This window comes from Somniosus microcephalus, chromosome 12 (genome assembly GCF_052327205.1).
Source record: "Somniosus microcephalus isolate GS21.2 chromosome 12, FLI_Smic_1.0, whole genome shotgun sequence".
Taxonomy (NCBI): Eukaryota; Metazoa; Chordata; class Chondrichthyes; order Squaliformes; family Somniosidae; genus Somniosus; species Somniosus microcephalus.
The window spans coordinates 148,344,923-148,844,331 of record NC_140998.1 but is presented as its reverse complement, the minus strand read 5'-3'; the positions used below and the strand labels follow the sequence as shown (position 1 = coordinate 148,844,331).

At 50.3% G+C, this 499,409-nt stretch overlaps 1 protein-coding gene across 7 annotated transcripts; it reads left to right on the top strand.

The window, feature by feature from the left end:
* The first annotated feature begins 15,029 nt into the window (after window positions 1-15,029).
* On the top strand, window positions 15,030-307,031 carry pacs2 (phosphofurin acidic cluster sorting protein 2). 7 transcript variants are annotated; one of them, XM_086003648.1, is made up of 26 exons: window positions 15,031-15,269; window positions 187,847-187,934; window positions 205,675-205,764; window positions 211,529-211,654; window positions 212,111-212,273; window positions 214,475-214,548; window positions 218,360-218,440; window positions 220,479-220,538; window positions 229,679-229,839; window positions 232,367-232,460; window positions 236,719-236,793; window positions 237,843-237,967; window positions 242,634-242,769; window positions 255,413-255,463; window positions 260,354-260,458; window positions 265,658-265,764; window positions 267,953-268,107; window positions 271,417-271,527; window positions 278,945-279,053; window positions 281,415-281,447; window positions 290,016-290,058; window positions 292,570-292,612; window positions 292,829-292,961; window positions 296,745-296,977; window positions 298,089-298,202; window positions 301,270-307,031. In XM_086003648.1, the coding sequence occupies exons 1-26, from the start codon at window positions 15,154-15,156 to the stop codon at window positions 301,386-301,388; spliced, it is 2,745 nt and encodes a 914-aa protein (XP_085859774.1). In that variant the 5' UTR covers window positions 15,031-15,153; the 3' UTR covers window positions 301,389-307,031. The 7 variants fall into 7 exon arrangements, with proteins under 7 accessions (XP_085859777.1, XP_085859774.1, XP_085859775.1 ...); XM_086003649.1 differs by having other exon boundaries at window positions 15,032-15,269; window positions 242,637-242,769; XM_086003654.1 differs by lacking the exon at window positions 15,031-15,269 and adding an exon at window positions 15,328-15,472.
* The last annotated feature ends 192,378 nt before the right edge of the window (window positions 307,032-499,409 follow it).

Below are 499,409 nucleotides of genomic sequence, written 5' to 3'. Positions count from 1 at the left end.
CTCGAGTGGGGGGGGAAGCTCGAGTGGGGGGGGAGGCTCGAGTGGGGGGGGGGAAGCTCAAGTGGGGGGGGGAAGCTCGAGTGGGGGGGGGGGAAGCTCGAGTGGGGGGGGGAAGCTCGAGTGGGGGGGGGAAGCTCGAGTGGTGGGGGGGGAAGCTCGAGTGGGGGGGAAGCTCGAGTGGTGGGGGGGGAGCTCGAGTGGGGGGGGGAAGCTCGAGGGGGGGGGGAAGCTCGAGTGGGGGGGGAAGCTCGAGTGGGGGGGGGAAGCTCGAGTGGGGGGGGAAGCTCGAGTGGTGGGGGGGAAGCTCGAGTGGGGGGGGGAAGCTGGAGGGGGGGGGAAGCTGGAGGGGGGGGGAAGCTCGAGGGGGGGGGGAAGCTCGAGTGGGGGGGGAAGCTCGAGTGGGGGGGGAAGCTCGAGTGGGGGGGGGGGAAGCTCGAGTGGGGGGGAAGCTCGAGTGGGGGGGGGAAGCTCGAGTGGGGGGGGGGAAGCTCGAGTGGGGGGGGGAAGCTCGAGTGGGGGGGGAGCTCGAGTGGGGGGGGAGCTCGAGTGGGGGGGGGGAGCTCGAGTGGGGGGGGGAGCTCGAGTTGGGGGGGGAGCTCGAGTGGGGGGGGGAGCTCGAGTGGGGGGGGGAAGCTCGAGTGGGGGGGGGGAAGCTCGAGTGGGGGGGGGGAAGCTCGAGTGGGGGAGGGGAAGCTCGAGTGGGGGGGCGAAGCTCGAGTGGGGGGGGGAAGCTCGAGTGGGGGGGGGGGAAGCTCGAGGGGGGGGAGCTCGAGTGGGGGGGGGAGCTCGAGTGGGGGGGGGAGCTCGAGTGGGGGGGGGGAGCTCGAGTGGGGGGGGGAAGCTCGAGTGGGGGGGGGAAGCTCGAGTGGGGGGGGAAGCTCGAGTGGGGGGGGGAAGCTCGAGTGGGGGGGGGGAAGCTCGAGTGGGGGGGGGAAGCTCGAGTGGGGGGGAAGATCGAGTGGGGGGGGGGAAGCTCGAGTGGGGGGGAAGCTCGAGTGGGGGGGGGAAGCTCGAGTGGGGGGGGGGGTAGCTCGAGTCGGGGGGGAAGTTCGAGTGGGGGGGGGAAGCTCGAGTGGGGGGGGAAGCTCGAGTGGGGGGGGGAAGCTCGAGTGGGGGGGTGAAGCTCGAGTGGGGGGGGAAGCTCGAGTGGGGGGGGGAAGCTCGAGTGGGGGGGGGAAGCTCGAGTGGGGGGGGGAAGCTCGAGTGGGGGGGGGAAGCTCGAGTGGGGGGGGGAAGCTCGAGTGGGGGGGGGGAAGCTCGAGTGGGGGGGAAGCTCGAGTGGGGGGGGGAAGCTCGAGTGGGGGGGTGAAGCTCGAGTGGGGGGGAAGCTCGAGTGGGGGGGGAAGCTCGAGTGGGGGGGGAAGCTCGAGTGGGGGGGGGAAGCTCGAGTGGGGGGGGAAGCTCGAGTGGGGGGGGGAAGCTCGAGTGGGGGGGGGAAGCTCGAGTGGGGGGGGGGGAAGCTCGAGTGGGGGGGGGAAGCTCGAGTGGGGGGGGGGAAGCTCGAGTGGGGGGGGGAAGCTCGAGTGGGGGGGGGGAAGCTCGAGTGGGGGGGGGAAGCTCGAGGTGGGGGGGGGAAGCTCGAGTGGGGGGGGGAAGCTCGAGTGGGGGGGTGTAGCTCGAGTGGGGGGGGTGAAGCTCGAGTGGGGGGGGGAAGCTCGAGTGGGGGGGGGAAGCTCGAGTGGGGGGGGGAAGCTCGAGTGGGGGGGAAGCTCGAGTGGGGGGGGGAAGCTCGAGTGGGGGGGGAAGCTCGAGGGGGGGGGGAAGCTCGAGTGGGGGGGGAAGCTCGAGTGGGGGGGGAAGCTCGAGTGGGGGGGGGAAGCTCGAGTGGGGGGGGGAAGCTCGAGTGGGGGGGGAAGCTCGAGTGGGGGGGGAAGCTCGAGTGGGGGGGGAAGCTCGAGTGGGGGGGGGAAGCTCGAGTGGGGGGGGAAGCGAGAGTGGGGGGGGGAAGCTCGAGTGGGGGGGGGGGAAGCGAGAGTGGGGGGGGGAAGCTCGAGTGGGGGGGGAAGCTCGAGTGGGGGGGGGAAGCTCGAGTGGGGGGGGGGAAGCTCGAGTGGGGGGGGGAAGCTCGAGTGGGGGGGGGAAGCTCGAGTGGGGGGGGGAAGCTCGAGTGGGGGGGGGAAGCTCGAGTGGGGGGGGAAGCTCGAGTGGGGGGGGAAGCTCGAGTGGGGGGGGGAAGCTCGAGTGGGGGGGAAGCTCGAGTGGGGGGGGAAGCTCGAGTGGGGGGGGGGTGGAAGCTCGAGTGGGGGGGGGAAGCTCGAGTGGGGGGGGGAAGCTCGAGTGGGGGGGGAAGCTCGAGTGGGGGGGGAATCTCGAGTGGGGGGGGAAGCTCGAGTGGGGGGGGGGAAGCTCGAGTGGGGGGGGGGAAGCTCGAGTGGGGGGGGGGAAGCTCGAGTGGGGGGGGAAGCTCGAGTTGGCGGGGGGGGAAGCTCGAGTGGGGGGGGGAAGCTCGAGTGGGGGGGGGGGAAGCTCGAGTGGGGGGGGGGAAGCTCGAGTGGGGGGGGGGAAGCTCGAGTGGGGGGGCGGAAGCTCGAGTGGGGGGGGGAAGCTCGAGTGAGGGGGGGGGAAGCTCGAGTGGGGGGGGGGGAAGCTCGAGTGGGGGGGGAAGCTCGAGTGGGGGGGGGAAGCTCGAGTGCGGGGGGGAAGCTCGAGTGGGGGGGGGGAAGCTCGAGTGGGGGGGGGAAGCTCGAGTGGGGGGGGGGAAGCTCGAGTGGGGGGGGGGAAGCTCGAGTGGGGGGGGGGAAGCTCGAGTGGGGGGGGGAAGCTCGAGTGGGGGGGGGAAGCTCGAGTGGGGGGGGGGAAGCTCGAGTGGGGGGGTGAAGCTCGAGTGGGGGGGAAGCTCGAGTGGGGGGGGAAGCTCGAGTGGGGGGGAAGCTCGAGTGGGGGGGGGGGAAGCTCGAGTGGGGGGGGAAGCTCGAGTGGGGGGGGGAAGCTCGAGTGGGGGGGGGGGAAGCTCGAGTGGGGGGGGGGAAGCTCGAGTGGGGGGGGGAAGCTCGAGTGGGGGGGGGAAGCTCGAGTGGGGGGGTGAAGCTCGAGTGGGGGGGAAGCTCGAGTGGGGGGGGAAGCTCGAGTGGGGGGGGAAGCTCGAGTGGGGGGGGAAGCTCGAGTGGGGGGGGGAAGCTCGAGTGGGGGGGGGAAGCTCGAGTGGGGGGGAAGCTCGAGTGGGGGGGGGAAGCTCGAGTGGGGGGGGGGGAAGCTCGAGTGGGGGGGGGGAAGCTCGAGTGGGGGGGGGAAGCTCGAGTGGGGGGGGGGAAGCTCGAGTGGGGGGGGAAGCTCGAGTGGGGGGGGAAGCTCGAGTGGGGGGGGGAAGCTCGAGTGGGGGGGTGTAGCTCGAGTGGGGGGGGTGAAGCTCGAGTGGGGGGGGGGAAGCTCGAGTGGGGGGGGGAAGCTCGAGTGGGGGGGGAAGCTCGAGTGGGGGGGGAAGCTCGAGTGGGGGGGGGGAAGCTCGAGTGGGGGCGGAAGCTCGAGGGGGGGGAAGCTCGAGTGGGGGGGGAAGCTCGAGTGGGGGGGGAAGCTCGATTGGGGGGGGAAGCTCGAGTGGGGGGGGGGAAGCTCGAGTGGGGGGGGGGGGAAGCTCGAGTGGGGGGGGAAGCTCGAGTAGGGGGGGGAAGCTCGAGTGGGGGGGGAAGCGAGAGTGGGGGGGGGAAGCTCGAGTGGGGGGGGGAAGCGAGAGTGGGGGGGGAAGCTCGAGTGGGGGGGGGAAGCTCGAGTGGGGGGGGGGAAGCTCGAGTGGGGGGGGGAAGCTCGAGTGGGGGGGGGAAGCTCGAGTGGGGGGGGGAAGCTCGAGTGGGGGGGGAAGCTCGAGTGGGGGGGGGGAAGCTCGAGTGGGGGGGGAAGCTCGAGTGGGGGGGGGAAGCTCGAGTGGGGGGGGAAGCTCGAGTGGGGGGGGGATGCTCGAGTGGGGGGGGGGTGGAAGCTCGAGTGGGGGGGGGAAGCTCGAGTGGGGGGGGGAAGCTCGAGTGGGGGGGGGAAGCTCGAGTGGGGGGGGGAAGCTCGAGTGGGGGGGAAGCTCGAGTGGGGGGGGAATCTCGAGTGGGGGGGGGAAGCTCGAGTGGGGGGGGAAGCTCGAGTGGGGGGGGGAAGCTCGAGTGGGGGGGGGGAAGCTCGAGTGGGGGGGCGGAAGCTCGAGTGGGGGGGGGGAAGCTCGAGTGAGGGGGGGGAAGCTCGAGTGGGGGGGGGGAAGCTCGAGTGGGGGGGGGAAGCTCGAGTGGGGGGGGGAAGCTCGAGTGGGGGGGGGGAAGCTCGAGTGGGGGGGGCGGAAGCTCGAGTGGGGGGGGGAAGCTCGAGTGAGGGGGGGAAGCTCGAGTGGGGGGGGGGAAGCTCGAGTGGGGGGCGGAAGCTCGAGTGGGGGGGGGAAGCTCGAGTGGGGGGGGGAAGCTCGAGTGGGGGGGGGAAGCTCGAGTGGGCGGGGGGGGGAAGCTCGAGTGGGGGGGGGAAGCTCGAGTGGGGGGCGGGAAGCTGGAGTGGGGGGGGGAAGCTCGAGTGGTGGGGGGAAGCTCGAGTGGGGGGGGAAGCTCGAGTGGGGGGGGAGCTCGAGTGGGGGGGGGAAGCTCGAGTGGGGGGGGGAAGCTCGAGTGGGGGGGGGAAGCTCGAGTGGGGGGGGGAAGCTCGAGTGGGGGGGGAAGCTCGAGTGGGGGGGGGAAGCTCGAGTGGGGGGGGAAGCTCGAGTGGGGGGGGGAAGCTCGAGTGGGGGGGGGGAAGCTCGAGTGGGGGGGGGAAGCTCGAGTGGGGGGGGAAGCTCGAGTGGGGGGGGGAAGCTCGAGTGGGGGGGGGAAGCTCGAGTGGGGGGGGGAGCTCGAGTGGGGGGGGAAGCTCGAGTGGGGGGGGGAAGCTAGAGTGGGGGGGGGAAGCTCGAGTGGGGGGGGAAGCTCGAGTGGGGGGGGAAGCTCGAGTGGGGGGGGGGAAGCTCGAGCGGGGGGGGGAAGCTCGAGTGGGGGGGGAAGCTCGAGTGGGGGGGGAAGCTCGAGGGGGGGGGAAGCTCGAGTGGGGGGGGGAAGCTCGGGGGGGGAAGCTCGAGGGGGGGGAAGCTCGAGGGGGGGAAGCTCGAGGGGGGGGAAGCTCGAGGGGGGGGAAGCTCGGGGGGGGGAAGCTCGAGGGGGGGGAAGCTCGGGGGGGGGGAAGCTCGAGGGGGGGGAAGCTCGAGGGGGGGGAAGCTCGAGTGGGGGGGGGAAGCTCGAGTGGGCGGGGGGGAAGCTCGAGTGGGGGGGGGAAGCTCGAGTGGGGGGGGGAAGCTCGAGTGGGGGGGGGAAGCTCGAGTGGGGGGGGGAAGCTCGAGTGGGGGGGGGAAGCTCGAGTGGGCGGGGGGGGAAGCTCGAGTGGGGGGGGAAGCTCGAGTGGGGGGGGGAAGCTCGAGTGGGGGGGGGAAGCTCGAGTGGGGGGGCGGAAGCTCGAGTGGGGGGGGAAGCTCGCGTGGGGGGGGGAAGCTCGAGTGGGGTGGGAAGCTCGAGTGGGGGGGGGAAGCTCGAGTGGCGGTGGGGGAAGCTCGAGTGGGGGCGGGAAGCTCGAGTGGGGGGGGAAGCTCGAGTGGGGGGGGGAAGCTCGAGTGGGGGGGGAAGCTCGAGTGGGGGGGGGAAGCTCGAGTGGGGGGGGAAGCTCGAGTGGGGGGGGGGGAAGCTCGAGTGGGGGGGGGGAAGCTCGAGTGGGGGGGGGAAGCTCGAGTGGGGGGGGGAAGCTCGAGTGGGGGGGGGAAGCTCGAGTGGGGGGGGAAGCTCGAGTGGGGGGGGGAAGCTCGAGTGGGGGGGGGAAGCTCGAGTGGGGGGTGAAGCTCGAGTGGGGGGGGAAGCTCGAGTGGGGGGGGGGAAGCTCGAGTGGGGGGGGAAGCTAGAGTGGGGGGGGAAGCTAGAGTGGGGGGGGGAAGCTCGAGTGGGGGGGGGAAGCTCGAGTGGGGGGGGAAGCTCGAGTGGGGGGGGGGAAGCTCGAGTGGGGGGGGGAGCTCGAGTGGGGGGGGAAGCTCGAGTGGGGGGGGAAGCTCGAGGGGGGGGGGGAAGCTCGAGCGGGGGGTGGGGGGGGAAGCTCGAGGGGGGGGATGCTCGAGGGGGGGGGAAGCTCGAGGGGGGGGGAAGCTCGAGGGGGGGGAAGCTCGGGGGGGGGGAAGCTCGGGGGGGGGAAGCTCGGGGGGGGGAAGCTCGGGGGGGGGGAAGCTCGGGGGGGGGGAAGCTCGGGGGTGGGGGAAGCTCGGGGGGGGAAGCTCGGGGCGGGGAAGCTCGGGGCGGGGGGGAAGCTCGGGGGGGGAAGCTCGGGGGGGGAAGCTCGAGGGGGGGGAAGCTCGAGGGGGGGGGAAGCTCGCGGGGGTGGAAGCTCGAGGGGGGGGGAAGCTCGGGGGGGGAAGCTCGAGGGGGAAGCTCGGGGGGGAAGCTCGAGGGGGGGGGGAATCTCGAGGGGGGGGAAGCTCGAGGGGGGGGGGAAGCTCGACGGGGGGGGAAGCTCGAGGTGGGGGGGTAAGCTCGAGGGGGGGGGAAGCTCGAGGGGGGGGAAGCTCGAGGGGGGGAGGAAGCTCGAGGGGGGGGAAGCTCGAGGGGGGCGGGGAAGCTCGAGGGGGGGGATTCTTGAGGGGGGGGATGCTGGAGGGGGGGGGAAGCTGGAGGGGGGGGGTAGCTGGAGGGGGGGGGAAGCTCGAGGGGGGGGAAGCTCGAGCGGGGGGGAAGCTCGAGGGAGGGGGGAAGCTCGAGGGGGGGGGGAAGCTCGAGGGGGGGGAAGCTCGAGGGGGGGAAGCTCGAGAGGGGGGGGAAGCTCGAGGGGGGGGGAAGCTCGAGGGGGGGGAAGCTCGAGGGGGGGGAAGCTCGAGGGGGGGGAAGTTCGAGGGGGGGGAAGCTCGAGGGGGGAAGCTCGAGGGGGGGAAGCTCGAGGGGGGGGAAGCTCGAGGGGGGGGAAGCTCGAGGGGGGGTGAAGCTCGAGGGGGGGGAAGCTCGAGGGGAGGGGGGAAGCTCGAGGGGGGGGAAGCTCGAGGGGGGGAAGCTCGAGGGGGGGGAAGCTCGGGGGGGGGAAGCTCGAGGGGGGGGAAGCTCGGGGGGGGAAGCTCGAGGGGGGGAAGCTCGAGGGGGGGGAAGCTCGAGGGGGGGGAAGCTCGACGGGGGGGGAAGCTCGAGGGGGGGGGTAAGCTCGAGGGGGGGGAAGCTCGAGGGGGGGGGGGAAGCTCGAGGGGGGGGAGGAAGCTCGAGGGGGGGGAAGCTCGAGGGGGGGCGGGGAAGCTCGAGGGGGGGGGATTCTCGAGGGGGGGTGATGCTGGAGCGGGGGGGAAGCTGGAGCGGGGGGAAGCTCGAGGGGGGGGGAAGCTCGAGGGGGGGGAAGCTCGAGGGGGGGGGAAGCTCGAGGGGGGGGGGAAGCTCGAGGGGGGGGGAAGCTCGAGGGGGGGAAGCTCGATGGGGGGGAAGCTCGAGAGGGGGTGGAAGCTCGAGGGGGGGGGAAGCTCGGGGGGGGGAAGCTCGGGGGGGGAAGCTCGGGGGGGGGGAAGCTCGGGGGGGGGGAAGCTCGGGGGGGGAAGCTCGGTGGGGGGGAAGCTCGAGGGGGGGGGAAGCTCGAGGGGGGGGGGAAGCTCGATGGGGGGGAAGCTCGAGGGGGGGGAAGCTCGAGGGGGGGAAGCTCGAGGGGGGGGGAAGCTCGAGGGGGGGGAAGCTCGAGGGGGGGGGAAGCTCGAGGGGTGGGGGGAAGCTTGAGGGGGGGAAGCTCGAGGGGGGGGAAGCTCGAGGGGGGGGGGAAGCTCGAGGGGGGGGGGCGAAGCTCGAGGGGGGGGGAAGCTCGATGGGGGGGGGAAGCGAGAGTGGGGGGGGGGAAGCTCGAGTGGGGGGGGGGAAGCGAGAGTGGGGGGGGAAGCTCGAGTGGGGGGGGGAAGCTCGAGTGGGGGGGGGGAAGCTCGAGTGGGGGGGGGAAGCTCGAGTGGGGGGGGGAAGCTCGAGTGGGGGGGGGAAGCTCGAGTGGGGGGGGGAAGCTCGAGTGGGGGGGGAAGCTCGAGTGGGGGGGGGAAGCTCGAGTGGGGGGGGAAGCTCGAGTGGGGGGGGAAGCTCGAGTGGGGGGGGGTGGAAGCTCGAGTGGGGGGGGGGGAAGCTCGAGTGGGGGGGGGAAGCTCGAGTGGGGGGGGGAAGCTCGAGTGGGGGGGGAAGCTCGAGTGGGGGGGGAAGCTCGAGTGGGGGGGGGAATCTCGAGTGGGGGGGGGAAGCTCGAGTGGGGGGGGGAAGCTCGAGTGGGGGGGGGAAGCTCGAGTGGGGGGGGGGAAGCTCGAGTGGGGGGGCGGAAGCTCGAGTGGGGGGGGGAAGCTCGAGTGAGGGGGGGGAAGCTCGAGTGGGGGGGGGAAGCTCGAGTGGGGGGGGGAAGCTCGAGTGGGGGGGGGAAGCTCGAGTGGGGGGGGGGAAGCTCGAGTGGGGGGGGGGAAGCTCGAGTGGGGGGGCGGAAGCTCGAGTGGGGGGGGGGAAGCTCGAGTGAGGGGGGGAAGCTCGAGTGGGGGGGGGAAGCTCGAGTGGGGGGGGAAGCTCGAGTGGGGGGGGGGAAGCTCGAGTGGGGGGGGAAGCTCGAGTGGGGGGGGGAAGCTCGAGTGGGCGGGGGGGGGGAAGCTCGAGTGGGGGGGGGAAGCTCGAGTGGGGGGGGGGAAGCTGGAGTGGGGGGGGGAAGCTCGAGTGGGGGGGGGAAGCTCGAGTGGGGGGGGAAGCTCGAGTGGGGGGGGAGCTCGAGTGGGGGGGGGGAAGCTCGAGTGGGGGGGGGAAGCTCGAGTGGGGGGGGGGAAGCTCGAGTGGGGGGGGGAAGCTCGAGTGGGGGGGGGAAGCTCGAGTGGGGGGGGAAGCTCGAGTGGGGGGGGGGAAGCTCGAGTGGGGGGGGAAGCTCGAGTGGGGGGGGGAAGCTCGAGTGGGGGGGGAAGCTAGAGTGGGGGGGGGAAGCTCGAGTGGGGGGGGGAAGCTCGAGTGGGGGGGAAGCTCGAGTGGGGGGGGGAAGCTCGAGCGGGGGGGGAAGCTCGAGTGGGGGGGGGAAGCTCGGGGGGGGGAAGCTCGGGGGGGGAAGCTCGAGGGGGGGGGAAGCTCGAGGGGGGGAAGCTCGAGGGGGGGGAAGCTCGAGGGGGGGGAAGCTCGGGGGGGGGAAGCTCGAGGGGGGGGAAGCTCGGGGGGGGGGAAGCTCGAGGGGGGGGAAGCTCGAGGGGGGGGAAGCTCGAGTGGGGGGGGGGAAGCTCGAGTGGGCGGGGGGAAGCTCGAGTGGGGGGGGGAAGCTCGAGTGGGGGGGGGGAAGCTCGAGTGGGGGGGGAAGCTCGAGTGGGGGGGGAAGCTCGAGTGGGGGGGGGGAAGCTCGAGTGGGCGGGGGGGGAAGCTCGAGTGGGGGGGGAAGCTCGAGTGGGGGGGGGAAGCTCGAGTGGGGGGGGGAAGCTCGAGTGGGGGGGGGGAAGCTCGAGTGGGGGGGGGGGAAGCTCGAGTGGGGGGGGAAGCTCGCGTGGGGGGGGGAAGCTCGAGTGGGGTGGGAAGCTCGAGTGGGGGGGGGGGAAGCTCGAGTGGCGGTGGGGGAAGCTCGAGTGGGGGGGGGAAGCTCGAGTGGGGGGGTGAAGCTCGAGTGGGGGGGGGAAGCTCGAGTGGGGGGGGGGGGAAGCTCGAGTGGGGGGGGGAAGCTCGAGTGGGGGGGGAAGCTCGAGTGGGGGGGGGGAAGCTCGAGTGGGGGGGGGGAAGCTCGAGTGGGGGGGGAAGCTCGAGTGGGGGGGGGAAGCTCGAGTGGGGGGGGAAGCTCGAGTGGGGGGGGAAGCTCGAGTGGGGGGGGAAGCTCGAGTGGGGGGTGAAGCTCGAGTGGGGGGGGGAAGCTCGAGTGGGGGGGGGGGAAGCTCGAGTGGGGGGGGGAAGCTAGAGTGGGGGGGGGAAGCTAGAGTGGGGGGGGGGAAGCTCGAGTGGGGGGGGAAGCTCGAGTGGGGGGGGAAGCTCGAGTGGGGGGGGGGGAAGCTCGAGTGGGGGGGGGGAGCTCGAGTGGGGGGGGAAGCTCGAGTGGGGGGGAAGCTCGAGGGGGGGGGAAGCTCGAGCGGGGGGTGGGGGGTGAAGCTCGAGGGGGGGGGATGCTCGAGGGGGGGGGGAAGCTCGAGGGGGGGGGAAGCTCGAGGGGGGGGAAGCTCGAGGGGGGGGAAGCTCGAGGGGGGGGAAGCTCGAGGGGGGGGGAAGCTCGGCGGGGGGAAGCTCGGCGGGGGGAAGCTCGGGGGGGGGGAAGCTCGGGGGGGGGGAAGCTCGGGGGTGGGGGAAGCTCGGGGGGGGAAGCTCGGGGCGGGGAAGCTCGGGGCGGGGAAGCTCGGGGCGGGGGGGAAGCTCGGGGGGGGGGAAGCTCGGGGGGGGGAAGCTCGAGGGGGTGGAAGCTCGGGGGGGGGGAAGCTCGGGGGGGGAAGCTCGAGGGGGGAAGCTCGGGGGGGAAGCTCGAGGTGGGGGGGTAAGCTCGAGGGGGGGGGAAGCTCGAGGGGGGGGGAAGCTCGAGGGGGGGAGGAAGCTCGAGGGGGGGGAAGCTCGAGGGGGGCGGGGAAGCTCGAGGGGGGGGATTCTTGAGGGGGGGGATGCTGGAGGGGGGGGGAAGCTGGAGGGGGGGGGGGAAGCTCGAGGGGGGGGGAAGCTCGAGGGGGGGGAAGCTCGAGGGGGGGGGAAGCTCGAGGGGGGGGGAAGCTCGAGGGAGGGGGGAAGCTCGAGGGGGGGGGAAGCTCGAGAGGGGGGGGAAGCTCGAGGGGGGGTGAAGCTCGAGGGGGGGGGAAGCTCGAGGGGGGGGAAGCTCGAGGGGGGGGGAAGTTCGAGGGGGGGGAAGCTCGAGGGGGGAAGCTCGAGGGGGGGAAGCTCGAGGGGGGGGAAGCTCGATGGGGGGGGAAGCTCGAGGGGGGGGGGGAAGCTCGAGGGGGGGGGAAGCTCGAGGGGAGGGGGGGAAGCTCGAGGGGGGGGAAGCTCGAGGGGGGGAAGCTCGAGGGGGGGGAAGCTCGGGGGGGGGAAGCTCGAGGGGGGGGGAAGCTCGGGGGGGGGAAGCTCGAGGGGGGGAAGCTCGAGGGGGGTGAAGCTCGAGGGGGGGGAAGCTCGACGGGGGGGGGGAAGCTCGAGGGGGGGGGTAAGCTCGAGGGGGGGGAAGCTCGAGGGGGGGGGGAAGCTCGAGGGGGGGGGAGGAAGCTCGAGGGGGGGGAAGCTCGAGGGGTGCGGGGAAGCTCGAGGGGGGGGATTCTCGAGGGGGGTGATGCTGGAGCGGGGGGGAAGCTGGAGGGGGGGGAAGCTCGAGGGGGGGGGGAAGCTCGAGGGGGGGGGCAGCTCGAGGGGGGGGGAAGCTCGAGGGGGGGGGAAGCTCGAGGGGGGGGAAGCTCGAGGGGGGGGAAGCTCGAGGGGGGGGGAAGCTCGAGAGGGGGTGGAAGCTCGAGGGGGGGGGGAAGCTCGGCGGGGGGAAGCTCGGGGGGTGGAAGCTCGGGGGGGGGGAAGCTCGGGGGGGGGAAGCTCGGTGGGGGGGAAGCTCGAGGGGGGGGGGAAGCTCGAGGGGGGGGAAGCTCGATGGGGGGAAGCTCGAGGGGGGGGAAGCTCGAGAGGGGGAAGCTCGAGGGGGGGGGGAAGCTCGAGAGGGGGGGAAGCTCGAGGGGGGGGGAAGCTCGAGGGGTGGGGGGGAAGCTTGAGGGGGGGGAAGCTCGAGGGGGGGGAAGCTCGAGGGGGGGGGGAAGCTCGAGGGGGGGGGCGAAGCTCGAGGGGGGGGGAAGCTCGAGGGGGGGGTAAGCTCGAGGGGGGGGGAAGCTCGAGGGGGGGGAAGCTCGAGGAGGGGGGGAAGCTCGAGGGGGGGGAAGCTCGAGGGGGGGCGAAGCTCGAGGGGGGGGGAAGCTCGAGGGGGGGGAAGCTCGAGGGGGGGGGAAGCTCGAGGGGGGGGGAAGCTCGAGGGGGGGGAAGCTCGAGGGGGGGGGAAGCTCGAGGGGGAGGGGGAAGCTCGAGGGGGGGGAAGCTCGAGGGGGGGGAAGCTCGAGGGGGGGGAAGCTCGAGGGGGGGGAAGCTCGAGGGGGGGGAAGCTCGAGGGGGGGAAGCTCGAGGTGGGGGGAAGCTCGAGGGGGGGTGGGAAGCTCGAGGGGGGGAAGCTCGAGGGGGGGAAGCTGGAGGGAGGGGGTGGGAGCTCGAGCGGGGGTGGAGGGGGGGAGCTCGAGCGGGGGTGGAGGGAGGGGGGGGGAGCTCGAGCGGGGGTGGAGGGAGGGGGGGGGGAGCTCGAGCGGGGGTGGAGGGAGGGGGGAGCTCGAGCGGTGGGGGGAGCTCGAGCGGGGGGGGGAAAGCTCGAGGTGGGGGAGCTCGAGCGGGGGTGGAGGGAGGTGGGGGGAGCTCGAGCGGGGGTGGAGGGAGGGAGGGAGGGGGGGGTGGAGGGAGGGAGGGAGGGGGGGTGGAGGGAGGGAGGGAGGGGGGTGGAGGGAGGGAGGGAGTGGGGGTGGAGGGAGGGGTGGTGGAGGGAGGGAGGGGGGGGTGGAGTGGGGGTGGAGGGAGGGGGGGGAGGGAGGGAGGTAGGGGGGGTGGAGGGAGGGAGGGAGGGAGGGAGGGGGGAGGAGGGAGGAGGGAGGGAGGGAGGGGGGGAGGGGGGGAGGGAGGGAGGGGGGGTGAGGGAGGGAGGGGGTGTGGAGGGAGGGGGGGGAGGGGGGGGTGGAGGGAGGGAGGGAGGGGGGGAGCGGGGGTGGAGGGGGGGGGGAGCTCGAGCGGGGGTGGAGGGAGGGCGGGGGGGGAGCTCGAGCGGGGGTGGAGGGAGGGGGGGGAGCTCGAGCGGGGGGTGGAGGGGGGGGGGGAGCTCGAGCGGGGGTGGAGGGGGGGGAGCTCGAGCGGGGGTGGAGGGAGGGGGGGGAGCTCGAGCGGGGGGTGGAGGGAGGGGGGGAGCTCGAGCGGGGGTGGAGGGGGGGAGCTCGAGCGGGGGTGGGGGGGGGAGCTCGAGCGGGGGTGGGGGGGGAGCTCGAGCGGGGGTGGGGGGGGAGCTCGAGCGGGGGGTGGGGGGGAGCTCGAGCGGGGGTGGGGGGGAGCTCGAGCGGGGGTGGGGGGGGAGCTCGAGCGGGGGTCGGGGGGGGAGCTCGAGCGGGGGTGGGGGGGGGGAGCTCGAGGGGGAGCGGGGGGGAGCTCGAGCGGGGGTGGAGGGTTCCTTGAGGAGCACAATGTCTTGAGTAAAAGCCAAATTGGATTCCTGCCAAACTATAGAACATCCGATCATATCTTCACCCTGCAGACCCTAATTGACAAACACGTTCACCATAACAAAAGCAAAATCTGCGCATGCTTTGTCGATTTCCAGAAGTCTTTCGACTCCATCTGGCATGACGGTTTATTCCTGAAACTTATCGAAAGTGGGGGTAGGAGGGAAAACATATGATGTAATTAAATCAATGTATACAAACAACAAATGTGCAGTTAAAATTGGAGACAAACAAACAAAATACTTCCCCACAGGGGCGGGGGGTGACGCAGGGCTCGCCAATCTCACCGACACTCTTTAATATTTACATAAATGGATTGGCAAAACTACTTGAACAATCTACAGCACCCGGCCTCACCCTATATGAATCCAAGGTTAAATTCCTCCTCTATGCAGACGACCTGGTTCTGCTGTCACCTACTAAAGAGGGGCTACAGCAAAACCTGGACCTGCTGGAGTCGTACTGCCAGACTTGGGCCCTGACAATAAATCCCCAAAAAACCAAAGTCCTTGTGTTCCAGCAAAGATCCAAACATCAGGGACCCAAAATAAATTTCACAGTAGGAACAACCAAAATTGAACAAACCACTAACTACACATACTTGGGCTTAAAAATCAGTTCTACGGGAAACTTCAAACTGGCTGTGAATGAACTGAAAGAGAAAGCAAGAAGGGCTTTCTATGCCATCAAAAAATCAATCCAAATAGAAATCCCAATTAGCATTTGGCTCAAAATTTTCAAATCAGTAATTGAACCAATTGCACTCTATGGCAGTGAGGTATGGGGACCGCTAACTCAACAAGAATTTGCAAAATGGGACAAACACCCAATTGAGATCCTACATGCAGAATTCTGTAAAAGTATCCTCCGGACTCAAAGGAAAACAGTAAACAATGCATGCAGGGCGGAACTAGGCCAATATCCATTAATAATCACTATCCAAAAAAGAGCCACCAAATTTTGGAATCACCTACAAATGAGCAATCCCCAATGCTATCACTACGACGCCCTGAAATGCCAAGAGCTGACCATAAAGAAGAATACCCTCAGTCAACTAGTCCTGGGACTCAGTGAAGTAACTACTAACAATACTAACAATAACCAGCCCCAGGACAGTGACAGGGTAACACAAAGAATTCGACCCAACACAATCGTCGCTAAGCAAAAGGAAAAATATCTGACATATTGGGCAGAAACAACAAAAACCCAAAGCAAACTCAATTGCTACTTGGCCCTAAACAGACAATACAACATAGCTGATTACCTGACCATGGTCAAGGATAACAAACTGAGAAGAACCTTGACAAGGTACAGACTTAGCGAACATAGCCTAGCGATCGAAAAAGGCAGACACAGGCAGACCAGGCTGCCAAGAGAGGACAGGATATGCTCTCACTGCAGTCAGGGAGTGGTGGAGACAGAGATGCACTTCCTCACAGCTTGTGGAAAATATCAGGGCATCAGGGAGAATTTCTACCAAAAATTCTCACAAATATGCCCTGATTTCAGAAATCTGAATGACAACCAAAAACTCCCATTCCTACTGGGAGAGGAGAGAAGCTGTATAACACTGGCGGCACACTATGTTACAGCTTGCCATGAACAGAGGGACAACCAGTAAACTAAGAAAAGAATATATATAAACAATGCGAATGTATATTTATACACTCAGGGATATACCTGTTTATACACTGTATGAATAGAACTGCGTTTATGTGCTAAACCATAAATGTATTTTGATGCTTTGGCAACATAAGATGTAACTTATCATGCCAATAAAGCGATTTGAATTGTGAATTGGGTGGGGGGGGAGCTCGAGCGGGTTTGAAGCAGGGAAGGTGGTTGAACGCGAGCCGGCCGGTGACGTCAGCTCCAGCTGTGCGCGTGGTGGGCGGTTGCTGGAGCGCGCAGCCAATGACGTGCTTCCGGTGGGTTGTTCGGCGCTGCAGTGAAGGAGCTGGAGCGGCGGCTGCGCGCAGTAAGGGGAGGGAGGGAGAAGGTGTTTAGATAGCGGCACTCACACAGCATGCGCACCGGCTACTGACACGCTCAGCATGGCCGAGAAAGGGAGACTCAGCTTCACCGGTTCGTCCGGCCTCAACAAGCCCGTCCCTATGAACCTCTTCGCCACCTGGGAGATAGACGGCTCTTCGCCCAGCTGTATACCCAGGTACAAGGCAGGCGCTGCTGGGCAAGGCTGGCATCTGGCATCGGGCTGGAGCATTAATCTGGCAATGGGCAGTAAGGCTGGTATGGGTGCAGGAGTAAGGCTTTGGTGGGTACGGACGTGAGTGGCACGGGTTGTGAGTACAGCTGGTAAATGGATGGGAGACCAGGCTGGCAGGGATTTGGGCAAAGGCTGGCATAAACAAGGTAAGTGAGTTGCCATGGGGCAAGGGTTGCAGATCAGGTCCAGAGCGGTACAAGGGGCAGAAGTGGTAAAGATAGGCAAGGAGAGACACGGTTGACTGCAAGGCTGAAAGTGTCATATTGGAGTTTGTGTGTGCATTTGGAGTCAAACCCCATTCAGCCATTGTTTTAAAAACAACTGCTTTGTCAGAACTGTGGATCCAAGATGCTTTCTCAGAAGCTTGTCCAGCAGAAGCCTGTTGATTTAGGACAACACAGATTTAAATGAATGTTTGGGACTAGGTATTGGATAGGAATGTCCACAGTCTGGTGCCACCAAGTTAAAAAATAATCGCACATAGTGGAGAAGAACGAGCTAAGTGTCCAGCTGATCACTGCAGTCATGTAGCTGTGTATTATGTACAAAATCAATATTTAAAACACTTGGAGTGTAACTGCAGTCCAAACATTTTGCTGCAAGGTGTTTTCTTGAATGGTCTTGGATTTAGGTGTTTACTGGTATTCTGGACTGCATTGTTTCTTGTGAAATTTTACATTGTATTATGTAATTTAGCATAATGATATTGGAGATCTGTTACTTTCAACTGTCGAATTATTTTGCTGCGATTGGTTGATTTGCAAAAGCTATTTGTCATGTTAGTTACTGGTATTGGGAGCAAAGTCTCAACCCACGTACAATTGAAGCAGGCAGTGCTGAAGGGAGAGTATGTGAACAATCTATGCTCAGCAGTGGCATTGAATGCTTAGGCATTTTCTCCTCGCTATATTATAAATTTAGAAACGATTGACTAACATATTTACCAGACAGCGAAGTGATTGACGGCCAGGCTTGACAAAGGGCAACATAATGAACCTTAAAGTATAGAATCATGAAGTGCTCGATAACTCTTCAACGCCAGTGTCTTTTTGTGCCTTGGGCATTCACGCCAACTGAAAATTATGTCAAAGCAGAATTCTGTGTTTACACTGGGGTGTCGCTAATGTCGGATGCATTGTTTGAAAAGATTGTGTAAGTTGTCATAATACAGACAGTAGCCTACACTGTACAGTACATGCAGTATGTGAAAGTAGGAGTGACTGCCCATAACTGCACATGTTTCTGTCATGGAGTGAGGGAAACCTGAATGGTATGAGACCATGTTCAGTACCATAGAATGCACTGTAAAGACTAGATTTTTTTTATAGCTTGCTCTGCTTGATTTGAAGGATCTGCTGTCTAGATTGAAAACCATAGTGTTATTTTCTTGATGATTTTCTCTGCCAATTTTTTTCTTCTCCTTTCCTGAAGACGTTTACTCCTTGCTGGGGTATCGTTCCACGGGCATTGGTTGCTCTCTGATACCTTACTGTAATGGCCCTTGTTTTCTGTGACTGAGTGTCGGGGGGCATTGCAACCAAATCTGATCCTGGTGTTCCCATCTGCCGGGATCATCATGTATCAATCAATACCCAGGCTGAATTATTTTACGAACATATGGGAATGACGGGCAAGAAAAGACCAGCTGGCCCATCAAGCCTGCCCCCCCACACATGATGCCTGGAGCATCATGATTAGACAGTTCCCGCCCATCCCTGCAGCCATGTAATCTCCCAGGAAAGGCAAAAAAAGCAATGTGGGGAGGTAAAAAAAAACTCTTGAAAATTCCTCTCCGACCCCATCAGGTGATCAAAACCAGTCCTGGAGCTCACCCCTTCCTTTCCTAGCCGAGGCATGCTGAGGCTAATTTAAACCCAATCGCCTTTCCCATTGTTACCAGCTGACTCGTAACAGATTGGAGATCAAACCTGTAACCTTGCGGGTCAATTTGGCTCAGTTACTCGCTGGGCAATTTGGCTCAGCCATCAGATAGTACTTGGAGACTAATGCCAGAAAATGATGCGTAGCCTGATTGCAGCGATTAGTGGGAAACTCCTCATTCTTTCTGTTTAGATATGCACTGAATTTTAAGAAAAGCTTTTAGTCCAGAGTAAATGCGGCTCAGCTTAGAAATATGTTGCTTTGCTGCTGTGTAATCTGTGTTTCTTTGGAGAAATGATTCATTTTGATTACAGTTGACCTTTTGCCAACTTTGATTTTTTTTAAATCACTCTTGGTGTTAAACCAGGAAAGCTCAATTTCTGCCATTCAGTAATGCACAGAGCTGTAATTGCCACTCTCGCTGTTCCAGCAGTGTTGTTGGCTGAGGGATGAATGTTGGGCAGGGCACCGGGAGAACTCCCTGGTCTTTTATCACCTGAACAGGCACTTTTAACAAGTTAGCACTCCCTCAGTACTGTAGTGGAGTGTCCGCCTCGATTATTAGTTCAAATCCTGATCACAACTTGAACCCAAGAGAGGGCCATTACTCAGCCAAGGTGTGTCACAGTGTATATCTCAGTTTAAGCCAGAGTGGCACTTGCAAGTGCACGTGCTGATGACTGTATTCATTGGAAATTGCTTGTGTTAATACTCTGATTTGTAAATAAATATTAATCTTTACTGCTGAATTTTTTAATATAATAGTGGAAAGAAATGATGTAGAAATTGCAGTGCTATATTCTTGATGGTTTATAGAGTAAACTTATTGAGCGTTGTAAATTACATTCCACAGACGAAGAAATTTGCAGCTTCAAACCATGGCTTGCATTAAGTTAGTCAATCTCGACCAGAGTGAGAATAAGGCACACCAGTTGGAGCAGAGGGAAAATACTGGGGTCTGCACTGAGTTGCAGAGGTTCTTGAATTTCATTTTAAATGTGATTGCTCTTCAGACACTAGCATTGAGTCTGATCAGTCTTTGCAAATTGAATCTTTTCGACTTAAATTACACACACGTTTTATGTAACATCTTGGGAGGCGACAACAGTTTGTAACTAAGTTGATGGTTACAATGTAGAATTAAACATTCAAAACCAGTGAGTTTTGTACTGTGTTCCTGGAATAAATACTGTGCATATATTATTCCTTTGTGCACTTGTTTTGATGTAGGATCCTGCAGTCCTCTGAGGGTTAGGTAATTGAAGCAGTGCCAACAAGAAACATGACCATTAAACTAATTTCACAAAGAACTGTATTTGTTTCATACTTTACTGTATTAAAGTTTGCAACATTTATATAGTCCGTATTATTTAATCACTGCCATTCCCAGGCAAGGCTTTGCAAGTTGTGATCACTGTCACTATATTTTTGACTTACTAGAGACATTGCTGAGACAGTTGGAGCTTTCGAGTCTGAGATCGATAGATTTATGTTAGGTAAAGGTATTGAGGGGTAGGGAGCTAAGGTGGGTAAATGGAGTTGCGGTACAGCTCAGCCATGCTCTAATTGAATGGCAGAGCAGGCTTGAGGGGCGGAATGGCCTCCTCCTGTTTCTAAAATGCTAATGTTGTCCGGTGAAGAACAGTTATCTCCTCAGTCAGCAACTGTCAGCTTGCTGCCCCTGTGCCCTGGCAATTGACCAATGAACACTGGCAACTGGCATTAAAGCACAGGCAGTTCTGTCTGTTTTGCACTTGTTATTTGCTGGTTTGTCCTGTTTGAATTTTGTGGCCCTGGAAGTTTAAAAAGGGCTGTTTTTAGTGCTGGTGCCTCATTAGTGGTTAAATCCCAAATGACCTGTTGTGTCTCCTAGTTTCAGATGTATGTTAATTAATGGGACGATGGGCTCCATGGTGCACACCATGTGCCAAGCTGACAAAAAGCTTGGACACCCACGATTTTAGATAATTGTACTTTTTTTGAAAGACACCAGCTCTTAGCTGACCAGAGAGTTGTTTTTGATTACCAAGGCTTTGTACCACAGCATTTTACAACAGCATTTCCTATTGACTTGGATGATGGGTGTTTTTCTTCAAATTACGTGGGCTGGTTGCACATCCCAACAATTACAGTGGAGATGTTTGTCGAGAAATGTTTAATCCCATGAGCAACATCGAGCAGTGTCTTGATAATTCTGCCACTAAAAAAAGAAAGACTTGCATTTCTATAGTGTCTGAGTTAATAAGATAATCTGTATTAGTGATGTTGGATGAGAAGTAAATATTGTCCAGGACACTGAGAGAATTCCCCTGCTTTGCTGCAAATCATACCATGCGATCTTTTATATCCACCTGAGAGGGCAGACGGGACCTCGGTTAATGACAGTGAAGCATTTCCTCAGTACTTATGAGAGGTCATCGACCTGAAACATTAACTTTGTTTCTCTCTCCACAGATGCTGCCTGACCTGCTGAGTATTTCCAGAATTTTCTGTGTTTATTTCCTCAGTACAGCACTGGAGAGTCAGCCTTGATTATGTTCTCCGGGCTCTGGAACTGGGGCTCGAACCCACAACCTTCTGACTCCGAGGAGAAGGTGCTACCTCTGAGCCAGGGCTGGTTGAACACTGAGGATATGCATCAGGGACCCTTTGGCTACAATATCCAATGGGTGGACCTGACTGAATAATACAAGGATGTTCGAGAAAGCACCAGATGTCCATAATATTTTTATAAATAGTGCTTTCTGTTTTTTTATTTCTACCCTTCCCATTTTCTCTTCCTCCTGCTGAAGCTGGTGAAATCAATGGAAACAAAAATAGGGCTGCTTCTATAATGGGTGACTCATCTGTAAACATCAGTTTAACGGCAGGGTGGGCAAGCTGAAAATCTGCTTCAGTGTCCCTTATCTGTTTGGCTGGATGATCATCACAAGAGGAAAAAGTCTTGTTTTGCAAAGCAGTGCCTCCAGGCTGGTGCTCCAGTGCAGTACTGAGGGAGTGCTGCTCTGTCAGAGGTGTAGTCTTTTGGATGAGACGTTAAACCGAGCCCCCGTCTGCCCCCTCAGGTGAACATAAACATAAATGCAAGTCTTTTGTTCATTTTCCTGGTCAAAGCTGAGCAATATGTTTTCTCTGTTTGTTTATTTATTATTTCCTTGATTATTTTGAGGTTTTTTTCTACCTAATAGGTGGATGGTATTGCAAGTTCTTAGAAACTATTAATACTTATTAAAGGGGGAGATTGCTCATCTCTCGTATTGTTCTTTCTAACGTATGAAAAACCAACAACCAAAGTATCAAGCTCAGGCACAAGGTATGTTAACGCTTTTACATAGTTGAATGCAGCTTTAGTCAGAAGGGAAAAGGAGATCAAAATGGTGGTAAGTGAAAGATTAAAGTTGTAATGGGAATATGGGATTTAAAATAAAAATGACAACAGAAAATGTTGGCTTCTGAAAGGGAAAAATAGGTTACTGTTTCAAGTCTGACTCTTGTGTTACCTTGTCAACTGAGTTGTTGCCGAGAACTCGGGGTCTTGGAATTATTTAATTGCCTAACCTAAAGCAAATGAAGCCTTGGTGTTTCATACCTTTATTACATGGGGAATAGCAGATGACTGTGAATGCATTATGAGGATGTAACAACTCATTTGCTGGATTTGTGTAATGATGGTGAATGGGCAGCTTGTAATGTTTGAGCAATGCGATGAAATTACTCATTGCAATCATTCCAGTGTATCTGTCTTTTTAAAAATGTATTCTGTTAAATTTGTTAGTTTATTTGATTTTAGGTGAATTTTGTATTCTAGCAGAAGTTACCAGTGCTGACTGTGACTTTGTGCTCCGTAGCATTGATGCACGGTGACATTCTCATCAAAGGATTGTTTTTGTAATGTCATGACTGAGTTTAACAAGACGTAACCCATAGATTATAACTCTGAAGTGAACCTGCATTACAAAATGACAGGTTGTGCAGAAACACAGAACTCTCTGCAGTTTATCTGATGGTTTTATGTTTTCCAGAAGTCTTTCTGTGTTTGTTTTATTTCTGAATTTTACGAGGGAGCTTGTTCTTTGGATCAGTGTTGACTCTATGCCCTCAACACACTGGGTTCTTCATTATTACTTGAGGATGTTTCAATATTCCAGATCTCGGTCATCCGTTTCAGCAACATTCAAACTGCTCAGTTTCATAGAGATAACCTTTTGGCCAATAAACTCTTAGTGACTGAAAGTACAATCTTGGGCCAAGTTTGTAACATGTTACCGTGCCAATTTGCCCTCCTTATTTGGCTGTTCTGGACCCAGAAAATTGAATTTGTACTGAAAGTGTTAAGGTGAATAGAGAGAGTGTTCATAATAAAAAACACGTTATTACAATAAAAAGAGACTGCATTTATATAGTGCCTTTCACAACCTCAGGATGTCCCAAGGTGCTTTACAGCCAATGAAGTACTTTTGAAGTGTAGTCACTGGTGTAATGGAGGGAAACACGGCAGCCAATTTGCATGCAGCTTGTTGATGGTATCCAGACTCATGTATGAAGAATGGCCACTTGGGTGAGGTACCGGAGAATGACCAGATAATTTGTTTAATGATGTTGATTGAGCCAGGACAGCAGGGTGAACTCCGCTCCTCTTCTTCGAATAGTACCATGGGATCTTTTGTGTCCACCTGAGACGGCTTAACGTCTTATTCGAAAGAAGGTATCTCTGACAGTGCAGCACTCTCCCAGTACTGCACTGGGAGTGTCGGCCTAGATTTTGTGCTCAAGTCTCTGGAGTGGGGCTTGAACCCACAACCTTCTGACTCAAAGGCGAGCATGATACCAACTGAACCATGGCTAACACCATAGGAGATTAATTAGGAGAACGCCTTCAGCTCCCTCAGTGAACTGTTCAATGCGAAACTGAGCCGTGCAATCTAGCAAGATCCCAGATCAATGTCCAGGACGCCCCATGTCAGCTGATCTCAATCGGGCTGGTGGTAGCAGCCCAGTACTATGTTGGGTAGAAATTAGCTCCTGATCGCTATCCAGAGACCACTGCTGGAAAGGTTGCTTGTTTAGACATTGAGCAGGGACAGGATTGTGTTTGGTTGCAATGCCTCCTACAGTTAATTTGCTTGTTGACGCTAACCAGACTTGTGTATGAAGAATGGCCACTTGGGTGAGGTACCGCAGAATGGCCAGTGCTTCTGGAACAGTATACTGGCAAGAGTCCATGCTGTTAGAAATGGAAGGGACAACATTGGAGGAAAAGGTGAGACACTTTCAGTTTCTTGATGCCTCCCCAGATTTGTTTTTAAAATTAGCTTGGGTTAGGTGCAGGGTAAAGCTCTCTCTGCTCGCAGTGAAAAATGTTCCTCTGAATCAGTATGACATTTTCATATTCCAGACTAGCTATCCTTCTGGCCTCTCTTAGTGTGATTGCCAATTTGTACTGAATTGTAAATGCTCCTGTACTGTAGATTTGTTCTGATTGTAAGCTAGGTTCCAGTTCGCTTCCGCTAGGACCCATGTAAGAAGGACGTTCGTCCCATCAGACTAGGCTGCTTTTGACCCTTCGTTCCGGAGGTGAAAGAACACTGGTGACTGCATTGTTCAATCTGGATTTTGGCTTTTAAAGTCCACACTGAAATGACAGTTGCTGGCAGATAGACTTGCAGCTTTTCATTCCTTAACTGGACAGTATCGAAGTATTTGAGGGGGCTGTACAGTGTGGAAATATTCTTCGTGATCCTGCACTTCTGATATTGCTAGTGGCTGTATTCTTGTCCCTGAACAGCAGCCAACAGTAAACATGATCCTTATATTTTACTCATGAAAGAAAGAACTTGACTTCATATAATGCCTTATGACAACCTCGGGACACCAAATGACCATTGAATTACTTTTGAAATGCAGTCACTAGTTGTGTAGACAAATGTGATGGCCAATTTGTGCACAGCAAGATACCATAAAGAGCAAAGTAATTCTGTCTTTGGTGGTGTTGGATGAGGAATGTTGGTCAGGACACTGAGAGAACTCACATTTAGTCTTCAAAGCCATGGGATCTTTTAAGTTTATCTGAACAGGCAGAGGAGACTGTGGGTTAACACTTTGTCAGAAAGACTGAAAGACAGAATGAACATTGAAGGTGAATTAACCATGATCTACCCTAATGGAGCAGCTAATTTATAGAGTCTTATTATGCTGAAAATGTCTTGCCACTCAGCTCCTTTCCCATCCACTGGCCTCTACCTTGGAGTATGTTCATTCTCCCTTCCTTTTTAAAGGAAATTTTACTTTGGTAAAAGTGAGTTTTTGTTTTTTTAAAAGAAATATTCTTGGAGATTGCCCAATTGGTTTAAATGTAATGTGTTGTCAGTCAGATTGACCCCCATCCACCCCCCCCCCCCAACCCCTGGGACCATTGAAAAGAATCAGTGGTGGGGATAGGGAATAGAGGGCAGTGGAAACTAGAAGATTTAGCTGAGGATTCTGAAGAAATTGGAAATGACTCACTGGTCACCAATGCTGCAACACAACAGCTACAATTCAAACAGAAATCCAGGAGAGATTGGGAAAGCGAAGAAAGTGCCAATAGGGTAATTACATAAATGAAAAATAGCACAGACATTTAAGATAAGAATTGGAGCCAAAAGGCAAACCTTCTTGCTAGTCTGGCTCCATTTCAGCCCCATGCTCCTGATCTTTGGCCACCCTATACAGAGGGGGTGTGTGCGGCAAGTAAGAGAATCTTCTCGTGTGTCTGCTACTGGGCCTGGCTAGTGTGGCTATTTACAGGTCCAGGTTGGATGCGGCCCGTGGGGAGGGTCGCACTGGCTGCCTGCCTCTTTTCCGCGGTTTTGTCTGGCTGGGTGCCCCTGCAGAAGGGAGCACGTGGTGCCCGCTGGTGATGTCTGAGGTGATCCTGAGGTACAAACGACGTAGATAGGACAAGGAAGACGGTTCTGTTAAAGGAGTATGAGCAGCTAGGGGTCAAATTAAAAAACAGAACCTCAAGGGTAATAATCTCTGGGTTATTACCTGAGCCACGAGCGAATTTGGCTAGGATAAATAAAATTAAAGAGTTAAATGCGTGGCTCAAAGACTGGTGTGGGAGAAATGGGTTTTGCTTCTTGGGACACTGGCACCAGTACTGGGACAGGAGGGAGCTGTTCCGTTGGGACGGACTCCACTTGGCCAGTGCTGGGACTAGAGTCCTGGCGAATCATAAAACTAGGGCTGTAGAGAGGGCTTTAAACTAATTAGTGGGGGGGAGGTTTCTAGAGAGCAAATAATAGAAATGACAACGAAGAAGGTCATAGACTTAGCAGTGGGGGAATTAAAAAACAGAACGTGTCAGGAAGGGACAGAAGGTATGGAGTAAAAAGTAAAGTACTAAAAGGGGAAAAAACAGGAACTAAGTGTTACAAAACATATTTGAAAGTTCTTTATCTGAATGCACGTAGCATTCGTAACAAAATGAATGAGTTAACGGCACAAATAATGACATATGGGTATGATCTTGTGACCATTACAGAAACATGGCTGCAGGGTGACCATGACTGGGAATTAAACATACCAGGTTATTTAACAATCAGGAAGGACAGGCAGGAGGGGAGGTGGGGTGGCTATGTTAATAAAGGAAGGAATCACTATAATACAGAGAAATTATATTGGGTCAAAGGAGCAGGATAGTGAAACAGTTTGGGTGGAGATAAGGAATAATAAGGGGAAAAAAACACTAGTGGGCGTAGTCTATAGGCCTCCGAACAGTTGCAACTCTGTTGGATGGAGTATTAATCAGGAAATAGTTGAGGCTTGTAATAAGGGAACAGCCATAATTATGGGGGGTTTTAATTTTCATATTAACTGGACAAATCAAATTGGGCAGAGCAGCCTTGAGGATGAGTTCATCGAGTGTATTGGGGATGGGTTTCTTGAGCAGTATGTAACTGAACCGACCAGGGGGCAAGCAACCTTAGATTTGGTCCTGTGTAATGAGACAGGATTAATTAAAAATGTCCTAGTAAAGGATCCCCTTGGAATGAGTGACCATAACATGGTTGAATTCCATATTCAATTAGAGGGTGAGAAGGTTGGATCTCAAACAAGCGTGCTGAGCTTGAATAAAGGAGACTATGAAGGTATGAGAGCGGAATTGATTAGAGTGGACTGGGAAAATAGATTAAAGGGTAAGACGGTACATGATCAGTGGTGTACATTTAAGGAGTTATTTTACAACTTCCAAAAAATATATATTCCACTGAGGGGAAAAAAGGGTGTAAAAGAAAAGATAGCCATCCATGGCTAAGTAAAGTAATTAAGGATAGTATCCGACTAAAAACAAGGGCATATAAGGTAGCCAAATCTAGTGGGAGGATAGAAGATTGGGAAGTCTTTAAAAGACAGCAAAAAATGACTCAAAGATTGATTAAGAAAGGGAAGATAGATTATGAAAGTAAATTAGCAAAAAATATAAAAACAGATAGCAAAAGTTTCTATAGTTATATAAAAAGAAAAAGGGTGGCTAAAGTAAATGTTAGTCCCTTAGAGGATGAGACCGGGAAATTAATGGTGGGAAACATGGAGATGGCAAAAACGCTGAACAATTATTTTGTATCAGTCTTTACGGTAGAGGACACAAAGAATATCCCAACACTGGACAAACAGGGGGCTCTAGTGGGGGAGGAGCTAAATACGATTAAAATCACTAAGGAAGTGGTACTTGGTAAAATAATGGGACTCAAGGCGGATAAATCCCCTGGACCTGATGGCTTGCATCCTAGGGTCTTGAGGGAAGTGGCGGTAGGGATTGTGGATGCATTGGTAATAATTTTCCAAAACTCCCTGTGCTCAGCAAAGGTCCCGGCAGATTGGAAAACTGCTAATGTAACACCCTTATTTAAAAAGGGTAGTAGGCAGAAGGCTGGAAACTATAGACCTGTTAGCCTAACATCTGTGGTTGGTAAAATATTGGAGTCCATTATTAAGGAGACAGTAACGGGACATTTGGATAAACATAATTTAATAGGACAAACTCAGCATGGTTTCATGAAGGGAAAGTCATGTTTGACAAATTTGCTGGAGTTCTTTGAGGAAGTAACATACAGGGTGGATAAAGGGGAACCAGTGGACGTAGTGTATTTAGACTTCCAAAAGGCATTTGACAAGGTGCCACAAGATTATTGCTCAAGATAAAAAATCACGGGATTGGGGGTAATATTCTGGCGTGGGTGGAGGATTGGCTATCTAACAGAAGGCAGAGAGTGGGGATAAATGGTTCGTATTCAGACTGGCAACTAGTGGTGTTCCGCAGGGGTCAGTGCTGGGTCCCCAACTCTTTACAATCTATATTAACGATTTGGAGGAGGGGACCGAGTGTAACATATCAAAGTTTGCAGATGATACTAAGATGGGAGGGAAAGTAGTGAGTGAGGAGGACATAAAAAACCTGCAAGGGGACATAGACAGGCTAAGTGAGTGGGCAGAGATTTGGCAGATGGAATACAATACTGGAAAGTGTGAGGTTATGCACTTTGGCAGGAAAAATCATAGAGCAAGTTATTACCTTAATGGCAAGAAACTGGAAAGTACTGTAGTACAAAGGGATCTGGGGGTCCTGGTGCACGAAACTCAAAGTTAGTATGCAGGTGCAGCAAGTGATCAAGAAGGCCAATGGAATGTTGGCTTTTATTGCTAGGGGGATGGAATATAAAAACAGGGAGGTATTGCTGCAGTTGTACAAGGTATTGGTGAGACCGCACCTGGAATACTGCATACAGTTTTGGTGTCCATACTTAAGAAAAGACATACTTGCTCTCGAGTCAGTACAAAGAAGGTTCACTTGGTTAATCCCGGGGATGAGGGGGTGGTCATATGAGGAGAGGTTGAGTAGATTGGGACTCTACTCATTGGAGTTCAGAAGAATGAGAGGCGATCTTATTGAAACATATAAGATTGTGAAGGGGCTTGATCGGGTGGATGCGGTGAGGATGTTCCCAATGATGGGTGAAACTAGAACTAGGGGGTATAATCTTAGAATAAGGGGCTGCTCTTTCAAAACTGAGATGAGAAACTTCTTCACTCGGAGGGTGGTAGGTTTGTGGAATTTGCTGCCCCAGAAAGCTGTGGAAGCTACATCATTAAATAGATTTAAAACAGAAATAGATAGTTTCCTAGAAGTAAAGGGAATTAAGGGTTACGGGGAGCAGGCAGGAAATTGGACATGAGTCTAGGTTCGGAATGGTCATGGCCCTGTGGGTAGTGGAGCGGGCCCAGGGGCCGTGTAGCCTGGTTCTGCTCCTACTTCTTGTATTCTAATTCTGTTAGATTTCAGGAGATGGTTTTATTCCTGTTCCTGGCTGGGGTGGAGATCGCCTTTACAGAAGGTAAGTACTGTAGAAAATATAGGGACAGAGTGATCTCCTGGACGAGTTTCGATTGCCTAGATGGGTCGGAGAGGAATTTCCCAGATTTTTTTTCTCCCAAATTGGCCATTGGTTTTTTTATCTGGTTTTTCGCCTCTCCCGGGAGATCACATGGGTTCGGGTGGATGGAGAGTGATAGAAGATTTGAGGTTAGGATCAGATCAGCCATGATCTTATTGAATGGTGGAGCAGGCTCGAGGGGCCGATTGGCCTACTCCTACTTCTTATGTTCATCCGCAACCAGTGGGCACCGCAGGGACTGGAGTGTGCAGTGGATGTTTTAATTTGATAAGTTTCCTTTTTCCTTTTGCTTAATTTCTGTTATTAGTTGTGTCGCTTTAAAAAAAAAGGGGGGCACTTTTAAATTTGGGTTTGTTAGTTGATGCCACTGGGGCCACCCCGTGCGTCCTTATTGGTTGCATTATAAAAGGCATTCCATTCAGTCGGGCAGTCTGCCCTCCGGCAGTAGAATTTTTGATGTCTGATTGGGATTTAAAAAAAAATTGTTTTGGACATAAACTAATTCTGTACCAGCAGCATTTTATTATTACTGAAGAAAGTGCAGCTATGGGTTTGATTATTAAAAACCGTTATGTCATTTGTTGTCGTGTTGTACAATCCCTACTCACTATCCATTCAGGGAAAAAAACAACGCTCCTGGAACCATATTCCCTGTGTCTCTTGCTCCAGGCACCATGACCCCACCACTGCTGTCAACTGTGCTCTGACCTCTATCTTTGTCCTTGTCGCCAGCAAAAGTCTCCCAACGTCACACTCTTCGCTGATGTACATTGGCTCCCTGTGCCTTGAGTTTAAAGTCCTTGTTTTTAAATCCCTCCATGGCCTTTCTCCCCCGCCCTATCTCTGCACCGTTTTCAGCTCTGTATCCCTCCCCCCAAGCTCTTCAATCCTTTGACTCGGGCCTCTTTTTCCATGCTCCTTCCTTCCCACCACTGACAGTCTTTAGCTCTTGTACCCTACATTCTATAATTCCCACCCTAAACCCCTCTCCCTCCCCCTCATTTAAAAAATCTCCTGAAAACCCAGCCCTTCAACCAAGCTTTAGGTCACCCCCTCCTAATCTCTCCTTTCCTGGCTCTGTGTCCATTTCCCACATACCTTCTATGAAGACTTTTTAAAGTTGGAGATGGGATATAAATGGAACTTGTTTCAGTTAATGGCCAATCATCACAAAATGCATGGTACAATTCGGGTTATTTTTGCGATTTATTTGCATGGGCATGGCCTCAATGCACCCTGTCCCATTTGCCCATCAGTTTTAGTGTTTATAATTAGGATGGTAGTATCTGACATTTTGCTTAAGGTGGAGTGCTTGACACTGAACTGAAATGTTGAGATCTGAATTTGAGATACTGACACTGAGAATAGACAAAACCAAATTCCCAAACTGTAATCTTTTACTAATGTTGAAATGTTGTACTCCCTAGTAGTGTAGCGACTACAGAAAAATTAAAGTGGGGAACCATTATGAAAGGAAAAAGGAAAGAACTTGCGCCTTTCACGACCACAGGACCTCAAAACACTTTATAGCCAATACTGTTTGAAGTGTATTCACATGGCGGAAGCCAATTAGCATTTGCAAGGTGAGATAATGACCAGATAAACTGCTTTTTTTTTAGTGATTGAGAGATAAATATTGGCCTGCTCTTCGAATAGATTTTTTTATTCGTTCATGGGATGTGGGCGCTGCAGGCAAGGCCAGCATTTATTGTCCATCCCTAATTGCCCTTGAGAAAGTGGTGGTGAGCTGCTGCCTTCAGCCGCTGCAGTCCATCTTCTTTGTAGGCCATTTCAAAGGGCAGTTAAGAGTCAACCACTGTGGGTCTGGAGTCACATAGAGATCAGACCAGGTAAGGACAGCAGATTTCCTTCCCTAAAGAACATGAGTGAACCAGATGGGTTTTTACAACAATCTGGTAGTTTTATGGTCACCATTACTGCTACAGGTACACTACCCTTTATCTGAAAACCTCGGGACCAGCCGTGTTTCGGTTTTCGGAAAATTTCGGATTTCGGAAGGTATTTTATAAGACTGGGAAATTTGTCGGGGGTGGGGGTCGGCGTCGGGTCATGTTTTATGCCACTTTCGGTTTTCAGAGGTTTTCTGTTTTCGGAAGTGCGGATAAAGGCTATCCCTTATCCGAAAGGGGCGGGGGGGGTCGGCGGGGGTCGGGGTCGGGGTCGGTCGGGGTTGGCGTCGTGCATACGGCTTACTCTGCCCTGCTCAGCGTAAGTCGTGCGCCACTCTGGTCTTGTCGTGTGCACGACTTACGCTGAACGAAAAAACCTTCGGTTTTTAGAGGGTTTCGGTTTTTTATTCCAGATTTATTTAATTAACTGAATTTAAATTCCCCGGCTGCAGAGGTGGGATTTGAACACATGTCTCCAGATCATTAGTCCAGGTCTCTGGATTACCAGTCTAGTAACATAACCACTATGCTACTGTACCCATTATTGTCATGGGATCTTTTATGTCTAACTGTGAGGGCAGACGAGGCCTCACTTTAATGTCTCATCCGAAAGACCGCACCTCTGACTGGGTTATGTGCTCAAGTCTCTATAGGGGCTTGAACCCACAACCTTCTGACTCGGAGACAAGTGTGCTACTGCCACTGAGCTGAGGTTGCCACCCATGACCTGATTATAGACCATTCTCAAATGCTAACTAATGATGCTTGTTTAGGAGAAGGCTGCGAACCACAATGGGTAAAGGAGTAAATATATGCTTCAGAAAAACAAGAGTACATGGGAAGCAACGTTCCCTGTATATTTTTGGTGCATGGCCCCTTTAACGGGCTGCGTGGTATATTCACATTTTTGCGCATGCGCGGTTTCTTGCATTGAAAAGCTGAAGAACGGCCTGTGCTGGACCTCCCAATGGCTGTTTAGCGGAAACGTTGATGTGAAGTACTCCATACTCCGTCCACAACAAACCCGTGTACCAAGCAGAGGCTGCTGTCAGTGTGAATATTTCAAGAATTGCATTTCCGCAATTGGCTCCTCTCTGTTGTAGCTTCGTAAAAACCACTCTGTGGATGTGTAAATATGTGGTAAGTATTTTTTTAAAGTTAATATCCTCAATCAAAACTATTATCCGAATGCTTATGGTCCATGCTTGCATGTCTGAGCGCTCTTAAGAGCACACAAATACGCCTGCCTATTTTGTAGTATAACTGGAGCGTTGGCTGCCTTTCAATAAACTTTACTTGTACAGTGCATTACTGTACTTAAGTACAGCAAAGTCACATGAACATGAGCAATCCTTTATGTAGTGTACAATAAGGATTCTTTCTCACTGACAACCCTCCCCCACTTAATTAAAAAATATTGTTTATCTTTTTGCCCCGCTGCACTACACATCATTCTGCCATCAAGAAGATGTGTAGATAAGCTTTCGTGCTGGTGTTGAGGCAGGAGATGAGCAGCTTCACCTCTTTGTGGAGGAAGAGCCCAGTCTCTCTCTGCTCCTCACCTGATAACTGGAAACAGAAAATTATTATTTTCAGAATCGTGGCACGCACATGCACTAGAACATCAGTGAGCTATGCCAGTCCCCACCAATTATTGTTTACATTGTCCTGTATTATGTCAATATATATTATGGAATGTTACAGCAGAGAAACAGGTTATTTGGCCAATCAACCCGGCGCTGGTGTTTTTCCCCTCTACTGTGACCAACTCATTCCATTTAAATCAATTCCTGGAGGTTGCATCACTTGACCCCTCTCCTCCAACCACCCTGCCTCCATACTCCCGCCATTGGGCGCCCAACATGTCCCTCCTCACTGTGCCCTGCCTTCCAATGCCAATTAGATAGCGAACAGACACTTTATTCCTAATTAGATGATTCTTGACTGTCAGTCAAACAGCCTTTTTTCCCCATCTCCAATATTTTTAGAACGAATAAACAAAAGTTTTCAGAAAAAATGAAAAATAACACACCTTTGATTTCTCTCCCGGGTTGCTCACATCAGTGTCCGGGAGATTAATCTTTAATTCCTGGAGACTCCAGGACAATCCTAGAAGGTTGGTAATATTATTCCCCACATGAGTAGGACTACTCACTTTGCTCTCTATATCCTTTACTAATCTTTTTCAAGTCCTTTAGATTTTCTTTTTAACGGCTTTTGTTATGGGCAGTTTTCTTTCCTCTGTTTCATAAGAGGTGCACACAAAGATTTCAACTATATCTTTTAAATGTGAATGTTAGCAAAAATAATTTGAATTCAGCAGTAAGATGCAGCTGTGCCGCGTTGCAGACTGTTCAGGGTACAAATAATTTCAGCTGTGTGCTATATAGTACAGGTTGTTGCCGAGTACTGAATTTCTTCCTTGCACACCTCTGCAATGATTCTATCACAGAATCATACAGCACAGATGGAGGCCATTTGGTCCATCGTGCCTGTGCCGGCTCTTTGAAAGATTCCCACTCACCTGTTCTTTCCCCATAGCCCTGCAAATTTCTCCTTTTCAGGCATATATCCAGTTCCCTTTTGAAATTTATTATTGAATCTGATTCCACCACTCTTTCAGGCAGTGCATTACATATCATAACTCACTGTGTTAAATTTCTTCTCCATCTCCCAACTGGCCTCTTTGCCAATTATCTTAAATCTGTGTCCTCTGATTACTGACCCCCCCCGCCAATGGAAACCATTTCTATTCTATTGTAGTACAGTAGTATGGTTGGTCTCAATATGTGGAACTTTTGTCCATCTCAATCTCTTTGACATAATGGGATTGTTCTGTATTTTGAATCTGATGGAGTTTGACTGGGAAGTGTGTTGTATGTTCACTTACTGTGCAGCCGTGAGATTTGTTTTAGCAGTTTCACTTAGTCACGTGCTGGGAGATTCATATGGCAAAGTAAATCAATATTTACCACTCCTAACCCTTCCCTTGGTAGCTTAAAGTGAGGGTTAATGTAATATCTGGCTTCCTCTGGTGCTCTCCTAGCTCTGAATAATCTATTGCAACGATATGCGAAATATCTTGTGTGTGACTGCATTTTTTTTATTCACAGAAGCTTGTCTTTGATCTTGCTTGAGACCAAGGGAATCATTTAAAACATAGTTTTCATGGTGTCATGATTGAATATTTTTAACAATAAAAATGGTGACATACCATCGCTGGTCTTGAACACTAGGATATTATCAACAATTTTGCATCAGATGCAGCCCATTTTACCTGCATTAGCTGTCGTGTTACACATGAATCCAAAATACAGGCTCCAAACAGCTTGTGCAATACAAAGAACACTTTAGTGTGTATTTTTCATTGCAAATTTTTGTTGAATATACATAGTCATAGAGTTGTACAGCACAGAAAGAGGTCCTTCGGCCCATCATGTCCACGCCGGCCATCAAGCCCTGTCTATTCTAATCCCATTTTCCAGCACTTGGTCCGTAGCCTTGTATGCTATGGCATTTCAAGTGCTCATCTAAATGGTTCTTGAATGTTGAGGGTTCCTGCCTCTACCACCCTTTCAGGCAGTGAGTTCCAGATTCCAACCACCCTCTTTTTCCTCAAATCCCCTCTAAACCTCCTGCCCCTTACCTTGAAACTATGTCCCCTGGTTATTGACCCCTCTACTAAGGGGAAAAGTTCCTTTCTATCTACGCCCCTCATAATTTTGTACACCTCAATCAGGTCCCCCCTCAGCCTTCTCTGCTCTAAGGAAGACAACTTCACTTACCTGAGATAGACATTGGCTGTTTTGGAAAGATTGTTAGACCTTTTAGTCACTGGATAATGAAGTCTTACGATTGGCTAATGGTGAATTTGCTTTGAGTGCTCTCCGACCCTTGCTCGAACTTCAAGAGCAGTGCTGTAAACTAACTGAGAGGGTGTTTCTGCCTCTGAGGGACTGAGACTTTTGAGTGACGCCTCGGAAAGTAGCACAACTGAAGCAGCAATGAAAATGCTTCCTTTGATGGTGCTGAGTGTGAAGGATCATGCTTAAAACTAAAATGTGCATCAGCCACCATGCACACGTGGAGTTGTTTTCTGCACCTGTTGTGGGATCTGCCCTCCACAGGGAGCTAAGGCTGTTACTGAGTCAGGCACCTTCCACGCTGGTTATTTACCACTTTGCCGTCAGGTGAGCTGTGAAGCATACATTTACCAAGAAAGAAAGAACTTGCAATTATTTCCATTATTAATCGCACCTTCAGGGTTTCCCAAAGTGCCTCACCTCCAATGAAGTACTTTTTGAAGTGCAGTCACTGCTAATGTAAGCAAGCACAGCAGCCAATTTGCACACAGCAAGGTCCCACAAACAGCAGTGAGGTAAATGAGCAATTAACTGTTTCTGTGTGTTGAGGGAAGAATGTTGGCTAGGGCACTGGGAGACTCCCTGCTTTTTTTGATTGTTCAAGTGGATGTAAAAGATCCCATGGAACCAATCAGAGGGGGCTTCAGTTTAGCATCTCATCTAGGAGACAGCACTTCTGAAGTACTGCGCTGGAGTGCCAGCCTATATTAACTGCTCAAGTCTCTGGAATGGGGCTTGAACCAGAGGATTGAGAGTGCTACCACTGAGCCAAGCTCAAGGCAATTTTGATTTGACTGCTTTAATTGAAGTACTGTATCCAGATTTATTAGGTATTGTGCAGCAGATATATAATTGTGGAATGAGTTTGACCCCTTAAATGCTGTTGAAGGCAGTAAACTTTAAAGTGTAGGGGTAGAACTTTTAAATATTAATATCAATTTGAAGACAACTAGTCAATTTGAAAACCTGTTTATTAGCTTGGGTGTGAACCCTTTTAGAATTGCGGATGATGTAAATCGGGACAAACTCAGTGAACAAGGTACAATTTCTTAAGCTAGTATGACCAAGCTATGATGTGAGAGGGGAGGCTTCAGTGGTTTAGGCCTATAATATTAGTAAAATGTAAATGATCTGGGTCACAGCTCACAGGTTTTTTAACTACAGCAATATTCAGTAACAGGAGAAAATATTTAGAATTTCGTACAAATCGGTAAATTGATTTTTCCTGTGCATGAGAGTTCAAAAAATTAAGTTGTCGTTGGGCATAGTCCTGTTTAGTATGTTCCACGGCAAAGTCTAGACTTGTGGAATCAGATAGTGGGCTTCATTACTAATGCATAGATGATGCTCTAAATCTGTCTGCATTGGTTAGCTCTTTGGAATCAGTGATAGGGTGGATCTGTTCTAATGCCTTGTGAACTCTTAACAATCAGCTTTGTATAGCTATTTGTGCACGTACCCTTTTTCTTAATGTTGGATCTGTACAAAAATTGTCATCTACATGGCTTTGTTTCAGTTGATTTAAAAAAAAAAAAAAAAAAAAGTTCCATTGGAAAATAAGATGCAAATATTTTCAGTGTATAGTCTATTTGGGTGGTGTATGGTTTGTGCTTTCACTACCTCATGTCTGTCCACAGTCTTGGTTTCCCTTAGGAAATGAGTGGTAAGAAAAAAAATTACTTTCATCTCATTTTACATTTACATCACTTCGGGCAGTAATAGTGGCAAAATGCTAGTGAGGAACCAGTGCCCTCCTCCTCCCCTCCACCTGTTGAGTACCACTAATATGATGACTCCTGCAACAGGGAGGTGGGCCCTGCTGGTGACGATGAGGAGCAAATCTGTGTGGCAACCGGTTATTGCCCTCTTGTTGTTGTAATGTTTATTGTATGGCTGACTATCATTTGATAAGGGAAGGGCAGAAGGTACTGAAGTGGTGCTGTGTACAACAGCTCTGTTTAAAAGCATGAATTTGAGCAGGCAGTCAATTTTATTAGACAAAAAGCTATTGGGACAGGTGACCAAAAGCTTGGTCAAAGAGCTGGGTTTTAAGGAGGGCCTCAAAGGAGGTGAGGAAGGTGGAGAAGCAGAGGAATTTCGGAAAGGAATTCTAGAGCATGGGGCTGAGACAACCAAAGGCACAGTTACCAATGGTGGAGCAAAAGCTGCTGAGATATACAAGAGGCCAGAGGAACGGAGAGTTGGGGGGAGGAGGGATTGTAGGGCTGGAAGAGGTTACGGAGCTAGGGAGAGGCAAGACCTTGAAAGGATTTACGAGGATGAGAATTTTTAATTGGGGGCTTTGGGGATACATTTAGCAGAATGGGATTAGACTAAGTGACTCGTGGAGAAAAACCACTAATGCTGACTTGATTTGGCTGAAAGGCCTGTTTCTGTAATATTCCATGACTATCTGTGAGTATCATGAACAAGTAGAAAATTCACGGTTTTGTTTTGGCCAGTTTGTCTTGTATAAATACAAGTAAAACACGCTATTGACTGAGTGAGTTACAACTTGACATATCCAGCTTCAACAACTCTCGCCCTAAAAATAAATTGAGATACCACAGCTTTCAATTAGGAACAAAATGACTCCAGTGTGGAATCAGAAAATCAGGCTTTGCAAATCTGAAACAAGAAGTATTCTGAAGCATGCTTCTCTTCCTTAAACTGGCTGCTAAAATTGCCATATGAGTAATTTACTTCTGCATTCTGTTGAATATAATTTTTATGTCATAGCTCCCCTGCAACACTGAAATGTTTTGTTAAGTTCTACTGGTTATTTCAAAACAAGATGCTGGTGAGGTAAAGAAAGGTGACCAGCACCAGCAGAAAGTGTGAACGCCAACAATAAAACTTGTCTGGAGAAGCTGCAGAAGAGTCAATTTTTAAATTCTGGGGGTGTTTTCAAGGCTGTAACACACTGTTCGGTTTCAAATGTAACAGTGGAGCACAAATTGTTTTTTTGTTTGTGAAATGCAAAAATAACTTGCATTTAGATAGCACCTTTTAAGTCCTTAAGACATCCCAAAGTGGTTCATAGCCTATGATTTACTCTTGGGGTATAGTCACTGCTGTAATGTAAGAAACAAAGCAGCCAGTTTGCACACAGCAAGCTCCCACAAAAAGCAGAGATAAATGACCAGATAATCTGTTTTAGTGATGTTGGTTGAGGGATAAATATTGGCCAGGACACCAGGGAGAACTCCCTGCTCTTCTTTGAAAAGTTGCCATGGGAACCATTTTGGTCTATCTGAGAGAACCTCTTTAACATCTCCTCCAAATGACAGTACCACCAACAATGCAGCCTAGAGTACATGCTTAAATGCTGGGGTGGGACTTGGTTGTTGTTGAGAGTTTCTGTCCTTGATGGATTTTTACATGACCATTGATTTACTTGGAGAGACATAAGTTTGAACACCATTTGGGTGCAGTATTACTCCACTCGTATGCAAGTGATAAGTAAGTTATGATGTTGGGAAAATCTGTAGTAAAATAAAATATTTCATAGGATTACATAGGATATATGACACAAACAGGCCTTTCAGTCCATGCTGGTGTTTATGGTCCATTCGAGCCTCCTCCCGTCTTCCTCCATCTAACTATCAGCATAACCCTCTATTCCCTTTTCCCTCATATACATATCTAGCCTCCCCTTAAATGCATTTATACTATTTGCCTCAACTACTCCCTGTGGTAGCGAGTTCCACATTCCCACCACTCTCTCTCTGGGTAAAGAAGTTTCTTCTGAATTCTGTATTGAATTTCTTGGTGACTATTTTATATTGATGGCTCAAGTTATGCTCTTCCCCACAAGTGGAAACACACTCTCTGTATCTACTTTTATTCATAATTTTAAAGACCTCAATTAGGTCACCCCTCAGCCTTTTTTCAAGTGAAAAGAGACCCAGCCTGTTCATCCTTTCCTGATATGTATACCCTCGCATTTCTGGTATCATCCTTGTAAATCTTCTCTGCACCCTCTCCAGTGCCTCTATACAGGAAACTTCGCGATATCCGGGACCGGCGTGATGCCGATCTATGAAAACTTCCGGACAGACCAGCGCTAATGTTGAAGGATACGGAGGTTTTCATCTCCGTATCTGACAACAAACACTGTTGCTTAGCAACAGCTTGTAAACAGTCGGCCCGTACCTTGGAAGCGTTTCTGTAGCTTAGCAACAGCTTCAGAGAGGCTTTCCAGAGACTGACTGTTTAAAAGAATGCTAGGAGAAGAAAAAAAACCTAACAAAACGGCTGCTGATTTCTGCCGTTAGATCGAGGTTTCCTGACATACAACCTCCAGATAAACCAAAGTTTCCTGTATCCTTTTTTATAATATGGCGACCAGAATTGTATGCAGTACTCCAAGTGTGGTCTAACCAAAGTTTGATACAAGTTTAGCATAACTTCACTACTTTTCAATTCTATCCCTCTAGAAATAAACCCTAGTGCTTGATTTGCTTTTTTTATGGCCTTGCTAACCTGGCGCTACTTTGTGATTTGTGTATTTGTACTCGGAGATCCCTTTGTTCCTCCACCCCACCAAGACTCGCACCCTCCAAGTGATAAGTGACCTCCCTATTCTTCCCACCAAAATGTAATGCCTCACGTTTATCTGTGTGGAATTTCATTTGCCGATTATATGCCCATTCTGCAAGTTTATTAATGTCTTCCTGTAATTTGTTACAGTCCTCCTCAGGAGTGACTATCTCCCCTTCCCTCCCCCCCGCCCCCGCAAATGTGGTGTCATCCGCAAATTTAGAAATTGTATTTTTGATTCCAAAGTCTAAATCATTAATGTAAATTGTGAACAGCAGTGGTCCCAGCACTGATCCTTGTGGAACACCTTCTGCCACTGTGAATAGCTACCCTTTACCACTACTCTCTGCTTTCTGTCTTGAAGCCAGCCAGCTATCCATTCTGCTAATAACAGAAAACGCTGGAAAAACTCAGCAGGCCAGGCAACATCTGTGGAGAGAGAAACAGAGTTAACGTTTTATAGTGCAGGTGCCTTTAAGAGCCCCCTGTGTACTGTAATGCCGGTAATGGCCACTCGGGCTATATAAGCCTGTATATTGTGTTGTATCAGTTAGTTCCCCTCCAGACTTTGTTCAGTAAACACCTGTGAAACCAACTCCTGTCTTCAGTGTCTCTATTAACACACGGACACAACAGTGGCGACGAATTGGAAACGGACTTACCTGCAATTCGGCAGCACCTCAAGGACATCGATTCCTCTGGCGTCCAAAGTCGAAAAAAAAAAGCAAGAAAAAGAAAAGGCTGTGGTTTCACCAGCTAGCCGAGCTGGTGGCAGTTAGTGCAATAATCCTTCCTGGGCGTCGGGCTGGGGCTCCAGCGGCTTGCTCTGCAGCTAGGCCAAGCAGCGAAGGCGGAGGCAAGCAGTAACAGACGGGGAGGGAGCACTCTGGAGACGGCTGGCGCTGCAAGCAGGTCGGTGTTCAGACCTAGCAGAGAGAGTCTGGCGGGAACAAGTCTCCACCTGTAAATAAATAAATAAAAAGAAGGGAAACCCGCGGAAAACAGCGTTGTCATCGGCAGCAGCAGCGGCGGGGAAGCGCCATATCTTTTCTGCAGAAAAGAAAGAAAAGTGTGGGAAGTGCCATTTTTTTTTCCAGGATGCCTAAGTCTGGCAATATTGATGCTTTTGATAACGATATAGAGGATTGGACCACATATGTGGAAAGAGTGGAGGTATATTGCACCGCAAATGGAATAGAAAATGAAAAAAAAGCGTCAGTACTTCTAAATCTAATGGGCGCAAAGACATACGGGCTGTTATGAAACTTAATCACTCCAGCCAAACCAAAGGACAAGAATTTTAAAGAAATTGTTGATACCCTACAGGAGCACTTAAACCCAACACCGCTGCTGATAGCGGAACGATTCAAATTCTTCAAGAGGAATCAAAACAAGAATGAAAGTAACACTGATTACCTCACCGAATTAAGAAAGCTATCAAAGCACTGCCAATTCGGGGCAGGACTAGCAGATTATCTTCGAGACAAATTCGTCTGCGGTCTCCTAAGTGAAGGAACACAGAAAAGGCTGCTTTGAGAAAGATTTAACACTGGACAAGGCTTTCAGTATGGCTGTATCATACGAAGCAGCCGCAAGAGGAGCTGCAGAGATACAACAAAAGACACAGGACTTCGGCACCCATGAAATGACACAGGGTTTCGAGAGATGTTATCGCTGCGGCAGATCCACCCGTGACCAGGGGGACTGCTGGTTCAAGGATAAAGCATGCAGGCAATGCGGAAAGATTGGACACATTGCACGGGTATGCCGATCTGGACAAAAAAAATCCACGGACAGGAAAAAAAAAATCAATAAAGAAAAGTACAGAAAGGTACAAATGATGACGGACAGTAGCTCTGAAAACCAGAAGAGCGATAGCGACTCCGAAAACAAGAGACTAAGCTGTCTCAAATTACATAATGTAATTGCCAAAGAAGATTACCAGACCATTTGGGTCACCCTCACGATAGCAGGGTCCCCAGTTAAAATGGAGCTAGATACAGGATCAGCTCTGACCGTCATAAATCGACGGGATTACGAGCGGCTATTTCCGCATATACCTTTAAAAGACACATCCATTATCTTGAAAACATATACGGGGCAGAAAGTATACCCCAAAGGAAAAATAAGGGTGCCTGTTGTATACAACGGCAAGGAAATACAAAAGTTGTATTTATACGTTCTACAAGATGGTGGTCCACCGCTGTTGGGACGTGAATGGATCAGGAAAATACGTTTAGACTGGCACTCCATTCAGGCACTGACGGTGACCAGTAAGGAAAAAAACGATGATGACGTCATACCTGAACGATTAAAAGACATCTTGGCCAATGCCAAAGAAGTGTTTCAAGAGAAACTAGGAACCTTGAAAGGCATCACCGCTTCAAATAAAAGTGGAAGATGCGGCAATTCCCAAGTTTTTTAAGGCAAGACCGGTGCCATATGCAATTCATCCAGCAGTCGAGGCAGAGCTGGAGAATTTGGAAAAGGCAGGCGTATTATCCAAAATAGATTGGAGCGAGTGGGCAACACCCATCGTCCCAGTCATGAAGAAAACGTTGAATAATGATAAATCTGAAGAACAGAGAAAAATTCGCATCTGTGGAGACTTCAAGGTGACTGTAAACCCGGTCCTTCACACGGTACAGTAAAGATATTTTCGCCTCACTATCCGGAGGAAAACGTTTCACCAAAATTGACTTGGCACAGGCATATCTACAGATGGAGGTTGAAGAGGCCTCTAAAAAATATCTCACGATAAATACACACAAAGGCCTGTACCAGTACAATCGACTGGTTTTCGGAGTAGCATCCGCTTCAGCTATCTGGCAAAGAGCTATGGAGCAAGTCCTCCAAGGGATTCCGGGGACTCAATGCTACCTAGACGACATCCTTGTAACAGGAGAAAACGACGACGAGCACCTTGCCAATTTGGAGCAGGTGCTCACTAGGCTGAGAGAACGGGGCCTACGAGCAAATCGCCCCAAGTGCGAATTTTTCCAGAATCAAATATCATATTGTGGCCACATAATTAACGAGGAAGGGTTGCATAAGCCACCTGAAAAATTTGAAGCGGTCATAAAAGCTCCAGCACCTGAAAATGTTTCACAATTAAGGCCGTTCCTGGGATTAATAAATTACTATCATAAATTTTTACCGAACTTATCAACTCTTCTGCACCCTCTTAATGAACTGCTACAAACAGGAGTAATTTGGAAATGGAGCGAAGACTGTAAACGTGCCTTCCATAAATGCAAAGACTTAATCACGTCCAAAGAAGTTTTGGCTCATTACAACCCATCACTGCCAATCAGACTGGCGTGCGATGCATCCCCTTATGGCGTAGGAGCAGTATTATCGCATAAATTCCCTGATGGCTCGGAACGGCTGATAGCTTTGCGTCACGCTCATTGAACTCAGCTGAGCGTAACTATGCCCAAATCGACAGGGAAGCACTCAGCCTGGTATGGGGAGTGAAGAAATTCAGCCATTACCTACACGGACAAAAATTTACCTTGTTGACTGACCATCAACCCCTCATCTCCATATTCAACCCTAAAAAGGGTGTTCCCATTATGACAGCGCAAAGGCTACAGAGGTGGTCCCTTTTTCTAGGGGCACACCAATATAACATAGAATACAAAGAATCAAAACAGCATGGGAATGCTGACGGTTTATCGCACCTACCGTTGCCAACGGTAGAAGAAGCACCTACCGTAGACCCAGTGGAGATTTTCCACTCTACCATAGTCGAATGTCTACCAGTAACAAATTCTGCCATTGAAAGGGAAACTAGAAATGACCCGACTCGCTCTCGAGTCTACGATTTAACAGTGAAGGGATGGCCAGCACATGGCGAACCACTGTTGCCAGCATTCTCGCAAAGAAGAGAACAGCTGTCAGTGTGCCGAGGAACCTTGATGTGTGGATCCAGAGTGGTGATTCCACCCAAACTCCAGGATAAAGTGCTAAAGGAGCTTCACGAGGGGCATCTGGGTGGAGTGAAAATGAAGAACCTAGCCAGGGCGTTTGTATGATGGCCAGGTATCGATGGAGACATCGAAGAAATGACCAAGAGCTGTCTAGGATGCCAGAAGGTCCAAAACGCCCCACCACAAGCCCCTCTACATCCATGGGAGTGGCCCTCATCTCCATGGCAAAGGGTACACATCGACTTTGCTGGTCCATTTATGGACTCCATGTTCTTAATCGCGGTGGATGCACACTCCAAGTGGCCGGAGGTAATAAAGATGTCCTCCACCACCACGGAAAAAACCATCACAGTATTAAGGACCATATTTGCCAGGAATGGGCTGCCTGAACAGATCTGTTCTGATAATGGACCGCAATTTGTGTCCGAAGAATTCAGGAAGTTCTTAAAAAAAACAATGGGGTTAAGCACTACACGTCCGCCCCATACCATCCCGCCACCAATGGATTGGCTGAAAGGTTTGTCCAGACCTTCAAGAAGGCCATAAAGGCCATGGGTAATGAAGACATAAAACTTCAGCATAAGGTGGATAACTTCTTGTTTGCATACAGGAATGCAACACATCTGGTTACAAACCAAACTCCCACCATGATGTTCTTCAATAGAAGCCTAATGTAGGGTTTTTTTTCCTGCTCTCTTGCCCATTCTGGCCCCCTGCCAGGCTTCGTGCAAGAATTACCCTTGAGTGGTTCGACCCACCCCCCCTACGGTTCTAGACCTTGGACTTAGATGCAGAGAACAGTAGTGCAGAGAAGAGGACTCAATAGACCAGGCTGAATAGCACGAAATGGATGCTTTTATTTTTAAACAGTTTGAAGCATTACAAAATACATGTCATAGGCACAGATTAAAGTAACTACAATCATGCACAAATTTATGAACTTGACTCTATGGAAATGGGGAACACACGGCACATCGTAAAAGGGGAAACACATTACGATTTCCCTTAACTCCCTCCCCTATACCTAAACTAAGTTTCGACCTGGGGAACTTGGGATCATGCTCACCACTCTCGAAATCGCGAAAAGGGGTTTGCAGCCTTTTTGGCACCGCTTCCCGTCGTCACGTGGATTGGAAGCTTCTGGCGCAGTCGATATTCTCTTCTCCCTCGAGGCGGTGGGGTAGACCCAGCCTCGATGAGCGCTCGTCAAGGTTGAGATCCACTAGGCCTGTCGTGGATTTTTGTTCGTGGAGTAGACCTAGATGCAGGTTATGCACATGGGAGAATCTTGTGGCATCGATCGCCGGTTTTCCAGAGGGTTTCTTCTCCGTCGGCCTGGGTCGTCGATGATCTCCCGACCCCAGTACCCGGGCCACCCTTGTCGTCTTCTCGTCGTGGCCGAGCCTTGTTTGGCTGAACACCGGCCACGTTGTCCTTTTTCCGAAACCGTCCGTCTTTAAAAAGACGAAAACGTTTTCATCGATCTGCCGAAGTGGAATTTTCCTTGATGGCTGCTAAACGGTTTTTCCTTTGTACAATAAATGGGTATAAGTGTTTTTACATTGTCCGCCCATATCTTGATGGGCCCCATCCTGTACTTATAATCCATTGAATATGTATGCTGTTGCTCTGAGTTTCGGTTCCCAGATACTGGCTTTCGCGGGTTTACTGTCTTCAATCCACAAGCCTGTCTAGCTTGCAGTAACAGAAATAAACTGGTTCAGAAACTGATCACGGGGCCTGGCGGCCATTTTGTATGCCCTTTTATCAAAGGTTTTTCTGTGCAAGCTTACTTTGGTCAATAAACAGTCTTATTTTATCCAGTTTTCTTGCGTGATTTTTGCTGAAAATTTTCGAATCTTACACTAAGATGCTGGCTGGATTTGATCAAGCCAAACATCAGAAGGGACATGGAGAACCGGCAATTTCAAGGCATGAATGAAAGGCCAACTAGAACCTTCCAGATAGGTCAACAAGTTTTGGCCTGGGACTACCGTACCGAGAAATTGCAGCCTGGAACTATCTGCACACGACTAGGACCGCTGATGTATACCGTGGACATTGGAGAAAGCATAATAAGGCGCCATGCTGACCAGATCATAGAGTCAGCCGAAAAGGGACAACCTACACCACAACTCTATACGCCTAATGATGAAGTAGAGATACCCATAGTATCTACCTCCGATCCGGTGATACTGGAACCCGATGAACCCGACACTGGCATTCAAGCCGAATCAGCCTTGCCAAAAGAACCTACTACACCACCGAGGCGTTATCCGGACCGAGTCAGGAAGCCTCCAGAGAGACTGACTTATAATTGATTAACTGCAGCAATGTGTAGATTCTTTTTCTTGTAACATGTAATTAATGATTACTTAAAATGTTATGTACTGGTTGGCTAAAAGGGGAGGAATTGTGGTGTATGTGCCTTTAAGAGCCCCCTGTGTACTGTAATGCCGGTAATGGCCACTCGGGCTATATAAGCCTGTATATTGTGTTGTATCAGTTCGTTCCCCTCCAGACTTTGTTCAGTAAACACCTGTGAAACCAACTCCTGTCTTCAGTGTCTCTATTAACACACGGACACAACACGTTTCAGGTCGAAGACCCTTCATCAGAACTGAGAAAAAAGCAGGAAATGAAACATTAAAAAGCAAGTTTGGGGCTGGGAAATGGGGGAGGGGATAAAAGAACAAAAGGGAAGGTCTGAGAGGTGAAGAGATATTCAAGGCAAAAGGAGATGGTAATAGGACAGGTAAAGAAACAAAGGATGGCTCTAGATGAAGTGTGAAATACGCTGGCAGAATGAAAGACAGCTGCCATGTGGGAGAGGGAAAAGGCACAAACCAAAAGTGTGGATAAAAAATATATAAAAATATGATGGGAGCCAAGGTTATGATCTGAAATTTCATTCTGCCAGCGTATTTCACACTTCATCTAGAGCCATCCTTTGTTTCTTTACCTGTCCTATTACCATCTCGTCTCGCCTTGAATACCTCTTAATGTCTCTTCACCTCTCAAACCTTCCCTTTTGTTCTTTCATCCCCTCCCCCATTTCCCAGCCCCCAAACTTGCTTTTTAATCTGTTTAATTTCCTGCTTTTTTCTCAGTTCTGACGAAGGGTCTTCGACCTGAAACATTATCTCTGTTTCTCTCTCCACGGATGTTGCCTGGCCTGCTGAGTTTTTCCAGCGTTTTCTGTTGTTATTTCAGATTTCCAGCATCCGCAGTATTTTGCTATCATATCCATTCTGCTACTTGTCCCCTGACTTCGCATTCTCTGAACGTTGTTCATCAGTCTATTATGTGGTACCTTATCGAAGGCCTTTTGTAAATCCAGATAAATTACATCTACTGCAATACCATTGTCTATTCTCTCTGTTACCGCTTCAAAAAATTCAGTGAGGTTGGTCAAGCAAGACTTTCCCTTTTGAAATCCATGCTGACTATTCATTATTATATTTTTGGCTTCCAGATGTTCTTCTATTTTCTCCTTTAGTAGGGATTCCATTATTTTTCCTACCACCGATGTTAAGCTGACTGGTCTATAATTCCCTGGACATGTTCTATCTCCCTTCTTAAATATAGGTATTATGTTAGCTATCTGGCACTACACCTTTTTCTAATGAATTATTAAATATGTGTAGTAATGCCTCTGCTATCTCTTATCTAGGTTCTTTTAAAATGCCCGGATGTAATCGGACCAGAATTTTTTTCCTGAGTTTGATTAATTTATTTAATATATATCCTCTCTTTATTTTAAATGCAGTTATTTCAATACTAATCTCATGATCCAATGTTATGTCCACCTGTTCTATCTCCCTGGTAATTATTTCATATTTTTGCCATCTCTCTATCACTACCTGTGGTATTATCCTGTCCATCCCTTAGTGGCCTTATTCCCATTCCGACCTTCTTTCTTTCATTGGTGTTTTCCACTCGCTCCCAGTGTCTCCACCCCCATCTCTTGAGGGTGTTGACTCATGCTGAGAGCAGGTTCCAAGGGAGCCAACAAACTTCTTCCCCAACTGACCATTCTTCATGTGTGAGCTTAGGCAGTGAATGTCATCAGGCTTTTCAACTATGGGGGTATCACTGTAGTGCCTGATGCTGTTCACCAATGCTCACTTTCTAGCAGGGGTCACTAAGTAGTCATCATGAATGGGAATCATGACTGACTTCACCCGCTACCCCCAGCCTACCCTACGGGCATTTGGGCCAGTTGTACAGTCACTAGTGCCACCCAGGCTGAGGTCTGATAATTCAACATAGAATAAGGATCGATCTGGGACCTTTCTGGTCTGGATGGCTCTGGATTCACTGAATAATTGGAATGTGGACTAGGTTCTGATCTCTTCATTGCACCAAGAAAACTTCAGCACATTTTCATCTAAGTGGGAACAATACTAGAGGAAATACCTTGGAAGATGGGGGAGGAGGAGACAACTACATACTGTATTTTAAAGTATTTCTAACTGCACCCTGTAGGCTGCCATTCTTCAGTATGTTGGTGGCTAATATGCTGACATTTCAAAATTCACCTAACCCTCTGTTGTTGAATTTATTTTTATTTTGCTTAGGATGTTGAGTAGGTGGTTGCAATGTGTTTCTGATGCTCATGAAAGGACATCAGTGACTTGACTTCTATGTAAGACAATTCAGTGTAGCAGTGCTGCTGCCAGAAACCGCAAACCATTTAGAAAATCTTGCAGATAGATAATGTAAACCCCTGAGTCTTAATATGCATGAATTTGCACATTTCTCCTTCATGTAGCATCAATCACTTTTTTATTAAAGCTGTATATTGTCACCATGTTAACCAGGAAAACATTCTGCAAATAATAATGTTTCTTTCTCATGATTTGTTATATTGCTATGGCTTTCAATGTTTAATTCTGGTACTTTTGGTACCGGGACCTTCTAATCCTTGTGGCTCAGTCTTGTACTGGACAGCAAATTTACCAACTGAGCTAGCAAAAGAGCCACCCATTTTTTGTATCATTGTACAGTCGCTAAGTAATCTTATTTTTAAAGTATAGGCCAGATGCCGTAGCAGTAGAACGTCGTGCCACTTGCACTTACCAGTAGTCTATACACAACTTCTACATTTGAGGATAACATGGCAATTATAGCTGAGATGTTGCCCGGTGAACTGAAATCCTACCATGGCGAGTTGTGGAATTAAATTCAATAAATCTGGTAATTTCAGGGCGAATACCAGAACAGGACCATTAAAGTTGCTGGATTCTTGTTAAAAACCCAGCTGGTTCACTAACGTGTGGCGGGAAGGGAACCCACCACGCTTACCTGTACTGGCTGACGTGATTCGAGTCCCACACTACGTGACTGACTCTTAATGTCCTCGGGGCCACTAGGGATGGGCAATAAATACTACCTTGCCAGTGTTGCCCACATCTCAAGTGCAAAGAAAAATACTGTTGTAGATGGGCATGATAGCAGTCTGAGGATCCCCCCACCCACTTACCTTCCTCTGGGGAAGTACTGAGCCTGTGCTCAGCACAATAGAGATCAGGAGCTCAGCAGTATGGGGAATCACATGCATGGTCCTGCATCATGACACCTCCCCAACAGTAAAAGCTTTGTATATGTTCTTCCTTATGTAACCATATCCTAAGGGTCATGGGCTTTTTCACATTCACCATGCACTAAACCGTTCTCGACCAATGTAAGATGTAGTGTTAGCTTGCCTCTTTCCTTTTTAATACCCTCTCCAAGAACATGCTCCTTCACTTTGACATGGCTGAGATGTGACAAAACTGAGCTGGCCAAAGTTTGAAAATTGAAGACAAGCATCTTTGGGACACCAACTGCCAATCTTCTGGTTTTGATTGCGGGGGTGGGGGGGGCGATACTTTCAAGATCATTTAAAACATTTTTTTAGTAACGCTGTAATTTGTTGCATACCGCTAAAGAAACAGTCTTTTGAAATGTTGCTGTTATTGATCAAATCTGACACCATTTCAACGAACCATTTCCTTTCATTTCTTTGATTTCTGAAAAAGTTGCATAAATGTTTAATATTTGAAAAGGGCAATGACAAATATGAAGCAGTTCTGTTTTATTTAAATCAGGCATAGTACCAGAGTTTTTTTTTGAAGCCTCAGCTTTAATCATTACATTTGTAGCAAAGATTGTCAATATTGTCCCCTGGTAACAGGTTTGAGAGTCAGTCAAACACACGCACTCAAATATTTACAAAACTTTTGTGATTGGCTCAGTTATGGTTATAACAATCTGTTAATTTTTTGATTGACACTGGCAGTTTTGAATTTCTAACAAGCTTTGGCAAGAGGCCTAGATCTATTAAAAAAAAAAAAAAAAAAATGTGAACTGAGAACTACCCTTTTGAGGTGCGCTCCCCCTCCCGGCGCTCGAGCGCTCCCCCTCCCGGCGCTCGAGCGCTCCCCCTCCCGGCACTCTTGAGACCTCCACTGCCTCTCTGCTGTCAGTATTTTTCTGACTTAGGCTTACTCTTAGATAAGCCATAATTTCCTCCAGCTAAACATTGGGAAGACCAAAAACATTGTCTTTGGCCCCTGCCATAGACTCCGAACCTTCACCCATCAACTTCACTGTACTCGCTGAAGCAGACTGTTCACAACCTTGATGTCCGGTTCGACTCTCAGCTGAGCTTCCAGCCCCATATCCTCTTCAGCACAAATACTGTGTATTTCTAACTCTAACATCGCCTCCCTTCAGCTCTCCCTCAGTCCATCTGTCACTGAAACCCTCAGTCGTTTCTTTGTCACCTGCAGACTCAATTACTGCAGTGCCTTCTTGGCTGGGCATCCATCCTCCACCTTCTGTGAACATCAGTTCACCCAAAACTCTCGTGTTCATATCTTATCCCACACCAAATCCCACTTATCTGTCAGTCCCTGCTCTCCCGTCCTCGCTGACGGTATCCCAAATCCTCAAATTTAGAATCTCATCCTTGTGTTTAATTCCCTCTATGGCCTCACCTCTCTGTAATCTCCTACCCTACAAAAGCCGTACCCTGAAACTCTGACTCTAGCTTCTTGGTTATCCCATTTAATCTAATTGTTTTTAGCTCAACATCTTTTCTTTTCCCCATACACCTTTGTGAATTGCCTTGGGACATTTTTCTAAAAAAAGAAAAAGAACTTGCATTTACGAAGCACTGTGCACGTCTTCCGAACATCTCGATTCACTTCACAGCCAATGAAGTATTTTTGAAGTGTAATCACTGCTGTAATGTAGGCAAACACATCAGACAATTTGCACATAGCAAGGTACCCCAAACACCAATATAAATGACCAGGTAATGTTTTGACGGTGTTGGAATAAATGTTGGCCAGGACACTTCAAATAGTGCCATGGGATCTTTTATGCCCACCTGAGAGGGCAGATGGAGCCTCAGTTTAACGTCTCCTCCAAAAGACGGCACCTCAGACAGTGCAGTACTCCGTACTGCACTACAGTGCCAGCTGTGTTCACAGCTCTGAAGTGGGACTTGAACCCACAACCTTGTGATGCAGAGGCAAGAGTGCTGCCAACTAAGCCACGGCACATTTTAAAGGTGCCAGATTAATTAAAGGTGCTATATAAATGCAAGTTGTTGTAGTTGAAATTTTCGCTGGAACTACATTCCAGGAGTTGATCACCCCACAGCCATGGAGAGCTAGGGACAGTAAGTGGGTGGCCATCCGGCAGGATAGAAAGAGGCAGGCAGTGCAGGATTCCTCCAGGAGTGTGGCGTTCACCAATTTTCAATATTGCATACTCCTGAGAGTGACAACACCTCTAAGGAGTGCAGACCGGGGCGTGGCACCATGGGGCAAAGGACTGCACGGGGAGTACAGTGAAGTGTAGGAATGCAGTGGGTATAGGAGATTCAATAGTCAGGGGGACAGACAGGTGTTTCTGCAACCATCAATCAACAAGAGTCTCGCATGGTATGTTGCATCCCTGGTGCCAGGGTAAAGGAGAGGGTGCAGAACATTGAGGTGGGAAGAGGAACAGCCAGAGTTGTGGGAACCAATGAGCTACAGTCACAAGACACCACTAAGGACCATGATATAGTGGCAATAACAGAGACCTGACTCTCAGAAGGGGAGGATTGGGAACTTAATATTCCTGGCTACAAGGTATTCAGGAAAGATAGAGAAGGAAAAAAAGTAGGGGGTGGTAGTATTGATCGAAGAAACTATTATAGCACTGGAAAGGGATAATGTAGTTGAGGGGCCAAAGGCAGAGTTTGTTTGATTAGAATTAAGGAGCAATAGAGGAGCTATTGCACTACTGGGTGTATTTTTAAAAATTCATTTATGGGATGTGGGCATCGCTGGCAAGGCCAGCATTTATTGCCCATCCCTAATTGCCCTTGAGAAGGTGGTGGTGAGCCGCCACCTTGAACCGCTGCAGTCCGTGTGGTGAAGGTACTCCCACAGTGCTGTTAGGTAGGGTATGCCAGGATTTTGACCCAGCAACGATGAAGGATCGGCAATATATTTCCAAGTCAGGATGGTGTGTGACTTGGAAGGGAACTTGGAGGTGGTGGTGTTCTCATGCACCTGCTGCCCTTGTCCTTCTAGGTGGAAGAGGTTGCGGGTTTGGGAGGTGCTGCCGAAGAAGCCTTGGCAAGTTGCTGCAGTGCATTTTGTAGATGGTACGCACTGCAGCCACGGTACGCCGGTGGTGGAGGGAGTGAATGTTTAAGGTGGTGGATGGGGTGCCAATCAAGCAGGCTGTTTTGTCCTGAGTGTTGTTGGAACTGCACTCATCCAGGCAAATGGAGAGTATTCCATCACACTCCTTACTTGTGCCTTGTAGATGGTGGAAAGGCTTTCGGGTGTTAGGAGATGAGACACTCGCCACAGAATACCTAGCCTCTGACCTGGTCTTGTTTCCACGGTATTTATGTGGCTGGTCCAGTTAAGTTTCTGGTCAATGGTGACCCCCAGGATGTTGATGGTGGGGGATTTGGTGATGGGAATGCCGTTGAATGTCAAGGGGCGGTGGTTAGACTCTCGTTTGTTGGAGATGGTCATTGCCTGGCACTTCTGTGTCGTGAATGTTACCTGCCACTTATCGGCCCAAGCCTGAATGTCCTCCAGGTCTTGTTGCATGCGGGTATGGACTGCTTCATTATCTGAGGAGTTGTGAATGGCACTGAACACTGTGCAGTCATCAGCGAACATCCCCATTTCTGACCTTATGTTGGCGGGAAGATCATTGATGAAGCAGCTGAAGATGGTTGGGCCTGGAACACTGCCCCGAGGAACTCCTGCAGCAATGTCCTGGGGCTGAGATGATTGACCTTCAACCATCTTCCTTTGAGCTAGGTATGACTCCAGCCAGTGGAGAATTTTCCCCCTGATTCCCATTGACTTCAGTTTTACGAGGGCTCCTGATGTCACACTCGGTCAAATGCTGCCTTGATGTCAAGGGCAGTCACTCTCGCCTCTGGAATTCAGCTCCTTTGTCCATGTTTGGACCAAGGCTGTAATGAGGTCGGGAGCCGAGTGGTCTTGGCGGAACCCAAACTGGGCATCAGAGAGCAGGTTATTGGTGAGTAAATGCCGCTTGATAGCACTGTTGATGACACCTTCCATCACTTTGCTGATAATTGAGTAGAGACTGATGGGGGGGCGGTAATTGGCCGGGTTGGATTTGTCCTGCTTTTTGTGGACAGGACATACCTGGGCAATTTTCCACATTGTCGGAAAGATTCCAGTGTTGTAGCTGTATTGGAACAGCTTGGCTAGAGGCGCAGCTAGTTCTGGAGCACAAGTCTTCAACATGATAGCCGGGATGTTGTCGGGGCCCATAGTCTTTGCTGTATCCAGTGCGCTCAGCTGATTCTTGATCTCATGTGGAGTGAATTGAATTTGCTGAAGACTGGTTTCTGTGATGGTGGGGACCTCGGTAATAAGCCGATATGGATCATCCACTCGGCACTTCTGGCTGAAGATGGTTGCAAATGCTTCAGCCTTCTCTTTTGCACTCACATGCTGGGCTCCACCATCATTGAGGATGGGGATCTTCATGAAACCTCCTCCTCACGACTGGGTGTGGCAGGACTGCTGAGCTTTCATCTGATCCGTAGATTGTGGGAATGCTTGGCCCTGTTTATAGCATGCTGCTTCTGCTTTTTAGCATGCATGTAGTCCTGTGTGCAGTTTCCCCAGGTTGGCACCTCATTTTTAGGTACGCCTGGTGCTGCTCCTGGCATGCTCTTCTACACTCCTTGTTGAACCAGGTTTGGTCTCCTGGCTTGGTGGTAATGGTAGAGTGAGGGATATGCTGGGCCATGAGGTTACAGATTGTGATTCAATATTCAGGAAGGACAGGCAAAAAGGAAAAGGAGGTGGGGTAGCATTGCTGGTTAAAGAGATTAACACAATAGTAAGGAAGGATATTGGCTCTGATGATGTGGAATCAGTATGGGTAGAGCTGAGAAATACCAAGGGGCAGAAAACGTTAGTGGGAGTTGTATACAGACCCCCAAACAGTAATGCTGAGGTTGGGGATGGCATTAAACAGGAAATTAGAGATGCGTGCAATAAGGGCATAGCAGTTATCATGGGTGATTTTAATCTACATATAGATTGGGCTAACCAAATTAGTAACAATATTGTGGAGGAGGAATTCCTAGAGTGTATTCGGGATGGTTTCCTGGACCAATATGTTGAGGAACCAACGAGAGATCAGGCCATCTTAGACTGGGTATGATGTAATGAGAAAGGATTAATTAGCAATCTTGTGCGAGGCCCCTTGGGGAGGCGCGATCATAATATGATAGAATTCTTCATTAAAATGGAGAGTGAAATAGTTGACTCAGAGACTAGGGTCCTGAATTTAAATAAAGGAAACTACGATGGTATGAGGCGCGAGTTGGCTAAGATGGATTGGGGAACATTACTTAAAGGGTTGACGGTGGATAGGCAATGGCAAACATTTAAAGATCGCATGGATGAACTACAGAATTTGTTCATCCCTGTTTGGCATAAAAATAAAACAAAAAAGGTGACTCAACTGTGGCTAACAAGGGAAATTAGGGATAGCATAAGATCCAAGGAGAGGACATATAAATTGGCCAGAAAAAGCAGCAAACCTGAGGATTGGGAGCAGTTTAGGATTTAGCAAAGGAGGACAAAGGGATTAATTATGAGGGGAAAAATAGAGTATGAGAGTAAGCTTTCAGGGAACATAAAAACTGTAAAAGCTTCTATAGATATGTGAAGAGAAAAAGATTGGTGAAGTCAAGCGTAGGTCCCTTGCAGTCAGAATCAGGGGAATTTATAATGGGGAACAAAGAAATGGCAGACCAATTAAATACATACTTTGGTTCTGTCTTCACAAAGGAGGACACAAATAACCTCCCAGAGATGTCGGGGAACATAGGGTCAAATGAGAGGGAGGAAGTGAATGAAATCCGTATTTGTAGGGAAATGGTGTTAGGGAAATTGACGGGATTGAAGGCCGATAAATCCCCAGGGCCTGATAATCTACATCCTAGGGTACTTAAGGAAGTGGCCCTGGGAATAGTAGATGCATTGCTGGTCATCTTCCAAAATTCTATAGACTCTGGCACAGTTCCCATGGATTGGAGGGTAGCTAATATAACCCCACTATTTTAAAAAGGTGGTAGAGAGAAAACGGGGAATTATAGACCGGTAAGCCTGACATCAGTAGTGGGGAAAATGCTGGAGTCCATTATAAAAGATGTAATAGCAGAGCACTTGGAAAACTGTTACAGGATCGGACAAAGTCAACATGGATTGACAAAAGGTAAATAATGCTTGACTGATCTACTGGAATTTTTTGAGGATGTAACTGGTAAAATAGATAAGGGAGAACCAGTGGATGTGGTGTATTTGGACTTTCAGGAGGCTTTAGATAAGATCCCGCATAAGAGATTAGCGTGCAAAGTTAAAGCACATGGGATTGGGGGTAAGGTACTGACTTGGATAGAGAACTGGTTGGCAGACAGGAAGCAAAGAGTTGGAATAAACGGGTCTTTTACCGAGTGGCAGGCAGTGACTAGTGGGGTACTGCAGGGATTGGTGCTAGGACCCCAGTTATTCACAATATATATTAATGATCTAGACGAGGGAACTAGATGTAATATCTGCAGACGACACAAAGCTGGGTGGGCGTGTGTGCTGTGAGGAGGATGCAGAGAAACTCCAGTATGATTTGGACTGATTGGGCAGATACATGGCAGATGCAGTATAATGTGGATAAATGCGAGGTTATCCACTTTGGTGGCAAAAACAGGAAAGCAGATTATTATCTGAACGGCAATAGATTGGGAAAAGGGGAAGTGCAACGAGACCTGGGTGTCCTTGTGCACCAGTCGCTGAAGGTAAGCATGCAGGTGCAGCAGGCGGTTAAGAAGGCAAATGGTATGTTGGCCTTCATCGCGAGAGGATTCGATTACAGGAGCAAGGATGTCTTGCTGCAGTTGTACAGGGCCTTGGTGAGACCACACCATGAGTATTGTGTGCAGTTTTGGTCGCCTTATCTGAGGAAGGATGTACTTGCCATGGAGGGAGTGCAGCGAAGATTCACCAGACTGATACCTGGGATGGCAGGAATGACGTATGAAGAGAGATTGGGTCGTTTGTGCTTGTATTAGCTAGAGTTTAGAAGAATGAGAGGGGATCTCATTGAAACTTATAAAATTCTAACAGGACTAGACAGACTAGATGCAGGAAGGGTGTTCCCGATGGTGGGGAGTCCAGAACCAGGGGTCACAGTCAAAGGAGAAGGGGTAAGCCATTTAGGACTGAGATACCGAGAAATTTCTTCACCCAGAGAGTGGTGAACCTGTGGAATTCTCTACCACAGAAGGCAGTTGAGGCCAATTCATCAAATATATTCAAGAAAGAGTTAGATATATTTCTTAAGGCTTAACGGGATCAAGGGATATGGGGAGAAAGCAGGGACAGGGTACTGAATTTGGATGATCAGCCATGATCTCATTAAATGGCGGAACAGGCTCGAAGGGCCGAATGGCCTACTCCTACCTGCAATGTTTCTATGTGATGGAATACAATTCTGCTGTTGATGGCCCAGAGCGCCTCATGGATGCGAAGTTTTGAGCTGTTCTGAATCTATCCCATTTAGCATGGTGGTAGTGCCACACAACACGATGGAGGGTATCCTCAGTGTGAAGACGGGACTTCGTCTCCACAATGACTCTGGTTGTCATGGACAGATGCATCTGCGACAGGTGAGGACGAGGTCAAGTAGGTTTTCCCCTTGTGTTGGTTCTCGCCACATGTCACATGCCCAAACTGGCAGCTATCCCCTTCAGGACTCGGCCAGCTCGGTCAGTAGTGGAGCTACCGAGCCACTCTTGGTGATGGACATTGAAGTCCCCCACCCAGAGTACATTCTGTGCTTCTTCAGAGGCTTCTTCATGGAGGAGTACTGATTCGGTTTCCTTGCTCATGCTTGACCTGAAGCCATGAGACTTCATGGGGCCTGGAGTTAATGTTGAGGGCTCCCAGGGCCGCTCATTCCCGACTGTATACTACTGTGCCGCCACCCCTGGTTGGTCTGTCCTGCCGGTGGGACTGGACATACCCAGGGATGGTGATCGAGGAGTTTAGGACATTGGCTGAAGGTTGACAGTTTCTGTGAGTATGACTGTCATGCTGTTGCTTGACTGGTCTGTGGGACAGCTCTCCCAATTTTGTCACTGATGTTGGGTCGACTGGGCTGGGTGCGCTGTTGCCGTGGCCAAGGTCGATGCCGAGTAGTCCGTCATTATTATTGTGTTTCGTAGCGGTTTGGCTTGCCATTTCGGAGTCAACCACATTGCTGTAGGTCTGGAGTTACATATAGGCCAGACCCGGTAAGGATGGCAGATTTCGTTCCCTAAAGGGAATTAATCCGATAGTTTCATGGTTTTTAGCTTTTTATTCCAGATTTATTTAATTAACTGAATTTAAATTCCCCAGCTGCTGTGGTGGGATTTGAACTTGTGTCACTGGATCATCAGTCCAGGCCTTTGGATCACTAGCCCAGTGATATTACCACTATGCTACCATATAGGCTATCAGAGTGGAGCAATTTTGTCGGCAAATGACAAAGATGCAAACATTATAGAGTAGTGATAATGGGGGACTTCAACTTGCAGTCAGAATCGGGGGAATTTATAATGGGGAACAAAGAAATGGCAGACCAACTAAATACATATTTTGGTTCTGTCTTCACAAAGGAGGACACAAATAACCTCCCAGAGATGCCGGGGAACATAGGGTCTGATGAAAGGGTGGAACTGAAAGAAATCAGTATTTGTAGGGAAATGGTGTTAGGAAAATTGATGGGACTGAAGGCCGATAAATCCCCAGGGGCTGATAATCTACATCCCAGGGAACTTAAGGAAGTAGCCCTAGAAATAGTAGATGCATTGCTGGTCATCTTTCAGAACTCGATAGACTCTGGAACAGTACCCATGGATTGGAGGGTAGCTAATGTTACCCCACTATTCAAAAAAGGTGGTAGAGAAAAGGCGGGGAATTATAGACCGGTAAGCTTGACATCGGTAGTGGGGGAAAATGCTAGAGTCCATTATAAAAGATGTAATAGCAGAGCACTTGGAAAGCAGTGACTGGATCGGACAAAGTCAACATGGATTTACAAAAGGTAAATCATGCTTGACTAATCTACTGGAATTTTTTGAGGATGTAACTGGTAAAATAGATAAGGGAGAACCAGTGGATGTGGTGTATTTGGACTTTCAGAAGGCTTTCGATAAGGTCCCGCATAAGAGATTAGCGTGCAAAATTAAGGCACATGGGATTGGGGGCAAGGTATTGACTTGGATGGAGAACTGGTTGGCAGACAGAAAGCAAAGAGTTGGAATAAACGGGTCGTTTTCCGAGTGGCAGGCAGTGACTAGTGGGGTACCGCAAGGATCGGTCCTAGGACCCCAGCTGTTCACAATATATATTAATGATCTGGACGAGGGAATTGGATGTAATATCTCCAAATTTGCAGACGACACAAAGCTGGGGGGGGAGGGTATGCTGTGAGGAGGATGTCGTGAAACTCCAGCACGATTTGGACAGGTTGGGTGATTGGGCAGAAACATGGCAAATGCACTATAATGTGGATAAATGTGAGGTTATCCACTTTGGTGGCAAAAACAGGAAGGCAGATTATTATTTGAATGGTAATAGTTTGGGAGAAGGGGAAGTGCAAAGAGACCTGGGTGTTCTTGTGCACCAATCACTGAATGTAAGCATGCAGGTGCAGCAGGCGGTTAAGAAGGCAAATGGTATGTTGGCCTTCGTAGCAAGAGGGTTCGAGTACAAGAACAAGGATGTCTTGCTGCAGTTGTACAGGGCCTTGGTGAGACCACACCTTGAGTATTGTGTGCAGTTTTGGTCGCCTTACCTGAGGAAGGACGTTCTTGCCATGGAAGGAGTGCAGCGAAGATTCACCAGGCTGATACCTGGGATGGCAGGAATGACGTATGAGGAGAGATTGTGTCGATTGGGCTTATACTCACTGGAGTTTAGAAGATTGAGAGGGGATCTCATCGAAACCTATAAAATTCTGTCAGGCCTGGACAGACTAGATGCAGGAAGGATGTTTCTGATGGCTGGGGAGTCCAGAACCAGGGGTCATGGTCTAAGGATAAGGGGTAAGCCATTTAGGACTGAAATGAGGAGGAATTTCTTCACCCAGAGAGTGGTGAACCTGTGGAATTCTCTGCCACAGAGGGCGGTGGAGGCCAGTTCATTAAGTATATTCAAGAAAGAGTTGGATATATTTCTTAAGGCTAAAGGGATCAAGGGATATGGGGAGAAGGCAAGGACAGGGTACTGAATTTGGATGATCAGCCATGATCTCATTGAATGGCGGAGCAGGCTCGAAGGGCCGAATGGCCTACTCCTGCTCCTATCTTCTATGTATCTATGTATCCTAATATAGACTGGGATAGTAACAGTGTGAAGGGCAAAAAGGGGAGATGAATTCTTGAAATGTGTACAAGAGAATTTTTTTGATGAGTGTATTTACAGTCCAATGAGGAAGGAAGCAGTGCTGGATCGAGTTCTGGGGAATGAAGTGGAGCATGTTTCAGTGGGGAGAGCATTTGGGGAGCAGCGATTATAATAGCGGGTTTAAAATATTTATGGAAAAGGACCAGGATCAGTCGAGCATAAAATACTTAACTGGACGAGGGCTAATTTCAGTGAGTTGAAAAGGGATCTGGCCCAGGTGGATTTGAATCAAAAATTGGTAGGCAAAACAGTAATTGAACAATGGGAGTCCTTTAAAGAGGAGATGGGTTGGGTACAGAATAGACACATTCCCACAAGGGTGAAAGGAAGGGTATCCAAAGTTAGACCTCCCTGGATGACTAAAGATAAAGAGGCAGGATGAGGCAGAAAAAGAAGGTTTATGACAAATGTAAGGCTCGTAATACAGTAGAGAACCAAGTTGAATACAGAAAGTACAGAAATGATCTAAAAAGGGAATAAGAGGGACAGAGAGAATGAAAATAGATTCGCAGCTAACATATAAAAGGGAACCCAAAAGTCTTTTATAAACATATAAATAGTAAAATGATAGTCAAAGGAAGGGTAGGGCCGATTAGAGACCAACAAGGAGCTGCTCTTGTGGAGGCAGAGGGTATGACTGAGGTACTAAATGAGTACTTTGCATCTGTCTTGATTAGTGAAGAGGATGCTGCCAATGTCACAGTAAAGGAGGAGGCAGCAGCAATATTGGATAGAATAAAAGTAGATAGAGAGTAGGTATTTAAAAGGTTGGCAGTACTCAAAGTAGAAAATTCACCTGGTCCAGATGGGACATGCCCAAGGTTACCACGTGAGGGAAGAAAGGGCTGAAATTGCAGAGGTTCTGGCCACAATCTTGCAATCTTTAGATATTGGGTGGTGCCAGAGGACTGGCGAATTGCAAATGTTACATCCCTGTTCAAAAGAGGGGAGGAGGAAAAACCCTGCAATTACAGGCCAGTCAGCCTAATGTCAGTGGTGGGGAGGTTATAGAGACAGTAACGTGGGACAAAATTAATTGGCACTTGGAAAAGTATGGGCTAATAAATGAAAGGTAGCATGGATTTGTTAAGGGTAAATCGTGTTTGACTAACCTGATTGAGTGGGACTAATTGGATAGCTCTACAAAAGAGCCTACACAGGCACGATGGGCCGAATGGCCTCCTTCTATGCTGTATCATTCTATGATTCTATAAAAGGCAGACAGGGCTAGCTTGCACTTTTAGCTCTTAAAGGTGACGAGAAGGAATGGATATAAATGTGTATTTTTAAATTACAGTTTAATGTGCAGCTTCTGTTTTTTGCCCTTTCAAGGAAGTAGATAACATTTCTACTGTGAATATAAGTGCATTGCATTTTTGCTTTATTACGTTTAATAAATTTGCTTAGGTTGAACTGGAATCAGGTATGATGTCCATCATTTATCAAAGACTGGAGGGAGATCCATGGAGGTGTAGGGATGCCAGTAACTAAAAATTTGACAGACTGGGGTTTTTGTTATCCCAGAACCTTACTGAACGTTGATGTAGATATGAAGGCTTGTTGATGCTCTTGAAGGCATAGGAAGTGATCTATGATATAAAAGTCAAAACATTTAAAGAAGGGTAGAAAAGACCCTAAAACAGAAGAGACTTGTCTGATTTGTTGACTATATGAAATGAAAACAGTAACTTTTATGCAGCGATGTTGACAGGTTCTGAAACCTCGTCAATCCTGGACCTGTTATGTTTGTCTGCAGGATGTCTGCAACTAAGCACAGATTAATAAAGGGCATTCACTCGCTTTATTCTGTTTTGAAAAGATAATCTAGGGTGTGTTTACAAGCTGCCTGTTGATTCGAATGAACTGCACTGCTTGCAATGTTGGTTCTTTAGAAATTGAGAACACAGTACCTGCTGTTTTTGTATAATCTGCATCAGGCGAGTGATAACCTGTCTGAAAGTGGAAGTATAAAAGTACCATCACTGCATCTTGTTTCAGGAGCGCAACCTCTGTGTGACAGACTCCTGCTTTTACATTTGGGTTGGGCAAACCACTCTCTGTTGTTGCAGTGGGTTCCACTTTTATACAGAGACCCAAGGAGAATAAACCGTGGGGCTGGCTCCCTGCGTTTAAATGACTAAAACTAGCTCCATTATCCTGATGTCAGAACAGTATCAAAAGCACTTGCATTTTTAAAGCATCTTTCACAACCTCAGGATGTCTCAAAGCACTTTACGACCAATTAAGTACTTTTTTGAAGTGTCATCACTGTTGTTGTAAGACTCCTGAGAAATCTCCATTTCAGATTCCCACTAGCTAACATGGACGAAAAGAAATATTGTAGGAAACGTGGCAGCCAATTTGCACACACAAAGGTCCCATAAACAGAAACATGATAAAGACCAGATAATCTGATTTTAGTGATGTTGGTTGAGGGATAAATATTGGCCAGGAGACCGGGGAGCACTTCCCTGCTCTTCTTCGAAATAGTGCTATGGGATCTTTTACGTCCACCTGAGAGGGCAAAGCGCACCGCCGACAGTGCATCACTCCCTCAGTACTCTACTGGAGTGTCAGCCTAGGTTATGTGCTCAAGTCTCTCATTCTCATGAATCTATGTTGTCGTTGGTTGCTGCAACCTGGGCTTATTTGCACTGTTGAATGTGTCTGATGGAGGCCATTGCAGTCCTCAGTGTTTCACAGTGTGAAAGCATCTCCAAGTTTGCAATGGCAGCATGGTGCAAGTGCCTTCAGCGAGTTGAAGAGCAATTGCTCAGCAACAAAGCAACGGTTTTTACCATACTATGGAATGTTTCTGAAGGCTTGAAGTTGTGCAAAATATAGTGTGCAAAAATTGTAAAATCAAGCTTTGATTTTTTTTCTTTATTAGATTTTGTGCCTGAAAAGATGGTACTGAAAATTTGAATTTAGACACCAGCCTGCATATTACTGCCCAAATAATCTAGATTAAGTCTTCAAGGGCTGGTCTCAAAATTTGTTTTGCTAGACCTGTTGAGTTCATTCATACTGGATTTTCCAAGTCAGTTGAGGGCTCATTCACTTGATGGTTTATTTTTAGATAAATTATCGAGTAGTAACATGAATCCTATATGCATGTCATGGATGAGGGAGACTGTTCTAACTCACTTGTGACGTAGACTACATTCATTGAAAGTAAACGGAAAACACTGGAAATGAACAACAGGTCAGAGAGCACTGGAACTAGAGAGTTTTGTTAATATTTCAGGTGGGACTCATCGTAACAGTTTTGATAAAGGTCTTGACCCAAAACACTATCCGTGTGGCTCATTCTGGCATCTGATCTCTGAGTCAGGTAGGTCGCCGTCCTCCAGTACATTGTTGATAAACTAACCCAATAACTCAGTAGCGGCACTTCAGAGGGTGATTGGGAGCTGAGATTCCTCCTACTTGGTGTCAGATAGCCTAGCATGCCAGTGCCTTAATGGGAACACTGGAGCTGACTCTACAAACTGTGCTGGTAGGCTGCACCGTTTTTGTTGATCAAACTCCAGCGGTATCCTTCTGCACATTGGGGTTCCCTAAGCCTCGGCTGTTGCCAGCCTGCGCCTAAAACTGTCTGAATTTCAGGTTTTTAAATGAATTCTGGGGATGTGGGTGTTGCTGGTAAGGCTGGCGTTTATTGCCCATCTCTAGTCGACCTGAGTTTTGTGCAACAGAGTGGCTTGTTTGGCCACTTCAGAGGGTGGTTAAGAGTCAAACACGTCACTGTGGGACTGGAGTCCCATATAAATCAGACTGGGTTAGGACAGCAGGTTTCCTTCTCCAAAGGATATTAGTGAACCAGTTGGGGTTTTACAACAATCCAACAGCTTCATGTTCAATTGTACTGAACCCAGCTTTTTTCCAGATTTTTTAAAAACAGAATTCAAAATTCTCATTACCATGGTGGGATTTGAACTTGCATTCTCTGGATTATTAATCCAGGCCTCTGGATCACTGGTCCAGTAACATCACTTATAATTCTACCGTATTCTAATGCTCAAGCCTCGCAAGGAAGTCCGGTGTCTAAAAAACTATGCAATAAAATCAAATGTTATGAGAATAAGTAGACCAATGAAAAGTCCAGTAACAGAACCATTGCATGAGTGTACTCGGTAAGAGAGCTTTGTCTTTATTAGAATTAGAAATTTTAAGTGCAAAATCAACTTTGAATTAACAGGCCTAAACTTTTGTTTGGAGTCTTTTTAACGTTTTTAAGATATTTACCTATTTAACCTGGAAGGGATTTTTGGTTTCAGTTCTAATGTTCTGCTATATTATGAAACACTGTTTGCTGTGTGCTTGTGTACTTCACATTATAGTGATGCGGCTCAGAGGTCAGCAGTAATTCTTTAACCCCATTTTTGGTTTGAAACTTTTGCTATAACCCTCTCCTTGTGTCTCTTCCTACCTCCTACCTCCCACCCCACCCACTTCCCCCAAGTTCTGTTGGCAAAAAAAAGTTCAAATTTATGAGGGGTTTTGATAAAGTAAATAAAGAGAAACTGTTTCCACTAACAGGAGGGTCAGTAAATCGAGGACACAGATTTAAGATAATTGGTGAAAGAACACGAGGCGACATGAGGAAACAGTTTTTTGCGCAGCGAGTTGTTATGATCTGGAATGCAGTGTCTGAAAAGGTGGCGGCAGCAGATTCAATAATTTTCAAAAAGGAAAAGCTTGCAGGGCTATGGAGAAAGAGCAGGGGAGTGGGAATAATTGAATAGCTCTTTCAAAGAGACGGCACAGACAGGATGAACCGAACGGCCTCCTTCTATGCTGTAAGAGTCTATGATTCTATAAAGTCAGGTTCAGTCAGCAAAAGGTTAATTTCCAGGTTTCAATCTTATTTTTGATGACAATAGCAAAAAGGCCTTTTGGAAGGGGAATGGGTTATCCATTAAAAACTGTTATTTATACTAGTTGAGACAATTGGTAAGGGATTGTTCGCACAATCCAGAGAGGTTTGCGCCTGTAATGTTGGATCAGTCTTCATTCGGAGGTGCCAACAGGCAGTATAACTAAATGGGCCCTGTAGTCATCATGGCTTCTGCACTAAGGGACGGAGGTTCTTCATTCAAGGGCGTAGCTTTGACTAGAGTTGGATGAGGCCTAACCTCAACAGCGAGCCGAGGAAGGGAACAGTGGTTAAGCTTTGCTTACACTTGCTCGTTCTCTCTTGCTCTCTCTTGGGGGTTGGGGGGTGGCGGTGGTGGAAGACAATCTGCAGCAGGTTTGGGTCGGAAACAGTGCGAGAGAAGCCTTGCTTTCTAAAGTTAAGTGCTGGTCAGTTCAGAGGTTCGTGACTTGTAAAGTCAGTTCGACCCATATCAAAAGGGCAAACTTTCCATAATTTATTTTGTCGTTGCAAGGAACAGCAGGGAATTGATTAAATCTTACTGGAAAGCTATGTTCTGTTCCTTCATATGTTTCATGTAAAATGAATCAGTTTGTTGATATACAACTGGCCTTGTCAGTCTTCCTTCTGAAATATTGGAGAAATGTAAAAGCAATATTGCAGTATCCAGTACACACATTGAGGGGTCTTATTTTTATGGCCACTGGGTCACACTATCGTCTAACTAGATATTGGGCAGTAAATCTAGTCTGCAATTTATGGAGTGACTAGTTGTGCTGCATCTGAGAGGTGCAAGAAAGTGTAGTAATAATGGGGGACTTCAATTATCCTAATATAGACTGGGATCGTAATAGTGTTAAGGGCAGAGAAGGGGAAGAATTTCTGGAGTGTGTTCAGGAGAACTTTTTTGATCAGTATGTTTCCGGCCCAACGAGGGAGGAGGCATTGCTGGATCTGGTACTGGGGAATGAGGTTAGATCAAGTGGAGCAAGTGTCAGTAGGTGAATATTTAGGGAACAGTGATCATAGTATCATCAGGTTTAGATTAGCTATGGGGGAAGGCCAATTTCAGTGGGAGGAGAATGGATCTGGCCCGGGTAAGCTGGAATCAAAAATTGGCAGGCAAAACTGTAATGGAACAATGGGCTGCCTGTAAAGAGGAAATAGTTCAGGTACAGTTGAGGTACATTCCCAATACGGGAAAAGGCAGGGCAACTAAAGTCAGGGCTCCCTGGATGACGAAAGAAAAAGGGCACGTATGACAGATGTCAGGTTGCAAATACATCTGAGAATCAGGCTAGATATAGAAAGGTCAGAGGAGAAGTGAAAAAGAAAATAAGAGGGGCAAAGAGAGGGTATGAGAATGGCGGTCAATATAAAAGGTAATCCAAAAGTCTTCTATAGGCATATAAATAGTAAACGGGGTAGTAAGAGGAGGGGTGGGGCCAATTAGGGACCAAAAAGGAGACCTATGCTTGGAGGCAGAGGGTATGGTTGAGATACTACACTCAACTTTGCATCTGTCTTCACTAAGGAAGAGGATGCTGACATAGTAAAGGAGGAGGTCATGGAGATACTTGATAGGATTAAAAATTGATAAAGAGGAGGTATTAGAAAGGCAGGCTGTACTTTAAAGTAGATAAATCACCAGGAGTGGATAGGATGCATCCTCGGTTATTGAGGGAGGAAACCGTGGAGGTACTGGCCATAATATTCCAATCCTCCTTAGATACGGGGGTGGTGCCAGAGCACTGCAGAAATGTTACACACTTGTTCAAAAAAGGGTGTAAAGATAAACCCAGCAACTACAGGCCAGTCAGTTTGACCTCGATAGTGGGGAAGCTTTTAGAAACAGTAATCAGGGATACTGTCACTTGGACAAGTGTGGATTAATTAAGGAAAGCCAGCACGGATTTGTTAAAGGCAAATCATGTTTAACTTAATTGAGTTCTTTGATGAGGTAACAGAGAGGGTTGATGAGGGTAATGCAGTTGGCGTAGCGTACATGGATTTCCAAAAGACGTTCGACAAAGTGCCACATAATAAACTTGCCAGCAAAGTTGAAGCCCATGGAATAAAAGGGAGTGTGGCAGCATGGATACGGATTTGGCTAAGTGACAGGAAACAGAGAGTAGTGGTGAATGGTTGTTTTTCGGCCTGGAGGAAGGTATGCAGTGGTGTTCCCCAGGGGTCGGTTCTAGGACCACTGCTTTTCTTGATGTATATTAATGACTTGGATGTGGGTGTACAAGGCACAATTTCAAAATTTGCAGATGACACAAAACTTGGAAGTATAGTGAACAGTGAGGAGGAGAGTGGGCGGACACATGGCAGATGAAATTTAACACAGAAAAGTGTGAAGTGATGCATTTTGGCAGAAAGAATGAGGAGAAGACATATAAACGCAATGGTACAATCCTGAAGTGGGTGCACGAACAGAGAGACCTGGGGTACGTGTGCACAAATCATTAAAGGTGGCAGGGCAGGTTGAGAAAGCAGTCAAAAAGGCTTATGGGATCCTGGGCTTCATAAATAAAGGTATAGAGTACAAAAGTGTGAAAATTATGATGAACCTGTATAAAACACTGGTTCGGCCCCAACTGGAGTACTGTGTCCAATTCTGGATGCCACACTTTAGGAAGGATGTGAAGGCCTTGGAGAGGGGAGCAGGGAAGATTGAGAGGAGATTTGATAGAGGTGCTCAAAATCATGAGGGGTCTGGACAGAGTAGATAGAGAGAAACTGTTCCCATTGGCAGAAGAGTCGAGAACCAGAGGACACAGATTTAAGGTGATTGGCAAAAGAACCAGAGGCGATGTAAGAAAAAACTTTTTTACTCAGTGAGTGGTTAGGATCTGGAATGCACTGCTGAAAGAGTGGTGGAGGCAGATTCAATCACGGCTTTCAAAAGGGAGTTGGATAAGTATCTGAAGGAAAGAATTTTGCCGGGCAGGGGAGTGGGACTCGCTGAACTCCTGCAGAGAGCCAGCACGGGCTCAATGGGCCGAATGCCTGCCTTCTGTGCTGTAACCATTCTATGATCTGAAAGAATATGCAGTGCAGTGTCAGCATTTGTAACAGTCCCTTAAACATGATGATGGATTTCTGCGCATGTTGGTTACCTAGATGACCAAGCAAAAGATTGAGATACTGAGTGACCTGCTGTGCATTTCCAACATTTCCTGTTTCTATTTCAGATTCCCAGAATTGTGACTTTTTCTCCCTTTTAGTTTCTATATGCCACATGTCTCCAGTTGAATATTCGGGTTGTTAATTTTGCGCAATAAACTGAGTTATGCAGTAGTGAATTATAAAGCTAATCAGATGTGTATTTTTTAGTTTAGTTTGTCTTTCATTTTCAGCATTTTGAGTCACCACAGAAGAGTACCCAGAAGAGAGCCGAACTGATGCAGTTCCTATGACTGCCAGGGCGCAGCTGGGTATTTACAACACTTTGAAGCTGAATTTAGGTTGACAGTATAACATTTGCTTCCAGATAAGTGACTCTTGCTGATGGCAGTGTTAGTCGGATATTGCTTGGGGGAGTTTAGCATGACAGCTTGCTCGATCCTCTGGATTTTGAAGCCACTCATGAAACACTGTTTGCTGTGTGCTTGTGTACTCCACATTATAGTGATGTGGCTCAGAAATCAACGGCAATTCTTTAACTCCAGTTTTAGTTTGAAACTTCTGCTATAACCCTCTCCTTGTCTCTTCCTCCTCCCTCCCCCCCCCCCGCCCCACCCCCCCCACCCCCTCAAGACCTATTGGCAAAAAATAAAAACAAAAAAAAACAGTTCAAATTAAGAAGGGTTTTGATAAAGTAAATAAAGAGAAACTGTTTGCCCTGGCTGGAGGGTTAGTACCCAGAGGAGACAGATTTAGAATAATTGGTAAAAGAACCAGTGGGGAAATGAGAAAAGATTATGTCACGCAGCGAGTTGTTAGGATCTGGAATGCACTGCCTAAAAAGGTGATGGCAGCAGATTCAGTAGTAACTTTCAAAAGGGAATTAGATAAATACTTGAAAAGGAAAAAATTGCAGGGTTATGGGGAAAGAGCAGGGGAGCGGGACTAATTTGGACAGCTCTTCCAAAGAGCCGGCACAGGCACGATGGACCAAATGGCCTCCTTATGTGCTGTAAGATTCTATGATTCTATGAAAAAAGACGGTGGATTTCCTTCATATTTACAGATTGTTATCGCTGCTCTGGATCTGTTGTGCATCAACCATCTTTCCCCTCCCTTCCTGTTTATAAAGTGTGGAACAATGATACTTGGTGATTTATGTCACATAACAGTAAGAATTGTCATCAGTAATTAGAACATAAAAATTATTGCTTCAGGTAACGGCATTTGGGTGAAACAAGCCTGTCCATTTTTTTGTAGATCGTCCCAACTACCAATCTTCTCCGGATATTCCTCAATCTCTTCTTTCAGCAATGCTTCTTGCTCTCTCTTGGGCCTTCTAACTTACTAAGTGGTTTAAAAAAACATTTTGAAGACCTGTCAGAAATGATAGCATGCATTTTATTTGACAGCTCTGTTGGGAAATATTTTTATAAACATTGAGAGCTGGGGATATCATTAGATGAGGAGAGAGAGGGAGGGGGGAATCAATGTATTAAAAAAGGACAAGGCTCAGATACTGGCAATGTTGTCTGTATGACCTTGCTTCAGCTGGGGAGGGAAAACAACCTTAAGTTCTCTCTTTATTTTGCCATTAGCACTTGTGCTAGTTTTATTAACCTCGTCCCTAGGCGGCCTGGCCAGTTTCTAATTTTATCAAGTCTTATTGTGGTATATCCCCTAGGAAAAGAAATTGGTCACTTGCTGTAGAATGCAAAGAGCTCCGAGTTACATTAATGAACAAACCGCCTTGGCAGTTGCCATTGCAGGGATGTTATTACCTCATACACTTGCTGCCACACAATTCTCCCCTATCCAGCTATCATTTGCTCACTAAAGCATTCACGATACTGTGGCTGGTTACATATAGTTTAATACTGTGTGGAGGACATGCTTTCTAACTCCAAAATTCCAAGCAGATTATTGAGCGTCCTTCAAATTGAGCAGTTTATTTCATTAAAACTAGTTTCCCCCCCCCGCCCCCCATGGATGCTCAGTTTTGTTAAATGAGCTCAAAATGGTGAAAATTGACATGTTTTCTGGTACGTTAAACTGAGGCCCCGACTGCCCCCTCAGGTGGATGTAAAAGATCCCATGGCACTATTTCGTAGAAGAGCAGATGAGTTCTCTTTATGCCCAGGGTAATGTTTATCCATCAACCAACGTCACTAAAAAGAAATTACCTTGTCATTTATCACATTGCTGTTTGTGGGACCTTGTGTGCAAATTGTCTGCTGCATTTTCCTACAGTACAGCAGTGACTGCACCTCAAAGTACCTCATTGGCCGTAAAGCGCTTTCTGATGTACTGAGGTCATCAAAGGCGCTATAGAAATGCAAGTTCTTTCTTTATACATTTATCGTGCAGAAACCCTTTATTTTATGCATGTATTGGTATATTTTTAATTTGCATTTCCAAAGGGTACAGGAAGTGCCCAAGAATCGGCTGCATAGGAATCCTAGATTAAGACATCTTCAAGCAAAAAGCATGTTGCCTGCTAGCTTATTCCCACCCTTGTTTTACTCCTTTCCATGAACTTTCTGCAACCAGAGAGCATGTGGAAACCTCCTCCCAGGCTACTGCCAATGGCACTGTTAAGCCAAATGTTAGAAGTGCACAAGAACTGACCCACTGATGAGTCCCCCATTCTCTCATGAAAATGCCTGGCCTCACACTCAGCACCTCAGTACAGGCTAAGGGCAGGAACTCAGTAGAAGAATCAAATCTGTATTCTGCACCATTGTGTTGATGTGTCAGGCTGCTTTGCCGTAGCACGTATCAGTTTAGCAAGACGTAGTTAGTCTGACTTGAGTTTCAAAGCTGTGCAGGGAGTACATTATTACCTAGATACTGTACATAATTAATTTACTCGTTAAAAAAAAAGGACTAGTTGATTATCACCATTAATCGGCAATAGTTCTTAAGCATACGCCGCGTATGATGTACTATACTGTTAAGCCATTTTAATATTAGCAAGTGCAGCATTTACATTGAGATTTAGGACCTCCTACAGTAAAAAGGAATATACAATGAAGACTCAAACTGTATATATTGAGATGCTTTGATGGTTCTCATAGATGCTAATTTCCTACATTAAAACAGTGACTACATTTCAAAAGTACTTCATTGGCAATAAAGTGCTTTGGGGCGTCCTGAGGTTGTGAAATGCGCTATATAAAAAATGAAAGCCTTTCTTTTGTGAAGGGGGCCTAGATGCTGTGTTAGATTAAAGATTGAGCTTGCCAGAGTGTACCTTGTAAAGTTTCCAAATTATGCTTAGTTTCTTGTGCCAGTTAGAGTGAATGTGTAAAACATTCCAGCTATGTTATGGGCCACAGATTTTAGAGTCATTGTTCTAGAGGGTGGGTCACGGCACTGCTGTTTTGTCAGTGTATGGTAACAAACCACTGTGAACAAATAATTTCCCAGTTTATGCTGAAAATAAATAAAATGATCAATTGAAGGTGGTGCAGTGCTTTTTAGCACAAACTCACTGTCACCAAGAGATGGGTTGTGGATCGCATTTATGATCAGCTATGATCTCAGCTGTGCTGTTGAGATGGCAGGAAAATCAATGAGAATCCTTGAGGACATTGCAGGGGAGATATGTTTGGGACTGTGCCCCGGCATACAGATCGCCTGGGTGCAGGGAATGTAGGCAAATAGGACATGTGTGTGATGAAATAACTGTGTTCTGATATTTGTACTTGCACTTGTAATGTCTGGAATGTTCCACTAGGGGGAACCACTAATGCTCCTCCCTGGCCCCGCCCCTCTTCTGGTATGTTCTACCAAGGGCTCGGTCGATGATGGACTCTGTTAACTCTGCCATGATTCTTATTTAATAAAAGGCTTCAGTCTTGAGCTTTAACTTCGGATTCGGGCAGTTATTTGGCACATCAGAGTGCAAGCCTGTAAAGGGACTTTCCTGATGTTTCTTTTAATTCAGAAAAAGAAGCCCCCCTTCCCCACATTTTCATTTTTGAGATTGCTTCCACCGGACTGGCCTTCTGTTATGCTGTTGGATTGACTGAGAACTCTCATGCTCTAGCGGATTATTTATACCGCAGGAGATGGAGTGAAACACTTTTGCAAGCCTTTAGGAGACTAGAATGCATACAGGATTTCAATTTTTCAATCTCTGCTTCCATGCATTACCAGAAATAATTTTTAAAGGTGTTTTCTCCTCTTGCCCTTTTTTGTTTCCCTGGGGCGCACTTTTTTCCCAGCTGAGAGCTACTCTATTGACTACTTGGGCTGCCCCTATTTACTTCCAAAAAGATGTCGTCTTTTGATTCCCCCGCCACCCCTTTTCAATTGAAAGATGCCTGGCCTTGTGATGTGTTTGAGGTTGGGAGCTCATAAGTGCGGGGAGTCAAACTTGCTCCCCACAACTGCTGTGGCACTGTGAACACCTAGTGCAACATCTGCAGCATTTTGCCCCTTCTCCCACATTTTCCATCAGTCAGTCATTGCTGCTTATTCACACAGCCATTCTTCCTCATTGTCTGTGTAGTAACCTGGGAGGTTATGAGTAACCTGATCCACCAGGTGGTGCTGTGGCAATTGGTCTCCTGAGTTAATTCTAGTCTGTACTGGTTGTAGTCTTTGTTTTTTCTGCCTCATGGCAGAAGCTTTTATGTGCAAGTGTTGATTAAACCATGTTACGGAGTTAACCTGTGTCCGTCTCCATCTATGGCCACCTCAAGATACCACATATGGCGACGAGAATAAAGGACAGAAAAGTTTTGGTGGATCAGTCATAGTTATGGAGTATTCGGAAGAGGGCTCGGGTTGGTTAGCAAACTAGTCGGAAAAGCACGAGGCTAGGCCGCGGGAGTCGAAACGGAGTTTGATTTTTTTGGCTGAAGTGACCGGACTCCAAGAATGGCAGGAACGGTAGGCTCCGTGGCACCTTTTGACAGCAAGTCGCAGTCTTGGGAGGAGTATTGTGAAATACTGAGCCATTTCTTTATGGCAAACGAGGTGGACAGTGCGGAAAAGAAAAGGGCCATTTTACTGAGTTGTGTGGTAGTGCAAACCTATACACGGATGAGGAATCTGCTGAGCCCGGAGCGGCCAGGAGAAAAATCTTTTGACGAGTTGGTGAGTCTACTGAAGAATCATTTCAATCCAAAACCTAGTGAAATAATACAGAGATGGAAATTCAATTCGAGGATTAGGAGGCCGGAAGAAAGCGTTACTGAGTATGTGGAGGAGCTTCGGAAGCTCGCACAGGACTGTAATTTTGGAAATGCGCTCACAGTCATGTTAAGGGACAGACTAGCATGCGGAGTTAACGACAACAGTATACAGCAAAGGTTGCTGTCAGAAGAAGGATTAACGTTTGAGACGGCACTTAAAAAAGCACAAGCCATGGAGATGACTAACAAGGACATTAAGGACTTAAACAGTATGAGCAAGGAGAAATGGAGTAAACCAGTGGGAGGAGCTGTTTTCAAGATGGAAGCTGGCGCGAAAAGTCCACCAGTCGGGGTTGGGGATTGCTACCGATGTGGCGGGACGAGCCATTATGCAAAGGACTGCAGGTTTGCAAAGGCAAAGTGCCACAATTGTGGAAAAATAGGGCACTTAAAGAAAGTCTGTAAAAGGGCAGTGAGTGAGAGAAGCAGTGCTAAAGGGGCAAAGCATGCTAAAGGGGGGAGGGAGAAGTACACAAAGCGGGCAAATTACATACAAGAGGAGGAAGAGTCTAGTGAGGAGGTTTTCACTATATACAGTATAGACACTTCAAGGCCCAACGTACCCCCTCTCACTCAGTATTTGATAGTGAACGGAGGTCAAGTAAAGTTTGAGATTGACACCGGATGTAGTGTAACCATAATGTCGCAGACTGAGTACGCCAAGCTATGGGGGGAAGCAAAAGTACCAGAGCTAGGTACATGCCCCATTAGTCTCAAAACCTACACAGGACAGAAGGTGGACATTTTGGGGGCGGCTGAAGTGCAAGTGGAACACAAAGGAGTCACCAAAGAGCTTATGGTGGTAGTGGTAGCAGGGTCAGGGCCAAACCTGTTAGGGCGAGGGTGGATCAGTGAGTTAAGTGTGGACTGGTAGGCAATGAATAAAATGGAGGACAGTACAGAGGCACTGCAAGAAGTGCTGATGAAGCAGGAGTTAGTGTTCAAGGACGAACTGTGCACCTTATGGGGAGCCACAGCCAAGATTCATGTAGCCAGTGATGCCACGCCTCGTTTCTTTAAACCAAGGTCGGTACCTTTTGCAATGAAAACCAAGGTTGAGGCGGAACTAGATCGCCTGCTAAAGGACAAAGTAATAGAACCAGTGAAATTTTCAGACTGGGCGGCACCAATAGTCCCGGTATTGAAGCCCGACGGTAACGTAAGGGTGTGTGGTGACTATAAGTTAACAGTGAACAGAGTATCATCACTGGAACAGTACCCCATTCCGAGAATGGAGGACATGTTAACATCGCTCGCTGGGGGAGAAAGATTCAGCAAACTGGACATGAGTCATGCGTATCAGCAGATATTGCTAGATGAAGAATCAAAAAAGTTTGTCATGGTGAACACGCACAAGGGGCTGTTCACATATGCCAGGTTACCATTTGGTGTCAGTTCTAGCCCAGCAATATTCCAACGGACTATGGAGGGCATTCTGCAGGGCATTCCAAAGGTGGCCGTGCACTTAGATGATATTCTGCTAACAGGAAGTGACGATCAGGATCATGTAAAAACACTGGACAAAGTGCTACAGCGGCTGGAAGAGGCAGGGCTACGCCTGAAACGGAGTAAGTGTAGTTTCATGGAGAAGGAAGTTACATTCCTGGGACATCGGGTGGATGCCACAGGCCTCCATCCATTACCAGGGAAAGTGCGGGCAGTGCAGGATGCACCTGCACCCACCTCAGTGACTGAACTGAAAGCCTATCTAGGGCTCCTGAATTATTATAACCGGTTTCTTCCAAACTTATCGATGCTGCTGGCACCCCTGCACAAACTGCTGAGAAAGGAGGAGCCATGGCGTTGGGGGCCAGAGCAAGCGAAAGCGTTTCAGCAGTCAAAGGAGCTACTTCAGTCCAGCAGGGTGTTAGTGCATTACGACGAGAAGAAGGAGCTGATAATGTCCTGCGACGCATCACCCTATGGAGTGGGGGCAGTGTTGGCCCACCGCATGCCAGATGGAGCGGAAAGGCCCATCGGGTTTGTTTCACGCACGCTCACAGCTGCGCAAAAGAACTATTCACAGCTGGATAAAGAGGGGTTAGCCATTATATTTGGAGTAAAGAAATTCCATAAGTACATATATGGGAGGAAGTTTGTAATCAGTACTGACCACAAGCCTCTTATTAGCTTACTGAATGAGATGAAAGCGGTGCCTCAAATGGCATCACAGAGAATAATGAGATGGGCAGTAATACTAAGAGCCTATGAATATGTGATCACGTACAGAGCCGGCAAGGAAAACAGGAACGCTGATGCTCTCAGCCGCCTGCCCCTCTCAAAATCTCCTCGCAGTACTTCCCCTGAGGAGCACGTCCTGATGATGGATCAGGAGATCAGTCCCCTGATGACTTCAGCGCAAATCCAGGGCTGGACAGCCAAGGACCCCGTCCTGTCAAGGGTCCGTGAGTATGTGTTGAAAGGCTGGCCAGATCACCGTGAGGGACCGGAGTTCGCGCCGTACAGACAGACAGCACGAGCTCAGTGTCCAAGATGGATGTGTGCTATGGGGAGCACGCATCATAGTCCCAGAGCGGGGACGCTCTACTTTGATGGAACAGTTGCATCAATCGCACCCAGGAATGACTAGAATGAAAGGACTGGCTAGAAGCTACCTGTGGTGGCCTAACTTGGATGCTGAAATTGAGTCAAAGGTAAAGTCATGCACTATATGTCAGGAACAGAGGAAAGCACCTGCCGGGGCACCACTCCATCCCTGGGAGTGGCCCAGCAAACCCTGGAGGAGAATTCACATAGACTATGCGGGACCTTTTATGGGCAAAATGTTTTTGGTGCTGGTAGACGCTCACTCAAAGTGGATCGACGTTTATCCAGTGAGCTCTGCAACGACTGATGCCACACTGGATTGTCTCAGGAACAGCTTCAGCACGCACGATATTCCAGAAATGATTGTATCCGACAATGCAGTGTTTTGTTAGTGAAGGGAGCAAAGAATTCATGGTAAGGAATGGAATCACACATGTCACCTCTGCTCCATATCACCCAGCCTCAAATGGGTTAGCCGAGCGAGCCGTGCAGACTTTTAAGGAGCTCATGAGGAAGAGCTCAGGTGACACCCTGGAGACCAAGCTCAATAGAGCCTTGTTTAGTTATCGTATAACACCCCAAGCTACCACGGGGCTTTCTCCAGCTGAGTTGATGATGGGGAGAAAGTTGCGGTGCACGTTAGACCTGATACACCCAGATCTCAAAAGCAAGGTTGAGACAAAACAAACAAACCAAAAAGTGTACCATGATAAACATACTAAAGCTCGCCATTTCGCCATAGGGGACTCTGTGTACACCCGGAACTTCGGCTATGGACCTAAATGGATACCAGGACTAATCCAGGACATTACAGGACCTGTGTCGTACTCCGTGTTACTAGGGGATGGTCGAGAGGTTGGTCGGCATGTGGATCAGCTTTTCAGCCGGCAGCAGGGGGAACTGCCTCAGATGGAACAAAGGGCAATAGAGGAGGTTGTTCCAGGACCCAGCACGGCTTATAAGGTGCCAGTGGACACTGGTACTGCCAGGCCACAGCGGGACAGAGTAAAACCAACATCAGAGACTACTCCAATCTCAAGTGCGAGTGAATCTGAGAATCCACCACAAGTGGAATTAAGACGTTCACAAAGGATTCGCAAGCAACCAGAAAGACTTATACAAACCTGTTAAATTAGTCAGGGGTTAACCATGGTTAGAGCATACTGGTTAATTAAAATGTAGTACCTAGTAGGGGTTATTGTTTAAGAATTGCATACGGCAATCTTAAGGGGGGAGGAGTGTAGTAACCTGGGAGGTTATGAGTAACCTGATCCACCAGGTGGTGCTGTGGCATTTGGTCTCCTGAGTTAAGTCTGGTCTGTACTGGTTGTGCTCTTTGTTTTTGCTGCCTCATGGCAGAAGCTTTTATGTGCAAGTGTTGATTGAACCATGTTACGGAGTTAACCTGTGTCCGTCTCCATCTATGGCCACCAAGATACCACAGTCTGGACCAACTAATTCACGAAAAAAATACATCACTCCTGCTCCGTCATCCACTGATGGGAAATCAGCATAGAAATACTCTCCTACCATGTTGTACCTCATTTGGACAGCACTGTGGCTGTAGTGGACTGCACAGCTGCCACACAAGGCTTAATCTATATCTATAAAAGAGCTCTTCTGTCTGTCTGGGGACGGTCGACCAATCGGTGCGTGTGTGGGCGGGCCTTATCATTCTGAACTGAGGTGAGTGGTCGCCATCTTGATTCTTCACGATTTTTTCCCCACACTTTGTGTGTTAGGGAACTAAGGAAAATAACAACTTATTTGAGTTTGAAATTGTATTTAGCAACAGTAGGAAATGAAGTGATCCCCTGCCCTTCGCCCGGAGGCTCGCCTACTTTGACGGCCATTTCGAGCGGCTGTGCCGGCGCCGGGCGTGGCCTAGCAGCCCGGGAAGCCTGGGCTTTGAGTTGCGGGCCGTGCCGGGAGCCGCCGCGCACAAAACTTCCCCGCGGCGTCAACAGCCCCGCCCCAGAGCCCGACCCAAAGCCACCAGGTCACCGGCCGCGGCGGGCCGTGCCGGGAGCTGCCGCGCACAAAACTTCCCCGCGGCGTCAACAGCCCCGCCCGACAGCCCGACCCAAAGCTATTAGGTGAGCGGCCGCGGCGGCCCAGTCTCTCTCTCTCACTCCCAATCTCTCTCTCTCTCTCTCTCTCTCTCTCTCTCTCTCTCTCTCTCTCTCACACTCCCAATCTCTCTCTCTCTCTCTCTCACACTCCCAATCTCTCTCTCTCCCACACTCCCAATCTCTCTCTCACTCCCAGTCTCTCTCTCTCTCACACTCCCAATCTCTCTCTCTCACTCCCAGTCTCTCTCTCACTCCCAATCTCTCTCTCACACTCCCAGTCTCTCTCTCTCACACTCCCAATCTCTCTCTCTCTCACACTCCCAATCTCTCTCTCTCACACTCCCAATCTCTCTCTCTCTCTCTCTCTCTCTCTCTCTCACTCTCTCTCTCTCTCTCTCTCTCTCACTCCCAGTCTCTCTCTCACACTCCCAGTCTCTCTCTCCCTCTCTCACACTCCCAATCTCTCTCACACTCCCAATCTCCCAATCTCTCTCTCACACTCCCAATCTCTCTCTCACACTCCCAATCTCTCTCTCACACTCCCAATCTCTCTCTCACACTCCCAATCTCTCTCTCACACTCCCAATCTCTCTCTCACACTCCCAATCTCTCTCTCACACTCCCAATCTCTCTCTCTCTCACACTCCCAATCTCTCTCTCTCACACACTCCCAATCTCTCTCTCTCACACTCCCAATCTCTCTCTCTCTCACACTCCCAATCTCTCTTTCTCACACTCCCAATCTCTCTCTCTCTCTCACACACTCCCAATCTCTCTCTCTCTCACACTCCCAATCTCTCTCTCTCTCTCTCTCTCTCTCACACTCCCAATCTCTCTCACACTCCCAGTCTCTCTCTCTCTCTCTCTCTCTCTCTCACACTCCCAGTCTCTCTCTCTCACACTCCCAATCTCTCTCTCTCTCACACTCCCAATCTCTCTCTCTCTCACACTCCCAATCTCTCTCTCTCTCACACTCCCAATCTCTCTCTCTCACACTCCCAATCTCTCTCTCTCACACTCCCAATCTCTCTCTCTCTCACACTCCCAATCTCTCTCTCTCTCACACTCCCAATCTCTCTCTCTCTCACACTCCCAATCTCTCTCTCTCTCACACTCCCAATCTCTCTCTCTCTCACACTCCCAATCTCTCTCTCTCTCACACTCCCAATCTCTCTCTCTCTCACACTCCCAATCTCTCTCTCTCTCACACTCCCAATCTCTCTCTCTCTCTCTCTCACACTCCCAATCTCTCTCACACTCCCAGTCTCTCTCTCTCTCTCACACTCCCAGTCTCTCTCTCTCACACTCCCAGTCTCTCTCTCTCACACTCCCAATCTCTCTCTCACACTCCCAATCTCTCTCACACTCCCAATCTCTCTCTCTCTCATACTCCCAATCTCTCTCTCACACTCCCAATCTCTCTCTCTCACTCCCAATCTCTCTCTCACTCACTCCCAATCTCTCTCTCTCTCACACTCCCAATCTCTCTCTCTCTCTCTCTCTCTCTCTCTCTCTCTCTCTCTCTCACACTCCCAATCTCTCCCTCTCACTCCCAATCTCTCTCTCTCTCACCCTCCCAGTCTCTCTCTCACACACTCCCAGTCTCTCTCTCACACACTCCCAGTCTCTCTCTCTCACACTCCCAATCTCTCTCTCTCTCTCACACTCCCAATCTCTCTCTCTCACACTCCCAATCTCTCTCTCTCACACTCCCAATCTCTCTCTCTCTCTCTCTCTCTCTCTCTCTCTCACACACACTCCCAGTCTCTCTCACTCCCAGTCTCTCTCTCTCTCATACTCCCAGTCTCTCTCTCTCTCACTCCCAGTCTCTCTCTCTCTCTCTCTCTCACACACTCCCAATCTCTCCCTCTCACTCCCAATCTCTCTCTCTCACCCTCCCAGTCTCTCTCTCTCTCACTCCCAGTCTCTCCCTCTCTCTCTCACACTTCCAGTCTCTCTCTCTCTCACTTCCAGTCTCTCTCTCTCTCCCTCTCACACACTCCCAGCGTCTCTCTCTTCCCCCCAATCTCTCTCTCTTTCTCTTCTCCCCCCAATCTCTCTCTCTCTCTCTCTCTCTCTTCTCCCCCAATCTCTCTCTCTCTCCTTCCCTCTCTCTTTCCCTCTCTCTCTCCTTCCCTCTCTCTCTCTCTCCCTCCTTCCCTCTCTCTCTCCTTCCCTCTCTCTCTCCTTCCCTCTCTCTCTCCTTCCCTCTCTCTCTCCTTCCCTCTCTCTCTCCTTCCCTCTCTCTCTCTCTCTCTCTCTCCTCCCCCCTCTCTCTCTCTCTCTCTCCTTCCATCTCTCTCTCTCTCTCTCTCTCTCTCTCTCTCTCTCTCCTTCCCTCTCTCTCTCTCTCCTTCCCTCTCTCTCTCTCTCTCCCCTTCCCTCTCTCTCTCTCTCTCTCTCCTTCCCTCTCTCTCCTTCCCTCTCTCTCCTTCCCTCTCTCTTCTTCTCTCTCTCTCTCTCTCTCTCTCTCTCTCTCTCTCTCTCTCCTTCCCTCTCTCTCTCTCCTTCCCTCTCTCTCTCGCTCCTTCCCTCTCTCTCTCGCTCCTTCCCTCTCTCTCTCGCTCCTTCCCTCTCTCCTTCCATCTCTCTCTCTCTTCTCTCTCTCTCTCTCTCTCTCTCTCTCTCTCCTTCCATCTCTCTCTCTCTCTCTCTCTCTCCTTCCCTCTCTCAATTTCAATTCAATCAATTCAAATGCTTTATTGGCATGAATGTTTACAGGGAACCATATTGCCAAAGCTTACATAACAAAAAGTACAGTTTTCCAACATTCTGTAGGTGTCAAACAATTTTGACCTTCGTTGGGTACATACAATATTAGTTTAAACAGTATTAATTTAAAGTCGTTGAACATCGTTGGGTACATTCAGTATTAATTTTAAACAGTCCTCAGGTTGTGACATGTTGTTACATATTTGGCACCAAGGTATGGTCTGTCTCCTTCTCCCAGGACTAATCTTAATTTTGACAGGTCATCCAATTCTTTGAAATCTGGGGTTGTCTCTCTCTCTCTCTCTCTCTCTCTCTCTCTCTCTCTCCTTCCCTCTCTCTCTCTCTCTCTCTCTCTCTCTCTCTCTCTCTCCTTCTCTCTCCTTCCCTCTCCTTCCCTCTCCTTCCCTCTCCTTCCCTCTCCTTCTCTCTCTCTCTCTCTCTCCCTCTCTCTCTCCCCTTCCCTCTCTCTCTCCCCTTCCCTCTCTCTCCCCCCTTCCCTCTCTCTCTCCTTCCCTCTCTCTCTCCTTCCCTCTCTCTCTCCTTCCCTCTCTCTCTCCTTCCCTCTCTCTCTCCTTCCCTCTCTCTCTCCTTCCCTCTCTCTCTCCTTCCCTCTCTCTCTCCTTCCCTCTCTCTCTCCTTCCCTCTCTCTCTCCTTCCCTCTCTCTCTCCTTCCCTCTCTCTCTCTCCTTCCCCCTCTCTCTCTCCTTCCCCCTCTCTCTCTCTCTCTCTCTCTCTCGCCTTCCCTCTCTCTCTCTCTCTCTCTCTCTCTCTCTCTCTCTCTCCTTCCCCCTCTCTCTCTCCTTCCCCCTCTCTCTCTCTCTCTCTCTCTCTCTCTCTCTCTCTCTCCTTCCCTCTCTCCTTCCCTCTCTCTCTCTCCTTCCCTCTCTCTCTTCTCCCCAGTCGCTCCCTCTCTCTCTTCCAACAACAACATGCCCTCAAAAAAGCCTCAGCACCCCCAGCTAGTTACTTTATAAAAGACACTCTTCTGATTTTGTTACAGTCAGTATTAAGTCCAGAGTGACCGTTTGTTTAAAAAAAGGGTTTAGTTGGGAATGAGCCGATATTCATAAGTTGCAGCACCCATGCAGTTGTGTTCAGATCCAGAATTGCACATGTTGCTGTTTTTGGTGTGCTATCAGTGCCTCAAACATCTGAAAACCAGAAACAGAATTGAAATAAACAGCCTGTAGTGAGAGCTCTGCTTTGTCGCTGAGTATAAACTTTGTTTTGCCCACATGCATCTTGGAATGTAAAACTACTATTGCACACAGTCTTAACTTTTCTTAAAGTTTGTCGCAGTGCTGACGACCGTGTAACATTTATGGAAAAACAATGTGTTGGTTGATAAACCTGTTGTCTCCTGCTACCTTGGCTTTCTTTGTTCTGCCCTCCCTTTATTGTGTTGATCAATCTTATAAAGGGGCTTCTACCTGTCTAAACCAGGAAGGGTCTCCACTGCCAGACTGCACTGTTCCTCATTTCCCCATAAATCACTTTATAAATCATTTATCCTCACCTTCAAATGCCTCCTCATCCTCGCCCCACCGTACCTCATTGATTTCGATCAGTCCTACATCCCCACTCCCATCCTTTGCTCCTCTGACCCTGATCTGCTGCTTGTTCCCAACCTCTTTGTTTCACCATTGGCACCCCACTTTCAGCCACTATGGTTCTATCCTCTGGAATTGCCAGAGGGTAGAACCAAAGTCCCTCTGCCTAACCTCCTCTTTCCCTGCTTTCAAAAAACCTACTGAAGACTTGCTCGACTGCTCTTTTTTGCTCTGCCTCAATTCCATTCTACCTTCCGCTCAATATCAATGTTATTCTCCGATCTGTCAAATGCTCTGGGACGTTTTTCTGATGTGAGGAGTGCAAGTCGTTGTAATGCTGAAGCAAAACCATGGAAAAAGCTAAAATGAAAGGTAAAATGCAAAATACTTGAGTCGTGGAGCTGGCCTCCTGAATAAACCTAAAATTGTACTGAAGGCTTCAACATATATCCTGCGCTGTAAACCAAAGGTTTTCGATCTCGTAGCACTTTCACAACAATGTCAGTGTTGTAGTCAAAGTGTTAGTTCCCATGGCAGATGATGTGTAAAGTAATATTGATTGACTGTGTGCAGTTTGTCTAAATCTGAATCTTTTTAATTTGCTGCCTGTACAGTATTAATGCTGATTTAAGTGGATGTTGTATGTTAGCACTCGTAGCAGAGTTGTAATTACTGTCATTCTTTAAGAACTCTCCCAGACTAAAGGGCCCCTGACGTTGATCTTTGAAGTCGGATTTCGGGAACACTGCATGTGAGCTGGCTCTCTGCATTTATACTGGTAAACCCAGCAGATCTAGTTTTACCTGTTGTCCAATTTCTTTGATTTTTGAATAATTGGACTCCTGGGGTATCAATTTTTGGATTCTGCATATTTACATATTTCTTGTTTCCATTTTCGGGATGTGGGCATCGTTGGCAAGGCCAGCATTTGTTGTCCATCCCTAGTTGCCTCGACTGTGGCTTGCTCGGCCACCTCAGAGGACAGTTAAGAGTTAATCACATTGGTGTGGGACTGGAGCAACATACAGGCCGGGTAAGGACGGCAGGTTTCCTTTCCTAAAGGACGTTAATGAACCAGTTGGGTTTTTACGACAATCAACAGCTTCATGATCACTTTTACCGAGACCAGCTTTTTAGTTCCAGACTTTTAAAACTGTGTTAAAATTCTCAAATTGGCTTGGTTGGGATTTGAACTCATGTTCTCTGGATTATTAGTCCAAGCCTTCATAACCACTACAATTCTACCATACTCTAATGCCCAGGCCTCAGGTGAAGTCTAGTGTCTAACCCACTGTGTGATAAAATAAAACGCTATGCGAATAAGTAGATCAATGACAGGCTACCCTGAAGTTTTTGCTGGGTATCTTTTAGGAACAGATATTAAAAAACCTTAAAAGAGGAGGAATTTTTAAAGGTGAAAGTATTTGACTAAATTCATTTCAGTACAACCCTCAAGGGTTGAGCATGTTCATCTTCATGTAATGCTTTCCCTACTGTTACTGTCATATATGTCATCTGCACTAAGTGAACCTGTTCACTTACATAATTGCTCCCCACATCTGATACTGTGTAGCCATTTAGAAAGTCTCTGTTATTCATTAAGCATTGTGTATTGCTCCTCTATTTTTAGTAGTTCTTTAAAGATTAATTTGAGTTTTGTGTAAAGTGATTTGTTGCAAGTCAGGGCAGCAGAGAGTTGACTAAAAGAGCAGAAGCACTGAGTGTTTTGTTTTAACTGTATATTGTATGGTGCAGAGTGCAAACACCAAATTGATGGGAAGGAACATCCTCAGGGTCCCGCGCAACCATTTCTTTACACCAATTATATTTCCACTGTTAACTTTTTTAATAACTTGCAGCAGTTGAGTAGAAGGATGTCTCACACTGGGTAATCTGAAATAATTTAGTGTTTTTTAAATCATGCATCGTGCGTACAGGGGAACTGGGTTGCGCAGTGATTATACACTGACCTTTCAGCACTGGGGTCCTGGGTTCAAAACCAGCTAGGTTGATGGGGTGAAAGTCTCCTCTGAAGGCTATAAAGGTCCTATGTGAAATGAGGGCTTACTCAATCCAGTTCCTAATGGACATGGATCTACAGTACTAAATTGCTCCTAATTTGACACTGGAATGGGAAAAGAAATGTTATCCCACTGTGATCCATTGCGTGCTTTCAAGATGGTGCCCGAAACGGTCCGGTGCTAGCGCGCTCTCCCTGCTTCGGGCGGCCTGCTCTCGCCGCTCGTTCCCACAACCGGAGCGAGGCGTTCGGCGAGTCGGGCGGAGGCAGCATAGCGCATCAGGACGCTGCAGCAGCAGCCACGTCGGCCGGCTAGGGCACGTTGGCCGGCCACTCCTCAGCGGGAAGGGATTCCGACCGGGAGGAGGGAAGCTGAGCATGGTGGCCAGAGGCTGGACCGGAAGCGGGAGAAGCAGGCCTGGGCTGTCGGACTGTGGAGCCGGCAACAGTGAGGTGGAGGCCGCGGCGACCGGAGGATGTGTTGGGCGGAGGAGCGCAGCGCATCGGGACGCAGCAGCAGACTCGACGACTCGCAGTTCGACTGGGAGGAGGGGAGCCGGGAATGGTGGCCAGAGGGTGAGTGGGAGAAGCAGGCCACCGCACGTGGAGCCGAGCCAGCAACAGTGAGGAGGACGGAGCGGCTGAGGGACATCGTGCTCCCACTGCCACTGGATGCCAAAGAATTGACTTTCTGAACACGGCGCTGTAAAAATAGCTGACGTGTCTCTGTGAGCTCCCACAGCTTTATTGTGGGAGTGATTGGGGAGTAAGCATTCCATTGTACTAGTTACATATGGCAAATAAAGGATCTTGAATCTTGATGCTCTTGTGAGGTTTTTGGGCCAAGTACAGGGCGCTGTATTCTGCGTCTCGCTGTGCTCCCCCTGACCTGGCTGTGCTTGATGCTGACATGTTCCTGAAGGTCTCCCAGCACTAACATCCCACTTTGATAATCAGAGAAAGTAGGGAAAGAAAAACATGTTGGATTTTTTGCCAGTTTCCTACCCCTTTTCTCCCTTACTTTCCTGAATACATTCTGACTCCTTCACAGAAATCACAGAAACCCCACAGTGCAGATAGAGGCCATTTCGGCCCATCGAGCCTGCACCGACACATATCCCACCCAATCCCCGTAACCCCTACACCAACACATATCCCACCCTATCCCCGTAACCCCACGTATTTAATCCCCCTAACACTAAGGGTCAATTTATCATAGCCAATCAACCTAACTCTCACATCTTTGGACTGTGGGAGGAAACCGGAGCACCCGGAGGAAACCCACGCAAACACAGGGAGAATGTGCAAACTCCACACAGTCACCCGAGGCCGGATTTGAACCCGGGTTCCTGGCGCTGTGAGGCAACAGTGCTAACCACTATGCCACCGTGCTGTCTTAGAATAAGGGGCTGCTCTTTCAAAACTGAGATGAGGAGGAACTACTTCACTCAGAGGGTGGTAGGTCCATAGCTCTAAGAAAGAGCCGGCACACCTGCACTTTCCAGCAGTGGTCACCGGAGGAATGGGAACCTTGGCTGATTTTTCTGCCCACGCCTTGGGAGAGGGGAGCTGATGCTAATTGTAGCCCCCAACTGCAATCACTACGAAGATCGACTAACAGAACAGATTGGGATTCCAGCTTGATCTATATGGCTTTCCTTTGCACACAGAGTGTATTTACCCACTAAGTGTTTCACTGTGGATGGGAAGTTACCACCCAGTGCCTTTAGCTGACAGCTGACCAAACCAGGAATTGAAGATGGGACATACCTGATCTGCATGTGGTACATGTATTCACTAAAGTGTGGATTAATGAGAATCCTGACTGATTCCATATTCCCTCCCCCCTCCAGACTGATGCCTGATCGTGGATTAAAGTTGGAACCTTCCTTGTCTGTATAGCTGAGAACCACATTGGGCAATTAATTTATTCACCCAGCCATTGGGGAGCAGCACCTTGTTTGGGGAGCTCTAGGGATTACCTGACCCCAGAAGGGAGTTAACTTATTCTATTACGAAAGGAGGAATTCGCCAGTAGTTTTCCAGGTTCAACCCACTAAAAGCAAAAACTGTTTCCATTTTCATTAAGAAAAGCTCGTGACCTGAAACCTTCAATAGTAGAGAAAGCAATAATAATATTTCTCAAACATAGTTACAACAGTCACTCTTGTGTTTCAAGCTGATGAAAGAGTTTAGTTGACAAGTTATTCAAAGTTGAACAGATTCTCTGTTGTTCTGCTTTCCTATCTGCATCCCAGTGCGAGGATGAATCTTGTTTATTGAGATACATTGACTTCCCCACCCCATCCCACCTCTTTATGACGTCTGAACAATGCAGCCACACAGGATGAGACATTGCGAATTACCCCGTTTACAAAACAGAATAAATTTTCTTCCAACTAATTCATCCATGCTTGATTATCTAACTTAATTGTAACCTTCGACAATGGAGTCTATTTTGAGGAAGGGTGGGTGTGGCACTTCAATTCATTCCAGTTTTGCAAAATGGCCCTACATGCCACTTCCATGTTCAAAAACTAACACCAAGAGACCATACAAGTAGTAACTGAGAGAAGTGCAGTATTGTAGTCAGATTACAGAAGGAATGCAGACTATTTAAAAATCATTCTCAGGATATGGCTGTCACTATGAAGGCCAGCATTTATTGCCCATTCCTAATTGCCCTCGAGAATGTGGTGATGAGCCACCTTCTTGAACTGCTGCAGTCCATGTGGTGAAGGTGCTCCCACAATGCTGTTGGGTAGGGAGTCCCAGGATTTTGATTCTGAGATGATGAAGGTACAGTGATATATGTCCAGGTCAGGATAATGTGTGATATGGACAGGAACTTTGAGCTGATGGTGTTCTTATATACCTGCTGCCCTTGTCCTTCTAGGTGTTGGTGGTCGTGGGTTTGGGAGGTGCTGTCGATGAAGCCTTGGCCAGTTGGTGCAGTGCATCCTGTAGACAGTACACACTGCAGCCACGATGCACCAGTGGTGGAGGGACTGGGTGTTTAAGCTGGTGGATGAGGTGTTGATCAAGCGAACTACTTTGTCCTGAATGGTGTCGAACTTCTTGAGTGTTGTTGAAGCTGCCCCCATCCAGGCAAGTGGACAGTATTTCATCACACTCCTGACTTGTGCCTTGTAGGCGGTAGCGAGGCTTTGGGGAGTCAGGAGGTGAGTCACTTGCTGCAGAATACCCAGCCTCTGACCTGCTCTTGTAGCCACAGCATTGATACAGCTGGCCAGTTGAGTTTCTGGTTGGTGATGACTCTGAGGATGTTGGTGGGGGATTTGGCGATGGTAATGCCATTGAATGTCATGGGAAGGTGGATAGCTCTCTTGTTGGAGATGTTCATTGCTTGACATTGCCTGTGCCGCAACTGTTACTTGCCATTTATCAGCCCAAGCCTGGGTGTGGTCCAGGTCTTGCTGCATGTGAGCATGGACTGCTTCCTTATTTAAGGAATTGCGAATTGAACTGAACGCTGTGCAATCATCAGTGGACAGCCCTCAAATATTCCTCAATTGTGCAATGAAACTCTACACTTGTTGCTGTGCTCAGGAAATATTTTACACAGCCATTTGTGACAAGGGAAGGAGGAAAGGTTCACACAAATCCAAATTCTATTCCCTCCAACCAAACCGGCTCTCAGAAATATTATGAATGAGATGCCAGTTGACCACCTGATATTCTGCTACAGTTACCTTTGAATAATTTGTGTGGCGCGACTAACTTGCCACTTACCCATGCCTGAATGTCATGCAGCAAGACCTGGATGACATTCAGGCTTGGGATGGTAAGTGGCAAGTAACATTCATGCCAGGCAATGACTATCTCCAAGAAGCAAGAGTCTAACCACCGCCCCTTGACATTCAGTGGTATTACCATCACCGAATCCCCCACCATCAACATCCTGGGGGTTGCCATTGACCAGAAACTTAACTGGACCAGCCACATAAATACAGTGGCAACAAAAGCGGGTCAGAGGCTGGGTATTCTGCAGCAAGTGTCTCGCCTTCTGACTCCCCAAAGTCTTTCCACCATCTACAAGGCACAAGTCAGGAGTGTGATGGAATACACTCCATTTGCCTGGTTAAGTGCAGCTCCAACAGCACTCAAGATGCTCAAAACCATCCAGGACAAAGCAGCCCGCTTGATCGGCATTGGATTTGTCCTGCTTTTTGTGGATTGCACATACCTGGGCAGTTTTCCACATTGTAGGATGGATGCCAGTGTTATAGCTGTACTGGAAGAGCTTGGCTAGAGGCGCGTCTAGTTCTGGAGCACAAGTTTTCAGCACAACAGCCAGTCGGGGACTATAGCCTTTGCTGTATCCAGTGCGTTCACGTGGAGTGAATTACATTGGCTGAAGACTGGCTTCTGTGATGGTGGGGACGTCGGGAGGAGGCAGGGATGGATCATCCACTCGGCACTTCTGGCTGAAGATGGTTGCGAAGGGTTCAGCCTTGTCTTTTGCACTCGTGCTGGGCTCCACCATCATTGAGGATGGGGATGTTCATGCAGCTTCCTTCTTCCGTCAGTTGTTTAATTGTCCAACACCGTTCATGACTGGATGTGGCAGGACTGCAGAGCTTTGATCTGATCTGTTGGTTGTGGAATCGCTTAGCTCTGTCTATCGCATGCTACTTCCATTGTTTAGCATGTATGTAGTCCTGTGCTGTAGCTTCACCAGATTGGCAACTCATTTTTAGGTATGCCTGGTGCTGCTCCTGGCATGCTCTCCTACACTCCTCATTGAACCAGGGTTGCTCCCCTGGCTTGATGGTAATGGTAGAATGAGGGATATGCCGGGCCATGAGATTAGATTGTGGGGGAATACAATTCTGCCAATGACCATCTTATATTTATGGCCCCTAGCTTTTGACTTCCCCAGAAGTGGAAACATCTTCAAAAAAAAAAAAAAAAAAAATTTGCATCAGTGCTAAACTGGAAGCATGCCAAATAAACAGTTAACATAGTGAATGGAGATGCCATGATAAAAATATTTGTGAGTATTCAGTACTGTAGTAGCTTGTTTTCCTCTACTATGACAGATCAGTCATGGTAGATTTCTGTGGCATGTCTGGAACATTTGATTAAAAAGGAAAATACCTTGTAGTCTTCTCAATGAAATGAGGCAGGCTGAGTGCAATTTGATGATTGCAGTCCGATCATCACCGATACAATGGACGACTGTCACTCAATCCTTCGCAATGATTCCAGGAGACGAAAAATGCTGAACAGCTGAAAACACCACAAATCAACTAAATGGCACTCATTCAACATTGATATTGGCGCAAATCTAACTAAAGCAGTCAGCGATGCCCAGTACTTCAACTCACTGCAAGGTCCACTGCTGTACACTAGAAGCAGCTGCAGATAAATGCATGGAAAGCAAGAGTTTGGAAGCAAAGTTTTCCATCAAACCTTACAGGAATGATAACAGAACTGAGAGGTTATAAATATCAGAAAAGACTGAACAGGCTATATGGCTCCTTTGTCTAGAGAGAAGCCTGAGAGGTGACCTAATAGAGGCCTTTAAAATTCTGAAGGGGTTTGATAGGGTAGACATAGAGAAAATGTTTCCACTTGTGGGAATCTAAAATGGGGGGTCATAAATATGAGTCACTAATAAATCCAATAAGGAATTCAGGAGAAATTTATGTTCGTAATTAGAACCTCAAGATAAGACGTGGTGATTTTAATATTATGAAATTGATGTGTGTATTGTGATTGAATTCATTATAATGGAATGTCAGAGATTACCTGGTTGCTTCTGATAGTCACTTGTACACCTGTAAAATCAAAAGGGCAAACTGCAAATGCTAGAAATCTGAAATAAAAACAAGAAATGCTGGATATGCACACCAGGTCAGTAAGCAGCCATAAAGAGGAAACACTGGATATAATGAAGTGCACACATCCAAACCGTCATAACCCATCACTTTTCTCTTTACAGATTCTGACTGGCCTACTGTATATTTCCAGCATTTTCTGTTTATTTCACATTCCCCTGTATATTCTGAAATGCACGGCTGTTCAGAAATTGACAGTGTAAGATGCATTGCCTATCTCCTGAGGTGATGCTACTGTGTATAATTGAGTGCTATTTCCAAAAAGTGAGTGAGTGACTGTATAAAACTGCGCTAATTTACGAAGCAGCATGGAGCTGCAGAAGACCGCACACTACTGAAGTGTGGCCCTGCCAAACATGCAATAACAGCTTACATAGAGAAAATGTTTCCACTTGTGGGAATCTAAAATTAGGGGTCATAAATATGAGTCACTAATAAATCCAATAAGAAATTCAGGAGAAATTTATGTTCGTAATTAGAACCTCAAGATAAGACGTGGTGATTTGGTGATGCACCGTGATGCATTATTTTGTCTGTGACCTCATGATCGCTTTGCGCAGCATTGCAGTGCGTTTGCTGTATTTTAATTACAATTTTACAATGCAAAATAAATTAATATAGTAATTCACTCTTCACAATATAAACAGAAGGCAGCATCAGGCATGACACCATTCACTTTTTACGCTCTTTACAAGGCATTCATATTCAATTAGTCCCAGGCCACATTCAAATATACAGCTGAAAAGAGGAACTGACAATGCTGTGAATCTGAAACAAAAACAACGGAAAATGCTGGAAATGCATAGCCGGTCATTCAGGATCTGAGAGAAAAATTTCAGAACTTGAAACTTCAGTCTATTTCTTTTAGATGCTAAAATATTCTCTTTTGCAATATTTGCAAAATGTTCACACAAAACTGCAATGTGTAGTACTGTATTGGTATTGTTAGTTTAAAACACCGGTGTCAAGACCAGTGAGTAATGAGGTATTAAACGGTCCTACTTTCTTCAACAATTGAAAATTAACATTTGCAAAGTTGCGAATTGGGGTCATTAATCTTTGAGAATGCATTTTGCTTGCAGACTGCAAAACTCTAAACGATACAAGGTACTCATTCGTGTTCTTAGAGTACTGTTATTGGAATCAGCACATTTAGCATTCAGTAAGTTATATTTCTGCATTACAGTTACATGCAAAGCACTGTCCTGAACTAACTTTTCATGATGCACTTGGCAGGTGGAGTAAAGTGAAGGGTTTGACCTCACTTTGTAGCTCGGACTATTTGCAGCTGTGTACACAAATCTGCAGACAAAAATACTTTCCCCATATGATGAAAAACCTCTCCAGAACAACCATATAAGATACTTTGTGACACAGGGTGGCGGAGAATTGATGTTTTTGACCTTAATTGAAAAATGAATGTTTAACCTTGAATTTTTAAAACTAGGCTGAGATCTCTATTTTGTTGGCACTGAATATTTACCTGGGGAAAAAGCACAAATGAATTTGCTGGCGAGTATCTATGTAACATGAGTTTACCTGCTACTGTGCTGCTGACCAATCATTTGCAATAGTAATAGCAACAAACAATAGAACAAAAATTAAATATATTGAGTGCTAAATCCTCATTCCTTTGTATGGGATTAAGAGTACACTGGAGCAGTATTCATCTCCCATTTCTATAAAACATTCAATCTTTTCTATTAGACTAATCTTTGCTAGAAGCAGAGTACAACAATTTGTGTGTTGTGAAATCTTGCTAGCATGTCTTCAGCTTTTGGTTCTGGAACAATAATAATTTTGCTTGAATCAAGATTGTACTACAGCAATATTTATTACTCTTTCTTCATTAAACTGTCCCCTATGTTGCTGTGTCCACCACCCTAACCCCTATTGGCAGTAATGGGTATGCTCCAATTGGACTGAGCATCTCTAGAATGAGGGGTAAAATTGGCCGGGCACCCTACTCCTGGTTACTACTTAACTCCTTTGAATGTATTTGTATGAACATAAAATTAGGACATAAGCAGGCTGGGCCATGGTGCCCTCATAGTCCAATAACCCCCGACACGTGATGCGTATGCTGTGTTGACCAGTTGGACGAGGCAAAGTGGGCTGTCCTACTCTCTGTGGGATCATTAATCACTGCTTCCAGGAGGAGAGGTAGGGGAGAATAGGAATTTCTGGGTGAAAAAAGACCAAGATCCATCTAGTTGCCTTCCACCAAATCTGGTAGTTGCATGATACAGCAATAATGAAGTTGTTGACTAATCATAGCAATCAATCTCTATTAGTTCATCTACAACAGACCCCAGACATGAGGTGAGGAAAACCCCAGTGGTGGAGAGCTTTGGGAACCATGGGTCCAAAGTCACCTGTTCCTCCCAAGTACGCTATACTCACATGTCATGTCTCAAATTACTCATATACTGTATCCCAAAATATTATTTTCTGAAAGAAATCTATCTAATATTCTTTGAAGTGAATTAGTACTAACTGCTTCCACCGTCTCCCTAGGAGCCTGTTCCATTGATTTACCATTCACTCACTGAATTAATATTTCTGTAGTTTAGTTTTAAATTTACCCCTCTTCAAGCACTCTGGTCCTTTGGTTCTAATGTTCTGGACAAAGTGAAACAGCTTGTCATGGTCAACATTATTTAGTCCCTTTAGAATCTTAAAAACAGCAATCATGTATCCTCTCACCCTTTTCTTTTCCAGTGAGAACATGTCCAATTTAGATAATCGCTCCTCATAATCCAATCCCTCCATCCCTCAAATCATTCTGATTGATCTCTTCTGTATCCTTTCAATAGCTACAGTATCTGTTTTGTACTGTGGCAACCAGAACTGTACACAGTATTCTAAGTGCAGTCACATCAACGATTTGTGGCAGTATTGTGCTCCCCTCACTCACTCCAACCTACCTCCCTCTGAACTTGCAGCACTCCATTCTCTTAGATCCAACCCTGACATTGTCATTAAACCTGCTGACAAGGGTGGTGCTGTTGTTGTTTGGCGTACTGACCTCTACCTAGCGGAAGCTGAACGCCAACTCTCCGACACCACCTCCTACCTCCACCTGGACCATGACCCCACTACCGAACATCAAACCACCGTTTCCAAGACTGTCACTGACCTCATCTCCTCTGGAGATCTTCCCCTCGCTGCCACCAACCTCATAGTTCCCCAACCCTGCACAGCCCGCTTCTACCTCCTTCCCAAGATCCACAAACAGGACTGCCCTGGTAGACCCATCGTTTCAGCCTGTTCTTGCCCCACAGAACTTATCTCTTCCTATCTTGACTCTATCTTTTCTCCCCTTGTCCAGTCTCTTCCCACCTACATCCGCGACTCTTCGGACGCCCTCCGCCACTTTAACAGTTTCCAGTTTCCTGGCCCCAACCGCTTCCTTTTCACCATGGACGTACAATCCCTCTACACCTCCATCCCCCATCCGGATGGCCTGAGGGCGCTCCGCTTCTTCCTTGAACAGAGGCCCGACCAGTCCCCATCCACCACCACCCTCCTCCGCCTGGCTGAACTTGTTCTCACATTGAACAACTTCTCCTTTAACTCCACTCATTTCCTCCAAATCAAAGGTGTTGCCATGGGTACCCGCATGGGTCCTAGCTATGCCTGCCTTTTCGTGGGCTATGTGGAACAATCTTTGTTCCAGTCCTACTTGGGTCCCCTCCCTCACCTCTTTTTCCGATACATTGATGACTGTATCGGTGCCGTTTCCTGCTCTCGCCCCGAACTTGACAATTTCATTCACTTTGCCTCCAATTTCCACCCTTCCCTCACCTTCACATGGTCCATCTCTGACTCTTCCCTTCCCTTCCTCGACTTCTCCGTCTCCATCTCTGGGGATAGGTTATCGACCAATATTCACTACAAGCCCACTGACTCCCACAGCTACCTGGACTACACTTCCTCCCACCCCGCTTCCTGTAAGGACTCTATTCCATTCTCCCAGTTTCTCCGTCTCCGCCGTATCTGCTCCGACGATGCCACCTTCCACACCAGTGCTTCAGACATGTCTTCCTTTTTCCGCAACCGAGGATTCCCTTCTACCGTGGTTGACACTGCCCTCGACCGTGTCAGTTCTATCTCCCGCACTTCTGCCCTCACCCCTGCCCCTCCCTCCCGGAACCACGATAGGGTTCCCCTTGTCCTCACCTTTCACCCCACCAGCCTCCACATTCAACAGATCATCCTCCGGCATTTCCGCTACCTCCAAAGTGATCCCACCACCAAACGTATCTTCCCCTCCCCTCCCCTTTCAGCGTTCTGTAGGGACCGCTCCCTCCGAGACACCCTAGTCCACTCCTCTATCACCCCAAACAGCCCTTCCCCTTCGCCTGGCACCTTCCCATGCAAGCGGAGGAGATGTAACACCTGCCCCTATACCTCCCCCCCTTCCCACTGTCCAGGGCCCCAAACACCCCTTCCAGGTGAAACAGCGATTTACTTGTACTTCTTGCAATCTAGTATACTGTATTCGCTGCTCACGATGCGGTCTCCTCTACATTGGGGAGACCAAACGCAGATTGGGTGACCGCTTTGCGGAACACCTCCATTCAGTCCGTAAGGGTGACCCCGAGCTTCTGGTCGCCTGTCATTTTAATTCACAGCTCCATTCCCACTCGGACCTCACTGTCCTTGGCCTCTTGTATTGTTCCACGGAAGCTCAACGTAAACTCGAGGAACAGCACCTCATCTTCCGATTAGGCACTCTGCAGCCTTCCGGACTCAATATAGAGTTCAACAATTTCAGATCATAACCTCGGCCCCTATTACACATTTTTTCTTGTAATTTTCCCACTCTTTTCCCCCCACCCCCCTTTCCTTTTGTTTCTCTCTCACACCTGGCAGCTATCTCTTGCCCTGCTAGTACACTTTACACCTAATCTCAGCCTATTACCCTCTCGTCTAGCTCTTTTACTTCTTTTGTTTCTTTCACTTCTTTTGTCCGATCGCAGCCCTGCCTTCGATCTATTTTCTTTTCTTTCCAGTTTTGAAGAAGGGTTCGACCCGAAACGTCAACTCAAATTTCTCTCCACGGATGTTGCCTGACCTGCTGAGTTTTTCCAGCATTTTCTGTTGTTATTTCGGATTTCCAACATCTGCAGTATTTTGCTATCGTATCTCGGTAATGTAGTGGTTACTGGACTACTAATCCAGAGGCCTGGACTAATGATCCAGAGACATGAGTTCAAATCCCACCAAGGCAGTTGGGGAATTTTAATTCAATTAATTAAGTAAAAATCTAATATCCTTTAGGGAAGGAAATCTGTCATCCTTATCCGGTCTGGCCTACTTCAGACCCACAGCAATGTGGTTGACTCTTAACTGCCCTCTGAAATGCCGAGCAAGCCACTCAGTTGTATTCAAGAATGAGGTTCACCACCACCTTCTCGAGGGCAATTAGGGATGGGCAATAAATGCTGACCTTGCCGGTGATGTCCACATCCCGTGAATGAATTTAAAAAAAAAAAAAAAAAAAAAAAAAAAAAAAATTGCAGATGATACCAAACAAGGAAGTGCAGTGGAATCGGAAGAGGCAGTTCCAAAAATACAGAATGAGTTGATCAAAATATCCAAGTGGTCAGAACAATGGGAGATGAAATTTAATGCAGACAAGTGTAAAGTGCTCCACATAGGAAGGAAAAATAAACAACCAATATTTATCCCTCCCCATCACTAAAACAGATTATCTTGTCATTATCTCATTGCTGTATGTAGGACCGTGCTCTGTGCAAATTGCCTGTCGGGGTTTCTACATTACAACAGTGACCACGCTTCAAAAATAATTAATTCGCTGTGAAGCACTTTGGGACGTCCTGAGTTCGAGAAAGACATTATATAAATGCAAGTCTTCCTTTCTTCTTCCTTTGACATCATCCGAAAACACAGCGTCAGTTTCCACATGTGCGCTGATGACACCCAGCTCTACCTCACTATTTCTTCTCTTGACCTCTCCACGGGCTCTAAATTGTCAGACTGCTTGTCCGACATACAGTCCTGGATGAGCAAAAATTTTCTCCAATTAAATATTGGGAAAACTGAAGCCATTGTTTTCGGTCCCCGCCCCAAACTCTGTTCCCTAGCCACTGACTCCATCCCTCTCCCTAACATCTGTCTGAGGCTGAACCACACTGTTCGCAACTTGGTGTCATATTTGACCCTGAAATGAGCTTCCGACCACATATCCGCAGCATAACAAAGACCACCTCCGTAACATCGCCCGTTTCTGCCCTTGCCTCAGCTCATCCGCTGCTGAAACCCTCATCCATGCCTTTGTTGCCTCCTAGACTTGACTATTCCAATGCACTCCTGCCTGGCCTCCCATATTCCACCCGACGTAAACTTGAGGTCATCCAAAACTTGGCTGCCCGTGTCCTAACTCGCACCAAGTCCCGTTCGCCCATCACCCCTGTGCTCGCTGACCTACATTGGCTCCCGGTTAAGCAGCGCCTCGATTTCAAAATTCTCATCCTTGTTTTCAAATCCCTCCATGGCCTCGCCCTTTCCTATCGCTCTACTCTCCTTCAGCCCCACAACCGCCCCCCCCCCCCCCCCCGAGATATCTGTGCTCCTCTAATTCTGCCCTCTTGAGGATCCCTGATTATAATCACTCAACCTTTGGTGGCCGTGCCTTCTGTTACCTAGGCCCTAAGCTCTGGAATTCCGTGCCTGAACGTCTCCACCTCGCTACCTCTCTTCTCCTTTAAGACGCTCCTTAAAACGTACCCCTTTGACCAAGCTTTTGATCACCTGCCCTAATTTCTCCTTATGTGGCTCGTTGTCAAATTATTTGTTTTAAAATACCCCTGTGCAGCGCCTTGGGAAGTTTTACTACATTAAAGGCACTATATAAATACAAGTTGTTGTTGTTTGACATGCATACCCCATGAATGGTGTTGAGACAGTTGAGGATGAAGTTGGAAGTGACCTAGAAGTCTTAGTGGACTTAATGGAAAATATGTCCAACTAGTGCAGAATACCAATCGGATGTTGAACTATATAGCTAAAAGCAGATACAAGTCAGAGAAGGTAACAATCAAACTGTATAGGGCAGTAGTCAAATTCTGGAGTGGAGTTGAACCCACAACCTTTTGACTCCGGTGACGGTGCTACCACTGAGCCACAAGATTGTTCAAGATATAGAAAAAGTTAACCTGGAATATTGCTTTACATTAAACTGCGGGACTAGAATTAAGGGACACGGGTTCAAACTAATAAAAGGTTCTTTTAGGACTGATATCAGGAAATTCTTCTTCATGCAGAATGAATAATGTGTAGAATAAACCTCCAGATAGTTATGGAAGCAAAAACCCTGGAATTATTTAAGAAACAACTGGATGCCACAATGGGGGATGTTAGGATCTCTGGATAGATGAGATGTGCCTAATCTGTAATTGTGTTGTGATCTTGTGAAGTCTCAGAGAAGCATTAATCTACAAAGTACAAAGGAAATTGATTACAGATCACAGATCACACCTCAAAGAAAACTCTATCTAATCTTTGGTAATCAAGAAAAGTGACATTCAGTTATAGCAGAGGTAAAGATCATGTTTGAACAGTGCTGTGCAGTTCACTGATATGCAAACACCATTATTTTTACAACAGGAAGTTTAAAGAGCAGGCTTGAATGATTTGTGTTTACTTCATGCACAACTGAAATGGAGCTGTGCTTGCTTTGTTTCCAGAGTGCAGTAACATAATGGATCTGTCACTCATTTCGACTGTGCATGTCCAAAACTAATCAGAATTTGTTGGGAGCATATGTTTAGTTATAGGCAATATATTGCTCATTGGTAAAAGAAAGAAAAGAACTTGCATTTATATAGCACCTTTCGTGACCTTGGGACGCCCCAAAGTGCTTTACAGCCAATGGAGTAAGTGTTGTAATGTAGGAAACACAGCATCACATTTCCACGCAGCAAGTTCCCACAAACAGTAATGTGATAATGACCAGATAATCTATTTTATTGATGTTGGTTAAGGGATAAGTATTGCCCAGGACAATTTTTTTTCAGAATGCTGCCCCTCTCAGTCTCTTGGGTTCCAGCGGTAACTTTGGATGAAAGGGCTGGACTTTTTCCTTTTTTGTCTGCAGTCTTTTGGGCTGAGGTGTGACCTGTACAATGCAAACTATGTAAGCTCATAGAGCCTGAATGTCTTTGGTAAGCTCAAAATTAGCAGCCAAACCTGGCAGATTTTTCCTCTGATCTACTTTGTTGTGAAGCAAATTCTAAAAAACATCACGTTCGCAAACCACGGGAAAATGACTTCTAATAGTTACATTTATTTAATTAACGTCTGCATTTCATGCATGGACAGCCACAGATATTACATTTTTATCTGTGAAACTGCATTCATGAACACATGCATCCCCAACTATTCAAAGGGAGTCCTTTTTATCAGCTATCAAAAACAGAAAGCCTTTGTTATCTTAAACCGTGCAGAATCTGAGACAGAAATTTGTATTTTGTCGCACCAGATCTATTTTCTCTCAGCATTTCTTGCTCCCTACAACAGCAAGGGCAATTTAGAGGGATGCTTGTGACTGTTAGTTTCACTCTGCTCTTATGAAACTGTAATATATTTCTTTTAATAAATAGATAATAGAGAGGGAGGGGTTTGCATCCTGAACTGTGAGCTCACAGTTCACAACAGTTGGCACTGTTGGGGGAATCACATTCTCACAACTAGTAAACCATTATGCAATGGAGATTAACACTTTCAAACAGCATTTTTATCATAAATAAACAGTAAGAAGATCAATACTGTGAATTAAAGTAACTGAGTTTAATGTGCTTCTGTTTTGTACAGTAGGCAACTTATCTATTTCCAAACATGCTGTTTTGCTAAGAAAATGTATACTTGGATGTTGATACATTTTCAGACCTCTTGTTGCATGGTGAAAACTACACATGCTGTAGTGAATCAAATGGGATAATGCATGGACTGCAGTGCATCGTAAAGGATAATGCACGGACTGCAGCGCCTCTTACAGGATAATGCACGGACTGCAGTGCATCATACAGGATAATGCATGGACTGCAGTCATCATACAAGATAATGCATGGATTGCAGTGCATCGCACAGGATAATGCATGGATTGCAGTGCATCATACAGGATAATGCATGGATTGCAGTGCATCATACAGGATAATGCATGGATTGCAGTGCATCATACAGGATAATGCATGGATTGCAGTGCATCATACAGGATAATGCATGGACTGCAGTCATCATACAAGATAATGCATGGATTGCAGTGCATCGTAAAGGATAATGCACGGACTGCAGTGCATCGTAAAGGATAATGCACGGACTGCAGCGCCTCTTACAGGATAATGCACGGACTGCAGTGCATCGTACAGGATAATGTACGGACTGCAGTGCATCATACAGGATAATGCACGGACTGCAGTCATCATACAAGATAATGCATGGATTGCAGTGCATCACACAGGATAATGCACGGACTGCAGTGCATCATACAGGATAATGCATGGACTGCAGTCATCATACAAGATAATGCATGGATTGCAGTGCATCGTACAGGATAATGCACGGACTGCAGTGCCTCGTACAGGATAATGCACAGGAGCATTTTCAAACAAAATTCGATACTGAGCCACGTGAGATATTTGGATAGGGTCAAGAGGTAGGTTTTAAGGAGTGTCTTAAAGGATGATAATGGGGCCGAGAGGCATAGAGGTTTAGGGTGGGAATTCTATAGCTTGGCGCCTAGGCAGCTGAAGACGTGGTTCCGGTTAGGCTAAGATCAGCTAACCCTACAGGCCAGGGGTGAAATCTGGGACTTTCCTGTGCTTGTGAGACTCCGTCCCACGCTGTGCATTAACTGCCCAAACCACTGCAGCTGCTCCACTGCAGCTTCTAATCATTGGCAAGTAGACTTCAATGTGGATAAGTACAAATGAGAGGCATAGGTGTAAAGAACAGTAACTTTGTTTGAAAGATGAATTGTCATATCATAAAGATTGGAGGGGGAGCAAGGACTTCAGAGTAGTTGTAGACAAGTCCTTAAAAATGTCTGTGTGGGGTGTGATAGTGAAATTGCAGATGAGAATGTTGCTGTTGATTGTCGGAAGCATGGAATCCGAGTCCAAGGACACCCTTCTGCCACTGCATAAGCTGCGATAGTGCAACTCCACTTCCAACTGCTGCAGTGATTTCCTCTATGCCTTCCTGACATGGAGGAAACAACTTTAAGTTTTTTTTATGTTGGAATAAAGTTACTGATAACAGATTCTTCTCCAGAGAGTGCCTATTGATTCCTGTTACATAGCAATGTCACCATATTCAGAAAATATCTGGTTACCATACTGTAGGTATATCGAATGTAACTGGCCACTGCTGAATTTGGAGATTGTGCAAGCTTGCGTGTGCTTTTGCAAGGATGATACTCGAGCCAAAGTCTTGTGGTCTCAAAGTAGTTTCACAGAATGGTGGTGTCTAGGTTTATTATGCTCACAATTCCTTATATAGTTTATGTCAGGCAGTGGTGTTGAACAAAGATGACCAATGGTCAAGGAGGAGATTGGTAAGATAACGGGAAACAAAATGAGGGAAAGATTTTTTAAAAATTCAACTGGAAATATACAGGGTGTTTTCTAAGTAGGGCCATGTAGCAGGAATGTGAGGTATAACGAGATAAATCATACTACCGTGGAGATGGAAGGAATTCTTTGAGAGCGCCTGAGATTCTTCTAAGTAAAAATAAGCATTCTGAAATTCAAAAGCTAGCCACATGACACTGTACCCTATCAAAATAGAATGTAGTGTTTGTCATGCATGGTATTATTTTAGGGTTATATTGCGCAGCAGTTGTAAATATGATCTTGTACATTATTATGTGATATTGGTGCTAAATATGATTGATTTTAGACCATGCCAACACCTGCCTGTTATCAATCACTAGCTTTTATCTTCAAGTAAGTGGTGGTTAGTCAGTTTGACCGCACTGAAATGTAACACTGTACAGTGGTTGGATTGTTCAAGACCCAGTGAGCTTCGTTACAAGATCCTGAGCTCTGACACAAACAAATGACCTGGAGCCGAGCAGCCATGTACAGTGACACGTTATGAAAAATGCAGTCAAAATAGATGGCAATGTTCAGTATTCTAATACAGATTTTGGAAAGGTGCATGACAAGCACCCAGTTTGTAAAGCCACAGGGTGTGAACAATGAACTGTGTAAGCTCATGCTGATTGCATTGCCCAGTTTCTATTCACAGACCGCTGGTTTGTGAAGGTACAAAATGTGGCATTACATTGGTGGTGAGAACAGCAAAATGTACATTTAAAATAAAAATGATCATTAATAATGCAATTAACTGATGGGTATCATGAGGGAGTGGCAATGCAGTAGTTGTAGAAAGTGTTAAGAATCTTGAGCAAAATTGCCGCGGGAGCAGCCTGTGTGTAATGGGTGAACTGAGATTTATGCCTCTCCTTCTCCAAGTGACCCATTTTTGTGGCTCTGAAATTGCAGTTGATGGCATAGCTAAGGAGTACGCCGCCACCTCAAAGAAATCTGCACTTAACTGGTGCGAGACCCCCTTCGAAAACTTGCGTTGATTCGCTGTGGAGTTGAGCGCAGTGTAGTGGCCCTCGGATCCCAGGGGCGCATCGTGTGCGTAAGCATACCTGGGATCACGTGGGGCGGTGCTCCTTTCAGGAAATCGAAATCTCCGATGCCCATTCATGATTTTTTAGTCTCAACCCATTTTATGTGAATAAACCAATCAATCTCTCACCCTACTTACATTAATAAAGAAATTAGCCTCTCATTCTTGGTAGATTGTTTTTACCCTCTGTCTATTTGTCTCTGCGAGTTGTATTGGGGTCAGGAGATAGTTAGGTGGATATAGATATTTATTTTGAAGATTTTTTTTTAATCATGGCTGGTGTATAATTTCAAGCTGATGCAAATCCCCCCATCCCTTATGCTGTGCAAACAGGCTCCTGCGCCTGTTTGCACCAACCGTAAAACTTTCCTGTGTAATTGCAGGGTAGTTGGTGGGCAATTAGCCCAACTCTGTGCCAGCACTAAGGATTTCACAGTCGCAGCAGATGATCTGTCAAGTCAGAACTTGACAGATCACAAGTTCGGGATTTAGCATGCGGAAATCCCAAACTTGTGGTCAATTTCAAAGGCGGTATGATGACACCGACCGCAAATTCTGCCCCATTGTTTTTTTTAAAGTTTTGATTTTTTTTGTCTTAACAATCCGGTATTCCTAAAATTGTAGGAACAACAGAAGGCAGTTCAGCACACCTGCTTGGACATCTGTCCAATTACCAAATGAATACTGAACCCACAACCACCTGACTCCGAGACGAGCGTTCTACTTCTCCGCCAAGCTGACACACGGGGAGGTGTTTCCTTCCCTGCTCTTTCCAGTAAGGAATGCTGTGATGCTTGGTAACTGGGAGAAGTAAAATAGACCGTTCCCTCTACTTCCCCGTCAGGTTCCCCCAGGCTGTGCACCTCCTGTGGCCTAAATCATGGCTGAGTGGGTGGCTTGCTCGTAGGCATATGCCATGCTTGAGGCCGTCACCAGGAAAATAATGAGTGTGGCGTCGCAACAACTCCCCTTCCCATTTTTTCCCCATTTGTCCCTGTGTGAATCAGATACTCCTCAGTGTCTTGCCACTCTGTGGTACTGTGCACTGTTGCCATATGCTGTGTTGTTTACAACAAAATAGATTTTAAAGAGTGGTTGGAAGAAAATCACAAAAGGCTACAATGGATGAGGGTGAAGTGGAATAGTTAGGCACTTGCTGAAGTGGATACGTGCATCAGAATGTTGTAACCACCGAGTAGAATGTATTGTACATCATCGGGACAGAAAGAGGCCATTTAGGCCCTCGAGCCTGCTCTTCCATTCAGTCAGATCATGAATGATTTGTACCTCAACCCCATATACCCACCTTCACTCCATATCCCTTGATACCCTTACCTAAGAAAAATCTATCAATCTCCGTCCTGAAAGCTCCAATTGTCCCAGCATCCACAGCATTTTTGTGGGGGGGGTGGGGGCGGGGGGATGTGGAGGAAAAGAGTTCCAGCTTTCCTCGACACTTTGTATGAAAAAATGCTTTCTAATTTCCCTCTTGAATGGCCTTGCTCTAATTTTACATTTTTAAGTCCCCTTGTTCTGGACTCCCCTACCAGAGGAAATAGTTTTTCTGTATCTACCCAATCGAATCATGAAAAATAAAAGATTCATGTGCTGTGTTAAAGCATCTAGCTCTAGAAATGAGTGCTCAGCATAGCAGTATATGGCTCATATTGCAAAACTGTTAGGTTTGCACTAAATGTTTGTGCTGGCAGATGATTTATCTGTCTCTACCATATTGTCCTTTAGTTGGGTTTTGAAATACTGTATATCCACACAACTGTGTGTAGTGTTCTCAAAACTCATCCAGATTCTCAGTTTAGTTCGCGAGTGGTTTTGAGACCAGAGTGAGCTCAACTTTGGAAACTTACTGTTCTAGCTTAAGAATAATTAATTACAACTATATAACAAAGTGAAAATAATTGTGATTCTCCTGGATGCTTTTAAGAAAAGGTGAAGAAACAAAACACAGCTGGTGTTATCGACAGGTCAGCTGGACATGGAGAAACTGTGTTTCACAACAGAGGAACAAACCTGCTTTAAATGAGTTACTCCTCAAAATAATTCCAGTTATAAAACCATGTCAATTCACTGCAGTATCAAGTTAAAAACAGCACAAATTAAAGTGTGTTGGAAGAAATGTCCTGGAGTCACTATAAAGCAGTGACTTGTCATTGAGGCGATTGTTATAAAGTACTTGAAGTTCACCTCAGTTTGTCACCTAAACCCCTCAATTAGCTAAGAACAAAAATCATGAAACTGGAAGTGGCCATTGGGCACAGCAAGCCCATTCACACCACCTTGTCGTTCACAGCTGGACTGTCCTCCCCAAATCCAAAAATCCCTGAAGAGAGAGACTTAAACCATGTAAAACAGCCAAAACAATAAGCTCCCTATCTCGTTTTGCTACGTATTGAATAACATGCTACAAAGTGTTCCGAAAGCTATCACCTACACTTAAGTTTATCTGCAGAGTCTTCAATGCCATTAAGTAACATATTTTAACAAGTTCCCTGAATTAAACCTATCTAGTTGGAAGTCCATCAATCACTCGGGGGTGGGGGGTGGAAATCAAATCTGTAACTCACTCCCAGGGATCCGTTATTCTATTTCTAAACCGTCAGAACCTCTCGATTAGATTTCAGCCTGTATCTCACTCCAAGGTATTCATTATTCGACAATACAACCATCGCAACCCCTTGATTAGATTCCAGCCTTTAACTCACTCCTGGATATCTATTATTCTATAGATTTGAACTCCTTGATTAGATTCCAACCTATATCTCACTCCTGGATATCCATTATTCTATAGATTTGAAGCCCTCGATTAGATCCCAGCCTGTAACTCGCCCCATTATTTTGCATATAATGTTTGTCAATAAAAATCTTTTCAGCGCAATTTAAGTTCTGTGACACACTATTGCAGCAGTTCTTGCTCTGTAGTAAATTAGATTAAAATGTACAATACACAATCATAGAGTTAGAAAATTCAAGTAGTTGTATAATTAAAAAAAAATATTCAAGTCCTCTCTGCTGAACTTAAATGATCCCTTGGGGCAATTTTGAAGAGGAGCAGGAGAGTTCTCCCCAGTGTCCTGGCCAATATTGATCCCTCAATCAACATCACTAAAACAGATTCTGGTCATTATCACATTGCTGTTTGTAGGGGCTTGCTGTGTGCAAATTGACTACCTTTTTTCTTGCATTACAACAGTGACTACACTTCAAAAACTTAATTTACTTTTTCAGTCCTTCTCACTTCCCTGCCACTTGAGTCCATGTACTGAGCTCATCTCCTTCTATTCTGTTGAATGGGGAATATGCCCATCCTTGAATAGATGTGACTACCTTGTCAGAGAATACAAAATATGGAACTATTTTCAGTTTTTTATGTTAGAGACAATATCTAACATTATGGACCGGTTCTGATGCCTGTTGGCTCTTTCGCTTTTATTTCAAGCCTGGATTTATTTCTGTCGAGTAGTCAGTAGAGCTGATGGTGCATCTACATATTTCCCCCAAATACTTTTGGTCTAGTTGGGAAGCATTAATTCCACATTAACTGCATGACTCACTGAGTACGACCAAAGCAGTCTTCATCTGCATTTTCCACATATGTCACTGACTGGGGATGATGACTGGTTTTGTGAGCTTGGGATTAGTGGTAAAATAGTCCAAATTTCTACAGTTGAATCATTCTGACCTCCAGCATGTGGAAATCTGCGGTGAAAAGCGAATCCATTGTCACTGTGGGCTGCCAAATTTCCAGCATTAGAGAGTAGTCATTACTCACTGACAAGAAAAGTAATTACTGTGTTTCAAAACTCTGTTCGCTTACTTCCAGCACAGCCCATTTATCCATTTTACAAAATTTATCTTTCAAAGTGTTCTTCAAAACAAGATATTTTGTCAAAGACTTTTCCTTCCCATAATGATATATATGGGATATATATATACACATATAAACTTTGCAGGGCTATGAGGAAAGAGCAGGGGGGAGTGGGACTAATTGGATAGCTCCTTCAAAAAGCAGGCACAATGGGCCGAATGGCCACCCTCCGTGCTCGAGGATTCTATGATTCTATAACATTGTTGATTAATGGACAGGAACTCATTCGAAGCGGTTTATAGCGAGTGATTTTCAGTTTAATCAGTACATGTTGGATTTGAAGTATCGTGGTTCCATGTTGTCTGTGGTGCTGTAGAGTACGGTTGTGGAGCAAACAAGCTGTGCAGCACTCACTGCGCTGGGAGAACAGAATGGAGCCAGAGCATTGATCTGCTCTTAGACAAATAAATATTGATCTGAGCTGCTAATTCCCTGACTGGTCTATCCACTGGTAAATATTATTGTGTTTGAGTATTCAGAGTTCATGTGTTCATTTCAGGAATCCAAAGAACAAACGTCTTGGAGACTGCAGCCAAGGTAATATTTGGTGTTGTAACAAAAAATAAAAATGTCAGCGGAGAAGGCAAGGTAGCAGTGGGGGAATTAAAAACCAGAGCGTGTCAGGAAGGGACAGAATGTATAAAGACAAAGGTAAAGTAGTAAAGGGGGTAAAAGCAGGAATAAATTGTCACAAAACATTTAAAAGTTCTTTATCTGAATGCACGCAGCATTCGTAACAAAATAGACGAGTTGACGGTACAAATAACTACACATGGGTATGATCTGGTGGCCATTACAGAAACATGGCTGTAAGGTGACCATGACTGGGAACTAAACATCCAGGAGTATTTGACAATTAGGAAGGACAGACAGGAAGGAAAGGGAGGTGGGGTGGCTATGTTAATGAAGGATGGAATCACTGCAATAGTGAGAAATGATATTGGGTCAAAGGATCAGGATAGTGAAACGGTTTGTGTGGAGATAAGGAATAATAAGGGGAAAAAGTCACTAGTGGGCATAGTCTATAGGCCTCCTAACAGTTGCAACTCTGTTGGTTGGAGTATAAATTGGGAAATAATTGGGGCTTGTAATAAGGGAACAGCTATAATCATGGGGGATTTTAACTTTCATATTGACTGGACAAATCAAATTGGGCAGGGCAGCCTTGAGGAAGAGTTCATAGAGTGCATTAGGGACGGGTTCCTTGAGCAGTATGTTACTGAACCAACCAGGGGGCAGGCAATCTTCGATCTGGTCCTGTGTAATGAGACAGGATTAATAAAAAATGTCCTAGTAAAGGATCCCCTTGGAATGAGTGACCATAACATGGTTGAATTCCAAATTCAGTTGGAGGGTGAGAGAGTTGGATCTCAAACCAGCGTACTAAGCTTAAATAAAGGAGACTATGAAGGTATGAGAGCAGAGTTGACTAAAGTGGACTGGGAAAATAGGTTAAAGTGTAAGACGGTACATGAGCAGTGGTGTACATTCAAGGAGATATGTCACAACTTTCAAGAAAAATATATTCCAGTGAGGAAAAAGGGGCGTAAAAGAAAAGACAGCCATCCGTGGCTAAGTATAAAGTAATAAAGGATAGTATCTGACTAAAAACAAGGGCATATAAAGTAGCCAAATCTAGTGGGAGGATAGAAGATTGGGAAGCATTTAAAAGCCAGCAAACAATAACTAAAAGATTAATTAAGAAAGGGAAGATAGATTATGAAAGTAAACTAGCAAAAAATATAAAAACAGATAGCAAGCGTTTCTAGTTATATAAAAAGAAAAAGGGTGGCTAAAGTGAATGTTGGTCCCTTAGAGGACGAGACCGGGAAATTAGTGGTGGGGAACATGGAGATGGCAAAAACGCTGAACAAATATTTTGTGTCAGTCTTTACAGTAGAGGACATTAAAAATATCCCAACACTGGACAAACAGGGGGCTATAGTGGGGGAGGCACTAAACATGATTAAAATCACTAAGGAGGTGGTACTCGGTAAGATAATGGGACTAAAGGCGGATAAATCCTCTGGACCTGGTGGCTTACATCATGGGGTCTTGAGAGAAGTGGCGGTGGGGATTGCGGATGCATTAGTGGTAATTTTCCAGAACTCCCTGGATTCAGGAAAGGTCCCAGCAGATTGGAAAACTGCTAATGTCACGCCCTTATTTAAAAAGGGAAGTAGACAAAAGGCTGGAAACTATAGACCAGTTAGCCTAACATCTGTGGTTGGTAAAATGTTGGAGTCCATTATTAAGGAAGCAGTAACAGGACATTTGGATAAGCATAATTTAATCGGACAGAGTCAGCATGGTTTTATGAAGGGGAAGTCATGTTTGACAAATTTGCTCGAATTCTTTGAGGATGTAACAAACAGGGTGGATAAAGGGGAACCAGTGGATGTGGTGTATTTGGACTTCCAAAAGGCATTTGACAAGGTGCCACACAAGATTACTGCACAAGATAAAAAATCACGGGATTGGGGGTAATATACTGGCATGGGTGGAAGATTGGCTATCTAACAGAAAACAGAGAGTTGGGATAAATGGTTCATTCTCGGGTTGGCAATCTGTGACTAGTGGTGTTCCGCAGGGGTCAGTGCTGGGACCCCAACTCTTTACAATCTATATTAACGATTTGGAGGAAGGGACCGAGTGCAACATATCCAAGTTTGCCGACGATACAAAGATGGGAGGGAAAGCAGTGAGTGAGGAGGACATAAAAAACCTGCAAAAGGACATAGACAGGCTAAGTAAGTGGGCAGAAATTAGGCAGATGGAATATAATGTTGGAAAGTGTGAGGTTATGCACTTTGGCAGAAAAAATCAAAGAGCAAGTTATTATCTAAATGGAGAGAAACTGCAAAGTGCTACAGTACAAAGGGATCTGGGGGTCCTGGTGCATGAAACACAGAAGGTTAGTATGCAGATACAGCAGGTGATCAGGAAGGCCAATGGAATCTTGGCTTTTATTGCAAAAGGGATGGGAGTATAAAAGCAGGGAAGTGTTGCTTCAGTTATACAGGGTACTGGTGAGGCCACACCTGGAATACTGCGTACAGTTTTGGTTTCCATATTTAAGAAAATATATACCTTGCTCTCGAGGCGGTTCAGAGAAGGTTCACTCGGTTGATTCCGGAGATGAGGGGGTTGACTTATGAGGAAAGGTTGAGTAGGTTGGGCCTCTACTCATTGGAATTCAGAAGAATGAGAGGCGATCTTATCGAAACATGTAAGATTGTGAGGGGGCTTGATCGGGTGGATGTGGGGAGGATGTTTCCACTGATAGGTGAGACTAGAACTAGGGGGCATAATCTTAGAATAAGGGGCTGCCCTTTCAAAACTGAGATGAGGAGAAACTTCTTCACTCAGAGGGTAGTAAATCTATGGAATTTGCTACCTCAGAGAGCTGTGGAAGCTGCGACATTAAATTAAATAAATTTAAAACGGAGATAGACAGTTTCCTAGCTGATAAGGGAATTAGGGGTTACGGGGAGCGGGCAGGGAAGTGGACGTGAGTCTAGATTCGGATCAGCCATGATCCTATTGAATGGCGGAGCAGGCCTGAGGGGCCGTATGGCCTACTCCTGCTCCTACTTCTTATGTTCTTATGTAAAATATTATTAGTACACATATTTCAACATTTTTGCTCCAACTGCACAGTCTTTCATTTCATTTGAAAAGAAAGACTTGCATTTATATAGCGACTCTCATGATTGGGACGTACCAAAGCACTTTACAACCAATTAATTCCATTAGAAGTGCAGTCCCTGTTATAATGTAAGAGCCAAATTGTTTACAGCAAGCTCCCACAAACAGCAATATGATAATGACCAGATAATCTGTTTTTGTAATGATGGTTGAGGGGTAAATATTGGCCAGGGAACCAGGGAGAACTCCCCTGCTCCTCTTCGAATAGTACCATGGGCTCTTTTACATTCACCTGAGGGGGAGACAGGGCCTCCGTTTAATGTCTCATCCAAAAGACGGCACCTCCGACAGTGCAACATTCCCTCAGTACTGTATTGAAGAGTCAGCCTAGATTTTGTTCTCAAGTCTCTTGAGTGGGACTTGAACCCCTATCCTTCTGACTCCGAGGCAAGAGTGCTACCACTGAGCCAAACTGACACCATTTAAAATGAACCCGTAGTCCATTGGTCGGTTAAATCTATGGTGGTGTGGTACTGAGTCCACAAATACCAGGAATGCCTCAGATTTGATATTTGCTAAATTAGCCAATCTACGAACATGTGAAAAGAAAGGCAAGAAGAGACAATGCTCACCCTATCTATTTGTAACCTCGTGCACTATCCTCGAAGAGGCGAAATATTAGAGGTTCAACGAAACCTTTGGGAGATTCTTCCCGGACACTTGAGGGCAGTCAGGAAGGCTCCAGGAGACTACAGTAATGCACAATTTATCACCATATATACTTGATAACCGTCCTCAAGAACGTAGAACTGCACAGAAATAGAAAAGACCCAGTACATTCGTCAGAGTAGTTCCAAAGATCACTAACTTCCTCCTCCAACCTTTTCTCTCATAGCCTTCAATTGTCCTGTCTACTAAAAAATGTATCTATCAAAAATCTTCAAATGTGTAGCACCCTCTGCTTCCCTGGGGAGACTATTGCACAAATTCACCAACACTGCATCAAATTGTCTAATAACACTCATTATCCGGAGCTGAACAAAGAATGACCACTTGTGAGCAAGACAGAGGATGACTGGAGGGAGGAGAACAGTGGTCTGTATGCGGACGTGGTATTTCTGATGCTATAATTCAAGACTTGATTGGAATCTGAATTTGACTCTCATGATGGACATTCCCATTCTTACTTCCACTTGTCACTCTCTGGCACCAATCCACAGCTCCAAGGAGGATAACTCAAAACAGGCAGCGAGGTAGAAAATCAGGGAAAAAGTTACAAAGGACTTGTGTATGTTTTTGTTATTAAAGTTGTTTTATGTATTTTGTGCGGTTTGAAATTTGTGATGAATGTGACTTCATTTCTGGAATGCATAAATATTTATGTTGTATTTTATTTTGCAGACGTATGGTCTATTCCTGCAGATAACTTTGATACCATGTCGTCTTAATGCCTGTATCCGTGGTTTAATTGGTAGCACTCTTGCCGAGTCAGAAGGTTGCGGGTTCAAGTTCAACTTCAGAGACTTGAACACAAAATCTAGGCTGACACTCGAGTGGTGATTTGAGGGTGTGCTGCATTGTTGGAGGGTGCTGTCTTTGGGATGAGATGTTAAACTGAGGTCCTGTCTACCCTCTCAGGTGGACGTAAAAGATCCCATGGCACCAATGTTCCCTTTAAGCTGCGCGGCCACGCAGCGCTCTGAAGGTCCTGCGCAACGGCCTGCCAGCTTTTAAATAGAAAATCAGCGCATGCATCGTATTTTGAATGGGCCGTGCAGCCAGTTAAAGGGGCCACACGACCCTCCCAAAAAATTACAGGGGACATTGCATTGCCACTATTTTGAAGAAGAGCCGGGGAGTTCTCCCCGCTGTCCCAGCCAATATTTATCCCTCAACCAACATCACTAAAACGGATTAAGAACTTAAGAAATAGGAGCAGGAGTAGGCCATTCGGCCCTTCAAGCCTGCTTTGCCATTCAATGAGATCATGGGTGATCATCTGCCTCAACTCCATTCACCGGCCTTATCACCATATCCCTTGATGCCTTTCCTAGTCAGAAATCTATCGACTTCTGTTTTGAATATACCCAATGACTGAGCCTCCTCTGGGGTAGAGAATTCCAAAGATTCACCGCCCTTTGTGTGAAGAAATTTCTTCTCATCTCAGTCCTGAATGGCCTACCCTTTATCCTGAGGCTGTGGCCCCTGGTTCTAGACTCCCCAGCCAAGGGAAACATTCTCCCAGCATCCATTCTATCAAACCCTGTAATAATTTTGTATGCTTCAATGAGATCCCCTCTCATTCTTCGTAATTCAAGAGAATACAGGCCTAGTTTACTCAATCTCTTCTCATACAACAGTCCCGCCATCCCAGGAGTCAACCTCGTCAACCTTCGTTGCACTCCCTCTATGGCAAGTATATCCTTCCTTAGGTAAGGAGACCAAAATTGTACACAGTTACTCCAGGTGTGGTCTCACCAAGGCCTTATATAATTGGAGTAAGACCTCTTTACTCCTGTACTCAAATCCTCTTGTAATGAAGGCCAGCATACCATTTATCTAGTTGCTACCTCATTGCTGTTTGTGGGATCTTGCTGTCGCAAATTGGTTGCCTCGTTTCCTACATTACAACAGTGACTACACTTCGAAAGTACTTCATTGACTGTGAAGCACTTTGGGACATCCTGAGATCATGAAAGATGCTGTAGAAATGCAAGTTCTTTCTCTCTCCTTGCTGATATTGAGGCCTTGCACTCATTCAGAATGTAGAAATTGGCTTCAAAGTCCAATTTTGCTGAGTCAGGCTGCTGCTTTTGTGCCAAACTTCCTGTACTTTTTATGACTGATCCCTTGTGTTGTCATCACGAAATCTCCAGGGTGTGCCTCAAGTGTGCCTTCCCCCACCTCAAGCAAACCTATCGATGTTTCCTGTGCTGGAACATCCCTAGAAAAGGAATTAAGTTTCTGATTATTTGGTTCACGATCTTGCAATATGCGTATGTCAAGTTCTATCTGAAGCAGGTTTGCCACGAAGTGGGACCACATAACTGAGAAACAATCTGATGCCCAGAAGTCTCCTGTTCTGTACTGGAGTGGGGAAAATAATGATTAATGTGGCTGCCAGGACTGTTTCTGGCAGCTGGCATGCATAAACTGAATAGCACACACAACACGGCAGCTTCTGAGATCGGTGTTTGTCCCATCTTCTAAAGGAAGAATGGAACTGAGAAAACTGCTGCTGCTGCTCAGTAGTTTTAAGGCATCCATTTTAAATGTTGCTAGTCAAATGAGTGCACAATAACGATCTTGCATTTGTTTAGTGTCCTGGGTGTAAAAGAAACAAAGACTTGCATTTATATCGCGCCTTTCACGACCTCAGCCTGTCCCAAAGTGCATACAGCCAATGAAGTACTTCTGAAGCATAGTCACTGTTGTAATATAGGAAATGTGGCAACCAATTTGCGCACAGGAAGCTCCCACAAACAGCATGAGATACATGACACAATCTGTTTTATAGTGATGTTGGTTGAAGGATAAATATTGGCCGGGACACCAGGGAGAACTCCCCAGCTCCTTTTCGAATACAGCTGTGGGATCTTTTATGTCCACCTGAGAGAGCAGATGGGACCTCGGTTTAATGTTTCATCCGAAAGACGGCACCTCCGACAGTGCAGCACTCCCTCAGCACTGCAGTGGAGTCTCAGCTTAGATTATTGTGCTCGGGCCTCTGCAGTGGGACTTGAACCCACTACAGGTAGGCTACCCTTTATCCGAACTTCCGAAAACCGAAACCCTCTATATAAAAAAAAAAAAAACCGAAGGTTTTTTCGGTCAGCGTAAGTCGTGCGCACGACATGACCAGAGTGGCGCACGACCCCCCCCCCCCCCGCGGACCCTCGCCGACCCCGACCCCCGCCGACTTACGCTGACCCTCTGCTCAGCGTAAGTCGTGCGCACGACCCCCCCGCCGAACCACCTGACTCTCTTCCAAAGGCTCGAAAGCAACGAGAGCTCTGAGCCCGCGGCGGTGCCGGCCCCTGTTCCGACCGAGCACGACGACCTGTTGGTGGAAATGCGGAACTTCATTGCATTCCAGGCTAGCAGCGACGGACAAGCCACGACTGCGGACCCCCGCCGACGCCGGACCCCCGCCGACCCCCGACCCCCCCCGCCGACCCCCCGCTGACCCACCTTCCGAAATTTTCCGAAAACCGAAACACGGCTGGTCCCGAGGTTTTCGGATAAAGGATCGTCTACCTGTACCTTCTGACTCACAGGTGAGAATATAGGCAAAGGCCACAAGTTGCTTAAAGTGTGTAGAGTCCAACTTCTTGGGCAGTACTAGTCGCTGAGCCATTGCCTTTTGATTGTTCTCAATTTACCTAATTCAAGTCAAATTCATTGATTAATTTTTGCATTACTTCTTGAAACGAGCTAAAGGCCTTTTTAAAAGTCTTGAGCTTTTATTCCTCTCAGCAGTAAAAGTTTCCTCATGTTTGTAAATACTTCAGTGTTGTCTTTGCTTTAAATTTGCTGACAGTGTTTCGAAAGTTACTCACCACTTTGTTGAGTCAAAGTTTTTTAGAACTTGTCTGACTTATTTTTTCCTTACCAAAAGCTTTGCTTGGAACTTTTCCGGACTAAATTGTTACTGAAATGGAATATAAAAAGCAACTTTGATCATGATAGGAAGCCGATTATTGAGATTAGAGAGAACCAGAACAGGATACAAAGGATCAAAAACAAAATAATGCTGTTGCTGGAAATCTGAAATATAAGCAGAACATGCTGGAAACACTCAGCAGGTCAGGCAGCATCTGTATAGAGAGAGAGAGAGAAAAACAGAGTTAACGTTTCAGATTAATGACCTTTCATCAGAATACAAAGGATCATCGGCAGCAAGAAAAGGCAGCAGAGAAATAGCGACTGAAGATTGAGGCTAGTGGGCTGGGTACAGCGATGGGTGGGTGGGGTGGTGCTTGTTGGGGATGGCGAGCGAGATGTGTACCCTTCAGGAAGTGGTTGTTTATGGATGCCTGGTGTGGACAGTATAGGACTTGGTTGTGATGCCTTCCACTGTACAAAAGCTGACCAACATTCACGATCTAGGCTCACACATGAGGAATGACTAGTTGGATGATTCAGATGACTGACTGCTCCGGCCCATAAAATTGTAAGACAGAATAGAAGAATAATTACCGCAGGCAGTATTAGATGTTTCACTCTATGGGGAAAGTGAGCATCACTGTCATAATGCTAATGGGGGGTAACCTGGTAAAGGAGTGAAATATGGGCCTGAAGTGTGATTGACATAGTTCTAAGCCAAAGTAGTCATCTTGCCTCTAAATCGTCTATCTCTCTTTTAAAGAGCTGCGTCATCCTCGATTTGTTTTTCTCCACTGTGTCGTGTCATAATTTAGAGCCCTGTATTATAGAATCATTAATGTTCTTCGGCTGTGAGGTGCCTCACCAGTGACCTATACACAGTTAAAACAACTTGTTTACAAACATACTTCAAAGCTGTTGCAAAGTGTCGTCGTATTTGATCAGCTTTGGTGGCAGTGGACTGCCAATGTCCGTTTCTTTCGTTTTCTTTCCTCCTTGAGGAGGGGCTGCGCAGTGGCCAAACACCTCTGTCAGAAGCTCAATTTAGATCAGGAAATTGACAGCACAGGAAGATAGGAACAGGAGGAGGCCACTCTGCCATTCAATTCGATCATGGCTGATCTATGTTGCAGCTCCATTTACCCTCCTTAGACCCGTAACCCCTAATACCCTTACCGAACAAAAATCTATCTCCGTTTTGAAATGTCCAATTGACCCCCAGCCTCAACAGCTTTTTGGGGAGAGAGTGCCAGAGTTCCACTAACCCTTGTGTGAAGAAGTGCTTCCTTGCATCACCTCTGAACGGCCTAGCTCTAATTTTAAGGTTATATCACCTTGTTCTAGACTCTTTCATCAGAGGAAATAGTTTCTCTCTAGCTATCCTATCAACTCCTTTAATAATCATAAGCACCTCAATTAGATCACCCCTTAATCTTCTAAACTCAAGGGAATATAAGCCAGGTTTATGCAACCTGTCCTCGTAATTTAATCCTTTTAGTCATGGTATCATTCTGCTGAATCTGCACTGCACCCCCTCCGAGGCCAATAGGAAGAAGAAATCTGTGCCCGTCCATTCCTGGCTCCGTATGTGTTGGTGCTCCATCATGTTATGTGCAATATTTATTAAAGAAAAAATGTTTTCTTTGCACCCATGGTATAAACTGGAGGCACATTTGGGTACACATTAGATATGATATTTATCTGGTAGGCAGACCCAACATCCAAATATTTAAACATTCCATCCAGTAGGTAGTCCCATTATAGTCCCATTCACAGTCTTGTAACCCATTAACATCAGCAAAAGGCTGATAATTCCCATTAGCATTGGTGCGAATACAAGGATTATGCTTTTTTCATCAATGCAGAATAACCTGACTTTGGCAGGGGGTGGAGGGGGGGCACATCTGCTTGGAGATGTACAAAAGGACTAGTTTGAATCACTCACTCCCTCTATGTAGGGATTCCTCGGTATGAAGCGACATTGTACCACTCTAAACAGCAGCTGCAGTCCTGAGTCACTCAAGTTGTTTAATTATTAAAGGTGCTATTTAATCAGAAATAATGTTTATAGGAGAAAGGTGGCTTTTAACATTCAGCTCCTGTAATAGTAAATCTCTGAATTAACTTTTAATAGATCTGGTGGGCACTACATCAGAATGTCAGTCGATCTGAAAATATCCCTTCCTGAAGTGGGGCATCGGCGCCCTTCAGGAATTAAGGGGTTAACAATGCAGCTTGCACACAAGAAACTGCCGAGACAGCTCAGACATGCTGACCACAAGGTCTCGATGCTTTTGCAAGATTAGATGAAGTTAGCGCAGAAGCACCATCTATGATTAACCACAAACTATGGAACCTAGAGATAAGTAAAACCACACAGGGCACAGTGAGACAGAAATGCAGACATGTGGTTTTACTAAAGGTTACAAAATTATAACAGGTGAGATCATAAAGATCATGTGACAATAAATATAGGCGAACGGTTGTGTGACGCGAGATAAGGAATTAGCCAATCGGCAACTGTGCATGCGGGCCTTAGGCCAATTAAAACAGTGTAACGGGATTGTGCGCGAGGTTGAGTTTGTATGATTAAGTGTATAAAAGATTGCTTAAAATTTGTAACAGCGGAGAAGTCTCCTGGTGCGCCAGTCGAGATTACCTCCCCACCGGTGTAATAAAGACCATTTGAATAACGATCTAAAACCTTGTGTCAAGTGTTGGTTTAAAATACTCGACAACACTTCTCACCCTAGATGTCTTCCCCTTTCTGCACTCCATTGCCGGCACAGTTCCATGGGTGCCAACCACTTTTTGCTGCCTCGGCACAGTGACCATCTTTCATGCATAAGCCTGGAGCAGAAGTCACAACAGCTGAGTATAATGCTGTCCTCACCAGTCATGCACTCTTTTCCAGCAGAGACCATTGGATAGTGATTGGGGTGTAGGAACTCTGGCTGTTTTTCCTTGCCTTCCCCTGCTCGCCGCCCCCTTCCCCACCCCCCCCCCCCCCCCCCACCGCTACCTCAAAAGTGAGGCACTGAGGCCAATTGTAACATCCTCACCACATTGCTGGTTCTGAAAGAATATTGAATCTTCGAACTTCTTGGTTTGTATGCCCTGTCCTGGTTTCATTCACTCTATTTTCTAAATTGAGCTTCTCTGATAAATAAGAGTATTATGGACTGGCAGGAATGTTAGGACTGGGATTTATGACCCAGTGAATCAGACAGATTGCAATCCCAGTGAAACAAATGGAGCCTTGATAAGTGATGTGCATTAAAATAAGTTACATTTTTAAATTGCCAATCACAATGAGTGGGTCGTGGCAGATTTCACATTGCATGACCGAGATTTATTTGTTCTCCTACACATGACTAAGATTAAAATAAGACATAATATTTCTGTGGGGAGCAAATGCAGCTCTATAAATATATTTGCGATCATCTTTTTTTAATGACCATGACCTAAATGTACAGTATTACAATCATTTAATATATACTAGTAGGCACCACAAGAATCCTGTAATGTACTGTACAAACTAGTGCACAGATTAAACTCAATATGTAATGAGGCTTGAAGAGTTGACATTACGTTACCACCATCTTACTATATAGCCCAGCGCCTCTCTAAATCAACTGTGTCACAGTTCTGAAGTTCAAAAACTTGGAGCCTTCCTTACGTCTCAGTTTTATTTCAGAATACCAATGGATCTATATATTATGAACTTCCAGTACCACAATTTTGAGCCATGCTCCTTATATCAGCCTTTATCATTGAAAGTGAACATGTAAGCATTTACATTAGAAACCACCATAGAAACATGCTCACATTTAGAATGGAAAACCCCATACAGATGTGTCAACATTTTGCTGTCACAGTTTGTTAATGAACCAATTCAAACAATCCAAATGTATTTTGGAAAAAAAGTGCCATTTTTTTCCTCTGGAACAATACAAAAATCAACAAAATACATATTTCACAATAACATTTATTTCCATTGAATTGTCTTTAAATACCTGTTATTAAAGTTTTTACTTTTCCCAAAAGCCTGGGTTTTAACTTGATATTTTTATCCCAAGTGGTGACACTAGCTAAAGGCAGATTTTGCAATAGAAAGAACTTGTATTTATATAGCGCCTTTCACAACCTCAGGATGTCCCAAAACGCTTTACAGCCAATTAAATACTTTTTGAAGTGTAATTACTATTGTAATGTAGGAAACGTGGCAGGCCATTTGTGCACACCAAGCTCCCACAAACAGCAATGAGATAATGACCAGATCATCTGTTTTAGGGATATTGGTTGAGGGATAAATGTTGACCAGGATACCGGGGAGAATGCCCCTGCTCTTCAAAATAGTGCCAAGGGAGCTTTTACATCCACCTGAGAGGGAAGACAGGACCTCGGTTTAACGTCTCATCTGAAAGACGGCACCTCCAACAGTGCAGCACTCCAGCAGTACTGCATTTAGGTGAGAGTGCTACCACTGAGCCATGGCTGACAACAAAATCCAAGCATATAAAGTTTGCACAATTTCCTAGGTCACATTAGTAGCATTTAAGCTGGCCAAATGATAAAATGCTTCTTCCAGTGTCGAACAAAATCTGTTTGGTTGTCTTGAAGAAAAGATAAAAGGATACATTTCAAGAGCTTTGTTCAGATAACATTCATAGCACCTCTGTTTAAAAAAACCCACTATGGGCTCGATTTTAATGGAGCAGGCGGGATGGAGTCGGGTTGCTTGGTGGGCGGGTTTCGGACCTGCTGCTGGATTCAGCCGCTCCCGATGTCCCATTTTGGTTTAATTGGACCAATTGGTCCAGGCATTCGTGCTGCCTGCTGCAATGCGTGAGAGCGGGTCTGTTGATCTGCACTGATGAGGTCATTGCTGCACTTGCTTTTAAGGGCTCCATGTAGCCTCAGCCTCTTATTTCTTGTTACTGTTGCATCTTGAATGGGCCAAGGTGACCATGAGTGCTGTGAAAGCCAAGGCTGCTCCCCGATTTACCGAGGACTCCCTCCAAGCTCTTGTGCAGGGAGTAAGAGGACGCAGGGAGATTCTGTTCCCTCCCGATGGCCGGAGGAAGCCTCCTCAGCAGACAAAGGCAGCCTGGCTGGAGATTTGCCGAGGAGGTAAGCGCAAGCTCGCTATGTACACGCACCTGGCTGCAGTGCCGAAAACGCTTCAATGATCTTCTGCGAACATCAAAAGTGAGTATCACATCACACTTCCCTTCAATCTGCTTCCCTTCTCTTCTCATCACCAGCACTCAGCATTGTCAGCCTGCTCCTCCACATCCCACCTTGCCCTTACTTCCTTTGCACCCTTACCTCTCTCTCTCTCTCTCTCTCTCTCTCTCTTTCTGTGTACTGAATCACTTCACCATCCTGCAATGCACCCCTCACACTCGCTCTCACTGTTATGCAATGACAACAACTAACAACGCAGAGGGAGGCAGTTTCCTCTTGCCACCTCACTCCATCTTGGTCTCCCTCTAAGCTTCTAGGTTTTGGATTCTTCACACTCACTTCATCACTCTCGCTGAAACTCCACTTGTGTCCCGCCTTGCAGGAAAAGCTAGCCCACAATAAGAGGGAGATATCAAAGACAGGAGGAGGCACACTATCCCTGGCCACATTAACGCTGAGGAGGCTGCACACAAGACCGTGGGAGGTGGCGAGGAGCTGGACGTGGGGAATGGAGAGACAGGCACAGTTGAGGACGCTAGTGACAGAATGGATCTTCATCCCTTGCATTTACAATTCGTGATTGAGTGCAATGGCATATGTTGCTCATAGAGATTGACTTTTGATCATCTGCACAAAAGGATGTGTCTGCTACCTGAAAATCTCTGATGTCTATCTCATGCCTTTACATTCCCATAGGACCATCGAGAGCCCCCCTCCCCATTGTCCAGGAGGAAGAGCCGGACGATTCCTCAGATGAACCTGGAGCCTCTGAGGGAGCAGCTTCACCAGGACTCTGCGCAGCCAGCACCAGTACAGAAACGCACACCTCGGTGGGTCCTTCGCGACATAGAGTAGAGATGTCACCTGGTGTATCACAGCTCACAAGGGAGCATCAGCAGATGGTGGAGACAGCGACAGCAGTGGAGAGTCCTCGTCTGAGGTTGCAGGACTCTCCTAGCTCTGTTCAGCTGCATGTAGACGCTGTGCCTCTGGAGCCATCCAGAAAGAGAACGGTGCTGGAACTCCAGGAACAAGTGCAGGAGTCTCTGATTGGGTTTGCATCCAGGGTAACTGCGAGTGTGGAGAGGATGGAGGAGTCCATCTCTAACATGCGCCATTGCCTCCACAAAGGCAGTGGTCATGTACATACCGCCATGGAGGACATACGTCGCCAGACTCTCAAAAACATGGTGACTCTTCAAAATAGATTGTCTGCTATTGAGGAGAGATGGCCATCTATTGAGGAGAGACGGGCATCTATTGAGGAGAGACATCAGAGCTTCATGGACGTCCTTGTTATGAGGACTGTCAGCACAGAAACGGGTCCTCATGGCCCCCCTGATGTGCAGCAAGGTGCTGTCCAGCAACTTGCTGGCACAGATGTGCGGCTGAACCATGAGAGTGATGTTGATGGCAGGCATCAAGGAAGTGTGGGCGCCTCTCCAAGTGTGCTCACGACCATGCCACTGCGGAACCCTCGGTCAGAGCCCCACATTCCACACCAAACTCAGATAGCTGTCTCAGCCCTTGCACAGCCACAGGAAGAGCAGACTGTGGAGGAGCTCTCCCCGGTTCCCAAACCCAGAGGACACCCACCAAAGGCATCTTAAGCAGGCACAGCATCAAAGTGAGCAAGGTGCCTCTACATCTGCTGAAGCCACAGGGGAAGCACCACGTAAGAGGAAGTTAGCACACAAATAGTCACAAGGGTAGTCACTTGGGTGTTTTATTGTGCTGTAAAGTATTGAGTGTCCTCCTTTTGTGATGTCATTAAACAAAAGTGATGGCAAGCAGTTGAGGTTCTGGCCTATGTGTTGTGGGAAATGGAAGTTGCACAGTAAGGGCTCAGGGCTAATTCCATTTATAATGATGGCGGTGATGGTGATTGGAAAGCACCATTTATTGGACAGATGATGTATGGTGTGTTAAGAATCTCGACCTTATATTCATCTCCATCTGCCAGCCACCTGTGTTTGAAGTGTAAGCTTACACGAATCTGGCATGGATGAGCCTTACGGCCAGCAATGTGGTTGTGTGCTGCTGCATTGGCTGCATCCGGACCCGCAAGGCGTGGGTCCTCATCCTTGTCCTCGTCGTCCGTCCTCCTCCAAGGAGTGTGTACGCTGAGCCACTTGGTCATCCGGCAGCACTAAGCCACGCTGCTGTGCGATGTTGTGCAGGGCACAGCAGACCATGATGATTCTGGAGACTCTGGCTGGTGCATACTGCAGGGCTCCACCAGATCTGTCCAGGCATCGGAATTGCATTTTGAGCAAGCCAATGGTTTGCTCTATGATGCTTCTGGTGAAAATGTGGCTCACATTGTAACACTCCTCAGCCTCGTTTGATGGCCTCCTCATCGGTGTCCTGAGCCACTTTTTCAGGGGATAGCCCTTGTCACCAAGTAGCCATCCGGAAAGTTGGGTTGGCGAATGGAAGAGCTGAGGCACAGTAGACTGCCGCAGGATGAAGGAGTCATTGCAACTGCCAGGGTACTTTGCGCAAACATGCATTATGATCTTCCTGTGGTTGCACACCAGCTGGACGTTCAGGGAGTGGAATCCCTTGTGGTTAACAAATACAGCTGGGTTGTGATAGGGGGCCCTAGTGGCTACATGTGTGCAGTCTATAACGCCCTGCACCATTGACGAGCCTGCCATATTTGCAAGCCCAAACATACGCGCGGTCACACTTGGGCCATCCGAGGAGAAGTGGATGTAATTGTGCAAGTTTGTAAAGAGGACTTCGGTGACCTGCGTGATGCAGGTGTGTGCGGCCGACTGGGAGATGCAGCTGATCCCTGGAAGGAGCCTGAAGCAAAGAAGTTTATTGCGGTGGTGACTTTGACAGCCACTGGTAAGGAGTGTCCACATGCTCCTCTGGGCTCCAGGTGTTGGTGCAGCATTGCGCAGATGCCAGCGACTACGTCTCTTGAAAGTCTCGGCCTCCTTCAGCACTGCTGCTCAGTCATGCTGAGGAAGCTGATCCTCTGCCTGTAAACTGTGTTGGGGGTATCTCCTGCGGCAACATGCAGCTCAGCGCTGAAGCCCTCCGCAGCATCAGGTGGTTGAGGAGGAGGGTGGCGTTCCTGGTGCTGTTGTGGCTGGTTGTGCTGCTGCTGCGGCTGCTCTTCCTCCGAATCTGACGACCAGGATGAGAGGGTGTAAATGGTTCCCATACCATTGCCATGGATTTGAGTTGAGGAAAGATGCTTGCAAGCGCACAGTCAAAGTGGCCTGAGGATATTCCAAACGGGTGACACTGCAGATGGCTCTCGGCTTGAACACTCATGTTCAGTAGAATTGCAAAATCTTTGCCAAAGCATCAAACAGCAAAGTTGTGGCATTTGAATGTCAGCCATGTTGCAGGAGTGCTTTTAAGCTGCAGCAACTGACACCAATTCATGACCTCGAGAAACCCAACTCATTGCAGCTGGCGTGTTTCTCCGAAGATAGGAAACACGGACAAAATGCACCAAAATCGGAAACCCCTATTAAAATAGGTTTAGAAAGGCAGTTAACAACCTGTTAACTGCCTTAAGTGCCTTCCCCGCCGTTTGGTGTCGGGTCAGTTCGGAATTGGCTGACCCAACACTTGTGAAAGTTGCGTGGAAGCAGGATGCCGGCAGTTTTTCCAGGGACAGGGTACTGAATTTGGATGATTAGCCATGATCGCATTGAATGGTGGAGCAGGCTCGAGGGGCCGAATGGCCTACTCCTGCTTCTATCTTCTATGTTTCTATGTCTATGTTTCCAATTTTCACTGCCAACCTGCCTTCTCAGCTGAATTAAATTCGCAGCCTGTGTGCATATGTGATAAGAAAAAAATCAGACCCTGTACTGATTACACACCGGTTGTAACTCTTGGTTTCCCATTAAAAAGACTCTTACAAAAATTTTTTTTAAAACCACTAAAGAGCAACACCTGCAGTAGCATCTTTTCTCATCCTAATTTGAGTTATTTTTAACCTCCCCCCCCCCCCCCCCCATTGAATTTTGAAAGCAAATATGTAACAATTACATGATTGTTACCTGTGTTTTCATAGTTAGAAAATATAAACTTTGTAATTAGTAACACCTGTGAGAGACAGACAGACACAAGGATATACTTCCAGGGTTCAATCGTAAAACACCAAATTTAATTCAGATCTCTTAGATAGTTGCAAACCAGTGCTGCAAGATCTGGATGCTCCCAACACAGCATTGTCCAAGCTGTCCGTAGTGCTGTCAAAGTGCAGGACAGCCCACAAATACCACCTCTTGAAGAATCAATATTCTTCCCAAATAAAATTAAATACGTAAGCTTAATTATCCAATTATTTCACTGTTTGTTTAGAGAATATAAAAATTGACACTGAAATGTATCCAAGTCGCAAATAGAAATGGACAAATTGAGCTAATCTTTCTTATGAATAAAATAGACTTCAATATTGGAAAATAGATAAGCCCCAGAGATGAAAGGGATGAGCAGTATACAGTGGTTTTCTTTCTGGTTTGTAACCAACATTAGGGTTGCAAAATTCTGGGAATTTTTAAAAGAGGGAACTTTCCATGGGAATTTTTGGGAATTTATGGGAATTTTGAGTTTTTTTGCACACTGATGGCTTTTGTCTCTGACCCTTATATTATCTTTGTCGTCAAAATAGACATACTGTTCCATACAGGCTTTCAAAACTTTATTTAGGTTATAATTTTGAACTTTATTGAACCCCCACAAAAAAGACCCATCTAAAATAAAATAAAAAGAGCGACAGCTTATTTAGCCTGTAATTTGTCCTTATTTTGTCCCTTTGAGTCTTCTACTCATGAGTCTTCTGAGTCTTCTACTCATCATTGCTCCTCCTGATTCTCTGTCTCTGGCTCTGACGTGTCCATTTCCTCCTCCGTGTCAGTGTCTAGCTGTGTGGTGGACACTTCTGTATCTGGCTCAATAAGTTGTAGGTTCGCCCGGATAGCCACCAGTTTCTCCACTCTCTTGTTAGTCAGCCTGTTGCGCACCTTTGTATGCGTATTCCCAAAAAGTGACCAGTTTCGTTCAGAGGCCGCTGATGAAGGTGGGATTTGGAGTATCACCGATGCAATAGGTGACAGGGCCTTAGATGCACAAAGTCCCTTCCACCAGGTATGTGCACTGATATGCTTGCATGATTCCCATATCCCATCCCCATTCCAAAGACCTTGCTTGGTAGAGAACTTTGCCAGACTTCCCAGAACTTTGCCCATATCCAGATTGAGATGGTGTGAGAGGGTAGAAATCACACTGTAAGCGCTGTTGATCTGTTCTCCAGAAAGTATTGGTCTCCCAACATGCTTTGGGTCCAGCATGTATGCTGCAGCATGAATCGGCTTGACACAAAATTCTTGACGCGTCTGTATGAATTGAACAATTGCCTTCTCCTCTGCTTTGAGCAGCAGGGATGTGGGTAGGGCAATGCTGATTTGTTCTTTTAAATCAGTAAAAAGCCTGAGAACATCTGACAAGACAGCGTCATCTCCTTCAATCTGAGCAATTGCAGATGCTACTGGTGAGAGTAGTTTAAGACTGCTAACCAGTCTCTCCCAAAAGACGGTGGCATAGTGGTTAGCACTGTTGCCTCACAGCGCCAGGGACCCGGGTTCGAAACCGGCCTCGGGCGACTGTCTGTGTGGAGTTTGCACATTCTCCCCGTGTTTGCGTGGGTTTCCTCCGGGTGCTCCGGTTTCCTCCCACAGTCCAAAGATGTGCGGGTTAGGTTGATTGGCTATGATAAATTGACCCTTAGTGTTAGGGGGATTAAATACGTGGGGTTACGGGGATAGGGTGGGATATGTGTTGTTGTAGGGGTTACGGGGATCGGGTGGGATATGTGTCGGTGCAGGCTCGATGGGCCGAAATGGCCTCTATCTGCACTGTGGGGTTTCTGTGATTCTGTGATTTCTGTGAAAACACATCATCCAGCAGTATTTTCTTGATGGTGGTTTCCATATCCCCAGACTGGGATATTGCCATTTCTTGCAGCGACTCCTTACCTTCCAGAGGGCTGTTGTACATTATGACAACACCACCCCATCTAGTGTTGTTGGGCAGCTTCAGTGTGGTGTTCTTGTTCTTTGTCATTTGCTTGGAGTTGTAGGTTGCTGCAACTACCTGTTTTCCCCTGACATACTTAACAACTTGCTTGGCTCTCTTGTACAGTGCTTCCATGGTTCTCAAACCCATGATGTCCTTGAGGAGCAGGTTAAGCCCATGAGCTGCGCACCCAATAGACGTAATATGAGGGTAGGCCTCCTCCACTTGAGCCCAAGCAGCCTTCATATTCGCAGCATTGTCAGTAACTACTGCAAAGACTTTTTGTGATCCAAGATCGTTGATGACCGCTTTCAGCTCATCAGCAACATATGTGCCTGTGTGTCTGTTGTCCTTCGTGTCTGTGCTCGCTATCGTTTCTTTGAGCTTTCCTTGGACTCTGTTATACTCAGCCTCCAGCAAATAAGTAGACAAAGCATGTCTGGTGGGAGGACAGTATGCAGGGCGAATAACATTGAAAAATCTCTTCCAGTACACATTGGCGGTGAGCCTGTTGCATATACAGCTCGAGCAAGGCACTCATCTGCATTCTTCTGGCTATGGTTATCCATTGTATCAAAGAACCTTCCAAGTGGGCCAGGAGTTGCTGATGATAAGGAGCCTGATGCTGAATGAGAACCATCATCTTCTTGAATGGAAGCAGAGGAACTCTGGGCTGACTACTGTGAGCTTTGAGTGAAGTTGTTGCATTTGGATAAATGCTGCTACATCTTTGTGGCATTCTTTACATATGGCTTTCTACAGTGTTTGCACATGTACACAGTCTTTCCATCTTTAATGCCTGGGGTAAAATGCTTCCACACATCCAACGGTAAACGTGGCATTGTTCTATGCAGAGAAATAAAGGGCATTCATCTCTGTGTCGAACTGCGGTCGATCAGCACGATTGCAACAGGGTGAGTACATTTTTGCTGATGCTCCATGTGATGGAAGCATGACCTGTACACACACACAACGCTACATCACCAATAGTGTATTATTTTGTATATTTTAAATTGAAGGACAACAGAGTTCAACAAGTAACTGGTTTATTTGGTATAAAGTCTGATTTACTTACTGCATCATCACAACATTAGCAGAAAACAAAATGACTTCCCTCAGGACCCCTAACCTGGATCTTAAAAAAACTATAGCAGTCTTACAGATGCCTGCAGGCCAATCACAATTCGATATGCAAATATTACAAATAGAGGGAGCTAATCGCTCATCCACTCATCCAACCAATCAGGACACATTTGTTCACAGTCACACACAAAACTTGTAATTATTAAAACAAGCCAAGTAAGAAGATAAACATATATTGATTAAGAAATTCCTTAATAATTAAGATTCCATCTCTGTTAGTAATTTTAAGAGAGGACCTGTGGGGGGGGAAAAAAAAAAAAGAAATACAAAAAAAACAATATTATGCTAGCATGTGCTTTTTTGGGCAAAATTCCCAAGCTAAACTTCCCATGGAAAATTTCTGGAAATTTACCGGAAACTTTCCACCCCTTTGCAACCCTAACCAACATTGAAGAGTATTTTATTAACGTTAAACACGACTAACCTCATTTTCCTATTCCACTTTCTACCTCACATTAGGTTTCACAAAAACGAATGAAACCAAATAAAAGATGTAGTGCCGTAAATTAACAAGAATTGACTAATGATTGTTTTGAAACTATTTTCTGTGTCTTGGTAACCTGACTTAATGTAGATGTCACCGGTTGAGAAACAGCTCCAGATTAATATGTGAATGGGATGTCTCTGTTGCTTCACAGTGAAGGAGTAGTTGAATTCTGTGCTCATGCATGGACTTCTTAGTGCAGCATGCTAAGAGCTGGGCCTTTCACCACAGTCCTGTTTGTTTCCACCCCAGTAATCTGCCTTTTGATATTGAAGAATATTTTCATCAGCGTGATTAACCTGACTTGCCCATTCTGAACATGATACTGCAGTCTGTACACAGTCAAGCCATAAAAGTCAGAGGTGAAAGGGTTAGATCCTTGCACGCTGTGCCAACCGACTGCCTAATGGTTTGTGACTTGTTTATACATGGCACTGCAGTTTGGAATCCGACCTCCTTGCTCACTATGTTCTGCTGCGGCAGGAGGAAGAAATGCTGAGCAATGACAAGGCAAGAGAGGGCACAGAGGGGGTATCAATACTATGGTTACAAAGAAAAGCTGAAATAAGCACTGAAAATGCTGAAAGTAGACAGCAGGTTCATCAATATCTGAAGAGAGCGAAGCAAGGAATTGGGTGAAGACCCTGTTAGAAAAACCATCAACTGCAGCGTTCTGACAAACGGCTTCTCCCTGAAAATGTCTCTTCTCTTCCATCCGCTGCTGGGCACTTCAACATGTTTTCTTTGTATTTGTGCGATAGCTAGTGGGTATGGAACTTCTGACTAAATTCCTCTGGCCATCCCAGGAAAAATCTCCTCTTCTTCATCCCTTAGCCAGCATCCCCACATCTAAACCACTGTATAAGAGGTGATATCAAACAGGAAGCTCATCATAAGAATGATGCAGAAACTCTGAAGGATATTAAAATAATTTCTTGGTACCTTTTCCCCTCACCCAGTTCCATTCTCCTTCTGGCACCTCTCCTCCTGTTTCCTGGTGAGGAATGTTTGAATCTGATCTGTATAATGAAGAGTTTTCATTATTGTCGATTGTTCACTCGACTGATTTTACAAGAGCAACAACTTGCATTTCAGTAGTGCCTTTAACATCGTAAAACCTCACAAAGCGCCTCACAGGAGCGTTATCAGACAAAATTTGAGATGAAGCTCCACCTGAACCGGCCTGGGACCAAGGTCCTAGCAGAAAGGATAAATAGGGCAGTCACAAGGACTTGAAACTAGTAAATGGGGGGGGGGAGGGGGGGGAGGGCTCAGGGAAATTGCAGTACAAATAGTACAAAAAGTAGTTCAAAAGCAAACGAAAAGGAATAGAGTAGAGTAGCAGCCAGAAATTGTGCTTTAGGCACTATGGGTGAAGGGAAAACTAAAAGATGTAAAGTGATTAAACCAGGAGAGAAAAATAAGGGACATGTGAGTAAAACATTAGAGCTGAAGGACAGGCTATGGTGTGTGGCCCAAATAAGTGTTCTTTATACAGACGCACGGAGTATAAGGAATAAATTGAATGAACTGCAGGCGCGAATTTAAATTGGAGTGTATGACATAGTAGCCATCATTGAGACATGGCTGCAAGTCAGGACTGGGAACTAAATATACCAGATTATAAGGTCTATAGGAACGATGGGGGGAAATGGTAGAGGGGGAGGAGTAGCCTTAGTGATTAAGGATGAAATCACTTCAATGTAAGAGAGGTAAGCAGCCAGTGGAGACCTTATGGGTTGAGCAAAGTGATGGAAGATGTCGTCGACAGTGCTATCAAGCGGCACTTACTCAGCAATAACCTGCTAACTGACGCCCAGTTTGGGTTCCGCCAGGGCCACTCGGCTTCTGACCTCATTACAGCCTTGGTCCAAACATGGACAAAAGAGCTGAACTCAAGAGGTGAGGTGAGAGTGACTGCCCTTGACATCAAGGCAGCATTTGATCGAGTGTGGCATCAAGGAGCCCTTGCAAAACTGAAGTCAAGGGGAAAACTCTCCATTGGTTGGAATCATACCTAGCACAAAGGAAGTTGGCTGTGGTTGTTGGAGGTCATTCATCTCAATCACATAACATCACTGCAGGAGTTCCTCAGGGCAGTGTCCTCGGCCCAACCATCTTCAGCTGTTTCATCAATGACCTTCCCTCCATCATAAGGTCAGAAGTGGGGATGTTCGCTGATGATTGCACACTGTTCAGCACCATTCGAGACTCGTCAGATACTGACGCAGTCCGTGTCCATATGCAGCAAGACCTGGACAACATTCAGACTTGGGCTGACAAGTGGCAAGTAACATTCGCACCACACAAGTGCCAGGCAATGACCATCTCCAACAAGTGAGACTCTAACCATCTCCCCTTGACATTCAATGGCATTACCATCGCTGAATCCCCCACTATCAACATCCTGGGGGTTACCATTGATCAGAAACTGAACTGGACCAGCCATATAAATACTGTGACTACAAGAGCAGGCCAGAGGCTGGGAATTCTGCAGCGAGTGTCTCACCTCCTGACTCCCCAAAGCCTTTCCACCATCTACAAGGCACAAGTCAGGAGTGTGATGGAATACTCTCCACTTGCCTGGATGAGTGCAGCTCCAACAACACTCAAGAAGCTCGACACCATTCAGGATAAAGCAGCCTGCTTGATTGGCACTCCATCCACCACCTTCAACATTCACTCCCTCCACCACCGGCGCACTGTGGCTGCAGTGTGTACCATCTACAAGATGCACTGCAGCAACTCGCCAAAGCTCCTTCAACAGCACCTTCCAAACCCGCGACCTCTACCACTTAGAAGGACAAGGGCAGCAGACGCATGGGAACATCACCACCTACAAGTTCCCCTCCAAGCCACACACCATCCTGACTTGGACCTGTATCGCCGTTCCTTCACTGTCGCTGGGCCAAAATCCTGGAACTCCCTTCCTAACAGCATTGTGGGTGTACCTACACCATATGGACTGCAGCGGTTCAAGAAGGCAGCTCACCACCATCTTCTCGAGAGCAATTAGGAATGGGCACTAAATGCAGGCCTAGCCAGCCAGTGACGCCCTCATCCCATAAATTAATTTTTAAAAAAATTAAGAAATGGGAAAGGATCCAAGACTCTAGTGGGAGTTGTGTATATGCCCCCTGGTAGCAGCTAGTGCTAGCTTGTATAAAAGCAGAGATTAGACAAGTGTGTAGTGAAAACAGAATGGTTTTAATGAGGGATTTTAACTTTCATATATATTGGGAAAAGCAGACTAGCACCTGTCAGAAAGGTAGTGAATTTCTTGAGTGTGTCCAGGATAGTTTTCTACACCAATATGTACGAGAGGCAACAAGGGGGCAAGCCATATTAGATTTAGTAATGAGCCAGATTTAGTTAACAGCCTAACTGTGCGTGAACATTTATCCAATAGCGATCATAACGTGATCGATTTCAACGTAGCGTTTGAAAGCGAGAAACGTGAAACAGCTACAGTACTAAAATTCTAGGCGAAGGGTCATCGACCTGAAACGTTAACTCTTTCTCTCTACAGATGCTGCCTGACCTGCTGAGTATTTCCCGCATTTTCTGTTTTTATTTCCGATTTCCAGCATCCGCAGTATTTTGCTTTTATGCTAAGATTCTAGATTTGGGTAAGGCCGACCAACGGGATACGGCAGAGACTGTCCACAGTAAACTGGGCAAATCTGTTAATGGGTAAAATAGATCAGTGGGAGATGTTTAAAAAAGAATTTCAGGTGATACAGAACCAGTTTATACCCCTGAGGGGCAAGAGCTCTACTTGCCAAAAAAAACCCATGGACAACTGAAGAGGTAAAGGGACAGCGTCAAACTATAAAGGAAAGGGCATAAAAAATGCAAAAAATAGCCCAGATCCTGGCGAATGGGAAAGATACAAAGAACAGCAAAGTGTCACAAAACAAACAGTAAGAGCTACAAAAGGAGTATGAAAAGAAACGTACAAGGGATATCAAAATCAATACAAAGAATTTTACAGTTACATTAGGAAAAAGAGGGTGGTCAGGAGCAATGTTGGCCTCTTAAAAACAGAGTGGTGATATTGGTAATGACAATAGGAAAATGGGCATGTTGAATAATTAATTACTTTGCATCAGTATTTACAGTCGAGGAAGAGGATAGCATGCCAGCAATCCGAAAGAAACTTGTATTGAATCGGGGACAGGGACTCCATAAAATTAACGTAGGTAAAATAACAGTAATGAAAAAAATAATGGCACTGAAGAGAGACAAATTCCCCAGGGCCAGATGGTTTCCATCCCAGGGTTTTAAAGGAAGTAAGTTGAGCACATTGCAGATAATCTTCCAAAGTTCTCTTGATTCAAGAACCGTCCCTTTTAGATTGGAAAATTGGGCATGTCACTCTGCTTTTTAAGAATGGCGAGAGAGGGAAACCAGGGAATTATCGACCAGTTAGCCTAATATCTGTTGTTGGTAAATTACTAGAGTCTATAATTAAGGATAGGGTGACTGAACACCTTGAAAATTTTCAGTTGATCAGAGAGAGCCAGCATGGATTTGTGAAAGGTAGGTCATGCCTGACAAACCTGACTGAATTTTTTGAGGAGGTGACTAAAGCAGTGGACAGGGAAATGTCTATGGATGTTATTTATATGGACTTCCAGAAGGCATTTGATAAAGTCCCACATAAGAGACTGTTATCTAAGGTAGAAGCCCACGGAGTTGAGGGCAAATTATTGACCTGGTTAGGAAATTGGCTGAGCGGCAGGAGACAGTGTAGGGATAATGTGTAGGTACTCAAATTGGCAGGATGTGAATAGTGGTGTCCAGGAGGGATCTGTGTTGGGGCCTCAACTATTCACAATATTTATTAACGACTTAGATGATGGCATAGAAAATCATATATCCAAATTTGTCAATGACACAAAGATAGGCGGCATTATAGGCACTGTAGATGAAAGCATAAAATTACAAAGGAATATTGATAGATTGATGTTATGGTTAATAGGTACCATGGTGTTGTGGTTAATGGGTACGGTGGTGCCATGGTTAATGGGTACGGTGGTGCCGTGGTTAATGGGTACGGTGGTGCCGTGGTTAATGGGTACGGTGGTGCCGTGGTTAATGGGTACAGTGGTGCCGTGGTTAATGGGTACGGTGGTGCCGTGGTTAATGGGTACGGTGGTGCCGTGGTTAATGGGTTCGGTGGTGTTGTGGTCAATGGGGTTGGTGCAGTTGTGGTTAATGGGTAATGTGGTGCAGTGGTTGATGGGTATGGTGGTGTAGAGGACTAGAGTACAATGGATTTCAATGTAGGCAAATGTGAGGTCACCTACTTTGGACCTAAAAAGGATAGAACAGGGTACTTTCTAAATGATGAAAAGCTAAAACCAGTCCAAGAGACTTGGGGTTTCAGGTACCATAGATCGTTAGAATGTCATGAACAGGTACAGAAAATAATCAATAAGGCTAATGGAATGCTGGCCTTTATATCTAGAGGACTAGAGTACAAGGGGGTAGAAGTTATGCTGCAGCTATACAAAGCCATGGTTAGACCACACCTGGAGTACTGAGCACAGTTCTGGGCAGCACACCTTTGGAAGGATATATTGGCCCAGGAGGGAGTGCAGCGTACGTTTAACAGAATGATACCCGGACTTCAAGGGTTAAATTACGAGGCGAGATTACACAAATTAGGGTTGTATTCCTTTGAATTTAGATGGTTAAGGGGTGATCTGATCGAAGTTTTCAGGATATTAAGGGGAACAGATAGGGTAGTTACAGAGAAACTATTTCTGCTGATTGGGGATTCTAGGACTAGGGGCATAGCCTAAAAATTAGAGCCAGACCTTTCAGGAGTGAAATTAGGAAACACTTCTACACACAAAGGGTGGTAGAAGTTTGGAGCTTTCTTCCGCAAATGACAATTGATGCTAGAGGCGGAGAGGTTTAGGGAGGGAATTCCAGAGCTTAGGGCCTAGGCAGCTGAAAGCACGGCCACCAATGGTCGGGCAAAGAAAATCGGGGATGCACAAGATGCCAATATTGGAACGCAGAGTTCTCGGAGAGTTGTAAGGCTGTCGGAGGTTAGAGATAGGGAGGGGCGAGGTCATGGAGAGATTTGAACAGAAGGATGAGAATTTTAATTTCAGAACCTTATGCTGGACCAGGAGCCAGTGTAGATCAGCGAGCACAGGAGCGTTGCGAGAACAGGATTTGGTGTGAGTTAGGATGCGGACAGTACAGTTTTGGATGAGCTCAGGATTTGGTGAGTTAGGATACGGGCAGTACAGTTTTGGATGAGCTCAGGATTCGGTGAGTTAGGATACAGGCAGTACAGTTTTGGATGAGCTCAGGATTCGGTGAGTTAGGATACGGGCAGTACAGTTTTGGATGAGCTCAGGATTCGGTGAGTTAGGATACGGGCAGTACAGTTTTGGATGAGCTCAGGATTCGGTGAGTTAGGATGCGGGCAGTACAGTTTTGGATGAGCTCAGGATTCGGTGAGTTTGGATGCGGGCAGTACAGTTTTGGATGAGCTCAGGATTCGGTGAGTTAGGATGCGGGCAGTACAGTTTTGGATGAGCTCAGGATTCGGTGAGTTAGGATGCGGGCAGTACAGTTTTGGATGAGCTCAGGATTCGGTGAGTTAGGATACGGGCAGTACAGTTTTGGATGAGCTCAGGATTATGGAGGGTGGTAGATGGGAGTCTGGCCAGGAGAACATTGGAATTGTTGAGTCTGGAGGTAACAAAGGTTCGACAACTTCAAAATCATTTGATTTCTTTTTCTTCTAAACCATTAAAAAAAAGAATTTGGTGAAAATGGCCATCAATAAAAATCAAATCAGTTGTGGCAAACAAAATCTGACCTAAAGAGACATTGAAGAGTGGATTGCAGATAGGTGTGGTGATAGCAGCATCTTTTTTAGTTATGTTATGAGACCCAGAGTGATCGAGGACTGCATAGGGCTTGGAGAGATTCTGCTTGGCAGATTTGGGTGGAGTCCTGAGATATGGCTGAGGTGTTAAGTGGTTACTTTGCACCTGGTTTCATGACTGATGCTGCATTGCCAGTGGTGATCGAGGCGCTACTGAAATTGAATCCGTGAAAGTCGATGCAGAATTATTATTATTTTTTGCTAGGATTAAGGCTCTTGAGGCAGACCAAGCTGTTGGCCCTGATGCTATTGACTCTGGAGTACTATAAGAAATGGAAGTTGTCATGTGAGCTGCTGACTCATATTTACAGCTTGTTGAGGTCTGGGAATGATTCCTTGGACTGCAGAGAGGTCGATGTGCTGCTAAGCGTAGTAAGTCAGAACCTGGGAATTAAAGGCCAGTTTGAATTCAGTTGCAGACAGGTTGCTAGAAAGAACTATCAGAGATGTGCTGTGTGATTACTGGGAATCTCTGACTTGTGGAAACTTGGAATCCCAACATGACTTTTTGGAATCCCAACATGACTTTTTTTTTAAGTTGGTGGATGATGGTAGCTGGCAGATTTGATTTTAAAATGTCATTCAATAAAGTGCCACAAAGAAAGGTATTAAGTAATCCCGTGGGATTGGAGAGCAGATTTTTAACTGGATAGCAAATTAATTGCATTCACATAGGTAGCATTACTCGTCCCTATCTTTATCAGTGATTTTGATGAAGACATTGGGAACAATTCTTTGTTTGCTGATGACACCGAGATGTGTGCGGGGCGTTAGAACTGTAGATCAGCCCGCAGTTTGTTTATTTCATCCAGGTACACTGGATAAATTAATTACTGTGTGGCTGACATCCTTCTGTGTGGATCAGTGTAGTGTGATGTATTTGGGCAGGGATAATTCCAGGTACGTGGAATCCAAGAAGTGCTACCCGCTTAAGGCTGCAGAGCAGGAGAGGGGGTCATAGTTCACACAACGTTGAAAGTCCAGTAAAGCTGTAGAGAAAATGAATAGGGTGTATCGGCAGGACAGTTAAATATCAAACGAGAAATATGATACTTGCCTTCTTCTACAAGACTTTGGTATCTAGAATACTGTGGCCAGTTTCCCACACACAGTGGGGAACATTGAAGACCTGGAGAAGATCCCAAGAGAGGCCACCAGAATGATAGCCAATCTTGGGGATCTTCATGATAAGGACAGCCTTGGGGCTTTTCTTCATTGATAAAGCTTAGATTTCAAGTTGGTACGACTGAGATCTTCAAAAATATTGAACGGAATAGATTTGGTTTGGTTAAATAGGTTATTTGAGCTAGATGGGGAAGAGAGAAATGGGGAACATCAGTACCAAAGTACAATAACCTAAATAAGCCAGGAGGTCATTGACCTCTGGAATAGGTTACCGGAATGTGCAGCGGCAATCGATTTCCTACATACCCTTAAAAGGGAGCTGAACGTGTCCCTGGGAGGATAAGACATATTAGTTACAGAAAGTAGGTGGGTTAACTGGGACTAGTGATATAAGTTGCCTCAGGAACTTGCCTTCAGAAATCGGAGAGGAATTTGAGTGTTTTTCCTAAATTGAGCTAAGGATTTCTCGCTTTTTGCCTCTCCCAGGAGATTGCATGACTGGGGGAAGTGGAGGTTAATGATGTGTCTGCACCATGTCTGGATTGAACAGGCTAGATGGACCAGTTGGGCTTTTTCTCTCTCTGTCTCTGTGCCCCTTAAAACCTGTCTCTTTGACCAAGCTTTTGGTCAGCTGCCCTAATATCTCCTGATGTGGCTTGGCGTCAAATTTTGTCTGATTACGCTCCTGTGACGCGCCAGGGGAGGCTTTGCTACGTTAAAGGCGCTATATAAATACTTGTTGTTGTACGTACGTTTGTATGATTCTAGTTTTTTGTTTTGAGTTTAATCAGAAGAGACGGACATGATTTGACTTTTTGTGGTTCTGAAATATATTATTGAAGACAAAAGTTATATTTAAACATTACTGTTTAAAAAAAGTGTACAGCATTCGTTTGCTGACATCTGTGCGTTCTGTCGAACTATTTTACTGTGCAAGGTATCCGGTACCAGTTTTAGGAGAAAGTTCAGCGATTTGTACACTGGATGATTGGTTGGTCCAGGAAAACATGACCCTTAAAGAGCTCTGTAAATCAATATGCTTTGGTTTGCAAGCTGCATGCTGTATGGCTTCCTTTGTTTTTTGTACCCTTGGACCCATGAGACTGAGTAGGTATAATTGCTGCAGTTTCCGATGTTATTATTCAGAAGTGCTTTAAATTTGAAAACCATGTTAAATCGCAGGTATGGTAATAACAGTTAAGTGGGGCTACTGTAGTGTGCAGCAGTTAATAAATATAGTTGTCTGGACTATGCTTCTAGTTTGGGGACGGAAGACTACCTAATCGGAGCAACTGTACTGTAAGTAAGGCACGAGAAATCCAAACCACCCCAATATAAGAACATAAGAAATAGGAGCAGGAGTAGGCCATTTGGACCTTCGAGCCTGCTCTGCCATTCAGTAAGATCATGGCTGATCTACTACCTCAACTCTACTTTCCTGCACTATCCCCATATCCCTTGATTCCCTTAATATCCAAAAATCTATCGATCTCTGTCTTGAATATACTCAATGACTGAGCCTCCACAGCTTTCTGGGGTAGAGGATTCCAAAGATTCACCACCCTCTGAGTGAAGAAATTTCTCCTCATCTCACTCCTAAATGGCCGACCCCTTATTCTGAGACTGTGACCCCTGGTTCTAGACTCCCCAGCCAGAGGAAACATCCTCCCTGCATCTACCCTGTCAAGCCCTGTAAGAATTTTGTATGTTTCAATGAGATCACCTCTCATTCTTCTAACCTCGAGAGAATATAGGCCTAGTCTACTCAATCTCTCCTCGTAGGACAATCCCCCCATCCCAGGAACCAGTCTGGTGAACCTTCGTTGTACTCCCTCTATGGCAAGTATATCCTTCCTTAGGTAAGAAGACCAAAACTGTACACAATACTCCAGGTGTGGTCTCACCAGGGCCTTATATAATTGCAGTAAGACATCTTTACTCTTGTACTCAAATCCTCTTGTAATAAAGGCCTACATACCATTTGATTTCCTAATTGCTTGCTGTACCTGCATGTTAACTTTCAGTGATTCGTGTACAAGGACACCCAGGCCCCACTGAGCACCAACATTTCCCAATCTCTCACCATTTAAAAAATATTCTGCTTTTCTATTTTTCTTACCAAAGTGAATAACTTCACATTTCTCCACATTATATTCCAATTGCCATATTTTTGCCCACTCACTTAACCTGTCTATATCCCCTTGAAGCCTCTTTGCATCCTCCTCCCAACTTACATTCCCACCTAGCTTTGTATTAGCAGCAAACTTGGATGTATTACATTTGGTCCTCTCATCCAAATCATTGATGTAGATTATGAATAGCTGAGGCTCAAGCACTGATCCTTGCCAACCTGAAAATGACCTGTTAATTCCTACTCTCTGTTTTCTATCCATTAACCAATCCTCAATCCATCTTGGTATAGTACCCCCAATTCCATGAACCCTCATTTTGTTTAGTAACCTCTTGTGTGGCACCTTATCGAATGCCTTCTGAAAATCCAAATATGCCATATCCACTGGTTTCCCCCTTATCTATTCTGCTAGTTACAACCTCAAAAAAACTCTTATTAGATTTGTCAAACATGTTTTCCCTTTCATAAACCCGTGTTAACTCTGCCCAATCCTATTATTATTTTCGAAGTGCCCTGTTAGCACGTCCTTAATAATAGATTCTAGCATTTTCCCTACTACTGATGTCAGGCTAACTGGTCTGTAGTTCCCTGTTTTCTCTCTCCCTCCTTTTTTAAATAGTGGGGTTACATTTGCTACCTTCCAATCCGCGGGAACCGTTCTCGCATCATCCTTGCTCCCTGCACGAATTGGGCATTATCCAATTTCAGGAAGTCAAGTCATTTATAGAAAATGGAAACCATGTGTAGTCTCTTAAAATTCATCAGCGATTAAATAGATGGCACTGCCTGATTCTCGATACACTGCTGGTGAGATTCAATAACAACTTGCATTGATATAGCGCCTTTAACGTAATAAAATGTCCCAAGGTGCTTCAGAGCACAACTCCTATTCAAAGCAACATGAGCTCCAAGTCGGAGTTCAGGGCACTTTCCAAAGTGCCTGTTGGAATATGTTGAGGATTGAGGAGAAATTAGGACCTTGGTTCGCTCTTGCACCACATCTGTTACCCAGGACTTTCAATGTTTTATTTTATTTATTCGTTCACGGGATGTGGGCGTCGCTGGCAATGCCAGCATCCTAATTGCCCTCAAGAAGGTGGTGGTCGCCTTATACAACTGAGTGGCTTGCTAGACTATTTCCGAGGGAAGTCAACCTCATTGCTGTGGGTCTGGAGTCACATATAGGTCAGACGAGGTAAGGATGGTAGATGTCTTTTCCTAAAGGACATTAGTGAACCAGATGGGTTTTTAAAAGAATCCAGTAGTTTCATGGTCACCATTACTGATACTTTCTTTTTATTCCAAATTTATTTAATTAATTAACTGAATTTAAATTCTCGGCATTAGTTAAATGACTACAGGGTCCAAGCATCTGAATTTCATCAATCCTGTATTAGGGTTAAATGCAGGGGCTTTAACTTGTACTTGAAGCAGAAGATTGTCATTTGAAACATTTCCTGCTCATATCTCATAGCTGCAAGGTATTGACACAAGCTCCAGTTGATGCAGTGTTCAAGAGGTTTCTTTTCCCTTCTTCTCCCAAATACATACATTGCTGCAGACTGACGGACCAATATAGGCCCCAACCAGTTTTGCTTTGAATATCAAATAAGCAGTCGTCTCCTCCTTTCTATTTCAAAACTGGTCTTAATCAGAGAAAGTGCAGTGATGTAATTCTGACATTAATGACCTCCCTTGGCCCATCGACCCCAAGGAAAGTGGAGGTCACAGCTCTTGCTCTGCACTCCAGATCTGAATACATTCTTTTCAATATGGTGTCCACATTGTAGGAAAATGGGTGTCACTATCCTTCCTAGCTCTGCCATAGACTGACTCTCTGTTCATCTCTGATCTTCAGATTTCTTGCTATTCGCTGTCACGCTCCCTACGCAGAACCTCACCAAATCAATGGGATTCCTTGGGTGCTGTGCAGATGCAGTTTCTATAAAGGAGAATGATTGTAGTCTTTCTGTAGGCTGTTGTTGATATGTAGCAGATCCAAATTCTGAGGAGCGCAATTGGCCAGTTTTCCAGCCTCCTATGCCTAATGGTGTAAGAAACCTATTTGCTTCAAGAAACAATGAAAGAACTTGCATTTTTATAGTGCCTTTCACAACTTCTGGATGTCCCAAAGCGCTTTACTGCCAATGAAGTACTTTTGGTCTGTAGTCACTGCTGTAATGTAGGAAACATGACAGCCAATTTGTGCACAGCAAGGTTCCACAAACTAATGAAATAAATAATTATATTATCAGTTTTAGGTGTTGGTTGTTTCAATTTCATCCTTTTCCCCAGTCTCTGGCATGCTTGCACCATCCCCAGATGAGTGTGTGAGTGGGGGACATTGTCGTAGGTCGCCGCCAAACATTCTGTATCCATCTGCAGGCAGATGTGAGTGTACAACACTAATTGCCTTTTTCCTCTTCTGGTCTGTGGACAGAAGCCTAGATATTACTTGGCAAGTACCGGTAATAGAACCAGTGGTTTCTTTGTAAGAACAATTATATAAAGGCAATGACATGACCCTTGCCTTTCAGCCCTGTTAGACACCAGTCTTGCAGACCATGTGAACAGTAAATGCTCTTATCGAACAGCAAATCTAACCCTATGACTAATCTGTCTGCAACCATAAAGGAAAGCTGCAGCTTTATACAGTTCTTGCTCTAGGCAATGAAAAGACACATTTCTCAACTTGAAGCACAACAAACCAACAAATGTAGATGAAACACCAGGAGGGTACAAGCCAATTTTAGTTGGTGATTCATGTTTATTGTTCAAGTTTCCATAATAAGAAAAATGACTAACATTGGTTTGTCAGGGATGAGGGATAATATGCTGAACCTGAGTGGAGCCGCCATCTTGTTTGTCCACTGTACTCAATCCCCTCTTCTCCCCCCTCTCCCCCCCCCCCACCCCTCATTCCCCATAACCAATGGTCAGGGATTAATAGAAAAAGGAGTCAACAACAATCCTCTCTGGAGCATTCACATCACCACCCAAACGTTTTTGAGATTTAAGCCTCATTTCAAGGATCAACTTTCACGCTATCAATAGAGGACTGAATTTTTTGTTCACCATTCAGCCCATCATGGCTGTTAGAGCTATCCATTTAGTCCCACTCCCCATGCTCTTTCTCCAGAGCCCTGCAATTTTTTTCTATTACAATATATATCCAATTCCTTTTTGAAAGTTACTACTGAATCTGCTTCCACCACCCTTTCAGGCAGTGCATTCCAGCTCATAAGAATTCACTGCTTAAAAATATTTCTCATCTTCCCTGTGTTTCTTTTGCCAATTATCTTAAATCTGTGTCCTCTGGTTACTGACCCCGCTGCCAGTGGAAACAGTTTCTCCTCATTTACTCTGTCAAAACCCCTCATCATTTTGCACACCTCTATTAAATCTCCCCTTAATCTTCTCTGCTTTAAGGAAAACAATCCCAGCTTCTCTAGTCTCTCGACATAACTGAAACCCCCCATCCCTGACAAACCAATGTTAGTCGTATTTTCTTATTATGGAAACTTGAACAATAAACAACTGAATCCTGATCCAATAATGGCGAGAAAGCCGTATTGATACCTTGTTACTAGGCTGCAGTACATTTTCAGGGAACACATGTAGGATGAACGCAGTGTTGTAATTATTGATTAAGTAGCAATATCTCTTGGAAAAAAAATATTAAATAAAAAAATCCTGCTCCAAAATTGATTCAGGCGTTCCTGTGAACATATAATGTAATCCAGCTGGCTGTACTAGGACCCTTTCCCTCTCAAATTGATTTATATCTGTGATGCAGTAAATGTAAGATTCATCTGCTATCGGTGGAAAAGCAGCAATATCTCTGGATGATGCTATCTGCTACTAATGATTGGCAGCCTCTAGTGTCTTTTGAGCCTCAAAACTGCTTTAAATAAATTTGCATTGAAACATTTTTGCAGTACAGAGAGAAGCAAGTTTATTTTGGAGTCGGGATGCTGTGCATGGTTGTGATCTCAGTGCTGACTGCGCAGAAATAAATCACAAGGTCACAGACAATAGTGCAGTACTTGTCTGGCTCTGCGGGTTGTTCTGTGCAAAGGCAGTGTGAGCATGCACCCTTTGGTTCTGCATTGTGTATGTTGCTGAAGCATATTGCTATTTACTGTATCATTCAATGCGGATTGAAGTGAACCGAAGCCCAGGCTTCTCGTGTCTCTATCTGTGGTCGTTGCAGTGAATTAATCAAGTCCGTATGAGTCTTGAATATGAATTTTCAGTTTATGCAGTAATAGGTGAAACTTATGAAGTGAAGTAAGGACACGCACCACATATATTGATCCTTACTAACATGAATTATTTACAGTGTAGCTCACAAAATATTCATGAATTTTCTTATAAAAGAACTTGAATGAAAAAACTGGAATGTTTTCCCATGGGCGAGTGCGCATTAGAATGAACTGGTAATGCTCATCTTACATTGAAATGTGCACATTATTCCGAAATGCTCAACCTGCTCACCAAGATGATACACTGTTCATCTATCCAAACAAGTTAAATATGCTGTGTGTAAAACGAAAGAAAGACTTGCATTTATGTAGCGCCTTTCACGACCTCAGGATGTCCAAAGCGCTTTACAGCCAATTAAGCATTTTTGAAGTGTAATCACTGTTGTAATGTAGGCAACGTGGCAGCCAATTTGCGCACAGCAAGCTCCCACAAACCGCAATGCACTAATGACCAGATAATCTGTTTTAATTACATTGGTTGAGGGATAAATATTGCCCAGGACACTGGGGAGAACTCCCCTACTCGTCGTATAATTCAATGGGATCTTTTGTGTCCACCTGAGGGCAGATGCTACACTGTTTAAAGTCTCATCCGAATGACAGCACCTCCGACAGTGCAGCACTCCCTCAGTACTGCAGCGGTGTGTCAGCCTAGATTATGTGCTCAAGTCTCTGGAGTGGGGCTTGAATCCACGACCTTTCGACTCCGAGGTGAGAGTGCTACTACTGGAATGATTGGTTGTTTGGGCTGGTCCTTTCAGAGCTTATGCACAAGGGATTGAAATGCAAATATGAGACTCGATTGATATTTGTACTTTGTCTCCTCCCTCGTCATCTGGCACAGGCAGTGTGCCAAATGGTCATCTCCTGTGCTGTAAAATTCCATGATTCTAGGAGATGGACGTTACTGTCTGAAAGGAAGGAAGCAGAGGGTAGTTATAAGGGAAACTATATGCAATGGAGGTGTGCTAATGAATGAGACGCCTCACTCCATAGCTCACCTGTTGCAAGGTTTACATTTGCAGATAACGCGAGAGGAACTCAGGAGGCAGTGGGATCTTACAAAGCGAGAGTTATTATGTCCGTGTGTAATTGAGACACGGACTGCAGGAGCTGGTTACAACAGGTGTTTACTGAGTGGAGACAAAACTGGAACTACTATGCAAAGTTACTACACAGGCTTATATACAGGGGTGGTCACTACTGGTACTGCAGTATACAGGGGCTGCAGAATATAGTTCCTTCTGCAAAGTACATACACTACAATTCCTCCCCTTTTAGCTAAACAGTACATAACATTCGATTAATAATTAAATAACACATTTACAGTTGCTAGATACATTAGCTGAAGTTAAGCAATTATAAATTCAGTCTTTGAGGAGGCTTCCTGATTCTGTCTGGATAACGCCTCTTTGGGGTATCAGGTTCTTCTGGCAAAGTTGATTCGGGATCAACGTTGTTGTTTGGTTCGTCTGCTTCCAGTATCACCGATTCTGAGGTAGATGCAATTGGTACTTTGGTTTCATCACCAGGTGTATCGGATCGTGGTGTGGAATTGACGTTTTCCAGTGACTAGAATCTGGTCAGCATGGCGTCTTACAATGCTCTCTCCAACATCCACGGTATACATTAGAGGTCCTTGCCGTGTGCAGATCGTTCCTGGCTGCCATTTCTCTGTGCGGTAGTCCCGGGCCAAAACTGGTTGACCTATCTTAAAACTCCTGGTCGGCCTTTCATTCATATTCTGAAACTGCCTGTTCTCCACATCTCTTCTGATGTTTGGCTTAACCAAATCCAAGCGGCATCGTAGTCTTCGATTGAAGAACATCATGGCTGGAGTTTGGTTGGTAACCGCATGTGTTGCATTCCGGTAGGCAAACAAGAAGTTATCCACCTTGTGTTGTAGGGGTATGTCTTCATTACACATTGCCTTGATAGCCTTCTTGAATGTTTGAACGAACCTCTCAGCCAATCCATTGGTGGCTGGATGATATGGGGCGGATGTGTAATGCTTAACACCATTGTTCTTTAAGAACCTCCGGAACTCTTCAGACACAAACTGTGGTCCATTGTCGGAGCAAATCTGTTCAGGCAGCCCATTTCTGGCGAATATGGTTCGTAACACTGGTAGTTTTTTCTGTGGTGGTTGAGGACATTTTTATTACCTCTGGCCACTTTGTGCATTCACCGCAATTAAAAACCGAGTCCATAAATGGACCAACAAAATCAATGCGCACCCTTTGCCATGGAGATGAGGGCCACTCCCGTGGATGTAGAGGGGCTTGTGGTGGGGCGTTTTGGACCTTCTGGCATCCTGTACAGCTCTTGGTCATCTCTTCGATTTCTCTATCGATTCCCGGCCACCACACAAACGCTCTGGCTAAGTTCTTCATTTTTACCCCTCCCAGATGACCCTCATGAAGCTCATTGAGCACTCTATCCTTCAATTTGGGTGGAATTACTACTCTGGATCCACACATCAAGGTTCTTCTGCACACTGACAGCTGTTCTCTTCTCGGCGAGAATGCTGGCAACAGTGGTTCGCCATGTGCTGGCCATCCCTTCACCGTTAAATCATAGACCCTGGAGAGTGTCGGGTCATTTCGTGTTTCCTTTTCTATGTTTGCATTCGTCACAGGTAGACATTCGACTATGGTCGAGTGGAATATCTCCACAGGATCCACTGCAGGTGCTTCTTCCACCGTCGGCAACGGTAGGCGCGACAATCCATCAATATTCCCATGCTGTTTAGTTCCTTTGTACTCGATGTCATATTGGTGTGCCCCTAGGAAAAGGGACCACCTCTGTAGCCGTTGTGCTGTCATTATCAGGACGCCCTTCTGAGGGTTGAAAATGGAGATGAGAGGTTGATGATCAGTTAGTAGAGTAAATTTCTGACCGTGCAGGTAGCGATTGAACTTCACCCCCCCCCCCCCCCCCCCCCACACCAGGCTGAGGGCCTCTCTCAATCTGAGCGCAGTTACGCTCGGCTGAAGTTAACGAGCGTGACGCAAAAGCTATCGGCCTCTCTGAACCATCAAGGAGTTTATGTGACAGTACCGCTCCAATGCCATAGGGAGACGCATCACACGCCAGTCTTATCGGTAGTGATGGGTTGTCGTGAGCCAATACTTCTCTTGAAGTGATTAGGTCTTTACTCTTCTGAAAGGCCCGCTTACATTCGTCGCTCCATTTCCAAGCTACTCCAGTTTGTAGTAGGGCATTCAGTCAGTGCAGAATTGTGGACAAATTCGGCAAAAACTTATGGTAGTAATTCACCAATCCTAGGAATGACCTCAGTTGCGACACATTTTCAGGCGCTGGAGCCTTAACTACCGCTTCAATTTTGTCAGGGGACTTATGTAACCCCTCTTCATCAATCACGTGGCCACAATACGATATCTGTTTCTTAAAAAACTCGCACTTGGGGCGATTGGCTCGTAGCCCGTATTCTCTTAGTCTAGTGAGCACCTGCTCCAAGTTGGCACGGTGTTCACTGTCATCTTCACCTGTCACGAGGATGTCGTCCAAGTAACACTGGGTCCCCGGAATCCCTTGCAGGACTTGTTCCATCGCTCTTTGCCATATCGCCGGAGCTGATGCTACTCCGAATACCAGTCGATTATACTGGTAAAGACCTTTGTGAGTGTTTATCGTGAGATACTTCCCAGAGGATTCTTCAACCTCCATCTGCAAATATGCTTGTGCTAGGTCAATTTTTGTAAAACGCTTCCCTCCAGATAGTGAGGCGAAAATATCTTCTATCCTCGGAAGAGGATAGTGTACTGTGTGAAGGACTGGGTTCACCGTCACCTTGAAGTCCCCACAGATGCGAACCTTCCTTGGCTCCTCAGACTTATTGTTTAACGTTTTTTTCATGACGGGAACGATGGGTGTCGTCCACTCGCTCCGGCCTACCTTAGATAACACACCTGCATTCTCCAGATTCTCCAGCTCTGCCTCGACAGCTGGGCAAATTGCATACGGTATCGGCCTTGCTTTGAAAAACTTGGGGATTGCATTCTCTTCTATTTTTATCGAGGCGGTTACGCCTTTAAGAGTTCCCAGTTCTTGATGAAATACCTCTTTTTAGCGTTAGCTAAGATTTTTGACAATCGGCCAGGTGTGACGTCGTCATCCTTTTTACCAGCCACAGTCAGTGCCGGAATGGAGTGCCAGTCTAAACTTATCTTTCTGATCCATTCACGTCCCAATAACGGTGGCCCACCATCTTGCAGTATGTACAGATACAATTTCTGTATTTCTTTGCCGTTGGATTCGACAGGCACCCTTATTTTCCCTCTGAAGTATACTTTCTGCCCCGTATAAGTCTTCAAGACAATGGATGTCTCTTTCAAGGGTATGTGTGAGAATAGCCGCTCGTAGTCTCGTCGATTCATGACGGTCAGGGCTGATCCTGTATCCAATTCCATTTTGACTTGGGACCCTGCTATCGTGATGGTGACCCAAATGGTTCGGTGATCCTCTTTTGTGTTTACGTTGTGTAGTTTGAGACAGCTTCGTCTCTTGTTCCCGGATTCACTATCGCTCTTCTGGTCTTTGGAACTACTGTCCGTCATCTTTTGTACTTTCCTGTACTGTTCCTTGGTAGCCTTTTTGTTGTCGTTGGTCTTCTTTCCAGACCTGCAAACTCGTGCAATGTGTCCCATCTTTCCGCATTGCCTGCATATTTTGTCCTTGGACCAGCAGTCCTTCTGGTCATGGGTTGTTCTGCCGCAGCGATAACATTTTTCAAATCCCCGTGTCATTTCATGGGTGCCGTATTCCTGTGGCTTTTGCTGTATTTCCGCAGCTCCCCTTGCTGCTGCTTCGTACGATACTGCCAAGCTGAAAGCCTTATCCAGCGTTGGCTCTTTCTCTGAGAATAACCTCTTCTGGGTTCCTTCACTCAGGAGTCCACAGACAAATTTGTCCCGTAGAGTGTCTGTCAGTCCTGCTCCAAACTGGCAGTGCTTTGATAGCTTGCGTAGTTCCGTAAGGTAATCAGCATTGCTCTCATCTTTATGCTGATTTCTCCTGTGGAATTTAAATCTTTCTGCTATCAGCAGCGGTGTAGGATTTAGGTGTTCCTGTAGGATATCAACAATTTCGTTAAAACTCTTCGCCATCGGTTTGGCTGGAGTGATCAGGTTCCGCAATAGGCCGTACGTTCTTGCGCCCATTAAGTTTAGTAGTACCGATGCCTTTTTCTCATCGGCTACTTTGTTTGCCTTGCAATATACTTCGACTCTTTCCACATACGTGGTCCAGTCTTCTATTGCATTATCGAAGGCAGTGATATTGCCAGTCTTCGGCACCTTGGAAATCTAAGATGGCGCCTCCCGCGCTTTGCCTTCTTCCCCGATTTAACAAAATGGCACCTCCCGCGCTTTGCCTTCTTCCCCGCTGGATTAAGATGGCACCTCCCGCGCTTTCTGTCTTCTCCGCTGCTGCTAGCGCTGTTGCTGGCGTTTTTATGCCTTGATGGCGACGCCCTATGGTCTTCGCGCACTTCCCCCCCGCGCTGCTGCTAATGGCGCTCGCCGCGGTCCCCGTGGCAAACTGCAGCTCCTCGCAGCTTTCTGCGCTTCTCATTTCTTTTACTTTCCTGTCATCGGAGCAACCCCTACGGGACACTTTCCTCCCTCTTCTCGGGTCTGTACGCTGCCCGGCTTCGTAGCACCGGCCGCGCCCTGTGTGCTCCTCTCTCTCTCTCGCTCTCTCTCGCTCTCTCTCTCTCTCTCGCTCTCGCTCTCTCTTCCCGACAACGCTGCTCGGCCCCGTTGAAAAGCCACCCAATCGAGCTCTAGCCCGCCGCAGCCCAGGAAGGATCAGTGTACTACCTGCCACCAGCCCGATTAGCTGGAACACCATAGACAGGATAACCAAGCCCCGCTCTCGACAGCCTCTCCTGCAATCTTCAAATCCGATGAATCAGAGGCGGTTGCCCACGGTCGACGCTCGTTTCTTTTGTTTGTTTTTTTTTGTTTTTTTTTTCGTCCCTTCTGGCCTCGACCTCTAACAACTTCGCTTCAGGGATGGATCCCCATGAGGTGGTGCAGACTGTAGGTAAGTTCGGATCTGCTCGTCGCCAGTATTATGTCCGTGTGTAATTGAGACACGGACTGCAGGAGCTGGTTACAACAGGTGTTTACTGAGTGGAGACAAAACTGGAACTACTATGCAAAGTTACTACACAGGCTTATATACAGGGGTGGTCACTACTGGTTCTGCAGTATACAGGGGCTGCAGAATATAGTTCCTTCTGCAAAGTACATACACTACAAGAGTGGCAGATTTTGCACCTTGACTACTCGGTGTCAGAAATAATTCAGTTTGGATAAATGTAAGGTATTACATATTGACAGTATAAATAGGCAGATATACTCCATGGGTGGGATAGAATTTTCCAGCGAGAGGTGTTAGTTGACTTGTTCACCATTTATAAACAGTACAAGGTAGCAGTAAACAAAGCACGTAGGATGCTGGATTATATTGTGAAATCAGTTGAGTGGAATCCCATACATCATGCTGGAGCTATATATGGAGAGCGATATACTGTTCTAGTCAATGCAGCATAAAAGGGCCATGCATTAGTGAAGTGGCGGGAGGGAGTGTGCTGAAACTGATCCTCTCTTATAGAAAAGAGCTGTGAGCTCTGATTTAATAAGCTGGTATTCTTCAGCCTTACCAACAGAAGTTGTTGAGAGATCCATAAAGACACAACAGAACAGAGAAAGTAAGCCTAAAACATCACTTTCAGATACAACATAGCAATAGGATAAGAGGACATGGGCTCAAGGTTGTGAAAGGCAGGTTCAAGATGGGCATCAGAAAATGTTTCTGTACACACAGGGCGATCCAACAACTGGGACAGGGAGAATGGTTGGGAACAGGATATTTAAGAAACTGCTAGGTGCTGTAATGGGAAGTCGCGAGGGTTACTATTCTGGAATAAGATTAAAATCGCCTGAAGTGGCTTCTTCATCTGAGCTGGTTGTGAAAAGCAGAGAGGGATGACAAGGTGATTACTAAGAGGTAAATGGATCTTGATATATTCTATAGCCAAATCCGGTCAGGAATGCCTTTCCAGCAATGTATTCTATGTTTAATACCCAATGTCCTGTTTAATGATTGGGTGCTGCTGTGAATTCCAATAAAGCCTGGCAGATATCGCATCTCTCAGTGGGATCCTAAATATTGCATGTAATAATGTTACACCGCAGAGCATCAGAAACAAATGCAAGCATGGCTGATAAGCTGCAGTTGGTGTTAAATGAAAAGCAAACTTTCTACATCAGGAGCACTTAGCAAAGAAGAGTGCAGGAGAACAAACCCAGTCCTTGGTTAAAAATAATCCTTACTGTGCTCCAGAATTAGCAGCTTCGTGCAGTTTTTAACAACAGACAGAAACAGAAATTTATCTAGTTCTTTAGTTTACTTATAAATTATTTTAAAAGTATTCTGCAAGACATAATGCACACAACTCTTTAAACTTCTCACTCAAAGTTATACCTGTATGGTAGAAAGGAAAGGACTTCCATTTTTATAGCGCCTTCATAACCTCGGGCATCCCAAATAACTTTACAGCTAATCAAGTACTTTTGAGGTGTAATCTAGGGAAATGTGGCAGCCATTTTGAGCACAGCAAGGTCCCACAAACAGCAATGAGATACATGACCAGATAATCTGTTTTTTAGTGATGTTGTTTGAGGGATAAATAGTGCCCAGGATACCAGAAGAACTCCCCATCACTTCTTCAAATAGTACCGTGGAATCTTTTGCGTCCACCTGAGAGGGCAGATGGGGCCTCGGTTTTAAATCTCATCCAAAAGACAGCACCTCCAACAGTGCAGCACTCCTTCAGTGCTGCATTGGGAGTGCTAACCTAGAATTTGTGAGCAAGTCTCTGGAGTGGGACTTGAAACTACAACCTCTGGCTCAGATGCAAGAGTGCCACCACTGAGCCACAGCTTGCTAGGATGGGAGGGTCTGAATGGGCAGAATGACCTTTTGACTGACTTTCCTTGTGCTATCTGATTTGAATCTATGCTTCCTCCCCATAAATATCTCCACATCCCAACTCATTCCCAGTCACCACCTCTTCGATCTCTGCCATTTCTGCTGGGAAGTACATGAGTGGTGTTCCAAAAGATGACACCTCCGACAGTGCAGCACTTCCTCAGTACTGCACTGAGGTGTCAGCTTGGATTATATGCTCAAATCCCTGGAGTGTGACCTGAACCCACTGACTCAGCCGAGCGCGCTACCAATGAGCCAGGTCTGACAACTTCAACCAAGATGACCTCAAGGGTTGTCCACCAAGCACTTTGCAATTGATAGCGCTGTGTTTGTGTGGCCAGTGGTGTTATATACTGATGGTTGTTGGTATTTCTCTTTACTGAACATATTCATTGGTCAAATGTATGAAGTTGAAGCAAAGCAACCTGTCTATCTTTATGGACAGCAGTGTTATTCAATGCAAGTTTTGTGGCATTAACTAATGCAGTTGAAAGAAAGTATTTCCAGTGAATTGTGCCGATGTTATGGCAACTTTCCCAAATATTGGCAGCATGTGTGTGAGGCCAAAAACAGCAGCCTTGTCATACTGCTGGCTGCAGCTGAATGACCTCACACTGGCCACCTGCTATGAACTCTAGGTCATGACATTGACACCTGACAGTGAGGCTGCAGTTGTAGCGAGCAGCTGTAATAAACCTGGGACGATTTGTCTGTCATCTATATTCCAGCTGGATATCAGCTACTCAGAAATGATCTGTAAGCTCGTTTTAAACAGAGACTTTGAAATACCATACCGCACATCCCTTAGAGGACTGGAGTGAAAGTGCATCATAACTTAAAAAATAGCTTTTAATGCTGTTACCCATGAACAATTTAGGCTCATAGATTGCATGTTTTCAAATCCCTCCATGGCCCCGCCCCATCCTATCTCCGTAACCTCCTCCTTTTCTACAACCCTCCGAGATCTCTGCACTCTTCCAATTCTTGCCTCATGCGCATCTCTGATTTTCATCTCTCCACCATTGGCTTCAGCTGCCTACGACCTAAGCTCCAAAACTCGCTCCCTAAATCTCTTGGCCTCTCCACCTTTCCTCCTTTAAGGCGTTCCTTAAAACTTACCTCTTTGACCAAGCTTTAAATATAAGAACATAAAAATTAGGATTAGGCGATATGGCCCTTCGAGCCTGCTCCGCCATTAAATAAGATCATGACTGATCTTCGACCTCAACTCCACTTTCCCGTCCGATAACCTGTCCTAACATCATCTTATGTGGCTCCGTGCCAAATTTTGTTTGATAATGCTCCTGTGAAGCACCTTAGGATGTTTTATTATGTTAAAGGTGCTCTATAAATGCAAGTTGTTGTTTCTATACTCCCATTCTACTTCACAATGTCCCACAGGAAAAGGGCCTTTTTACTTTAGGCCAATCACTGCTTCCTTAATTACCTTCCCTCAATCATGTCAGGAGTGGGTCTGTCTGCTGCTGATTCCAGACTTGGGCTGACGAGTGGCAGATAACATTCATCGAATCATGGAATCACAAAGAACATAAGGAGGCCATTCGGCCCATTGTGCCTATTCTGGCTCTTTGAAAGAGCTCTCCAATTAGTCCCACTTTACTGCTCTTTCCCCATAGCCCTGCAAATTTCTCCTTTCAAGTATATATCTAATTCCCTTTTGAAAGTTATTATTGGATCTGCTTCCACCATCGTTTCAGGTAGTGCATTCCAATGATAACTCGCTGCATAAAAAATAAAATTCTCCTCGCTTACCCCCTGGATTTTTTGCCAATTATCTTAAATCTTTGTCCCCTGGTTACTGACGCTCCTGCCAGTGGAACCATTTTTTCCCCATCTGCAATAAATGCAGTCTAGCCAGTGTCACACAAACCCCAAGAACAAATAAAAACACTAACCGTTGCTGGAATATGTATATTGTGAAGCCTCCTAGGTTGAATAGCCTGCTAACAATCACGGTTTCGGCTCACACATGAAGAAAGACCACCTGAATTACTCTTCTGTTTCAGTAGATGCATGTTCCAGCAGGAGTCAAAGCTTTGGAAAGAGGAGAAAATTGGGGAGGAGAAAAGAAAAGAGCTGAAAGGTCAGCTAGTACTCAGGATAAACTAGACATTTTTTTTTTGGATTATTTAGATGTATTTATCTGGGGTATAATGCTTTTTGTTGGCATTCCATCATACATTCTATGGCAAAGTAAGAAACTCTTGAATTTGTAACCTATAATACAGCAGATATTGATGGGAAAGGGGACTGTTACAAGTAATTCCATCTCCTTTCAGATGCATAATATAAGAGACTGAAGCTCGAGAGGTTAATGAACGTGATTTGAATTATGAGATGAAATTATTGCCATTAACTTATACTCTTAATTGTTTTACAGTTTGTATTATAGAGAAATAAATGTTAATTTATTGAAGTTGCTTTCTTATTAAGGCTGGGGATGGTAACACGCTCACCTGAGTCAGACAATTGTGGGTTCAAGCCCCACTTCAGGACTTGAACACATAATCAAGTGCAACGCTTCAGCGCAGTGCTGAGGGACCCCTCCATTGTCGGCAGTGCCATCTTTCAGATGCGTTGTTAAACTGAGGCCTCTGTCTGCCAGTTTAACTGGATGTTAAAGATCCTATGGCACTATTTGAAGAGAAGCAGAGAGTTCTCCCCAGTGTCTTGGCCAACAATCCTCCCTCAACCAGCACCACCCAAACACAGACGAGACGGCCAAGCTTCTCATTTGCTGTTTGTGGGATTTTGCTGTGCACAAAGTTGCTGCTATGTTTGACTACAAAAGTGACTTCACTTCCAAACTAATTCATTGGGAAGTGCCTTGGGATGTCTTGGACATAATGAGCTGCTATATATAAATGCAAGTTCGTTCATTCTTACTGTCGGTATATGCCAGAGAGAAACATTGCACTAAAGCTAATAATGCTTTAATGTTGCACATTGTTCAATAGGCTTCTTATGTGATGCCCTTATTCATTACCACGTACCACTACTGGTAACATCTGTAATCGGCAGTGCTTCTTATATATATTGTATAGTTTAACATACTCTCCCCAGGCACAACCCAAGTTTGGAAGAACAACACGCATAATTTTTACTGCTGGGTACTTATTTCACACTTCAATTGGATATAGTGCAAAAGTCTCACATGCCCACCATTGTGCTTCACTAAAACCCTAGCAACAGCTCGGTTGCAGTGTGCCAGTCCATTCCATGTGGCTCCCCAAGTTGTTAGACTTTTCTTTTATTGTTCCGTTGATTTGATTGCCTTTTCTTCCCATGACCTTCCTGTGTGGTTGGCTTGTTCCTGTTCTTTCTCAGATTTTAAAACATTAGTACTGGGAGTTGTAATCGCTGCTGTAAATCATTTTTCTTTCGGAACATTGCCTTCTTTCTAGCCCAGCCATGATAACGGCTCAACTGGAGATTGCCTTTCCGAGCTGTTGCTACAGGGTTGCCTCGACCCCTGAATCCTTGTATCATGCGATTCATCACTAACAGGATCAACATTTTGAACTGTCAAGGTTGCTGCTTGGATTTTGTTTGAAAGGCATTCTCCCAGCATAACATCAGTGCTGCACTCCAGCATGTTGCCTGTCTCCTCCATCCCTGGATATGGGGGTGGGGGGAGGGGTGTGAGAAGGGGTAGTCTTTATCTTGTTGCAGTCATCTACAAATCAGTTGGTCTATAACCATTCCAGAGCTGGGCTTGTGGGAATTTTGTACACCACTCCTTATGTTTCTCTTTACTTGTGTTTCACTGGTCACTATTGGATCCATCGGAGGGCCAATAGGATAGTAGTCTGCATTTTGGGCTGCTTCGAATGACGGCTTGCAGAGAGTTGTCTTAAACAACATCAAAGGCTTGGAGCTCAGGACATTTTTCCTGGCAGACAATTACCGATGTAAAGCAACCTGAAAAAGTTGCCCGTGAAGTAAACCTGTATTCCAATTTCAGTCAATGCAGCGGCACTGAGGTAAATGACGACATGGGCAAAGTGGCTGTGTGTGATGAACTCACTCGAGTGCATATACCTAGAGGGGCGTTGTCCTCCTTTTGCTCTGATCAACTTTGTATATGGACCCATGAGATATGGTATACATGTATACAGCCTACGAAGATAAACAGCTCAGAATTCTTGCCCTAATGGCTGTTTGCCCAGGCTCCTCTTAATTGAGCACAGCTCTAATGCTGCTATAGTGCTGCACAGACTATATTGTCCGCTATCAGATAAAGGAAATGTTTTACTCACTTATAGGGGTATGCTTGTCAAGATCCTCAACTGTGTTTACATTACAGACTCAACATATTATCTGAACATGCCAGCATAGAAATGATCAGTGAGTAACGCTTCAACACTATCACGCCATTGAAAAGAATTCTGATCCAGCTCCTTTGATAGTGGATAAATGCACGACAGAGCAAAACAAATTAGGAAAGTCTGAGGTTTAATTCTGGATCTATCATAAGCTAGCTGATCTCAGTCGGGTGGCAGTATGGATGCTGCAGTGTGACTTCAATGCCCCGGAAGAGGAAAAATCGGTCAGACCTCTGCAGAAAAGTGCATGTATATGTAGACGGCAGTCAAGGATAGGATTGGTAATTCCTGTCGTACACCCCATAATAGAATAACCTGCCAACTCACTATCTAGACTCATACATGAAGGATGGCCATTAGAGTGGATAGTGGAGTGTGTTTGGCCTCCATAGTGAACCATCCCTAGAATGAGGCTGCATTTCTGAGAGGAGGGAGAAGAAGGTTGATGTCGTTTTTATGACTTGCCACTTTGTCACTTCCCTGGTCATTGTGAGGAAGGTAAATTAATAAAAAGAAAGACGTGCATTTATATAGCACCTTTTGCAACCTCAGATGCCCCAAAGCGCTTTATAGCCAATTAGGTACTTTGGAAGTGTCGTCACTGTTGTAATGTAGGAAACGCAGCAGCCAGTCTGCACACAGCAAGCTCCCACAAACAGCAATGTAATAATGACCTAATAGTCTGTTTTAGTGAGGTTGGTTGAGAGATAAATATTGGCCAGGGCACCGGGGTGAACTCCCATGCTCCTCTTCAAAATAGTACCATGGAATCTTTTACGTCCACCTGAGTGGGCAGACGGGGCCTCGGTTAACGTCCCATCCAAAAGACGGCACCTCCGACAGTGCAGCACTCCCTCAGTACTGCACTGGAGTGTCGGCCTGAATTATGTGCTTAAATCTCTGAGTGGGGCTTGAACCCACAACCTTCTGACTCTGAGGCGAGAGTGCTACCTCTGAGCCACAGCTGACACTTGAAATCTGCACATACTTGAAAAGACTCGGTTGCAGAAACACTTTGAAGTTCATGACGGGCTCCAGTAATTCCTCCAAGCTGGTCCTTGTGTTGTAATCCTCGTTACCCAGAAATTAAATATACTAATCATTCTTTTAACTTTATTTGCAAAAGGCACCTGACCAATTCTTAAATATTATAATAGAATTTCTACAAGTTTATTTAAAAATTGCCCTGTAACACCAACTGTAGATGGTTACAGCTGAATAAAAGTAGTTGTTACACTGGTAAGCAGGGAAAGTGCAGGAAAGGTGAGGGGATTGAAAGATATCTGGAGTTCCATTCACTTCCATATGTCAATCTGTATTTATGTAGTCTATAATTCAGCGCAATTTACACTGTTGTTTTCTATCTGCTTTTCGCTGAAAACCAACTCTTGTGTAATTTGCGGTCTGTATCTAATGGCTGGTAAAGTACCCTGTGTGTTTTCTATATCCGACATCTGGATAAATGCTTGCACCTTGCACATTTTCAGGTTTTGTTTGCAGTATGGAACTGCATCCCTTTGCACAGTGTTGTAATGTTGCAGTGACATTCCAGTAGTGTACCAGTCAGCAGTTTGAGGATGGCACGATGACTGCCGTTGGGGAGGTCAGGGATGTTTGTCTGCTGTGACGACTGCCCCAAGTGTACAGAATGAAAGAGCAAAGCCTCCGTGAGCTATACGCACAACAAAGCAAGACTGCAGCAGATCCTGACTTGAGGCATTGATGAAAAGGTGGAATGATTTGTGCAAGCTGAATCAATTCTATTATTGACAAGTGTGCATCGTTAACTGGATGATTCAGCTACTTCAGCTCACCAACTTTAATTAACGGACTTATTATTATTTTTTAAAATCTGGTTATTATCACTGATTTAGAGGCAGGGTGTAAAAAGTTAGGATATCCTGAAATAAGTATCTGAAAAAATAAGACAGGTGATGTAGGAGATTTTGAATACTAATGTTTTGAGCTATGCAAGGTGGGGCATGGGACAGTAAAGCAATTTCTATGTAGTGAGTTCAGAATTTCGCCCATGTCCTTGGGAGGGGATTATGAGGGAAGCACAAACATCTCAAAATAATATTCTACCCTTGGAAGAATTTTTAAATACCTAGGCTTGATTTAAAAAAAATAAATCCCACTTTTCAAAAAATAATGAAATACTGAGTTCAAACATGCAATTGGTGCGAAGTTCAATTCTTTGTGGAGGATCTGCTTTAAAAAAAAAACACTTAAAGCAAAATACTGCAGATGCTGGAAATCTGAAATTAAAAGCAGAAAATGCTGAACTGGCAAGTCATCGACCTGAAACGTTGGGCTGGATATTGACTTCGAGTGCGGGGGGGGTGGGGGGAGTGGGTGGGGTGGTGGCGGCTGTTTTGAAGTCGGGGAAACTCGGAAGTACGGGTTTCCTGAACTTCTGTAGGTTTCCCGCCCACAGCCAGCCTGATTGACAGACTAGCTGCCTGTTGGGTGGGAAATGCTGCAGCACAAAGCCGCAGTCGAGCTGGGCTGAGAGCAGGTAGGTCTAGTGGGGGCGGGAGAGATCGCTGCGGGGGCGGGTGCACGTGTGGTCTGATCGCGGAGGAGGGCAGATGGTGGTTGGGGGGGGTGGGTGGCTTATTGAAAGACATAAAAGAAAGAAAGACTTACATTATTGGGTAGCTTGTTTGGCCTGGAGAAAACACACTTTTCTCCTCCCCAATTTTCTCCTCTTTCCAAAGCTTTGACTCCTGCTGGAACATGCATCTACTGGAACAGAAGATTAATTCAGGTGGTCTTTCTTCATGTGTAAGCCGAAACAGTGATTGTTAGCAGGCTATTCAACCTAGGAGGCTTCACAATATACAAGGGAAATTAGGGATAGCATAAGATCCAAGGAGAGGACATAAATTGGCCAGAAAAAGCAGCAAACCTGAGGATTGGGAGCAGTTTAGGATTCAGCAAAGGAGGACAAAGGGATTAATTAAGAGGGGGATAATAGAATGAGAGTAAGCTTTCAGGGAACATAAAAACTGACTGTAAAAGCTTCTATAGATATGTGAAGAGTAAAAGATTGGTGAAGTCAAGCGTAGGTCCCTTGCAGTTAGAATCAGGGGAATTTATAATGGGGAACAAAGAAATGGCAGACCAATTAAATACATACTTTGGTTCTGTCTTCACAAAGGAGGACACAAATAACCTTTCAGAGATGTCGGGGAACATAGGGTCTAATGAGAGGGAGGAATTGAATGAAATCAGTATTTGTAGGGAAATGGTGTTAGGGAAATTGACGGCATTGAAGGTCAATAAATCCCCAGGGCCTGATAATCTACATCCTAGGGTACTTAAGGAAGTGACCCTAGAAATAGTAGATGCATTGCTGGTCATCTTCCAAAATTCTATAGACTCTGGAATAGTTCCCATGGATTGGAGGGTAGCTAATGTAACCCCACTATTTAAAAATGGTGGTAGAGAGAAAATGGGGAATTATGGACCAGTAAGCCTGACATCGGTAGTGGGGAAAATGCTGGAGTCCATTATAAAAGATGTAATAGCAGAGCACTTGGAAAACAGTGACAGGATCGGACAAAGTCAACATGGATTTACAAAAGGTAAATCGTGCTTGACTAATCTACTGTAATTTTTTGAGGATGTAACTGGTAGAATAGATAAGGGAGAACCAGTGGATGTGGTGTATTTGGACTTTCAGAAGGCTTTCGATAAGGTCCTGCATAAGAGATTGGCGTGCAAAGTTAATGCACATGGGATTGGGGGTAAGGTACTGACTTGGATAGAGAACTGGTTGGCAGACAGGAAGCAAAGAGTTGGAATAAACGTGTTTTTTTCCGAGTGGCAGGCAGTGTCTAGTGGGGTACCGCAGGGATCGGTGCTAGGACCCCAGCTATTCACAATATATATTAATGATCTAGATGAGGGAACTAGATGCAATATCTCCAAGTTTGCAGATGACACAAAGCTGGGTGGGCATGTGTGCTGTGAGGTGGATGCAGAGAAACTCCAGTATGATTTGGACAGGTTGGGTGATTGGGCAGATGCAGTATAATGTGGATAACTTTAAGGTTATCCACTTTGGTGGCAAAAACAGGAAGGCAAATTATTATCTGAACGGCAATAGATTGGGAAAAGGGAAAGTGCAACGAGACCTGGGTGTCCTTGTGCACCAGTCGCTGAAGGTAAGCATGCAGGTGCAGCAGGCGGTTAAGAAGGCAAATGGTATGTTGGCCTTCATAGCGAGAGGATTCGAGTACAGGAGCAAGGATGTCTTGCTGCAGTAGTACAGGGCCTTGGTGAGACCACTCCTTGAATATTGTGTGCAGTTTTGGTCGCCTTATCTGTATGAAGAAAGATTGGGTCGATTGGGCTTATACTCGCTGGAGTTTAGAAGAATGAGAGGGGATCTCATTGAAACTTATAAAATTCTAACAGGACTAGACTAGATGCAGGAAGGATGTTCCTGATGGCGGGGGAGTCCAGAACCAGGGGTCACAGTCTAAGGATAAGGGGTAAGCCATTTAGGACCGAGATGAGGAGGAATTTCTTCACCCAGAGAGTGGTGAACTTGTGGAATTCTCTACCACAGAAGGCAGTTGAGGCCAACTTATTAAATATATTCAAGAATGAGTTAGATATATTTCTTGAGGCTAAAGTGATCAAGGGATATGGGGAGAAAGCAGGGACAGGGTACTGAATTTGGATGATCAGCCATGATCTCATTAAATGGCGGAACAGGCTCGAGGGGCCGAATGGCCTACTCCTGCTCCTATCTTCTATGTTTCTTGCTCCTCCTGGCCCACAAGCAGTGCTGTAAAGGCACTTACCTCATGGATTCAGCCCTTCTCGCCTCCTTTCACCTGTCTGGATTCTCAGGGAAACCCGGCCGACTGTGGTTTAAAAATAGAATCGCTGTTAAAAATGAAGGCATGCAGCCTCATTCAAATATTTGAATTATTTGGTTCATAGTTAGGTTTATAATTTCAGTAGTTCCATTTATTTAAAAAAGTCTTTGGGTCCCAATTGTTTCAAGTTCAGTGTAAGGCATATCTATTCTGCCCCCTGATATGAACTCTGTCTTGACCTCAATGTAGCAATCAGTCACATAGCCTTCCTAAACACCATTGTAACAAATGGTCACGTAATGGTAGCTCACAACATCACCTACAGGTGCAGTTCCATTGGAATGTTGTGACCGACGCAGTAATTTTAATAAATATAAGAGTAGCACAATCTCATTATTAGAAATGAAATTGTTTAATGTTGATAAATGTCAACAAAATAAGGATATTCCAAAAGATTTAACTTTAAAATTTCTCCAGCTTGTCATTTGTTTGGATAAAGGGAGGTGAAGCCCAAGAACATGATAGAGGGTGAGATAATGAGGACCTGATCAGAGGCCTAAACTGACCGAAGAAGCACAGGTATCCCCAGGGTACAATTCTCTTAAACTCTCAGTGCTCCCATATATTAGACAGAATCAAATTGCTGGAATATCTTTCCCACAGTTACAACGCTGTCGGAATTCTGCCAAGCTCATCTGTTACGAGACGCGAAGGCCATTTCTAGATTCCTGAAATGCAACGTAAGAGATATTTGGCCAAAACACAGACACTGCTTCTTAATTTTATAAACTTAATTCCAGATCTTTTGCAAGTGGTGATGCCTGTATACCTGGCAAATGACAGCTTGTTCTATAAGTCAGCAGCTTGTTGTTGATAGCTGTGTTATTAGGAGCAAAATGTTCCCTTGTTTTTGATGCAAAAATACCTTGTAGTTTCCAGAGATTATTCCATGTTTGGACTTGTTGCATTTGAATAAAATCTGGGAATGAAACATAACATTTGGAAGATCGGCATCAGCATGACTGTGTCTGTCTGGTGTAGTCTCTTCAGTTTCTCAGTGTAAAGTTTATCATAGCTACCTGCTTTTAGGAGGGAGAGTGCTTTTTTCTAAAAAGAATAGTGTCAGCAATGGCATTTCTGTGAAACATTATTTCAGTGCAATAAATGACAACATTCTGCAGCTATAAGTGGCTCTTCCTCATTGCAGATGCAGGACCCCTTGTCTTACAGCAGTTTACTAACCACAGCATTTGCTATGCTCTTGTGTTTGAATTTTTTCCCCCTCCACTCCTGACACCATTGACCCTTGGCTGCAATACAGTTCCGTGGGTCCCAGTTGGCCAGTGCTACTTAGTCCAATTTGGCTATTCATGTGTGAAACTCATTAGTTGTGCCAAGCTGAATACTGGCCTTGAATACGCGCACACACTCATACACACAAACACTCTCACGCTCTCGCACACTCATGCTCTCGCACGCGCACACACGCTCTTTTAGCAGAAATCAATGGCTGGCGATCAGGCGTCTGGACACCTGACCTATTTTCTTCCTATAATAATTGAACTGTGATCATCTTGGTCTGTATGGCTCTGTTGCTTACTGAATAATCTGGATTACAACACAGCTTTGTAATTTTTCTGAGGAGTCAATTTTATGACATGAACTACACTGTACACATTCTGAGAAAGGAGTAGGAAGAATTATAACAATGTCAGCTAATCTACAGGGCGGTTAAATTTGGGATCTCCTCGAGTGTTTGACTTGGTTTCAGACTTGGACTCTGCACATGACCGCTGCGCCTTGGGAATTAGTTCTAAAACAGAAACGTACTTCCGTCATTTAATTAAATGTCAGCCTTGGCTCAGTTGGTAGCATTCTCACCACTGAGTCAGAAGGTGTGAGTTCAATCCCCACTTCAGAGACTTGAGCACATAATCCCGTTTACAATAGCTGGAAGCATTGAGATGTGTGTTTTTTGTGGTGCAGTGCATTAGATTGCCACCAATGCAGTGTTTAAAGCTGTGTCAACTTGAAAGATTTTTTTTGTGCGTATTTGGCAATTGACTTGGAGGAGTTACTGAGCGAGACTGTGTAAGGGAGCAGAATTAACATTCACCTAACGTCAAGCTGAATCATCTGGATTTTTTTCTGTTGTTTTGTTCAACTCTCTCAAATCAATTTTCTTTTGGCTTATCAAGGCGAAGGATGTTAGTTCAGAAATAGAACTTTTTAGCCACCCAGTGTCGGCACCAAGCACTGTCATGTCACTCTCCCTCTACTTCTCAAACCTCAGAAGTGCACCCCCTATTGCACCAATGTGATATTTTGTATCAGCCATGGCTCATTGCACGCTCTCCTCCTAAGTCAGAAGGTTGATAGTTCAAGTCCCACTCCAGGAACTTGAGCACAAAATCTAGGCTGACACTCCAGTGCAGTGCTGAGGGAGTGCTGCACTGTCTGAGGCACAGTCTTTCGGGCGAGACGTTGAACCTAGTCCTTTCTAGTTTTGCCCTTTCAAGTGGATGTAAAAGATCCCACAACACTTTTTAAGAAGAGTAGGAGCGTTCCCTCCTGTGTCCTGGCCAACATCTATTCTGTGTGCAAATTGGCCGCCACATTTCCTACATTACAACAGTGACTACACTTCAAAAGTACTTAGTTCGCTGTAAAGCGCTTTTAAAAAATTAATTTATGGGGTGTAGGTATTGCTGGCAAGGCCAGCATTTATTGCCCATCCCTAATTGCCCTTGAGCTGCCTCCTTGAACTGTTGCAGTCTGTGAGGTGAAGGTACCCTCACAATGCTGTTTAGGGAGAAAATACCAGGATTTTGACCCAGCGCCGATGAAGGAATGGCAATATACTTCCCAGTCAGAATGGTATGTGACTTGGAGGGGAACTTGCACATGGTGTGTTCCCATGCGCCTGCTGCCCTTGTCCTTCTAGGTGGAAGAGGTCACGGGTTTGGGAGGTGCTGTCGAAGAAGCCTTGGCGAGTTGCTGCAGTGCATCTTGTAGATGGTACACACTGCAGCCACGGTGCACCGGTGGTTGAGGTGGTGGATGGGGTACCAATCAAACGGGCTGCTTTAGATAGTGTCGAGATTCTTGACTGTTGTCCAGGCAAGTGGAGAGTATTCCATCACACTCCTAACTTGTGCCTTGTAGATGGTGGAAATGCTTTGGGGAGTCGGGAGGTGAATTACTCGCCGCAGAACACCCAGCCTCTGACCTGCTCTTGTAGCCACAGTATTTATGTAGCTGGTCCAATGAAGTTTCTGGTCAGTGGCAACCCCCAGGATGTTGATAGTGGGGATTCGGTGATGTTAATCCTGTTGAAACATAGAAACATAGAAGATAGGAGCAGGAGTAGGCCATTCGGCCCTGCTCCGCCATTCAACGAGATCATGGCTGATCATCCAAACCCTAGCACCCAGTCCCTACACCGACAGCCATCCCACCCAAGCCCTATCCCCGTAACCCCGTAACCCCACGTATTTAATCCCCCCTAACACTAAGGGTCAATTTTTTTATCATGGCCAATCAACCTAACCCGCACATCTTTGGACTGTGGGAGGAAACCGGAGCACCCGGAGGAAACCCACGCAAACACGGGGAGAATGTGCAAACTCCACACACAGTCACCCGAGGCCGGATTTGAACCCAGGTCCCTGGCGCTGTGAGGCAACAGTGCTAACCACTATGCCACCGTGCTGCCCTTGAGGTCATTGAATGTCGAGGGGAGGTAGCTAGACTCTTTCTTGTTGGAGGTGGTCATTGCCTGGCATTTGTATGGCACGGATGTTACTTGCCACTTATCAGCCCATGCCTGAATGTTGTCTAGGTCTTGCTGCATGTGGGCGCAGACTGCTTCGTTACCTGAGGAGTTGTGAATGGAACTGAACACTGTGCAATCATCAGCGAACATCCCCACTTCTGACCTTATGATGGAGGGAAGGTCATTGTTGAAGCAGCTGAAGTTGGTTGGGCCTAGGACACTGCCCTGAGGAACTCCTGCAGCGATGTCCTGAGCTGAATGATTGGCCTCCAACAAGCACAACCATCTTCCTTTGTGCTAGGTAGCCCCCCAATTCCCATTGAATTCAATTTTACGAGGGCTCCTTGATGCTGCACTTGGTCAAATGTTGCCTTGATGTCTAGGGCAGTCACTCTTACCTCGGCTCCGGATGAGATCTGGAGCCGAGTGGTCCTGGCAGAATCCAAGCTAAGTATTGGTGAGCAGGTTATTGGTGAGCAAGTGCCGCTTAATAGCATTGTTGATGACGCCTTCCATTTCCTTTGCTGATGATTGAGAGTAGGCTGATGGAACGGTCATTGGGCGGATTGGATTTGTCCTGCTTTTTGTGGACAGGACATACCTGGGCAGTTTTCCACATTGTCAGGTAGATGCCAGTGTTGTAGTTGTACTTGAACAGCTTGGCTAGAGGCATGGCTAGTTCTGGAGCATCAGTCTTCAGTACGACAACCGGATGTTGTAGGAGCCCACAGCCTTTGCTGTATCCAGTGCACTCGGCCGTTTCTTGATATTACGTGGAGTGAATCAAATTGACTGAAGACTGGCTTCTGTGATGGTGGAGACCTCAGGAGGAGGCCGAGAGGGATCATCCACTCGGCACTTCTGACTGAAGATGGTTGCAAACGCTTCAGCCTTGTCTTTTGCACTCACATGCTGGGCTCCGCCATCATTGAGGATGGGGATGTTCATGGAGCCTCCTCTTCCCTTTAGTTGTTTAATGGTCCACCACCATTCCCGACTGGATGTGGCAGGACCACAGTTTTAATTTGATCTGTTGGTTGTGGGATCACTTAGCTCTGTCTGCAGTGCTGTGAATTTGGGACATCCTGAGGTGGTAAAAGGCGCTATGTATGTAAATGCAAGTCTTTATTTTGTCATGAGTTACTAGGTATTCGATGAACTCTGAGTGAGATTGCCAGTTGGTGCTGAATTGTGGATAGATTTGTGCTGTCCACTGGGAACTGGATTGAGACTGCACAAACTCATTTCACAAAGGACCCTTACAACATACAGACTGAAGAGACTTTTATCCAATCAGTTTGACTGGATTTGAACCAAGGGCACAGATGTGAAAGGCCAGTGTCTAACCCATCACTGCAATGCCTAAAGCACTGAGTTATTTAATAGGGAAGGAGAATGAATTAATGATTTGGGAATATATAGCCATGGAGTCTGCTGTAATTTTCCCAAGTTAAATATTGTAGAAATCTGTGCTTTTAAAGAAGCCCCTGAATTAATCCTGTGGTCTGTGATAAGGAATTGTGGTTAGTGTTTCCAAATTCAAATGTGGTTTCTCCTATAGACTGCACATACTTCCATTTGCAGAGATGTTTTCTTGTATTTTCACCCTCTGTCGTGGAGCAAAATACATGCAGAGCGTTAGACAGCTGGTATTAGTAAAAGTGACCATGAAGCTGTTGGATTCTCAACTGATTCACTAATGGCGTTTAGGGAAGGAAACCTGCCATCCTTACCCAGTTTGACAATATGTGACTCCAGTCCCACATTATTGTGGTTGATTCTTAACTGCCCTCTGCATTCGCCTAGCAAGCCACTCCGTTATATCAAACCACCAGCGGTTCAAGTAGCAGGCCCAACACCACCTTCTTCGGATTACTTGGGATGGGCAATGAATGCCAGCGATGCCCACATGCTGAGATGAATTCAAAAAAAATAATGAAATTGTAACCCCCGCAGCAGCGTCAATCTAGTGTTACTCTAGATCTAGCCTGAGATTAATTCATCGGTCGTTAACCAACTTTGTGCCCCATCACTTTTGGGTATTAACACACAACACTACTACTGTACTTTATTCAAGTATGTTTCCCTGTAACCCTAAGCTGAGGCAATATTAAAGGACCGTTTGGGAGGGGTGGGGGTGGGTGGGGTGGGTTAACCATGGGACTGGGCCATGGGGAGGGAGGAAATCAGCATTGACATTTTTTAGACCTCTCCTGCTTTTTTTTTACTGCATTGCACTGAATTGCCAGCTTAAATGGCAAAATCACTGATTTAAAAAAAGTACAATAGCTACAGTGTCCAAGTGTGTTTGATTTTCTCCAGTCATTTTGGGATCGCAGTCTTTCCTTGATGTTACTTGAGATCTCCTTGGATTTGGAAGAAGTGGGTGTCAACACTTAACTGAGTATAGGTGGCTGGATTTTGAATCTGTAAGTCAGGTCTGAAATTGGCCGACAGTATGTTTCTTAATCTAGTGTTACTCTAGATCTAGTGATGATGTTTGGGTCTGCCAGTGGCACTGTAAGGAACATTGTCCCTTCATGGACACTTCTCTGCAGCTCCGTGAGCCTTTAGAGTTATTTGGCTGTCGTCCGCTTAACCAGGCTAGTCAGCTGTGATTGAAATTTAGTGGAATAAAAACCACATTGCAGTAGCGTGATGGTGTCTGCAGTGTAAATTGAAAAGTACCATGGGTTGTTCGAATGCTTTAAATAAGGCAGTGAATTGTGACCTTTCCTCCTCCTTGCACTTGCAGAATTCTTGTGGGGGAGGAGAAGGATCAAAATAAATTATTTCATCTCCAGCATCTCTTCACTTTTGAGCTTTGGTGAAAGTCAGAGTAAATGCTTTATTTTTTTTTGATTGTCTGTCTGGTGAAAATGGCCTTTGTGTTTTCAGACTGTGAGCACATTTATTCCACCTCAGTTACTCTATATATTGATGGAAAAAGTGTCCTTTTTAATTCTACCTTGAGCAAGGTGCCTGAAACCAATTTTGGGACCTTTTTTCATACAAGTTCAATGAATGAAATTGACATCTCTCCAATATTGCAACTGGTTAATGTTAAGTCTGTGTGTTCCAGTTATGGTTAATATGAATCACTGCACACAGACCACAAGAATAACTTTAACAGGGCTTTACTAGTCGAAGGTCCGGGCTGAACTGCCCAATAAATCATTACACAGCACTTATATACCGGTGTGGCCACCACCGGTATTACAGTATACAGCAGCCAAGATAAAGTAGTGCATCTCTTAAAATAGTTCTCTTAAAGGTGGAACGGTTACATACACCACAATCCTCCCTTTTTAGCTTAACAGTATATATTCCCCATTAACATAACATAATAACATATATACACAACTTCATGTAAAAACAGTTCACAGATTCAGTCTCTGAGGAGGCCTCCTGATCCGAGACGGATAACGCCTTTCAGGGGTCTCTGGTTCTCGTTGCTGGGGTGACTCATCTAGTTGATCCCCTATGGATAGGACATCATCATCATCATCAGGTATATTCACTCCTGAGGTAGATGCTTCAGGTTCACTAACTTCCTCCACGGTTGTCTCTGTCGTAACCATGGGCTCGACCCTTGTTCTCAATCCCACCAGTTGGTCAGCATGACGCCGTATTACATTTTCACCAACATCTACCGTGTACATCAGGGGTCCTTGTCTGGCCCGAATTGTTCCAGATTGCCATTTCTCGTTTTTATAGTCCCTGGCTAACACCGGCTGTCCTATTTCAAAACTCCGAGTGGGCTTGTTATTGATATGCTGGAACTGTTTGTTTTCGACTTCCCTCCGCACATTTGGTTTTAACAAGTCCAACCTGGACCGCAACCTCCTGTTAAAGAACATCATGGCAGGACTTTGGTTTGTTGTTGCATGGGTGGCGTTTCGATATGCCAGTAGGAAATTGTCCACCTTGTGTTGCAGTGGAATCTGATCTTCGCTCATGGCCTTTATTGCCTTTTTGAACGTCTGTACAAACCTCTCGGCCAGCCCATTCGTAGCTGGATGATATGGGGCAGAGGTATAATGTTTCACCCCATTCTTCTTCAGGAATTTCTGGAATTCCTCTGACACGAACTGTGGTCCGTTGTCTGAACATATTTGCTCTGGCAATCCATTTCTTGCAAATATCGTTCTTAGCACCGCGATCGTCTTCTCCGAGGTAGTGGTAGTCATTTAAATTACTTCTGGCCATTTAGAATGTGCGTCCACCGCAATTAAAAACATGGAATCCATGAATGGACCAGCAAAGTCAATATGTACACGTTGCCATGGGGTTGAAGGCCATTCCCATGGATGCAGCGGTGCAATTGGAGGTGCATTTTGGACTTTTTGGCACCCTGAGCAGCTTTTCGTCAGATCCTCTATCTGTTGGTCGATACCCGGCCACCACACATAAGCCCTAGCAAGGCTTTTCATCTTGACCCCCCCCCCCCCCCAGATGACCTTCATGTAGTTCTTTTAGAACTCTCTCTCTTAACTTAGGAGGGATAATCACCCTTGTTCCATACATCAATGTTCCCTGACAGATGGACAGCTGTTCTCGTCTTGCTGAGAATGCCGGTAACAGTGGATCACCATGGGCTGGCCATCCCTTTACTGTCAATTCGTAGACCCGGGACAGTGTCGGGTCATTCCTAGTCTCCCTTTCCATATTTGCATTGGTGACAGGTAAACATTCGATGATGGTCGAGTGAAATAACTCCACCGGGTCAACTGTCGGTGCCTCCTCCTCAGTAGGTAGTGGCAGGCGCGACAGCCCATCAGCATTACCATGCTGCTTTGTACCTTTGAATTCTATCTGATATTGATGTGCCCCTAGGAAAAGGGACCATCTCTGGAGCCTCTGTGCTGTCCTCACCGAAACACCCTTCTTAGGGTTAAAAATGGATACCAACGGCTGGTGGTCTGTCAGCAGTGTAAACTTCTGGCCCTGCAGGTAATGATTAAACTTCTTTACTCCCCACACAAGGCTGAGAGCCTCCCTATCTATCTGAGCATAGTTGCGCTCAGCGGAGGTCAATGATCTGGATGCAAATGCGACTGGCCTTTCCAAGCCATTTGGCAACTTGTGTGAGAGTACTGCTCCAATACCATAAGGAGAAGCATCACAAGCTAAACGAATAGGTAGCGTTGGGTTGAAGTGAGCCAACACTTCCTCTGAGGTGATCAATGCCTTGCTTTTGCGAAAGGCCTTCTTACAGTCCTCGCTCCACTTCCATGGTACTTCTTTCTGCAAAAGAGCGTGCAGCGGGTGCAGCACCGTGGATAGATTTGGCAGAAACTTATGGTAATAGTTAATCAACCCTAGGAACGACCTCAACTGGGATACATTTTCTGGAGCGGGAGCCTTCACAACAGCTTCGATCTTGTCAGGTGACTTGTGCAGCCCCTCCTGGTCAATGACATGACCACAGCACGAGATCCGTTTCTGAAAGAACTCACATTTCTGGCGATTAACTCGAAGTCCATATTCCTTCAATCTGGTGAGCACCAGTTTCAAATTTGCAAGGTGTTCCTCATCGTCATCTCCTGTAATCAGGATATCGTCCAAGTAACATTGAGTGCTTGGAATTCCCTGTAATACCTGCTCCATGGCCCTCTGCCAAATTGCTGGAGCCGAAGTCACTCCAAAAACCAGTCTATTATATCGATACAAGCCTCTGTGCGTGTTGATTGTGAGATACTGGCGCGACTCTTCCTCAACTTCCATCTGTAAGTATGCTTGCGCCAGGTCTATCTTGGTGAAGTGTTTCCCGCCAGACAATGAAGCAAAGATATCCTCAATCCGCGGAAGCGGATATTGCACCGTGTGAAGCACCGGATTAACTGTGATCTTGAAGTCTCCACAGATGCGGACCTTCCCCGGTTCCCCTGGCTTGTTACTCGATGAACGCTTCATGACGGGAACAATGGGCGTGGCCCACTCACTCCAGTCCACCTTAGACAGTACTCCTGAACGTTCTAGCCCTTCCAGCTCAGCTTCCACAGCAGGTCGTATCGCATATGGTACCGGTCTGGCTTTGAAAAATTTTGGGTTTGCATGTTCTGCAATCTTGATTTTTGCCGTAATTCCTATCGGTGTTCCCAGTCCCTTTTGTAACACCTCTTTAGCCTCATCCAATATTCTGGACAATCGTTCAGGTTTGACATCTTTTTTTCCGGAATCTACCGTTATTGCTTTTAGGGAGTGCCAGTCCATATTTATTTTCCTGATCCACTCCCGTTCCAGAAGTGGTGGACCTCCCTCAGGTAGTACATATAAGTCCATTCCTTGGTGTTCTTTGCCCTTGTGTACCACCTTGACTTTTATCTTTCCGATGGGGTATACTCTTTGCCCCGTGTATGTCTGCAATACTATCTCCGTATCCCGTAGGGGAATATGTGTGAATAACCTTTTGTAATCTTGCTTATTCATGACCGTCAACGCCGATCCGGTGTCCAATTCCATCTTCACTTGGACTCCTGCTATCTGAAGTGTGACCCAGATAGTTTGTAGGTCAGCTTCCTTACTCACATTGTGAATTCTCAGACTACCCAGTTCCTTGCTGTTGGAGTCTGAATCCGAATTCTGTTCATCCGAACTCTTCTCAGCCACCTTATGTACCTTTCTGCACTTTTCCTGCGGTGACTTTTTGTTGCTGGTCTTCTTTCCTGACCGGCATACTTTAGCTATGTGACCAAGCTTGCCACATTTTCTACATTCCTGATTTTTAAACCAGCATTGGTTCTGATCGTGTGTTGTCTTTCCACAACGATAACATTTCGCTGTACCCAAAGCCATTTGATCTGCGCTGAGTACCGCTGCCTTCAGCTGCATTTCCGCAGTGCCTCTCGCTGCGGCTTCGTGCGATGCTGCAATAGTGACAGCCTTATCAAGTGTAAGATCATTCTCTTCAAGCAGCCGCTTTTGTGTTCCTTCTTTCGACAATCCACACACGAATTTGTCTCTCAGTGCCTCTGTCAGTCTTTCCCCAAACTGACAGTATTTCGCTAGCTTACGCAGTTCAATTAAATACTCCGCGTTGCTTTCCTCTTTTGGTTGCGTTCTCGCATAAAATTTAAATCGTTCCGCTAACATCAGCGGTGTGGGGTTGAAATGATTTCTCAGGACAGCAACAATATTAGCGAAAGCCTGATCCGCCGGTTTAGCTGGTGATAGAAGATGCTTCAATAGCCCGTATGTCTTCACACCCATTGAGTTTAGTAAGGTTAGTGCTTTATCTTCATCTGATATTTTATTTGCCTTACAATAAATCTCTATGCGTTCTACATACGTGGCCCAATCTTCAACATCGGGATCGAAATCGTTGATGTTACCACGCTTAGGCATCCTCGCAATCTTCTTGAGAAACAAAAAGAAATTTTTATTTATTTATTTTATTTTTTTCAAAATGGCGGTTTCCCGCGCTTGTCTTCTTCCCCCGCCTACGAAAATGGCGGCTTCCCGCGTTTGCCTTTCTCCCCCGCTGGCTGTAATGGCGATTGCCGTATTGCTGCGTTCGCCCTCCCCAGCGGTTTTCAAATCGTGCCTCCCAGCCCCTCTTGCAGTCCGGTCCTTTCCACCGGCTGCGGCTGAGTTCTCCGCGGTTTTTTAAATTTTCTCCCGCGCCTTACGCTGTCCCGGTCGCTGCGCCTCGCAGCCTCGGTAGCTGCCCGGCCTTTTTCACCGGTCGCGGTCGAGCTCTCTCTCGACGCTGTTGCGTCTCCCAGCCCGCTTGCAGCCCGGTCTTTTACACCGGCTGCGTTTGCATTCACCGCGGCTCCCGTGCCTTACGCTGCCCCAGTCTCAGCGCCTCTGGCCCCGACTTCTGTCCGGCTCTTTTCCCCGGCCATGGTCGAGTTCTCCGCCCTTATATCCTCCGTTTTCCCTCCCCTACTCCACAGCCAACGTGGCCGACTTGCTGCTCGTCGCTGATCGGCTTACCCACCACCGTGGTAGAAGGGATGATCACTGCCTGTCGCTGATGGAAGGCTTCGTGTCAGGATTCTTCCTTTGCTCTTCAGACCCGAGTCTTTTCGCAGCAGGATGATGAGGGCGGATGCCTCTTCTCGACGCCCGTTAAACTGCCTTGGATGTATCTCTGCCGCAGGGTAAGATCGTACTCGTCGCCACTGTTAAGTCTGTGTGTTCCAGTTATGGTTAATATGAATCACTGCACACAGACCACAAGAATAACTTTAACAGGGCTTTACTAGTCGAAGGTCAGGGCTGAACTGCCCAATAAATCATTACACAGCACTTATATACCGGTGTGGTCACCACCGGTATTACAGTATACAGCAGCCAAGATAAAGTAGTGCATCTCTTAAAATAGTTCTCTTAAAGGTGGAACGGTTACATACACCACAGTTAAATTTTTATTTCATGGGTATTGACAGAAATTCCACAGCACTTAAGGGCACTGCTTAGTGTCCTGCTCCAGCCAAAGCATTTTGGAACAATTAGAAATCTGCAGTTAAAATAGGATGTTGTATTGTTTTGGGGAAACTAAAAAAAGGCACATAATTCAGGATAACTTTTTAAAGTCTTTACTTGTTTCAGTATGTGTCGGCTTTGCTGCATAGCAGTTCTGTCAGTCTAACAAGGAACCAGTTTTCACTCTTTGTTTACAACCCTATAAGGCACTCTAATAAAGGTCATGAGTTCAAGCCCAATCCCAGAGATTTGAACAAATAATCTAGGTTGACAGTCCAGTACAGTGCTGAGGACGTGCAACACAGTCAGAGGTGCCATTTTTCTGATGAGGCGTTAAACCAAGGTCTGCCCTCTCAGGCGGATGTAAAAGATCCCATGGTACTATTCGAAGAAGAGCAGGGGAGTTCTCCCGATGTCCTGACCAACAATTTATCCCTCAACCAACATCACTAAGACAGCTTATGGGACCTTGTTGTGTGCAAATTAGCTGCCATGTTTCCCTACATTAACATTGACTACACTTCAAGCTGTAAAATGCTTTGGGATGTCCTGAGGTTCTGAAAGGTGCTATATGATGACTTCCATATTTAGAGTACTTCCTAAAGACCACATTTCATGCTTTGGAGCTGTTAGATGTTAGCTAAGTATTGTGATTGTGAATCTGTACCCATCTTTCCCGGAACTCCATGCTTCAAGTCTCTCCAGTCTCCCCAATCAGGTTTCCGCCCCACCACAGTACTGAAACAGCTCGTATCATAGTCGCAAATGACATCCTGTGTGACTGTGTCCGTGGTAAACTATCCCTCCTCATCCTCTCAGCCTGGCTGCAGCCTTTGACACAGTTGACCACACCATCCTCCTCCAATGCCTCTCCACCATCGTCCAGCTGGGTGGTGTCCCTGCACTTGCCTGGTTTCATTCTTATCTATCCAGTCGTAACTAGAGAATGACCTGAAATGGCTTCTCTTCCCGCTCCCACACTCTTGCCTCTGGAGTCCCCCAAGGATATATCCTTGGCCTCCTATTTCACAGCTACATGCTGCCCCTCAGCGACATCATCCGAAAACAAGACGTCAGGTTCCACGTGTACACTGGCAACACCCAGCTGTACCACCTCTCTCAACCCCTCCACAGTCTCTAAATTGTCAGACTGCTTGTCTGACACTCAGTACTGGATTAGCAGAAATTTCCTCCCACTTAATTTGGGAAGACCGAAGCTATTGTCTTTGGTCTTCGTCACAAACTCCGTTCCCTAGCCACAGATTCCATCCTTCTCCCGGCAACTATCTGAGGCTGAACCAGACTGTTCGCAACCTTGGTGTCATACTTGACCCTGAGATGAGCTTCTGACCACCTATCCGCACCATCACCAAGACCGCCTACTTCCACCTACATCGCCCGATTCCATCCCTGCCACAGCTCATCTGCTGCTGAAACCCTCATCCATGCCTTTGTTACCTCGAGACTTGACTATTCTAATGCTCTCCTGGCCGGCCTCTCATCTTCCACCCTCCATAAACATGCGCTCATCCAAAACACTGCTGCCCGTGTCCTAACGCGCACCAAGTTCCATTTACCCATCACCCTTGTGCTCACTGACCTGCATTGGTTCCCAGTCCGGCAACACCTCAATGTAAAAATTCTCATTCTTGTTTTCAAATCCCTCCAAGGCCTCGCCCCTCCCTATCTCTGTAATCTCCTCCAGCCCTACAACCTTCCAAGATCTCTGCGCTCCTCCAATTCTGGCCTCTTGCAGATCACTCCACCATTGGCGGCCGTGCTTTCAGCTGCCTGTGCTCTAAACTCTGGAATTACTTCCGTAAACCTCTCTGCCTCTTTAGCTCACTCTCCTCCTTTAAGGCGCTTTTTAAAACCTGCCTCTTTGACCAAGCATCTGTCCTAATGTGGTTCAGTGTCAAATTTTGGTTGGTAACATTCCTGTAACATGCCTTCGGACATCCTACTATGCTAAAGGCGGTATATAAATGTAAGTTGGTGTTGAGAAGGCACTCACAACACCAAGGTATTTGCATCCCAGAGCAGTTGCAATAATTTTTAATAACCTGAGCATGCATTTCCTGCACCTTTCTGCTCGCTGAGGGCATCGTTTGAGGTCAATAAATGACCGTGCTGATTTATATAGCTAGAGCGAGAGGTTGTATCAAAGCCAGCTCAGACACCTCTACCAGTGAGACTGATTGGATGATTCAGGAGTGAGTAATGGTGTCATGAAACCGATCAGTGCTTGTAACTGCAATGCCAAAACTGGAGCACATTTATAATAAGAAACACTGGATACATGGGAATGGCTTCAAGGAAGTAATGTCATCACAGGGTTCAAATGATGTTTATAAACTCCTCTTGCAGACTGCAGTTTCCGAACCCAGCGATGAAATTACTGTGTTGAATTGCTCCAGGATTTCTGTTCTATTACTCTAAGCTAGCCAGATGTTCCACCTTTTCTTGTTCATGCTCTTGGTGCCCTGATTGTTTTGTGAGAGCTTGGTGTCCTTAATTCACCGTGTACAGCAGTTCTGCTTTTTTGTTCTTCATAAGGTACATTGATTTGTGATGTTAACTTGGACATCTCTGCCTGTCCATACCCAATAGAAGTCGAAAGAATTCACAGTTATATACCCCTTTGGCCCCAAATACAAACTCATTCTTGTTCCTACTCTGGTTCTGACTTCTTTCCTGTGTTTATTTCAGATTGATTTTTGAGAAGTGACCTGTCCGTTTGTAATTTTTTTTTAAATTTACAATTTGGCTAGCTTGCTTCGCTGATCTAAAATTATCATGCCTATAACTGAGAAAAAGAATGGTTTGTTTTTAGGTAGATTAGAGCAGAAATTTCCTCCAACTAAATATTGGGAAGACTGAAGCCATTGTCTTCAGTCCCTGCCACAAACTCCATTCCCTAGCCACTGAGTCCATCCCTCTCCCTGGCAACTGTCTGAGGCTGAACCACACTGTTTGCAACCTTGGTGTCTTTGACCCAAAGATGAGCTTCTGACCACATAGCTGTGCCATCACTAAGACTGCCTACTTCCACCTCAGTACCATCGCCCAACTCCGCCTGGGCTGCTGCTGAAACCCTCATCCATGCCTTTCTTCTAGACTTGACTATTCCAATGCTCTCCGGGCCGGCCTCCCATCTTCCACCCTCCATAAACTTGTGCTCATCCAAAACTCTGCTGCCATATCCTAACTCGCACCAAGTCCTGTTCACCCATCATCCCTGTGCCTGCTGACTTACCTTGGCTCCCGGTTGAGCAACACCTCGATTATAAAATTCTCATCCTTGTTTTCAAATCCATCCATGGCCTCCCTATCTCTGTAACCTCCTCCAGCCCTACAACCCCATGAGATATCTGCGCTCCTCCAATTCTGGCCTCTTGCACATTGCTGATTTTAATCGCTGCACCATTGGCGGCGGCTGTACCTTCAGCTGCCAAGGCCCTAAGCTCTGGAATTCCCTCCCTAAACTTCTCCGCCTCGCTACCTCTTTTTCCTCTTTTAAGACGCTCCTTAAAACCTACCTCTGACATTTGCCCTAATATCTCGTGGCTCGTTGTCAGTTTTTGTCTGATTACGCTCCTGTGAAGTGCCTTGGGGCGTTTTACTATGTTAAAGGTGCTCTATAATTGCAAGTTGTTGTTGTTGATTGATTTGATTTGTTAGACATGTTAAAAAAATTGTCCAGTCTAGCTGGGAATGGTTATGCATGATACCATCTAAGTCATATGGGTACAAGTGCATGAAGTAATTTTTAAAATCTTCACAGGACTCCTAACCAATTTTTGTGACTTCTGATGTTCCTGCATACCTAGGACATGCCCTCTGAACCAGTAAGAGCTGTGTTTCTGTGCACGTGCTCTTCTGACAGCTTGTGAGCAGGTCTTTAGTTCTCCTGTTAGAAAATGTTTTTGAATGATTTTCAGGGCCACTGATTTACATTCCATTCCATATTCATTGCATGGAATTCTGGGATTGTTATTTGTGGTTAGGGAATCAAATTCCATCCATTTGTTTCTGTGAAAACCGTAAATCTGTGGCCTTGGCAATTATACGTAATGGTTTTAGACAATAGTTCAAGATGTCAGGAAGTCTCGAGGACACTCTCCACATGGTGGTAAATTGTCTCTAAGCGCTCTTGTAGAATTGCAGCAGAAGTTGCCTGATGTGTTGTTATGAGGAGGGGCATGTAAACGAGGATTTTTATTTCCGTGCATTGGAGAACAAGGAGCCAATGATGGTTGGTGAGGACAGGGTGATAGGTGAGCTGGACTTGGTGTGCGACAAGATGTAGGTGGTGGAATTTTGCACAAGTTGGGATTTTTTTGTAAATTGGAGAACAGGATATAATTGAAGGAGTTGAATCTTGAGGAACCAGAAGCATGAAGTATCAATGAGAATGAAGTAAGGGCTGAGCTGGAAGTAAATGGATCTGGGGTTTGAAGGACAACTGGATGTGCAATTGTGGAGGTACAGAGTTAAGGGCCAGAGATTTGTCAGGAGCTGAATAAGGTGTTTTCCCGATGTTCACTTGGTGAAAGGTCTGGCTCATCGACAACCTGGTATCTCACAATCATCAGAATGAAGGTGGTCATAAAATCAGGTGATGGTGGAGAAGTAAAGTTGGATGTCTTCAGGATGATATGTGGAAATTGACTATGCCTCCAGATAATGCCCCTAAGGGGCAGAATGTAAATGAGGAAAAGGGGAAGGTCAAGGATAGAGCCTTGAGACCACGGTGCAGGGGCAGGATAAGAATCCTTTGCTGGAGATGTGTTGACTATGCTGAGATATATAGGAGTCAAGTTTACCAAGGCAGTCCCTGGAGGTGGACCACACAGGAGAGGAGATGGAAAAGGACATAGAGGCTGACTGTGTTAAGTGCTGTGGAATGGGACAAGAGGATAATGTGTCACAGTTTGACGGTGAGCTTTTAAGGAGATGGGTGCTGATGGCAGTTTTGATGGGGACGGGGGACTTTGCCTGTGCTGTGGTAGCTGTTTATAATAACAATCATTGAGGCAAAGCTAGTTAAGTGGTCAGGAGTTGTGTGCAGGGAGGGCATTAAGGTTAGCAGGGGGGAGATCTTGGAAAAGAAATGGACCTGGTGAGGGCTGGTGGGGGCAGAGTTGGAGAGTTATATGGATTTGGATCTGAGGTGAAGAAAAAGCTGGGGAGGGAAAACTCTTGATTCAATAGGAAGCAGAGGGATGCAATATAAGCCCAAGCCTAAAGTAGGACAGAGAAGATCAAGGATTTTGAAACATGACTAGACTATATAGATGAGCTGAGTGGCCTATTTTTATTCCCAGCTGCTGTATTTTCTTGTATATATTACCTTTTTACTCTATTACATATTAGATAATAGCTGCAAGGAATTACATGGCAGAAATCAAATCAGAAATTTTGGAGCATCATAAACATCAGGATTTAAGAGAGCTGTGGCCATCCTGTATCTAGCAGCTCAATTTTCATTATTCATAAAGTTAGGATTTATATTTACAGCTAGAGCTGATTTGAATTTCATTTACTGTGTGTGTGTGTGTGTGTGTGTGAGAATGTATATATGCTGAGCTCAATGTGGTGGTTGAGGTGAGGTGCTTCACTTTTAAATGGCTAAAAATGAATTGGAAGCTGTTTGAGGAAAAATTGGAAGCCATGTTCAGAATAAATTTGTATCAAAGGACAAGCGATGTGTGTGTGGAAGGGGCTGGAATCCTTCCAGTGCAAAGTCTTCTCTGCAGAAAAAGAAAGAACTTGCATTTCTATAGCGCCTTTCATGACTGCATGACGTCCCAAAGCGCTTTACAGCCAATGAAGTACTTTTGTAATGTAGGAAATGTAGCAGCCAACTTGCGCACAGCAAGGTCCCACAATCTGTTTGTGATGTTGGTGGAGGGCTAAACGTTGACCAGGATACTGGGGAGAACTCCCCTGCTCTTTTTGAAAGAGTGCCATGGGATCTTTTACATCCACCTGAGAGGGAAGACGGGGCCTCGGGTTAACGTCGTATTTGAAAGTAGGCACCTCCTACAGTGCAGCACTCCTTCAGTACTGCACTTCAGTGTGAGCCTGGATTATGTGCTCAAATCTTGAGTTGAGTTTGAACCCACAATCTTCTGACCCAGAGGCGAGAGTGCTAGCACTGAGCCGCGGCTGACACACAGGGAGCTGACATCAGGTCTGGAAGCTTGAGCAGCTGGCTCCACGGGGTAACCCTAAGACATGGAAACGGATGTGGTTGTTGATCAGGTGTCTGAGCCGGAAAAAGTCAGTACCTGTTTAGTATGAAGCAGTATCTTGCTGGCACCGACTGTTCCTGGCTCAGATACCTCCGATCAACACTTAGAATCAGCCAGGAACATGAGCCCTGAGCTATCCACTGGTAGTGCTGCAGCTAATTTTAGAACGTACTATAAGTTACAGTGTGAACCCAGCTGAGCCACAAGCACCTCTGATTTTTAAAATCTCATTTATCAAGTGTATACTTTTAGCTAAACTATTATATACTGCAACTTTTTAGTTGGACCTTGCAGATGCATATTGATATACTGCAGGGGCCATGTGGGCAACCTAACCGATTATACACTAAACCAGTCGGAATCTCTTTGGTCAGTGCTATCAATGACAGCAACTTGCATTTAGATAGCGCTTTTAACGTGGTAAGCCGTCAAAAAGTGCTTCACAGGAGCATAATCAAACAAAGTTTGATACCCAGTCACAGAAGGAGATGTTAGAACTTATAACCAAAAGTTTGCTCAAAGTAGTAGATTTTAAGGAGCGTCTTAAAGGAGGAGAGTGAGGTAAAGCTGAGGTTCTCAAACTTCCTTGGTTGAAGGATCCCTTTTTAAATCGGTTACTAAATTGAAATTCTAATACTATATAACACTCATAATATGAAAGTGCTGCATGTAAAGCGTGTTTTAATAATGCTTTTAAGAAAACTGGTATTTACTTACAGATATCAGTGAGATGGGTGTGCCTGCTTCTCGCACCAATTCTGGGTACTCCACAGCAACAGGCGGCCACTATTAGCCACTTAGTGCTGGACAATTTAAAAAGCCATTGGCAGGCTGGCCAAGGTGAGTGAGGGCGCGAGCACCCATGCACATGCTGGGATGCTGCAGGAAGCCTGCTCTGAGAGTACTTGCACATGCCTGCCTTTCACTTCTGCCCTAGTATGAGCCGTGGCTCAGTTGGTAGTACCTTTGCCTCTGAGTCAGAAGGTTGTGGGTTCGAGTCCCACTAGGAGACTTGAGCACAAAATCTAGGCTGACGCTCTAGTGCAGTACTGAGGGAGTGCTGCATAGTCAGAGGTACTGTCTTTCAGATGAGATGTTAAAAAGAGACCCTGTCTGCCCCCGCAGGTGGATGTAAAAAAAAGTCCCACAGCACTATTTCGAAGAGGAGCAGGAAGCTTACTGTGTGCAAATTGGCTGCCGCGTTTCCTACATTATAACAGTGACTACAATTTAAAAGTACTTAATTACCGGTCTGGTGGTTGTGAAAGATGCTATGTAAATGTAAGTCTTTTTATCTCCTCCACTGACCGTTGAGGATTGGCGTAAAATTAGCTAGGGGAGGCAGAAAGCCTAATCCATCAAGTCTAGAGGTGTGGGGAAGGGTTCGACTCAAGCGATCTTACAAAGCTAGAAATGAGCTGGCTTAGTGATAGGTTATGGGGTTTGAAACTCAGGAATAGATCTAAAGTAATGCTTGCCTTGAAGTGTTTTGAACTTGATTGGAGCTAAAGAAATGCTCGTATTTATTTTTACTTTAAGGTTCTGCTTGCCTTCCCTCATACTCTTTGTTTCCTAACTTTTAACTTGGATCCTCTGGTATTTGAGACATTCACAAATTGCCAACATCAGTTTGGTCAATTTCTTTCATATTCTTGAAAACTTCAGCTGTGTCACCCTAAAGTCCCTTTTTCTAAAGAATACAAACCCGGGGAACGATATGGAGAGTCGGCATGGTTACAGCCCAGTAAATGGCACAATTGTTGGAACTATGTTTTCAGCTTTCCAAGATGGTGAACTTTCAGTGAAGGGGAGATTCTTGAGTTGTTTTAGTAGGGGGTCTGTTGGACAGAAGTATAGGCGAGTATACAGTCATCCAAATGGCCACTGGTCCACGAGCAGTATAACTGCCTGTGTTCTACGTTTGTAGGCGGACAATCCCATGAAGCTGACCGTCTTTTGCTGCAGCTGTGACACAGATGCAAGCTGTTGGGTCATCAGCACAATGAGTCACTGTGCCCTACTGTGCTTTCCTGAAGATATATGTAATCATTTGCAGTTCCAACCCACTGGGGAGTCTCGATTTCCAGCTGCTGTTTCTCCCAGCGCACATTCCTTGGTTGAACCCGTTTTATTGATCTTTGTGTGTATATTAATATTTTTTTTAACTCCCTGAATGGTGAATCCACACATGTACAACTTGAGGCACCTGCACTGCAAGGGCTTAAACTTGGTTTTAATATGAGGTAATGCCAAAGATGATTTTTTTTTTTAAAGCCAGTAAACGAATGAAGTGCTGATATATTTTTTATACAATGTGTCGGCCAGATAGAACTGCAAAAATCATAGAGTTGGTGTCAGAGAAACACAATTGGGTGTCTTCTGTTAACATGTTGAAACCGACCTTATTCTTAGGGATAATATCAGCGAAAAATAGTATAGAGATGAAGAATAGGTGGATGGAATGAGGCAAGCCAGAGCTGATTGTATGGGCATGGAAGGGGGAACAATTAAGAGCGGAGGTGGTGATTGCACAGGGGTAGGATGATACGTGTCATTCAGGTAAACCGTGTAGGAGAAAAGTAAACTGTGCTGAAGGCAGCAGAGAGGTCAAGGATGTACAGCCACCCAAGGCCACAGCCACAGCTGTGTGCAAAATAGAAGCTGGATTGGAGGGACTCAAATAGAGAATGGTGAGAAGGGTGAGTATGGGGTTGAGCAGTAGCAATGTGTTCAAGTAGCTGGGAGAGAAAGGGCAAGTTCGAGACAGGGTGGTGGTTTGAAAAGATAGAGGCGGGCTTTTTTTTTTAAGAAGGATTGTGATGTAGCTTTGAACATCTGCAGATGTTGGCAAGGATGGGATCAGTAAGGAAAAGTTGGGTAGTCAGCAGCTGGATCAGAAGAGGGTGTAAAGAATAGTTGGTGGATTTCAGATAGGAGATGCGTTCTGATGACAACCGGAGATACTGTTTGTGTACTAAAACACCGTTACCTTGCTGTCTCTGGTTATCGACACTGATTGGTTTAGCTTTTTTAGTCTTTCTGGCAATATAGTTTCATTGCAGTGAGGAAGTGATCCTTTTGTTTTTACAGTTTTAGAATTGTACCTTCAAGCATGTTGCACTCAATTCTCATGCTTAATGCAACATTTGGTGCTGATTTAGATTTCTTTTTAACAAGATTTAAGGGGGGGAAAATTGGCTCATGCCCCTTTGGGGCGATAACTTCGCCGGGACACAAAGCAACCAGATTTTCCCCCCCAAGGAATCTAGCCACTTTTCATGGTTTTGATCGAGTTGTGAAACTCTGACCATAAGCAGCTGTTTTTGATTTTCCTCGTTTAAGTCACATTGACAAGCAAGTCAACTTTTAGATGTTGGTGCAGTCACCCACGGACACTGGCTTAGACAATATTGGAAGTGAGGAGGAGGAGGGGGGTTGACATGAGCTGTTTTGGTGAGTTTTCACTGCAGTAGCTGACGGGTTCTTTCTTTTTCTGTCTCCCTTCCTTGAGTGGAGGTGTGACAGGGCTGAGAGTGGCTGGTTTTGCATTCTGTTGAACAGTATTTCCGAACCTATGGGTCACGACCCCTCTGCTTCTTGGCATAAAAGGGCTTTACTGCTGTGCCACTCCACATTGAGCCCCTCACTGCTGGTCTTCGCTCTAGTTTGTACCTGATGTTGTTGCTTCACTCTGGGATCTGGTACTGCGGTTACAGGCTGCGGACAAGAACTCCTGAACTCATGATAATTGTTGCCAGATCACGAATTCCCACTGCGTTGTGTGTCTTGGAGCAGAGCATCCGGTACAAAATATAGCCAGGCCTGGCAATGAAGAGTGCACCAGGGGTGGAAAGAATGCTTCTGTGGAGTAAAGATTGCTCTTTTGGGGGGGGGGTGCAGAAGATTTGCACTGCAGAGGGGACTGATTTTGGAGGATAAGAGATCTAAAGGGAAATGCAGGGTAAAATGCTAAAGATCTGAAAACCTGCCAGTAATAAGGAGCAAGAGTTCAGCTTAGTGAAGTCTTAGCAAGAAATGTTGGGAGTCCTTTTGGGGGAGTGATGATCAGGCTGGTCTGTTGAATATAGATTAAAACAACTGTAATTTATTTCTCCTATAATTCTTTTCAACTTAAAACGTATGAATTGCTTTTCTTGTTACATATAAATGGCATGGATTTTGGTGTAGGGAGTACAATTTTGAAGTTTGCAGATGATACAAAACTTGGCAATGTGGTAAATGGTAAGCAGGATAGTGCCAGACTTCAGGAGGACATAGACTGGTGAAATGGGCAGGCACATGGCAGATGCAATTTAATGATTCGCTTTGGGAGGAACAACATGGAGAAGCAGTATAATCTGAATGGTACTATTTTGAGGGGGGTGCAAGAGCAGAGGCACATGGGGGAGCATTTTCACAAATCCTTGAAGGTGACAGGGCAAGTTGATAAGGCGGTTAAGAAAGCATATGGGATACAGGAAACTTTGTGCTATCCGGCACCGACGGGACCGAGCTGCTGCCGTTCCCTCAAAACTGCCGGACACTCCAGCGCTAATGTTGAAAGATACGGAAGCTTCTGAGCTCCATATCTGTCAACAAACCCTGTTGCTTAGCAACAGCTTCTAAACAGTCCTAGCGTCTCTGTAGCTTAGCAACAGCTTCAGCAGACCTTGCAGAGCTTGACTGTTGAGGAAAAAAGCAACGAGAAAAAAAAACCTAACGAAAACGGCACCTGATTTTTGCCGGTGGCTTGAGCATTCCGGACAGTTAGCCTCCGGATAACACACAGTTTCCTGTAGTTGGCTTTGTAAATAGAAACATTGAATATAAGAACAAGGAAGTCATGCTAAACCATTACAAATCACTGGTTAGGCCTCAGCTGGAGTATTGTGTCCAATTCTGGGCACCACACTTGAGGAAGGATGTCAAGGCCTTGGAGAGGGTCCAGAGGAGGTTTACAAGAATGATACCAGCGATGAGGGAGTTCAGTTATATGGAGAGATTGAAGAAGCTGGGATTGTTCTCCTTGGAACAGAGGAGGTTGAGGGGCAATCTAATCGAGGTGCTCAAAATTATGAGGGGTTTGATAGAGTAGATAGGGAGAAGCTGTTTCCTCTTGCAAGTAAGTCAGTAACCAGAGGTCACAGATTTAAAATAATTGGCAAAAGAACTAGAGGGGAAGTGAGAATGTTTTCACACACCGTGTTGTTGAGATCTGGAGCACACTACCTGAAAGGGTGGTGGACTCAGATCCTCTAGGAACTTTCAAAAGGCAATTGAACATGTACTCGAAGAGGACTAATTTGCAGGGTTATGGGGAAAAAGCTGGGATATGGGGTCAATAGACCGTGGCCCATTCACAGTATCACGCATGCGCAAAATTTAAGATTGGAAAAGCGGGTCCCGGGCTGCGCAGGACCGGCAGACAGCTGCGTGGACGCATAGCTTAGAGGGAACATTGTGTGGGGCTAAATTGGACAGCACTTTCAAAGAGCTGGCACAGACACGACTGACTGATGGGCTCTTTATGTGCTGTAAGATTCTGTGGGAAAATAAAGGAATTTTCAGAAGTCAATCATGATGCACCATTTTTAAAGTGAAATTCAAAACTTTCCATGGGACGTGCCCCGTTGCGGGGGGGGGGGGGAGGCGGCATTGGGAAGAAGCATGTGCAATTCTGAATTTGATGCCGAGGTCACTACTGGAGGACAACACTGCTGCAAAGTCAATGCTTTCTGTTCTGCATAAACTGCAGCATCTTTCTAATTTGGGATCTGCAGTTTTTGCATTGGTGTTTTCCTTTCGAGTTATTCTGTTCCTTTTGTTACCCCGGGGTGAATATATCACAATAGAAGAAGGTGCTATTGCTTTATGGTTACAAGGGAACGTGCTTTGGCCTAATCAGCTTTGCGTTGAGTTTCTGGAATTTCTGTTCGATAGTTTCACTCTCAAAGTTCATGTGCCTTCAGGTTTAATCTGTCTTCTGTCAACTGTGATCCGCAATCCCTTCTTTTCACCAAATCCATTTACAGGGACCGAAAACCGATGCAGTGCTTGTAAACCAGGGCGCTCTCTTTTTTGAGGCTCATATATTGACTTACTGACTTTGAAAACCACTAGATGTGTGTAGCTGGCTGACTGCGTCAGATTAAGCAGAAAGTGCAGATGAAGGCATCTTTACAATGATGGATAAGCACAGTAAACCAATGGTGCTAAATTGAGTGAGTTTGGACAGCTATGACCCATCTTTCAGTGAACGTAGATCCCCAGTGTTCTTTAATTCTAAGACCACTAGATCAATCCCAATACTGGAATTTCTGTTGTCTATCTCTCCCCTCCCTGCCAGGTCTCTCCCCATCTCTTCCAAAGGCACTGACCCATTTTGTGTCCAAGTGCACATTCTTTTTGTGCAAGTCTGGACAGTGAAGGCTGGTGGGTCACTTTATTGGTGGGCGGCGAGGGGGGTTGTTCATACCTGGCAATGATATGGAATAACTTAAGCTATTGTGTTGGTAGTAATCAGGCACTCTAAGACTTTTGAAATGACTATGTTAAAGCACTTTTAGTAAAGAATAATTCCTGTATGATGGCAGATGGATAATTAAGAGATTTAAGAAATATATATTTTTATGCAATTCATAGAATCATAGAAAGTTACAGCACGGAAGGAGGCCATTTCGGCCCATCGTGTCCGCGCCGGCCAACAAAGAGCTATCCAGCCTAATCCCACTTCCCAGCTCTTGGTCTGTAGCCCTGCAGGTTACAGCATCCCAAGTGCACATCCAAGTACTTTTTAAATGTGGTTAGGATTCCTGCCTCTACCACCCTTTCAGGCAGTGAGTTCCAGACCCCCACAACCCACTGGGTGAAGAAATTTCCCCTCAAATCCCCTTTAAACCTTCCCCCAATTACTTTAAATCTGTGCCCCCTGGTTTTTGACCCCTTTGCCAAGGGAAATAGGTCCTTTCTATCCACTTTATCTAGGCTCCTCATAATTTTATACACCTCAATAAGGTCTCCCCTCAGCCTCCTCTGTTCCAAGGAAAACAAACCCAGCCTATCCAGTCTTTCCTCATAGCTAAGATTCTCTACTCCCGGTAACATCCTTGTAAATCTCCTCTGTATCCTCTCTAGTGCAATCACATCTTTCCTGTAATGTGACCAGAACTGCACGCAGTACTCTAGCTGAGGCCTAACTAGTGTTTTATACAGTTGAAGTATAACCCTTGTATTCTATGCCATGGTTAATAAAGGCAAGCATTCCGTATGCCTTCTTAACCACCTTATCTACCTGGCCTGCTACCTTCAGGGTTCTGTGGACATGAACTCTAAAGTCCCTTTGTTCCTCTACACTATTCAATGTCCTACCATTTAATGTGTATTCCCTTGCCTTGTTAGCCCTCCCCAATTGCATTACCTCACACTTCTCCAGATTGAATTCCATTTGCCACTCTTCTGCCCACCTGACCAATTTATTGATATCTTCCTGCAGTCTACAGCTTCCTTCTTCAGTATCAACCACACAGCCGATTTTAGTATCATCTGCAAACTTCTTAATCATACACCCTATATTCAAGTCTAGATCATTGAATAATACCACAAAAAGCAAGGGACCTAGTACTGAGCCCTGCGGAACCCCACTGAAAACACCCATCAACCATAGTGGTTAGCACTGTTGCCTCACAGCGCCAGAGACCCGGGTTCGAATCCGGCCTCGGGCGACTGTCTGTGTGGAGTTTGCACATTCTCCCCGTGTTTGCGTGGGTTTCCTCCGGGTGCTCCGGTTTCCTCCCACAGTCCAAAGATGTGCGGGTTAGGTTGATTGGCTATGATAAATTGACCCTTAGTGTTAGGGGGATTAAATACGTGGGGTTACAGGGATAGGGTGGGACATGTGTTGGTGTAGGGGTTACGGGGATCGGGTGGGATATGTGTCGGTGCAGGCTCGATGGGTCGAAATGGCCTCTATCTGCAGTGTGGGGTTTCTGTGATTCTGTGATACCCTCTGCTTCCTGTCTCGAATTGCATGCACATGGTTTGTAGAAGGGCTGTCCAGAATGAAATGCTAGTCACAGTGGTTGTCTGAATTAAAGCATGGGTTTGTGCCAAATACATCTATTTTATTCCCCCATTCTCCTCCTAACTGCAAGCACTGGGTCTCTGGGGTAGCTTTTCCAAGCCAGCCTGTTGTTTTTAGCTGATTGAATGCTGCAGTGAGTCACTGCTGAGTGGTGCTCACTGTCGCTGCATGAATGCCTTTCTGTTGCACAAAGCGGAGAAACATTCATTGTGTTGCTGTGACTAGCACATGGTACCATTTGACACCAGAGATGACAATGTCTTTCACGCTTGTTTAGAAAGGAGTGTCATTGTTTCATGACAATGGGGTCCTTTTTATCAGAAATGAAATTTTGTATTACCATTCAAGTGGAACCTATTGACATCTTTATCCTATTTCAGTGGAAGTGCTGTTCTTTTAATCTTGTCATTTTTCTCAGTTCCTCAAATGATTTTGTTTACAACATAGCAGTATTTTTTTTACCCTAAGAAAAAAAGCTCAAAGACCAAAGCTTGAAGGATGAATGTTTTACATGTGCTTCTCTGCTCCAGCTTTAGCCTTTGTGCAAAGGGACTTCTCACCGACTCTAAAATTGTAGCACTAACCTGGAGTTGACTCTGGAGAGAAGTGATGTGAGACCGTGCCCTGGAGAAGAGAGTCTCGCACAGCTTCTATTTGACACCATGAGGAGTGTAAATCCAGTGCAGCATAAGCCAGGTGTGCAAAGCGCCCTGGGCACTTTTTACATCTGTTGGTAATCTGCTCTCCGGGCCGGCCTCCCATCTTCAACCCTCCATAAACTTGAGCTCATCCAAAACTCTGCTGCCCGTACCCTAACTCGCACCAAGCCCCGTTCACCCATCACCCCCTGTGCTCGCTGACCTACATTGGCTCCTGGTCCGGCCATGCCTCAATTTTCAAATTCTCATCCTTGTTTTATACCCCTTCATGGCCTCGCACATATCTATCTCTGCAACCTCCTCCAGCCCAACAACCCTTCGAGATCTTTGTGCATCCCCGATTTTCACAGCTCTACCATTGGCGGCCGTGCCGTCAGCTGCCGAGGCCCTAAGCTGCGGAATTCCCTCCCTAAACCTCTTTGCTTCTTTACACTTCTCTCTGCTTTAAGGGGCTCCTTAAAACCTACTCCCTTGACCAGGGTTTTGGTCACCTGTTCTATTATTTCCTTCTATAGCTCAGTGTCAAGTTTTGTTTGATAACGTTCCTTGAAGCACCGTGGGATGTTTTATTACATTAAGTGTGCTATATAAATGCAAGTTGTTGTAATTAATTTAAATGTTCAGACATTGCAACTGCACTGTCCAAGCATTTACGATGTGACTCCTGGGAGAGAAGCTGTGTGCATTCTAAACACATGTGCACAGAGCTCTTTCCTGGGCAGCAGAATTCGGGTTTCACCGAGGCAATGCAGACACAGTTTCGCCTCTCGTAACACCCGTACTGCAGCTACACATTTCAGACACTGCGATAGCGGCAGTATTGATGCCATTGTAAGATGATGGCTGATCTTTACCGTCACTCCATTTACCTGACTTAGCTCCATAACTCTTGATACCCTTACCCAACAGAAATCTATTGATCCGTCTTAAAAGCTCCAATTGACCCCCAGCATTCACAGCCTTTTAGGGGAGAGAGTTCCAGATTTCTGCTACCCTTTGTGTGACTAAGTGTTTCCTGATTTCATTCCTGAATGGCCTAGCTTTAATTTTAAAATGATGGCCCCTCGTTCTTGATTCCCCCACCAGTGGAATTAGTTTCTCTGTATCTACCCTATTGAATCAATTTAACACTTTAAACATCTTGGCCAGATCATTATGTTTCTATCAAGGGATATGGGGAGAAGGCAGGGACAGGGTACTGAGTTTGGATGATCAGCCATGATCTCATTGAATGGCGGAGCAGGCTCGAGGGGCCGAATGGCCTACTCCTGCTCCTATCTTCTATGTTTCTACCCCTCTGTCCTCATATTTTAACCCTCTAAGCTTCAATATCATTCTGCACCACCTCCAAGGCCACTATATCCTTCCCGAGGTGCAGTGCCCAAAACTGAACACCGTGCTCCAGATGGGGTCTGTCCAAGGCTCCAAAGCTAAAAAGCTCTATCTCACAAGCTGGGTGCATTTTTTTCAATGAATTTTTGTGCTCGGCAAGATGAGGGATGTTAGCAGTGGGAAACAGAACACTTTTCCCCTCATTTTGAACACCAAGATCCAAAGGGACTGCTTCACCAAGCTTCTGGTGCTACTATCAATGACAATCAGTAAAAGAAGATTAAAAAGCTCCAAGAAAGCACAGGAAACTGTATGCGTATTAACAATACATCAACATCAGAATGCTCCCCAGAGTGTTTAGATGCAGAAGATAGATCTCTATATGTTTCCTGTTCAATTAGCCTCAACCTCAAGAGGTGCAAGGTGATGGTGGACGTGGGAGGGGGGAAGGAGGAATTGGAACTCTGAGCATATTCTTTTTTGTCTGGGATTTGGTGAGTTAAAAACTGTAATCTGCATAACTCTACTTTATTAAAGATGCCATAATTCTGGTACTGGTTACTATAAGTGGTTGAGAAAGCAATGCTGTGGAGAGTGCACCTAATTCTTATGACACCTGACCCCTCTGCACTAACATTGTATAATTATCTGCCGAGCATAATTATTTTATAAACCTATTCAATTTATATTTTGTTTTACTTTGCAAATATAGTATTTCAATATCACCGAGGAATTCAAACATAGTTCATGGTAGTCTAGGTACTAGTAAGGGTCAGGGTATGGGAAACGTGAATGCTCATTTCTTTCTCCCAAATTGCAAAGCTTTTGAGTGCTACGAGGTAACTGGTAACCAAATCGCAACCATTCCCCCACAGCCCCACCAACATGCAGGACCGATACCTTCTGGCAGCTTGTATGCCCTGAGGTACTATGGATTACTGTCAGGATTGAACCAAAAGTTTAATCGTTTTTTAACTGGGTAGAAGCTTTCGTACTAAGGGCCACCCTACTCAACCTGCACTATGTTAAAAGGGTGGAACTCAAAGGCCACTTAGAACATAAGAACATAAGAAATAGGAGCAGGAGTACGCCAATCGGCCCCTCGAGCCTGCTCCGCCATTCAATAAGATCATGGCTGATCTGATCCTAACCGCCAATCTACTATCACAGAACCATCTCCTGAATCTAACAGAATTAGACATACGAAATAGGAGCAGGATCAGGCTACACGGCCCCTGGGCCCGCTCCGCTACCCACAGGGCCATGACCGATCCGAACCTAGACTCATGTCCAAATTCCTGCCCGCTCCCCGTAACCCTTAATTCCCTTTACTTCTAGGAAACTGTCTATTTCTGTTTTAAATTTATGTAATGATGTAGCTTCTACAGCTTTTTGGGGCAGCATATTCCATGGACCTACCACCCTCTGAGTGAAGTAGTTCCTCCTCATCTCAGTTTTGAAAGAGCAGCCCCTTATTCTAAGACTATGCCCCCTAGTTCTAGTTTCACCCATCATCGGGAACATCCAACCCCTTCACAATCTTACATGTTTCAATAAGATCGCCTCTCATTCTTCTGAACTCCAATGAGTAGAGTCCCAATCTACTCAACCTCTCCTCATATGTCCATCCCCTCATCCCTGGGATTAACCAAGTGAGCCTTCTTTGTACTGACTCGAGAGCAAGTATGTCCTTAAGTGTGGACACCAAAACTGTACGCAGTATTCCAGGTGCGGTCTTGTACAACTGAAGCAATACCTCTCTATTTTTATATTCTATCCCCCTAGCAATGAAAGCCAACATTCCATTGGCCTTCTTAATCACTTGCTGCACCTGCATACTAACCTTTTGAGTTTCGTGCACCAGGACCCCCAGATCCCTTTGTACTTCAGTACTTTCCAGTTTCTTGCCATTAAGATAATAACTTGCTCTACGATTTTTCCTGCCAAAGTGCATAACCTCACACTTTCCAGTATTGTATTCCATCTGTCAAATCTCTGCCCACTTACTTAGCCTGTCGATGTCCCCTTGCAGGTTTTTTATGTCCTCCTCACTCACTACTTTCCCTCCCATCTTAGTATCATCTGCAAACTTTGATATGTTACACTCGGTCCCCTCCTCCAAATCGTTAATATAGATTGTAAAGAGTTGGGGACCCAGCACTGACCCCTGCGGAACACCACTAGTTACTGATTGCCAACCCGAGAATGAACCATTTATCCCAACTCTCTGCCTTCTGTTAGATAGCCAATCCTCTATCCATGCCAGAATATTACCCCCAATCCCGTGATTTTTTATTTTAAGCAATAATCTTTTGTGTGGCACCTTGTCAAATGCCTTTTGGAAGTCTAAATACACTACGTCCACTGGTTCCCCTTTATCCACCCTATATGTTACTTCCTCAAAGAACTCCAGCAAATTTGTCAAACATGACTTCCCCTTCATAAAACCATGCTGACTTTGCCCTATTAAATTATGATTATCCAAATGTCCTGTTACTGTCTCCTTAATAATGGACTCCAAAATTTTACCTACCACAGATGTTAGGCTAACTGGTCTATAGTTTCCAGCCTTCTGTCTACTGCCCTTTTTAAATAAGGGTGTTACATTAGCAGTTTTCCAGTCTGCCGGGACCTTTGCCGAGTCCAGGGAGTTTTGGAAAATTATTACCAATGCATCCACAATCCCTACCGCCACTTCCCTCAAGACCCTGGGATGTAAGCCATCCGGTCCAGGTGATTTATCCGCCTTGAGTCCCATTATTTTACCGAGTACCACTTCCTTAGTGATTTTGATCATGTTTAGCTCCTCCCCCCCTTTAGCCCCCTGTTTGTCCAGTGTTGGGATATTCTTAGTGTCTTCTACTTGGGATGGGAGTGTAGTTTTCTGCAGATAGGGGCCGATTTTGGCAGCCTTGCTCCCCACTACTGCTTTTCTTGGCAACAAAGTTTAATGTTGGCGCATCCTGATTAATGCTGGTTGGTTGCGGGGCATGCTTGAGGGAAGACCACCGACGGGAACATACACAACCCAAGGTCTGCCCAAGGTACTAATGGGCGATGAGTATCTGTTTTGCTTTGATGCATATACCACGGTTTCCTGAGAGAATGTTGTGTATTTTTTCCAGATTGTGCAGTTTAACACTAAAGAAGCTGGTTGTCGTAAAGGAGTTGGACAAGGAACTCACTTCAGTTGTTATTTCTGTTAAAATGCAGGTAAGCTATTTAATCTTGCACTGTCCTTTCTAACTTTTCTCGAAGAACAAATGGAACAAAACTACTGTCTCTTGATGGGGCTTTATTACTGAGCAAAGGTAGAATGGACTCCAAAATTGGGAACAGTCTGATCTAAATTACTGGTGTGGAATCGATGCCTAGGCTGGAGCACGTCAACTGCAATTCAGAAGCATGCCAGGTAATCAGGCAACTGACTCAGTGCCTGTTTCCACCTGTACTGCAGGGCCCAATCCATTCAGATGTTGCACTGCTTCCGTAGAAATGCAAGGGAAAATGTCCAGACTAACCAGGGCAGCTCCACTAATCCACTCCTAATCCACTCCAACATATGTCAAACCCAGATCGCAGTGCAGTCTCTGTACACTCTGGACAGCTCCACCGAATCTCTTTGATTACATTTTACAGTTTCTTTAACCTTGTGCCCAAACCTGGTTACCAACCACTTTGGTCTTTTCAACGCAGCCATTGGCTCAAGTACAAAACCGAACCAGAGCATTGCTTTACTTTCCTAACTTGTAATAAGTACTGCTTCGGAGATGCACTGAGCCAATCACACTCCTGATGCAGTAAGTATCAAGGAGAAACACAGCCACAAAGACTTTGGAAAATGGGCAAAAGTTTCTGGTGCGCATTTTTAAGGAAGCATGGAACATGAAAAGAGCATCCTGCCCAACAAGCTCCTTCCAATCACCATGTGCTATTTAACGTCACAGATTCCACCCTGCCCATTTCCCCTCGCAAGGGGAATTTTGGTGCACAAAAATTTTGCTGATCTCCAAAGGTAGTCGAGCGGAAAAAAAACCTCCATCCTCACATCTCTGCCATTCCACCATAGTCCCATGCAGTTCTGTTCTGTAAATTTTTTTTTAAATTTTTTTTAAAAGGGCCAAATGTAGTTTATTTATAAACTTCATTTGTTGGATTTGTGTAACTGCATATAAAGTGACTATTCGCCCAGATCGGAAGATTGTATAATTTTTTTGCATAATGTGATCCTCTATGGTGTATAATAAATTGGAGAAAATTCAATATCTTTTATTATGAGAATAGTCCCTCTGTTTTCAATCCAGTCTCCCTTAGTCAATTATCTTCTGTGACTGATGACAGGTTTCCTGCTCCCAGACTACTGCAAGTGTTGCTCTTGAACTGGTTGTTGTGAGGTGCACAATGACTGTCTGGCGAATGACTCTTCCCTCCAACATCCTAGCTTTGTCTCTTTTTGGCGATGCACTTCATTTCCCAAACAGCTGAGATCAGCAATTTCAGTGACTTCACCCTCCCTGAATTGCTATACTGACTCTCCGCGCCCCCTGTCCCTCACTGTAATTACCTCCCTGCAATAATGACATGCATTGGTATGCTCATATGTTCTGAAACCAGCTATAAGGCACTCCTTTCACTCTTCTTCCCTCCCTCCCTCCCCTTTTGGCCGAGTTGATGCTCCTCCAAAGGGCAATACCCTAAGATGTGGGAAAGGAAAGCCTTCAATTTATATACTGCCTGGTCATGTGTCTCAGAAAAGCACAAACCCCTTCACATAAGTAAATTACTTTGAAGTACAGTGACTCTTATGTTGGCAAACACAGAAGTCACTTTGTGCGCAGCAAGATTCCACACACAGCAATGAGACGAATGGCCAGTTAATCTGTTATTGATAGTGATGGTTCAGGGAAGAATGTTGGTCAGATACCAGGAAATCACCCTGCCCTTCTTCCAAAGAATGCAGTGGGATTTATTACATCTACCTGAACTGTAACAGGCCGATGGGACCTCTGCTTAAAGTCCCAGACAAAAGACAGCACCTCTGACAGTGCAGCACTGGAGTGTCAGCCTTGATTAAGAGCTCAAATCCTGTAGTGGGGCTTGAACCCATAACCTTCAAACCCAAAGGCAAGAGTTCTGCTATTGAATCAAGTTGTTATTTAAACAATAATGGGTGCAAATCTATTTTCCGCCGGTTCTTGGCGTGGCATATTGGAGCTCAAGTGTGCTGCAGCACGATGCTGCATCCCTGCTCCTGTGAGTGCGCAGTGAGTGGCAGAACCAGACCAGAAGGACCAGAATTTTGACTCGGTTAATAGAGGACGGCTGGGATAGCTGTAGAGCTGCTGCAATGGACTCAGCGGCCATGGATTAGGGAGGAGTAAATTGTCCAGAGTTTGCACTGCTGATTGCTATAAAATGACCCCTGCTGAAAGTGTGTGTATATGTGGATAGTGGGGACTGCGTTTGGCTTGGCTGTGAGCTGGGCTGTGCACAGGTTAGAAATACTTGGACACTGATACAGTTGAACAAAATTTGCCTGGCTGACTGTTCTCTTATGGGAATAGAGTCTTGTTCACTTGCACTCGAATCTGCACAGTAGCTGAGAGTTTATGATAAGTCACCCTCCCCTTTAGTATTTTTTTGCTGTAATTTACCCGACCACTTGCCCTTATTACCTGGTGGTTCTCTAGTTTCAAATTTAAGCCAATTGATTGCTTTGTTGAATTGTTAGCAAGCTGTAAAATTATTTAGAAAGTCGTCAAACTAGGCCCCTTTTTAAGTGAACTTGCTGGCAGCTGTATTTCTGCCTGTGTATCCAGGAATATGTGCTTCATTGCCATGCTGAAGACAGAAAATAGTACAAAGCAGGATCGAGGACTGTGAAACACTTTGTATTAACTGAATGTGTAGGCGATTGTGTCATATAATTTGATACAAAATTCTCTCGTGTTGTCTTGACTGGATTGGCACTGGAGATATTTCAAGCACTCAGGAATTTCTGGAGCTAATGAGACTGATGGTTACTGACGTATGATGTCCCAGTTGGTCATATGATCCAATCATTCTATTTATTGAGGAGATGTTTTGCCAACTGTACAGTACTGGCTTCAGAAAAAGAACATTTGGGCTTAAACACAGGGCTTTCTTTTGTAGGTGGGGCAGATAGCCAGAGTCACAGCAGCCAGTAGGATTTGTTCACAAGTGTAGCTTGGCTCTCCTCAGGTCAAAGGTAAGGTTAATTAGAGGGGTGGGAAAGGGTGGCATGACATAGATATGGCATGACAGAGAGCTCCAGTCAGATGTACATGTTGTGCTTCTGTAAGCTTGTTTGGTGACTTGATGTCATAACACACCCACTTTCACAGCAATAATGTCCCTATAAATCCTCCTCCTCCATATACCATCACTGTGATGAAATCCAAACTTATTACACACACACTCCTACTCCAACTCATTCTATCCCAGCACCTCAGAACTGCGGAGTTACTTACCTCTGTGCCTGTTGCAACCTGCAGGTTTTAAAATCCAAACATAATGCTACCTAATCACTATTCCACATTTTACCTGATATTCTGTTGCCACCTTTGTGGGTTTTGGGTTCTGGACCTGTTGTTCAATAAAAGTACAACCGGCTCAAAGTCTTTGCACTGCAATTAGAGACACTCCGACACATAAGGGAGGGGGAGAAGTTTTTGGATAGTTTGAAGGGATAATTACTTGTCCTAGCCCCAGATCAGGCGTATTCCCCAGACGTTCACCTTCAACTAAAGTTAGAGATAGACAAATTCTATAAGACGCTTAATTAGGTCTAAAGGTCCAGGCTGTCTCTCTCTAAAGGAAAGGAACGACGTAAAGATGTTACCATCCTCCAGATAGCACTTTTAATAAGTTTAACTGGACTGTAACCTTCCAGATATTATGAGGGTCCGGAAACCGCCCCCCCCCCCCCCCAGAATTCTGCAACTCCTTACAAAAGAGTGTACAGAAATTGAGTTTGCGAGTTTAATACAGAAATACTATTTGAGACAATTCTAAAAATATATAGATTTATTTAAGAGCCGACATACAGTTAACAGCTGTTGAGTCAATTGCAACTTTAACAGTTCAAAATACAAATAGCTTACATTTCTTATTCTCAGAGATTCTTATTCTCAAATCTTAACTTCGTACATTTTTACATTTCTATTATTCTTAATGCAGAATATCCAGCAAAATCAATTAAGAGTACCTTTTTGATCCCCGAGACTCAAAGAATTAAAAACTTACAGAGCGTGCCTCTGAAGTTGAGAATCGCTTGCCCTTTCCAGCGACTTCTGACTTTCCATCTGAAAAGCTCTATTTGTATACCTTTTTTTAGTGGATTATCCTTTGAAGTTTTCTGCTGATGTAAGCTAATTATCTCTAGTCATCTTCTGTTGAATTCTTTCTATTCTTACTGTCAATTCAACTGTTAGCTTGCAGACATCTGTCTGTTGTATAGGTGTTTCAAAACTTATCATAAAAAACAATATGACAGTAGTATTTATTTGATGCCATTCTTACCGAAGGTCTTCCATTCAATTTCTAAATCGCCTCTGCTGTTTGAAAGCAGACATCATGACTCCTATGTGTTCCAAGTTCAACACAAACACAATGTGATTGCTTGGTGCCATCTATTGATATTATATCTTCAAAGTGTTCTGTAGGTATCTTTTACAACATGTAAATCAAAAACACTTCAACTAGAGCGTTTGTTGCATTTCTTAGCTACTTCAATTGGTTGCATATATAATCGTGCTTGCTGTTTCTTTTTTGATACTTTTACAAAGGCACATGGTTTTTTAATATTCTGTGTTCCTGTTCGAAGTGTCAGTTTTTAACACTTTACTTGGTCATTGCTATTGTGTTGGTTCCAATGTTCAGACATAGAGGAACCTCCAGCCTGCTGTTTCAACAGGGCTATTGTCTTAGTATTAACAATCAATTCCCATTTCAAAAGCTTGTGTGGTGTTTACAACTTTTGTGTTAACACTTCATTTTATCTCAGAAGCCTATATTGACAGCCTGTGTCGCCGAGGCTTTCCAGACTTTTAAACCCAGTATGTCATGTTTTAATAATATCAGAAATCTGTTCATAGGATGGTGTATCTCTTGGAATATGGCTATTTCCTTTCCAAGTTTTCTCCAGAGTGCAGTCACACCTCAGAGGAACACACTGGTGCAGGGAGGGGAGAAGGTGACTGTTAGTTAGCAGGGTAAGGGGAACCAAGGGGAGATAGAGAAGGAGGTCCTGCAGACACTGGCCCTGTCCCAACAGGTACCTGCTACCTGTGAGGATAAGGATACAGGCTGTGGGGTGGACAGCCAAAGTGCTAACCATGGCACCGTGGAGTAGGAAGCAGTCAAAGGGGGTGGGGGGGATGAGCAGAATAGAAAGGTTGTAGTATAGGGGAATTGATAATTAGGGTGATAGATCGGAACCGAGAGTCCAGAGGGTATGTTGCCTACTTGGTGCAAAGTTAAAGGATATCTCTGAGCAACTGGAGAGGAACTTGGAAAGGGAGGGGAAGATCCAGTTGTCGTGGTCCATGTTGGGACTAATGACATAGGGAAGAAAAGTGGGGAGGTCCTGCTAAGGGAATATCAGAAGTTAGGAACAAAATTTAAAAAACAGGACCTCATAGGTGGTAATCTCTGGATTACTAACCAAGCCACATGTTAATTGGCATAGGGATAGGCAGATCAGGAAGGTGAATGCGTGGCTGAAAGACTGATGTGAGAAGGAGAGGTTTCATTTCATGGGACACTGGCACCAGTACTGGGATAGGAAGGAGCTTGTACCATTGGGACGGGCTCCATTTGAACTGGAGTGGGACCAGTGTCCTAGCGGAAAGGATAAATAGGGCTGTCGATAGCACTTTAAACTAGTAAGATGGGGGGAGGAATCTGGTGAATATAACACATCTGAAGACAAAAGAAATAAGAGACAAGAGTAAAGGTCAGACCAAGGTAAGGAACAAGGGTAACATAAATGATCAGGGAACAAATACAATTATAAAACAGAAGTAAAAAAGGACTGTTAAAAATGAAGTAAAATGAACAACTGTTAAAGACTAATTAAACTGCCTGTACAGAAATGTACACAGCATCCAAAATAAAATGGGGGAACAGGAAGCAATAATCCATAGCAAGGAACCAGATGTAGTAGGAATAACTGAAACATGGCTCCATAAAGAACAGGACTGGCAACTAAATATTGCAGGTTTGAACATAATTAGAAAGTATAAGGAAGGAAGAAGTGGCGTGGTAGCTGTACTAATTAGAGATAATATAATGGCAGTAGAAAAAAAGGACATAATTAATTGAAGGTTAGAAACAGGATCCATATGGATTGCAATAAAAGATGAGAAGGGATAGATAATGCTAATAGGGGTATACTACTGACCACCTAATAGTGGAAAGGAGGTGGAGGAAGAAATATGTGAAATGAGTAAAGAACAGAATAATAATCTTGGGAGATTTTAACTACCCCCAAATAAACTGGCAAGAAGAGGTAGCAAAAAGGGTACAGTCAATGGAGTTTTTACAATGTGCGCAGGACTCTTTCTTACCCAGTATTTAAAAAACCCAACAAGAGGGGGAGCACTGCTGGATCTAGTAATGGGAAATGAACCAAAACAGATAGAAGTAAGTGTAAGAACATAAGAAATAGGAGCAGGAGTCGGCCATTCGGCCCTTCGAGCCTGCTCCACCATTCAATGAGATCATGGCTGATCTTCTGCCTCAACTCCATTCACCGGCCCTATCGCCGTATCCCTTGATGTCCTTACTAGTCAGAAATCTATCGACTTCTGTTTTGAATATACCCAATGACTGAGCCTCCACAGTAGAGAATTCCAAAGATTCACCAGCCTCTATGTGAAAATATTTCTTCTCATCTCAGGCCTGAATGGCCTACCCTTATCCTGAGGCTGTGGCCTCTGGTTCTAGACTCCCCAGCCAAGGGAAACAAGGGAAAGTGTAGGGGAACATCTAGGCAATAGCGATCACAACATAATAATGGACATCAATAAGACAAAGACCAAAGTAATAAATTGGGAAAAAGCTGATTTTAAGAGGATGAGAATGGAACTAGGGAAAATAAACTGGAAAAATTTACTGACAAACAAAGAAACATTTAAAACGGTGATCAAGAGTGTTCAGGTGAAATATATCCCATTAAAAAGCAAAAACAAACTAATCAGTAATGACACACCATGGATGAATAAAGAAATAAGGGCAAAATTGAAACTAAAGCAAAAGGAATGCACTAATTACATAGGCAACAATGGAGAGGATGACAAAAGGGAATACGAAAAGGTTAGGAAAGAAGTCAAAAAAACAATTTGGAAGGCAAAGAGAAACTAAGAAATAAAATTATCAAGGAATATAAAAAGAAATAGTCAAGTATTCTACAGACACATAAATAACAAAAGAAAAATCAGGATAGTGATTGGGCCACTAAGAGATTCACATGATAAACTGACCGGTAATGACAGTGAAATGGCAGAAATATTAAATAATTACTTTGCCTTGGTATTTACCAGGCAGTCATGACATTAGGAGAAGAGATTAAAAAAAAAGATATCAAGACATTTAAGCAAGAAAGGGAGGGAGATAAATGATAAAATATATAAAATTTTTGGAGGATAAAACCCCCAGTCCGGATGGATTGCATCTGCGTGTATTAAAAGAAGTTAGGGAAGAGCTAGCAGAGGCACTAGTACATGTATATAAAAATTCATTAGAGAAGGGAATATTGCCAGAGGACTGGCAGACAGTGATTCTGATATTTAAAAAGGGAGGTAAAACAAGTCCAGGGAACTATAGACCAATTAGCTTAATATTGGTGGTTGGAAAAATAATGGAATCCTTAATCAAAGATGTAATAGAAAAGCATCTGGAAACTGAAAATATAATAGAGTAGTCAGCAGATTCTAAAAGGGAAGGTCATGCCTGATGAACCTTAATGAATTCTTGGGAGAAGTAAATTCATGACCAATGTTCCCTCTAATTTTTTTTTTGGGTGCACGGCCCCTTTAAACTTCTGCATATGCGCGTTTTTTCCAAAAACCGGCAAGCGGCCTGCGCGGGAACTTCAGACAGTTGCGCTGCCATGCAGCTTAATGGGAACATTGCTCATGACTAAGGTCAGAAAATGTGGAGTCAGAGGACAAGCAGCAGAATGGATAGCAAGCTAGCTACAAAACCGAAAACTGAGATTAGGGATTAAAGGCAGTTCTTCAGATTGGCAAAAGTTGGGAAGTAGTGTTCCACAGGGATTGGTACTGGGACCACTGTTGTTCACTATTTACATAAACAATTTGGACTTGGGAATCGGAAGCACAATTTCAAAATTTGTAGATGGTACCAAATTGGGAGGTGTAGTTAATACAGAGTAGGCGTGCTACAAAATACAGGAAGACATTAATAAACTTGCAGAATGGGTGTGTAATTGGCAAATGTACTTCAATACAGAAGTGTGAGGTGGTACATTTTGGTAGGAAGGATAAGGAAGTCACATACTCCTTGGAAAATAAGGGGGTGATTTTGTTAATGGGGGCGTGTTGGAGGCGGGACTGCTGCTTGTTGGGTTTTAGTCCCGCCTCCATCGATTTGTGGCCAACCCACGCTATTGTCCCTTGATTGACCTTGTTAAGCCCGCCCAGCGGGCTTAGCAGGCCAATTAAAGGAAAGCTGGTTGCAGAGAACGTCACATATGATGTTTCATCTATCAAAAATTTTTGACAGATGAATTGTCATCATTTGACAGCTCTGTGAAGTTGTCAAACACTGACATTCTCTGTAGTTTGATGAGGTCTTGCATTCAAGACCTCATCAACCTTTCTTTTACAGAAATTAGATGGTTGTTGCATCTGAGAATGCAAAGGCCATCTCTCATCTGCAACACAGAGGTCCGAGACACTCCGCATACAAACCAACTGAAGCCTGCAGGAAGGAACAAAGGTAAGTACACTTTTAAGAACACTTTTCACTTGCCTCAGATACTCACCTGTACACTCTTGCACCCATCACTTACCTTCACACTACACTTTGGCAGCCCACCCCTGCAGACCCAGTACTCGCTGAGCTGAGCTGGCGGATTTTGGAGTCTTCAGGAAGCCCGCACGTGAGGGCAAAAACGGGATAATCCTATTTTTTGCCTGTTAACAGGCAGTTAATAGGCTTTAATCCCTTCCCGCCTCCAAGGAGACGGGACCCGGCGCGGGACGGCTACCCGCCTCCTGGGAAGATGGCATGGAGGTGGGTTGGGCACCCGCCCCTAAATTCTGCCATTTTCCTGGTAGTCCCAGCTCCATACCCACCTCCCCAGGGTTGGCAAAATCGCCCCGAATGTCTAAATGGGGAGTACCAGAGGAATCTAGGAGTACAGATACACAGATCACCAAAAGTAGTGACGCAGGTTAATAAGGCCTTAAAAAAGCAAACAAAATACTGGGGTTCATTTTTAGAGGGATAGAATTGAAAAGCAGTTAGGTCATGTTAAACTTATATAGACTCTCAGTTAGACCACACTTGGAGTACTGTGAACAGTTCTATATTTTTATTTATATATATTTATATTTATAGGCACTGCAGAAGGTGCAAACAAGACTTACTAGAATGATACCAGAACTGAGAGGTTATAATTATCAGGAAAGATTGAGCAGGCTGGGGCTCTTTTCTCTAAAAAGAGAAGACTGAGAGGTGACCTGCTAGATGTCTTTAAGATGGGGTAGACATAGAGAAGATGTTTCCACTTGTGGGCATGACCAAAGGCCATAAATTTGAGGTAGTCACTATCCAATAGGGAATTCAGGAGAAACTTCTTTATCCAGAGAGTGGTTAGAATGTGGAACTTGCTACTACAAGGAGTAGTTGAGACGAATAGCATAGATGAATTTAGTGGGAAGCTAGATATACACATGAAGGAGAAAGGAATAAAAGGCTCTGTTGATGGGGTTAGATGATGAAGGGTGAGAGGAGGCTCAGGTGGAGTATAAACACTGGCACGGACCTGTTGTGCCGAATGGCCTATTTCTGTGCCTTAGATATTATGTAAAAGAAATGCAACCTGTATATTTTTTTATGTGGGGTGGGGGTGCGGGTGATACAATGTTACTTCTATAAATTGTTTTAAAGCTATTTGTGTCTGGTTTGTTTCTTCCTGCTTTGGTTGGACCACTTCTGAAATTCATCTTAATTTACCATTGCTTAGGGATACTGGCATAGATCCTACATCCTGTTTCATTTGTTCAGATTTCCTCAGTCATTACTAGTAAACTACATGTAGTGCATAGGAGAATAGGAAAATTCAGACTGGCTATGTATACCTTTGTGCCTCTGTCTTATTTTCTTTCTCTCCTTGTCTCTCTGCAGTTCTACCTCTGTTTGCTCTAGCACTCTCTTGTCTCTGAATCTGTGTGTACATTACTGTCTCACTACATATGTGTGTGTGCCTATGTCTCTCTTCTCCAGCGCTCTCATCTCTGTATCTGTGTGTACATCACTCTCTGTCTCATGATGTATATGTGTGTGCCTATGTTTCTGTCTCACTGTATATGTGTGTACCTATGTTTCTGTCTCACTGTATATGTGTGTGCCTATGTTTCTGTCTCACTGTATATGTGTGTGCCTATGTTTCTGTCTCACTATATATGTGTGTGCCTATGTTTCTCTCACTGTATATGTGTGTGTGCCTATGTTTCTGTCTCACTGTATATATGTGTGTGCCTATGTTTCTGTCTCACTGTATATATGTGTGTGCCTATGTTTCTGTCTCACTGTATATGTGTGTGCCTATGTTTCTGTCTCACTGTATATGTGTGTGTGCCTATGTTTCTGTCTCACTATATATGTGTGCCTATGTTTCTGTCTCACTGTATATATGTGTGTGCCTATGTTTCTGTCTCACTGTATATGTGTGTGTGCCTATGTTCCTGTCTCGCTGTATATATGTGTGTGCCTATGTTTCTGTCTCACTGTATATGTGTGTGTGCCTATGTTTCTGTCTCACTGTATATATGTGTGTGCCTATGTTTCTGTCTCGCCGTATATATGTGTGTGCCTATGTTTCTGTCTCACTATATATGTGTGTGCCTATGTTTCTGTCTCGCTGTATATATGTGTGTGCCTATGTTTCTCTCACGATATGTGTGTGTGCCTATGGTTCTGTCTCACGATATGTGTGTGTGCCTATGTTTGTCTCACTGTATATGTGTGTCTGCCTATGTTTCTGTCTCTAGCTAATGAACTCTAGGAGCCAAGCTTGGATCCCATCATCAATTTCTACTTCTAATAATGAGATGGCATTTTTTACCAGACATTCAAGAGGAGCACATTGAGTTTTGTGAAGGAGAGAAAGGGCAGAAACTGGACTGGGCTATGTGCAGTATGTCATATGAGCTGCAACACCTCAAAAAAAACTATTAATGAAATGTATTTCAAGAACGTCTAATGCTGAAGATTTCAATATATGGTTAAATTTGATGACCTGACACAGGTTTAACATTTTCCCTCCCAGTTTTCTTGGCTGCTCCCCTTTTCTCACTAATCGTCTCCCCTGCTATCCTGCATTGCCCAGTATCGCATCCAAATACCTAGTGTTTACAGGTGAGCTTTGATATCAACAGTCTTTGACTGCACGGAGCATCACAGCTAAGCCTGGTCCTCCCCTTGCCGAATGTACACACATGCACATGAACACGCGAGCACACACATATAGGACTGAGAATCCTACAAAGTCCAGAGGTCAATTGCAGCAACCCTACTACTACCCTGGCTGAGATCAGCTGGCTTAGCACTAACTGGGGAATCAAAGCTGGCACCTTGCTGGTCGGTATAGCTCTGCTACTCACTGGGTACACTTGCTGAGCCACCAGGGGGCCATCCCTCATGCTGAGATATAATTCCAGGGCCGCTGACTGCCCTCAGTGACTTAATCAGTGGCAATTCATCACCTGGGAGTCTGGACAGTGAGTGTCAGCAGTTTATTCGACTGTGGGAGGGGTAGTGGTATCACAGCTGACACTGATTCTTTTCTCGCCCTACACATCACCAGGTGTACTTTCCAGTCGGGTGACAGAGATCAGAAGCAGGAACCCTGGCTGATTTTATTTATTTAACTTTTGCTCCTTCCATTCCCTGCCCAACCTCTTCTCCCTCCAGTCTTGCTAGAATTTCCGCTCTCTGTACAGTGGAGTATATCACAGCAGGAGCACCAGGTGCTGGGGGTTTGGGGGAGGGGGCTGGTCCAAACTAACCGCATCAAACATAGATGATTCTTTTACGTCCCCTTGAGAGGGCAGACGGGGCCTCGGTTTAACATCTCATTCGTAAGACAGCACCTCTGACAGTGCAGCGCTCCCTCAGTATTGGCACAGGGAGTGTGAGCCTAGATTATGTGCTCGATTATGTGCTCAAAGTCTTTCGAGTGGGGCTTGAACCCATGACCTTTTAACTCGAGGCGAGAGTGCTACCATTGGGCCAAGGCTGACCCTAGACTAGATCAGACTGATGTATCGAATAAGTTGTGAAAGACAGTCTCGGCAAAAAAGTCTTGTGCAACTTAGTGAATTTTTTCCCACTTGTTGTTTTACTCGCAGGGTCTCCCTTTTTTTTGCAATCTTGCTGCTCACTGTCCAATGCACACACTCTCTTTTACACTTACTGTTGCGCTTGCTCTTTTCCACACTCACAGTTGTGGTTGTTCTCTGTCCTCAATCTGTGCCTGGCTCTTGTAGCCATGTTATTGATGTGGCTGGTCTAATTAAGCTTCTCAGAATCACAGAAATCACAGAAACCCCACAGTGCAGATAGAGGCCATTTCGGCCCATCGAGCCTGCACCGACACACATCCCACCCGATCCCCGTAACCCCTACACCAACACATATCCCACCCTATCCCCGTAACCCCACGTATTTAATCCCCCTAACACTAAGGGTCAATTTATCATAGTCAATCAACCTAACCCGCACATCTTTGGACTGTGGGAGGAAACCGGAGCACCCGGAGGAAACCCACGCAAACACGGGGAGAATGTGCAAACTCCACACAGACAGTCACCCGAGGCCGGATTCGAACCCGGGTCCCTGGCGCTGTGAGGCACTGTAAAGACAAACACAATCACTAGTTGGTAGTGATTCCCAGAATGTTGATGGTGTGGGACTCGGTGATGGTGGTGCCAGGGGGAGGTGGTTGGGCCTTTTGCTGTTGGAGATGGTCATTGCCTGGCACTTGGGTAACATGAATGTGACCGACCACTTGTCAGACCAAAGCTGAACATTGGCTAGATCCTGCTGTAGGCTGGAATGGGCTGCAAGAGGAGTCGTGAATGGAGCTGAATGTGTGGAATCGTCTGCAAATAGTTCCACTCCTGAGCTTATGATGGAAAGATGATCATTACTCTTCATTCCTTCCCCACCTATTTGCGAAGATACAGCAGCCAGAAAATGAAGTCCGAAAATGCTGTTTAAAAACATACTGTGGCAGAGCCACCAAGGGACTCTATGTATGTACATAATTGCCTTTAACAGAGTGAATCGGTACCTGTATTTGTTTGCTGTATGTAAATAACGTGGTCCCTTTAAGATGTAGGCCGAGCGCGATGACATCATCACGCAGGTCACATGACGTTCCCAACGGCGGGAAACGTCATGACGTCAGCGGGTAAGCTTCCAGAATCAGTCCTCGTGGAGCCAGCCTTAAGCAAACACCTGTTGTTTAGTTCTCTTGCGTTTTAACTGTTACTTCCACCAGTTTGTATTAAACATCGTTTAATTACCAGAGTTGCCTGGTCTCAGTACTTCAGATAGGAATTTGGCAATTCCTACAATACGCCATTGCCCTGCAGATTCCACAGCACAGGGAAGCTAGCACAATATCGCTTGAACAAGTGTTTCTGCTCTCCAAGTAGGCAATTAACCTGCTCTCAAGTCGAGGGTATCGTGGGAACTATAGCAATTGCAGAGGTGGGTGGCCCGTTACTGCAGCATCTCACGGAAGTATACACCTACTGTGGCCTAGCAAGTTGCTTAGTTGTAAAAACAGAAATAAGGCAGCCCAGCACCGCATTCAGAGGGCAGCCAAAAATAGGAAATGAATGTGGCCCTGCCAGAGTCGCCCACTTCTGAGAACAAATTCAAAAAAGATTCACCGCTCTGGAAACACTGCTGAGTAATACTGTGCCCAGCGATATTCCAGGATCTGCTAACTTTACATTTCAAAATTAATATTAACTCAACTGAAACTATTATTTCTTGAAAATACATAGAAACATAGAAGATAGGAGCAGGAGTAGGCCATTCGGCCCCTCGAGCCTGCAGAGGTAAGTTATTACTGTTTGTTACCCAGAAGCTATTGTGGTTACGGTAATGAACCCTGACGGGTGTCTTTGCTTGTTGGAATGTGTATGAGGCATTTGATGAGGGGGGTGGAGGGGGACTGATTTTGTTTTGTGAACTCAAATGATAGTTATGGGTTGTTTATGAAGGTCCTCTCCAAAAGCTATGTAAAAAATTATGACATTCTCAACAACCAATAGCTTCATCGATATCTTTATCTTAGTAAAAGTTTTGTGTCTGTAAAAATGTAGATTTTGTATATGATTGCACAAAAACAAATAAAGTTACCTGTTGCTCCATTCTAACCATGTGATGTTATCTCCGTCTCACATGGTCGTCACAGACCTATTCAATTTCAATATTCAATTGTACAAAAGTGTAGAAGGCAACCATATTGGAATTCCCTTTTGCTCTACTTTCTATTATCTTATTTTTTGCCCCCCATCCTTTCCATCTTCTTGTTTTCCTCCTCTAAACCCTCACACCCCCCCCACCCCCACACACACACAACTTCTCCTATTTTACCTCTACCCACCTGTTCTCATTACCAAGGGCCTGAATACAATCTTTGGCTTCCTTTCTGTCTCATCCCAGAATCCCTTATGCCGCCCATTCCCTTTTGCAAATCCCTGCCTTAGCCTTTGACCCCACTCTAATGTTTTTTTCTTCACCTCTGGTTTAACCTACATTGTGACCTCCAGCCCCCACTCCGCTAGATTTTTGAAATGATCTTTTCTTTCGTACACACTCCACTCTTCCTCCAGCAGCATCATCAGAACTACTTCTCCCTCACTCCCAGAACAAATGAAAGCAGAAGCAGCACAGTTGATGAGGCAAATGGCCTGTCCCTGTGCTGTAATGGAACAGGGGAGATGGTGGAAGCAGTTAGTATTGATTCATTTAAATGCAAATTCGATAGATTTCTTACAGAAAATAACATTTTAGGATACAGAATTTGAGTAATGTGAGACATGATGTGGTGAGTATAGCGTGCTTGGGAGGAACAGGTGACTTTGGACCTATGGTTCCTAAAGCTCTCCACCACTGGGGTTTTCCTCACCTCATGTCTGAGTCTGTTGTAGACTAATTGATAGAGATTGATTTCCATGATTAGTCAACAATCTCATTACCGTTGTATCAGGCGACTACTAGGTTGGTAGAAGATGAACTAGATGGACCGTGGACTTTTTAAATGTCTAGCAATTCCAATGTTCCTATGTAACATTCCATGCTATGAAAACCAAGGGGAAAAACTCAGCTCACACAAACTAATATTTGAAAACTTAATTCTAAAAAGCAGTTCTCCAATTACAATGAAAGCAAGAAGATTTAAACAAAAACAGCAAGACTGGCACCAGTCTCCTCCCTCCCGTTCTTTTATCTGCTCGTTACAGCGGCTCCTGGATGTCCTCGTGCTGGCTGCCATCCTGCTGCCTGCCTCGCCTTGCGAAAGGGTAAAAGATACAACTGGAGTAAATTGGCAAAGTAATGGGTGTGAGACACATGGAGGGAAGTGAGAGATCTGCACGGAAGGGAAAAAGACAAGGAGCAAGACAGATTTACAGAAACTGAGAGCGAAGCCATCCTGGTCAAATACAAAGTGCCTGAAAGGCACAGAGTGGGAGATGAACCGAGACCAGTAACAGCAAAAGAGAGAGCCTTTTTGTTGTCTGTAAGCAACACCACGTGTTTTATTTGTATATTATGTTTGCAACATCACATTACTATGTGTTTCTGCTCTAATCTGTGTATAATGATTACATAACAAGCAACAGAAACCGATGAGGTGCACGGATTTATTTACTGACCAGTGAATTGCCCATGAATACAGTTTTATAGCGTAGATCTGTTAAACCCCAACAACCATTATCTCCAACTTTCAGTAGAGCCTGCGATAGCTGGCAGCAACAAGATCTTTTTCTGTCTTTCTGGCTCTCCTGTTCACTCTTTCACTTTCCCTCTGTCTTTTCAAGTATTTGAGCCACTTGCATCAGCCCGTGTTGCTGACTGCTCAACCAGTCATCGCTGTTGATCCAGAATTGGGCCCCGTGCCCTCCACAACTGTGCCATTGAAGTGCAGGAAACAAATGTGATAACAGGTTTAGGCAGAAACCAAGAGGAGACAAGTGTCAGGATTTTCCACTTACACACTCTGGATGTACACCAGGAGTGCTGATTGGGAAATTCCACCCCTCCAGTCTGTGATTTCTGACCATTAAATAGTGATTGAAAAATCACATGATGCAGTTGGCGAGTCTTTTAAATGTCGCTTCTGGCTTGCCTTAGGAGTGCTAAAGCAGAAAATTCCTGTCAGGAAGTGGGCATAAGATACATAGTGGCAGGGGACTTTGAAAGAGAAGGATTTCTGAGATATAGATTGATGGGGGAGGGTATGGTACGGCCTATTGAACCCAAGCTGTTTTATAATTTGCCAATGATCATCGACAACTACTGAGGACTAGCGAATGATCGTTCACACTTCTGCTATTTAAAATGTTGCAAAAAAATATAATCTGCTCTGGCAAGGTTGCTAATTCTCTTGATCTTGTTCCCGCCTTCTTTCTCTCTGTACTTTTGTGTGAAAACATTGTGCGCAAGAAAATAATTGCAGTCTGAGCTAGTTAAAGTTAACGATTTGCCTACACTATATACATGAATGTTATAACCAGTAAGATGTGTACTACTGTATACAAGTTTGTTATACCTAGTAACATGCAATGTATTGCTGTACTTCACTGATGCACAATGTACAGTGTATAAATATGGGTGGCAACATACTGTGTTTACTATATACAGGAGTCTTATACAAAGTGAGACAATGTATATTATAAACCGGAGTGTTTTACCCAGCGACATAGTGTATTACAATATACAAAAGGTTATACGCAGTAACGCATGGTGTATCATTATACACGAGAGATTTTACACAGTATCACACTCCGTTACTACATACAGGAACGTTATTCATGCAACAAGAAACTGGAGTGTGTTCAAGGTTCTAATGTTTCTGACTGACTTGAGGTTCATTCTTATGGCTTAATGTCATTCAAACCACCTGTACTTCTACCGGTGCCTCTTGTTCCAGACCCCTGCTCCAATTGGCTCCAGATCTCCGCCCCCGTCCCCCACCACACACTCCATCTGGCTTCTCACTCCAGATCCCCACTCCTCTCACACTGTCCCTATTCTTAACGACCAGAGACCAGGCTCATTCCTTGAAGGATGGAAGGTGGCGTGATGGTGAGATGTGCTCCGGCTACTCTCCTGCAGCTTCTAGTGGCCATCTCAAGAATGGCTTTGTCTATCTAGCTGCCAATCCCATCCCATAGGACAGCCAGGCCACATGCTCAGGATTTGCTGTACAACAATTTTAAATTAAAAACGTGAGCTTGGTTGCCGTATAGGTTTGGAATGGCAAAAACATTTGAGTTTTTTAAAAAAAATACAAAGAGAAGGGAAAAAATATACACGCATGGAGGGGGGGGGGTGGACTTTATTGGAAAAAATAATTTCTTTAAAGAATTACTGGTATACACATTTTGAAAGCGTTTTATCACATTGCTAATTTTAATAACCAATATCTTTAACACAGGGCTCGAAAAGAATCTTGCGATCTCATGAGATTATACTGCCGCCTAGTGGTCTGGTGGAGACTGACCTCGCACTAACTTTTTCACTTCAGGTATCTGATTCATTTGCTTTTGACATTATTTATTTGTGGAACATTTTATTGGAAGATTTCTGAAACATTTAAAATTTAAAATGATGGTATAAATTGCCTTTTCACGTGGGTTACACAGTAAGGTCAGGAACACCATCTATCCATCTTGGCTCATCTGCCCAGAAAGGCCTTGCCTCTGCCTGCATGGGAAAGTCTGTTGTATATTATGTCATGTAATAGAAAAAAGGTGAAAATACACTCACTTCCATTTTTGTGTGACGTGCCGTATCAATTTATGGGAACAATGGTTTATTCAAAATAATATACAATATAAACTGATACTATGCTTCTTTATGAATGGAGGCATAGAGTACAAAAGCAAGGAAATTATGGTAAGCCTTTATAACTCACTGGCTAGGCCCTAGCTGGAGTATTGTGTCCAATTCTGGGCAGCACACTTCAGGAAGGATGTCAAGGCCTTGGAGAGGGTGCAGAGGAAATTTACCAGAATGGTACCAGGGATGAGGGACTTCAGTTACGTGAAGGGATGAGAGAAACTGGGATTATTCTCCTTTAGAGTAGAGAAGGTTAAGGGGAGATTTGATAGAGATGCTCAAAATTATGAGGGGTTTTGATAGAGTAGATAGGGAGAAACTGTTTCCACTGGCAGGAGGGTCGGTAACCAGAGGACACAGATTTAAAATAATTGGCAAAACATCCAGGGGGGAAAATGAGCATTTTTTTCACGCAGCGAGTTGTTAAGATCTGGAATGCACTGCCTGAAGGGGTGATGGAAGCAGATTCAGTAGCAACTTTCAAAAAAAATTGGATATATATGTAAAAAGGAGTAATTTGCAGGGCTTTGGGGAAAGAGCAATGAAATTGGACTAATTGTATAGCTCTTTTGAAGAGCTGGCACAGGCATGATGGGCCGAATGGCCTCCTTCTATGCTGTATGATTCTGTGGTATGCAGACTCCTTGATTGGTAGGAGAAATTTTGTTGCTGGAAATGCTTCATTATCCCTCTGATTTGCTGAGAGACTAACATTGTCACTGCCTCGTAAGGCTTTTTAATTTAAAGTTGCCGTACTCTGTCAACAACTTTCAGTGTGCAATCTCTGGATTTGTTGCAAGATTTTTCACTGCTACGAGTCACTTACCCTACTGACAAAAGATGAAACAACAACACTCTACATTGGAGGTTTTATTTCCACACGATTTTACCTTTTTTTGAAACAAGAAAATCCTGGATATGGTGCAACTGGAAAAAATCCGATAAGTTTACACCACAGCAGGGCGTCATTCGACCCATCGTGTCTATGCTGGTTTTATGCTACAACAATCCAAAACCGAATCCCACTATCCTGCTCTCTGTCCATAGCTCCATATTTTTTTTCTACTTCAAATGCTTAACTACTTTTCCTTTACAAGACGCAATGGTTTGTTGCTCAACCTCGCTCCCTGTGGATGTTTCAGCAGCACCCTGTTTAAAGAAATTTCTTTTAATCTCTCTCCATTTTAAATTGATGACCCCCCCCAACCCTCATCACTGATTCTCCAGCCATGAGAAATAATCCTTTACTCTATCAAAACCCTTTATGGTTTAAAAAAACTTCAATTAAATCTCCTCTTAACCTTCCCAGTATTTTTCCTTTATAAATGGCTTCCCGTTCGTAACATTGTCCTGGTGAATCTATGCTGTACGCTCTCTGTGGCTTTAATGTCCTATCTATAATGGGGTGTCCAAAACTGTACACTGTAAGGAAATACAGGTTTAGTAGGGTATTTAGTGGGATTGGCGTTGAAAGGGTTAAATGACTCAGGCTTCAGCTGGAACTGCTGACCTGTTAGATGAATTGCTTTTTGATCAAATGCTCAAGACACAGGATAGCTAATGGCTGGAGTGGTGTAAAGGCTATAAAACTTTGCACATGGATGTCCAGGGAACAAAGAGGACAGTTGGTGATTGGTGGAAATTTGCTGTGGAAAGGCAGAGGGGAAAAAGAAGGGCATATAAGGAAGTGAATGAGAATAGAGAATCTTACAGAAGACTGAAAAGAGAGCAACAGGGGAAGGTGAACACGAATGAAGCAAAGGGAATATGGGGCGACATCACATCTTCGAACAATTGAACAGTCAAAATTGACTACAACACAGTACACTGACTGTGACCTACCCATTGCCTTGAGCGAAGTTATCATGACCTCTTTGCTCTTGTACTTTATGCATATTTGTAAATCCCAAAATGCATTTTTTACTAGCACTTTTACATAATTAATTATTTGTTCTCCAAGTCTCTGCTCCCTTCTGATTTCTAATAAGCAAAATCATTTGTAAATAATAAGCATACATAAGGAATGTAATTTCCACCGTGTGCCTGTAACAACTTGTCTTCTTGATTCAATTAGTCAAACTCCAATTTAAAAAAGTTGTGGAAAACTTTTAATCTTTTTGTTTTAAACTCCCAACATCATCAACAGACCATGATTGTAGTGCGTCTCTCACGATAGAACAAATGGACCAGCGCCCATTCATGTTTTGTTTTTCAAATAAAGAAAACTGATGCAATATCCTGGGAGAGGCAAAACAACAGCAAGAAAACCCCACAGCCAATAGGGGAAAATTCCTCTCCGGCCCCCTCAGGCCATCAAAGCCAGTACAGGAAATCACATGGACCATGCGTACGTTAACTGTTCATGCACTTTTTATATGATGCAGTCTCTGCTCCAGCCAAGAACCGGTCCAGTTCCCTCTTGAAGGCATGTTGAGAGTCAGCACCCACCGCACCAGCCGGCAACGCAGTCCAGAGGCTCATCATTCTCTGGGAGGGAAAAAAGAACCCACTCCCTTTGTCTTTAAACAATGGTAACTTTTGTTGGTGGTGTGGCGGAGTCCGCCATGGTCGGGCATCAATCTCTGTCTGTGTTTTCTCAGACTGATTATTTCCAGGCGCGTCATTTTGTGGGTGTAGCTCTTAGCGGAGGTTGGATGCTTTTCATTGACAAGGGAAGGAGTGTCAAAGTGTGTGAGGGGGGTGGCCCTCAAAAGGATGGAGCTATGAAGAAAGAATGGAGACAGTGGGCTCTTCAGACTTGAAAGAAGATGAGTGGGAGGGAACCTTATGCAAGATATTCCATGCTACAGATCAGGTAAACCTGGGGGTCACAATTAACCAGAAACTTAACTGGATCAGCCACATAAATACTGTGGCAACAAGGGCAGGTCAGAGGCTAAGCTCAGTATTCTGCGGCAAGTGTCTTGCCTCCTGACTCCCCCAAAGCCTTTCCACCATCTACAAGGCACAAGTAAGGAGTGTGATGGATTATTCTCCACTTGCCTGGATGAGTGCAGCTCCAACAACACTCAAGAAGCTTGACACCATCCAGGACAAAGCAGCCCGCTTGATTGGCACCCCATTCACCACCTTAAACATTCACTCCCTCCACCGGCGTACCGTGGCTGCAGTGTGTACCATCTACAAGATGCATTGCAGCAACTCGCCAAGGCTTCTTCGGCAGCACCTCCCAAACCCGCGACCTCTTCCACCTAGAAGGAAAAGGGCAGCAGGCGCATGGGAACACCACCACCTCCAAGTTCCCCTCCAAGTCACACATCATCCTGACTTAGAATTATATCGCCGATCCTTCATCGTCGCTGGGTCAAAATCCTGGAACTCCCTACCTAACAGCACTGTGGGAGTATCTTCACCACACGGACTGCGGTGGTTCAAAAAGACGGCTCACCACCACCTTCTCAAGGGCAGCTAGGGATGGGCAACAAATGCTGGCATTGCTAGCGACGCCCACATCCCATAAAAAAATGAATTTAAAAAAAACTTCCTCAGAAGGCGGTGAAGTTATCTATCCCCAGCCTTGGCGATGAGTTGGGATCAATTTTGGAGAAGTTGTTTATCTTTTTCTGCCGCTGTTCCCTCTTTCTCTCACAGGTACAAACGGGGGTACAAACTTTTTCCCCTCTCTCATAACATGAATTAAATAACCCTGATAGACTCTTTCAAAAAGGGGACACCTGGCAAAATGTAACTGGAACTTGACGTGGGACATTCAACATCACTTTCCCGTATTTTCTTCCGGCTTTAAACAATTTTCCGAATTTTAAATTTATTTTTACTGCGGGCCTAAAAATTGTTTGCTTTAGCCTCCTCCCAACGGCCATTGTACATGTGCTGTTCCAAAGTGCAGCTGCTGCTCAGTCCCCAGGAACGGACTACACATGCCCGCCTGGACCCTCACCCCTCTCTCTGTCCCTATCTCTCTCTCAACCTTTCTGTCCCTACCTCTTGTTCTCTCCCTCTTTCTCTCACTCCTTCTGTCCCAGTCTCTCGTGCTCTCACCCTCTTTCTCTGTCTCCTCTCTCCTTGTCTCTCTCCCTATCTCTCTCTCTCTCCGTCTCTCTCTCTCTCCATCTCTCTCCCTGTCCCTGTCTCTCTCCCTGTCCCTGTCTCTCTCTCCCTGTCCCTGTCTCTCGCACTCTCTCCCTGTCTCTCGCTCTCTGTCCCTCTCTCTGTCTGTCTCTCTCTCCCCGTCTGTCTCTCTCTCCCCGTCTGTCTCTCTCTCCCCGTCTGTCTCTCTCTCCCCGTCTGTCTCTCTCTCCCCGTCTGGGCTCGCCGTCTCTCTCCGTCCGGCCGTCTCTCTCTCTCCGTCCGGCCGTCTCTCTCTCTCTCTCCCCGTCCGGCCGTCTCTCTCTCCGTCCGGCCGTCTCTCTCTCTCTCCGTCCGGCCGTCTCTCTCTCTCCGTCCGGCCGTCTCTCTCTCTCCGTCCGGCTGTGTCTCTCTCTCTCTCCGTCCGCCTGTCTCTCTCTTCCCCCCCCCCCCCCCCCCCCCCCGTCTCTCTCCCTCTCCCCCCCCCCCGTCTCTCTCCCTCTCCCCCCCCCCCCCGTCTCTCTCCCTCTCCCCCCCCCCCGTCTCTCTCCCTCTCCCCCCCCCCCGTCTCTCTCCCTCTCCCCCCCCCCGTCTCTCTCCCTCCCCCCCCCCGCTCTCTCCGTCCGCCTGTCTCTCTCTCTCTTCCCCCCCCCCCCGTCTCTCTCCCTCTCCCCCCCCCCCGTCTCTCTCCCTCTCTTCCCCCCCCCCCGTCTCTCTCCCTCCCTCCACCCCCACCCCCCCCCCCCCCGTCTCTCTCGATCTCCCACGGAGCTGAAGGCAACGTGACCACACTAAGGCCTCAACTGTTGGGTACTGTGCATGTGCGGCCACGGTAAACAGTGCGCATGCGCAGAAGGGGATCGAGTGCATGCACAGAAAGCCACAAAAATGGTCGTGTGGATAATCTCAGCGCTCACATTCAGTACCTCAGGGCCAGGCCTGTAGCGGGTTCCAGCCTGCAGGCGCCGAAATCAGTTCCATCGCTCAGATGCCGAAGCCCGCTCCTGCGGGCCTAATGAACAAGCCTGTGGGACTCGATTAAAAAGAGCGCCTGTGTGCTGGAGCCTGCTCCAGAGGCACTGCACGGCCTGCAACGTCTGGTGCGCGGCAGCCTTGAAGTATCTGTGCGGCCGTGCAGCTTAGGGGGAACAGTGTTGTTGCTGTCAATTTCATGAAGCACCTGTCCTTGCTGCAGCTGCCTCCATTGTTCCATGATGTTAACCTGAAAAAGAAAAACAAAAAGCGGCAGCTTGTTGGGGTCTGTGCAGAGAGCAATTGAAATTCAATACGTTGCCAGCCATCATGTTTTCTCTCTGCACAATTGACTTTAGCAGGAATTTCCAGTCGGAGGGTCAATTCCCCTTGATGCTGCTCTGTAATGTACAGTTATTTTTTTCCAACAGTACCCTCATTTCCTCAAAAGAGAAGGCAACAAACTGCAAATCCTGCTTCAGAGACGAAAGCGGTACAAAAACCGGACCATCCTGGGATACAAGACTCTGGCGGTTGGTTCCATCAATATGGCTGAGGTGAGACAGTTTTTGTTACTGTTCTGGCCTGTGGCACTGGGGGTAATTTTGACTTTGTGCAATAGCGTAAAACAAGCGCTAGCAAATCGGCAGTCCATTTTACACATTTCCCAATTTTTATTTCCATTGACTGACTTCAGTGGAAATAAAATACGAGAGATGTAAAACGGGCTTCCGATTCACTGTCACTCATTTTACAGTATCGCACAAAGTCAAAATTACACCCATGTGTCTACCAACACAATCAAGGACAAAAACCATGGAAATAAAGTGTGACTAGTTAAATGTGAATTTAAAAGAACCCACAGCACTATTTTGAAGAAGAGCAGGGGAGTTTCCCCCGGAATCCTGGCCAATATTTATCCCTCAACCAATATCACTAAAACAGAGAGTAGAGACGACCGTACATTTACAAGGACTAAGTATGCTTATTTTTGCTCCCATTCTGTAATGCAGGTGATGCAGCACCCAACAGAAGGTGGCCAAATCCTCACTCTGTTCAGTAACCTCAAGCAAGCCGCAGTAAAAGTGGCTGAAATCTGGATCTTTGCACTGTCCAGCCAGCCAATTGACCACGAGGACAGTGCAATGCAGCCTAATCAGAAAATAAAATCGACAGGTGGGATTGCGTCACTGGTTATATTGTAAGAAAATGTGTTTTTTATGAAGAAATCGCCTTCACCCCAGTAATCAGTACTGATATTCAAGTGAGTCGTATATTCAGGTGTACAAACAATGGATGCTGTTTTAGTTTAGAAAGGTGCACTGGGTTTATTTAGTGTTTTGGCACCAATGCACTACAAGGAAAATCACACGTAAGCTCTTCAGTGTTGTGCTACGGGATTCTTGTGGAGGTTCCTTAAATCCATCATTTCAAATTATACCCACCACTACCACCATCAGCGATCAGCCTGGAACCACCAGTGCTTCTCCCCAATATTACACAGCTCAAAATGCTCCCCTGACACAGCCTGAATTTTGAACGGCAATGTCTGTAATTGTGCTGCTGGGCAATTCCTCGCAGTTCAGTTTCACACATCCGCCACTTCACTTTGCTAGAATCGAGTGGCAACATTGCACACCATTGCAAGGGATGGAGATGTTCAAGTTGCTTAGTCTGTCAGTGTCAAAAAAAATAAAGCTCGGTGCAGTACTGATCTGCATAAAGCTTTCCAATTCCCCCTCTACCCTCTCCTCCAACAAGAAGCACGAGGAACTCATGGACTTCTTTGTTACTACGATTGAGACCATCCATTCACCTGCCTCTGCTGCATCCCTCCTTCCTCTTGCCCACCAAGCTAAACCTCCCCCAAGGTTCTTCCCTGCCCTAGCCTTGAGTACATGTCATTTTCTAATTTCTCTCCTATATCGCACCCGTGCCTTCTCTGAGCCCCTCTTGTCCATTTGACTTACCTTGTGCGCCCTTAAATCCATTCCCACTAAACTGTTGACCATCCAACTTCCATTCCTGGCTCCCATGCTAGCTGACATTGTGAATGGTTGCCTTTCCTCAGGTACTGGCCCCTCCCTTTTAAAATCACCATCATCACCTCCCTCCTCTAAATAAAGCACCCTCAATCCCGCTGTCCTTGCAAACTACCACCCCATCTTCAACCTCCATTTCCTCTCAAAAGTCCTTTAACGTGCAGTGACCTCCCAAATCTGAGCCCATGTTTGCTGTAACACTGTTTGAACCTCTCCAATCTGGTTTCAGCTCCTGCCACAGTGCTGAAACGGCCCTATCAAAGTCACAAATCATCTTCTCGATCTCTCTACACAGTCAACCTTACCAACCTCCTCCAATGCCCCTCCCTCAGTGGGACTGCCCGCACCTGGTTCTGCTGTTAGCTATCCAGTCATAGCCAGAGCATGTCCAACAATGGCTTCACTTTCCACACCTGCACCATTACCTCTGGGCGTCCCCCAAGGATCAATCCTTGCCCCCCCTCCTCTTCCTCATACTGCCCCTTGGTAACATCATCCACATGTACGCTGACTACACCCAGCTCTACCTCACTACCACCTCTCGAACCCTCCACTGCCCCTGTGTTGTCAGACTGCTAGTCCTGGATGAGCCTCCAGTTAAACATTAGGAAAACTGAAGCCATTGTGTTTGGCCCCCGCCATAAACTCCATGCCCTAGCCACCGGTTCCATCCCCCTCCCCAGCCTCTGTCTCCGGCGAAACCAAACTGTTTGCAACCTCATCTTATTTGACCCCGAGCTGACTTCTACCGCTGTAACATTGCCCATCTCCACCCCTGCCTCAGAACATTTGCTACCAAAACCCTAATCGATACTTTCGTCACCTCCAGACTTGACTATTCCATGCTTTCCTGGCCGGCCTCCCATCTTTCACCCTCCGTAAACTTCAGCTTATCCAAAAACCTACTGTCCATATCCTAACCCGCATCAAGTCCCATTCACCCATCACCCTGTGCTCGCAGACCTACATTGGCTCCAATTTAAAATTCTCATCCTTGTGTTCAAATCTCTTCATGATCTTGCCCCTTACTATCTCCAGCTCATCAACCTACTGAGAACTGTTTCTAAAGCATTTTAGAAATGCAGTGTGAGGATGTTAAAGCATTAAAACCATCTCCCTGCATGAACATCACTATTAAAATTTAAGAAAATCCTAGGAAAACCCTGACTATCCGTGTCATTTTTACCATGCACAATTTCTACTTGGCTTAAACCACGGATATTCCGTGAAGAGCTTAATTTATTAGGCTGTCCTGCTTCTCGCATCGCGAGTTCTGTTGTGTATGCGCGAGAAACAAATTTATAATTTGAAGTCATCTTTCCATTATTTTCACAGATAATTACTCAGAGGAAGAGTATGAAAGTTTTTCTTCTGAGCAGGAAGCCAGTGATGATGCAGTCCAAGGACAAGTACGTAACACTGGAACTGTTCACAGATGTTAGGGGCATAGCAGGGTAGGAGCTGGTTAGGAGCATGGCAGGGTAGGAGCTGGTTAGGAGCATGGCAGGGTAGGAGCTGGTTAGGAGCATGGAAGTGTAGGAGCTGGTTAGGAGCATGGCAGGGTAGGAGCTGGTTAGGGGCATGGCAGGGTTGGAGCTGGTTAGGAGCATGGCAGGGTAGGAGCTGGTTAGCGGCATGGCAGCAGGGTAGGTGCTGTTTAGGAGCATGGCAGGGTAGGTGCTGGTTAGGAGCATGGCAGGGTAGGAGCTGGTTAGGAGCATGGCAGGGTAGGAGCTGGTTAGGGGCATGGCAGCAGGGTAGGTGCTGGTTGGGGGCATGGCAGCAGGGTAGGCGCTGGTTAGGGGCAGGGTAGGTGCCGATTAGGGGCATGGCAGGGTAGGTGCCGATTAGGGGCATGGCGGGGTAGGTGCCGATTCGGGGCATGGCGGGGTAGGTGCCGATTCGGGGCATGGCAGGGTAGGTGGCGATTAGGGGCATGGCGGGGTAGGTGCCGATTCGGGGCATGGCGGGGTAGGTGCCGATTCGGGGCATGGCGGGGTAGGTGCCGATTCGGGGCATGGCAGGGTAGGTGGCGATTAGGGGCATGGCGGGGTAGGTGCCGATTAGGGGCATGGCGGGGTAGGTGCCGATTAGGGGCATGGCAGGGTAGGATCTGGTTAGGAGCATGGCAGGGTAGGAGCTGGTTTGGAGCATGGCAGGGTAGGAGCTGGTTAGGAGCATGGCAGGGTAGGAGCATGGCAGGGTAGGAGCTGGTTAGTGGCATGGCAGGATAGGAGCTGGTTAGGGGCATGGCAGGGGAGGAGCTGGTTAGGAGCATGGCAGGGTAGGAGCTGGTTAGGGGCATGGCAGGGTAGGAGCTGGTTAGCGGCATGGCAGCAGGGTAGGTGCTGGTTGGGGGCATGGCAGGGTAGGTGCTGGTTAGGAGCATGGCAGGGTAGGAGCTGGTTAGGGGCATGGCAGGGTAGGCGCGGGTTGGGAGCATGGCAGGGTAGGTGCTGATTAGGGGCATGGCGGGGTAGGTGCCGATTAGGGGCATGGCGGGGTAGGTGCCGATTAGGGGCATGGCGGGGTAGGTGCCGATTAGGGGCATGGCGGGGTAGGTGCCGATTAGGGGCATGGCGGGGTAGGTGCCGATTAGGGGCATGGCGGGGTAGGTGCCGGTTAGGGGCATGGCGGGGTAGGTGCCGGTTAGGGGCAGTGTAGGTGCCGGTTAGGGGCATGGCAGGGTAGGTGCCGGTTAGGGGCATGGCAGGGTAGGTGCCGGTTAGGGGCATGGCAGGGTAGGTGCCGGTTAGGGGCATGGCAGGGTAGGTGCTGGTATGGGGCATTGCATGGCATGGCAGGTGCCAGTTAGGGGCATGGCAGGGTAGGTGCCGGTTTGGGGCATGGCAGGGTAGGAGCTGGTTATGGGCATAGCAGGGCATGACCGACTAGAAATTGGGTATGTGCATGGCAAGGTTTACTGGGTAAGGGCATGGCAGGATCAGAGTGGGGCATTGTTGCGGCATTGCAGTGGAGCAGCAGGTGTGGGTTGTGGCAGGCTGGAGCCGGGTAGGGGTGTGCTGAGTAAGAGCAAGTTACTGGCATGGCACGGTAGGAGCTGTGTTGGAACGAGGCAGGACAGAAGGTTGGGATCATACATAGTCAATGGCCCCTAGAACTCAGGGTATGTGTAGTATATCCAGCCCATTGTGTTTCCCTTTCTGTTGATGAGAGTGAATCAGAAATCTTTACCTGTGTCCTCTGTGTCATGAGACACGAGATTAAGTGCAAAAGAGGCTATCCATTTAAAAAAAAAAGACTTCTGATCATTATACAGTTTAGAAATTACCAGGCTGCACTGTCCAGTTCAGCACCAGATAGGTTGTAACTCTGGACTCTGTGGTCGGCTGTGTTGGAATTGGCACCTTGTCCAGTGTTGTGACATCTTTATGTCAAGCAATTGGGTATTCCTGTGATGGGATGTTCTCACAATAACATCAGTCTTTGACAAGATCTCAAAGACAGGTGAAACACCAATTACAACTTTTTTCATTTTGCTGATTTTGCTCCACATACAACAGCCAGCAACTTACAAAAGCAAAATACTGCGGCTGCTGGTAATCTGAAATAAAAACGGAAAATGCTGGAAATACTCAGCAGGTCAGGCAGCATCTGTAGAGAGAGAAACAGTTAATGTTTCAGGTCGATGTCATTGACCTGAAACATTAACTGTTTCTCTCTCTACAGATGCTGCCTGACCTGCTGAGTATTTCCAGCTTTTTCTGTTTTTATTATAGCAAGCAACTTACAGTTCTGTTTCTCGCGCCCAGGATGACTCCTCTGATAGCTTTCCATGTTGGATGGGAAATTATGGGTGGGATGAAAGCCCAGTTGAAGAGAAGTGTTTGTAACAGGCTTTTGAAAGCAGGGAGGGAGGTGACCAGGTGAATTGGAGGTGACAAGCTAGAAAACAGGGCGGAAGGGGGTCTCAAGAGGATAGAAGGGAACTAGGAAGAGTAGAGAGCTAGGAAAAAGGAGTATAATGGTGTCGGAGGCGTGGAGAGAGCATGTAGGGACACACGGCCCAAGGAGATCACAGAGGAGTGTGGATGAGTACATCGAGGGATTTGAGAGAGGGTGAGGATCTTGACATTACAGAACGTGAGTGTTATAAGCAGGTTGCTCGTATCTAGTGTTTGCAGCCTGGATTCTGATTGTTCAGTTGTGAAACTATTACACAAGGTTTGGTAGCACAGTGCTTTGGTAATCTGACATGCTGATCTAGGAAGTGATGGGACTTGGGTTTGCATACATACCTTTCAACCTAAGGACCCTAAGTTCGAATCTAGCTGAGACTGATAGACTGGAAGTCTCCTCTCTGCTGGGATTTAAGGGTTATGCACGATAGGAGTGTGTCTCAACCCAGAAGGAACAGATCCACAGCACAGCTCAGGTTCCCACTAAGTAGGCAATCTCACTCAGAGACCATGGGTATATTTTCTTACCGGTGCTGTTTCCATACTATTGCTTAACACAATTGTTACCCAAGTAAACAGGTTTTAAAAAGTGTGTGAAGCATGCACACAGGATCAGTGCTGGCTGGAAAGTATCCCCCGATGAAAAATGGGAAATTTTTACACTGATGCGTCAAGCAAGGCCATCTAAGTTTGGTGCAGAGTGGAGGGAGCATTGCACTGCATCCTGCTGCGCTGCACCTATCCAGGGAGCACGTGAGACTAGTGGCAAGTGCAAAAGTAGTACATTTGTTCTGTTCCCAGTGCAGATATCCCTCACCTTAATCATAAAATCATAGAAACTTACAGCACAGAAGGAGGCCATTTGGCCCATCGTGCCTGTGATGGCTGTTTGAAAGAGCTATCCAATTAGTTCCACTCCCTCGCTCTTTCCCCATAGCCCTGTAATGAGCACAAAATTAACCAGAAAATGAGCGTATAAATGACCTTAATCAAACCCAAATGTGGTCCTATATGGAGAATATAAATGTTGGGATAGAGTTTTACTGCATGTTTTTTTTAATATATATATATATATATATATATATATATTATATATATATTAAATGTATTTTAAAATGCATGCTGTCAATGTGTGCGAACAGCCTGAATGTATTGCTTTTCCTGCTCCAAGGGAATTGTGACGGGCTGACGGTGATGGCATTGAAAGGGGAAAGTGAGGTGGTGCTTGCTAAGAAATATCCCTGGTGGGCTGTGTCTTACAAATCACAAGGTAATTATTATGTTTTCGCTTTTTTTTAAGGATATGGATGATGATGAATATGATCTGGGTAAGCCAAAAAAGCAACGGAGGACAATCGTGAGAACGACCTCAATCACAAGGGTTAGTGCAGTTTATTTGGCAACATTTTCCTCCTGATGTTTTTAGTTCTATCAAATGAGGCTATTTTACTGTGCAATGAGAAAGGGTTAATTAATAACCTTGTAGTAAAGGAGCTTCTGGAAGAGTGATCATAACATGATAGCATTTTATATTGGGTCTGATAGTGATTTAGTTAAGTCCGAAACTAGGGTCTTCAATCGGAACAAAGCAAACTACATAGGTATGAGGAATGAGTTGGCTAAGGAGGTAGATTGGGAAACTAGATTAAAAGATGTGACTTTTTGAGGTTGTAACTAGCAGGGTAGATAAAGGGGAACCAGTGGATGTAGTGTATTTGGATTTTCAAAAAGCATTCGATAAGGTGCCACACAAGAGGTTATTACACAAAATTAGGGCTCATGGATTGAGGATTGGTTAACGGACAAAAAAGAGAATCGGAATAAAAGGGCCATTTTCGGGTTGGCAGGCTGTAACTAGTGGGGTACCATAAGGATTAGTGCTTGGGCCTATTTACAATCTATATCAATTTCTTAGATGAGGGGACCGAATGTAATGTATCCAAGTTTGCTGACGATACAAAGCTAGGTTGGAAAGTAAGTTGTGAGGAAGATGCAAAGAGGTTGCAAAGGGATATAGACAGGTGAGTGGGCAAGAACATGGCAGATGGAATAAAATGTGAAGTTATCTACTTTGGTAGGAAAAATAGAAAAGCAGAATATTTTTTAAATGGTGGGAGATTGGGAAATGTTGGTATTCAGAGGGACCTGGGTGTCCTTGTACACGAATCACAGAAAGTTAGCATGCAGGTACAGCAAGCAATTAGGAAAGCAAATGGTATGTTAGCCTTTATTACAAAAGGATTGGAGTATAAGACTAAAGAAGTCTTTGTGAAATTATATCGGAATTTGGTGAGATCACACCTGGAGTACTCTCTGCAGTTTTGGTCTCCATACCTAAGGAAGGATATACTTGCCTTAGAGGGAGTGCAACAAATGTTCACTAGACTGACTCCTGGGATGGGGGGATTGTCCAATGAGAGATTGAGTCGACTCGGCCTATATTCCCTAGAGTTTAGAAGAATGAAAGGTGATCTCAGTGAAACATATAAAATTCTTAAGGGATTGACAGGGAGGATGTTTCCCCTGGCTGGGGAGTCTAGAACCAGGGGTCACTGTCTCAGAATAAGGGGTTTCTTCACTCAAAGGGTTGTGAATTGTTGGAATTCTCTATCCCTGAGGGCTGTGGATGCTCAGTCATTGCATATATTCAGGACAGAGATCAATAGATGTTTGGATACTAAGGGAATCAAGGGATTTGGGAATAGTGTGGGAAGGTGGAGTTGGGGTAGTGGATCAGCCATGATCTTACTGAATGGAAGTGCAGGCTTGAAGGGCCAAATGGCCTACTCCTGCTCCTATTTCTTATGTGCGAACACACGCATGTTCATGCATCATGTTCCATGCATCCACATATGTATGCACGTGCATGCGTGTCTGAATGCATGCTTCTGTTCCCATATCTGTGTGCACATCCATGTACTGAATACTGAGTCAAAATTCATTCACACTCCCTTTCAAGCACTACCAGATCAGTTGGACATGAGATGAATCTTCCTCCACACTGCCTTAGAAAGCACTACCAAAGTAGGCATAACATGAAAAACTCTCTAATGTTGCACCAAAGCGATGTATAACTCCCTTAACAGCCATCCTTGTGGGCTTTGAGTGAAATTGCTAATTTGGTACCATTTAGTGCCACATTATGAACATTTTGTGCCAATCGAGACCATCTTGAGATTGGCTGAAACACATTGACATTTTATAGCCAATAACGAACAGAGAATTTCAGACTAACAGCCAACTCTAAAGCTGGTCCTAGAAATGAAAGGACAGTGTGCTAATCCAGTTCACCATGCCTTCATAAACTAGATGGTTACTGTTCGTAACATACACAGAAATTTTGAGTTTGCATTGCTCTTCATGCCTTTTTTATTGTGGTCCTAAAAGAATGAATAGTTTTAACTATTTTTTCCTTACAGCAACAAAACTTCAAGCAGAAAGTAGTTGCATTACTGAGGAGGTTCAAGGTTTCAGATGAGGTATGCACTTTGTTATATTCCTGACAGGATGCAAGATTGTGGGGTGTGCTTACAGTATAAAGTAATCCTTCTATTGTGATGGGCCTCAACCAAATAGACATTCCCACAATAAAGGTTGGTAAATTATTTGCTGAGTTTTTCCAGCGTTTTCTGTTGTTATTTCAGATTTCCAGCATCTGCAGTATTTTTCTATAGATTTGGTAAATTATTTGTTGGGGGAGGGTGGGGGAAAGGTGAGGCCAGCCCATTTCTGACCTCATTTGATGTCTGCACACATTCCAACAGGAGTCACTCGTTGGTGAGTAGGATTTGGAGCCCTGATTGACACGCTAGCTGAAATCCGCCAACTCAACAAAGACCAATGATCAAAGTTGGAACTTTCATGGCCTATATGGACTGGTTACTTACTGGATAAACTCACAGGGCAATCAGAGGAGCTCTGGCATCTGTATTGTCTCATTAGGGTTCGGTCAAAGCTTTGTTATTAAAAACTGAAAGATGTCTCTTGACTAACCAGATGCACCGCATTCCTATATTAAATGTGCTTGTGTGGCGACACGCCACCACTGGACACAATCCGCTCACGGCGGTACGGACAGTTTAAGCAGACGCCCCCAACCGGGGGCCCTTTCCTCCAGCAACTTGTTTCCCACAGGGACAGGCTGCCGGGAGCACTTCCTGTCTGGGGAGTATTTAAGTCAGGCGCGGGCTCTTCCAGTTCCTGTTTTGCCATGAGGCTGAAATAAAAAGCTGTTCTGATTTACTAGCTCTGGTCTCGACTCCCACGTTTGCCGCGGTATCTCAACACTGGTGACCCCGACGCTCAGGACGAATCCTAAGCTAGCATGGCGGATACAAACGCAGTCACGGTTAAATTACCAGACTTTTGGGAAAACTTGGCCGAAGCCTGGTTCATTCAAGCCGAGTCCAGATTCCGGCTGAAAGGCATCACAGGCGACACCACGAAGTACGACTACCTCGTCTCCTCGCTCACGTACGCTACCGTCCCCAAAGTTTGGGCAGCGCTGCAGGACCCACCACAGACTGGCAAGTACGAACATCTGAAGGCTGCGCTCCTTAAAAAATTTCAAACGTCCTCTTACCAGCGCCACTGCCAACTCCTTGACCTCCCCGGTCTCGGTGACGCTTCACCATCAGATCTGCTTTCCCACATGCTGTCCCTCGCGGACAACAAGCCCCCCGGCGCCCTCTTTCGCACGCTTTTCATTCGGCAGCTTCCTGCCAGCATCCGCCCGCTCATTGTGGAGTCCGGCTCCACGGACCTGAATGACATAGCAGAAAAGGCCAACCGGCTGCTCTCTGCACAGTCCGCGCGCGACGTCACGCCCGACCTCGCGGCAACGACCACGCGGTCTCCCCGGCCCACCAGGCCCGCCCGCCCTACCACTCTGGGCCACTGTTAATACCACACCCGCTTTGGCACTAAGGCCCAACGCTGCACGCCACCGTGTACCTTCAATTCCCCCCCCCGCACCGGCCCCCGCGATGGCCGTGGGGCAAAAGGGGCCTCTACTGTACGTCACTGACGACAGAACCAACCGCCGATTTCTGTGCGACACGGCCCAGCACGGCATCACCCCCGCCTCCACCCTCAATCCAACGCGGCACACGAGGTATCACGCTGGCCGCCGCCAATGGCTCGGACATCCGCACATATGGCACCCGCATGGTCACGCTCGACCTCGCGGGCCGCCGCTACCGCTGGGAGTTCCTCACCGCCGAGGTCCTCTGCCCACTCATCGGCGCCGACTTCCTACGCGCCCACGGCCTCCTTGTCGACATTCCGAGGCACCGCCTCGTCGACGCCAACACTATGGCCACCATCCCCGGCGCCTTTACCCCGGACCGTTCGGCCGGCCTGACGACCTACTGCCTCGCCAGGGCCGTGGACGACTACTCGGCACTCCTAGCCGAGTTTCCCGCCCTCACCAACCCGACCTTTTCGGCCAAAGCCGCCAAACACGGGGTGGAGCACTATATCCCCACCACCGGCCCTCCAGTTTCTGCCCACGCCCGCAGGCTCAACCCGGCCAAGCTGGAAATCGCGCGGGCCGAGTTCGCCACCATGGAACAACTCGGCATCATCCGCCGCTCCAGCAGCCCCTGGGCCTCACCCCTCCACATCGCCCCTAAGCCTGGCGGAGGCTGGCGCCCTTGTGGGGACTACCGCCGCCTTAACGACGCCACCACCCCCGACCGATACCTGGTGCCTCACATCCAGGACTTCTCGGCCCGACTGGCCGGATGAACCGTCTTTTCCAAAGTCGACCTGGTGCGCGGTTACCACCAAGTCCCCGTACACCCCGCGGTCATCCCCAAAACGGCCGTCATCACCCCATTCGGCCTGTTCGAGTTCCTGAGGATGCCCTTCGGCCTCAAGAAAGCAGCCCAGGCTTTCCAGCGCCTTATGGACTCGGTCCTGCGGGACCTGAACTTCCTATTCATCTATCTAGACGACATTCTCGTGGCCAGCTCCTCCAAACAGGAACACCTCGAACACCTTCGCGTCCTATTCGGGCGCCTAGCCCAACACGGGCTCGTCCTCAGCCCGGCGAAGTGCCAATTCGGCCTAACCGAGATCGATTTTCTCGGTCACCACATCACCCCTGCTGGGGCCGTCCCCCTGCCCAACAAGGTGCAGGCCGTCCAGCAGTTCCCCCGCCCCACAACCATCAAGGGCCTCCAGGAGTTCCTCGGGATGGTGAACTTCTACAACAGGTTCATCCCCAGAGCTGCAGCCCTCATGAAGCCCCTATACGACTCCCTCCGAGGTAAATCCGGCAAGATGGCCGTAGCCTGGACCACTGACACGTCAGCCGCCTTCGATGCCACCAAAAACGCGCTCGCCGACGCCATTCTGCTCGCGCACCCGAGGGCCGACGCCCGGGTCGCGCTCACCACCGACGCCTCCGACCACGCGGTCGGGGCCGTGTTCGAGCAGTGGGTTAATGGCGCGTGGCAGCCACTGGCCTTCTACAGCCGCCAACTGCGCCCCCCGGAGGTCAAATACTCCACTTTCGACCGCGAGCTTCTCGCGCTGCACCTGTCGGTCCGCCATTTCAGGTTCCTCCTGGAAGGCCGCCCCTTCACCGCGTACGTGGACCACAAGCCACTCACATACGCGATGGCCAAGCACACCGAACCCTGGTCCGCTCGGCAGCAACGCCAGCTCGCGGCCGTGTCCGAGTTTACCACGGACATCCAGCATGTCTCCGGTAGAGACAACGTTGTCGCCGACTGCCTTTCCCGTCCCGCCATCTGCGCGAATCACCTCGCGGTCGACTACGCGCAACTAGCAGCGGCCCAGCTCACGGACCCAGACCTCCTCTCGGCGGCTACCAGCCTGCCAGGGCTACGCCTAGCCAAGGTCGCGCACGGGCCCGAAGCCACGGCAGTTACTTGCGACATCACACTCAGCCAACCCAGGCCGGTCGTCCCTGAAACCTGGCGCCGCCGCGTCTTCGACGCGCTCCACGGGCTCTCCCACCCGGGTTCCCGCGCGTCCGTCAAACTCCTCTCCCAGCGTTTCGTCTGGCGCGGCCTCAGCAGAGATGTTCGGACTTGGGCCACCTCCTGCCTCGCCTGCCAACGGGCTAAGGTACAACGGCATACAAAAGCACCCCTGGGAGACTTCGAGGTACCCAGCCGCCGCTTCGACCACGTACACGTCGACATCGTCGGGCCCCTGCCGCCATCGCAAGGCCAGACTTATCTCCTCACGATGGTCGACCGCTACACACGCTGGCCTGAGGCAGTGCCGCTGACCTCCACCACCACAGCCGACATCGCCAGGGCGTTCGTCAACACCTGGGTAGCGAGGTTCGGCGTACCGGCCGACATAACCTCCGACAGAGGCGCCCAGTTCACCTCCGAACTCTGGACAGCCACAGCACGCAACCTCGGTGTGACGCTCCACCGAAACACGGCGTACCACCCGCAGGCCAACGGGCTTTGTGAACGCTTCCACCGGTCACTCAAGGCCTCACTCCGCGCCAGCCTGCAGGACAGTACCTGGACTGACCGCCTACCGTGGGTACTACTAGGCCTACGCACCGCGGTCAAAGAAGACCTCCAGTCCTCGGCAGCGGAGTTAGTCTACGGACAACCGCTGCGCGTCCCAGGCGAATTCCTTCCGGAGGCTACCACGCCTTGGTCGGCCGACCAGCAGCGGCTCAACTTTTTCACTTCCGCTCAGCAGTTCGCCCCACTTCTGGTCAACCGACACGGCGAACTCGCACCTCACGTTCCGCCAAATTTACAGCAGGCGCGCTTCGTCTTCGTGCGACACGACACGCACCGCGGACCCCTGCGACCCCCGTACGACGGACCGTACGAAGTACTACAAACCGGGGACAAGGTCTTCAAGCTGCGACTCGGCGACAGGGTCGAGACAGTCTCCATCGACCGGCTCAAACCAGCACACACAGAACCAGGGGAACAGGTCCCCATGGCCCGGCCTCCAACTAGAGGCCGTCCCGCCAGCAAGCCAGCACAGCCGGCGGCGAACCGCCAGGCCCCGACAACTAGACCGGCGATCACGCAGAGCCGCTGCGGCAGAACCATCAGACCACCATCACGACTCGTCCACTCCTCCTAAGCGGATTCTGGGGGGAGCTCTGTGGCGACACGCCACCACTGGACACAATCCGCTCACGGCGGTACGGACAGTTTAAGCAGACGCCCCCAACCGGGGGCCCTTTCCTCCAGCAACTTGTTTCCCCACAGGGACAGGCTGCCGGGAGCACTTCCTGTCTGGGGAGTATTTAAGTCAGGCACGGGCTCTTCCAGTTCCTGTTTTGCCATGAGGCTGAAATAAAAAGCTGTTCTGATTTACTAGCTCTGGTCTCGACTCCCACGTTTGCCGCGGTATCTCAACACTTGTTTAAAAAAACAATTTACACGCACAATTATCAGGACCATTGAGTGACTGAATAAGCCAAATTCTTTCTTTAAATGTTTTTTTTATTCGTATATGGGATGTGGGCATCGCTGGCAAGGCCAGCATTTATTGCCCATCCCTAATTGCCCTTGAGAAACATAGAAACATAGAAGATAGGAGCAGGAGTAGGCCATTCGGCCCCTCGAGCCTGCTCCGCCATTCAATGAGATCATGGCTGATCATCCAAATTCAGTACCCTGACCCTGCCTTCTCCCCATATCCCTTGATCCCTTTAGCCTTAAGAAATATATCCAACTCCTTCTTGAATATATTTAATGAATTGGCCTCTACTGCCTTCTGTGGTAGAGAAATCCACAGGTTCACCACTCTCTGGGTGAAGAAATTCCTCCTCATCTCAGTCCTAAATGGCTTACCCCTTATCCTTAGACTATGACCCCTGGTTCTGGACTCCCCGGCCATTGGGAACATCCTTCCTGCATCTAGTCTGTCCAGGCCTGACAGAATTTTATAGGTTTCGATGAGATCCCCTCTCAATCTTCTAATCTCCAGTGAGTATAAGCCCAATCGACACAATCTCTCCTCATACGTCATTCCTGCCATCCCAAGTATCAGCCTTGTGAATCTTCGCTGCACGCCTTCCATGGCAAGAACATCCTTCCTCAGATAAGGCGACCAAAACTGCACACAATACCCAAGGTGCGGTCTCACCAAGGCCCTGTACAACTGCAGCAAGACATCCTTGTTCCTGTACTCGAACCCTCTTGCTACGAAGGCCAACATACCATTTGCCTTCTTAACCGCCTGCTGCACCTGCATGCTTACCTTCAGCGACTGGTGCACAAGAACACCCAGGTCTCTCTGCACTTCCCCTCTCCCAATCTAGTGCCATTCAAATAATAATCTGCCTTCCTGTTTTTGCCACCAAAGTGGATAACCTCACATTTATCCACATTATAGTGCATTTGCCATGTTTCTGCCCAATCACCCAACCTGTCCAAATCGTACTGGAGTTTCACGACATCCTCCTCACAGCATACCCTCCCACCTTGCTTTGTGTAGTCTGCAAATTTGGAGATACTACATCCAATTCCCTCATCCAGATCATTAATATATATTGTGAACAGCTGGGGACCTAGGACCAATCCTTGCGGTACCCCACTAGTCACTGCCTGCCACTCGGAAAATGACCCGTTTATTCCAACTCTTTGCTTTCTGTCCGCCAACCAGTTCTCTATCCAAGTCAATACCTTGCCCCCAATCCCATGTGCCTTAATTTTGTACGCTAATCTCTTCTCCGGGACCTTATCGACAGCCTTCTGAAAGTCCAAATACACCACATCCACTGGTTCTCCCTTATCTATTTTACCAGTTACATCCTCAAAAAATTCCAGTAAATTAGTCAAGCACGATTTACCTTTTGTAAATCCATGTTGACTTTGTCCGATCCTGTCACTGCTTTCCAAGTGCTCTGCTATTACATCTTTTATAATGGACTCTAGCATTTTCCCCACTACCGATGTCAGGCTTACCGGTCTATAATTCCCCGCTTTTTCTCTACCACCTTTTTTGGATAGTGGGGTAACATTAGCTACCCTCCAATCCATGGGTACTGTTCAAGAGTCTATCGAGTTCTGGAAGATGACCAGCAATGCATCTGCTATCTCCAGGGCCACTCCCTTAAGTACCCTAGGATGTAGATTATCAGGCCCTGGGGATTTATCGGCCTTCAATCCCGTCAACTTCCCCAACACCATTTCCCTACAAATACTGATTTCTTTCAGTTCCTCCCTCTCATTAGTCCCTATGTTCCCCGACATCTCTCGGAGGTTATTTGTGTCCTCCTTTGTGAAGACAGAACCAAAATATGTATTTAATTAGTCTGCCATTTCTTTGTTCCCCATTATAAATTCCCCTGATTCTGACTGCAAGGGACCTACGCTTGACTTCACCAATCTTTCTTTCTTCACATATCTTTGCAGTCAGTTTTTATGTTTCCTGCAAGCTTACTTTCATAATCTATTTCCCCCCTCTTAATTAATCCCTTTGTCCTCCTTTGCTGAATCCTAAAGTGCTCCCAATCCTCAGGTTTGCTGCTTTTTTTGGCCAATTTATATGTCCTCTCTTTGGATCTTATGCTATCCCTAATTTCCCTTGTTAGCCACAATTGAGTCACCTTTTTTGATTTATTTTTATGCCAAACAGGGATGAACAAATTCTGTAGTTCATCCATGTGATCTTTGAATGTTTGCCATTGCCTATCCACCGTCAACCCTTTGAGTGACATTACCCAATCAATCCTACCCAACTCGCTTCTCATGCCATCATAGTTCCCTTTATTTAAATTCAAGACCTTAGTCTCTGAGTCAACTACTTCACTCTCCATCTTAATGAAGAATTCTATCATATTATGATCGCTCCGACCTAAGGGGCCTCGCACAACAAGATTGCTAATTAATCCTTTCTCATTGCATAATACCTAGTCTAAGATGGCCTGATCCCTAGTTGGTTCCTCGACATATTGGTCCAGGAAACCATCCCGTATACACTCCAGGAATTCCTCCTCCACAGTATTGTTACTAATTTGGTTAGCCCAATCTATATTTAGATTAAAGTCACCCATGATGACTGCTGTGCCCTTATTGCACGCTTCTCAAATTTCCCTTTTAATGCCATCCCTAACCTCTGCATTATTGTTTGGGGGTCTATACACCACTCCCACTAACGTTTTCTGCCCTTTGGTATTTCTCAGTTCTACCCATACAGATTCCACATCATCAGAGCTAATAGCTTTCCTTACAATTGTGTTAATCCCCTCTTTAACCAGCAATGCTACCCCACCTCCTTTTCCTTTTTGCCTATCTTTCCTGAATATTGAATGCCCCTGGATGTTGAGTTCCCAGCCTTGGTCCCCCTGGAGCCATGTTTCCGTAATTCCAATCACATCATATTCATTTACCTCTATTTGCGCTGCTAATTCGTCCACCTTATTACGAATGCTCCTTGCATTAAGACACAAAGCCTTCAGGCTTGTTTTTTTAATGCTCTTAGACCTTTTAGAATTATTATTTACTGTGGCCATGTTTGTTTTAAGCCCTTGATTTCTCTGATTGCCACCTTTGTTTTTCTCCTTCCTGTCTTTTGCTTCTATCCTTGTTTCCCTTTCCTTTGTCTCCCTGCTCAGGTTCCCAACCCCCTGCCATTTTAATTTAAACCCTCCCCAACAGCACTAGCAAACACTCCCCCCAAGGACATCGGTCCCGGTCCTGCCCAGCTGCAGACCGTCCGGTTTGTACTGGTCCCACCTCCACCAGAACTGGTTCCAATGTCCTAGGAATTTGAATCCCTCCCCCCTGCACCATTCCTCTAGCCATGTATTCATTTGAAGTATCCTTCTATTTCTATTCTGACTAGCACGTGGCACTGGTAGCAATCCTGAGATTACTACCTTTGAGGTCCTATTTTTTAATTTACCTCCTAACTCCCTATATTCAGCTTTTAGGACCTCATCCCGTTCTTTACCTATATCGTTGGTACCTGTAAGCACCACGACAACCGGCTGTTCACCCTCCCTTTCCAAAATTTTCTGCAGCTTCTCCAAGACAGTGCATCTTGTAGATGGTACACACTGCAGCCACGGTACGCCGGTGGTGGAGGGAGTGAATGTTTAAAGTGGTGGATGGGGTGCCAATCAAGCGGGCTGCTTTGTCCTGGATGGAGTCAAGCTTCTTGAGGGTTGGAGCTGTACTCATCCAGGCAAGTGGAGAGTATTCCATCACACTCCTGACTTGTGCCTTGTAGATGGTGGAAAGGCTTTGGGGAGTCAGGAGGTGAGACACTCACCGCAGAATACCCAGCCTCTGACCTGTTCTTGTTGCCACAGTATTTATGTGGCTGGTCCAGTTAAGTTTCTGGTCAATGGTGACCCCCAGGATGTTGATGGTGGGGGATTCGGCAATGGTAATACCGTTGAATGTCAAGGGGAGGTGGTTAGACTCTCACTTGTTGGAGATAGTCATTGCCTGGCACTTGTGTGGCGCGAATGTTACCTGCCACTTATCAGCCCAAGCCTGAACGTTGTCCAGGTCTTGTTGCATGCGGGCATGGACTGCTTCATTATCTGAGGAGTTGTGAATGGTGCTCATCAAGCTAAGGGAGAGAAATGTGCAGCTGGTTTCTAGGAGCAAGGCACTAATAAAAACTTTGTGTGAATTGGTTGTAGGTCCTCGACTCTGAGCAGGACCCCACAGACAATGTGCAGGAGGTGGAGGAGGAGGACCTGGACCTGCTGTACGACAGCTTGGATGTGGAGAATCCCAGCGATAGCGGCCCTGACATGGACGATGACGACAGTGTCCTCAGCACTCCAAAACCAAAGCTCAAGTACGGAGAGCATTTGTCGCACATTGCTGCTTTACCCTGAAACCCTGCTTGCAGATTATAAGTACTTCGAGTCAGAGCTTTGTTATAGAAAATCTTGTCTCTTGTCGAATCAGATGCACAAGATTCCCATAGTAAATATGCTTGTTTTAAAAATATAATGCAATCGAAAGAAAGACTTGCATTTATATAGCGCCTTTTATGACCTCAGGACGTCCCAGAGCGCTTTACAACCAATGAAGTACTTTTGAAGCGTAGTCACTGCAGCTAGTTTGAGCACAGCAAGCTTCCACAAACAGCAGTGTGATAATGACCAGGTCATCTGTTTTTAGATGTTGGTTAAGGGATAAATATTGGCCAGGACACCGGGGATATCGAGCTTGCTCTTCTTTGAAATTGTGCCATGGGATCTTTTACATCCACCTGAGAGAACAGACGGGGCTTTGGCTTAACGTCTTATCCAAAAGACGGCACCTCTGACAGTGCAGCACTCCCTCAGCACTGCACTGGAGTGTCGGCCTAGATTTTGTGCTCAAGCCTCTGGAATGGGACTTAAACCCACGACCTTCACATTCGGAGGTGAGAGTGCTACCCACTGAGCCACGGCTGACAAGTGGCTGTAAAATTATCAGGATCATTGGTATAAAGTGACTGATTTAGTCAATTTAAAAGACAAAATGTTTTTGCTCATCAAGCAAAGGGATTGTAGAATCATAGAATGGTTGCAGCATGGAAGGCGGCCATTCGGCCCGTTGAGTCCGTGCCGGCTCTCTGCAAGAGCACCTCAGCTCATCCCACTCCCCCACCCTTCCCCTGTAGCCCTGCAAATTTTTTTCTTTCAGATAATTATCCAACTCCCTTTTGAAAGCCGTGATTGAGTCTACCTTCACCACCCTTTCAGGCAATGCATTCCAGATCCTAACCACTCGCTGAGTAAAAGTTTTTCTTATGTCACCTTTGGTTCTTTTGCCAACCATCTTAAATCTCTGTCCTCTGGTTCTCGACCCTTCCACCAATGGGGACAGTTTCTCTCTATCTACTCTGTCCAGACCCCTCAGGATTTTGAACACTTCTATCAAATCTCCTCTCAATCTTCTCTGCTCTAAGGAGAACAACCCAAGCTTCTCCAGTCTATCCACGTAACTGAAGTCCCTCATCCCTGGAATCATTCTTGTAAATCATTTCCGCACCCTCTCTAAGGCCGTCACATCCTTCCTAAAGTGCAGTGCCCAGAATTGGACACAATACTCCAGTTGGGGCCGAACCAGTGTTTTATACAGGTTCATCATAATTTTCACGCTTTTATACTCTATCCCTCTATACATGAAGCCTGTAAGTTTTGGGAATGGAATTCTTCCCACATCAGACACCCAGAGTAGGCATTATGAACCCTTAAGTCAGGAATAGTTCAGGCAGAGTATAGCACCCTCTACACCCAACCTCAGGTGAACAACGCCTACTCCACCAGTGTGTCTTTTTTACCAGTCCCACACCAGCCATCCTTTGACTTCTGAGTGGAGTAGTCAGTCAGTGCTCAGTTCAGGACAGTTTAGTGTCGTAGGCCCATGCCTTTCAGGAACTGCATTGAGACTGCCCAAACGCACTTCACATAGGACTCTTGCAGACAACAGAGAGAGGAGACTTCCACCCTAACCCTAGGCTGGATTTGAACCCAGATCCCAGAGGTGAAAGGCCAGTGCACCAATAGTCCTAAATAGATCTGTAAATCAGCCTCTAAGTCAGAAGGTTGTGGGTTCAAGCCCCAATCCAGCCCATAATGAAGGCTGACAGAACAGTGCAGTACTAAAGGAATGCTGTATTGTCTTTCAGATGTCTGCCCGCTCAGATGGAAGTAAAAGATTCCACAGCACTATTTGAAGAAGACAGGAAAGTTCATCCCAGTGCCCTGGCCAATATTTATCCCTCAACCAACATCACTTCCACGGTCCACAGAGTTTCAGTTCTGCACGCCAATTACTATTCAAATGATACTTTATAAAAATGGCCTTTCCCAAAATACCTGCTAGGGAATGATGTGTTACTGGCGGACTTGCCAGTCACTGCTCTACGCTCCCCACAACTTGCCGCACTCGCTCAATGCTTCTCACTGAATGCTGGTTCCCTCTTCCTGCTGCCACCTTCAGGACGGCGCATGCAACTGCTGTGGTTGCCAAACTGCCAGCCGAGCACGCTGGTGATATCACAGCCACTCAGAGAGGTGGAGCTGGGCAGTCTGAACACGGAAGAAGCCACACTGCAGCGCATCATGTAGCTTCCGAGGCACTCCTGTTCTAGCCGATTATAAGATGTGGATCACGCAGTCAACATTTGGAACCTGGTCACAATGTAAGGGTGTTAAAAGAAATTCCAGCAAAAGTTATGGTTCATTGGCCTTTATTTTTGTACATCTGACTAAATGCCTCTTGTGATTCTGAATGTACCATGTCTGTAAGTCATTGGAGTTGTATTGCAAATGCTTCACTGGCTTTATCCAGTGTCTGACCCTCTGATTGTGAATGTTACTTTGCAGACCCTACTTTGAAGGCTTGTCACACTCCAGCTCTCAGACTGAAATCGGCAGCATCCACAGCTTGAGGAGCCAGACCAAGGAGCCACCCAGTCCCGTAAGAAACGAGCATTGTTTTGAACGCAAGCTACAGCAGTTTTCAGTGATGCTCCTGACTGAAAGCTTTCACCACTGAAGCAAGGTCAAAAATAAATTGGTAGTGTTTCTGCATCTTCAAGAAGAACTTGCATTTCTGCAGCGGTCCTTGTATCCGGAAGGACATCATTTACAGGGTGGAAGAAGAGCGGGAAACCGAGCAGGAGGGAGAGAGGCACAGACAGTTAGAAGGATGAAAGCATGGTTCAAGAGTGAGGTTTTCATCGGTTTTTGATAGAGGGGAAAGTGGCAAGACTTAGGGACTTGGGAATACATTTCTAAAGGGCAGGTGAACCTTGGGTGAAACAGTGGAGTGTACAGGCAAATGGTGTTGAAAGAGCAAAGGATGCATGTTATGATTGGGAATGCACTGCCTGAAAGGGTGGTGGAAGCAGATTTAATAGTAACTTTCAAAAGAGACTTGGATTTATACTTGAACTGGAAAAATTTGCAGAGCAATGGGGAAAGAGCAGTGGACTTGGACTAATTGGAGAGCTGTTTCAAAGAGCCGACGCAGGTATTATGGACCGAATGGCCTCCTTCAGTGCTGTAGGATTCTGTGTGTTGATGTGTGGCTGGAGGAGACTGCAAGGCTAGGGAGGGATTTAAAAACAAGGATAAGGATCTTAGTCAACATATGGTTAAGGTTGCCACTTTCTGCAAGTCCGAACTCAGACATGGAGAAGAGGGCAGTCGAGAGGTAGGATGAAGTCTTTCCTTCTGATGAAAAGTCAATTGAAATCCAAACAACTAATCCCTCCAGCTTGTAAGAGGCATAATTAAGTGCAAAGATGGGGCTTTTATCTTTTTATTAAATCAGACTATTTGTCTGTAGCAAATTCCAGATGTTCCACTTAAAAACTGGATTCTCCAGTCTTCCTATACCAGATTAGTTGGAGAAGGTGCAAAAAAGATTCACAAGAACGATACCTTAACTGAGAGAGTATACTTATCAGAAAATACTGAACAGGCTGGGGCACTTTTCTCTAGAAAAGAGAAGGCTGAAGGGTGATCTGATGGTGGTCTTTAAGATAGAAAAAATATTTCCACTTGTGGGGGAGTCCAAAACTAGAGGTCATAAATATAAGACAGTCACTAATAAATCCAATAGGGAATTTAGGAGAAACTTCTTTACCTAGAGAGTGGTTAGAATGTGGAGCTCGCTACCACATGGAGTAGTTGAGGCGAACAGCACAGATGCATTTAAGGGGAAGCTGGATAAGCACATGAGGGAGAAAAGAATAGAAGGGTATGTGAATAGGGTTACATGAAGAGGGGTGGGAGAAGGCTTGTGTGGAGCATGAACGCTGGCATAGATCAGTTGGGATGAATGGCCTGTTCCTGTGCTGTAGACTCTGTAGTGAGAGCCCTGGAAAGAACCTGCTGCGTTTGAATGTGTACTGTACTCTTGCACTGCTTGATATCTGCCACCAGATGTTGCTGTTGACCAGTGTTGATGATCTTTTAGGTATCTTCCCACAAGAAGAAGTGGGCACCACAGCATTAGAGTTCATTGTTAATTCCTCTGGATCTATTGAAAAGACAGGGTACTGTAATATTCTGAAATTGGCTGAGTCCAGAATGAGGGGGCATACTCTTAAAATTGGAGCTAGGTCATTTAGAAGTGAAATCAGGAAGCACTTTACTATTTCCTCTGGTGAAAAGAGTCCAGAACAAGTGGGTTAACTTTTTTAAATTAGAGCTAGGGCGTTCAGGGGTGATGTCAGGAAGCACTTCTTCACACAAAGGCAAGTGGAAATCTTCCCACAAAAAGATGTTTGGGCTCAGTCAATTGAAAATTTTGAAACTGAGATTGATGGATTTTTGTTATGCAAGGATATTAAGGGATATGGGACCAAGGCGGGTAGATGGAGTTCAGATACAGATCAGCCATGATCTAACTGAATGGCGGAACGGGCTCGAGGGGCTGAATGGCCTCCTCCTGTTCCTATTCCAGATGCAAATGTAATACTCTATTTCATACAGTTCTCTTGAGTATATGTGTGTAATATAAGTAAAGCATCAGACACCGACCAGAAATTCCTGACCATCCCTTGAAGCAGGAAGAGGAAACGGTAGGCAGTGCAGGATTCCCTTGAAAATGGTAAACAGTTTTCCGGCACTGAATACCTGTGATAACGACACAAATTGGACGAAGACAGCCGTAAGCAAAGTCACAGCTCTGTAGATCAAATGACTGTCAAAGATGGGGAGATGAATTATAGGAATGCTGTATTAATAGGGGATTCCATAGCCAGCAGAGTAAGTGAAGCACTTTTTTTAATCACAGCCAAGGGTCCCAAATGATGTGTTGCCTCCTAGGTGCTAGTGTGAGGGGTATCATGGAAGGCAGAATGTCAACAGTCAATGTTGGCATCAACATAGGCACCATTGCTCTTGTTATAAATGATCTACAACACCAATATCAACAACTTGCATTTATATAATTGAGCTCATCCACAATTCTGCTGCCCATAACCTAGTCCAGTTCCCCCATTACCCCTGTTCTCGCTGACCTCCATTGGCTACCAGTCCGGCAACACTTCGATTTAAAAATTCTCATCCTTGTTTTCATATCCCTCCGTGACCTTGCCCCTCCCTATCTCTGTAACCTCCTCTGGCCCGACAACCCTCCGATATCTCTGCACTCCTCCAACTCTGACCTCTTGCACATCCTCGATTATCATGGCTCCAGCATTGGTGGCCGTGCCTTCAGGTGCCTGGGCCCTAAGCTCTGAAATTCCCTCCCTAAACCTCTCCGCCTCTCCACCACTCTCTCCTCCTTCAAGATGCCCCTTAAAACCTACCTCTTTGACCAAGCTTTTGGTCACTTGCCCTAATATCTCATCATGTGGCTTGGCGTCATATTTTATAGAATAGTACAGCACAGAAAGTGGCCATTTGGCCCATCAAGTCTTTGCTTGCTCTTTCAAAGAGAAATCCAGTTAGTCCCACTCTCCCTCTCTTTCTTTGTCTGATAACACTCCTGTGAAGCGCCCTGGAACATATTACTACGTTAAAGGTGCTATAAAAATGCAAGTTGTTGTATATAGCACCGTTAACACATTAAAATGTCACAAGGCACTTAAACTTCTAGACTTGAGTGTAGGGGGTACAATTTGCAGACGATACAAAAGTCAGGGGCGTACTTCACTGTAAAGAGGACTGTAAGCAAATCGGGAGGACAGGTTTATAGGTTGAGTAGCTCAAGGTCAGGTGAAATTTAAGGTAAAGTGATGTGAAGTGACACATTTTGGGAGGAACTGTAAGGACTAAATGTACACTAAATGGTAAAAGTTTAAAAGGAGTAGAAGGGCAGAGAGATCTAGGAAGTTGCGATCTTTAAAAGTGGGAACGCAAGTTGATAAAGCTGTTTATAAAAAATATATATATATCCTAGGTTTTATAAATGGAGCAAAGAGGTAATGCTAAACATATAAGGATCATTGGTTAGGCTCCAGTTAGAATATTGTGTGCAGTTTTGGGCACTCTACTTTAGGAAGAATGTCATGGCCTTGAAGAAGGCACAGAAGAGATTTGCTAAGCTGATACCAGGAATGAGAGGCTTTAGTTAGGAGGAGAAACTAGTGAAACGGAGACTCTTCATTAGAACAAAGAGGAAATCTGACAGATGATCAAAATTATAAGTGTTTTTGACAAGGGAAATCAGGAAAAACTATTTTCACTGGTTGGTGGGTCGATAACTAGACAACATAAGTTTAAGATCATCACTGAAAAAACGAAGCAAGAGGTTAGGAGAAATGTGTTCATGCAGACTGAATGCCCTATTGGAAACTGGGGGAAGCAGAATCCACAACAGCATTTAAAAGGGTCATGGACAAATATTTCAACAGGAAAAGCTTAAAAGGGTATGGGAAAAGGGAATGGGTCCAAGTGGATAGCTCTTTCAGATTTGGCACTGACGCATTGGCCCAATGGCCTCCTTCTATTCTGCAAAATTCTCATGATTCTATGACTTTCCTCATTTTTTTTCTGCTCCATCTTTCTCCCCTCCTCTCCTGTAGGTACTGAATCATGCTGAGGTGCAGTTTTATAGGTACCCAACTGCACCCAGGTACCTTATCCGAGTATGCTCTTCATGTGCGCTCTTCCCCCCCCCCCCCCACCCCCCCAAACTGGCGGCTGCCTTCTCTGACTGTTCTATCACTGGTTGTTGTCCGCTCGCTGATTGTAACCTGTTCCTCTTTTGTTTCACACAGATAGATGTACCCGAAAAGCTCAAGAACTCCGCAAGCAAATTTCATATAGACAGCATTTCTGATACACTGTCAGTTGTGAGTATTATGTATGTGTATTGCAAGACACGCATTGAAGCATTGCACCACAGGTAGCCTGGAGGTGGAGTGCAAGGGAGAGGCGAGAATGGGCAGTGATGTCAAGGTTGGGTGGTCCAGGAGTATAAGGTGAATGTCGGATAAGGAAGGAAAGTTTGAACCAGAGATGAGCTGGCAAAAATATCTGGGAGGGGAGTTCTACCGCGCAGACGTATTAAGGAAGAAATAGAAGTGAAGGGGGAAATCCTGGAGGAACTGAGCATTGAGATTAGGAGGGAAAATGGAAAGGCATACATTGCGTACATGTGGATTTTGTTAATGAGTGTTAACAGGAGGAGGTCTGGAGACGAGAAGAAGCCATGAGGCATGGGGCAGCGGTCAGGTGGGGAAGGGCGATGCAACAGTCTGAACCAGTTCGAGTCATCCATTCTCGTATACCATCTGAACCCCTCGATTAGATTCCAGCCTGTAACTCACTCACAGGTATCCATTATTCTATATATAAACCATCTGAACCCCTCGATTAGATTCCAGCCTGTAACTCACTCCCAGGTATCCATTATTCTATATATAAACCATCTGAACCCCTCGATTAGATTCCAGCCTATGATTCATGATTCAGTATTCATTGTTCTATGTTTAATATTGAAACTGTTTAAGCCTCCGTTTGCTTCAAATCTACCTATCTTACACTTTGTAGCATGTTAGCTCGTAGGAGGTATGTGAAACATTGGTCATACAATTCAATTGTTACCATTTTATCCAGTTAAATATTGAGAATCAGAAATCAAGCTGCCTGCACAACCAAATAATCCTCTGCAGGAACAGCTGAGACCTTGGGTCATAAGCAGGAAATTCTTGTCAGGTGGGGAAATGGAGGGGCAGACCCCATTGAATGCTGACTCTGTGAATGCTGTCTCTCACTTGGGTAATATAATGACCCTGGGGTATTGCACAAAACAGATGGTGCATGCATTGCTCAGAGAACGTGGCCTGCAGTGCATGCTATTTTTAAATCATGCTTTTCTTTTGGTTTTGTTTCCCATAAGGATCAAATACAACAGGAAGAGGCGGCAGCAGCATCTGAAAGCATCAATGCAGACACTTTCCTAGAAAAGCTCCCTCCCAGTGGAAAAATCACGAAGACAGAGTCTTTGATTATTCCTTCTACTAGGTAAGCCTTGTTCTGTAGAGGATATTATTAGCATAAAAATGTAAATCGCATGTCAGCCACTGCTCGGGGTAGCACTCTTGCCTCTGAATCAGAAGGTTGTGTGTTCAAGTTTCACTCCAGAGACTTGAGCACAACATTTAGGCTGACACACCGGTACACTACTGGCAGAGTGCTGCACTGTTTGAGGTGCAGTGTTTTGGATGAGATGTTAAACCGAGGCCCCATCTGCCCTCTTAGGTGGATGTAAAAGATTCTGTGGGACTATTTGAAGAGCAGGGCAGTTCTCCCCAGTGTTCTGGCCAATATTTAGACAAGCTAACAGCCTGCTCCACAAAACCCCATTCTTGGGCAGGACTTTTGCTGCCCCCCCAGATTCAGCTGAACCTCGCAGTCTCCCCAGTACGTACACAGTCATTCCAACAACCTCCGTATAATCAAAAATAAAATACTGCAGATGCTGAAAATCTGAAATAAAAACAGAAAATGCTGGAAATACTCAGCAGGTCAGGCAGCATCTGTGGAGAGAGAAACAGAGTTAACGTTTCAGGTCAATGACTTTTTGTCAGAACATCAGTATATTCTCCTTTATCCTTTGTGTGTCAGCCAGTGGCTCAGTTGGTAGCACTCTAACCTTTGAGACAGAAGGTTGTGGGTTCAAGTCCCACTCCAGAAACTTGAGCCTGTAATCCAGGCTGACACTTCAGTGCGGTACTGGGGGAGTGCTGCACTGTCGGAGGTGTGGTTTTCGGATGAAACGTTAAACCGAGGCCCTGTCTGTCCTCTCAGATGGATCTAAAAGATCCCAGGGCACTATTTCAAGGAAGAGTTTTCCCCAGTGTCCCATTTATCCATCAACCAACATTGCTAAAACAGATCATCTGGTCATTGCTGTTTGTGGGGCCTTGCTATGCGCAAATTGTCTGCCGCGATTCCTACATTACAACAGTGACTACATTTCATTGGCTGTAAAGCACTTTGGAATGTCCTGAAGTTGTGAAAGGTGCGATATAAATGCAAGTTCTTTCGATCTTTCTTTATAAATACCCTTGTATTAGAACTGTGCAGTGACTTCACAAAATGTGAATTTAAACAAAAAATTGCCATTTGTAACTGACTGAAAGGTACCCAGTACACACTCCTGTCTGATAAACACAACATGAGCATCGGGAGAGGCTGTCTCCATGGGGTGGGAAGCTGGCCGTCAGCATCAGTTTTCAATCTATATTTAAAGTGAACACAATGCATCCTTTTATTTATGACATTAAAACAAGAACATTTAAATGTATAAGATTCTGTGTTACTGAATCTTTGTGCAATGGGGTTATTATCCAGAACAGTTAAAATATGGGCAAATTTTCTAGAGCCAAAAATTTGTGTGACATATCTGCGTTATTCCAACAACATTTTATAGAAAGTTTGGCACGACAGTACTGCAAGACCATTATCCCCACAAACTCACCAAATACCTCGGAGGCTATTCACCTGACACGGGCAATTCTTCTTTTTGTGTTCAGAGGTCATTTTCAGAGCGTGTGTATCGTAAATCTTCAATTATAATATGTCCCATGTATAATACACGCCCTAACCCTCAAATTGAATTGAATGGCATAGGAAAATGAATCGGTGTGTAATAACCCTCCCCCCCCCCACCTCGCAATCGTATGTGTTCACACTCCCATTTACACTCTAGCATATGCATAAACAACTGAAACTGTTGATGTATTTAGACATATGTCCTCACAAGTGCTGCAGTGCAGCAGAGAAACTGCTTTGCATTTCCAGTTTAATCTTTGTGTTGCACTTCAAGCTATTTAATGAAGATTGGCTTCACTGTTCCTGAGCCTCTTGCGAAGTGACTTCCTTTTTAGTGTCTTTGTATAATACTACCCCTCCCCCACCTTTGAATAGATTTTTGAGGGGGCGGAGGTGGTGTGAGCTCATGTTTTCCTCTAAGATTTATGGCACGCAGCATCTCTCCTTTCATGAAGAGTAGGTCGTATGCCCTGTCATCAGTTGCCTTGTAAATCTCCTGTTTACAAACCCAGAATGATTTACATAATACATGGATTTTCATTAGCAGGGCATCAGTTGACTTATTTAAAAATCGCAGGGACCAGGCCTTGATAATTCCAGGAGCACTTGAGCTGCACCAGCTGTGCCTCAATAATCCAATAAATGTAAGAAGTCACACAACACCAGGTTATAGTCCAACAGCTTTATTTGAAATCACAAGCTTTCGGAGCGCTGCTCCTTCGTCAGGTGATCTCCGGCATCTCCACACCAATAATCCAATAAGTCTGTGCAAAACACCCATGGTGAATCTCCACACACCACACACACCACTGCTCCCTCTTTGGAACTCTTGTCACCTGGACTCCTGTCCCATGTACTGATATTCACGTATAGATTAATGGTCACTTCCTGAACCAGCAGTGGCCCAAGTGAAGGCTCATCTTTTATGTCTGCTTAATAGCTCTGCCCTCTGCTTTTCTGACTTTGCAATGACGTCCCTCCCCCTCCCCCTCCCCCCCCTCCCCCTCCCCCCCCCCCTCCCTTTCATTTTCTCTACCCACCCTCCACTCCACCTTCTGTCTCAGAACCTTCAGTTGCCTCACCCTACACTCTGGAAGACTTTCCTTAAAGCTCTCTGACTTGTGGTCTCTCTGTCCTCCTCCAGAAGTCTAATCAAAATCTACTGTTTTGACCTTCACTTCAGTCACCACCCCTGAACCCCTCTTTCATCACTGTTCTGCGTCTAGTTATATTAGTTTCTGTGAGACAGTTGGCTTGTATTCCTTGAGTATAGAAGTTTAAGGGGTGATTTAATTGAGGTGTTTAAGATGATTAAAGGATTTGATAGGGTAGATAGAAAGAAACTATTTCCTCTGGTGCGAGAGTCCAGAACAAGGGGACATAACCTTAAAATTAGAACCAGGCTGTTCAGGGATGATACAACAACAACTTTTATTTATATCAGGTCTTCAACATAGCAAACTGTCCCATGGCGCTTCACAGGAGTATTATAAGACTAAAAATTTGACACCAAGCCACATAAGGCCAATTTAGGGCAGGTGACCAAAAGCTTGGTCAAAGAGGTAGGTTTTAAGGAGCGTCTTAAAGGAGGAAAGAGATGCGGAGAGGTTTAGGGAGGGAATTCCAGAGCTTAGGGCCCAGGCAACAGAAGGCACGGCCACCAATGGTTGAGCGATTATAATCAGGGATGCTCAAGAGGGCAGAATTAGAGGAGCGCAGATATCTCGGTTGGGTGGGGGGGGGGCGGTGGGTGTTGGAGGAGATTACCGAGATATGGAGGGATTTGAAAACAAGGATGATCATTTTGAAATTGAGCCGTTGCTTAACCGGGAAGCACTTCTTCACACAAAGGAAAATGGAAATCTGGAACTCTTTCCCTCTTTCCCACCCCCACCACCCCCCCCCCCTGCAAAAAGAGAGAGACTAATTTAATTGAATATTTCAAAACTGAGATTGATAGATTTTTGTTGTGTAAAGGTATTAAGGGATATAGGCCTAGAAATTCAGTTTGGGCCCGCCAGCTGGTTTGCGCCCAAAAGTTAGCGCTGAGCGCGGAGCCAGTTGCGCCCGTCAGATATTCGGCTTTTGCGCCCCAAGTCGGAACCGGGCGCTATTCCAGGGTGTGCCCGCCCCCGCTTGGGGCGCTGAAACTGAATTTCAGCGCTGTAGGCGCCGCTGCGCCACCCGATGCGGTGCGGCAGGCTGCGGTACTGCAGGCCTCCTCCTTCTCTTAAGGTGGAGGTGCCTGCAACGGGGAGATTGCCGCTGGATTGTGCCGGCAAATGAGCCCGGCACCGCGGAGAAGTGCCGGGCTCGCGGAAAGCAGCCGGCAATGCCGCGGGGGGGGGGGTGGTGGAGGAGGCCGGGGAAGGAGGTGCGGGCAGGCGGCCGCCGAAAAAGCGGCCGGCCGCACCTCCACCTTTATGCGCCCCAGTAAGGCCCTGGTCTCCGGATGTAAGTAGCGGCCGCCACGGAGGAGGCGGCGGCAACTGAATATGGGATTCGGGCCGGCATCAGGGCGGAACCGGGGCACTGCGCACACCGATGACGTCATCGGTGCCGGCGCAGCGCTACCGGCTACCGCCGCCATTACCGCAGCGCTGAATATCAGCGCGAACTCCTCTATTGGCGCAAAAGCCCTCTTTGGGCGAAAACTGGGCGCAAAGCCAACCGAATTTCTAGGCCATAGAACCAAGGTGGGTAGTTGGAGTTAAGGTACAAATCAGCCATGATCTAATTGAATAGTGGAACAGGCCCGAGGCTGAGTGGCCTACTTCTGTTCCTATGTTCCTTCCTTCCTATGAAACCCGTAGAAACATTTTGCTACACTATGTAAATACAAATTATTGTTCTTACAGTGTGAATTCTCTTACATTTAAACTCCCAGCAACCAGTAGGGTTAATATGTATGAGACACCTGTTTTTGTCACAGTTGCTTCTGGCTGCACAGCTTTATTATGCAACTTGGTATTCATTTCCCCCACCCAAATAAAAAGCAAAATGCTAAGTTTGTCTGCGAGCTTTAAGAACTTCGAACAGTTACCTTCAGCTGCACAGATACATATCTCATTCAGCTCACGAACCTGCTCTCTTGGCATGTGGTGCTCCTGTTATTTCATAACCTTGCGTTCAGTAGGTCCGAGGGGAAGCAGGCGGGACGCCGTGGAAGAAGCACGTCCCTGAAAGAACGGCAGCCCACGAGGCAGCAGAACGAGCGGGCGAACAGCTTGGACAACGAGCGCTCACCGGAGCCTCGTCACCACCTGCAGGTAGGTGGCAGAAGCGTAAAAGCCATGGCACAGTTTCAACAAAGGGGCAACTTGTTTCATCCTGAGAAATATTGTGTACAAAATTTAAAACTCAAGTTTCTCCAAAAAGAATCTACCCTGTTTTGACGTTTAAAAAAAAAAAAAAAAAGAAATCCATCCGTTTAAGTCATAGTCACATTTTGCAGCCGGGACTTTATTTCCTTCAGACTGTTCCCCATCCTCTGATGCTGGAAATGTGCGTACTTTGCTTGTCTTTTTACCTTTGTTTTCTTCCTCTGTTCCCCAGTCGCAGGTTTGTTTGTGTCTCGCTTGACTAGGGGCAAATTTTGGCCACTGTTTAATTTAAAAGGGAAGGTTCTGAAATAAATGCAAGGTACAGTATGTGGCCCAGCCCAGAATTATTCTGTACAAGATGATCAGAGTAATCTAGCCAGAGAACTGCTATGTTGGAACATTTTTATGGTTGTGTGGGAATAGCATTTTACTGTTTTTTTTCCTTCCTTTCGTTCTGCTCCGAACGCATGAGACATGTTCGGGTACAGTTCAGTGGGCACCGCTTGTACCTCAGCCAAATGACCATCCTTCATTTGTGAGTCTCAATAACTTGTAATGATGGTAGGCAATTCGACCAGGTGGAGTATCAGCGGAGTGAGATCCTGTTCTCTCCTCGCATCCACAAAGGTGCACTTCTGAGGGGGTTGCTGAACAGTGATAGCGACTGTGAGCTGAGAGAGATTGTATCCCTCCCTAATGCAGTAAACGCTAAAAAGGAATCAAATTCTCCCCTTCCCTCCCCCACCACCATAGCTCAGCTGAGATCAGCTACCTGAGCATTGGTTAAGAATTGAACCCTGGGACCACCTTTGCTCAGTGCTAGGGTGTAATGCATGTAAACACTCTGAGCTATTGTGGGAGGATAATAATAAGACTCTATAAAGCAAGGGAATTCTATAGAAGAAACACTCAGGAGGAAGATTCAAGGTTTAAACTGCTGAAGCTTATTAGAAGAATAGGGAAGGATGGCACAGCGGGCCACTGTGCTGCATCACCATAGAGCAGTCTAACACGGGCGATTTCCTCCATTTCATACCTGTAGCAAAATAGTTAGCACAGATAAGAGTTGATGAGGGTTGGGTTGTGTAGTTAATGTTGTGTATATGGACTTTCAAAACGCATTTGCCACATAATAGACTTGTTAGCAAGATTGAAGCCGATGGGATTAAAGGGGCAGTGGCTGTGTAAATACCAAATTGGCTAAAAGACAGAAAGCAGAGAGTAGTGGTGAACAGTTGTTTATCAGACTGGAGAGAAGTATAGTGGTGTCCCCCGTGGATTGGTATGAGGTTACTGTTTTTTGATTAACTGTCAAAAGAGACTTGTGTATATATATTTGAAAAAGAAAATTTGCAGGGCTACAGGGAAAGAGCAAGGGAGTGAGACTAATTGGTTAGCTCTTTCAAAGAGCCTGCACAGGCACAATGGGCCAAATAGCCTCCTTCTGTGCTGTATGATTCTATGATTTTAGGTATAAGAGAGCACTGTAATGCTATCACTACAAATAGTGAAGAGGAAATCATTCCCTGTGATGAGGAAAGAAAATTGGTCACAACCAATGGCAAGTTGCTGAATTACATTTGCAAAAATCAGAAAGCATGCCCACCTTCCCTAGTGTGTGATGGTGGAAGAGAAAGAACATTGAACTACCCCTCACCTCTCTCCCCATTCCCCCCAGAAAAGTTTTCTGTCTACAAAGATTTCATCTCGCTTATACAGAACTTCCTTGCCTGCTTCAGTCAGACAATTTTAGATTGAACAGTTTAAGTTAAATCTAACTGGGATGGTAACCTTCACCAGTGATGAAAAACTAGTCATGAGAAGAGACTTGAGATACTGAGTCTAGTTCCACTGGGACAGAGAAGTCTAAGAGGAGATTTACTATTTAAAAAAAAACTGGAATTATAACAACAACAGCAACTTGTATTTATATAGCACCTTTAACATAGTAAAACGTCCCAAGGTGCTTCACAGGAGTATTGAAAGACAAAAAATTTGACACCGAGTCACATAAGGAGAAATTAGGGCAGGTGACCAAAAACTTGGTCAAAGAGGTAGGTTTTAAGTAGCACCTTAAAGGAGAAAACAGAGGTAGCGAGGCAGAGGGGTGTAGGTAGGGAATTCCAGAGCTTAGGGCCTAGGCAACAGAAGGCACGGCCACCAATGGTTGAGCGATTACAATCAGGGATGCTTGAGAGGGCAGAATTAGAGGAGCACAGATATCTCGGGGGGTTGTGGGACTGAAGGAGATTACAGAGATAGAGAGGGGCGAGGCCATAGAGGGATTTGAAAACAAGAATGGGAATTTTTAAATTGAGGCGTTGCTTAACGGAGAGCCAATGTAGGTCAGCGAGCACAGGGGTGATGGGTGAACGGGACTTGGTGCAAGTTAGGACACGGGCAGCCGAGTTTTGGATGACCTCAAGTTTACGTAGGGTAGAATGTGGGAGGCCAGCCCAGGAGTGCGTTGGAATAGTCAAGTCTAGAGGTAACAAAGGCATGGATGAGGGTTTCAGCAGCGGATGAGCTGAGGCAAGGGCGGAGACGGGTGATGATACGGAGATGGAAATAGGCGTTCTTAGTTATGCTGTGGATATGTGGTTGGAAGCTCATTTCCGGGTCAAATATGACACCAAGGTTGCGAACCGTGTATTTCAGCCTCAGACAGATGTTCGGGAGAGGGATGGAATTAGTAGCTAGGGAACGGAGTTTGTGGCGGGGATCGAAAACAATGGCTTCAGTCTTCCCAATATTTAATTGGAGAAAATTTCTGCTCATCCAGAACTGGATGTCGGACAAGCAGTCTGACAATTTAGAGACCGTGGAGGGGTCGAGAGAAGGTGATGAGGTAGAGATGGGTATTGTCACCATACATGTGGAAACTGACGCTGTGTTCTCGGATGATGTTGCCAAAGAGCAACGTGTAGATGAGAAATAGGAGGGGGCCAAGGATAGATCCTTGGGGGAACACCAGTGGTAATGATGAGGGAGCGGGAAGAGAAGCCGTTGCAGGTGATGCTCTAGCTACAGTTAGATAGATAAGAATGGAACCAGGCGAGTGCAGTCCCACCCAGCTGGACGATGGTGGAGAGGCATTGGAGAAGAATGGAGTGGTCAACCATGTCAAAGGCTGCAGACAAGTCAAGAAGGACGAGGAGGGATAGTTTACCTTTGTCACAGTCACAAAGGATGTCGTTTGTGACTTTGATGAGAGCCGTTTCGGTACTGTGGCAAGGGTGGAAACCTGATTAGAGGGATTCAAACATGGAATTGCGGGAAAGATGGGCACGGATTTAGGAGGCGACAACACGTTCAAGGACTTTGGAGAGGAAAGAGAGGTTGGAGATGGGGCAGTAGTTTGCAAGGATGGAGGGGTCAAGGATTGGTTCTTTGAGGAGATGGTTGATGACGGCAGATTTGAGGGAGAGGGGGACAGTATCTGAGAGAGAACCGTTAACAATGTCAGCTAACATGGGAGCCAGAAAAGGAAGTTGAGTGGTTAGCAGTTTGGTGGGAATAGGGTCGAAGGAGCAGGAAATGGATCTCATGGACAAGATTAGCGCGGAGAGGTCATGAGAGGAGATCGGAGAGAAACTGGAGAAAGATGTGAGTTCAGGGCTAGGGCAGGGGGGCACCTTGGAGGAAATTTGGCCCGGTGGGCTGGAGAAGGAAGGGAAGCGGCAGAGGCAGCTGAATGGATGGTCTCAATCTTAGAGACAAAGAAGTCCATGAGCTCCTCACACTTGTTGTTGGAGGTGAGGGTGGAGGAGACAGGGGAGAGGGGTTTAAGAAGACAGTTAGCGTAGAGAATAGGAGCCGGGGTTTATCTTTGCATTGCAGAATGATTCTGGAATAGTGAGCAATTTTGGCAGACGAGAGCAGGACCCAATAATGCTTTATGTGGTCCAGCCAGATCTGGCGGTGAATGGCGAAACCAGTTGTCCGCCATATATGTTCAAGTCTGCGTCCCTTGGACTTAAGGGAGCAGCGATGAGGGCCATACCAGGGGGAGCAGCTAGGGTGAGAGAGTAATTGTTTTAATAGGGACTAGGGCATCAAAGGTGGTGGTGAGGGTGTGTTTGAGTAGATTGGTAGCTGCAGAAATGTCATGGTGAATGGAGGGCCAAAGGCTAAACAGTTGGGATTTCATAAATGCAGTTGTAAGAGAGTTGGGAGAGAGTTTTTACCAGGGGCAGACACAGAAGGAAGTAGGGTTTGGGGGGGCGAGGTGAGGGGATGGAAGGGGGATGTGGGTGGAGAGCGATGCATGGAAGTGGTCAGAGATGGCCTTATCTGCGATTGACACGATGGGAGTAGCGAGGCCCCGAGAGATGGCAGGGTCGAGGGGGTGGCCGTGAATATGGGTTGGAGAGTTTACATGGAGGGAGAGATTAGGGAGGATAGGAGGCTAGTGAACTCAGGAGAGAGAGCATGATGAATTGAGATGGAGGTTGAAATTACTGAGGATGAGAAGTCATTTGGTGCTGAGGAAGAAGAGAAGTGAAGATATCTCAGTAATAAAATTTTTATGATACTTGGCTGGGCAGTAGAGAACAAGAATTTTAAATGAGAAGTAAGAGGGGTGGAATAAGGTGAGATGCTCAAAAGAGGAGAAACTGCCAGGAGAATAGGGGGACAGACCAAGGTGTGATTTGGTGATGAGAGCCACACCGCCACCACGGCGGTCTGAGTGGAGCAAGTGGTGGAAGATATAGCCAGGTGGGGAGGTTTAATTTAAGGGTAAGGTAGCATCACCCCTCAAACAAGTTTCCGTCAGGGCCATGATGTCAATGCAATCATCCACGATAAGCTCATGGATGGCAAGGACCTTGTTCGCAAGTGAACGGACATTCTGGAGGGAGATGAAAGGTTTTAATAAAGTGAATAGAGAGCTGGTGAGGAGAAGGGTGGGATCACCAATTTAAAATAGTCAGTAATGATGATAACCTGCTAACGTGTTAACTGAAGAAATGTAATGAGGGCTAGTTACTGGCGTTTTAGCATTTCCTATCCTGAGTGTTTGCTAATTTTATAAAATGCAATTAAATTTCAGTCCTGACGGTTTCTCCTCATCATTTAACCTTTAACTGTGTGCTCCTTAAAGGCCTTAATTTGAGGTATAACTCCGATTGGGTCTTGGAGGTCCTCAGCTGTCAGTTGGTGGGCATGAATCCCTGCAGGAAATAAATATATATTACAGTGAGTCTTGCCATCTGAATCCCTTTGAAAAATTTTAAATGGCTTATTGATGATACTCAATCTGAAGACATGATGAATCTGTAACATCAATAAACGAACTAATGTGCTTCAGGGATCATGCATTATAACTGTTAATATCAACTCCCCTTGTACTGATACTATGAGCACTCAACGACTGGTCAACATTCTATTTTTGTAAGACACCTTATCAAATGCCTTCTGAAAATCCATAGATACTCCATCTACTGCATTCACTTTATCTGTAATCAGTCACTTCTTCACTTTAAATTTGCCACACACGACTTGGCTTTTAACAAATCACTCCTCGATTTCCCCGTGCATCTCTAAATGCTCAATAATTTGACCTGGAGTTATGGATGTTGCCTAAACTCTTTGAGCGCCAAATTGGGATCGGAAGCACCTTGGCGCTACGGGTGCCATTTGGGGACCAAAATGGCGTCTGATGTGCACATGCACACTTCTGCTGTGAATCATGCCGAACACCATCTTAGCACAGAACAAACAAGAGTCACCCTTTACCCACATCTGAATGCTTAGTCTATTTGCATACGCAAATAAGGGGCCTTACATCTGCTTCTGGTCGCTGCTGCAACTTTGGTTTGCCCTGAGGCAGCCAGTGGTGATTGCCTCTGGGAAAACCAACGCTAAACACCACGTATGTAAAACAAAAAAAGGCAAGTATTTACCATAATCACCGCCATTCCCGGTCCCGAGATCTCTGACCTCACTCCCGACTCCGACATCCAGGACCCCGAATATACCCCCGAGCTCTTGGCTCCCTCCCCGAAGCACTCCCGACTCTCCAACAGTACCCCTGAGGTCTGCGATCTTCCTTCCTGATCCCCAACAGCATTCCCAACACCTCACAGTACTCTCCAGGCCTGCAATCTTCCTACCTAATCTACCGAACCCCGATCATGGACTCCAAGTTCCTCCACCAGACCCCCACAATCCAACCCAATTACTTACCTGGAAATTGGAGCACTAACTTGTGTGGGCTGCTACCGGCGCCATCTACATTATGTTGAGGTCCAAGAACCAAAATCCGGGACTCCTTGGACCTCCCCATTTGAGCGTGGATTGTTAACATTGTGTGGGTAAGACACCCAAAAATACGCATGCCTGAATTTCTAGGCCATTATTGTAGGACTGTGACAGGCACCATTCGGAGGAGGCATTCATCTCGTCAGTCTGGGCAGGTACTGAACCCAAACACCTAAGGTAAACAAGTCAGTGTTAAACCCACCGCCACACCCAAGTCAACCCAGTGTCCAGGCTCTCACATGAAGTAATGGCCACTTGAGCAAGCAGGGCCACAGCCACTAATGGAACCGTACCCCTGCATAGGCCAGTACTTCAGGAGGGGAGAAAACAAAGGGAAAAAATTAATGGAGAGAAAAAAGCCATGTTCATGCAGAGTCTTGTGATAAATGTATTAAAAAGTTTTTTTTAATCATTTGTATATTTGACAGTACAGGAAACTTTTTTTTTATCCGGGACTGACGTGGTGCCGGTTCATCAAAAATTCCGGATAACCGAAAGCTATAGTAAAAGATGCGAGAGCTGAGAGCTCCGTATAAAGCAACAAACCCTGTTGCTTAGCAACAGGTTCAGAACAATGGCCACAAGTTCCAAGCGTCTCTGTAGCTTAGCAACAGCTGCAGCCACACCCTTGCACAGCAACAGATCGAGGAAGGCAGAAGTAAAACTTACCTGAACCTACTCCTGAATTTTGCCGGTTAACCGAGATTTCCGGTTATTTAGGTGCGGGTAAATCGAAAGTTTCCTGTAATATGCTTAAGGCTGAGTTTCAGTGAGATCTAAATGTAAAGTGTATTTAAGATGCTGGGAGATAAGCAATCAGATGGAGACCAGTGACCTTGAGTGCTGCTCTCCCGGATTTTACTCCACTGGCCAGCCAGCCTCTGGTCCCTATTGTCCCTGTCAGTTGCGCATCGGAAGAAAGCCTGCGTTTTCTTGCTGCTTCCGTTGAATGCTCTTGGGACTCTCTGAGTTGGGTCCTAACGCTGTCAAAGGTGTGAAGTTTGCCTCTTTATATATTGACAGCTTGTAGCGGGAGTCCCGTGCGCCTGCCAGCAACAGTACAGTATCAAAATTAAAATGTCTCGGTGCCTAGTTTTTGAGAGAAGGACAATTCCTGTGGCTCTCAGGATTACCTTTTAAGCCATACATGATGAAATGTGCCATAAGAATATTAATGGTGTATGAGGTCCATGAATAGATGGATAATAATACACTGAGATCTTGAGAACATTTCAAAGTGCACTTTATGTGGATGTACCTCTCTCTGCTTTGACCCATTTTGTCACTAAGTGGTGGCTCTTCCTCATTCTGACATGTCTACAAGCCACAAAAGCAGCCCATAATGGTAATTATGGCAGATGAAGACCCTGTAAAAGGTTATGGTACTGGTGGCTTAATATATACAGCACCAGGATATGTCATCACCTCAGATGGTCTTTTCCAACTTCCAAGGAAGGATATATTGGCCTTGGGTGAGGTGCAGTGCAGATTAATCAGAATGATACTGGGGCTAAAAGGGTTAAATTATGAGGACAGTTTGCATTGACTAGGCTTGTATTCTCTTGAGTATAGAAGATTAGGGGTGATCTAATTGAGGTGTTTAAGATGATTAAAGGATTTCATAGGGTAGATAGAGAGAAACTATTTCCTCTGGTAGAGATGTCCAGAACAAGGGGTCATAATCTTAAAATTAGAGCTAAACCGTTCAGGGGTGATGGCAGGAAACACTACTTCACGTAAAGGGTAGTGGAAAATTGGAACTATCTTCACCCAAAAGGCAATTGAGATGGGGGGCCTATTGAAAATTTCAAAACTGAGATTAATAAATTTTTGTTAGGTAAGGGTATTAAGGGATAAATGTAGTTGAGGTATAGATCAACCATGATCTAACAGGCTCAAGGAGCTGAATGGCTGACTCCTGTTCCTGTGTTCCTAACTGATTGTCCAAATTTCAAACTCGGTTACTTGACCAGGTGGTCACAGTGTCAACATGTGATGTCCACCAGGTGGTTTGAAGCCTTTTACAACCAGCGAGCACCAAAAGACATTGACTGCTTAATTGATCCAAATTTACAAGTTACAATATAAAGTTATTTGCACTCATTTTTAGTTTGCATGGGCTGTGTTTTTTGCATTACTGGTGCCCCCCCTGCTCCTAGATATCCAGTGCCACCTTTTGGGTCTGGACAAAAGACACAACCAGGATAGACCATTATGCATCCATTCTAATTTTCCTCATTGACCACTTAGGATTGTTACCATACTATGTAGAGAGTCACTGAGCCACAGCTGACATTGTGCATTAAGTCTAGTCTGAAAAAGCACCCCTCTCCATTCACCAGTGTGACATTTCCATGTATACCACAGCAATATTTTGCAAATTTTTAAATTCTTTCTAATGACTTTGTCATTGTTTTACCTTTAAAAACTCATGTGAAGAAAATATTCTTCACAAAGTGCATGCATTCTACACTTTACCACACGGTAGCAGCCTGATCGACACTTTCACTACCCCCAGCTGCACTGAAACCAGTATGAAAAATGCAGCGCCTCGTAAAACCCTGCTTTTCACCTATACCAGTTTGACTCATGTGCCTTGATTTGGAACTCACTCGTAGGCTAATCTCATAACTCGCTCAACAGTTTTTGCCCTTGAGCTATTGTTCCAGGCTGCTTGCGGTCCACTGTAAATCATATCCCACAGGTCTTAGTCATTTAACATCTCTTTCCCACACCAGCTAACTTTGCAAGAATGCCAGTTAGCGCTGAATTATGTGCGGCTTTGTGCTGTGGGCCTCCATCTACTTAGATCTGGATTGGCACGGCCACGAGCGGATTTGACACGGGATCACTGCAGTCAGCAGAAGAGACTTTCATCTAGTCAATCAGGATGATATCCAGACCTAGATGCTGGAGGTATAGAGAAGGTTCCTCTAACCCACTGTACCACCCAGAATATTACCTCAAACTAAGCCAAGAAAGTAGAACCAGAGGCCATGAATTCAGATTTGTAAGTAGTTGTTTTATAACCAACACCACCAAATCAGATTAACTAGTCATTTATCTCAGTGCTGTTTGTGGGACCTTGCTGTGCATAAATTGGCTGCTGCATTTCCTACATTACAACAGTGACTACACTTCAAAAGTATTTCATTGGCTGTAATGTGCTGAAGTCATGAAAGGCACTATATAAATGCAAGTTCTTTCTTTCCTCCTCCTTTACGAAGAGTTAGGAAGAATTTCTTCACTTAACAACTGGTGAATGTTTGGAACAATCTGCCTGATATGTCATAAGAAATGGGAGCAGGAGTAGGCCATTTGGCTCCTCGAGCCTGCTCCACCATTCAATGAGATCATGGCTGATCTTGTACCTCATCTCCACTTTCCTGCACTATCCCCATAGCCCTTGATTCGCTTAATATCCCAAAATCTATCGATCTCTGTCTTGAATTTACTCAATCACTGAGCCTCCACAGCCCTCTGGGATAGAGAATTACAAAGATTCACACCCTCTGAGTGAAGAAATTTCTCCTCATCTCAGTCCTAAATGGCCGACCCCTTATTCTGAGACTGTGACCCCTGGTTCTAGACTCCCCAGCCAGGGGAAACATTCTCCCTGCATCTACCCTGTCCAGCCCTGTAAGAATTTTGTATGTTTCAATGAGATCACCTCTCATTCTTCTAAACTCCAGAGAATATAGGCCTAGTCTACTCAATCTGCCCTCATAGGACAATCCCCCATCCCAGGAATCAGTCTGGTGAACCTTCGTTGCACTTCCTTTATGGCAAGTATATCCTTCCTTAGGTAAGGATATAGTAGAGGGAAAAACATTAAGAATTTTCAAAATGGGGGGGAATTCTGGAAAGAAAGAGACTTGTGTAGAATTTACAGCGCAGAAACAGGCCATTCTGCCCAACTGGTCTATGCTGGTGTTTATGCTCCACACGAGCCTCCTCCCACCTTACTTCATCTCACCCCATCAGCATATCTTCTACCTCATCAGTTGCGTGTGTGCTATGAGGAGGATGCCGAGAAACTCCAGTATGATTTGGACAGGTTGGGTGATTGGGCAGATGCATGGCAGATGCAGTATAATGTGGATAAATGCGAGGTTTTCCACTTTGGTGGCAAAAACAGGAAGGCAGATTATTATCTGAACGGCAATAGATTGGGAGAAGGGGAAGTGCAATGAGACCTGGGTGTCCTTGTGCACCAGTCGCTGAAAGTAAGCATGCAGGTGTAGCAGGCGGTTAAGAAGGCAAATGGTATGTTGGCCTTTGTAGCGAGAGGATTCGAGTACAGGAACAAGGATGTCTTGCTGCAGTTGTACAGGGCCTTGGTGAGACCACACCTTGAGTACTGTGTGCAGTTTTGGTCGCCTTATCTGAGGAAGGATGTTCTTGCCATGGAGGGAGTGCAGCGAAGATTCACCAGACTGATACCTGGGATGGCAGGAATGACGTATGAGGAGAGATTGTGTCGATTGGGCTTATACTTGCTGGAGTTTAGAAGAATGAGAGGGGATCTCATTGAAACTTATAAAATTCTAACAGGACTAGACAGACTAAATGCAGGAAGGATGTTCCCCATGGCGGGGGAGTCCAGAACCAGGGGTCACAGTCTAAAGATAAGGGGTAAACCATTTAGAACAGAGATGAGGAGGAATTTCTTCACCCAGAGAGTGGTGAACCTGTGGAATTCTCTACCACAGAAGGCAGTTGAGGCCAATTCTTAAATATATTCAAGAAGGAGTTAGATATATTTCTTAAGGCTAAAGGGATATCGGGAGAAAGCAGGGACAGGGTACTGAATTTGGATGATCAGCCATGATCTCATTGAATGGCGGAGCAGGCTCGAGGGGCCGAATGGCCTACTCCTGCTCCTATCTTCTATGTTTCTATGTTTTTATATCATTTTATTCCTTTCTCCCTCATGTGTTTATCTAGCTTCTCCTTAAATGCATCTATGCTATTCGCCTTAACTACTTCATGTGATAATGAATTCCACAATCTAACCACTCTCTAGTTAAATAAGTTTCTCCTGAATTCCTTATTCTATTTATTGGTGACTTTTATATTTATGATCCCTAGTTTGGACCACCACAAGTGGAAACATCTTCTCTATGTCTACCCTATCAAACCACTTCATAATTTTCAAGATTTCTTTCAGGTCACCTCTAGCCTTCTCTTTTCTAGAGAAAGGAGCCCCAGCATTTATATAGCCCCTCAAGATGTCCCAAAGCGCTTATCAGCCAATTAACTATTTTTGATGTCTAGTCATTGTCGTAATGTAGGAAATGCAACAGTCAATTTGCACACAGCGTGGTTCCTCACAATGCGATAATGACCAGATAATCTGTTTTTAGTGATGTTGTTTGAGGGATAAATGTTGTCCAGGACACCGAGCAGGACTCCCCTGCTCTTCGAAATAGTGCCATGGGATCTTTTACATCCACCTCATATGAAAGTCGACCCCTCTGGCAGTGTAGCACTCCCTTAGTACTGCATTTGGAGTGCTAGCCTAGATTATATGCTCAAGTCTTTGGAGTGGGACTTGAACCCACAACCTTCTGACTGCGAGGCGAGAGTGCTACCACTGAGCCATAGCTTGCTAGGATGAGAGGGTCTGAATGGGAAGAATGACCTTTTGATTGACTTTCCTTATTTGAATCTGTGCTTCCTCCCCATAGATATCTACACACCACAATTAATTCCCAGTCACTGGCTCTTCAATCTCTGCCATTCCTGCTGGAGAAGTACATGAGTGGAGTTCCTCACTCTCATGGTTTACTTTTTCAATTCTTCCCTCAGGGTAGGCCTCTGCTCACAAACTCCTCCTACCATATCTGATGCTCTGTTTCACTGTACAATTACTGTACAATAAGGTGATGTTTAAGGAGAGAGAAAAAAACACACAAAGATCTACCCGAATTTCTGAGCAGTTTCAATTGTAGGTAGGGGAGAGTCCTGTGGAGAAATAAATAGTGAATTTATGAAACCCAAAAAAAATTGTTGCGACCGTGCGCTGGGTTCCAATTATGATTATGTTTGGAAATTGTGATTATTGTAGGAAAGAAAGTGCAGCCCTTAAATATATCCTGTGCAAGTGCAACCTGGAATAATACAAGGTAGATGGGGTGAGTTTACCCTGCTGTGAAGTTCTAATGCTAACCGGTGTATTGTGTGATATATAGTAAAAAGAGTAATATATCTTCCCTTTTTAATTAAAAAAAAAGGCCAGCCAAGGCTTATTTGCTCCCCTTTTTGCCACTCATTTTACATTCAAAGTTGTATGACTGCTAACCTTCATCCCTTAACTTCAAAGGGCACTACTTTGACATTGCTGAACAGCGTGAAGAGAGCCGCATTCACTCAAGTAAGTGAGCGGTGAATCTTTTATCTGCATTTTTTTTTTAATTTAAAGATTTTTGCAAGTGGAAATAAAGTTTAGGCTTGGCAAAGCAGGAGCAATAGAAGTGTTTCAAATTTCTGTCTATTCAAATGAGGCTTTTTTTGACTAAACAGGCCAGAGAGTAACGAGTTCAAGGTAGTTACTCATTTGTTGGGACTTAGATAATGTAAACCACAAATTTAGCTTGGTAAATGTCTCTGCTTTGTAATTCACTCTCTGCCTTCTATTATTGTATACTTGGAGCCAACTTCAATTCGGGCCCCTATAATCCATACATATTGGAGGAACAATCACAAGTAGCTACAAGGTATATTTTTCTTTTAAGTGCTGCACTGTGATGAGGTTCGATGACAAGTGGCAGAATCCTGATTGACTCAGATTCTCTCCTTTAACACTGAGCTAGTAAGACTGAACTCTTTGGGAGGGGACAGGGTGATGTCTTCAAAACGTTGGACATTTGAATGCACATTTCTGGAATATGATAGTGACCTGAGTGTGGAGGATGGGGAGGATAGACAGAAGAGAGAGGGATTGGGTCTGGCAGCAATAGACCCAAACTGAAAATGCTGTAAATGCACCACTGGTCAGCATTTGAAAGAACACAAAGGGTCAATGCTTTGGCCGTGACTGTTCTGATGAAGAGTCTCCACCTGAACTGTTGATTTTTTTTTTTCTCTTTCTAAAGCTGACAAACCTTCCGTGCATTTTAGATTTAGGTTTTCCAGAATGATACCTGGACTTCAAAGGTTAAGTTACGAGGCGAGATTATACAAATTAAGGTTGTATTCCCTGGAATTTAGAAGGTTAAGGGGTGATCTGATCGAAGTTTTCAGGATGTTAAGGGGAACAGATAGGGTAGATAGATAGAAACTATTTCTGCTGGTTGGGGATTCTAAGATGGGGGAATATAATCTAAAAATTAGAGCCAGACCTTTCAGGAGTGAAATTAGGAAACACTTCTACATACAAAGGGTGGTATGAGTTTGGAACTCTCTTCCATAAACGGCAATTGATGCTAGATCAATTGTTAATTTTAAATCTGAGGTTGATAGCTTTTTGTTAACCAAAGGTATTAAGGGATATGGGCCAAAGGCAGGCATATGGAGTTAGATTGCAGATCAGGACAATGTAGACGGGATGGTTAGATGGGCAGAACAGTGGCAAATGGAATTTAACCCTGAAAAGTATGAGGTGATGCATTTTGGAAGGACTAACAAGGCAAGAGAATACACAATGAATGGTAGGACCCTAGGAAGGACAGAGGATCAGCAGGACCTTGGTGTGCATGTACATAGATCCCTGAAGGCAGCAGGTGAGGTAGATAAGGTTGTTAAAAAGGCATATGGGATACCTGCCTTCATTAGCCGAGGCATAGAATATAAAAGCAGGGAGGTTATGATGGAGCTGTACAAAACGCTAGTTAGGCCACAGCTGGAATGCTGTGTGCAGTTCTGGTCGCCACACTATAGGAGGGATGTGATTGCATTGGAGAGGGTACAGAGGAGATTCACCAGGATGTTACCTGGGCTGGAGCGCTTCAGCTATGAAGAGAGACTGGACAGGCTGGGGTTGTTTTCCTTAGAGCAGAGAAGGCTGAGGGGGGACCTGATTGAAGTGTACAAAATTATGAGGGGCATAGACAGGGTAGATAGAAAGGAACTTTCCCCCTTAGTAGAGGGGTCACTAACCAGGGGGCATAGTTTCAAGGTAAGGGGCAGGAGGTTTAGAGGTGATTTGAGGAAAAACTTTTTCACCCAGAGGGTGGTTGGATTCTGGAACTCACTGCCTGAAAGGGTGGTAGAGGCAGGAACCCTCACAACATTCAAGAAGCATTTAGATGAGCACTTGAAACGCCATAGCATACAAGTGCTGGAAAATGGGATTAGAATAGACAGGGCTTGATGGCCGGCGTGGACACGATGGGCCGCAGGGCCTCTTTCTGTGCTGTATAAATCTATGACACTATGACTATCTCATCGAATGGTAGAACAGGCTCGAGAGGCTGAATGGCCTACTCCTGTTCCTGTGTTCCTTGTTTGCAGTTTTGTTTTTAAAGATACTATTACAACATTAGTAAGCGAGAATATAGGTAAGTGAAAGCAATCAGTGGCGATTCTGTGGTTAGAACTGAGGAATAAGAGAGGACTTAAAACTGTACTGGGAGTTGTCTACAGGCCTCCTCATAGCAGCAATGAAGTAACAGAATGTATTCAGAGATTAGAGAGGCTTGTAGCAAAAGGAAAGTTGTTTCAATTGGAGACTTTAATTTTCATACAGATTAGGAAGAGCAGAGTAGCTCAAATCAGCAAGGTCGTGAACTTCTTGATTGCATTCAAGATAGTTTTCTGGAGCAATATGTTCTAGAACCAACCTTACCAGATTTAGTAATGAGTAATGAGCCAGACTTAGTTAATAATCTGACAGTAAGGGAACAGTTATCTAACAGTGATCATAATATGATCAAATTCAATGTTAGGTTTGAAAAGGAGAAACTAACACAATTACTATGATTCAAGATTTTAGTACGGCTAACTTTAAGGGGATAAGACAGAGACTGACAACAGCAAACTGGTCAAACCTGTTATTCGGTTAAACTACAGATGAACTACAGGTGTTCAAAAAAGAATTTAGTTTAATACAGGTCCAATAAATACCCCTAAGGGGATACTTACCAAATATAGCGGCCATGGTCAACAGAAGAGTTGAGAGATAACAAAACTAAAGGAAAGAGCATAAAAAGTGCAAAGAATAGTGTACATCTAGGGGACTGGGAGAGATATAAAGAACAACAAAGGAAGACAAAAAAGACAGTAAGAGCTGCAAAAAGGGAAAAAGAGAAGAAACTTGTGAGGCTTATCAAGATTAACACAAAATGTTTTTGCAATTATATTTGAAGAAAAAGGGTAGTCAAGGGTAATGTGGGCCCTTTAAAAACAGATGTGGGTAATATTGCAAATGAAAATAAGGAAATGGCGGACTTGTTGAATCATTACTTTGTGTCAGTCTTCACAGTAGAGGAAGAAGATAATGTACCTGACATTCCAGGGAAATTAATAATGAATCAAGGACTGGAACTCACTAACATTAACATAAACAAGAAAACAGTATTAGAAAAAATAATGGCACTGAAGACTGACAAATCCCGATGACTTGATGTTTTTCACCCCAGGGTTTTAAAGGAAGTAAGTGAGGAAATTGCAGATGCTTTAGCCATAATTTTCCAAAGTGCTCTCGATTCAGGAATTGTCCCTTTTAGAATGGAAAATTGCAAATTTAACTCCATTATTTAAAAAAGGTCAGGGAGAGAAACCAGGAAATTATAAACCTGTTAGTCTAACATCTATTGTGGGAAAATTATTGGAATCTATAATTAAGAACCGAGTGACTGAGCACTTGGAGAAATTTGATTGATTATAGAGAGCCAACATGGATTTGTAAAGGGTAGGTCATGTCTAACGAACCTAATTAAATTTTTTGAGGAAGTAACTTAAAGTAGTGGACAGGGGAATGTCTATAGATGTAGTTTATGTGGACTTCCAGAAGGCATTCAATAAGGTTCCACATAAGAGGCTGTTAGGTAAAATTAAAGCTCATGGAATTGAAGGCAAATTATTGACCTGGTTAGGCAGGATAATGGGTATGTACTTGAATTGGAAGGAAGTGACTAGTGTGTCCCACAAGGATCTGTGCCGAGGCCTCAACTGTTCACTGTATTAATGACTTGGATATATGGCTCTCTATTGGTTATCTAAGTGTGCCGATGATACAAAGATTAGTGGTATATTAAGTAGTGTGGACATGAGCATAAAATTACAAAGGAACATTGGTAGATTAAGTGAGTGGGAATAACTGTGGCAGATGGATTCCAGTGCAGGTATGAGAGGTCACCCATTTTGGACCAAAAAAGGATAGATCTGAGTATTATTTAAATGTTAAAAATTTAGGAACAGTGGAAGTCCAAAGAGATTTAGGGGTCCATGGACACAGATCACTAAAATGTAGTGGTCAGGTACAAAAAATAATCAGAGAGGCCAATGGAATATTAGCCTTTATAACTCGAGGGTAGAATATAAAGGGGAGGAAGCTTTGCTACAGCTATACAAAGCTCTGGTGCGACCACATCTGGAGTACTGTGTACAGTTCTGGGTACCGTAATTACAAAGGATATATTGGTATTAGGAGGAGTACAGCACAGATTCACCAAAATGTTACCAGGGCTCCAAGAGTTAGATTATGAGGATAGATTACATAAATTAGTCTTGCATTCCCTGGAATAGAGAAGGTTAAGGGGTGATTTGATTGAGGTTTTTAGGATTTTGAAAGTAATTGATAGGGTAGTTAGAGAGAAACATTTTCTGCTGATGGGGGAGTCGAGGACAAGGGGACGTAACCTTAAAATCAGAGGCAGGCATTCAGGAGAGAAGTTGCGAAACACTTCTTCACACAAAGGGTGGTAGAAGTGTGGAACTCTTTCCAACCAAAAAGCAGTAGATGCAAGCTCAATTAATTAATTTAAATCTGAGATCGCTAGATTTTTGCTAGCCAAGGGTATTAAAGGATATGGAGCCAAGGCAAGTGGATGGAGTTATGATACAGATCAGCCATGACCTCTGGCTGGTGGAATAGGCTCGAGGGGTTGAATGGCCTACTCCTGTTCCTATGTTAACGGAATTTTGAAACTTAATGTATGAGCTTCCTGGGTATGTTAAATAATTAGAGCTTTGAAGCGCCAAAACCCAGTTCCGTACCCAAGTGCCCAGTTTACTTTGCGTTGATTTTGGCTCAATCTGGTAAAATACGCACTGAAAACGTGTCTGCATTATCAGTGTTTGCATTCTCTGTTTGATACTGCAGATCCCTCGGAAAACCGTCTACGACCAGTTGAATCACATTCTAATTTCAGATGAGCAGTTGCCGGAAAACATAATTCTGATCAATACATCAGACTGGCAGGGACAGGTATGTACCAACCCAAGGGACATGTTTCTACCAGATTTTCCTACATTACAAAGTGACTACACTTCAGAGCAGCACTGAGGGAGTGCTGCACTGTCAGAGGTTCCTTCTTTTGGATGAGACATCTGCCCTCCAGTAGATGTAAAAGATCCCGCAGCACTATTTGAAGAAGAGCAGGGGAGTTCTCTCGCTGGCCTTCCCAATAATTATCCCTCAGCTAACACCTAAAACTGATGATCTGGTCATTTATTTCATTGCTGTTTGTGGGAGCTTGCTGTGTGCAAATTGGCTGCCACGTTTCCTACATTACAACAGTGACTACACTTCAAAAGTACATCATTGGCTGTAAAGTACTTTGGGACATCCTGAGGACATGAAAGGCGCTGTATAAACTTAAGTCTTTCTATCCTTAGATAGAAAAAGATCAACCTGTTGCCATTTTAATGACTTTTGTGTCATAAGGCGACATGTCTGTCTTGACATAAGCAACGATCTGCCCAATCCCACCAAGACAATCAACAAGTGCTACCTCTCTGCCTCCGTACTGATTTAAGTTGGTGGTATATCATTTTTTTCCTCCAATTTTCTCTTCTGAACTCATTGTTGACTCCTTTCACAACAACACCAACTTGTATTTATATAGCGCCTTTAACGTAGTAAAACGTCCCAATGCGCTGCACAGGAGTATTATAAGACAAAAAATTTGACACCGAGCCACATAAGGAGAAATCAAATCAAAATCAAATCAAATCAACTTTTATTGTCATTGTTAGTGCACAAGTGCAGTACAACGAAATGTAGGCTTGCGGCTCCCGAGAGTGTACATTTGGATTAAGACAATTAAACATTCAACATACATTTGGCTTGTAGTATATTAACATAAATATAACCATAATAAAGTGCATTGGCAGATGTGCAGGCTTTAGAGTTTATTTGTGGAGTTCAGTAGGATGACAGCCCTGGGAAAGAAGCTGTTCCTAAATCTGGTCGTACGGGTGCGAATGCATCTGTAGCGTCTCCCAGATGGCAGGAGGGCGAACAGACTGTGGCTGGGGTGGGTAGGTGACCAAATTAGGGCAGGTGACCAAAAGCTTGGTCAAAGAGGTAGGTTTTAAGGAGCATCTTAAAGGAGGAAAGAGAGGTAGCAAGGCGGAGAAGTTTAGGCAGGGAATTCTAGAGCTTAGGGCCTAGACAACAGAAGGCATGGCCACCAATGGTTGAGCGATTATAATCAGGGATGCTCAAGAGGACAGAATTAGAGGAGCGCAGATATCTCGGGGGGTGGGGGGTGGTTGTGGTGCTGAAGGAGATAACCGAGCTAGGAAGGGGCGAGGCCATGGAGGGATTTAAAAACGGCTATGAGAATTTTGAAATTGAGGCGCTACTTAACCGGGAGCCAATGTAGGTCAGCGAGCACAGGGGTGATGGGTGAACGGGACTTGGTGCGAGTTAGGACACGGGCAGACGAGTTTTGGCTGACCTCAAGTTTATGGAGGGTAGAATGTGGGATGCCAGTCACGGTGAAGATCTTCACGGTGAAGATTGCCCTTTGGCAGCTTGTCCAAGTGACCTCTATTCATTTGTACGTCTTGGCTGCAAGTATCAGAAGGCAATCTAACTGTGGACCACGTCACAGTTGAGAGCCAAATCTTGTCCTTTTCCCACACACCCACTTCCAGCAGCGATCAGTGTATAGTGATCAGGAATGGCAACCCTAGCTAGATTTTCCCTAATCCAGGGATTCTGTTGCCAAATGGAGCACGCAACTGTAGACTGGAGATTGAACCCGGGACCTTCCTGGTCTGTATGGCTCAGAGATGGTGATGTTACCTGTCTTGATTTATTTTCTTTTGCATTTCTCCTCCCCTTTTTTGTTATCTAACTAGGCTACAGTAGCCTAGTGGATCCAGAATTAGACAGTGACCCAGAGATTGTGAGCTAAATTCCCACCACGGCAAACTGAATTCAATAAATCTGGTAATGTGTGGGCTGGCACCAGATAAAATGACCATAAATGCTGCCACATTGTCGTAGAAACACAACAGGTACACTGATGCCCTTCAGGGAAGGCTAAGCTCGAACCCCTACCCGGTCTGGCCTACATGTGACTCCAGTCCCACACTACATGGTTGGCACTTAACACCCTCAGGGTAATTAGGGATGGGCAATAAAATGCAGCCTTGCAAGTGTTGCCCACTTCCCCAGAACATAGAAGAAACAACAGAATCTGCTAGTGCGTTAGCTCCTAATCCTCTGCCGCCAGTGGGTGTGGGAAAGAAGCTCTGGTTGACTCATTCTGATTTTTTTTTTGCCCAGTGGGTGTCTTGCTTCCATTCAGCATGTTCCCCAAGCCTCCATCTTGGTTTGCCACTGCCGAGCTCGCTAGTTAAAATTATGACTGTGACTCTGAGACTGGATCAGAGAATAGGATTGTAATGATATCAGCAAATAGAGATGGTATTTACCTGTTCGATTATGATGCCTTACCAGCATGATTGCATGTATTGATTGCTTGTGCCTGACCAGCAGAGGGCATGTGACCGAGACAAGCAAGGCAGTTTAGTTTGGTTTCAGTTTCATTCTAGATGCATCACTAGCATCGTGTCTCCTGTAAAGCTGTATAAAGAGTTGAACAGACTTTAGATTAAAAGACATTCTCTTTCATAAATGTCTCGTCATTGAACCCACAAAGAAATCAATACATGGTGTCAGAAGTGATTGAAAGAGATGAAGAGGAAAAATCTGAAGTTAAATCAGCTCTCCACAGATTAGCAAGCCAAAAGAGAACATCGTTACTTACCATTAGAGAATAGCTAACGAAGTGAAAAATGGAAGGTTTACTCCCACCGGCGAAGCTTCAGTTGACAGGTAATGTGGCTGAAAATTGGAGGAGATTCAAACAACATTTGGAATTGTATTTAGCGGCAATCGGAGCTGACGAGAAAAGTAATAAAAGGAAATCGTCACTGTTCTTACATGTCGTGGGTGATGAAGCGCTGGAGGTGTATAATAACTTCACATTCGCTGCTGATGGAGACAAAATGAAGCTAGATAAAATAATGGAACAGTTTGAGGCCTACTGCATACCTAAATGTAACGTGACGTTTGAGAGGCACAGATTTTTCACGTGTACAGAAAATGGGTGATACTATTGATCAGTATGTGACTGAACTGAGAAACAGAAGCAAATCGTGTGAATTTGGGGGACTGACAGACTCGCTGATAAAAGACAGACTGGCGTGTGGTATTCCGAATAATGGTCTAAGGGAAAGACTGCTAAGAGAGCAAGATCTAGACCTGGGAAAAGCCATAGCACTGTGTAGGGCTACAGAGACTGTGAAGTTGCAGGCAAAGGAGCTGTTCAGTGACAATAGCTGCAACGTGGATGTAGTGAGAAAGAACGGACACAAACTTAACAAAAAGAGCGCCCATGTGAAAAAAGAGGCGTGGCCAGCGAACGAAAATGAAAGGGACAATCGAAAGTCATGTAGTCGATGCGGTACACAGCATCCACCAAGAAAGTGTCCAGCATATGGTAAAACATGCAATAGTTGCAACAAGAACAACCATTATGCCCGTTGCTGCAAGAACCAAGTGCAACAAAGCAAGGTCCATGCAGTAGATGAAAGCGACATAGAGGAGTTCTATGTAGATGTTGTGTCTGAAAACAAAGAAGAAAAAAGAGACTGGATGTTGACACTAAAAGTGAATGACATACGCATTCCATTTAAATTGGATACTGGAGCACAAGTTAATGTGATATCAGAGACTGATTTTAAGAGAATTAGACCCAGACCAAAGATACATGGAATCAAAGTGAAAGTGACAGGATACTCAGGTACTGAAATACCAGTGAAAGGAAGATGCATTGTCAAAGTAACACACAAGGACAGAGAGCACACGCTAGCATTAATCGTGGTGCCAAAGGATGTGCAAGCCATACTAGGTTTAAAAGCCTGTGAGAGACTGAACCTGGTAAAGAGAGTCCTCGTTGTGGAAAGTGAAGGAGAGACAGTCTATGATGAACTGAATGTTGCGTACACACCGGGTAAGCTGATGTATACAGCAGACACGTTGTCCAGAACTGTTGACCCAGGAGAGCCCGCAAACACAGTGAAAAGACTGATGTACAAGGCAAAAGACAGTGGAACTGACTTCTACCAGAGCATGCTTGTATACCGCACAACGCCGCTCGAGTGTGGTATGTCACCAGTCCAACTCCTGATGGGACGTCGGCTAAGGTCAAACCTACCCATCCCGGAGAACCTCCTGAAAACAAAAGAGGGGGAGAAAGTGAGGAAGTTCAAAGAACAACAGAAAGAAAAGCAAAAGTACTACTATGACAGAGGAACACCAAACCTACCTGAACTCCACACTGGTGACCAAGTAAGGTTCAAAGACAAAACAAACACATGGACTCAGAAGGGAACTGTCCTGAGTGAAGTTCAACCAAGATCATACACCATTCAGACAGATGAGGGTGCTGTTCTGAGAAGAAATCATCGAGATCTTCTCATGGGACCAGCCACAGCAGGTCAAGAGACTGATACTGTTGAACAATCTGATCACACAGCTGAGAACCAATCATCTGAGGCAACAACTCAGATTCAAGGACAATCAATCAGAAAATCCTCAAGACACGCGAAGCCTCCTGAGAGACTCATTGAGCAAATTTAAGGACTATTGTTGTAGAAGGAAGTAATGTTATCTTATTCTTTCTTCAAGTTCTAGTGTATTGACATATTTCATGTGAACACACAAAGCAAGGTTAAAAAACCTTGATCATGATAATGATAATGTAAGTTCATTAAGTGTTACAGTTAAAATGCAGATTAATACAAAGAAAACATGTTGTTAGTTAAAAGTAAAATACTTTTGTTTTAAGAAAAGGAGATGTAATGATATCAGCAAATAGAGATGGTATTTTCCTGTTCGATTATGATGCCTTACCAGCATGATTGCATGTATTAATTGCTTGTGCCTGACCAGCAGAGGGCATGTGACCGAGACAAGCAAGGCAGTTTAGTTTGGTTTCAGTTTCGTTCTAGATGCATCACTAGCATCGTGTCTCCTGTAAAGCTGTATAAAGAGCTGAACAGACTTTAGATTAAAAGACATTCTCTTTCATAAATGTCTCGTCATTGAACCCACAAAGAAATCAATACAAGGATGTCTGTTTAATGATACTTTACTGCCTTACAGTACGTGTCAGAGTTACTACAGAAACACAACCTCCCCATTGTGTGCACGTGTTCTTCTGCAGATATACAAGCAGCATTCACAACCATCGTCTCCAGGATACAACGCTTGTGAGTTGGAAAATTCTTGGTTATTATGGTCATTGATTATAATTTTGTGTGTGATATATATGTGTATATGTATTTATATATATATATATATTTTTTTTTTAAATTTTTTATTGTGTGTGTGTGTATGGACGTATATATATGTATATATTGAACTTGTTCTACAAGAGCCATCCGAGTAAATACAAATTTGATCTGTGTACATCTGATTAGAGAGAGGCTATGCTGTGCTTTATAAATGTCTGCTCTTGTAGAAGTGGGTAAGTACTTGAAATACTTAATCTCGGGGGGGGGGGAATCTATTTTTCAATATAATTCCATTTACAGAGCTCTGTATTCATCCATCTGAACCTCTTGGAGTCCCTCCTTATTCTTTTCAGTGTAATTTAATTTTGCTTTCTTTCTCCTCCTGCAGCCTCCCCTCAGGTTAGGTTGAAGACTTGCATCTGCCCCTGCAAATGTCTGTATTTAGCTGGCCTTTAGAGAAGTGTGGGTGCAGCCTCCTTCCCTTTGGGGAAGTGTCTGGCTCTTCTTTGACACCTGCATGGCAGTTCTACTTTCTTGGCTCAGTCGATAAAGCTCTTACCTATGGGTCAAAGGACATGGGTATATGCCCTGCACCACGCCACAATCACATAACCAGGGCTGATGTGGGAGGAATGCTAAAGTGCTGTTCTTTCGATGAGATGTTAAATTGAAATCCTGTCTTCTGCTTCGAAAAACAAGGGGTCCTCTCGAGGTCCTGGCACACATTCTTCCCTCAACCAGTTGCTGGTGCAGAATGGCTTCCTTGTTTCTCTCTATAACGACATTCTGTGAGGTGATTTGAGGTATTCCAATGGGAGAGACCATAAATACAAGTATTCATCATTTTCTTCATATTGCTACCAGTATTGGTGTGATCAGTCAGTTAAAATCAGTCACAGGCCTTTTTTTCTCTCTCGTTTATAATCCAAATACCTGAGGGAATTTCTTCCTGATTTCTGAGTTAACTCCTTGTTCATAAATCAGAAATGCTCTGCAATGGTGGATCTAAATGTGCCAACAAAATCAGTCAACTGATACTAGACCAGAAAGCACCCATTTTCTGAATCTCCGTTGTGTTGGGAGTTGGTTGAGCTTAACCAAGTTGGCAGTGGAACAGTTACAATAGGCCTCAGTATTCCTGCGCCTTTGAGGGGACAAAAAATAACCAGGGTTTCCACTCCTGATATCAGACGACCCGTCCACCCCCCACACCCACTCCCCTGAAAATCAGTGCATGTAGATACCGCTGAGGACAATATCGGACTTGACTGTGTTGCCCTCCACAGTCAGATAGCTTGCTGACACGCACAGACTTGGCTCACACCTGGGTGAGGTACCAGATGAGACTGGCACTGTAGTACTGTAACCCAACACATCATTGCCCTCAGGAGAGAAGAGAAAACTGGGACAAGGGGGAATAAAAATCAACAATTGTACTGAACAGAGGGATAAATCTTCAATTGTGTTTTTCTGAGTATGAAAGAAAGAAAGACTTGCATTTATATAGCACCTTTCAGGACCTTAGGACGCCCCAAAGCACTTCACAACTAATGAAGTGCTTTTGAAGTGTAGTTTACAAATAAGGCCGTGGGATCTTGTGTATCCAGCTGACAAGGTAGACGGGGCCTTGATTTAACATGTCATTCAACAGTGGAGCTTTCTCTCATTACTGCACTGAAGTCTGGATTATGTGATCAAATCTCTCGAGTATGATTTGAACCCACAACCTTATGACTCAAAGGCCAGAGTGCTGCCAACTGAGCCACAGCTGACACTGTACATGCACAGGATGTGGTAGATAAGGTTGGTGTGCTGCAGGCATAAATAGCCACATGGGATTATGTTAGAGTGGCAATAATGAGACTTGGCTCAAATAAGGAGAGGAATGGGCATGTAATATTCCTGGCTGCAATTTATACAGGAAAGATAGGAAAGGAATAAAAGGTGGGGATGTCAGTATTGATCAAAGATACTGTTACAGCACTAGAAAGGGATGATGCAACTGAGAGTTCAAAGGCAAAATCTATGGAGCATGTTTTAGTGGGGGGAGTGCCTTGGGATGTTTTACTACATTAAAGGTGCTATATAAATACAAGTTGTTGAAGTAATATCTTTTTTAAAACATAAACACTGAATACTGGTCAATTTTCCTGCTTGTTTTCAGCTGTAACTGTAACTCCCAAACTCCAAACCCCATTAAAGTAACCGTAGCAGGTGCCCAGCATTACCTAAGCGCTATTCTACGGCTCTTTGTGGAGCAGCTGTCGCACAAGACTCCCGACTGGCTTGGCTACATGAGGTTCCTCATCATTCCCCTTGGTATGTTCACATTGCAACTGCAAATATCTTAAGATACTTAATATACTGTCTCACTCCACCCAAAACTGCCTTTATTGCACATTGATTTTAGTAGTGATTGTTTATGCTTGGGCGGGAGATGCTACGGGTAGAGGGTTAACAGAAGGGGGATTTGTGTCAGTGAACAGGTAGTTCCTGATCTGGGCCATGTCATTCCTGGTACCACCCCAGGCAGGAGTTTGGCGCTGTCTATGAAAGTTGAGAGCAAATGGTAGTGAGGTTCACCTCAGGATAGTGTTGGAACCTCCTGGTGGCCAGGTCATAAGCAGCATGAGCTGGCATGGAGGAGCAGGTTACCTGCCTGTCCTCTGGCAGGCATTGGTTCTTGCCATTAGAAATTAACAAAGGAATAGAAACACTGAAAATAGCACACAAAAAATGGGGTGGGGCAGAAAATATTAGCAGTGGTTAATGAGGTGATTACACAATGTTAAACTGGGAGTGCCCGAAAGGGCATTGTAGAGAAAGCTTTACTCTGCATCTAATCCCTACTGTACCTTAGCGTGTCTGCTGTTATCATTGGACACTAAAGATGGAAAAATGTTCCATTCCCCAGCGCTGACATCCCTCAGCTTTATAAGCACCAATTTCATAGGAACGGGAGTAGGCTATTCAGCCCCTCGAGACTGTTTCACCATTCAGTTAGATCATAGAATGAGGAGACCCATTGAGCCTGTGCCAGCTCTCTGCAAGAGCACTTCAGCTAGTCCCACTCCCCTGCCCTTTCCCCGTAGCCATGAAAATTAGTTCCTTCAGGTACTTATCCAATTCTCTTTTGAAAGTCACGATTTAGTCTGCCTCCATCACCCTTTCAGGCAATGCATTCCAGATCATAACCACTCACTGCGTAAAAAAGTTTTTCCTCATGTTGCCTTTGGTTCTTCTGCCAATCACCTTAAATCTGTGTCCTCTGGTTCTCGACCCTTCTGCCAATGGGGACAGTTTCTCTCTATCTACTCTGTCCAGACCCCTCATGATTTTGAACACCTCTATTAAATCTCCTCTCAACCTTCCCTGCTCTAAGGAGAACAACCCCAGCTTCTCCAGTCTGTCCACGTAACTGAAGTCCCTCATCCCTGGAACCATTCTTATAAATCTTTTCTGCACCCTCTCTGAGGCCTTCACATCCTTCCTAAAGTGCGGTGCCCAGAATCGGACGCAATACTCCAGTTAAGGCCGAACCAGTGTTTTATAGGTTCATCATAACTTCCTTGCTTTTGTACTCTATGGCTCTATTTATAAAGCCCAGGATCCTGTATGATTTTTTAACCACTTTCTCAACCTGCCCTGCCAGCTTCAACGACTTGTGCACATATACCCCCAGGTCTCTCTGTTCCTACATCCCCTTTAGTATTCTACCCTTTAGTTTATATTGCTTCTCCTCGCTCTCCGACCAAAATTTATCAATTTGTACTTTTCTGCGATCATGGCAGATCTGTATCTTAACTCCATTTACCCACCTTGGTTACATATCCCTTAATACACTTGACTAACAAAAATCTATCTTTTAAAGTAATTGGAAGAAGGATTAGAGGGGAGTTGAGAACTTTTTTCACCCAGAGGGTGGTGGGGGTCTGGAATCCCCTGCTTGAAAGGGTGATTGAGGCAGAAACCCTCATCGCATTTAAAAAGTACAGTAAACTCTCGTTTAAACGGCACCTAATCAACCGGAATTCTTTAATAACCGGCAAAATAGAAAACCGGTAATCTTGCCAAATCTATCCATTTTTCGTTTTTCCAAGTCTGAGTTTCCCGCGGTGGCCGAGATAGTCACTGGTTTTTATTTTTTTTGTGTTAAAAATTGCCTGCCTCTCTGTTATCCGGAATTTTTAATCAACCGGCACCATCCCGGTCCCGTCAGTGCCGGATACGAAAGAGTTTACTGTACTTGGATATGCACTTGAAGTGCCGCAACTTACAAGGCTACGGACCAAGAGCCGGAAAGTGGGATTAGGCTGAATAACTCTTTCTCAGCTGGTACGGACACAGTGGGCCAAATGGCCTCCTGTGCCATAAATTTCTAAATTCTATCAATCTCAGTTTTGAAAATTCACAACCATCCAGAAAGAAAGGGAGAGGAGGGAAATTATTGCCATGTATAAAAAGGAAGAACTTAGGAAATATAATAAATAACAGATGGTTGACAGTGATTTTAAAGTATTAACTGTCATGTTTTCTGTGGATGCTATTGCTTCACTGTCACACTGTAGAGACATGATTTGTATTTCTACCTTGTGAGTCTTGTGACTCAGTGTCAGCCATCTGTTTTGCCATAGGGTACACTTATAGAATTGCAAATGAAGTGTTATGTGTTGGTGCTGTGGAAAATTCCCAATATAGTGGAACATCTGCCTGTTTTTGTAAAAAGCCCCAAATAAATTCTTTTGGACCCAATTCGTGTGCTGAACTGAATCATAAAATCTAAGATCTTTAATGTCATTTAAAAAATAGCTGGGAGTAGAATACGTGCAAGGAAGCTTATAAGTAATACAGCTTGAAGTGGGGTGTATATATAGGGAAGTATCTATAATACTGCTGGGCAAAGGGTATATACAAGGCAGCATCTTGAAAACAGCATGGAGGGCAGCTTCTATAATGCAATGAGGATTGTGATATACACAGGGCAGCTTCTATAATGCAGTGAGGATTGTAATATACACAGGGCAGCTTCTATAATGCAGTGAGGATTGTGATATACACAGGGCAGCTTCTATAATGCAGTGAGGATTGTGATATACACAGGGCAGCTTCTATAAGACCTACCACGGCCTCCACAGTAGCTGCTGGTTCCTCCTGCAGTCTTGACAGCAGCTGCCGGGACTTCCCACGGCCTTGACACGCAGCTGCTGGGCTCTCCCGCAGTCTTGAGAGCTGTGTGGACCTGCTTGCAACCACAACAGGCAGCTGCAAGAATTTCACTGTTGACTATACACTGCAATAAACTAAAAATGGAGAGAAAGTATACAGGATTATAGGGAAAAAGCAGGTGAGTAGGACTAATTGGATTGCTCTTTCAAAGAGCTGGCACAAGTACAATGGGCTGGATGGCCTCCTGTGCTGTATGATGCTAAGATGTTAAATCATTTTTGTAAAAGTGAATGAAAAGTCAAATTTAGAAGCTTAGAACAAAGCTTGATTACAATTGTCATCTCAGTTAAAATGAAAATGTAAAAGTAAGAGGCAGCAAGTTGTAGATAAGGTGGTTGTAATTGAAGCACTGTTTTTATCTGGCTGGATATACTGAAACATTCACATTTCCTTTCTCTATAGGTTCTCACCCAGTGGCCAAATACCTCAGCTCCATAGATTACAGGTACAACAATTTCTTCCAGGATGCAGCATGGCAAGATTTTTTCACCAAAACAGAGGCCCCTTCCATAGGTAAAGAATATGTTGTAATGCGTTGAAATCATTGTGACTCTGAGAGAGTCAGGCTACATTGAGTTACCATGTCATCACAAATCATCTGCATGTTTGGTTAATTTCCTTGGCCAGAATTTTGGCGGGGGCGGGGGGGGGGGGTCAGGTGGGAAATTTGATTTTTTTTTTTGACAGCGGGTCGGGATCCCACTGTCAAGCTGCCGCAATGCATCTTTCCTAATGGCGCGTGTGTGATCTCCGATCCGACCCGCAGAGGCAGGCGACCCAATTAAACCAACTGTTGGGTTGGTGACAAACACTTGATAATGCTTTTAACTTTAACTGCTCGCCCACGGGGTCCATGCTGCTCGGGGACCACGTCTGTGAACCTGAGGCGGGAGTTGAATAGCCATTGCTCCAGCTGATTACTTGACAGCTTCAAATATACAGTAAAAGCTCCCACCTGACAGATCATCACTTTCCTCAGCCACAAGCTGTTTCTCGGTCCATTTCCAGCACAGATTCTGCAGGCTTTCCACTCTCCATGCACTCTCACCTCATTGACGGAACTCTCACCATTGATAGAATGCTTCTGTCATCTCTCCTTCACCTGCCATCTATTCCATCAGCATGGCTGCTCTTTATACTGTCTCACCTTGGTCCTCATAATCCCACCACGATCAGCCCCAACACCAGCAGCACCAATAGCAACACCAACCTTCTCCGCAATCACTTGATGCTGCACAGGACAGAGGGCATCAGCACCCGAGCACATTGCTGCCCCGGTAGGCCAGGGATGGCCTCACCATGGCCAGATTTACTTCACTTGACGCTGTACACCCTGGCTGCCACATGATGTGCCAGGTTGGCACCACCCCACAGCAACAGCATAAAGCATCCCTACAATGCCCAAGCTATTCCTTTCACACTCATCATTATTACGGGGGAGAGGGGTACCGTTCTGTCTCACCATTCACTGCAACTCACTAAACCACATCCAAAGGTGCACACAAATCTGAAGAATGGAAAGTGTTGAAAATAAAAGTTTCAATGTTTGATAGCACATTAACAGAAACTTTACATGAACATTGGATAAAACACCCAACTGCCTACCCTTGTGTGTTGCTAGTTGGTATGATTGGACTAGGATGAGGGTGAGTGTGAGGGGTGGCTAGTGAGATGGGGAAGTGATAATGTAGATAGAGAGGGATGGGTGGAGGTGCAAGGTAAGTTGGTGTGAGTAACGATGTGCAAGAGTAGGGTAGGGAAAGCAGAGTGATGGGGATGTGATGAGAGGCACAGGAGGATGAAGGTGAGTGTGGCTTTGTACTATCGTTTCCTGATCTAATGAGATCATTGAAAGATTTGCATCACTGCACCCAGGTCCTCCTGACCACATCCCTGCTTGTGACCTCCTCTGCAATGTGCAAACAGGCTGCGTTGGTATCGTGGGAGGAGTCTTCCGCCCATGTGAAGGGAAGAGGACCTCCCTGTGTGCTGTGACTCCCTCCATAAACATATGGAGGGAGTCATGGGAGAACCTGGGTGCAGCCCTGCACACCTCTGCAGTCATTGTCGGTGTTTGCAGCACTTCAGTGCTATAGAACACTGACAGCACAAATGTCAAAAGAAAGTTGGTCATGGTCCCTTTAAGGAAACAGACTGATGATGCATCATGAATGACGTCACCAGACCAACTTCCTCTAATTGAACCGGGAAACGTGCTGGGCGGGCTTAACAAGCCCTATCAACGTAAGCCGGACCTGCCCGAGGTGAGAAAATCCCGGCCCTTGTTTTAATTGTTGATTTTAATGTTGAGTATAACACACTGGCTGAGGATGGTTTCAGAACATCAAATTCATGATGAGAAAGAAACAAACAGTTTGCATTTATGTAATGCCTTTCACATCCTCAGAATGCCCCCATGCACTTCACAACCAATAAATTACTTTTGAAGTGCAGTCACTGTTGTATGGACAAATGCAGTAGCCAATTTGCACACAGCAAGGTCCCACAAACAGAAATGAGATAAATGGCCAGATAATTTGTTTTAAATGATTGAGGGAGGAATATTTGCTCCTTGACCCCCTTCAAAATAGCGCCATGAGATGTTTTGCGTCCACCTGAGAGGGCCTCAGTTTAACGTCTCATCAGAAAGGCGGCACCTCTGACAGTGGAGCACTGCCTCAGTACTGCACTGGAGTGTCAACCTACATTTTGTGCTCAAGCCTATGGAGAGGGGCTGAAACCCACGACCTTCTGACTCGGAGGCAAGAGTGCTACCATTGAGCCAAGGCTGACTCTTGGGGCCATTTGCCCAATCAGTACACTGTAGTACACTAACTCTCCCATCATGGCATTTAATTGTATTTTGAATAATGTGTTTGCTTCTAGCTCTTTGCTTGGTTGGGTTATTCTTTGAATAAAAGCATTTATCTTTTCATTAGTTTTCATTTAATGTGCTGCTTAAATGTGGTGCCAATAAATCATGGAAACTAGTCTCTGAACTAATCAACAGAATGTCTTTATGGCACAAATTAATGGTTCAGGTTCCTGGCTTTCTTCGTTCACTGGATATTGAAAAATCAGATTAGTCCCCGTTCTGTTCTTTGGTTTGATGACCATAATTTTTGAAGTGACTGAAACGCTAATCATTATTACACAATGTGGACCTCCATGTAGTTTGGCTTTGTGTCTCTCTCTGTTCAGAAAGCAGTGGTGAGTGTGAGTGATGCACTGTTTGTTTTGACATTGACTTATTTGATTTTATACAAATCTCTTGCACGTTAAAGTCAGTATGTGGGGCATGCATTTCTTTGAAGACTCTTAAGTACCTGTTACTCCTGTTGGTCGTGCTGAATTAGGTATTTTAAATGTTAAAGGTGTCACATTGTGTGACATACAATCGCTGCTATTTTATAATGAGACTGTATCACCTTATTGCACAATCTGGCCATCAGGTTCCCACATTTCTCTCGATATGCTTTCTGAAAATTCTTTTCAACTGCTATTTTTGTTCCTCAGTAACTGACATTTCAAATGTCCAAAATAAAGCATTAAACAAAAGAAATTACATATTTCACAAAAATGACTGCATTTATCCTGGAGAAACTCAGCAGGTCAGGCAGCATCCGTGAAGAGAGAAACAGAGAAATTTTTGTTTCTTAACCTGTCCCATTACCATCTCCTTTTGCCTTGAATATCTCTTAATTTCTCTTAACCTCTTCTGCCTTTTATCTCATCACAGGCCTTCCCTTTTGTTCTTTTATCCCCTGCCCCCTTTCCCAGCCTCTACACTTGCTTAAAAATCTGTTCCATTTCCTGCTTTTTTCCAGTTCTGACGAAAGGTCATCGACCTGAAATGTAGGGCTCGAATTTCCAAGCCCCGTGGAGGCGGGAGTGGGGGGAAAATTGCAGAATCGGGGGGCACAAACCCTTCCCGCCTCCATGCCCGTTTCCCAGGAGGCAGGTACTCGACCTGTGCTGGGAGCTGCCTCCCCGAGGCGGGAAGGGGATTAGTGCCAATTAACTGCCTGTTAACAGGCAGTCTTTGGCCTAATCCCTATTTTTAGCCCTGAAGTGTGGGCTGCCCGATGGCTCCAAACCACGCCAAGTTAGCGAGGCGGACCATTGGGCTGAAGGGCTTGGAGGGTTCGAGATGTCCGGTGTTCAGGTGAGTGATGGGTGCATGAGTGCAGAGGTAATTGTGTTTGGTGTGTGTAAAGTGTTTAAATAAGTTTTACTTACCTTTACTTACTAATGCAGGCTTTCTTCCTTCAGGTCTCGGGAGTCCCTCATCTCACCGGCACAGAAAGCAGAATGGCCGCGAGCTGTCAAAAGTTGCAGCATTCTGCTTTCTGTTCTGGAGAGATTTCTGACTGAGTCTGTGGAGAAGGACTCAAGTCAGAAGTCAGATTGTCTGTGTTTGACAGCTTCACAGAGCTGTCAAACGCTGATATTTCATCTGTCAAAAGCTCTTGACAGATGAAATGTCAATCCCTGACGTCACCTGTAACCGGGTGTCCCTTAATTGGCCCGGGCTCAACAAGGTCAATCAAGGGAAAATCGCGTGGGTTGGCTAGAACTCGATGGAGGCGGGACTACAATGCACAAAGTGGGAATCCTGCCTCCATCACGTCCCCATTGACAAAATCCAGCCCGTTAACTCTGTTTCTCTCTTCACAGATGCTGCCTGACCTGAGTTTCTCCAGCATTTTCTGTTTTTATTTCAGATTTCCAGCATCTGCAGTATTTTCTTTTTGTATTGCATTTATCTGTTGTCTTTTAATGCCTTCATTTTTATTTGAAGGCATCAGCCTCTCCCAAAAGCATTGGCTTGGAACTTTTGTTTTTGCCCAGATATTGGGTTCAAGATTTGAGGACTAGGGGACACAGTTTAAAGTTAAATCTGTCAAAGGAAAATAGAACATTTACAGAGCAATAGAATTGTGGAGCAGATTACCAGCAGAGATGGTGGGGCAGGGTTTAAAGAAGGACCAGATGAATTCCTGTTAGGGTAAGGGCATATAGGGCTATTGGTGCGAGAATCATAGTAAGGAACCTGATGGGAGACATAGAAGGCTAGGTTAGATGGACCAATGGTCTCATCCAAAATCTTAGTAATTTATTATGTGACTACTCCACCTGCAGCAGGCTTCTGAAAATTGTTTCCTAAGTGGATGTTTTAAATTTATACATCCAGTCAAATAATCCTAGCCAAGCTCTAATTATCTGTTCTTGCATGTTTAATTTTTTTACTTATTTGCCCTTATTTTCTCCTGAACCTCTGGTTCTGAGAGTGCAGTTGTTTGTCCTCATTCTTCGTTGCTGGGAGTTCATGGTAGTGACCTGCTAAATGGCACCCTTTATTTTTTTCCCATCCCCCACTCCCTTCCTTTCCCTACAGGGATATGGCATGGCCTCCATCTGACACCTGTTGGCTCAGCACAGTTCAGTTGAAGGCTGTGGAGGGGTGGGGGCCTCCAATCCTTGGAGCTATTGCATATGCTATACAGTTGAGTCAATCCCTGGATTGGCTGAAAATAAAAGTGAGGTTCTTGGGTGCCAGGTTAAGCGGTTTAAGGTACCTGGGACTTATTGCGATGATAATGGCCCGTAATTTCCAATAGGTTTCCTGCGTGCGGATGCCTCCAATCGGGAAAAAAAATCTACGCTCTTACCTGAGGGCTCCTGAGGTCCGGACACTTCCAATGCTTGGCCTCTCCACAGTCGAAATGTGCAGGGCCCACGTATCCCAGGGGCGCAGGCAGTTCGCAAGCGTCCTTGGGATCACATGGGCCAGGCGAGCCAATGGGAGAAGGGAATCTCCCCTCATACTTTTGACAGATAGACCTGTATCAAGACATTAAATAAATATAAAGAATACCATCACGTTTTTAAAATGAGTTAAAATTACATAAAATTAAATTTTTGTTTAAAATATTTAATTTATTGAAAAAAGAATTCGTTTTTTACAGGGCTAAAAATAAACTTTTTTTTTTTAAAAAGTATTTTAAAATTATAAATGAGTGGGGAAATTTTTTTTTTACTTTTTAAAACTCATGCTGGTAAAAGCAGGCCTGACGACTGCTTTTACCAGGCATAAGATTTTTAAGGGTTTTCAGCAGGTGGCGGTTCTGCAGAAAACGGAACTCTCTGCCCGCAGAGGCCCTTCTCCTGGGCAGGCGTGCGATCTGTCAAGAGGATTCTTAACAGATTGGAAATGCCGGTTTTCAGCACATGCACTTCGCATGCCTGAAACCGGCATTTCTGATGGCCCTATGGGTGTGTACGAGCCGTAGGCATCGGAAAATACGGGTCATTGTTTTGGTCTAAATTCCCACTGATGGAAAACAAAGCTTCACTTTTGAACAGCCATTTTGTGTTAACCACTTGCGTTAACTCTCTTCTCTTCCCCTGCCCCCTCGGCCCAACACATTTTCCTGTTTATTGTCCTAGGTACTATTCATTAGGTGCCAGACATCCTCCGGTTCCACACCCAAATGGCCATTCCTAATGTGGGAGCCCACAGAGTGTCAGCAGCCAAGCCCAACTCTCTCCTGACCTGATGCAGGGCTAATTGGGTAGTGATTGGGTAAAAAAACCATGGCTGATTTCCTCCCACTCACATCCCCCACCCAATAACCCAGGGGAGCCAGTTGTGGTGTCCTCTGCTGCCCCCGCTACCTCATCATATTAGTGATCGAACCTGGGATCTTCCTCTTTATCGCTCAGTATTGCACCAGGTGATGCATTCACCCACGAGTCATCGGAACAATCTTAACTTTAAATCAATTTTTCCAATTGTAGAAAAGCCCTCTCTCAAAATAACCCTCTAATCTAGAATTTTTACAAAAATTTATCAAAATCATCTGCATTTTTATTTACTTTCTGAATTGAATTCAACTAACACTAACTCATAGTGACTGCATTTCAAAAGTACTACATTGGCTGTGAAGCGCTTTGGAATGTCCTGACATCATGAAAGGCGCTATGTAAATACAAGTCCTTGCTTTCTTTCTTTCACACCGTGCGTAGGTGTGCAAGCTGATATCGAAGACTACTTCTTAGTAAACGAACTTCTGGCAGAAATTCTGGGGGTGAAATTCGCCCGTCATTAGCGCCTCCCGGGGGTGCTAATGGGGCGCAAAGGGCTTACCGCCCAGATGGGGGCGCTAATACCGCCTGCCGAGAAAATCGGCAGGGCGCTACTGAGGTGCTAGCCAATAATGCCGCGCCTTTGCCAGTAGCGCATCGAGCTGCTGCACCACCACCAATGATGACATAGCCGAGCGGCGCGACCGCTTAGCGCCCCACAGCCAAAATTCAGCTGCACCCTGCAAAGCTGCCACGGGCATTGTCAGCGACAGCCTCACGGGTCGCAGACTGGGTCCCACACCGCTGGCGGGGCGGTAATTAAAGGGGTGGTCCGGCTGCACCCCGCACCAACATTTTTTATTTTGGCCGACTTCCAGGTTGGCCCCTCTTGGCGGCCCTTGGCATGGTTCGTGGCCGCTATTACTCTGTCCGGCACCACGTGCCGGCCTGCGGCCACTGCACCACACCACCCTGGTGGGCTAGTGGCGGCCGTCAGACAGCCTTTAACGGAAGGGGAGGGATGCTGAAACGCGTCAGCACTACGCGGACCGACCGCATAGAGCTCCGGCGCAACCGTGCTTTGCGCCCCAGGCACCACCCCAAGAGGAAGTGGAGTGCCCGAGATAGCATTCCACTTCCCCGCTGGGGCGGTAAGCCCATTTTAGCGGCCGGGGCGGTACTCCCGCCCCGGACGCTAAATGTCTGGCGATAATTAAATTTCGCCCCTCTTTTTTTTCTGTCTCTTTCATTTTATAAATGCTTCTGTGCTTTTGTGAGAAAGACAGGCTGTTAATAATGGAACTATTAGGCTGCCTAACCCGTTGATTGTGTCTGTTTACAGTGCAGGAAATACCGAATGTTGTCACTAGAGTTACCCAGTACATCTCCAATGCAAACATCGCCCACCAATTACCGATCGCAGAAGCTATGTTAACTTATAAGCAGAAAAGGTACAGTCATCATTTTCACACTGAGTTGTGGTTGAGTTTCCTTTTAAAATCAATAATACTTTCAATAGAAGTTACATAATCTGCAAACTAAAAACAGTCAGAGGTGCTTTGGCAGACGGACTTCTGTGACGGCAACAAATGGTTTCCACGGCAATAGGTACATTGCCGAGGTCAGCTGGTGATGGTAATTGAGATCATGTCAGTTGGTACACCAGTATTAATCAGCTGGGATACAAAAATAGTGTACACTGTCACAGAAATGTCTACATTTAATTGATCATAAACCAATCTGTTGCTATCACTGCATACCTGTTACTTTAATGAAATGTTGTAATGAAGCCCTCTGTTATAGCACTACATCTGTTGCAAGCCAGCAGGACTTTGGCTGCTGTTTTTACTTTTCATTGTATGCCATGTTGTGGGGTGTTTTGTCTCGGCATGCACCTCATTATAATGCGCAGAGTGCTTGACTGCAGAGGGTTGTTAGGACAGCAAATAACCTGCACCCATTTTGCTTGGATATACCCGTGGATGTAAACTAACTGGGTCTCAATACTTAACAATGGGAATGTCTCGGCGCCTAGTACCTCTTGCAAAAATTAAACCATTAAAAAGAGACAGAGTTAAGTTTTTAACATTTTGTATATTTTTTGTCGCAATATTTTTGTTCAAAAGAGTGAGCGCAATCTGGGTAGAGTTACTGACTGACGGGAGAAAGATCGCAGTCTTTAACAAAGAGTGTTGGAGGGAAGAGTTGCATGCCCCACAGTGCAAGGGAGCTGTATTAACATTGTAGAGATACAGACAGTAACACAGGGTGCTGGGGAGGGGTTACTGAGTGACAGTGTGAGGGAGCTGGATTAACATCAGTAGAGATACAGTCAGTAACACAGGGTGCTGGGGGAGGGGTTACTGATCCTGGTATTGACGCAGTCATTGATTGGGAGGAGGAGAGAGGAGCTCAGTGCTTATGCTTTCAGCTCTATATGTTCAGTTCCTTCACATATTTGGGCTAAGTCACTCCTGCATTACACAGGCAATTATCATTCTTTGTAACTGGTCTTGATAAGCAAATAGTACTGATGACGAGACTCTGTGAAGTAGTTATGGTTGCCTACTAAAATAACATGTAACTGAACAAACTCTACACTTCACCCTGGTGCCAAACTCTTTAGGGAAAAGTCCCTTTACAGGAAGGTATATGATAACACAATACTTACATTCTCTCTCTGTGATAAAGTAATATAGCAGCCTGGGATTATAATATTTATGGTTTACCTTTAAGTTTATGTATGTGGCTATTACTTTAAAATTCAAATCACCCTTTCACACTGGCTGTTGTTAAAGTGCCATGTTGCACAAGTTTTCTGCAACTTTTTCAATTAGGTGATATAGGTTTAAGACAAGTGCAGCTGAAGGATGCTGTGCCAAAACAGCTGTTTGTAGCTAACAAGCTGCAGTAGCAGAAGCTTAATGAAGTTTGAATGGATTTTCCACCGATGAGTTTTGTTGGCTATGCAGGGAGCAGGTTCTGTTTGTTTATTGGGTTGGAAGCAGTACCTTGGCTGCAAAGCTACACACTTAAAACCAAGTCAATTTGATGGATGCCAACAGGACAATATTTTGGCTTTAAAAAGAGCAACTTAAATTTGTATCTGCTTCAAAATGCTGTTCAGCATGTCTCCCCTAAAGGCCCCTGCACTGTTAGAGCTGAGTATTCTACCTCTTCCCCCACCCATCCATGTCATCACTGAGTTGAACCTCTTGTGTGGATATCCCCAGTTGTTCCACCAGTGATCTGACAGGAGTTGAACAAGGCTCATAAGGAACACCCTTTTGCCTCAGATGACAGAGACCGACCCAACAAACTCCCCTTCCAGGGCAGTGGCCCGCATGAGTGCAGATGCCAGTTACAACTTCATCAGTGCCCATGCTGCAAAATGATGTCCTTCTAGATCTCCAGCCTCCTGATCCAGCAGATAAGTGCGCACATGTTGAACTGTTGTGTTGTGCCAAGCTAGGGCTCCCAATGGGCAGCAAGAATGACACCGAAAGCAAGAGACATGATAGAAGGGGCATACTTGCATTTGAAAATGGAAATGTTCTGAATGTAATGTTGGGGAAGCTCTGTTCTATCGGTAACTCTTCTTCTTTAATATCATGCATTTGGCCTCACTTAATGAGCACAGAATATTGTTCCCTCACGTGACATGCAGTATGCACTTGAGCTGTCTTTTTAATACTCGACTGTGAGCAGCCAGTGAGGAAGGGGCAGCTCCTTATATTGACACAACCCTGAGTCCAACTTGTTCCATGTAATAACGTGTGATTTTTGTTTTCTTGTGGTTGCTTTCAATAAAGGAAAAAGAGCTTTCATTTTGATTTTAACATAAGGTACCAGAGTCTGCTTGGGTTTTCCTTCTTTATATATAATGCTTTATTGATTTGTATTTAATGCCAGTCTTTTCTTTTCTTCTTGGCTTAACACAGTTGCCTGGTATGATAAAATTGGAGATTTGGTCCATTTGCTGCAGCATGTTAATCTTTGGGAGTAGCATACGGTTTTAATATTTCCTGTAAATATACATGCATACTTGAGAGAAACCATGCTTGACTGGTGCAGTATCGGAGAAAGAAATCACACTGCTGTCAAAGTCATTCTTTTATCTGGTCTTGCCTATATAAACTGTTCCACCTAATTGCCCCCCCACCCCCACCCCCGCATTAATGACCTCTATGGATAATCAGATAAATCTCAATACATTACACTTGTCTTGATGTCACTGTATTGTGCTTCTTTGTCATCACCACCAAACATGACAGAATAGAATGACAATACAGTACTGGGCAACCTTCTGCTCCGGATATGGATGATGCTAGCAAGGCCAGCATTTATTGCCCATCCCTAGTCACCCCTGAAAAGGTGGTGGTGAGCCGCCTTTTGAACCGCAGTCTGTGTGGTTAAGGTGCTCCCATAGTGCTGTTAGGGAGAGAGTTCCAGGATTTTGATCCAGCGACAGTGAAGGAACGGCGATATATTTCCAAGTCAGGATGGTATGTGACTTGGAGGAGAACTTGAAGGTGTTACATAAGAACATAAGAACATAAGAAATAGGAGCAGGAGTAGGCCAATCGGCCCCTCGAGCCTGCTCCGCCATTCAATAAGATCATGGCTGATCTGATCCTAACCGCCAATCCACTATCACAGAACCATCTCCTGAATCTAACAGAATTAGACACACGAAATAGGAGCAGGATCAGGCTACACGGCCCCTGGGCCAGCTCCGCTACCCACAGGGCCATGACCGATCCGAACCTAGACTCATGTCCAAATTCCTGCCCGTTCCCCGTAACCCTTAATTCCCTTTACTTCTAGGAAACTGTCTATTTCTGTTTTAAATTTATGTAATGATGTAGCTTCTACAGCTTTTTGGGGCAGCATATTCCATGGACCTACCACCTTCTGAGTGAAGTAGTTCCTCCTCATCTCAGTTTTGAAAGAGCAGCCCCTTATTCTAAGACAGCACGGTGGCATAGTGGTTAGCACTGTTGCCTCACAGCGCCAGGAACCCGGGTTCAAATCCGGCCTCGGGTGACTGTGTGGAGTTTGCACATTCTCCCCGTGTTTGCGTGGGTTTCCTCCGGGTGCTCCGGTTTCCTCCCACAGTCCAAAGATGTGCGGGTTAGGTTGATTGACTATGATAAATTGACCCTTAGTGTTAGGGGGATTAAATACGTGGGGTTACGGGGATAGGGTGGGATATGTGTTGGTGTAGGGGTTACGGGGATCGGGTGGGATATGTGTCGGTGCAGGCTCGATGGGCCGAAATGGCCTCCATCTGCACTGTGGGGTTTCTGTGATTTCTGTGATCTGTGATATGCCCCCTAGTTCTAGTTTCACCCATCATCGGGAACATCCTCCCCGCATCCACCCGATCCAACCCCTTCACAATCTTATATGTTTCAATAAGATCGCCTCTCATTCTTCTGAACTCTAATGAGTAGAGTCCCAATCTACTCAACCTCTCCTCATATGTCCATCCCCTCATCCCCGGGATTAACCGAGTGAACCTTCTTTGTACTGACTTGAGAGCAAGTATGTCCTTTCTTAAGTATGGACACCAAAACTGTACGCAGTATTCCAGGTGCGGTCTCACCAATACCTTGTACAACTGAAGCAATACCTCCCTATTTTTATATTCTATCCCCCTAGCAATGAAAGCCAACATTCCATTGGCCTTCTTAATCACTTGCTGCACCTGCATACTAACCTTTTGAGTTTCGTGCACCAGGACCCCCCGATCCCTTTGTACTTCAGTACTTTCCAGTTTCTTGCCATTAAGATAATAACTTGCTCTACGATTTTTCCTGCCAAAGTGCATAACCTCACACTTTCCAGTATTGTATTCCATCTGCCAAATCTCTGCCCACTTACTTAGCCTGTCTATGTCCCCTTGCAGGTTTTTTATGTCCTCCTCACTCACTACTTTCCCTCCCATCTTAGTATCATCTGCAAACTTTGATATGTTACACTCGGTCCCCTCCTCCAAATCATTAATATAGATTGTAAAGAGTTGGGGACCCAGCACTGACCCCTGCGGAACACCACTAGTTACTGATTGCCAACCCGAGAATGAACCATTTATCCCAACTCTCTGCCTTCTGTTAGATAGCCAATCCTCTATCCATGCCAGAATATTACCCCCAATCCTGTGATTTTTTATCTTAAGCAATAATCTTTTGTGTGGCACCTTGTCAAATGCCTTTTGGAAGTCTAAATACACTACGTCCACTGGTTCCCCTTTATCCACCCTATATGTTACTTCCTCAAAGAACTCCAGCAAATTTGTCAAACATGACTTCCCCTTCATAAAACCATGCTGACTTTGTCCTATTAAATTATGATTATCCAAATGTCCTGTTACTGTCTCCTTAATAATGGACTCCAAAAGTTTACCTACCACAGACGTTAGGCTAACCGGTCTATAGTTTCCAGCCTTCTGTCTACTGCCTTTTTTAAATAAGGGTGTTACATTAGCAGTTTTCCAGTCTGCTGGGACCTTTACCGAGTCCAGGGAGTTTTGGAAAATTATTACCAATGCATCCACAATCCCTACCGCCACTTCCCTCAAGACCTAAGATGTTTTATAAGTATATTAAGGGCAAGAGGATAACCAGGGAAAGGGTAGGGCCCATTAGGGACCAAAGTGGCAATCTGTGTGTAGAGCCAGATGATGTAGGCGGGGTTTTAAATGAATTTTTTGCATCTGTGTTCACTATGGAGAGAGACGATGCAGACATAGAAATCGGGCAAGGGGACTGTGACATACTTGAACATATTAGCATCGAGAGGGAGGAGGTGCTAGCGGTTTTAGCAGGCCAAAAAGTGGATAAATCTCCAGGCCCGGACGAGATGTATCCCAGGCTGCTGTGGGAGGCAAAGGAGGAGATTGCAGGGGCTCTGACACAAATTTTCAGAACCTCTTTGGCCACAGGGGATGTACCAGAGGACTGGAGAACAGCTAATGTAGTACCATTATACAAGAAGGGTAGCAGGGATAAACCAGGGAATTACAGGCCAGTGAGCCTAACATCTGTGGTAGGGAAATTATTGGAAAAAATTCTGAGGGACAAAATTAGTCTCCACTTGGAGAGGCAAGGATTAATCGGGGATAGTCAGCATGGCTTTGTCAAGGGTAAATCATGTCTGACAAATCTGATTGAATTTTTCGAGGGGGTGACTAGGGGGGTGGATGAGGGAAATGCTGTGGATGTGGTTTACATGGACTTCAGTAAAGCTTTTGACAAAGTCCCGCATGGGAGACTGGTCAGGAAGGTAAGAGCCCATGGGATCCAGTGTGCCTTGGCGAGTTGGATCCTAAACTGGCTGAGTGGCAGGAGGCAGAGGGTGATGGTCGAAGGATGCTTTTGTGACTGGAAGCCTGTGTCCAGTGGGGTACCTCAGGGATCGGTGCTGGGTCCCTTGTTGTTTGTGATCTACATAAATGATTTGGATGAGAATGTAAAAGGTATGATCAGTAAGTTCGCAGATGACACGAAAATTGGTGGGGTGGTAAATTGCGAGGAGGACAGCCACAGGCTACAGGACGATATAAACGGGTTGGTCAGATGGGCGGAAAAGTGGCAAATGGAATTTAACCCTGAAAAGTGCGAGGTGATGCATTTTGGACGGACAAATAAGGCAAGGGAATACACAATGAGTGGTAGGACCCTAGGAAGTACAGAGGGTCAGAGGGACCTTGGTGTACATGTACATAGATCTCTGAAGGCAGCGGAACAGGTAGATAAGGTGGTTAAAAAGGCATATGGGATACTTGCCTTCATTAGCCGAGGCATAGAATATAAGAGCAGGGAGGTTATGATGGAGCTGTACAAAACGCTGGTGAGGCCACAGCTGGAGTACTGTGTGCAGTTACCGGTCGCCTCACTATAGGAAGGATGTGATTGCTTTGGAGAGGGTGCAGAGAAGATTCACCAGGATGTTACCTGGGATGGAGCGCCTCAGCTATGAAGAAAGACTAAACAGGCTGGGGTTGTTTTCCTTGGAGCAAAGAAGGCTGAGGGGGGACCTGATTGAGGTGTACAAAATGATGAGGGGCATAGATAGGGTAGATAAAGAGGAACTTTTCCCCTTAGTAGGGGGGTCAATAACAAGGGGGCATAGATTCAGGGTAAGGGGCAGGAGATTTAGAGGGGATTTGAGGAGGAACCTTTTCACCCAGAGGGTGGTTGGAATCTGGAACTCACTGCCTGAAAGGGTGGTAGAGGCAGGAACCCTCACAACATTCAAGAAGCATTTGGATGAGCACTTGAAATGCCATTGCATACAAGGCTATGGACCAAATGCTGGAAAATGGGATTAGACAGGACAGGGATGGATGGGCGGCGCGGACACGATGGGCCGAAGGGCCTCTTTCTGTGCTGTAAGACTCTATGACTCTATGACCCTAGGATGTAAGCCATCCGGTCCAGGTGATTTATCCGCCTTGAGTCCCATTATTTTACCGAGTACCACTTCCTTAGTGATTTTGATCGTGTTTAGCTCCTCCCCCCCCTTTAGCCCCCTGTTTGTCCAGTGTTGGGATATTCTTAGTGTCTTCTGCTGTAAAGACTGATATAAAATATTCATTCAGTGTTTTTGCCATCTCCATATTTCCCACCATTAATTTCCCGGTCTCATCTTACTATCTGTTTTTATATTTTTTGCTAATTTACTTTCATAATCTATCTTCCCTTTCTTAATCAATCTTTTTGTTATTTTTTGCTGTCTTTTAAAGTTTTCCCAATCCTCTATCCTCCCACTAGATTTGGCTACCTTATATGCCCTTGTTTTTAGTCGAATACTATCCTTAATTTCTTTACTTAGCCACAGATGGCTGTCTTTTCTTTTACACCCTTTTCTTCTCAGTGGAATATATATTTTTTGGAAGTTGTAAAATAACTCCTTAAATGTACACCACTGATCATGTATCGTCTTACCCTTTAATCTATTTTCCCAATCCACTCTACTCAATTCCGCTCTCATACCTTCATAGTCTCCTTTATTCAAGCTTAGCACGCTTGTTTGAGATCCAACCTTTTCACCCTCTAATTGAATATGGAATTCAACCATGTTATGGTCACTCATTCCAAGGGGATCCTTTACTAGGACATTTTTAATTAATCCTGTCTCGTTACACAGGACCAGATCTAAGGTTGCTTGCCCCCTGGTCGGTTCAGTTACATACTGCTCAAGAAACCCATCCCTAATACACTCAATGAACTCATCTGCCACTCAGTAGAGCATAGAACCATACACCACAGAAGAAGGCCATTCAGCCCATCGTGCCTCTGCTGACTCTTTGAAAGAGCTATCCAATTAGGCCCACTCACCTGCACTTTCCCCATAGCCCTGCAAATGTATCTTTTTCAAGTATTTATCTAATTTCCTTTTGAAAGTTACTATTGAATCTGCTTCCAACACCTTTCCAGATCATCATAACTGGCTGTGTTTAAAAAAAGAAAAAAAATCCTCATCTCCCCATGGTTCTTTTGCCAATTACCCTAAATCTGTGTCCTCTGGTTACTGACCCTCCTACCAATGGAAACAGTTTCTCCTTATCAAAACCCTTCATAATTTTGAACACCTCTATCAAATCTCCGCTTAACCTTCTCAGCTGTAAGGATAACAATTCTGGCAGGATGTTGGAAACCCACTGCAACTCACTGTCCCAACACCCTTTATCAAGGGGCAAGGTTTGAGCTTCACTAAATTGTCACCTGCTGTTACTATTTACAGAGGATAGAGAGGCCTAGTGGCAAAGAATACTACACTTTTATTTCTGCTGCACACTGGAACCAACTTTAAAAAACATCCTTTCACATAAAAGCTGCTTAGTACAATAAAGGATACTAAATCTCTCTACCATTGATTGTAAGTTCAGCAGCCCCTTGTACTTTTTGATCAAATTGTTTTCCAGGCCACTTGTACAAGAACACTTGCCAGTTAAACAAGTGAAAGGAAAAGACTGGCTTAAATAGTAATGTTTGCCTTTTATTCCGCCGGCTTCTCTTGTTGATTCGCTAACCGGTTGATAGTCTCTTGGCCTGCCTTCTGATCCTGGAGTGAACCGGATGCTTGCAATTTGAGTGTGTTGTTAATCGGGCTTTTGGAGTGTGCTGACATCCCCTCCTGGTCACTGCAGTACAGAGGCATGAAAGTGCGTGAGGGACTTCTACTGATCTGCCTGTATTAGGAGTTGTAGCAGACTGTGCGTGTCCAAGGTTCACAGCCATTTCACATTGCAGCAATACAATACCGTTGATTGCTATACTTGCTCCACAATATGTTTCCTAATATTTTCTGCCCTTCTATATAAGTCACTATACTAAATCCCAAAGAGTGGACAAACTTTTGCCAGAATATGTCAATGCCACTCTATACCCGGCAGCAAGGAGATGTTTAATAGTGGTCCAGGGTCATGGGGCAGTCACTCCAACCCATATGGTATTGCTAAGTATGGGCACTCCTAACACAAGGAATTGAATGCACACTTACTGTTATAAATCTCATCATCAAGAAACTACTTATGAAATAACGCTGGACGGCCAGCTGGTGGCGCTGTCCAAGGAGTATAAACACTCGGGCGTGGGCCCCGGCTTGCCAGGGACATTTTGTAAGACAAGGAGCTAGTGAAATACAACTAGACCTCCATGTTCTGAAACAAGTTGATTAAAGCCTTGCTTTATGCTCAAACCAAGTGCGTAGTGAGTTTTATTACGTCACTTACCCTCTGCCTCAGTGCTTCAGTGTTTCAACAGACTGCATCGGGACTGCCTTGAAACACGCATTTATTTGCTCATGATGTTTCCCAGCATCCCTAGGTGTAAAGTAAATGGAGAGTTTGTCCTTTAAGGTTTGGGTGCTTCAGATAGCATTTTCACCCAGGCCTGCCTTTGTTTAGCCGTAGCCAAAAGTAATTGCCCAACTAGTTGCACAGTTGAAGAAGCCTGGCAGTTTATTTTAGATACTCCATGCATCAGCAGGGACCTTGATATGATTCCATCTAAGCTTTAGAAACAAACATCAAACAGATATGAAGTTCAAAGCCTCCACTGATTGCTCTGAAAATGGGCCACTAGCTCTTGTCACCAGTGTTCAGAAGCCATGCTCCAAGGGAATCCCATTTGCTCTGTCACCAGAATGTGTCAATATCACTGTTTTACCCCACAAATAGAGATTAACGGACACTCCCAGCACTGACCCAAGAATCCCTGTGTCCTGTAACAGTCCCAGTAATCACCCAATTACTCGCCCAAGAGTTTCCATCTCCTGTAATATTCCCAGTATTTATACCAACGACTTTCTGTCCCCTGTAACTTGACTATTCACAGAATTGACATCTATAGTTACTGTCTCTATTAATATTCATACACTCTCCCTTACCACTTCCTTTAATATTTACACTCTGACCCGTAACAGACAGAAGTATAGTATGTGGGAATTGCAGGAGCGATTCCTCATCCATCATTCATTGGGCCACCATGCTTGCTTCACAGTTTGATTCCTAATGGTTTTTAAGAAGTCAGTGCATTTAGGAATATTGACTTGGAAATGAAAGGTATCATTTGAGTGTAAGCAGATGCTTATAAAACTGTTTAACTGTTACATAGAATTATAGAATGATACAGCACAGGAGGAGGCCATTCGGCCCATCGTGCCTGTGCCGACTCTTTGGAAGAGTTATCCAATTAGTCCCGCTCCCCTGCTCTTTCCCCATAGCCCTGCAATTTCTTTTCCCCTTAAAGTATTTATCCAATTCTCTTTTGAATGTTACTGTTGAATCTGCCTCCACCACCCTTTCAGGCAGTGCATTCCAGATCACAACAACTTGCTGTGTAAAACATGTTTCCTCATGTCACCTTTGGTTCTTTTGCCAATCACCTTAATTCTGTGCCCTCTGGTTACCGACCCTTCTGCCACTGGAAACAGTTTCTCGTTATTTACTCTATCAAAGCTGTTGATGATTTTGAACACCTCTATCAAATCCCCTCTTAACCTTCTCTGCTCTAAGGAGAACAACCCCCGCTTCTCCAGTCTCTCCACATAACTGAAGTCCCTCATCCCTGGTACCATTCTGGTAAATCTCTTCACCATAAAACCACAAAATTGTCTGAAAAGTCTTCGCATTAAAATAGTTTGGAAGGTAATGTTGGCTGGAGTGCTCTGTGCCTGAGGCCACACTGTATTGTACACTCCTCTCCTGCTAGTATAATGTGCTGTACATAAACCTTTGCAACTGATATGAAGAATGATGTTGCTGCATATAATTGCAAATTCAATGAAGAATATTTGATAAAGTTGATTTGTTACTGCATGTGAACATTTGCATCGCTTGGCTCGCCTTCTCACCTGAGCTCATGGATTAGATTTAATTTCATTTTTTTTTTCTTAATCTATAGCCCAGATGAAGACTCCTGCCAGAAGTTTATTCCCTTTATTGGAGTAAGTAAATTCACTTTTGTATTTTAATGTTTCTTATTTCTGTGTCTCTAGCCTTCAATACGGTCAAACACTCTGCCCTCATCCATCACTTCGCCTCCTTGGCGCAGTCCATTCATGGTTCGATTCCTACCTTCACGTTCACCCATCACCCCTGTGGTCGTTGACCTCCATTGGCTCCCAGTCTGGCAACACCTCGAATTTAAATTTTGCAGTCATGTTAAATTCCCATGGCCTTTCCCTTCCTCATCTCCTGTAATCTCCTCCAGCCTACAACCTTCTGAGATCTCTGCACTCCTCCAATTCTGGCCTCTTGAGCATCCCCGATTTCCTTCGCCCCACCATTGGCGGGCATGCCTTCAGCTGTCTAAACCCAAGCTCTGGAATTCTCTCCTTAAACCTCTCCGCCTCTCCAACTCTCTCTCCTCCTTTAAGATGCTCCTTAAAACCTACATCTGTGATCAGCCTGTTTTAATATCTCTTTATGTGGCCTGGTGTCACTCCTGTAAAGTGACTTGTGATGTTTTTACTGTGTTAAAGGCGCTATATAATTGTAAATTGTTGTTGTACAAAGGAAACCCTGCAGTGGGTCCTCCTACCCCACACGGTCACCTCCAGCATGCCCCAAGGCCTCATCTGTGGCCCCCTATTAATCCTTCATTTGCATGCTGCATTTCAGTAACATTATTCATAAACATGGGGTCAGTTGCCATATATATGTGTAATTGATTCTCAGCTTCACCTCTAACCTAGAGTCCAGGATGTCCTCTGTCCCAACAGGTAGTCAGAAAGCACATTGAGCTATGGATATGTCATGGCTTGCTTCATTTAAACACTGGCCAGATGATAGCTGTTCACATTGGTTCTCAGCAGAAACTACACACCCTCTGTTCTAAATCCATATTTCCACCCAGCTGTTTGCTTAAGCTGAACCTAATGGTGGGCAGCCTGCTTATCCCTGAGCTGAGCTGCAAGCCCCCACATCCAAGACTGCTTATTTCCACCTCTGAAACATCACCTGCCTCCATCCCTACCTCACCCCCACTGCAGCAGGCAGCCACATTCATGCCTTTGGCACCTCAGTACCCTTCTTCCTGGCCTTCCAAGCTCTACCCTACACAAACCCCAACTCATCCAGAGCTCCATCACTGTCATCCTACCTCCTCCTCACTGACTACCACTAGCTGTTCCCCCGTGCATTGAATTCAAAATCCTTATCCTTTTTTGCAAATCTCTCCATGGCCTCGCTCCACCATAAGTCTCCAGCTAACTCAAGCCCACACTCCATCCTCCTGACCTTTCCCTCTTGCAATGTACCATCAGTGCTATAACTGTTAGTCATCATATATTCTTAAATCCTTCTGCTTTGCTACATCTCTCCCCTTCAAAAACCTGCTCAAATCATACTTCTATAACCACACTTTGGTCGTCTGTCTTAATCACCTTCTCTCAATTCCTTTTTGGTGCCTTTTATTCATTCCCCCTCGATGAATAGCCTTTGTATCATCAATGTGAGTTTGTATGCGGATGCAAGAGGGAGAATATGTTACATGAACTGAGCGGATTGAAGATTGTGTGCGTGTCTGCTGGGGGGCGGGAGTTGAAAGGTTGTGCGCGTGTATTGGGGGGTTGAACGAGTGTGCATTAGAGTTGTAGTTGAAGGGTATGTGTGTGTTGCGGAGGGGATTGGGGTGGGGGTATGTGTGTATAAGGATTGTGGTGGAGGGTGTTTGTGGTGGGCAGGTGACCTGAAGATATGTGTGCATGTGTTCTGGGAGGTGTATTGAGGGGGTGTAAATGTTGGGAGGTGTATTGAAGGGGTGTAAATGTTGGGAGGTGTATTGAGCAAGTGTGAATGTTGGGAAGTGTATTGAGGAGATGTGAATGTTGGGAGGGTAGTTGAAGGCTTCTGTACATATATTGGAGGAGAGTTGAAGGCGTTTACAGATGTGTTGGGGGAGAGGAGTTGAAGGAATGCGCGTGCCTATGTTTATGGAGGTGAGCTGAAGGTAGCATTTGTGTTTCAGCATGTAGGGATTTGAGGAATTGATGTCTGTTGGCAAGAAGGTTGAGGATGTGCGCATGTGTTGGAGGGACTGTGTTGATGGGTGTATTCCTTGAGTTGAGAGAAAGTATATGCATTTAGTATCGGAGCTATTGACTTTTGTGTCATTCTATGGTTTATTTTTCCTTCAATAACCGAATGCTGACTTGTATTCTCTACATAATCAGCAGGAACATAAAAGGATAGAGATTCTATAATATTAAGAGATTGAGAAGCTGTATTCTCCATTCTGCAAGGCTGAGCCTATCATATCAATAGGATGGCTTCTTCACTCCACACACTGTACACACAAACTAGGATCTTCAGAATTACTCTGAGGGAATGTGGCTACAAAACACATATGAGTAAACGTTCTGATATTAGAAGTGCTCTGTAATCGGGCTGCTGATCCTGGCTGTTTTATGTGCTTTTAATACATTGTACTGAATCTATAACATCTATGCTTGCAGGTTGTGAAAGTTGGGATTGTGGAACAGTCTTCAGCGACATCAGGTTGGTAATTTCCTCCCAAATTCAAATCAATTCCCCGTTAGCGATAGGAAATGTGTATGGGCTAACGTAGGGGAACTTTACTCTTGATCGAACTTGTGCTGTACCAGATGGCGTTTGATAGTGTTACTAGTTACAGAAAGTTTTTTTAAAAATATGTCTGTCTTAAATGTTTAGCTAGTGCTACAATAGTGCTAAATAAAGTTACATTACCTGCAGGTGATTCGGATGATGCTGCCACTTCAGGCTCCAATATCCTGTCTTCCACTCCTCCGACACTGTCTCCAGCAATGAAAGAAGCTTCCCCTACCCCACCCTCCTCGCCCTCTGTTGGAGGTGGGCTGTACTCGAGGTAAGCATTGGAAGCAGACTTGTACTGCTCGCACGTGGTACTGGATGTGGCCAGGCAGCTGAAAATTCTAAATTGGGGAAAAGCAAATTTTGTTAGGCTCAGAGGGGATTTAGCCATAGTGGGCTGGAAACAGCTACTTGAAGGTAAATCCGTGTCAGAGCAGTGGGAGTCATTCAAGGAGGCGATCTGGAGGGTTCAGACCAAATATGTGCCCTTAAAGGAAAAAGGTGGGACTATCAAATCTAGAGCCCCCTGGATGTCTAGAGACATACAGGGTAGCATAAAGAAAAAAAGGGAGGTGTATGACAGATACCGAGGGCTAAATACTGCAGAGTCTTTAGAGAAGTGCAGAAAGTTCAGGGGTGCAATTAAAAAGGATATTAGGAAAGCAAAAAGAGAGCATGAAAAATTCTTGGCAAGTAAAATCAAGGCTAACCCAAAGATGTTTTATAAATATATTAAGAGTAAGAGGATAACTAAAGAAAGGATAGGGCCTATTAGAGATCATGAGGGTAATCTGTGTGTGGAGGCGGGAGACATCGGTGGGGTTCTTAATGAATACTTTGCATCTGTTTTCACAAAGGAGAGGGGTGAAGCAGACATTGCTATCAGGGAGGAAGAGTGTGAAATATTAGATGAAATAAACATAGTGAGAGAGGAAGTATTAAGGGGTTTAGCAGCTTTAAAAGTGGATAAATTCCCAGGCCCAGACAAAATATATCCCAGGCTGTTAAGCGAAGCAAAAGAGGAAATAGCAGAGGCTCTGACCATCATTTTTCAATCCTCTTTGGCTTCAGGTGTGGTGCTGGAGGACGGCTAATGTGGTACCCTTGTTTAAAAAGGGAGAAAAGGATAGACCGAGTAATTACAGGCCAGTCAGCCTAACCTCGGTGATGGGAAAATTATTGGAAAGAATTCTGAAGGACAGGATAAATCTTCATTTAGAAAGACACGGATTAATCAAGGATAATCAGCTCGGATTTGTTGAGGGAAGGTCGTGTCTGACAAACTTGATTGAATTTTTTGAGGAGGTAACGAGGGTAGTGCGTTTGATGTAGTGTATATGCACTTTAGCAAGGCTTTTGATAAGGTTCCACATGGCAGACTGGTCATGAAGTTAAAAGCCCATGGGATCCAGGGCAAAGTGTCAAGTTGGATTCAAAACTGGCTCGGAGGCAGGAAGCAGAGGGTAATGGTTGATGGGTGTTTTTGTGACTGGAACGCTGTTTCCAGTGGGGTTCCGCAGGGCGCAGTACTAGGTCCCTTGCTTTTTGTGGTATATGTCAATGGTCTAGACTTGAATATGGGGGTGTGATTAAGAAGTTTGCAGATGATTCTAAAATCAGTTGTGTGGTTGATACTGAAGAAGGAAGCTGTAGACTGCAGGAAGATATCAATAAATTGGTTAGGTGGGCAGAACAGTGGCAAATGGAATTCAATCCAGAGAAGTGTGAGGTAATGCATTTGGGGAGGGCTAACAAGGCAAGGGAATACACATTAAATGGTAGGACACTGAGTAGTGTAGAGGAACAAAGGGACCTTGGAGTGCATGTCCACAGATCCCTGAAGGTAGCAGGCCAGGTAGATAAGGTGGTTAAGAAGGCATACGGAATGTTTGCCTTTATTAGCCGTGGCATAGAATACAAGAGCAGGGGGGTTATGCTTCAACTGTATAAAACACTAGTTAGGCCTCAGCTAGAGTACTGCGTGCAGTTCTGGTCACCACATTACAGGAAAGATGTGATTGCACTAGAGAGAGTACAGAGGAGATTTACAAGGATGTTGCTGGGAGTAGAGAATCTTAGCCAGCACGGTGGCACAGTGGTTAGCACTGTAGCCTCACAGCGCCAGGGACCCGGGTTCGAATCCGGCCTCGGGTGACTGTCTGTGTGGAGTTTGCACATTCTCCCCGTGTTTGCGTGGGTTTTCTCCGGGTGCTCCGGTTTCCTCCCACAGTCCAAAAGATGTGCGGGTTAGGTTGATTGGCTATGATAAATTGACCCTTAGTGTTAGGGGGATTAAATACGTGGGGATAGGGTGGGATATGTGTAGGTGCAGGCTCGATGGGCCGAAATGGCCTCTATCTGCATTGTGGGGTTTCTGTGAATCTGTGAATCTGTGAAAGACTGGATAGGCTGGGTCTGTTTTCCTTGGAACAGAAGAGGCTGAGGGGAGACCTTATTGAGGTGTATAAAATTATGAGGGGCCTAGATAAAGTGGATAGAAAGGACATGTTTCCCTTAGCAGAGGGGTCAAAAACCAGGGGGCACAGATTTAAAGTAATTGGGGGAAGGTTTAGAGGGGATGTGAGGGGAAATTTCTTCACCCAGAGGGTTGTGGGGGTCTGGAACTCACTGCCTGAAAGGGTGGTAGAGGCAGAAGCCCTAACCCCATTTAAAAAGTACTTGGATGTGCACTTGGGATGCTGTAACCTGCAGGGCTACGGACCAAGAGCTGGGAAGTGGGATTAGGCTGGATAGCTCTTTGTTGGTCGGCATGGACATGATGGGCTGAAATGGCCTCCTTCCATGCTGTAACTTTCTATGATTCCTTGCACTGATGAACATGCTGTGCAATCGATTAGTGAAAGATAGATTCACCCCTGATGACTGTGGCTCTGCATCTCCATAGAAAGAAAGACTTGTCTTTCATAACCTCATTATGCCCTAAAGCACTTTATTGCCAATTAAGTACTTTTAAAGTGTAGTCACTGTTGTAATGTAGGGAAACGTGGCAGGCAAGTTGCACAAAACAAGGTCCCACAAACAGCAATGTCATGATGACCAAATAATGTATTTTTAAGTGATGTTGGTTTAGCGATAAATATTGGCCAGGACACCGGGGAGAACTCCCCTGCTTCTCTTCGCAATAGTGCCATGGGATCTTTTATGTTCAATTGAGAGGGCAGACAGGGCCTCGGTTTAATGTCTCATCTGAAAGACGGCACCTCCGACAGTTCAGCACTCCCTCAGTACTGGCACTGGGAGTGTCAGCCTAGATTTTGTGCTCAAGTCTCTGGAGTGGGACTTGAACCTACTTCTGACTCAGAGGTGAGAGTGCTGAGCCAGGGGAGCCTCACGAAGATCTAATTACACAGTGAACAGCCATATGTTATCAGTCTTTTATTGGGAGGGTAGACAGTGATTCCCTAAGTAATGAGCATTTATTTCCATTGAGTTCTGAGTGGATTTAATTTCCACTGGTGGTACACTGTTTAGGCTAACATGGCCCGTGTAAAACTCCCCTGGGCACTGTTTTAACTCGGCTGTTAATCCATTTATAAAGGGTTGTTAGCCTCTTGTTAAACAGTTGATTACTTTATATTAGTACACAAAGTAACTTAAACAACTATAGTAGCCAAAAGGCTAACATAAGAAAATAATCTGAGTGTAATATTTTTTTTAGCACAGTTTATATTCTCTTTCTCCTTCCCTGTTTTGTAATTATTCCCCTATCTATATCTGTTCTGCGCCACACAGCATGGCAGAATAGCCATGTGACCTGCTCTTTGGCCTGTAGCAATATGGCTGCTCGCTGGCATGTGGCAGTAGTGTTGTCCACTTGTCCTTTCATTTCTTCTTTACTTCTCTCCTTTTCTGTGAGAAAGTTCTCTCATGAATTTGCTGCATATTCACACATGTTAACATGTGGGGCCTGCTAAATAGTTCCTTTGACTCAGACAATATAGTCCAGATGTCCGGTGTTGTTAAATGATGGGGCTTTTGCGAGCACTGAAATATTTCGGCAGGCTCAGTAATTTCACAATACTTTCCGTCTGGTCAGTTCACTGAGCCTCGGCCACAGCGGAGAGCTAATGGGACTGCAGGTCGACTACTGGATCGCACAGCAACTGGCTGACAAGAAGAAGGATCCGGAGAAGAAGGACGCCACGGCCAAGAACACGCTGAAGTGTACCTTCCGCTCCCTTCAGGTCAGCAGGCTGCCCAACGGCGGGGAAATTACAACCCTGCCGACAATGTCCATGACAGTGGTGACAAAGGAGAAGAACAAAAAGGGTAAGAGTCTGCACAGAGCAGGACTTTAGTTCAACTGTCTGATCTCCTGTGGCATTGCCCATGGAGAGTGTGCATCACACTTGTAAACTTTAATTGCTGAGATAGACCTGTTTAGTTGCTAAGATAAACCTGAGTTTAACCTGGCTGTCCCTTTTAAGGCCACACCCAGGTACCCCCTGTGGAATAGTAGCCTAAATCGGTACACCAATTGGTCGATTAGACACTAATTGGTAATAGAAATTTCTATAGATTTGCAGCTGCTTGTAAATCCCCAGCTCTTGCCCTCTGAGAGGGGCCCGGTCAGAAAAACCAGCAAGCACTGGTTCCTTTTCTTTTTCTCCTCCAATATTGTTTTTTTAAGATCATCAGTGTGACACTTTGAAGTGCGATGAATGCGTGCTACGTACCAGATTTTAATAGCCTGGAATTTGCGGTCGGGATGACGGTGAACTGGCAGCGTTTGCAGTCGTTCCGCCTTTGAAACTGACCGCAACTTTGGGATTTGGCGCAGACGCATGCGGAAAACCTGAAGTTGCTGACTAAGAAACTGACAGAAACTTCGGCTCCTCCACAGTAATGACACTGTTAAATTTCCCACTAAAAGTTAGACCCAAAGGGATTAGGTGTAACTGGGGTTTTAACAGCATTATTACTGCTAAACAAAGGTTCAGGGCCTGGAAAACTAATTTTAATTTTGTACAGTGTGAAATTAATTTTTTTAAGTTTGTCCATCTTTATTTCAGGTTTGCCTTTTCCCCATGTGAGAGCCCCAATCTTTGTTTTGCGCTCTCTAACATTTTTAAAAAGTTTGAATTTTAAGAGCTTACTCACTTCCTTGTTCGCTGTCTGTGAGAATTCTTCGTTTTGATTGGCTGCTCAGACAGCTTGTTGACATCACAGCAGTTCACACAAGGGGATCCCCACTATACTTCATTGATTTGAATTGAACTTCGGAAAACCCGAAGTTCTCGACACAGGGATTGCGAGATCCTTGTGTGAAGCATACTTTGGGCCCAGCAGCAAACGCCTTCGATTCGCTGCTGACCACAAGTGCCAGGCCAATATTTTAGTTTTTTAATACAAATATATATGTATATATTCTTTCTTATAGTGATGTTTTTGCCTAAGAAGACAAAAGACAAAGAATTGGAATCGAAGAGCCAAGTGATTGAAGGCATCAGCCGGTTAATCTGCACTGCAAAACAGCAGCAGACCATGCTGCGAGGTATGACTGGAGGGAACTGGGTTCACGAGCACCAGAGCCCCTCATAACAGTGTCTCCTTATAGAGCTTCAGTGGGTAAATGCGCAGTTCGCTGTGATAGTACAAATGGACCTAAAGAAAGAATTTATATAGCATCTTTCACAACCTCAGGACTTCGCGAAGTGCTTTACAGCCAATGAAGTACTTATGAAATGTAGTCACTGTTGTAATGTAATGTAAGAAATGTGTCTGCCAATTTGCGGACAGTAAGAATTATTGTTGTTGGTTGAGGGAAATGGCCATGGGATCTTTTATGTCCACCTGCGGGACCTCGGTTTAACATCTCATCCACAAGAAGGTACCTCTGACAGTGCAGCACTCCTTCAGTACTGCACTACGAGTGTCAGCCTAGATTATGTGCTCAGTTCTCTGGAGTGGGATTTGAAGCCTTGACCTTTTGACTGAGGTGCGAATGCTACCCTGGAGCCACAGCTGACACCTAGGTTCAACCATTGGTCTATGTTTAATTAGCTCAGAGGTTCCCAAATACGTTTGGCTGAGCCCCAAACCGTTGCCCCCCCCCCCCCCCCAACCTTTCATAGATTTATGTCCCATGCACGCCCCCTCTTTTTAAGAAACAGTATTTTTGCATAATTGATGTTAGTGGAGATATATCTGGTAACCCAGAATACTTCAGTTTTAATTCTGCTCACTTAGACATTTGGGTTTTAATATGAAATGCATAGTGGGCGGGAATTCCTTGGATCTGCTCCTGCTTCATCAGAGTAACTTTGGCAGAGGCGCAGTGGACACGAGGTTTCCGCCACGTTTCCAGTGAAGCGGGAGCAGATCCAAGGAGTTTCCCGGCCCCTACATCCAGTGTCCTCCTCGGGCTCCCCCGATGAACCTCATTGTGCCCCCACCCAAGTCTCAGTTAACTGATGGTCTTTATTGAGGCAGCAGGAGGACTACCACAGTTAGCTTCAGCCTCCCTGTTTAGGGAGAGGGAAAAACACAGGCTATGATTGTTATCCAGTGACCCCGCTCACAAGTGCCAACATGTGGATGCGAATTGGGAATAGGATGGTGCCACCTGTGATGCTTCTAGGGTGAACAGCCTGCTGACGCGCACTGTCCAGGATCTCACATGAAGAACAGCCATTTGGCCCAAGTACTAGAGCTCTATCGCCATCTGTGGTGCCATACACCAGCAATAGCCACCGAAAAAAAAGCACTTAATTGGCTGTGAAGCACTTTGGGACGTCCTGAGGTCATGAAAGGTGGTATTTAAATGTAAGTTCTTTCTTTTCTTCAGGAGAGGAGGGAAACAAATAAATACTGACTAAAAGAGCAAATTAAAAAGGGGGAGATAAAAGGGGTGCGATAGCGTAGTGGGTATGTTATTGGTCTAGTAATCTGGACTAATAATTGAGGGAATGCGCGGTCAAATCTCACCATGGCAGCTTGAGAATTTAAAATCTGGAAATAAAAAGCAAGAATCAGTAAAAGTGAGCATGAAGCTGTCGGGTTGTTGTAAAAATCCAACTAGTTCACTCGTCCCTTAGGGAAGGAAACCTGCTGTCCTTACTCAGTCTGGCCTATATATGACTTCAGTCTTACATCAACGTGGTTGACTCTTAACTGGCCTCTGAAGTGGCCTAGAAAGCCGCTCAGCTGCATCAAACTGCTGCAATACCACATGGACTGCAACAGTTCAAGAATAAGGCTCTCGCCACCACCTTCTCAGGGCAATTAGGGATGGGCAATAAATGCCGGCCTCGCCAGCGACACCCACATCGCGAGCATGAATTAAAAAAAAATAGCTATGGTATACTGCTGTATTACTGATGTTAGCAAATAGTTGGTTCATTGTCCACATTTTAGGTCTTAAAACTGCGTATCACACAAATGGTGCATGTTCAGTGCAGACAGTGTTACTTCTTGCACTGTGCATACTGTAAGATGTGCTAGGATCAAATGAACTGGTCATTCAAAGGGCCGGCAGTGGAGCAGAGCGCAGCCCAGACTGTCCTACACCACCCCCGTCCCCCCCTTGGCGAGGCTACAATAATACAATCCTTGTAGGAAAATATTAAGTGTGAGCAGGCCTACTGAAGCTAGTTTGACTCACGAGCCCATTCACAGAGAATTTCAAATTCTTCCGTGCCCCAGGATGGAATGCCAAGGATAACCAAGGTGTGTAAGTCACTAGTTATGTAGGAGAGCCCAGTATTGCTTGTACCAATAATAATTCAACTTTATTGTCATTGCACAAGTACATGAACAACGAAATGTGATCTTGCAAGCTCCCATGACTGGGAGAAGCAAAGCTGCTGCGTCGGTGCACGCCGCCATTCCATTTCCACCATTCCTCCTGTCCGACAATCTTCAGCCCAACGCCCGGGCCTGCTCACCAGCCGCTCCTCCTTCCGTGACCACCTCACCAACCGCCCCTCCTCGGGGCTCCTTCCGTGACCTTCTGCACCTGGTCTTCCCTGATGGTCACCCCTCCAGGTACTAACCAGGCCTGGCTCTGCTTAGCTTCCAAGCCTTGCCAGTGACCCTGTCCCTAGTCCCAGGAACCCACGATGCCTGAAGTTGCAGTCAGACCTTGTAACTGCCCGGCTCCACATTGCGCAACAAATTAGCACAGTTGGGAGACTTGCCCAAAACACTGGGAACTGACGTAGGGGATCTTCCTGAATAGACACGAGGTACAGACAGGAGTCACTTCCTCTCAGGCAAGTGAAAACATAAGAACGAGTGGTGGTGATTATTCATCGAATCCTACAGCGCAGCCTTTTGGCCCATCATGCCTGTGCTGACTCTTTGAAAGAGCTATCCAATTAGTCCCACTTTCTCCATAGCCCTGCAAATTTTTCCTTTTCAAGAATTTATCCAATTCATCTTTGAAAGTTGCTATTGCATCTGCTTACATCACCCTTTCAAGCAGTGAATTCCAGATCATCACAACATGCTACATAAAAATAAATTCTCCTCATTTAAGTCAATATTTTTTTTTCCAATAGGAAATATGGACACATATTTATCAGCCCACTGTGCTCACTCTTTCTCTGTTTCTCTTACAGTAACAATTGATGGTGTGGAATGGAACGATGTAAAATTTTTCCAGCTCGCTGCTCAGTGGTCCTCTCACGTGAAATATTTCCCAATCGGGATCTTCGGCCATTTGAAAACTGCTTACTAAACCTTCCCCAGCCACGCCAGGAATACTTAACCTGTAGCTGGGCTGAGAGCCAGCAACTAGTCAGTGCCAAGAACCTTTTCCAAACTGCAGGCCCCTGCTTCTTGTGTGCATTGTCAGAGCTTTGCATCGATTAATTTTTTTTTTCAAAGAATGATCTAAGGCAAGGAATAAAATAAAAGTCCTTACAAGTCTTACCAGAAGGTTGTGTGAACACACTGCAGAACTGGCTCTTTGCAGTGGGAAGGGAAGGGTGGCGTTTGGATAAATGCAGACAATGCACTTCCCACATTTGCTCATGGCCATCACCTTCTATATTTTGCCTCTCGATAGATAGGGGTGGGTGAGGCCTGGAGATTGAAGTGCGGACCGCAAATCTGTGCACTGACTTGCTTAATCCATGCAGGATAAAGATTAATACACCAAAAAAATGACCTAAGTTAGGCGTTCTTACAACAAACCATAGTTGTAGTCCATAGAACCCGGGCAGTGTATTTTTCCCCATAGAAATGCATTCTGAATCATGAGTCAAGTTGATCTTTGCCAGATGCCCAGATAGCTCCCCCCCTCTATTTCAATTGTAGCCGCCTACAGAGAGGGATTCCAACACGTGATGTCTGAGGGTGATTGCTTTTTGATTACTCGGTGTGTGTTTTGTTTTTAGAGACTTGCTTCTTAAGTGCGGCTCTCAGCTGCCGTACTGCGCAGGGCCTCGGCATGAAGATAGTGCTTGTTACTGTGGCAGCCAAGCAAGGGGCCGACCTTGGCTGTGCAGCCTGTAGGTAGCCCCACTAAAAGCTTTCCTCACCTTCGTAAACTAACAAGTGGGTTTGGTTTGCACTGGTGACACTAAACAGCAGCTCCTATATTCCCGTCATGCCGCATTGTAATAAGGCTCTAATGTAATTTTCATGGGGATTTTATTCATTTTTTGAGTGAGGTCTCGTCTTTGTGGTTGACTGGCACGGAAAAGAATGAGTCAAAGTGCTGAGATCTTTCCCACACTAGTCACAGAATCACTGCGAGGGACTTTGTTTCCACCACGCATGCTGGTGATCCACAGCAAAGGTGTCCCAAATATCCAGCTTCGAATCCCATTTTGTGATGTAACCGGGGTTGTACAGATTTCTAACTCCCACCTTTTATTTTTGGAGTGGGGGGAGGGGTGCTTTTCTCACTTGCAACATAGAGCCATTCAGAAAATCATTCAGATCCTCTGTTTAATTTGAGTGTACCTATCAATGAAGAGGAAGGGTGGCTGTTTTTCCCTGTGGTCTCGCTCATAATTTGCAGTGTATATAACAGTTTGTTGGTATAAGCTTTGATAGTTTAAGGTATAATTTGTATGGATTTAACTAGGCCTCCTGAAAGGAATGTTGTCTCTTGAAGGAGTGCAGACTGACTTGTTTTTTGACACTAATAATTTATGATGTACAGTTTTATATAGACTGGTGCAGTGATGGTGCAAAATCTGGCACCGTAGGCACCAAAGGGCACTTGCTCTTAATAGAATGAAACTCTCCCCCCACATAAATTGTATTGGCACAAAAGCTTTAAAATAATGTGACATAGGTCAGAATATATGGGTCAGAATTAGGCTTGTAGCTCATCTGAAAAGAAACCATGTTTGCATTGATTCCCTTCATATTGGAAAGAATTAATAATCTCATATTATGAAATCTAACCTTGACAGCTTGTATTTTCTGCTTTTGCAAATACCTCGGACCTTTTTGTTTTAACGTGCCAAAATATATATTTTTTAAATATTAATTCTGGGTGGGAATTAATTGGATCGCACCTGCCTTAAACGTAACTAAATCAGGACCTCGTACAGCAGGGTATAACATGCCAGCGAACTAGTGCCTGAGAGTGCATCAGAATCGTTAGATTTGCAGGTGGAACGGTGACAAGTAACACTGCGAATCTCTAAGTGTCTTGAAGTTTGAATAAGTTGTACATATAGAAAGCTGGTGTTCGTCTTCAGTATCCGTGGTGCTAGAACACTCATCTCTGCATTAGTTTATATGTCTGTGTGTGACGATACATTCACCCAGACCTAGCCTTATTTGATAGCTACTCACCTACGTAACGTTAACCATCAGCGTTCGGTGTCTATTGCATCACTGTCCGTGTTTCCTGTGTGGGGTTCATATCTCTGAACTGGTTTATTATAAGCACCACCTGCACAATTCAGTTTGGGCCGGTCGCTCATTTCAAAGGTTCTTACCACTAGTTAATGGATGTGGATGGTTTCGGCCATTTCTGCAGGTCAAGTTGAAGACTTGAGAAAAGGCAGAACATGCGTTTTATGTTTGTGTAGTCTTTAATTAGGTAGCTGCCTTATTCCTCGCTCCACTGCATTGGAAGTTTTTCCAGGGTGATTCAGCTCATTGGGGTGAAATTGAAAGTGGAATTGCTTTTGGCACCCATTGTACAACGTACCCAATATTGGGTGGGGCGTATAATGGGCAACTAATGCAGTCCCGCCTGTTTTGCATCCCATCCTATGTCCGTTTTATCCCCATTGTCTCAACACTTCACTGCATTTGTAACTGGGAACATCAGTTAAACAACTCAACCAAACTCCCTCTGGGTCAGTGGATTCGTGTCCTGTATTATACTGGGCTGTACAGGAAGGCCTCTGGCTTGCTGCTTGGTCGTCTCCAAGTGGGAGCTGCCATGGGGTATTACAATGGGCCACAGCATCCCTGGGTTAGGAAAGAGGAAAAATCCACCAGGATTCCTGCTCCTAATCTCTCTCCAGTGTCCGCTTGCTGGAAAGCATGTGTGTGTGGATGTCAGGTGCGAACAGAGTTGGCTTTGATGGCCTTACAGCCTGGGCTCGCACCGGTGAAATGGCTGCCTGTATTCGGCAAACTGGTGACCATAGAACTGTACCCCAGGAGAGGAAGTAACTGGGGTGGGGGAGGAAGGGAGGTTACTTAAAAAAAAAAAAAAAGAGTTGCAACTTTCTGGAATAACTTCCACATGGAGACTGGAATAAAGCAGGTAAATCGGTATATTCTGTATAATCCTTGATGCATTAAGAACCCCCATCAGTAAAGAGATAATATATACACACACAGCCTTTGAACAAAGAGATCTTTAACATTGGAACCAGCAACAGCTCCTGTTTTACAGGTGCAGTCATAACACTTAACACATGGCTCTGCAGGAGCGGGGACAAGGCCCCACTGGTCCTTTCTTCATTGCTGGAGACTGAGGGTTTAGGAATCCCATGACGACAGGCTGTCCTATCGATTATTCAGGATAAACTCATTGTTTTTATCATATTTATTTTCCATGTTACATAATATGGCTGAGAAAACGAAAATGCATAACCAATACTGTACCTGAGTTAACCTGATGTACTAAAGGCAGCTTCGTGTCTGTGGAAGTGTACAAGTTTGTTCATAATGGTACTGCGCTAATTCTACGTGTCAAGCTGTGTTAGTCACATACTGCTTCCAGGTCCTGAGGAGCTGATGCTATGTTCTTTATGGGGGAGGAGAACATTGCCAGCTCCAAACTCCTTGCTCCATCCCTGACATTCAATAATTAACATTTAATATTGATCTAAAAAAAAATGCATGTTTGTGGGCCTCCCCCACTAGCCAACTGTATAAAGCCTCTTAATAGGAAACCTTACAGATGAGAATCTCCGCAATTCAATCCCTGCTCTGTGTTCAGTTAGCTGGTCTGGGCTGTTGGGTCAACAGTGCATGTCCGGTGAGGACCATATCAGGCTTGGATATGATGCCTTCCATGTTCAATAGCCATACTGTCTAGTCACACCCGAAGAATGGCCACCTGGAGGGTCATCACTCGTGGGACTGTCCCAGCAAGAGATTGGCGCCATCATTGCAAGGAGAAAGGAAATCATTTTAAAAAGTGCGTTTGTGCTGTTCAAGTCCAGATAGATGAAAGCTGGAATCCAAAGGACATGAATTGTAGATACCATAGACTGAATGATCGTGTAACCTGACTTTAAATTGCGTGGATGCGAAGTGTTAATAATGGTGCTTGGACATCCTGTGTGTATTTTGCATTTAATTTGTTTGCACTTTTGTACATCCAGTTAAATGTAGGGATGAACCTCTTTCTCACTAAATGATCATGTAATGCACTAGTCAGGAGGTGGCAGGATGTGACTCAGCCCACTCCGATTCAGTAACCCAGTGGGATTATAGCGCAGAAACCTGGTGGGGATGCAGTTAAAGAATCGTGTGGAAGTGTAGTGCTGAGTATCCTTTAGGACTGTAGTGCAGTTGGCTTAGAAGATGAATAGGTTGTTGGTGCAGCACTGTATACAAACATGCAGGGTATGTGCCCATTTGCAAATCTTGTTTTAAGGGTGAGGAACACACTGCGTCCAGCAGCATGTTTGATGCTTTTTAATGTCCAAACGCTATAATCATGAACATTTGCTTGAGATTTTACACTGAAACTCGCTGTACTGTGGCCACTCAATGGTGAACTTTGTGAGATGTCATTCCTTTCTTGCTGGTCTTCCTCTCATTCATTTTTTCTTGCTCTTTACTGTTTTTCATTTGTTTTCCTCTCTCTGCTGTTTTCTCGTTTGCTCTTTTCTCTCTTTTTCTCTTGTTTATTCTTCCTTTCAAATGTATTCTTTCTCTGCTATTTCTCTCATTTGTTCTTTTCACTGTTGTTTCCTTGTTCTGCTTTTCTCTCGGGTTTTGTCGTATGTCTTTTTTCTTTCAGCTGTTTTCTTGTTTTCCTTTCTCTTTTTTTATGCTTCCTTTCAGCTTTTTCGTATTTTGTCTTTTCTCTCTAATGTTTCATCATTGCTTTTCTCTACTGATTTCTCACTGCTTTTTTTTCTCTGTTTCATCATTGCTTTTCTGTCTATTTTCTCATCTTTTCTATCGACTGTTTCATAATTTCTTCTTTTCTCTTCACTGGCCTGCATCCAGAACTGGGGTGGCAGAACTCCGTCCACTGCTCCAAGGCTATCAGGCTGTTCCCCAAAAACAGCCAGAAGGCCTCCAGCACACATTTTACAAATGTCAAAAGGTGGCTGAGCTTTTGTAAATCGGCTGTTCTTTGCTTTGGAGTCTATCAATGCAGGTACATCTGACATCAGTGGCACTTTGGTTAATAGTTAAAAGCTTAAGGGAAAGTAGGAATGAAGAAAGGTTGCAAGCATTGCCTGAGTTTCAATTAAACCCATACTAGAAGCAAAAACACCAAATGAAACATTCAATGTCTGACAACAAATGCCACATCTGGCATTCTTTGCTTATCAATATCCCGTTTTAAGAATCGGGCACATTCTGTCATCCGTTCCGAGCACTTGCCCTCCGACCTGGAAGCAGTATGGAAGCACTGTGTGAAACTGCTGTACGTATGTGAATGGTTTCAAATACAGACACACCTCAATGTGAAAATTCGCACTGTTTTGCTGTCTAGAATAAAACTTAAATGTTTTAATTTTTAATTTTTTTAATTTAAAAAAAACTTTTGAATTTTCACTCTACGAAGCTGATATATAAGATTGCAGTTTTTTTGTTTTACAAGCCAATTGTAGCACAAGTTTTTTTCTTTTTGTACTGATGAAGACTTATGAAGGAACAGACATGCAATACATTGGATTACTACAATTAAATAAAATAACCTTTATCCATGTGTTGTGTCATTACGAGAGTGGTGGTCATTCATTCTATGTCTTAAACCTTTATTTGGAATTTTCGACTCAACAGCAAATTGCATTTATATAGCGCCTTTAACAAAATAAAATGTCCCACTGCTCTTCATAGGAACTTAATAACAAAATTTGACAACGAGCCACAAAAGGAGATATTAGAACAGGTGACCAAAAGCTTGGTCAAAGAGGTAGATTTTAAGAGAGGACTTAAAGGAGGTGGAGAGGTTTAGGGAAGGAATTCCAGAGCTTAGGGCCTAGACGGCTGAAGGCCGATGGTGGAGTGAAGAAAGTGGGGGGGGTTACACAAGAGGCCAAAATTGGAGGAACACAGAGTTCTCTGAAGGTTGTAGGGCTGAAGAAGGTTACAGAGATGGGGGCGAGGCCATGGAGGGATTTGAACTCTAGTTCGGTAAGTTAGAATGCGCTACTGGATTTTTAGGGCACAGAAATTGGGCCTGCAATTTGCTGTAGGACGAATGTCCAATTCCAATCATATGGCAACAGTAGATCCTCCACAAGAAGGGGAGGGGGTCAATCTCTGACTGTTCATTCACTTTATAGCAACCAAGGCATAGGGACAAAGTCTGATCATAAGCTCTCCACACCTTCTAGGGGACTGATCAAAGGGTGACAACATAATATGTATTTTTTAAAAACCGAGCTAAACCATTTTTCAAACCTTATTTTTTAAAAGTGAACTATTTATGAGCAGTGGCCACGATCCCAGAGTTTTCTAATCCCCGAGTCCTTTATACAAGTAACAGAGAGGATAGATAAGGGTAATGCAGTAGAAGTAACAGAAAGGGTGGATAAGGGTAATGTACTAGACACTATATATTTGGATTTCCAAAAAGCCTTTGATAAGGTACTTCATAGTAAACTCGTGATTAAGGTCAGAACATGTGGAGTCAGAGAACAAGTAGCAGAATGAATAGCAAACTGGCTACAAAACAGAAAACAGAGATTAGGGGTTAATGGTAGTTACTTGGATTGGCAAATGGTGGAAAGTGGTGTTCCACAAGGTTCGATGCTGGTACCACTGTTCACCATTTACATAAACAATTTGGACTCTGGAATCAGAAGTACAATTTCAGAAATTGCGGATGACATCAAATTGGGGGGTGACATGGAAGACATTAATAAACTTGCAGAATGTGTGTGAAATTGGCAAATGAGCTACAATATAGATAAAGTGCAAGGTAATACATTTTGGTATGAAGAATAAAGAGGCCACATACTCCTTGGAAAATAAGTGGGGTAGAGGAACAGAGGGATCTGGGGGTACAGATACACATCACAAAGTAGCTCCACAGGTTAATAGTCATTAAAAAAAGCAAACAAAGCACTGGGCTTCATGTGTAGAGGGATAGAATTGAAAAGTAGAGAAGTTATGTTAAACTTGTACAGAACCTTGGTTAGACCACACTTGGAGTATTGTGAACAGTTTTGGTTTCCATAGTATAAAAAGGATAGAGAGGCACTGGAGAAGGTGCAATAAAGATTTACTAGAATGATAATAGAACTGAGGTTATACCTATCGGGAAAAGATTGAACAGGCTGGGGCTCTTTTCTCTAGATAGAGGTCTTTAAGATTCTGAAAGGGTTTGATAGGGTAGACATAGAGATGTTTCCACTTGTGGGGGGAAACCAGGACGAGGGGCCATAAATATAAGATAGTCACGAATAAATCCAATAGGGAATTCAGGAGAAACTTCTTTACCCAGAGAGTGGTTGGAATGTGGAACTCTCTACCACAAGGAATAGTTAAGGAGTATAGCATAGATGCATTCAAGGGGAAGCTAGACAAGCACATGAGGGAGAAAGGAATAGGATATGTTGGGGTTAGATGAAGCATTGGAGGAGGATCATGTGGCATGGACCTGTTTGACCAAATGGCCTGTTTCTGTGCTGTTAATACTTTGTAACTTTAATACCAGTGGTACTGGTTTAGGTTTTCTACAAGGGGCTTGATACAATTGATATTTTCCAGCACTATATTGTGGCAAAACCACCAATGATCTTCTGTACAAATGCATAACTGTCTTTAACCTAATGCTACAGCATCTATGTTTGTTGGCTGAGTGTAAATAAGCTTTCTGCAAAAGCCCTGAAACAACGTGATGACATCATCACATTGGTCACGTGATGTCCCGAACGGCGGGAAACGTGATGACGTCAGAGAGTGGGAGGTTCTAAGCCCAGACCTCGTGTAACAAGCTGCTGAAAAGACCTGTTTGCTGTTGCTCCTGCATGTTTTTGTTTTGTTCACTTGTTTGATTAAATTCAGTTGAATTATTGAACTGACTCGACTTCAGTGCTTCAGTTAGGGATAGATCGATTCCTATATTGGTGACCCCGAAGCTTCGTGGATGATTTTCACGGAGGAAAGTTCGAGAGCAAGATGGATGTGAACACAGCGAGTTTGAAGCTCCCTCAATTTTGGGAACAACAGGCAGCCTCCTGGTTCCTGCAAGCGGAGGCTCAGTTTCAACTTCGGAACATCGTGCTGGATCAGACCCGTTACCTTTATGTGGTCTCCGCACTGGACAGCTCGACGGCTTCCCGAATCATCAGCCTGCTGGAGAACCCGCCCGCGGATGACAAGTATGAAACGCTTAAGGCGCGCCTTATGCAAATATTCGGTGTCTCGAAAGCGGAGCGCGCACGACGTTTGCTCGCACTCCCCGGGTTAGGCGACGCTAAGCCTTCCGAGTTGATGAGCCAAATGCTCACACTCTGGTCTGCGCCACAGTGTTTTCTGTTTCGGGAACTGTTCCTGAGCCAGCTCCCTGAGCAGGTACAAGCAGCCCTCGCCAGGTCGGAGGCTACGGACGGCGTAGCACTCGCGGCTGAAGCCGACACCATTCACGCGGTGATGCAACAGTACTGTGCCACTTTGAAGAGTCCTGCCTTGAGGAACCCCGCCTCAGCGCCTCCACAGACCGGTCTCTGTTACTACCATGCCCGGTTCGGACCGAAAGCCAGATACTGCTGACCCCCATGTAGTTTCGTGCCACCGGCACCGAGAAAGCAGCAAAACCGTACACGAGAACGGAAGAACGACACCGAGGTCGGGTTCGCGTCCACCATGACGGTTGGTGATTCCGGGAATATTGGAGTTGCTCGGACAGGATTGTCCGACCTCCTCTGCGATTGACCTTTGCGATTAAAGACACTTCTGGGGGGGCGCATGTGGCAAAACCACCAATGATCTTCTGTACAAATGCATAACTGTCTTTAACCCAATGCTGCAGCATTTGTGTTTGTTGCCCGAGTGTAAATAAGCTTTCTGCAAAAGCCCTGAAACAACGTGATGACGTCATCACGTTAGTCACATGATGCCCCGAACGGCGGGAAACGTGATGACGTCAGAGAGTGGGAGGTTCTAAGCCCAGACCTCGTGTAACAAGCTGCTGAAAAGACCTGTTTGCTGTTGCTCCTGCATGTTTTTGTTTTGTTCACTTGTTTGATTAAATTCAGTTGAATTATTGAACTGACTCGACTTCAGTGCTTCAGTTAGGGATAGATCGATTCCTACAATATACTATGAAAGATGGAACCAGAGGGAGGTGTTATTCTCACTGTTCGAAAAGATGGTTGTGTCATAAAATAATTCAAATATGAGGTGTGCGGAGTGGTGCATGGGAACAGGATTAGGCCATTGGTTCCATCAAACGTGATCTGCCATTTTGTTTGCACGGCCCCTCTATCTCTTTAATCCTAATGCCTGGATTGTTTCTGCAACGATGATCTTCTATAGTGGTACATTCCACGTTATAATAACCCTTTGTATGAAGTTTTTCTTGGATTTGCTTTTACATGTCTTTGAATTTTAAGACTATGTCCTCTTGTTCTTGATCTTTTACTAAAGGAAGACTCAATTCCCTCCATTATTTTAAACCACCGCAATCAAATCACCCCTTAACCTTGTCATTTGCACGCTTTATAACCCAAGTTTACCCAGTCTCTTGTCATAACTCGATCATTTGAGACTTCAACCTACTGAATAAGCACTGCACTTTCTCCAAGAACAAAATGGATGTGGAAGAAAAGGTAAGCTGTGTATTTAAAAATAAATATGAACAAACATACAGCATAGGCGAAAATACCGAGAAGACATAATCAGATAAAATAAAAGTTAAAAGTATGAAAGATAGAATAGGGGGGAAATGGGCAGAACAAAAGTTTAATTTTAAGTGTACATTTTAAATACTTTTATATTGCAATAATAAATTTACTCCAGATATCTTGGTTCCATTATTAACACTATAGTATTAGGCAATTCTTCAGTGTCAGAAGGGCAAAACATAAGCCAGTACAGAATTCACTGAAGCTGCCAGCAGAGTAAGAGTTGATCAGATCCACAACAGGTGATCAGTTATCTTTGGATCACACGAAACACATCCGTGCAACACAATCCACAGAATGAGCCTGTTCTAGTAACCATAGCTCACCCAGTACATCGATGCAAGTGTCTCCTCTCATATATTTATTTACAAACACATGGAAAGGTGGAGCATGGATTTATACAGCGCCTTGCATGACCTCAGGACATCAAAGCAGTTTACAGCCAATTAAGTACTTTTTGAAGTGTAGTCACTGTTGTAGAACACACATCTGCCGATTTGCGAACCGCAAGGCCCCACGAACAGTAATGAAATAAATAACCAGATAATCTGTTTTAGATGTTGGTTGTAGGATAAATAGTGGTCAGGACACCTGGGAGGACTCCCCTGCTCTTATTTGAATAGTGCCGTGGGATCTTTTACAGAACCCCGAGAGGACAGAAGGGGCCTTGGTTTAATGTCTCATCTGAACGATTGCATCTCCCAAAGTGCAGCACTCCACTGGAGTGTCAGCCAGGTCATTGACCTGAAACGTTAACTCTCTCTCTCCACAGATGCTGCCTGACTTACTGAGTATTTGCAGCATTTTCTGTTTTTATATCTCTATAAATCAACAGTGATTAGTACCAAATAGATAACCTGGCTTGAAGAGACCACGGCTGATGTAAGAAATGGGAATGCCAAGCTAGGGAAATAGGAGAAGCTTTATTGAAGCTTGGCATTGAGATACTTTGACAGGATAACATTGTAGAAAGTTTTACAGCTTAAAAGATCATAAAAATGGAGAAGGTTCTTCAGCCTATTTGACCTCATCCTTACAGAATACCATTACAGTACCCGGTTGTTTTTCAAGTCCTTACACACGTGGATAGCAACTAAGTGAGCCAGATAGGAAAGTAAAGGGGAGCATGAAGAAAGTTGAACATGGTGGACACCATCTCTTATTTCTTTGAACATCGCTGAGAGGTGAATGCTGACAATTTCACGGTTTGAGGCCTCATGTTTTTGAATTTTAAATCAGTCAACAGTCCTACTGTTCATTTAATGTGTAAAAATGCTGTCAGTTTTTGCACCAGCAGACCTTGATTGGCTGAAAAACAGGTTGTCAACCATTTCGAGGCCTTTTTTTTAATCAATGTGGATCCCACTTACAAAACAGTGGGGACATGGCTGAACAGAGGAACTAATAAGGCTTCTATTATTTTCTTTTAAATAAAATAAGTGAAATCAAAAGTTAGAATTATATTAATTATAAAAAGAAAGACATTTATATAGTCCCCTGTTGCCTCTCTGAAATCTCTCAAAGCACTTTTTGTACAATGAGTGAATTTGGAGCACAGTAACTTATGTAGGCAAATGGAGCAGCCATTTTGTGCACAGCAAGTTCCCACAGACAGCAATGAGAAAGAAAGACTTGCATTTATATAGTGTCTTTCACGACCTCAGGATGCCCTAAAGTGCTTTACAGCCAATGAAGTGTAGTCACTGTTGTAATGTAGGAAACGTGGCAGCCAACGTCTGCTCAGCAAGCTCCCACAAATGTGATAATGATCAGATAATCTCTTTTAGTGCTGTTGAGAGGAGGTTTGCTTCTGGTGGTGTTTGCTGGGGGAATAATATTAGTGAGAACATACAGGCCAACCTGGAAAACAAGCAAAAGTTGCCCATCAGCCTCAAAAAAACAACTCTTGATTATAAGGATAAGGGAATGAGGAAGATGGAGCCCCTCACTCCTTTCAAGCTGAGGGCAAGTGCCATTTTTCTCATCATCTTTGACTCTACTCACTCACCCACACACTGCGTGCCAATATATGCACTGGAGGAGGTGTAACAAATAGATCTCCTTTTGCATGTGATTCAACCATTACAATATGCAGTGAGGTGTTGGACAGGAATAATTTCACCAGCACACAGGTCCGGGCCTCCCAAGCAATTCACAGCAGCCATTATTCACTCTTCTAAACTACCCCAGTACCAGCTCAGCTACATCCACATCAGATGTCTTTAGTGACAGCAATGAGGGTGCAAAAAGGTGACTGATACTGCACAAGTGAGTAGGAGGATGGGGTGACGGTGGTAAAGGGGAAGGCAAGACCAGCTCATGGCCTCCCTCAGCTGAGGAATCAAAGGCTGAAGACCTCAGATGGGCCTTCTTCAAAAAGGATGCAGTCTGAGTGCAGAAGCATGATCCAGTCAGTAGACAGTGGGCCCATGAACCTGCAACAGCTGAAGGCCATGAACCTGCAACAGCTGAAGGCCTTTGTGGAGGGGTCCACAAGCTGCATTTGTAGTCCTCTGTGGAAAATGTGGCGAGTCCAAGATGTCTTCAATGGAGGTCTGAAAGGCCTTGAGCTCCCCTATAGAGTGTGCTCTCTCCTCTGGTTTCCAGATGCTGGTAGATTGGATTGAGTAAGTCCTTCACTGATCTCATTCTTGCTGTGACATAGATCAGTAGGCAAGGAGAGCCAGGATGCAGCATTCGATGGCACGGATGGTGATGCTGATTGGGAAGCTCCACATCTGGACTCTTCAGCCATCCCCTCCGCTGGCAGGACCAGGTGGCTGCAAAGTGTCTCCAAGCGCAACTCAAGGAGGTAGAGGGCGACTTTAGTCCCAAGAGGCTTCAGCTGACCCTCAGCACACAGTTACCTCACTGACTTGAGACATGTAGAAAGGAGCAGTCGTTTATGTTCAAAAGCACAAAATTCATAAAAGGGAAATGTGATGATATACAATGGTAGGGCCACACAAATAAAACTCTTATAAGGTAGCACTCAAGCAGTTACGTGTCCATAGAGTTTTCTTGCTAATGTCTTGAGCAATAGCCATCAGGAAGAAGGGATTAAATGGAACAGCAATGGCCAATATGAGGCATTGTATTGGGTAGATGACTGCTAATACACTGGGTGACATGGGGACCTATGTTTGATGTATGAGAAAGAAAAACTTGCGTCTTTCACGTCTTCATGACGCCCAAAGCACTTTACAGCCAACGAAGTACCTTTGAAGTGTAGTCACTGTTTTTGGCCCTGTCTGCCCTTTCACGTGGACGTAAAAGATCCCACGGCAATATTCAAAGAGCAGGGGAGTGCTCCTCAGTGTCCTGGCCAATATTTATCCCTCAAACAATATCACTAAAAACAGATTATTTGGTCATTATAACATTGCTGTTTGTGGGATCATGCTGTGCACAGTTTCCTACATTGCAACAGTGACTACACTTCAAAAGTGCTTCATTGGCTGTGAAGTGCTTTGGGATGAACTGAGGTCATGAAATGCGCTGTAGAAATGCAAGTTCTTTCTATATAATGTAAGTTTTATCCTTGGCAAAGCTTCTGAAAGACAAATAAATAAATGAAAACAACTTGCTACAAACACACTTTCCCAATAAGGCTCCTAAACTGCATTAAGCGGGAAGTCATTTGTATTGAGTGTACCTCAGATGTGAAGCCCCGGCAGTACCCCCAGCAGCTCAGGATCACATTACAATCAGCATCTCCCTGCCAAATACCAAGCAGTCAGCACAACCTAAATGAAAGAAAGACTTGCATTTATATAGCGCCTTTCATGACCACCAGACGTCTCAAAGTGCTTTACAGCTAATGAAGTACTGTTTGAATGTAATGTGGGAAAGGCGGCAGCCAATCTGCGCACCGCAAGGTCCCACAAACAGCAATGTGATAATGCCCAGATAATCTGATTTAGTGATGTTGGTTGAGGGATAAGTATTGGTCAGGACACCGGGGAGAACTCCCCTGCTCTTCTTCGAAATAGTGCCGTAGGATCTTTTACATCCATCTGAGAGAGCAGACGGGGCCTCGGTTTAACATCTCATCCAAAAGACGGCACCTCCCACAGTGCAGCACTCCCTCAGCACTGCACTGGAGTGTCAGCCTAGCTTTATGTGCTCAAGTCCCTGGAGTGGGACTTGAACCCACAACCTTCTGACTCAGAGGCGAGTGTGCTACCCACTTTTTTTAATATACTTTATTGAACATTAAGAACATTTACAACATCGTGATCATTTCGTTGAATCATACAATTCCATTCCGCCACCACATTTTAACAACAAAACCTGAAGTTTAATTTCCTGTAACATATTAATCGATTGCTCTTTAAAAATTGATTGTAAAATACTATCTTTAAATTCCTTTCTGAATAAAACATCCACAAAGCCTTATAATGATCTTTTAGCTTATATTTAAAATACTCTTTTAGATTGATTCTCCTCCCCTTAAAAAACAGAGCATTCCTTCTTTGCACAATCACGAATCTAGCCAAACTGAACATTAAATTAATTGCCGCTCCACTGGACTCAGGCAAACTCTCCTGCAATCCCCATCTCAAAATTGAGTCCCACGGGATTCCCATTCTCGCTCTTCGGTCCCCACCCAGCAAAAAACTTCACACAACTGTTGAACATAGTACTTAAAATCATTTAACTGTGGACATAACACCAGTAAATGGGACAGAGTCTCATCCCGTGTCCCACACACTGGGCAAGTTGCCCCCTCCACTCGTCCAATCTTGCACAAGACCGTCATGGTAAAAATCCGGTTATGAGACAATTTGAAATCCAGTTCAACACACTGGACATTTAAAATTCACCCACACTCCCTTCCAAATCCTGTTAAAGTCCAGCTGTGGGTCTATACTCTGCCAAAACTCCTGACGAGCAGGTGTCTTGAATCTCCATTCTCTAAATACCTCATAGAAATCTCGAGTATTGTAGTAACGGAGGTTCCTAACGAAAAGACTGAGTTCGACTCAGGCAATCAAAATAATGAACTTTAATGGAACAAAACAGGTTTTAACCGGAAACTGCTGGAATACATCGAATACAGGTCTGCTCTCTTTGAAGGCTCCACGAGGACTGATCCTCTGGTCTGAAAGCTGACGTCATGACATCATCACGTTCTTCCCGCCATTGGGGAATCACGTGACTAACGGCATGACATCATCACGTTGAAACCGCGCTGTAAAGGTAACTAGACATAGTACAGTTAAACAGTGTAATTAAAGGTACAGACACAGGCAGTAACTGCATTGCTGTTAAAGGAATTATGTACAACGGCTCTGAGTCCTTTGGTGGCTCCGCCACATGCGCCCCCCCCCCAGAATTGTCTTTAACAGAAAAAGTGAGACGAGGGGGAGGTCTGACAAGTCTGTCTGATCGACTTCGATAACCTGGCAGAGGAAGTTGATGACCGGTGGTCGAGCTGGCAGGCGATTGTGGCTGAGCAGGTGTGGCGAGCGTGGTCGAGTTGGCGGGCGGCTTTGGTTGATCTGGCACGGCGGCTGCGGGCGGACGGCCACGTTTCGGCGGTTAAGCGACGACGACTGGGTGGTCCAGGTCCAGGTGAGCCGGCTTCAATCGGTCCACCGAAATGTGATCTAGCTTTCCTCCGACATCAACCGAAAAAGATTTGTCTCCTGGTTCGATGACGCGGAAAGGACCAGTGTAAGGGGGCTTGAGCGGATTCCAGTGAGCGTCGTGGCGGATGAATACATACTAAGCATTCTTCAGTTCCGCTGGCACGTGGGAGTTCTGTAAGCCGTGATTTGATGTAGGCACCGGAGCGAAGCACCTGGCCGCTTCCTGGTGGCTAACGAGTTGCTGGGAGGCGGACCATGGCTCTGTGGGAGAAGGGAGGAAATCCCCATGTACACGGAACGGCTGGCCATAGACGAGTTCAGCTGAGGACGATTGCAGGTCTTCTTTGGGCGCCATACGAAGACCCAAAAGGACCCATGGAAGTCTGTCCACCCATCCTGCACCTTGAAGACTGGCCCGAAGGGCGGCTTTAAATGACCTGTGGAATCGCTCGCAAAGGCCGTTTGCCTGTGGATGATAGGCGGTGGTGCGATGAAGTTTGGTGCCGAGCCCCTGAGCTACAGCGTTCCAAAGCTCTGAGGAAAATTGTGGCCCACGGTCGGAAGAGATGTCCGCCGGTACCCCGAAATGGGCAACCCAACAGGAGATGAAAGCTCTAGCGACGTCTGCCGAAGTGGTGGAAACCAAAGGAATTGCCTCTGGCCACCTAGTGGTGCGGTCCACCATGGTGAGGAGATGAGTATAACCCTGAGAAGGCGGAAGTGACCCCATAAGGTCCACACGCACGTGGTCGAAATGACGCTCCGGAACAGCGAACGTAGCCACTGGAGCTTTAACATGACGCTGGACATTGGCCTTCTGGCAGACTACGCAGGTATTAGCCCAGTCACGGACATTGAGGTGCATACCTTTCCAGACGAACTTCGCCGACATAAGCCGTTGTGGGGCCTTCATCCCAGGGTGCGACAACCCATGTATGGCATCAAACACCTTCCAGCGCCATGCGACCGGCACGATAGGTCGAGGAACGCCCATGGAGACGTCGCAAAGGAGCATGGCGCCTGTGGCCTGGAAAGTGACATCGGCCGCTTGGAAACTAGAGGGGATGGTTCTGTATGATTGGACCTCAGAGTCCGAGGCCTGATCTGCAGCCATGAGGGCATAGTCGATCCCCAGGTGAACCGCGTGGACCGTCGCACGGGAGAGGCAATCAACCACCAGGTTGTCCTTACCAGACACATGTTGAATGTCCGTGGTAAATTCAGAAATAAACGTCAAGTGACGTTGTTGACGAGCGGACCACGGTTCGGTGGTCTTGGCCATGGCGAACGTTAGAGGCTTGTGGTCGACAAAAGCCGTGAAGGGACGTCCTTCCAATAAGAACCGGAAATGGCGAATGGCTAGGAAAAGGGCCAGTAACTCCCGATCGAAGGTGCTGTATTTTTTTTCATTTTTCCGTATTTGATGGCTGAAAAATGCCAGCGGTTGCCACATGCCGTTGACCCACTGCTCTTGCACTGCGCTGATGGCATAGTCTGACGCGTCCATGATAAGGGTGATGGTGGCACCTGGAGTGGGTGCGCCAGCATGGTTGCGTTGGCCAAAGCGCTCTTGGTGTTGAGGAACGCCTGGTCCATCTCGGCTGTCCAGCTGATTGTATCCTTACCGGACTTGCCCTTGAGGGCCCCGTACAAGGGTTGCATAAGCTGAGCCGCCTTGGGGTCGAAACGGTGATAGAAGTTGACCATCCCCAGGACCTCTTGCAAAGCCTTGATGGTTGGCGGGCGCGGGAAAGAGGTAACCGCTTCCACCTTCGTCATTAAGGGGACGGCGCCGTCCGATGTTATGCGGTGTCCCAAGAAATCGATCTGCTGCAGTCCGAACTGGCACTTGGCCGGGTTGATGATTAAACCATGCTGGCTGAGGCGCGTAAAGAGGGTACGCAAATGGGAGATGTTCTCTTCCTTGCTAGCACTGGCAATGAGAATGTCGTCAAGGTAGACGAAGATGAAGCTTAGGTCTCGGAGCACGGAGTCCATTAAGCGCTGGAACGCCTATGTCGCGTTCTTCAAGCCAAACGGCATCCGCAGGAACTCAAAGATGCCGAAAGGGGTGATGATGGCGGTTTTCGGGACGTCTTGCGGGTGCACGGGAACCTGGTTGTAGTGTATGTGCCTTTAAGTCAGAACTACTTTTTACACCTCCTGTATACTGTAGTACCGGCAGTGACCACACCGGTATATAAGCTGTGCGCATGCCTCTGTACCCCAGTCTAGAGATTACCCTCCTCCAGTAAAGACCTGTTATTTGTTAATGTACAGCATCCGTGTGATTATTTATCCACTGAACCATGGATCTAACAGTGGCGACGAGTGTCGATTCGAATCTACCTGCAACATAAAAAAAATAGTTGAGTCCAGGAACATGGGCGTCGACCGCGAGCAACCGCCCAGCAGTCAGGCAGAGATCCAACTTCACTGGGGAGGCTGTGGAGAGCCGGGCTTGGTTCCCCAGCCACAACGAGCAGTAAGAGACCGACGACGGGTGCAGAGCAGACCCTTCCCGAGCAGCGGCGGCTGGAGCCGACCGACGGCAGAGAGAGAGCCGAGCAGCGTCGATGGGGTAAGAAAGAGGGTGAAGAGAGCAGGGCGCAGCCGGGGGTTGATCACCGAGCGGCATCGAGGAAAAATACTGCAAACCGGAGAGAGAGAGGGTAAGAAACAGCCGGGTTCTAGACTGAGCGGCGTCGACAAATATCAAGAGAAGAACGCGCAGAGCACAGTCAGGGATCATGGGCTGATCAGGGTCCGCGGGGCAAAGCAAGGGGAGACGCCATTGAGCCGCGGAGAAGCAGGGAGAGCGCGGGAGACGCCATTGAGCCGCGGAGAAGCAGGGAGAGCGCGGGAGGCGCCATTGAGCCGTGGAGAAGAAGGAAGAGCGTGGGAGACGCCATTTTGCGAAGCTGCAGCGGAGAAGACGGGCGAGCGCGGGAAGGAAGGAAAGCGCGGGAGACGCCATTTTGTGCCAGCGGAGAAGAAGGGGAAGCGCGGGAGGCGCCATTGGTGATAGTTAACGCACAACCAAGGATGCCAAAGAGTGGCAGTATCTCTACGTTTGACAATGAATTCGAAGATTGGGCGACATATGTGGAACGTATTGAGGTGTACTGCAGGGCGAATGAAGTGCCAGATGCTAATAAAGCACTGGTTCTGTTAAATTCCATGGTGCAAAACCTATGGGTTACTGCGGAATCTAATAACCCCAGAGAAGCCGGTAAACAAGAATTTTGAAAGCATAGTAGAAATCCTACAGGACCACTTAAACCCCACACTGCTGCTGATAGCAGAATGACTTAAGTTCCATAAAAGGAACCAACACAAAGACGAAAGCAATGCTGAGTACCTAACGGAACTGCGCAAGCTATCGAAGTACTGCCAGTTTGGAGCGGGACTAGCAGACACGTTAAGGGACAAGTTTGTGTGTGGGCTACAAAGTGAAGGAACCCAGAAATGGCTTCTATCAGAAAAGGACCTTACGCTGGACAAAGCTTTCTGTATGGCAGTATCACATGAAGCAGCCGCAAGGGGCGCTGCAGAGATACAACGGAGACCGCAAGAATATGGCACCAACGAAATGACCTATGGAACAGGGAAGTGCTATTGCTGTGGCAGAACAACACATGACCAGAAAGATTGTTGGTTCAAGGACCAAGTGTGCAGACAGTGTGGGAAAGCAGGACACATAGCAAGAGTCTGCAGGCCTGGGAAGAAAACCAACAGTAAGAAATCTCCACAGGAGAAGTACAAAAAGGTACACCAGGTGATGGACAGTGGTTCAGACGAACAGAAAAGTGACACAGACTCCGGAAGCAAGGAGCTGGGTTGTCTGAAACTACATAATGTAACCGAAATGGAGGATCACCAGACTACCTGTGTTACACTCAAGATAGACAGAGTCCAAGTGGAAATGGAATTGGACACAGGGTCAGCTCTAACAGTCATAAATCAAAGAGACTACAAGCGGCTATTTTCACACATACCCTTGAAAGCTACAGAGATTGTCTTTGATGGGCCTTCAATAACCACAAAACTAGAAGTTATAGACTTAAACAAGTTGGCTTTTAATCACTAAGATCAGAGCTAACATCTCAACACGCCGGCTGGTTCACAGGAATGAGTCATACAGATCCTGGGATCTTTATGTAAGAGAAGTCAGGGGCGGAGCCAAGAGCCAAGACCTGGAACCTCCCAGGTTAGTCGGGAAAGAGGAAGTGAAACTATACACAGTGGGGGAGGGTAATACATATGAGTGCAAAACGAATACAGGATCAAGACAAACAGATTTCATTACATTCACCCCTTCTATAGATTTAGTCCATCGGGGTGATGTTTCTTAAAAGTTGGTATAAGTGAGTCTGTCAGGAGGTTTTGCAGTTCTCAGTGATCGGCGCCAAGCCGGTTGGGGTGCCTCTAGGGGAGTGGATTCTGGTTCCTCCGCTGTCCGGGCCGCCGCAGTGTCTTCCAGGTTATCTGCAGTGTCCTCCAGGTTAAAGTTGGGTATTGATACCTCTGGGCGTCCTGTCTCTTTGTAGTGTAGGTCTTCATCAGGTAGTCTCCCATCGTTCTCTCCGCTCCCCGAGGGAGCGAGGTCTTTTATGGAAACAGTGTCCTCTCGCCCATCAGAGTATTCGATATAGGCGTACTGAGGGTTTGCATGGAGGAGCTGTACCTTTTCCACAAGGGGGTCCGTTTTATGGCCTCTCACGTGCTTCCGCAATAGTACTGTCCCCGGAGACGTCGGCCACGCGGGTAGAGATATGCCCGAGGTGGATTTCCGGGGGAAAACGAACATCTTTTCGTGAGGGGTAGCGTTAGTGGCAGTACATAACAGAGACCTTATGGAGTGGAGCACGTCTGGGAGGACTTCCTGCCAGCGGGAGGTCGGAAGGCCTTTTGACGTTAAGGCTAACGTGACAGCCTTCCAAACAGTAGCATTCTCCCTTTCCACTTGCCCATTACCCCGGGGGTTGTAGCTAGTGGTTCTGCTAGTGGCTATCCCCTTCGAGAGCAAGAACTGGCGCAGCTCGTCACTCATGAATGACGTCCCTCTATCGCTGTGTATGTAGTTCAGCATGCCAAACATGCAGAATAGATTACAGAGACACTTGATGACCGTGGCACTGGTCATGTCTGGGCAGGGAATGGCGAAGGGGAAGCGGGAATATTCATCAATGATATTGAGGAAGTATACGTTACGGTCGGCAGAGGGAAGGGGTCCCTTGAAGTCCGGACTTAGGCGCTCGAATGGCCGTGTGGCTTTGATAAGGTGTGCACGGTCAGGCCTGTAGAAATGAGGCTTGCACTCCGCACAGATGCGGCAGGCTCTGGTCATTGCCCTGACCTCCTCGGTGGAGTGGGGCAGATTGCGGGACTTTATAAAATGGTATAGTCGGGTGACCCCTGGGTGACAGAGGTCGTTGTGGAGACCCTGTAATTTGTCCGTATGAATGCTGGCACACATTCCCCGCGATAGGGCGTCTGGGGGTTCATTAAGGGCTTCCGGCCTGTACATAATATCATAGTCGAACGTGGATAGTTCGATCCTCCACCTGAGTATTTTGTCATTCTTGATTTTCCCCCTTTGTTTGTTATTAAACATGAAAGCCACCGACTGCTGGTCGGTGAGCAGGGTGAAACGTTTGCCGGCTAGGTAGTGTCTCCAGTGCTGCACTGCCTCCACCATAGCCTGTGCCTCCTTCTCGACAGAAGAGTGCCTGATTTCAGGTCCCTGAAGGGTTCGGGAGAAGAAGGCCACAGGTCTCCCAGCCTGATTGAGGGTCGCAGCTAAGGCAAAGTCTGACGCATCGCTTTCGACTTGAAAGGGAATGCATTCGTCCACTGCACACACTGCAGCCCTTTCAATGTCCTGTTTAATACTGGTGAAAGCCTCCCGAGCTTCAGCTGATAGTGGGAAGGACGTCGATTTAATGAGGGGTCGGGCCTTATCAGAGTAATTGGGCACCCATTGGGCATAATACGAAAAAAATCCCAGGCACCTTTTTAAAGCTTTGGGATTGTGTGGCAGGGGCAGTTCCTTTAGGGGGCGTAATCGATCAGGGTCCGGTCCAATTACCCCATCTTCCACCACACAGCCGAGGATACAGAGACGGGTTGTGTTGAAGACACATTTGTCTTCGTTGTAGGTTAGATTCAGCTTTAGGGCAGTTTTTAAAAATCTCGCAAGATTTAGATCGTGGTCTTGTTGGTTGTGCCCGCAGATAGTGACATTGTCCAGATAGGGGTAGGTAGCTTGTAGTTTATTCTCGTCAACCATGCGGTCCATCTCATGTTGGAAGACCGAGACCCCATTTGTTACCCCGAAGGGCACTCTGAGAAAATGGCAGAGGCGTCCGTTCGCCTCGAAGGTGGTGTATGGGCGGTCCTCCGTTCTAATGGGGAGCTGGTGATACGCGGATTTGAGGTCGATAGTTGAGAAGACTCGGTATTGCGCAATCTGGTTGACCATTTCTGATATGCAGAGTAAAGGGTAGGCGTCCAGCTGGGTATAAATATTAACAGTCTGGCTGTAGTCAATTACCATCCATTTCTTTTCGCTATTTTTAACTATGACTACTTGGGCACACCACGGGCTGGTACTGCATTCAATAATGCCTTCCCGCAGGAGTCTGTCCACTTCCGCCTTGATAAAGTGTCTGTCTTCGAGACTGTACCGTCTACTTTTGGTCGCTATGGGCCTACAGTTCGGAGCGAGATTAGCGAATAAAGAGGGCGGGCTGATTTTTAAGGTTGACAGGCCACAGACTGTGAGTGGCGGCTGGGACCCGCCATATGCTAGCGTGGCACTTTCGTGGTGGCACTGGAAGTCCAGGCCCAAGATTACATTAACACAGAGTTCTGGCATCATGAGGAGTTTAAAATCCTTGTAGTCCGTGCCTTTTACAGTCAGTGTTACCACACAGTAGCCCAAGAAGTGTGGGGCTTAGCAGCCATAGCAATTCTACTCCGTGTAGGGGTTACCGTTAATGAGTGCCGCCGTACCAGGCTAGGGTGGATAAAACTCTCGGTACTCCCACAGTCAATTAAACATTTAGTTAAATTCCCGTTTACCTGTATGTCCATCATGGATTTTGTCAACGGGTGTGGCCTGGATTGATCCACCGTGATCGAAGCCACTGTTGGGCCCTGGGCAGCCGTTGAGTCGGGAAAAGATGGCGGATCCCAAGATGGCGGCCTGCACAGCATGCACGAGACGGTGACGGAGTTGGAAATCGGATTCCCCCTGCAGACTTTGCTAAAATGCCCCTTTTTCTTACATTTGAAGCATGTAGCGTCCTTCGCTGGGCATCGTTGTCTGGGGTGCTTGGCCTGGCCGCAGAAGTAGCATTTCGGGCCTCGAGACATTGCCGCTGTAGTAGGACTCCTGGATGAACTTCTGTGTGGGGACTCCGGCGGCGTAGAGCTGGTCTGAGACCTGGATGGGGAAGATGGCTGATTCCAAGATGGCGGCCCCCTCGGCGCGCACGAGGCGGTCAGGGCCGCATGGCCGGAAGAATAAGAGTCAGAGTTTCTCTGGGCCACGCCCAGCGATCGCGCAGTGGCCACTGCCTTTTTTAAGTCCAGGACCTCCTTCTCCAGCAGTCTCTGCCGGATATAATTCGATTTGAGGCCCGTGATGAAGGAATCGCGGACCAATTCGTCAGAGTACGCGTTGGCCGTCACGGCCTTGCAGTCACAGTCCCGGACCAGGTCCTTTAGGCCCTGTAAGAAATCGTCCATTGATTCTTCTGGCCGCTGCCTGCGTGTAGCCAGCAGATGTCTGGCGTACACTTCATTTACCGGCCTCTGGTATTGGGCCTTCAGGATAGTGATGGCCTCCGTGTAAGAGGTGGCGTCCCGGATGAACGAATAAATCCGATGACTTACGCGAGTAGTCAGTAGACTCAGTTTATCTACCTCGCTAGCAGATGAGGCCCCCGCGAAGAGTTCGAAGCATTTGAGCCAGTGTCCAAATTGATTTGATGCTTCAGCAGAATGTGGATCCAAGTCCAGATGCTTTGGTTTTAGGAGTCGATCCATCCTAGTATTCTTTAGTGATTAAAATTGATGGGCCTTCAATAACCACAAAACTAGAAGTTATAGACTTAAACAAGTTGGCTTTTAATCACTAAGATCAGAGCTAACATCTCAACACGCCGACTGGTTCACAGGAATGAGTCTTACAGATCCTGGGATCTTTATGTAAGAGAAGTCAGGGGCGGAGCCAAGAGCCAAGACCTGGAACCTCCCAGGTTAGTCGGGAAAGAGGAAGTGAAACTATACACAGTGGGGGAGGGTAATACATATGAGTGCAAAACGAATACAGGATCAAGACAAACAGATTTCATTCCAGTCTTGAAGATGTATACGGGGCAAAAAGTCTACCCCAAAGGGAAAATAAGGGTGAAAGTGACATATAAAGGTCAGGAAATACCTAAAATGGATATATATGTATTGCCAAATGGAGGACCACCACTGCTAGGATGTGAATGGATCCGAAAGATACAATTAAATTGGCATTCCATACAGGCACTGAAGGTTGAGGCCAAAAAGGATGACGACGTCACACCTGGACGACTGTCAAAAATGCTAACTGACGCAAAAGAAGTGTTCCAGGAGGGATTAGGAACACTAAAAGGAATAACAGCAACAATTAAAATAGAGGAAAATGCAAGCCCAAAGTTTCTGAAGGCCAGACCAGTGCCTTATGCGATCAGACCAGCGGTTGAAGCAGAGCTGGAAGAGTTGGAACGTTCAGGAGTACTGTCCAAAGTGGACTAGAGCGAGTGGGCTACACCCATCGTTCCTGTAATGAAGAGGTCGTTGAGTAATACGCCTGGGGAACCAAAGAAGTGTAAAGAATTGATCACATCAAAAGAGGTGTTGGCCCATTTCAACCCAGCACTACCAATTCGTTTGGCATGTGATGCATCACCCTACGGCATTGGAGCGGTGCTGTCGCACAAATTCCCAGACGGGTTGGAGAGGCCAGTAGCCTTTGCATCTCGGTCACTAACCTCAGCCGAGCGCAACTACGCCCAGATTGACAGGAAGGCCCTCAGCCTAGTATGGGGAGTAAAAAAATTCAACCACTATCTGCATGGGCAGAAGTTCACCTTGCTGACTGACCACCAACCACTTGTCTCCATCTTTAATCCTAAGACGGGCGTGCCAGTAATGACTGCACAGCGGTTACAAAGATGGTCCCTGTTTCTAGGGGTGAATCAATATGAAATAGAATATAAAGGCACGAAACAGCATGGCAACGCTGATGGGCTATCGCGCCTGCCACTGCCTACGGTGGAGGAAGCACCAGCAGTGGACCCTATCGAGATATTTTATTCATCGATAATTGAACGATTGCCAGTAACAAACGCGGATATAGAGAAGGAGACCCGCAATGATCCGACGCTGTCACGGGTATATGAATTGACGGTGAGGGGATGGCCAACACATGGCGACTCAATGTTGCCAGCATTCTCATCCAGAAGAGAACAGCTGTCAGTATGCCAGGGGACAGTGATGTGTGAATCCAGAGTGGTGATTCCACCCAAGTTAAGGGAGAGAGTGCTAAATGAACTACATGAAGGTCATCTGGGGGGAGTGAAAATGAAAAGCCTTGCTAGGGTTTATGTGTGGTGGCCAGGAATCGATCAACAAATCGAAGACCTAACTAAGAGCTGCTTAGGATGCCAGAAGGTCCAAAATGCTCCGCCACATGCCCCTCTACACCCATGGGAGTGGCCCTCCTCTCCATGGCAACGGGTGCACATTGATTTCGCTGGTCCATTCATGGACTCAATGTTCTTAATAGCAGTGGATGCTCATTCAAAGTGGCCTGAGGTGATAAAGATGTCTTCAACCACTACAGAGAAAACGATTGCAGTCCTACGGACCATATTTGCCAGAAACGGTTTGCCAGAGCAGAACTGCTCTGATAATGGACCACAATTTGTGTCCGAAGAGTTCCAAAAATTTATGAGAAGGAATGGGGTAAGGCATTACACATCCGCCCCGTATCATCCAGCCACAAATGGATTGGCTGAGAGGTTCGTACAAACCTTTAAGAAGGCGATAAAGGCCATGTGCGACGAGGAAATTCCACTACAACATAAGCTGGACAATTTCTTATTAGCCTACCGAAACGCGACACATGCAGTTACCAACCAGACCCCGGCCATAATGTTCTTTAACCGAAGGCTGAGATCTCGTCTGGACTTGCTCAGACCAAATGTGCGAAGAAATGTTGAGGACAAACAATTCCAGCACATCAACGAGAAGCCGACAAGGAGCTTCAATGTAGGGCAACCAGTCTTGGCCCGGGACTATCGAACAGAGAAGTGGCAACCCGGAACGATATGTACAAGGCAGGGGCCATTAATGTACACAGTGGATGTCGGGGAGAACATTGTGAGACGCCACGTCGATCAGATCTTAGCATCACAGGAATGCGTCAACCCCACGTCTCGAGTACCTGGGGATGAACCCGACATACCGATAGCATCTACTTCAGACCCAGTAGCAGTGGAACCCGATGAACTACCCGATGAAAAGGGGTCAGAATCGCCTCTGCACCAAGAACAAGAACCTCTGGAAAGGCACTATCCCGAAAGGGTCAGGAAGCCGCCCCAAAGACTGAATCTATAAATGGACTTTTTTTATTGAATGTACATGTAAAAATGTAATTGATATTTGAATATTAAGGGGGTATTATTAATCTAAAAAGGGAGGAATTGTAGTGTATGTGCCTTTAAGTCAGAACTACTTTTTACAGCTCCTGTATACTGTAGTACCGGCAGTGACCATAAGCTGTGCGCATGCCTCTGTACCCCAGTCTAGAGATTACCCTCCTCCAGTAAAGACCTGTTATTTGTTAATGTACAGCATCCGTGTGATTATTTATCCACTGAACCACGGATCTAACACTGGTGATACCCCCGGACGAGGTCGACTTTAGTAAAGATAGAATTTCCCGCCAAATGGGCCGAGAAATCCTGAATATGCGGAATCGGGTACCGATCAGGATTGGTGGTGTTGTTCAGCCGTCGGTAGTCACCGCATGGCCGCCGGCCGCCAGCCGCCGCCCGGTTTTGGAACAATGTGGAGAGGCAAAGACCAGGGACTATTGGATCGGCGAATGATCCCTAGCCGCTCCATCGTGTCGAACTCCGCTTTCACAGCCGCGAGCTTGCCGGGTTCGAGCTTTCTAGCCCGCGCGTAAACCTGGGAGCCAGTAGTGGTGATATGATGTTCAACACTATGCTTCGTGGCCGAGGAGGAGAAAGTGGGCCTTGTCAGCTCCGGAAACTCTCTGAAGAGCCGAGTGAAGTCATCCGGAGGAGGGAAAGCGCAGGTAATAGAGCGTGCCACGGTGGTACCGTGGTAGCACGGAATCGAGTGGAAGGTGGCTGCATTGATCAACCGGCGGTGCCGGACATCGACGAGGAGGCTGTTGGCACACAGAAAATCCACCCCTATATCCCACCTGTGAGACTGTGGCCATGACGAATTCCCAACAGACGCGCTGACCGCCGAAACAGACTTGGACCCGCCGCTTTCGGAAAGTTCGAATTGCTGCACCATTAGCCGCTACGAGGGAAAAACCATGGTTCCCAGCCTGCATATCGAGCTTCAACACAGGTAGAATGCTACACTGCGCCCTGGTGTCACAAAGGAAACGTCGACCCGATAGGGAATTGGTGATATAAAGAAGTTTCCCCGTAGATCCGACGGCCATCGCAACCGCGGAGCGCCCGTTAGACCCGGTCCTCCTTCGCCAGGAACGCTGCAGGAGCTTTGTTTTATTTTGGGCGAAAAACTGCAGGGGGAGCAGCAGCATCGTGCTTTCGCGCCAAAACGGGCGTGGTAGGAGCACCAGCCCGCTGCAGGAGGAGCTGGAACCGCGTCTGTGGGGAATGGGCGCCTCGTGGCCGCGCAGCACTGCTGGGTTACAGTGAAAATCTTATCGGCTTCGGCAGCAAGCTCGGCGCAGTCTGTAATGTCGGATCTGGCTCGGGCAGCCTGTACCTGCTCCGGCATTTGGTAGAGGAAAAGCTCCCGGAAGAGGAAGCACACCGGTTTGGCACCCAAGAGCGTGAGCATTTGGCTCATGAGCTCGGACGGTTTGGAGTCCCCGAGGCCAGGCATCGTGATGAGCCGGCGAGCGCGCTCGGACTTCAAGAGCCCGAAGACCTGTAGCAACCGCGCCTTTATCGTATAATACTTGCTGTCAGTAGGAGGACTACCGAGGAGGCTGATGATCCGTGAGGCAGTTGCGCTGTTGAGGGCGGAGACCACGTAGTAATAACGGGTCTGATCCGCGACGATGTTCCTGATGGCGAACTGGGCTTCAGCCTGGATAAACCAGGCGTCTGGTTGTTGCTCCCAGAACTGTGGCAGTTTCAGAGTCACGGCGTTCGTGTCGATGATGAATCTTCCACGAAAACTGTTCGTAGAAGTCGGGTTCACCAATGTAGGAATGGAGGTTCCTAACGAAAAGACTGAGTTCGACTCAGGCAATCAAAATAACGAACTTTAATGGAACAAAACAGGTTTTAACTGGAAACTGCTGGAATACATCGAATACAGGTCTGCTCTCTTTGAAGGCTCCACGAGGACTGCTCCTCTGGTCTGAAAGCTGACGTCAGGACGTCATCACGTTCTTCCCGCCATTGGGGAATCACGTGACTAACGGCATGACGTCATCACGTTGAAACCACGCTGTAAAGGTAACTAGACATAGTACAGTTAAACAGTGTAATTAAAGGTGTAGACACAGGCAGTAACTACATTGCTGTGAAAGGAATTATGTACAACCGCTCTGAGTCCTTTGGTGGCTCCGCCACAGTATTACAGTTGTCAAATTGGACCAACTCTCCCCCTTTCTCCAGCAGAAAGCTTGGAAAAGTGGAACGCATTTTACTTCCTTTGGAGATTTCCGCATTTATTTCTTCCATCCAATCCTGTGGCAGTGCCCTCACAATCTTCTCATACGTGATCCCTATTGCTTTTTCCTCTACCTCCTGACCCTCCTCCCACACCATGTCCCTCACTATCACTTCCAGCAACCAACCTGGAATTACCTCATATAATACATCTTTCACACATATAATACCAGCTTTTATAAAAGCTTGATTAAATAAAACCTCTCCTTCGATGTTGACCCACCTGTTCAAAAATAAGGGCTGTTCTAAAAATTCCTCAGCCCCCTTGGGCATAAACTGCACACTTTTAAAAAATTGGGCCCAAGTCTCTACAACCCCCTTATAAAACCTAGGAAGAAGTTTAATCGATTTCAAAAACATATTATTGTATTCCATATACAATATCCCCTGCCCTCCTATCCCACTTCATTTTAAAAAATGCTCAAAACAACTCTTCCAAAAACTTGTATTTGACTTCTGAAGAAACCTCTTCACCCATTTGATTCTAAAGGATTTTTTCTTCAAATCAATATCTGGGAAATTGATTGCTCCCTGATTTCTCCATCCAATGATGGTATTGTAAGCCACCAAGTCTGGTTTCCCTTCCCATAAAAACCTCTCACAAGCCTCTCGGATGGACTTTTCCGCCCACTCAGGAATATCCTCCATCGTCAATAAGTACCATAGCTTAGATAGCAGGAGAGCGGACACCACTGTCGCTCTTCCTTGCGCTTTCAACCACCTTCGTTCCCATCTTCCCAAAATCTTTTTAATTTTCATAACCTTCAGTTCCCAATTTAATCGATCCACTTCACCCCTGTCTTTCTTGCACCCCATATGCACCCCCCGAACCTCCACCACCTTAAAGGGACTTTCCCCCAACCATTCCCCCCTACTCCTTCCTGCAACCAGGCATTGGGACTTACTATAATTCACTCTGGCACCTGAAGCTCTACAATATTCCTCCACTACATCCATAGCTTTCCTCACTGGCTCCCCATTTCTCAATGTTAAGGTTGTGTCATCTGCATATTGGTGTATCACCGACACCAGCCCAGAACTGGGGACCACAATCCCAACTACATCTTGTTTCTTTCACATCATGTAACCTAATGGTTCTGCTACCAATGTGTACAACAATGGGGACAGGGGACAACCCTGTCTCACTGATCTCTGTATCGGAAAATACTTGGATAAAAAACCATTACATTTAACACAGCTAAATATGTTTGAATAAAAAATCCTTATCCACTCAATGAAATTTGCCCTGAAACCAAATGCTTCCAAAACCTTCAATAAAAACTCATGAGAGACCCTATCAAAGGCTTTCTCTTGATCTATCTTTAATACATAAGCCTCCCTCCCACTCTCTTCCATGAGCTCTATCGCAGCTCGGATTGAGACCACAGAGTCTGCAATGTCCCGACTCCTTAGGACTGAGAGGGCAAAACTATCGCCGGTAACACCTCCTTCATACGATTTGCCATAACCCTTGCCAAGATCTTTTAATCCACATTTAATAATGTGATGGGCCTCCAATTCTTCAGATCCCTTCTATCCCCTTTATTTTTATCAGCTAAGCTTATGACACCTCTCCTCATAGATGGGGCCAGGCTTCCCTCAATTTTAATTTCCTTAAAAACTTCTAAGAGCAATGGACTTAAAATCTCGAAAAATTCTTTATAAAATTCTGCACTTAGTCCATCGGACCCTGGGCTTTTCCCCCCCTTCATTCCATTTATTGCTACTTTTATTTCTGCTAATCCTACTTCTTTGTCACACATGCTTCGCTCATCCTCCTTTAAACCCTCTTCAATAAAAGCACTAACCTTCTCCATCGCCAAATTGGAAATGTCTTCCTTTGTATATAATTCTTGATAAAAGCTGCTAGCCACCTCTAAAATCTCCCCACTTTCATGAATGATCTTCTCCCCAACCTTCAACTCTCCAATTAATGATAATCTCTGTCGCAGCTTCTCTTGCTCTAGAAAATATCTAGTGCATCTTTCGCCCTCTAATGCATCTCTAGCCTTTGCAAGGAGAATGGCCCCCTTGCATTTTTCAGCTTGCAATAATTCCCACTCTTCCTTTAGCACCCGGAACTTAGTCTCAGCTCCCTTATCCCCTCTGTCAACTGCTTTACAGACATCCATAAACCTTTTGTTTATATTCACTTCTCGACGCCGGTTAGCTGCCGCTCTCTCTTTCCCATAATGTACTGAAAAACCTTTTACCTCATATTTGAAATTGTCCCACCAAACTCTTCTTTCTTTCAAGAACAAAGGTTCCTTCCGAGCATTCTTTATTATATTTAAAATCACTCCTTTATAAGCAATTTCTTTCAGGTATTGATTGTTTAAAAGCCACAGCCCTGAACCAATCTTAACTCTGCTGTTCCTAATTCTAAGAACCAAAGCCGAGTGATATAAAAAATACTTTTTTATAATAAATCTCCATCACCTCAGAAGTTAACCCTTCCCGCATTAACACAAAATCTATTCGGCTCTGTATTAAAACATCACCCACCCAACCTGATCTGGAGAACTCCCTTTTTATGGGGTTTCGGTCCCTCCATAAGTCTCTCAAATTTAAATTTGCCATCTTTTTTACAATCATCCCTCTGGAGTTATCATCCTTAAAGGTAATCTGGGCTGAAATGTCCATCCGAGATAAAAATACACTCAAATCCCCCACTATACAAGGATTTTCCACCTCTGCCGCTTCAGTGAATAACCCCCGAAAAAACTCGCGACGCTTGCAATGTTCGTTCGGTGCTTAGTTATTAAAGAGATCGCAATTAAATTCCTCCATTTTTACCCTTAGCCGTAAAAATCTCCCCTCAGTGTCCTTGTCCACCAAGGCAATGCTCTCTTTTATGGACAGACTCACCAAAACAGCCACCTCTCTACGGTTATTGTTTGCACAACTTGCAAACATCTCTTCCTTCCAAACCTTCTGAACTCTTTCTAGGATATCCTCATCCCAAAAGGTTTCTTGCAGATACAACAAGCCCGTGCCTTTAAAACCCTGCAACAACTGCAGCAATTTCTTCTCACCCCTCAGTCCATTCACATTAATCGAGACCAATGTAATCATGGTTCTGAAGAAGGGAAGTATGCCTGATAATCTCCCCATCATTTAATCTCTGGCCCTTCCCTCCTCTCATGCTTCTTCCCAACTTTTCGGCCAGCTGTTGCTTTTTCCTGCAGCCTCCGACTCTTTTTCACCTCTTGTTTCAACCTTCCCTGCTGTTTCAGCCTCTTCCTTGCATTAAGTTTGGGCCGAGGAGCTGCCCTTTCTCCCTCCTGCTGCCCCTCACTAACCTTTCCCTTTCCACATGATGCCACCCCACCCCCACTTCCATGTCTCTGTCCCCCTCTAATTCCTCACTCTCAAGCTCTTCTGTAACCCTGTGTGCGTGCTCCCCGTCAGATACATAATCCTGCTCCCCGTCAGATACATCATCTCCCATACAGAGTCTTCCTGCTATCGCGGTTTCTCCAACAGTGCCGCTCCCTTTGACCTCATCTCCACCTCTGACCCTTGTTCCCTGATCCTTCTCTCTCTGGGACAATGGTGCACCTATATTGCTCCCTTCTGGCGTCTTTGTCTCGCCGCTCCCGTCCTGCTGCCCCTTTAAGGCTCCTGCCTCTTGCACCCTCTCCTTGTCTTGCCCCCTCCTGCTCACCGAGATGTCCGACTCCCCGTCTTTCTTTGGAGTACTTACATTTACCCCGCACCCCGCTCCCGCCTCCTCTCCCCCGCGGACACCAGATTCTTTAGGGAGAGCTGAACCATATTAAGGCTCGAGTCTGCACTCGACCCTTGCTGCCCGCTGCTGTCTTTGTTTTTTTCTAGTGTACTTGGTGTGTTTTCCACCATCTTCATCCTGTTCCCTGCTCTGCAATTTTCTGCCTCTTCCTGTGCTACATAAGAACATAAGAAATAGGAGCAGGAGTAGGCCAATCGGCCCCTCGAGCCTGCTCCACCATTCAATAAGATCATGGCTGATCTGATCCTAACCTCAAATCTTCTATCACTCTGCATCCACCCGAACCCATGTGATCTCCCGGGAGAGGCGAAAAACCAGATAAAGACCCAATGGCCAATTTGGGAGAAAAAAATCTGGGAAATTCCTCTCCGACCCATCTAGGCGATCGAAATTCTTCCAGGAGATCACTCTGTCCCTATATTTTCTACAGTACTTACCTTCTGTAAAGGCGATCTCCACCCCAGCCAGGAACAGGAATAAAACCATCTCCTGAAATCTAACACAGAATTAGAACACAGTAGGAGCAGAACAAGGCTACACGGCCCCTGGGCCCACTCCACTACCCACAGGGCCATGACCATTCCGAACCTAGACTCATGTCCAATTTCCTGCCTGCTCCCCGTAACCCTTAATTCCCTTTACTTCTAGGAAACTATCTATTTCTGTTTTAAATTTATTTAATGATGTAGCTTCCACAGCTTTCTGGGGCAGCAAATTCCACAAACCTACCACCCTCTGAGTGAAGAAGTTTCTCCTCATCTCAGTTTTGAATGAGCAGCCCCTTATTTTAAGATTATGCCCCCTAGTTCTAGTTTCACCCATCATTGTGAACATCCTCACCGCATCCACCCGATCAAGCCCCTTCACAATCTTATATGTTTCAATAAGATCGCCTCTCATTCTTCTGAACTCCAATGAGTAGAGTCCCAATCTACTCAACCTCTCCTCATATGACCACCCCCTCATCCCCGGGATTAACCGAGTGAACCTTCTTTGTACTGACTCGAGAGCAAGTATGTCTTTTCTTAAGTATGGACACCAAAACTGTATGCAGTATTCCAGGTGCGGTCTCACCAATACCTTGTACAACTGCAGCAATACCTCCCTGTTTTTATATTCCATCCCCCTAGCAATAAAAGCCAACATTCCATTGGCCTTCTTAATCACTTGCTGCACCTGCATACTAACTTTTTGAGTTTCGTGCACCAGGACCCCCAGATCCCTTTGTACTACAGTACTTTCCAGTTTCTTGCCATTAAGATAATAACTTGCTCTATGATTTTTCCTGCCAAAGTGCATAACCTCACACTTTCCAGTATTGTATTCCACTTGCTCTTTTTTCCTTCAATTTACCAGCTGTATCCTCCGACTGCTCCGCTCCTCCGGCCATTCCACTCACACCTCCTGCTCCTTCTCCCATCTCCTCATCACTCATAGAGCTTCCTTCTGCCTCACACTCACAGCGGGTGGGGCCTTTGTGACACACCCCACGGCTCTCCGCCTTGCAGCTCCGAGCGACGTGTCCAGACTCGCCGCAATTATAACAGTAGAAGTCTGGACAGTTTCTTACAAGATGGTCATGTCCAAGACAATAATAACAAATCTTCACTTGGTTAACATGCAGCACTCGGAAGTACTGCACTCCTTCCATTGTCTCGAATTTCATGCTGTATAGTAATGACTTCACCCCCTCTGGGAACCGCACCTTTACGTAACGGGTTCCATCTGCTACCCGTGTTCCTAGATAGTATCTCCTCTTTATTGCTGAGCAAATTTTAATGCCCCACGACTCCAACTTTTTGATTAGCACATCGTCCTCAATATAAACTGGCAAGTTTAAGAATGAGACCACCACCTCTTCCAAATATAGCAGAGATACCTCCAAGAACTTATCGCCAACTTTAAAACTGAGTAAAAGTCTTTCCACCTCCTCTCGGCCACTGACCGTCACCTCGAACCCAACATTCAGCTTTGGTCGGCAGGCAAAGCAGCTTCCCTCGCCACAGTTCTCATGTACCGCTTGGATAATATCCCAAGCTCGTATCTCCTCATCCTCGCACTGAACCACCGCCGTGTTTTCTTTTCCAAACCTCCTGGGGTCCCAGCCCAAATCTTTGGGCCTTTTTCTTTCCCTTCCAACCACAGTTTCTCCCCTAATTAAATTCATCTTGGGAACACTGTCCTATGAGGGGCCCAGCACTCCGGACCCCTCAGCAGCCATCTGGCTGTTGTTTATGGGCCAAAAATGCCTGAAAACCTGAAAAAAAAACCACCACCAACTTTTTACAAACTCACTCCAACTCCCTGCAGCAATCAGGCAACCAGTAAACCTGCTCACTCCTGGCCCCTCCCACCTAGAGAGTGCTACCCACTGAGCCACAGCTGACAATGGATGTTTCTGGGACACGTCTATACTTCTGGTGCCCAACACTGACTTTCACACCATTGCTGCAGCAGATGAGCGGGTGTTTCCTCCTCTGGAATCACTGTCTGGGGTCAGACACCCCTTGGGATCACTGTCTGGAGTCGGACACCCCTTGGGATCATTGTCTGGGGTCGAACAACACCTGGGTTCACTGTCTGGGGGACGAACACCCCCTGGATTACTGTCTGGGGGTCGAACATCCCCTGGCATCACTGTCTGGGGGTCGAACATCCCCTGGAATCACTTCTGTGGTCGAACACCCCCTGGATTACTGTTTGGGTGTCGAACATCCCCTGGCATCACTGTCTGGGGGTCAACCATCCCCTGGGATCACTGTCTGTGGTCGAACACCCCTTGGGATCACTGTCTGTGGTCGAACCCCCCCCCCGGGATCACTGTCTGGGGTCGAACACACCTGGGATCACTCTGTGGGGTCAAACACACCCCGGGATCACTGTCTGGGGTCAAAACCCCCCAGGGATCACTGTCTGGGGTCAAACCCCTCGGCTGGGATCACTGTCTGGGGTCGAACACCCCTGGGTTCACTGTCTGGGGTCGAACCACCCCCCTGGGATCACTGTCTGGGGTCGAACCCCACCTGGGTTCACTGTCTGGGGGTTGAACACTCCCTGGGATCACTGTCTGGGGTTGAACACCCCTGGGATCACTGTCTGGGGTCGAACCACCCCGGGATCACTGTCTGGGGTCGAACCCCTCTGGGATCACTGTCTGGGGTCGAACCCCCCGCCCGGAATCACTGTCTGGGTTCGAACAACCCTGGGTTCACTGTCTGGGGTCGAACCCCACCTGGGTTCACTATCTGGGGGTCAAACACTCCCTGGGATCACTGTCTGGGGTCGAACACCACCGCGATCACTGTCTGGGGTTGAACAACACCTGGGATCACTGTCTGGGGTCGGACACCCCCTGGGATCACTGTCTGGGGTCGAACAACCCCTGGGATCACTGTCTGGGGTCGAACACCACCGCGATCACTGTCTGGGGTCGAACAACCCCTGGGATCACTGTCTGGGGTCGAACACCACCGCGATCACTGTCTGGGGTCGAACAACCCCTGGGATCACTGTCTGGGGTCGAACCCCCCTGGGATCACTGTCTGGGGTCGAACCCCCCTGGGATCACTGTCTGGGGTCGAACCCCCCTGGGTTCACTGTCTGGGGTCAGACACCCCCGGGGTCACTGTCTGGGGTTGTGTAATGTATGTACCTTTAAGGGGAGAACTACTTTTTACAGCTCCTGTATACTGTAGTACCGGCAGTGACCACACCTGTATATAACCCTAAGTAGGGATCTGTACAGTAGTTTTAGAGTAACCCTCATCCAGTAAACACCTGTTGATTGTTCCCTGCAGTCTCTTGTCAAGTTATTGAAGGACACACAACCTCAAGATACACGGATCTAACATTGGCGATGAGAAGATTCAAACCTACCTGCAACTCTGCATCACCTCCCAGGGATTCGCTCCTGGAGAACAGTGAAAGATGAAGGCTGAGTCCAGAAGTACGGGCGTCAACCATCCAGCGGAGACTTGAGCATCGCAGGGGAGGCTGTTGAGAGCTGGGCTTGGTTCTCCAGTCACGGTGGTCCAGGGAAACAGGCTGGCAACAGGTACGGCGCAGACCCCTCCTGGACAGCGGCAGCTCGAGCCGACCGACAGCACAGAAAAAGGCCGGGCATCGTCGATGGGAGAAGAGTGAGGGTAGAGCGCATAGGGCGCAGCCGGTGTTCAGGTCCGAGCAGCGTCAACGAGAGAGAGAGGCATGCAGGAAAACGCGCAGAGCGCAGCCGGGGGTTCAAGGGCCGAGCAGCGTCAGCGGGGAAGAAAGGAAAGCGCGGGAGACGCCATTTGAGCCACAGTGGAGAAGGGAGAGCGTGGGAAACGCCATTTTGAGCCAGTCTAACCACACCCAGAGATGCCGAAGAGTGGCAGTGTCACAGCATTCGACAATGAAGTCGAAGATTGGACGACATTTGTCGAACGCATAGAAGTGTACTGCAAGGCGAATGAAGTGCCAGATGAGAGGAAAGCGCTGGTATTGTTGAATTCAATGGGTGCAAAAATGTATGGCTTACTGCGAAACCTAGTAACCCCAGAGAAGCCAGTGGAAAAGGATTTTGAAAACATAGTATCAATCCTACAGGACCACTTAAATCCCACACCGCTGCTGATAGCAGAAAGATTTAAGTTTCACAAAAGGAACCAGCATAAAGATGAAAGTAATGCTGAGTATTTAACGGAGTTGTGCAAGCTATCGAAACACTGCCAGTTTGGAACGGGACTAGCAGATACTTTAAGGGACAAGTTTGTGTGTGGGCTTCAAAGTGAAGGAACCCAGAAACGGCTTCTATCAGAAAAGGATCTTACGCTGGACAAGGCTTTCAGCATGGCAGTATCACACGAAGCAGCCGCACGGGGCGCTGCAGAGATACAACGGAGACCGCAAGAATATGGCACAAATGAAATGTCATACGGAACAGTGAAGTGTTATCGCTGCGGCAGAACAACACACGACCATAATGATTGCTGGTTCAAGGACAAAGTGTGCAGACAGTGTGGAAAAGTAGGACACATAGCAAGAGTCTGCAGGTCGGGAAAGAAAACCAGCAGCAAGAAATCTCCACAGAGAAGTACAAGAAGGTACATAAGGTGACGGAGAGTAGTTCAGACGAACAGAAAAGTGATACAGACTCCGGAAGCAAGGTGCTGGGTTGTCTGAAACTACATAAGGTGATCAAAACGGAGGATCACCAAACTATCTGGGTCACGCTCAAGATAGCAGGAGTTCAAGTGAAAATGGAATTGGACACAGGATCAGCCCTAACAGTCATAAACCGAAGGGACTACAAGCGGCTATTCTCACATATACCCTTGAGAGATACAGAGATTGTCTTGAAGACGTACACGGGGCAAAAAGTCTACCCCAAAGGAAAAATAAGGGTGAACGTTATATATAACGGCAAGGAAACACCAAAAATGGACCTATATGTATTGCCAGATGGAGGACCACCACTACTAGGATGTGAATGGATCCGGAAGATACAGCTAGATTGGCATTCCATACAAGCACTGACTGTAGATGCCAAAAAGGATGACGACGTCACACCTGGATGACTGTCAAAAATGCTAACTGACGCGCAAGAAGTGTTCCAGGAGGGACTCGGAACACTAAAAGGCATAACAGCGATGATCAAAATAGAGGAAAATGCAAGCCCAAAGTTTTTTAAGGCCAGACCGGTGCCTTATGCGATCCGCCCAGCCGTCGAAGCAGAGCTGGAAGGTTTGGAACGTTCAGGAGTACTGTCCAAAGTGGACTGGAGTGAGTGGGCTACACCCATCGTTCCTGTAATGAAGAGGTCGTTGAATAATACGCCTGGGGAACCAAAGAAGGTTCCCATCTGTGGGGACTTTAAGGTGACAGTCAACCCAGTCCTTCACACGGTACAATATCCGCTTCCGCGGATTGAAGATATTTTCGCCTCGCTATCTGGAGGGAAACGCTTCACTAAAATTGATCTGGCCCAGGCGTACCTGCAAATGGAGGTAGAAGAAGCCTCGAAACAGTACCTCACGATCAACACTCATAAAGGTCTCTACCAATACAATCGGCTGGTGTTCGTGGTAGCATCAGCTCTGGCTATTTGACAAGGGCAATGGATCAATTCCTGCAAGGGATTCCAGGGACCCAGTGTTATTTGGACGACATCCTGGTCACCGGCGAAAATGACAGTGATCACCTTGCCAACCTGGAGCAGGTGCTCACTAGATTGAAGGAATATGGGCTCCGAGCTAATCGCCACAAATGTGAGTTTTTCCAGAAGCAGATCTCGTATTGTGGCCACGTTATTGATGAAGAGGGGTTACATAAGTCCCCTGAAAAGATTGAGGCAGTAGTCAAGGCTCCAGCACCGGAAAATGTGTCACAACTGAGGTCGTTCCTCGGGCTGGTGAACTACTACCATAAGTTCTTGCCGAATTTGTCTACAGTACTACACCCACTGAACACCCTACTGCAAACGGAGGTACCATGGAAGTGGAATGACGAATGTAAACAAGCTTTCCAGAAGTGCAAAGAATTGATCACATCAAAAGAGGTGTTGGCTCATTTCAACCCAGCACGACCAATTCGGTTGGCGTGTGATGCATCACCCTATGGCATTGGAGCGGTGCTGTCGCACAAATTCCCGGACGGCTCGGAGAGGCCAGTAGCCTTTGCGTCTCGGTCACTAACCTCAGCCGAGCGTAACTACGCCCAGATTGACAGGGAGGCCCTCAGCCTAGTGTGGGGAGTGAAAAAGTTCAACCACTATCTGCACGGGCAGAAGTTCACCTTGCTGACTGACCACCAACCACTTGTCTCCATCTTTAATCCAAAGAAGGGCGTTCCGGTGATGACTGCGCAACGGCTACAAAGATGGTCCCTTTTTCTAGGGGCGAACCAATATGAAATCGAGTATAAGTGCACGAAACAGCATGGAAACGCTGATGGGCTATCACGCCTGCCACTGCCTACTGCGGAGGAAGCACCAACAGTGGACCCTGTCGAAATATTTTATTCGACTATAACTGAACGCTTGCCAGTAACTAACGCTGATATAGAGAAGGAAACCCGAAATGACCCGACACTGTCTCGGGTATATGACTTGACGGTGAAGGGATGGCCAACACATGGCGACTCACTGTTGCCAGCATTCTCATCGGGAAGAGAACAGCTGTTAGTATGCCAGGGGACCTTGATGTGTGGATCCCGAGTGGTAATTCCACCCAAGTTAAGGGAGAGAGTGCTCAATGAGCTTCACGAAGGCCATCTGGGAGGGGTGAAAATTGTTATGTATTGTGTGTTCTATTGTGTGTTCTCCTCCCACCTGCGGTGGCGCTGTCACAGGAGATAAATGGTTGGGTGTTCTCTGTTAAGTTTAGCTCTCTTTGTTCGGAACTTGCCAGAAATTCTTTTCCTTCCAATAAAGCACTTCATGTTTGAATCTCTGAGTTCTGAGTCCTAAATTGTGTCTAGGTAGAAAGGTACCGACACAACAAGTGGCAACGAGGCGCGGACGAATCTGCGTACGTTACGGGTGCAGTGAGTAAACAGAAAATTTAATTTGAAACGTGAGATGGCTACTATATTAGGAAACATTGGTGATTTTGATGAAAATGTGGACAATGGAGCGCTTATACAGAACGTTTTGACTATTTTGTATTGGCAAATGCGGTGGCAAATGTAAAGGTCGTGCCTACCTTTTTGAGTGTAATTGGGCCGAAGACATTCAATTTACTTCGCAAACTCGTGCAACCAGATAAGCCAGGAACTAAAACATATAAGCAACTAGTGGAAATTCTTGGAGCACATTTTTCACCAAAACCTCTGGTTATTGCTGAGAGATTTAGATTTCATAAACAGAATCAAGAGGAGGGGGAATCAGTGACGATGTTTATTGCTGCTTTAAAAAGGTTGTCGGAACACTGCCAGTTCAAGGAGGTGCTGAATGACACCATTAGAGACAGACTTGTGTGTGGTCTGCAAACTGCAGCCACACAGAAGCGCCTTCTTACTAAGGACAACCTTACTCTTGAAAAGGCCATTCAAGTTAGTGTCTCCATGGAGATGACGGAAAAGGAGGCTCACCAGTTGAGTTCAACAGGGAGAGTTCACAAGGTGTCGTCTGAGCCTAAAGGTGCGCGGAACGGCACATGTTACCGTTGTGGGAAAACGGGCCATCACGCTAATGACTGCTGGTGTACGGAGCTGGAATGCCGAAATTGTGGCAAAAAGGGTCACATTGAACGCGCCTGTAGAGGTAAAAAAAGAACAGACAGAGCTGGGAAGCATGGAAGCAAAATGTCTGTATTTGGACAAGAGAGGAAAAAGAGTGTTCATTCAGTGCAGTATGATGGAACAAGCAAAACAGAGGGGAGCGACACCTCTGAGGAGGAAGAGGTGCACATACTAACGGTTGCAGGTGATTTAAATGGCTACTGGGTGTCACCACTGGTGGAGGGACAATCAATGCGGATGGAGGTGGACACAGGCGCGGCTGTGTCCCTTGTTTCAGACACTGTCTACAACAAAATGCTAAAGCATCTTACCCTTCAGCCAACAAACATTGTGCTAAAGACGTATACCGGCAAACCTGTGGCCATGAGAGGCGTCATTGAGGTGACAGTTAAATTGAACAGACAGACTGCAAAACTGCCACTATATGTGGTAAAGGGAAATTACCCATCGCTACTGGGACGTGCGTGGCTAGAGAAAATCACGCTGGACTGGCCTGCAGTCCGCATGATGTCAAAAGGGGAGTCAGGTTTGACTGCAGTGTTAAACAAACATGCAGAACTCTTCAATGGGGAACTTGGGAGCATGAAAAAGATCAGCGTGAGACTGGACATTAAACCTGACAGCAAGCCGAAGTTTCACAAAGCCCGACCTGTACCCTATGCAATTAGGCCAAAAGTTGAGGCTAACTTGGAGGCCTTAGTCAAGAATGGAGTCCTGGAGCCTGTGAGCGTGAGCAAATGGGCCACACCGATTGTTCCTGTCCTGAAAAAGGATGGATCTGTTCGAATTTGCGGGGATTTTAAAGTGACTATTAACCCGGTGCTGGTCTGCGGAACAGTACCCTCTTCCCCTCATTGATGATCTTTTTACGGGCCTGGCCGTAGGGCAAAAGTTCAGCAAAATAGACTTATGCCAGGCTTATCTACAAATGCATGTCGATGACAAATCAAAGGAGCTGCTGACAATTGTGACATACAAGGGGCTATACAGGTACTGCCGCCTTCCGTTTGGAATTACGTCGGCCCCTGCTCTATTCCAAAGGGCAATGGATCAGATTTTGAGTGGACTGCCAGGAGTCCAGTGCTACCTGGACGACATCCTTGTCACTGGGACAAATGAGGAGGATCATCTTCTGAACTTGGATGCGACACTACAACGACTGAAAGAGTACGGACTCATTCGTAAAGACAAATGTGAATTCTCACAGTCTTCAGCTGAGTACCTGGGGCATGTGATTGATGCTACTGGCCTGCATAAGGCGCCGTCAAAGGTCAAGGCGATCGTGGAGGCCCCAGCACCCCAGAATGTGAGCCAGTTACGTTCATTTCTGGGGCTACTTAACTACTATGGGAAGTTTATTCCAGACTTAGCAACATTGCTGAAGCCGTTACATCAGTTGCTATGTCAAGGCAAAATATGGAAATGGACTGAACTGTGCAACAAAGCTTTCGCCCAAGCAAAGAAAGCATTGCTGAAATCGGAGGTCCTGACACACTTCGACCCAAAGCTACCCGTGCAGCTAGCATGTGATGCATCACCATATGGTGTGGGAGCAGTCATATCCCACATCATGCCTTCGGGTGAAGAGAAACCTATCGCCTTCGCATCACGCACCTTGAACAAGGCCGAGAGTAACTATGCGCAGATCCAGCGCGAGGCCTTGGGAATCGTTTTTGGAATTCGAAAATTACATCAGTACCTGTTTGGGAGAAGGTTCACACTCCTGATGGACCACCGTCCATTGACTTCAATCTTCGGGCCCCACACCGGAATTCCGTCTCTCGCTGCAAGCAGGATGCAAAGGTGGGCTTTACTGTTGTCAGGACACACATACGACATCAAATATCGCAAATCAGACTTGCACGGCAACGCAGACGGTCTCTCGAGGCTACCCTTGCCTGTTACTCCCCCAGAGCCTCGTCAGATAGACATCTTCTACTTTAGACAAGTGGAGGGAGCACCTGTCACTGCAGTTCAGGTGCGAAGGTACACCCGCAACGATCCAATCCTGTCTGAGGTAATGGACGATGTCATTCGAGGGAGAGCTATAGGAGATTCTCCTAGTTTGAAACCTTACGTTTCAAAAAGAAATGAGCTCTCCATCCAGGCAGGTTGTCTTCTTTGGGGATGCCGTGTCATCATTCCGCCACCTCTGAGGGAACCTATACTGCAACAACTTCATACAGGCCACAGTGGGATGGTTCGGATGAAGGAAATGGGTTCCTGCTACGGTGATTGCGCAGACGGGCCCTGTGTCTTACACGGTTGAGACTGCTGAGGACGTCATCTGGAGAAGACACACAGATCAACTGTTGCTAGGAGCAGAGACAGCCACAGAGGCTCCAATGGCTGGTTGGCCTGAACTGTTTCCGGATGATACCGCAAACCAGCATCCTTTGCCACAGTGCTCTTCTCCAACACAGGAAGTCAAAGAGACTGTTCCACCTGTGCAAACTCCTGACTTTCGACTGACACAGGCACCTTCTCCATCCAGGCCTGTGTCAATGCCTACTGCTGTAGAAGCCAGCGATGACCGCCGGTATCCTGTCAGAGAGTGGCGGCCTCCAAGACGCTTGGATCTGTAGGCTTAGTGACTTACCCACAAGACTGGGGCAGAATAAACCCCAGGGTAAAGTCAGGGTTTGAGGCAGTCTACCTCTACCCTAGGTTCGTTGAGTGCATTGAAAGTAACTTACCTGTTGAGGAATAATGTGGGCCTTCCATTTAAGAGGGGAGGAAATGTTAAGTATTGTGTGTTCTATTGTGTGCTCTCCTCCCACCTGTGGTGGCGCTGTCACAGGAGATAAATGGTTGGGTGTTCTCTGTTAAGTTTAGCTCTCTTTGTTCGGAACTTGCCAGAACTTCTTTTCCTTCCAATAAAGCACTTCATGTTTGAATCTCTGAGTTCTGAGTCCTAAATTGTGTTTAGGTAGAAAGGTACCGACACAACAAAAATGAAAAGCCTTGCTAGGGCTTATGTGTGGTGGCCGGGGATCGATCAGCAAATCGAGGACCTGACAAAGAGCTGCTCAGGATGCCAGAAGGTCCAAAATGCACCACCACATGCCCCTCTACACCCATGGGAGTGGCCCTCATCTCCATGGCAACGGGTGCATATTGATTTTGCTGGTCCATTCATGGACTCAATGTTTTTAATAGCCGTGGATGCGCACTCAATGGCCTGAGGTGATCAAAATGTCGTCCACCAACACGGAGAAAACTATTGCAATCCTACGGACCATATTTGTCAGGAACGGCTTGCCAGAGCAGATTTGCTCTGATAACGGACCACAGTTTGTGTCCGAAGTGTTGTGTATGTACCTTTAAGAGAATAACTGGTCTCAGACTGCAGTACCAGCAGTGACCACCCCTGTATAAAAGGTGCTAGAGAGCCTCTGTTGGTTAGTTTCGTTTATGCCTTTCACCAGTAAAGATCTGTTGTTTTCTCTCCTGCTAGTCCATGTCTCAATCATTCACGGACTTAACACTGGCGACGAGTTAGAAACGAACTTACCTGCAACTCAGCAGCAGCTCCGACGACGTGTTGAAGGTCGGAGCCAGAAGAAAGAAAAAAAAAAAATAGGCCATTGAAACTCGAGAAACGGGCGTCGACCGTCAATCATCGATTTCAAAACTTGCAGGAGAGACTGTCCAGAGCCAGGCTGGGTTCCTTGGTCCGTGGCTTCCCAGCTAATCGGGCTGGTGGCAGGTAGTGCTCTGATCCTTCCTGGGCTGCAACGGGGCCGGGCAGCGAGTCGGGAAGCAAGGAGAGAGAGAGAGGGTGGAGCATACAGGGCGCGGCCGGTGTTTCGAAGCTGGGCAGCGTTCGGACCTCAGAAGAGGGAGGGAAGTGTCCCAGAGGGTCCGCTCCATGACGGGAAAATAATAAAAGAAAACGAATTAATATTTAACGCGCAGGAAACCGTGGAAAGCAGCGCTAACAACAGCGGGGAAGAAGGAAAAGCGCGGGAGGCGCCATTTTGTTAAATCGGAGAAGGCGGCAAAGCGCGGGAGGCGCCATTTTAGATTTGCAAGATGCCGAAGACTGGCTGTATCACTGCTTTTGATAATACATTAGAGGACTGGACCACGTATGTGGAAAGAGTCGAGGTATATTTCGAGGCAAATGAAATAGCGGAGGGCAAAAAGGCATCAATATTGCTAAACGTAATGGGCGCTAGAACGTACGGCCTATTGCGGGATCTGATTACTCCAGCCAAACCGAAGGCGAAGAGTTTTAACGAAATTGTTGCTGTTCTACAGGAGCACTTAAACCCTGCACCGCTGTTGATAGTAGAAAGATTTAAATTCCACAGGAGAACTCAGCACAAAGATGAGAGCAATGCTGAGTATCTTACGGAACTACGCAAGCTATCAAAGCACTGCCAGTTCGGAGCAGGACTGGCAGATACCCTACGGGACAAATTTGTCTGTGGACTCCTGAGTGAAGGAACACAGAAGAAGTTATTCGCAGAAAAAGAGCTGACGCTAGATAAGGCTTTCAGCGTGGCAGTATCATATGAAGCAGCAGCCAGGGGAGCTGCAGAAATTCAACAAAAACCACAGGAATACGGCACCCATGAAATGACACGGGGATTTGCAAAATGTTATCGCTGCGGCAGAACTAACCATGACCAGGAGGACTGCTGGTCCAAAGACACAATATGCAGACAATGCGGGAAGATTGGACACATTGCACGAGTTTGTAGGTCTGGGAAGAAGACCAGCGACAACAAAAAGGCTACTAAGGAACCGTACAAGAAAGTACAAAAGATGACGGACAGTAGTTCCGAAGACCAGATGAGCGATAGTGAATCCGAGAACAGGAGATTAAGCTGTCTCAAACTTCACAATGTAATCGCAAAAGAGGATCACCGAACCATTTGGGTCACCTCACGATAGCAGGGTCCCAAGTTAAAATGCAATTGGATACAGGATCAGCGCTAACCGTCATGAATCGATGAGACTATGAGCGGCTATTTTCACACATACCCTTGAGAGAGACATCCATCGTCTTGACGACGTATACGGGGCAAAAAGTATACCCAGAGGAAAAATAAGGGTGCCTGTCGAATACAATGGCAAGGAAATACGGAAATTGTATCTCTACATACTGCCAAATGGTGGACCACCGTTATTGGGACGGGAATGGATCAGGAAGATAAACTTAGATTGGCATTCCATTCATGCAATGACGGTGGACGGTAAAAAAGATGAAGACGTCACTCCTGGACGATTGTCAACAATCTTAGCTAACGCCAAAGAGGTATTTCAACAAGAACTGGGCACGCTTAAAGGCGTAACCGCCTCGTTAAAAATAAAAGAGAATGCAGTTCCCAAGTTTTTCAAAGCAAGACCGGTACCATATGCAATTCGTCCAGCCGTCGAGGCAGAGCTGGAGAATCTGGAGAAGGCAGGCGTGTTGTCTAAGGTCGACTGGAGCGAGTGGGCGACACCCATCATTCCTGTCATGAAGAAAACGTTAAGCAATAAGTCCGGAGAGCCAAGGAAGGTTCGCATCTGTGGGGATTTCAAGGTGACGGTGAACCCTGTCCTTCACACAGTACAATATCCTCTTCCAAGGATAGAAGACATCTTTGCCTCACTGTCTGGAGGGAAGTGTTTTACAAAAATTGACCTAGCACAAGCATATTTGCAGATGGAGGCTGAAGAGTCCTCCAGGAAGTATCTCACGATAAACACTCACAAAGGTCTTTACCAGTATCATCGATTGGTATTCGGAGTAGCATCGGCTCCGGCGATATGGCAAAGAGCGATGGAACAAGTCCTGCAAGGGATTCCGGGGACTCAGTGTTACTTGGATGACATCCTTGTGACAGGTGAAGATGACAGTGAACACCTTAACAACCTAGAACAGGTGCTCACTAGACTACGGGAACATGGGCTGCGAGCCAACCGCCCCAAGTGCGAATTTTTTAAGAAACAGATATCGTATTGTGGCCACGTGATTGATGAAGAGGGGTTACATAAGTCCCCTGACAAAATTGAAGTGGTTGTTAAGGCCCCAGAGCCTGAAAATGTGTCGCAACTGAGGTCATTCCTCAGGTTGGTGAATTACTATCATAAGTTTTTGCCGAATTTGTCGACAATTCTGCATCCACTGAACACCCTGCTACGAACGGGGGTAGCATGGAAATGGAGTGATGATTGTAAACGTGCTTTTCAGAAGAGTAAGGACTTAATCACTTCGAAGGAAGTATTGGCTCAGTACAACCCAGCACTGCCAATCAGGCTGGCGTGTGATGCGTCTCCCTACGGCATTGGGGCGGTACTGTCACATAAATTCCTTGATGGTTTGGAGAGGCCGATAGCTTTTGCGTCACGCTCGTTAACTTCTGCCGAGCGTAACTACGCCCAGATTGACAGAGAGGCCCTCAGCCTAGTGTGGGGGGTGAAGAAGTTCAATCACTATCTGCACGGTCAAAAATTTACTCTACTAACCGATCATCAACCTCTTGTCTCCATTTTCAACCCTCAGAAGGGCGTACCGATAATGACAGCACAGCGGCTGCAGAGATGGTCCCTTTTCCTAGGGGCACACCAATATGACATCGAGTACAAAGGAACTAAACAGCATGGAAATGCTGATGGATTGTCACGTCTACCGTTGCCGACGGTGGAAGAAGAAGACCTTGCAGTGGATCCAATGGAGTTATTCCACTCGACCATAGTCGAATGTCTCCCTGTGATGAATGCAAACATAGAAAAGGAAACACGGAATGACCCGACACTATCACGGGTCTATGATTTAACGGTGAAGGGATGGCCAGCACATGGCGAACCACTGCTGCCAGCATTTTCGCCGAGAAGAGAACAGCTGTCAGTGTGCAGAGGAACCTTGATGTGTGGATCCAGAGTAGTAATTCCACCTAAGTTGACGGATAGAGTGCTCAATGAGCTTCATGAGGGTCATCTGGGTGGGGTAAAAATGAAGAGCTTAGCCAGAGCGTTTGTGTGGTGGCCGGGAATCGATAGAGAAATCGAAGAGATGACCAAGAGCTGTGCAGGATGCCAGAAGGTCCAAAACGCCCCACCACAAGCTCCTCTGCATCCATGGGAGTGGCCCTCATCTCCATGGCAAAGGGTGCACATTGATTTTGCTGGTCCCTTCATGGACTCGATGTTTTTAATTGCGGTGGATGCTCATTCAAAGTGGCCAGAGGTAATAAAAATGTCCTCAACCACCACGGAAAAAACTATCGCAGTTTTACGAACCATATTCGCCATGAATGGGCTGCCTGAACAGATTTGCTCTGACAATGGACCACAGTTTGTGTCTGAAGAGTTCCGGAGGTTCTTAAAGAACAATGGTGTTAAGCATTACACATCTGCCCCATATCATCCAGCCTCTAATGGATTGGCCGAGAGGTTTGTCCAAACATTCAAGAAGGCTATCAAGGCAATGTGTAATGAAGATATACCCCTACAACACAAGGTGGACAACTTCTTGTTTGCCTACCGGAATGCGACACATGCGGTTACCAACCAAACTCCAGCCATGATGTTCTTCAATCGAAGACTACGATGCCGCTTGGATTTGGTTAAGCCAAACGTCCGAAGAGATGTGGAGAACAGGCAGTTTCAGAATATGAATGAAAGGCCGACCGGGAGTTTTAAGATAGGTCAACCAGTTTTGGCCCGGGACTACCGCACTGAGAAATGGCAGCCAGGAACGATTTGTACACGACAAGGACCTCTCATGTATACCGTGGACGTTGGGGAGAGCATTTTAAGACGCCATGCTGACCAGATTCTAGAGTCACTGGAAAACGTCAACTCCACACCACGATCTGATACACCTGGTAATGAAATCGACGTACCAATTGCAGCTACCGCAGAACCGGTAATATTGGAAGATGAACCAAACAACGACATTGATTCCGACTCAACATTGCCAGAAGAACCTGATACTCCAAAGAGGTGTTATCCAGACAGAATCAGGAAGCCTCCTCAAAGACTGAACTTATAATTGCTTAAACTTAAGCAATGTATCTAGCAACAGTAATTGTGATTGTAATTCGTTATCATTAGTTGTTAAATGAATGTTATGTACTGTTTATCTAAAAGGGGAGGAATTGTTGTGTATGTACCTTTAAGAGAGTAACTGGTCTCAGACTGCAGTACCGGCAGTGACCACCCCTGTATAAAAGGCGCTAGAGAGCCTCTGTTGGTTAGTTTCGTTTATGCCTTTCACCAGTAAAGATCTGTTGTTTTCTCTCCTGCTAGTCCGTGTCTCAATCATTCACGGACTTAACACGAAGAGTTTCGAAGATTCATGAAAAGGAATGGGGTAAGGCATTACACATCCGCCCCGTATCATCCAGCTACAAATGGATTGGCTGAGAGGTTCGTACAAACCTTTAAAAAAGCAGTAAGGGCCATGTGCGATGACGACATTCCACTGCAGCATAAGCTGGACAATTTCCTGTTAGCCTACAGAAATGCGACACATGCAGTCACCAACCAGACCCCGGCCATGATGTTCTTTAACCGAAGGTTGAGATCTCGTCTGGATTTGCTCAGACCAAATGTACGAAGAGATGTTGAGAATAAGCAATTCCAACACATCAATGAGAAGCCGACAAGGAGCTTCAATGTAGGGCAACCAGTCTTGGCCCGCGACTACCGAACAGAGAAATGGCAACCAGGAACGATATGCACACGGCAGGGGCCACTAATGTACACAGTGGATGTTGGGGAGAAGATTGTGAGACGCCATGTTGACCAGATCCTAGAGTCACAGGAACGAGTCAACCCCATGTCTCGCGTACCTGGTGATGAACCCGACATACAGGTAGCATCTACCCCAGAAACAGTAGCATCGGAAGCTGATGAACCAACCGACGACAGGGGGCCAGAATCGCCTCCGCACCAAGAGCAAGACACTCAGGAAAGGCGCTATCCAGAAAGGATCAGGAAGCCTCCCCAAAGACTGAATTTATAAATAGACTATTTTCAGTTAATGTTGCATGTTAAAAGTGTTAATTGTAATTAGTTGATATTTAATTGTTAAATGAATGTTATGGTACTGTTAATCTAAAAGGGGAGGAATTGTAGTGTATGTACCTTTTAAGGGGAGAACTACTTTTTACAGCTCCTGTATACTGTAGTACCGGCAGTGACCACACCTGTATATAACCCTGAGTAGGGATCTGTACAGTTAGTTTTAGAGTAACCCTCATCCAGTAAACACCTGTTGATTGTTCCCTGCAGTCTCTTGTCAAGTTATTGAAGGACACACAACATCAAGATACACGGATCTAACAGGGGTCAGACACCCCCGGGATCACTGTCTGGGGTTGAACCCCCCCTGGGATCACTGTCTGGGGTCGAACCCCGCCCCCCCCCCCCCCAGGATTACTGTCTGGGGTTGAACCCTCCCCGGGATCTCTGTCTGGGGTCGAACACCCCCTCTGTTTGTTCTCATCCATTAGGATTTTCTTTAACTGTGTTTTTAAACTGTTTATCTGGGTCTGTAATTCTATGTCATCCAAACTGTTGATGACAGAGGACCCAGTGTTAAACTCAGTAAAAACATCATTCCATGCTCCCCTTCTTTGTCTCCCTGCATTACCCGAAAACTCGCGGGGTGTGGTGTACAGTTCAGTTTTGTCGACATTGGCAGAATCGAACTCATAAAATGTTCTGAACATCTCCTTTAATAGGGCCTGTTTTAGCTGCTCTGTTTCTTTGGGGCACCACTCCGGTCAGTGTACCTCGGTGAGATTTAAAATCACGGAGGCTACCGCGTAGTGTACCCCTTGGTACAGCACCTGATCCGTAGGCACTAGTACCAGCCCATTCCCTGGTCCCTTGGTGGTGGTAGGGCACCCTTCCCTGTGTGTCCTCACTGCCTGGGTCGTGGGCAGGGGCTTTCGGGGGCGGGTCACAAGCTCAGTGGCATTGACTGGGATCGGGGAGTATGGGACCGCGCACGCCTTCAGGCTGGTATCCCACTTCATCCCCTCCCTGGTGTCTTGCCACTGCCGGTGGAAAATGATTGATATGCCTGCGGGGCAGACCCTCTCTGACCCCCACATACAGACATAAATCCCTTGATCCGGTTCCCACCACTTGTCCCAGCACACACTTAATCCCCCGTGAGTCCCTGTAATCGTCCGGTGGGTATTGTTCCCCAACCGTTCCCACTCGACTGCAGGGTTTCTCATATCTTTGCTCAGCTTTCTGAGCCACCACCACCTATCCAAAGGAATGTGTCCTTTGCACGTTAAACATACACGTTTCCCTACAGTGACGCTAACCCTTGTGGTAACGACCAGTACCCTGGGGCACAGGAGGGAGGCCTCCCCGTACGTGAACCCGGTCTGGCTGGAGTACTGAGACGAATTGGACCCCAGCCACCCTGGCCACCTTCCCTCGTGGATGTAGACGGCGTTCTCCTCCACGTCCCGTTCGCCACTTCCGTCGGTTGCTATAGGTGCTCTCTCTCCTGAGCACCCATAGATGTGGGATTCCTCCACGTCACCTCTCTTTCCAATGCTCAGTCCCATCAGGGCGAGTAGGATTACGCCCCCCTTCATCCTGAAAGTCTTTCTGCAACAGATACAAAATCATACAGCCAGGTCCCCAAGAGATTCTCTGGCTTGGGTGAAGCATAGTTGAATCTCGCGACCTCGACTCAAATACACACACTCTTAGCAGATTATTACTTAATTAAAACTACCCATCACCTTATTTAACTTAAGCTAAACACCCAAACTTAAGCTAAATACCTAAACTTAAATTACCTAAACTATATACATCTGCCGCCCGTCTCCGGGCGGCCAGGCTAATCTCTGTTCAGACTGCGGCACACCGCTCCCTTCAGCGTGGCCGCACTGTCCTGCACTTCCGGTCCCTCGCAGCCTGCGGCTGCTGGCTGGGGACCTCTGTCTTTGGACTTGCCCCTGACTCGGGAGGCTGTCCCTTTAAAATGGGGAGCCGGTGACCAGGGTTTCCTTGGCTGGGGCGTCCGTGGGGACCTTCTGAGGACTTTGGCGGGTGGGGCTTTCTTGGCTGGTGGGCCTTTAACCCGAATCGTCGTCCCCTCCGGTGTGGTCTGTGGACTTACCACTGCCGCTGGCCGGGGATCTTCTTCCTCAGGCTTTACCTCTCCCGAACCTGGGCTAGGGGTAGGTAACTCTTTGCAGCCTGTTGCTGCAGGCTGAGAGTCTCTGCCCCCAGGTCCCAAACCTGGGTCCAGGGCGGGGTCTTCACCCTCGGGTCCCTCCTCCTCTAAACCTGGGTCAGGGGCAGGGTGTTCGCCCTCAGGTCCCTCCTCCTCTAAACCTGGGTCAGGGGCGGGGTCTTCGACCTCAGGTCCCTCCTCCTCTACACCTGGGTTAGGGGTGGGGTCTTCGCCCTCGGGTCCCTCCTCATCTGGATCCCAGAAGAGTGGGGGAGTGTCCCAATCGATGGGCGGGATGGCCCCTCCCCTTAAACAAGCCACAGCGCCTGCCTGTGCAGTCTGTGAACTTGCTCCCGCTGCAGGCTGAGGATTTCTATCCACAGACCTTACCCCAACTGGCTGTTTTCTCTTTTCGGGTTTAAACAGTTTACACTGATTAATGTGAAACGATTTGGTGTGCCTAGGCATCTTAATGGCGTATACCATGAGGCTGGCCTTGTCTACAATGCTGTAGGGCCCCATGTATAATGGTTCCAAACTTCCTACTTGGGCATAGTTCCTCACCATGACCTGATCTCCTACCTCCCACTTGTGGTGATTTCGGGGTTCTAACAGCAATCGGTTACTCCGATGCTGCTTTCCCATGTTCCCAGCCGCCTGCTCGTGGACCTGTTTAAGGTGCTCAAAGAGGTTTCGAGCGAACCTGTCCCGGTTTACCTCTCTGAGCTGACCTTCTGTGAGCACCGGGGCTAGTACATGGGTGGGGGTCCGCATAACCCTGCTAGTCATCAACTCGTACGGGGAGTACCCCGTGCTTTTTGACTGGCTGGCCCGGATCCCCATCAGAACCAACGGTAGGACCTCGGCCCGTTTACGGGGCGAGTCCACCGTCTCCTTCCTCAACCTTTCTTTTAGGGTCCTATTCATTCTCTCCACAATCCCCGATGACTGTGGGTTGTGGGCCACGTGCCACTTCACCTCGATGCCTCGCATCATAAGGGTATTCTGCATTACCTCTCCGGTAAAGTGACTCCCTTGGTCGGACTCCACATACTGTGGTAGCCCCCACCGCGAGAACACCTCCCTGACCAGGATCCTGGCAGTACCCAGAGCTGTGGCTGTTCTGCAGGGGAAGGCCTCTACCCATTTGGTGAACACATCCACCAGGACTAGGCAGTACTTATAGCCTCCCTCGATGGTGGGTAGGGGCCCGATGTAGTCGACCTGTATCGACTGCCATGGGCCCTCTACCCTCCTGATGTGTCCCATAGGTACCTTCCTTTTGTGGGGGTCAGGGTTATTAGCAGCGCACATCAGACAGCCGGCGCAGAACTCGCGGACATCTTCCCTGAGTCCTGGCCACCATCCCGCCTGTCCCACCCGTTGCCAGGTGGTCTCAGGCCCGGGATGCCCCGCTCCTGGACCCTCATGGGCCAGTTTAAGGAATTCCCTCTGGTGTTGCTGCAGCACAACCCACTGCTCCCCCCGGAACAGTATGCCCTCTTTGATGGAGAGGGTTGCTGTGCTGTAAGGACCCTCTACCCTTTTTCCCTCAGTCACTGCACTGAGGACTGCTTTGAGGACGGGGTCTTGGGATTGGACCGTCTTAAGGTCCAGGACTAAAGCTACCCCTACACTCCCTTGGGTCCCGTCCCTACCTCTGACTGCTGCCATGGGTCTGGACCCATATGGGCCCCAGAAAGTGCCTGCGCGGGCACCCTCCTTGGCGAGCATGTCAGCCTGCTGGTTGCCTTGACCGCGGGGTTCTGTGGAGGAATGGCCCTTCACCTTGTGAATGAAAACCTCCCCTTCCTCCCCCACTGCTGCTAGGATCTTTTCCAGCAGGTGTTTTACTGTGAGGGGTCTCCCGTCGGCGGAGGTGTATCCACGGCAGGACCAGATGGCCAGGTACTCTGTACATGAATTGCACGTAAACATGCTGTCCGAGCAAATCGTGTATGGGGTAGGGAAGATTTCGGGGTGTGTAACGACGTACACTACCGCGGACAGTTCAGCCTGCTGGGCGCTCATGGTGCTGGGGAGCTTAATTGCCAGGGCAATGTTTGCCGCTGGGTCATAAACTCCACACCCCGTGAGATGCTCGCCAGCAGATACCGTGCTGGAACCGTCTACATAGATCTCGCGGCCGGAGGGATGTATCCCGGCCCGTAAACCTATGTTCACTTCCCAAACCCCTTCTATGGAACACCGGTGGGCTGTTCCAGGATACACCAGGTTGGCTGCGAGCTTTGGCTCACAGAGACCCTTCACTTTATGATCCATCTGTGAGAAGAGCAGGGTCCAGCGGGCAATGCAGGCACTGCTCACTGTTCCATCCTTGATCCACTGTAGGGTTCGAAAATCCACAACCACGTTTTACCAAAAATTGGATTGCTCTATACAGTTTAAAACCAACATTTTCAGCCAAGGCAGAGGTCCCGACAAGCAGGCTGGGATATGCCTGGGACATCCGAATACAGGGGACTGTGGCTCAGAGGCGAGCCATAGATGTCGGCCAATCGAAGCAGTGTGCATTCTCAAAGGCCAATCAGGGGACCGAGTCAGACCTGAAGCGAGGAAACCCCCGGCCAATGGGGACCACCCGGTCCGGGTTTGAATATGTGACTCGCCCCTAATCGGGCTATGAATACAAGCCATCATCACCTTAATCAACTCGGACTAGGGACAATAGTCTTGGGATCACTACAGTTAAGAGGTGGCCCAAACTAATCAAGTCCCAGGACTGACACAATGGGGCAGCAGACTTGGAGGAGCCGATGTGCACTCAAAACAATACCCCTGTCCTCACAGCTACCTGTATAAATATGGAACACAAGAAGGACCAACGCAGAGAGAGAACTATTACCAGAAGAACGAACAGGAGAGCGAGTTAAGACGCTGAGGGAAAAGACGAGCCCGGGAGGGACGAGCTGGGGCGAACTAACATCTAAAGAACTCCAACCGCGCTGAGGAGAAGATCCACCATCAGGCCCCATGCTCAATCGGGATACTGAAGGTTTACTCCGCTACCAGACGGCGCAACATCGCCGCAAGAAGCCGTACCGTATACCGACTCCCGTTCCGGGGACCTCGACAAGAAGACACCAACGACCGAAGTGGCTGTGGAAGACGGCATTCACTCCAGTCATTTCTGGAACCTTTTCCATCAAGCACAAACCAACCAACGACAACCGACTGAAAGCGCAATCAACAAAACCAAACTTCGAGAAAACCCGACCAGACGCAGCAAGGTCCTCTCCGAGGTTCGGGGTACGGCGAACCCCGAGGCACAGGTCGAATTCCGACGACGACAGCAACAACAACAACCCAACAACCGCACTCAAAATTCCATCTGTCAAGGGAGGAGGCTGTGAGTATAATCCAAGGGCCTGCAACTGTCAGTCTAGTTTAGGTAGGAAAGTGGGCTGGTGGGATTGGACTTGGTAAAGATAAAACTGTGTAAACATTCTCATTGTGCCCGTTCTCTCTCATATTTTATTTATAGTTATAAGTGTGTGTGTGTGTTTATTATGTTTGTGGTAGAACTTACCTTGGCAAATAAAATTGGTTGTCACCTGTAGCGGCGCTTCTTAGTTTCCAAACAGGCAGCCACTGAGCTGTGGGGTTTTTAACAACGAGTAGACGCGTGTCGAAATAAAACGTTCCCAAACATAGCTTTGTCTTTTAAACTGTTTACTATAACACTTAACAAACGGAATTACAAAGCAAACACGTATAAACGAACACGGTCAAAAACTGTACTGCTCCAAACCTCACAACTTCTGCCTCCTTCAACCACGTGCAGTTTAAACTGTAAAATGGCTGCACCCATGTGTGGCTTAGGGACTGTTCCATTGTGGCAAGAATGAAGGGGGTGTCTCGGACTATACTACTGGAGCAAGAAAATAGGGGTTTCTTAATACAATAAGTCGGTCAGGTAAATTAACTGTATTATGCCATTTAACCACTATTTTAAAGTATTTTCTTAAGCTTTTATGGCTCTTACATTCCGGCCCCTAATTGACTAGGCACACGAAGCATATCAATTACTCAAACATTAAGAGTCATAAACTAATGAGTTCAACATATTTACAATATAAGTGTCCACTTTTTTCGTTCGGGAACCTTTCACGCTGCTTCTTGTAGCAGGCAGAGCTTTGTGATCGGTCTTTCCAGGGTACTGGTCTTGGTTTGCAAACAAACGCGACGAACGACGCCTCTGGAGTCTGGCATGGTCTTAATTATTTTTCTCATCAACCAAGAATTTCTAGGGGCTGAATCATCCACAATTAAGACAATGTCTCCGACAATGAAGTTCCTCTTTATTTTGGACCATTTTTGACGCTCCTGTAGCAGAGGTAAGTATTCTCTTGTCCATCTGGTCCAGAAAAGGTCTGACATATACTGAACTTGCCTCCACTTCCGACGGGCATACAGATCTTCCTTTTTGAAGACTCCCGGGGGCATGGCTGGCTGTGTTTTCAACAACAACAGGTGGTTCGGAGTCAGGGCTTCGAGGTCATTGGGATCATCTGATGTCTTAGTTATCGGTCGGTCATTAATGATGGCTTCGACCTCGCACAGAACGGTTTGGAGTCCCTCGTCGTCAAGCGCTTGCTGCTTCAGTACAGAACTGAGTAGTTTTCTTACGGTGTGTATCTGTCTTTCCCAGACACCTCCGTGGTGGGATGCAGCCGGAGGATTGAAGATCTACTTAATTCCTGTTTGCATATACTGCTGTAGAAGCATTCTCTGCTTATCAGGGTTACTTTCAGACTGACTGACAGTGGCTCGGTACTCTTTTCTCTTACCGCTCAGGTGTAGCAGCAACTCTTTCAACCTTAGAAACCATGCAACTGCTTTCCTCAACTGGTGCCATCCTGAGAAATGGTTAACAAGCTTGTTCACTGTGTCAAAGTTCTCTTTCGTAGTTATGAGATTTACTGTGACTGATCTCTTGACTTCGACGTCGTCTTCGGCAATCTGACTTGGCGTATCTGGTCTTTCTGGCCATGATCTCTCTGTTTCCAGCAGATAACTTGGGCCTTGTATCCAAGTTTCACTCCTCATGAAGTTTTCAGCCTTCAATCCTCGTGAGGCTTGATCTGCTGGGTTTAATGAGGTGTTTACGTACCTCCATTGAGATGGTTGTGTAGCTTCTCCAATGGATGAGATTCTGTTTGCTACGAAGGTCTTGAAGCGTATCTTCTCATTCTCTATATACTTCAGCACCGTTGTGCTATCCGTCCAGAAGACAGATTCTTCTAATGGGAGCTGTAACTCTTTCCGCATCACCTGGTCAACTTTAACTGCAACAACCGCTGCCGTCAATTCCAGTCTCGGGATGGTGACCTGCTTCAGCGGAGCCACCCTGGATTTCCCCATGAGGAAGGCACAATGTTTCTGGCCCTGTTGATTTGTCAGCAAGAGGTAAGTAGCTGTGCCATAGCTGTCCTCACTGGCGTCCGAGAAATGATGTAGTTGAGCCGTCTTTGTAACTCCAAAACTTGCGGGCTTGATGCATCTACTGACATTGAAGCTAGAAAGTTGTTGCAAATCTGTCAACCATCTGTGCCATCTCTGAGCTTGACCTTCTGGGATATCTTCATCCCATCCTCTCTTGTCTCTACACAGCTCTCGTAGCATCAGCTTCACCGGCAGAATGAGTGGTGCCAGGAATCCAAGAGGGTCGTAGATGGAACTGACCACGGAGAGAATCCCTCGTCTTGTGGATGGTCTTTCGTTCACCATTATCCTGAAGTTGAACGTGTCTGACTCGATGCACCATTGTACACCAAGAGCTCTCTCGATAGGAAGGACATCGTGGCTCAGGTCCAGATCTTTGACTTCAGTGGCTCTTTCCTTTTCTGGGATAGAAGCTAGAACTGCTCTGCTGTTGCTTATCCACTTAGTCAGATGGAATCCTCCATTCGAACACAGAGTTCTAAGGTCTCTTGACAGTGCGATGGCATCGTCTTCTGTTGACACGGACTTCAGACAGTCGTCGACATAAAAGTTTCTGAAGATTGTCTCCACAGCCTCTGATGGTGCTTTGCCTTTGCCATCTTCTGCAGTTTTTCTGAGAGCGTAGCTTGCACAGCTGGGAGATGATGTGGCTCCGAACAAGTGTACGGCCATTCTACATTCCACCATCGCTTGACTAACGTCGCCATCTGGCCACCAAAGGAAGCGCAGAAGATCAGCATCTTCATCAGGGATTCTAACTTGGTAGAACATTGATTCTATGTCTGCCATCATGGCAACGAGCTCTTGTCTAAACCTAGTCAAGACGCCAATGAGGGTATTAGTAAGATCAGGACCTTGAAGCAGCTGGTCATTCAGTGAAGTTCCTCTGAATGAGGCGGTGCAGTCAAACACTACATGGATCTTTTTCTTCTTTGGGTGATACACCCCGTGATGAGGAATGTACCAGACCCTTCCATCGTCTCTGTTCAACTGTTCCTCGGGCACCTTTACAGCATAGCCTTTCGCTATGATGTTTCTCATGAAGTCTTTGTAGTCTTCGTGAAAGTCGGGGTTCTTGTTCAGCTTTCTCTTTAGACTGATGGCGCGTTGCTCTGCTATGCAGCGATTGTTCGGCATTTTCGCGGTCTGTCTTCTCAGTGGCAAACCAATGTGATGGTGGCCATCAATGAACTGTGTAGACCTTGTCATCAAACCCATGAACTGATGGTCTTCTTGTGACATCTCTGTCTTTTCCTCACAGCTGCGTTCTGAGAAGTCTGCGTTGAACTGCTGTATCAACAGCTCTTCAATGCTTGCGATAGAGATGCGATTAACTGTGACGTTTTGTCGTTCCTCCTTGTTCGACTTGTGGCCATCATCTCTCCTTACCGTTCCATTGACTACCCATCCAAGGGCTGTCCTGACGGCGTAGGGTCCGTCATCCTTGCTGTTTATCACCTGCCATGGCTCCATAGTTTTGTAGGCATTGGTTCCAATTAATAGGCCAATTTCTGCTTCAATGTATGGGAGACACACCTTTCCCAGGTAAGGCCATCTATCCACATCCTTCTGCAGGGCTAGGTTCCCTATTCTAACAGGAATCTCCCTCTGTGTGAAAACATTAGGCAGGTCTATGAAGTCCTTCTCTTCAAGTCCACACACTTCTAAGTCTGACAGGATATAACTTTGCATTGACTTCTCATGACCCATGGTGCGTAATAGGATTTCTGTTCTTCTGCCTCTAATGTTCAGCTGTCGCATGAGTGATTCTGTGCAGAACGTTGCTGAGCTACCTGGATCCATGAAGGCGTAAGTCTCCACAAGCTTCTCGCTCCTCTTAGACTTGATCTTTACTGGTACGATGGCAAGAATACAATCACTGTCACCGGCCCCAGTGAATCCACAAGTCTCTGGTTCTAGTGACACCAGAGCACTTGAAACAACCTTCTCGTCGGTATTGTTTTCTTCACTCTCCTTAGAGACTTGTTCTTCTTTATGGATATGCAGCAGACTGGGATGTTTCCGAGTGCACTCTCTGCATGTTGTTCTTTGCTTACAGTTTCTACTCAGGTGCCCCTGAGAGAGACATCCAAAGCATAGGCCGTTGCACTTCAGGAATTCGATTCTGTCCTTATGTGGCTGTGCTTTGATGTCGCTGCAGAAATCCAATGTATGATTCTTCTGGCAGAATAAGCATGGCTTCTGAAAGGCATTAGCAGACGTCACTGTGCTGTTCTTTTTGGGAGATGAGTTCTGGGGCCTTTCTTCCTCGGTCTGGGTGACGATAGTTGCAAAGCTGCTTCCCCTGGAACCACCTTTCCTGAGAGTCTTTGATTCAACGGGCTTGGCTTTCACTCTTCCATCGGTGGTCGGGCTGACGTCTTGGATGTTTCCAAACAATGGGTCCCTAGCAATTTTAGCCTGTTTGTCTATGAAGTTCACTAAGTCTGCAAACATGTCTCTACCTTTCCGTCTCTCCATTATCTCAAAGGCTGTTCTTCTCCATTGTTCTCTCATCCTGTAAGGAAGCTTAGAGATGATGATTCTCATAGTCGTAGGATTGTCCATCTCTTCCATGAATTCAACATCCTCCATGGTGTTGCGACATCCTATGAGGAAAAGAACATATGCGTTCAATGCCTCTCCGTCCTCCGATCTGATCTGTGGCCACTTGGTAGCCTTTTCGATATATGCAGTGGCTATCTTCAGCTCGTTACCATAGTGCTCCTGCAGCAACTTCCTGGCTTCTATGTATCCCCGGTCCGGTCTCATGTGTTCACAGCTTCTGACCAGGTCTTGTGGCTTACCACTGTTGTACTGTCCCAGGTAGTACAACTTATCACTGCTGCTCTCTGTTTTGGAGTCAATGGCTTGTTCAAAGGATCTGATGAAGGGCTTATACTTGAGTGGGTCGCCTTGGAACACTGGTATGTCTCTTTGAGGGAGTCGAAACAGATTCTGTTGTTTTACAAGCATCTCTGTAATTTTGTTCTGACGTTGCATCACTCGGTATAGGCTTCTCCCTGTGTCTTCAGGCCTCTGGTGGTCATCAGCAGGGTCTAGTCTAGACCGTCTGACATCTGGGGTAGCATCACGTGCTCCTGTTAGTGGAGAGGCCACTCTTCCACGCTGTAATGCCAGGGGATTACCTTCGGGCTCTGTTGTAACTCTTGAAGGTGCCCTGGATCCAACTCTATGTGACGACGTTGACTGGCAGTGGCTCCCGCCATCCCGTGAGCCTTCATAATCTTCGTACGCACTCAACCTGGTGTCTGAGACCTCGATAGCTGTTTTTATCTCCAGCTGTTCTTTCTTTGCCTGCACCTGGGCCCGTTGGGCCTGCAGTTGGGCCTCTTGGACCTGCAGTTGGGCCTCTTCCCGTTCAAGAGCTTGCTTCTCCGCTAAAGATGCTGCGCGCGCCATCAACGCCGCCCGTTCGGCCTCCGCTCTCCTGCATCGCGACGAGCTTGTGGTAGAAGCGACTGACCTGCGTCCAGAAACAGAGCTACCTTCGTTTCGATTTTTGCTCGGTCTGGCAGAAGTCTCTGAAATGCTATCGTCTGGTCCGACTTCATCGTCAACTTTATCTTTCTCTGCTGTATCAGCGTCTTGACGAATCTTTAACATCCACTGTTCCGTGGCCTTGATATAGTCCTTAATGCTGGTTGATTTAAGATCAAACCAGTTGTGTTGATCAGCGTTTCCCTCTTCTTCAGGCAGAAGTGCTAATACATCTTCATTGAGTACATTAAATTCTTCATGCAGCTTGGAGAAATCGTAATACATCATGTCTTCAGCTTTCTTAATATTAGCATTATCTTCCATGAGACGATCGATTATCTTCATTTTTCCAGTTATCTGAGCTAATTTAGCCTTCCTTGCACCTATGCTTCTATGTAACTTCTCTTCCATTGCCTTTGGGGTGAGCTTTATTTCCCTCTTTTGGCCAGCAATCTTTCTGGCTGATGGAAGCTCCTGGCTCCGTAAGGCCTCGGCCATTTTACCCGCAGCTCTTATTTAGCTTCTCAATAGAATGAACAAAGCAAGTAGCAGTCACTGTACCTTCGCTTTCTTATATTGTCGTCTGGCTCCGTGACCATTCGGGTATACGTTCGCCGACGATTCCGTCCCTTCCTTCTTAGGGAGCAAGTTTTTGACTAATGTAGCGGCGCTTCTTAGTTTCCAAACAGGCAGCCACTGAGCTGTGGGGTTTTTAACAATGAGTAGACGCGTGTCGAAATAAAACGTTCCCAAACGTAGCTTTGTCTTTTAAACTGTTTACTATAACACTTAACAAACGGAATTACAAAGCAAACACGTATAAACGAACACGGTCAAAAACTGTACTGCTCCAAACCTCACAACTTCTGCCTCCTTCAACCACGTGCAGTTTAAACTGTAAAATGGCTGCACCCATGTGTGGCTTAGGGACTGTTCCATTGTGGCAAGAATGAAGGGGGTCTCTCGGACTATACTACTGGAGCAAGAAAATAGGGGTTTCTTAATACAATAAGTCGGTCAGGTAAATTAACTGTATTATGCCATTTAACCACTATTTTAAAGTATTTTCTTAAGCTTTTATGGCTCTTACATCACCTGTTCTTTTTCCAAGGACTACTTGTCTCCGAGCGTCTATTTAAAGTGCATCGTTCTCCACCCAAATTCTGGAGTTAGAACCAGATAGGGGCATTAGGGCGCTTCGAACCCGCCAATCAAGGGAACAGCAGACTAGGGAAAAGAGAGAGGACTCCAGGAGCACTTGGGCTCAGGAGTACCCCACAGATTAGGTATAAACTGTGCGGGTCGCCACCGTATTTTAGTCCTCCTCTATAAGCTGTTGTCCTCTATCTCCTTAGAGGGTGTTAAGTGACACCCGACCTGCAGGCTAACATTAGCTGCAAGGGTATAAAGGAGACCAAGGCCCAATACATCAACAGGCACTAAAGGCCCCTGCAATTGGGCAGAGCAGAGCCCCATCCCCTTACACAATGGCGACCATGGCAGGACTCCAGTGGGAGAATGAATGCACAACCTCGGAAACAGTGGTTTTTGGTAAATCTAAGATGGAGAAGAGAATCTCCGCCTACACTATTTCCAAGGTAAACTTCACAAAAGAGTGGGTACAGAACCTAAGCAGGGCACCACGTCCCATGGACGCGGCGGCCCAGTGGATGGCAGGATCAAAGCATAATAGGAAGATAGAAAAGGCAATCTGGCTCACATGCCTGACAAGGCAGGTCCGGGCATCGGACTGCGAGATAGCCAGGATTAGCGAGGAGCTGCGAGAGGCGCTGCTCACCTCAGAAGCTAGGGAAGCCACAGGTCAGAGGATCATGTTAGAGCTGTTTGAGGAAAGGGAAAAAAAAGCCAAAGAGGAGGAAGCCTCCCGCAGCCAACAACAATACCTGCAGGGGCAGGTGACCGAGGCTAAGGCTGGGGAGCGCAAGGTTAAGAAGTTGAACGTTACTTATGCGCAGAAAATCGAAGAGCTGGAAGGCCAGCTGAAAGATTTGCAGGCGGCATATAGAGTTAACTGCAAGGAGGGTTTTGAGAAAACAGATCACGGGCCCTGCAGAGAAGGGGTTCAGTCGCTGCTCCAATCTCTTGCCCAGGCGAAGGGCACGATCTGTTTGTTAGAGCCAAAGAGGGCTGACAACAGATCGGACCATTGGGGAATAGTGGAGGACCCAGCTGCGAAGGACAGCCAACCGCCTCCCGAAGCACCGGTAGGTCCGGTCGAGTCACGGGGGGAACCAAGGGTGCAGACCAGGGAGCCCACAGGGCGGGGGACCGAACAGGGAGGTCCGGCCCAACCAAAAGGTTATGGGACGGACCGGACAGGTAGATCCGGTCCAGCCCAAGGTGTATGGGTCACCCACGGAAGGAGTTGGGTCTGTAGGATCGGAATCCGAGGCAGAGGAAGAGGAGGTAGAGGAAATAGGGACCCCAGCTACGGAGTCTGCGGCGGGACCTATGTGTCCAGTGGTCCAGAAAAAGTACGGGCCTCCACAAGGTGCACAGGCCTGTGGGCCACTAGACAGTGAGTTTGTAGTCCCGCACGCAGCTCCAGCTCTGAAGGCCATGATTGCACATATCCCCACGCTCACCAGAGGCGGGGAGATCCATCTGTACATTTCTCTAACATCGCACAGGCGGTAGAAATGAACAATTGTGACGACCAAGAAGCAGTAAAGATGCTGCTATTCTCAATAGAGGGGAGGGTGTACCAGGTCCTCCCAACAGCCTGTAGAAAGGGGCAGGTCACCCCAGAGCGGTTACAACGGGCCATCTTAGAAGCCCTGGGGTGTAACGATGGGAACCCCCTTGACAGGCTCAACAAGACCAGCCAGTTACCTGGGGAAGCCCCGCAGGTATACGTGGACTCGCTGTGGATGGTGTACCGTGCAGCCTGTGGCAATATCCTGGATAGAGAGGCTCTTACAGCAGACCAGCGTGAAGCGTGGTTCCGGATGATTATCACAAACAGTCTGCCCTGTATTAAGACCCGGGCAGATCTCTGATTCAACCTCAGAGACCCTAACCTCACCAAAGAGGCGGTGGCGGAAAGGATGTCAGTTACCCAGCGTAACGGGGAAACCCCAGATGAAAAGCTGGATAAACCCACAAAGGGGCGAGTGCACGAAGTACACTCAAACCCTAATCCAAAAAGGGAATGGTATCAGGAGGGCAAGCACCCGTCCGATAAGAGGGGAGTGTGTTACGGGTGTGGGAAGCCCGGCCACTACCAAAGTAGTTGTTGGAGCAATCCACCCCAGGCGCAGGGAGGAAGGAACCCTCCCGCGACTGCCCCGTCCGGAGGAAAGAAAGGACAGGCAAACGAAGTTTTTGAAAACGCAGTGGTAGCACTCCGACAGCTGATGGCAGGGACGGGACGCATAGATGTAGCCGTAGGAAGGGAAATCCCCACGGCTCCACAACCACGGGAACAATGACTACAGCCCACGCAGCCTGCTTACTTGTGCCCACTAGATTATGATTCATGGGGTAGACTGTGGGTGAAGATGGAGGTGGAGGGAGCACGGGGAACCTACCTGTTGGACACGGGTGCTTCCAACACCATCGTCCATGCGGGGGATCCGGGGGCTTCGCCTCTATCCAGCGGGGTGCCCCATGAACTAGTGGGATTCACGTGAGAAGACAGGGTACTTCTCACTCCCACTTACGCTTCGGTTAGGCGCACTTACTGCGAAGTGGAAGTGTGTCCTGATGAAGTGGGAGCAGGCTGACAAGGGGATACTGGGGGCTGACTTTGTAATCGCCCACCAGATCCTGGTGGACTTGCGGAACCATTGTCTGTGGGGAACTGTAGACCCGGGGACCAAGAAGGGAGTTATGATGATTGACAAGGTGCAGGATAAGGGGACTCTCTGTACAGTGAAGCCAAAAGGGGGCTACGACCTGGAGCTTCTGGCCAGTGGCACCCCAGCCGAGTACAGGGCCCATGTGCAAGCCGATCTCGCAGCATTTGCCACCCACAAGCACGACTGTGGGAGAGTCACAGGTGTGGAGGTCAGAATAGATGGGGATCCCATGTCTAGGCCCCAAAGACAATACAACTTCCCGAGAGAGGCGGAAGCCGATTTAGAGGTGGCGCTGGGTTCGCTAGTCGAGCAGGGTGTTCTGAGACCCATAGCCACCCACGTAAACTCTCCCCTTTGGCTGGTCAGGAAACCGGACAACTCGTGGAGAGCCACGGTGGACTATCGGGTGCTCAATAAGAACATCCCGGCTTGCGCTCCCACGGTGGTGGCGGTTGCAGACCTGATCTGAGAGATCCCTGCTTCAGCCACCACGTTTATGGTGCTAGACATTTCAAACTGCTTCTGGTCGATCCCTGTGAGGAGAGAGGACCAATACAAGTTTGCTTTCACGTTCAGGGAGCAACAGTATACTTGGACCTGCCTCCCACAGGGATTCCACAATAGCCCTAGCATCTTCCACCACTGCATGGCCAATTGTCTAAAGGGTTTCAGCCAGCCAGGACAGCTGGTGCAGTACATGGACGACCTGCTGCTCTTCACAGAGAGCAGGGAACAACACGGTCCACTGCTGGCTGAGCTGTTGGCTGCGCTGAAAGATGGCGGGTTTAAAATAAACCCCAAGAAGGCCCAGATAGGGTTGAGGAAGTCAAGTTCCTGGGTTTAACCTTAAGGGCAGGAGAAAGGGGCATTGATGAGGCCCGAAGGTGGACAGTGCAGGAACTCCCGGTACCGACCAACGTGTCCGGAGTTCGATCCTTTCTGGGGATCACGGGCTATTGCAGGGACTTCATCGAGGATTATGCAGCCATGGCAGCCCCCCTGCTCAGGCTCCTCCACAAGGGGGTTGAGTGGGAATGGGACGATGGCTGCCAGGCTACATTCCTTCGATTGAAGCAAGATTTGCAAAAAGCACCTGTACTGGGGGCAATTGATGGGGGTGAGGATTTCTACAGTAATCTGGGATGTAATGTTTAAGTTATCCACCAGAGGGAGCCAAATATTAAGGGTTCACATTCACCAGTATTTAAGGTAATGGGTCATGTATTCAATGTCCTGGTACACCAGTTAACACGGTAATGTGGCATTGCATTATGGGTATGACTCAGAGGGATCCTCCATCTTGGCTTGTGCAATAAGAATTGTGTGCCTTGCCTCCAGCTTGTAAGAAATATCTTTCTCTGCTACACCGTGTAAATAAACAGTTGGGTTTGTTCCTAATATCTTGCTTCTCTCAGTTTCTGACCTTACCACTCGGATATCACATATTGGCGATGAGGATAAACAGATCACAACTTGGCGAAGAAAAAAAAAGAAAAGGAACACTGAATAATGGATCATGGCTGCTACGGTAGGAAAGATCTCTGCTTTTGATGTTCAGACGCAGACCTGGGATGAATACTGCGAGGTGTTGCTGCATTTCTTTGAAGCAAATGATATAATTGATGTCGGAAAAAGGAGAGCTATTTTGCTCACTTCCGTGGGAAGTCAGACGTATAGTTTAATGAGAAACTTATGCAGTCCTGCAAAGCCTGGAGACAGATCATTTGCTGACTTAGTGGCCTTGCTAAAGGACCATTTCAATCCCAGACCGAGTGAGATTGTACAGTGTTTCAAATTTAATTCACGGAACAGAAAACCGGGAGAGACTGTATTGGATTATGTAGCGGTGTTGCGAAAATTGGCACATGATTGCAATTACGGCAACAACCTGAAAGACATGCTGAGAGATAGGTTAGTTTGCGGGATAATGGATGATCGAATGCAGCGGAGATTATTGTCCGAGACTGGGCTTACGTATGAAAAAGCATTGGAACTTGCTCAAGCCATAGAGACAGCAAACTGAGATGTAAAAGAAATACAAGGTTCCGACTGGGCTACTACAAAGCAAGTTGCAGGTCAGGTTGTTGTGCACAAGTTAAATATGCGTCAGAAACCACAACGGAGCATGTAAAGGCATGTTATAGATGCAATGGCGATCACCTGGCGAGGGAATGCAGGTTTCTGGAGGAAAAGTGCGACAAGTGTGGGAAAAAAGGGCACATAAAACGTGCAGGCAGGGCAAAAGCAATCGTGGAGGAATACAAACCAAAAGGGGGAGGAAAGCAAAACCTAGGAAGAGAAGTGAAAAAACAGGGAGCACATCACATCAGCGGAGAAGACGACATGTTCATAATGCATAGTATGGTAGAGAACATTCCAAAAGTGGATCCTATCACTTTGCAACTGACAGTAAATGACTCTAAGGTCAACTTTGAAGTGGATACAGGATGTGGTGTAACCATAATGAACAGGGAGGAGTACTCAAAATTGTGGAACCGTGCAAAAGTTCCAGAGTTAAAGTCTTGCTCTATGCAGCTTAAAACATATATCGGTGAACGAGTGGCGACATTGGGTACAGCTACTGTAACTGTGCAACACAGGGACACCGTGGAACAGCTACCTGTAGTTGTAGTATCGGGTTCCGGACCAAACCTGTTAGGTCGGGGCTGGATACAAGAACTTAAATTAGATTGGGGAACAATACATCAAATAGAGGGAGGCAAACCGTTGTCTTTGCAAGAAGTGTTGATTGAACATGAGAACATGTTCAAGGAAGAACTTGGCACATTTAATGGCCCCCCAGCTAAGATTTATGTAGACAAGGAGGCACTGCCAAGGTTTTTTAAACAACGACCTGTGCCGTATGCCATGAAGCCAAAGGTAGAGGCTGAGCTTGACCGTCTTTTGAGAGAGAACGTACTGGAACCCGTGAAATGTTCAGAATGGGCAGCTCCCATTGTACCTGTTTTAAAACCGGACAATTCGGTAAGACTCTGTGGAGATTATAAATTGACAGTAAATAGGGTGTCTAAACTAGAACAGTATCCTATTCCCAAAACAGAGGATCTCTTTGCAAACCTGGCTGGAGGGAAGAAATTCACGAAGCTGGATATGAGTCATGCATACTTGCAGATTACACTAGATGAGGAATCCAAGAAGTATGTAACCATAAATACACACAAGGGTTTGTTTACCTATAACTGCTTACCATTCGGTGTCTCATCTAGTCCAGCTATTTTCCAGAGGACTATCGAGGGTGTACTGCAAGGGATCCCACATGTTTCAATCTATCTGGATGACATTCTGGTGACGGGAAGAACTGACCAGGAGCATCTGAGCACTTTGAGAGAGGTACTACAAAGATTGGATAAGGCTGGGTTACGGCTCAAGAGGAGTAAGTGCACTTTCCTGGGGAATGAGGCCGTGTTCCTGGGACACAGAGTGGACGCCACCGGGCTCCATCCAATCAAGGAGAAGGTACAAGCACTGCAGGAGGCCCCAGCTCCTACCAATGTGACTGAGTTAAAAGCTTACCTGGGACTGCTAAACTATTATAACAGATTTTTACCAAAGTTGGCAACAGTGTTAGCACCTCTTCACAAACCTGCGCAAGGAGACACAGTAGCAGTGGGAAGAGGAACAGAGGGTTTCATTTGAACAGTCCAAGAAACTGATGCTGTCCTCGGATGTGCTGGTTCGCTACAATGCAGAGAAAGACATCATTCTCTCTTGTGATGCTTCACCTTACGGGGTGGGGGCGGTTCTTTCACACAGTTTGGAAGATGGAACAGAAAGACCAATAGGGTTTATGTCTCGAACTCTGACACCGGCGGAAAAAAAATATTCCCAGTTAGATAAAGAGGGGTTAGCAGTAATGTTTGGGTTACAGAGGTTTCACAAGTACATATATGGCAGGAAATTCACCATATGCACTGATCATAAACCTCTTCTATCTCTTTTTAATGAAATGAAAGCAGTACCACGGATGGTGTCACCCCAGATCCAGAGGTGGGCAGTGACGTTGAGGGCATATGAGTATGTCATCGTTTACAAGGCGGGCAAGTACCATGGGAACGCAGATGCCTTGAGCTGTCTTCCACTGCCAGGCACACCTATCCGTGCAGCACCAGAGGACAGAGTTTTGATGTTGGAGGACACGGACACGGTAATTGTGACCGCAGAACAAGTAAGGACATGGACCGGTAAAGATCCAGTACTGTCTAGAGTCCGAGAATATGTGATGAGGGGTTGGCCACAGCATCCGGAAAGGACTGATTTCATACCTTACAGTGTCAGGAAGACAGAGCTGGGTGTGCAGGATGGTTGCGTGTTGTGGGGAGCTCGAGTGATTATTCCACAGCCAGCACGACAGTCTATCCTAGGGCAACTACATCAGTGTCACCCTGGAGTTTCGCGTATGAAAGCCTTGGCAAGGAGTTACTTGTGGTGGCCAAAGCTAGATGAGGAGATAGAAAATCTAGTCAAGACATGCAGCACTTGTCAAGTACACAGGAAGGCACCAGCAGCGGCTCCTCTCCACCCCTGGGAGTGGCTGGATAAACCATGGAGAAGATTACATGTAGATTATGCGGGTCCATTCATGGGAAAGATGTTCCTCATAATCATTGATGCCCATTCCAAATGGATGGATGTTTATCCTGTAAATTCTGCTTCATCTACTGTTACTATAGACTGCCTGCATAGGAGTTTTAGTAATCAAGGGCTACCGGAGATCGTAGTAAGTGACAATGCCACGTGTTTTGTGAGTACAGAAACAAAAGAGTTCATGAGAAACAATGGCATAGTGCACGTGACCTCAGCTCCATATCACCCGTCTTCAAATGGACTTGCGGAGAGGGCCGTACAAACATTTAAGGAGATGATGAAAAAAAGTGCGGAAGGGAGTTTGGCAGCCAAGGTGTCACGAGTTCTGTTCAGCTACAGAATAACACCTCAATCTACCACAGGACTCTCTCCTGCTGAGCTGTTGTTAGGACGTCGACTACGCTCCACTCTTGACCTGGTTCACCCAGATTTAAAAAGGAAGGTGGAAAACCGACAAATCAAACAAAAGGAAAACCATGGCAGAAGGACAAAGAGCCGCAGTTTTGAAGAAGGAGATGCGGTCCTTACCAGGAATTTCAGTTATGGTCCAAAATGGATTCCTGGCGTCATAGACTCAATGACCAGTCCAGTATCATATACGGTCATGGTGGGAACTGGTCAGGTAGTACGCAGACATGTAGATCAGATACTGACCAGACCAGGGGAAATCGAAATGGAAGTTCCAGAGGAGATGTCGGAGGACAAGTTGGCTCCCAGTTATCCAAATGCATCGGTGGTACCACCACCACGAACAGAGCCAGTTCCACCTGGACCACTTCATCAAGAGGAAACCATCGTAGCAGAGTCAGATACTCTGAGTACTGCTCAGGAGCAGCAGGTGGCTCTACCACAACCAAACAGGGACTTGACTGTAAGACATTCACCAAGGTCTCACAAGCTGCCAGAGAGATTGATAACTACCTGCTAGATTCGTTCAGTATGGACTATCGTTAAAGGAGTTTCCTTATGGGACTTTTTAAGAATGTTAAGAAATTAATGTTCAACTTAAGAGGGGAGGGATATAATAATCTGGGATGTAATGTTTAAGTTATCCGCCAGAGGGAGCCAAATATTAAGGGTTCACATTCACCAGTATTTAAGGTAATGGGTCATGTATTCAATGTCCTGGTGCACCAGTTAACACAGTAATGTGGCATTGCATTATGGGTATGACTCAGAGGGATCCTCCATCTTGGCTTGTGCAATAAGAATTGTGTGCCTTGCCTCCAGCTTGTAAGAGATATGTTTCTCTGCTACACCGTGTAAATAAACAGTTGGGTTTGTTCCTAATATCTCGCTTCTCTCAGTTTCTGACCTTACCACTCGGATATCACAATTTCTTTTTGGAAGTGGCAGCCAGCAGGGACAGCCTGAGTGCCGTGCTTTTACAGGAAAGGCACGGACGGCTGAGACCGGTGGTGTACTCCTCTAGGGTCCTCACGGATGTGGAGAAATGGTACTCAAACTGTGAGAGACATCTGTTGGCTACTCACTGGGCAGTGAAGAGGTCACAAGTCTTCACAGCAGTATCCCCTATCACACTCCTCACCCATCATACCCCGACCCAGATGCTGCTTGATGGGAGGATAAAAGATGGGATGATCAGCAGTGCAAGGATCACTCACTGGACCCTCCTCCTCTCCCAGATGGTGATCAGGGTCAGAGGCCTCTGTGAGCCAAAGCTCGCAGCCAACCTTACTTATGCAGGGGAACCGCATAGATGCTCAGTAGAGGGGGTGTGGGACGTCGACTTCGGATTTCGGACAGGGATACATCCCACAGGCCGTGAGATCTACGTCGATGGGTCAAGTTCAGTGTCCGCGGGTACAAGACGCACGGGTAGCGGAGTTTGGGACCACAAGGCAGGCATAGCCTTGGCACTTAAATTCCCCAGCACCCTGAGCGCCCAGCAGGCTGAACTCTCGGCGGTGATGTACGTGGTCACTCACCCCGAGGAATTCCCCACCCCGTACACGATTTGCTCGGACAGTATGTTCACATGCAATTCATGTACAGAGTATCTGGCAATTTGGTCCCGCAGGGGGTACGCCTCCGTGGATGGGAGACCCCTGGTCACCAAGCCCCTGCTAGTGAGGATAGTGGCAGCCCTAGGGAGTAGTAGGGATGTCTACATCCATAAAGTAAAAGCCCACTCTAAGACCGAGCCACGGGCAGAGGGTAACCAGCAAACCAACCTGCTAGCCAGAGAGGGAGCACAGACCGGTCGCTTCTGGGACCCGTACGAGAAAGGCAGTGTAGTAGCTGTCAGAGGGCACCAGGGAGCGCAGGGGTAGGATTGGCCCCGGACCTGAGAATGGTCCAGGCGCAGGATCCCATCCTCAAGGTGGCCATAACAACCATCCTCGATGGAGGAAAAGCAGAGGGCCCGTATGATATTGCGGACGTAGCTGTGAAGGAAGGGATGCTGTTCAAGGGGGACAAGTGGGTGGTCCCAGTGCAACACCAGCGGGAGTTCCTACAACTGGCCCATGAGGGCCCAGGTGCAGGACATCCCGGGCCAGAGTCCACCTGGCAGAAGGTGGAACAGGCAGTGTGGTGGCCAGATCTCCGGACTGACGTCCGCGACTTCCGTGCAGCCTGCCTGGTGTGTGCAGCAAACAACCCAGACCCCCCAGAAAAGAAAGGCATCCATGGGGCACATAAGGCGGGTAGAGGGACCATGGCAGTTGATCCAGGTCGACTACATAGGACCCCTACCGACCACCCAGGGAGGATACAAGTACTGCCTGGTGTTGGTAGACGTATTCTCCAAGTGGGTGGAGGCCTTCCCCTGCCGAACAGCCACCGCAATGGGGACGGCCAGGATCCTGGTCAGGGAGGTGTTTTCAAGGTGGGGACTGCCACAGTTTGTGGAGTCCGACCAGGGGAGTCACTTCACTGGCCAGGTGATGCAAGCCACCCTAAAGGTACTGGGAATTAGGGTAAAATGGCATGTTGCTTACAACCCCCGGTCCTCAGGTCCAGTGGAACGCCTGAACCGCACCATTAAAGAAAGACTCCGCAAGGAGACGGGGGACTCACCGAACAAATGGGTAGAGGTCTTGCCTCTGGTCCTCATGGGAATTCGAGCCAGTCGATTGAAGAGCACAGGGTACTTGCCCCATGAGCTGATGACCGGACGGCCCATGAGGACCCCGGTACACGTATTGGTGCCCGGCCTCACCGAAGGACAGCTTTGGGAAACAGACCGGGACTGCTTTGCTGGGAATCTGCTGGAACGACTGCAGCAGATTCACTGGCAAGCGGCCACCAATATGGGGAAACAGCACCGCAGCAACAAACTGCTGCTGGAACCCCACAAGCAGCAGGACTGGGAAGTCGGCGACCAGGTCATGGTCCGCAGCTTCGCCAGAGTGGGGGTGTTCGAACCATTGTACATGGGTCCTTATAGTATCGTCGATAAGGCCAGCCCAATGGTTTATGCGGTCCAATTACCCCGCCGGGTGAAGTGGTACCACATCAACCAATGTAAGCGGTTTGACCCCACTAGGGCAGGAAGGAAGAAGGTCCCCAAACCCAGAGAACCCCCAGAAGTGACAGAGGACACCCCGGTGGAGGTGGCAGCTTTGACAGAGGTCGATGTCGGCCCGAAAGCTATGCCGCCCGGGATGGTCCTCTGCCACTGTGGAGACATCACACAACTTGACAGACAGGCAGGAAGGACAGGACAGGAAGTTCAAAGTCAAGGTCACAGGGAGGCTGGAGCTCAGTGTGAAACCGACGCGCAGCCGAGGGAAGCCCTGCGGCCCACAGCAGAGAAGGGAATTGTGTTAAGCATAGCAACCGGAAAAGCAAAGGAAGGGGAGGATCAGTGGGAGGACGAAGGGATACTGCCCATGATGTGGGACTTTGTGCAGCCGGTGAGGCATAGTACCCGGGCGGTCCGACCCAGGGTGACTTGGTCCCCCGTGTATCCTTCCCCAAATACAAGGGTTCAAAAGCAGAGGAAGTGCCGGAAGGGTAAACTCTGTACTGTGAGGGGTAAGTCCCCGTCACAATCCCCAGAACGAGCACCAGACACAGGGGGACAGTTGAAGGAGGTCCTCCTGCAAGCCCTACGGAAGGGGGTATCTCGATCCCCTGGACAAGGTCAACAGGATGACCAGGAAAGGGGAGGCAGTTACAGAGACTGACCTGGCCACCCGGAGACAGGTGGCGTTGTACATAGCACCTTTTTGATAGTTGGGGTGCTTTTGCAGTGAGGTGATGGTGTTTTGGTTAAGCAAGGAAAACAAAACTTGGTGCTACTCCAGTCGAGCCTGAAGAAGTCTCAGGCAAGACTGTGTTTTTCAATTTATGTTCCAGAAGATGCTCCGGACCATCGTGATGATACTCACCTACATGGGGACCTGCACCGGATGCCGAGGGGACACCGAGAAGTCCCTGGTCTACGGGTGTTCCGGGGGCAGGGCGCCAACTGTAACCACGGGAGAAGGGATCATGGAGGCAGAAGACCAGGCCACCTACTTCCACGAGGGAAGATGGCCTAGGTGGTTGGGCTCGAATTCCACCCGGTATTCGAACCACAAGAGCTTTACTTACGGAGAGGCCTCCACCCCCTGTCCGAACATCGAGGTGGCCACTTCCCGGGTTAGGGTGACAGAGGGGAAAAGGGTGTGTTTGACATGTAAGGGGGATGTACCTTTAGGACGCTGGTGGTGGCTCAGGAAATTGAGCACGGACATCGAGGACAGGAGCTCAGACTGGGAACGTCTGAGCAACGATACCTACCGGACCATCACGGGGTCACCGGGGGAAGTCACTGTGTGTTGGGAAAAATGGTGGGCCTACGACGAAGGGATGTACGTATGCCTATGGGGATCAGCCCAAGTATGCCCAGCGGGGCTGTCCATCACCTTTGCCAGGTGGTGGCAGGACACGGGGTACGGGATGGAGTGGGATAGAAGCGGGGAAGCTTGCGTCACCCCTCGTATCCGAGTGCCCATCAATGCCACCGAGCTCCTGGCTCAGGTGAGGAAACCCCTACCCACGCCCAAACCCATTGATGCCCACGGATGTCCGACCACCACTAGGGGACCTGGGAATGGGTTGGTATTAGTACCGACGGGTAAGTTGGTGTACCAGGGAGTGCACTACGCAGTTGCATCTGTGGTCCTTAACCTAACAGAAGTTCGCCTACCTGCGTTCTGCCCCCAAAAAACCGAATTGCTGTATCAGGCTCTGCTGAGGGAGATGTTCCGAAGCTTCTTTGAGCTGGATTTCGGGGACATCAGTGTGGCAGACCTGTACACAAAAGAAGACACGACCGAGAGGGGCAGACAGCGCAGGGGGGTTATGAATGATGTTTTCACTGGGTTTAATACTGGGGCCTCGGTTATGAACAGCCTGGATGATGTGCAGCTGGCCCTACAGATTAATGGGCTAAAGTCTCAGCTGCGCAGCATCCTAGGGAAGGAGAATGGTGTTTTGGGTTCCACGCTTCACGAGGGGGTGGCTATGACTGTGCACCTGAAGGAGATTGTCGCCCAGCTAGAGGCTCATGCTCGGACGATAAACACCTTGATTAAGGAGGACCGGCTGGCCTCCGATCAGGCGGCACAGAATGAGGTGTGTGTGCTCTATGGGGCCTGGTTGCTGGGAGAGGGCCGCAGTAACTTGGAAGACCTTAGGCAAGGTCGGGTCCCCTCCTGGATCAGCAACCGGCACCTGGAGGCACTACACCCCTATAGCCGCACCCTCAGCCCATGCCAGCTCCGAGTGACGTCGGAGGCCTATCCTGTCCCGGTTGACTGTGGGAAATCCAACCACACGATTATGGGTGTGGTTGTGCGAATGCCAGTGATGGGGTCATCCGCCAGACCAGCACCCCTGTATCGTGTGGAGAATGTCGGGTCATTCGTGGGGGGGTACACGTCCGTTTCACAATGGTCCCACCTTATGTCATTGTGCGGGAGCACACAGTGACGGGTACTGACCTGTCTGGTTGCCGTAGCTGGGGAGCACAGGTGATACTGTGTCCCCAGCACTTGAACGCCTTCACAATGCGGGTTTAGCACTGCTGGGGCAGAACCTATAAATTGCACGATGGAGGTAATGGCACCTGGCCATGTGCCTCCACAGATAGCATGTGTAGGTGATGGGACATATTGTGTCGCCATGACTGCCCACCGGTATAGGCACGGCCCGAGTGAGTGGTGTGATATACTGGACGGCAGCTTTTGCTTTAAACCTAGGGCAGAAGTTCAAGTGGCCCAGGAAAGGATCATTCCAATCCCAGAACCCTCCACAATTCACCTCACGGTACAGCACAATGTAAGTGACTTGCAGAACTATGTTGCCCGGTTTGGGTACTCTATACCACTCTTACCTGAGAAACTCACTGCCTTATTGAAGGCAGTGGACCTCAGTCATAAACATTCCTTCACCCTTGAACAGAAAAACAAAGACATAGCTCTTGGGATTGCAGACATACAGTCACCCGCGTGGTGGGAATGGGGAACAAGGGTAGATATCCCTGTCTGGCTTCGCGTGGCCTCCCATACGCTGGTAATTGTACAACTGGTCATTGTAGTGTATCTCATTATAAACACCTGCAAAGCCAGAAGAGCCCTCAAAGCACACCGGTATCTGAAATTATTCAACAAGCAGCAACAGAAGGACAGCCCAGTATAACCATGAGAAGAAGGCCCTTTTGTTTCCAGGCATTCTTTCCTTGTCGGAAGCAAAGAGGACCATTCTGATGCACTGTATCGCAGCACTACTCGCACCCGGAGCTGGATAATACCATACACTACGTAAGCTGTCAAAACTTATGTACGGCAGATCACACAGTACGAACTTATGCAATCATAGATATATATCTTATACTGTATGGATATGGTGAAAGCTGTACAACTTTGCAGGAAAGGACGCAAGGAACACACGCGGCATGGGGTATTTTGTTATGCTCTATGTATTGGAAAAATGTAATACCTTGTTTTGATGTATACCTGAAAGGGAATATGATTATTTATTTTTTTGTTTTGTTTTTACACTAACTTTGTAAGGGTTATTAGTTAGAGTAAACAATGGGGATGACTGACACTTGGTAGGCCTTTGGATTTTCTTACATGCCAATTGACACATCCCAGCTATACCCGGTTGTGTCAAGATGGGGGACTGTAGGGTTCGAAAATCCACAACCACGTTTTACCAAAAATTGAATTGCTCTATACAGTTTAAAACCAACATTTTCGGCCAAGGCAGAGGTCCTGACAAGCAGGCTGGGATATGCCTGGGACATCCGAATACAGGGGACTGTGGCTCAGAGGCGAGCCATAGGTGTCGGCCAAACGAAGCAGAGTGCATTCTCAAAGGCCAATCAGGGGACCGAGTCAGACCTGAAGCGAGGAAACCCCCGGCCAATGGGGACCACCCGGTCCAGGTTTGAATATGTGACTCACCCCTAATCGGGCTATGAATATAAGCCATCATCACCTTAATCAACTCGGACTAGGGACAATAGTCTTGGGATCACTACAGTTAAGAGGTGGCCCAAACTAATCAAGTCCCAGGACTGACACAATGGGGCAGCAGACTTGGAGGAGCCGATGTGCACTCAAAACAATACCCCTGTCCTCACATCTACCTGTATAAATATGGAACACAAGAAGGACCAACGCGGAGAGAGAACTATTACCAAAAGAATGAACAGGAGAGTGAGTTAAGACGCTGAGGGAAAAGACGAGCCCGGGAGGGATGAGCTGGGGCGAACTAACATCTAAAGAACTCCAACCGCGCTGAGGAGAAGATCCACCATCAGGCCCCATGCTCAATCGGTATACTGAAGGTTTACTCCGCTACCAGACGGCGCAACATCGCCGCAAGAAGCCGTACCGTATACCGACTCCCATTCCGGGGACCTCGACAAGAAGACACCAACGACCGAAGTGGCTGTGGAAGACGGCATTCACTCCAGTCATTTCGGGAACATTTTCCATCAAGCACAAACCAACCAACGACAACCGACCGAAAGCGCAATCAACAAAACCAAACTTCGAGAAAACCCGACCAGACGCAGCAAGGTCCTCTCCGAGGTTCGGGGTACGGTGAACCCCGAGGCACAGGTCGAATTCCGATGACGACAGCAACAACAACAACCCAACAACCGCACTCAAAATTCCATCTGTCAAGGGAGGAGGCTGTGAGTATAATCCAAGGGCCTGCAACTGTCAGTCTAGTTTAGGTAGGAAAGTGGGTTGGTGGGATTGGACTTGGTAAAGATAAAACTGTGTAAGCATTCTCATTGTGCCCGTTCTCTCTCATATTTTATTTATAGTTATAAGTGTGTGTGTGTGTTTATTATGTTTGTGGTAGAATTTACCTTGGCAAATAAAATTGGTTGTCACCTGTTCTTTTTCCAAGGACTACTTGTCTCCGAGTGTCTATTTAAAGTGCATCGTTCTCCACCCAAATTCTGGAGTTAGAACCAGATAGGGGCATTAGGGCGCTTCGAACCCGCCAAACAAGGGAACAGCAGACTAGGGAAAAGAGAGAGGACTCCAGGAGCATTTGGGCTCAGGAGTACCCCACAGATTAGGTATAAACTGTGCGGGTCGCCACTGTATATTAGTCTTCCTCTATAAGCTGTTGTTCTCTACCTCCTTAGAGGGTGTTTAGTGACACCCGACCTGCAGGCTAACATAAGCTGCAAGGGTATAAAGGAGGCCGAGGCCCAATACATCAACAGGCACTAAAGGCAATTGGGCAGAGCAGAGCCCCATCCCCTTACACCTCCCATCCAGAAGCATCTGGGTGGGTGTGTGATGGGTGATGGGAGAGGTGCCTGTGAAGATCAGTGATCTCTTCACAGCCCAATGTGTGGCCAAGAGGTGCCGCTCACAGTTGGAGTAGCTCCTCCCCACATCCGTGAGTATCCTGGAGGAGAAGACCACCGGCCTCAGCCTGCCGTGCCGCTCTTGGAGCAGCACAGCACTCAGGCTATCCCCGCTGGCTGCTACCTCCAGGAAAAACTCTTTTCCCCCCATCTATGGCCCTTAGAGCTGGTGCGGTCTGCAAGTCCTTCTTGAGCCTGACAAATGCTGCCTGGCAACCCTCATCCCAAACCCACTCCACTCCCTTGTGCAGGAGTCGGAGCAGAGGGGCTGCTGTGGCTGCATAGTCTTCAATAAAGTCCCTGCAGTACCCGGTTAGCCCTAGAAACGACCTCACACCCGTGACTGTGTTGGGGACTGGTAACTCTTGTACCGCTTCTCTCCTAGCCTTATCTATGGCCCTTTCTCCAGCATGTACGGTCAGGCCTAGGAATTTCACCTCCTGCTGGCCGATCTGCGCGTTCTTGGGGTTTACTTTAAAACCCTTTTGCCCGAGCAGCTCCAGCAGTTCGGCCAGTAGTGGGCCATGCTCCTCTTTTGAATCCATGAACAGGAGCAGGTCATCCACATATTGTACCAACTGTCTGGGCTGACTGAAATCCTTTAAACTGTTTGCCATGCACTGATGGAAAATGCTGGGGCTGTTATGAAATCCCTGAGGCAAGCGGTTCCACGTGTACTGTTGCCCTTTAAACGTAAAGGCAAACTTGTACTGATCCTCCCTCCTTAAAGGGATGGACCAAAACCCGTTGGAAATATCCATCACCGTGAAAGTGGTCGCGGATGCTGGTGTGGCGGAACCACCAGAGGATTACGGACAAGTGTATATAATTCCTTTTACAGCAATGTAGTACAGCTGGGGGCTGCACCTTTAATGTATCTGTTAACTGTACTAGGGCTTCTTTCCTGTACTCCGCGTGATGACGTCATACCGTCCGTCACGTGATCTCTCAACGGTGGGAAGAACGTGCTGACGAACCTCCCCCCACCCCGGGATCAGTGTCTAGGGTCGAACCCCCCTGGGTTCACTGTCTGGGGTCGAACACCTCCGGGATCACTGTCTGGCGGTCGCACACGCCCTGGGATCAATTTTTGGGGTCGTACAACCGCGGGATCACTGTCTGGCGGTCGGACAACACCGGGATCACTGTCTGGCGGTCGGACACCCCCGGGATCACTGTCTGGGGTCGAACCCCCCTGGGTTCACTGTTTGGGGTCGAACACCCGCTGGGATCACTGTCTGAGGCCGAACCCCCCTGGGATCACTGTCTGGGATCGAAACCCCGCCCGCCCCCGGAATCACTGTCTGGGGTCGAACCCCACTGGGATCAATGTCTGGTGGTTGAACAACCCCTGGGTTCACTGTCTGGGGTTAGACACCCCCTGGGATCAGTGTTTGGGGTCGAACCTCACCCCCCGGGATCAGTGTGTACGTTCGAACCTCCCTGGGATCACTGTCTGGGGTCGAACCCCCCTGGGGTCAATGTCTGGGGTCGGACACCCCCTGGGTTCACTGTCTGGGGTCGGACACCCCTTGGGATCACTGTCTTGGGTCGAACACACCTGGGATCATTGTCTGGGGTCGGACACCCCCCTGGGATCACTGTCTAGGGTCGAATCCTCCTGGGATCACTGTCTGGCGGTCGGACACACCCGGGATCATTGTTTGGGGTCGGACACCCCCGGGATCACTGTCTGGGGTCGAACCCCCCTGGGTTCACTGTTTGGGGTCGAACACCCCCTGGGATCACAGTCTGGGGTTCAACTGCTCCCGGGATCACTGTCTGGGGTAGAACACCCCCTGCGTTCACTGTCTGGCGGTTGGACACACCCCCTGGGATCACTGTTTGGGGTTGGACACCCCCGGGATCACTGTCTGGGGTCGAACCCCCCTAGGTTCACTGTTTGGGGTCGAACACCCCCTGGGACCACAGTCTGGGGTCGAACTCCTCCCGGGATCATTGTCTGGGGCGAACCCACCCCACCCCCCGGGATCACTGTCTGGGGTCGAACCTCCCTGGGTTCACTGTCTGGGGTCGAACACCCCCTGGGACCACTGTCTGAGGTTCAACTGCCCCCGGGATCACTGTCTGGGGTCGAACACCCGCTGGGTTCACTGTCTGGCGGTTGGACACACCCCCTGGGATCAGTGTTTGGGGTCGGACACCTCCAGGATCACTGTCTGGGGTCGAACACCCCCTGGGATCTGTGTTTGGGGTCGGACACCCCCGGGATCACTGTCTGGCAGTCGGACACCCCCGGGATCACTGTCTGGGGTCGAACCCCCTGGGACCACTGTCTGGGGGTCGAACAAACCCTGGGTTCACTGTCTGGGGGTCAGACACCCCCTGGGATCAATGTTTGGGGTTGAACCTCACCCCCCGGGATCAGTGTCTAGAGTCGAACGACCCTGGGATCACTGTCTGGGGTCGAACCCCTCGGGATCACTGTCTGGGGTCGGACACCCCCCGGGATCACTGTCTGGGGTCGAACCCCCCTGGGTTCACTATCTGGGGTCGAACACCCCCTGGGTTCACTGTCTGGCGGTCGGACACGCCCCCTGCGATCAGTGTTTGGGGTCGGACACCCCCGGGATCACTGTCTGGGGTCGAACACCCCCTGGGATCAGTGTTTGGGGTCGAACCTCCCTGGGATCACTGTCTGGGGTCGAAACCCCACCCCCCCCGGGATCACTGTCTGGGGTCGAACCCCCCTGGGATCAGTGTCTGGGGTCGAACACCCCCTGGGATCACAGTTTGGGGTCGAACACCCCCGGGATCACTGAATGGGGTCGAACCCCCACCCCCCCCGGGATCACTGAATGGGGTCGAACCTCCCCCGCCAACCGGGATCAGTGTCTAGGGTCGAACCCCCCTGGGTTCACTGTCTGGCGGTCGCACACCCCCTGGGATCAGTGTTTGGGGTCGGACACCCGTGGGATCACTGTCTGGCGGTCGGACACCCCCGGGATCCCTGTCTGGCAGTCGGACACCCCCGGGATCACTGTCTGGGGTCCAACCCCCCTGGGATCACTGTCTGGGGGTCGAACAACCCCCTGGGTACATTGTCTGGGGTTAGACACCCCCTGGGATCAGTGTTTGGGGTCGAACCTCACCCCCGGGATTAGTGTGTAGGGTCGAACCTCCCTGGGGTCACTGTCTGGGGTCGAACACCCCCGGGATCAGTGTCTGGCGGTCGCACACCCCCTGGGATCAGTGTTTGGGGTCGGACACCCGCGGGATCCCTGTCTGGAGGTCGGACGCCCCCGGGATCACGGTCTGGCAGTCGGACACCCCCGGGATCACTGTCTGGGGTCGAACACCCCCTGGGATCATTGTCTGGGGTCGAACCCACCCCCCGGGATCACTGTCTGGGGTCGTACCCCCCTGGGATCACTGTCTGGGGTCGAAACTCCGCCACCGCCGGGATCACTGTCTGGGGTCGAACCCCCCTGGGATCAGTGTCTGGGGTCGAACACCCCCTGGGATCAGTGTTTGGGGTCGAATCCCCCCGGAATCACTGTCTGGGGTCGAACACCCGCCCACCCCGGGATCACTTTCTGGGGTCGAACCTCCCCCCGCCCCGGGATCAGTGTCTAGGGTCGAACCCCCCTGGGTTCACTGTCTGGGGTCGAACACCCCCGGGATCACTGTCTGGCGGTCGCACACCCCCTGGGATCAGTGTTTGGGGTCGGACACCCGCGGGATCACTGTCTGGCGGTCGGACACCCCCGGGATCACTGTCTGGCGGTCGGACACCCCCGGGATCACTGGCTGGGGTCGAACCCCCCTGGGATCACTGTCTGGGGTCGAACAACCCCTGGGTTCACTGCCTGGGGTTAGGCACCCCCTGGGATCAGTGTTTGGGGTTGAACCTCACCCCCCGGGATCAGTGTGTAGGGTCGAACCTCCCTGGGATCACTGTCTGGGGTCGAACCCCCCTGGGATCACTGTCTTGGGTCGAACACCCCTGGGATCATTGTCTGGGGTCGGACACCCCCCTGGGATCACTGCCTAGGGTCGAATCCTCCTGGGATCACTGTCTGGCGGTCGGACACACCCGGGATCAGTGTTTGGGGTCGGACACCCCCGGGATCACTGTCTGGGGTTGAACTCCCCGAGATCAGTGTCGGGGTCGAACCCCCCCAGGATCACTGTCCGGGGTTGAACTCCCCTGGGACCACTGTCTGGGGTCGAACTCCCCGGGATCACTGTCTGGGGTCGAACCCCCCTGGGATCACTGTCTGGGGTCGGACACCCCCTGGGTTCACTGTCTGGGGTCGGACACCCCCTGGGATCACTGTCTGGGGTCGGACAACCCCTGGGATCACTGTCTGGGGTCGAACCCCCCTGGGTTCACTGTTTGGGGTCGAACACCCGCTGGGATCACTGTCTGAGGCCGAACCCCCCTGGGATCACTGTCTGGGATCGAAACCCCGCCCGCCCCCGGAATCACTGTCTGGGGTCGAACCCCACTGGGATCAATGTCTGGTGGTTGAACAACCCCTGGGTTCACTGTCTGGGGTTAGACACCCCCTGGGATCAGTGTTTGGGGTCGAACCTCACCCCCCGGGATCAGTGTGTACGTTCGAACCTCCCTGGGATCACTGTCTGGGGTCGAACCCCCCTGGGGTCAATGTCTGGGGTCGGACACCCCCTGGGTTCACTGTCTGGGGTCGGACACCCCTTGGGATCACTGTCTGGCGGTCGGACACACCCGGGATCATTGTTTGGGGTCGGACACCCCCGGGATCACTGTCTGGGGTCGAACCCCCCTAGGTTCACTGTTTGGGGTCGAACACCCCCTGGGATCACAGTCTGGGGTTCAACTGCTCCCGGGATCACTGTCTGGGGTAGAACACCCGCTGGGTTCACTGTCTGGCGGTTGGACACACCCCCTGGGATCACTGTTTGGGGTTGGACACCCCCGGGATCACTGTCTGGGGTCGAACCCCCCTAGGTTCACTGTTTGGGGTCGAACACCCCCTGGGACCACAGTCTGGGGTCGAACTCCTCCCGGGATCATTGTCTGGGGCGAACCCACCCCACCCCCCGGGATCACTGTCTGGGGTCGAACCTCCCTGGGTTCACTGTCTGGGGTCGAACACCCCCTGGGACCACTGTCTGAGGTTCAACTGCCCCCGGGATCACTGTCTGGGGTCGAACACCCGCTGGGTTCACTGTCTGGCGGTTGGACACACCCCCTGGGATCAGTGTTTGGGGTCGGACACCTCCAGGATCACTGTCTGGGGTCGAACACCCCCTGGGATCTGTGTTTGGGGTCGGACACCCCCGGGATCACTGTCTGGCAGTCGGACACCCCCGGGATCACTGTCTGGGGTCGAACCCCCTGGGACCACTGTCTGGGGGTCGAACAAACCCTGGGTTCACTGTCTGGGGGTCAGACACCCCCTGGGATCAATGTTTGGGGTTGAACCTCACCCCCCGGGATCAGTGTCTAGAGTCGAACGACCCTGGGATCACTGTCTGGGGTCGAACCCCTCGGGATCACTGTCTGGGGTCGGACACCCCCCGGGATCACTGTCTGGGGTCGAACCCCCCTGGGTTCACTATCTGGGGTCGAACACCCCCTGGGTTCACTGTCTGGCGGTCGGACACGCCCCCTGCGATCAGTGTTTGGGGTCGGACACCCCCGGGATCACTGTCTGGGGTCGAACACCCCCTGGGATCAGTGTTTGGGGTCGAACCTCCCTGGGATCACTGTCTGGGGTCGAAACCCCACCCCCCCCGGGATCACTGTCTGGGGTCGAACCCCCCTGGGATCAGTGTCTGGGGTCGAACACCCCCTGGGATCACAGTTTGGGGTCGAACACCCCCGGGATCACTGAATGGGGTCGAAGCCCCACCCCCCCCGGGATCACTTTCTGGGGTCGAACCTCCCCCGCCAACCGGGATCAGTGTCTAGGGTCGAACCCCCCTGGGTTCACTGTCTGGCGGTCGCACACCCCCTGGGATCAGTGTTTGGGGTCGGACACCCGTGGGATCACTGTCTGGCGGTCGGACACCCCCGGGATCCCTGTCTGGCAGTCGGACACCCCCGGGATCACTGTCTGGGGTCCAACCCCCCTGGGATCACTGTCTGGGGGTCGAACAACCCCCTGGGTACATTGTCTGGGGTTAGACACCCCCTGGGATCAGTGTTTGGGGTCGAACCTCACCCCCGGGATTAGTGTGTAGGGTCGAACCTCCCTGGGGTCACTGTCTGGGGTCGAACACCCCCGGGATCAGTGTCTGGCGGTCGCACACCCCCTGGGATCAGTGTTTGGGGTCGGACACCCGCGGGATCCCTGTCTGGAGGTCGGACGCCCCCGGGATCACGGTCTGGCAGTCGGACACCCCCGGGATCACTGTCTGGGGTCGAACACCCCCCGGGATCATTGTCTGGGGTCGAACCCCCCCCCACCCCCCGGGATCACTGTCTGGGGTCGTACCCCCCTGGGATCACTGTCTGGGGTCGAAACTCCGCCACCGCCGGGATCACTGTCTGGGGTCGAACCCCCCTGGGATCAGTGTCTGGGGTCGAACACCCCCTGGGATCAGTGTTTGGGGTCGAATCCCCCCGGAATCACTGTCTGGGGTCGAACACCCGCCCACCCCGGGATCACTTTCTGGGGTCGAACCTCCCCCCACCCCGGGATCAGTGTCTAGGGTCGAACCCCCCTGGGTTCACTGTCTGGGGTCGAACACCCCCGGGATCACTGTCTGGCGGTCGCACACCCCCTGGGATCAGTGTTTGGGGTCGGACACCCGCGGGATCACTGTCTGGCGGTCGGACGCCCCCGGGATCACTGTCTGGCGGTCGGACACCCCGGGATCACTGTCTGGGGTCGAACCCCCCTGGGATCACTGTCTGGGGTCGAACAACACCTGGGTTCACTGCCTGGGGTTAGGCACCCCCTGGGATCAGTGTTTGGGGTTGAACCTCACCCCCCGGGATCAGTGTGTAGGGTCGAACCTCCCTGGGATCACTGTCTGGGGTCGAACCCCCCTGGGATCACTGTCTTGGGTCGAACACCCCTGGGATCATTGTCTGGGGTCGGACACCCCCCTGGGATCACTGCCTAGGGTCGAATCCTCCTGGGATCACTGTCTGGCGGTCGGACACACCCGGGATCAGTGTTTGGGGTCGGACACCCCCGGGATCACTGTCTGGGGTCGAACCCCCCTGGGTTCACTGTTTGGGGTCGAACACCCGCTGGGATCACTGTCTGAGGCCGAACCCCCCTGGGATCACTGTCTGGGATCGAAACCCCGCCCGCCCCCGGAATCACTGTCTGGGGTCGAACCCCACTGGGATCAATGTCTGGTGGTTGAACAACCCCTGGGTTCACTGTCTGGGGTTAGACACCCCCTGGGATCAGTGTTTGGGGTCGAACCTCACCCCCCGGGATCAGTGTGTACGTTCGAACCTCCCTGGGATCACTGTCTGGGGTCGAACCCCCCTGGGGTCAATGTCTGGGGTCGGACACCCCCTGGGTTCACTGTCTGGGGTCGGACACCCCTTGGGATCACTGTCTTGGGTCGAACACACCTGGGATCATTGTCTGGGGTCGGACACCCCCCTGGGATCACTGTCTAGGGTCGAATCCTCCTGGGATCACTGTCTGGCGGTCGGACACACCCGGGATCATTGTTTGGGGTCGGACACCCCCGGGATCACTGTCTGGGGTCGAACCCCCCTGGGTTCACTGTTTGGGGTCGAACACCCCCTGGGATCACAGTCTGGGGTTCAACTGCTCCCGGGATCACTGTCTGGGGTAGAACACCCCCTGCGTTCACTGTCTGGCGGTTGGACACACCCCCTGGGATCACTGTTTGGGGTTGGACACCCCCGGGATCACTGTCTGGGGTCGAACCCCCCTAGGTTCACTGTTTGGGGTCGAACACCCCCTGGGACCACAGTCTGGGGTCGAACTCCTCCCGGGATCATTGTCTGGGGCGAACCCACCCCACCCCCCGGGATCACTGTCTGGGGTCGAACCTCCCTGGGTTCACTGTCTGGGGTCGAACACCCCCTGGGACCACTGTCTGAGGTTCAACTGCCCCCGGGATCACTGTCTGGGGTCGAACACCCGCTGGGTTCACTGTCTGGCGGTTGGACACACCCCCTGGGATCAGTGTTTGGGGTCGGACACCTCCAGGATCACTGTCTGGGGTCGAACACCCCCTGGGATCTGTGTTTGGGGTCGGACACCCCCGGGATCACTGTCTGGCAGTCGGACACCCCCGGGATCACTGTCTGGGGTCGAACCCCCTGGGACCACTGTCTGGGGGTCGAACAAACCCTGGGTTCACTGTCTGGGGGTCAGACACCCCCTGGGATCAATGTTTGGGGTTGAACCTCACCCCCCGGGATCAGTGTCTAGAGTCGAACGACCCTGGGATCACTGTCTGGGGTCGAACCCCTCGGGATCACTGTCTGGGGTCGGACACCCCCCGGGATCACTGTCTGGGGTCGAACCCCCCTGGGTTCACTATCTGGGGTCGAACACCCCCTGGGTTCACTGTCTGGCGGTCGGACACGCCCCCTGCGATCAGTGTTTGGGGTCGGACACCCCCGGGATCACTGTCTGGGGTCGAACACCCCCTGGGATCAGTGTTTGGGGTCGAACCTCCCTGGGATCACTGTCTGGGGTCGAAACCCCACCCCCCCCGGGATCACTGTCTGGGGTCGAACCCCCCTGGGATCAGTGTCTGGGGTCGAACACCCCCTGGGATCACAGTTTGGGGTCGAACACCCCCGGGATCACTGAATGGGGTCGAACCCCCACCCCCCCCGGGATCACTTTCTGGGGTCGAACCTCCCCCGCCAACCGGGATCAGTGTCTAGGGTCGAACCCCCCTGGGTTCACTGGCTGGGGTCGAACCCCCCTGGGATCACTGTCTGGGGTCGAACAACCCCTGGGTTCACTGCCTGGGGTTAGGCACCCCCTGGGATCAGTGTTTGGGGTTGAACCTCACCCCCCGGGATCAGTGTGTAGGGTCGAACCTCCCTGGGATCACTGTCTGGGGTCGAACCCCCCTGGGATCACTGTCTTGGGTCGAACACCCCTGGGATCATTGTCTGGGGTCGGACACCCCCCTGGGATCACTGCCTAGGGTCGAATCCTCCTGGGATCACTGTCTGGCGGTCGGACACACCCGGGATCAGTGTTTGGGGTCGGACACCCCCGGGATCACTGTCTGGGGTTGAACTCCCCGAGATCAGTGTCGGGGTCGAACCCCCCCAGGATCACTGTCCGGGGTTGAACTCCCCTGGGACCACTGTCTGGGGTCGAACTCCCCGGGATCACTGTCTGGGGTCGAACCCCCCTGGGATCACTGTCTGGGGTCGGACACCCCCTGGGTTCACTGTCTGGGGTCGGACACCCCCTGGGATCACTGTCTGGGGTCGGACAACCCCTGGGATCACTGTCTGGGGTCGAACCCCCCTGGGTTCACTGTTTGGGGTCGAACACCCGCTGGGATCACTGTCTGAGGCCGAACCCCCCTGGGATCACTGTCTGGGATCGAAACCCCGCCCGCCCCCGGAATCACTGTCTGGGGTCGAACCCCACTGGGATCAATGTCTGGTGGTTGAACAACCCCTGGGTTCACTGTCTGGGGTTAGACACCCCCTGGGATCAGTGTTTGGGGTCGAACCTCACCCCCCGGGATCAGTGTGTACGTTCGAACCTCCCTGGGATCACTGTCTGGGGTCGAACCCCCCTGGGGTCAATGTCTGGGGTCGGACACCCCCTGGGTTCACTGTCTGGGGTCGGACACCCCTTGGGATCACTGTCTGGCGGTCGGACACACCCGGGATCATTGTTTGGGGTCGGACACCCCCGGGATCACTGTCTGGGGTCGAACCCCCCTAGGTTCACTGTTTGGGGTCGAACACCCCCTGGGATCACAGTCTGGGGTTCAACTGCTCCCGGGATCACTGTCTGGGGTAGAACACCCGCTGGGTTCACTGTCTGGCGGTTGGACACACCCCCTGGGATCACTGTTTGGGGTTGGACACCCCCGGGATCACTGTCTGGGGTCGAACCCCCCTAGGTTCACTGTTTGGGGTCGAACACCCCCTGGGACCACAGTCTGGGGTCGAACTCCTCCCGGGATCATTGTCTGGGGCGAACCCACCCCACCCCCCGGGATCACTGTCTGGGGTCGAACCTCCCTGGGTTCACTGTCTGGGGTCGGACCCCCCTGGGATCACTGTCTGGCGGTCGGACACCCCCGGGATCAGTGTTTGGGGTTGGACACCCCCGGGATCACTGTCTGGGGTTGAACCCCCCTGGGATCAATGTCTGGGGTTGAACTCCCCGGGATCACTGTCTGGGGTCGAACCCCCCTGGGATCACTGTCTGGGGTCGAACCCCCCTGGGATCACTGTCTGGGGTCGGACACCCCCTGGGTTCACTGTCTGGGGTCGGACACCCCCTGGGATCACTGTCTGGGGTCGGACAACCCCTGGGATCACTGTCTGGGGTCGAACACCCCTGGGATCACTGTCTGGCGGTCGGACACCCCCGGGATCAGTGTTTGGGGTTGGACACCCCCGGGATCACTGTCTGGGGTTGAACCCCCCTGGGATCAATGTCTGGGGTTGAACTCCCCGGGATCACTGTCTGGGGTCGAACCCCCCTGGGATCACTGTCTGGGGTCGGACACCCCCCGGGATCACTGTCTGGGGTCGAACCCCCCTGGGATCACTGTCTGGGGTCGGACACCCCCTGGGTTCACTGTCTGGGGTCGGACACCCCCTGGGATCACTGTCTGGGGTCGGACAACCCCTGGGATCACTGTCTGGGGTCGAACCCCCCTGGGATCACTGTCTGGCGGTCGGACACCCCCGGGATCAGTGTTTGGGGTTGGACACCCCCGGGATCACTGTCTGGGGTTGAACCCCCCTGGGATCAATGTCTGGGGTTGAACTCCCCGGGATCACTGTCTGGGGTCGAACCCCCCTGGGATCACTGTCTGGGGTCGGACACCCCCCGGGATCACTGTCTGGGGTCGAACCTCTGGGATCACTGTATGGGGTCGAACCCCCTCCCCGCCCCCGGGATAAGTGTTTGGGTTCGGACAACCCCGGGATCACTGTCTAGGGTCGAACCCCCCGGGACCACTGTCTGGGGTTGAGCTCCCCAGGATCACTGTCTGGGTTCGGTCACCCCCGGGATCACTGTCTGGGGTTGAAATCCCCGGGATCACTGTCTGGGGTCGGACACCCCCGGGATCGCTGTCTGGGTTGACCCCCCTGGGAGCACTGTCTGGGGTCGAATTCCCCGGGATCACTGTCTGCGGTCGAACACCCCTGGGATCACTGTCTGGGGTCGGACACCCCCCGGGATCACTGTCTGGGGTCAAACACCACCCGGGATCGCTGTCTGGGGTCTAACCACCGCGGGATCAATGTCTGGGGTCGGACACGCCCTGGGATCACCATTTGGGATCGAACTCCCCCTGGGATCACTGTCTGGGGTCGGACACCCCCTGGGACCAGTGTCTGGGATCGAAAGCCCCCTGGGATCACTGTCTGGGGTCGCACACCCCCTGGGATCACTGTCTGGCGGTCGGACACCCCTGGGTTCACTGGCTGGGGTCGAACACCCCTGGGTCCACTGTCTGGGGTCGGACACCCCCTGGGATCAGTGTTTGGGGCCGAACCCCCCCGCCCCGGATCACTGTCTGGGGTCGGACCCCACTGGGCACACTGTCTGGGGTCGGACACCCGCCGGGATCACTGTCTGGGGTCAAACACCACCCGGGATCGCTGTCTGGGATCTAACCACCGCGGGATCAATGTCTGGGGTCGGACACGCCCTGGGATCACCATCTGGGATCGAACTCCCCCTGGGATCACTGTCTGGGGTCGGGCACCCCCTGGGACCACTGTCTGGGATCGAAATCCCCCTGGGATCACTGTCTGGGGTCGCACACCCCCTGGGATCACTGTCTGGCGGTCGGACATCCCTGGGATCACTGGCTGGGGTCGAACACCCCTGGGTTCACTGTCTGGGGTCGGACACCCCCTGGGATCAGTGTTTGGGGCCGAAACCCCCCGCCCCGGATCACTGTCTGGGGTCGAACCCCACTGGGCTCACTGTTTGGGGTCGAACACCCCGTAGGACCACAGTCTGGGGTCGAACTCCCCCCGGATCATTGTCTGGGGTCGAACCCCCCCCCACCCCCCGGGATCACTGTCTGGGGTCGTACCCCCCTGGGATCACTGTCTGGGGTCGAAACTCCGCCACCGCCGGGATCACTGTCTGGGGTCGAACACCCCTGGGATCAGTGTCTGGGGTCGAACACCCCCTGGCATCAGTGTTTGGGGTCGAATCCCCCCGGGATCACTGTCTGGGGTCGAACCCCCGCCCCCCCCGGATCACTTTCTGGGGTCGAACCTACCCCCGCCCCGGGATCAGTGTCTAGGGTCGAACCCCCCTGGGTTCACTGTCTTGCGGTCGGACACCCCCGGGATCACTGTCTGGGGTCGAGCCCCCCTGGGATCACTGTCTGGGGTTCGAACAACCCCTGGGTTCACTGTCTGGGGTTAGGCACCCCCTGGGATCAGTGTTTGGGGTCGAACCTCACCCCCCGGGATCAGTGTGTAGGATCGAACCTCCCTGGGATCACTGTCTGGGGTCGAACCCCCCTGGGATCACTGTCTTGGGTCGAACATCCCTGGGATCATTGTCTGGGGTCGGACACCCCCCTGGGATCACTGTCTAGGGTCGAATCCTCCTGGGATCACTGTCTGGCGGTCGGACACACCCGGGATCAGTGTTTGGGGTCGGACACCCCCGGGATCACTGTCTGGGGTTGAACTCCCCGGGATCACTGTCTAGGGTCGAACCCCCCTGGGATCACTGTCTGGGGTTGAACTCCCCGGGATCACTGTCTGGGGTTGAACTCCCCGGGATCACTGTCTGGGGTCGGAGACCCCCGGGAACAGTGTCTGGGGTTGAACTCCCCGGGATCACTGTCTGGGGTCGGAGACCCCCGGGATCACAGTCTGGGCTTGAACCCCCCTGGGACCACTGTCTGGGGTCGAACTCCCCGGGATCACTGTCTGGGGTCGAACCACCCTGGGATCACTGTCTGGGGTCGGACACCCCCTGGGTTCACTGTCTGGGGTCGGACACCCCCTGGGATCACTGTCTGGGGTCGGACAACCCCTGGGATCACTGTCTGGGGTCGAACCCCCCTGGGATCACTGTCTGGGGTCGGACACCCCCCGGGATCACTGTCTGGGGTCAAACACCCCCTGGGTTCACTGTCTGGTGGTCGGACACACCCCCTGTGCTCAGTGTTTGGGGTCGAACAACCCCGGGATCACTGTCTGGGGTTGAACTCCCCGGGGTCACTGTCTGGGTTCGGTCACCCCCGGGATCAGTGTCTGGGGTTGAACTCCCCGGGATCACTGTCTGGGGTCGGACACCCCCGGGATCACTCTCTGGGGTTGACCCCCCTGGGACCACTGTCTGGGGTCGAATTCCCCGGGATCACTGTCTGGGGTCGAACACCCCTGGGATCACTGTCTGGGGTCGGACACCCCCGGGATCACTGTCTGGGGTCGAACCCCCTGGGACCACTGTCTGGGGGTCGAACAAACCCTGGGTTCACTGTCTGGGGGTCAGACACCCCCTGGGATCAATGTTTGGGGTTGAACCTCACCCCCCGGGATCAGTGTCTAGAGTCGAACGACCCTGGGATCACTGTCTGGGGTCGAACCCCTCGGGATCACTGTCTGGGGTCGGACACCCCCCGGGATCACTGTCTGGGGTCGAACCCCCCTGGGTTCACTATCTGGGGTCGAACACCCCCTGGGACCACTGTCTGAGGTTGAACTCCCCCCGGGATCACTGTCTGGGGTCGAACACCCCCTGGGTTCACTGTCTGGCGGTCGGACACGCCCCCTGCGATCAGTGTTTGGGGTCGGACACCCCCGGGATCACTGTCTGGGGTCGAACACCCCCTGGGATCAGTGTTTGGGGTCGAACCTCCCTGGGATCACTGTCTGGGGTCGAAACCCCGCCCCCCCCGGGATCACTGTCTGGGGTCGAACCCCCCTGGGATCAGTGTCTGGGGTCGAACACCCCCTGGGATCACAGTTTGGGGTCGAACACCCCCGGGATCACTGAATGGGGTAGAACCCCCACCCCCCCCGGGATCACTTTCTGGGGTCGAACCTCCCCCGCCAACCGGGATCAGTGTCTAGGGTCGAACCCCCCTGGGTTCACTGTCTGGCGGTCGCACACCCCCTGGGATCAGTGTTTGGGGTCGGACACCCGTGGGATCACTGTCTGGCGGTCGGACACCCCCGGGATCCCTGTCTGGCAGTCGGACACCCCCGGGATCACTGTCTGGGGTCCAACCCCCCTGGGATCACTGTCTGGGGGTCGAACAACCCCCTGGGGACATTGTCTGGGGTTAGACACCCCCTGGGATCAGTGTTTGGGGTCGAACCTCACCCCCTGGATTAGTGTGTAGGGTCGAACCTCCCTGGGGTCACTGTCTGGGGTCGAACACCCCCGGGATCAGTGTCTGGCGGTCGCACACCCCCTGGGATCAGTGTTTGGGGTCGGACACCCGCGGGATCCCTGTCTGGAGGTCGGACGCCCCCGGGATCACGGTCTGGCAGTCGGACACCCCCGGGATCATTGTCTGGGGTCGAACCACCCCCCACCCCCCGGGATCACTATCTGGGGTCGTACCCCCCTGGGATCACTGTCTGGGGTCGAAACTCCGCCACCGCCGGGATCACTGGCTGGGGTCGAACCCCCCTGGGATCAGTGTCTGGGGTCGAACACCCCCTGGGATCAGTGTTTGGGGTCGAATCCCCCCGGAATCACTGTCTGGGGTCGAACACCCGCCCACCCCGGGATCACTTTCTGGGGTCGAACCTCCCCCCGCCCCGGGATCAGTGTCTAGGGTCGAACCCCCCTGGGTTCACTGTCTGGGGTCGAACACCCCCGGGATCACTGTCTGGCGGTCGCACACCCCCTGGGATCAGTGTTTGGGGTCGGACACCCGCGGGATCACTGTCTGGCGGTCGGACGCCCCCGGGATCACTGTCTGGCGGTCGGACACCCCGGGATCACTGTCTGGGGTCGAACCCCCCTGGGATCACTGTCTGGGGTCGAACAACCCCTGGGTTCACTGCCTGGGGTTAGGCACACCCTGGGATCAGTGTTTGGGGTTGAACCTCACCCCCCGGGATCAGTGTGTTGGGTCGAACACCCCTGGGATCATTGTCTGGGGTCGGACACCCCCCTGGGATCACTGCCTAGGGTCGAATCCTCCTGGGATCACTGTCTGGCGGTCGGACACACCCGGGATCAGTGTTTGGGGTCGGACACCCCCGGGATCACTGTCTGGGGTTGAACTCCCCGAGATCAGTGTCGGGGTCGAACCCCCCCAGGATCACTGTCTGGGGTTGAACTCCCCTGGGACCACTGTCTGGGGTCGAACTCCCCGGGATCACTGTCTGGGGTCGAACCCCCCTGGGATCACTGTCTGGGGTCGGACACCCCCTGGGTTCACTGTCTGGGGTCGGACACCCCCTGGGATCACTGTCTGGGGTCGGACAACCCCTGGGATCACTGTCTGGGGTCGAACCCCCCTGGGATCACTGTCTGGCGGTCGGACACCCCCGGGATCAGTGTTTGGGGTTGGACACCCCCGGGATCACTGTCTGGGGTTGAACCCCCCTGGGATCAATGTCTGGGGTTGAACTCCCCGGGATCACTGTCTGGGGTCGAACCCCTCTGGGATCACTGTCTGGGGTCGGACACCCCCCGGGATCACTGTCTGGGGTCGAACCCCCCTGGGATCACTGTCTGGGGTCGGACACCCCCTGGGTTCACTGTCTGGGGTCGGACACCCCCTGGGATCACTGTCTGGGGTCGGACAACCCCTGGGATCACTGTCTGGGGTCGAACCCCCCTGGGATCACTGTCTGGCGGTCGGACACCCCCGGGATCAGTGTTTGGGGTTGGACACCCCCGGGATCAATGTCTGGGGTTGAACTCCCCGGGATCACTGTCTGGGGTCGAACCCCCCTGGGATCACTGTCTGGGGTCGGACACCCCCCGGGATCACTGTCTGGGGTCGGACCTCTGGGATCACTGTATGGGGTCGAACCCCCTCCCCGCCCCCGGGATAAGTGTTTGGGTTCGGACAACCCCGGGATCACTGTCTAGGGTCGAACCCCCCGGGACCACTGTCTGGGGTTGAGCTCCCCAGGATCACTGTCTGGGTTCGGTCACCCCCGGGATCACTGTCTGGGGTTGAAATCCCCGGGATCACTGTCTGGGGTCGGACACCCCCGGGATCACTGTCTGGGGTTGACCCCCCTGGGAGCACTGTCTGGGGTCGAATTCCCCGGGATCACTGTCTGGGGTCAAACACCCCTGGGATCACTGTCTGGGGTCGGACACCCCCCGGGATCACTGTCTGGGGTCAAACACCACCCGGGATCGCTGTCTGGGGTCTAACCACCGCGGGATCAATGTCTGGGGTCGGACACGCCCTGGGATCACCATTTGGGATCGAACTCCCCCTGGGATCACTGTCTGGGGTCGGACGCCCCCTGGGACCAGTGTCTGGGATCGAAAGCCCCCTGGGATCACTGTCTGGGGTCGCACACCCCCTGGGATCACTGTCTGGCGGTCGGACACACCTGGGTTCACTGGCTGGGGTCGAACACCCCTGGGTCCACTGTCTGGGGTCGGACACCCCCTGGGATCAGTGTTTGGGGCCGAACCCCCCCGCCCCGGATCACTGTCTGGGGTCGGACCCCACTGGGCACACTGTCTGTGGTCGGACACCCGCCGGGATCACTGTCTGGGGTCAAACACCACCCGGGATCGCTGTCTGGGGTCTAACCACCGCGGGATCAATGTCTGGGGTCGGACACGCCCTGGGATCACCATCTGGGATCGAACTCCCCCTGGGATCACTGTCTGGGGTCGGGCACCCCCTGGGACCACTGTCTGGGATCAAAATCCCCCTGGGATCACTGTCTGGGGTCGCACACCCCCTGGGATGACTGTCTGGCGGTCGGACATCCCTGGGATCACTGGCTGGGGTCGAACACCCCTGGGTTCACTGTCTGGGGTCGGACACCCCCTGGGATCAGTGTTTGGGGCCGAAACCCCCCGCCCCGGATCACTGTCTGGGGTCGAACCCCACTGGGCTCACTGTTTGGGGTCGAACACCCCATAGGACCACAGTCTGGGGTCGAACTCCCCCCCGGATCATTGTCTGGGGTCGAACCCCCCCCCACCCCCCGGGATCACTGTCTGGGGTCGTACCCCCCTGGGATCACTGTCTGGGGTCGAAACTCCGCCACCGCCGGGATCACTGTCTGGGGTCGAACACCCCTGGGATCAGTGTCTGGGGTCGAACACCCCCTGGCATCAGTGTTTGGGGTCGAATCCCCCCGGGATCACTGTCTGGGGTCGAACCCCCGCCCCCCCCGGATCACTTTCTGGGGTCGAACCTCCCCCCGCCCCGGGATCAGTGTCTAGGGTCGAACCCCCCTGGGTTCACTGTCTTGCGGTCGGACACCCCCGGGATCACTGTCTGGGGTCGAGCCCCCCTGGGATCACTGTCTGGGGTTCGAACAACCCCTGGGTTCACTGTCTGGGGTTAGGCACACCCTGGGATCAGTGTTTGGGGTCGAACCTCACCCCCTGGGATCAGTGTGTAGGATCGAACCTCCCTGGGATCACTGTCTGGGGTCGAACCCCCCTGGGATCACTGTCTTGGGTCGAACATCCCTGGGATCATTGTCTGGGGTCGGACACCCCCCTGGGATCACTGTCTAGGGTCGAATCCTCCTGGGATCACTGTCTGGCGGTCGGACACACCCGGGATCAGTGTTTGGGGTCGGACACCCCCGGGATCACTGTCTGGGGTTGAACTCCCCGGGATCACTGTCTAGGGTCGAACCCCCCTGGGATCACTGTCTGGGGTTGAACTCCCCGGGATCACTGTCTGGGGTTGAACTCCCCGGGATCACTGTCTGGGGTCGGAGACCCCCGGGAACAGTGTCTGGGGTTGAACTCCCCGGGATCACTGTCTGGGGTCGGAGACCCCCGGGATCACAGTCTGGGTTTGAACCCCCCTGGGACCACTGTCTGGGGTCGAACTCCCCGGGATCACTGTCTGGGGTCGAACCACCCTGGGATCACTGTCTGGGGTCGGACACCCCCTGGGTTCACTGTCTGGGGTCGGACACCCCCTGGGATCACTGTCTGGGGTCGGACAACCCCTGGGATCACTGTCTGGGGTCGAACCCCCCTGGGATCACTGTCTCGGGTCGGACACCCCCCGGGATCACTGTCTGGGGTCAAACACCCCCTGGGTTCACTGTCTGGTGGTCGGACACACCCCCTGTGATTAGTGTTTGGGGTCGAACAACCCCGGGATCACTGTCTGGGGTTGAACTCCCCGGGATCACTGTCTGGGTTCGGTCACCCCCGGGATCACTGTCTGGGGTCGGAGACCCCCTGGGATCAGTGTTTGGGGTCGAACCTCATCCCTCTGTATCAGTGTCTAGGGTCGAACCTCCCTGGGATCACTATCTGGGGTCGAAACCCGCTGGGATCATTGTCTGGGGATGGACACCCCCTGGGTTCACTGTCTGGGGTCGAACCCCCCCCGGGATCACTGTCTGGGGTTGAACACCCCGGGATCACTGTCTGGGGTCGGAGACCCCCGGGATCACTGTCTGGGGTCGAAGACCCCCGGGATCACTGTCTGGGCTTCCACCCCCCTGGGACCAGTGTCTGGGGTCGAACTCCCTGGGATCACTGTCTGGGGCCGAACCACCCTGGGATCACTGTCTGGGGTCGGACACCCCCTGGGTTCACTGTCTGTGGTCGGACACCCCCTGGGATCACTGTCTGGGGTCGAACCACCCTGGGATCACTGTCTGGGGTCGGACACCCCCTGGGTTCACTGTCTGGGGTCGGACACCCCCTGGGATCACTGTCTGGGGTCGGACAACCCCTGGGATCACTGTCTGGGGTCGAACCCCCCTGGGATCACTGTCTCGGGTCGGACACCCCCCGGGATCACTGTCTGGGGTCAAACACCCCCTGGGTTCACTGTCTGGTGGTCGGACACACCCCCTGTGATTAGTGTTTGGGGTCGAACAACCCCGGGATCACTGTCTGGGGTTGAACTCCCCGGGATCACTGTCTGGGTTCGGTCACCCCCGGGATCACTGTCTGGGGTCGGAGACCCCCTGGGATCAGTGTTTGGGGTCGAACCTCATCCCTCTGTATCAGTGTCTAGGGTCGAACCTCCCTGGGATCACTATCTGGGGTCGAAACCCGCTGGGATCATTGTCTGGGGATGGACACCCCCTGGGTTCACTGTCTGGGGTCGAACCCCCCCCGGGATCACTGTCTGGGGTTGAACACCCCGGGATCACTGTCTGGGGTCGGAGACCCCCGGGATCACTGTCTGGGGTCGAAGACCCCCGGGATCACTGTCTGGGCTTCCACCCCCCTGGGACCAGTGTCTGGGGTCGAACTCCCTGGGATCACTGTCTGGGGCCGAACCACCCTGGGATCACTGTCTGGGGTCGGACACCCCCTGGGTTCACTGTCTGTGGTCGGACACCCCCTGGGATCACTGTCTGGGGTCGGACACCCCCTGGGATCACTGTCTGGGGTCGAACCCCCCTGGGATCACTGTCTAGCGGTCGGACACCCCCGGGATCAGTGTTTGCGGTCGGACACCCCCGGGATCACTGTCTGGGGTCGGACACCCCCCCGGGATCACTGTCTGGGGTCGAAACTCTGGGATCACTGTATGGGGTCGAACCCCCTCCCCACCCCCGGGATCAGTGTTTGGGTTCGGACAACCCCGGGATCACTGTCTGGGGTCGAACCCCCCGGGTTCACTGTCTGGGGTTGAACTCCCCGGGATCACTGTCTGGGTTCGGTCACCCCCGGGATCACTGTCTGGGGTTGAACTCCCCGGGATCACTGTCTGGGGTCGGACACCCCCGGGATCACTGCCTGGGGTTGACACCCCTGGGACCACTGTCTGGGGTCGAACTCCCCGGGATCAGTGTTTGCGGTCGGACACCCCCGGGATCACTGTCTGGGGTCGGACACCCCCCCGGGATCACTGTCTGGGGTCGAAACTCTGGGATCACTGTATGGGGTCGAACCCCCTCCCCACCCCCGGGATCAGTGTTTGGGTTCGGACAACCCCGGGATCACTGTCTGGGGTCGAACCCCCCGGGTTCACTGTCTGGGGTTGAACTCCCCGGGATCACTGTCTGGGTTCGGTCACCCCCGGGATCACTGTCTGGGGTTGAACTCCCCGGGATCACTGTCTGGGGTCGGACACCCCCGGGATCACTGCCTGGGGTTGACACCCCTGGGACCACTGTCTGGGGTCGAACTCCCCGGGATCACTGTCTGGGGTCGAACCCCCCTGGGATCACTGTCTGGGGTCAAACACCCCCCGGGATCGCTGTCTGGGGTCTAACCACCACGGGATCAATGCCTGGGGTCGAACACGCCCTGGGATCACCATCTGGGGTCGAACTCCCCCTGGGATCACTGTCTGGGGTCGGACACGCCCTGGGATCACCATCTGGGATCGAACTCCCCCTGGGATCACTGTCTGGGGTCGGACAACCCCTGGGACCACTGTCTGAATCGAAATCCCCCTGGGATCACTGTCTGGGGTCGCACAACTCCTGGGATCACTGTCTGGGGTCGAACACCCCGTAGGACCACAGTCTGGGGCCGAACTCCCCCCGGGATCATTGTCTGGGGTCGAACCCCCCCGACCCCCCGGGGTCATTGTCTGGGGTCGAAGCCCCCTGTGTTCACTGTCTGGGCTCGAACACCCCCTGGGACCACTGTCTGAGGTTGAACTCCCCCCGGGATCACTGTCTGGGGTCGAACACTCCCTGGGTTCACTGTCTGGCGGTCGGACACACCCCCTGGGACCACTGTCTGAGGTTGAGCTCCCCCCGGGATCAATGTCTGGGGTTGAACCCCCCTGGGTTCACTGTCTGGGGTCGAACACCCCCTGGGACCACTGTCTGAGGTTGAGCTCCCCCCGGGATCAATGTCTGGGGTCGAACACCCCCTGGGTTCACTGTCTGGCGGTCGGACACACCCCCTGGGATCAGTGTTTGGGGTCGGACACCCCCGGGATCACTGTCTGGGGTCAAACACCCCCTGGGATCAGTGTTTGGGGTCGAACCTCCCTGGGATCACTGTCTGGGGTCGAACCCCCCTGGGATCAGTGTTTGGGGTCGAACCTCCCTGTGATCACTGTCTGGTGGTCGAACAACCCCTGTGTACACTGTCAGTGGTTAGACACCCACTGGGATCAGTGTTTGGGGTCGAACCTCACCCCCCGGGATCAGTGTGTAGGGTCGAACCTCCCTGGGATCACTGTCTGGGGTCGAAAACCCCCGGGATCACTGTCTGGCGGTCGCACACCCCTTGTGATCAGTGTTTGGGGTCGGACACCCCCGGGATCACTGTCTGGCGGTCGGACACTCCCGGGGTCACTTTCTGGCGGTCGGACACCCCCGGGATCACTGTCTGGGGTCGAACCCCCCTGGGACCACTGTCTGGGGGTCGAACAAACCTTGGGTTCACTGTCTGTGGTCAGACACACCCTGGGATCTGTGTTTGGCGTCGAGCCTCACCCCCCGGGATCAGTGTCTAGAATCGAACCCCCCTGGGATCACTGTCTGGGGTCGAACCCCTCGGGATCAATGTCTGGCGTCGGACACCCCCCGGGATCACTGTCTGGGGTTGAACCCCCCTGGGTTCACTGTCTGGGGTCAAACACCCCCTGGGACCACTGTCTGAGGTTGAACTCCCCCCGGGATCAATGTCTGGGGTCGAACACCCCCTGGGTTCACTGTCTGGCGGTCGGACACACCCCCTGGGATCAGTGTTTGGGGTCAGACACCCCCGGGATCACTGTCTGGCGGTCGGACACCCCCGGGATCACTGTCTAGCGGTCGGACACCCCCGGGATCACTGTCTGGGGTCGAACCCCCCTGGGATCAGTGTATGGGGTCGAACCTCATCTGTCTGTATCAGTGTCTAGGGTCGAACCTCCCTGGGATCACTGTCTGGGGTCGAAACCCCCTGGGATCATTGTCTGGGATTGGACACCCCCTGGGTTCATTGTCTGGGGTCGGACACCCCCTGGGATCACTGTCTGGGGTTGAACACCCCTGGGATCATTGTCTGGGGTGGGACACCCCCGGGATCACTGTCTGGGGTCGAACCCCCCCCGGGATCACTGTCTGGGGTTCAACTCCCCGGGATCACTGTCTGGGGTCGGAGACCCCCGGGATCACTGTCTGGGCTTGAACCCCCCTGGGACCACTGTCTGGGGTCGAAATCCCCGGGATCACTGTCTGGGGCCGAACCACCCTGGGATCACTGTCTGGGGTCGGACACCCCCTGGGTTCACTGTCTGGGGTCGGACACCCCCTGGGATCACTGTCTGGGGTCGGACACCCCCTGGGATCACTGTCTGGGGTCGAACCCCCCCTGGGATCACTGTCTGGTAATCGGACACCCCCGGGATCAGTGTTTGGGGTCGGACACCCCCGGGATCACTGTCTGGGGTCGGACACCCGCGGGATCACTGTCTGGGGATGAACCCCCGTAGGATCACTGTCTGGGGTCGGAGACCTCCGGGATCACTGTCTGGGCTTCCACCCCCCTGGGACCAGTGTCTGGGGTCGAACTCCCTGGGATCACTGTCTGGGGCCGAACCACCCTGGGATCACTGTCTGGGGTCGGACACCCCCTGGGTTCACTGTCTGTGGTCGGACACCCCCTGGGATCACTGTCTGGGGTCGGACACCCCCTGGGATCACTGTCTGGGGTCGAACCCCCCTGGGATCACTGTCTAGCGGTCGGACACCCCCGGGATCAGTGTTTGCGGTCGGACACCCCCGGGATCACTGTCTGGGGTCGGACACCCCCCCGGGATCACTGTCTGGGGTCGAAACTCTGGGATCACTGTATGGGGTCGAACCCCCTCCCCACCCCCGGGATCAGTGTTTGGGTTCGGACAACCCCGGGATCACTGTCTGGGGTCGAACCCCCCGGGTTCACTGTCTGGGGTTGAACTCCCCGGGATCACTGTCTGGGTTCGGTCACCCCCGGGATCACTGTCTGGGGTTGAACTCCCCGGGATCACTGTCTGGGGTCGGACACCCCCGGGATCACTGCCTGGGGTTGACACCCCTGGGACCACTGTCTGGGGTCGAACTCCCCGGGATCAGTGTTTGCGGTCGGACACCCCCGGGATCACTGTCTGGGGTCGGACACCCCACCGGGATCACTGTCTGGGGTCGAAACTCTGGGATCACTGTATGGGGTCGAACCCCCTCCCCACCCCCGGGATCAGTGTTTGCGTTCGGACAACCCCGGGATCACTGTCTGGGGTCGAACCCCCCGGGTTCACTGTCTGGGGTTGAACTCCCCGGGATCACTGTCTGGGTTCGGTCACCCCCGGGATCACTGTCTGGGGTTGAACTCCCCGGGATCACTGTCTGGGGTCGGACACCCCCGGGATCACTGCCTGGGGTTGACACCCCTGGGACCACTGTCTGGGGTCGAACTCCCCGGGATCACTGTCTGGGGTCGAACCCCCCTGGGATCACTGTCTGGGGTCAAACACCCCCCGGGATCGCTGTCTGGGGTCTAACCACCACGGGATCAATGCCTGGGGTCGAACACGCCCTGGGATCACCATCTGGGGTCGAACTCCCCCTGGGATCACTGTCTGGGGTCGGACACGCCCTGGGATCACCATCTGGGATCGAACTCCCCCTGGGATCACTGTCTGGGGTCGGACAACCCCTGGGACCACTGTCTGAATCGAAATCCCCCTGGGATCACTGTCTGGGGTCGCACAACTCCTGGGATCACTGTCTGGGGTCGAACACCCCGTAGGACCACAGTCTGGGGCCGAACTCCCCCCGGGATCATTGTCTGGGGTCGAACCCCCCCGACCCCCCGGGGTCATTGTCTGGGGTCGAAGCCCCCTGTGTTCACTGTCTGGGCTCGAACACCCCCTGGGACCACTGTCTGAGGTTGAACTCCCCCCGGGATCACTGTCTGGGGTCGAACACTCCCTGGGTTCACTGTCTGGCGGTCGGACACACCCCCTGGGATCAGTGTTTGGGGTCGGACACCCCCCGGGATCACTGTCTGGGGTTGAACCCCCCTGGGTTCACTGTCTGGGGTCGAACACCCCCTGGGACCACTGTCTGAGGTTGAGCTCCCCCCGGGATCAATGTCTGGGGTCGAACACCCCCTGGGTTCACTGTCTGGCGGTCGGACACACCCCCTGGGATCACTGTCTGGGGTCGGACACCCCCCGGGATCACTGTCTGGGGTTGAACCCCCCTGGGTTCACTGTCTGGGGTCGTACACCCCCTGGGACCACTGTCTGAGGTTGAGCTCCCCCCGGGATCAATGTCTGGGGTCGAACACCCCCTGGGTTCACTGTCTGGCGGTCGGACACACCCCCTGGGATCAGTGTTTGGGGTCGGACACCCCCGGGATCACTGTCTGGGGTCGAACACCCCCTGGGATCAGTGTTTGGGGTCGAACCTCCCTGGGATCACTGTCTGGGGTCGAACCCCCCTGGGATCAGTGTTTGGGGTCGAACCTCCCTGTGATCACTGTCTGGTGGTCGAACAACCCCTGGGTACACTGTCAGTGGTTAGACACCCACTGGGATCAGTGTTTGGGGTCGAACCTCACCCCCCGGGATCAGTGTGTAGGGTCGAACCTCCCTGGGATCACTGTCTGGGGTCGAACACCCCCGGGATCACTGTCTGGCGGTCGCACACCCCTTGTGATCAGTGTTTGGGGTCGGACACCCCCGGGATCACTGTCTGGCGGTCGGACACTCCCGGGGTCACTGTCTGGCGGTCGGACACCACCGGGATCACTGTCTGGGGGTCGAACAAACCTTGGGTTCACTGTCTGTGGTCAGACACACCCTGGGATCTGTGTTTGGCGTCGAGCCTCACCCCCCGGGATCAGTGTCTAGAATCGAACCCCCCTGGGATCACTGTCTGGGGTCGAACCCCTCGGGATCAATGTCTGGCGTCGGACACCCCCCGGGATCACTGTCTGGGGTTGAACCCCCCTGGGTTCACTGTCTGGGGTCAAACACCCCCTGGGACCACTGTCTGAGGTTGAACTCCCCCCGGGATCACTGTCTGGGGTCGAACACCCCCTGGGTTCACTGTCTGGCGGTCGGACACACCCCCTGGGATCAGTGTTTGGGGTCGGACACCCCCGGGATCACTGTCTGGTGTCGAACGCCCCCTGGGATCAGTGTTTGTGGTCGAACCTCCCTGGGATCACTGTCTGGGGTCGAACCCCCCTGGGATCACTGTCTGGGGTCGAAACTCCGCCACCACCGGGATCACTGTCTGGGGTCGGACCCCCCTGGGATCAGTGTTTGGGGTCGAACCTCCCTGGGATCACTGTCTGGGGTCGAACCCCCCCTGGGATCAGTGTTTGGGGTCGAACCTCCCTGGGATCACTGTCTGGGGTCGAACCCCCCTGGGATCACTGTCTGGGGTCGAAACTCCGCCACCACCGGGATCACTGTCTGGGGTCGGACCCCCCTGGGAACAGTGTCTGCGGTCGAACACCCCCTGGGATCAGTGTTTGGGGTCGAATCCCCCCGGGATCACTGTCTGGGGTCGAACCCCCGCCCCCCCCCCCGGGATCACTTTCTGGGGTCGTACCTCCCCCTGCCCCGGGATCAGTGTCTAGAATCGAACCCCCCTGGGATCACTGTCTGGGGTCGAACCCCTCGGGATCAATGTCTGGCGTCGGACACCCCCCGGGATCACTGTCTGGGGTCAAACACCCCCTGGGACCACTGTCTGAGGTTGAACTCCCCCCGGGATCACTGTCTGGGGTCGAACACCCCCTGGGTTCACTGTCTGGCGGTCGGACACACCCCCTGGGATCAGTGTTTGGGGTCGGACACCCCCGGGATCACTGTCTGGTGTCGAACGCCCCCTGGGATCAGTGTTTGTGGTCGAACCTCCCTGGGATCACTGTCTGGGGTCGAACCCCCCTGGGATCACTGTCTGGGGTCGAAACTCCGCCACCACCGGGATCACTGTCTGGGGTCGGACCCCCCTGGGATCAGTGTTTGGGGTCGAACCTCCCTGGGATCACTGTCTGGGGTCGAACCCCCCCTGGGATCAGTGTTTGGGGTCGAACCTCCCTGGGATCACTGTCTGGGGTCGAACCCCCCTGGGATCACTGTCTGGGGTCGAAACTCCGCCACCACCGGGATCACTGTCTGGGGTCGGACCCCCCTGGGAACAGTGTCTGCGGTCGAACACCCCCTGGGATCAGTGTTTGGGGTCGAATCCCCCCGGGATCACTGTCTGGGGTCGAACCCCCGCCCCCCACCCCGGGATCACTTTCTGGGGTCGTACCTCCCCCTGCCCCGGGATCAGTGTCTAGGGTCGAACCCCCCTGGGTTCACTGTCTGGGGTCAAACACCCCCAGGATCACTGTCTGGCGGTCGCACACCCCCTGGGATCAGTGTTTGGGGTCGGACACCAGCGGGATCACTGTCTGGCGGTCGGACGCCCCCAGGATCACTGTCTGGTGGTCGGACACCCCCGGGATCACTGTCTGGGATTGAACCTCCCTGGGATCACTGTCTGGGGGTCGAACAACCCCTGGGTTCACTGTCTGATGTTAGACACCCCCTGGGATCAGTGTTTGAGGTCGAACCTCACCCCCCGGGATCAGTGCGTAGGGTCGAACCTCCCTGGGATCACTGTCTGGGGTCGAACCCCCCTGGGATCACTGTCTTGGGTCGAACACCCCTGGGATCACTGTCTGGGGTCGGACACCCCCCTGGGATCACTGTCTAGGGTCGAATCCTCCTGGGATCACTGTCTGGCGGTCGGACACACCCGGGATCAGTGTTTGGGGTCGCACACCCCCGGGATCACTGTCTGGGGTTGAGCTCCCCGGGATCACTGTCTGGGGTCGAACACCCCCGGGATCACTGTCTGGGGTTGAACTCCTCGGGATCACTGTCTGGGGTTGAACTCCCCGGGATCACTGTCTGGGGTCGGAGACCCCCGGGATCAGTGTCTGGGGTTGAACTCCCCGGGATCACTGTCTGGGGTCGGAGACCCCCGGGATCACAGTCTGGGGTCGGACACCCCCTGGGTTCACTGTCTGATGTTAGACACCCCCTGGGATCAGTGTTTGGGGTCGAACCTCACCCCCCGGGATCAGTGTGTACGGTCGAACCTCCCTGGGATCACTGTCTGGGGTCGAACCCCCCTGGGATCACTGTCTTGGGTCGAACACCCCCTGGATCACTGTCTGGGGTCGGACACCCCCCTGGGATCACTATCTAGGGTCGAATCCTCCTGGGATCACTGTCTGGCGGTCGGACACACCCGGGATCAGTGTTTGGGGTCGGAGACCCCTGGGACCACTGTCTGGGGTCGAACCCCCCTGGGATCACTGTCTGTGGTCGGACACCCCCTAGGTTCACTGTCTGGGGTCGGACACCTCCTGGGATCACTGTCTGGGGTCGAACACCCCTGGGATCACTGTCTGTGGTCGGACACCCCCTAGGTTCACTGTCTGGGGTCGGACACCTCCTGGGATCACTGTCTGGGGTCGAACCCCCCTGGGATCAGTGTCTGGGGTCAAACAACCCCTGGGATCACTGTTTGGGGTCGAACACCCCCGGGATCACTGTCTGGGGTCGAACCCCTGCGCCCCCCGGGATCACTTTCTGGGGTCGAACCACCCCCCCACCCCGGGATCAGTGTCTAGGGTCGAACCCCCCTGGGTTCACTGTCTGGCGGTCGCACACCCACTGGGATCAATGTTTGGGGTTGGACACCCGCGGGATCACTGTCTGGCGGTCGGACACCCCCGGGATCACTGTCTGGCGGTCGGACACCCCCGGGATCACTGTCTGGGGTCAAACCCCCCTGGGATCACTGTCTGGGGGTCGAACAACCCCTGGGTACACTGTCTGGGGTTAGACACCCCCTGGGATCAGTGTTTGGGGTCGAACCTCACCCCCCGGGATCAGTGTGTAGGGTCGAACCTCCCTGGGATCACTGTCTGGGGTCGAACACCCCCGGGATCACTGTCTGGTGGTCGCACACCCCCTGGGATCAGTGTTCGGGGTCGGACACCCCCGGGATCACTGTCTGTGGTCGAACCCCCCTGGGACCACTGTCTGGGGGTCGAACAAACCTTGGGTTCACTGTCTGTGGTCAGTCACCCTCTGGGATCAGTGTTTGGCGTCGAACCTCACCCCCCGGGATCAGTGTCTAGAGTCGAACCCCCCTGGGATCACTGTCTGGGGTCGGACACCCCCCGGGATCACTGTCTGGGGTTGAACCCCCCTGGGTTCACTGTCTGGGGTCGAACACCCCCTGGGATCAGTGTTTGGGGTCGAATCCCCCCGGGATCACTGTCTGGGGTCGAACCCCCGCCCCCCCCGGGATCACTTTCTGGGGTCGTACCTCCCCCCGCCCCGGGATCAGTGTCTAGGGTCGAACCCCGCTGGGTTCACTGTCTGGGGTCGAAAACCACCGGGATCACTGTCTGGCGGTCGCACACCCCCTGGGATCAGTGTTTGGGGTCGGACACCCGCGGGATCACTGTCTGGCGGTCGGACGCCCCCGGGATCACTGTCTGGCGGTCGGACACCCCCGGCATCACTGTCTGGGGTCGAACCCCCCTGGGATCACTGTCTGGGGGTCGAACAACCCCTGGGTTCACTGTCTGATGTTAGACACCCCCTGGGATCAGTGTTTGGGGTCGAACCTCACCCCCCGGGATCAGTGTGTACGGTCGAACCTCCCTGGGATCACTGTCTGGGGTCGAACCCCCCTGGGATCACTGTCTTGGGTCGAACACCCCCTGGATCACTGTCTGGGGTCGGACACCCCCCTGGGATCACTATCTAGGGTCGAATCCTCCTGGGATCACTGTCTGGCGGTCGGACACACCCGGGATCAGTGTTTGGGGTCGGACACCCCCGGGATCACTGTCTGGGGTTGAACTCCCCGGGATCACTGTCTGGGGTCGAACCCCCCCAGGATCACTGTCTGGCGTTGAACTCCCCGGGATCACTGTCTGGGGTCGAACACCCCCGGGATCACTGTCTGGGGTTGAACTCCTCGGGATCACTGTCTGGGGTTGAACTCCCCGGGATCACTGTCTGGGGTCAGAGACCCCCGGGATCACAGTCTGGGCTTGAACCCCCCTGGGACCACTGTCTGGGGTCGGACACCCCCTGGGTTCATTGTCTGGGGTCGGACACCCCCTGGGATCACTGTCTGGGGTTGGACACCCCCTGGGATCACTGTCTGTGGTCGAACCCCCCTGGGATCACTGTCTGGCGGTCGGACACCCCCGGGATCAGTGTTTGGGGTCGGACACCCCCGGGATCACTGTCTGGGGTCGGACACCTGCGGGATCACCATCTGGGGTTGAACCCCCCTGGGATCACTGTCTGGGGTTGAACTCCCCGGGATCACTGTCTGGGGTCGAACCCCCCTGGGATCACTGTCTGGGGCCGGAGACCCCCCGGGACCACTGTCTGGGGTCGAACCTCTGGGATCACTGTATGGGGTCGAACCCCCTCCCCGCCCCCGGTATCAGTGTTTGGGTTCGGACAACCCCGGGATCACTGTCTGGGGTCGAATCCCCCGGGATCACTGTCTGGGGTTGAACTCCCCGGGATCACTGTCTGGGTTCGGTCACCCCCGGGATCACTGTCTGGGGTTGTACTCCCCGGGATCACTGTCTGGGGTTGAACTCCCCGGGATCACTGTCTGGGTTCGGTCACCCCCGGGATCACTGTCTGGGGTCGGACACCCCCGGGATCACTGTCTGGGGCTGACCCCCTGGGACCACTGTCTCGGTTCGAATTCCCTGGGATCACTGTCTGGGGTCGAACCCCCCTGGGATCACTGTCTGGGGTCGGACACCCCCGGGATCACTGTCTGGGGCTGACCCCCCCTGGGACCACTGTCTGGGGTCGAATTCCCTGGGATCACTGTCTGGGGTCGAACCCCCCTGGGATCACTGTCTGGGGTCGGACAGCCCCTGGGTTCACTGTCTGGGGTCGGACACCCCTTGGGATCGCTGTCTAGGGTCGGACACCCCCTGGGATCACTGTCTGGGGTGGACCACCACTGGGATAACTGTCTGGCAGTTGGACACCCCCGGGGTCAGTGTTTGGTGTCGGACACCCCCGGGATCACGGTCTGGGGTCGAACCCTGGGATCACTGTCTGGGGTCGAACACCGCCTCCGCCCCCGGGGTCAGTGTTTGGGTTCGGACAATCCTGGGATCACTGTCTGGAGTTGAACCTCCTCCGCCCCCGGGATCACTTTCTGGGGTCGAACCCCCCTGGGATCATTGTCTGGGGTTGAATTCCCCGGGATCACTGTCTGGGGTTGAACTCCCCGGGATCACTGTCTGGGGTCGGACACATCCGGGATCACTGTCTGCGGTTGAACTCCCCTGGGTACACTGTCTGGGGTTAGACACCCCCTGGGATCAGTGTTTGGGTTCGAACCTCACCCCCCGGGATCAGTGTCTAGGGTCGAACCTCCCTGGGATCACTGTCTGGGGTCGGACACCCCCTGGGATCAGTGTTTGGGGTCGGACACCCCCTGAGATCAGTGTTTGGGGTCGGACACCCGCAGGATCACTGCCTGGCAGTCGGACAACCCCGGGATCACTGTTCTGGCGGTCGGACACCCCCGGGATCACTGTCTGGGGTTGAACCCCCCTGGGATCACTGTCTGGTGGTTGAACAACCCCTGGGTTCACTGTCTGGGATTAGACACCCCCTGGGATCAGTGTTTGGGGTCGAACCTCACCCCCCGGGATCAGTGTGTACGTTCGAACCTCCCTGGGATCACTGTCTGGGGTCGAACACCCCTGGGATCACTGTCTGGGGTCGGACACCCCCTGGGTTCACTGTCTGGGGTCGGACACCCCTTGGGATCAATGTCTTGGGTCGAACACCCCTGGGATCATTGTCTGGGGTCGGACACCCCACTGGGATCACTGTCTAGGGTCGAATCCTCCTGGGATCACTGTCTGGTGGTCGGACACACCCGGGATCAGTGTTTGGGGTCGGACACCCCCGGGATCACTGTCTGGGGTCGAACCCCCCCACCCCCCGGGCTCACTGTCTGGGTTCGAACACCCCCTGGGACCACTGGCTGAGGTTGAACTGCCCCCGGGATCACTGTCTGGGGTCGAACACCCCCTCGGTTCACTGTCTGGGGTTAGACACCCCCTGGGATTAGTGGTTGGGGTCGAACATCACCCCCCGGGATCAGTGTGTACGTTCGAACCTCCCTGGGATCACTGTCTGGGGTCGAACACCCCCGGGATCACTGTCTGGTGGTCGCACACCCCCTGGGATCAGTGTTCGGGGTCGGACACCCCCGGGATCACTGTCTGTGGTCGAACCCCCCTGGGACCACTGTCTGGGGGTCGAACAAACCTTGGGTTCACTGTCTGTGGTCAGTCACCCTCTGGGATCAGTGTTTGGCGTCGAACCTCACCCCCCGGGATCAGTGTCTAGAGTCGAACCCCCCTGGGATCACTGTCTGGGGTCGGACACCCCCCGGGATCACTGTCTGGGGTTGAACCCCCCTGGGTTCACTGTCTGGGGTCGAACACCCCCTGGGATCAGTGTTTGGGGTCGAATCCCCCCGGGATCACTGTCTGGGGTCGAACCCCCGCCCCCCCCGGGATCACTTTCTGGGGTCGTACCTCCCCCCGCCCCGGGATCAGTGTCTAGGGTCGAACCCCGCTGGGTTCACTGTCTGGGGTCGAAAACCACCGGGATCACTGTCTGGCGGTCGCACACCCCCTGGGATCAGTGTTTGGGGTCGGACACCCGCGGGATCACTGTCTGGCGGTCGGACGCCCCCGGGATCACTGTCTGGCGGTCGGACACCCCCGGCATCACTGTCTGGGGTCGAACCCCCCTGGGATCACTGTCTGGGGGTCGAACAACCCCTGGGTTCACTGTCTGATGTTAGACACCCCCTGGGATCAGTGTTTGGGGTCGAACCTCACCCCCCGGGATCAGTGTGTACGGTCGAACCTCCCTGGGATCACTGTCTGGGGTCGAACCCCCCTGGGATCACTGTCTTGGGTCGAACACCCCCTGGATCACTGTCTGGGGTCGGACACCCCCCTGGGATCACTATCTAGGGTCGAATCCTCCTGGGATCACTGTCTGGCGGTCGGACACACCCGGGATCAGTGTTTGGGGTCGGACACCCCCGGGATCACTGTCTGGGGTTGAACTCCCCGGGATCACTGTCTGGGGTCGAACCCCCCCAGGATCACTGTCTGGCGTTGAACTCCCCGGGATCACTGTCTGGGGTCGAACACCCCCGGGATCACTGTCTGGGGTTGAACTCCTCGGGATCACTGTCTGGGGTTGAACTCCCCGGGATCACTGTCTGGGGTCAGAGACCCCCGGGATCACAGTCTGGGCTTGAACCCCCCTGGGACCACTGTCTGGGGTCGGACACCCCCTGGGTTCATTGTCTGGGGTCGGACACCCCCTGGGATCACTGTCTGGGGTTGGACACCCCCTGGGATCACTGTCTGTGGTCGAACCCCCCTGGGATCACTGTCTGGCGGTCGGACACCCCCGGGATCAGTGTTTGGGGTCGGACACCCCCGGGATCACTGTCTGGGGTCGGACACCTGCGGGATCACCATCTGGGGTTGAACCCCCCTGGGATCACTGTCTGGGGTTGAACTCCCCGGGATCACTGTCTGGGGTCGAACCCCCCTGGGATCACTGTCTGGGGCCGGAGACCCCCCGGGACCACTGTCTGGGGTCGAACCTCTGGGATCACTGTATGGGGTCGAACCCCCTCCCCGCCCCCGGTATCAGTGTTTGGGTTCGGACAACCCCGGGATCACTGTCTGGGGTCGAATCCCCCGGGATCACTGTCTGGGGTTGAACTCCCCGGGATCACTGTCTGGGTTCGGTCACCCCCGGGATCACTGTCTGGGGTTGTACTCCCCGGGATCACTGTCTGGGGTTGAACTCCCCGGGATCACTGTCTGGGTTCGGTCACCCCCGGGATCACTGTCTGGGGTCGGACACCCCCGGGATCACTGTCTGGGGCTGACCCCCTGGGACCACTGTCTCGGTTCGAATTCCCTGGGATCACTGTCTGGGGTCGAACCCCCCTGGGATCACTGTCTGGGGTCGGACACCCCCGGGATCACTGTCTGGGGCTGACCCCCCCTGGGACCACTGTCTGGGGTCGAATTCCCTGGGATCACTGTCTGGGGTCGAACCCCCCTGGGATCACTGTCTGGGGTCGGACAGCCCCTGGGTTCACTGTCTGGGGTCGGACACCCCTTGGGATCGCTGTCTAGGGTCGGACACCCCCTGGGATCACTGTCTGGGGTGGACCACCACTGGGATAACTGTCTGGCAGTTGGACACCCCCGGGGTCAGTGTTTGGTGTCGGACACCCCCGGGATCACGGTCTGGGGTCGAACCCTGGGATCACTGTCTGGGGTCGAACACCGCCTCCGCCCCCGGGGTCAGTGTTTGGGTTCGGACAATCCTGGGATCACTGTCTGGAGTTGAACCTCCTCCGCCCCCGGGATCACTTTCTGGGGTCGAACCCCCCTGGGATCATTGTCTGGGGTTGAATTCCCCGGGATCACTGTCTGGGGTTGAACTCCCCGGGATCACTGTCTGGGGTCGGACACATCCGGGATCACTGTCTGCGGTTGAACTCCCCTGGGTACACTGTCTGGGGTTAGACACCCCCTGGGATCAGTGTTTGGGTTCGAACCTCACCCCCCGGGATCAGTGTCTAGGGTCGAACCTCCCTGGGATCACTGTCTGGGGTCGGACACCCCCTGGGATCAGTGTTTGGGGTCGGACACCCCCTGAGATCAGTGTTTGGGGTCGGACACCCGCAGGATCACTGTCTGGCAGTCGGACAACCCCGGGATCACTGTTCTGGCGGTCGGACACCCCCGGGATCACTGTCTGGGGTTGAACCCCCCTGGGATCACTGTCTGGTGGTTGAACAACCCCTGGGTTCACTGTCTGGGATTAGACACCCCCTGGGATCAGTGTTTGGGGTCGAACCTCACCCCCCGGGATCAGTGTGTACGTTCGAACCTCCCTGGGATCACTGTCTGGGGTCGAACACCCCTGGGATCACTGTCTGGGGTCGGACACCCCCTGGGTTCACTGTCTGGGGTCGGACACCCCTTGGGATCAATGTCTTGGGTCGAACACCCCTGGGATCATTGTCTGGGGTCGGACACCCCACTGGGATCACTGTCTAGGGTCGAATCCTCCTGGGATCACTGTCTGGTGGTCGGACACACCCGGGATCAGTGTTTGGGGTCGGACACCCCCGGGATCACTGTCTGGGGTCGAACCCCCCCACCCCCCGGGCTCACTGTCTGGGTTCGAACACCCCCTGGGACCACTGGCTGAGGTTGAACTGCCCCCGGGATCACTGTCTGGGGTCGAACACCCCCTCGGTTCACTGTCTGGGGTTAGACACCCCCTGGGATTAGTGGTTGGGGTCGAACATCACCCCCCGGGATCAGTGTGTACGTTCGAACCTCCCTGGGATCACTGTCTGGGGTCGAACACCCCTGGGATCACTGTCTGGGGTCGGACACCCCCTGGGTTCACTGTCTGGGGTCGGACACCCCTTGGGATCACTGTCTTGGGTCGAACACCCCTGGGATCACTGTCTGGCGGTCGGACACACCCGGGATCAGTGTTTGGGGTCGGACACCCCCGGGATCAGTGTCTGGGGTCGAACCACCCTGTGTTCACTGTTTGGGGTCGAACACCCCCTGGGACCACAGTCTGGGGTCGAACTCCCCCCGGGATCATTGTCTGGGGTCGAACCCCCCCACCCCCCGGGCTCACTGTCTGGGGTCGAACACCCCCTGGGACCACTGTCTGAGGTTGAACTGCCCCCGGGATCACTGTCTGGGGTCGAACCCCCCTGGGATCAGTGTCTGGGGTCGAACACCCCCTGGGATCAGTGTTTGGGGTCGAATCCCCCCAGGATCACTGTCTGGGGTCGAACCTCCCCAGCCCCCGGGATCAATGTCTAGGGTCGAACCCCCCTGGGATCAGTGTTTGGGGTCGGACACCCCCGGGATCACTGTCTGGGGTCGAACCTCCTGGGACCACTGTCTGGGGGTCGAACAAACCCTGGGTTCACTGTCTGGGGTCAGACACCCCCTGGGATCAATGTTTGGGGTCGAACCTCACCCCCCGGGATCAGTGTCTAGAGTCGAACAACCCTGGGATCACTGTCTGGGGTCGAACCCCTCGGGATCACTGTCTGGGGTCGGACACCCCCCGGGATCACTGTCTGGGGTCGAAACCCCTGGGTTCACTGTCTGGGGTCGAACCCCTCGGGATCACTGTCTGGGGTCGAACACCCCCGGGATCACTGTCTGGCGGTCGCACAACCCTTGTGATCAGTGTTTGGGGTCGGACACCCCCGGGATCACTGTCTGGCGGTCGCACACCCCTTGTGATCAGTGTTTGGGGTCGGACACCCCCGGGATCACTGTCTGGCGGTCGGACACCCCCGGGATCACTGTCTGGCGGTCGGACACCCCCGGGATCACTGTCTGGGGTCGAACCCCCCTGGGACCACTGTCTGGGGGTCGAATAAACCTTGGGTTCACTGTCTGTGGTCAGACACACCCTGGGATCTGTGTTTGACGTCGAACCTCACCCCCCGGGATCAGTGTCTAGAGTCGAACCCCCCTGGGATCACTGTCTGGGGTCGAATCCCTCGGGATCACTGTCTGGCGTCGGACACCCCCCGGGATCACTGTCTGGGGTTGAACCCCCCTGGGTTCACTGTCTGGGGTCAAACACCCCCTGGGACCACTGTCTGAGGTTGAGCTCCCCCCGGGATCACTGTCTGGGGTCGAACACCCCCTGGGTTCACTGTCTGGCGGTCGGACACACCCCCTGGGATCAGTGTTTGGGGTCGGGCACCCCCGGGATCACTGTCTGGTGTCGAACACCCCCTGGGATCACTGTCTGGGGTCGAACCCCCCTGGGATCACTGTCTGGGGTCGAAACTCCGCCACCACCGGGATCACTGTCTGGGGTCGGACCCCCCTGGGATCAGTGTCTGCGGTCGAACACCCCCTGGGATCAGTGTTTGGGGTCGAATCCCCCCGGGATCACTGTCTGGGGTCGAACCCCCGCCCCCCCCCGGGATCACTTTCTGGGGTCGTACCTCCCCCTGCCCCGGGATCAGTGTCTAGGGTCGAACCCCCCTGGGTTCACTGTCTGGGGTCAAACACCCCCAGGGTCACTGTCTGGCGGTCGCACACCCCCTGGGATCAGTGTTTGGGGTCGGACACCCGCGGGATCACTGTCTGGCGGTCGGACGCCCCCAGGATCACGGCCTGGTGGTCGGACACCCCCGGGATCACTGTCTGGGGTTGAACCTCCCTGGGATCACTGTCTGGGGGTCGAACAACCCCTGGGTTCATTGTCTGATGTTAGACACCCCCTGGGATCAGTGTTTGAGGTCGAACCTCATCCCCCGGGATCAGTGTGTAGGGTCGAACCTCCCTGGGATCACTGTCTGGGGTCGAACCCCCCTGGGATCACTGTCTTGGGTCGAACAACCCCTGGATCACTGTCTGGGGTCGGACACCCCCCTGGGATCACTATCTTGGGTCGAATCCTCCTGGGATCACTGTCTGGCGGTCGGACACACCCGGGATCAGTGTTTGGGGTCAGACACCCCCGGGATCACTGTCTGGGGTTGAACTCCCCGGGATCACTGTCTGGGGTCGAACCCCCCCAGGATCACTGTCTGGGGTTGAACTCCCCGGGATCACTGTCTGGGGTCGAACACCCCCGGGATCACTGTCTGGGGTTGAACTCCTCGGGATCACTGTCTGGGGTTGAACTCCCCGGGATCACTGTCTGGGGTCGGAGACCCCCGCGATCAGTGTCTGGGGTTGAACTCCCCGGGATCACTGTCTGGGGTCAGAGACCCCCGGGATCACAGTCTGGGCTTGAACCCCCCTGGGACCACTGTCTGGGGTCGAACTCCCCGGGATCACTGTCTGGGGTGGAACCCCCCTGGGATCACTGTCTGGGGTCGGACACCCCCTGGGTTCACTGTCTGGGGTCGGACACCCCCTGGGATCACTGTCTGGGGTTGGACACCCCCTGGGATCACTATCTGTGGTCGAACCCCCCTGGGATCACTGTCTGGCGGTCGGACACCCCCGGGATCAGTGTTTGGGGTCGGACACCCCCGGGATCACTGTCTGGGGTCGGACACCCGCGGGATCACCATCTGGGGTTGAACCCCCCTGGGATCACTGTCTGGGGTTGAACTCCCCGGGATCACTGTCTGGGGTCGAACCCCCCTGGGATTACTGTCTGGGGCCGGAGACCCCCCGGGACCACTGTCTGGGGTCGAACCTCTGGGATCACTGTATGGGGTCGAACCCCCTCCCCGCCCCCGGGATCAGTGTTTGGGTTCGGACAACCCCGGGATCACTGTCTGGGGTCGAATCCCCCGGGATCACTGTCTGGGGTCGAACCACCCTGGGATCACTGTCTGGGGTCGGACACCCCCTGGGTTCACTGTCTGGGGTCGGACAACCCCTGGGATCACTGTCTGGGGTCGGACAACCCCTGGGATCACTGTCTGGGGTCGAACCCCCCTGGGATCACTGTCTGGGGTCGGACACCCCCCGGGATCACTGTATGGGGTCGAACCCCCTCCCCGCCCCCGGGAGCAGTGTTTGGGTTCGGATAACCCCGGGATCACTGTCTGGGGTCGAACACCCCGGGATCACTGTCTGGGGTTGAACTCCCCGGGATCACTGTCTGGGTTCGGTCACCCCCGGGATCAGTGTCTGGGGTTGAACTCCCCGGGATCACTGTCTGGGGTCGGACACCCCCGGGATCACTCTCTGGGGTTGACCCCCCTGGGACCACTGTCTGGGGTCGAATTCCCCGGGATCACTGTCTGGGGTCGAACACCCCTGGGATCACTGTCTGGGGTCGGACACCCCCCGGGATCACTGTCTGGGGTCAAACACCCCCTGGGTTCACTGTCTGGTGGTCGGACACACCCCCTGTGATCAGTGTTTGGGGTCAAACCCCCCTGGGATCAGTTTCTGGGGTCGAACACCCCCTGGGATCAGTGTCTAGGGTCGAACCCCCCTGGGTTCACTATCTGGGGTCGAACACCCCCGGGATCACTGTCTGGCGGTCGCACACCCCCTGGGATCAGTGTTTGGGGTCGGACACCCGCGGGATCACTGTCTGGCGGTCGGACGCCCCCGGGATCACTGTCTGGCGGTCGGACACCCCGGAATCACTGGCTGGGGTCGAACCCCCCTGGGATCACTGTCTGGGGTCGAACAACCCCTGGGTTCACTGCCTGGGGTTAGGCACCCCCTGGGATCAGTGTTTGGGGTTGAACCTCACCCCCCGGGATCAGTGTGTAGGGTCGAACCTCCCTGGGATCACTGTCTGGGGCCGAACCCCCCTGGGATCACTGTCTTGGGTCGAACACCCCTGGGATCATTGTCTGGGGTCGGACACCCCCCTGGGATCACTGCCTAGGGTCGAATCCTCCTGGGATCACTGTCTGGCGGTCGGACACACCCGGGATCAGTGTTTGGGGTCGGACACCCCCGGGATCACTGTCTGGGGTTGAACTCCCCGAGATCACTGTCGGGGTCGAACCCCCCCAGGATCACTGTCTGGGGTTGAACTCCCCTGGGACCACTGTCTGGGGTCGAACTCCCCGGGATCACTGTCTGGGGTCAAACCCCCCTGGGATCACTGTCTGGGGTCGGACACCCCCTGGGTTCACTGTCTGGGGTCGGACACCCCCTGGGATCACTGTCTGGGGTCGGACAACCCCTGGGATCACTGTCTGGGGTCGAACCCCCCTGGGATCACTGTCTGGCGGTCGGACACCCCCGGGATCAGTGTTTGGGGTTGGACACCCCCGGGATCACTGTCTGGGGTTGAACCCCCCTGGGATCACTGTCTGGGGTTGAACTCCCCGGGATCACTGTCTGGGGTCGAACCCCCCTGGGATCACTGTCTGGGGTCGGACACCCCCCGGGATCACTGTCTGGGGTCGAACCTCTGGGATCACTGTATGGGGTCGAACCCCCTCCCTGCCCCCGGGATAAGTGTTTGGGTTCGGACAACCCCGGGATCACTGTCTAGGGTCGAACCCCCCGGGACCACTGTCTGGGGTTGAGCTCCCCAGGATCACTGTCTGGGTTTGGACACCCCCGGGATCACTGTCTGGGGTTGACCCCCCTGGGAGCACTGTCTGGGGTCGAATTCCCCGGGATCACTGTCTGGGGTCGAACACCCCTGGGATCACTGTCTGGGGTCGGACACCCCCCGGGTTCACTGTCTGGGGTCAAACACCACCCGTGATCGCTGTCTGGGGTCTAACCACCGCGGGATCAATGTCTGGGGTCGGACACGCCCTGGGATCACCATTTGGGATCGAACTCCCCCTGGGATCACTGTCTGGGGTCGGACACCCCCTGGGACCAGTGTCTGGGATTGAAAGCCCCCTGGGATCACTGTCTGGGGTCGCACACCCCCTGGGATCACTGTCTGGCGGTCGGACACCCCTGGGTTCACTGGCTGGGGTCGAACACCCCTGGGTCCACTGTCTGGGGTCGGAAACCCCCTGGGATCAGTGTTTGGGGCCGAACCCCCCCGCCCCGGATCACTGTCTGGGGTCGGACCCCACTGGGACCACTGTCTGGGGTCGAACTCCCCGGGATCACTGTCTGGGGTCAAACCCCCCTGGGATCACTGTCTGGGGTCGGACACCCCCTGGGTTCACTGTCTGGGGTCGGACACCCCCTGGGATCACTGTCTGGGGTCGGACAACCCCTGGGATCACTGTCTGGGGTCGAACCCCCCTGGGATCACTGTCTGGCGGTCGGACACCCCCGGGATCAGTGTTTGGGGTTGGACACCCCCGGGATCACTGTCTGGGGTTGAACCCCCCTGGGATCACTGTCTGGGGTTGAACTCCCCGGGATCACTGTCTGGGGTCGAACCTCTGGGATCACTGTATGGGGTCGAACCCCCTCCCCGCCCCCGGGATAAGTGTTTGGGTTCGGACAACCCTGGGTTCACTGTCTGGGGTCAAACACCCCCTGGGACCACTGTCTGAGGTTGAACTCCCCCCGGGATCACTGTCTGGGGTCGAACACCCCCTGGGTTCACTGTCTGGCGGTCGGACACACCCCCTGGGATCAGTGTTTGGGGTCGGGCACCCCCGGGATCACTGTCTGGTGTCGAACACCCCCTGGGATCAGTGTTTGGGGTCGAACCTCCCTGGGATCACTGTCTGGGGTCGAACCCCCCTGGGATCACTGTCTGGGGTCGAAACTCCGCCACCACCGGGATCACTGTCTGGGGTCGGACCCCCCTGGGATCAGTGTCTGCGGTCGAACACCCCCTGGGATCAGTGTTTGGGGTCGAATCCCCCCGGGATCACTGTCTGGGGTCGAACCCCCGCCCCCCCCCGGGATCACTTTCTGGGGTCGTACCTCCCCCTGCCCTGGGATCAGTGTCTAGGGTCGAACCCCCCTGGGTTCACTGTCTGGGGTCAAATACCCCCAGGGTCACTGTCTGGCGGTCGCACACCCCCTGGGATCAGTGTTTGGGGTCGGACACCCGCGGGATCACTGTCTGGCGGTCGGACGCCCCCAGGATCACGGCCTGGTGGTCGGACACCCCCGGGATCACTGTCTGGGGTTGAACCTCCCTGGGATCACTGTCTGGGGGTCGAACAACCCCTGGGTTCACTGTCTGATGTTAGACACCCCCTGGGATCAGTGTTTGAGGTCGAACCTCATCCCCCGGGATCAGTGTGTAGGGTCGAACCTCCCTGGGATCACTGTCTGGGGTCGAACCCCCCTGGGATCACTGTCTTGGGTCGAACAACCCCTGGATCACTGTCTGGGGTCGGACACCCCCCTGGGATCACTATCTAGGGTCGAATCCTCCTGGGATCACTGTCTGGCGGTCGGACACACCCGGGATCAGTGTTTGGGGTCGGACACCCCCGGGATCACTGTCTGGGGTTGAACTCCCCGGGATCACTGTCTGGGGTCGAACCCCCCCAGGATCACTGTCTGGGGTTGAACTCCCCGGGATCACTGTCTGGGGTCGAACACCCCCGGGATCACTGTCTGGGGTTGAACTCCTCGGGATCACTGTCTGGGGTTGAACTCCCCGGGATCACTGTCTGGGGTCGGAGACCCCCGCGATCAGTGTCTGGGGTTGAACTCCCCGGGATCACTGCCTGGGGTCAGAGACCCCCGGGATCACAGTCTGGGCTTGAACCCCCCTGGGACCACTGTCTGGGGCGAACTCCCCGGGATCACTGTCTGGGGTGGAACCCCCCTGGGATCACTGTCTGGGGTCGGACACCCCCTGGGTTCACTGTCTGGGGTCGGACACCCCCTGGGATCACTGTCTGGGGTTGGACACCCCCTGGGATCACTGTCTGGGGTCGAACCCCCCTGGGATCACTGTCTGGCGGTCGGACACCCCCGGGATCAGTGTTTGGGGTCGGACACCCCCGGGATCACTGTCTGGGGTCGGACACCCGCGGGATCACCATCTGGGGTTGAACCCCCCTGGGATCACTGTCTGGGGTTGAACTCCCCGGGATCACTGTCTGGGGTCGAACCCCCCTGGGATCACTGTCTGGGGCCGGAGACCCCCCGGGACCACTGTCTGGGGTCGAACCTCTGGGATCACTGTATGGGGTCGAACCCCCTCCCCGCCCCCGGGATCAGTGTTTGGGTTCGGACAACCCCGGGATCACTGTCTGGGGTCGAATCCCCCGGGATCACTGTCTGGGGTCGAACCACCCTGGGATCACTGTCTGGGGTCGGACACCCCCTGGGTTCACTGTCTGGGGTCGGACAACCCCTGGGATCACTGTCTGGGGTCGGACAACCCCTGGGATCACTGTCTGGGGTCGAACCCCCCTGGGATCACTGTCTGGGGTCGGACACCCCTGGGATCAGTGTTTGGGGTTGGACACCCCCGGGATCACTGTCTGGGGTCGAACCCCCTCCCCGCCCCCGGGAGCAGTGTTTGGGTTCGGACAACCCCGGGATCACTGTCTGGGGTCGAACACCCCGGGATCACTGTCTGGGGTTGAACTCCCCGGGATCACTGTCTGGGTTCGGTCACCCCCGGGATCAGTGTCTGGGGTTGAACTCCCCGGGATCACTGTCTGGGGTCGGACACCCCCGGGATCACTCTCTGGGGTTGACCCCCCTGGGACCACTGTCTGGGGTCGAATTCCCCGGGATCACTGTCTGGGGTCGAACACCCCTGGGATCACTGTCTGGGGTCGGACACCCCCCGGGATCACTGTCTGGGGTCAAACACCCCCTGGGTTCACTGTCTGGTGGTCGGACACACCCCCTGTGATCAGTGTTTGGGGTCGAACCCCCCTGGGATCAGTTTCTGGGGTCGAACACCCCCTGGGTTCAGTGTTTGGGGTCGAATTCCCCCGGGATCACTGTCTGGGGTCGAAACCCCCCCCCCCACCCCCCGGGATCACTGTCTGGGGTCGAACCCCCCTGGGTTCACTGTCTGGGGTCGAACACCCCCTGGGACCACTGTCTGAGGTTGAACTCCCCCCGGGATCACTGTCTGGGGTCGAACACCCCCTGGGATCAGTGTTTGGGGTCAGACACCCCCGGGATCACTGTCTGGCGGTCGGACACCCCCGGGATCACTGTCTGGGTTCGAACCCCCCTGGGATCAGTGTATGGGGTCGAACCTCATCCGTCTGTATCAGTGTCTAGGGTCGAACCTCCCTGGGATCACTGTCTGGGGTCGAAACCCCCTGGGATCATTTTCTGGGATTGGACACCCCCTGGGTTCATTGTCTGGGGTCGGAAACCCCCTGGGATCACTGTCTGGGGTTGAACACCCCTGGGATCATTGTCTGGGGTGGGACACCCCCGGGATCACTGTCTGGGGTCGAACCCCCCTGGGATCAGTGTTTGGGGTCGAATCCCCCCGGAATCACTGTCTGGGGTCGAACACCCGCCCACCCCGGGATCACTTTCTGGGGTCGAACCTCCCCCCGCCCCGGGATCAGTGTCTAGGGTCGAACCCCCCTGGGTTCACTGTCTGGGGTCGAACACCCCCGGGATCACTGTCTGGCGGTCGCACACCCCCTGGGATCAGTGTTTGGGGTCGGACACCCGCGGGATCACTGTCTGGCGGTCGGACGCCCCCGGGATCACTGTCTGGCGGTCGGACACCCCGGGATCACTGGCTGGGGTCGAACCCCCCTGGGATCACTGTCTGGGGTCGAACAACCCCTGGGTTCACTGCCTGGGGTTAGGCACCCCCTGGGATCAGTGTTTGGGGTTGAACCTCACCCCCCGGGATCAGTGTGTAGGGTCGAACCTCCCTGGGATCACTGTCTGGGGCCGAACCCCCCTGGGATCACTGTCTTGGGTCGAACACCCCTGGGATCATTGTCTGGGGTCGGACACCCCCCTGGGATCACTGCCTAGGGTCGAATCCTCCTGGGATCACTGTCTGGCGGTCGGACACACCCGGGATCAGTGTTTGGGGTCGGACACCCCCGGGATCACTGTCTGGGGTTGAACTCCCCGAGATCACTGTCGGGGTCGAACCCCCCCAGGATCACTGTCTGGGGTTGAACTCCCCTGGGACCACTGTCTGTGGTCGAACTCCCCGGGATCACTGTCTGGGGTCAAACCCCCCTGGGATCACTGTCTGGGGTCGGACACCCCCTGGGTTCACTGTCTGGGGTCGGACACCCCCTGGGATCACTGTCTGGGGTCGGACAACCCCTGGGATCACTGTCTGGGGTCGAACCCCCCTGGGATCACTGTCTGGCGGTCGGACACCCCCGGGATCAGTGTTTGGGGTTGGACACCCCCGGGATCACTGTCTGGGGTTGAACCCCCCTGGGATCACTGTCTGGGGTTGAACTCCCCGGGATCACTGTCTGGGGTCGAACCCCCCTGGGATCACTGTCTGGGGTCGGACACCCCCCGGGATCACTGTCTGGGGTCGAACCTCTGGGATCACTGTATGGGGTCGAACCCCCTCCCCGCCCCCGGGATAAGTGTTTGGGTTCGGACAACCCCGAGATCACTGTCTAGGGTCGAACCCCCCGGGACCACTGTCTGGGGTTGAGCTCCCCAGGATCACTGTCTGGGTTCGGACACCCCCGGGATCACTGTCTGGGGTTGACCCCCCTGGGAGCACTGTCTGGGGTCGAATTCCCCGGGATCACTGTCTGGGGTCGAACAACCCTGGGATCACTGTCTGGGGTCGGACACCCCCCGGGATCACTGTCTGGGGTCAAACACCACCCGGGATCGCTGTCTGGGGTCTAACCACCGCGGGATCAATGTCTGGGGTCGGACACGCCCTGGGATCACCATTTGGGATCGAACTCCCCCTGGGATCACTGTCTGGGGTCGGACACCCCCTGGGACCAGTGTCTGGGATCGAAAGCCCCCTGGGATCACTGTCTGGGGTCGCACACCCCCTGGGATCACTGTCTGGCGGTCGGACACCCCTGGGTTCACTGGCTGGGGTCGAACACCCCTGGGTCCACTGTCTGGGGTCGGACACCCCCTGGGATCAGTGTTTGGGGCCGAACCCCCCCGCCCCGGATCACTGTCTGGGGTCGGACCCCACTGGGACCACTGTCTGGGGTCGAACTCCCCGGGATCACTGTCTGGGGTCAAACCCCCCTGGGATCACTGTCTGGGGTCGGACACCCCCTGGGTTCACTGTCTGGGGTCGGACACCCCCTGGGATCACTGTCTGGGGTCGGACAACCCCTGGGATCACTGTCTGGGGTCGAACCCCCCTGGGATCACTGTCTGGCGGTCGGACACCCCCGGGATCAGTGTTTGGGGTTGGACACCCCCGGGATCACTGTCTGGGGTTGAACCCCCCTGGGATCACTGTCTGGGGTTGAACTCCCCGGGCTCACTGTCTGGGGTCGAACCCCCCTGGGATCACTGTCTGGGGTCGGACACCCCCCGGGATCACTGTCTGGGGTCGAACCTCTGGGATCACTGTATGGGGTCGAACCCCCTCCCCGCCCCCGGGATAAGTGTTTGGGTTCGGACAACCCCGGGATCACTGTCTAGGGTCGAACCCCCCGGGACCACTGTCTGGGGTTGAGCTCCCCAGGATCACTGTCTGGGTTCGGTCACCCCCGGGATCACTGTCTGGGGTTGAAATCCCCGGGATCACTGTCTGGGGTCGGACACCCCCGGGATCACTGTCTGAGGTTGACCCCCCTGGGAGCACTGTCTGGGGTCGAATTCCCCGGGATCACTGTCTGGGGTCGAACACCCCTGGGATCACTGTCTGGGGTCGGACACCCCCCGGGATCACTGTCTGGGGTCAAACACCACCGGGATCGCTGTCTGGGGTCTAACCACCGCGGGATCAATGTCTGGGGTCGGACACGCCCTGGGATCACCATTTGGGATCGAACTCCCCCTGGGATCACTGTCTGGGGTCGGACGCCCCCTGGGACCAGTGTCTGGGATCGAAAGCCCCCTGGGATCACTTTCTGGGGTCGCACACCCCCTGGGATCACTGTCTGGCGGTCGGACACCCCTGGGTTCACTGGCTGGGGTCGAACACCCCTGGGTCCACTGTCTGGGGTCGGACACCCCCTGGGATCAGTGTTTGGGGCCGAACCCCCCCGCCCCGGATCACTGTCTGGGGTCGGACCCCACTGGGCACACTGTCTGGGGTCGGACACCCGCCGGGATCACTGTCTGGGGTCAAACACCACCCGGGATCGCTGTCTGGGGTCTAACCACCGCGGGATCAATGTCTGGGGTCGGACACGCCCTGGGATCACCATCTGGGATCGAACTCCCCCTGGGATCATTGTCTGGGGTCGGGCACCCCCTGGGACCACTGTCTGGGATCAAAATCCCCCTGGGATCACTGTCTGGGGTCGCACACCCCCTGGGATCACTGTCTGGCGGTCGGACATCCCTGGGATCACTGGCTGGGGTCGAACACCCCTGGGTTCACTGTCTGGGGTCGGACACCCCCTGGGATCAGTGTTTGGGGCCGAAACCCCCCGCCCCGGATCACTGTCTGGGGTCGAACCCCACTGGGCTCACTGTTTGGGGTCGAACACCCCGTAGGACCACAGTCTGGGGTCGAACTCCCCCCCGGATCATTGTCTGGGGTCGAACCCCCCCCCACCCCCCAGGATCACTGTCTGGGGTCATACCCCCCTGGGATCACTGTCTGGGGTCGAAACTCCGCCACCGCCGGGATCACTGTCTGGGGTCGAACACCCCTGGGATCAGTGTCTGGGGTCGAACACCCCCTGGCATCAGTGTTTGGGGTCGAATCCCCCCGGGATCACTGTCTGGGGTCGAACCCCCGCCCCCCCCGGATCACTTTCTGGGGTCGAACCTCCCCCCGCCCCGGGATCACTGTCGGGGATCGAACACCCCTGGGATCACTGTCTGGGGTCGGACACCCCCCGGGATCACTGTCTGGGGTCAAACACCCCCTGGGTTCACTGTCTGGTGGTCGGACACACCCCCTGTGATCAGTGTTTGGGGTCGAACCCCCCTGGGATCAGTTTCTGGGGTCGAACACCCCCTGGGTTCACTGTCTGGGGTCGAACACCCCCTGGGACCACTGTCTGAGGTTGAACTCCCCCCGGGATCACTGTCTGGGGTCGAACACCCCCTGGGATCAGTGTTTGGGGTCAGACACCCCCGGGATCACTGTCTGGCGGTCGGACACCCCCGGGATCACTGTATGGCGGTCGGACACCCCCGGGATCACTGTCTGGGTTCGAACCCCCCTGGGATCAGTGTATGGGGTCGAACCTCATCCGTCTGTATCAGTGTCTAGGGTCGAACCTCCCTGGGATCACTGTCTGGGGTCGAAACCCCCTGGGATCATTGTCTGGGATTGGACACCCCCTGGGTTCATTGTCTGGGGTCGGACACCCCCTGGGATCACTGTCTGGGGTTGAACACCCCTGGGATCATTGTCTGGGGTGGGACACCCCCGGGATCACTGTCTGGGGTCGAACCCCCCTGGGATCAGTGTCTGGGGTCGAACACCCCCTGGGATCAGTGTTTGGGGTCGAATCCCCCCGGAATCACTGTCTGGGGTCGAACACCCGCCCACCCCGGGATCACTTTCTGGGGTCGAACCTCCCCCCGCCCCGGGATCAGTGTCTAGGGTCGAACCCCCCTGGGTTCACTGTCTGGGGTCGAACACCCCCGGGATCACTGTCTGGCGGTCGCACACCCCCTGGGATCAGTGTTTGGGGTCGGACACCCGCGGGATCACTGTCTGGCGGTCGGACGCCCCCGGGATCACTGTCTGGCGGTCGGACACCCCGGGATCACTGTCTGGGGTCGAACCCCCCTGGGATCACTGTCTGGGGTCGAACAACCCCTGGGTTCACTGCCTGGGGTTAGGCACACCCTGGGATCAGTGTTTGGGGTTGAACCTCACCCCCCGGGATCAGTGTGTAGGGTCGAACCTCCCTGGGATCACTGTCTGGGGCCGAACCCCCCTGGGATCACTGTCTTGGGTCGAACACCCCTGGGATCATTGTCTGGGGTCGGACACCACCCTGGGATCACTGCCTAGGGTCGAATCCTCCTGGGATCACTGTCTGGCGGTCGGACACACCCGGGATCAGTGTTTGGGGTCGGACACCCCCGGGATCACTGTCTGGGGTTGAACTCCCCGAGATCACTGTCGGGGTCGAACCCCCCCAGGATCACTGTCTGGGGTTGAACTCCCCTGGGACCACTGTCTGGGGTCGAACTCCCCGGGATCACTGTCTGGGGTCAAACCCCCCTGGGATCACTGTCTGGGGTCGGACACCCCCTGGGTTCACTGTCTGGGGTCGGACACCCCCTGGGATCACTGTCTGGGGTCGGACAACCCCTGGGATCACTGTCTGGGGTCGAACCCCCCTGGGATCACTGTCTGGCGGTCGGACACCCCCGGGATCAGTGTTTGGGGTTGGACACCCCCGGGATCACTGTCTGGGGTTGAACCCCCCTGGGATCACTGTCTGGGGTCGGACACCCCCCGGGATCACTGTCTGGGGTCGAACCTCTGGGATCACTGTATGGGGTCGAACCCCCTCCCCGCCCCCGGGATAAGTGTTTGGGTTCGGACAACCCCGGGATCACTGTCTAGGGTCGAACCCCCCGGGACCACTGTCTGGGGTTGAGCTCCCCAGGATCACTGTCTGGGTTCGGTCACCCCCGGGATCACTGTCTGGGGTTGAAATCCCCGGGATCACTGTCTGGGGTCGGACACCCCCGGGATCACTGTCTGGGGTTGACCCCCCTGGGAGCACTGTCTGGGGTCGAATTCCCCGGGATCACTGTCTGGGGTCGAACACCCCTGGGATCACTGTCTGGGGTCGGACACCCCCCGGGATCACTGTCTGGGGTCAAACACCACCCGGGATCGCTGTCTGGGGTCTAACCACCGCAGTATCAATGTCTGGGGTCGGACACGCCCTGGGATCACCATTTGGGATCGAACTCCCCCTGGGATCACTGTCTGGGGTCGGACACCCCCTGGGACCAGTGTCTGGGATCGAAAGCCCCCTGGGATCACTGTCTGGGGTCGCACACCCCCTGGGATCACTGTCTGGCGGTCGGACACCCCTGGGTTCACTGGCTGGGGTCGAACACCCCTGGGTCCACTGTCTGGGGTCGGACACCCCCTGGGATCAGTGTTTGGGGCCGAACCCCCCCGCCCCGGATCACTGTCTGGGGTCGGACCCCACTGGGACCACTGTCTGGGGTCGAACTCCCCGGGATCACTGTCTGGGGTCAAACCCCCCTGGGATCACTGTCTGGGGTCGGACACCCCCTGGGTTCACTGTCTGGGGTCGGACACCCCCTGGGATCACTGTCTGGGGTCGGACAACCCCTGGGATCACTGTCTGGGGTCGAACCCCCCTGGGATCACTGTCTGGCGGTCGGACACCCCCGGGATCAGTGTTTGGGGTTGGACACCCCCGGGATCACTGTCTGGGGTTGAACCCCCCTGGGATCACTGTCTGGGGTTGAACTCCCCGGGCTCACTGTCTGGGGTCGAACCCCCCTGGGATCACTGTCTGGGGTCGGACACCCCCCGGGATCACTGTCTGGGGTCGAACCTCTGGGATCACTGTATGGGGTCGAACCCCCTCCCCGCCCCCGGGATAAGTGTTTGGGTTCGGACAACCCCGGGATCACTGTCTAGGGTCGAACCCCCCGGGACCACTGTCTGGGGTTGAGCTCCCCAGGATCACTGTCTGGGTTCGGTCACCCCCGGGATCACTGTCTGGGGTTGAAATCCCCGGGATCACTGTCTGGGGTCGGACACCCCCGGGATCACTGTCTGGGGTTGACCCCCCTGGGAGCACTGTCTGGGGTCGAATTCCCCGGGATCACTGTCTGGGGTCGAACACCCCTGGGATCACTGTCTGGGGTCGGACACCCCCCGGGATCACTGTCTGGGGTCAAACACCACCGGGATCGCTGTCTGGGGTCTAACCACCGCGGGATCAATGTCTGGGGTCGGACACGCCCTGGGATCACCATTTGGGATCGAACTCCCTCTGGGATCACTGTCTGGGGTCGGACGCCCCCTGGGACCAGTGTCTGGGATCGAAAGCCCCCTGGGATCACTGTCTGGGGTCGCACACCCCCTGGGATCACTGTCTGGCGGTCGGACACCCCTGGGTTCACTGGCTGGGGTCGAACACCCCTGGGTCCACTGTCTGGGGTCGGACACCCCCTGGGATCAGTGTTTGGGGCCGAACCCCCCCGCCCCGGATCACTGTCTGGGGTCGGACCCCACTGGGACCACTGTCTGGGGTCGAACTCCCCGGGATCACTGTCTGGGGTCAAACCCCCCTGGGATCACTGTCTGGTGTCGGACACCCCCTGGATTCACTGTCTGGGGTCGGACACCCCCTGGGATCACTGTCTGGGGTCGGACAACCCCTGGGATCACTGTCTGGGGTCGAACCCCCCTGGGATCACTGTCTGGCGGTCGGACACCCCCGGGATCAGTGTTAGGGGTCAGACACCCCCGGGATCACTGTCTGGGGTTGAACCCCCCTGGGATCAGTGTCTGGGGTTGAACTCCCCGGGCTCACTGTCTGGGGTCGAACCCCCCTGGGATCACTGTCTGGGGTCGGACACCCCCCGGGATCACTGTCTGGGGTCGAACCTCTGGGATCACTGTATGGGGTCGAACCCCCTCCCCGCCCCCGGGATAAGTGTTTGGGTTCGGACAACCCCGGGATCACTGTCTAGGGTCGAACCCCCCGGGACAACTGTCTGGGGTTGAGCTCCCCAGGATCACTGTCTGGGTTCGGTCACCCCCGGGATCACTGTCTGGGGTCGGACGCCCCCTGGGACCAGTGTCTGGGATCGAAAGCCCCCTGGGATCACTGTCTGGGGTCGCACACCCCCTGGGATCACTGTCTGGCGGTCGGACACCCCTGGGTTCACTGGCTGGGGTCGAACACCCCTGGGTCCACTGTCTGGGGTCGGACACCCCCTGGGATCAGTGTTTGGGGCCGAACCCCCCCGCCCCGGATCACTGTCTGGGGTCGGACCCCACTGGGCACACTGTCTGGGGTCGGACACCCGCCGGGATCACTGTCTGGGGTCAAACACCACCCGGGATCGCTGTCTGGGGTCTAACCACCGCGGGATCAATGTCTGGGGTCGGACACGCCCTGGGATCACCATCTGGGATCGAACTCCCCCTGGGATCACTGTCTGGGGTCGGGCACCCCCTGGGACCACTGTCTGGGATCAAAATCCCCCTGGGATCACTGTCTGGGGTCGCACACCCCCTGGGATCACTGTCTGGCGGTCGGACATCCCTGGGATCACTGGCTGGGGTCGAACACCCCTGGGTTCACTGTCTGGGGTCGGACACCCCCTGGGATCAGTGTTTGGGGCCGAAACCCCCCGCCCCGGATCACTGTCTGGGGTCGAACCCCACTGGGCTCACTGTTTGGGGTCGAACACCCCGTAGGACCACAGTCTGGGGTCGAACTCCCCCCCGGATCATTGTCTGGGGTCGAACCCCCCCCCACCCCCCGGGATCACTGTCTGGGGTCATACCCCCCTGGGATCACTGTCTGGGGTCGAAACTCCGCCACCGCCGGGATCACTGTCTGGGGTCGAACACCCCTGGGATCAGTGTCTGGGGTCGAACACCCCCTGGCATCAGTGTTTGGGGTCGAATCCCCCCGGGATCACTGTCTGGGGTCGAACCCCCGCCCCCCCCGGATCACTTTCTGGGGTCGAACCTCCCCCCGCCCCGGGATCAGTGTCTAGGGTCGAACCCCCCTGGGTTCACTGTCTTGCGGTCGGACACCCCCGGGATCACTGTCTGGGGTCGAACCCCCCTGGGATCACTGTCTGGGGGTCGAACAACCCCTGGGTTCACTGTCTGGGGTTAGGTACCCCCTGGGATCAGTGTTTGGGGTCGAACCTCACCCCCCGGGATCAGTGTGTAGGATCGAACCTCCCTGGGATCACTGTCTGGGGTCGAACCCCCCTGGGATCACTGTCTTGGGTCGAACATCCCTGGGATCATTGTCTGGGGTCGGACACCCCCCTGGGATCACTGTCTAGGGTCGAATCCTCCTGGGATCACTGTCTGGCGGTCGGACACACCCGGGATCAGTGTTTGGGGTCGGACACCCCCGGGATCACTGTCTGGGGTTGAACTCCCCGGGATCACTGTCTAGGGTCGAACCCCCCTGGGATCACTGTCTGGGGTTGAACTCCCCGGGATCACTGTCTGGGGTTGAACTCCCCGGGATCACTGTCTGGGGTCGGAGACCCCCGGGAACAGTGTCTGGGGTTGAACTCCCCGGGATCACTGTCTGGGGTCGGAGACCCCCGGGATCACAGTCTGGGCTTGAACCCCCCTGGGACCACTGTCTGGGGTCGAACTCCCCGGGATCACTGTCTGGGGTCGAACCACCCTGGGATCACTGTCTGGGGTCGGACACCCCCTGGGTTCACTGTCTGGGGTCGGACACCCCCTGGGATCACTGTCTGGGGTCGGACAACCCCTGGGATCACTGTCTGGGGTCGAACCCCCTGGGATCACTGTCTGGGGTCGGACACCCCCCGGGATCACTGTATGGGGTCGAACCCCCTCCCCGCCCCCGGGAGCAGTGTTTGGGTTCGGACAACCCCGGGATCACTGTCTGGGGTCGAACACCCCGGGATCACTGTCTGGGGTTGAACTCCCCGGGATCACTGTCTGGGTTCGGTCACCCCCGGGATCAGTGTCTGGGGTTGGACACCCCCGGGATCACTGTCTGGGGTTGAACCCCCCTGGGATCACTGTCTGGGGTTGAACTCCCCGGGATCACTGTCTGGGGTCGAACCCCCCTGGGATCACTGTCTGGGGTCGGACACCCCCCGGGATCACTGTCTGGGGTCGAACCTCTGGGATCACTGTATGGGGTCGAACCCCCTCCCCGCCCCCGGGATAAGTGTTTGGGTTCGGACAACCCCGGGATCACTGTCTAGGGTCGAACCCCCCGGGACCACTGTCTGGGGTTGAGCTCCCCAGGATCACTGTCTGGGTTCGGTCACCCCCGGGATCACTGTCTGGGGTTGAAATCCCCGGGATCACTGTCTGGGGTCGGACACCCCCGGGATCACTGTCTGGGGTTGACCCCCCTGGGAGCACTGTCTGGGGTCGAATTCCCCGGGATCACTGTCTGGGGTCGAACACCCCTGGGATCACTGTCTGGGGTCGGACACCCCCCGGGATCACTGTCTGGGGTCAAACACCACCCGGGATCGCTGTCTGGGGTCTAACCACCACGGGATCAATGTCTGGGGTCGGACACGCCCTGGGATCACCATTTGGGATCGAACTCCCCCTGGGATCACTGTCTGGGGTCGGACACCCCCTGGGACCAGTGTCTGGGATCGAAAGCCCCCTGGGATCACTGTCTGGGGTCGCACACCCCCTGGGATCACTGTCTGGCGGTCGGACACCCCTGGGTTCACTGGCTGGGGTCGAACACCCCTGGGTCCACTGTCTGGGGTCGGACACCCCCTGGGATCAGTGTTTGGGGCCGAACCCCCCCGCCCCGGATCACTGTCTGGGGTCGGACCCCACTGGGACCACTGTCTGGGGTCGAACTCCCTGGGATCACTGTCTGGGGTCAAACCCCCCTGGGATCACTGTCTGAGGTCGGACACCCCCTGGGTTCACTGTCTGGGGTCGGACACCCCCTGGGATCACTGTCTGGGGTCGGACAACCCCTGGGATCACTGTCTGGGGTCGAACCCCCCTGGGATCACTGTCTGGCGGTCGGACACCCCCGGGATCAGTGTTTGGGGTTGGACACCCCCGGGATCACTGTCTGGGGTTGAACCCCCCTGGGATCACTGTCTGGGGTTGAACTCCCCGGGCTCACTGTCTGGGGTCGAACCCCCCTGGGATCACTGTCTGGGGTCGGACACCCCCCGGGATCACTGTCTGGGGTCGAACCTCTGGGATCACTGTATGGGGTCGAACCCCCTCCCCGCCCCCGGGATAAGTGTTTGGGTTCGGACAACCCCGGGATCACTGTCTAGGGTCGAACCCCCCGGGACCACTGTCTGGGGTTGAGCTCCCCAGGATCACTGTCTGGGTTCGGTCACCCCCGGGATCACTGTCTGGGGTTGAAATCCCCGGGATCACTGTCTGGGGTCGGACACCCCCGGGATCACTGTCTGGGGTTGACCCCCCTGGGAGCACTGTCTGGGGTCGAATTCCCCGGGATCACTGTCTGGGGTCGAACACCCCTGGGATCACTGTCTGGGGTCGGACACCCCCCGGGATCACTGTCTGGGGTCAAACACCACCCGGGATCGCTGTCTGGGGTCTAACCACCGCGGGATCAATGTCTGGGGTCGGACACGCCCTGGGATCACCATTTGGGATCGAACTCCCCCTGGGATCACTGTCTGGGGTCGGACACCCCCTGGGACCAGTGTCTGGGATCGAAAGCCCCCTGGGATCACTGTCTGGGGTCGCACACCCCCTGGGATCACTGTCTGGCGGTCGGACACCCCTGGGTTCACTGGCTGGGGTCGAACACCCCTGGGTCCACTGTCTGGGGTCGGACACCCCCTGGGATCAGTGTTTGGGGCCGAACCCCCCCGCCCCGGATCACTGTCTGGGGTCGGACCCCACTGGGACCACTGTCTGGGGTCGAACTCCCCGGGATCACTGTCTGGGGTCAAACCCCCCTGGGATCACTGTCTGGGGTCGGACACCCCCTGGGTTCACTGTCTGGGGTCGGACACCCCCTGGGATCACTGTCTGGGGTCGGACAACCCCTGGGATCACTGTCTGGGGTCGAACCCCCCTGGGATCACTGTCTGGCGGTCGGACACCCCCGGGATCAGTGTTTGGGGTTGGACACCCCCGGGATCACTGTCTGGGGTTGAACCCCCCTGGGATCACTGTCTGGGGTTGAACTCCCCGGGCTCACTGTCTGGGGTCGAACCCCCCTGGGATCACTGTCTGGGGTCGGACACCCCCCGGGATCACTGTCTGGGGTCAAACACCACCCGGGATCGCTGTCTGGGGTCTAACCACCGCGGGATCAATGTCTGGGGTCGGACACGCCCTGGGATCACCATTTGGGATCGAACTCCCCCTGGGATCACTGTCTGGGGTCGGACGCCCCCTGGGACCAGTGTCTGGGATCGAAAGCCCCCTGGGATCACTGTCTGGGGTCGAACACCCCTGGGATCACTGTCTGGGGTCGGACACCCCCCGGGATCACTGTCTGGGGTCAAACACCACCCGGGATCGCTGTCTGGGGTCTAACCACCACGGGATCAATGTCTGGGGTCGGACACGCCCTGGGATCACCATTTGGGATCGAACTCCCCCTGGGATCACTGTCTGGGGTCGGACACCCCCTGGGACCAGTGTCTGGGATCGAAAGCCCCCTGGGATCACTGTCTGGGGTCGCACACCCCCTGGGATCACTGTCTGGCGGTCGGACACCCCTGGGTTCACTGGCTGGGGTCGAACACCCCTGGGTCCACTGTCTGGGGTCGGACACCCCCTGGGATCAGTGTTTGGGGCCGAACCCCCCCGCCCCGGATCACTGTCTGGGGTCGGACCCCACTGGGACCACTGTCTTGGGTCGAACTCCCTGGGATCACTGTCTGGGGTCAAACCCCCCTGGGATCACTGTCTGAGGTCGGACACCCCCTGGGTTCACTGTCTGGGGTCGGACACCCCCTGGGATCACTGTCTGGGGTCGGACAACCCCTGGGATCACTGTCTGGGGTCGAACCCCCCTGGGATCACTGCCTGGCGGTCGGACACCCCCGGGATCAGTGTTTGGGGTTGGACACCCCCGGGATCACTGTCTGGGGTTGAACCCCCCTGGGATCACTGTCTGGGGTTGAACTCCCCGGGCTCACTGTCTGGGGTCGAACCCCCCTGGGATCACTGTCTGGGGTCGGACACCCCCCGGGATCACTGTCTGGGGTCGAACCTCTGGGATCACTGTATGGGGTCGAACCCCCTCCCCGCCCCCGGGATAAGTGTTTGGGTTCGGACAACCCCGGGATCACTGTCTAGGGTCGAACCCCCCGGGACCACTGTCTGGGGTTGAGCTCCCCAGGATCACTGTCTGGATTCAGTCACCCCCGGGATCACTGTCTGGGGTTGAAATCCCCGGGATCACTGTCTGGGGTCGGACACCCCCGGGATCACTGTCTGGGGTTGACCCCCCTGGGAGCACTGTCTGGGGTCGAATTCCCCGGGATCACTGTCTGGGGTCGAACACCCCTGGGATCACTGTCTGGGGTCGGACACCCCCCGGGATCACTGTCTGGGGTCAAACACCACCCGGGATCGCTGTCTGGGGTCTAACCACCGCGGGATCAATGTCTGGGGTCGGACACGCCCTGGGATCACCATTTGGGATCGAACTCCCCCTGGGATCACTGTCTGGGGTCGGACGCCCCCTGGGACCAGTGTCTGGGATCGAAAGCCCCCTGGGATCACTGTCTGGGGTCGCACACCCCCTGGGATCACTGTCTGGCGGTCGGACACCCCTGGGTTCACTGGCTGGGGTCGAACACCCCTGGGTCCACTGTCTGGGGTCGGACACCCCCTGGGATCAGTGTTTGGGGCCGAACCCCCCCGCCCCGGATCACTGTCTGGGGTCGGACCCCACTGGGCACACTGTCTGGGGTCGGACACCCGCCGGGATCACTGTCTGGGGTCAAACACCACCCGGGATCGCTGTCTGGGGTCTAACCACCGCGGGATCAATGTCTGGGGTCGGACACGCCCTGGGATCACCATCTGGGATCGAACTCCCCCTGGGATCACTGTCTGGGGTCGGGCACCCCCTGGGACCACTGTCTGGGATCAAAATCCCCCTGGGATCACTGTCTGGGGTCGCACACCCCCTGGGATGACTGTCTGGCGGTCGGACATCCCTGGGATCACTGGCTGGGGTCGAACACCCCTGGGTTCACTGTCTGGGGTCGGACACCCCCTGGGATCAGTGTTTGGGGCCGAAACCCCCCGCCCCGGATCACTGTCTGGGGTCGAACCCCACTGGGCTCACTGTTTGGGGTCGAACACCCCGTAGGACCACAGTCTGGGGTCGAACTCCCCCCCGGATCATTGTCTGGGGTCGAACCCCCCCCCACCCCCCGGGATCACTGTCTGGGGTCATACCCGCCTGGGATCACTGTCTGGGGTCGAAACTCCGCCACCGCCGGGATCACTGTCTGGGGTCGAACACCCCTGGGATCAGTGTCTGGGGTCGAACACCCCCTGGCATCAGTGTTTGGGGTCGAATCCCCCCGGGATCACTGTCTGGGGTCGAACCCCCGCCCCCCCCCGGATCACTTTCTGGGGTCGAACCTCCCCCCGCCCCGGGATCAGTGTCTAGGGTCGAACCCCCCTGGGTTCACTGTCTTGCGGTCGGACACCCCCGGGATCACTGTCTGGGGTCGAACCCCCCTGGGATCACTGTCTGGGGGTCGAACAACCCCTGGGTTCACTGTCTGGGGTTAGGTACCCCCTGGGATCAGTGTTTGGGGTCGAACCTCACCCCCCGGGATCAGTGTGTAGGATCGAACCTCCCTGGGATCACTGTCTGGGGTCGAACCCCCCTGGGATCACTGTCTTGGGTCGAACATCCCTGGGATCATTGTCTGGGGTCGGACACCCCCCTGGGATCACTGTCTAGGGTCGAATCCTCCTGGGATCACTGTCTGGCGGTCGGACACACCCGGGATCAGTGTTTGGGGTCGGACACCCCCGGGATCACTGTCTGGGGTTGAACTCCCCGGGATCACTGTCTAGGGTCGAACCCCCCTGGGATCACTGTCTGGGGTTGAACTCCCCGGGATCACTGTCTGGGGTTGAACTCCCCGGGATCACTGTCTGGGGTCGGAGACCCCCGGGAACAGTGTCTGGGGTTGAACTCCCCGGGATCACTGTCTGGGGTCGGAGACCCCCGGGATCACAGTCTGGGCTTGAACCCCCCTGGGACCACTGTCTGGGGTCGAACTCCCCGGGATCACTGTCTGGGGTCGAACCACCCTGGGATCACTGTCTGGGGTCGGACACCCCCTGGGTTCACTGTCTGGGGTTGGACACCCCCTGGGATCACTGTCTGGGGTCGGACAACCCCTGGGATCACTGTCTGGGGTCGAACCCCCCTGGGATCACTGTCTGGGGTCGGACACCCCCCGGGATCACTGTCTGGGGTCGAACCACCCTGGGATCACTGTCTGGGGTCGGACACCCCCTGGGTTCACTGTCTGGGGTCGGACACCCCCTGGGATCACTGTCTGGGGTCGGACAACCCCTGGGATCACTGTCTGGGGTCGAACCCCCCTGGGATCACTGTCTGGGGTCGGACACCCCCCGGGATCACTGTATGGGGTCGAACTCCCTCCCCGCCCCCGGGAGCAGTGTTTGGGTTCGGACAACCCCGGGATCACTGTCTGGGGTCGAACACCCCGGGATCACTGTCTGGGGTTGAACTCCCCGGGATCACTGTCTGGGTTCGGTCACCCCCGGGATCAGTGTCTGGGGTTGAACTCCCCGGGATCACTGTCTGGGGTCGGACACCCCCGGGATCACTCTCTGGGGTTGACCCCCCTGGGACCACTGTCTGGGGTCGAATTCCCCGGGATCACTGTCTGGGGTCGAACACCCCTGGGATCACTGTCTGGGGTCGGACACCCCCCGGGATCACTGTCTGGGGTCAAACACCCCCTGGGTTCACTGTCTGGTGGTCGGACACACCCCCTGTGATCAGTGTTTGGGGTCGAACCCCCCTGGGATCGGTTTCTGGGGTCGAACACCCCCTGGGTTCAGTGTTTGGGGTCGAATTCCCCCGGGATCACTGTCTGGGGTCGAACCCCCCCCCCCCACCCCCCGGGATCACTGTCTGGGGTCGAACCCCCCTGGGTTCACTGTCTGGGGTCGAACACCCCCTGGGACCACTGTCTGAGGTTGAACTCCCCCCGGGATCACTGTCTGGGGTCGAACACCCCCTGGGATCAATGTTTGGGGTCAGACACCCCCGGGATCACTGTCTGGCGGTCGGACACCCCCGGGATCACTGTCTGGCGGTCGGACACCCCCGGGATCACTGTCTGGGTTCGAACCCCCCTGGGATCAGTGTATGGGGTCGAACCTCATCCGTCTGTATCAGTGTCTAGGGTCGAACCTCCCTGGGATCACTGTCTGGGGTCGAAACCCCCTGGGATCATTGTCTGGGATTGGACACCCCCTGGGTTCATTGTCTGGGGTCGGACACCCCCTGGGATCACTGTCTGGGGTTGAACACCCCTGGGATCATTGTCTGGGGTGGGACACCCCCGGGATCACTGTCTGGGGTCGAACCCCCCCCGGGATCACTGTCTGGGGTTCAACTCCCCGGGATCACTGTCTGGGGTCGGAGACCCCCGGGATCACTGTCTGGGCTTGAACCCCCCTGGGACCACTGTCTGGGGTCGAACTCCCCGGGATCACTGTCTGGGGCCGAACCACCCTGGGATCACTGTCTGGGGTCGGACACCCCTGGGTTCACTGTCTGGGGTCGGACACCCCCTGGGATCACTGTCTGGGGTCGGACACCCCCTGGGATCACTGTCTGGGTCGAACCCCCCCTGGGATCACTGTCTGGTGGTCGGACACCCCCGGGATCAGTGTTTGGGGTCGGACACCCCCGGGATCACTGTCTCTGGTCGGACACCCGCGGGATCACTGTCTGGGGATGAACCCCCGTAGGATCACTGTCTGGGGTCGGACACCCCCCGGGATCACTGTCTGGGGTTGAACTCCCCTGGGATCACAGTCTGGGGGTCGAACAACCCCTGGGTTCACTGTCTGGGGTTAGACACCCCCTGGGATCAGTGTTTGGGGTCGAACCTCATCCCTCTGTATCAGTGTCTAGGGTCGAACCTCCCTGGGATCACTGTCTGGGGTCGAAACCCGCTGGGATCATTGTCTGGGGATGGACACCCCCTGGGTTCACTGTCTGGGGTCGGACACCCCCTGGGATCACTGTCTGGGGTCGAACACCCCTGGGATCATTGTCTGGGGTCGGACACCCCCGGGATCACTGTCTGGGGTCGAAACCCCCCGGGATCACTGTCTGGGGTTGAACTCCCCGGGATCACTGTCTGGGGTTGAACTCCCCGGGATCACTGTCTGGGGTCGGAGACCCCCGGGATCACTGTCTGGGCTTCCACCCCCCTGGGGCCAGTGTCTGGGGTCGAACTCCCTGGGATCACTACCCTGGGATCACTGTCTGGGGTCGGACACCCCCTGGGTTCACTGTCTGTGGTCGGACACCCCCTGGGATCACTGTCTGGGGTCGGACATCCCCTGGGATCACTGTCTGGGGTCGGACACCCCCTGGGATCACTGTCTGGGGTCGAACCCCCCTGGGATCACTGTCTAGCGGTCGGACACCCCCGGGATCAGTGTTTGGGGTCGGACACCCCCGGGATCACTGTCTGGGGTCGGACACTCCCCGGGATCACTGTCTGGGGTCGAAACTCTGGGATCACTGTATGAGGTCGAACCCCCTCCCCACCCCCGGGATCAGTGTTTGGGTTCGGACAACCCCGGGATCACTGTCTGGGGTCGAACCCCCCGGGTTCACTGTCTGGGGTTGAACTCCCCGGGATCACTGTCTGGGTTCGGTCACCCCCGGGGTCACTGTCTGGGGTTGAACTCCCCGAGATCACTGTCTGGGGTCGGACACCCCCGGGATCACTGCCTGGGGTTGACACCCCTGGGACCACTGTCTGGGGTCGAACTCCCCGGGATCACTGTCTGGGGTCGAACCCCCCTGGGATCACTGTCTGGGATCAAACACCCCCCGGGATCACTGTCTGGGGTCTAACCACCACGGGATCAATGCCTGGGGTCGAACATGCCCTGGGATCACCATCTGGGGTCGAACTCCCCCTGGGATCACTGTCTGGGGTCGGACACGCCCTGGGATCACCATCTGGGATCGAACTCCCCCTGGGATCACTGTCTGGGGTCGGACAACCCCTGGGACCACTATCTGAATCGAAATCCCCCTGGGATCACTGTCTGGGGTCGCACACCTCCTGGGATCACTGTCTGGGGTCGAACAACCACTGGGATCACTGTCTGGGGTTGAACACCCCCTGGGATCACTGTCTGGGGTCGAACGACCCTGGGTTCACTCTCCAGGATCGAACAGCCCCTGGGTTCACTGTCTGGGGTCGAACACCCCTGGGTTCACTGCCTGGGGTCGGACACCCCCTGGGATCAGTGTTTGGGGCCGAACCCCCCCGCCCTCCGGATCACTGTCTGGGGTCGAACCCCCCTGGGTTCACTCTTTGGGGTCGAACACCCCGTAGGACCAAAGTCTGGGGCCGAACTCCCCCCGGGATCATTGTCTGGGGTCGAACCCCCCCGACCCCCCGGGATCATTGTCTGTGGTCGAAGCCCCCTGTGTTCACTGTCTGGGCTCGAACACCCCCTGGGACCACTGTCTGAGGTTGAACTCCCCCCGGGATCACTGTCTGGGGTCGAACACTCCCTGGGTTCACTGTCTGGCGGTCGGACACACCCCCTGGGATCAGTGTTTGGGGTCGGACACCCCCGGGATCACTGTCTGGGGTCGAAAACCCCCTGGGATCAGTGTTTGGGGTCGAACCTCCCTGGGATCACTGTCTGGGGTCGAAACCCCGCCCTCCCCCGTGATCACTGTCTGGGGTCGAACCCCCCTGGGATCAGTGTCTGGGGTCGAACACCCCCTGGGATCAGGGTTTGGGGTCGAATCTCCCCGGGATCACTGTCTGGGGTCGAACCCCCCCAACACCATGCCCCGGGATCAGTGTCTAGGGTCGAACCCCCGAGGGTTCACTGTCTGGGGTCGAACAGCCCCGGGATGAGTGTCTGGCAGTCGCACACCCCCTGAGATCAGTGTTTGGGGGCGGACACCCCCGGGATCACTGTCTGGTGGTCAGACAACCCCGGGATCTCTGTCTGGCGGTCGGACACCCCCGGGATCACTGTCTGGGGTCGAACCCCCCTGAGATCACTGTCTGGGGGTCGAACAACCCCTGGGTTCACAGTCTGGGGTCAGACACCCCCTCGGATCAGTGTTTGAGGTCAAACCTCACCCCCCCGGGATCAGTGTCTAGGGTCGAAACCCCCAGGATCACTGTCTGGGGTTGAACTCCCCGGGATCACTGTCTGGGTTCGGTCACCCCCGGGATCACTGTCTGGGGTGGAACCCCCCTGGGATAACTGTCTGGCAGTTGGACACCCCCGGGATCAGTGTTTGGTGTCAGACACCCCCGGGATCACTGTCTGGGGTCGAACCATGGGATCACTGTCTGGGGTCGAACCCCGCCTCCGCCCCCGGGGTCAGTGTTTGGGTTCGGACAACCCTGGGATCACTGTCTGGAGTCGAATCTCCCCCGCCCCCGGGATCACTGTCTGGGGTTGAATTCCCCGGGATCACTGTCTGGGGTCGGACACTCCCGGGCTCACTGTCTGTGGTTGAACTCCCCCGGGTTCACTGTCTGGGGTTGGACACCCCCTGGGATCAGTGTTTGGGGTCGAACCTCACCCCCCGGGATCAGTGTCTAGGGTCGAACCTCCCTGGGATCACTGTCTGGGGTCGGACACCCCCTGGGTTCACTGTCTGGGGTCGGACAGCCCCTGGGATCACTGTCTGGGGTCGAGCGCCCCTGGGATCACTGCCTGGGGTCGGACACCCCCGGGATCACTGTCTGGCGGTCGGACACCCCCGGGATCACTGTCTGGGGTCGAACCCCCCTGAGATCACTGTCTGGGGGTGGAACAACCCCTGGGTTCACTGTCTGGGGTCAGACACCCCCTGGGATCATTGTTTGAGGTCGAACCTCACCCCCCGGGATCAGTGTCTAGGGTCGAACCCCCCTGGGATCACTGTCTGGGGTCGAACCCCCCTGGGATCACTGTCTGGCGGTCGGACACACCCGGGATCAGTGTTTGGGGTCGAACCTCACCCCCCGGGATCAGTGTCTAGGGTCGAACCTCCCTGGGATCACTGTCTGGGGTCGGACACCCCCTGGGTTCACTGTCTGGGGTCGGACAGCCCCTGGGATCACTGCCTGGGGTCGTACACCCCCCTGGGATCACTGTCTAGGGTCGAATCCTCCTGGGATCACTGTCTGGCGGTCGGACACACCCGGGATCAGTGTTTGGGGTCGGACACCCCCGGGATCACTGTCTGGGGTCGAACCCCCTCGGGATCATTGTCTGGGGTCGAACCCCCCCCACCCCCCGGGATCACTGTCTGGGGTTGAACCCCCCTGGGTTCACCGTCTGTGCTCGAACACCCCCTGGGACCACTGTCTGAGGTTGAACTCCCCCCGGGATCACTGTCTGGGGTCGAACACCCCCTGGGTTCACTGTCTGGCAGTCGGACACGCCCCCTGCGTTCAGTGATTGGGGTCGGACACCCCCGGGATCACTGTCTGGGGTCGAACACCCCCTGGGATCACTGTTTGGGGTCGGACACCCCCGGGATCACTGTCTGGGGTCGATCCCCCCTGGGATCAGTGTCTGGGGTCGAACACCCCCTGGGATCAGTGTTTGGGGTCGAATCCCCCCGGGATCACTGTCTGGGGTCGAACCCCCCCAACCCCACCCCCCGGGATCAGTGTCTAGGGTCGAACCCCCCTGGGTTTACTGTCTGGGGTCGAACAGCCCCGGGATCACTGTCTGGCAGTCGCACACCCCCTGAGATCAGTGTTTGGGGTCGGACACCCCCGGGATCACTGTCTGGTGGTCGGACACCCCCGGGATCACTGTCTGGCGGTCGGACACCCCCGGGATCACTGTCTGGGGTCGAAGCCCCCTGAGATCACTGTCTGGGGGTGGAACAACCCCTGGGTTCACTGTCTGGGGTCAGACACCCCCTGGGATCAATGTTTGAGGTCGAACCTCACCCCCCGGGATCAGTGTCTAGGGTCGAACCCCCCTGGGATCACTGTCTGGGGTCGAACCCCCCTGGGATCACTGCCTAGGGTCGGACACCCCCTGGGTTCACTGTCTGGGGTCGGGCACCCCCTGGGATCAATGTCTGGGGTCGAACAACCCTGGGATCACTGTCTGGGGTCGAACATCCCCTGGGTTCACTGTCTGGCGGTCGGACACACCCCCTGGGATCAGTGTTTGGGGTCGAACCTCCCTGGGATCACTGTCTGGGGTCGAACCCCCCTGGGATTACTGTCTGGGGCCGAAACCCCGCCCCTCCCGGGATCACTGTCTGGGGTCGAACCCCCCTGGGATCAGTGTCTGGGGTCGAACACCCCCTGGGATCAGTGTTTGGGGTTGAATCCCCCCGGGATCACTGTCTGCGGTCAAACCCCCGCACCCCCCGGGATCACTGTCTGGGGTCGAACCTCTGGGATCACAGTCTGGGTTCGTACCCCCCGGGATCACTGTCTGGGGTTGAACTCCCCGGGATCACTGTCTGGGTTCGGTCACCCCCGGGACCACTGTCTGGGGTTGAACTCCCCGGGATCACTGTCTGGCGTCGGACACCCCCTGGGTTCACTGTCTGGCGGTCGGACACACCCCCTGTTATCAGTGTTTGGGGTCAGATACCCCCAGGATCACCGTCTGGGGTCGAACACCCCCTGGGATCAGTGTTTGGGGTCGAACATCCCTGGGATCACTGTCTGGGGTCAAACCCCCCTGGGATCACTGTCTCGGGTCGAAACTCTGCCACCCCCGGGATCACTGTCTGGGGTCGAACCCCCCTGGAATCAGTGTCTGGGGTCGAACACCCCCTGGGATCAATGTTTGGGGTCGAATCCCCCCGGGATCACTGTCTGGGGTCGAAACCCCGGCCCCCCCGGGATCACTTTCTGGGGTCGAACCTCCCCCCGCCCCGGGATCAGTGTCTAGGGTCGACCCCCCCTGGGTTCACTGTCTGCGGTCGAACACCCCCGGGATCACTGTCTGGCGGTCGCACACCCCCTGGGATCAGTGTTTGGGGTCGGACACCCGCGGGATCACTGTCTGGCGGTCGGACGCCCCCGGGATCACTGTCTGGCGGTCGGACACCCCCGGGATCACTGTCTGGGGTCGAACCCCCCTGGGATCACTGTCTGGGGTTAGACACGCCCTGGGATCAATGTTTGAGGTCGAACCTCACCCCCCGGGATCAGTGTGTAGGGTCGAACCTCCCTGGGATCACTGTCTGGGGTCGGACACCCCCTGGGTTCACTGTCTAGGGTCGGACAGCCCCTGGGATCACTGTCTGGGTTCGAGCGCCCCTGGGATCACTGCCTGGGGTCGGACACCCCCGGGATCACTGTCTGGCGGTCGGACACCCCCGGGATCACTGTCTGGGGTCGAACCCCCCTGAGATCACTGTCTGGGGGTGGAACAACCCCTGGGTTCACTGTCTGGGGTCAGACACCCCCTATGATCATTGTTTGAGGTCGAACCTCACATCCTGGGATCAGTGTCTAGGGTCGAACCCCCCTGGGATCACTGTCTGGGGTCGAACCCCCCTGGGATCACTGTCTGGCGGTCGGACACACCCGGGATCAGTGTTTGGGGTCGAACCTCACCCCCCGGGATCAGTGTCTAGGGTCGAACCTCCCTGGGATCACTGTCTGGGGTCGGACACCCCCTGGGTTCACTGTCTGGGGTCGGACAGCCCCTGGGATCACTGCCTGGGGTCGTACACCCCCCTGGGATCACTGTCTAGGGTCGAATCCTCCTGGGATCACTGTCTGGCGGTCGGACACACCCGGGATCAGTGTTTGGGGTCGGACACCCCCGGGATCACTGTCTGGGGTCGAACCCCCTCGGGATCATTGTCTGGGGTCGAACCCCCCCCACCCCCCGGGATCACTGTCTGGGGTTGAACCCCCCTGGGTTCACTGTCTGTGCTCGAACACCCCCTGGGACCACTGTCTGAGGTTGAACTCCCCCCGGGATCACTGTCTGGGGTCGAACACCCCCTGGGTTCACTGTCTGGCAGTCGGACACGCCCCCTGCGTTCAGTGATTGGGGTCGGACACCCCCGGGATCACTGTCTGGGGTCGAACACCCCCTGGGATCACTGTTTGGGGTCGGACACCCCCGGGATCACTGTCTGGGGTCGATCCCCCCTGGGATCAGTGTCTGGGGTCGAACACCCCCTGGGATCAGTGTTTGGGGTCGAATCCCCCCGGGATCACTGTCTGGGGTCGAACCCCCCCAACCCCACCCCCCGGGATCAGTGTCTAGGGTCGAACCCCCCTGGGTTTACTGTCTGGGGTCGAACAGCCCCGGGATCACTGTCTGGCAGTCGCACACCCCCTGAGATCAGTGTTTGGGGTCGGACACCCCCGGGATCACTGTCTGGCGGTCGGACACCCCCGGGATCACTGTCTGGGGTCGAACCCCCCTGAGATCACTGTCTGGGGGTGGAACAACCCCTGGGTTCACTGTCTGGGGTCAGACACCCCCTGGGATCAGTGTTTGAGGTCGAACCTCACCCCCCGGGATCAGTGTCTAGGGTCGAACCCCCCTGGGATCACTGTCTGGGGTCGATCCCCCCTGGGATCACTGCCTGGGGTCGGACACCCCCTGGGTTCACTGTCTGGGGTCGGGCACCCCCTGGGATCAATGTCTGGGGTCGAACAACCCTGGGACCACTGTCTGGGGTCGAACACCCCCTGGGTTCACTGTCTGGCGGTCGGACACACCCCCTGGGATCAGTGTTTGGGGTCGAACCTCCCTGGGATCACTGTCTGGGGTCGAACCCCCCTGGGATTACTGTCTGGGGCCGAAACCCCGCCCCTCCCGGGATCACTGTCTGGGGTCGAACCCCCCTGGGATCAGTGTCTGGGGTCGAACACCCCCTGGGATCAGTGTTTGGGGTTGAATCCCCCCGGGATCACTGTCTGCGGTCGAACCCCCGCACCCCCCGGGATCACTGTCTGGGGTCGAACCTCTGGGATCACAGTCTGGGTTCGTACCCCCCGGGATCACTGTCTGGGGTTGAACTCCCCGGGATCACTGTCTGGGTTCGGTCACCCCCGGGACCACTGTCTGGGGTTGAACACCCCGGGATCACTGTCTGGCGTCGGACACCCCCTGGGTTCACTGTCTGGCGGTCGGACACACCCCCTGGTATCAGTGTTTGGGGTCAGACACCCCCAGGATCACCGTCTGGGGTCGAACACCCCCTGGGATCAGTGTTTGGGGTCGAACCTCCCTGGGATCACTGTCTGGGGTCAAACCCCCCTGGGATCACTGTCTCGGGTCGAAACTCTGCCACCCCCGGGATCACTGTCTGGGGTCGAACCCCCCTGGAATCAGTGTCTGGGGTCGAACACCCCCTGGGATCAATGTTTGGGGTCGAATCCCCCCGGGATCACTGTCTGGGGTCGAAACCCCGGCCCCCCCGGGATCACTTTCTGGGGTCGAACCTCCCCCCGCCCCGGGATCAGTGTCTAGGGTCGAACCCCCCTGGGTTCACTGTCTGGGGTCGAACACCCCCGGGATCACTGTCTGGCGGTCGCACACCCCCTGGGATCAGTGTTTGGGGTCGGACACCCGCGGGATCACTGTCTGGCGGTCGGACGCCCCCGGGATCACTGTCTGGCGGTCGGACACCCCCGGGATCACTGTCTGGGGTCGAACCCCCCTGGGATCACTGTCTGGGGTTAGACACGCCCTGGGATCAGTGTTTGAGGTCGAACCTCACCCCCCGGGATCAGTGTGTAGGGTCGAACCTCCCTGGGATCACTGTCTGGGGTCGAACCCCCCTGGGATCACTGTCTTGGGTCGAACACCCCTGGGATCATTGTCTGGGGTCGAACACCCCCCTGGGATCACTGTCTAGGGTCGAATCCTCCTGGGATCACTGTCTGGTGGTCGGACACACCCGGGATCAGTGTTTGGGGTCGGACACCCACGGGACCACTGTCTGAGGCTGAACTCCCCCCGGGATCACTGTCTGGGGTCGGACACCCCCTGGGATCACTGTCTGGGGTCGAACCCCCCTGGGATCACTGTCTGGCGGTCGGACACCCCCGGGATCAGTGTTTGGGGTCGGACACCCGCGGGATCACTGTCTGGGGTCGAACAACCCTGGGATCACTGTCTGGGGTCGAACACCCCCTGGGTTCACTGTCTGGCGGTCGGACACACCCCCTGGGATCAGTGTTTGGGGTCGAACCTCCCTGGGATCACTGTCTGGGGTCGAACCCCCCTGGGATTACTGTCTGGGGCCGAAACCCCGCCCCCTCCCGGGATCACTGTCTGGGGTCGAACCCCCCTGGGATCAGTGTCTGGGGTCGAACACCCCCTGGGATCAGTGTTTGGGGTTGAATCCCCCCCGGGATCACTGTCTGCGGTCGAACCCCCGCACCCCCCGGGATCACTGTCTGGGGTCGAACCTCTGGGATCACAGTCTGGGTTCGTACCCCCCGGGATCACTGTCTGGGGTTGAACTCCCCGGGATCACTGTCTGGGTTCGGTCACCCCCGTGACCACTGTCTGGGGTTGAACTCCCCGGGATCACTGTCTGGCGTCGGACACCCCCTGGGTTCACTGTCTGGCGGTCGGACACACCCCCTGGTATCAGTGTTTGGGGTCGGACACCCCCAGGATCACCGTCTGGGGTCGAACACCCCCTGGGATCAATGTTTGGGGTCGAACCTCCCTGGGATCACTGTCTGGGGTCAAACCCCCCTGGGATCACTGTCTCGGGTCGAAACTCTGCCAACCCCGGGATCACTGTCTGGGGTCGAACCCCCCTGGAATCAGTGTCTGGGGTCGAACACCCCCTGGGATCAATGTTTGGGGTCGAATCCCCCCGGGATCACTGTCTGGGGTCGAAACCCCGGCCCCCCCGGGATCACTTTCTGGGGTCGAACCTCCCCCCGCCCCGGGATCAGTGGCTAGGGTCGAACCCCCGTGGGTTCACTGTCTGGGGTCGAACACCCCCGGGATCACTGTCTGGCGGTCGCACACCCCCTGGGCTCAGTGTTTGGGGTCGGACACCCGCGGGATCACTGTCTGGCGGCCGGACGCCCCCGGGATCACTGTCTGGCGGTCGGACACCCCCGGGATCACTGTCTGGGGTCGAACCCCCCTGGGATCACTGTCTGGGGTTAGACACGCCCTGGGATCAGTGTTTGAGGTCGAACCTCACCCCCCGGGATCAGTGTGTAGGGGCGAACCTCCCTGGGATCACTGTCTGGGGTCGAACCCCCCTGGGATCACTGTCTTGGGTCGAACACCCCTGGGATCATTGTCTGGGGTCGAACACCCCCCTGGGATCACTGTCTAGGGTCGAATCCTCCTGGGATCACTGTCTGGCGGTCGGACACACCCGGGATCAGTGTTTGGGGTCGGACACCCACGGGACCACTGTCTGAGGCTGAACTCCCCCCGGGATCACTGTCTGGGGTCAGACACCCCCTGGGATCACTGTCTGGGGTCGAACCCCCCTGGGATCACTGTCTGGCGGTCGGACACCCCTGGGATCACTGTCTGGGGTCGGACACCCCCCGGGATCACTGTCTGGGGTCGAACCTCTGGGATCACTGTATGGGGTCGAACCCCCTCCCCACCCCCGGGATCAGTGTTCGGGTTCGGACAACCCCGGGATCACTGTCTGGGGTCGAACCCCCCGGGATCACTGTCTGGGGTTGAACTCCCCGGGATCACTGTCTGGGTTCGGTCACCCCCGGGATCACTGTCTGGGGTTGAACTCCCCGGGATCACTGTCTGGGGTCGGACACCCCCGGGATCACTGTCTGGGGTTGACCCCCCTGGGACCACTGTCTGGGGTCGAATTCCCCGGGATCACTGTCTGGGGTCGAACCCCCCTGGGATCACTGTCTGGGGTCGGACACCCCCCGGGATCACTGTCTGGGGTCAAACACCCGCCGGGATCGCTGTCTGGGGTCTAACCACCACGAGATCAATGTCTGGGGTCGAACACGCCCTGGGATCACCATCTGGTGTCGAACTCCCCCTGGGATCACTGTCTGGGGTCGGACACGCCCTGGGATCACCATCTGGGATCGAACTCCCCCTGGGATCACTGTCTGGGGTCGGACACCCCCTGGGACCACTGTCTGGGATCGAAATCCCCCAGGGATCACTGTCTGGGGTCGCACACCTCCTGGGATCACTGTCTGGGGTCGAACAACCCCTGGGATCACTGTCTGGGGTTGAACACCCCCTGGGATCACTGTCTGGGGTCGAACCCCCCTGGGATCATTGTCTGGGGTCGAACGACCCTGGGTTCACTGTCTAGGATCGAACAGCCCCTGGGTTCACTGCCTGGGGTCGAAAACCCCTGGGTTCACTGTCTGGGGTCGGACACCCCCTGGGATCAGTGTTTGGGGCCGAACCGCCCCCCCCTCCGGTTCACTGTCTGGGTCGAACCCCCCTGGGTTCACTTTTTGGGGTCGAACACCCCGTAGGACCACAGTCTGGGGTCGAACTCCCCCCGGTATCATTGTCTGGGGTCGAACCCCCCCGAACCCCCGGGATCACTGTCTGGGGTCGAAGCCCCCTGGGTTCACTGTCTGGGCTCGAACACCCCCTGGGACCACTGTCTGAGGTTGAACTCCCCCGGGATCAATGTCTGGGATCGACCACCCACTGGGTTCACTGTCTGGCGGTCGGACACACCCCCTGGGATCAGTGTTTGGGGTCGGACACCCCCGGGATCACTGTCTGGGGTCGAACACCCCCTGGGATCAGTGTTTGGGGTCGGACACCCGCGAGATCACTGTCTGGGGTCGAACACCCCCTGGGATCCGTGTTTGGGGTCGAACCTCCCTGGGATCACTGTCTGGGGTCGAACCCCCCTGGGATCACTGTCTGGGGCCGAAACCCCGCCCCCCCCGGATCACTGTCTGGGGTCGAACCCCCCTGGGATCAGTGTCTGGGGTCGAACACCCCCTGGGATCAGTGTTTGGGGTCGAATCCCTCCGGGATCACTGTCTGGGGTCGAACCCCCGCACCCCCCGGGATCACTGTCTGGGGTCGAACCTCTGGGATCACTGTCTGTGTTCGAACCCCCCGGGATCACTGTCTGGGGTTAAACTCCCCGGGATCACTGTCTGGCGTCGGACACCCCCGGGATCACTGTCTGGGGTTGACTCCCCTGGGACCACTGTCTGGGGTCGAAATCCCCGGGATCACTGTCTGGGCTCGAACCTCCCTGGGATCACTGTCTGGGGTCGGACAGCCCCTGGGTTCACTTTCTGGGGTCGGACACCCCTTGGGATCGCTGTCTGGGGTCGGACACCCCCTGGGATCACTGTCTGTGCTCGAACACCCACTGGGTTCACTGTCTGGCGGTCGGACACACCCCCTGGGATCAGTGTTTGGGGTCGGACACCCCCGGGATCACTGTCTGGGGTCGAACCTCCCTGGGATCACTGTCTGGGGTCGAAACCCCGCCCTCCCCCGTGATCACTCTCTGGGGTCGAACCCCCCTGGGATCAGTGTCTGGGGTCGAACACCCCCTGGGATCAGGGTTTGGGGTCGAATCCCCCCGGGATCACTGTCTGGGGTCGAACCCCCCCAACCCCACACCCCGGGATCAGTGTCTAGGGTCGAACCCCCCTGGGTTCACTGTCTGGGGTCGAACAGCCCCGGGACCACTGTCTGGCAGTCGCACACCCCCTGAGATCAGTGTTTGGGGTCGGACAACCCCGGGATCACTGTCTGGTGGTCGGACAACCCCGGGATCACTGTCTGGCGGTCGGACACCCCCGGGATCACTGTCTGGGGTCGAACCCCCCTGAGATCACTGTCTGGGGGTCGAACAACCCCTGGGTTCACTGTCTGGGGTCAGACACGCCCTGGGATCAGTGTTTGAGGTCGAACCTCACCCCCCGGGATCAGTGTGTAGGGTCGAACCTCCCTGGGATCACTGTCTGGGGTCGAACCCCCCTGGGATCACTGTCTTGGGTCGAACACCCCTGGGATCATTGTCTGGGGTCGAACACCCCCCTGGGATCACTGTCTAGGGTCGAATCCTCCTGGGATCACTGTCTGGCGGTCGGACACACCCGGGATCAGTGTTTGGGGTCGGACACCCACGGGACCACTGTCTGAGGCTGAACTCCCCCCGGGATCACTGTCTGGGGTCGGACACCCCCTGGGATCACTGTCTGGGGTCGAACCCCCCTGGGATCACTGTCTGGCGGTCGGACACCCCCGGGATCAGTGTTTGGGGTCGGACACCCCCGGGATCACTGTCTGGGGTCGGACACCCGCGGGATCACTGTCTGGGGATGAACCCCCCTAGGATCACTGTCTGGGGTCGGACACCCCCCGGGATCACTGTCTGGGGTCGAACCTCTGGGATCACTGTATGGGGTCGAACCCCCTCCCCACCCCCGGGATCAGTGTTTGGGTTCGGACAACCCCGGGATCACTGTCTGGGGTCGAACCCCCCGGGATCACTGTCTGGGGTTGAACTCCCCGGGATCACTGTCTGGGTTCGGTCACCCCCGGGATCACTGTCTGGGGTTGAACTCCCCGGGATCACTGTCTGGTGTCGGACACCCCCGGGATCACTGTCTGGGGTTGACCCCCCTGGGACCACTGTCTGGGGTCGAATTCCCCGGGATCACTGTCTGGGGTCGAACCCCCCTGGGATCACTGTCTGGGGTCGGACACCCCCCGGGATCACTGTCTGGGGTCAAACACCCGCCGGGATCGCTGTCTGGGGTCTAACCACCATGAGATCAATGTCTGGGGTCGAACACGCCCTGGGATCACCATCTGGTGTCGAACTCCCCCTGGGATCACTGTCTGGGGTCGGACACGCCCTGGGATCACCATCTGGGATCGAACTCCCCCTGGGATCACTGTCTGGGGTCGGACACCCCCTGGGACCACTGTCTGGGATCGAAATCCCCCTGGGATCACTGTCTGGGGTCGCACGCCTCCTGGGATCACTGTCTGGGGTCGAACAACCCCTGGGATCACTGTCTGGGGTTGAACACCCCCTGGGATCACTGTCTGGGGTCGAACCCCCCTGGGATCATTGTCTGGGGTCGAACGACCCTGGGTTCACTGTCTAGGATCGAACAGCCCCTGGGTTCACTGCCTGGGGTCGAAAACCCCTGGGTTCACTGTCTGGGGTCGGACACCCCCTGGGATCAGTGTTTGGGGCCGAACCGCCCCCCCCTCCGGATCACTGTCTGGGTCGAACCCCCCTGGGTTCACTTTTTGGGGTCGAACACCCCGTAGGACCACAGTCTGGGGTCGAACTCCCCCCGGTATCATTGTCTGGGGTCGAACCCCCCCGAACCCCCGGGATCACTGTCTGGGGTCGAAGCCCCCTGGGTTCACTGTCTGGGCTCGAACACCCCCTGGGACCACTGTCTGAGGTTGAACTCCGCCCGGGATCAATGTCTGGGATCGACCACCCACTGGGTTCACTGTCTGGCGGTCGGACACACCCCCTGGGATCAGTGTTTGGGGTCGGACACCCCCGGGATCACTGTCTGGGGTCGAACACCCCCTGGGATCCGTGTTTGGGGTCGAACCTCCCTGGGATCACTGTCTGGGGTCGAACCCCCCTGGGATCCGTGTTTGGGGTCGAACCTCCCTGAGATCAGTGTTTGGGGTCGAACCTCCCTGGGATCACTGTCTGGGGTCGAACCCCCCTGGGATCACTGTCTGGGGCCGAAACCCCGCCCCCCCCGGATCACTGTCTGGGGTCGAACGCCCCTGGGATCAGTGTCTGGGGTCGAACACCCCCTGGGATCAATGTTTGGGGTCGAATCCCTCCGGGATCACTGTCTGGGGTCGAAACCCCGCACCCCCCGGGATCACTGTCTGGGGTCGAACCTCTGGGATCACTGTCTGGGTTCGAACCCCCCGGGATCACTGTCTGGGCTTAAACTCCCCGGGATCACTGTCTGGCGTCGGACACCCCCGGGATCATTGTCTGGGGTTGACTCCCCTGGGACCACTGTCTGGGGTCGAAATCCCCGGGATCACTGTCTGGGCTCGAACCCCCCTGGGATCACTGTCTGGGGTCGGACAGCCCCTGGGTTCACTGTCTGGGGTCGGACACCCCTTGGGATCGCTGTCTGGGGTCGGACACCCCCTGGGATCACTGTCTGTGCTCGAACACCCACTGGGTTCACTGTCTGGCGGTCGGACACACCCCCTGGGATCAGTGTTTGGGGTCGGACACCCCCGGGATCACTGTCTGGGGTCGAACACCCCCTGGGATCAGTGTTTGGGGTCGAACCTCCCTGGGATCACTGCCTGGGGTCGAAACCCCGCCCTCCCCCGTGATCACTCTCTGGGGTCGAACCCCCCTGGGATCAGTGTCTGGGGTCGAACACCCCCTGGGATCAGGGTTTGGGGTCGAATCCCCCCGGGATCACTGTCTGGGGTCGAACCCCCCCAACCCCACCCCCCGGGATCAGTGTCTAGGGTCGAATCCCCCTGGATTCACTGTCTGCGGTCGAACAGCCCCGGGATCACTGTCTGGCAGTCGCACACCCCCTGAGATCAGTGTTTGGGGTCGGACAACCCCGGGATCACTGTCTGGTGGTCGTACACCCCCGGGATCACTGTCTGGCGGTCGGACACCCCCGGGATCACTGTCTGGGGTCGTACCCCCCTGAGATCACTGTCTGGGGGTCGAACAACCCCTGGGTTCACTGTCTGGGGTCAGACACCCCCTGGGATCAGTGTTTGAGGTCGAACCTCACCCCCCCGGGATCAGTGTCTAGGGTCGAACCCCCCTGGGATCCCTGTCTGGGGTTGAACCCCCTGGGATCACTGTCTGGGGTCGGACACTTCCGGGATCACTGTCTGTGGTTGAACTCCCCCGGGTTCACTGTCTGGGGTTAGACACCCCCTGGGATCAGTGTTTGGGGTCGAACCTCACCCCCCGGGATCAGTGTCTAGGGTCGAACCTCCCTGGGATCACTGTCTGGGGTCGGACATCCCCTGGGTTCACTGTCTGGGGTCGGACACCCCCTGGGATCACTGTCTGGGGTCGAACACCCCTGGGATCACTGTCTGGGGTCGAACCCCCCTGGGATCCGTGTTTGGGGTCGAACCTCCCTGGGATCAGTGTTTGGGGTCGAACCTCCCTGGGATCACTGTCTGGGGTCGAACCCCCCTGGGATCACTTTCTGGGGCCGAAACCCCGCCCCCCCCGGATCACTGTCTGGGGTCGAACCCCCCTGGGATCAGTGTCTGGGGTCGAACACCCCCTGGGATCAGTGTTTGGGGTCGAATCCCTCCGGGATCACTGTCTGGGGTCGAAACCCCGCACCCCCCGGGATCACTGTCTGGGGTCGAACCTCTGGGATCACTGTCTGGGTTCGAACCCCCCGGGATCACTGTCTGGGGTTAAACTCCCCGGGATCACTGTCTGGCGTCGGACACCCCCGGGATCATTGTCTGGGGTTGACTCCCCTGGGACCACTGTCTGGGGTCGAAATCCCCGGGATCACTGTCTGGGCTCGAACCCCCCTGGGATCACTGTCTGGGGTCGGACAGCCCCTGGGTTCACTGTCTGGGGTCGGACACCCCTTGGGATCGCTGTCTGGGGTCGGACACCCCCTGGGATCACTGTCTGTGCTCGAACACCCACTGGGTTCACTGTCTGGCGGTCGGACACACCCCCTGGGATCAGTGTTTGGGGTCGGACACCCCCGGGATCACTGTCTGGGGTCGAACACCCCCTGGGATCAGTGTTTGGGGTCGAACCTCCCTGGGATCACTGTCTGGGGTCGAAACCCCGCCCTCCCCCGTGATCACTCTCTGGGGTCGAACCCCCCTGGGATCAGTGTCTGGGGTCGAACACCCCCTGGGATCAGGGTTTGGGGTCGAATCCTCCCGGGATCACTGTCTGGGGTCGAACCCCCCCAACCCCACCCCCCGGGATCAGTGTCTAGGGTCGAACCCCCCTGGGTTCACTGTCTGGGGTCGAACAGCCCCGGGATCACTGTCTGGCAGTCGCACACCCCCTGAGATCAGTGTTTGGGGTCGGACAACCCCGGGATCACTGTCTGGTGGTCGGACACCCCCGGGATCACTGTCTGGCGGTCGGACACCCCCGGGATCACTGTCTGGGGTCGAACCCCCCTGAGATCACTGTCTGGGGGTCGAACAACCCCTGGGTTCACTGTCTGGGGTCAGACACCCCCTGGGATCAGTGTTTGAGGTCGAACCTCACCCCCCCGGGATCAGTGTCTAGGGTCGAACCCCCCTGGGATCCCTGTCTGGGGTTGAACCCCCTGGGATCACTGTCTGGGGTCGGACACTTCCGGGATCACTGTCTGTGGTTGAACTCCCCTGGGTTCACTGTCTGGGGTTAGACACCCCCTGGGATCAGTGTTTGGGGTCGAACCTCACCCCCCGGGATCAGTGTCTAGGGTCGAACCTCCCTGGGATCACTGTCTGGGGTCGGACATCCCCTGGGTTCACTGTCTGGGGTCGGACACCCCCTGGGATCACTGTCTGGGGTCGAACACCCCTGGGATCACTGTCTGGGGTCGGACACCCCCCTGGGATCACAGTCTAGGGTCGAGTCCTCCTGGGATCACCGTCTGACGGTCGGACACACCCGGGATCAATGTTTGGGGTCGGACACCCCGGGATCACTGTCTGGGGTCGAACCCCCTCGGGATCATTGTCTGGGGTCGAACCCCCACCACCCCCCGGGATCACTGTGTGGGGTCGAACCCCCCTGGGTTCACTGTCTGGGCTCGAACACCCCCTGGGACCACTGTCTGAGGTTGAACTCCCCCCGGGATCACTGTCTGGGGTCGAACACCCACTGGGTTCACTGTCTGGCGGTCGGACACGCCCCCTGCGTTCAGTGTTTGGGGTCGGACACCCCCGGGATCACTGTCTGGGGTCGAACACCCCCTGGGATCAGTGTTTGGGGTCGGACACCCCCGGGATCACTGTCTGGGGTCGATCCCGCCTGGGATCAGTGTCTGGGGTCGAACACCCCCTGGGATCAGTGTTTGGGGTCGAATCCCCCCCGGGATCACTGTCTGGGGTCGAACCCCCCCCAACCCCACCCCCCGGGATCAGTGCCTCGGGTCGAACCCCCCTGGGTTTACTGTCTGGTGTCGAACAGCCCCGGGATCACTGTCTGGCAGTCGCACACCCCCTGAGATCAGTGTTTGGGGTCGGACACCCCCGGGATCACTGTCTGGTGGTCGGACACCCCCGGGATCACTGTCTGGCGGTCGGACACCCCCGGGATCACTGTCTGGGGTCGAACACCCCTGGGATCACTGTCTGGGGTCAAACACCCCTTGGTTCACTGTCTGGCGGTTGGACACACCCCCTGGGATCAGTGTTTGGGGTCGGACACCCGCGAGATCACTGTCTGGGTTCGAACACCCCCTGGGATCACTGTCTGGGGTCGAACCCCCCCTGGGATCACTGTCTGGGGCCGAAACCCCGCCCCCCCCCGGATCACTGTCTGGGGTCGAACCCCCCTGGGATCAGTGTCTGGGGTCGAACACCCTCTGGGATCAGTGTTTGGGATCGAATCCCTCCGGGATCACTGTCTGGGGTCGAACCCCCGCACCCCCCGGGATCACTGTCTGGGGTCGAACCTCTGGGATCACTGTCTGGGTTCGAACCCCCCGGGATCACTGTCTGGGGCTGAACTCCCCGGGATCACTGTCTGGCGTCGGACACCCCCGGGATCACTGTCTGGGGTTGACCCCCCTGGGACCACTGTCTGGGGTCGAAATCCCCGGGATCACTGTCTGGGGTCGAACCCCCTTGGGATCGCTGTCTGGGGTCGGACACCCCCTGGGATCACTGTCTGGGGTGGACCCCCCCTGGGATAACTGTCTGGCAGTTGGACACCCCCGGGATCAATGTTTGGTGTCGGACACCCCCGGGATCACTGTCTGGGGTCGAACCCTGGGATCACTGTCTGGGGTTGAACCCCGCCTCCGCCCCTGGGGTCAGTGTTTGGGTTCGGACAATCCTGGGATAACTGTCCGGAGTCGAACCTCCCCCGCCCCCGGGATCACTGTCTGGGGTCGAACCCCCCTGGGAACATTGTCTAGGGTTAAACTCCCCGGGATCACTGTCTGGGGTCGGACACCCCCGGGATCACTGTCTGCGGTTGAACTCCCCCGGGTTCACTGTCTGGGGTTAGACACCCCCTGGGATCAGTGTTTGGGGTCGAACCTCACCCCCCGGGATCAGTGTCTAGGGTCGAACCTCCCTGGGTTCACTGTCTGGGGTCGGACACCCCCTGGGATCAGTGTTTGGGGTCGTACACCCGCGGGATCACTGTCTGGCGGTCGGACAACCCCGGGATCACTGTCTGGCGGTTGGACACCCCCGGGATCACTGTCTGGTGGTTGAACAAACCCTGGGTTCACTGTCTGGGGTTAGACACCCCCTGGGATTAATGGTTGGGGTCGAACATCACCCCCCGGGATCAGTGTGTACGTTCGAACCTCCCTGGGATCACTGTCTGGGGTCGAACACCCCTGGGATCACTGTCTGGGGTCGGACACCCCCTGGGTTCACTGTCTGGGGTCGGACACCCCTTGGGATCACTGTCTTGGGTCGAACACCCCTGGGATCACTGTCTGGCGGTCGGACACACCCGGGATCAATGTTTGGGGTCGGACACCCCCGGCATCAGTGTCTGGGGTCGAACTCCCCTGGGTTCACTGTTTGGGGTCGAACACCCCCTGGGACCACAGTCTGGGGTCGAACTCCCCCCGGGATCATTGTCTGGGGTCGAACCCCCCCACCCCCCGGGCTCACTGTCTGGGGTCGAACACCCCCTGGGACCACTGTCTGAGGTTGAACTGCCCCCGGGATCACTGTCTGGGTTCGAACGCCCCTGGGATCACTGTCTGGGGTCGAAACCCCGCCCCCACCCCCGGATCACTGTCTGGGGTCGAACACCCCCTGGGATCAGTGTTTGGGGTCGAATCCCCCCAGGATCACTGTCTGGGGTCGAACCTCCCCAGCCCCCGGGATCAATGTCTAGGGTCGAACCCCCCTGGGATCAGTGTTTGGGGTCGGACACCCCCGGGATCACTGTCTGGGGTCGAACACCCCCTGGGACCACTGTCTGAGGTTGAACTGCCCCCGGGATCACTGTCTGGGGTCGAACCCCCCTGGGATCACTGTCTGGGGTCGAAACCCCGCCCCCACCCCCGGATCACTGTCTGGGGTCGAACCCCCCTGGGATCAGTGTCTGGGGTCGAACACCCCCTGGGATCAGTGTTTGGGGTCGAATCCCCCCAGGATCACTGTCTGGGGTCGAACCTCCCCAGCCCCCGGGATCAATGTCTAGGGTCGAACCCCCCTGGGATCAGTGTTTGGGGTCGGACACCCCCGGGATCACTGTCTGGGGTCGAACCCCCCTGGGTTCACTATCTGGGGTCGAACACCCTCTGGGACAACTGTCTGAGGTTGAACTCCCCCCGGGATCACTGTCTGGGGTCGAACACCCCCTGGGTTCACTGTTTGGTGGTCGGACACACCCCCTGGGATCAGTGTTTGGGGTCGAACCTCCCTGGGATCACTGTCTGGGGTCGAAACCCCGCCCCCCCCGGGATCACTGTCTGGGGTCGAACCACCCTGGGATCAGTGTCTGGGGTCGAACACCCGCTGGGATCACTGTTTGGGGTCGAACACCCCTGGGATCACTGTCTGGGGTCGAACCCCCCTGTGATCACTGTCTGGTGGTCGAACAACCCCTGGGTACACTGTCAGTGGTTAGACACCCACTGGGATCAGTGTTTGGGGTCGAACCTCACCCCCCGGGATCAGTGCGTAGGGTCGAACCTCCCTGGGATCACTGTCTGGGGTCGAACACCCCCGGGATCACTGTCTGGCGGTTGCACACCCCTTGTGATCAGTGTTTGGGGTCGGACACCCCCGGGATCACTGTCTGGTGGTCGGACACCCCCGGGATCACTGTCTGGCGGTCGGACACCCCCGGGATCACTGTCTGGGGTCGAACCCCCCTGGGACCACTGTCTGGGGGTCGAACAAACCTTGGGTTCACTGTCTGTGGTCAGACACACCCTGGGATCTGTGTTTGGCGTCGAGCCTCACCCCCCGGGATCAGTGTCTAGAGTCGAACCCCCCTGGGATCACTGTCTGGGGTCGAACCCCTCGGGATCAATGTCTGGCGTCGGACACCCCCCGGGATCACTGTCTGGGGTTGAACCCCCCTGGGTTCACTGTCTGGGGTCAAACACCCCCTGGGACCACTGTCTGAGGTTGAACTCCCCCCGGGATCACTGTCTGGGGTCGAACACCCCCTGGGTTCACTGTCTGGCGGTCGGACACACCCCCTGGGATCAGTGTTTGGGGTCGGACACCCCCGGGATCACTCTCTGGTGTCGAACACCCCCTGGGATCAGTGTTTGGGGTCGAACCTCCCTGGGATCACTGTCTGGGGTCGAACCCCCCTGGGATCACTGTCTGGGGTCGAAACTCCGCCACCACCGGGATCACTGTCTGGGGTCGGACCCCCCTGGGATCAGTGTCTGCGGTCGAACACCCCCTGGGATCAGTGTTTGGGGTCGAATCCCCCCGGGATCACTGTCTGGGGTCGAACCCCCGCCCCTCCCCCCGGGATCACTTTCTGGGGTCGTACCTCCCCCTGCCCCGGGATCAGTGTCTAGGGTCGAACCCCCCTGGGTTCACTGTCTGGGGTCAAACACCCCCAGGATCACTGTCTGGCGGTCGCACACCCCCTGGGATCAGTGTTTGGGGTCGGACACCCGCGGGATCACTGTCTGGCGGTCGGACGCCCCCAGGATCACTGTCTGGTGGTCGGACACCCCCGGGATCACTGTCTGGGGTCGAAACTCCGCCACCACCGGGATCACTGTCTGGGGTCGGACCCCCCTGGGATCAGTGTCTGCGGTCGAACACCCCCTGGGATCAGTGTTTGGGGTCGAATCCCCCCGGGATCACTGTCTGGGGTCGAACCCCCGCCCCCCCCCCCCGGGATCACTTTCTGGGGACGTACCTCCCCCTGCCCCGGGATCAGTGTCTAGGGTCGAACCCCCCTGGGTTCACTGTCTGGGGTCAAACACCCCCAGGATCACTGTCTGGCGGTCGCACACCCCCTGGGATCAGTGTTTGGGGTCGGACACCCGCGGGATCACTGTCTGGCGGTCGGACGCCCCCAGGATCACTGTCTGGTGGTCGAACAACCCCTGGGTTCACTGTCTGATGTTAGACACCCCCTGGGATCAGTGTTTGAGGTCGAACCTCACCCCCCGGGATCAGTGTGTAGGGTCGAACCTCCCTGGGATCACTGTCTGGGGTCGAACCCCCCTGGGATCACTGTCTTGGGTCGAACACCCCTGGGATCACTGTCTGGGGTCGGACACCCCCCTGGGATCACTGTCTAGGGTCGAATCCTCCTGGGATCACTGTCTGGCGGTCGGACACACCCGGGATCAGTGTTTGGGGTCGTACACCCCCGGGATCACTGTCTGGGGTTGAACTCCCCGGGATCACTGTCTGGGGTCGAACACCCCCGGGATCACTGTCTGGGGTTGAACTCCTCGGGATCACTGTCTGGGGTTGAACTCCCCGGGATCACTGTCTGGGGTCGGAGACCCCCGGGATCAGTGTCTGGGGTTGAACTCCCCGGGATCACTGTCTGGGGTCGGAGACCCCCGGGATCACAGTCTGGGGTTGGACACCCCCTTGGTTCACTGTCTGATGTTAGACAACCCCTGGGATCATTGTTTGGGGTCGAACCTCACCCCCCGGGATCAGTGTGTACGGTCGAACCTCCCTGGGATCACTGTCTGGGGTCGAACCCCCCTGGGATCACTGTCTTGGGTCGAACACCCCCTGGATCACTGTCTGGGGTCGGACACCCCCCTGGGATCACTATCTAGGGTCGAATCCTCCTGGGATCACTGTCTGGCGGTCGGACACACCTGGGATCAGTGTTTGGGGTCGGAGACCCCTGGGACCACTGTCTGGGGTCGAACTCCCCGGGATCACTGTCTGGGGTCGAAACCCCCTGGGATCACTGTCTGGGGTCGGACACCCCCTGGGTTCACTGTCTGGGGTCGGACACCCCCTGGGATCACTGTCTGGGGTCGAACCCCCCTGGGATCAGTGTCTGAGGTCGAACAACCCCTGGGATCACTGTTTGGGGTCGAACACCCCCGGGATCACTGTCTGGGGTCGAACCCCTGCCCCCCCCGGGATCACTTTCTGGGGTCGAACCACACCCCCACCCCGGGATCAGTGTGTAGGGTCGAACCCCCCTCGGTTCACTGTCTGGCGGTCGCACACCCACTGGGATCAATGTTTGGGGTCGGACACCCGCGGGATCACTGTCTGGCGGTCGGACACCCCCGGGATCACTGTCTGGCGGTCGGACACCCCCGGGATCACTGTCTGGGGTCAAACCCCCCTGGGATCACTGTCTGGGGGTCGGACAACCCCTGGGTACACTGTCTGGGGTTAGACACCCCCTGGGATCAGTGTTTGGGGTCGAACCTCACCCCCCGGGATCAGTGTGTAGGGTCGAACCTCCCTGGGATCACTGCCTGGGGTCGAACACCCCCGGGATCACTGTCTGGCGGTCGCACACCCCCTGGGATCAGTGTTCGGGGTCGGACACCCCCGGGATCACTGTCTGTGGTCGAACCCCCCTGGGACAACTGTCTGGGGGTCGAACAAACCTTGGGTTCACTGTCTGTGGTCAGACACCCCCTGGGATCAGTGTTTGGCGTCGAACCTCTCCCCCCGGGATCAGTGTCTAGAGTCGAACCCCCCTGGGATCACTGTCTGGGGTCGGACACCCCCCGGGATCACTGTCTGGGGTTGAACCCCCCTGGGTTCACTGTCTGGGGTCGAACACCCCCTGGGACCACTGTCTGAGGTTGAGCTCCCCCCGGGATCAATGTCTGGGGTCGAACACCCCCTGGGTTCACTGTCTGGCGGTCGGACACACCCCCTGGGATCAGTGTTTGGGGTCGGACACCCCCGGGATCACTGTCTGGGGTCGAACCTCCCTGGGATCACTGTCTGGGGTCGAACCCCCCTGGGATCAGTGTTTGGGGTCAAACCTCCCTGTGATCACTGTCTGGTGGTCGAACAACCCCTGGGTACACTGTCAGTGGTTAGACACCCACTGGGATCAGTGTTTGGGGTCGAACCTCACCCCCCGGAATCAGTGTGTAGGGTCGAACCTCCCTGGGATCACTGTCTGGGGTCGAACACCCCCGGGATCACTGTCTGGCGGTCGCACACCCCTTGTGATCAGTGTTTGGGGTCGGACACCCCCGGGATCACTGTCTGGCGGTCGGACACTCCCGGGGTCACTGTCTGGCGGTCGGACACACCCGGGATCACTGTCTGGGGTCGAACCCCCCTGGGACCACTGTCTGGGGGTCGAACAAACCTTGGGTTCACAGTCTGTGGTCAGACACACCCTGGGATCTGTGTTTGGCGTCGAGCCTCACCCCCCGGGATCAGTGTCTAGAGTCGAACCCCCCTGGGATCACTGTCTGGGGTCGAACCCCTCGGGATCAATGTCTGGCGTCGGACACCCCCCGGGATCACTGTCTGGGGTTGAACCCCCCTGGGTTCACTGTCTGGGGTCAAACACCCCCTGGGACCACTGTCTGAGGTTGAACTCCCCCCGGGATCACTGTCTGGGGTCGAACACCCCCTGGGTTCACTGTCTGGCGGTCGGACACACCCCCTGGGAACAGTGTTTGGGGTCGGACACACCCGGGATCACTGTCTGGTGTCGAACACCCCCTGGGATCAGTGTTTGTGGTCGAACCTCCCTGGGATCACTGTCTGGGGTCGAACCCCCCTGGGATCACTGTCTGGGGTCGAAACTCCGCCACCACCGGGATCACTGTCTGGGGTCGGACCCCCCTGGGATCAGTGTCTGCGGGTCGAACACCCCCTGGGATCAGTGTTTGGGGTCGAATCCCCCAGGGATCACTGTCTGGGGTCGAATCCCCGCCCCCACCCCCGGGATCACTTTCTGGGGTCGTACCTCCCCCTGCCCCGGGATCAGTGTCTAGGGTCGAACCCCCCTGGGTTCACTGTCTGGGGTCAAACACCCCCAGGATCACTGTCTGGCGGTCGCACACCCCCTGGGATCAGTGTTTGGGGTCGGACACCCGCGGGATCACTGTCTGGCGGTCGGACGCCCCCAGGATCACTGTCTGGTGGTCGGACACCCCCGGGATCACTGTCTGGGGTTGAACCTCCCTGGGATCACTGTCTGGGTCGAACAACCCCTGGGTTCACTGTCTGATGTTAGACACCCCCTGGGATCAGTGTTTGAGGTCGAACCTCACCCCCCGGGATCAGTGTGTAGGGTCGAACCTCCCTGGGATCACTGTCTGGGGTCGAAACCCCCTGGGATCACTGTCTTGGGTCGAACACCCCTGGGATCACTGTCTGGGGTCGGACACCCCCCTGGGATCACTGTCTAGGGTCGAATCCTCCTGGGATCACTGTCTGGCGGTCGGACACACCCGGGATCAGTGTTTGGGGTCGCACACCCCCGGGATCACAGTCTGGGGTTGAACTCCCCGGGATCACTGTCTGGGGTCGAACACCCCCGGGATCACTGTCTGGGGTTGAACTCCTCGGGATCAGTGTCTGGGGTTGAACTCCCCGGGATCACTGTCTGGGGTCGGAGACCCCCGGGATCACAGTCTGGGGTCGGACACCCCCTGGGTTCACTGTCTGATGTTAGACACCCCCTGGGATCAGTGTTTGGGGTCGAACCTCACCCCCCGGGATCAGTGTGTACGGTCGAACCTCCCTGGGATCACTGTCTGGGGTCGAACCCCCCTGGGATCACTGTCTTGGGTCGAACACCCCCTGGATCACTGTCTGGGGTCGGACACCCCCCCTGGGATCATTATCTAGGGTCGAATCCTCCTGGGATCACTGTCTGGCGGTCGGACACACCCGGGATCAGTGTTTGGGGTCGGAGACCCCTGGGACCACTGTCTGGGGTCGAACTCCCCGGGATCACTGTCTGGGGTCGAACCCCCCTGGGATCACTGTCTGTGGTCGGACACCCCCTAGGTTCACTGTCTGGGGTCGGACACCCCCTGGGATCACTGTCTGGGGTCGAACCCCCCTGGGATCAGTGTCTGGGGTCGAACAACCCCTGGGATCACTGTTTGGGGTCGAACACCCCCGGGATCACTGTCTGGGGTCGAACCCCTGCCCCCCCCGGGATCACTTTCTGGGGTCGAACCACCCCCCCACCCCGGGATCAGTGTCTAGGGTCGAACCCCCCTGGGTTCACTGTCTGGCGGTCGCACACCCACTGGGATCAATGTTTGGGGTCGGACACCCGCGGGATCACTGTCTGGCGGTCGGACACCCCCGGGATCACTGTCCGGCGGTCGGACACCCCCGGGATCACTGTCTGGGGTCAAACCCCCCTGGGATCACTGTCTGGGGGTCGAACAACCCCTGGGTACACTGTCTGGGGTTAGACACCCCCTGGGATCAGTGTTTGGGGTCGAACCTCACCCCCCGGGATCAGTGTGTAGGGTCGAACGTCCCTGGGATCACTGTCTGGGGTCGAACACCCCCGGGATCACTGTCTGGCGGTCGCACACCCCCTGGGATCAGTGTTCGGGGTCGGACACCCCCGGGATCACTGTCTGTGGTCGAACCCCCCTGGGACCACTGTCTGGGGGTCGAACAAACCTTGGGTTCACTGTCTGTGGTCAGACACCCCCTGGGATCAGTGTTTGGCGTCGAACCTCACCCCCCGGGATCAGTGTCTAGAGTCGAACCCCCCTGGGATCACTGTCTGGGGTCGAACCCCTCGGGATCACTGTCTGGGGTCGGACACCCCCCGGGATCACTGTCTGGGGTTGAACCCCCCTGGGTTCACTGACTGGGGTCGAACACCCCCTGGGATCAGTGTTTGGGGTCGAATCCCCCCGGGATCACTGTCTGGGGTCGAACCCCCCTGAGATCACTGTCTGGGGGTCGAACAACCCCGGGGTTCACTGTCTGGGGTCAGACACCCCCTGGGATCAGTGTTTGAGGTCGAACCTCACCCCCCCGGGATCAGTGTCTAGGGTCGAACCCCCCTGGGATCCCTGTCTGGGGTTGAACCCCCTGGGATCACTGTCTGGGGTCGGACACTTCCGGGATCACTGTCTGTGGTTGAACTCCCCCGGGTTCACTGTCTGGGGTTAGACACCCCCTGGGATCAGTGTTTGGGGTCGAACCTCCCTGGGATCACTGTCTGGGGTCGGACATCCCCTGGGTTCACTGTCTGGGGTCGGACACCCCCTGGGATCACTGTCTGGGGTCGAACACCCCTGGGATCACTGTCTGGGGTCGGACACCCCCCCTGGGATCACAGTCTAGGGTCGAGTCCTCCTGGGATCACCGTCTGACGGTCGGACACACCCGGGATCAATGTTTGGGGTCGGACACCCCGGGATCACTGTCTGGGGTCGAACCCCCTCGGGATCATTGTCTGGGGTCGAACCCCCACCACCCCCCGGGATCACTGTGTGGGGTCGAACCCCCCTGGGTTCACTGTCTGGGCTCGAACACCCCCTGGGACCACTGTCTGAGGTTGAACTCCCCCCGGGATCACTGTCTGGGGTCGAACACCCACTGGGTTCACTGTCTGGCGGTCGGACACGCCCCCTGCGTTCAGTGTTTGGGGTCGGACACCCCCGGGATCACTGTCTGGGGTCGAACACCCCCTGGGATCAGTGTTTGGGGTCGGACACCCCCGGGATCACTGTCTGGGGTCGATCCCGCCTGGGATCAGTGTCTGGGGTCGAACACCCCCTGGGATCAGTGTTTGGGGTCGAATCCCCCCCGGGATCACTGTCTGGGGTCGAACCCCCCCCAACCCCACCCCCCGGGATCAGTGCCTCGGGTCGAACCCCCCTGGGTTTACTGTCTGGTGTCGAACAGCCCCGGGATCACTGTCTGGCAGTCGCACACCCCCTGAGATCAGTGTTTGGGGTCGGACACCCCCGGGATCACTGTCTGGTGGTCGGACACCCCCGGGATCACTGTCTGGCGGTCGGACACCCCCGGGATCACTGTCTGGGGTCGAACCCCCCTGAGATCACTGTCTGGGGGTGGAACAACCCCTGGGTTCACTGTCTGGGGTCAGACACCCCCTGGGATCAGTGTTTGAGGTCGAACCTCACCCCCCGGGATCAGTGTCTAGGGTCGAACCCCCCTGGGATCACTGTCTGGGGTCGAACCCCCCTGGGATCACTGTCTGGGGTCGGACACCCCCTGGGATCAATGTCTGGGGTCGAACACCCCTGGGATCACTGTCTGGGGTCAAACACCCCTTGGTTCACTGTCTGGCGGTTGGACACACCCCCTGGGATCAGTGTTTGGGGTCGGACACCCGCGAGATCACTGTCTGGGTTCGAACACCCCCTGGGATCCGTGTTTGGGGTCGAACCTCCCTGGGATCACTGTCTGGGGTCGAACCCCCCCTGGGATCACTGTCTGGGGCCGAAACCCCGCCCCCCCCCGGATCACTGTCTGGGGTCGAACCCCCCTGGGATCAGTGTCTGGGGTCGAACACCCTCTGGGATCAGTGTTTGGGATCGAAACCCTCCGGGATCACTGTCTGGGGTCGAACCCCCGCACCCCCCGGGATCACTGTCTGGGGTCGAACCTCCCGGGATCACTGTCTGGCGTCGGACACCCCCGGGATCACTGTCTGGGGTTGACCCCCCTGGGACCACTGTCTGGGGTCGAAATCCCCGGGATCACTGTCTGGGGTCGAACCCCCTTGGGATCGCTGTCTGGGGTCGGACACCCCCTGGGATCACTGTCTGGGGTGGACCCCCCCTGGGATAACTGTCTGGCAGTTGGACACCCCCGGGATCAATGTTTGGTGTCGGACACCCCCGGGATCACTGTCTGGGGTCGAACCCTGGGATCACTGTCTGGGGTTGAACCCCGCCTCCGCCCCTGGGGTCAGTGTTTGGGTTCGGACAATCCTGGGATAACTGTCCGGAGTCGAACCTCCCCCGCCCCCGGGATCACTGTCTGGGGTCGAACCCCCCTGGGAACATTGTCTAGGGTTAAACTCCCCGGGATCACTGTCTGGGGTCGGACACCCCCGGGATCACTGTCTGCGGTTGAACTCCCCCGGGTTCACTGTCTGGGGTTAGACACCCCCTGGGATCAGTGTTTGGGGTCGAACCTCACCCCCCGGGATCAGTGTCTAGGGTCGAACCTCCCTGGGTTCACTGTCTGGGGTCGGACACCCCCTGGGATCAGTGTTTGGGGTCGTACACCCGCGGGATCACTGTCTGGCGGTCGGACAACCCCGGGATCACTGTCTGGTGGTTGAACAAACCCTGGGTTCACTGTCTGGGGTTAGACACCCCCTGGGATTAATGGTTGGGGTCGAACATCACCCCCCGGGATCAGTGTGTACGTTCGAACCTCCCTGGGATCACTGTCTGGGGTCGAACACCCCTGGGATCACTGTCTGGGGTCGGACACCCCCTGGGTTCACTGTCTGGGGTCGGACACCCCTTGGGATCACTGTCTTGGGTCGAACACCCCTGGGATCACTGTCTGGCGGTCGGACACACCCGGGATCAATGTTTGGGGTCGGACACCCCCGGCATCAGTGTCTGGGGTCGAACTCCCCTGGGTTCACTGTTTGGGGTCGAACACCCCCTGGGACCACAGTCTGGGGTCGAACTCCCCCCGGGATCATTGTCTGGGGTCGAACCCCCCCACCCCCCGGGCTCACTGTCTGGGGTCGAACACCCCCTGGGACCACTGTCTGAGGTTGAACTGCCCCCGGGATCACTGTCTGGGGTCGAACCCCCCTGGGATCACTGTCTGGGGTCGAAACCCCGCCCCCACCCCCGGATCACTGTCTGGGGTCGAACCCCCCTGGGATCAGTGTCTGGGGTCGAACACCCCCTGGGATCAGTGTTTGGGGTCGAATCCCCCCAGGATCACTGTCTGGGGTCGAACCTCCCCAGCCCCCGGGATCAATGTCTAGGGTCGAACCCCCCTGGGATCAGTGTTTGGGGTCGGACACCCCCGGGATCACTGTCTGGGGTCGAACACCCCCTGGGACCACTGTCTGAGGTTGAACTCCCCCCGGGATCACTGTCTGGGGTCGAACACCCACTGGGTTCACTGTCTGGCGGTCGAAACCCCGCCCCCACCCCCGGATCACTGTCTGGGGTCGAACCCCCCTGGGATCAGTGTCTGGGGTCGAACACCCCCTGGGATCAGTGTTTGGGGTCGAATCCCCCCAGGATCACTGTCTGGGGTCGAACCTCCCCAGCCCCCGGGATCAATGTCTAGGGTCGAACCCCCCTGGGATCAGTGTTTGGGGTCGGACACCCCCGGGATCACTGTCTGGGGTCGAACCCCCCTGGGTTCACTATCTGGGGTCGAACACCCTCTGGGACAACTGTCTGAGGTTGAACTCCCCCCGGGATCACTGTCTGGGGTCGAACACCCCCTGGGTTCACTGTTTGGTGGTCGGACACACCCCCTGGGATCAGTGTTTGGGGTCGAACCTCCCTGGGATCACTGTCTGGGGTCGAAACCCCGCCCCCCCCGGGATCACTGTCTGGGGTCGAACCACCCTGGGATCAGTGTCTGGGGTCGAACACCCGCTGGGATCACTGTTTGGGGTCGAACACCCCTGGGATCACTGTCTGGGGTCGAACCCCCCTGTGATCACTGTCTGGTGGTCGAACAACCCCTGGGTACACTGTCAGTGGTTAGACACCCACTGGGATCAGTGTTTGGGGTCGAACCTCACCCCCCGGGATCAGTGTGTAGGGTCGAACCTCCCTGGGATCACTGTCTGGGGTCGAACACCCCCGGGATCACTGTCTGGCGGCTGCACACCCCTTGTGATCAGTGTTTGGGGTCGGACACCCCCGGGATCACTGTCTGGTGGTCGGACACCCCCGGGATCACTGTCTGGCGGTCGGACACCCCCGGGATCACTGTCTGGGGTCGAACCCCCCTGGGACCACTGTCTGGGGGTCGAACAAACCTTGGGTTCACTGTCTGTGGTCAGACACACCCTGGGATCTGTGTTTGGCGTCGAGCCTCACCCCCCGGGATCAGTGTCTAGAGTCGAACCCCCCTGGGATCACTGTCTGGGGTCGAACCCCTCGGGATCAATGTCTGGCGTCGGACACCCCCCGGGATCACTGTCTGGGGTTGAACCCCCCTGGGTTCACTGTCTGGGGTCAAACACCCCCTGGGACCACTGTCTGAGGTTGAACTCCCCCCGGGATCACTGTCTGGGGTCGAACACCCCCTGGGTTCACTGTCTGGCGGTCGGACACACCCCCTGGGATCAGTGTTTGGGGTCGGACACCCCCGGGATCACTCTCTGGTGTCGAACACCCCCTGGGATCAGTGTTTGGGGTCGAACCTCCCTGGGATCACTGTCTGGGGTCGAACCCCCCTGGGATCACTGTCTAGGGTCGAAACTCCGCCACCACCGGGATCACTGTCTGGGGTCGAACCCCCCCTGGGATCAGTGTTTGGGGTCGAACCTCCCTGGGATCACTGTCTGGTGGTCGGACACCCCCGGGATCACTGTCTGGGGTCGAAACTCCGCCACCACCGGGATCACTGTCTGGGTTCGGACCCCCCTGGGATCAGTGTCTGCGGTCGAACACCCCCTGGGATCAGTGTTTGGGGTCGAATCCCCCCGGGATCACTGTCTGGGGTCGAACCCCCGCCCCCCCCCCCCGGGATCACTTTCTGGGGACGTACCTCCCCCTGCCCCGGGATCAGTGTCTAGGGTCGAACCCCCCTGGGTTCACTGTCTGGGGTCAAACACCCCCAGGATCACTGTCTGGCGGTCGCACACCCCCTGGGATCAGTGTTTGGGGTCGGACACCCGCGGGATCACTGTCTGGCGGTCGGACGCCCCCAGGATCACTGTCTGGTGGTCGAACAACCCCTGGGTTCACTGTCTGATGTTAGACACCCCCTGGGATCAGTGTTTGAGGTCGAACCTCACCCCCCGGGATCAGTGTGTAGGGTCGAACCTCCCTGGGATCACTGTCTGGGGTCGAACCCCCCTGGGATCACTGTCTTGGGTCGAACACCCCTGGGATCACTGTCTGGGGTCGGACACCCCCCTGGGATCACTGTCTAGGGTCGAATCCTCCTGGGATCACTGTCTGGCGGTCGGACACACCCGGGATCAGTGTTTGGGGTCGTACACCCCCGGGATCACTGTCTGGGGTTGAACTCCCCGGGATCACTGTCTGGGGTCGAACACCCCCGGGATCACTGTCTGGGGTTGAACTCCTCGGGATCACTGTCTGGGGTTGAACTCCCCGGGATCACTGTCTGGGGTCGGAGACCCCCGGGATCAGTGTCTGGGGTTGAACTCCCCGGGATCACTGTCTGGGGTCGGAGACCCCCGGGATCACAGTCTGGGGTTGGACACCCCCTTGGTTCACTGTCTGATGTTAGACACCCCCTGGGATCATTGTTTGGGGTCGAACCTCACCCCCCGGGATCAGTGTGTACGGTCGAACCTCCCTGGGATCACTGTCTGGGGTCGAACCCCCCTGGGATCACTGTCTTGGGTCGAACACCCCCTGGATCACTGTCTGGGGTCGGACACCCCCCTGGGATCACTATCTAGGGTCGAATCCTCCTGGGATCACTGTCTGGCGGTCGGACACACCTGGGATCAGTGTTTGGGGTCGGAGACCCCTGGGACCACTGTCTGGGGTCGAACTCCCCGGGATCACTGTCTGGGGTCGAAACCCCCTGGGATCACTGTCTGGGGTCGGACACCCCCTGGGTTCACTGTCTGGGGTCGGACACCCCCTGGGATCACTGTCTGGGGTCGAACCCCCCTGGGATCAGTGTCTGGGGTCGAACAACCCCCGGGATCACTGTCTGGGGTCGAACCCCTGCCCCCCCCGGGATCACTTTCTGGGGTCGAACCACCCCCCCACCCCGGGATCAGTGTGTAGGGTCGAACCCCCCTCGGTTCACTGTCTGGCGGTCGCACACCCACTGGGATCAATGTTTGGGGTCGGACACCCGCGGGATCACTGTCTGGCGGTCGGACACCCCCGGGATCACTGTCTGGCGGTCGGACACCCCCGGGATCACTGTCTGGGGTCAAACCCCCCTGGGATCACTGTCTGGGGGTCGGACAACCCCTGGGTACACTGTCTGGGGTTAGACACCCCCTGGGATCAGTGTTTGGGGTCGAACCTCACCCCCCGGGATCAGTGTGTAGGGTCGAACCTCCCTGGGATCACTGCCTGGGGTCGAACACCCCCGGGATCACTGTCTGGCGGTCGCACACCCCCTGGGATCAGTGTTCGGGGTCGGACACCCCCGGGATCACTGTCTGTGGTCGAACCCCCCTGGGACAACTGTCTGGGGGTCGAACAAACCTTGGGTTCACTGTCTGTGGTCAGACACCCCCTGGGATCAGTGTTTGGCGTCGAACCTCACCCCCCGGGATCAGTGTCTAGAGTCGAACCCCCCTGGGATCACTGTCTGGGGTCGAACCCCTCGGGATCACTGTCTGGGGTCGGACACCCCCCGGGATCACTGTCTGGGGTTGAACCCCCCTGGGTTCACTGTCTGGGGTCGAACACCCCCTGGGACCACTGTCTGAGGTTGAGCTCCCCCCGGGATCAATGTCTGGGGTCGAACACCCCCTGGGTTCACTGTCTGGCGGTCGGACACACCCCCTGGGATCAGTGTTTGGGGTCGGACACCCCCGGGATCACTGTCTGGGGTCAAACCTCCCTGTGATCACTGTCTGGTGGTCGAACAACCCCTGGGTACACTGTCAGTGGTTAGACACCCACTGGGATCAGTGTTTGGGGTCGAACCTCACCCCCCGGAATCAGTGTGGAGGGTCGAACCTCCCTGGGATCACTGTCTGGGGTCGAACACCCCCGGGATCACTGTCTGGCGGTCGCACACCCCTTGTGATCAGTGTTTGGGGTCGGACACCCCCGGGATCACTGTCTGGCGGTCGGACACTCCCGGGGTCACTGTCTGGCGGTCGGACACACCCGGGATCACTGTCTGGGGTCGAACCCCCCTGGGACCACTGTCTGGGGGTCGAACAAACCTTGGGTTCACTGTCTGTGGTCAGACACACCCTGGGATCTGTGTTTGGCGTCGAGCCTCACCCCCCGGGATCAGTGTCTAGAGTCGAACCCCCCTGGGATCACTGTCTGGGGTCGAACCCCTCGGGATCAATGTCTGGCGTCGGACACCCCCCGGGATCACTGTCTGGGGTTGAACCCCCCTGGGTTCACTGTCTGGGGTCAAACAGCCCCTGGGACCACTGTCTGAGGTTGAACTCCCCCCGGGATCACTGTCTGGGGTCGAACACCCCCTGGGTTCACTGTCTGGCGGTCGGACACACCCCCTGGGAACAGTGTTTGGGGTCGGACACACCCGGGATCACTGTCTGGTGTCGAACACCCCCTGGGATCAGTGTTTGTGGTCGAACCTCCCTGGGATCACTGTCTGGGGTCGAACCCCCCTGGGATCACTGTCTGGGGTCGAAACTCCGCCACCACCGGGATCACTGTCTGGGGTCGGACCCCCCTGGGATCAGTGTCTGCGGTCGAACACCCCCTGGGATCAGTGTTTGGGGTCGAATCCCCCAGGGATCACTGTCTGGGGTCGAATCCCCGCCCCCACCCCCGGGATCACTTTCTGGGGTCGTACCTCCCCCTGCCCCGGGATCAGTGTCTAGGGTCGAACCCCCCTGGGTTCACTGTCTGGGGTCAAACACCCCCAGGATCACTGTCTGGCGGTCGCACACCCCCTGGGATCAGTGTTTGGGGTCGGACACCCGCGGGATCACTGTCTGGCGGTCGGACGCCCCCAGGATCACTGTCTGGTGGTCGGACACCCCCGGGATCACTGTCTGGGGTTGAACCTCCCTGGGATCACTGTCTGGGGGTCGAACAACCCCTGGGTTCACTGTCTGATGTTAGACACCCCCTGGGATCAGTGTTTGAGGTCGAACCTCACCCCCCGGGATCAGTGTGTAGGGTCGAACCTCCCTGGGATCACTGTCTGGGGTCGAAACCCCCTGGGATCACTGTCTTGGGTCGAACACCCCTGGGATCACTGTCTGGGGTCGGACACCCCCCTGGGATCACTGTCTAGGGTCGAATCCTCCTGGGATCACTGTCTGGCGGTCGGACACACCCGGGATCAGTGTTTGGGGTCGCACACCCCCGGGATCACTGTCTGGGGTTGAACTCCCCGGGATCACTGTCTGGGGTCGAACACCCCCGGGATCACTGTCTGGGGTTGAACTCCTCGGGATCACTGTCTGGGGTTGAACTCCCCGGGATCACTGTCTGGGGTCGGAGACCCCCGGGATCAGTGTCTGGGGTTGAACTCCCCGGGATCACTGTCTGGGGTCGGAGACCCCCGGGATCACAGTCTGGGGTCGGACACCCCCTGGGTTCACTGTCTGATGTTAGACACCCCCTGGGATCAGTGTTTGGGGTCGAACCTCACCCCCCGGGATCAGTGTGTACGGTCGAACCTCCCTGGGATCACTGTCTGGGGTCGAACCCCCCTGGGATCACTGTCTTGGGTCGAACACCCCCTGGATCACTGTCTGGGGTCGGACACCCCCCTGGGATCACTATCTAGGGTCGAATCCTCCTGGGATCACTGTCTGGCGGTCGGACACACCCGGGATCAGTGTTTGGGGTCGGAGAACCCTGGGACCACTGTCTGGGGTCGAACTCCCCGGGATCACTGTCTGGGGTCGAACCCCCCTGGGATCACTGTCTGTGGTCGGACACCCCCTAGGTTCACTGTCTGGGGTCGGACACCCCCTGGGATCACTGTCTGGGGTCGAACCCCCCTGGGATCAGTGTCTGGGGTCGAACAACCCCTGGGATCACTGTTTGGGGTCGAACACCCCCGGGATCACTGTCTGGGGTCGAACCCCTGCCCCCCCCGGGATCACTTTCTGGGGTCGAACCACCCCCCCACCCCGGGATCAGTGTCTAGGGTCGAACCCCCCTGGGTTCACTGTCTGGCGGTCGCACACCCACTGGGATCAATGTTTGGGGTCGGACACCCGCGGGATCACTGTCTGGCGGTCGGACACCCCCGGGATCACTGTCTGGCGGTCGGACACCCCCGGGATCACTGTCTGGGGTCAAACCCCCCTGGGATCACTGTCTGGGGGTCGAACAACCCCTGGGTACACTGTCTGGGGTTAGACACCCCCTGGGATCAGTGTTTGGGGTCGAACCTCACCCCCCGGGATTAGTGTGTAGGGTCGAACCTCCCTGGGATCACTGTCTGGGGTCGAACACCCCCGGGATCACTGTCTGGCGGTCGCACACCCCCTGGGAGCAGTGTTCGGGGTCGGACACCCCCGGGATCACTGTCTGTGGTCGAACCCCCCTGGGACCACTGTCTGGGGGTCGAACAAACCTTGGGTTCACTGTCTGTGGTCAGACACCCCCTGGGATCAGTGTTTGGCGTCGAACCTCACCCCCCGGGATCAGTGTCTAGAGTCGAACCCCCCTGGGATCACTGTCTGGGGTCGAACCCCTCGGGATCACTGTCTGGGGTCGGACACCCCCCGGGATCACTGTCTGGGGTTGAACCCCCCTGGGTTCACTGACTGGGGTCGAACACCCCCTGGGATCAGTGTTTGGGGTCGAATCCCCCCGGGATCACTGTCTGGGGTCGAACCCCCGCCCCCCCCGGGATCACTTTCTGGGGTCGTACCTCCCCCCGCCCCGGGATCAGTGTCTAGGGTCGAACTCCGCTGGGTTCACTGTCTGGGGTGGAACCCCCCTGGGATCACTGTCTTGGGTCGAACACCCCCTGGATCACTGTCTGGGGTCGGACACCCCCCTGGGATCACTATCTAGGGTCGAATCCTCCTGGGATCACTGTCTGGCGGTCGGACACACCCGGGATCAGTGTTTGGGGTCGGAGACCCCTGGGACCACTGTCTGGGGTCGAACTCCCCGGGATCACTGTCTGGGGTCGAACCCCCCTGGGATCACTGTCTGTGGTCGGACACCCCCTAGGTTCACTGTCTGGGGTCGGACACCCCCTGGGATCACTGTCTGGGGTCGAACCCCCCTGGGATCAGTGTCTGGGGTCGAACAACCCCTGGGATCACTGTTTGGGGTCGAACACCCCCGGGATCACTGTCTGGGGTCGAACCCCTGCCCCCCCCCGGGATCACTTTCTGGGGTCGAACCACCCCCCCACCCCGGGATCAGTGTCTAGGGTCGAACCCCCCTGGGTTCACTGTCTGGCGGTCGCACACCCACTGGGATCAATGTTTGGGGTCGGACACCCGCGGGATCACTGTCTGGCGGTCGGACACCCCCGGGATCACTGTCTGGCGGTCGGACACCCCCGGGATCACTGTCTGGGGTCAAACCCCCCTGGGATCACTGTCTGGGGGTCGAACAACCCCTGGGTACACTGTCTGGGGTTAGACACCCCCTGGGATCAGTGTTTGGGGTCGAACCTCACCCCCCGGGATCAGTGTGTAGGGTCGAACCTCCCTGGGATCACTGTCTGGGGTCGAACACCCCCGGGATCACTGTCTGGCGGTCGCACACCCCCTGGGATCAGTGTTCGGGGTCGGACACCCCCGGGATCACTGTCTGTGGTCGAACCCCCCTGGGACCACTGTCTGGGGGTCGAACAAACCTTGGGTTCACTGTCTGTGGTCAGACACCCCCTGGGATCAGTGTTTGGCGTCGAACCTCACCCCCCGGGATCAGTGTCTAGAGTCGAACCCCCCTGGGATCACTGTCTGGGGTCGAACCCCTCGGGATCACTGTCTGGGGTCGGACACCCCCCGGGATCACTGTCTGGGGTTGACTGTCTGGGGTCGAACACCCCCTGGGATCAGTGTTTGGGGTCGAATCCCCCCGGGATCACTGTCTGGGGTCGAACCCCCACCCCCCCTGGGATCACTTTCTGGGGTCGTACCTCCCCCCGCCCCGGGATCAGTGTCTAGGGTCGAACCCCGCTGGGTTCACTGTCTGGGGTCGAACAACCCTGGGATCACTGTCTTGGGTCGAACCCCCCTGGGATCACTGTCTTGGGTCGAACACACCTGGGATCATTGTCTGGGGTCGGACACCCACCTGGGATCACTATCTAGGGTCGAATCCTCCTGGGATCACTGTCTGGCGGTCGGACACACCCGGGATCAGTGTTTGGGGTCGGACACCCCCGGGATCACTGTCTGGGGTTGAACTCCCCGGGATCACTGTCTGGGGTCGAACCCCCCCAGGATCACTGTCTGGGGTTGAACTCCCCGGGATCACTGTCTGGGGTCGAACACCCCCGGGATCACTGTCTGGGGTTGAACTCCTCGGGATCACTGTCTGGGGTTGAACTCCCCGGGATCACTGTCTGGGGTCAGAGACCCCCGGGATCACAGTCTGGGCTTGAACCCCCCTGGGACCACTGTCTGGGGTCGAACTCCCCGGGATCACTGTCTGGGGTGGAACCCCCCTGGGATCACTGTCTGGGGTCGGACACCCCCTGGGTTCACTGTCTGGGGTCGGACACCCACTGGGATCACTGTCTGGGGTTGGACACCCCCTGGGATCACTGTCTGGGGTCGAACCCCCCTGGGATCACTGTCTGGCGGTCGGACACCCCCGGGATCAGTGTTTGGAGTCGGACGCCCCCGGGATCACTGTCTGGGGTCGGACACCCGCGGGATCACCGTCTGGGGTTGAACCCCCCTGGGATCACTGTCTGGGGTTGAACTCCCCGGGATCACTGTCTGGGGTCGAACCCCCCTGGGATCACTGTCTGGGGCCGGAGACCCCCCGGGACCACTGTCTGGGGTCGAACCTCTGGGATCACTGTATGGGGTCGAACCCCCTCCCCGCCCCCGGGATCACTGTCTGGGTTCGGTCACCCCCGGGATCACTGTCTGGGGTTGAACTCCCCGGGATCACTGTCTGGGGTCGGACACCCCCAGGATCACTGTCTGGGGCTGACCCCCCTGGGACCACTGTCTCGGTTCGAATTCCCCGGGATCACTGTCTGGGGTCGAACCCCCCTGGGATCACTGTCTGGGGTCGGACAGCCCCTGGGTTCACTGTCTGGGGTCGGACACCCCTTGGGATCGCTGTCTAGGGTCGGACACCCCCTGGGATCACTGTCTGGGGTGGACCCCCACTGGGATAACTGTCTGGCAGTTGGACACCCCTGGGGTCAGTGTTTGGTGTCGGACACCCCCAGGATCACGGTCTGGGGTCGAACCCTGGGATCACTGTCTAGGGTCGAACCCCGCCTCCGCCCCCGGGGTCAGTGTTTGGGTTCGGACAATCCTGGGATCACTGTCTGGAGTCGAACCTCCTCCGCCCCCGGGATCACTTTCTGGGGTCGAACCCCCCTGGGATCATTGTCTGGGGTTGAACTCCCCGGGATCACTGTCTGGGGTCGGACACATCCGGGATCACTGTCTGCGGTTGAACTCCCCTGGGCTCACTGTCTGGGGTTAGACACCCCCTGGGATCAGTGTTTGGGTTCGAACCTCACCCCCCGAGATCAGTGTCGAGGGTCGAACCTCCCTGGGATCACTGTCTGGGGTCGGACACCCCCTGGGATCAGTGTTTGGGGTCGGACACCCCCTGAGATCAGTGTTTGGGGTCTGACACCCGCGGGATCACTGTCTGGCGGTCGGACAACCCCGGGATCACTGTTCTGGCGGTCGGACACCCCCGGGATCACTGTCTGGGGTTGAACCCCCCTGGGATCACTGTCTGGTGGTTGAACAACCCCTGGGTTCACTGTCTAGGGTCGAATCCTCCTGGGATCACTGTCTGGTGGTCGGACACACCCGGGATCAGTGTTTGGGGTCGGACACCCCCGGGATCACTGTCTGGGGTCGAACCCCCCTGGGTTCACTGTTTGGGGTCGAACACCCCCTGGGACCACAGTCTGGGGTCGAACTCCCCCCGGGATCATTGTCTGGGGTCGAACCCCCCCACTCCCCGGGCTCACTGTCTGGGTTCGAACACCCCCTGGGACCACTGGCTGAGGTTGAACTGCCCCCGGGATCACTGTCTGGGGTCGAACACCCCCTGGGTTCACTGTCTGGGGTTAGACACCCCCTGGGATTAGTGGTTGGGGTCGAACATCACCCCCCGGGATCAGTGTGTACGTTCGAACCTCCCTGGGATCACTGTCTGGGGTCGAACACCCCTGGGATCACTGTCTGGGGTCGGACACCCCCTGGGTTCACTGTCTGGGGTCGGACACCCCTTGGGATCACTGTCTTGGGTCGAACACCCCTGGGATCACTGTCTGGCGGTCGGACACACCCGGGATCAGTGTTTGGGGTCGAATCCCCCTGGGTTCACTGTTTGGGGTCGAACACCCCCTGGGACCACAGTCTGGGGTCGAACTCCCCCCGGGATCATTGTCTGGAGTCGAAACCCCCCACCCCCCGGGCTCACTGTCTGGGGTCGAACACCCCCTGGGACCACTGTCTGAGGTTGAACTGCCCCCGGGATCACTGTCTGGGGTCGAACCCCCCTGGGATCACTGTCTGGGGTCGAAACCCCGCCCCCACCCCCGGATCACTGTCTGGGGTCGAACCCCCCTGGGATCAGTGTCTGGGGTCGAACACCCCCTGGGATCAGTGTTTGGGGTCGAATCCCCCCAGGATCACTGTCTGGGGTCGAACCTCCCAAGCCCCCGGGATCAATGTCTAGGGTCGAACCCCCCTGGGATCAGTGTTTGGGGTCGGACACCCCCGGGATCACTGTCTGGGGTCGAACCTCCTGGGACCACTGTCTGGGGGTCGAACAAACCCTGGGTTCACTGTCTGGGGTCAGACACCCCCTGGGATCAATGTTTGGGGTCGAACCTCACCCCCCGGGATCAGTGTCTAGAGTCGAACGACCCTGGGATCACTGTCTGGGGTCGAACCCCTCGGGATCACTGTCTGGGGTCGGACACCCCCCGGGATCACTGTCTGGGGTCGAACCCCCCTGGGTTCACTGTCTGGGGTCGAACCCCTCGGGATCACTGTCTGGGGTCGAACACCCCCGGGATCACTGTCTGGCGGTCGCACACCCCTTGTGATCAGTGTTTGGGGTCGGACACCCCCGGGATCACTGTCTGGCGGTCGGACACCCCCGGGATCACTGTCTGGCGTCGGACACCCCCCGGGATCAATGTCTGGGGTTGAACCCCCCCTGGGTTCACTGTCTGGGGTCAAACACCCCCTGGGACCACTGTCTGAGGTTGAACTCCCCCCGGGATCACTGTCTGGGGTCGAACACCCCCTGGGTTCACTGTCTGGCGGTCGGACACACCCCCTGGAATCAGTGTTTGGGGTCGGACACCCCCGGGATCACTGTCTGGTGTCGAACACCCCCTGGGATCAGTGTTTGGGGTCGAACCTCCCTGGGATCACTGTCTGGGGTCGAACCCCCCTGGGATCAGTGTTTGGGGTCGAATCCCCCCGGGATCACTGTCTGGGGTCGAACCCCCGCCCCCCCCCGGGATCACTTTCTGGGGTCGTACCTCCCCCTGCCCCGGGATCAGTGTCTAGGGTCGAACCCCCCTGGGTTCACTGTCTGGGGTCAAACACCCCCAGGGTCACTGTCTGGCGGTCGCACACCCCCTGGGATCAGTGTTTGGGGTCGGACACCCGCGGGATCACTGTCTGGCGGTCGGACGCCCCCAGGATCACTGTCTGGTGGTCAGACACCCCCGGGATCACTGTCTGGGGTTGAACCTCCCTGGGATCACTGTCTGGGGGTCGAACAACCCCTGGGTTCACTGTCTGATGTTAGACACCCCCTGGGATCAGTGTTTGAGGTCGAACCTCACCCCCCGGGATCAGTGTGTAGGGTCGAACCTCCCTGGGATCACTGTCTGGGGTCGAACCCCCCTGGGATCACTGTCTTGGGTCGAACACCCCTGGGATCACTGTCTGGGGTCGGACACCCCCCTGGGATCACTGTCTAGGGTCGAATCCTCCTGGGATCACTGTCTGGTGGTCGGACACACCCGGGATCAGTGATTGGGGTCGCACACCCCCGGGATCACTGTCTGGGGTTGAACTCCCCGGGATCACTGTCTGGGGTCGAACGCCCCCGGGATCACTGTCTGGGGTTGAACTCCTCGGGATCACTGTCTGGGGTTGAACTCCCCGGGATCACTGTCTGGGGTCGGAGACCCCCGGGATCAGTGTCTGGGGTTGAACTCCCCGGGATCACTGTCTGGGGTCGGAGACCCCCGGGATCACAGTCTGGGCTTGAACCCCCCTGGGACCACTGTCTGGGGTCGAACTCCCCGGGATCACTGTCTGGGGTCGAACCCCCCTGGGATCACTGTCTGGGGTCGGACACCCCCTGGGTTCACTGTCTGGGGTCGGACACCCCCTGGGATCACTGTTTGGGGTCGCACCCCCCTGGGATCAGTGCCTGGGGTCGAACAACCCCTGGGATCACTGTTTGGGGTCGAACACCCCCGGGATCACTGTCTGGGGTCGAACCCCTGCCCCCCCCGGGATCACTTTCTGGGGTCGAACCACCCCCCCACCCCGGGATCAGTGTCTTGGGTCGAACCCCCCTGGGTTCACTGTCTGGCGGTCGCACACCCACTGGGATCAATGTTTGGGGTCGGACACCCGCGGGATCACTGTCTGGCGGTCGGACACCCCCGGGATCACTGTCTGGCGGTCGGACACCCCCGGGATCACTGTCTGGGGTCAAAACCCCCTGGGATCACTGTCTGGGGGTCGAACAACCCCTGGGTACACTGTCTGGGGTTAGACACCCCCTGGGATCAGTGTTTGGGGTCGAACCTCACCCCCCGGGATCAGTGTGTAGGGTCGAACCTCCCTGGGATCACTGCCTGGGGTCGAACACCCCCGGGATCACTGTCTGGCGGTCGCACACCCCCTGGGATCAGTGTTCGGTGTCGGACACCCCCGGGATCACTGTCTGTGGTCGAACCCCCCTGGGACCACTGTCTGGGGGTCGAACAAACCTTGGGTTCACTGTCTGTGGTCAGACACCCCCTGGGATCAGTGTTTGGCGTCGAACCTCACCCCCCGGGATCACTGTCTGGGGTTGAAACCCCCCGGGATCACTGTCTGGGGTCGAACCCCACTGGGTTCACTGTCTGGGGTCGAACCCCTCGGGATCACTGTCTGGGGTCGAACACCCCCGGGATCACTGTCTGGCGGTCGCACACCCCTTGTGATCAGTGTTTGGGGTCGGACACCCCCGGGATCACTGTCTGGTGGTCGGACACCCCCGGGATCACTGTCTGGCGGTCGGACACCCCCGGGATCACTGTCTGGGGTCGAACCCCCCTGGGACCACTGTCTGGGGGTCGAATAAACCTTGGGTTCACTGTCTGTGGTCAGACACACCCTGGGATCTGTGTTTGACGTCGAACCTCACCCCCCGGGATCAGTGTCTAGAGTCGAACCCCCCTGGGATCACTGTCTGGGGTCGAACCCCTCGGGATCACTGTCTGGCGTCGGACACCCCCCGGGATCACTGTCTGGGGTTGAACCCCCCCTGGGTTCACTGTCTGGGGTCAAACACCCCCTGGGACCACTGTCTGAGGTTGAACTCCCCCCGGGATCACTGTCTGGGGTCGAACACCCCCTGGGTTCACTGTCTGGCGGTCGGACACACCCCCTGGAATCAGTGTTTGGGGTCGGACACCCCCGGGATCACTGTCTGGTGTCGAACACCCCCTGGGATCAGTGTTTGGGGTCGAACCACCCTGGGATCACTGTCTGGGGTCGAACTCCCCTGGGATCACTGTCTGGGGTCGAAACTCCGCCACCACCGCGATCACTGTCTTGGGTCGGACCCCCCTGGGATCAGTGTCTGCGGTCGAACACCCCCTGGGATCAGTGTTTGGGGTCGAATCCCCCCGGGATCACTGTCTGGGGTCGAACCCCCGCCCCCCCCCGGGATCACTTTCTGGGGTCGTACCTCCCCCTGCCCCGGGATCAGTGTCTAGGGTCGAACCCCCCTGGGTTCACTGTCTGGGGTCAAACACCCCCAGGGTCACTGTCTGGCGGTCGCACACCCCCTGGGATCAGTGTTTGGGGTCGGACACCCGCGGGATCACTGTCTGGCGGTCGGACGCCCCCAGGATCACTGTCTGGTGGTCAGACACCCCCGGGATCACTGTCTGGGGTTGAACCTCCCTGGGATCACTGTCTGGGGGTCGAACAACCCCTGGGTTCACTGTCTGATGTTAGACACCCCCTGGGATCAGTGTTTGAGGTCGAACCTCACCCCCCGGGATCAGTGTGTAGGGTCGAACCTCCCTGGGATCACTGTCTGGGGTCGAACCCCCCTGGGATCACTGTCTTGGGTCGAACACCCCTGGGATCACTGTCTGGGGTCGGACACCCCCCTGGGATCACTGTCTAGGGTCGAATCCTCCTGGGATCACTGTCTGGTGGTCGGACACACCCGGGATCAATGTTTGGGGTCGCACACCCCCGGGATCACTGTCTGGGGTTGAACTCCCCGGGATCACTGTCTGGGGTCGAACGCCCCCGGGATCACTGTCTGGGGTTGAACTCCTCGGGATCACTGTCTGGGGTTGAACTCCCCGGGATCACTGTCTGGGGTTGGAGACCCCCGGGATCAGTGTCTGGGGTTGAACTCCCCGGGATCACTGTCTGGGGTCGGAGACCCCCGGGATCACAGTCTGGGCTTGAACCCCCCTGGGACCACTGTCAGGGGTCGAACTCCCCGGGATCACTGTCTGGGGTCGAACCCCCCTGGGATCACTGTCTGGGGTCGGACACCCCCTGGGTTCACTGTCTGGGGTCGGACACCCCCTGGGATCACTGTTTGGGGTCGCACCCCCCTGGGATCAGTGCCTGGGGTCGAACAACCCCTGGGATCACTGTTTGGGGTCGAACACCCCCGGGATCACTGTCTGGGGTCGAACCCCTGCCCCCCCCGGGATCACTTTCTGGGGTCGAACCACCCCCCCACCCCGGGATCAGTGTCTGGGGTCGAACCCCCCTGGGTTCACTGTCTGGCGGTCGCACACCCACTGGGATCAATGTTTGGGGTCGGACACCCGCGGGATCACTGTCTGGCGGTCGGACACCCCCGGGATCACTGTCTGGCGGTCGGACACCCCCGGGATCACTGTCTGGGGTCAAAACCCTCTGGGATCACTGTCTGGGGGTCGAACAACCCCTGGGTACACTGTCTGGGGTTAGACACCCCCTGGGATCAGTGTTTGGGGTCGAACCTCACCCCCCGGGATCAGTGTGTAGGGTCGAACCTCCCTGGGATCACTGCCTGGGGTCGAACACCCCCGGGATCACTGTCTGGCGGTCGCACACCCCCTGGGATCAGTGTTCGGTGTCGGACACCCCCGGGATCACTGTCTGTGGTCGAACCCCCCTGGGACCACTGTCTGGGGGTCGAACAAACCTTGGGTTCACTGTCTGTGGTCAGACACCCCCTGGGATCAGTGTTTGGCGTCGAACCTCACCCCCCGGGATCACTGTCTGGGGTTGAAACCCCCTGGGTTCACTGTCTGGTGTCGAACACCCCCTGGGACCACTGTCTGAGGTTGAACTCCCCCCGGGATCAATGTCTGGGGTCGAACACCCCCTGGGTTCACTGTCTGGCGGTCGGACACACCCCCTGGGATCAGTGTTTGGGGTCGGACACCCCCGGGATCACTGTCTGGGGTCGAACACCCCCTGGGATCAGTGTTTGGGGTCGAACATCCCTGGGATCACTGTCTGGGGTCGAACCCCCCTGGGATCACTGTCTGGGGTCGAAACTCCGCCACCCCCGGGATCACTGTCTGGGGTCGAACCCCCCTGGGATCAGTGTCTGGGGTCGAACACCCCCTGGGATCAGTGTTTGGGGTCGAATCCCCCCGGGATCACTGTCTGGGGTCGAACCCCCGCCCCCCCCGGGATCACTTTCTGGGGTCGTACCTCCCCCCGCCCCGGGATCAGTGTCTAGGGTCGAACCCCGCTGGGTTCTGTTGTGTATGTAACCTGTTCCACCTTAAGAGAGCTTAAGCCTGTTCCACCTTAAGAGATGTACTACTTTCTCAGGCTGCTGTAGACGTAATACCGGGGGTGAACACACCGGTATACAAGCACTGTGCAGTAATCTTGTATTCAGTATAGTCCCTACCTCCAACCAGTAAAGACCTGTTGAGTTATACGTTTAAGTCTTTGTGTTAATTGTTCAATACAATACACATACTTAACACTGGCGACGAGTCAGGTTCTTACCCTGCGGCAGTTATTCCACGGCGGTTGAAGAGAGGTTTCAAACCTCACCACTCACCACCCCACTGGAAGCGACAGGCATTAGGACCCTGAAGCCTCCATCAGCTTGTGAACCGGAGTAAAGACAGGACTGGGGAAGAGAGAGGTACAGGGCGATAGCGATCGGCAGATAAGGGCCGGGCCGCTTTCAAGTGCGAGGCGCAGCCGGGTCATCGATCGCATCCGCTGATAAGGGCCGCACTCGGGCGATCACGGCGAAGATAAGGGCCGCACTCGGGGGCTGAAGGGAGACGGCGTCGGGGGACGGGTGAAGACCGCCAAGCGCGGGAAAACCGCCATTTTGTGGGCGGAGGACGACGGCAAGAGCGGGAAGCCGCCATCTTTGATAACAAGTAAAGAAAATAAAATCTGAGAAATTGCAAATCTACAATGCCTAAACACGGGAATATTAGCACCTTTGATAGTGACCTCGAAGATTGGGCCATATATGTTGAAAGAGTAAAAAATTATTGTAAGGCCAATAAAATTCGTGACCAAGATAAAGCTCTAACATTATTAAATTTAATGGGTGCGAAGACATACGGGCAATTGAAACACCTGTTATCACCAGATGAACCGGCGGATAAGACGTTCGATGAGATTGTTACTGTCCTGAAAGATCATCTAAACCCCACGCCGCTGATGCTAGCGGAACGATTTAAATTTTACGACAGAAGGCAGCTACAGCATGAAAGCAATGCTGAATATTTGCTGGAATTGCGTAAATTAGCGAAATATTGCCAGTTTGGAACGGGACTGACAGATGCACTACGAGACAAATTTGTGCGTGGTTTATTTAAACAGGATACACAAAAGCGACTGCTCGAGGAGAATGAGCTGACGCTTGAGAAGGCGGTCACTATGGCAGCAGCACACGAAGCCGCAGCGAGAGGCACGGCAGTAATGCAGCTACGGTCACCGGAGCTCAGTGCACACAAATTGGGTGTGAGTTCTGGCAAATGTTATCGTTGTGGAAAGACAACGCATGATCAGAACCAGTGTTGGTTTAAAAACCAAGAATGTAGAACTTGTGGTAGGCTTGGACATATAGCTAGAGTATGCAGGTCAGCGAAGAAGACCAGCAACAAGAAGTCACCGCAAGGGAAATACGCAAAGGTACACAAGGTGGCCGAACAGGAGTCCGATTCAGATGCAAGCAGTATTGAACTGGCTAGCTTAAGGGTACTCAACGTTGGTAAGGGTGCAGACCTCCAGACAATTTGGGTTACTCTTCAGATAGAAGGAGTCCAAGTAAAAATGGAATTGGACACTGGATCGGCATTGTCGGTCATGAATAAGAAAGATTACAGAAGGTTATTCCAACATATTCCCCTACAGGATACGGAGATTATATTGACAACCTACACGGGGCAGAGAGTGTACCCCATCGGGACAATAAAGGTTGCAGTGGCCAACAAGGGCGAAGGAAGTCAAATAATGGACTTATATGTGCTACCGGAGGGAGGTCCACCACTACTAGGCCGGGAGTGGTTTAGAAACATAAATATGGACTGGCATTCGCTAAAAGCCATAAAGAGTGAGAACTCGGTGCAGATAAGCAGCCCAGACTCTAGAACTGATGATGGTAAGACCAACCCATGTGCAAAAGACAAAGTTTCAGCACAGAATTCCACTGAGCAACAACAACATAGTTTAACAGAGAATTCTGAGTCTGTCAAGTCTACTGATATGCACATTTTTGAGGGACACTGGGCTCGAACTCAACTCCATTTCAAACTACAACAGCAATTAGAACAAATGATTTGCCGTTTTGAGCAAGAGATGAATGAAATAAAAAAGTTCTTTGTTACAGAGTGGGAGAATCTGGAAAGGCAACAGAAGCAACTGATGGAGAAAATGGAGCAGGAGCACACCAACCATCTGCGCGAGGAGGCCGAACGAATCAAAGCTGATTCAGGTTCTGAAGGTGCGTGCCATAATCTGGTGTCAGAAGAGTTAACGGTCAGCCAACTCCTTCATATGCTGAGGGACAAGACTCTGAAATGGGAAAAACTTGAACACGAGCTGCGATCTTCAAAGGAAAAGGGTTCGGAGCTCTCAAAAGTCATTGAGATGGCTGATGTGATGACACAGACTGAAACGACTGCAACAGAGCAGCCATTGGATGCCAAAAGTACGCTGACTCACGTCAATGTAGAACAACAGACCGCTGAAACAGCTGCTCCGGTAGAGGGACTGCATAGTCCGAGCAATCAATCTCCAAAGGAAGTTGAAGTATTAAAATCACAAATGAGGTCACTAGTAAACGACTTGCTGAAAGCCCAGAAAAAGCTGGATGCAGAGGTACACATGAAGAAGTCTCTTCAGGAAAGATGTCTGGATTTGGAACAAGAGCTGGCTAACGTCCAGCTGGGTATGGAGGAAATAGACGACCCTCTCGCTGGCCTAGCTCAGGACGACACCGAATATTACCATGACCTGTCGGACGACTCCGAATATTACGATGTCCTGTCCTGCCCAGCTTGTAACTTCGACCCCCAAAGTGCAGAAATCATGGAGGAGCACCAAAAGTCTACGGAACATCGGAAGAAGGTGGCTCTACTACGGGAAGTAAGAGAGATAGAGAAGGAACAGCAGTCGGATAGCGTCCAGTTGGGTAAGGAAGAAGCAGAAGGGCCTCTCGACCTGTTGAGTGATAGTGAATACTACGAGGATGTGGTATGCCCAAATTGTGATGGAAACTCCCAAAGTGCTGAAATCCGGAGGAAGCACTTAAGGTCTAAAGAACATAGAGAGTTGGTAGCATTACAGCTGTCCGCCGAGAAGATGGGAACGACAAGAGTTGTAAAAAGGCAGAAAAGAAAAAGAAGAGGCCGAAAATAATAATTGTTTAAAATATTGTTACTTCTACTACCTCCGGCCGAACACTACGAAAAGATGCTGTCTGGAACGAATTAAGATCAGAGACTGAATTTACGAACTGTTCCCACAGAGACTGAACCTGTAAACTGTTCCCACTAAGAGTATGTTGCAACTGTTCGTAGAGATTGAATCTGTGAACTGTTTTCCGCAGAGACTGAATCTGTGATATGTTACGTTAAACATGAAGTTATATATGTATATATGTTATTACGTTATGTTAAATGGGGGGGATGACTATAAAGCTAAGAAGGGAGGAGTGTTGTGTATGTAACCTGTTCCACCTTAAGAGAGCTTAAGCCTGTTCCACCTTAAGAGATGTACTACTTTCTCAGGCTGCTGTAGACGTAATACCGGGGGTGAACACACCGGTATATAAGCACTGTGCAGTAATCTTGTATTCAGTACAGTCCCTACCTCCAACCAGTAAAGACCTGTTGAGTTATACGTTTAAGTCTTTGTGTTAATTGTTCAATACAATACACATACTTAACAGGTTCACTGTCTGGGGTCGAAAACCACCGGGATCACTGTCTGGCGGTCGCACACCCCCTGGGATCAGTGTTTGGGGTCGGACACCCGCGGGATCACTGTCTGGCGGTCGGACGCCCCCGGGATCACTGTCTGGCGGTCGGACACCCCCGGCATCACTGTCTGGGGTCGAACCCCCCTGGGATCACTGTCTGGGGGTCGATCAACCCCTGGGCTCACTGTCTGATGTTAGACACCCCCTGGGATCAGTGTTTGGGGTCGAACCTCACCCCCCGGGATCAGTGTGTACGGTCGATCCTCCCTGGGATCACTGTCTGGGGTCGAACCCCCCTGGGATCACTGTCTTGGGTCGAACACCCCCTGGATCACTGTCTGGGGTCGGACACCCCCCTGGGATCACTATCTAGGGTCGAATCCTCCTGGGATCACTGTCTGGCGGTCGGACACACCCGGGATCAGTGTTTGGGGTCGGACACCCCCGGGATCACTGTCTGGGGTTGAACTCCCCGGGATCACTGTCTGGGGTCGAACCCCCCCAGGATCACTGTCTGGGGTTGAACTCCCCGGGATCACTGTCTGGGGTCGAACACCCCCGGGATCACTGTCTGGGGTTGAACTCCTCGGGATCACTGTCTGGGGTTGAACTCCCCGGGATCACTGTCTGGGGTCGGAGACCCCCGCGATCAGTGTCTGGGGTTGAACTCTCCGGGATCACTGTCTGGGGTCAGAGACCCCCGGGATCACAGTCTGGGCTTGAACCCCCCTGGGACCACTGTCTGGGGTCGAACTCCCCGGGATCACTGTCTGGGGTGGAACCCCCCTGGGATCACTGTCTGGGGTCGGACACCCCCTGGGTTCACTGTCTGGGGACGGACACCCCCTGGGATCACTGTCTGGGGTCGGACACCCCCTGGGATCACTGTCTGGGGTCGAACCCCCCTGGGATCACTGTCTGGCGGTCGGACACCCCCGGGATCAGTGTTTGGAGTCGGACACCCCCGGGATCACTGTCTGGGGTCGGACACCCGCGGGATCACCGTCTGGGGTTGAACCCCCCTGGGATCACTGTCTGGGGTTGAACTCCCCGGGATCACTGTCTGGGGTCGAACCCCCCTGGGATCACTGTCTGGGGCCGGAGACCCCCCAGGACCACTGTCTGGGGTCGAACCTCTGGGATCACTGTATGGGGTCGAACCCCCTCCCCGCCCCCGGGATCAGTGTTTGGGTTCGGACAACCCCGGGATCACTGTCTGGGGTCGAATCCCCCGGGATCACTGTCTGGGGTTGAACTCCCCGGGATCACTGTCTGGGTTCGGTCACCCCCGGGATCACTGTCTGGGGTTGAACACCCCGGGATCACTGTCTGGGGTCGGACACCCCCGGGATCACTGTCTGGGGCTGACCCCCCTGGGACCACTGTCTGGGGTCGAATTCCCCGGGATCACTGTCTGGGGTCGAACCCCCCTGGGATCACTGTCTGGGGTCGGACAGCCCCTGGGTTCACTGTCTGGGGTCGGACACCCCTTGGGATCGCTGTCTAGGGTCGGACACCCCCTGGGATCACTGTCTGGGGTGGACCCCCACTGGGATAACTGTCTGGCAGTTGGACACCCCCGGGGTCAGTGTTTGGTGTCGGACACCCCCGGGATCACGGTCTGGGGTCGAACCCTGGGATCACTGTCTGGGGTCGAACACCGCCTCCGCCCCCGGGGTCAGTGTTTGGGTTCGGACAATCCTGGGATCACTGTCTGGAGTCGAACATCCTCCGCCCCCGGGATCACTTTCTGGGGTCGAACCCCCCTGGGATCATTGTCTGGGGTTGAATTCCCCAGGATCACTGTCTGGGGTTGAACTCCCCGGGATCACTGTCTGGGGTCGGACACCCCCGGGATCACTGTCTGCGGTTGAACTCCCCTGGGTTCACTGTCTGGGGTTAGACACCCCCTGGGATCAGTGTTTGGGTTCGAACCTCACCCCCCGGGATCAGTGTCTAGGGTCGAACCTCCCTGGGATCACTGTCTGGGGTCGGACACCCCCTGGGATCAGTGTTTGGGGTCGGACACCCCCTGAGATCAGTGTTTGGGGTCGGACACCCGCGGGATTACTGTCTGGCGGTCGGACAACCCCGGGATCACTGTCTGGCGGTCAGACACCCCCGGGATCACTGTCTGGTGTTGAACCCCCCTGGGATCACTGTCTGGTGGTTGAACAACCCCTGGGTTCACTATCTGGGGTTAGACACCCCCTGGGATCAGTGTTTGGGGTCGAACCTCACCCCCCGGGATCAGTGTGTACGTTCGAAACTCCCTGGGATCACTGTCTGGGGTCGAACACCCCTGGGATCACTGTCTGGGTTCGGACACCCCCTGGGTTCACTGTCTGGGGTCGGACACCCCCTGGGATCAATGTCTTGGGTCGAACACCCCTGGGATCATTGTCTGGGGTCGGACACCCCCCTGGGATCACTGTCTAAGGTCGAATCCTCCTGGGATCACTGTCTGGTGGTCGGACACACCCGGGATCTGTGTTTGGGGTCGGACACCCCCGGGATCACTGTCTGGGGTCGAACCCCCCTGGGTTCACTGTTTGGGGTCGAACACCCCCTGGGACCACAGTCTGCGGTCGAACTCCCCCCGGGATCATTGTCTGGGGTCGAACCACCCCACCCCCCGGGCTCACTGTCTGGGGTCGAACACCCCCTGGGACCACTGTCTGAGGTTGAACTGCCCCCGGGATCACTGTCTGGGGTCGAACACCCCCTGCGTTCACTGTCTGGCGGTCGGACACACCCCCTGGGATCAGTGTTTGGGGTCGGACACCTCCGGGATCACTGTCTGGGGTCGAACACCCCCTGGGATCAGTGTTTGGGGTCGAACCTCCCTGGGATCACTGTCTGGGGTCGAACCCCCCTGGGATCACTGTCTGGGGTCGAAACCCCGCCCCCCCCCCGGATCACCGTCTGGGGTCGAACCCCCCTGGGATCAGTGTCTGGGGTCGAACACCCCCTGGGATCAGTGTTTGGGGTCGAATCCCCCCGGGATCACTGTCTGGGGTCGAACCCCCGCACCCCCCCGGGATCACTGTCTGGGGTCGAACCTCCCCACCCCCCGGGATCAATGTCTAGGGTCGAACCCCACTGGGATCAGTGTTTGGGGTCGGACACCCCCGGGATCACTGTCTGGCGGTCGGACACCCCCGGGATCACTGTCTGGCGGTTGGACACCCCCGGGATCACTGTCTAGGGTCGAACCCCCTGGGACCACTGTCTGGGGGTCAAACAAACCCTGGGTTCACTGTCTGGGGTCAGACACCCCCTGGGATCAATGTTTGGGGTCGAACCTCACCCCCCGGGATCAGTGTCTAGAGTCGAACGACCCTGGGATCACTGTCTGGGGTCGAACCCCTCGGGATCACTGTCTGGGGTCGGAGACCCCCGGGATCACAGTCTGGGCTTGAATCCCCCTGGGACCACTGTCTGGGGTCGAACTCCCCGGGATCACTGTCTGGGGTCGAACCCCCCTGGGATCACTGTCTGCGGTCGGACACCCCCTGGGTTCACTGTCTGGGGTCGGACACCCCCTGGGATCACTGTCTGGGGTCGGACACCCCCTGGGATCACTGTCTCGGGTTGAACACCCCTGGGATCACTGTCTGGCGGTCGGACACCCCCGGGATCAGTGTTAGGGGTCGGACACCCCCGGGATCACTGTCTGGGGTCGGACACCCGCGGGATCACTGTCTGGGGTTGAACCCCCCTGGGATCACTGTCTGGGGTTGAACTCCCCGGGATCACTGTCTGGGGTCGAACCCCCCTGGGATCACTGTCTGGGGTCGGAGACCCCCCGGGATCACTGTCTGGGGTCGAACCTCTGGGATCACTGTATGGGGTCGAACCCCCTCCCCGCCCCCGGGATCAGTGTTTGGGTTCGGACAACCCCGGGATCACTGTCTGGGGTCGAACCCCCCGGGATCACTGTCTGGGGTTGAACTCCCCGGGATCACTGTTTGGGTTCGGTCACCCCCGGGATCACTGTCTGGGGTTGAACTCCCCGGGATCACTGTCTGGGGTCGGACACCCCCGGGATCACTGTCTAGGGTTGACCCCCCTGGGACCACTGTCTGGGGTCGAATTCCCCGGGATCACTGTCTGGGGTCGAACACCCCTGGGATCACTGTCTGTGGTCGGACACCCCCCGGGATCACTGTCTGGGGTCAAACACTACCCGGGATCGCTGTCTGGGGTCTAACCACCGCGGGATCAATGTCTGGGGTCAGACATGCCCTGGCATCTCCATCTGGGATCGAACTCCCCCTGGGATCACTGTCTGGGGTCGGACACCCCCTGGGACCACTGTCTGGGATCGAAATCCCCCTGGGATCACTGTCTGGGGTTGCACATCCCCTGTGATCACTGTCTGGCGGTCGGACACCCCTGGGTTCACTGGCTGGCGGTCGGACACCCCTGGGTTCACTGTCTGGGGTCGAACCCCCCTGGGCTCACTGTTTGGGGTCGAACACCCCGTAGGACCACAGTCTGGGGTAGAGCACCCCCCGGGATCATTGTCTGGGGTCGAACCCCCCCCCACCCCCCGGGATCACTGTCTGGGGTCGAACCCCCCTGGGTTCACTGTCTGGGGTCGAACACCCCCCGGGACCACTGTCTGAGGTTGAACTCCCCCCGGGATCACTGTCTGGGGTCGAACACCCCCTGGGTTCACTGTCTGGCGGTCGGACACACCCCGTGATCAGTGTTTGGGGTCGGACACCCCCGGGATCACTGTCTGGGGTCGAACCCCACTGGGATCACTGTCTGGGGGTCGAACAACCCCTGTGTTCACTGTCTGGTGTCAGACACCCCCTGGGATCAGTGTTTGAGGTCGAACCTCACCCCCCGGGATCAGTGTCTAGGGTCGAACCCCCCTGGGATCACTGTCTGGGGTCGAACCCCCCTGGGATCACTGTCAGGGGTCGGACACCCCCTGGGTTCACTGTCTGGGGTCGGACACCATCTGGGATCAATGTCTGGTGTTGAACACCCCTGGGATCACTGTCTGGGGTCGAACACCCCCTGGGTTCACTGTCTGTCGGTTGGACACACCCCCTGGGATCAGTGTTTGGGGTCGGAAACACCCGGGATCACTGTCTGGGGTCAAACACCCCCTGGGATCAGTGTTTGAGGTCGAACCTCCCTGGGATCACTGTCTGGGGTCAAACCCCCCTAGGATCACTGTCTGGGGTCAAAACCCCGCCCCCCCCAGGATCACTGTCTGGGGTCAAACCCCCCTTGGATCAGTCTCTGGGGTCGAACACCCCCTGGGATCACTGTTTGGGGTCGAATCCCCCCGGGATCACTGTCTGGGGTTGAACCTCCGCCCCGCCCAGGATCACTGTCTGGGGTCAAACCTCCCCCCGCCCCCGGGATCAATGTCTGGGGTCGAACCCCCCTGGGTTCACTGTCTGGGGTCGAACACCCCCGGGATCACTGTGTGGCAGTTGCACACCCCCTGGGATCAGTGTTTGGGGTCGGACACCCCCGGGATCACTGTCTGGCGGTCGGACACCCCCGGGATCACTGTTGTATTGATTTCTTTGTGGGTTCAATGACGAGACATTTATGAAAGAGAATGACTTTTAATCTTAAGCTTGTTCAACTCTTTTCAACAGCTTTTACAGGAGGCACGATGCTTGTGAAGCATCTAGAACGAAACTGAAACTAAAACTAACTGCCTTGCTTCTCTCGGTCACATGCCCTCTGCTGGTCAGGCACAAGCAATCAATACATGCAATCATGCTATTAAGGCATCATAATCGAACAGGCAAATACCATCTCTATTTGCTGATATCATTACATCTCCTTTCTTAAAACAAAAGTATTTTACTTTTAACTAACAACATGTTTTCTTTGTATTAATCTGCATTTTAACTGTAACACTTAATGAACTTACATTATCATTATCATGATCAAGGTTTTTTAACCTTGCTTTGTTGCATTTGGTTCTTACAGCAACGGGCATAATGGTTGTTCTTGTTGCAACTATTGCATGTTTCACCATATGCTGGACACTTTCTTGGTGGATGCTGTGTACCGCATCGACTACATGACTTTCGATTGTCCCTTTCATTTTCGTTCGCTGGCCACGCCTCTTTTTTCACATTGGCGCTCTTTTTGTTAAACGGTTTGTGTCCGTTCATTCTCACTGCATCTACGTTGCAGCTACTGTCACTGAACAGCTCCTTTGCCTGCAACTTCACAGTCTCTGTAGCCCTACACAGTGCTATGGCTTTTCCCAGGTCTAGATCTTGCTCTCTTAGCAGTCTTTCCCTTAGACCATTATCTGGAATACCACACACCAGTCTGTCTTTTATCAGCGAGTCAGTCAGTCCCCCAAATTCACACGATTTGCTTCTGTTTCTCAGTTCAGTCACATACTGATCAATAGTCTCACCCGTTTTCTGTACACGTGAAAAATCTGTGCCTCTCAAACGTCATGTTACGTTTAGGTATGCAGTAGGCCTCAAACTGTTCCATTATTTTATCTAGCTTCATTTTGTCTCCATCAACAGCGAATGTGAAGTTATTATACACCTCCAGCGCTTCATCACCCACGACATGTAAGAACAGTGACGATTTATTTTTATTACTTTTCTCGTCAGCTCCGATTGCCGCTAAATACAACCCCACACGTTGTTTGAACCTCCTCCAATTTTCAGCCACATTACCTGTCAACTGAAGCGTCACCGGTGGGTGTAAACCTTCCATTTTTTCACTTCGTTAGCTATTCTCCAATGGTAAGCAACGATGTTCTCTTTTGGCTTGCTAATTTGTGGAGAGCTGATTTAACTTCAGATTTTTTCTCTTCATCTCTTTCAGCCACTTCTGACACCATGTATTGATTTCTTTGTGGGTTCAATGACGAGACATTTATGAAAGAGAATGACTTTTAATCTAAAGCTTGTTCAACTCTTTTATACAGCTTTTACAGGAGACACGATGCTTGTGAAGCATCTAGAACGAAACTGAAACTAAACCTAACTGCCTTGCTTCTCTCGGTCATATGCCCTCTGCTGGTCAGGCACAAGCAATCAATACATGCAATCATGCTATTAAGGCATCATAATCGAACAGGCAAATACCATCTCTATTTGCTGATATCATTACAACTGTCTGGGGTCGAACCCCCCTGAGATCACTGTCTGGGGGTCGAACAACCCCTGGGTTCACTGTCTGGGGTCAGACACCCCCTGGGATCAGTGTTTGGGGTCGAACCTCACCCCCTGGGATCAGTGTCTAGAGTCGAACCCCCCTGGGATCACTGTCTGGGGTCAAACCCCGCGGGATCACTGTCTGGGGTCGAACCCCCCTGGGTTCACTGTCTGGGGTCGAACACCCCCTGGGACCACTGTCTGAGGTTGAACTCTCCCCGGGATCACTGTCTGGGGTCGAACACCCCCTGGGTTCACTGTCTGGCGGTCGGACACACCCCCTGGGATCAGTGTTTGGGGTCGGACACCCCCGGGATCACTGTCTGGGGTCGAAAACCCCCTGGGATCAGTGTTTGGGGTCGAACCTCCCTGGGATCGCTGTCTGGGGTCAAAACCCCGCCCCCCCCGGATCACTATCTGGGGTCGAAGCCCCCTGGGATCAGTTTCTCGGGTCGAACACCCCCTGGGATCAGTGTTTGGGGTCGAATCCCCCGGGATCACTGTCTGGGCTTGAATCCCCCTGGGACCACTGTCTGGGGTCGAACTCCCCGGGATCACTGTCTGGGGTCGAACCCCCCTGGGATCACTGTCTGCGGTCGGACACCCCCTGGGTTCACTGTCTGGGGTCGGACACCCCCTGGGATCACTGTCTGGGGTCGGACACCCCCTGGGATCACTGTCTCGGGTTGAACCCCCCTGGGATCACTGTCTGGCGGTCGGACACCCCCGGGATCAGTGTTAGGGGTCGGACACCCCCGGGATCACTGTCTGGGGTTGAACTCCCCGGGATCACTGTCTGGGGTCGAACCTCTGGGATCACTGTATGGGGTCGAACCCCCTCCCCGCCCCCGGGATCAGTGTTTGGGTTCGGACAACCCCGGGATCACTGTCTGGGGTCGAACCCCCCGGGATCACTGTCTGGGGTTGAACTCCCCGGGATCACTGTTTGGGTTCGGTCACCCCCGGGATCACTGTCTGGGGTTGAACTCCCCGGGATCACTGTCTGGGGTCGGACACCCCCGGGATCACTGTCTAGGGTTGACCCCCCTGGGACCACTGTCTGGGGTCGAATTCCCCGGGATCACTGTCTGGGGTCGAACACCCCTGGGATCACTGTCTGTGGTCGGACACCCCCCGGGATCACTGTCTGGGGTCAAACACCACCCGGGATCGCTGTCTGGGGTCTAACCACCGCGGGATCAATGTCTGGGGTCAGACATGCCCTGGCATCTCCATCTGGGATCGAACTCCCCCTGGGATCACTGTCTGGGGTCGGACACCCCCTGGGACCACTGTCTGGGATCGAAATCCCCCTGGGATCACTGTCTGGGGTCGCACATCCCCTGTGATCACTGTCTGGCGGTCGGACACCCCTGGGTTCACTGGCTGGCGGTCGGACACCCCTGGGTTCACTGTCTGGGGTCGAACCCCCCTGGACTCACTGTTTGGGGTCGAACACCCCGTAGGACCACAGTCTGGGGTAGAGCTCCCCCCGGGATCATTGTCTGGGGTCGAACCCCCCCCCACCCCCCGGGATCACTGTCTGGGGTCGAACCCCCCTGGGTTCACTGTCTGGGGTCGAACACCCCCCGGGACCACTGTCTGAGGTTGAACTCCCCCCGGGATCACTGTCTGGGGTCGAACACCCCCTGGGTTCACTGTCTGGCGGTCGGACACACCCCGTGATCAGTGTTTGGGGTCGGACACCCCCGGGATCACTGTCTGGGGTCGAACCCCACTGGGATCACTGTCTGGGGGTCGAACAACCCCTGTGTTCACTGTCTGGTGTCAGACACCCCCTGGGATCAGTGTTTGAGGTCGAACCTCACCCCCCGGGATCAGTGTCTAGGGTCGAACCCCCCTGGGATCACTGTCTGGGGTCGAACCCCCCTGGGATCACTGTCAGGGGTCGGACACCCCCTGGGTTCACTGTCTGGGGTCGGACACCATCTGGGATCAATGTCTGGTGTTGAACACCCCTGGGATCACTGTCTGGGGTCGAACACCCCCTGGGTTCACTGTCTGTCGGTTGGACACACCCCCTGGGATCAGTGTTTGGGGTCGGAAACACCCGGGATCACTGTCTGGGGTCAAACACCCCCTGGGATCAGTGTTTGAGGTCGAACCTCCCTGGGATCACTGTCTGGGGTCAAACCCCCCTAGGATCACTGTCTGGGGTCAAAACCCCGCCCCCCCCAGGATCACTGTCTGGGGTCAAACCCCCCTTGGATCAGTCTCTGGGGTCGAACACCCCCTGGGATCACTGTTTGGGGTCGAATCCCCCCGGGATCACTGTCTGGGGTTGAACCTCCGCCCCGCCCAGGATCACTGTCTGGGGTCAAACCTCCCCCCGCCCCCGGGATCAATGTCTGGGGTCGAACCCCCCTGGGTTCACTGTCTGGGGTCGAACACCCCCGGGATCACTGTGTGGCAGTTGCACACCCCCTGGGATCAGTGTTTGGGGTCGGACACCCCCGGGATCACTGTCTGGCGGTCGGACACCCCCGGGATCACTGTTGTATTGATTTCTTTGTGGGTTCAATGACGAGACATTTATGAAAGAGAATGACTTTTAATCTTAAGCTTGTTCAACTCTTTTCAACAGCTTTTACAGGAGGCACGATGCTTGTGAAGCATCTAGAACGAAACTGAAACTAAAACTAACTGCCTTGCTTCTCTCGGTCACATGCCCTCTGCTGGTCAGGCACAAGCAATCAATACATGCAATCATGCTATTAAGGCATCATAATCGAACAGGCAAATACCATCTCTATTTGCTGATATCATTACATCTCCTTTCTTAAAACAAAAGTATTTTACTTTTAACTAACAACATGTTTTCTTTGTATTAATCTGCATTTTAACTGTAACACTTAATGAACTTACATTATCATTATCATGATCAAGGTTTTTTAACCTTGCTTTGTTGCATTTGGTTCTTACAGCAACGGGCATAATGGTTGTTCTTGTTGCAACTATTGCATGTTTCACCATATGCTGGACACTTTCTTGGTGGATGCTGTGTACCGCATCGACTACATGACTTTCGATTGTCCCTTTCATTTTCGTTCGCTGGCCACGCCTCTTTTTTCACATTGGCGCTCTTTTTGTTAAACGGTTTGTGTCCGTTCATTCTCACTGCATCTACGTTGCAGCTACTGTCACTGAACAGCTCCTTTGCCTGCAACTTCACAGTCTCTGTAGCCCTACACAGTGCTATGGCTTTTCCCAGGTCTAGATCTTGCTCTCTTAGCAGTCTTTCCCTTAGACCATTATCTGGAATACCACACACCAGTCTGTCTTTTATCAGCGAGTCAGTCAGTCCCCCAAATTCACACGATTTGCTTCTGTTTCTCAGTTCAGTCACATACTGATCAATAGTCTCACCCGTTTTCTGTACACGTGAAAAATCTGTGCCTCTCAAACGTCATGTTACGTTTAGGTATGCAGTAGGCCTCAAACTGTTCCATTATTTTATCTAGCTTCATTTTGTCTCCATCAACAGCGAATGTGAAGTTATTATACACCTCCAGCGCTTCATCACCCACGACATGTAAGAACAGTGACGATTTATTTTTATTACTTTTCTCGTCAGCTCCGATTGCCGCTAAATACAACCCCACACGTTGTTTGAACCTCCTCCAATTTTCAGCCACATTACCTGTCAACTGAAGCGTCACCGGTGGGTGTAAACCTTCCATTTTTTCACTTCGTTAGCTATTCTCCAATGGTAAGCAACGATGTTCTCTTTTGGCTTGCTAATTTGTGGAGAGCTGATTTAACTTCAGATTTTTTCTCTTCATCTCTTTCAGCCACTTCTGACACCATGTATTGATTTCTTTGTGGGTTCAATGACGAGACATTTATGAAAGAGAATGACTTTTAATCTAAAGCTTGTTCAACTCTTTTATACAGCTTTTACAGGAGACACGATGCTTGTGAAGCATCTAGAACGAAACTGAAACTAAACCTAACTACCTTGCTTCTCTCGGTCATATGCCCTCTGCTGGTCAGGCACAAGCAATCAATACATGCAATCATGCTATTAAGGCATCATAATCGAACAGGCAAATACCATCTCTATTTGCTGATATCATTACAACTGTCTGGGGTCGAACCCCCCTGAGATCACTGTCTGGGGGTCGAACAACCCCTGGGTTCACTGTCTGGGGTCAGACACCCCCTGGGATCAGTGTTTGGGGTCGAACCTCACCCCCTGGGATCAGTGTCTAGAGTCGAACCCCCCTGGGATCACTGTCTGGGGTCAAACCCCGCGGGATCACTGTCTGGGGTCGAACCCCCCTGGGTTCACTGTCTGGGGTCGAACACCCCCTGGGACCACTGTCTGAGGTTGAACTCTCCCCGGGATCACTGTCTGGGGTCGAACACCCCCTGGGTTCACTGTCTGGCGGTCGGACACACCCCCTGGGATCAGTGTTTGGGGTCGGACACCCCCGGGATCACTGTCTGGGGTCGAAAACCCCCTGGGATCAGTGTTTGGGGTCGAACCTCCCTGGGATCGCTGTCTGGGGTCAAAACCCCGCCCCCCCCGGATCACTATCTGGGGTCGAAGCCCCCTGGGATCAGTTTCTCGGGTCGA

What these genes read in the sequence shown, in the direction of transcription:
- pacs2 (XM_086003648.1), top strand. Translation starts at nt 15,154, where the DNA reads ATGGCCGAGAAAGGGAGACTCAGCTTCACCGGTTCGTCCGGCCTCAAC. An exon ending in TCGCCCAGCTGTATACCCAG is followed by an intron (nt 15,270 to 187,846) that starts GTACAAGGCAGG and finishes TATTTTTTCCAG; the next exon opens with ATTGTGCAGTTTAACACTAA. An exon ending in ACAGTCTTCAGCGACATCAG is followed by an intron (nt 292,613 to 292,828) that starts GTTGGTAATTTC and finishes CATTACCTGCAG; the next exon opens with GTGATTCGGATGATGCTGCC.